This window comes from Ursus arctos, unplaced genomic scaffold, assembly GCF_023065955.2.
Source record: "Ursus arctos isolate Adak ecotype North America unplaced genomic scaffold, UrsArc2.0 scaffold_31, whole genome shotgun sequence".
NCBI lineage: Eukaryota > Metazoa > Chordata > Mammalia > Carnivora > Ursidae > Ursus > Ursus arctos.
The window spans coordinates 3,225,825-3,649,397 of NW_026622997.1; the positions used below are offsets into that span (position 1 = coordinate 3,225,825).

At 45.6% G+C, this 423,573-nt stretch overlaps 2 protein-coding genes across 8 annotated transcripts; both read right to left on the reverse strand.

Annotated features, from left to right (window-relative positions):
* Positions 1-34,474: 34,474 nt before the first annotated feature.
* On the reverse strand, positions 34,475-70,823 carry SCGN (secretagogin, EF-hand calcium binding protein). Its single transcript, XM_026511250.4, has 11 exons — positions 70,652-70,823; positions 69,951-70,021; positions 65,715-65,807; positions 62,781-62,870; positions 58,514-58,570; positions 58,014-58,091; positions 49,119-49,174; positions 44,108-44,153; positions 43,808-43,867; positions 42,013-42,081; positions 34,475-35,017 (listed from the first exon to the last, which is right to left on the reverse strand). Exons 1-11 carry the CDS (start codon positions 70,731-70,733, stop codon positions 34,889-34,891), a joined length of 831 nt encoding a protein of 276 aa, XP_026367035.2. The 5' UTR covers positions 70,734-70,823; the 3' UTR covers positions 34,475-34,888.
* Positions 70,824-85,176: 14,353 nt separating this feature from the next.
* On the reverse strand, positions 85,177-389,529 carry CARMIL1 (capping protein regulator and myosin 1 linker 1). 7 transcript variants are annotated; one of them, XM_057305072.1, is made up of 38 exons: positions 389,094-389,529; positions 383,877-383,974; positions 278,907-278,957; positions 274,426-274,485; positions 265,853-265,974; positions 255,487-255,584; positions 255,081-255,151; positions 254,756-254,829; positions 240,850-240,925; positions 235,980-236,068; positions 234,676-234,770; positions 222,505-222,591; positions 215,288-215,391; positions 212,811-212,888; positions 212,602-212,678; positions 209,150-209,254; positions 204,335-204,404; positions 195,480-195,561; positions 194,648-194,747; positions 194,491-194,545; positions 190,067-190,239; positions 188,245-188,313; positions 185,480-185,573; positions 178,305-178,403; positions 169,236-169,364; positions 168,406-168,537; positions 154,703-154,878; positions 151,579-151,666; positions 148,927-149,076; positions 125,603-125,669; positions 125,185-125,381; positions 112,415-112,527; positions 105,741-106,170; positions 99,920-100,001; positions 98,636-98,848; positions 95,823-95,963; positions 93,330-93,476; positions 85,177-86,231 (listed from the first exon to the last, which is right to left on the reverse strand). In XM_057305072.1, the coding sequence occupies exons 1-38, from the start codon at positions 389,512-389,514 to the stop codon at positions 86,095-86,097; spliced, it is 4,650 nt and encodes a 1,549-aa protein (XP_057161055.1). In that variant the 5' UTR covers positions 389,515-389,529; the 3' UTR covers positions 85,177-86,094. The 7 variants fall into 7 exon arrangements, with proteins under 7 accessions (XP_057161055.1, XP_057161054.1, XP_026367040.1 ...); XM_057305071.1 differs by having other exon boundaries at positions 93,330-93,479; XM_026511255.4 differs by lacking the exon at positions 389,094-389,529 and adding an exon at positions 388,509-389,067 and having other exon boundaries at positions 93,330-93,479.
* Between the last annotated feature and the right edge of the window lie 34,044 nt (positions 389,530-423,573).

Here is a 423,573-nt window from a genome sequence, read left to right on the forward strand (position 1 = left end):
CCGCATCGGGCTCCCTGCTTAGCGGGAAGCCTGCTTCTCCCTCTCACACTCCCCCTGCTTGTGTTCCCTCTATCGATGTCTCTCTCTGTCAGATAAATAAATAAAATCTTAAAAAAAAAAAAAATAGAAAGGACTAGAATCGTTTCTTAAAATAGAGAACAACTATCTCAAAACCAAGCTTGGTGTATCATGTGTGATGGAGAGATACTAGTGTCAGTTTCATAAGAGGAATGTGACAAGAATGTCTATTGTAATTATTAGAAATTTTTAAATTTTGGCCAAGCTTTTCAAAAATTTTAGCTACAAAAAACACAAAACAGTTTCAGTTGATTTGTTCGTACTGTGAACACCAAGAAAAATTGGAAAACGAACATTTAGTTAGTTAGACTTTTAAATGCAAAATTACAAAATATTCAGTAGTCCACCTTATCTAAAAGAAAAAAAGAATCTCTTTGGTTTAAAAAAAAAAAAAGCCATTCCAGACATTTGAGGTCTACACATAGGAAATGTGCAGAAGCAGATATGAAGAAAAGTATAAAGTTCTGTAAGAGTTAAAAGATGAGAATAAAGTACATAATATGTCGATTAGGGAAAATTGGGTTATGAAAGAGTTAACCATCTCTTGAATTAATGTACATAAATATTAATGAAGGCATGCAATTTGGGGAGGCACAAAAGGAAGGAAAAATTTTGAAGACTGAAAAATTGCACAGATATACTGAACAAAATTAAATAATGCTTAAAATGTAGCAATTAAATTTTTTGATATGAAATTTTAAAATCAAGGAAGAATAATGGTATAAATGAGGGCTATATGAAAAATGTAAACAGAAAAATTCTAAATAATTTATATAGATATACCTCCATCAAGCAGGTAGTTTAAGTCCCCAGCCTTGCCAAGGCAGGGGAGAAAGGAAGTGACTTCGTAGTAGAGAAATCTAGCAAACACTTTCTCAGCCAGGTGATCAGTGTTCACAGCATCGGTGATAAGCCCTGTCGATAGCACGTGACTTTAATATGATATGTTGAGAAAGGCATTCCACTTCTTTGGTCTTCCTCCCAACAATCCCATAATTCCAATTGAACTGTGAGGAAAATATCAGACAAATCCAAGTTGAGGAACATTTTAGAAAATACTTGACTATAAATCCTCAAAATTGTGAAAGTCATCAGAAACAAGGAAATTCTGACAAACTGTCAGCCCAGAGGTGGCTAAGCAGACAGGACCACTAAATGTCATATATTTTGGGTTGGATCCTAGAACAGGAAAAAAACAAAACATTAGGTAAAACCTATTGAAATCCAAACAAAGTTTAGAGTTCAATTCACTGCGATGTGCCAATGTTAGCTCCTTTTTTGTGAGAAATGCACAAATATTGACAATAGGAGAAACTGGGTGAGGAGTATGCGGGAACTCTTATCTTAACAACTTTAACAACTTTGCTGTAAATCTAAAATTATTCCGAGTTAGAAAACTTACTGAAAAGAGCAGAACAATAAACTCAAAGTTACTAAAACAAAAACAAAACGAGAGAAGAGTTCTAAATCTAAAAACAAACAGGTGAAATATAACTCTTAACACGACAATATAACTGGCTCTGAAAAGAGTCCCCAGTTTTGGAGGCTCATGTCCTCCTAAAAAACTCATTTGAGGGGCACCTGGGTGGCTCAGTTGGTTTAGTGCCTGACTCTTGATTTTGGCTCAGGTCATCATCTCAAGGTGGTGAGATCGAGCCCCTTGTCGGGCTCTGTGCTGGGCGTGGAGCCCGCTTAAGATTCTCTCTCTCCCTCTGCCTCTGCCTCTACCCCCACCTACCCTCCCCCTGCCCCAACTGAGCTTTCTCTCTCTAAAAAAAACCTCATTTGTAGCTGGTGTACTTGGTGACAGGAAATAGTGTTCTTGGCATCAGCACGCAGTAGCCGTCTGGAATTCCCTGTACACGACAGTCAAGAGCCCATTGTAATGCGCCAGGCGAGTAGACTTACTGGTGAGGTGCTCTAAAGTCACTAACAAGTTCTTCAGTCATAGGGTTTCTGTAGAGATGCCAGTTTTGGGGTGAACCTTCTTTAAGACCTACTTTATGATACATGTAATAGGGCTGTCTGTAACATCTCTGGCATTTCCTGCCATTCTTCTGGTATCAATGATGGTTTCCTGGAGCCTTTCTTGGACCTGATAGGCAACTTAGAGAAAGACTTGGAAATAAGAGACACAGCCTCCCACTGCTTGAGGAAAAGAGAGTATCAGGTCGTGAAGCCACGGGCTTATTAATACACCATGTATTCAGATGAGGTATTGGGTAAACTCAATTTCTGATGGGAAAAAGAATCAAGATGCAAATGAATGTAAATGAGATACGTCAGGTCTGCTCTGATTGGATTGTACTCTTAGTTGCATCAACCACTCAGAAAGCAGAAGATTGTCACCTGGGGCCAGGGTCAAGAGCAGTTTGAAGAGGGGCCCCACACGGCTGTTTAATTTTGCAGATTTCAGCCTCAGCCTCTTGGAGAGAGACCAACTTCCTTTTCCAAGGTCCAGATTCCCAGAGGAATGGAGCTGGCCCAGGTTGAGTCCTATGTCCACTCATTGTCCATCAAGATTAGACAGAGGGAGGGCAGTGATCTTGGCAAACAGTGCGTCTGGTGGACACATCGGTGTGTTAGGAGGACTGCCTACTTTCCAGTTTTTCCTGAAGTGGTACAGTAACTGCTTATCTTTGCCTGTGTGAAATAACCCTGTCCTGGGTCAGAAGTGGTTCCAGTCTAGCACCGGAGTGAGTGAAGGTGATACTTTGCTGTCAGCATTCTTAGCCTGAGCGAATTTCTGTTTTTTAAATAGTGAGATGAGGTATCGTTTCGTGTTTGGTGGCTTTTTTTCTACGACCCTCCAGAGTTGGGAACAAAATCCTAAGCGTTCTCTCTCCTGTTGTCTCTGCCACAGGGACTGGCCCGTACCTTCTGGAGTCACAGAGACAGCTAATGCAAATGGTAACCCTGCTTGGGAGATGTCCAGAGCTCTACCCAGCTTCACTGGTAGCTTTGCCTTCTCAAGGGCAGCTTGCTGCTCTCACCCCCACTCCTATCTGTGCCCCCCCACCTTTTTTTTAACCAAGTGGTATAAGGGACACAGGCAATGTGCCAAGTGGCGAATAAAAGTCCTCCCAAACCCCCAAATCCCTATAAAGGCTTGCGCCCCTTTTACGTTCTCAGGCGTTGGATAGGTTTGTATCTTATCAGTCCCAGCTCCTGGGACAATGTGCATCTTACCTTACTGTTTGACTCCCAGATATTCACGGTGGTGCCTGCGACTTGAGTTTTCTGCCCACCCTCTACCTTGCAGATGCTCCGGTAAAGCCTGCAGGGTGTCCCGCAGTAGAGAAAGTCTTCACATTTGTCACCAGTGCAATGGGCCCATCGTACTGATGTGGGGAGGGAGAATAGGGACAGGTCTCTGGCTGCTATCCCATTGATGTGGAGAGCAGAGGCAAAAAGGAAATGTAGGTCAAATTCAATGTCCTTACCTCCCGCAGCCCACTGACAAATACTTGAGGCAGGCAGAGTGTGACCTTCCTCCAGGAAACTCCTTTGCTAGAGGGGAAAACAACCTTAGCTTGACAACAGCTAGGCCTCCAGGATCTTGTGAGTCTTCTTTAGCAGATGAAAGTCCTTTTGGAAACTTCCCTTTGTCTTTACCTCCTTCCACTCCCAAGTATATCATCAATCGCTCCTCACAACCCCAGGGCTACTCTTTCTGCCCAGGGGTCGTGTCCCAGTGCTGTAATGAAAAAACACCTTTTTCCATCGAAAACATCTCAAGAATTCTTTCTTGGCCGCCAGCTCTGAACCCCAACATTTCCACATCACCGTGACATGTGCTGTGACTGTTCAGGTAGCCTTGGGGAAGCACCTGAAAGGCCCATGTTGCCCCTCCCACACAAAGGGGACTTTGGCTAACGACTCATGCCCAGGGACGTACTGAAAAAGGTATTTGCTAAGTTCAGCACAGCATAGTACACGACTAGGACCGTGGCCAAGGTACCTGAGATGGTGGCCATGTTGGGCACAGCCGCGTGGATGGGGGGGCGCCACCTTGTTCAGTTCTCGGTAGTTCCCGTTTGGTTTTTTTCATTAGCTATCTGGGGCTGTTGACGGTGCCGTGGGCAGGGAGTACAATCGAGCTACTTAGCACCGTTCTCAGGTAGTGTCTCCTGGTCCCTCAGGCCCCCCACCCCAAGCAATTTTATTGTTGAACAATTAATACTCTTCACGAGGGAGCCAGGCTTATGGGTTCCTAGTCAGTATTTTCCTTCCGTACTGGTTCCTAACCCAGAAGGAGAATTCAAAGATAGAGATTTTCTGTTTGACCTTGCAGGTTGTGAATCCCCTCTATGCTCTCTGGTGTCAGATGGATAAAAACCTGGTATTCTCCTGTGGGGTGGGGCAATTTTCTGTGTCCAAAGGACCTTCCAGAGCATAACTGTCTGCCCTCCCTAACCATCAGTGGCACTGAGAGGCCAGGAAACTTCTGAGGGTTTCAGAGGATTGTAGTACTTTCAGCTCCAGTATCCACCAGAGCCGTCCCCGTTTATTTATTTCTGGGGATCAGTGAATAATGAGCTCAACATGGGAACTCTGATCACCTCCAGCACCACAACCCCCCCTAAGATGATTTTGACCTGCATCCTAAAGCCAGGGCATGGGAATCACTCACCTGGAATAGAACTGTATCCCTAAGGCCTCTGTTGGACCAGGCAGCGCACTAGGGGTGATGAGGGCTCACGCGGCAGGTCTGAACTATTGTTCAGGTTTTAAGGCTTCCGGAAGGCTGACGAGCACAGCATTGCGTTGCCAGATTGTCTTTTCAGGTGAGGTCTGGCAGTAATGAAGTCAAACATTTACTTCCTGATTATTATTTTTTTAACCAGATCCTTTAGAGCTAATTGGAATAGCCTTTGGCTTCTCAAGTTCCCCCTTTGTCTCTGGTCTTTCCCACAGCCCATACTAACGTGGGAAACAAAGGCAGAAGAAGAATTACTAAATTTCCTCACTACCTACAGCCCACTGACAAGTCCTGGAGACAGGCAGAGTGACATTCCTCTAGGGACTCAACTGCCTCAATGTGGACACTTTGCTAAGGGCAAAAGGCAATCCTAGCCCAACCCCCTGACCCCCAACCCCCACCCCAGGATCCTGTAAGTCTACTTTAACATATAAAAGTTCCTTTAGAAATTTCCTTTATCTCTTTCCCCCAAGATACATGTTGGCAATCATCCTCCAAGCATATGACCCACCGGTATACATCTGAAGGGTCTCGTGACTAAGGTTTTATTAGATGGTAATAAATGACCTTCTCCCAACAACAGCCCACTCAAGGGCCTGGAAACCTTTCTTCCAAAATTCTGTAGAGACTTAAACTCTCCCCAGCCCCCTCCCAACTTGAAAGCATATAATGGGCCGCTTCTCATGGCCCCAGTGGAGCTCTTTGTGCCCACGGGTCCTGTCCTTGTGCTTTAATAAAATGACCTTTTTGCACCAAAGACGCCTCAAGAATTCTTTCTTGGCTGTCAGCTTCAAATCCTAATGTCTTTCCTCCATCACATACCTGTTACCAGGTTAAGAGTGGATTGTCCAACATCATAAATGTCCTGTCCCACAGATATCAGTGTCCTGTACCAGGTGCTGGGGGCAGAATGGAGAATCTTGGCTTTCATTCTTTGCAGTGAATGTGGCCAGACCCTTCGAAGACTGGGGCCTAGATGGCCTGTCTCATTCCCAGCTCCCTGAGAATTTGCTGCACTTTCTCTCTAGAGTTTCAAGGTCCCGCATGCCCCTCACTGAGCCAAACCTCCCTGTAGGCTGGAATAATTCAGTCTAGTTGGGAGTGAGTGCTGTGACCCCACCACAGGGCAGGGTTGTGTGGTGCTGTTGCTCAGGCCTCCGCCTCCAGCCTCGTCAGAGAAATGCTCTGGCCCCCAGATCCTGCAGCCACACCAGCCATGCTGGGACCCTTGCCCTGGCCTTCTGCTGGAACTTGGCAGCTACGTTAAAAAGCTTAGGGGGGGGGGAGGGGAAGGGGGGACACCTGGCTGGCTCAGTCGGTAGAGCACGCGACTCTTGATCTCAGTTGTGGGTTCAAGCCCCATGTTGGGTGTGGAGCCTACTTTAAAAAAAAAAGCTCGGTGCCAGTATATTCTCTCATCATGACTGATGTGGAAATATTGGGGTTCAGAGCCAACGGCCAAGAAAGAATTCTTGTGATTTTCGGTGCAAAAAGGTGTTTTTTTAGTTGTAGCACAGAGACAGGATCCCTGGGCAGAAAGAGCAGCACTGGGGGCCTGACTGGTGACTGATGATATACTTGGAGTTGGGGTAGGTAAAGACAAAGGGAAGTTTTCAAAAGGACTTTCATCTGCTGAAGAAGACTCCCGGGATCCTGGAGGCCTTGCAATTGTCAAGCTAAGGTTGTTTTTCCCTCTAGCAAAGGAGTTTCCTGGAGGAAGGTCATTCTCTGCCTGCCTCAAGTATTTGTCGATGGGCTGCAGGTTACGAGGACATTGAATTTTATCTACATTTCCTTCTTGCCTTTGTTCTCCACGTCAGTGACCGTTTCCTGAACTAGAGGCTGTCCTGGGGCTGAGGTTGCTGTTGCCGTGCTTCCGTTTCCCTTTGTGTTAGGGCCCAAGGGCACAGGGCGTCCTGTCCCGCATTCACCATACACCACCACACCTCCCCTCTTCGCTCTGCTCACCTTCCAGGGACCCCACCTCTTAGCATCCCAGCCAGGCTTTGTCACTAGCGCTCTGACCTTAAGCTGCAGCAGCTTGTGTCCTCTTCGTTTTGCACAAGGTGGTGCTAAGGCCTCCAACACTATTCTGCTCTCCCACCATGCCTTTCAGCCCCGAAGCCGGCAGAGTAGAGACAACCGCATGTCCTTCTCTAACCTCAGCTCTTCCAACTTTCTAAGTCGAGCTACAGCGTATAGGTGGGTATCAGTGGCCATCAGACTGCCCAGAGAGGAGGTCAGCCCACTGTGGCAGCCACTGGTTTCCCTTCTTTGCCCCCACAGGCAGTGCACACTTCCTCTAACAAATGCATTGGACCAGCTGGCGTTTTCAGGGCCTCCCTGTACTCATGCAGCCCAAGCATCTGTCCTTTGAGCCACTCCTCCCTGCAGGGCCAACCTGGGATTTCCCCCTCTGATGCCTCTTTCCCAACACTCATTTCTTTTGTCTCCTGGTTGGCTCACCAGTTGTTGGCTCACAACTTTGGGAGTTCCCTGAGAATCAAAACTAGCCCCTGTACTCTGAGGGCAAGGAGAGACCAAAGGCAGAGGCAGGGCCACTCCAGGCTGGTAGGTGACAGCTTCAGTAAGCAAAGGGACTTGGATTACAAGGCTTGTCTTGGGCGGCCGCAAGACCAGTAGATCTCCACACCCACCCACTGGAACCTTACGCGTTTCTGTAGAAGCCATGCCTGGGTTCAGTCTCGTGTATCGTTCTGACAGTCTTGACACGGTGCTCTGTCAAGGCTATCGATGCCCTCAAAGGGACTCCTAGTACAGGAACAGTGGGTGGGACATCTATCCAAGGACAGGGGTGTGGGTAAGGAGCTGGCAATTGCCCCGGCTCCAGCTGGACGGTCAACCTACAACATCCTCTCAAACCTCCTCCAATAGTGTCTGTCAACGGCTCCCCCTGGCTTTCAGGGCAAAGCTCAGACTGTGCAGCCCAGCTGAGAGACGTAGCCCCCCTTTCTTACAACTGTCCCATGCCGTGGCTTTACCCATATACTTCAGTTCCTTGGACCCCTTTTGCTTTAATTCACTTTTGTCTTTCTGGTTACATTTCCTCCCTGGATTGTCCTTCCTTCCTCTCTTCATTTAATTAGCTTTTATAAATCTTTCAAGATTATTCTCAGGCATTACATCATTTGTGAAGCTTTCCTTGACCATCCTTCATCGTAAGGCCATTTAAGTGTTCCTCTTTGGGAACCTTGTTGAACCCTGAATGAGTCTCAATTATAGCATTTAATATGTTCCAGTAGAAGTTGCTAATTTTTTACTGTCTCTTTTACTTAACTGTAGATTTTTTTTATGATGTCTTAATTGTTTACCATGTCACGGTGCCTGAAACATGAGAGACACCAATTAATGGCTGGTTGAATGCATTTATAAATAGATTTTTGTTCTGGGTTCCAGCTGCTTACTGTTTAGTATTTTTTTTTAAGTTTTTTATTTTTTAAAGATGTATCCATCCATTTTAGAGAGAGTGAGCGAGTGAGTGGGGGGAGCGGCAGAGGGAGAGGGAGAGAATCCTCAAGCAGACTCCCTGCTAGCTCAGAGCCCGACTTGGGGCCGGATCCCAGGACCCTGAGATCATGACCTGAGCCAAAATCAAGAGTCAGATGCTCAACCGAATGAGCCACCCAGGCGCCCACTACTTAGTATTTTAATGACAAAAATAATAGCAACATAGAAAATTGAGGGGGAAGAGGGAGCCATGACTTCAGCCTTTTGAGAAATTTATTTTTATCTTTGTATGTTTTCTACTAGCCTTTATGAATACAGAATATTTTCTATTTCAATATTATAATTTTTTAAAAAACATCATATTACTTGATTTTTTCCCTAATTCTTATTTTCACTAAGTACATAATAGCCCATCAAAAGACATTTATTGAGGGGTGCCTGGGTGGCTCGGTCGTTTAAGCGTCTGCCTTTGGCTCAGGTCATGATCCTGGGTTCCTGGGGTGAAGCCCCACCTGGGGTTCCGCCTGCTTCTCCCTCTCCCTCTGCCTCTCCCCTGGCTGTGCGCATTCTCTCTCACTCTCAGATAAATAAATAAAATCTTTAAAAAAAAGACATTGACTGAGCACTTACTACCCACCACACACTCAGCGCTTTATGTTTGATATTGTTTAAGTTTCAAAATAATCCCGTAGGTGGGAACTATTATTATACCCATTGCACAGATGAAGAGATTCAATGTGTTTAAGATCACAGAGCTCACATGGGAGCCAACATTTCAACCAGACGTTCTGAGTCTAAAGCCCACCTTAACCACTGCTGTGCTGGAATGGATCATTTACCACACTTTGCTTAAATATACCGTCTTCCACTGTTGGCTGCTTAGGCCACTCTCCACGTTTTCTTATGACAATCAGCACTATAATGAACAACCACATGCTTTTTCTTCCTTCTGGAGTATTTGCTCATACCGTTCCTAGGTATAGGATGAGTGGGTGAAAAAGTATGCAAGGTTTTGATGGCTTTTTCTGCGCATTGTTCAATTATTCTATCAGATGGCTACGTGAGAAAGCCACCAGCAAAGCACGACAGTCTATCTGCTTTGTTTTGCGCTCGCAGAATTTGCTGTTGTTTAAAGAAAGATTTGCTTCGTTGGTAAGGTAAAGCCCTTCCACATTATTATTTTGATTTGCATTTCTTTTTAGCAGAGTGAGACTGGACATTTTCATTCACGCCTGTATACAGATGGATGCAGACGGAAGCATTGACAGGTATATGTTTGTCTTGTCAGTTTGTCCCATCTTGTGAAATGTCACTTTGGGTCCTTTCAAAAATTAAGAAATTTAGGTTTGTTGTTTTCTAACCTTACAAAACTTGATGATGTGGTTTTGGAATATCGGTGAGGTTCAGTGAAGGGTGGAGTCCGGAGCCGACGACCAAGAAAGAATTCTTGAGACGTCTTTGGTGCAAAATGGTGGCTTATTAAAGCACGGGGACAGGACCCATGGGCAGAAAGAGCTGCTGCCCCGGGTTGTGAGAGGTGGCTGTTATATACCATGGGGCTGGGGGAGGTGAGGAAACAGGGAGGTTGAGAAAGTACTTTCATATGTTAAAGAAGACTCACAGGACACCGGAGGCCTTGCCATTGTCAAGTTAAGGTTGTTTACCCCTCTAGTAAGACATTAGCATGAAGATGGTTGGGGGCTTCTGGGAAGAATGTCACCCACGTCCCACCCAAGAGTGAGAGTGGGGTGGGGTAAGGTTGCAGGATGTCAGCTTATGCTGTGTCTTCAGCCAGCCTTCTGTTCCCTCATCATTAACTTACGGTAGACCCTTCCCAGTGTATTTGCAAAATTTGAATAAAACAATTTTACAGTGTCGTCAGTAAAAGCCAGTTGGATTTCGGAAACGGCCCCTTGAGGAAGAACGTATTCCTCATTAGTGTGAAATGTGGTCACACATGAGCTCCTTTAAAGTCAAATGTAATCTTAGCTGACACCAGAGGGAGCCCAGCAGGCATTCCAGGGGAAAATAGATCCAATTTTTAATACATCTCTGAAATGGCACTTTTGAAAACGTACAGTGAAATTTGAATATTGTAGTTAATAGTCCTGGGGAGAAAAATAGAAGTCAGTGCTGAAAATATTCATCCAGACTCCAACCTTTCCGTGAACTAGGGAAGATATAAAATAAGGATGGTGATTACAGGAACAATTGCAGAACTCCCACAGACGGCTGTAGGTCTTTTTTCAACGGCTATTTCTGGCTCCGGGGAGCTGGGAAACAGACCGATCGCCTCTACTGTATCTAGCTTGAACCAGGTCCCTGACCTCTCTGTTCCTCCGTCTCCTCCCTCGCACACTGATACCTACCCCCCAGGGCCCAAATCCTAGTTCACTTCAACAAAGTGTCTGATCATTTAGTAATTTTCTTTATCTGGTGCGGTGGTTCTCAACCAGGGGTGACTCTGCCCCCCACGGAACAGTTAGTACTGTCTGGGGATGTTCGTGGCCCATGGAAATGAGAAAAAGCCCTCGAGTCAGGCCTGGGTTTGAGTCCTGGCTCTGCCTCTTTCTGCCTGGGCGATGGGGAAGGTCCCGACATCTCAGCCCTGTGTTTGCTCACCTAGAGCGTGGAAGGAAGAACCCCTCATGAGTGTGCGTGGCTTTTACAAGGTGTCGATTGTAATTCCCTCTCCTTCGCTGGTCAGGCTATGTCTGTGTCCTGCGGCCAAGCTCAGACTTTACCGCAGAGTTACTCTCATTTGGCTTCAAGGGACCGGCTGGAGGCAGGTGGATTCACGCTACAGGTCACCCAGTGTGTGAGGGTTCTGTGGTCAACACTTCGTGTCCACTGTTTAAGGTGCAGATGTGGAGAAGCATCTGAAAGGAGCTTTCGTGCCCAGGAGCCCACGTCCTGCCTCCTCTCCTGCCCGTGCTCTGTCTTCAGCCCACTAAGGAGCTTGGCTCTCAACACACTTCTCTTCGCAGCTTCACGATAGGCCACTTTGGGCCCACATTTATCTAAACAGAGAACAGACGCCCCCACCGTGTATCTGAAATGTATGCATAAAACGTGTAGTTATGCGTCTCCCATCAGATCAGAAAGTTACTGGGAACTTTGAGTGACACAGTGAGGAAGCCCAGAGTGGCTAACTTTATGGCCGTCCTTCTGGGCAGTTTCTGAAAGAAATCGTGCCCAGTGAAAATCCTGTGTCACAGTGGGGGCCACGGCAAGGAGGCCGGTGGGTGGCCGTCAGGAAGGGGCAGCAGCAGCACGCCGGGGCTCCTGTGTGCAGGTGGGGAGGACAGACGGAGTCCGTGCCCTCCCACACCTTCGAGGGACATGCGCCCTTGGATCTGGCCTGTTACTCCTACAGCAGGTCAGTCAGCGAAGGTTGATTCTCAGGAAATACAGAAGCTTCTCGGGTAAACGTGTCTTTTAATGAGATTGGTGTAAAATCAGCGTGGGCCTCTTGCTCGTTCTCCTAACTGACCTGCCGCAGGTAAGACCCATGTCCGGCAGCTGCCGAAGGACAGAGGGAAAAGCCGCTCTGGCTTGCAGACGTTCGCTCCTGCGGTGTGTGGGGCCGGCCTCAGCTGAGTGAGACGACAAAACAGGACAAAGCCCACTTCGCATTTGGCCCAGAAGCATCTGGAGGTGGAGGCCCACAGAGGCCCCGGTACCTGTGTGTTCTCTGGGGTGGGCTTCTCTGCACCAGCGTGGCAACCCCCGCATCAGAGAGAGGCAGAGTCCTCCTAGCCTCATGCCTACCTGCGAACGTGCGTCGCTTCAAACCCCGAGAGTTTCCGGGTGTAGACGCTGCTACCAAAGGCCCTTGTTCAAGCGGGAAACCCAGCCTCTCCCACCACCAGGGGGATATCTGTCCTCGTTCTGACCAGGAAAGACAGTACTGTTTCTGCCTAGCTCACCGAGCACTGCCTGTGGGGTTCACGGGACGGGGGCGTGCTCACCGTGGTGTCAGTGGTCTGGCGATGGCCCCGCTGCTGTCCTGGCCATCCACTCCGCACAGTTCTGGGGTTCGCAGGGGTGAGGTGGTGGCAGAAAGGGGGAGGCAGACTTGGGGGATTCTGGTTTAGTGAGGACCCCTTTTAAGTGGATCAGAATCCCCAGGGAGATGGGGAAGGTTTGAAGGACAGACATCGCCCCCTCCCCTACTCCTGGCCGCCAAGCCCACAGCTGGTTAACTGATGTCTAGTTGTGCCCTAAACCGGCGCTCCCCAGCCTGGCAGGGGCTGGGTGCTGTGTAGAGGTGGAGCGAATTAAAGGAGGGTGCTCAAACTCACTTTTGGGGCCTGCTGCAGGGAACAAGTGGGTGCGGGGGGCCCAGAGCTTGCCGAGAGATTCGGGGACGGAAATCACACACGAGGCCTTGGTATCTGGTCATCCGGCTGCATGCCTGAGTCTCCTGTCTGCTAAAAGCACATTCATCCAACAAACCTTCCCACGAAAGGAAAAGCCTTAATTGGCAGCCGAGGTAAAATTTCAATAAAATGGAAGCTGTGAGGGCACCTGGGTGGCTCAGTCGGTGAAGCGTCCGCCTTCGGCTCATGATCCCAGGGTCCTAGGATCGAGTCCCGCATCGGGCTCCCTGCTCAGCGGGGAGCTTGCTTCTCCCTCTCCTTCTGTGCTTTCTCTCGCAAATAAATAAAATCTTTAAAAAAAAATGGAAGCTGTGAGGGAAAGGAAGTTGTATTCATTTACCATTTCTTCCCTAATAAATTACCATACACCGAGTGGTTTAGACAACATGGATTTACCATCTCACAGCTGTGTAGATTCAGAAGTCTGACCTGGGTCTCACAGGGCTACAAGCAACGTCTGGGGGAGGTTTGCCCTGTTATAAATCATCTGATAGTAAACATCTTTTCTCATAGACATCTGTTGTGTTTTCTCCCTTTAGAAAAGATCCCTAGAAGTGAGACCCCCCCCCCAAGAAGTTAGTTTTCTTTCTTTTCATAAAATACCTCTTCTTATGGAACTAAGGTTGGGACAGTTTGATCCTTGTCAAGGGGCTGACTTGCTACAATTGATGTAGGCCAATAATCTAAAACGGAATGGAGGCAGGAGACCAACCACGTGTCCATGACAGTGGATGAGATCACCAGGAAAGCCGGTGGGCAAAGAATGGACCCTACAAACACCAAGATTTAAGGGGCAAGCGAAGAATATTGAGATATAGGAGCTCCTGGGTGTCTCAGTTGGTTAAGTGGCTGCCTTTGGCTCAGGTTATAATCTCAGGGTTCTGGGATCGAGCCCCACGTTGGGCTCCCTGCTCAGCGGGGAGTCTGCTCCTCCCTCTCCCTCTGACCTTCCCTGCTGCTTGTGCTCTCTCTTTCTCAAATGAATAAATAAAAAAATTAAAAAAAAAAGAATATTGAGACATAAGAGGAGAACCAAGAGAGCTTGGTATTTTGAAAGTAAAAAAAATAGAGTTTCAGGAACAGGTAGTGATGAGCAGAGTTGTAGACAACAGAGGGCCCAGTGCGGCCAAGGCTAAAATGTACCTGTTGGTTCTATCAGATACGTAGTTATTGTTGACCTTAGGCTGTCTCTTCACAGGAGTAGTGGGCATAGAAGACTGCTTACAATGGGTTGAGGGATCCATGGGAGGTGAGCAGTTCCAGAATATTCTTCTAAGAGGTAAGAATGGGATGGGGGGAAGAGATGAAGCACAGTGACAAAGAGAAAGCCCAGGTTGGGAACCACCAGTAGGAACATCTGGGGGTTCATTTTTCTCTTAATGGTAGTTATCCTGATTTTGGATCTGGAAACTGTTTTCCTTGGCTAGAAGGATAAAGGTATGCTCGGAGATGGGAAGTTTCCACCCCCTGTCCATTGCTGGCAACTTCATCTGCTCATTGCCCCTTAGCTCCCTCTTCTTTGATCTGAACTCCACCTCTTCCCTTCATAAGAACTCAGAAAAACACCTAGAATGGGATTTTCCAGCCTCATCTGATTGTGGGCTTTAGTTTGTTTTTACACATTTTTGTGTCTTCATAATACTGATTTCCTACTGACTTGTATAAGATCCTTTTTAGGCTTCAATTTGTCAGAGCTCCCTGTGCCTCCACATTTATTATTATTATTATTATTATTATTATTATTATAGAAACCACTCTTCCCTTTCTTCTTCAGGATCATTTGTTCTTTTTATGTAACTACATACTTTTGTGCCAAACTCTCCAAGAGCTCTTGTAAGGTCTTTGGAGGCATTAAGCACTGAAAAGGTTATGAGAGAGCTTTCATTCCCTAAACCATATGTAATTCAGAACAAAAATAAGTGTTTTAGTAATAAAATTATGTATGTGTGCTGAGATTAAAATAGCTTCTTTCAGTTTTTTTTTAATTGCAAAATTCTGGGCAAGAATTTACCAAAGCTGATCTCTCCTCATCTGGGGGGATGTCTGCTCTTCTTACTTGCCAAACAAGGGCTTTATCCTTCTGCTGGGTCCTTGGGCACTGGGCTTCTCTGCTAGACCGTAAATTCTTTGCCTACAGCTTGTGTCCTTGCCTCGAGAGGTGCCCAATTGAAGGAAGCCATCTTGGCATCCCCATTTCCCCAGGGAGGAGCCATCGGTTATGTTTGTGTCTTGTCTGCCCTCCTCTTTCCCCTCCTCTCTGCTTCCACTCAAATACAGTTGTAAGAAGCATAATAAGACAGCAGAAAATAGAAATGATAACAGAGGAAATCCAACATATGCATCCACAGTGCTGGGTAGTCAAATGTACTGATCCTTCCAGAAACTCTGTGAGCAGTTATTTCTGTCCTATCTCTGTTTTACAGGTGAGGGTACTGAGAAGGATTTGGCCAAGGCCCCTGTTATGGGTTGAATTGTGTCTTGCCAAAATTTCTATGTTGAAGTCCTAATCCCCAGTATCTCAGAATGTGACCTTATTTGGGAACAGGGTCATTGTAGGTGGAATTAGTTAAGGTGAGGTCACACTGGAGTAGGATGGGCCCCTAATCCAACATGGCGAGTGTGCTTATAAAAAGGAAAAATTTGGACACGAAGACAGACGTGCACACCAGGAAAACTCCATGTGGTGATGAAGGCAGGAATTGGGGTGATGCTTCTCCTAGCCAAGAGACACCAGATATTGCTAGCAAACGCCCAGAAGCTTGGGGAGAGCCCTGGAACAGATTCTCCTCACAGCCCTCAGAAGGAACCAACCCTGCTGACGTCTCAGTTTCACACGTCTAGCCTCCAGGACTGTCAGACAACACATTTCTGCTATTTACACACCCCTAGTTTATGGTACTTTGTTACAGCAATTCTGGAAAACTGAGTGAGTTCCTAGCAAAGCTGGAATTTGGGTCCAGCCTTTCAGTCTAATGCTCTTTTTCTGATAAGGCAGTTGTCTCACTTCCTGAGGGGAAACGACCACTGCCACGGGGATAGTGGGGACCGCCCCCTGGAAGAGGTGGGTTCTGTGCTGTGCTTGAAGATTGAGAGAGTTCTGATGCGGGGGGGGGGGGGGGGGGGGGGCGATGAGGGCAGTAGAGACAAGAGCCAGGAATGCTTCAGGCCAGTGTGGCCCAGAGCAGAGGACCTGTGTTAGGAAGCACCTGGTTATAGCTTTTACATATTCTGAGTATTACAAATATGATCTTGTAAGGGGTTGTAAAAATCCTGGAGATAAAAGTCATGGCCAATAGGGAGCCACTTAACATTTCCGTGACCTTGAGCATGCCATTAATCAAAAGTCAGGCTTCCACAGAAGCAAGCTCTTTGGCTTGCTGGCAGGCAGGGTGGGGAATCAGGAGGGAGAGGGTCTTTGGAATATAACACCCTGTCATGTAAGCAGACACTTGGCTCCCGGATCTTCAGAGATTAGGAGCGATCTTCTGTGTCTGGAAGACCACTCCGTGTGCCCTGTTAAGGCAAAACATTTGGTGGAGATGCCATTTCTTTGTCAGGAGCAGTTGAGGGATATAATCTCATTTTGGTGGTGGCGGTGATGGGGAGGTGTTGGGACTTTTGTTTTCTTCTCTCCCCAAAAACAGTGAAAAGGGAACTATCAAGACAACGGTCAAGGGGCTGGCAAAAGGGAGTGGTTTGGGTTGAGTTGACCCCAGGGATCCCCAAGCACAAGATCACAGATGGGATTGGCTGGGCTGGTCCTTGAGAGCTCTTCGCAGTGACCTTTGTAAGCCCAGGAGAGGTTGATCCAAGCAGCGACGGAAAGATGAAGGGACCAGCTGCAGAACTTCGTGCGTTTATCTGCTCTGCACTCAAGGGTTGTTACAATGAGAATCTACATCTGTTAAAGGTCATCACCAACCCCAGAGCATGTGAGCGGGGGCCGCCAGCCCCCTGGTGACAGCACGTCGGATCTAATTGCAGGCTGCCCTCTCTGACAGCCCTTCCTGACCGAACACGTGCCGCCTGCCCCCCCCCCCCCCCCCCGGCTTCATGCGGGTTACACAAGGCTGTGATCCTGGTGCAGCCGCTGAGGACGGGTCTCAGATGATCACTCCGCAAAGCGGTGTCGTTAGCAGTATTAACGCTCGCCTGCAGAGTGCTGTAATTGTGCCTGTGGTAATCAGCGCCGACTCAGAGTGGCCCACATTTACAAAGAAGACACAAAGGGTGTGTGCCCAGGCAGGATTTCCACGCAGACCATCCTCCTCCTCCCTCAGCACATGCACAACGTTCTCACTCGGTTCTTCTACCGTCTGCGCTCGGACGCCTGGGCAGTAAAATTTTGTCTCCATGTCTGGGAGAAAATAGTTGCTAAGTTTTGGTAGATGAAGGAGGGCTGTCTTGTCATGTAAGCGGAAAGGGTGGGTCTCAAGACAGCACAACAGAGTAGGACCATGCAAGGATTTGAGGGTCTCAAGTCTCCCAGACAAGATTGGCCATGTCGTGAGGGGGAGGAGACCACTCTCCACTTCGGAGGGCTTGGGCAGGCCAGAATTCTCCAAAATGATTCTTTCAACTGATTCTAGAAGTCTGAAATACCTCTTACCAGAGACAAACCCTCTTGTATCAGTGATAAGAAACGCAACGAGGTGATCTGTAGATCCTTGATCCCACTGGAACTTCCCAAGCACCTGTGAACTCGTTTTCAGTGTTTCCACGCTGCAGGAAGTTGAGAAGAGTTAAAGCACACAGCTAATGAGGCGGTCGTAACCAGGAGAAAGGCCGTACCTTCTGACAGCATCTGATTGTTCTGCACCCCCTTTTACACTAGCATCCTCAGTGAGGGGCACCAGAGCCTTCCAAGAGATCTGGGAACAAGGAGTGGAGAATGTGAGGGAACAATGGGCTTCCGAAGCCCATGGCACCTCAAAGGGACTTAAATAGAAAAGGAAAGAGAAGGTAGATTGGGGTCCTGAAGACAAGCTGACTCACTTCCCACCTGTGCTGAAGACTGACCCTGGACCATGTTTCTGTCCTCCACTTTGAGAACCATGGGAGCCATAGAGACTCCAGTCCGGGAACAAAAATCATGGAGGGGTCATGTGTCAGCCAGCATTTGAGGGCGAGGACTCTAACTCTGCTGTGGACAAATAGGCCCAGCTAGAATCTCAGAGCCCCCAGGCTCAGGAAACGGGAAGCCTAGGGATTTCTGTTTTGTGGTTATTCCCTTTACATTTTTCCCCTTCCAGTTTTCCTCAGATACCTGTCTTTAGTCTTTAATTGAAAATAGTTGCCAATAAGGAAGTGAGGGTATTTTGTGAACTATTTATCAGGATTCCATATTTGTGAAAAAAATTGCTTTCTTGCTTTTCATTTTTTGCGGATAATTTTTAGCTCCCATTTATAATGCCTGCCGGGTCCTCCCTAGCAACATTTATGTGGTAAAAGAGTAAGTGTATGTGAGACGGGTGTGAGGAAAAAACGACCTGAATCAAGTGTTACGTTCTAGAAATTTCACCATGTGTGACTTTACCCATCACAAAACTCATTTGCAGGGGACACCTGCTGTCTCTCACCACCAGGTATTCCTCTTTGTTTTTCTGATAATCAAACTCTGTCATGAAACGTTCGGGGTCATTTAGGAAGGCCAAACTTTGCAACAAGGGTGGTCGGACCATCTAGACCAGGGCTTGGCAAACTTGTTCTGTAAAGAACTAGATAGAACACATTCTTGGCTTTGTAAGACATGCCTCATCTGTCATGCCTACTCAGTGCTACTGTGGTAGCATGGAAGCAGCCACAAGTCATAGAAATAAATGAACGTGACTGGAAGGGACCCACATTGGGCTGGATTGGGCCCAGGGTTGTTGTTTGCCCCTAATCTGGACCTTGCCAGTTGAAATGCCCTGTGCTTCGTTCAGAGACAAGTACGTAATCCAATTCTGGGCCCATCAGAATATTCCTTGGAACTTTCCTGTTGGAGCACCAGGAAAAGTTGGCCTTGCAGTTGATAAGTTGTGAGGATGTGAATCTGGGACGGCCAAGAGCCGTCGTCTTTGCGTGGTAGAATGTTTCTGACGGAGAAATGGAAGAGAGACAGAGAGGCTGGCGTTTCTCGAGCCCCTCCCCCCAGCCCAGCACCCAGATCTGCCTTTATGACTTACAGTCCTCCGTGCCAGGTAGATTTTGTGGAAGCTAGTTGTCTGGTTTTGGTCTTACAACCAAAGTACTCTGGCTGATATACTTTCAGAGGTCGAGCTTATCCCTGTTTCACAGATCAGTTTGTCTTCTGCTCGGTCACCCACCAGCTGGGAGACCTTGGACACTTTAATTACTTCTCTGAGCCCCAATTTTCAAAATAGAAATAATAACTGTACCTTCATCACGGCCACCTCCATTGTTTGGAAATCAGTTTCTACTTTGGCACGGTGGTTAGCTGTTTTCTGCCACTTCCAGCCAAGGGTAAGGCCAAGCCACCCGTAGACTCCTTGGACTAAATGCACGCAGGCCTCGTGGGGAAGCTGGCAAGATGTACTACCCTTTCAGGTCTAGAAATAGGAACAGGGCTTGAAAGAGAAGTGAGTTAAATGCAGGCAGAGTGAGTCTTAGGTGTCCTGCAAGGGTGCAAAGCCAAGACTCATGGTCAACATGCATGTGGGACACACGGATCCAGAGGGGCTGCTGGATACCACGCGGGAGCACATCCAAGGGGTTTGGGGAACAGGGATGGGACAAGAGAACGGCAGACTGTTTCAAGCTGTCTTACTTAAGAGGGTGATGAACCAGTACCACCCTGCTCCGCCCACACGGCCGTCTTGCCTACCTGACGTTTCTGCGAGTGCTAGGGTTCACAGCACGTCTTCAGGTGTGTCCGCTCTGCCCATCACACTCTCTTCACCCACCATGTGAAGTGTTGTTATTGCTACTGTTTTAATTTCCATTCGATCAGTGAGGACACGGGCTCAAACAGGATGTGCGTGAGTCCACAGAGCCCATGAGGGGTGGGCTCAGGGTTTAAACATGTTTCCTGATTCCAAGTTCAGATACATTTCATTTGTATAAGTTTTTTGTTTGTTTTTTGTTTTTCCCATTACATGTTCTTTCTGCCCTGGAATGCCCCAGCACATTTTAAACACTGGAGGCCTTTGTCGGGTCCAGATGTCCTGTGTGTGCCTTCCCGCCTTAGATGACACACGACAGGCCCCACAAAGCACTGTAGTTCATAAAACCAACTTCCAGCTTTGAACCTTCTTTGGGGCAACAGTTGCTAGCAAGGAATCGTGAACAATAATATCTGTAATTAAAGTACAAAGTGAAAATATTTGCTTATTCTTCCATCACAAGAGACATTTCTACGATGTTGATGCTGGCAAGTCTTCTAACTTGCAAACTTGTTTTTATTACTAATGGTATCTTATCATTCTACAAGCAAACATGAGAGAAAGAGAGAGATCTAAACAATCTGTTTTCATATTCTCAAGTACATTTTTTCTCCCTTAAAAAAAATTTTTTTTGGCAAGTGAAGGAAACTAGAAAATTGTTTTCTAATTCTGTCTTAGCAGGAGTTAAAACTAGTAAGGATTTCTCCAGACATAGTCTAATTTCTCCGTGTACTTCAGGACTAAATGACTAGATTAAATGAGAATATTTACCAAGCTCTTTTTCTTTAGAATATTGGAACATGAGAAGCATGTCACAAAATTGTCTCCCTTAAAAATATACCCACCTGCTTAGTTCTGAGCGGTAGTTCAGCTCACATATCCTCTTGCCCAGGTATGAGCTGGGTCAAGCCATGTAATACAGTAAAAGGGAAGCTAGACCAGAGGGGAATGGGGAAGGAGGAGAGAGCAGGGCCCTGGGGTCTGGTCTAGATTCTCTACACATCCACCAGCCCTGTTCCCAACCAATAACTTGCTGTGGGCTCCTGACCAAGACACCATCTCTGTTGACTTTAGGACTGTGTTAGTACAATAAGTAGAAAACAACCTAACCTACATATTCACAAGTATATTGGAAGGAAAATGAGAAACCAATCCCTCCTTTTCATTCATAGGGGAAGCTTAATATGTGTTCTTAATAAAGGCAAATGGGGGAATTAATAGTGTTAATTATATTAGATTTTTCAGTGTACTTGACTTTTTTTCTTTACGGTTCAAAATAGATTAAATTTTTTCGTTCTGTTTATCTCAAGCTATGGTAAAAATTCATCAGAACCCTTAGTGTCTGCTGTGGTTGGCAGTGGGCCAGGCTACAGGGGGGTGACAGGAACACCCTGCAGATTAATGGGGCCCTGTCATGTGAAAAGGGAGCCCCTGGGCCACATCCCAGGGAAAGAGTTTGAACCAGATCTTACCCCTGGGGGTTATGGTAGGTAGATCGAAAAAAAGCTGTCAGTTCTCCCCGTCTGTCCATGCCCTTGCTGTGTAGGTTTGCAGTGGCCTCCTCCTCTTGGTCCTACTCTTGGACTCCGAGATTTGCTTTGGAAAATGGGATGTTAGCAAACAGGACCCACTCATATTTCTGCAGATGCCGAGAACATGCCCAGACTGGCCTCTTCGGGAGGGGTCCCAGAGCAGAGCCGAGTTGTCCCTGTTGCTGGTGCTCAGGCCGGCCACTCTCCGCCAGCAGCAGGCTCATCTCCAGACACCTGAGCTGGCCCAGCCAAGATCAGCAGTGACCTAGCTGACCCCGGGCTGATCTCAGACTTGTGAGTGTAAGTGATAGAGTTGGCAGTTAGTTAGTTAGACCTGAGCTGGAGGCAAAGGTGGTGGTGAGTAGGTGCCGTATTAGAAGCCTGAGGGCACAACATCCTGACTTTGTGGCTTTTAACATCCTGGCCTTAGGCTTCCCGCTTGCTGGGCTGACTCCCCTAGAGCCACAGGTGCAGATCAGAGGCTCTTCCTTCAACCTCAGCCCCAGGGTAACGATAGCTTCATTATATTTACCTGTGGTTTCACCCCACCCTACCCCTGCCCCTGGGGGAAAGTGGCCATGACAGTTCCGGCAAGAACCTCCTGGGGCCCAGAACTCCTCCTCCCAACTGGTGGGAAGAGTCCCTGAGATGACTGGGAACAACCTCAGTTGGAAACTGCGCTAGCCCTGACCCATAACCTCTGCAAACACCCCGGCCCCGTGGGTTTGCCAGCTCCGGGCCTGCGCGCTCTCCCACCGTAGGAGTGTCCCGTCCTTAATAAACTGCTGTTTGCCTGCTACCTTCCTTCTGGCTGGCTTTATTTGAGCGTGGGTCCTCACGTAGATCTTGTGTGGGGAGTCCAAAGACCGAGACCCCCTTCCAGACCACACAGACTCTCCCACTGCTAACACACACTTACTGTTATGATTTTGTGACAGTTTGTTACACAGGAAATGCTCATGGACACAAGCCTCTACCCCCATCTCCCTCCCCCCCCCCCCCAGTTTTTCTCCCTGTTCCCAAACTTAGTGGCCCTGGTGGTTGGGGCAACTAATTTGGAGCTTATCCAGAATACTCCTTTGTGGTCCTGGGATTTATAATTTAGCCAGGATGGTTTACAATGGGACTCTTTCCCGTGTGACCGATTAAGACTATTTTCAATTTCCGTGAGGTGACTGAGAGAGATTCTTTCTTTCATAGTTCCCGTCTCACCCCCAGGACCCGTGGTGTTTTTCTAATGAGCTGAAGCAAAGACACACAGGCAGGAGGCCAGAGGAGGCCGGCATTGATGTTGCTGGATGGGGGGACAGCAAGAGCACCTGTGTCCTCCAAATCAGTTCCACAGGCTTGTGTTTCACAAAGCCTGTCACCTCCTTTAAGGGAAAGTGCTCTTCTCAAAAACAGAACCAGAACAGGAAAGGACGGCAGAGCTAGCGTGCTCACCAGATTGTCATCGAGTCTGTGGTTAGGAATGGAACCCCGGGGAAGGCAGGTGAGTTTGTCTACTGGAAAATAGCCTAAACTGGAATGCACGTGCAGGATTTCCGACCCAGGCTCAACGCCTCTTCCGCCATCCCGCTGGGTTTTTCAGGCGGCAACTTCTAGCCCCTCAGAAAAGAACCCATAACGTCCAGATGGCCTCACTCGGTTCTGCCACATAACACAGAGCAGCCGTGCGGCCCACTCACGCTCAGGGAGCTAGTTAAGGAAACCTCCATCTGACAAAAACAAAACAAAAAAACCCCACAAAACTTGAAAACTTGAATCATTATTGAACTATTTCAATAAGCAGCAAAGGAGGATTCCATTAATAAAACCCAGTGAACGTTCTCAAAATCCCATTTCCCTGTCTTTCCCCCCTTATGCCTCTCATATATGGCTGCCCCATTCTCTCCTCTCTCTTTTCAGACTCTCCCCTCCTCCCTGTCCATGTCCTTACTTCATTCCTTCTCCCTTCTCCTTCCTCCTTTGGATATGTTTCTCTCCCAAGGACTGCAGTCCTTTCCAAGATAAACCAAAGGATATTGGTGGCTTCTGCAGTTCTGTCTCTACCTAATACCCTCCTAGTGCGTGACGGAGTCTCGGGAATCTAGTGCGAGAAGTGAGTGGGTCGGGGGAGAGAGGAGCTGCAGAGGTGGGCAGGACGTTGTGTCTTTGATGCTGCTCGCCTGCTAGGCACCCAGAGAGGGCTGGTGTGTGGGATTTGTCCAACAGAGAAGTGTCACACATGTAATGAAGCCTCCAGGAGGTACAAAAGAACAAAGGCTATCAATCTGTACTTCTAGTCCCATGGACACCATCTTGTTGTTCCTCACACAGCAAAGGGGCTGATGTCAAGGAGGGAATCTCATCATCTAGCAAAATATGTCGTGTCAAAGAGCAGACATCAATCCTGGTGATTCCGAGTAATGAGGTAACGTTAGGAGTGAAGGAGCATATTTTCACCACCATGAGGTTTCCTGGACACAGATGAGCACAAGATGGCAGGCAAGCCGTTGGTTATAGTGCCTCTTTTTATGGTGGGTGTGAGAAGAACGAGATGTTCCCTTGACTGTAATCTAGGGTGTGAAAACGGAGCTGGGTATTCCATGCTCTAACAAATTAATGAATGCAGTTATTAAAGGAACCATGCCAGGTACAGGCTAGACATTTCTGGAAATGACGTCCCGTGAAAATGATTACCTCCGTTCTGTTGACAACATCACCTTCACTGTCATGTACAGGAAAAAAGTTGAGAAAGTGTTTAAAAATAATTAGATTCCAGGAAAACCTGTTAGGCGAGCTCTAATTCTATTGTAAGAGGAAGATAATGGACAGATTTTTATGACCAAAGTGGAGGATGGGGAAAATCACATGAGAGGAAATGCTATAAATGTATTCGCCCTTTTTTTTTTTTTAAGATTTATTTATTTATTTATTTGAGAGAGAGCGCGCACACAGGAGCTGGTGGGGAGGGGCAGAGGGAGAGGAAGAGAAGAATCTTGTGGGGACTCCCTGCTGAGTGTAGAGCCTGCCACAGGGCTCCCTCTCAGGACCCTGAGATCATGACCTGAGCCAAAATCAAGAGTCGGACGAACCACCCACATCCCCCACCCATGCATTAGCTTTCTTGAAGGCCAGCCCCCACGCCCTGCTGCCCCCGACCCTCTCATGTTTCCACGGAGAGGTGGGGGTTTTCTTTGTAAAGTCAACATAATGGAATAGAGTCACAACAGATTCATCTCTTTTGTTAAAAATGTCTCTAAATTACTGAAATGCTGTCTCTCAAAGGTTGAGTAATCTGATCTCTGCTTTGGGTACTTCTCCTGATTTATTTCAGTCTTCTTCCAGCAATTCCCTGTTTATGCTCTCACTGATCTTAAAAGTCTTGCACATTTTTTAAAGTTGCATAATACTAATTTTCGTTTTCTGCAGAAAAACCTCGTTCTCTCTCTTCTTTCTTCTACTGACAGGAAAATATAGAGAATAAACATTGAACAAACTTTTCACCATAAAGGCATTTTTGGAGATGGTCATGTGATGCATGAAGACTGAGCCATGTCTTTGAAGGGTCCAGGTTTTTAATAAAAATGAAGTGCTACAAAGCTTAGAACAGATGTTAGAGGTTTAGAAAACATATTATTAATGATCAAATCTTATGTTTCCAATCAATCAATTAAAGTAGTAGGTTGATAGCATTAGAACTAGAATGGACTTAGAAATCATCAAATAAAGCATCTCATCTTTTCTTAGAACATTTTCGTCACTGTGTAATAGGAAAATATGCCACATTGCAGATGCAAATTAACCACATCCTTATCATTGGCATTTCTAGATCTTATCTCTTATAATTAATACTGCAGTGAATATCCTTTAATATTAATTTTTGACCAGATCTCTCAGCATTTCTACGGTTTAGATTTTTAGAAATCAGTTTCCATATTATTATTATTTGTGCATTCCACAGCTTTCTTTGGGATTTACTTTTCTTCGGCTCAGATACATCCTCTTTTGGTTCCTTCAGTAAGAAGCTATGGGGGACAGTGGTAAAGCCCTCTTCATATTTGCATATCAGAAATGTTATTTCACCCCAGTTTTGAGTGATAGCTTAGCTAGGTAATATATTTTAACGTATTTTGGTGATAGCCCTTCATGCCTTGGAAATGCTCCGTTGTCTTTTGGCGTATAGCACTGCTGATAAAAATCCACTGACAATCTAATTATCATCATTTCGTGGATATTTCTCTCAATTTGCTTGGATGGCTTTTGAGATTTTTTTCCTTTTAACCTTTATTTTTGACAGTTTCAACGTAAGTTGTCTGGTATGAGGTTATTTTTATTATGTTTAGCATTCAGTGTGTGTTCACATTCTGAGGACTCCCATCTTTATTTCTGGAAGCTCTCGACCATTATCTCTTCCAAGTTTTGTTTATCCACCATTCCTTCTATTCCTTTTTTTTTTTGAGGGGAGGTGGGGATTGCTATAGACATATGCTATGGACTTTTATTACAGCACCATCTTTCCAAACTTCTTTTTTTTTTTTTTAAGATTTTATTTATTTATTTGACAGAGAGAACACAAGCAGACTCCCCACTGAGCAGGGAGCCCGATGTGGGACTTGATCCCAGGACCCTGGGATCATGACCTGAGCCGAAGGCAGACGTTTAACCTTAACCGACTGAGCCCCCCAGGCGTCCCTCTGAACTTCTTTCTCACATTTGTTATTTCTCAGTATGTCTCCATGCGGCTGTGTGAGTTCTCTGCCTTGTTTCTAGTCACTAATTACCTTCAGCTGTGACCAGCGAAAAGTGATTTCTCGCCCTGATATTGTTCCAATGATCACACGTTTTATTTTCAGGTTTCTAATGGGTTATTTACATCTACCAGTTTCTGTTTCATTTCTGTTTTTTAAATAACGGGTAGTTCGTTTTAAAAGACATTCTTATGTCTTTACCATATAAATTTGTTTGACTAGATAATACATTTATATGGCTCAAAATTCAAAAGATACAAAGTGCATTCAGTAAAGTCTCCTTCCCACCCCATCCGTAGCTGCCTAGTTTCTTTTCCTGGAGACAAATGAATTACAAATTTCCTTCCAGAAATAAGCTACACATGTTTAAGCAAAAACAAACATACTTATTTTAGGACTATTCTCAGATGGCCCTATTATTTTTATTTTATATGTCTTAGTCCATTTGGGCTGCTATAACAAAAATACCATAGACCACGTGGCTTACGAAAACAGAAATTCATTTCTCACAGTTCTGGCGTTTGGAAGTTCAAGATCAGGGTTCCAGAATGATCACATTCTGGTGAAGGCCCTCTTCCAGGTTGCAAACTGCCAGCTTGTCTGTGTAGTGGAGGGAGAGCGAGAGCCAGGGAGAGTTGGAGGGAGGAGAGACAGGATGAGGAGGGGAAGGAGGAGGAGAGTAAGTAGAAGAGGAGGAGGAGGAAGAAGGGGCAGGGGAGAAGGAGGCAGCAAATTCTCTCAAGACTTTTATTTGGGCACTAATCCTATTTTAATCCTAAATACCTCACTTAATCCTAATGCCCTCCCAGAGATCACACTGGGGGGCAGCAGGGTTTTCATGTATGAATTTACGGGGGACACAAACATTCAGTCCATAATAATCTTATAACAGCTTTTCTGGCATTCGTTTTCCTCGTGAATTTTGGAATTAGAGTTTCCAGGCTTATGTGAATAGGATCACCCCCACCCCACCCCCACCTCTGTGTCTGTCTGTCTCAATTCAGATTTCCCCCTCTCCATTGGTTTGTGTTCGCATCAGACCGGCCATAGCTCAGAACCGATACCTTCCTTACATGGGTGGCCTGTGACTCCTGTCCTCTGGAAATGTTGGGATTAGAAGCTGTAGGAGGGGACGGTGGGTGACCCGGCACAGGTCCAGGCTATAAAGTTGGGTCTCCCCCCTCCATCTCCCTAGACAAGAGCCACTCATAAGCCCTGGGTCCTGATGCACCTTGCAGCCTTTTGGCCTCTTTCCATGGGCTGTGAAGTCCATCCCCAGGCCCCTGGCATGAGCAGCGAGACCACCTCCAGCCCCCCCAACCCCTTTTAGTGCCTGCTGCCAACCCTGTTGCCTCACGGCTGGGAGCCTGGCCAGACCTCCAGCCCCCACAGAAGGATCGTCTTGCTTGTGAGCATAATTTTTAGAATTCTTTTTTCTCACTTGATGTGACCCCCCTGTGCACTTGGAGTGGTGGCCTGGGGGGAGGTGCGCTCAGAGCCTGAACATGCAGCAGCATTTTCACGGGAAGTCCACGTTCTCCTATCAGATGAGGAAGCGGGTGTGTGGAGAGACCAGTGCTCTTTCCCTGCGGAGTCACAGTTCGAACTGAATCCCTGTGGCTGGCCCCACAGCCGGGCTCCCTGCCTCACAGGCGACATCGCTGCAGACACCGAGCTGGGAGGCAGGCCAGCTACTGGACAAAGCCTAAAACAGGGTCTCCTGGTCTTCCGGAAGCTTGCCTCCTAGCTGGAGGTGACAAAACCAGATGTATGAAACAGCTACAGAAGAATTAGCATCTAATTACAGAGTTATTAATTCAGTAGTGACAGGGCCTCAGGGAAGGTACAGAGGGAGACGGTGTTAGGCTTGATGGAAAAGTTGGAGCTTAAGCAGACCCCTGAAGAAAAAGTAGATTGTAATCAGTCGGGGGTCGGGGGGAAGAGAGTTGAGAGGGAGGTGGGAGGAAGAGACTAGGGCCTAGACAGGTAAGGACGGGGGAACAGCAGCGTGACCGTGGGACCGCCTTGCGGGGACAGGAAGGTGGTGGTGGCAGAGGAGAGCCGTCCTCAGGGACGCTCACCCCCAAAAGCACTGGGCTGCCCTGGGGCCTCGGGAAGAAGGGAGAGTCAGAGAACCAGAAAAGAGGGAAGGTTCACAGCTGCCATAATTAGTTCTTGGAGGGAAGGAAGAGAGACGATCCCTGAGGAACAGAAACAGGTTTGTATATGCCAGATTGCCGTGGCTTGTTTGGTAGTCGGAAACTCGTGCTGTCCTAAAAGCTCACAGGAGTAACCGTGGCTCTAGGTACCGTCACCTAAATAAAGCCAGCATACGCTGACTATTGCTTTTTGGAAAACTTACACCCTTTCAGAACTTAGAGACAAATAAGCAAACAAGAAACAGAACAAAGATGACGGGTATGGTTAGGAGGGCCTCGGAAGCCATACTTAACGCCAAGCCTTGACTTGTTACCCGTGTGATTCTTTCTTCCATTCAAACTGCTGGGCTTTACAGGATTGATCAGATATTGCAATATCAGGAGATAAGTAAAGCTGTCGTACTGAAATTTTGCAAAAATGAATGAACTCTATCGCTCAACTATTTTAAGCTATATTAGGCAGCAAAATGTGATTGCTTTCTTTTCTCTAGAATCATATAGACACAGTAAAAGAATATAACAAACTATGGCTCCAGGAAACTGGGCAGAGGAGTGTGAAAGGTCAGATGAGGAAATGGGCAGAGGACCCCCAGACCACCACCCCACTGCCGTCAACAGCTACATACATTCTCGACCACTGCTACGATGCTAGATACACAGACTATAGGGCAAGCCCTTGGTATCATCTTATAATCCATTTGGGGAAAAAAAAAGTCGCCATAAATAAAACGGTGCAGGGAGGCAGACGTGCCGGGTGAGGGGCAGAGTGAACAATGGATCATAATTTGGGGGTGGGAGTGAGGTCTGAGGGCCTGACCAATTGAAGAAGGTTTTGTTCATTCTTCACGAGCACTTTTTCCCTAGCTTTATTAGGATGTAATTGAGCTATAACATTCTTTAAGTTCAAGGTGTATAACCTGTTGATTTGATACACGTGTATATTGCAAAAGGATCACACCGTAGTGTCAGCTAACACCGCCACCCCAGGACACAGTTACCATCGCACTCTTGTGGGGAGAACATTTAAGATCCGCTCTCGGCCGGCTTTCAAGTATATAATACAATATAGCTAAGCATCTGTCACCATGCTGTGCGTGAGGTCCCTGGAACTTAGTTCATCTGCTAACTGGAAGCGTGTGGTCTTCGACTGTCATCTCCCATTTCCCTCACCCCCAGCCCCGTCAACCACAATGTCAACCACCGTTCTGCTCTCTGGTTCTAGGAGTTCAGATTTTTTAGATTTCCTTGTACAAGTGAGATCATACAATATTTGTCTTTCTAACTTATTTCACTTATAGTAATGTACTCAAGGTCCATCCATGTTGTCTCAAATGGCAAGATTTACTTCCTTCTCATGGCTGAATAATTTTCCATCATATATGTGTGTGTGTGTGTGTGTGTGTGTGTGTGTGTGTGTGTGTGTATCTTCTTCAGCCATTCATCCACCGATGGGCACTCAGGTTGTTTCTGTATCGTGGCTAATGTGAATAAGGCCGTAGTGAACATGGAGGCATATATATGTATAGATACATATCTTTGATACCCTGATTTCATTTCCTTCTGATATATACCCAGAAGTGGGATTGCTGGATCAGATGGTGGTTCTGTTTTTACTTCCTTGAGGAACCTCCATACTGGTTTCCGTAGTAGCTGACCTACTCCCATTCGCCACAGTGCACGAGGGCTCCCTTTCTTCCACATCCTCACCAACACTTATCACCTCTTGCCTTTCTGGTAGTGACCAGTCTAACAGGTGTGAGGTGATACCTGGTTGTACTTTTGATTTGCGTTTCCCTGATGATTAGTGATGTTAAACATCTTTTCATGTATCTCTTGGCCATCTGTATGTCTTCTTTAGAAAAAAAAATCTCTATTCAGGTCTTCTGCCCATTTTTTAACCAGACTGTTTGTTTGTTGCTATTGAGTTAGTGGTAGGAGTTCCTTATATATTCTGGATATTAACCCCTTATCAGATAGATGGTCTGCAAATATTTTTTCTCATCCCGTGTGTTGTTCGTTTTGCTGATTGTTTCTTCTGCTATACAAAAGCTTTTTGGTTTGATGTAGCCTCACTTACTGATTTTTGCTTTTATTGCTTGGCTTTTGATGTCATATCCCAAAAAAACCCAAAACAAAACAAAACAAAAAACAGTTGCCAAGAGCAATGGCAAGGAGCTTTTTCCATTTTTCCCCCTAGTTTAATGGTTTCTGGTCTTACATTTAAGTCTATAATTCATTTCAAATTAATTTTTGTGAGTGTTGTAAGATAAGGATCCTATTCTGTTCTAGTGCAGGTTGCTATCCAGTTTCCCCAGCACCATTATTGAAGAGACTATGTTACCTTCATTGAGTGTTTTTGGCTCCTTTGTCAAATATTAGTTGACTGTATATGACTGTGTATGTATATTATTGCTGGGCTCTCTATTCTGTTCCATTGATCTTTGTGTCTGTTTTTATGTCAGTACCCATACCGTTTTGATTATGGTAGCTTTGTAAGATAGCCTGAAATCAGAGTGTGATGCTTCCAGCTTTGTTCTTTCTCAGCTAATTTCATTAGCTACTCAGGGTCATTTGTGGTTCCATATGATTTTTGGTATTGTTTTTGCTGTTTCTCTGAAAAATGCCATTGGAATTTTAATAAGGATTGCAGTGAATCTATATATTACCTTGGGCAGCACAGACGTTTTAACAATATGAATTCCTCCAATCCATGAACATTGGATATCTTTCCATTTATTCGTGTCTTTTTCAATTTCTTTTATTAGTCTTATAGTTTTCAGTGTAGAGATCTTCCACCTCTTGGTTAAATTTATTCCTAAGCATTTCATTGTTTTTGATGCTATGGTAAGTGAGGTTATTTTATTTATTTCTTTTTCAGATAGTTCATTGTTAATGTATAGAAATGCAGCTGACTTCTGCATATTGATGTTGTATCCTGCAGCTTTACTGAATTTGATTATTAGTTCTAACAGTTTTTTAAAGGGATCTCTATCTCTAAGAGCATGTCATCTTCAGGGACAATTTTACTTCTTCCTTTTTGATTTGGAATGAATGAACAGACATCTTCGGCCGGGGTGGGGACAACTCTCAGGGGTACCATCCACCATACCTTTCCCCCACCCATCAAATCTATACAACGTGGGCTCTGATAAGAGACTTCTGCCCTTTGGCAGCCCTTCTTCAGCTTCCTGTTCCCCTTTGCTTTCCAAACAGAGGCCTAAGGCCATTTATTTTCCTTGGCCATTGCTGTAGACTGAGTGTTTGTGTTCTTCCAAAATTCCTATGTTGAAAGTTAATCCCCAGAGTGTTGGTATTTGGAAGTAGGGCCTTTTGGAAAAGATTAAACATAGGACAGAGCCCTCAAGAATGGGATTAGTGCCCTTAGGAAAGAGACCCCAGAGAACTCCTTCACCCTTTCCACCATGTGAGAATGCAGTGAACAGACAGCCATCTATGGACCAGGAAGTGGGCCAGACATCAAGTCTGCTGGGGCCTTCATCCTGGACTTCCCAGCCTCTAGTGTGGCCAGAAATCAATGCTTGTTATTTAACCCACCCGGCTTATGGTATCTTTCTTAAGTAGCCCAAACAGATTAAGACAGCCATTCATCAATGAACCCATCAGTACCTACATTATGGTATATGAAGCTATAACTTATTAAGAAGGTTTTTGAATGAACTCTCTCATTGAGTGAACACCTTCTTCCTACTCAGAGGTCTCCACCAGTCTTTCCTTTGGATACTTCAAAAGGTCTTTACCAACTTCAAGTTATGATTGGGCAGGAAGCCTGGGAGGTTTTTTTTTTTTTTTTTTTTAAGATTTATTTATTTATTTGAGAGAGAGCACACACATGCAGGGGAGGGGCAGAGGGAGAGAGAGAGAGAGAGAGCAAGAGAGAATCTCAAGCAGACCCCTGGCTGAACATGGAGCCAGATGTGGGGCTCGGTCTCACGACTCATGAGATCACGATCTGAGCCAGATGAAGAGTCGGACACTTAACCAAGTGAGCCACCCAGGTGCCCCAGCCTGGGAGATTCCAATAGAGTCTTAGCCATATGCTGTAACTAAAATCTTGCTCGTGTTTAGGGCAAGTAGCTGCCCTCTGTGGATCTGAAAAAATTACTCTTGAAAGAATAAACATCTCTTCCCCACCCATCTACACCTCAGTCATCTTCAGATAGACACCAAGGAGGATGAGGACGCTTGGCTAAGAATTTATATGGCCCTCCTGGAACAGTAAGCTCAAACTTCCTCTTCATGTAGCTAAAGGAGGAATCATGAATTAAATGGATATAGGACAAGTTTGGATCCAGTTTCTACTTTTGTCAGTTCCAGAAAGGGCTCTATTTAAATAGAAGCAGATTAAAATTGGAGCCCTTGTGCATGGCTGGTGGAAATGTAAAATGGCACTGCCATGCGGAAACCAGGTTGGCAGCTCCTCAAACAGATAAACATAGACTTACCACGTGACCCAGGAGCTCCAATCCTGTTTATGGACACGAAAGAATTGAAAATGGGGACTGAGATACTTGTGTGGCGGTGTTTACTGCGGTATTATTCACAGTAAGCAAAAGGTGGAAACGAAACAAGTATCCACTAACAGATGAACGGATAAACCACGCGTGGAGCATCCAGATGAAGGACTATTATTCATCCATAGGGAGAGATGAAGTCCTGATATGCGCTACGACACAGATGAGTCTTGGAAACATGCTAGGTGAGACAAACCAGAGGAGGCTAGGGGGAAGGGGATGGGGAGGCATGTTCTTAATGGGTTCAGTGGTTTTGTTTGCAGCGATGAGAAGGTTTTGTACATACGTAGTGTTGACGGTTCTTAATGGGTTCAGTGGTTTTGTTTGCAGCGATGAGGTTTTGTACATATGTAGTGTTGACGGTTGCATAAGATTGTGGATGTAATTAATACCAGGGAATGATACACTTAAAATGGTTACAATGGCAAATTTTATCTCATATATATGCAACCAAAATTTATATGTATATTTTGTATCTATACATAACCAAAAAATATATATGTAAAATTTTTTTTAAAAGAGCTTTAAGAAAGGACAGCAGAAGAAAATTGCATGTATGACCCAAAAAGCTGGATTTTTCAAACCAATCCGATGCTGCATTGAAATGAGTAAATGTAAAGTAGATCCCACCTGCACTAAAATAAAGGACTTCTGTTATCGTTAACGTTTAAAAACTCGGGGGATTTAGAAGAAGAGGCGAGGTTCTGCAGAATAATGTGAAATCCTGGAGATACACATTCTTCCGCCGTTCCTGTGGGTTTGGGTCGTCTCAGCCCTGAAACAAAAGCTTGTTCTTCGAAGGGTGAGAGTGTACGCGGTCCACTCGACATCTGACGGTGAGAAGGGGTTTGCGTGCTTGTCTGGCCCCGTGCTGCCACCTGGGCTCTTTTCGGGCTCCCGTCAAGTGTTGCCCCAGACCTGGAGAAATGTCCTGCTGGGGACGGCGATGGGTCCCACAGTGAGACCCAACCTGTGGGGAGGGGCCACGGTTTCCCGAAAGGTGCCTGAAATGGGCCACGATTAAGTCCGAGACTCCCCACTTCCGAGATGTCCAAGCAGCGACAGGTTGTGCTCTGCCTCAGTGGCCTCATCTCTTAGATCAGTGTCAGGAGACTACCTCCCTCATGGGGTTTCGGTGAGGACTGCGTGGCTTGAAGTGTGGAAAGCACCTGCAAGTACTTGGCATGTAGAAAGCACTTGATGGTAGTTACATAATTATCTGTATATTTGAGGTAAGGGACACCTGAGGGGGATGGGAACCAGCTTAGGGCCGGGTCTGCCATTGAGGGGAATTTCCTGGGTTATGAATGGCTCTGAATATACCGTTCCACACCACAATTTTTCTGAATTACCTATAGCACTGCATCAAGGCTGAAATTCCTGCACAGTCTGGTATGAGGTAGGGATGTTTTAGGGAACAAAGTGTCAGGACAGTAAGAGAGTGTGAGGCCTGTCTTGCATCAATTTCTGCACACCTGCCCCAGGAGAAGCAGCCCCCCCACCCCATGTGGGGACTGTGTCAGAGCCCCAGGAGTGAAGGAAGCAGGGGTCTGAGGGGGTGCCTGCAACCTGCAGACGGGCCCAGACACTCAGGGCATCCAATGAGACTTGGAGGTCAAAGATTTGCTAGAGGACATTGGTGGACGAGGAAGGAAGAGAGTGGGGAACGAACACGTGGATAACCTGGGAAGCATTTTCTCCAAATTCCTTCTGTATTCCTACCTTCCTGGACATGTGAGATTACAAAGCACTTAAGAGCAAAACCCAGCCCAGGTCGAGTGTTCTGGTCTCCTTGCAATGAATACAAAGGGATTATTGTCCACTCCTACTTTCATGCAAAGTCACCAACCAGGGCATCTGTGAACTATGGAAGGAAGCAGGTGTGAATTCTATTAGGATCTTGCCGGTCTCTGTCCTCCTCACCACCCCATCCGAGAACCATCCGGTGGAACATTGCAAAGATCACAACACAAAAACAAGGACCAATGCGTCTTTGTTTCCAGCTACAGGTTTATTTCCATGACAAAATTGATTTGTAGAGGTCACAGGACTGCCACAGATGCCAGGCTCAGCGGAAAGCCCACGAGGGAACACAGACAGATGGACTCAGCTTCCCGCCTCCCTGGTACCTGAGGGAGGACGGCAGAGCACATTCAGTGGGCTAGCAGACTCTGGGTGGGATGGGAAAGCCCAGGGTGGGGGGCAGGGGACACAGGTACTGCATGGGAGGGGAGCCTTCAGTAAAGTGGGAGAACACCGTGCACTTAGCAAGAAGGCCCTCAGTCCCCCATCCCCCCCAGGAATGCCACACTGTTCGTTAGAAAGTGTCCCCATGTGTCCCCAACAGCAAAGCACAGATAGTTTTAGCAGCAGGAGCACAGAAACATCATAAGAGCAAAAGGCAAAACGTTCTGGGGATTAGGGGTTGATTTTCAGCCCAAGACACAAAGCCAGCTCGGACTTCTGAATTTTTCCATCCTTGTTCACATCGCAGTGGCGTAAAAGAATCTCCCGGAACTTATCAAGGTCCACTCCACTGATGCTGGGCTGAGGGCAGTGAAGATGACATGTCAGTGGGCCAGCCGGTGGTGGCCCCAGCCTTTCATGCCGCCCCCGCCCCACACTCACTACCCTTAGGGGACCCCCTGCCTGCTGAGGGGGGCTCCGTGGAGACAGGCCATGCCCAGTGATTCCGTCTCCTCATCGTGATAAAGATATTTTGCCTTGGAGCAGGGGGTCGTCGCCACGGATCCTGCCTTGCATGACACGGGCGAGAGAAGACCCATTTTACTCGCTCCCCGTGGGAGGTTCTTGGCCTCTAATTTTATTTTAATTTTTAAAAAAATATTTATTTATTTGAGAGAGAGAGAGCACAAGCTGGGGGGAGAGGCAGAGGGAGAGGGAGAAGCAGACTCCCGCAGAGCAGGGAGCCTGATGCAGGACTCAGTCCCAGGGCCCTGGGATCATGACCTGAGCCGAAGGCAGACGCTTCACCGACGGAGCCACCCAGGCGCCCCATGTGCCTCTAATTTTAAAAAGGGTTATAATGATTTAAAATTGAACTAGAACATTATGTCCCTGAGCTGCGGACGTATGATTTATTTGAAGGGATATTTTAGGGGTCAAGAAGGAACTGTGATACGCCTCAGTTGGGAAAATAATTTCAAACTCAAAAGGCCCACAAAAGTGAGCACTGCGTGAGCTGAGTGATTCTCCACAGGCTATTTCATTTAATGTACATGATAACCTTGGGGTAACCCAAGCTCACAGGGGAAGCCACGACGCTCAGAGCTGCACCGTCCTGCCAGGCTAGGAAATTGCAAAAGTGTTTCTGGTCCTGAGTCTCCTGCCTCCAGTGAAATAAGTGCTCACCCCAGTTCACACCGTGCGGCGGCCTGACCGGCGGTGTGAACACTCGGGGTCTAGATAAAAAAACCCGTGTCCGTGGAGGGAGGAAACCCAGCTCACCAGACCCCAAACCCCTTGATTACTAGTCTCACCAGTGAGCCAAGGAGGCAGCCGTGTGCAGGGTTTGGTTTTGGGAGCACGGGGAAGTTCTCCCCGTCACCCAGCCCACCCCACGGTTGCTTTGCTGCCAAAGAAATCTCCAAAAAACTTGAGTAGGAAACAAAAACTTTCATGCTTCAACTAGACAGCCGAATCAAGACAAGCTAATTTGCACTGTCTGCAGGGTAGATGAGTGACACCAAGTCTGTCCCTGATAGCAGGTTTTCACAGAGGGAAGGAAGGAGGGCAGAGAGCAGCAGGAACTGGGAGCCAGACGGCAGAGCAACCGTAATCTCCAGCGAGGGGCAGGATTCCAGGGGACATCAGGACATGAACCTGGGGCAACGGCACTCCCGATGGAGGGTCCGTCAGTGATTGGACTAAGAGGCTGAGAAGCAGCACACCTTCCGCACAGTCTCCTTGTCGGGGCTTACCTAGGATACTTCCTTGGGTGTCAGTGACAGGCAGGTGTAGGTGTGGTCCCTGAAATGGCTTAGAAGTCCTGAAAGCAGCAAGCTACACTCCATGGCTCCACCCTGGGAGTCCCTCTCTTGCACAGTTGCAAAGCGGGGACCTTTGGTTGTCAGCAGCCTCAACCACTCCTGCCACATCCTTTGTCCAGTTAGTGGCATTCTGCCCCAGGATCCTCTTAGCAAATTCCCATGCTTAGAAAAGACTTGGGTGGTAGTCATTTACACATTAGTACGAATTAATTTGCCAGTGAATTTACCTCATTTAAGCTATTCTAAGTTTTTTTTTTTTTTCTAATTTACTTCCTGCAAAAGGAATTATTTCCTTATTTTGTGTGTGTGTGGGGGGGGAGGGTATGAATATGGGTGTATGTAAAGGAAGTTTCTTTGGACCTTTTGAGTTATGCTTTTAATGTCTGGCAACTCACTAGGAGTCAGGAGACCTAAGTGCTGCTGTTCAGCGATATTTGGGTCATGGGAGAAAAATCACCTGAGATCACTGGGGAGGCCTCAGTTTTAGCAGCAAGTCACCAGTGTAAGTACACATGGGTTCCAGATCCAAGGCTTCTACACAAATTAATTCCAATCTTCAAGAACAACCTGATGAGATTGTATCTACAATCAACTTTTAATTGACAGATGAGAAAACTAAAGCACAGAGAGGTTAATTAACCTTCCCACTGTCACACAGCTGGCACAGGTCAGGCAGGCCCCAGAGCACATCTAGTTAACAGTACACTATACTGGGGTGCCTGGGTGGCTCAGTTGGTGAAGCGTCTGCCTTCAGCTCAGGTCATGATCCCAGGGTCCTGGGATGGAGCGCCACATCGGGCTCCCTGCTGGGCGGGGGGCCTGCTTCTCTCTCTCCTCCTACTGCTCCCCGTGCTTGTACTCCCTCGCTCTCTCTGTCAAATAAATAAATAAAATCTTAAAACAACAACAAAAAACAGTATACTATGTCATAGCCGCCCATGCAAAAATGCATTTTCTATTTCTTATCCTTCTCATGGGCAAGTATGAGAGTGGATCTGGGGTAGCTGGCTGAAAAATGCTTATCTAGCCCCCGCCCCCTCGAATCCTGGAACTAGGGGAACGTCTGGGTCTGGATCTGTGTCCTCGTGCTTGCCCGTGATAAGTGCTGTTACATCTGTGGAATTAATGAATGTCTCCAAGGGCAGTCTTCATGTTTTCGTCATGCGCCCTCCCTTTCCTGTACGTTTAGGAGAGATGTCTCCTAAAACAGCGAAAGCGAATCCAGACCCTCTCCCCAAATAAATCATTGCCAGCACTCCCGAAATCTCCTTGCTAGAGTCCACGTCAGCACCCCAAGACCCTGCCTGGGCCACCTTCTGACCCCTAGAGGGACTGAATGACAGCTTCAATGGTGCAAGTGCTCTTTTCTGTAAACCACTTAGGATAACTCTTCGATCAGAGTATTTAATTAGCCAGAACCTCACTCTCTAGCCATGCAAAATCATAATGTGTTCTCGTCTCCACTCTGCTATTTATAGGCCGTTCAGGTGTCTGAAAACACCCAGGTAACGTGTAGAGGCCAAAGCATTATCGCCTAAGACTTTGGCCAGGTCCTTCTTAGCAAGCTTGGAAGACGTTTCTTCTAATGAGCATCTCCCACTGCATGTTGTACAATGAAAAGGAGCACTGTGGTGGTGTTCTTTCAGGGTCATCTTGCTAGGCTGATGGAAGGACCTGATCAGACCGTGGGAAATCCAGCAGACAGTGGTGTATACGGGACCGCGTGGTAACGTGAGCCCGGGAAGCACATCATCGGGTCCCACCGTTGCAACACTCCGTGTTTGGGGTTACACTGCCCTTCCCTTACCACCTGTTGTCTTTTCTTAAAAGCTATCTGTCCCCCAAGGGACAGCAGCACATGAAGTTGCTAAAAAAACATAGTGAGAAAAAATAGAGATGCCTGCCTGCGTTCTTCCGTGATAGGCAAGCCTGGGTCAAAATGACGTCACTGGCTTTCTGGGTGGCGTGGGGAGGGCAGGCGGGACTGGGAGAAAGGGCTTCGAAGATGGAAAGGAAGAAACACATGCTGCTCTTTCTAACGTGCGACAGTGGGTGCCAGGAATGTGGAAGCGCACGCATTCCTCGATTCCACTCCTGGGATCAGGCCTAAAACCCGGACACACTTACAAAAACACGCACGAAGTTTTAGTTGGAGTCACAAACCCGGTCAACAATCTGAATTACTCGCCAAACAGGAGCCCCACACTGGGTGCAGAGATTACTGAAAAAAATTAAAATCTTTCCTCCCAAATTAAAAATTTTTTAAAAATTGCAGGCAAGGGGGCGCCTGGGTAGCGCAGTTGTTAGGCGTCTGCCTTCGGCTCAGGGCGTGATCCCAGCATTGTGGGATCGAGCCCCACGTCAGGCTCCTCTGCTATGAGCCTGCTTCTTCCTCTCCTACTCCCCCTGCTGTGTTCCCTCTCTCGCTGGCTATCTCTCTGTCACAGAAATAAATAAAATCTCTAAAAAAAAAAAAAAAAAATTGCAGGCAAAAGAGAAATGTGTAGGTAAGGGATATCTAACCAGTGGTAAAACCTTACACATACATTAACACAACGACCGTAACGGGGAAACGCTTATCAGTAGAGCTCGCCTGTGCAGAATATTCGCAGAAACGAATCCGTTAACAGAAGGTCTACTCGAGGGTAGAGATTACTCTTCTGTCTTTTCTCTACTTTCAAATTGCTCTGCGATGTATCATTTTTATAATTGAAAAATTGAAGAGAAACAGCACCATGCCTGCCGAGGGCTAGCAGCATACATTAGATGCCATCCTTTAGGTTAAGTGTTGTCCCCTCTTGCTCATCATCTCCTTGTCGACAACAGAGAAAAGCAGAAGGGGTGTCTAGCAGGAGAAAGAATGAATTTGGGGGAGCCTGAGGGCAGGAACCCTCCTCCCCTCGAGGCAGACGCCCTGGGCATCTCTGGAACCCCATGTGTTTGGCTCCCCACGTCACCATCCACACTTCAATTCCTTGGTGTGCGGTGCTGGGCACCTCAGCTGTCTTGCCTTCTCCTTTCTGGCTGAAGCTGTAGATTCTCCTGTTGATATTGGTGCTGTCCCAAGGGGCCTGCAGACTCTTTACGAATCTTGCACAGAAATTATTTTGTCTGATCTCATCATACTGACAGAGGACAGCCTTGGGTGCCATTTTCCAGAGATCAGGGAAAGGGAGGTTCTGATAACCAGATTCAATATATGTGTCATACATAGTTGTGCAGGAATGAAAGGCTATAAAACAAGTGTATTTCAGGGTCATTATTGCAAACGTCAGGGATCCTGACCAAGACTCTCCACTGAGAAACTGAGCCTGCTCCCTGCTGACCTCATGGCATGCTCTGATAATTGCTTTTAAAACAAATTCCAGATACTGGTTTGTTGACTTGTCCTATTGTCCTGTCTAATAAAATGAAAAATAAAAAGTTGCAGAAGGAACTCTAGTTTATGAACCTGAGAAATGCCCAATTTACTCAAAGATCTTCCCTTGACAACATCCTTCAAATTATATGGTGAATGGTTTTTTAAGCAACCCCAAAGACTGGGAAAGATCCAGTACCTCAGTAATCTGGCTCCAGAGGAGAACATTAATAATTAACTACTTTGTAATACTTTTTAGCTGGACGTATCAGCCCTGGTCAGCTGCTTTTCTGCTACTGACCAGCCTCATTCAGTCCTTGGGAACCGGCTCTCTTCACCTGGCTGGCACTGCTATTGAGGGGTACATTTTTGCTGTAGCAGAGCCCCCCCAAAATAGAGGGACAAGTACAAGCCAAGGGGATTCCCATGGAGGTGATTCGAACCTATCAAAGGGTGAGGCAAACTCCTGTTTTTTGGATGGCCTAGAATTTTCCCCTTCTCTTTAATTTCCTCTGGGAAAATGCCTTCTCTATTCTGTGGCTGGTTTAGGTTTTCTGTCCATATCTCCCAGTAACTCATGGAAGCCATTGCCAGGCTCAGTGACAAGTGAAAAGGTCTGGAGGGGTGTGCACACATCCCCCCCCCCCGGGCTGTGGACTTTGGCAGTCAGATGCCCGAGCTCCACGGAGCAGAGGAGGCCACACGCTGCTCTGAGAAGCAGGCCCCCCCATCCCATGCTTTCTATCAAAGGCAAATTAAAACTGCAATTTGGCCAAGCCTACCACTGTGGGATTTTAATGTCCCATAGATAATTGCTCAGTTTCTATTACAGAAGTCATTCTGGCATTCAATGGAGAGTAAGTACTGGACTTTCCTTTAGCAATCAATGCGAAAGGCACTACCATACTGTTCCACTAGCAGATGGCGGTGGAGTGTCCAACGGAGCTCCCGTGAAGGGACTGAAGGAGAGGCGTGGGCCAGCTGGGATGGGAACAACACAAGTGAGGAGGCAGAGAACACACCAACGTCATCCTGATCAGAGGTCAGAAAAAAAATCTCATCTATGCCTGCTCAATCACAGAATGTGAACTTCCTGGAGACTGATGCAAAAATTGGTAAATTGGGAGGAAGTTTTCTGATGCAAAACTCCATAGTTTTCTTGTTGTTAGAGAAAGAGAGAGAGAGAGAGAGCGAGTGAGCAGGGATGGGGGAGAAGGGGCAGAGGGAGAGAGAGAGAATCACAAGCAGGCTCCATGCTCAGTGCAGAGCCCAACATGGGGCTTGAACTCACAATCCCAAGATCATGACCTGAGCCGAAATCAGGAGTCGACGCTTAACCGACTGAGCCGCCCAGGTGCCCCCCAAATTCCATAGTTCTACTCAGGTTTTCAAACGGGTCTGGGATTCCAAAACCAGTTAACAATTGCTACTCTAATTTGTTGCCATCTGAGCCAATCAGGACATTATCATCGTTTTAACTTCAAAAAAATCTCGAAGGATATGAATGTGCTAAATTCAGTGGCTAGACAGTCCCCGAGCAAAGAAAGAGTTGCAAAGTGTCCGCTTAACGAGATCAGGCAGCCAGTTACTACAATACACAGGCTCTCCAAGGAGATTGCTCGTTTCAAACAGTCTACATGACCCGAAACAGCTTTGTGATGGTGATGATACTCTAAAACCTGTCACTTCGAATCGCAGCTCCGTCTTGCTAGCTAAGTAACCAGCATTTCAGGCTAGTTGTTCAAGCAGCCCCTCGGGAGGGTGGGGGGGTTTATTTCATGAAATTAATATGGGATCATCAAATATGGGATTTATTTCATGAAATTAAATTAAAAGTTTTAGGTATTCTAATAACCAAGTCCAGGGATAGGAAGGCCTTTCCGTAATCAAGAAATAAGCAGACCTGTGCTCCTCTGATAAAAGAGAGGGGTTTTATATGATGGAAACAAGAAGCTGCGATGGGGGCTTCACGGAACAGAAACTACAAAGGGTCTTAGGAGAGAAAGGGAGACATGTCAGTTCTCACAGAAGCTCAAAGGTTGTTAATCAACTGTGTCCCTAGGTTTGGTCTATTAATCGTCAGCCCCACGGATTCTCAGAAATCCACAGTGGAGTCAGTCACAATGGCGGCCCCGACCCCCAGTGAGTGTCATGTCTGCGCCCCCGTGAATCACCTGGACAAGCTCCATCATGTCCTTGACAAAGCCGTCCACTTCCGGGCCTTCCAGAGCTCCCGTTCTGCTCTGAAAGAGACAAGAGCCAATCAACCAAATGACATTTGCTAAAGTCAGAAAGCTAAAGAATAAATTAGGTGAATTGTCCAGATCAATATTCTTTTGTGGTTGCAAACAGGTTTGGAAATGGTACGCTCCAGTTAGGTTCTCTGTGCAGGATGTGAATGTCCCACAGACGTGAGAAGAATTAATTGTACGTAACGACACCCATGTCAACAAATGAGAGTTCCTTGGCTCTTGCAAATCACATTAACGTGACACATACCAACTTCATTCGCTTCCCAAATATCAGGCTTCAGTTCAGACAACTGTTATTTACACATCGTATCGGTCCTTTGAAAGATACAGGCTGACATTCTTTTTTATTTTGCTTTATGATTTAGCGAGAACTTGATGATTATTAAAATATGCATTTTAAATCAAGAGTGACTAGATTGAATGAATATATTAGAATTATTATTTGGTCTGTACATAAAACCCTTATTTCTTTCTGCTCATTTTGTAAGAATGTCTATAACATGTGATACATGTTAAAATACTTCAGTTTCGTCTCTAAAGTTCCAGTCATGACCACTCATCCATCCATCTTTTCGTTTTCTTCACCCTGAACCTTTAGCATGTCATTTAAAAGAATCTATTCCCTTAGTGTATTTACCGAACACCAACATAGCGCTCGCTACCTGCCAGGCACCCTTCTAAGAGCTTTTCTTTTTTTTTTTTTTTAAATTGTATTTATTTATGCGAAAGAGATAGAGACAGCCAGCGAGAGAGGGAACACAAGCAGGGGGAGTGGGAGAGGAAGAAACAGGCTCATAGCAGAGGAGCCTGATGTGGGGCTCGATCCCATAATGCTGGGATCACGCCCTGAGCCGAAGGCAGACGCTTAACCGCTGTGCCACCCAGGCGCCCCTCTAAGAGCTTTTCAAACATGAAATCACTGAATTCTCACACCAGTCCCATGGGGTAGGTATTATTATTGTTATCCTCGTCACCCTAACTTTAGAGGTAAGGGAAACGAGGCACAGGGAGGTTAAGGAACCTGCCCGAGGTCACGTGGCCAACGAGGCCTGATTCAAACGCAGGTGATGGGTCACAGAGACTTTACACGTGAACGCGTTGCTGAGCCACCCCTCCCAGGTGGTGCTCCTTTCTGCTCAGAATGTGACACAAACACACGTCCGGTGTGGTGAGTCTCAGTGCGGCATCTCCCTTGACTTTTCCTAACTTTCTCATTTTTCTTCCTTCTTGCATTAATCTACCTTGTCCTCAAGAAATGCAATCTCCTTGCCCCACTTTGTGCTTGAGAATTATGATTTTCTCCTCTCGGAAGCAGGGCCACACAACCAATCCCACAAGAGAAGTAGTTTTATGTCGGCAGGGCTCGCTCTGCCTCTATTTCTTTGGGATGGTTGCTGTCTTCAACTTGATTATTTGCTTTGGTTTTCGAGCGTACTTTTCTAGATGGAGATCAGGAGGGAGAAACTTTCTCCCAGTTTAGAGCCAGAGGGGGAAAAACATGATTTTATTCTCTTCTCAACCGTGAACACTCCTTTGCCCATTTTCATGTAGTTTCAGAAGTTCACAAGGAGAAGCTGAGGGTGGGACATGGCAGCGCCCATGTGGGCTTGCTATCCATCGTGTCAGTGAAGGGTCTGTGGGTAGGATGACCCCACAAAGGGGCTAAACAAGCTTGCTCCCTACAAGTGGCCAGCACAACCCAAAAAGACACACTTACAACATCATAGTGGGCAAAGATTTTCTCAAAGTCCCTCTTTCTTTCTTCGGTGGAACAAGCCTGTGTGTGGAGAAAACAGTATGTCAGCCCAGCACCGGGACGCTTCAGTTGCACAGTCCTCCCAGGGTCACAGACAACTTTCGTAAACGTTGAGCCAGTGACCCTTAATCCCAACAGTGAGCCTCGTCCGTCTCTAGATCAATTACGACACCAACAGATGCCTTCCTCTCTTCCCTCCCTCTCGAATTTATAGAGAGACGTGAATGACATGAGCCCACTTAGCGAAATGTCACTACTTACATCCATTTTAAATTGGAGAAGGAAGTTTTCCTGAAGAGCCAGAATCCTAAATGGAGAAGAAGAAAAGACAAGTAATTTACATGATCTGTCAGCTCTCAGAGGCAAGTCAAATCCATAACTGTCATGAGGAGAGGGCGAGCAATTTCCAGACTATTCTGCAGAAGAGGGTAAGTACTTGAAAAATAGGAATTTATATAGTTTAAGAACACATTTAAAAATTAATTGGGAGAGACTTTCATAGGGATTAGTAGTCACCATAGAGAGACTTAAAAAGTCGTCTTGGTGGAAAGTGGCAGAGTAAAGGCTTATGAAAACTCTCTCCTCCGTAACAGCAACGAGAAAACTGGCACACACTCACAAAATAGTCAAAACGACTTTTTCAGAATTCTAGAAATTCAAGTCTTGTGGAAATCTGGGGAGTGTTTGTTTTGGAAAAATGACTTAATTTTGGTAAGAACAGTGGATTTTGTGGCTTTTTAACTTGCTTCATCCCTCTACCCAGCTCCTCCCGTCTTTGAAAAGGAAGAGCCCATAGTCCCAGGGAAAATGAGCGTTCTAGCAGCTGCTATAGTGAGAACAGAGTTGGAGCCCTTTCAAAACCTGATTCGCAGAGAACTGCCATTCTCTGGTGTTCTCTGAATGACCCCACTTGCAAGGTGCACTTGTTTGACCTGATTTTGAACTCAGCTAGTGGGAAAGCTTTTTACCTGGGAGATTTGTCAAAAACAATGAAAAGCAATTATTTAAGATCACAGCCGACCACAGTGACGGATAAGAGTTTGGGTAAACAGAGGCACCTGTGTGGCTCCGTCAGTTAAGTGTCTGACTTCGGCTCAGGTCATGATCTCAGGGTCCTGGGATCGAGCCCAGCATGGAGCCAGGCTCTGCGCCCAGCAGGGAATCTGCAGGGAGTCTGCTTCTCCTTCTCCCTCCCCCTCTGCCCCTCACCTCTGCTCATGCTCTCTCTGTGTCTCTCTCAAATAAAATCTTTAAAGAAAAGAATAGAGTTTGGGTACACAACAGGCTAACTAAAACGCTTAAAAGGAAACTCTGGGGGAATGAGATGTCCATTGGGGCTTTTATAAGCTCCAAAATATTTCTGGGAATCTAGAAATCTGTAGACATGCGTAGGATTATATCCATGCCCAGGACTGTGTGTATGCACAGAAAAGACCTCAGGGCCCTACGGTCTCACCAGCGGCTTATCCTCGTGCTCCGTGCGCGCAGGAAGTTAAGGCTGAGACAGAACTGTAAACTTCCTGGCAGCATATAGCAGAAGGGCCCCAACCCACATACACAGCCCCTCAGCAAACCTTGGGAGACATACAAGCCATGAACTGCCCAGCCATTAACTAACCAGCAACCAAGCAGACTTCAGTGTCCGCATATGACAAAGCCACAGATTTTACAGGATGAGTTGGAAAAAGTCATTAAGCAAAAAGACAAGTATCAACAACAATAAATGTGACCCACAAGAAATACTAAAGGGATTCTTCGAGCTGAAATGAAAAGAACAGGAGACAGTTGCTTCAGTCCCCACGAAGAAATAAAGGACCTCAACCAGACATGAAAGGCCACGTATTCTATGATTCCATTTGTATGAAATACCCGGGATACCCAGATCCACGGAAACAGAAAGTAGATTAGTGGTTCTCAGGGGTTGGGAGGGGAGGGGAGGAGAGAGTGATTCCTGATGGGCAATGGGGTGATTTTCTGGCCCAATGAAAAAGTTCTGGAATTGGGCAGTGGTGATGGCTGAAGAGCTTTATGAATAGACTAAAGTATACCGAATTCTACACTTTAGAAGAGTAAATGTTATAATACCTAAATGATACTCAATAAAAAAAATTATGGGTTTTGTTTTGGAAAACAAATGTATTTCCTTACATTCTGCTTAATTACAATTGTATTTAATAGAATACAGTTTCAAAAGCCTAAAGCGTTGGATTTATGTTGCATTCATAATCATGCATTCACGGCATAGAGAAAGGCAGAAGAAATATCACACAACAATTTGGAAAATTTTGCTCTTCTCAATGCCCAGGGTAAAGAGAATGAATCTGAGCCAAGTAAAGGGTAGAATATCCTGGAACTCTATAAGGAATCCTGTCCTTATCTCTGGGTTGGCACCAAGCGGCCTGAACTATGAGAGGCCATGTACTTGAGAGGAGCTCATGTGTGGATTAAGAGGGCTCCCTCCATTCTAGAGCTGGGGGTAGAGAGAGAAGAGTCCTGTGTATAAATGTTTTACGACCTTCAAGTCATTCAGTTATTTCCCTACTGCTGCTGTGACAAATGAGCAGATGTGGTGGCTTCAACAGCACCAATGATTATCTTACAATCCTGGAAATCAGAGTCTGAGGCAGATTCCACCAGGCTAAAATCGAGGCGTCCACAGGGCTGCTTCCTTCTGGAGGCTCCAAGGGAAAATCCGTTTCCTTGCCTTTTCCAGCTTCTAGAAGCTGCCTGCATTCTTTGGCTCACAGCTCCTTTCTCCACCTCAAAGCCTTCAAAGCCTGACCTTCTGCTTCCTTCTTCCCCATTTAAAGGACCCTTGTTGTTACCCTCGAGCTGACCTGGGTCATCCAGACAAATCTCTGTAAGGTCTGTCAATGAGCAACTTCAAAGCTATCTGCAGCGTTCATGCATTCTTGTCACATGACATAAAACGTTCGGTGGTTCTGGGAATTCGGACATGGACGTCTTTATTCGGCCTACCCCCGTTGTCACTGTCAAATTCCATATCATATTGGTTTTGTAAGAATGTAGTAACTGTTTTGTTGCTTTGTATCTCTGTTCAGTATGATGTCAGTTAAGTACCTCCTACCTTCTGGGTAGGACCCAGTGGGGGAGGTTTGGCTAGCTGCAGGGGGGCTTTTTGGTAATCACAGTGACAGAGGGGACATGACTGACGGAAGGGACATGACCTCCATAGATGGGGATCAAGGAGGCTAGATGTCCTGCATTGCATGGGAAGTTCTGCAGAATGGGGAAATCATCCCATATCTGACCTGACTCTGGAATGTCCAGGGGAGCATTCATGTGTGCACAAATTCTGCCTATAATTATATTTGACCCGAGAATTGAGTTCCTATCTACATAAAAATCCAGGGTATTTTTCTCAAGGTATACGTAATTTGCTAATTGTGTCAATTATCTGTATAGTATAGCAAGTCACGTAACTTGAGGGATGACTGTGCTTTGTTTCTTTTGGAACACTATCGAGACTTATTATTTAAAAATTAGAGCAACAGCAAGTGAGTTCCTGACACATGAGTCACCAAAAGGCCACACTTGTATCAGGCAACCTCTGAACGGACATATTCGTGGTAATTCTACACCAAGATGTAAGCACCACCCCTCGGTTAGGCCTTCCCTGTGGTTCTGTCTACCCACCTACACACTGAAACACCTTATTATATTATTAACTGTCCTTTATTTCCCTTTTGTGTGTTATAGTTTGCATTATACGAACTGCTTTAGCATTTTGAGCACAGGTAGATTTTATTATCTGTGGATTTTATTTCAAGAGTAAAAGCATCATTGACTATAAGGGTCAAGAGCAGCTGATGGTAGTGGCACACTCCAGCCTCCAGAGGGCGCTTGAGGCTCCTCGACTCGCTACCTCTGAGAAGTGCCTGGAGTCAGGTGGGTGGGTGCTTCTGGTGAGGGGAGCAAGGAAATTAAATGCTCTTGTTTTCATCCAGATCGCCAAGTTTTGAGTGAATCTTTTTGGTGCTTTGCGTATTCCCATTAGGACTGGCTTTCTCACAGCTCTCAGAGTAGCTAGACCTCTACTTGAGAGGAACCTTTGCCTCAATTGGCCGAAAGAACTGTGAGAAGTGAGTGGGACCCAGGGGAGAGATCTCCAAGGGCACAGGGCGGAGATCCCTCAGTCCTCAGCGTTCAGGAGGAACACTCTTGTTCCTCTCTGGTCTGGCTGGTCTTTCTGTGCCTCTTGTCCAGCAAAGTGGCCGAATTTGGGATGAAGGTCATGGGGAAAGTAGCCAAGGAGGATGAGGCTCAGAGTAGCAGATCCTTTAGAGTATTGGGTTCAACGTCCTGGTCATCACTAAGGAGAGGTCTTTCCTGATGTGTCCCCATTCGCAGATCCCCTACAAGAACTCACAGATGTTGCTGCCAAGAGAGGAGGCAGCTGGTACAGGGCTTTGTGATTCTGAACTCAAGTTAGTACCTGCTTATGACATTGCCAGGTTAACTCTCCGTCACTGACAATCACCCTCAGTCTATGGACTCCCTGTCTCCCAGCCATACCTGCTGGGCCCTGCAGCCTGTAACTGCCATCCTCTGTCACTGTCCTCTCTATGACTCCTTCCACCCCAACCTCAGGCACCTGGGGTCATACCAGCTCCCCCATCTGGGTTACACCCATGTATTATGGATCCAATGACTTGTTTTTCCTTTCTGGGGACCACTACAGGTCGTTTGGGGGTCAGCTAGCCTTGAGACGACGTGCTGACATGCCCATCGTGTCACAACACTGGCCTTACAGGCAGTACTCCTCAGGTACTGGGCCATTTCTGCTGTCACCCCTCCCCTTCCCCACTCCGGCCCTCGGGTGCTGGGTGTCCATGGAGGCTACACCAACACCGAAAAACCAGATAGCATGGCTGGAGTCTGGTTCAGTCGTCCTCTGTCCTGAACTAACTGCTCAGCTTTCCTGGAGCCACTGAACAGGGTTCCAGACGCTTTCATGGGGTCCTTATGTGAGACCAGGAATGTCTGCCCTTTGAAGGCAGGGCTGGCCCACGACCCACCTAGAAAATTTTATGAAAACTTTGTGCATTGTGCATTTGGGGGGGTTATTATCTTTACAAAGGGATCTGTCACCCCGAAGATTCAAAACAATGGCTCTTTATTGGGCAAGATGAGTCTGTTCTTCAGGGTTTCAGGCACGACTTGACCTCTGTCTTTCAAAGAGAAGCGTGTGCTGTCATGAACCCCAGAGGATGGTTGTCTGAGTATGTGACACCGTTCCCAGGCTACTTACCTTGCCAAGTCATTCAGATCCAACCGGCCATCCTTATTTTTGTCAAAGATCTTCATCTGGAATGCAGAAGGGGACACGATTGGAAGAAGCCCTTGTAACAGGAATTCACTTTGAAAGTTACCGAAGCTCTTTGCTGTTCTGTTCTTGTGATTCCACAGTTGTCTACACTGCCTGCGGCTGTCTCATGTCACAGAGTACTCCCTTCAGAGCACAGGAGAAATAGCATTTTTCCACTGAAGGTCAAAGTCGTTGAGGAGAATGTGATATAGGGGAAAGCCTGCCCCTCTAGGCTTCAAGGATTGTAGGAAAGAAGAGAGGGTCGAGCAGAGACGGGAACATCCAGTGGACAGGTGTGGGACCTAACTCTGCTGGGAGGGGATTCTGGAGGCAGGAGGGCACTAGCTGAGGCTAGCTGTGGCTCAGCCTCCCCGAGACACTCTGAGCACCCGAGGGTTTGGACGCTGGGTTGAGAGCCAGTGGACTTTCCATGGGGCTGGCTGTGACGGGAAGAGGTGATGCTGGAACAGAGGGCAGGAGTGGACCCTGAGCCACAGGCTGGAAAGAGAATGTGTCATAGGGAGACACTTAGCATGTCTGACTCCATGTTGCCCCTGTTTCCCTTGCTGCTGCGACCTATGGCTGACAGACGTCTGTGTAACCCAGCACATAGGCTGCTACAGCTGGGACGTGCAAAACCACTCTTTCCCCAAAACCCACTTCACCGAAGGAGAGAAGGAAGTACGTACAGAGATAACAACACCATGTTTAAGATTTACAGGGATGCCACGACTGGATTCCTATATGCAAAGATCAAGTAACCAAGGACAGAAAGGTTTGATAACCTTCCCTGGGCCCTTGGACCCTCCTGAGCATCTACAGACATCAGCCGCCTCTGAACTCCAACCTCCCCCTAACATAAACGAGCCTCACGTTTCGTGCTGAGGGAAGACACTCTTGAGGACAACAGTTGGCCACCTCCTCGATCTGCTGGCTTTCTGAATAAAGTTGCTTTCCTTTCCCCCGGCATCTTGCCTCTCGATTTATTAGTCTGTCGTGTGGCAAAAACATGTGGACTCTGCTACAGACGTGGCGAAGAATTCGTGGCCTGCATCCAGCAAGAGGTAAAGAATGGCTGCTGGATTAGCCTATAGCTCCCCGTGGGTGAGCCAAAGCTAGGAATATGGGTTACGAGCTCATCACAGACTTCGGCTGTGAATACCAGCAAGACAGCAACTGAGTGGCCAAGAGACACCAGCCTGGAGACCAGAGGAGTCAGAGCTTTGTGCCCAGGGACTTCGGCTTCCCACCTCCACCATTAGGACCCAGAGCTACTTTTCTCTCCTTGATGCCATTTTTTTAAAAAATATCTTATTTACGTATTTGAGAGAGAGAGAGTGCATGAGTGGTGGGGGGAGGGGTAGACGGACAGAGGGAAAGGAAGAAGCAAACCCCCGCTGAACAGGGAGCCCTACTCGGGGCTCGATCCCAGGACCCTGGGATCATGGCCTTAGCTGAAGGCAAATGCTTAACCAACTGAGCCACCCAGGCGCCCCTCCTTGACGCCATTTTTGCAGAAGAGTCTGGGTTCGACAAAGATGACTGAGAAATCTAAGAGGCCAAGCTCCTCTTTTTGTGGAAAGACTTAGCATTATCCAAAGAGACTATTTAAATTATTAGACCAGACAAGGCTTTAAACAGGATAGGATTCAAAGTTAAAATCAGGAAGACCAGATTAGTTAGGCAAGATGGAGGAGAGACATTTCATGGCATATTTGAGTCATAGTGTGAGTGAATTTTGTGACTTCTCATTTCAGTGCACCAGAATCTCTCTAAACATATCTGTAGGAAGAGGCTGTACAGGGGGAAAGAGGGAATGAGAAAATCTGAGAGTATATCTAACAGGTTTTTGCATTAAAAAACGTTATCCATCCATCCTTCCTCACTCCCTAAATCCAGTTTCTTTTTAATAATTGAAATGACTTTGAAAATCCATTTCCCCAAAACTCAAAAATGCGTATTACAGAATCTATTAAAATGCAGGTTATTTTTTTATGCATTTGGATATATTACACATCCAGTCATGCCCCTTGACCATAAATTCTAGATCCAGTAAAAATCCGAGAGCAGCACACTTGGCTGGAGACTGAGCGTGAGTTATTTCCCACGACACCATCATCAGAAAAGGTTCTATTTTAACAGAGAGCGAGATGATCTTGAGCTTTCAGCAAGTAGTAACTCATCTCGAAAGATGTGGGCCCATCTCCATTGCTGTGCAAATTACTCAAAGGAGAAAATGTCCTTTGCTCAAAATTGGCTTGAGGAAGAACGGAACACCAATGTGTTAATCACGCTTCCACCCATTGGAAAATGGGCTACATGGTTCCCTTAAGAAGTTCAGTGAAGCGGTCAGAGTCACAGCTGTGAATTGAGCATCACTGTTAGCTGCTATTTCAAGTCATGAGGCCAGATGAGGTCACCAGCACAGAAGGGAAGAGCTGTAGAGACGGAGCCCAGGCGTGTTCCCATCAGCCCGGATCAGGGAGGTGAGTGCCTCCATCTGGGAAGCCAGTGACTTCAATCCAGGCCTGAAGGACAAGGGCTGGGACCAGGCTAGAGGACGGGACAAGCTTAACCTCACGTGTCTCTCTGTCTGCCATGGTCTCAGATTTTAATTTGCACATTTACAAGAATTTAAGTTCCACGCTCTGATTACATACGTGAACTTAACATTTCCCACGTGCATTAGCTTACGTTTTTAGAAGTTCAATGTTACCTGATAATATCCTATTCAGACAGCTAATCTTTCCCCTGCCAGGTACCGGCAGCACCTCTCAATTACATGTCATAATTGGATTTTGTTAATAGGCTGTTTCCTTCCTTGTCCAGAACATTAATTAGGAGTTAGAAGGAGGTTAGGTCTGCAGACCTCGACTTTTCGCTTATGATTGGGTGCTCTGATGTGACTCCTTCATTGTTCAGGCTGCAGACAGCTTACAAACGTGCCAATCCTTTTTTGGGTCTATTTGAGTTCATTTAGCAGGTTACGTTTCTTAAGTGAAGCATTTGATGCTAAACTTCGGAACCGAATCTGTAACGCGGTGCTGTGCTCACTGTAGCCATTGCTCCAAAAAAGCCATTAAAGCAGCAGTAAGGTGATTTCACACTGGCTGTATCACTTAGACCAAGGTTCTAAAATCTCTTTTGAGAGTATTGAGTTTCTTAAAATTCGTTCATCCACAGGTCGCTAGGGAAATGTAAAAAGTCTTAAAAAAAAAAAAACCAAAAAACCAAAACTATAGTCCAGGTCCCAAATATGTTCATTGGGAAAGTATATATTAGCCGCCTCTGAATTGAAGGAAGCCAACTGAAACAGATGGGCCATCGTCTCATTAAAGTCCTCTAGTCTTCTGGTTAGACTAGGTCTCAGCGTGGAGACTCTGACCGGATTCCTCAACACTTGCCTGTCACCTCAAGGCGTAAAGAACCCGTGAGGGGCCACTTGGATTTGATTGATCACGAACCTATCGTCACAGGACAGTTTGGAACAAAATGAGTGCTTACGGGGAGCACAGAAGCAGAAGAGCCACGGGTTTGACAACGAAACAGACACTGAGTCACAGGGAGTCTTGGTCCATGGACGGTTCTCAACCCAGATGCTCAAAGGTTGGGCAAGACCACTCGCATCCCCCTCAGCCACTTCACAGGATTCTAGGCTTCCGGATCGGAGCCTAGAGCCATCAAAAATTGCACGTTGCCAGATCTTCTTCAGCCCAGGGCAGTCAAGGCAGGAGCTGCCAGCCCGGGGTTTTTAAAGATGGAAACCTAAAGGCAGCGAAGAGAAGCGCTCTGGGCAGCCAGGGCTGCTGAGCCGATGTGTGACGTGCAGAATCTTTCCAGCCCCGGGTCGGCTTCGTGAGCAGCCCGCATGTCTCCTTCATGCCCCCTCCTGCCCCTCAGGATGGGCTGTTTGAATGGGATGACCCTTGGGGGCTCTCTGCAGGCACAGTTATCTCTTCTCCCCCCCCCAGCTCAACAGCGCTTCCTCTTCCCCGGAGTGGTTTTGTAGAACCCTTTCTCCTTCCCCGTTGTCTTCCATTCATTTCCTATTTTGTGTTGAGTAAGATGTCAGTGCTTAGGATGATTCACCAGGAGAAAAATCCATTTTCCTAGTAACGAATTCTGGTGTGGCTTGAGAGTTTGAGCTCCTGGATTATTTTACCTTTAAAAACACGAAGAGAATCCTAATCCCCCAACTCGGCCTTATCCTCGCCTTGCTCTTCACCTTCGTCAAAGGAATTGTCATCTCTTCTTGATCTCTCAACAGAGTTTACTCTTCCTCTTTTGAAAGTGTCCTTTTTAATGACTTAGTATTTAAACTGTCGGACATGGGTATGGTGCTGGAAAATGCAGGCTTTGGAGATAGATTTGGGTATGCATTTCCACTCCATCCTTCCTGTATTTGACCTGTTAAAAGTCTGTAATTCTCCATTTTTCTCATGTATAGAAAGAATGAGGGCTAAAAAGTAAATTATTTTTATGAGGTTGTTGAGCAAATCAAATGAAATGTTTGAAAAGCGCTTTGCACAATTATGACCAGTCGCATACTCAGGACTGGAATGATGGCCGGTCATGTTGCAGTGAAAACACGGCACATATGGGGGGAGGGGGGTGTCGTAAAACAACACAACTTGAACCCTGTCCATCTGCCTAGCTTCTCTTGTCCTGCCTTTGCTAGAGCTGTAGAACGGTGGCTTCCTTATAATCTGCTTTATTTTTGAAAAGTCAGGAAAATGGGATCTCAAGATGAGATTGCTGTGTTTAGGGACAGAAGGCAAAATTGAACTTGACTTGTCGGGGGTTGGTCTGTGGCAATGGCCGGTCCAGCGGGGATGAACGGGAGTGACCAGAATGAATTTTCGCTTTTTCCCTCCTTTGCCAAATTTTCCTTAGTTGAAAGACTCTGTGTGGTCAGGGACCATATCTGCCTTGGTAAGTTCTCCCTAAATATTTGTTGAATGAATGAACTCACATCTTTGAGTGAACTAGTTTGAACTAGTTTACTAGCTTGTATTCTAAGCCGGAAGACAAAAGCATGAAGAGAGGGTTTTGGGGAGGGAAGATATGCTGGGCCACTTTGAGAATCTACTCCTCAGCCCGGAAAAAGCATGTCTGACTCCACTTAAGGAACATAGTAGGTGGCTTGTGAATACACGGAGACCTGTCGCAGGCCTGTCCTGCTGGGATCGTCTGTTATGTTCCCTCTGCTCTGCCCTGTCTGCACCCTTCCCCCTCCGGCTCTCCCCCCAACTCTGCTGCCTGGTTTCCTGCCCTTCCTCCCTGTGGTCATCAGCGTGGGGCTCCAGCTACCCTGTCTGGGTCATACCCTACCTGGTGGGGACCCAGTCTGGATGACTGTCTCTGGGAGGAAAGACCCCAGTGAGAAGCGTAAAGGGTCAAGCTCGCGCTTCCAAGCACCCCTGGATCTGCCCTGGAGGGTTTGGTTTAAAAAGAGGGGGAAAAAAGGAGAATTTCAGAACACACACAGCTTGAGGAAGGTTGAATCTGTGCTATCTGTGATCTATGAGGCACCCCAAGGGGAAGCGAGAGCCATAATGGGGGTGGAGGGGCTCAAGGAGCACTGGCAAGGGAGGCGGGAGGGTCCCAAGGGCAAACTTTGCTTTCGTCGTCATGGTTTCTTATTTTAGCTGGCTATTAGCTAAATTCAATTCTGACAATCTGTATTAAGTAGCCTACTGTGTGTCTGGCCCCGTGGGAGGGCTGCAATCGCAGAGACATGCGGCCGCCCTAGGTTGGGAAGAGTCACCAGCTGGGAAAGAGCAAGATCCAGGAACAAGTTATGTCAGCGCCGTGCTTGACCCCAGCTGACTCGTCAGGAATCCTCCTGAACCCTAAGAAGCCCTACGTGGTCTGGCCTCTGTTGAGTCTCACCCTCGCTTACTCTGCCCCGGTCGAAGGTCCCAGGCACACCACTGCCCCAGGAGCTCTGTGCCTGCTGCACCCGCGGTCCTTCCTGAGCCTTGCCTCCCAGGCCCTCAGCCTCGCTGCCTTGCCGGCATGGCCAGCCTTCGCCCTGTTCCACGTTTTCATTTTTTTCTGTAATGCTCGTTACCCTCTGTCATGCAATCTCATTTATTATTTATTATGTTTCTGGTTATTGTCAGTCTCCCCTTTGTTTTGCTCACTGCTGGATCCCCCGCGACGAGAGGGGTGCCTGGGGCAGAGCAGACAGTTAGTGGGTAGTTGTGGGATGGGTTGAACGGACGACCGTGTTGGGAAGTCAGCGATATGCACAAGGTAATCTGGGCGCACAGAGAAGCGGCACCTGCGTCCACTAAAGAAGAAGGTTCTGGAAGGTTTTCTAGGGCAAGATGATGTCTAATCAAATCTTGAAGGATAAGCAAGAACCAGGAGAAGAAAAGGAGGGAAAAAATAGCTGAACCATGTAAAGAAGTGAGGAAGAGGGGCGCCTGGGTGGCTCAGTCAGTGAAGCATCTGCCTTCAGTTCAGGTCATGATCCCGGGGTCCTGGGATCCAGCCCCGCATCGGGCTCCCTGCTCAGCGGGAAGACTGCCTCTCCCTCTCCCTCTGCTGCTTCCCCTGCTTGTGTTCCCTCTCTCTCTCTTTGTCAAGTAAATAAATAAATAAATAAATAACTCTTTAACTCTCTGTCAAATGAACAAATAAGTAAATCTTAAAAAAAAAAAAGGTGAGAAAGAGGCGGGTTAGGATTATAGTTGGAGCCTGAGGGAAGCCCCTCAGAATCAAAGGTAATCAAAGAAACACCAGAAGGGTGCTGGAGATTCTAAGTGAGAGTATTTCATTGTGCAGTGCAGGTTTTTTAAGTGAATAAAATCGAGGTAAGAACAGCCGGTGCTGAACGGTGTGAACCCAAAGTTGGAAAAGCGCTCAGCTGGAAACGTGATCATCTTGTCTTTCTCTGTCCCAGGCAGTTACAGTGACATCGCCCCTTTCAGAGTCCTTATGCTGCTGGTGCGTGTCACTGGAAATCGGGTGGGAAGAAACCCAGCAATGTCCCCGTACTGGGAAGCTGCTTCCTGCTTCAGGGGGACTTCCCACCCTCCAGTGCCGAGTACATGTTTACTCCCGATCTCAAGCACCGTGCTGCCTGTTCTCAAAACACATCAACAGAGCAAGAAGCCAAATTATTTTCCTCATGGAGATCCTGGCCTGGGGTTTGATTCTGTCCTTGGAACGGGCTTCGCTTCTGTCTGGGACATTTACAAGTCCTCATGGTCAAGAGCACCCGCCTCCTTCCCAGGGCAGGTGCCCGTGACTGGCGGCAGCATTTTCGCAATCAGAGTGCAGAGTGAGCGGCCGGAAGGGCCCAGGGCTGAAAACCAAGGGGCCTCCGCTTCCAGTTTAACTGGGGCCTTTGGCCCAGTAACTTAACTTCTTCCAGTTACTTGATCTTTGGAGTGCATTTAAGAATTCAGCTTGGCAGGGTGCCTGGGTGGCTCAGGTCGTGATCCTGGGGTCAAGACCCATATCGAGCCCCATGGCGGGCTCCCTGCTCAGCGGGGAGTCTGCTTCTCCCCCTCCCTTTGTCCCTCCCCCCCACTTGTATGCTCTCTTCTCTCTCTCTCTCTCTCTCAAATAAATAAATAAAATGGTAGGGAAAAAAAGAATTCAACGTGGTGGTGACTGTGTCACCTACCCTTTCTAAGCCTCCAGCCTCAGGTAATATAGCATGAAACAGCACAAACAATGCCAGCCCTGCGGAGAAGTCACCAGAAGTAACGCCATATTTGGAAACACCACGCGAAGGCCTCAGTAGATCAAGCGAGTGGCACACATTTTCTGGGCACTCACCACTTCTTCCCGGTGGTGCGTGCTCCTGACTGTGCACCAGGAAGTTCAGTAACGTCACTCTAGGCCAGAACTCCTCATGTAATAGAGGTAACAATCCTACGAGTAATTAAGCCTTCGCCAGCGATTTCCTTGCTTATTAACTGAGAAACCACCGACAGAGTTCGATCGGAATGGAGCACACATCTGGGGATGGGAAGGGGCTCGGAGGAGGTGAAAGGCAGGGGAGCCAGGCTGTCGATGGGTACCAGGGGGGACGCATCGTGTTATGGGCTGAAGCAGGTGTGGGTGGGGCTGCCAGAGACAGCCCGTCCCATGCCACCATTTCCCAGGGAGCTTTGACACCGAAATAATCTCAGGGTCATTCAGGACGTGGATGCCGTGAGGGGCAAGCAAAATAATGACCACAGGGACCGTAACAAGCGCCACAATAAAAGTCACACGTCTCCTGTCCCAGACACCTGCCCAGAGCTTCCTCTGCATCGGCTCCCTTTGCCTTTGTGGTAATTAGGTCCCATTAAACCCCCATTTTACTGATGAGTAAAATTGAGAGGCTTGACGATCTCCCCAGGTCATAGCTAAGACGTGGGGCAGGGGGGACACACACATCTCCCGTCTGACTCTGAGCCGCTCTAAGTCAACACGATAAATGATAGAATCGTCCAGTGTGGCAAAGAAGCGGCTCCCGCGGGTTTGGTCCTGGTTGCCCGGGTTTCTGACTGTCCGTGTTTACCCGTTGCTATGTGACCTCCGGTAGGATTGCGCTCATTGGCCTGGTGCCTAGTAACCTGATGGTGACTGGACTCCTCTTGTCTCCCCAAAGACGGGTAAACCGCTTTCTGTCTCAAATGCGTGCAGTCCCATCCTCAGAGCAGGGCGAACGCGGCTCCATTTCAGCCGATGTTTGGAGGGTTGAGGTTTTCTCTTGCCCTCGCTTGCTCTGCTCTGCAGAGGCTCGCTGGGGCCCTGACGCTGCGCCTCCGTTTCTGGGCCCCGAGGGCGCAGGGGTAGCCGCCCCCATGGAGACCCCATCGCTCAGTTACTTACCATGGTGCCAGTATATTCTTCCAGCTTAGCCTCAGAAATGGCCTTTTTGTGGTGGAGGAAGAGGTCTCGGAGGAAGTCCTGTGACATCAAGAGAAGAGCCAGTCTTATATGGAGAGCAGATAAGCCGTGAAGATCTCAGGGGGCCTTACTTCAAGGATTGTGGTTTATCTTTTTTTAAGAAGGAAATAAAATGCTTTTAGCAAGCAATAAATACAAGAATGGGGAGAGCTGTCTGTTTAAAGGGAGCTCAGAGAACCCAGAGAATAGCTCCAGGCGTGGAAAAAGTGTCAAAAATTCTCAATTATGTGTCTTTCCTAGAGAGAGAGCAAGATTACCTGTACTTTCTAAACCTTTTAAACACAAATACTTTTTTTTTTAAGTAACACATTCAAATCCAAGTTTCGTGGGCCCACAGAAATGAAATTCGTGATCCAGGTACCTCAAATTCCCAGGGGTGACCCGGCCCCCTCCCCGCAGCGGGAGTCCCCAGCAACACTCACACGCAGCTCGGCAGCTGATATAAAGCCGCTGCTGTCAGCATCGTATTTGCGCCAGATCTGAAACACATGGAAGCCAGGCATCGTCTGTCAATCCGTCGGCCGCGGGACAAGCACACGCCCAGGGAGCTCGTGGAGGACGGACCCTGGAGGCCATCCCGGTATGTCTGCCGACGCGGGGATTGTAGCCTGCAGATTGATCAGGAAATTGCGCACGGGGTGGACAGAGGGCAAATCCTGGGGCCTGTGCACACGTGGGGGGCGTCAAACTGAGGCACCTGCATCAAACTGAAACCCTCAGTGAAAGGGTGAACCCCTCCAAAATAAACGGGGCTTCCGGAAGGGCCTAAGGAATCCTCCCTGTGTGGCCTTGGCTGTGGGGGAGAAAGGGGAGAAAACATCTTGGGGAGTTCCCAGTGACAAGACAAGCCTTTCCTGGGTTTAAGGAAAGTTCTAGTTAAGGGCAGCATTTATCCGGCGGAAGACACGACTGCAAAACTGGAAGAGAGAACCACTGACACTTAACAGAGACACTGAACTGCTTTCTCGAGTAAGTGCTGTGCGTTGGGCCGCCTCGGATTATTCCCTGTATAAGCCTCACGGGTTGGCTGCTCCTCAAACTCCTGTACAAAATCAAAAAGTTGGGGTGTCTGGGTGGCTCAGTCGGTGAAGCATCCGACTCTTGGTCTCAGCTCAGGTTTTGATCTCGGGATTGTGAGTTCAAACCCTGCTTGGGGTTTCATGCTGGGTGTAGAGCCTACTTTAAAAGAAAAGAAAAGAAAAGAAAAGAAAAAAGAAAAAGTAGCACTAAGTTGTTTTTTTTTTTTTAATTAATTAATTTATTTGACGAGAGAGCAAGAGCCCAAGCCAGGGAAGCGTCAGGCAGAGGGAGAGGGAGAAGCAGGCTCCACGCTTCTCCCAAGCAGGGAGCCCAGTGCGGGAACTTGATCATAAGACCCTGGGATCATGACCTGAACCAAAGGCAGACACTTAACAGACTGAGCCATCCAGGCGCCCCTAAGTTGTTGTTGTTGTTTTTAACTGGCAGATTTTCTGTAGACATAGAACGGGTTAGCTGAGTCACCCACTGCAGGACCTTAATTCTAGACCCTGGTCAGCCAGCCCTGCCTGAGCACCTTGCAGGGATTGTGGGGGTACTGATGGGCAGTGAGAAGACTGAGAAACCTCACGCCTTGTAGTCCCTGAATTCAGCCAGACTTACAAAGTCAACTAGTTAAATATAAATTATATTTGAACTTTTACGGTGTGAATATACCAAAACTAAGAATGAGAATTTCAGATAATAAATAAAACCATTTTCCATGCTTTTTTTCCTCATGCTATTCTCCAAAAATTTTCCATCTACCTTATCTTATAATTTTACTACAACTGAGCCAGTCATTGGAGGCCCAAAGTTTTTATGTGAATAATGTGCACACCTATCTTTAAGGATTAAAGCAAAATAAGGAGCTTTCCAGGCAACAAAGTTTTTACCGACAGAATTTAGACCTAACCTGGACAATCATGGCATGTGAGTTGGGAGCTGGACGTCAGGATTAAAGTGTTTTAAGGTCCTGTGGCTTAGAGGGAGTATAAAGGCATTAACAGAATTTTTTAAAATATATAGAGGATAGTAATAGGTTATAACAAATTTAACTTAAGAAATCAAGAGTCTGAGCCATACATATATTTTTTAATTGGGTAGGGAAAGGGAAAGCTCCTTGTTATAGAAGCAATTGGCCAACTCAAAGGGAGGGGGTAAGTGGAATAAGTGAAAAGAAACACAAAAAGGTAGGAAAGCTCCATAGTGCTGTTTTCCCAGTCCTCAAGATTATTCAGTGCTATGCAAGGCCTAACATTTTATTTTATTTATTTATTTATTAATTTTTATTTCTCTTTATGTTTATTTATTTATTTTCTCTTGTATCTTCTTTTTTTTTTTTTAATGATTTTTATTATATTATGTTAGTCACCATACAGTACATCCCCGGTTTCCGATGTAAGGCTCGATGATTCATTAGTTGCGTATAACACCCAGTGCACCATGCAATACGTGCCCTCCTTACTACCCATCACCGGTCTATCCCATTCCCCCACCCCCCTCCCCTCTGAGGTCCTCAGTTTGTTTCTCAGAGTCCATAGTCTCTCATGCTTCATTCCCCCTTCTGATTACCCCCCCTTTCTTTATTCCTTTCTTCCCCTACCGATCTTCCTAGTTCTTATGTTCCATAGATGAGAGAAATCATATGATAGTTGTCTTTCTCTGCTTGACTTATTTCACTTAGCATTATCTCCTCCAGTGCCGTCCATGTTGTAGCAAATGTTGAGAACTCGTTCTGATAGCTGAGTAATATTCCATTGTATATATGGACCACAACTTCTTAATCCAGTCATCTGTTGAAGGGCATCTCGGTTCCTTCCACGATTTAGCTATTGTGGACATTGCTGCTATGAACATTGGGGTGCATATGGCCCTTCTCTTCACTACGTCTGTATCTTTGGGGTAAACACCCAGTAGTGCAATGGCTGGATCATAGGGTAGCTCAATTTTTAACTTTTTAAGGGACCTCCACACTGTTTTCCAGAGTGGCTGTACCAACTTGCATTCCCACCAACAATGTAGGAGGGATCCCCTTTCTCCACATCCTCTCCAACAATTGTTGTTTCTTAAGGCCTAACATTTTAATACTATTTTTCTGATTATAAGAGTAAATCATACTCACTGTACAAAATTAATGAACTACAAAAAGGAGAAAACTACACTCTGCAGATACACCTACCCCAGGGATGTCTCTGTGTTTCCTTTCCTTTGTATTTCTATTACACACATGACAAGACTAACTTGGAGGTCATATTGTCTATACACTTGGGCAATCTCTTTATTACTTTCATTTAAAATTTTCTCAGAGCATTTTTAAGCACCATTAAAATTATTTTGAAAATGGCACTTAAAATAATTTGTAAATAATTATGATTCTGTGTGCAATTGGAAAATATAGAAGTACAAAGAATATGAAAATCATCTGAAATCTTACCACTTAAAAGCAATCAGTGTTTATCTTATGTGTATTTACCTGTGGTCTAATTTATGTAGGTGTTCAGGTGAACCATTTTTTAGATAATGTTAAGATCCTAATGCACGCATAATTTTGCTTCTTAACATCATAACGCGTTTCCTCTGAATACAAACATTTCTGATTATACCCTGAAGAGAGATGCCTGGAGCAGTAGACTTATTAAGTCAGAGGGTAAATGTATTTTTAACTTGGGATAATGACATTTTAAAGGATCCTGATTACATTTTTGTGAAATTGTTCTCCATAAAACTGTTGCAGTGCGCATGCCTACCAACAGACCACGAGCGTCCATCGCGGTGCTTCCTTGCTGGCACCACATATTTTGCTGATCCTCTTAAAATCTTCACCGCTTTGATTGGCAAAAATTGGTTGTTTTAAATTCGCATTTCGTGGCTACCAGCATACATTTATTGTCTATTCAGATCTCTTCCGTGAACAGTCTATGCACATGCTTGCTCAGTTTTATGGCTTTCACTTGGCCGGAAGTAAATACAGTTGTGCAAAAGGGCACTAAGCTATTATCTCCTAAATGGGGACTTGGTAACAGTTTCAGGAGCGAACCCGCGGATGCAGTAGCTGTCTCGAATCTGCTCTAACTTTCCGGTCTTCTTTCTCCAACAGACAGTAACACCTAGAGGCTGTAAGAGGAGCCACTGACTGCCTTCCGCTTTCCCTCAAGCACAGCGATTGCAACAGAAGGCCTGCTGGCTGGATGGGCATGTGAGTGAGTTAACATTTTCATGGCATTTCACCTTCAAAGCTAGAATTAGTTGCCAATGTGTAAAAACAAGCAGTTCGCATAGAGTTTAGATGTCCAGACAGCATGGTTAGAAGACAGGAGTGTGCGGGAGCTCCCCTGCGTTCTCTGCTTCGGATGGGGTGCCTGCTCTGTGGCTTCCAGAGTCCCCAGCTGACCCCCGGCATATTCCTGCATGTGGGCCTGTCTGCCTATTGTCTGGGCCTACTCTAGTCCGGACTGAAGGACTTTGTCAACTCGGGAGCAGCCTAGGGCCGCACACAGAACACACCGGGACTTAGGGCCCAAGTTCTGGCTCATCACCAAGGGCTTCTTTGCTTGGTCTTACCCTCTGTGGGCTTGGGGACTGGACTGGAGTGGTGGCCGCCACAGTCTGTGGCCAGGATCCTGGCCTCTTCTCAGTCCTCATGCTCCGTAGAGACAACCAAACACTTACCTGCATAAACTCCACGCTGCTGTCCAAGGGGCTTTCCTGACGAAAGAGCAGAAGGAAGTTTTCATCTTCAGACAAGAACATGTCGGCAAGCTAAAGAAACAGAGAGAAATAGCAGTCAGTCACGCTGGCCAGGGCTCCCCAGGTAAAAGCCATGGTGGGACATAGTATAGGACAGGAGGGCTTGGATTCCTCAGAACCAAGAGCTCAGATGACAGTTCTGGGCCCTTGGCCGCCATTTTTGATTCCTTGACGCTCTCAAACAGCACTGCACCGCCACTAGGCATGAAACACGGCGGGTCTCTGCCTTGCACGAGTTTGCAATCCAAAATCATAATCCTCATTTTAATAATAAATTTGTCAGTGCTTAATATGTTCCAGGCACTATTTGAAGACTCTCCCGTATTAAAATAATTTAACTCTATCATATAATAGAAAATTCAAATAGGGAATAATTCTTACACGTGCCACGAACTGTTCTACATTCTTCCGGATGCTTACTCGCTTCATCCTAACCACAACCCAGAGACTACGCCACACACCACCGTTATTTCTTACTCCTTAAGGAAACTGGACCTTGCCTTAGTTATGTGGCCAGTAAGTGGGGGCACCCGGACCAGGGCCATGCTTTCCAGCTGCACGCCGTGCTGGTGAGATGTGCGCACGGTCTCTTCACGCCACGGGCACAGACAGGAGTGACTGCCGTCGGTGTCCTGAGTGTCGGCTCTTTTCCCTCTCTTACGTTATCAGTGTCTCTGGGATGCTGCCACAGCTGGTCCAGGCGTCAACCTTTCAGTCGTCCCTCCTTCTCTTTGAGCTCCATTCTACCGATTCATGTCCTTTCTCCCATGAGTGACGGCGACGTTTTCTTCCCCCGTGTGATTGTGACTCTCAGTGCAGCGCATGGGTGTTTGGCTGGGCTCATCCCATCTGCGGTTCTGCGGTGGGACCGGCTTGCGTTGTCCCCCGTAAACAATGGCCGTTCCCTCTGTCTCCGCGGTGAGTGCAGACAGGGGCTGTTGGTGGCACGTAGGCGTCAGGAGCCGCACGCCTGTTCACTTCTCTAGCTGGCTGTGGGTCCGCTCACGGACCTAGTGTGTGAACCAGCGCAGTCGTATTTTGAAGACCATATATCGAGTAGCTACGATGAGGGAGGCACTGGCCACTGCTTTTCATTTATGCTCTCATTAAATTCTCATGCCAGTCCTACTGGTAAGTATAAAAACCCCGTTCTACTCATGGGAGCAGGACAGCGCGGTGTGTGTCCGAGACGGGCTTTACAGTGGGTCCAGGTCCCTTCTCCGTTGCTCACCTGTTATGTGATCTGGCACGGTCTAATAGATCTCTCTGTGCCTCAATTTCCTCACTTGTAAAATGGGGATAATAGTATTTATAACCTGGTGCTTATGTGAAGGCTCAAAGTAAAATGTGGCAGCACTTATAAGCTGTTGAGCAAAACCCCCAGTACAAATTAAAGCTTCAATGAGTGCCAACACCATGCTGGTGAAGACCACGAACCAGAGACTCCGAGAGAAGCAACGTGGCCGAGGTCTCACATTCCCCGCGTGGACTTGGCACTTCCCCTGCCCCCGTCCCACCCATCTGGGCTCCACGGTCATCTGCTCTTCAGAACTAAGTGCGTTTTCACACGGGGCAGCACAAGCCAAGAAGCCCAGTTAAAACGTGATTCACTGGTCCTCAGCCGTTAGAACCCAGTCTGTCTTCAGCTTTGACTGCAGTGGCACAGAGGATCCCCGGACAAATCAAGTGCACAGATAACCCCCCGGCCTGGCTTGGGCTCTCAGTTGCAACATCTGCCCCTCTTAATTGTGCTAGAATATCTGAAAATTGTCCAGGTGGGCTGACCTTCATGTCTCAACGACCTGTGATTGGAGTGAGCTAGTCAGTGGTAGAGCGGGGGCGGGTGGGGGAGACCCCGCTTCTCCTTACGCTCACAGACTCCAGAGGTTTTAAGGGACCTGGGACTGATGTAACCCAATCCCATCGGCTTGTTACAAACAACACCTCCATTACGCACATTTGCGGGACTCGACTCCGTGAGAGGACGGTTGGCATGGCTGTCCAAGCGATTGCCGGGTTTCCAAGTGCTTCAAGAAGGTCTGCCTGTTGTTAGTGAGATAACAGCGTTTTCAGGCATTTCCCGTATTTCATTTATTCTTTCTTAAGCCCACGTATATTTCCTGGGCGCCGCCGAATGTTCCGCTCTGCTCTATGGGCTGGAGAACGCAGCGGCGAACACGTGGCGGGAGTCCTTCGGTATCTCTAGCTTGAGGCTTGTGCTTAGTTTTCCTTGAACAGATACGCGGATCACTTTGCATCAATTATACCACAGTTGTTGGTGACTTACGTAATGTTTGCCTGGAGTGAAAATTTTGGAAACGCTCATACATCTGGGTTCTGAGAAGACTGCTTTCTGGCAAACACATCTACTTTTTATAAGGAGGCATTATCTTGCCCTGTTATCATAACTTTCGGAAGAAAAAGGTATTGTGTGGGCTGAGCTGAAGTGAGACGGCTGCTGTCCGTCTTGTTCTGAATGATCTCCGGAGGTAGGTCTCCCCAACCTCCGCTGGGAGCTGATGCGGGAGTTTTAACTAATTTCTTGTCAGTTTTTCTTTATACCCGGGTTGGATTTGAACACCACACAGCAAAGAGACACCTATTAGAGTAACTGCAAGGCCTCTAGCATATCAATTCCCCAGTTATAAAATAACTATAAATATTGCTTGACCTAAAGAAAATGATACAGGTTGCTAAGCAGACGGAATAGGAGCGGTGATTGCTTCAAAATGCTGGGTAGGCAGCGGCCTGGCAGACGGTTCTCACATCCCAATCCTATGTGAGATTTGCACTATCTTCTGGGGGAAATGACAGACCCAAGAGACTCGGTCAAGGAAGGGACAGTGAGGAAAGTACCTCTTTCATTTGCACACGCCCATCTCTAGAGACATCCTGGGGAGCCATGAGTTGCTCTTTCATTCTCAGCACGTTTTCTTCCACGCCCGCCTCCTACAATAGGCCAGACAGAACCACATTAAAACCACCGGATTCCAAAACTGTCGTCGGGTTATCAAATATTCAGAGCAGAGAGCCTGGTCACTACGTTAGTCTAAGCCAGAAAGCAGGTTACTTAGCCATTTAAAGTGAGCCTACCATGTTGAACAAGGGAGAACCGCGGTAGAGATTTCTTGAGCAAAGAAAGAATCACTGATCAGAATCCCGACCAGGTGAGACCTACTGGCTAGTGAGCTCCTAAAACATGAATGAAAGAAGAGAAGCTGAGAGACTAGGTTTTCAGGGGCCTCGGACTAATGTAACCCAATCCCGTCAGCTTGTCTACAGACAACACCTGCGTTAAGCTCATTTGCAGGACTCCCAAGTTCTCTTCCTAAGAACTCAGAGATTTTGTTCTAAGTGAAACGCCCTGCTCGTCTAGACTGTCAATTTGCCATCGCTCGTTCCCTTAATCTTTTCCTTGGGCCCGCTGAGGAAAAAATAATTAGAAGGGGAAAAAAGTAATAAAGTAGTTGCAGAATTACCAAAGACGCCGCGTCTCGCTTACAGGTACAACCTTTTCTACATACTAGCTTGTTCGTCGTCAGTGGACCGCAGGACGGGTACAAAGAACTAGGACATATGTAATCAACAGGGGAGGAGGAGTTCGGATGAAGCGGAGAGGCAAGAAGCCTCCCCAGCTCCCGGCACTGCGGACCCCATCAGCCGTGCTGCTTTCAGTCTCCCTCATACTAGCCCTGCTCCGATCCCACACTGTCCCTGCCAACCAGGCTTCCTCCTGAGACCCTCCACTACATATAGAGAGATCAGCGTCTCTAGTCTTGGCACCTTGGGCCGTGTGTGGTTGCGGTTGGGTGTTTGGCTTGCGTACGTGCACTGTACAGAAAAAAATGTGATGGAGATCACTCCACAGGTGGGTCCTCACTGCGCCTTTCAGGTCGGCTTCCGGATTAAGACATCTGCAGGATAGCAGTCATTTCTGTATCTCAGAAGCGCAGTGTCTGTGGAGTGAATACATGGTTCTCTGTGGTGGGCTGGGCCTTCCCCAAGGACGTTAGCGAACACAGGCCACGTGGGGGGAAATAGAGTTTCAAAATGAATAAATGTTAAGCAGAGAAGCTGAGGCCAGAGTCTGTGCTCCTCGTCCAGTCTGAAGCCACAGAACCTTGACTTTTGTCCTCTATTCCCAAAGCCCATGACTGTCCCTTGGACCTAAAGCACCAGAGCTGGGGGCTGCGTCTGCTGTATTTCCCATGCGCACCACCCCGCCCCCTTCTGTGAGAGTCTCGGCCCCGTCGTCTGTTCCGAAGCACTGAAGGAGGCCCAGGCTACGCTAGAGTCTGACAGGAAGGACGGGGGCCCAGCCCCAGAAAGTGACGCTCTGCTCTGCACTTGCTCTCTCCAGACCAGTTCAGAGGCCAGTTCTCAGCATTTGAAAAGAAAAGGCGGAGGGGCTGAGGGAAGGGGTGAGTAACAGAAACAGCAGCAAAACCAGCCGATGGTTCCATTAAGTCTGTCCCTGCAGAGGCCCCGAGAAGCAGGGAATCACACACAGATTGGTTGCTCTCCAAGGCTGACCAGCAGGCACCTCGCTGTTGGCAACCTTAAATTTCCTTCCTCCGAGGCCTCTGTGACCTGCTAATCAGGGAGAAAGCAGAGCTAGTCAGGCCTCGAAGAACTGCTGGCCACTTCTAAACCCCAGGCCCAATCATGGAGGCCTCCCTGCGGCTGCTTCTCTGCTCGCTGGGGCATCATCCCTGATAGAAGCAGGTGTCACACATGGGGACCGTCACTCAGCTTGATGGACGTCCACTTGCAAAGTCCCGCACTCTGATTAAGGGTATGCTTAGGGCTTACTACTTCCTCAGCAGGGAAAAAACCCAGAACCAGGAATAGTTTCCTTAATCATGGTTGTCCAGGGAGCATGGAGGGCCCAGCCAGGCTCCTATGACTACGTTCCCCAGGGTAAGGTCTCAGCATTTTGAAAGAGAATAATGGCAGATGGGGACATTTTTGGACAACGGCTTATACAACTGATCTGGCCTCGAAAGCTCTCTCCCCAGCCACGCTGAGAAGAGGTGGGTGGGGCTGCGGCCAGAGCCCAGCGAGACCAGCGTGATTCTATCAGGAGTCCCCCCACCCCCACCTCTGACGGGCAGTCACTGTTCCTGGGGGGACAGACGGTGAGAGAGATACCAGCTGGCAGGGTGATTTAAAAATGCAAGATCCTAGGCAGATCCCAAACGCACTGAAATTCCTCGGGGATGAGACACATGGGGCACAGGACACTGGTGAGTCACTTGTCTCCTCTCCTGCAAGGACCACGCCTGCCCCTGTGTGAGAGGGCAAGTCCCCAGGCTGGCTCTGAGGGAGGTAAGAGATGGACTGCCCAGCAGCAAGACGGGCACCCCTCTGCTCCGTCACTAACGGCAACAATGCCTCTAACGTTAGCCGAAGCCCCAGAACACGACGGCTCCTGGTGTCCTTGGCTCAGAGCAGATCCTTGCATTTTAGTAGCCCCACCCCCACCTCACGACTGAAAATAAGACACTCCCAGCTTCAACATCGACCGCAACCTTTCTCCTTCTTTCCTATAAATCACCAAAGCAAGGAGCTTCTGGAAAGGTATGAAGTTCTAAGTCTCTGGGAGTTTGGGTTTTTGGATCCTCCAGTTTATTCCAAGACTTTGAATGGTTCTGCCTTCACCTATTTGTTTTCTTCAGATACTCCTGTCCTGCTTGACAAAGCGGTGTCTGACTCATGGGTTCTGGAATGCTGTGAGCCCTAGCATTTACAGCAGTAAGTAAGACAGAGAGAGACCGGGAGACAGAGATGGAGCGAGTAAGAGAAGGGAAGGAAAGAGAAGAGGAGAGAAACTGATACAAAAGATGAGACAAGTAAGAAAGAGAAAGGAAAAGAAAAGGAGAGGAGGGACAAGAGAGCTTTGAGAGACGGACTGTAGGTAGAAGGAGAAACAAGGAAACAGAAGAGACAGTGAGACTTGGAGAGACCTTTAAGACAGAGAGATGAGAGACAAAAAGGTCAGAGGGAATGTCAAGAGATGATGGAAGATAGGGGCCAGGAATCAGAATGAGAGACAGAAATGGGCAGAAAAATGAGACAGACAGACATCAAAAGAATAGGAGAGGCAGAGAGAGAGATCTATGTACACAGAGACAGAGACAGGGAGAGATGAGGTCTGCGTGACTGTTGGAGGCAGATGGCAGTCTCTTCTGTTGTGAGCTGGCTGCCCCACCCCCACCCTGGAAACACCCTCTCTAAGCGCTCCTTGGTGGCACAGAGAGCCTCGTTCCCTTTATGGGCTCCTACAGGAAAGTGCAAGGCGCTTTATTCTGTGTAAACAGTTCTCTATCTGAGGACAAGTGATCGCCACAATTCGTTTTAAATGCTGCTGTCTCCAGAGCTACTCCTCTTACCGTGCATCCCCTGACAGAGTCTTGACTGGGCTCTCCCTTCCCTAGGCTGGGGTGTCTTTGTATGGGTTTTTCCTCTGCTTTGGTACAGGGATCTTCAATTAGTCTCCATCTCTCAAGGCCAGATTTACCATCAGGGAGGGATATGGACACAATGCGTGGGTTTACATTTATTATACCTGGGCTCTGGGTATATTGCTTATTTTCTGGTTTGTCATTCCCAAAGAAATCTATAACCTCTTGTAATAAAATGAATCATGGAAAATGATTTTAAGCGATCTGTTTGTGGTCTGCTATCAAAGGGTATCAAATGCACTAAACATTTAGAACCTCAGAGCTCTTAACATCTCTTCCACCTTTTTGAACAAAGTGAGCTGCCTTATCTCCATATCTAAATCCATTAGCAGAATCAAAACCAGGGAGACGTTCAAAACAGAATTGTTTGAATCTATATTAGGGTCTCTCGAGGGGATGACAGATGTTACACTGGAAGTCAGTGGCCAGCGTGGCTAATGCTACAGTTGTACTTTTTATAAAACCTGCCTCGATTCCTCCGTGTTGCTAGGAGATGGAGAAAAAGTACACACAGGCGAGGAAGAAAAGAGGCCAGATGGGATTAATAGGTACACATCAACATGAGACTTGGATGCTTCTTGTATTTTGCTAAAGGCACATAAATTAATGCTTAGTGACAAGTACTTACATCAGTACCCAGTGTTGTCAACACGTGGTGAAAGAAAGCATCGAGCTCCTTCTCTTCTATGTAACCTTTTTCTAAACGCAACAAGAGATGCATAAGTGACAGTCACTTACATAAAAGAACATGTGACATTTACTATTTACCTAAATTGTTTTGAATCTCACAGTCTGTAAAATCCCCATGGATACTGTTCTCTACTATTTTAATAACTAAGTGCCAGCGTCTAACCTCTTGGAGACATGGATTTGAATAGCAAACACACGTTCAAGAGTAAATGCCCCGTGCCGGGTTTATATGAATATTTGGGAAAGGAAAGCGATTAAATACATACATTTTAATCTGCAGACAAACATGAATTTTAGAAGAAAATACAACCGAAGGATTTGGAGGCTTGGAAAAACTTAACAGGTGTAATTCTTGAATCGTACTTTGCAGAGTCAAAACACAGTTTAGCTATTTTCTTTATGGTTGTTGCATTATTACTAAAGATAAAGCACATGTTAAGTGGCTCCCTTTTCACGTCATTTTTTGGGGGGTGGGTGGGGGTGGCATCTTTTTTGAAAGTTGTGTTAACAACGCTGGAAGACAACTTTCCCTTTGAGAAAGGACGAGGAAAGACGGGAAGGGGAAACTCTCTGTCCTTTCAGAGGGGTTGGGCTGGGGCCACGTCTACACCTGAATGTGCCCGTGGCGTGTTCACTTACCATCTGGGTCAAAGCGCTGCCAGACCTGCCAGAAGCCCACGGCGTCCAAGAGCCCCTGAGTTGGTTCGCGGGCGCTGTCCATGGTGCTGATCACGAGGCTTAGGCACCTGCCGACGAGCAACACCTGGGAGCTTCGATAGCGTCTCCTTCCTGACTCCCTCCCCTGCTTCTTTGCTCTGCGGTTTGCTTTGAGCACCTGTCTGCAGGGGCGGGGGTGAGGGCGGCTGGTTGAGGCGGCGGGTGGCAGCGCCTTGGCGTCGCTACAGTCCCTAAGCCACGACCGCAGAGCCCGCCCCCCTGCAGGCACTCTGGTCCCGCCCCGCTCCGCCCCGCGCACCCCACGGGGGCCCTCGTCTGCCTCTGTGCTGTGGGGGACTGGGAACAAAAGTGCTGTCCTGGGGCCTCCATGGCTAACTGCCTTTGCCCTTTAACTTGTTTGCCAAACTCAGAGAAAATAATCCCCCTTGCCTTTGACTGAACACCCAAACTTGTGCCCCTCTAGAGAGAGCTCCTGCAATTAAGGTGTTGGAAGAGGTATCTGTTAGGACCCATAGGACCTGATGACTTAGAAATAGTGTGTTGGGAGGGTGGGGGTGAGGTGGAGAGGAGTGATAGTGGTAGTGGTAGGAGATTACCGGTAAGCAGGGAGACCGTCAACAGCTATTATTGATCCCCAAGTATTAGGGCATGCTTATTGTCATGCTATAATGCACCATAAGGACCTTCAACTAAATAGGGATTCTGCAAGGAACTATGGTTTAACGCAGGGTAGGAGAATGTTGAGGGAAGTCTAACCCATGCCATGCTTTGCCGGGAGAAGAGAGTCGAGGGGAGACATGGTGGCCAACTGCGGAGTTTTTAGGTAGAAGACTTAGATGATTGTGTTTGGTTTGTAAGAACCTCACCAAGACCAATGGACAAAAGTCATTTGGAGGAACAAAGAATTCTGTCTAATGATCAGAACTGTTCAAAACTTAACTTGTTGCTTTGTGAAGTAGGGAGCTGATGAGCACTGATGGCTTCTGACCATGGGCTTAGAACCTTTCATTGAGGAATCTATAGAAGGAGCTTGGGTATTAAGGGAGTTGGACAAGATATAGATCTTCTTTCTGACACTGACTCTCATATTAACATTCAGATTTATTTTTTAAAAGCACATATAGGGGCTCCTGGGTGGCTCAATCAGGTAAGGGTCTGACTCTTGATTTTGGCTCAGGTCACGATCTCAGGGTGAGGAGATCAAGCCCCACCTCTGAAACCATGCTGGGTGGAACCTGCTTGGGATTCCCGCCCTCCCCCCAACACACTCTCTCCGTCTCTCTCTTAAAAAAAAAAAAAAAAAGCACATATATTAACTACAGTAGTAATACGAACATGACACTCCTGGTCAGACAGTCCTGAGTTAGGATCCCAGCTCCATCACTTGCTAGCTTTGTGACCTGGACCGTTAGTTTTCATCTGTCCGAGACTCTGTTTTTTCATCCATAAAATGAGGATTATAACATGTGCTGTGAGGATCAGAGTCCCTCAAAGGAGTGCACAAAATATTATAACTGTTGTGGTCTTATAGAGGATAATAGGGGACTGTGTGATTTTTTTAAATGATATGGAGAAAAAAGGAAAATAAGAAACTGTAACAGCCAAGAGGAGTCTAAGAAGACTTTATAATTAACTGCAATATTGTACCTTGGGTAGGATCCTGGAACAGAAATAAGACATTAGGCAAAAACTAAGAATATCTGAACAAATATGGACTTTGGTTAATAATAATGAAAACAATGATTTAGAAGCAAACAGCTCTGGGCTTAAGGTCCAGCTTTGTCTCTTACTAGCTGTGATATTGGGCAAGTTACTCAGAAGAAACCTCATTTTCTTCACCTGTAAAATGGGGATGGTTGTAAGCATTCGCTCCTGCATTGCTGTCATAAAGGTAAAATGAAAAAATACACAGGAACTTCTCAGCACAGTAAGCATTCAATGTAGGTTAGCATTAAAACAATAGATCTCCATACATAGACATTTAGACAATGGTGAAATAAGCTTCAGGGATTTTGAGTAATCATCACTTCTGGGGAAGGTGTTGGGTTCAGATATCAGAGAACATAGCAGGACAAGAGGGTGAGGGGCTCAGCGTCCGTAGTTCTCTGTGGCCCTGGGTAATTATGGATACAGTGTCAAACGTCAGTTAGGAAGAGTAATCTGCATGCACTCACCAAGGTAGTGACTGATCTTGTTTTCTGACAAATAATGGAAAAAGGAAAAATAAGGCAAATGTCAGAAGTAATAATCAAGGTCTAATGTGGGGGGGGGTGTTTAAATAATTGATGGTAAGTCTCTATGATGGGCGTTGCTGCATACACAGAAATCTTGATTTTGAAGCCTGATTTCTCTCTCTCTCTGTATCACACACACACACACACACACACACACACACACACACACCATCTCAGAATATAAGAGCAAGTAACCAAAAAAGCAAGTTATAAAAGTGTGCATATAGTATGACTCATTTCTGTAAAATAAAACACATGTCTGTGTACAAAGAAAGAAATGGAAGGAGGTACACTGATGACATACGTGACATCTGTCTCCGGAATGGGGAAGAAGGGGACTCATGGGTGGTTTTAGTTTTGTTATTTGTAATTTTGCTTTAGAACTTTATACAGTAAGCATATAATACAAACAATTATAACTTTTACATGATTTTTTTTGAAAGCCTTAAAGACCTTTTTAAATATAAGGGAAGGAGGAAAGAAGCACAGCTGCAGAGCTGCTTCTTGGAACTGGGGAACATGTGGAATTCACTGGAAACAACTTCCAGGAGCCTGGCACGTGGAGCTCAATGGGGACTTGTAACTTCCAGATGATAACTTTTCATTTTCTTCTATGGTGACACTAGCTAGACAATGTTCAGGTGCTTCACATTCTCTCAAAGGAGATTTCCGTGGGGGGAACCGTCCCAACCCTTGACAAAGAACAGAGCCATTGAGAAAGTATTTTAAGATACTGGATCAGCAGGCATCACCTATAAGGCTGTCTCACTGCCAAGGTTCTCCCACCTGGAAGTGGAGGGAGGGGAGTGGGGGTGAAGAGCCAGAGGTGATTTACCTGAGACCCTCCCTGTCCAACCAGAAAACTCCGAGGAAAGCAAATACAAAGGGGCTAGAACCAACCTGAAACAAATTATGCAATTTATGGATTAATGTAGCCCCTTCCACCAAGATTTTAATTTAAATTGTCTGGAACAAAGACTCTGCACTGATATATATATATTTTTTGAAGATTTTATTTATTTTGTTTGAGAGAGAGAGAGCACACAAGCAGGGGGAGGGGCAAAAGGAGAGGGAGAAGCAGACTCCCCGCTGAGCAGGGAGCCTGATGCGGGGCTCCATCCCAGGACCCTGAGATCATGACCTGAGCCAAAGGCAGGCGCTCAACTGACTGAGCCACCCACGCGCCCTACACTGATTTTTTTTTAAGCTCCCCTAGGAATTATATTAGAACCACTGACTAGTCCTTTGTCTATTGTATATTTTGCTCATTTTGAGTTTCAGACATAACTTCTCTAAAGGACAATGTGGAAAAGGAAAAAACTTCTTAGAATTTGTACTTCGAAATCACTCTGGTACGTTTTGACTGGTGGCTGAGACTAGGTCTGCAATGCGTTGCTTTTCTTTGTCATCCCTGCTGATTTCATTTTTTCCTGCAGTCATTTCCTGCTTTTCTCATTAGCATAGCTAATTGATGGTTAGTTGTACAAGAAACATCAGTGGTCTATAATTTGAAGCATTGCTAATTAACCCTGATGCACGCATTCAGCTCTTGAGTTAGAATATCTGCATCTTTTCACGAACTCAGAATGAAATTTCTAGCTGGAATTATAAACAATGCTGTCTTTGGCATAATCTCCCAATATTTATTGAACATTTGAACGTGGGGATGCGTCATAGACCACATAGCGGACCTGAGAACTTAAAGAGATTGTTTGGTTTAATGGCACACCAGCTCCAAAGGGCAAAGGAAATAACAGTCACGAGGGCAGCTTCACAGGATACAAGTGTGAAAAAGCTGGCATGCTTTACAACCACAGAAGTTTAATAAATGTTACCAAACTGTGCCATCGAGGAAGGCGCATGTTATCTGGATGAGACATCAGTACAGCTGTTTAAAAGTGGACAAAGTTAAAAAAAAAATTGGCAACCTTAATCCTACTCCTTCTAGTTAGTCCTGACTATCTCCCTACCCCAAAGACACAAATCCGGTACAACAGGGTGTGGCGTTAACCTTTTCTTAAAAGTGGTCGGGTTTAGGGAGCTCTTAAACATGACTGACTGCCTCCTGGCTTGTCCGTAAGGAAAATACTGCCTATTGAAAGCCTGTAGAGCTTTGGGAACCAACTTTCATCCAAGAAGTCAGTTTGGCTCAATTCTCTACGTATTTGTTGTGTGCCCACCAAATGCCAGGCACTGGGCAGGACTTGGAAGGGCAGCATGGGATCAGGGCTGGCAGGGGGTGGGGGGCAGGACCCAACTGAAACGGATGACTTGAAGTTTGGGGCCCAGGAACTAGGGTCTCATGGAGGAGTACCCCAGAAAAGTACCATGGAGTACATGCACTACTTGTTGATGCATTTTCTGCCAAAACATGAATTCTTTCCATTGAATAGCATATATAGTCAATGTTTGTTTTTTTTTTTTTGCCTATAAATGGCATTAATGCAAGTGAACTTTCAAATGATAAAGCATAAGATCCAAGTGAATTATTTAAAACGATGAACCTTTCTGCTATGAAACAGTGATCATTGAAACTTTCTTTGTCCTCCTGGGATCACTGAGAACTCATTTTCAGCTCTGGCTGCTTGTTTCCAGCTATTTCTGTTCTCAGCATTGCATATGTCATGCTCGCTGTTCTATCTACTGCTCCCTTTGAGGGTGACACCGTTTTCACGGCCTTACAGTGAAGGTCTGCCTGGTACCTGCCTCGAGCTCACCCAAACGAAACTTGGCAGTGGACGTATATCCCATCTTTTCAGCTGGGCTGTGGCTTCTCCATGAAGGTCTACCGCTAGGTAACCAACCACTCCCCAGAGTAGAGAACAGCACTCATTTTCTTGCTTACATTCTGCAGGTTGGCCTTGGGCTTGGCAAAGGAGGCTTGTCGCTGCTCCTGGTGGCATCACCTTGAATGGTCCAAAGAATGGCCTCGCGTGCGTGGCTGGCAGCCGGTAGTGTCTGTTGGCCAGGCACTCTGTGGGGGCGGTGGGCAGGGATGCCTCGAGCTCTCCTCCACATGGGTCCCTTGGGCTTCTCACGGAAGCTGGGTGCCAAGGGGGAGCGTCCGAAGAGAGCAGTACGCAGCTGCAGATCTCTTAAGGCCCAGCCTCGGAAGTGAAGCTGCGTCACTATGGCAGCATTTCTCTTGGGGGCGATGAAAATACAATTCAGTGCGGTGTTGGGCGCACAGCTCTGTAAATGGACTAAACCCCACGGAATTGTACCTGTTCCATGAGTTTCCCTGAGGCAGCTGTGGCGTGGGTCTGACTTGCCTCTGGCTTGAGGCCACCCGGGGTCGCGCCCTCAGAGACTCTGTGGCCATCGTGGGGATGGAGTCATCCTCATCCAAGTGGTACTTAGTCCGCGTGAGCATTTCGTTTGAGCCCGTCACTGTGCTCACTTCTTTGTATAAATTCTTCTTGAATTTTCACAGTAACATTAAGAGGTAGGTAAATAATCATTATCCCCAATTTCCAGCTGAGGAAACGCATCTGTGGGTTTCAGCAAGTCAGGTGAGGTCGGACAGCGTTGGGGGGACAGCCGGGGCACCCGATGTCAGCTTCCTCCTCATCCCTGTTTCCCACTTGCAGGACAGGAGCAGTTCACGTGCCCAGACGCTCTCCGCGGGACCCTGATCCCTGCCACCCCTCTTCCCTCACACCATCCATGTTCAGGGCTGTACCCCCACCTCATCCCATCGCCGCCTGGCTCGCAAGAAGAGCCAGCGCCCCAGTTCCTCCTGGGGCCCCAGAGACCGCACGGAGAGCAGGCGGAGAATGCCTGGCTCTGCTCTGCAGACCTTCCAGATGGGGCCGAAAAGCCAAGCCACTCCTTCCCGGCCCCACAAGCCAGCCAACAGCAGTCCCTGTGCCAGCTAAAGGGCCGGAGCCGGTGCGGCCACGCTCCAGGGGCGTGGTGCTCACTGCGGAGCCTGGGGCTGAACAGTCAGGAGAAACTACCTACTCTGTGCTTTATTCTTATTTTTTAAAGAGACAGTATACGCTTGCCACTCGTTCTCTGGGTCTCCATAAAACGCACTTTATTAAACAATCTAGGCTTAGGCAATCCAACCACCCTACCCCTCCACCCCCACCCCAGCTCTCTGGATTTAAGCACCAAGGGGGACACCGAGGCTGAGCTGCGGGGGTGGGGAAGCGTGCTGGCTCCCCTGATGGCCGCAGGCATGCAGTTAATGGACCAGCACGTGCCGGACTTTTCCTTGGGAGGGAGTTGTTAGCTAATCAATGCCCCTTTTCTGCATGGGATTAAGATTAAAGCTACAATCAGTGCTAAGGCCAGTTTGGCGACTCCAAGCCCCTGGGGCTCCTGATTGAAGGAAATGGCCCAGTTTAGGGAATGGGGCCCTCCTCCCTCCCCCTCTCCCAGTATGACCTCTCTGCAGAGGGAAAGCTGGAGGAGCCCAGCTTCTACTTGCTTAAAAGTGCAGTTAATGCCAAGCAGGAAAGTGTTTTTCCCCCTGGCAGGGGACAGGGTACCCTTTTCCTATCAGTGGAGTGGGGCAAACTCGGGGACTTACATATGTACGCACTTTCCCATTACTCTCAGTGCTTCCTCCCCTGCTGCCCAGGGCTCTGGACCAGGAATTGGGAGATGGGCTCTTCCCCTTGTCGGATGGTGTTTGTGGCGATGGACTGCCTGGGTCACAAACTGTGTGATCTTGAGTAAGTTACTCAACTTCTCTGAGCCTTAAATTCCCTTTTATTTTTTTTTAAGATTTTATTTATGGGGCGCCCGGGTGGCTCAGTCGGTTAAGCAGCTGCCTTCGGCTCAGGTCATGATCTCAGGGTCCTGGGACTGAGCCCCGCATCGGGCTCTCTGCTCTCTCCCTCTGTGCTCCCTCGGCGAGTCTCCTTCCCCTCTCCCTCTCCCTCTGTGCTCTCCCCCTCTCTCTATTTATTTGGGGGGGGGCTAGCAGAAGGAGAGGGACAAGCAGACTCCACACTGAGCTCGGAGCCCAACACGGGGCTCCATCTCAGGACCCTGAGATCACAACCTGAGCCAAACTCAGAGTCAGACGCTCAATGGCCTGAGCCCCCCAGGTGCCCCAAATTCCTTCTTTTTAAACGAGGATGGTAATGCTACTTCCTTTCCCGGGATGCTCTGAGGACTGTGCACGGGGAAGGCACGTGGAGTGCCCGACATGTAGCCAAAGCCCAGCTCGTGTTCGCTCTTCTTACTGTCCTCTTCTCCTCTTTCTGGAGGAATTATCAGAAGGCCCCTAACTATTATTCTCTTTCTCCATTTCTTCACCTGCACATTGTGAATAATAGTGCATTTGGAAGCATTTATTTCACAAATGCCAGAAACTTCTGAGTACTAAGCCCACCGTGTTGGCACAAGCCTTTGAGGGGAACAAGCAAGGTGAGGGACAGGGAAGCCAGGGGAGCGCTCACTGGCAGTAGGCAGCAGCTGTGGGTGAGAGAGGGAAGCACGTGACAGAATGGGAAGAAACAAAACAGGCAAACCCGAGCTAAACGGGTTAAGGCCCCTCAAACCAATACCAGTGGCTTTGAAAGGTTCCTGGGAGACCTCAGCTCTCTGGAGCGGCTCCCAGGTGGGGCAGCTCTTGGTAATGTGGGCCTGGGTGTGGTTTCCAAGGAGACGGGTCGTTCACAGCCTGGTGCAGGACAGATGGCAGATGTGTAAATATTTGCGGATGAAAAGGTCACAGCCCATTTCTTCCGGAGCGGTAAGGAGAGGTGGCAGCAGCACTGGGGAGAAGCTAGAGGGGGTCTCCTGGATGTTTCCAGAATCCAATTTATGCAGCTTCCGCTAATGAAAAACTAGTTTGCTCTCCTAAAAAGCCTGTAAGGGCAGACCTTCTCCCCAGAGGGCGTCTTCCCTCAGGCCAGGAAATGCCAAGAGGCCGATGGGAGAACAGGGGGATGCTGTGTTTGCAGGGGAGGGACCTGGGTGTGCCGTCCCAGGGGGCCTTAGAGTCTCCGAGACATTATTGATATGAACTATATACATACATAGGGTCTTAAGTTCAACATAACTACTTTAAATTGAACTATTTTAAATTCATTTTGTTCAAAGTTGATGCAGATTAGTTCACCAGAAAGCCAGCTCTGAGCTAGAAATCATTGTGTAAGAGGGTTATTGGGACAAGCTCTTAGGATCAACGCCAATAGAAAGGAAGGAAGGAATCGGACTGGGCAGAGGGCAAAGTTGAGCTATGATGCTCTGGAGAGTTCTGGACATGGGGTGACCTTCTACAGCTGTCCTGGTTTGGGGTCAAGAACTGGGACCTTTTACTCCTGCACTGACCAGCCCCCAGGGGCGGGGGTTAGACTTTAAGCAAGGTGGCTTGTGGCAGCAGAAGTGGTAAATCTGTTATTCCTAAACCGAGATCAGATGGTGCCTCCCAGCACCCACCACAACGGGGGGGGGGGCATAAATTAATCGGAAACAATATTATCGGGGAGAAAGATCCCTGTCATATGCAAATAGCAGCCCCCATCATCGCTGCCTAGTCCCTTGCCATGCAGAGAACTCTCATTCTGTGAAATTATGTCATTCGTTCATTAGTTTGTTTTCTCTTTTTTTAGACTATTGGTTCCCTGAGTTCAAAGCTTCATGAGTCAGAGGATGGGAACTTAGTCTTAGCAGAAAGACCCGCACCCGGACCGTTTCCTGGTGCGTAATAGTTGCTCAACGAACACTGACCACGTGAACCGAACGAGACACCAGAATGGGGGTGAGAAGCCTGGCTTGTGTTGCACATGTTGTCAGGAGTCAGGGAATGTGCTGTGCGGCCAGATTCCGTGGCCGACGACTTGGGGACCCAGTGAAGTCGGCTGGACTTGGACATGCTGTCTGATGCTGTCCCTGGGGGCTGGCAGCCCCTCCAGTCTCTGGGAGCCTGGCATGATTCTTCCTCCAGGCAGGGGCCCCACTGGGGAAGGGAAGGAGGCAAGAGGCACAGCGATCCTTCTTCTTCTACAAGGCATCTCGCCGTGGTCACGCCGGCCCAGCCTTGCCGACCACCAAAGCGGCCACTGACGTGGCCCTCCTCTGTGTGGCCTGAACACGGGGAATTTCAGAAGCAGCATGCTGGCATCAAATTTGCAAGAACCCCACGTGGCACAGGGGCTTCTTGCTGCTTGTCTTCGTTGCTGTCATTGCGGGTCCCTTTGCATCCGTGCCTCAGGAGGGGGGCTGCCAGCAGTCTGAGCTGTATGCCATCCTTCCTTTGCCTCAGGGTCTCGCCTTGTGTGCCTCTCACCAGTGGTTGGAGAGCGAACTTCTGGCCATTATCGAATTAAATAAAATCGGATTTAGTGAGGTGGAAGTTTCTTCCTCTTGCCCTTTCCAGGAAGAATCAATCTAATTAACGTGTGTGTTCATGCTCCCGGGACTTTGATGTAATCTCCTCCTCCCTCTTTCAGCTGAATTCACTAGTGACACAGACTTTCCTTTTTAAAGCTATTCAGTGGCCAGAGTGTTTTACGGAACGTCCTCGGGACCAGCTGTGAGCGCAGCCGTCCTCCCAGAACCGGCCACAAGCCTGGAGCGATCGCTTTTCCTGCTCGGACAGGCTCAGCCCAGCCAAGCCCAGAGTCCCCTTGGGGCCAGCCCCTTCTGGACCAGAAGTCAGCCCTCAGACCCAAGGACACTCGGGGTGCTGGTTTCCACCCCTCTGCTCCTCTCCTCAGCCTCTAAGGCCCCCCGGGACCCACAAACCCAGGCAAGCTGAGCCCCTTTCTCACCCACTAGCCCAACAGGAGGATGAGGGGCATGGGGGAGGCTGGGAAGAGGCCAGGGTGCTGGGAAGATGCCCAAAGGCATGAGGATGTTCCATGAGAACATTTGGCTGTGTCGGCCTGGTGTCCATCGTAGCTCAGCGGGGCCGACGGAAGATCAGTTGGTTCTGCTAAGAGGTTGCCGGCCCGCCTTCTCCCCAGAGCGTACCACGCCTCCAGCCAGCAAGCCTCTGGGGCCGTTATTTTCTGGAATTCTCGGCTTTGACGTCGGGTTCCTTGCTGAGGCTGGAGGGCCCGCCGGCTCGCAGAGACCGCACACCTCGTGCAGCGGGGAGTGTGCTTCCCACGTCCGACGGGCCTCGCGCGGCCCCCTCCACGGGGGGTTCCCACTCGGGCCCTCGTCGTGCCCGGGCCGGTACCCCTCAACTCAGGACAGTCCCGGTACTGCGGGACCCGCGGAAGGGATTCCAGCTGGCCAGTCCTCAGCCTCGGTTCTCGTGGCGATCCCAGGCCCGCTCTTGGCCTGCTGTCCCCGGGCTGCTTCTGTCCCCGACTGAGCCGGGGCTTCCTGTGCGGCCTCGCGTGACGCGGTGTGTCCCCGCCGTGAGTAAGCAGCTACCGTGGCGACAGCGGGCGTCTGTGGATCCGTAGACCTCCTCATGCCCGAGTCACCGTCGAACCTTCTACTCGGCCGGGGAGGAGAGGGACACGTTGCCACGACATGAGTGGACTTGGAGGGCGTTATGCTGAGTGACATGGCAGCCGAGGACAAATCCTGCGTGACCTCACCTGCGTGCGGAATCCAACAAAACCCAACCAAGCCAGCCGAAAACCCAGGCTCTTAGACACGGGGAGCAGATTGGTGGCTGTCGGGGGCAGGGGGTGGAGGGTGAGCCAAACGGGCGAGGCGGGTCAAAAGGTACAAACTTCCAGCTTTAAAATAAGTGGGTCCCGGGGGCGCCGTGGACAGCGTGGTGACGGTTGTTAATGATACCGTACTGCAAGTTTCGGTTTTGAGAGGGTCAGGCTTGGAAGGCCCCGTTTGCGACTGTGTGGGGACAGCTGCGAACTAGACTGTGTGTACGTCATCTTGCGGTGCGCCAGGATGTCATGCCCCACGCCTGAGGCTAACCTTACACGGCAGTTATGGCTCCAGTAAAACAACCCCCCCACCTCGGTCTCCCAGGCTCTCGGAAGACCAAGCCGTCGTGCCGCTCACCTTGGTGGAGAAAAGCCATCCGTCCTCGCTTCGGAGCAGAGCTGGGTCTCCACCAGCCTCAAAGATGGTGTTTACACTGAAGTTTGAGCTCCTGTTCCAACTCTTACAACTATGTGCTCCTCACAGATATATATGATTTTTAAATGTTAGGCGCTTCCTGGACCCGATGAGAAAGATCTTTCAGGGGCGCCCATGGCTCAGGAAGACAGAGAACAGCTTCGAAGACAGCAGGAGGGAATCTGCCCAGGAAAGAGCCGTTTCCCTCTCCTGTGCAGAACTGTCTGCCCTGCGTGGCCTGGAGCCAGCCTCTCCTTGCTTGAACCGTGGTTCTGCTCTGGCAGCCTCCTGAGGTCTAGCGACCCGTTCTCAGAATAAAGATTTTATATAAATACAGTTTGATATAATTTTATATAAATAGGATACGGAGTATTATAAAGAAAAGTACACTGAGATTCAAGCAGTAAACATTTTTAAAATTTTTGATTTAGAAGTAGGCACTGAGGCCCCCTTCAAGGTACTCAGGGCGGGGTACACTGCTTTGGCCCTGCAGGTGCCTCCCTGCCCTCATAAACCAGGGGTCCATTCCCCTCCTGAATTGTCAGTGGCCAGTATTTAGTTGCACTTTGACTCCTCTCCAACCCCTGCCCCGCGCCTGACAATTGCTGGCCCGTGCCACGTGCGAAGGAGAACCCAAGTGACCGATGAGAAACTCAGGAAAAGTAACATTGGAAGGTCGGCCTGCATGATGCAGCCACCTGTGACTCCTGCATTATTGCCCCCCCCCCCCCCCCCCCCCGGCATCCCTGGGATGGGCTGTGAATCAGCCTCATTCTTCATTCCGGGCTTGTACACCGCACAAGCAGGAAAATCATCTTTGTAATTTAGCTTAACGGGAAGAGTCCCAGACCCCTCCCAGCAACCGTTCTGCTTCTCTCTGTCTTGGGATTTTTCTGGGAGGCTCGGGCCCCCTCCATGCTCAGGCCCTGCCATCTGGCCAGGCCAGTGGGCTCTCTGGGACGTGCAGCTCCTGGTCTGCTCCCTTGCGGTCCCAGCACTTGGCCTCACTGGGCCCTGGAGGCAGCACGGCTCCCCTCACTTCCGCTGCACTTGATTGACAGGGGTCCTGGAATCAAGGTGTGGGTGGATCGCCAAAGGCCTGGAGGACCTGAGAAGTCAGTCTACTCTGCCTTGAAGGTATCTTTCTCTCAGAGTCACGTAGTAATCGCTACAGACTGAATGCTCGTATCCTCCCCACAGTCTTAGGCTGAAGACCTGTCCCCCGTGTGACGGCATTTGGAGGTGGGGCGTTGGGGTGGTGATTAGGTCAGAAGGGAGGTGCCCTCATGAATGGGATTTCTGCCATTGAAAAAGAGACACCAGACACCTCCCTTGTCCCTTCCACCCTGTGAGGACACGGTGAAAAGGTAGCCACGTATGAACCAGGAAGCAGGACCTCAGCTGACACCGAGTGCCCGCACCTCGAGCTTGGACTTCCAGCCTCCAGAACCATGAGAAAGAAATGTTTGCTGCTTAAGCCACTGAGTCTACGGTACTTGTTAGGGCAGCTTTAAGGGACTGAGGCGTAAATTCTCTCTCATATATTCACAAAACACACAGAAGCCCACAGACTTTGAGGAAAGTGCACGGGCCTTCAGCTCAGCAGACACACACCCTGCGTCCTTGAACTTGGTTGAGGGACACGGTACGGGGGAGAGTGTGGGGGTTCAGGTACTTCAGGAAGCAGAGGCCAATGTGGGATGAGCCTGCAGAGATTTATTTACTGGGGGAAATGTCCGTGGAGGATAAACGTGGAGGGAGCGGCAGGCGAGGCGCACCCTCGCACGTGATGCCGGCTGCTCGCCGTGGAAGGCAAGGGGGGAGGAGACTTGGGTAGAAAGAGCTTGGGCACCACTCTGAGTCGGTCCTGGTCAGGCCGGTGGAAGCTGCTAGAGTGAAAGTTGCCCACTAGAAGCCAGGGAGTGAGGGTGCTGTGGCTTTGGCCCGAGCTCTGTGGTGGGTCTGCAGGTGTAGCAGGTGGAGAGGGTCACTGCCCGCACCCCCGACCCCCACCAGCAGCACTTTCTCTTCCACGGGCGTCTCGACAGCTGTCCCCTGATTGTCTTCTCCGGGGGAAGTGAAGGGTTCTCGCAGCTGCTTGCCTGCCTGGTCCACAGGCTCTATCTGCATATACTCCAGATCTTCTAGAATTGCTTAAAAATATGCAATGGTGCCTGTTTGCATACAGTCGAGTTGCAACTCTTCAATAAAGCACCAAGGCCAATCGGGGCCTGGCCTTCTCCCTGTTCTCTCGACAACAGAATCCAGAGGTGTGGTCCACATTTCAGGTGTGGTCTTTACCACATACTGTTCCAGGTGAACGTGACCGTGTTTGTTCTGCGATGAGCACATCCTGCTCTTTATCTCCCCACGACCGCGTCTGGGCTCCCGTGGGTCCTGTCACGCACTGGGGGGTGTGTGCTCCTACGATTAGGAAGGTATTACTTCAAGGCCCGGCACACGTCCTCTCCTCTGAGGCCTCCGAGCACCGAGGACAGCACGAGCTCCCCCCCTCCACTGAGATCCGCTCCCAGTGCAGGCTGGATCACGCCGCCTACGGCTGTTAGCTCACCAAGGCCCACCTTTGTCCCCATGTTTCTCCTACTTTGACAGCCATTAGAGAGGTGTCTGTTCCCATGGGCACTGATGACAGAGCTGCATTTGGAAGAAACAATCTCATCTGTCTTCATAGAATCTACACAGTGGCAGGAAACCATTTGGTCCACATTTCCTGGCACTCGGTCTATGCCAGGTGTCGGGGGGGCAGTCATGTCACAGGCCCCAACTTGTATGATTCTTCTTGCCAACATTCATCGCTCACGCTTGCACCCCTGACACGACCCTTGATTTGAAGTTACAGGAAGTGGATCAAACTCATAAACTTTTGATTAATTTCATCTTTTTCCCAAAGGTGAGAGCAGGCAATGGATTAGCAAGCTACATTTATTTTGAATATAACAGGTTTCATTATCTGGGGTCTGTGATCATTTTAGAATTTGGAAACAACAAAGTTCATTACCACAAGCCAGTCCTAACTTTAAGAAGTAACCAGAGGGGACACCAGGGTGGTGCAGTGAGTTAAGTGTCCGACTCTTGGTTTCGGTTCAGGTCCTGATCTCAGGGTCGTGAGATCGAGCCCTACATCAGGCTCCACACGCCGTGGGGAATCTGTTTGAGATTCCCTCTTCCTCTCCCTCTGCCCCTCCTGCTCTCTAAAGTCTTTAAAAAAAAACCAAAAAACAGAGAAGGTCCAAATTCCACTTGTAAAATCATTTTATTGGTATAAATATACATATGAATAAAATACCTTAGCCTGTAATGTAAGTGAATATTTGTGAAATGTCTTAAAAAGAGTAGTGTTTTGATTTTTTACAGGTGTCAAAGTATTCTTCCTTCAAATCATACATTAAAAGCTAATATGCAGACAGAAATTAAAGGCCTTCAAAAATCACGAATATTCATAAAACCTCATTCCAATCAACTATGTACATTAGCCTGGGCACATGGTAGCGTCAGCGGAGGGCCTCTCTCAACTCTGTTCTTCACTGTGCTTACTGGTGGTCCTGCAAAGGTCACCGACCGAATTTAAATGTATAATTCCACATCAGGAAGGAAGAAGTTCCCCATGGGAGAACGTAAAAACCATAGCCGAGATCTAATATATATAATTTATACAAATTATTTATTAGTGTGCTCTGCTAATGTGCTTACAAGGTGCAGTTGCAGACCTCAAGAATAAACCGCTCTATCGAGTGCAGATCTGACACGGGTACACTCAGCGGTGCCCCACGGTCAGCCAGTGGTGTTACTTGTGTGACTTATGTGTCCAGTCCTTTGTTTACCTCCCAAAACTCATCTTGCAGGGCAAACTGTAGCTGCCTCAGAGAAAATTCAAGTAGGACCCACGGATAATCGCTGGCATTCCCTGAAGACATATGAAGGAATGCTTCCAACTCAAATGCCAGGGGTGGGGAGAAGACCAAACAACTGTGTTTGGATTCCACCCCCAAAACGGGTCTGTTTCTGTTTTTAAAAAATAAGTAAAGAAAAAAGGAGAAAGAAAAGAAAAAAGCACCAGGAGAAGAGTGTCGGAAGTAGGAAGAGGTGTCGCCCTTGATTCCTCTCTAATGGCTAACAGAGCACCCTGTGCCGTCTGCCCGGGGACCTTTACACAAAAATAAACTCTTTCTCTGCTTCTTCCCCAGAGTCGCTGGACTTGCTGCCTTGGTGGCCATCTTTACCGGAGGACCATTGCTTTTGCTCTTGATACTCCTGGGCCTGCTGGCCCCAGCTTCTCCTTGAAACTGAAACAGAAAGGGAAGGATGTCATTATAGTTGATGAACAAGGTACAGTCAACGGCCTGACCAATAACGGGGCGAGATGCAGGGGCCCCGAGAGGCGGGAGGGCTCGGGAGGAACGTACGTAGAAACAACTCACCAACTACGTGTAGAGACTCAAGACAAAAATTAAGAACAAACCAACAGAAACAGAAACAAATTAAAACAAGAAAACACAAAAACCCCAGTCCATGAGAGGGCAAACCTCTCATAGCTGTGGTTGAGAATCAGGGGGTGAGGATGGGGGAAGGGAGAGGGCCCCTCCGACCCCTCACGCCCCTTGTGTGGCCAAGAGAACAGGACAGACGGAGCCTGGTGGAGGCACGGCCAGACAGATGTCCCACTTGATGCCTTCTGCCACCATCTAGAGTTGGCTGCCTCTGCTTTGGGGCCAGGACACGAGGAAGGGCCCAGCAACCGTGGTCAGACCTTTCTGAGTCTCAGCAAACCATGGTCTTACTCTCTAGGAAACGAACAGTTTAAATATTACCACCCATGGTAGAGTCAATCCTTTTGGAACTAGCCTCTGGGGAAAAGAAGTGCCAGGATGGCTGCCTGCTGTGATCACATATAAACATGAAGGACCCCTGCGACTTGACAAAGTGGAGTAATTGCCCGAACTGAACGTCTGGTACGTGTCAAGTTCCTTCACACTCGGCTCTATGATTGCTACTCCTCACAGCTGCCCTGGAAGGCAAGTTTTGTAAACTTGGAATCCGGATTTAAACCGGTTCTCACTCTTGGGGCGCCTGGGTGGCTCAGTCAGTTGAGCATCTGACTCTTGGTTTTGGCTCAGGTCATGATCTCAGGGTCGTGAGATCGAACCCCACATCAGGCTCTGTGCTCAGCACGGAGTCTGCTGGAGATTCTCTCTCCCTCTGCCCCTCCCGCTGTTCGCGTGCGCTCTCTCTAAAATAAATAAAATCTTAAAAAAATAAAATGAACACAATCTCTCTCTTCTTCAAAGACTCTGTTCTTTACAACTAGACCAGAGCTTCACTGGTACCATATACGTCAAGGCCATTAAGGATTATTACATATTACTCATCAATCCTATAGTGTAAACACCACTTAAGCTAAAAATACCAACCCCCCACTTTGCACGGCTTTGAAGAAGAGAAAAGCTACCTCACTACTCAGAAGTTCAAATGATCCAACCAGGGACACAGGCCTGGAGAGATAGAGATTCATCTGGGGCTTCTCATCGGCCTGATCATGTTAAAACTCATCTTGCCAGGAACTAGCTGTTTCAATGCTGAACCCACTAAAGGGTGTTTCAGGAAGTAAACGCTCCTGAAACCTAATAGTCAAAAGACAAACATGAGAAAGTACTTCCCTTCCGATCTGGTTGTCAGAGCCAGACTCTGAGCTCTAGACAATAAAAATTTTAATTTTGTTAATTACATTAAATTGAAATTATCTAGTTTTCTGAAAAGGATAAGCATTTCAATCTCATCATAAAAACAAGTAATTTTTTTTTAAATATTTTATTTTGAGAGAGAGAGAGCACACAACCAGGGGGAGGGGCAGAGGAAGAGGGAGCAGCAGAGTCCCCGCTGAGCAGGGAGCCCGATGTGGGACTCAACCCCACCACCCATGAGATCATGACCTGAGCTGAAGGCAGATGCTTAAATGACTGAGCCACCCAGGCGTCCCCAAAGTAAGTAATTAAAAAAAAATTTGACCTCTTTTTACCCAAAACTTTTGAGCAAATTCTCAGATGGAAAAGTGATGAATAAATATCACAACTGATTTTATTTTTTAGCTTAAATCATGTAAAAAAAATAAATGTCCTTTGAAAGTTGTCAACACATCAGGTTTGGGGGAAAAAGGCAAAATAGGTTTCTATATATAGCTTGTCCTTTATCACGCAACCAATCCGACAGTAATACACAGTCAGCCCTCCGAGTTCTCAGCTTCTGCCTGAGCTATGTGAACGGGAGGGAGCAGAGCGGATTTCTAATGTCCTCGTCTCAAAGACACTCGGCAATAATCTGACCTCAAAATAGAGCATTACTAGGAAATCTTGCTAGAAAATTCTGTTCATTCCCTTTAAAAACCAAAATGAGTTGTTTCTGTGTATCAAGTGACTCAAAGATAAATTTCCAACAGTACAGGTTCAAAAGAAGAAATAAACATGGTGATATATTGCCTATTTGTCTTCAAAGCAAACATATTTGCTCTAATTCTTAGATTCAAACCTTTTCATCCCTCCCAGTATTTTAGCTTCCGCAAAACCCCAGGCCTAATTCATGTTCTGTGACATCAGAGTACTGTCTGAAAATGGAGACATTCATGCCATCAATAATCTTTATGTCACAGGTACAAACAGCAACATGGGGGCGCCTGGGTGGCGCAGTCGTTAAGCGTCTGCCTTCGGCTCAGGGCGTGATCCCAGCATTCTGGGATCGAGCCCCACATCAGGCTCCTCCACTGGGAGCCTGCTTCTTCCTCTCCCGCTCCCCCTACTTGTGTTCCCTCTCTCACTGGCTGTCGCTCTCTGTCAAATAAATAAATAAAAAATCTTAAAAAAAAAAAACCAGCAACATGGACCAAGGTCACTGGGGTGCAGCTAACTGAAATTCAGAGAGATCCCACATAGGAATCTTCCTGCAGAAAGCAGACTGTCCTTCAATGTCCTTCAGTCCACATCCAAGGGACACTGGTTCTGAGTCCTCCGGGCTGGGGTGCGGGGGTGGGGGTGTGTGGGGGTGTGGGGAACAGAAGGGGATGTGGCGAGGATACAGCAGATGTCAGTGAGTTAACAGGCTGGGTTTCAGGTTGCCAGACATGCAGGCGCCGATTTTAATTCGTCCAGCATAGTCCCTGCGAGGAATACCATGGTCTTTCCGGAGGCCCGACAAAACAGTTCACTAAGGCAGTGACACTATTTAAAAATTCATTCTAGGGCCGCCTGGGTGGCTCAGTCCGTGAAGCGTCTGCCTTCGGCTCAGGTCTGACCTCGGGGTCCTGGGATGGAGCCCCACGTCGGGCTCCCTGCTCTGCTCTCCCTCTGCCCCTCCCTCCACTCGTGCTCTCTCTCGAATAAATAAAAAATCTTTAAAAAATTCATTCTAAAAATAGTCCCTTTCTTTGCCTAAACTCTAACACTTGTGAAAGTGATCATGAGACCAGCCGGCATTTCCTTGGTGTTGTAGGGAGGCCGCTGAGCGGACAGGAGACCGAAGCAGGTGAGACCAGGGAACTGGAAGCAGACAAGCAGCCAGTGCGCTCGCTCTCCCAGCCTCCGCCTTCTCATCAGCCCAGATCACTGGTGCAAACAACTTCGTAGGGGGAATGTTCTTTGTCAAGTTTTCCAGTCCTTAGGCACCACCTATTTGATTACATATAATTAGGACACTACTTACAATTACACTGAAGTAGGGTTGGTCAAGCTCCCGCTGACGGAGGGTCCAAATAAGACTATGTCGGCTCGAAACTTAAAACTCTAGAAGTTATCTTAAAATATTTATAAAATCCAGCCTTGTTTACTAATTCAGATGGACCTTCTCATAGGCAGCCTGATTTAATGCTTGACTTTATGCAGGATTAAAAAAAAAATAAGACCGCTTTACTCCACTTGTTCAACGCAAGTATCCGTCCAGTTAACGTGCGGGGCATCTCTATACGTGTGTCCGCACACGTGTTTACTGCCATTCCACGTACCGTCAAAATTATAAAAAATACTTGTGTAAGTGAACAGGTAATTTATCCAACACAAACACTCCGCGTGCACCCACCGCCCGTCTCCAGCGCTAGTGACTGGGGCAGAGAGGCTCGAACATGAAAGCTATCAATCTTGGAGAGGATTTGACTCTGCATATACACACACACACATACACACACACGCAAATATATATACACACACACACGTGCTAACTTTAAAGCTTCCAAAATGTGCAGATAAATTCAGAATTAGAGATGCATTTGAAAATTGGAGCTTTTCTCCATTTTAAGCTCCACGGACATTCATATTTCCCAGGAAGAAAACATGATGATGTTAAAAATAATATCCAGTAGCCGGCCCTGATTTTTTTTTATTCCTTTCTGGTAAGAGCCAAAACTGCCGACCAACTGTTAAATTTCTTTTGGAGAACTCATAGGGGTAGTAGAACCCAGATCTGGTGGGGGAAAAAAAAAAGGTAAAACAGAGCACCGGCTTACAGACCATAAACCCTAGCCAGGTATTGGTTGGCTCCAGGCTGGACTATGGCAGAAGCAGGAGACACAGACAAGGAATCTCAGAATAGGACGGCCTGGACCCACAGGACACGTCACAGTACATACAAAGCCAAAACCAACTATTTTCTTCAGGAAAACAGGACACACTCTAATGAAAACATCACAGCTTATCATTAAACGCAAGACAGGAAAGGACGTGAAATTCAAAAGTGACAGAGATTTCCAGTAAAAGAAAGTGAGCATTGTACCTGTCAAGTCAATACTAAAATAGCCACATAATTACAACAGTAGTCATGGTACAACGATGCAGCCTGCTTTGAGAACAATAGCCTCTGTTTGTTACACGGTTACTTGATTTAGGAAAGCGAGAAACTGTTGAAGCATAAAGGAAGCTGCTCATGACAGATTTGAAGGAAGGCACACAGCACGGTGGCGGTGTAACAGCACTGCTCCGCCAGACGTCACCTGTTAACCAGGAGCTGACTATTCAGAAAGCAGACTGCTTTGCGGGTCTCAAGGGTGAAGTCAGGCAAGTGCAGGAGTTGGCACTAACAAAACAACATTAAAATCTTTGACAAAAAATGACTTTAATTGAAGCTCCCATAAAAACTACTTTTTTTTTTGGTTCCCATCTATATTTCAAGAAATTGAGGCAGAACAGCAAATACAAGATGGTCCTGTTGACTCCATCAAACTTGGGTGCAGCCCACCACGGCGAGGATCGTAAGCCAATAGCGGCCATGGGAAAATCTGCGAGAGGCACAGAATTCCTTGCCTTTCTATGATTTGGCTTATTCCTGTCGTCAGCCTCCTTTTACTCTCTCTCAAAGCCTTCCTGCAGGGTCAGGGTGGTCCTGGGGGTGGTCTCTGTGTGTTGTGCCCAGTGTTTTCAGGGGCTTCTCAGAAGCAGGGACACTGCCTGGCATCAAGGTGCTTTGTTAATACTCAAGTGAGAGAAGTCAACTGATACAATAGTTCAAATGCAAATTTTCAAAATCTAGAAACATCTATGTAACCTTATCAAACGAGGCAATATAGAGACAGAGCTCCTGATTTACTCTGCCTCTTTTCAGAAAACGAATGTCTTAGGTGTTCATTTATATAATTTTTCTATTGTTTGAAGATAATAGATTTTCTTGAAAATATCCAAGAAAATCTCTTACAGAGAGAAGAGTTATTGTAAGCATGTGTCTACAAGCAAGTCTACCACACAGGAAATCCATGGGGATTTGCGCGAGTATGTGTGTGTTCCAATAAAACTTTATGTACAAAAACAATGGGCCATAGTGTTTTTGTTTTTTTTTTTTTTTTTAATTATAGGGTCAAACATAGGATTCCGCAGTAGTGTCCGTGTAGTCACTGGTATTTTTTAAAATTTTTAATTGGAGTATAGTTGACATATTAGTTTCAGGAAATCCTCTAAAAGCTTCGTTAGGGGCAGGTGCTACCTGGCCCAAACAGAATGTTTGCATGTGCCCTATGCTGTGGGGTGCGTCCTTAACTCCATCCGGTCCGCTCCATCATCTAGCTAGCGCGTGCCGGTCACCAGGCAAGTCAGAGCACAGGGCTCATCCAATGGCGTTGGCCAAGAAACCTGGCTCCAAAGGTTGTTGCTCGTGGGGGGACCAGTAGATGCTTTTTTTGTTGTTGTGTGGTTTTTAAGCCTCTGTCAAGGGAAGTCCCCACTGGAGGCATCGTACGTAAGTCAGTGGGTTGTCAGGCTGTAAGGTGGGTCATGGGACGTATACTATCAGTAACGAAGTGCTGCAGTTTGAGAATGGTTTCTCCTTTTGCAATAAAGAAGAGTTATGCCTATAATGAGATCACCCCATTGACTTGGTATCCGGGGTGCTTTCTTAGAAGGCCATGAAGGGCTGGGGCTAGAGTTAGAATGCTGGGCCATGCACTTCATGACTAGGGGTCTAAACACACTCACACGTTAACCCCCGCTAGAGTCTTACAGAAAGACAGGTGCCCTGTTTCAAGGGAAAAGGTACTTCAAAGGAATCTCACCTATCAGGATATTTTATATTCTTTTCTTTTAGGCTACGAAGACTCCCTTTCAAAGATTTTTCACGGCAAATTTTTAAAAAGTGATCAGCTAGCGAGAGCATCCATATTGAGTCACAGAAAAGACATTTCCTCTCTGAATCAGCTACACTTGTTCTAACATTTCCCACTGGAGATTAAAGCCGATTTGAAATCTGTCTCCTTTTTTGTCTCCTGGGACTATCTTCAGCTGAGCAGAACCCTCCAGAGCTTACGACAGGAGCCCAAGAGCGACTGCTGTAAAGTTGAATAAACTGTTCTCACAGGTTGAAAAGTTAATTGGTACTTTGTCTCACTAAAGGGTCATCAAACGTCCAATGAAGCTCATGGGTGTGGTGTGCGGGCTGCAGGTAATGCTGGCTTTTTATCGATCCCTTCCTGAAAGGGCGTAAGGTAAGGGGTTAGGCCAGTACTCTGGAAAGGTAGAAAGTGTGTTACTCCCAGAATTTCTGACCCGATCCCAATTAAAATCTAACAGAAGAATAGAGAGATCAAGAGAAAAGGAGGCACGACCCCAGATACAAAAATAAACCTACATGATCACGAAAATTTGAAAGGACAAGTTACCCTACTCCAAAGTAACTTGATCCTCCTCCTAAGAGTTTTCCTAAGAGTTTCTAATTTTAGATTTTTAAGTCCATCCTTTTTGCCCCAGAGAGAAGGACCATCCTGTTGCCATTTAGGAAAAAATAAAAAAGTAAAAAATAAAAGCAGTTGTATGAATAATCCCTGAGCCGGTCCCGGGATAGAAGTTACTCAGTTCAAGTTTGTTTTTGTTAGTGCCAGTTCGTAAGCTTTGGGGCAGTGAGGGGTGATAACCGAAGGCTCTAACCATTTGTTGGCTGTGACTTCCTGTGCCCAATTGCATTCACTTCCTCTTCCGCAATGGTGGGGTACAGTTTTGAAGATCTTTTCCCTCCACTGGAAGGCTTGTCACTGTCATGATCTGAATGTCTTTTGTAATAATCTCCTCTTTGCACTACTGAGGAAAAGGGACTCATTTTACCCTTTGTATTAGCAAATGCATCACCGTGTTGACATTAATATTAAAGAATGTTAATATGAAAATTAAATATCAGAGAACCCACCCCACTTAGGATTTCAGGAACCTGCAGTGCTGGGCCTGCACACATACACCACCACCTACAGAGTTCAACAGCCAACATCATGGGAATGTGCTGCACAATGAGGTGAGCGCCGAGGCTGCCCCCAAAGGGCGCTAACAAAGGGCCCCTGTGTTACCACTTCTGATTCCAGGATGGATTAATGAAAATCACATTCACTATGGAATAATCCAGAAGAATCATAGCAATTTACCTGTTTCAGAAATTAGTTGGGCACGCTAGTCCAAAGGGAGGCACGGAACAAGGAAATGAAGTAACCAGCATGAATAATGCACAAGAAAATAGGAACGAGCACATCAGGAACATTTTTAAAGAAAAAGACCGGGCTCACGAGTGGCTCACATTCCTGGGCCAGCAGAGCCGGTGAGCCGATAAAGAAACTGAAGTCGGACTCTTTCCACCGTGGGCGTCTGCGTGCTCTTCTCGGATTGCACGTATGTTTTCAGTCCAATTTCAACACCCAGCGACACCATGAGAATGATCTCTGTGGTTAACTTACTATGGATCCCAGGGGAAAACTCTCCAGTCCCCACCTAGAGAGATGGGGGCATCATCATCCGTGTTTGCTCTCAAGGCGGAGCGAGGAAAGGCGTCAGATACCCCCCCCCCCCCCAGAGCTCTGAAACGTCTGAGGAGCAGGGAAGTTCCTCCGGAAAGAGCGCGTGACTTTGCCAAAGCCGCTAAGGGCACGTCAGCATTCACCCGCTCGAACTCGAGGCGCCATGGTTCCCGTGCTTAGCTCGGGAGGCTGGCGGGTTACTTGAGGCCTTGTTTTAATCGTACGGGCATCTAGAACACATCGCTTTTCATACACGTGAGGCAATTTTCAAAACTTCCTTACAAGTAAGGATGTAAAGTTGGCAGTTGCAGAAAGAAGGGGAAACGAGGGTAGAGTGGGGGAGGAGCTGCCAGGGACGCTCGCTGGCCCGTCAGTCTGACTGGGCTCGTGTTCCTTCTACACCGAGCCTTCCAAGGGCTGTGGCTGTAACACCAAAGCCTGTATTTCTTCCTTCCAAGTAAAGTGACTATGGGCACCAGCTACCTTTCATGGCTTTAGCTGCTCTCTTTGACATGAGTGTTTTATCAGCTTTGGTCAAAACCCTACCTTCTCTTATCTAGAGCCAATAGGTGAGTGAAGCTTGTACCCACCAAATGCATCTGCAGAACGGAGAGGAGAAAGCAGGAAGTGTTATTTTTGTTGTTGTTATCTTCTTTATTATTATTCTCCCAAGTCACAAAGACAGTACTCAGAAATTTCTATGAACTTCGACACAAGACTACCATTAATAAAAGGAAACAGGCCAGTGGAGGAAGATGTCAGAGCCTGCAAGGTCAAGGAATTCTAAAGCATCAGACATCTAAAATAAAACAGAGCAGCCCCAAACGATAATGAGAGCCATCTGGGCATGGGTAATGACTCGTGTGGCTCTGGAATTTCTTTATAGGTGGGGCTTAGAGATGGCAATTATATTACTCTTTATGAAGGACAGAACCCAAAAGTCAATCGCGTATTTAACAGAATGAGGGAGGTGGGGGGCAGAGGAACGGTGGGTTGCTGAAGCCACCCCAAACACACCTCACCTCCACTGACACTCTTCCTCTGATTCTGGGAGATGGCAGCCAAGTCCAGGATTATCTTGCTCTGCTCCTAACCCAGCAAATCAGAAGCAGCCAACTGGGCACAATGCTTCCCTGAAAGTCCGTGCAGGTGCCACGCTGGTGAGGATAAGGAATGCTTGACCTCATGATCGAGCACGCGGAAGGAGCTCGCAGGTCTCTCGGGCCTGCGGGGACTGCTCGTGACGCTTTACAGCAGCGGTCCTTTACAACCGCGCCAAGCTCTTCTGGGAACTAACGGGACCTAGGGGCCTCTGAGTAGCACCAGATGACTCACGAAGTATTTAAGGCACCCCTTACCTGCCGGGAGCCGGCGCAGGAGCACCTAGTGATTACAAAGAAGTTAAACCTTGGGTTGGGGTGTCCGGTATGTTTTCACTCTTTGGGTATGGTCCTTTGTTAAGATCCAGTGTCACCACTAATGCCGAATCAAGTTTCTGAATGAGGAAACTGCTCTGGTTCCAAAAGTTTAGTCCAAGCGATGCTGACTTAAACTCTAAGGTACTGGCTGAGTCCAAGATTAATTCCTTTCTCTTGAAACAACTCTCCTTGGAGAAAGTGAATGTAGAGGAAACATTTCTTACCTTCCTGGGAAAATGTCCTGGGACTGGGCTGGGGGCTACTCTGGCCATCTCTCTCCTTGTCCGATGGAACTTTCTTCAGCACGGGCGGAAGAAGAGCGATTTTAGAGGAGCCAGGGCTGGATGGAGAGTCTGGGATGTCCTCTAGGGAGACACAAACTTGTGAATCCAACTGTTCCACAAACTGGATTCCGAAAACATAAGCCAGACTAATCTTTCAATATGAATGGCCAATAATTTTTTAAAGCGTCACAGAATTTTTCTGGCCAAAACATAAGTTTTGTATTCCTGCAAGTAACATCTACAAACAATAGGGGGGAAAATAATTAGAACTTATGAAAGGTTAAAATCTCTAACATTCACAGATAGATGTGAATTTACCTTGCAGACACAGAATTTCAATGAGCTGCTATTTGAAAATTACACTTTAAGTGACCTCAACGTTCCTCCTGCTCAGACACAGAGGCTGTTGGATGGTCCCCCAATACGTGGTATTTATAACCCCCTGCCTCTGCCTGCTGCCGAATCCAGGAAAGTGGTCACAGAATACATACAAACATATACACGCACGGACGTGGGTGTGCATACACACACTGAGACCACGAAGAATAACTTGGAATCACGGACTTTTAGAACTAGAAGGACTTTGGTGATTACTGTACAAGTGAAGAGATTCATAGCTGACCTGCTGAAGGAAAATGACAAAATTGCTAGGATGTGAACTGCAGTCTCTTAATTCTAAAGGCTGTGCTATTTCATTCTAACTGAAAGGATTTCCTGAATGGTGCTCCTTCCTCTGCTCTGTGGTCCGCAAGGTTGTCTGAACTTGGCGCGCGCGTGTGTGTGTTTGCGTACGAAGAAGACAATTTTTGGTCAGGTTCTCCTTAGCCGTCTACTTCCGATTCAACTCTCCTACATGCTTCGCTAAATGAGCAGGGTATAAAAGACTTTCCCTGCTTGCAATCTCTCAGAGCTGCGGAGAGGAGATGAGAGGACGGATCTGAAAGCGCCTGGCTGAATTCTCAAGTGCTATAAAAACAAATGTAGTCTTGATACACTAAGTGCTAAGAAACGAATGAGCACATGTAACAAATAAATTGAAAACAGAAGCTCCTTGAGACGGAACACTGGGAATCCAGCTAATGTGACATTCAGAATTCCCAACTGAGGAGCCAACGTACTCGACAAGCTAGGTCCATTTTGTAAGAGCCCTTCCCTCACTGCAGACTGGAGATACACCTTGTTGATGAAAACACCAGCCTACTTTTGAGTAGTCATTTAAAAAAATTCTTGTAATTATTATTGTTTGCCTTCATTCTCCCCACTCTTTCTATTATGAAGATATTTTGTGTGCACCAAGGAATGTTCTGCGTTTCCCATCATAACAAACTTCGGTCTGTAAAAAGGTTTGAGCAGAATTAGGAAGTTCTAGGTGACCTGCTTCAAGGGTTGGCTGCCTGAGGTGACGCAAGGGTCCCTCTGTGGCTCTACTTTGAAGACTGGGCATTGGGTTTCTTGAGGGACCAATGGGCTACGAAGATCAGCGAGCATTAACCAGATGGCCACTTGGTGAACAAAAGACACGTCTGAGGGAAATTGGGAAAGACCCACAGTGGAATGAGTTTGGGCACGTGCGACACTGCCTTTTTTCTCATTCTACCCAATCCTCTGAGTGTGGATGAATGCCTACGATGAGCTGCATGTCTTGCTTTCTAGGTCACATGCCCACAGGGAGGAGGCTGGTGGGAGTAGTCACCCTACAGCTGGGCATGTCCTAGGGTCTGGCTCCTGCTCACCAGCTGTGGGACCTGTCAAACTGTGTCTCTGGGCCTCACTTCCCGCACCTGTGGTGGGGACATTCGGAGTGTATCCACATAAAGTACTTAGAACAGGGTCTGGCACAGGTGAAGCATTCGGATTTGAAGCAATGATGGTGACGAGCATAATCTGACTATATACACCTCTATGCCTATTTGCCTAATTATTATGGCGGAGTAAAGTGAAGAGGTGATATGGGGTTCACTACATTACCCATGCTACTTTTGTATTGTTCGGAAATTCTTATGACAGACCATTGGGAAAGAAAAACGAAAAAAAAGCCTGATAGGGAAGAGCAGTTACAGGAGAGAAAAAGGCAGAGTCTAATCCATTTCTAATATTTTTAAGTTTCTTCTATCAGTAGATTTTCTAAACAAGAGTCAGCAATGTCTTCTGGAAAGAGCCAAACAGTAAATACCTTGGGCTTTGCAGGCCAAATGGCCTCTGTCACAACAACTCCGCTCTGCCACGTTAGCGCAAAAGCCGCCGGAGACAGTGTGGATTCAGACGGCCTGGCTACATGCCGCTAACGTTTCATTTACAGAAACAGGCCCATACTTTGCCAAGCCCTGTTCTAAACCCTACTATCTCACGGACTATGGGGCAAAAAGAGAGGAACTTACACTCTCCCTCTTTGTGGCCCCCATCCTTAACGTACGGCCTTCTGAAGGGTTTGTAGACCCCCGAGACTGTTCTCGGAAAGCTCAGTGATGCCCTGCGCGTGGGCCAACACGACACAAGGCTGTCTTCTCGTCTGGCCCTCTCACCTGTGGCCTGAATGCAGGGACAGTCTCTGAGGCCCTAGGCCCCGGTGTTGAATAAAGAAACTCCTCAGCCTTTGTCCCTGTCGAAACTGCTGGCAGGTTTCTCTGAGCCCTCCTACAGACCCTCTGTGCCCATGTTCACCAGCACCCGCTGGAACCGTGGGTGGAGTCCCGACCCAGCCAGCCCCGGAAGCCACCTGACCGGGGGTCACCCCTGCCCAGCAGAACCCTTACCAGGCCGCGAGGCGGTTCTCGGTTTCTGCGGGATGGTGGGCCGCGCTGCCAGGCTGGGTTTGGGGGACTGCAGGAGGGGCTTCGGGCTGGTCGGGGTGCTGGAGGTGCTCCGCGACCTGGAGCCCGTGTCTGCCTTGGGCTCCGCTTTGGCATTCTTCTCAGGTGTTCCCACACCGAAGCGGCTCTCCACGACACCCGGGTGCAGCTTAGGCACTGCCGTGAAAATGGGGACAAAGAGCACACTTTACTTTAAAACACAAAGGTGAATGAAACAATCATTTGAAGCCGGTGGAGGTCTGGTATAAACTGTTACAACCATTTCTTGTCCTCTCTCATCACAGATATTGCAGAACTGAAGCACGTTGCTCTTGGATGCTTCTGGAATCACAACACGCTGGCAGAAGACTACACTTCTTTGTGGAAAAGCAACGAACTTGGTGCTCTTCCGACCACTCGCGACTACTCCACCCGTCAAGTTCAAGCGTGTCTGTGTCCACGCTCACGGACGGAGGGCACGCGGTGCTGAATGCACTGGAAGCACCCAGATCTTTCTCAGATCTGGCATGAGGTGCAGCTACAGGGACAGCCAACCGTAGGCGCCTCGGGTCTGGACAGTCGTCAGCAGGTGGGGGTCTGGCCACTGGTCCCCAGTGAGCAGAGCTACGCTGACATCCATAACCTCCCATTTAGAACCGTGAACGGCTTCAGCGATGTCATCCCGTGTCCCAGCCCTGCTGGTTAAACACGAGCTACATTCCAACTCTTACTGCATGAAGATATTCAAGCTCAACACAGGACTTTCACACAGCACAGCGAGGTTTCTGACACCCAGTTTGTAAGTTACTCTTCAGTTCCCATCAAACGTGTCTTACTCTTACTACACCCGAAAAGTCCAAGGGACAGAGGAGAGTGGATATTCATGCTGAAAGGAAAGAACATTCTTTCATATCAAAAAATGGGCCCCCTTCCACCTACCGTGTGTGGCTTATTTTGAACATCAGCCATGAGCCTGCCTCCCCCTACTCCTCAGATGCCCACAGTTGGGGAATTCTCCTCAAAGACAGTTCTTCCCTTTGGGAAACTGGAAAAGGTGCCCTGTCCAGGCACACAGCTAGCGGGGTGAGAGGCACGGCCCAGGTGGAGGGGCGTGGCCGTCCGATGAAAGCTGACAGCACACGGTACAGGGCCCCATTCTCCCCTCCCATTCTAATCTTTCTTCTTTCAATCATGTGTGACTCCTGGAACCAGACGGGAAGTGTTTTCCTTAGGGGGTGATGGTCTTACCTGCCCCACCTCCATCCAGCCGTTCTGTGCTGCCCAAGGCCGGGCTGGAGGAATCCTGAGAGATGGCATCATTCCCAAGCTTCTGAAAAATTCAAGCACACAACCCCGGGAAGGTGCATATTTATTCAAGATGTAAGAAAAAGACTGAAGTGGAACATAAATGACAACAAATCATGGCCCCTTTGCTGCTCTCACACCGACGGTGTCCCACCTCTCTGTCTCCCTGAGCCTCCCCCTGAACAAAGCTGTGACGAGCAGCTTCTGTTCTGCGTTCACGGTCTGGGGTCCAGGGTGTGGCCAGTTCCTTAGAACGCTCCCCTGGGTGACAGGTGCGTGGGCTCAGAGGAAGCCAGTGGGCTTGGGGACAGCTCCTGTTTCCTGTGGGGGGGTCTTTCGGTTTTTGTTGCTGTTTTGTGGAAGCCTACACAGGTTCGGCAGCCCCTGATGCTCCAAACCGCAGGGCACAGACGCTCCGTACGTAGATGGGACGCTCTCTCCGAGCTGAGTTCCCAAAATCAAATTTTAAAAACAGTGGAAACCTTCTCAACGTCAATGTACAAGATAGGGGAAAGGGGGCCTATAACAGGCAGGGCCTTCCCTGTCACCGAGGCAGAACCACAGGACACAAATCTGTTGTTTACGAGGCAATGGATAAACAGAATTAATTTTAAAGAATTAATTTTAAAAAACCCAATGCAGGCTTAGCCTGGGTGTAGCCGCTGGCAGCCCCCAGCTTCCCACTGTTTTTGATGCTGTAGGAGGGCTTACGTGAAACTCAGGTGAGAGCCGCCTCATCTGCCGCATGTACCAATCAGCTGGCCCGACACTCGCCCGGGGCGCCGATTCCCCGCAGGGCACCCACCCCGCTACCAGAGCCCCAGCCCGGCTCCCTCAGCACGACTGCGGAGGCTCCGCTGGGGGAGGCGGCTGCGCAGGTCTCTGCGAAGGAATGCGCACCGGGTTCCACAGCTGGAATGGGCACATTGTTTGGCGTCACTGAGGAAAAGGGATCCCGAAGAAAGGGAGCCCCGCGCCAGCGCTGCAGGAGCGCCCTCCGAGTCCACGGGGAAGACCGGCCGCAAAGTCCCCGCCCGGACCAGCAGGGGGCGCCTGAGCCCTGGACCAGACCGGCCAAAGGCGGGGCCTAACCAGCGCCCCGCCCAGCATCTCGTGGCCTCGGGAAGGCAGGGCCACGTGCACCTGTGCTCAGACACAGAGGAGAAGGTGGGCTATATTTAAACACGGCCAGGACGAGGCCGCGGCATGCAAGGCGCCAGCGCACAAATGTAAGGGGACACTGGCTCTCAGGTGTGTGAGCGCCGGGCTGGCTCCTAAGAGCCAGTGCCCCCTCACACCTGGCACCCTCGGCGCCTCGCTTGCCAGCATTTAAAATATAAGACGAGGGGGTGTGTTTTCTTTTTCCTTCCCGGCTTTCTGAGGTACTTAATGGGTATCAAAAACGTCCTTGTTACTCGCCTTTGTTAACAAACGGGAAGTGCCATGTGTCCCCTTTCACGGTTTTTTCCCTTTAAATACATGTATGAAATGTGACTAGTGTAAAGAAAATTATTCAAGAGAACAGTGAAGACCATAAATTTTATCAATAGTATATTGACCAGTGGTGCTTATGCTGCTTTTATAAAAAATGTGGTCATTTTAGGGAAAATATTTACACTAATTTTGTCTTTAAGAGAGGAGCTCATGAGGGAGGGGAGGGACGGCAGGGGCAGGCAGAGAATCGCAAGCAGGCTCCGCACACAGCACAGAGCCAGACCGAGGGGGGGGGGGATCAATCCCATGACCCTGAGATCGTGACCCGAGCCAAAATGAAGAGTCAGAGGCTTAACCGACTGAGCCACCCAAGTGTCCCTCCTTATGCTAATTTTTGAAAACCTTTCCTATTATTTTATTATTCTGAGACTACCCTGAGCGGTTTGAATTTTCAATACAGGCATCTCATTTTATTGCACTTTGCAGACAGTTTTTGTTTTTACAAGTTGAAGGTTTGTGGCATCACTGCGCTGAGCACGTCTGTCAGCACCATTGTCCCACAGCATCTGCTCACTTCATGTCCCTGTGTCACATTTTGGTAATTCTTACAATATTTCAAACTTTCTTCATCATTGCTCTATTTGTTACGGTGATCTGTGGTCAGTGACGTTACTACTGTAACTGTTTGGGGTGCCAGGAACTGCGCCCATAGAAGGCATGAACTTCATCGATAAATGTGGTTCACGTTCTGACTGCTCCACCAACTGGCTGCTCCCCCATCTCTCTCCCTCTTCTCACGTGTCCTTATTCCCTGAGACACAACAATATTGAAATGGGGCCAAGTAATAACCCACAACGGCCTCTAAGGGTTCAAGTGAAGGAAGAGTTACACATCTCCCTTTAACTCAAAAGCTAGAAATGAGTAAGCTTCATGAGGAAGGCATGTCAAAAGCCAGGTCTTTTGTGCCAAACCGTCACTCAAGTGGTGAATGCAGTGAAAAGTTCTGGAAGGAAATTGAAAGTGTTATTCCAGTGAACACAGGAATGATAAGAAAGTTTAACAGCCTTATTGCTGATATGGAGGAAGATTGAGTGGTCTGGACAGAAGATCAACTCAGCCACAACGACCCTTAAGCCAAAGCCTCATCCAGAGCAAGGCCCTAACTCTTCAATTCCATGAAGGCTGAGGGAGGTGAGGAAGCTGCAGAAGGAAAGTCTGACAGTAGTGGAGGGTAGGTCATGAGGTTGGAGCAGCTCCAGCGCAGGAAAATGCAAGGTGAAGCGGCAGGTGCTGATGGAGAAGCTGCAGCAAGCTCTCCAGAAGATCGAGCCGAGAGCATTAATGAAGGTGGCTACACCAGAAAACAGATGATCGGTGTAGACGAACAGCCTTCTGTTGGAAAAAGATGCCACGTAGGACTTTCCCAGCTAGAAAGGAGAAGTCAATGCCTGCCTTCAAAGCTTCAAAGGACAGGCTGACTCTTGTTAGGGGCTAATGCAGCTGGTTTGTAGTTGAAGCCAATGCTCAGTCCTCATTCCAAAAATCCCAGGGCCCTTAAGAACGGCGCTAGATCTACTCTGCCTGTGCTCTGTAAATGGATGACCAAGAGCGCCTGAATGACAGCACGTCCATTTATAACACGGTTTACTGAATATTTTAGGTCCACTCTTGAGATCTACTGCTCAGAATAAAGATTCCTTTCAAAAACAAAACATTACTGCTCATTGACAGTGCACCTGGTCACCCAAGAGCACGCTGTGGTTTGTTGTTTTCACGCCTGCTGACACAACATGCATTCTGCAGCCCATGGATCAAGGAGCCATTTCAACTCTTGAGTCTTATTATGTAAGAAATTCATTTTGTAAGGCTAACGCTCCCATAGACAGCGCTTCCTTGGATGGATCTGGGAAAGTCAACTGAAAACCTTCTGGAAAGGATTCAACATTCTAGATGCCATTCAGAACATTCGTGATTCATGGGAAGACATCAAAACATAAACATGAACGGACTTTGGAAGAAGTTGACTCCAACCCTCACGGATGACTTGGAGGGGTTCAAGACTCCGTGGAGGAAGTCACTGCAGACATGGTGGGAATAACAGAACAGGAATGAGAAGTGGAGCTTGAAGATAGGACTGCCTGGCTGCCATCTCATGACCAAGCCTGATGAATGAGGAGGTGCTGCTTACGGAGGAGTGAAGCCAGTGGCTTCTTGAGATGGAATCTACTCCTGGGGAAGATGGGGTGAAGATTACCGGAATGACAGTGATTTAGATAACATAAACTTAGTTGATAAAGCAGCAGCAGGATTTGAGAAGATTCCCTCCAATTTGAAAGAAGCTCTGTTGTGGGTAAAATGCTATCAAACAGCACTGCACGCTACAGAGCAATCACTTGTGAAAGGGAGAGTCAGTCAATGTTTGCAAACTTCATTGTTGTCTTATTTTAAGCAATTGCCACAGCCCGCCCCACTTTCAAGCCACCACCACCCTCACAGGTCAGCAGCCATCGACACGGGGGCAAGACCCTCCACCAGCAAACGCAGATGATCGTTAGTTTTATCAATAAAATATTTTAAAATTATAAGGTATGTACATTTGTACATTGTTTTTTTAGACAATGCCAGTTGCACACTTAAGAGACTACAGTATGGTGTAAACAATTTTCTATGTACTGGGAAACCTCCAAATTCATTTGATTCGCTTTATTGCGATATTTGCTTTATTGTGTTGGTCTGGAATCGAACCCCCAGTATCTCGGGGGTCCACTAAGGATTTGTTATGATTTTTATGATTGATGTTGTTTTAAGTAGACACAAGATGGCGCTAGGAACTCATTACTATTGGCCTTGAACAACCAAGACCTAACCATAGGAATTTTGTCTCTCCAAACCAATTTAAGTATCCAATCCAAAGCACATGGAAAACACCCTCTAGTACTTCCCATCTTTCTACCAAAAGCAGCTGTTCATCAGTGAAAACAGTGATAAAATAAACAGCTCGTTAGTGAAAACAGCACATTCATTGTTGTAAGAAATTCTATAAAATGCACTGAAATTTAAACATTTCCTTGGGCGTCTGGCTCACCAATGATGTGGTCACGGTGTTTATTCAGAATTCTGACCAGGGAAGTAGCAGAATACAGTTACATGGTCCCCCCTCTGTACCCTCCTCAATGAGTAAATTAGGAGAGATCTGTCCTGAGGAAATTGCTGGATGACTACGGTGCTGGTGGGTGAACTATGGTGAACAGTTGTAAAGTCATGTGGGATGCAGGATTTAATGAAAAAATAATCAGTTGGTAAGTCATATAAAACAGCCCTCTACACCCTGGTCTATAAAAAACTTTACTAGTAACTTTCTAAAAATCAAGGGTTCATTGGGGTGACTTGTTTTATTCTGATACTTCCAATAAAACAGATGTGCAATTTTCCTTTCTTTGGGAAAATGAAAGAGAGCTCAGATTCATGTGCAAAACCCAAACCTGGGTTAACATGGGTATGCTGATCTTAGAAATCACAATAAAGCTATAATCTTTCAAGGAGCTGCAGGAAAAAGGAGAGGTAATGGAAGAAAAAGACCACAATGTCTACTTTAAAAGATGTTTGAAGGATAAATGATAATATTAAGTCAGATTTTGGGGGGACTTGGCAATTTTGAAACGATCAAGTTTTTCTTCATAGCAATCCACAACCTATCTCAATGATTAAGTATTCAATTAATTCTAACAGAACACCTTGACTATTTTTCCTTTTGACTTTCAAATCTGGATTACAGGAAGGAATGTTTAGGTTTGGAAAAATGGAATTATGAAAAAACTGAAAAGCAAATCTACTTTTATATCATTAGAATCTGGTGTCAATATTTTTAAGTAATCTCTACACCTGACATGGGGCTCGAACTCACAACCCTGAAATCAAGAGTCGCTCACTCTACTGACTGAGCCAGCCAGGCACCCCACAGTTTCAGTACTTTTATTTGCCTCAGTCAGTTCTGTTTCTGGTCCCGCTCAGGTCTCATTCTGGATTCAACAGACTGGTCCTCTCCCCGGCTTTGAGCATTTCCCGGCGACCATGGTCCCAGGCTCCTGACTCGCACAGGAAGCACCTCGGCGGGTGGGGACTCTCAGCCAACGACTTACCTTCAAACACTGGGACCGAAGAGTGGGCCCTCACGCCGGGGGGCAAACATGGCCATGCCTTTGTTGTCTGTGCTCTGGGTTCTTTCGGAAAAAGGCTTTTGGTTTTGGATTTTTATTTAACCGAACAGGCCACCTCTGTACCTCTCTCACAGCCACACAGACCACCGAGTCAGAGCGGACCCACCCTCACCTTCTGCGCGCAGGCCGCTCTCCTCTCCTGCTTGGCCTTCATCTCCGCCAGCAGACCGCTGCCCATCACCTGCACCCCGTACCTTCGCCCGCCCTGCGGGCTGCTCTTGCTGTCGCTCCGCTCCACCTTGCCCACGTCTTCCCCTTGACCTTCCTCAAGGGAGTCGGGAGTTTTTATGTCCTCTGTCCGCTCCGAACTGCCGTTGTGCTCCGCGGGCTTTGCGTCCTTCCTGGGGGGGTCCGTGGCCGGACTTCTGACGGCCCCTTTTGGCGAGGACGGTTCATCTGTCATCAAGACGGTGGGTGGCCGCTCCGATCTGGACCGGGATTTGATTAAATTGAGAAAGCCGCTTTTCCGAGAGTCTCGCTTTTTCTTTTCATCTCCTCCTTCGCTAAGCTCGTGGGACTCGGAGCCTCTTGCTGATGATCTCCTGGGATTCAAAAGAACAAATACTGTGGGTTTTGCTGTAATTAAAGTTCTAGCCAGAATCAGTCAAAATACAAATATGGAGATTGATGCTTATCCAGCAGCCGTTCTGAAGCAGTTAAAATTTTTGAGTCATTGCCCTTGGTAAACAGAAGTGTGGAATGTTATCATAGCCACAGGTCAGGAGATGGAGGCACCCCACCAGTTAAGAATGCGAACCTGAAGGGGCAGGTGTTTTTTACTAAACGCTCTGGTCACTTGCCTTTCCACCTGTAAGAACTTCCAGCAAAGCTGGCTCCTCTAAGACACAGGTGGGCGATGGCCTCATTTAGTTTGACTGGCAATGGAAAGGGCCACATTTCCCCACAGCCACCTAAAATCCTTGCATGATCACTAGATCACATCTGAAACCTCACCGTTAGTGCTCAACTCAGACAAAGCTGTGGGTCCTTGCTTAAATGTAATACCACTGAAAGAGCCAACAGACACAAGTGAGCTTTGGTAGAGAGTTGCATGAAAGAGAAAGTTCCAGAACGAAAGAGTATGTTCAGGAATGGGGGAAAGGGTAGGTTTGGAAAGAGCAAGTCGAAGGGGCCGATGGGAGGTCTCACTGGTGCCTTTCACTCAGAGTGGCAGCTCAGCCCCGTTAGCTCCTCGGAGTTCCCCGTGAAATCATGGCCAAAGGTGGAAAGAGAAAAATAAAGGCAAAAGACCCAGAGCAGAAGAAAGGCAAAAACAACAAAGTCTGGAAGCCAAGAGAAATGTGAGTGAAAACGGGCTTGACAGAAGTGGAAAGCCGCCGCCTGAAGCGCCAGTGGGGGAGACGAGAGGCGGCGGGTTTGCACGGGGCTCCAGGTGCCTCTGGAAACAGAAGGAAAGGGGGCTCTAGAGAGGGAGAGAGCTAGAAGCCCATTCACCAAACCATCGGATCCTCTTCCCACACCAGAGCCCAAAACTGCCCCTTTGCGCCCACGTTTACCGGCCAGGGAGGGCGAGGGCCAGCAGGACAGCTGAGGCATGTGTTCTACCATGAAAACAGAGAGGTTTGGGTGGAGGGCAGCAGACTGTGGCACCCCAAAATATACCTCTTTGGCATAAGGATTATTTTAGGCTGATTAAGAAATAGCAGATGTCGGAGAAGATCTGCAAACTGAGAAGTTGCCCTTTTGGAAGAGCCCTTTCTAAGAGAAATCTTCATTTGTGAGGGTGTATTCCTCTCAGTAGCAGGAAAGGATAACAATCTCTAGAAACTTAGCAATGGAGAAGGTATGGACTTAAATCTGCATAACACCCTTACCCCATTTATAGTCCTTTTCCTGGTAACCTCCCCACACTTGTCCCCTGCCCCCCAACCCAACATCTTTTTTTGCCATTAGCAAAAATGGTATTTAAGGTGGTGGCTCGAGCTATTTTGGGGAGCTACTCAGTTTTTCTGGGTCTCTCGCATGTATACAGGAGGTATCCATGTTCTTGAACTTCTGTTTTTCTCCAGTTAATCTCTCTTTTATTATAGGAGTATCTCAGCCAGGAGCCTAGAAGGGTAGAGAGAAAATTATTTTTCCTCCCCTACAATCACAGGAAAGCCTGCTGGGACACAGATACTCCCAGGATTTTTCTCTCATTCTGGATCCTACAATGGGGCAACCAGGTTCATGCCCTCCAGGCAGGAGATCAAATTTCTCACAAGCTCGAGAAAAGTCCCAAAGACTTGGATAGTCAGGGAAACCCTCACCCAACAAAATGGTCCAAGAAGGGTACCCTACAATGAGGTCCACCAGTCAACATGCTCTACTTGTTGCCGGGTGAACTGGGGAGACCCTGGGCCCTTGACCCAGCCCGTCCCAAAGACGTCCCGGAATGCTCTTGGTCTCATGATGAGGAAGAATTCAAGGACAGACACACAACACAGTGGAAAGCAACATACGCAGGACAGTTTATTAAACCGAAAGTACATTCTCAAGGGGCGCCTGGCTGGCTCAGTGGCTGCAGAAAGCAACTCTTGATCTCAGGGTTGTGAGTTCGAGCCCCACACTGGGTGGAGAGATTACTTAAAAATAAAATCTTTAAAAAAACAAAACAAAACAAAAAACAAAGCACACTCTTGAGATGTGAGTAGATAAGCTTAAGAGACAACAAGCTGTGTGTGTGGGGGGGGGTTTGGGTTTCTACTTTTTATGTGCAGTTGTTAACAAGAGAGTATAATATTCATTATTTGGGGTAGGGAAGCAGGGTTTCCTGGGCATCCCGTTAGAGCCTCACTGCCTCTAAGACACCAATTTCCAAGCTCACTAGTGTCCTATTTCATTTTAAATGAGAGAGCAAAAAACTGCTATGCCATCAAACAAGCGTAATAGGAAAATGTGACAGCAGGAGTATGAAACTCAAGGTTGGAAGATACAGCTGAGGAAATCTCCCAGACGGTGAGGAATAGGGGCGGGTAACAGAGAGAACATGAGAGAGAAAAGACAAAAACAAAACAGAACAAAACTCGTGGATTAACAGAGGAAACACATAATTTGAATAATGGATGTTTTAAGAAAGAAAATATAAAAGAGAAAAAGGAAGGGAAGATATTATGAAAAAAATAATTCAAGAAAGATTTCAGAGCCAAAGCACATGAATTTTCAGATTGAAATGGCTCATTGGGGCCTAGCAAATGGGTGCAGACAAAAAACAAAACAAAACAAACCTACCCAGAGCCAATCATCATAACTTTCTGAGAACAAAGAGAAAAATCCCAAATGCTTCCAGAAAAGAGTAAAAACAAAAACAAGTAACAAAGGATCAGGGCTCATGATGTCATTGAACTTGTAGGGGCTAAGGCCAGGCTGCCTCAAGATGGGCTGCTTTGAAAGCGTGATTATTTTGAGCGAAAAAGTCATCAAAACCCAGCCGATTCAGGAAAAGCTCCTTACATCCCCCTCGACTGCCTGAAAGAATTTACACAGAGGAGCTGCTCCAGGAAGAGAGCTGTCGGCATCGAGAACTACGTTACGCTCTGAACCAGGAGTGGGAGGAACCTAGCAAGGCCTGTGGGATCAAGGTCCTCTATGCCCCCTTGTCTGAGTGGCCCAGCAGACATTTGTGTACCAAACATTTACTCTTCCTGAGAACTGCATTCCTTCCCGTTGGAAGTCCCAGGGCCCTGTCCCCTTCTCCTTAGTTCAAAATGACATATGTGCCTCGTTTTGCCTGACTGCCTTTGGAAATTCCCCCTCTGTGTGGCTTCCCTGTACGTACTATTATATTTGACTTTCTCCTGTTAATCTTTCTCATGTCAATTTGATTCTTAGTCCGGCTAGAACGACCTTGAAGGGGTCAGGAATTCTTGCTTCCTGACAGACAGACTCTTACAGCAACCCTAGAAGCTAGAAGGCAATGGGACCAGGTTTTGAAAATTCTAAGGTAAGATGGATTCAATCGAGAATTCCATACAGTCACACTGTTAATCAAAAGGAAAGACAGATCTACGAGTCTCTGAGACTCCTCCTAAGCTGCGCTTCTCAGGGGGCAATGGGAGGAGGCCGTCCACCACCACAAGGCAGTCAAAGGAGGAAGGAGAAGACACAGGCCCAAGGAAACAGGAAAAGGACACAGGCATGCGGTGAAGGGAAGTCCCCAGCAGACAGAGACGGGAGGTGGCAGGGGTGACAGCAGGGAAATGGGCCAGATGCCACACGAAGTCAGTCAGGCAGCAGTGAAGGATGTGTCTGTCTGTCCCAGGAGGTGACACAGAGAATACCTGGCCAAATGCAGAGGACATTTATACCTATCTTGGAGAGGTATGAGATATGGCAGGGACAGGAATACGGAAATGTCGCAAACACAAAGGGGATGATTATTAAGTGCAGGGAGAGCAGACCCAAAGATGGTGTAAGTCAGCCGTGAATATTCACATGGAAAAGAGTGTGTGGGGGGCAGTAGGGTCACAGTGTATCAGAACTCAATTATCATCCTCGACAGGGAGAAGCTAACAGTCATGCTTGCTATCTAAATCTGAAAAACAGGAAAGAGCAAAACATGTTATTAAAGAATATGGAAGCACGAATAAAAAACAAACAGCTAAAGGCATAGGAATTAATTGCCTCTGGGGAACAGGGAGTGGGGGAAAGAAACAATGGAGGGGTTTTTTGGTTTCGATTTTTTGTAAGAGCCTCGTAGAACATCTGGCGTTTCAAGCTAGGAGCATTGATAACTTTGATTTGCAAACGTTCTTCACACTACTTACAATTTTGCCCAGGGCTAGCCCTCTACGTATCAAACGACAGTCTGTTTATATATAACAAAAAGAAATTTTTAAAAAATCAAAACTTCTAGTAGATTCCATCATTATTTGATGAAAACTGATCTCTACTTCCATTTGTGCACTGGAACATACTCCCAGAGCAGTATCTTTGTAGAAAGTGGATTTTATGGGGCGCCTGGGTGGCACAGCGGTTAAGCGTCTGCCTTCGGCTCAGGGCGTGATCCCGGCGTTATGGGATCGAGCCCCACATCAGGCTCCTCTGCTATGGGCCTGCTTCTTCCTCTCCCACTCCCCCTGCTTGTGTTCCCTCTCTCGCTGGCTGTCTCTATCTCTATCGAATAAATAAATAAAAATCTTTAAAAAAAAAAAAAAAAGAAAGAAAGTGGATTTTATACCTTCTAAAATTTGCCTGACTTTCTTCCAGAGCCCATTACAGAAGAAGGCATCCTAAGGATGCGGGAGATCCCACGGGGGCAGGTGTACCTGGTTCGGCTCAGGTGTGCACACACCTCTCCATTACAACATGCCAACTTCCCAAGTGCAGGAGGAGGCGAGCCCGCAACGGCGTCTGTTGTTCGCAGGGATACAGGGTGAGACTGTCTAAATTCATTCACCAACTGTGACTGGAGGCAGACTCTGTATTACAGGCTGTGTCAGACACTCAAGTTATAATGACCAGGAAGACCTGGGGACAAGCATTCTCTGGGGACAACTGACTTGAGAGCAAATCATCAAGGACTTTCCCATTTCGTTCTGTTTATGTTGGCACGTTGGGACTGCCTGAATCTTTTACACGGAGAATACGTCCGTCCTTTCTTCATACCGTAAAAAAAGGTAAAACAGAAGAAACGCTCAGAGGATCGTGTGTGCTCTGACAGATGGGTGCAGAGGATGAAAAAAAAAAAAAGGCTTTGAGTCAGCAGCAGAGAAAGAGCAAATAATGGGGGGGCGGGGTACAGAGCAGTCCTGAGACAGCTTCAAAGAATAAATGACATTGAGGTTGGTTCTTGAAGAATGGGAGCAGGGAATCTTTCCTAGGATGCCAAGCTTCGAGGCCAGTGTCAAAGAAGACAAATAATTGGGTCCTGAAGCTTCTAACATGCGGTAAGTTATACTGGTATGGATATAAAAACTTCACTCATTTCCACCTCACCAACCTGCTGGGGCAAGATAAGGCGCATCAACCCACAGAATGGACCGGCTTCTTCCCTACCTGTGCTGGCTTGCCCACCTTCCCAGCCCCGGCTTATCACCATGGTTTCAACTCATTCCTGAACTGGGTATCTCCAGGTGAAGGACACTCCACAGACACAAACCCACGTTAAGAGTGTATTTGGGGATAGGTCTGATTTGGGCTGGGGATTAAACAACTCGGTACAAATCCTGCTTAATGCTAGAAGTGTTCCAGGTTCAACAACTGTTAGAAGTTCATAATAGGACTGTCTTTTAAGGAAACACCACTTAAGAATAAGAAACTAGGATAACTGCGTGTTGACAGTCTGTCGAAGCTGTGCCATTTAGCAGCGATACAGCCCCTCCCCCCCAACGCCAAATTCCGAGCGAGTAGAATTTAGAAATAAGCAATGTCAGCTGTCAAAGTTCACCGCCCTGGAACAGTCTTCCAGGCGTCGGTGGTAAAGCCCTAAAAAATACCTGGGTGTGTTCTGTGGTCTATTTTAGAACAGGACAATGGTTCTCAAACTGGAGCATGCCTCAGCTTACCCCAGAGGGCTTAGTAAAGTACAGGCTGCTGGGCCCACATCCAGAGTTTCCGATTCAGTGCACCTGGGGTAGCGGCTTGAGAATCTGCATTTCTAATAAGTTCCCAGTTGACAAGTAAGATTGCTGGCCTGGAGATCACGTTTTGCAAACCATCAGAATAGTCAATCCCATGTAATATATATAAATAAGATAAAAAAGCCTTGGCACAGTAAGTTTAATGGCAACTTAGTAACTCAATGTGCATTAAGCAGTTTTAGTAGTGGAATGACTTTGAACTCACTTGGAATCCATTTTGGTCACCTTCTTGGTGAAAAATTCATCCACACCTTCGTCCACTCTCCCCATAAGGCCGTTCTGCTCACCGTCTTGGGGGACGATGCTGGCTGCGCAGACCTGCAAGTCAAACATGGGAATGGTGACTCACAGGGAGCGTCATTTGGCAAACGTTGCCGTCATGTTCCAAGCACGGTGATAAGGGCCACGAGAAGGACAAGACCGGCTAACTAAGGGCCCTTACGGCCTATAGGAATGGAAGTCCTGTGTACGACTGTGACAGGGGCAGGGAGCGAGGCGTGCAGAGGCTTCATGCTGCTGGGTGTCCCAAGCCGCTCGCCCTACCAGGCTGCGAGGCGCCAAGTGCCCCTAGAGGTGGAGAAGGAATTGCAGGTGATGGTAAGGGAAGCAAGAACACACAGGAAAATGAAACACGTGCTAGGTTCTGAGACTGGAGAGCAATCCAGTGGCCAGGGGCTGGTGGTGGGTGGGTGCGATGAACCGCTAGGTACAAACCCCGGCAGATACTAACAGGGGCCACTGCAACCAAACCCCCTCCCCCGCTTCCTTTCTTTCTGGCAGGAAGAACCCTGATTTCAAGGTGTGAATACTTACTTGTATAAGCCAAATACCAAAATACCGTAATTCTACTTGCTTGCCCATGACTGGTAAGTATGACGTATGATATTCTGGTCAGTGAGATAGAAGGGAAATCTGCTAGGGGCTCATGTGCAGGTTTTACTGCAGAGGAAGGAACGTGTTTTCCTGTATGGTTACATGTGGGAGGGAGGACGTGATATGGGAGCCACAGCAGCCACGATGGGGTTCGAGAGAGGGCAAGCCTGAGGGCAAATGCCAACACGTGCTGGATGACACAGCACAAGCGCAGAAAACACCCGGGTGGTTGTGCTTTGCTGCTGAAGAAACCAGTCCTTGATCCTGAGACTTCAGGATTTCTTGGTAAGTGAGAAAAATCAGTATTTCTCACTATTTAAGTCATTTTTAGTTGTGTATCTCTCATTATCTCTACTGAACGAATACTTCCCAATTAATAATACAAGGGCCTATGATGAACAGCCTCGAATCTTACGCTGAAGAGCGTGGAATTTACTTTGTAGGTGACAGGGAGCCCACAAAAGAGGCACATGGCCCAACCTGAATTTTGTTCTGATAATTCTAGGGCAGCATGAAGGACATATTGGAGAAGCCACGGAATATATGTAGGGGAATCCATTCAGGGACACAAAAGAAAGATTCCTGGAATAGTCTAATCTAATCTGGAGGAGACGAGGAGCAGATCGAGGGCTAGAGAAAAGAGAATACAAAGAAAGGAGGTGCCTCAGATGAGGTCGAAGTTTCTAGTCTAGGTGAGTGGGAGTATGGTTCTAGGGAACATAGTTCAAAGACCAGATTTGGGGAAAGAAATGATGAGTCTAATTTCTGTTGAACATTTGAGGCGCTGTGGGAAACCCACAGTCAAGCATCCAGCAGACACTTGAGAGCTTGGGTCTCAGTAGAGAAGCTATAAGGAAATCATCTACCAAGTTAGCATCTCTCTTTGAGTGGACAACTCACAGTGAGCTCAGCCGGCCACATGTCTGACTGGCGTCTGCAACGGTGTACTAATAGTTCACGCTAACAGGTTGTGGGCCCTTGAGAAGGAGTGCGTATTGTGCCCATTCCTTTGGGCACAAGGACAAATTCTCCCATGGTTGAGATATCTGGTCTGAATGTCTTGCCACAGAGCGGTGGAGAAGTGGCTTTCTGTAATCTTGATTTGTGTCAAGTTGCCTCTAGGGGAATTTGGCTCATGTCCATGTCTGCATATGCACTGTTTAACGAAAAAGCCAATCACATGCTTTAAGCAATCATCCACTTCACTCACTGGGAAATCTCCATTATGAAAATGAGCTGTGTGCTGAAGAGTTCATGTTTGTGAAATGCTGAAAGGTGAGCAGATAACAGATCATAGACAAAAGAACTCCTGTGAAATGTGAATAATAACAATTATACTTCTCATCTGAATGGCGCTTTATATTTGAGAAAGGCTTTCCTATGTATTATGATAGAGCACAGAAACAGCAAAGTTCTACAATTCAATTAGGGAGAGAAAGTGCTCTCTGAGTCACTTTCGTCGCAAAAGATAAAGTAGCACAGAACTTGCTCGGGTTAGCACTTCTCCTTCTGTAAAAGAATGGAGACTGGGATCTCTGTGGTAATAATGGCTCCCTGCGTTTGTTGAATGCTTGATCGTTTATACAAGTGTCTTGCATGTTATGATTTCATCTTCACATCTACTCTTTGCACTGAAAAGGAAAGGTAGTTTTATCCTGGTTTTTGGTTAGTCGCAGATCAAACAGTGGCTCAGAGAGTGAGGGGTACCAACCTAGCTCCCCTGACTACGGATGAGAAGGACTGTGAGCCCAGGACAGATGGTCCTAACACGGGGCTTCCTTCCAGTGGACCCATGCTCCCCCTCAGAGGCTCCCTCTCAAATTCTCTTTCCCATTTTGAGAAAAAAAAATTACTTTTTACTAGCATAAATTTCTCCTTTAAGCCCTTTCCTTTCTTCTTGCTTTGAAATGGAATGCAGAGCGAGCACAAAAAGTTCTTGGGGGTCAGGGAGAACATCGGGGGGTTTCAGAGACGGAAGCAGACAGGGCTCCACAAAGCAGTCTGCTTTCCTGCAGGGCGGGCCAGCTTTCAGGGCTGGATGGACCTCGAGGTGGATCCCCCAGTCCAACCCTGTCATTGTAGAGATGAAGATGCTGAGAGCAGAGAGGTTACGGGAAGTCCAGCGTCCCCGGGAGATCCTCAATGAGAGGTGGTTTAAAAAGCATCTGTTAGAATAAAAGCGGAGGTGTCGGCAGCTTGTACGAAGAGCAGCAGAAATACCGAACACAAAAGTGAAACGCAGTTTGTCAGAACAGTTCAAGGCTAAACGCACACACTGTTTCAGCTCAATTTCTAGCGACAGGAAAGCAAGGGACATAGACACATAAGAAGTTCTCTGAATTCCGTTTGACTTTGGTCTTTCTGTCAAGGAGCTTGAATTTTAGACTAAAAAAGTGTAGTGTCGCTATTGGAAGGGGAGAGCAGAAATGCTGTCCCCGAGCCGGCTGGAACGGACTCCGTCTGCACGCCGAGAAAGGCTTTCTCAAAGAAAACAGGGCATCGGATGGCTGTGGTCAGTATTTGACAAATCGAGAAGGCAGATTTTGTACCCCTGGTGTATGAAGACATGCTAAAAGGATAATTTGTGACTGCTTAGAAGACGAGCCAGCGATTATGAGGACTAACGACAACTCAGACCACCCGCCATCAGGATTATGAAGACGAACACACCAAGGAAACACTGTGGGTGGTGCACCTGGATCCTGACGAGGCAGCTGCCAAATCTCTCCTAACGTCTCCACAGGCCGGATGGAGCGAGATGGGCAGGCAGGAAGGACAATTAGTGTATTATTAGTAACCGAACACATACACCCAAAGAGTGCTAATTAGTGAGCTGAATAATCATGGAATCTTACATGCATACATTAGACAGTAAGTATCATGGAGAAGTGAGAGCCAAGCAATCAAGAAGGAAATAAGGAACCCAACGGATGTAAAACGAAGGAAATACAATAAAAGGACAAACATTGATGCATTTGAGAGGACAAATAAAAATAAAAGCTGATTCTTCCCCCCCCCCCAAAAAAAAGACTAATAAAAGAGACAACCTTGCAAAATTAGGAGAAAGGCAAAATAGATCAGACAGGGGAAAAAAATGGGACACAGCTATGGTTCAGGAGGATAAAAAGTTGTAAGAATTCTATAAACAACTAAACGACAATTAGACTAAGTGGATGACATCCTAGAAAAATATCAATGGCCAAAATGGTCTCAAGAGGAATTAGGTAATCTGATTAGATCCATAACAAAAGAAGTCAACTCCCTAGATTTGGAATCTGCATCCAAGCATCACCTGCACACACACACACACACACACACACACCAGGCCCAGATGCTTCCCAGGAGAGGGGCGGAAAAGCTCCATTATATACTAGCCGTTCCAGAGAAGAGGAAGGAGAGCTTCCAAACTAATTTATGAAGATAGTATAATTCTGAAACCCAAAGTAGATGGATGGTCTAGATAAGAATAAGAAAAACTATAGGTCTCTCTTATTTATGCACATAGATGAAAACAATCCCAATAAAATATGGTAAACAAAGCCCAGCAGTATATTAAAACAAAGCAAGAATATACACCTGAAACTAATATAACACTGTATGTTACTTACACTAGAATTAAAAACAAAAGCAAGAGTATCGTGATTATTATCAAGACTGGTCTACCATTAGAAAGGTCTGTTATTGTGATTCACCACAACAGCAAAACAGAAGAGAAAAATAAATGATCAATTTCCAGAAATACTGAAGAAAAAAAAACCAAATTAAACCATCACTCACTGAAAAAAAATTAGCAAACTAGGAGGAAACTTTCTCAACCGAATAAGTAACAGCAGAAACTGCTACATGCCTACCCAGTCTCCGTATCAAATCCTGATTTCCTTAGCATATCCATCTGACCAAGTGAAACACATTATCTTCTCAGCTGCTCTTGTACATGGGGCTGGAAATATGGCTCATTTCTGGACAGTGAGATGTAACAACAAGTATACTAGGACTTCTGGGTAAGTTCACATTTCCTGATGCATGTGCCCCATTTTTCTCTCTCTGAAATATGCTTTTAAATACAGACGATTATAGGCCTTGCCTGAGAGTGACCACTACCAGTTACCCAGATGATACAGCTATTAAAATATGAACACATCCACTCTCACCACTTTTACTCAACAGAGTACTGGAAGACCCAGCCACAGCAATCACACAAGAAAAAGAAATAAAAGGCATCCAAATTGGTAAAGAAGAAGTAAAACTTTCACTAAACATGATACTACATATAGAAAAAACCCTAAAAGACCACCAAAAAATTAGTAGTGCTGATAAGTGAATTCAGTAAGGTCACAGGATACAAAATTAATATACAGAAAAATATTACATTTCTATACACTAATAATAAAGTAGCAAAAAGAGAAATTAAGGTAACAGTCCCATTTATAATTGCAACAAAAAGAATAAAATGCCTAGGAATAGACTTAACCAATGAGGTAAAAGATGTATACTCTGAAAACTATAAAACAATGATGAAAGAAACTGAAGATAACACCAAAAAAATGGAAAAATATTCTGTGCTTATGGATTGAAAAAATATTGTTAAAATGTCCATACTACCCAAAGTAATCTTCAGACTTAATGCAATGCCTATCAAAACACCAAAAGCATTTTTCACAGAATGAGAATAAATAATCCTAAAATTTGAATGGAACCAGAAAAGAACCCAAATAGCCAAAACAATCTTCAAAAAGAACAACAAAACTGGAGATATCACGTTCCTAGATTTCAAGATATACTACAAAGCTGTAGTGATCAAAACAGTACGGTACTGGCACAAAAACACACACATAGATCATTGAAACAGAATAAAGAGCCCAGAAATAAACCCATGATTATATGGTCAATTAATCTTCAACAAAGGAGGCAAAAATATGCAATGGGAAAAAGACAGTCTCTTCAACAAATGGTGTTGGGAAAACCGGACAGCTACATGCAGAAGAATGAAACTGGGCCACTTCCTTACACCACACATACAAGTAAACTCAAAATGCATTAAGGACCTAAATGTGAAACTTGAAACCATAAAAATCCCAGAAGAGAGAACAGACAATAATTTCTATGACACTGGCCATAGCAACATTTTTCTAGATATGTCTTCTGAGGCAAGAGAAACAAAACCATCAAAATAAAAAGCTTCTGCACAGCAAGGGAATCAACAAAAGTAAAAGACAACCTACGGAATGGGAGAAGATATTTGCAAATGACAAGTGTGATAAAGGGTTAATATCCAAAATATATAAAAAACTTCTACAACTCAACACAGCAAAAACAAATAAGTACTCCAGAAGACATGAACAGACATGTCTCTAAAGAAGACACCCAGATGGCCAGCAGACACGTGAGAAGATGCTCAGCATCACTCATCACAGGGAAAAGAAAGTCAAAACCATGATGGGTTATTACCTTCTACCTGTCAGAATGGCTAAAATAAAAAACCACAAGAAGCAACAAGGTTGACAAGGATGTGGGGGGAGAAAAGGAACCCTCGTGCACTGTTGGTGGGAATGCAAACTGGTGCAGCCACTGTGGAGAATGGAGGTTCCTCAAAAAATTGGGGGGAAAAAAGAATTACCACATAACCCAGTAATTCCACTACTGGGTACTTGCCCAAAGAAAATGAAAACACTAATTTGAAAAGCTACATGCACCCCTATGTTTATAGCAGCATTATCTACAATAGCCAAACTATAGAAACAACCATAGTGTCCACTGATGGACAGATGGATGGATGGGAAGGTGTAGTGCATACAATGGAATATTATTCGGCCATTAAGTAGAATGAAATCTTGCCATTTGCGATGACATGGATGGAGCTAGACAGTATTATGCTAAGGGAAATACATCAGTCCAAGAAGACAAAGACCATATGATTTCACTCATTTAAGAAACAAAACAAACGAACAAAGAAAAAAGGAGACAAACCAAAAAAAAGACTCTTAACTATGGAGAACTGATGGTTCCCAGGGGGAGGGGACAGGAGGATGGGGGAACAGGTGAAGGGGATTAAGAACACATTTGTCATGATGAGCACTGAGTGATGTATAGAATTGATAGAACACTGTATGTTAACTATACTGGAATTGGTTGTTTGTTTTGAAGTGAATACTATCTGTGGATGAATAAATAGAAGTATAGCAGTTAGAAGGAAGGAGGTGGTATGGCCTTGCCACTTATTCAGAAAAGAGTAACAAAAAACCATAAATGGACTGCAGACAGTGTCATATCAGGAACACTGAAAAAGCTGAGGACATTTAGACTGGTGAAGGAAAGACCTAGTAATAAACCACAAATATCTGTAAGTCTGTTAGGTCTCCTTCAATGACATGTGCCACATCTGATAACAGGAACAAGACGGCCTGGTTAAAATTATAAAGACAGATTTCAGCAACACATAAAAAATAAAATGCTAACAACTGGAGCTTCTAGGAAATGGCTGCTTCTGAGAGGTTGCGAGAGGCAGACCAGGCAACTACTCTGGCTACATAGAGATTTTTAAGTTCTTGATGAGGGACTGGACGAGAGGACATCGAAATCCCTTCTAGCCTGGTGATAACCATGACTGTGATCCGAAGCACGTGGGAGACAACTGATTCCCCAGGACTTAGTGTTTGCATTAGTTGGTTTGTTCCGTCACTGGAACTGTGGCAAATGAACGCTGAGGGACCGTGCAGAGCAAAGCCATTGCAGGATGTGGAATGGTCACTCAGAGGATGACCAGAGGCAAGTCAGTTTCTTGCCCTGGGCTTCACATTCCCTAGAACAAGGGATAGTCTGCAAAGCTCCTTCCAGGGGAGCGGAGTCTAGTTAGTGGCCGTCACACCCGGACCCTGGCAGGTTCCCTGAATCCCAGGCCAATATTCTTTCATTCTTCTTTGCAGAGGGATCTTCCTTTAGGGAATACCTTCCCCCCACGGTTACGCGAGGTGAGGCAGCAGAAGCGGTAGCTCACCGGCAGCGGGTGCGCATGAAGCCCAGGCGGGCGCCCCCGCTGCACCTGCCTGTTGGCCGTCACGGTTAGAACGCATTTCTCAGGTTCGCACGCTGCCAGGCAGCCACTCGGCCAAGCTCTGGCTACTGCGTCACTTAGCCAGGTTTGCTCACACCTGCCGGGTGTGAGTCTGAGTGCTTCACGGCATCCAGCTGACCGGACAGGACTCGAGGACCAAAGAGAAGCCACAGAGGAAAGCAGCCTGGGTCCCTGAATGATCACCGTGGGGTCCCCTGACCAGGCACACCCACACTGGACGATGACGTGAGCGAGAAACGCATTCGGAAACATCGGGGATGTGGCATAACAGCTGCCCCCCCCCCTCACCTGTTGTACCCCTTACACTGGCTCATTCTGTGCCTTCGAAAATGGCACAGCCACTCTCTACCCACGTGAACTCTCATCCCAAAAGCAGACTTTCTAAAAGTCACTTCTACTAAGAAAATAATTTTTGAATATGAATTCTTATAAAATAGTGGGCTTGTTCCTTAATAAACATGAGTAAAAATCCCCCAGATTAGAGGAGCTAACAGTGATATGTATCAATTTCTAGGGATGTTTTTCTCTTCCTCCCCCATTTCAGTGTCAGGGAAGGGGAACAGCAGACAGGAAAAAGCAAATATCAATATAGTAAATAGAGTTAATACTAACAAAACGGAAATACTAGCTTTGAAGAACAATATTTACATTTAATAAAGGACTATATACATTTATTCCATTTATTTGTCATGATGACTCCATGATGAAGGCAGTGCTAGGGTTTTAGAAGCAAGCCGGCTCGGGCTCAGGAAGATCCCCTGTCCAGACACACACTGCCAGGGAAAGGGAGAGCCTGCCAGCCACACCTCACATCCTTATACTCCTGTGCTCCAAGATTAAATTCTACAGATTAATGAGCCATAATGTAATGTTTATGAGTTCTTATATATACATGAATGAAATGAAAAAAGAAGAAACTGGTATATAGTATCCCTTGTTATTAAAAATAAATTGGGGTTTTTTTTTTGAGAGGTTCAGTAAAGACTTGAAATGTATAAATAAAATGTGTAGAACATTTATTCATACGATGTCTGGTAGTTTAGGGGCACGCGGGCAGCTCAGTCAGTTAAGCAACTGTCCTCAGCTTGGGTCATGATCCCAGGGTCCTGGGATCGAGTCCCATATCAGGCTCCTTGCTCAACAGGGAGCCTGCTTCTCCCTCTGCCTGCCACTCCCCCTGCTCATGCTCTCTGATAAAGAAATTTTAAAAATCTTAAAAAAAAAAAAAGACGTCTGGTAGTTTTAGAAGGATTGTAGTTTGACCAGAAGATTAAATTTTTACTTAGTTTTTAAAAAATAATTATCTAGTCTTCATATTTACATAGATATTTATGTGTATATTTTTAGCACAGGAATTAAAGTTACAACACTAGTAGTTTTTGGCCCGGCAGAAACTGACATGTTGGCATTTAGCTTAGCCTTATGTGCTACAAGAAGTGTATATTTGGCCTTTGTCCTGGTGCCTGACACAGTTTCTCTTTGAAAGCTCCTGAGTGATAGAGCTAACAGGAACATCTTTTGCTATTTTAACAAGCCCCTTTCAATCATTCCTGAGTTTATGATAAAAAAAAAATAGGTGAGTCTTGGTGGGTCCCCAAGCAGCTTCAGGATAATAGCTAGTGGTCAGAGAAACCAACCATGTAACAGGAGGGTTGGAACGTTCACCCCCACCTCTGGCCCTGGGGAGGAACGAGGGCCTGGTGATGGAGTTAGTCACCAGTGACCAATGATTTACTCAATCGTGCCTCGTTAACGGAACCTCCATAAAACCGCCTGAGTGATGAGGTTTGGAGAGCCTCCGGGTCAGGAAACACACTGAGGGGCAGGGACAGCGGCTCGTCCAGAGAGGGGCATGGAGGCTCCCAGCCCTTCCGCCATTAACTCACCCTACACATCTCATCCGTCTGGCTGTTCCTGAGGTACATCCTTCATGATAAACCAGTAATAGTAAGAAAAGTGTCTTCTTGAGTTCTGTGAGCCATTCCAGCAAATTATCATACCTAAGGAGGGGGTCGTGGGAACCTCCCTTGAATTTATAGCCAGTTGGTCAGATGTACAGGCGACGCGCTGGGACTGGTGTCTGACGTGGGGGAGCCACTGAGCCCTTAACCTGTGGGGTCTATGTTAACTCCAGGCAGTGTCAGAACTGAATTGAATGGGGGGGACACTCAGTTGGTGTCCAGAGTTGAAGCATTAGTTGATGTGTGTGGGGTGGAGGGCGGGGGGGGGCACCCACACATTTGGTGTCAGAAATGATAAAAGTAAAAAGATTAAAAAAAAAAAAAAAGCCACACCTTGGCTTTGAGCATTCTGATGCTTAGAAAAAGCCCAGTACGGGTATTAGAGGTCAAGGGCAAGCTCTAGGAAAGTTAAAATAGACTTAGGATAGACTGAGTCCACTCAAGTCTAGCAAAACAAAAACAAGACAACACTATTAAATGATTATTGCTGCTAAATCCTAGTGAGAAAGGTCAGCTGCAATCCCCTCGTTCTCACCTGAAAATGTGGCCACTTCACAGAGTGGAGAAAGTACTCGGAAAATCATAAAGTAGTACATTTCACTAGGAGCCCGAAGGAAAGCAAGCTATGCCATGTTTCACAGTCTACCATGCCTCGTGGAAGAAGCCAGATCTACTTGGACCCATGACCATCGCCCACGGTTTTAGGACACGCGCCCCTCGGAAGGAACAGCCCCGTGTGAGCGGAACCTGTGAGCGGGCTTTGCTGTGGGCAAAGTTCAGATCTCTCCAGCATATACCCAGTAGTTCCTCCACCAGCACTCTGTCTCAGCCTTCTTCCCTTCCCTTCTCTTCTTGGCTTTTAAATTATGTTCACAACATTCTCCTTTCGTGGGTGGCTGGCTTAATCAAGGGGAAACAAACCACTGTTTCATGTACAGTTACACTGCTAATGACTCTCCACATGGAAAGAGCCAAAGAGCAGCCATTCATTCAGTAACCACCTAGAATCTAGTGGGGAGGTCGTCTTTTTCCCTATCTAAGAAGGTCTTTCCTTATTTAAAAAGCAAAAAAAGTTTCTTCCTTTTAGAGTATGTAATAGAGGGGCGCTTGGGTGGCTCAGCTGGTTAAGCATCTGCCTTCGGCTCAGGTCATGATCCCAGAATCCTGGGATCGAGCCCCGCATCGAGTCCCACATCAGGCTCCCTGCTCAGTGTGAAGTCTGATTCTCCCTCTCCTTCTGCCTGCTGCTCCCCCTGCTTATGTACTCACTCTCTTCTTCGGTTTCAAATAAATAAATAAAATCTTAAAGAAAAAGAAAAAAAAGAAAGAATATGTAATAGTGTACTAAATGTTAAAATCAAGTAAATCAGAAAACAATGCATTAAGTTGTTTTGTTTTTCTGAAACCACGACAACCTATTCAGATTCGAATGAGAAATAAACTAAACAGAACTAGCCTGAGCTAGTGTGAATAAATGACTGACCAGGCAGATGATTATTGTGACCTTCATCCATTTGTCTCCAGTCACCCACCTATCATCCAGTAAGTAGTGCTGAGCACCTACTATATTCCACAACCGACCGAGCACTGCACCAAATCCAAGGACGATAAAGCACACGCCTTCCTACATGGAGCTTACAGACAGTGCTTAGAGAACACCACGGCAAGGCTATGAAGCAGCTATAACAGCTGTGAGTAGCAAGCATTGGAGGAACCATGGCCTCCATGGAGGGTTGTTCAGGTTGTGCACAACCAGTCGGTGAGCATGACCGCCCCTGGGGTCATGCTATGGGATGCAAGCACAGAGGTGGAGACAGGGAGGGCTTCCTGGAACACCGAGGCCAATGGAAATCTGCAAGATAAGCGGTTGTCAGCCCAGAAGATGTGTGGGGTGTGGAGGGGAAGTGACAAGAAAAAGGCTGCAGCTCTGGAGGACTGAGACTCAGACTGGGAAGCAGCAACGTCAGGGATGGCAAGGAGGAAGGCAGACACCAGGTCAGGGTTGGCAGTGTGGACATGGTGTTCAGGATCACCAGGTTTCTGACATGTCTACTGTGATCTCCGTGGGGGACAGGGGCTATGAGAGGAAGGCAGCTTTACAGAGAGGGAGGCTCCCAGTTTTACACGTAGGGAGCCCGAGGTGCTCTGGGACACTGAAGTTCAGGAGGCAGGGGAACACTTGAACCCAGAGCAGAGCAGACAGGGCACAAGTCAACAAATGGAAACCACGGGTTCTGACCCTGGGGCCCATGCAGCAAATAACACACTCCAAGGCCTCACCGGTGGGGTGGGAGGAAAAGAAGCGTGTGGCCACTCAGAGGCCACAGGAAGTTGCTTTCGGGAAGGACTGGGGTTTTGTGTGTCAAGTAAGCGCTGAGACATCAAGTGGGAGGGCAGCAGACAGGCGTCCACGGGCTGCGGTCAGGAGCGACCTGGGGCGGCTGCAGAGGCGGCCGGGTGCACAGTAGACGGCAGAGCAAGGAAGGTGAGCAAGACAGACAGCAGGTGCAGTGGACACGAGCCCGAGACAGGCCGCTCAGCACAAGCAATTCCATCTCCTCCGGCAGGAGCGGGAGCCACAGAGTCACAGCACCAGAGCGGCTCTCCCCGACCACCCTGCACCCCCGTGGGCTTGCACATGACCCAGAGCAAAGGCCTCAGGACAGCCCAGGACCCGCAGGTGGATGGGGAGGTAGAGCGTGCACCCCTAAGGCACGCACAAGCGACTTTTAACCACAAGCAAAGGCTTTGGTACTTATTTTCCATCGTTTCACACTCAGACACAAAAAGTGCTACAGACTAGCCTCTTTGTCTCACCCACGTGGCTGCTATTTTTCTAAGGGCTTCTTCCAACTCTGCTCTGAAGCGCTGGAAACCACACAGCATTGTCTTTTCAAAACCTGCTGAGCACCAAGTGGAGAGGCTTTGCTGGAGCACCGAGCACCCCGTGTGGCGGTTCTGCTGTCCTTCCTACGAGTACTCCCAAGGGGCCAGGCGCCTGGGCCAACCTCCAGCCTCCCCCTGAAAAGGAAAGGGCCTGGGGGAGAAGGGGCCCCACCAGCCACCTACCGCCGCCTGGGTGGGCTGCTGCTTCTTATTTCGTTTGGGCCTCAACTTGGTAAAGTGCTCCAGCTTCTTCCCCTCCTCGGAAGGCAGCTCGGAGAGAAATCCCGAGCTCCGCTTCTCCTGTCGGACGGATGGGAAAGGCGGGTCCTCGATGTGAATGGGCACCTCCTCCAGCGCTTTATCGAGATCAAACTCCATCTCTGAAATAAAGCAGAGACCCAGACTGACGCTTACTGTGTAGATGGATTACAGAATTCCTGACAGTAACTTCGAGTTTATCACGGAACAGCAAACACCTGTCCACACGCTTCCCTCTCCTCGTCTATATTCACTCAGACACAACATCCCTGAAGGGCTCCGAGGTCCCTGCTGGGGTGTTTCATGGTTTTAGGGAAATGACGGGTGTTCAGAAATAACTCACCGAAAGCTCTGGAAACAGGTCGCAGCATCCGGCTATGGATACTCTTCCTTTTGGATTTAGGAGTCATCTAGCAATGAAATAAAGAAAGCACTTAGGTATTCACAGAAAACTTGCCTTTCAAACTTCAGGAACCTTTCTGGGGGTGGGTGGTGGGTGGAGAAACATCTGGGCTCCAATGTTTACACCCAGTATTTGTTTCGCTTCTTTAGAGGATGGTCACATCCGACAGTCTGACTGGAAAGACTGAACCCACACACTTCTAAATGTTTACAATGTTCTCAACTGATACAGCCCCCTGCTTGCTTCTCGCCTCCAGCCCTAATCAGTTACATTCTATTTATACTGCGGAAAGGAATAATGAAAGATACAGAATGTAATTCCAAACTGTGTGTGAGGATATTAACATGGATATAAAAACAGATTAAAAGATTGTAAACATCAGTCGCTAAAAATTAAAACTGCAACTATTCATTGCTTATTACCACCAGAACATCAATGCAAGGCAACACCCAACTCTTTGTCCCTTTAAGGATTTAAGTGCTGTAACTGTTTGTTTCCTACTTCTGATCTTTATACTATGGGCAAAGGCTACCTAGGAAAAAGTTGCCATGATTTAGAAGTCCATATCTGCTGTCACTTCTTGGTTAAGAGTGTTTCATCCTGTTAGTCTTTCAAAAAATGAGACCAAAACCCAAACCAGCAAAACTTCTTAAGCATTGGTGCCCACTGTTGATGTTGTAAAGCCAAATCTAAGGAGGGTATTAGCTTCACCCACAATAGGACCACATATGTGAAAGTGGGAGGGGGCCTCGGTCATCACCTAGAGAAACGAATCTGAAGGAAGAAACTGAGCCAGAGAGATGACAATGGCTCCCACTTGAGCTGGCATTAGGAGCAGCACTAGGATTGACCCATCGTGAGGCTGGCCCAGCATCCCTCTGAACTGCACCCTTCATAGTAGATATACAGATGAATGGATCTGAGGGATGTTTTAACTGGTCTGATACTGGAAACTAGTATTTGTCTAAACTAAGAGATAATAGAACTTAGTTGGTAGTCTTTCATTTAATAGGGTGTCATGTAAGGCTTTCTTAAAAAACATCCACACGGGTGACAAACTCTCTTTGGTTCAAAGAATGAATTGGTTCATACTTTAGAGCAAACTACTTTACAGTTCTAACAATTTTATGCCAGTTTTAATAATAGTATCCTTTTGATGTTATTTATTATTGAGAGAAAAGGGAGAGAAAAGATGAGCAATTATATTTAAATCCAGACTGGTCTTCCTGAAATACACAGTGAAAACCTGATTTGGTTATTTCAAGGTTTTATTAAAGGCAGACGGTCTGAGGAATATCTATTTGTAAAGCAAAAGGCTTTGTGGGTTCAGTAAAAATGCAGCCAGTCCGATGCAACTGGAAAGGGATCCAGCTTCCAGGTTGTTCTCCCCCAAAATTGGCCTTGCAGTTGACTCAACAAGTTAGTAGACTGACTGGTCTATTCATAGGTGAAACCTCTAAAAAGAATTAATTTTCAGGAGGCGCAAACTCCTGGAATACACCCTACGTTTAATGAAAATATCTTTAGTATTCCACCCACTTTGTGCACAACCATGATGGGTAAAAGGATCAGGAAGAAGCTGGGGATATAATTCCAGCGTATTCATTTGGATGGCCACAAATAAAGAAGAAAGAGACTTAAAAATGCATGGAATGAAGATGTCTTCCAACAGTTTTTCCTGTGACTCTTGATTAGATTTCATAGAAAGAGGGTTCACGGGGAAAAATAATCTGTCTCAAGTTTCCCTACATAACCTTTATAACAGAGACCAAATGTGTGTGAAGCATATGACAATTATGACATTTCAAATATACGACAATTTTAAATATATGAACTGGAATGTATATATATATAATTATATATAAAAGAATACATAGACTATATAACATTTATAAATAATATGAAAAAATATATAGAAAGAGACATTTACAAACTGAAGCCAATCTGTAACTACGTCATTCAGTTCAACCTAATTTTATAGACATACTGAGGACTGCTGCAAATCAACAGGATATTTGATGGCAGACATCAACCAAAGGGGAACTAGCTCGCACTTCTTGGTTTGACTTTCTAACGCCTCAAAGCGATCCTTCATTTCATATGCTCCGTACAAGTGCAAATACCTCCTAATTGCATTTCACATGAAACTCTTCCACTGTACATGACATATCTGTTAGTTCCGAGGTTTGGACATTGGGACAGGGACAATGGACTTTTGCTAAAATAGGCAGGGCTCAAAATCAGACTAGTTTCTACAACTGGTATTAAGAATGCAACTCAATTTTAGACATTACTTTTGACGCACAGTTTCATGATCTCTTTCTTATGGTTTAAGTGCAACAACGGAGGGGGGAAAAGTGACTTTTATTTCTCTCCTATTTTTCTTTCTTTTCTTTCAAACTTTTTCTTCCTTAACCATTTTATAGGAAAAAACTGAACTTGCTCACTCTTTACTGGCTTACTCCTACAATCCCATTACATATAAATCTAAAGCAAGAGGAGATATAACAATGAGCTACGATTATCTACCCAAGTATATATTTAGGAACAAATATTCTATGTTTCTCCAGAAATCTGGTTTATATGCACTCCTGCCAACCCCTTCTCACACCTGTCGATTAGATGAGTTGCAACCTGGGGAAAAAAAACCACCTAGCTTTACCAGCCTCTTTAGAACTGTTAATGCTCTTGTATCAAAATGAAAGGGTTAATTTTTCTCAGACTGTTTCCTAGTCTTCACTTCCTGCCCTGGCCATTTGCCAATGAGTATTTCCTGAAAGGAGAAATCACGAAGTGCCCCTCAGATGAAGAGGGCCAGGGCCCAAAGCAGGAAAGGTACACTCACCAAAGGGCTCTTCACAAATCAATTCCTGGTCAACCCTGCCCACTGTTATTTTAGGCCTAGACACAATTTCCTTAAAAGTGCATTTTTGTAATGAATTATTGTCAATATTCACGTACTCAAGAAATAGGAGGAACAGTGCGTTGAACCCATTAAAAAGTAACTTTAGAAGGAAAACCGTACATGCAGGACTTCTTTCTCACCCTGATATCACCAACCATGATTACAACGTCACCGTGGCCGACTGCGGGTGAAAGGCAGGGCCCTGTTCTCCAGGAATCTAAAAGCAACGCAATGTCTATGTTGCTCAGAAATCTTACTCATTTGACCAGACTTTTATAGTGGAATTAAAACGATTCTCACGTCACTCAAGTGATAGGTCTGCTTTACCAGAGCTGAGGACTTATTTTGGAGTCTGACAAACAACACATTTTTTTCCTGTTAAACTCACTTTTAACATGTAATTCCTAGATGTACTCTTTTTTTTTTTTTAACAAGAGTTAAATTGTTTCTATCACCCCAAAAATAGGATGGAGAACCTGCCTTGTTCATTTTATCAAGTTCGTGCAAAGAATAATAAATAACACTCTCACTTTGAGCTCAAGAATCCCTAATTTTCTTTTCCCTGAGGTTAAAACAAACAAAAAACAAAACGAAAACACGGTTAGTTAAAAAAAAAAAAACAGTTGGGAAATAAATTAGGAAAATTCTTCTAATACAAGAAGCAAATCATGATGCCAATTTTCTACAACCCTGGGAAGATAGAATCAGGAAAAAGAACAAAAAACCCCAAAAGTTGGACTTTAAGTAATCACGCTTTTTTTTTTTTTTTACACGAAGGGAAAAAACCACTTCTCCCCTCTTGAAGGTTGGTACCCTCTTCATCAACACTCTGCTTGCTTTTAGGCACAGCTAGGATATTTTAAATTCATCGCCTGTTTTGCTAGCTGAACCATCTTGTAAAATCCAATCTTGTCTCTAAACTGCTGCCTGTTTCACGTGGGATCCACAGACGGATGACGACACTAAGTCTCCGGGGAGAGCAGCCGGGCAGCGCAGAAGCAGATGGGAGCACAAGAATGCAAACTATACAGCCAGAAACTGCAGAGCCGCCAAAAAATACTTACACTTGTACAGCAGAGAGTCTCCATGCAGCAAAAAGGAAGGAAAAAAATATGAATGGAAGAGAGATAAAGCAACAGCATTACAAGAAAAGGGGAGGGAGAGACACGGTTCACAAACAGAAAAGCTCCATAAAAAGCCTTCATAGCAAAGGAATAAGCCAAGAAGGAGGCCAAAATATTACTGGCTTAACGCATCCAATCTAGAACTTTATAAGCAGAAGCACAGTTACAGCTGGAAAACAGCAGAAACTCTTAGAGCTATTACCTCTTCTGTTATGTGCGTGCAGAATGCCGCCTACAAACCCCATAAGGTAGCGACCCCATCTGGGGAATGGAGACGTCATCAGCTCCAAAGGCACATGGTGGACAGAACACTGAGTGGACACTGGAAAACTCCATGCAGGTTTTGGTTCTTGGGCCAAACTGCTAGACCCAGAAACAACATGGGGACGGGGTATCTCTAGGCACATAGAAGCATCCCTTCTGGGGATCGTTCTCTATCATCCTATGCTCCCCACTGCACTTGAGGACGAAGTAGCTTTGAATTCTCCCCCCCCCCCCCGCGCCCCCCGCCACAGTCACCAAAGCTCTTCAGGAATGGAGCTGATGCCCGGTTCCAAAAGAGTTACCGTTCCACAGTGTTATCAATGGTGATGATACTTTATGCCTTATATTTTACATGAAATCTCTAATTAAATAATTTTTTAAACCTCACTGATCACCAACAGTCATTCGGTCATCTTCTTAATGTTCTGAAAATTTATAAAAGGGTTTCTAAAAACATAACCAAAAAAACAAGTCCAGTTATAGAATGTCAGGCTTTGTGAAAGCAAAGTACGGGGGTGGCGGCGGGGAGGTCTTTTCCCAATTTCCTGAAAACACACCCGGAGGAAGCCTACCCACTCCACCTACCTGGGGCTGACTCCTTTTTTCAAGTTCCTTATTTTTTCTGTGCCAATTTTTCTCAATGCACAACACGATAAAATAATGGGGGCCCCACAATCCGGGAGTGTGAGAGGTTTGGGTCAGTCTGGCTCTCTTTAGGGAAAAGGTGGCATAGGAGCACCTGGGTGGCTCAGTCAGTTGAGCATCTGACTCTGGATTTTGGCTCAGGTCATGGTCTCAGGGGCGTGGGATGGAGCCCTGTAGCAGGTTCTGTGCTCAGCATGGAGTTGGCTTGGGATTCTCCCTCTTCCTCTCCTTCTGACCCTCCCTCTGCTCACACATGTATGCTATAAATAAATCAATAAAATCCCTAAAAAACCCCAAAAAGGTGGCATAGCAGTAAGAGGCATTCCCCATAACCATCACCAACATCACCAACATCACCATGGTCATCAGCATATTATCTGCTTATCAGAAAGGCTTCCATCAGCAACATGCCAAAAAAGTCTCAGTCTCCAGACTCATTTCATATTTTATTAGGTAATTTTCTTCAAGTAGATCTCATTTAAGATTCATTAAATTAGATTGAAACAGCCTTGCTAGATGAAAGGAGGAAAAGTAAAACTACATTTTCACATATTCTTGAATTGCCTGAAATAAAGATTCCTGCTCCCCCTTTTAAACACATATCCCCTTGAAAGTTTCCTTAAAGATATAACTATGGATACATACATGAGTTACAGCTGATGGTTAAGTCTCATGGATAAATTTAGACTTCCCTTCTTTTTGTAAAAGGTTAATTCAACAAGACAAGTGCTCTGTCCCAATTATCCACCTAAAGATCATTATAAGTGAAGGTGAGGGACCTTTCAATTGGTTCAACTCTTAAAATGACAGGCAAGCAAAAAAAAAAAAAAAATCCCTATGAAGAGGGAAACCATGGCAACAAACGACTCAACTTTTCAATGGAGCAAAGATCATTAGCTATGCCCGTACTCCTTCGGCACACGTTCTGGAACTCAGTTAACTATATCAATGCCACCATCTTCCATTAGGACAAGAGAAGGACCAGTGAGTGAAGGGAGGTCATCCTCTCTCTTAAGAGGAGGTCTCATGCTCAAGGCTTTGGCATCCAAGTACTGAGCTCTAATCCTGAATCTGCCACTTATAGGGTCGTGGAGCTTTGGCCAATGTTTCTGTACCATCAGGTTAGCTTTCTGTTTATAAAATAACTTGTTGTGTGGGGCGCCTGGGTGGCACAGCGGTTAAGGGTCTGCCTTCAGCTCAGGGCGTGATCCCAGCGTTATGGGATCGAGCCCCACATCAGGCTCCTCTGCTATGAGCCTGCTTCTTCCTCTCCCACTCCCCCTGCTTGTGTTCCCTCTCTCGCTGGCTGTCTCTATCTCTGTCGAATAAATAAATAAATAAAATCTTTAAAAAAATAACTTGTTGTGAGTATTAAATAAGATAAAGTGAATATAAAGTGTTCATAGTGCCACTGAACGGCCTCCCAGAGCTTCAGTAACCGGTAGTGATTATGAACGTCAGTACTATTATCATCTTTCCATCTCCTATTCCCAAGTCGAAGACAAGGGGGTGAGGACGCACGCCTAAGAACTAGACTTACAAAAGCCAAAAGCTGGGAATAATCTAAGAGCCTATCGAACAGGGAAATGGTAACTCAGATGAAACATAGTGAAATGATAGAACAGCAGTTAAAAGGGGGAAAAAATTTCCACATGTAACAACATGAACAAATCTCCAAAGATAATATTGAATGAAAAATGCAAGTTTCGGAAAAACACACGTGGCACAATGCCATCGATGTAAATTCTAACCCACAGCAAACGACACTATATACTGTTCATGAGCCCATGTACGTCTGAACACACCAAATGAACAGGAAGCGTCCAAACTCTTGACCGTGGTGCTCTGAAGGAAGGGGGAGGACAGAATGTCGGCAGCGGTCCAGGGAGGCTACCACTTTATGGGGAACATTTTATACTATTTAAGAGTCAATAAATATTTCCTGAGCACCTACTGCGTACCAGGCATCCTGCGAAGGGGGCCGGTAGAGCCGAATCACAGTACGTGGCTCCCGTGTCAGGTTGCTCGGCTGCTGGTAACACTAAGTTAGGGGGGGACCTCCCAACCGCTCCATGTTAAGGGTACCTTACTAATTACTAGTAAGTCTTTGAGGTGATACTTCTGTTTCATGGCGATGACCCCATTTTCAAACAACCATCGACCATCCTTACTGAGTGAACGAATACAACGGGGGCTGCAGAATTGTACCTTCCACTTCTACCATCATCCCCACATTCATTAGGTGTCGTTCCCCTGCAAAGATCAGCTATTCCTTTAAAAAGTCCTCTGTATCCTCCTCTCTTTTGTTTTCTTAGTATTGCTATGGACTCATGGATTTTTTAAAATTAATTCTATCATAAACTATTACTGTCATTATTCTTTTTGGTGCTCAGAATGTCCCAGTGGAAGCCATTTCAAACTGGAGTTTGCAGCCTTTGAAATGATCCCATTGGATTTGGTGCCAATCCTTGCTTTTTGATTCAAGATATCCTAGGTTCACCTTTTGCTTTTCTGTGCACTTTTAAAGCAGATATGGGTAATCCCTGTTTAATGAACTAGGTTACAGAAATTAAATATTTCCTACCAGATTGTCAGCTGAGTCAATGCTCGAGGGGAACCAAAATTCAGTCATTCTTAATTGATTTATACCTTCAAATATGTAGCCAAATAGTTTCACATGTGTGGTTTAAAAGGCAATTTCTAAATAAATAAATAGACAAATAAATAGGGCATAAAAAATAAAAAGTGATTTCCATGCATTTCCATTTTTAAAAGGTTGAGGTGGTGTAGATCTCAATGAGAAAAAAGAGATGCCTAACCCTTTCTGTGCCGATGGTTGGACAGTAACGGGTTTTAAACTCTAGGGAGAGGAGGGGTACGTGAGCCATAACTCTGAGAGAGCTGCAGTAAATCTGTGGACAAAAGGGGAAACAATGTGTAGAGATCTAGCGAGGTGCTATTTCCTACTGAACACGTCATTAAATCCAGCTATTCACATCACCCTTATTCACTTTCATATTCAGTCTCATTTCATATAAAAGTTAAAATGGCATCACGGTGTTAAAACAAAAGCATTCAGGGAGTAGCACGGACGAGAGCCCATTGTGAAAACCACAGGAGGGAACGACTTGTACGTGAACGTGGCTCACTTCTTACTTTCCAGATCTGCACAATTTTTTTTTTTAAAGATTTATTTATTCGACAGAGATAGAGACAGCCAGCGAGAGAGGGAACACAAGCAGGGGGAGTGGGAGAGGAAGAAGCAGGCTCATAAAGGAAGAGCCTGATGTGGGGCTCGACCCCATAACGCCGGGATCACGCCCTGAGCCGAAGGCAGACGCCCAACCGCTGTGCCCCCCAGGCGCCAATTTTTTTTTTTTTTGATGTAAGAAAATTAAAAATTTTTATCTTCTCAACTCTGTCATGTTTTCTCCAGAAACAGTTAACAGCTCACTTTTTATTCATTCTCACTCATCCTGCAACTGATGCCAAAAGTAAAGTTTCACACTCGCGTGTTTTCTTTAAAAAGTAGCTATAATTTAATGCATTTTTCTTAAGAGCCATGCAAAGAGTGAAAGTACTTGGTACCAATTGCTAGCAAATATCTTACCTTGAGAGCCCGTGTTAGTGCTTCTGGGCCCAGAAGCGTGACGCTTATGAACATGCCCCTCGTAGCATTATTATAAAAAAGACAAGTACCTTATTGCACTATTAAGCACAATGTTATTTTCATAGTCATGAAAAGTTGAGTAAGATTTTAACTTTTTTAATTGCAAAAGAATGAATAAATAATGAGGGAAAACTCCACGTATTACACTTGAGAGAGGTGTTTAAGTCTCTACTAGATCTCTGGAAAATCCACGTAAAAATGGAAGGCAGGAATGAGGTGGTCGGGAGATTTGAAAACTCGCCTTCAGAATGGACGTCATGGATCGGTGACATCAAGAAGAATAATCAAAATTAGCCCAAAACGCTTAATGTAACACATTTACTCTGTCCCTAGGGTTATCAGCTCTATAAAGATGACAAAAATTAACCATTAATACCACCACCACCACCAAAAACCAGATTAAACCCTCTAACGAAATGGGGCACCTGGATGGCTTGGCCGGTTAAGCATCCGGCTCAATCTCAGGGTCATGAGTTGTTCAAGCCCCGCACTGGGCGCCACACTGGGCGTAAAGCCTACTTTAAAAAAAAAAAGCTTTAAATCCTACAACAATTTACTCTACTGGTTTAAAAATCTTGAGACCAGGGGCGCCTGGGTGGCACAGCGGTTAAGCGCCTGCTTTCGGCTCAGGGTGTGATCCCGGAGTTCTGGGATCGAGCCCCACATCAGGCTCCTCTGCTATGAGCCTGCTTCTTCCTCTCCCACTCCCCCTGCTTGTGTTCCCTCTCTCGCTGGCTGTCTCTATCTCTGTTGAATAAATAAATAAAATCTTAAAAAAAAAAAAATCTTGACACCAGTAAACCCCAGTGGCACTAAGGGAAAGGAACAGATGGTGCTTGAAGGGCCGGACGCCCTGGGATTCTGCTGGGAGGGCCGCAACGGGCAAGCAGCAATCAGCAGATCTGCTTCTCACTGGATCTCCTGGATCGCCAAGCTCCCCTATGACTGAGTCTTACAACTCCTTGTCTTAAATCTCCAGCCTCCAACAGAAATTTGGGTAAAGACAGCTTACCACCCAAACTCTGTAAAAACCTCATCTGCTCGGAAACCAAGGTCTTTGTCATGTTCAGTTCAACTCCGTTGGATAAACATCCCTTCTGAATGGATTCTTCAGTGAGATTCTCAAAAGAGAATGGATTCTCAAGACATCTCTCTCCAAATTACAGATCCATTAGTTTGATAGTTATTTGCTCGTACCCTTCAATCATCATTATGAACATAGTCTGCTTCATCTATGAGGAAATCTGCCAAAAGCAAGGCAATATTATTTGCCACCTGTGATTTTTCATTGGCTTTGGTTGCATTTTATTTTATTTTTATTTATTTATTTTTAAACATGTTTTTTTTTTTTTTAAGATTTTATTTATTTATTTGACAGAGATAGAGACAGCCAGCTAGAGAGGGAACACAAGCAGGGGGAGTGGGAGAGGAAGAAGCAGGCTCATAGCACAGGAGCCTGATGTGGGGCTCGATCCCATAACGCCGGGATCGTGCCCTGAGCCGAAGGCAGACGCTAACCGCTGTGCCACCCAGGCGCCCCTTTGGTTGCATTTTAAAGTGAGTTAACTATCTGTAACCCAAGCTACAGGGAACAGTGAGATAAACTGTCTATCAAAGACACTTCCTACATGCCACTGTGGTGATGTATTATAACCAAAGAAGCTGGCATGGGTACAGTCACCTGTGGTCCTGACCTAATATTAACTATATAGCAAACCCTACCTGGATACCCTTTGTTGACATTCTCCAACATTTAAGATTTCAGTATCAAATAACTGCATACAGGTGGTCAATTGATTCAGTTACCTGGGGGGAGGGGGTCGAGGCCACGCAGGGCTCAACCAGAAGCATTTCTGTGGTTTTGCTATGCCCACGATAGAGGATGCTCCAAACTCTTTTTTAGGAAAAGACCATTTGGGCCATGCTGACTTGGGTATGGCTTTTGGGGATTTCAACTGAGTACTTGCTCAAGGGTGGAAGTCGATTTGAAACCGCTTCCAGAGGAAAATCCTGGCTTGGTTGCAGGCACCAGCCTATAGCTCAGCGCTGGTTAGGCGGTCCTCTGTCTGCGCAAGAGCAATGGTCACATGGCTCAATTTCGACAATCAGATATTAGGTGTGAAGCTTGCCGCACTAAGGCTCCACCCTTTCCCGGCAAGCAGAACAGAGCTCCGTGCAGGCAGAGCTGGGGACTGATCCTGAACTTGGCTATACCTTCCTTGTTTGTGTATTTTTACCCCTCTTAACTCTGTTCATTCACCTTACCTTTTAATTTCTATTTTATTAATTACTAAATGTGCGACCTAAAGTAGCTTCTCAAGAAAAGCAAAACATGTATAACTCCAAGAAGCAACTATATAAATAATGTCACACAATCTAAACCAAAATATATAAAAGAACTGCAGTTATATCTGGAGCATGGAAGTAATTTGTTTTTGGTCTAGTTTCCAAGTGTGGTTTTCAGTCTGAAAGTCAGTAGGATTTTCAGCAGAACACACATCAAGGGCCAAAGCTAAAAACCATTTACTTTATATTTTGATTTTGTTAAGGAATAGGCTAGGGGCACCTGGGTGGCTCAGTCAGTTAAGCATCTGCCTTGGGCTCAGGTCATGATCCCAGAGTCCTGGGATCAAGCCCTGTGTCGGGCTCCCTGCTCAGCAGAGAATCTGCTTCTCCCTCTCAGTGCTCGTGCTCCCTCTCCCTCTATCTCAAGTAAATAAATAAAATCTTAAAAAAAAAAAAAAAAAGGAATAGGCTTGTGATAGATGTTTGACCACAGCCCTGGTGGATAGGAAATCAAACACCAAATCCCAGCAGTGATGGCGGTTTCCTTGAGGGCTTGTTTGGGGAAACCAAGAATCTGGAGAGGCCAACTTTGCTCTGAATTTCCACATGAGAGCTGAAGAATGAAGACGACCTCATCCTAACCTTGAGGAGTATCCCTTAACTACAACTGGTACCATGACAGATTGATGTCGAATCATCAAGGCCATCGAGTGCGGCCTGCTTCTACTCAGATGGTCCCCAGCACCCAGTGCAGCTCTGCACCTGGGCTCGCTCCCCACCCACCTACAGCTTAGCCCCTGCTTTCTGCCCTTCCCAAATTCCAGCCTGCGTTACTCCAGCCTGCTCGTTCCCTCCACAGCAAGTCTTTACTTTCAGGAGCTATTTGATTAAGCCTCAAACTCTACTGGGAGGTATTTGGTTAAACCCCCAACTCCATCAGGCAAGAAGGAAAGCCAGGAAACCGAACGTGGGGCGGATAGCATGGCCTGATTTGCCAGGAGTGAATTTGCACGGACCACGTATGTTCTCGGAATGGGCAGCTCGCAGGGGCAGAGGGCCCTCCATCCCAGGTCTCTCTGCTGCTCATTCCCACCCGTTCAAACACAAGTAGAAACTTGTCCAGTCCACTGAGAGGAAGAGTCAAACCCCGTAAGGACAGAGCGGCCTGCGGTCATGCCGACCCGGATCACGGAGTTCCCAGTGCAATATCATCGTGCATGGGCTCTCACCCCAACTTCCCCAGCCTTTCCTGCCAGTGACCCAGGCCAGCCTGGAGACCAGGGATCCAGCAGAGAGGGCACAGGCTTGGGAGTCGGCTCACTGGCAGTGGAGCGCCCAGCCCTGGCTGTCCCTTAACTAGCAGTGTGATCCGGGGAAGGTGTTTTAACATCTCTGAACTCTGGGAGTCTCATCTGACAAATGGGCTAAAAGAGCTCCCACGTGTGGCTGCTGTGACGGTCACATGGGGGGGGGCTTTCCTCCTTTTTCCCTATACAGCTTGTTGAGAGTTTAGATCACTGACGACATAATCCATACTCTTATTCTTCGAACCTCATAGTTTTAAAGATAACCTCTTCATGCAAGGAATTATTTTCTAGAGCCCGAGAGAAATCTGTTCCTGACATTTGATGGCATTCGCTGCACAAGAATAAATCCTGTACTCTTAAGCAGCAGAGAATCTTGTAGGGCAGTGGAGCCAAGCAATAACCATAACGCAAAGCCAAGCCATTAAACAAGATTTACTGAGCAATTATTACGTGCCGGGCACTGGGCACGTAACAGAACCCAGGTCCCTGCCCTCCAGCAGCTTATACTCCAATGCGGGGAGATGGGCAAAACATCCCTCCAGGAGTAAATAAGATCATTTCCCATGATGATCAATGCTGGGAAGACAAAAGATGATAATATGGTGGAAGGACTGGAGGGCTTCCTTGCCCACGAGGGTCAAGGAAAACGTCTAAGAAAGAGGCAGTGGGGTTGAGACCTGGAGGGTGGGGAGAAGGGAGCTATGGGAAGATCCAGGGGAAGGGTGTTCCAATGGAACAACACCTGAGACGGGAGCCATGGCAAGCTCTAGGGAGAAGCAGTCAGGCCATGGAGGCTGGAGGGAAGCGAACAAAGGAGAGAGCAGAACAAGGTGGAGGAGGAGATGCAGGGGCCTTGTAGACCATGAAGAAAGCATATTTATTCTGCGTGCAATGGGAAGCTGTCAGAGGGTCTGGCACCTGGGACACGGGAAGGCTCCCAGGCTGCAGGGTAGGGACTGACAGGTTACAGAGAGGCAGGAGTGTGGGTTGCCAGTGCATGTCAGGAGCACAGGCAAGAACCAGGGGTGACAAGGCTGAGGGACAGAGCGGGGCTGCGCAGTCCGGGAAAGGGAGAGGTTGAGCCTGCCGGGTAGAGTTGGTGTCACATATGGGGATCGGGCGTGCTCGGGAGCTGGGGGTGGGGGGAGTCCATGGCTCTGTCGTGGACACACCAAGTGGGAGACATCGTTGGACATCTAGTTGAGATGCCAGGGAAGAGGCTGAATATACATGTCCGTAGCTCAAGGTAAACCGAGATACAGGTCACGAATGTGGAAAGGAGAGTCATGGCCACTGGGGAGGTAGTCTGGTGAGCGTCTGCACTGCGGCTGCGTGTGCTGACTACCGCGCACACCTGGCTGCTGAGCCCAGCCACACCCACCAGCCCAACTGGACATGTCAGCCAGGGCCTTGAGGGCACCTCCACCCAACACGTCCACTACTGCCCATTTCTGGCAAGACCTGCCATTCTCCCACATTCCTCAGCCTCACGGACTCCTTGCTGCCTTAAAGTAAACAGTATATAAACAAGCTAGTCTTTGGTGAGATCTACAAGACTGTGGTATGGCCTGCAGCCTCTTCGCCACCCCCCACCCTTCATCCCTGCCACACCGTAATACTACAACCGCTCCTCCGTCTGGGACGTCCTCTCCTCTGAGCCTCTGTGTGCGCTGCTCTCGGCCACGCTTACTTACTCATTCTCCTCCCAGCCAAGTTCTCTTTCAAATGCCATCTCTCGGTGTCCCAGCGGTTACCGAGCGCCCACTATGTGCCAGGCATGATGCTCAGAACCTTCCTCCAGGACGCCTTCCCTGACAACGCCCCTCCCCCAGGCTGGGCTGGGCGACCTGCACTCCAGCAGCGCTCGCCCACCACGTCTAACAGCTCCCTGCATCGACGCACAACCACTTCAAGCCCAAGAGGAGCTGAGACCCATTCAGAACAGCATGATTTGGGGCGGGGGCGGGGGGGAAGAATACATCAGGACCAAGAAGAAAAAAAAAACGAAGCCCGAATTAAGGCAGCATACAACGAACCATACTTCTTCCAGCCCTGAACCCTTTTTCAGGTCAAGTGCACAGTGAGCTCTGAGTCCCTCACCAAAAGTTGGGCACAAATCATGGAGCAAGGTGTTCCTGAGATAAGGAGCAAACCAGCAGCTCGGGATTCTCACCACTCTTGCTAAAGACCTGCGATTTCTTCTGCACGTGTCTGTGACAGAGGCACTGTGGGACAGACTGAACGGGGACCATGTGCGTGGTAACAAGTTTTATAGGGCTACTTGTCAAGGCGGCCCTTCCTGAGGCCCCAGGACATACCGCAGACGCACACCCCAGGAAAAGCAATTGTAGAGAGGCCCAAAACAGCAGCAAGAAAGGGGCGAGTCTGTTTAGCCCAGACCTTCAGGGCACCATGTCCTCTCGCACCCCAGGATCTCTGCTCAGGCCCTGCCTGGGCCCCGCTGTGCCGGGAGAAAAGGTCAGGGCGAGGAGCTGTGCGTGCCTCGTCTGGGGCCGAGCTGAACCACAGCGGGGAAAGTGAGCTTCTGGTGACGAATGTTTCCCAAACATCCTTGACTGTGACCCATCTTTTTTATTTAATTTTTTAGGTTTTATTTATTTACTTTTAGGACTCTCTACACCCAGCATGAGGCATGAACATCCAACCCGGAGATCAAGAGTCACATGCTCTTCTGACCGAGCCGGCCAGGCGCCCCCAGGCTGTGACCGACTGTACATACGGAATGAATTTTACGTCATGACCTGACGTACCGTACATGTACGTATAATGGAAACAAACATTTGGTGTAATCTGGTCCTTTATACTCATAATGCTTTGTGTTTCACTTCTGAGGAGTTTTTTTAAACTCCTGGCCAAAACCATGACACTGATTTCACGAGTCACTTGTGGGTTGTGACAGAGGGTTCAAAGACGCGTTCTGGACTAATTCCAGCCTTTCTTGATGAACTCATTTTGGTGACAGACTCACATCTTTCCACACCCAAGCAAATACAGGTGTGGGCTTTACACAGATGCCAGTTCTGTGATGCCCAGCTCAAGCTTCGCCACTCCTGCGTTTCAGCGTAGCCAACTGGTGGGTGCTGTACTGGTTCCTTCCTTCCGTTTCTAGCACGAAGCCGAGACTATTGTTCACCGTGGATGGGCAATAAGCATTTATCGAATGAACAAATGGCCACTAGTCTGCATTTTTCGTTCAGGGAGTCTTTCGAGAGCTCAAAACTACCTAAGACTTCATCAGTGAGAAATACTCCTGCCTCCTCCCTGGGCTCTCAGGCCAGCAGCCACCTTGTTCCAGCCTTTTCCTCTCCCCCCGGCTCCTGGGTAAGCAAGCCGCCTTGAAGGACTGACTGTTCACCTTCTTTGTTAGACAGACAGACACACACACACACACAGTATGTAAATGCACTGTTTTCTACGATTTGAATATCTGAACAAAAATATTGTTCAATTCAGAAATTAAAGAGAACATCTTTCATCCTGCAGGGATTTGCTCTTTGGTTTCCACTGGCGAGGAATGATAATCCGGAGCTTTCTGACAAAACACAGAGGTTGTGAAACAAACGTGCGGACTCTGCAAACAGGAGGTTTCTAAGGGTTGCCACGTGGGACTGATTTTAGAGAAATCATCTAATATTGGTTCTACTGTACTATCCCCAGGAGTTACTAAATCTGTGATTGCTTGTAAGGGACTTAACTAGTTAGGACTTTATTAAAAAAATGTCCTGTTCAAGGGAAGTATAAATATACTCCTGTGTCACCTACAAACACACACACAGGTAAACAATGGAATGTTTTTTGTTTGTTTCATCAATCCACAGGCTATTAGGGTCATCCGCTTAATTTAACTCATGAGGGAAACCAAAACTATCTTTTTAAATTATCATTACATGTCCAGAATTAAGCTCAGAAGAATTATTACATCTTCTGCAAGTCAGATGCCTGCCTTGGAAGGTGGTTTTGGAATGCCCTGACTAGACACAGCTAGCTAATGTTTTAAGTCATTTTATGGGGGGATTTAGTAAGTCCTCCCCGTCTTCTTCCTCAGGATTTTGGTTCATCTGGGAGCGGTGGGGCTGCTCTGTCACCTGCTGGGAATAGGTACAGGGATGACTGTAGAAATGGGAGGGTGTCACAGGGATTTCCCATGGGGCCTCCTTTGTCTCTTGGGGGCTCCTGACGGTGGTCAATGCTGTGTGTTCAGCTTTCTGAAAAAGGTGTTGGGGGCACATCTCTAGGGAGCTCCCTGGAATAGGGCCTCTGCATACAGTACTGATGCCAGTTAAAAATTAAAAGATTAAGAAAACTGTCGGTCCTCAGGGAACGGTGAACTCTCTGGGGATTTGCGGGGTGCCCCTGGCATTTCCACAAAGGACTGCCACAGAAATTACTAGAAACTTTGAGGAACATACAACACCCATTCCAGCTACACTATACAGACGTACTATAGTTCTGAAAATTAATATTTGGAAATCAAGAGGTTTTCATAGGTTGCTTTGCAGTGATTAAAAAGTTAAACCTCCATTTTCCAAAGTGATATTAATAAGAAAATGACATTACAGAATAAATAAAATTATAAGAGGAAGCTCACAACTAGGGCTTGAACAACTTCCTGCACCTACTTAACATGTGTGAGGCTAGTTTAAATGAAATATCGACTCAGTAGTTTATACTTGGCAATATTAATAGACTAGTTCAACTGATAACTGCTGGTACTTAAAATTGAGGTGATTTTTTTTCGAGGTGATTTGTTTTTTAAAAAGTATTTTGACCAAGACAAATGGATCTTCACTAAATTTTAATCTGCATTAAAAAGCTTAAAAATTAGGGGTGCCTGGGTGGCTCAGTCATTCAAGCATCTGCCTTTGGCTCAGGTCACGGTCCCGGGGTTCTGGGATCAGCCCAATGTCGGGCTCCCTGCTCAGAGGGAAGTCTGCTTCTCCCTCTGCCCCAGCCCCTCCCCATCTTTCTCCGTACTCTCTTTCTCAACTAAATAAATAAAATCTTTTAAAAAAAGCTTAAAAATTAGATATGAAAATTTGAGGGTGAATTTGTTAAGGGGAAATAATTGTTATTTTGTCATGGAAAAAAGGATTCACAAGATGGACTCTATAATAACTCAAGCCTTTTAAAATTCTTCTCCTAGGAAATAGCAGGAAATAGATGAACTGCTTCTCTGCATGAATATCTTTTGGTTTAAAATGGGTATGACACTCATTAAAATAATTGAAAGAATTACATACAATTAGTGAGCTAGTTATGCTAAGGAGCAGACACTGGCTCTTCACCCACTTGGCACAAGATCCTAAACCCTGAGCTTCTGTGATTTTTTAAAGGTGGTAAACTATATATAGCGATAAATTACTGAGCAATAACTAATCAGTAGAATGTGAACTGCATCCTTCAATACCCCAAAGGCCAATGACAAAGTGAAGTCGAAAGAGACAGCTGGGAATACTGATTTCCTAAGAGCACCTGACTGCAGGAGAGAACAGGTGGTCTACGGACAATCAGGAGGCTAAGTAAATACACGTTTCGGCGTGACATAGAAGGCATGGGTGCTGAGATTGTAAGTACCTAGGAAAGCTAATTAATCATTATCGCCAACAAAATGGAAAAGACAAGGACTATTCCAGGTAAGCCCGAAGTGGGCAGATTCATTTCTAACAGTGCAGCGTGTCAGATTTTGGACACAGCGGTTTCCAGTCATGTTTAAATCCTACAGGCTTACATTAGGGTTATAGGGAGCACAGCTTTCACTTGTGTTCCTGTTCACATATCAATTTAGTCTGGAATTAGTAAGCAGATATGTTACACAAAGCAAGGCAAGTCTAATGCAATCTAAACGAAACTTTAATTCTGGATATAAGAAATACACCGTATATGAGGTCCATATACTGTGATACCAAACTGCCTGCCTTTAGGTGACCTCAGATCACTTGAACAAGTTACTTAACTCTTCTATGCCTCAGTTTCCCCACTTGTTAGACACAAGATATTAATGATATCTACCATTCATAGGTGGTTGAAAGGACTGAACTGATTACTCTTCATAAAGAGCTAAGAACGGTGCCTAGCACATCATAGGGACGACATCTGAGTGTTAAATGAAGAAGACGACTTCTTAAGCCGTCTGATTTTCTGTCTGGCGTAAACTGACATCAGAATCTCGGGCTATGAGAGTGGACACAGGCTGGAAACTGTCCGCAGGTTACTCTAATAGTTCTTGTTCTATCCAGGCCTTCCCCGGCCCCCATGACACCCCCACTTGAACTAGACAACTTCTTCGTTTCTTTCTAGCTAAAAGAAAAAGAGATAACTATTTAAGTGAATACAGTTTAACTCTGCCCTTCTATTTAAAGAAAACTGCCTTTCCCTTCAACAATGATGAAATTAAGGTTGACGAGAAGGTGTCCGGCACCCCCTCCCTGCAGATACCAGGGCCTTTCAAACCACTCACCCTAATCTCAGCCCTCACTTAGACAAAGAGTAGAAATCAGTCATATAGAACATCGTTTCCATCTCCAAAAAGGCAACCCTTGAACTCAACTAACATAAATTTCTATCTCTAATTTATGGCACTAAACCTTCCTCAGTGTGATTATAACTACTGGTTCTTTACAGAGACATAAGGACTGAAATGATACTGACTTTTGGGCCAGGGAGAAATGGAAGAAACATGGTGATAAGATATCTGGGGGTAGGGAAAAGAGAGATGCCCAGATTGCCTACTAAGTTTGTTAAAGAAATGCTCAAAAATAGATTTAGCAGATGTCATGAACATCACAGGCAAAAAAATGCCAGGATCCTGAGTCTATAAGTAGAATCTCTGAGGAGAAGGTCGGTGATGAGTCCAAGTTACTTTGGAATGCCCTAGGGAAAGTGTCACGGGGCTCTGGGCTATCAACCAACATTTCGGGTAATAGCAAAGTTATGGCTTCACACTTGCCAGCGCTCGAGCTGTGTGCGTGGCACAAATTCCACCTGCCCGGGGCTCACAGTTCCACGTGGGAAAGGCTGTCGGCAGGCACGGGTGCACTTCTCCTTCTGGGAATCTTCCACACGACAGTTAGCCTTGTGTCCTATCTTCCTGGATCACTTAAGCCAGAGATGCGGCCAAGGACGATGCCCAGGCTCATTTAGAAAACCAACACAAGTGGCGTGTCTCTGCCTTGGAAATCTGTTCTTCAGACCCTTCTAGAACGGCACCACACGAGGACCGCAGCCTGAATATTTGGTAACGGGTGTCGAGGAGAAACACAAGTGGTTTGCCACTTTGATTATGAAAGACGGCAGGGCGGGTAATTTTAGAAGGTGAAACGAATCCTCTATTCCTTTCCAATTAGCTCTGAATTTCTGCCACTGGCTTAGGGTAAAAAGTCCAAAGCTCAGAAAATTGAGTTTCTTTAGGAGAGCGGTCCCTGCACTTGGAGGAGCTGCTGTCGGTGGGTGGCGTACGATCGATGGTCGGGCTGAGGGTACCGAGAAAATCATTACAGCACAAATCCACTGACGCGCGCTTTCTACACACAAACCTTCTTTCTCATTAAACTAACAGCAAACTCAGCTCTGGTTTCCTGCTACTTAACAAGTCATTAGCCTAGTTAAAACAATGATTAAAGCGTTAGTTGGAACAGAAAAAAGTGTGATTTTCATGCCTTAAAAATTCTGCCCGTGTCTTTAGGCTTTTATAGAGAGCTCCGTCCCGTGTGCCTCTCTTACCCCACTCGACGCCTAAGGCCCTGCTCCGTCCCCCGATGCTACAGGTGCTCGTGTCCTGAACGGCCCTAAGTGCTTGCCTCCGTGGCGGTCGGAACCGGAAAAGGACTCTTCTAACTTGGGCCATCCTAAGAGCATGGTTCTGAGAGACCTCTGTCTCTTCCTGCTCCCTCTGTGTCAAAGCAACGGGAACGTATTTATAAAACAGAAGCCACTCCAGGCTGGGCACGCCTGCCGCGTGGTTTTGCCCTCTGGTCCTGACGGTGGTCCTGCAACTCCATTTTAAAATATAATCCGCATCTGCATTTTAAACAAAGGTACAGACTTCTAGCCATCAGATAAACAAGTCCTAGGAACGTAATGTACGCCACTGGTAAGTATAGTTAGTACCCTACTGCATATCTGAAAGTTGCTAAGAGGAGATCATAAAAGTTATCACAAGGAACATGTGCTGTGATGGATGCTAACTAAACTTACTGTGGTCCTCATTATACAATATCTACATACATCAAATCATTATGTCATACACCCAAAAGTAAAACAATGTTGGGATGCCTGGCAGGCTCCGTCAGTAAAGCCTGAGACTCCTATCTCAGGGGTCATGAGTTCGAGCCCCACACTGGGTGTAGAGTTTACTTTAAAAATAAATAAGTAGGGGCGCCTGGGTGGCTCAGTCGTTAAGCGCCTGCCTTCGGCTCAGGGAGTGATCCGAGCGTCCTGGGATCAAGACCCACATCAGGCTCCCTGCTCCACTGGGAAGCCTGCTTCTTCCTCTCCCACTTCCCCTGCTTGTGTTCCCTCTCTCGCTGGCTGTCTCTCTCTCTGTCAAATAAATAAATAAAATCTTTAAGAAAAAAAAAGTAAAGGGGCGCCTGGGTGGCTCAGTTGGTTAAGCATCTGACTCTTGATTTTGGCTCAGGGTCCTGGGATCGAGCCCCATGTGGGCTTAAGAGTCTCTCTTTCACCCTGCCCCACCCCCACTCATGTGCATGCGCTCTCTCTTCCAAATACATAACCCCTAAAAAAAATAAAAAATAAGTAAATAAAACTAAAAGAGTATTATATGTCAATCATATCTTAATAGAAAATAAATTTAAATAAATTTAAAGAAATGATTCTTCTCCTCTACTCTCACCCCACCCACTTTATTTAAGAACAACCACCTTTTTCTTCACATGACAAAACCAAATCAGTCAATTAAACAAAAACAAAGTTTATACAATGAAACACCATCTCTGAAGCACCTGGGTGGCTCAGTTGGTTAAGTGTCTGCCTTCGGCTCCGGTCACGATCTCAGGGTCCTGGGATCAAGCCCCACATTGGGCTTTCTGCTCAGCCAGGAGCCTGCTTCTCCCTCTCACTCTACCCCACCCCTGCTTGTGCTCTCTCTCTCTCAAGTAAATAAATAAAATCTTAAAAAAAGAAAAAGCAACACTATCCTTACAGTAGCTAAGCCTATCCTTCTTACCCAACACTCTCTCATCCTAAACCACATAACTTACAAATGCATCTTACTAGCTTGTGTTTTCTCTATGCCTTCTCAACTCACACATGCTGAATTATTCCGGCAGAAAACGTGACATGTACAGTTAATTTTGAATTTTCATATTTATTTCCTGTAACATATTTTCTTTTAGGGTTAGCCTAAGAGCTTTCTGGAATGATCACCCTATGTTAACCCTATGTTAACTTCCATTGCTTCAAGATGCAAACAATGTAAGAAAATACTAAACATACATTTTACAATATACTAGGCAAGTTATTTAAAAACTTGACAATTCCTCCCACATAGACCAAATACACTTGTAAGTTTACACTGTTATATAGCAAATGATTTGTCACTTTTAGCTATACTAGAATATTATTTGAAATCTAGGATTATATTTTCGGCTTTGTTAACCTCCTTATATATGATAGGGTTTTATTTGGAGAGTTCTCAATTATTTTATTCACAGACTTGAACAGACAACAATGGCTTATAAATAAGGAACTACTTAAAGCATTACCTTTTCTTCTGGGCTAGAAAAATAATAGTGGGCACATCAAATCCTTGGTTTTGAAAGTTAAAAACAAGTATCATTCCTGACAATGACTGAACCTAAAAATTACTAGAATTATTAGCTGATGTAGAAACATCTGGGCAAAGAAGTAGCCCAGATGTTGTCTCAGTGGCACTCTCTCAGATTATGAGGAATTCCTAAAAGATGAATTATTTTAGTGAAACATAAAAATATTGAATAGAGAGGCACATACAACTATTTTTATGGTAAAGTAAGAAGTAACTATACTAATAATACACATTATAAAATAATGAAACAGGAACTTAAGTAAAATTGTCCTCAGAGGGGGGGAAAAAAGTATCAGCATGCTGTACACTCTAGTTACGTGGCCAGATGGATACACCATGTGAAATTCAGAAAGTGAGGAAGGAATGAAGACCTACTGCTAGGTATACAGTAGGTGTATATTCCATCTTTTAAAGCACGGCATGTCAAGGGAATTAAATAGAATATAAACGAAAGGGGAAATGCAAATTTAAGAGGATACCCCAAAATTGTGTAAATGAAAAACAGGAAAAAGCACCAGAGGAAATAAAAAATGATAGGACCAAGACAGAAACAGTCATCCTACATATTTGTGTGGGAAAAAGTCCTCCCCACATTTTTAAGGGCTTACTTAAAAATATTTTTTGTCACAAATGACCTTCAAAAGTTAAATAATCAATTTCTCCTAATGAATTTGGGAATTCTTTCCACTGCTGCTACGGGGACAGATCTAGGTTTTATGCTCACTGAAACTTCCGGAACTTTTCCTTGGGAGGGGGTATGGGAGTACTCTTTAAGAAAAGTTTTAAGAAACAAACCAAGAAACAGAGTCTTAACTCTAGAGGACAATCTGATGGTCACCAGAGGGGAGGGGGGTGGGGGAGGGGGAAACACGTGATGGGGATTCAGGAGGGCACCTGTTGTGATGAGCGCTGGGTGATGTATGGAAGTGCTGAACCACTATATTGCACACTTGAAACTAATATTACACTGCTTGTTAATTACACTGGAATACAGAATGAACAAAATGAAATAGAGTGAAATTTTACAAAATAACAAATCCAAAGTGAGGTACGGGGCCTTAGTGGGGACCCGACACCTCAGCTTTATTAGCTTCATTAACATACTCTGTGAGCAACAAGTTTCTGAAAGAATGATCTCTGGAAGGGAGTTCTATTTGGGTGTGGTTTGTAATGGTGAGATCGCAAAAAGAAAAAAAAAAAATCAGTAGCAAAGCCCAGTGGTGATGGGGTAATGGTATCACCAAAGGATGTGTCTTACCATACAAGTATCCAGATCTTCCAAACGCTCCATCTCTGTGAGCTCCTCCATCGTGATGGCAGAGCGCTTGGCTGGCTTCTCCTCAGCCAGCTCAATCTCCATGGTCTCTGGCTGAGCAAGGGTCTTGCCCCGTCTGCTGAAATGGTCAGCCTAAGAGAGCCAAGATGGGTACAAGGAGAAAAAGCGCCAGAGGTAAGGGAAGAGCACGTTAGCTGAATTCTGGAAGATACCTTCCACAAGGTGGCGCGGTGAAGGGTTCTATCTGCGTGCGGTTAATGACAATTCTTAATACCTTCACCCTACAAGAACTTACCTCTTATTATCTTTGAAGGGTGGATTGTCTTAAGCAAGAAATTATAAAACCTCCTTTAGTAAATGACAATACATAGTGTAGAAGAAAATACGGAGTGTTCTTTTTATTAATCTTATTTCATAGTTCCTCTGAAATAATTTCTTTCTATATCTAGTGCTTTAAAAGTATCTAATTAGGGGAAATAAAATGATTCCAACCCTTCCTGTTTTTAAAGGGCTGAAAGGAAGGAAATTGATAACAAAACTGTAATTGCTGCCAACTTTCATTGTTTTCAGGTAATGAATACCGTATTTGATAGGATTTATTAATTTCCAGTGTTATGTTTTAAGTAAACCTAAAAACATTAAGGATAAGAGGTAGAATGAACTGGGCTGATATTAATAAACTCTAGTCCTGGGCTGATTCATCACCAGGAACTCTGATTTAATTCTTTTTTTTTATTTTTTAAGATTTACTTATTTATTTATTAGACAGAGAGAGACAGCCAGTGAGAGAGGGAACACAAGCAGGAGGAGTGGGAGAGGAAGAAGCAGGCTCCTAGTGGAGAAGCCTGATGTGGGGCTCGATCCTGGAACGCCAGGATCACGCCCTGAGCCAAAGGCAGATGCTTAATGACTGAGCCACCCAGGCGCCCCTGATTTAATTCTTTTGAAATGATGAGAACCAGTTGACAATACCGTGGAACCTCCGGCAGCATTTCTAAACTTAAATTGGAGAATATATTAATGTAATTGGAATGTCTTTGAAAACGAAGTTTCCATTTTTTGGGTACTATTCCTTTCACACAGCAGTTAAGCTCTCTTCTACAATCCAAATCAGCAGAATATTAAAATAAAGTTCAATACAAAAATGTGCCCACTCATTTCTTTTTTAAATTGTAAAAAAAAAAAAAAGTTAATATTTTCTGAGTAAATTCTTCAATCAAATGCAAAGAAAGTGAACAATTCAGCCCTTCAGCGTGGAGCTCAAGTGCAGTCATGTTGACACAATATCAAGGAGGCATTTTGAGGCCATTCTTGCAGCTGTGGGTTATCGAGAAACTGTTTCTATAAAGGATGCTCCATTGATTTTGTTTCTGCTTATTTAAAAAAGGAAAAGTCTGACTTGGGAGCTCTAAACACTAACAAAGCTCTTTCCTGTGCCATAAACTAGAAGCCAGTGCTTCTTAAAGTCTCTGGGGTAATGAACCAGTTTTTTATATTTCCAGTTTGCCACAAACTGATATATTGGTAAAATACAATAAAAACGAAACTTGGGAGAAATAACATGTGTTTGTGTTATTATTGTGGCCATCTCCAATTGCACTAGAAATTTCTCCATGTTTCCTCTTGGTGGTTGACCTAACCTTGTCAGGGACGGGCGTCCGGTGGTTAGTGGGCCAGCTCCAGCCTACGGGCAGTATTTTCAGTGACGCCGCTGGAAACGCCTGTCCTACCTTTTTAATTTTAGAGGCCAGCCTACGTATTTTTCTGAAATCAGTTTTTCAAAATATTCACGTTGTCCGCCTCCTGGGGAGGCAGCAGTTACTGTTCTTGTCACTGTGGTGTCCTCTGGCGTCACCAACAATTCAGTGCCACAAAGCTGGCTATCTCCAGCCTGCGCAGTTAACCAGAAATGTTGCTTGGGGAGAACATCATCACTTGCTTGAGAGGGTCGTGTCACATCACATTGCTCAAATGTCTGAGACACGAGATGTAAGGAGTAACAAAACCTTCATCTGTGCCTCAGAGGACTTCCTGAAGTTGAAAACACGTAAAGTTCCTGATATATTCTTTCTATGCAGCGGTACTGGAAGTAAAGTCTTCTACCTTGATGAAACCAGTCTCTAGACGAAGCCAATTTATTTCTTTACCTCAGCTACATCCAAGAGGCCTAGCTGGGCAGCTACCAATCCCTAGAACGTGTCCATTTTACTCTGGCCTTCCTTTGGACTCCAAATATTTCCTTTCCCTCACCCCATGTTTTCCGGAGTAGTTCATTCTCAAACGATCATAACGGAGAGCAACAAAATAAGCACACAAAAGTTAAATAAAGTATCTTAATTTTAGATCTCGGTCTCAGCATTATCTTAACCAAACTTTTGACCTGCGTTATAGATGGACAACAAAATCTCTCCATATCACCACTTCTCCTTTCCCCTTCCCCTTTCCCTCTGGAGAGATTCTAACATATTCTAGAACTGTCTAGAAGCAATGCAGGAGAGGAAAAGTAGGATCTTGGTCCATAAAGCTGCAAAGGAGTAAGATGCAGGAAAGAAGCCGCATTCCCAACCTGGAGCCTGCCCGGCGTCACAGCAGACCACAACCGGAAGTCCCCCTCAGGATGTCCACCGCACTCACCAGTTTATGATGGCAGTGTGACAGTGCATCCAGGATCTCGTCCACAATACGATCAGACAGGAAGGAGGCCACTGTCAGCTTCACTTCACTATGTGAAAAGCAGAAGGACACAGTAGCATTTTAATTTGTGCATGGGAAAAACATCACCCACCCCTGATGCTGTGTTGATAAGGTCAACTGGTTCCACTTTTGTCTTTGAAAATGGAATATAAGAACGTGTGAACAGGGCTAAGGATTTCCAACAGTAAGCCTTAAACACTGACATAAACACACAGGTAACAGACTTGCTTGACCAATTTCAACCTGCCTCTGCAATCTCAAAAACTCAAGATTTCGTGGTAGAAATGAACAACATCTGGATAAAGACAAACTTAATGGGAACCAGATGTACCATGTGGTGAGGAACAATTCTTCCATTGACATAAAGGAAAACAAACCTGGGCTGCAGCAAATTAAGGAAGTCTAGTCTGATTGTTAAACTTTGGTTATTACTTTAATATGCATGTCCCCCGCCTTCAAAAAAATACAAAACTTTTGACCAATCCAATGGTACCACACTGAACTGCTTCTGCTGTATTCCCCGTTTTACTTCAAACTGCTACAAATTCCCTGTCTCCTGCCTTTTATGAACAGAGATTCCCAAAACATGCATTTTCGGGGTTTCTCGCCTGACCTTAAGAAGGCATCCAGGCAACCGAAAGTAACCCACTAGTTTTGGAGTTTTTACTAATAAACAAGTCAGCCACGAGGGTCTCCATCAGCCAGCTCGTGTTTCAGTCTGCATTTTAGCTATTTGGTATTCGCCAGAATTCAAATTCCACCTGTGTGCCTTCCGTCGGAATAATCCTACCGAAACGCACGTGCGCACAAACGGACACAAACGCCCAGTACAGCTGAAGGTGAATGTGCTGGAGAGACGGACCCACGCGCCAACTCGCCTTGTGAGTTCGGTCTGCTTTTGAAGTCAAGAATTTCAAAGTTTTTAGAGCAGGGAAAGGAGTTATCAAAATTACTTAATCCTAAAGCTAAGGTTGAAAGTGTATTTGTGGAACAGGGAAAAACCTTTCTAACCTAAAGGCGGTCATTTGCATTGAGATTTTTCTGCCAAGGCAGATTTCAGATGGCCGTGAAAAGGGGAGGCACTAAGGCTTTGATGTCTACATTAGAAATTTTCCTAGGCTAAAGATAAAAGGATGTTTCTTTAATTCCTGTCTCTGAAACAAGGTCTCGGGCGCTATTGGGCTTATCTAATACTTTATGATTCCCCAGAGGTGTCTGCTGATAAGATTCACCTGGGTCTCATCAAAAATACAGATTACTGGGTCCCACCCCAAACCTGGGGCAGGAGGCGGGGGTGGAGGGGAGGGGGGACTGGGAATCTAATTTTGACAAGTACTTCCTCTCATTTTTTCAGGCGTGTTTGGGAATTTTACTTCCTCATGAAACTATAGAATCAGTCGTTTTATTTCTTTCTCTCCCATGCCCCCGAGTTGGGGAGGGGTGATTTATCTGTTTCAAATTGTAGCACCAAAAAAGATCCTTTAAAATGCACTAAAAAAAAAAAAAAAAAAAGTTTCAGGATTGTTCTATCATTTTGTTACTTGGATAATACGCCTCCTTACTGAACTTCCAAACCGCAAACTTTCTAGAGGAAACGGTTCCACGTAAGCTGCGCAGGCAGCAGCCCTACCTGGATGTATACACAGGTGTGGACTTTGCATTTCCATTCCATCAGTGCTCCGAGCAACGCGGTATAAAAAGCCAAGCAAGGAGTTAACGAACATGGAAGTGATTCACTGATAGAAGGAGCTCTAGCCTGCTGTTCCCTTTTCAGAATTAGCCCATCTTCAAAAGAAGTGACCATAACTGACAGAATTTGGTACTCTGGTAAAGGCACAGAGTATGATCCTTTGGTAATTCAATCCATTAGGACAGAAGAATGGTGGTCAATGCATTTTTTCCTCCTTAATACTTAAGGGGCTTCCATAAAAATCCTAAAACTACGGGTTGCAAAAATATGTAAGCATACCTAGTCAGGGCTTGAGTCAATAAAATCACTGATCTATGGGGTCCTGTAAATCTTCTAAATGGCCTTTCATTGCTCAAGTCTTATCATTGCACTGGGTTGGCATTAGTGTCTTTAATTTTTAGAAACCCCAACACTCACACACACCCCCCCCACACAGGACAGCTGCACCCTAGACCCAAGACTGTCCCATCATTGCAGAATTCCTCAGTCATCAAAGTTCCATGATCTACCTTCCATATCTAGGTTATAACATCATTTCTGGCTTATTTTAACTCTCATTTTTCTCACAGGTTCTCATTCGGCTACACATCATTCATTCTGTGTTAACACAACTCCCAGGTCTTCAGATAAGAGCTGGGGTTTTGTTTTTGTTTTTTGCTACATCTAAGTATTCTTATCGAGATTCAGAAACAGTTAAAGGGGAAACTTAAAAGTATTTCTGAATTTAGTTTCTAGTTTGCTGACTCCTCAACAGAGAAACACTGAAGATTCGTGGAGTATCATTTAGACTGCTAACCACCCAGAGTTTCTAGGTGGAAATGGAGGAAAGTTTGTTTGGTGATCACACTTTCTCAATATTCGTATCTTGGCATATTTTTCAAACTTTACCAAGCACGTGGTATGTACGTCAACACTCCAGCATTAGCACATACACAGTGTCCAGACCCACCAAAGAGCGCAGGAGGAAAATACGGCCAGGTCAGAGCGGGCCTCTTTGCCTATCTCTAGGCTGTGCATTTGCTCAGAACAGCACGGTGGCAGAGAGCCAACTTCAAGTTAGTAAGTTCTAAAGGTGGAAGTTAAGCTTCAGGAGGCGAAAAAGGGATTACAAACATGTACTCCCTATTAAAAATCAAACACCGAAAAAGAGCAGATAGCTGTATGCTCTTCGTAACGCAGGCATGTCTGCGGCCGTCTAACTTTGGAAACGTATAAACCCAGGCATCTGTGCGCAGCTCTGTTTTACACAATGACTGCCCACCAGACACGCCTAACACACCACGTATGGCCAGAGCCAACAATAACACTCTTCACAGCCGCCTCGACTGCGTTCCCAGAAACTGCAGAGCCTCGGCTTCTTAACCATCAACCCACCTAATTTTGTTAAGGATATCAATTCCAGACTGCTCCAACAGGACATTTTTCACAAAGGTACGTGGGATGGAAATCTTTTCAGTGCTGGCGTGAATCAGGTCTTGTCGAATGTGGGCTTTCTTCATCACGTTGGGACAAAGGTCCTCAGCGGCATCGACCATGGACTCAAGCAACACCTGTAACGCAGCACAGCAGAGGGGACAGGTGACGTCAGAGCACGGGGCGGGGTGAGGGGGGCAGAAAGTCAAGAGCTGGTCATACATGACGCTGAGCCCCCCGAGAACAGGGACACAAGAGTCTCGGAGAACGAACAAGGATTCTGAGCTGCTCCGGGGGGGGCCTGTGCCTGCTGAATGATTGCGGATGTCGGGTTATTGCTTTAAATCACCCGGCAGACCCACCCGAGCTTTGGGCTGGCATCTGAAGGGTCAGAGTGCGCCGGCTGCACGAAGCACCAAGGCTCTCGGGAGAAGATGAAAGAAGACACGTATCAAGCCTTTATACACCAACTTACCACACCAGACTGTTCTCCCTGCTGCTAGAAAATAAAGTGACAGATACCCCTAGAAAATGTATCGCACTTGAACTGTTGCGTGATTTTTGCAAATCACAGAATCCCCAAATTGAACCCTTCAATAGCTCTGTCAAAACATTGGTAGTGAAAAAACCCATGGATGTATGCTTTGAAAAGAAAAGCTTTAGTGTTAAGTAAAGTTACCATTGTTACAACAAGAAACAGCATGAATGACAGACAAAACCATTTACCGGGCACTTGCCAAAGAACAATCAAAACTCTAGAGTGAGCAAAATGTTCCTGCACATTTTATCCTTCTGACACCTGTGAAGATGGGGGAGGGGGCTGCATTTCTTGTGATCCCCATTTTGAAGTTGAAGAATGTGAGCAAGGGGAAGTTAAATCACTTGCCAGAGACAGATGACAAGGCTGGGAAGTGGGAAAAAGGGCGTAACACGCATCAGCGTGAGACAGAAGTCTGAATCCTAGTTGAGGGACACTGGGCTGTTACTGATTTCCCGATTTTACTTTCCTCCTGCATAAAATGGCAAATAAAAAAGTTCTTGCCTCCTGAGATTATTGAAGATAAAATGACATTACGCATGTGAAGTGTTCAGTATAATGCCAGCACACGACAAAAATTCAGCCTGTCACAAATAATATCATGTTTCCAAAGATGCTACTTTCAACAGTAAGATCTCAGTTTGGGGAAGGCAGCTTGATCCCATTACTAGTCCAGTGAGAACAAGGACGAATGAGGTACCATTATGGGCAGACTGGTCCAGTGCTCTGTCTGCTCCCATATTCACATACAAGCCCCATCCCACTAGTACCACCCCTCATTCTGCTGTGGGATGAGCAGTAGAGAAGCAGGACATTTATAAAGATCTTGTGGAAAACCGGGGAGGAGGGGGAGGAGGCGGAGGAGGCGGCCACCTGATAAGTGTCCAAAAGCAACTCATTACTTCGACAGCAGCTTTGCTCTGTCCCTATTATAATGCTAATTACTGATTTCACACATAATTCCAGGATAGCTTCAAGCAATGCAAATAAGTCAGTTTAAGACAAATTATCTTCCTCTTTAGCACTGGAATAAACACACTCTGGTCCAGACTAGTAGCGTCTAGCACTCCTGATCAGAAAAACCTCCTGTATCAATGTGCTATTTGGATTCTGTTAAGTTCAGCAATATGTTTGTGACTTTCAGGAAGGTTCCGCTGCATGACAGTGCAAATTGGGCTAGAATGAATCTCACACCTAGAGAGGAGGCCTGGCTTCCAGTGTAGACCCTGACATGAAATTTCTGTGGAATGTTATCACAGGATAACTTTGCAGATCTCTGCATTCTCGCTACAAAATCATTTCTCAGACCTCTTTCTGCTCTACAAATTGATAACTGCATGACCTCGACCCTATACAAAGGAATTTCAGCCTGCCCTAGGCATTCGATTCAACAGTGGCTTTAGAGTGAGCCCCCTACGACCCTCTCTAGCCCACTACTGACCAACATGACAATACAGCACTTTATATTTCACCAAAGAATATCATCCATGGTAGCCTTTGATCCATACGACAACCTTCTAAGCAAAGGTTGGTTTTCACAAATCCATTTTATAGCAAGGAAATCAGGTCTTGGAGAGGGTAAGTGATTTGCTTGAGCTCATTTAACTGGTTAATGGGACAGGTGAGATAGGGACTCAGATCTTCTGTTCCCTACTCCGGCCACCCTCTTCCAATGCCCCCACCTGTTACCCAGAGAAGCATCCTTTTTCTCTCTTTCTAACCTACAATTTTCATCCCCTGTCCCCTTGGGTCAGTGGTATCCAAGGCTACCATGGCAGACATTCTAGTGATGGGGTTGGTAGAAAGGGGAGAAAAAATGTCAGGGTAAGTTTGCAATGAAGCCTCTGACCACTTCTTGATGTCCAGCCCCCAGCTCAGATCCTAAAACAGCATCTCCTTCCAAGTATCATGGCCTTCTGCACACCAAACCATATTCTTCAACATCCATCCTTCCCATGGCTTCAAATTACTACCTACATTCCAACGATTCTCAATCAAATGTTTTATCTACAACCACCTACATAATCCAGATCATGCATGTATAATTCCATCTGTTAAGCATTTTCACCTGCGTTTTCTACCATGGAAAGATCAATTGTAACACACTTCATCCTCCCCTTACCCTTCACTAAGCAGTAACTACAGCAGCAAAATCAACTGTGCTCACAAAGTGTTTATTGTGAAGGTACCAAACTCGATCAGAAATTTAAGTCTCCGTAGACTCGACCCACCTCAGCCCTGTTCACCACATCTCCCTCTAAAACACGTTAAATTTACTCCTACATGCTTCCTCAAAAGCAGAAATATGTCAGAAGATTATTCATTAGCATAGGACAGAAATCCCTGAAATATCTGGTAACTGCTCAACTTGCTAGCTTCATTTCTTGTCATATTTCTATACTCCCCTTGTAACTATTCCCATTCAATTATAGTTGCAGTTCCCCACAGGATGGCCCAAACTCTGTCTCCATGCTTTGCACACACCATTCTCCTGGCCTAGAGTCCTTCTTTTCCCCTCCGTAGCCAGAAAAAATGGTCTGCACTCCTCCACACTCAGCTCAGCTCAAGCATTACCTGTTTGAAGAGACGCTCTTGCTTTTCTCCCCGTATGCCCTTTACACCCCAAGCTTTGATGACGCTCTTTGGTAATCATATAGTATCCGGTGGGGGCCTCAGAAATTAAATGTGTCATAAAATGGTCAAGAATGTAGCACCTTTTAATCATTGGGGGTGTGAAAGAACCCCTTCGAGAATCTGATGAACACTCATCCAGAAAAATTAGTATAAAATTTTGCATGTAATTTTAGAAGTTCAAGGAGAGCTAGAGGCACCAGACTCCAGATACACAACTTGTACCTGATGGCAATTGCGAAATCCTACCCTTTATTGCCAGGGTCTAGCACACTTCTTGGAACAATCTCTAAAAAACATATAAAAAGCATTACAAGCCCAGGGACTCCCTGAATGTGGGTACTAAACAGTCCATCTTTCCTCTACTAATCTCTCTGTCGCATTGGTTTGTCTACCTCTGCATACTGTCCTAATTATGATACGTCTTAATATATGCTAGGGCAAGACTACCACCAACTGGTTTTTCTTCATAAGTGTCTGAGCCACTTTTGAGTACTGCTTTCCCATATGTTTAGAATTAGCTTTGTCAAGTTCTGTTAAAAACCTGTTCAAATTTTTACTGAATTGTATCCAATAATACATGAGTTTGGGAATAACTAAGATCCTGTGATACTGACTCTTCTGTCCATAAACCTGACACATATTTTACTTTGTTTTAGACTTTCTTTAAAGACTTTCAGTCAAGTTTTATAATTTGTCAAGTTTTTATAATTTTTCATCGCTGAGGTTTAAACATCTTTTTAAAATTTATTCTTAGGTACCTTAGAATTTTCAGTTGCTATTTTAAATGGTTAATTATTTCTAATGATATTTTGAATTAATTGTTGCTGATATATGGAAATGCAATCAGTTTTTACATGTTGGTCTATCTCCAGCAACTTTATACTACTAATCCTAATAATGTACCTGCAGATTCTTTTGGGGTTTCTATGTAGACCATCATAAAATCATAAAATGTGCAAATCAGAATAATTTACCTTCCTTCTTAATCCTTACAATTTTCATTTCTTTTGCTTGTCCTATTGCACTGGCTACAATCTTTAATATAATGAATAGAAATGGTAATAACAGACATCTTTGCTTTATTCCTGACTTAAAAGAAAATGGTTGTATCTTCTCCCCCAATTTATTAAAAAAAAAAATCCGGACCTATAGAAAAGTTGAAAAAATGAGATAATATCCATATCCTTTTCCTAAAACTCAGCAATTGATAATAATCAGCAACATTTGCTTTTCTCTTTCTCTGGATCATTTGAAATCAAGTTGTAGGCATCAAGACTCTTCCCTCCCAAGTTTAAATTATTAGCTTTAGCTCATTAGTTTCCAGCCTTTCCTCACTTCTGATATTGGCATTTAAGACCATGTATTTCACTCTAAGTACTAGATTAGCTGAAGTTCAGAGGTCCTGATATTACTATTAAAATTATCATTTAATTCTGAATATCCTCTTATTTAAATCATGCTTTCCCATTTGACCTTTTAGTTATAAGTAATTTCTAGGGAAGCCTGCGTGGCTCAGTTGGTGGGTGTCTGACTCTTGATTTCAGCTCAGGTCATGATCTCAGGGTCGTGGGATGGAGCCCCGTGTCGGGCTCTGTGCTGAGTGTGGAGCCTACTTAGGGCTCTATCCCTTTCCTGCTTGTGCACACGCACATGCTCTCTCTCTCTCAGATTAATAAATAAAAGTAACTTTATTTGTAAACAATTGGATTTTTGCCCAAATTTTCTTTTGCTACTAAGTTTTGTTTGAAATGGGACCGGAGAATATAGTTTTTAAAAACTGTTGTGATGTTCATTATGACCTCCTTGGCATTTTTCATAAATATTCCAGGTATCCTTAAAAGAATTAACATCATTCTAGTCCACTTGATCAGAACTGAGAATTCTGTTGTTTCAATATTCTCCTTCTTTAGTACTTAATCTGAAATGTTCATTTCTCTAATACATCATTATTCTCTTTGTTCTTTTCTACTGAAGTATAATTAATAACATATTAGTTTCAGGTGTACAATACGATTCAACAGTTCTATACATTTCTCAGTGCTCATCAAGGTTAAGTGTACTCTTAATCTCCTTCACCTGTTTCACCCCTCCCCCCACCCACCTCTCCTCTGGTGACCACCAGTTTGTTCTTTGTATTTAAGGGTCTGTCTTTCTGTTCATCATTTTTTTATTTGTTAATTTGTTTCTTAAATTCTAAATATGAGTGAAATCATATGGTATTTGTATTTTTCTGACTTATATCACTTAGCATTATACCCTCTAGGTCCATCCTGTTGTTGCAAATGGCAAGATGTTATTCTTTTTTGTGGCTGAGTAATATTCCATTGTATATACCTCTTCTTTATCCATTCATCTACTGATGGACACTTGGGTTGTTTCCATATCTTGCCCATTGTAAATAATACTGCAAGAAGCAGAGGGGTGGATGTATCTTTTTGAATTAGTGTTTTCGTTTTCTTTGAAAATACCCAGTAGTGGAATTACTGGATCATACGGTAATTCTATTTTTAATTTGAAGAATCTCCATACTCTTTTCTGGAGTGGTTGCACCAATTCATATTCCCACCAACAGTGCACGACGGTTCCTTTTTCCCCACATCCTCACTCATACTTACTTCTTGTCTTTTTTACTTTAGCCATTGTGTCAGGGGTAGGGTTTGATTTGCATTTCCCAACATCTTTTCATGTGTCTGTTGGCCATCTGTCTGTCTTCTTGGAAAAAATGTCTATTTAGGGGCCCTGCCCATTTTAATCAGATTACCTGTTTTTTGGCACTGACTTGTAGAAGTTCTTTACATATTTTGGATATTAATTCCTTATCAGATACGTCATTTGTAAATATCTTTTCCTATTCAGTAAGTTGCCTTTTTGTTTTGTTTTGTTGGTGGTTTCCTTTGCTGTGCAAAAGCTTTTTATTCTGGTGTAATCCCAAAAGTTTAATTTTGCTTTTGTTTCTTTTGCCTGAGGAGACATATCTAGAAAAATGTCTCTATAGCTGATCAGAGAAATTACTGCCTATGCTTTCTTGTAGGAGTTTTATGGTTTCAGGTCTCACATATGGGTCTTTAATCCATTTTGAGCTGATCTTTGTGCGTGGTGTAAGAAAATGGTCCAGTTTCATTCTTCTGCATGGAGCTGTCCAGTTTTCTTGGCACTATTTGTTGAAGAGACTGTCTTTTCCCTATTGTATATTCTTGCCTCCTCTGTTGTAGATTGACCATAAAAGTGTGGATTTATTTCTGGACTCTCTATCCTGTTCTGTGAATCTATGTGTCTATTCTTGTGCCAGTACCATACTGTCTTGATCACTACAGATCTGTAGTACATCTTGAAATCTGGGAACGTGACACCTCCAGCTTTGTTCTTCTTTCTGAAGACAGCTTTGGCTATCTGGGATGTTTTGCGGTTCCATGCAAGTTTTAGGATTATCTGTTCTAGTTCTGTGAAAAATGCTGTTGGAATTCTTGTGGGGATTGTATTAAATCTATAAATTGCTTTGGGTAGTATGGACATTTTAACAATATTGGTTCTTCCAATCCATGAGCACGGGATAGCTTTCCATTTGTTCACGTCATCCAATATTCTCTACCATTACTTCTTAAATTTACTTGACCAATTACTGCTTGTCATTTTCAAAGATTTCTACCATAACGGTGAATTTGTCAATTTCTCTTTGTAATTGTGTCCACTTGTTCTAATATACATGAAGCCATAGGATTAGACTCATACACATTTGAAATTGTGTATTTCTGGTACATTGGATCATTCAATGATCTGTTTTATTTCCAGTGATGCCTCTTCTATTGTGTCACTAGATCTGGGCAGGAGCATTCCTCGGGTTTGGAACTGAACCTTATATTGCAGGATAGTTAGGTTCATTGTCACCTGCCAATGCAAGTGGCTGTGACAAACCAAAATAATCTCAAATACTTCCTGATGCCCCTCCAGGTGTGCAGTGTAACCCCTGGTTTAGTGCCTCTGTTTCAGTGGTTACACGAGAAATTTGAACATGGATACTCTACTTCCTGTCTAAAGCAGCACCGTCCAACAGAACCTCCTGAGATGATCGGGGCTGACGGACGAAGGAGCCTCTAGTTACACACAGCTACTGAGCGCTTCAAACACGGCCAGTGCGACTGAGACACTGAGTTGTAAGCTTTTAAAATTTGATTTTAATTAGTTTAAATTTATTTTATTTTATTTTTTTCCTTACTTTTTCCCCCAAATGTCATTTTTTTTAATTTTAATGTTTTTTTATTATATTATGTTAGTCACCATACAGTACATCCCTGGTTTCTGATGTAAAGTTCGATGATTCATTAGTTGCGTATAACACCCAGTGCACCATGCAATACGTGCCCTCCTTACTGCCCATCACCAGCCTATCCCATTCCCCCACCCCCTCCCCTCTGAAGCCTGCAGTTTGTTTCTCAGAGTCCATAGTCTCTCATGCTTCACTCCCCCTTCTGATTACCCCCCCCTTTCTTTATCCCTTTCTTCCCCTACCGATCTTCCTAGTTCTTATGTTCCATAGATGAGAGAAATCATATGATAATTGTTTTTCTCTGCTAATTAGTTTAAAATTAAATGACCACAAGTGGTTAACAGAGAATACACTGGATAAGCAGGTCTAATGTGGATATCTTAAATCTTTTCCAGAATATGACTAGGACCTTAGACTGTTTTTCCTCACTCCTTATTGACTTAAATACTCACTTCTAGTATTTTATTTCTTCTTAATTTTATAGCACAAACGGGGCATTAACTCTATTGATTATAGTCAGCATTTCTCTTTATCCACATTTGGCTTTTTCCCTGCTTGTTATTCTTTCTTGCAACTCAGACCCTTTCTTTGATAATTTTTCCTTTGTCCCAAAGTATATCTTTTTAAAAAAAGATTTATTTATTTATTTATTTTAGAGAGAGAGGAAAAGGGGCAGAGGGAGAGAATCCTCAGACTCCCTGCTGAATGTGGATCCTGACGTGGGGCTTGATCTCACGACACTCATATCACAACCTGAGCTGAAATCAAAAGTCAGACGCTCAACTGACTGAGCCACCCAGGTGCCCCCAAAGTATATCCTTTAGGTGTTTATTTAGTGTAGTCTAGTTACAGTAAGCTAGCTCAGTTTTTGTTTGCGTGAAAGTATTTTTCATTTCATCCTCATTCTTAAAAATTAGTTCTTATTGGATATATCATTCTTGGTTTACACTCTATGCTCTCTCAGAAGCATGAAGATATTTTCATTGTCTTCAGCTTCCACCCACTGTTGATCTGGGAGCTGTCTTGTCTTAATATTGGTCTTTTTAAAGTAATACGGCTTTTCCCTCCCTCTGGCTCCTTGCAATATTTTCTCTTTGTTCTCAGTGTTTTTCACTTTTCATTATGTGATTCTAGACATGGATTTGCTTTTATCTACCTCACCTGGGTTTCACTGGACTTCCCAAATTGAAAGATTCTGGTCTTTCACCCATGCCTGAAATTCTTGGCCACCATCTCTTCAACGGTTGCCCTTTGCTGTTCTCGCTTTCCTTCTGGAAACGTAAATTACGCTTACGGTAAACTTTCTCACTCTAACCACGTTTCTTAACTTTTCTTCATAGTCTTCATTCTGTTCATCTATGTTATACCACCTTCAGACATCTGACTGAGCAGGTCCTGCCTTTGAAATGCACTCATCAGATGTCACGTTGCACATATCTCCCCAACGTCAGTTATGAGGGTCTCTACTTCCTAACCGTAAAAATAACTAACAATACTCAGAAAACCTATACAATATTTGTAAAGTAAATTGGATGAATATCCTTAACATGGTGGCTTCACTCCCGTATTCTTGCAGTGAGCCAACAACTTGCTGTGATTCACCACCAGCAAATACAACTTCTACATACAGGAAAAGGGGCCAGGCCACTAAAGTGCCCTGAAATCTTTCTTTTTGCTTTAAAAAATAAGTACAGGGAAATAAGAAAACTCAGAGAGCTCTTTTAGCCAAACCGAGTGAATACCTGCTAAAATGCCATCAACACCCTTCAGGCCTCATTTCCTTAGTAAATCTGAAATTTACCAGTGAAGTATTTCACAGGGTACACTGGGAGTGAAATCATAAATTTCCAAGGCCAAAACAAGCACTCTAAAATTTAAGTCCAAAAGGGAAAAATGAAAGTTTCTTTTATGTTAAAACATTCAAATCCCACTTACTCATCTACTTTTAATCCAGCAATAAATGTTAGGATCAAAAAACAGGGAAAACAGAGAGTTGTCTTTTAAAAACACCTAAAACAGGCCAGTTCAGAGAAAATATCACCTTTTTTCAGAGAAAGGATTTCTCCAAACTTAATTGCTTTCTTCTCCTCTAGACAGTCTGCTGACAAGACTGGCTCACCTGGCCATTGCTTTTCTGAAAGGATATTTTTGAAAGATGGCTCAGAGAGTTATTTGAACTTATTATTACCCAGTATTCGAAATGTCTACCTTCATGCAGGACGATGCTTGGACACAGGTTATAGCTGAGTGGCTTAGAAGAAGAAGATTCGTAACGAGCTCAGGACACAACCCCAGGCCTACTTGTCCCATTTTTTAAAAATTCACTGTAATAAAATCTTATTTTTACAAAATAATCCATCCATTTTAGCTTCTGCTATTGCACCATATTAGTTTTAAAGAATTTGGGAAATAGAGAAAGGGCTTTTTTTTTTTTTTTTTAGCTGAAGTGGTACTAGTAGTGAAGTAAATAAGGACCACTGTAGTTTAGTGAGAAAGTCGATACGGATTCTAATAAAAATATTTTTCCTACATAATTTTAAGAAAATCAAGATATTGAAAGGCTAATATAAATATACAAATGGGCAGGATGCCTGGGTGGCTCAGTCGGCTGAATGTCTGACTCTTGATTTCAGCTCAAGTCATGCTCTCAGGGTGGTGAGATCAAGCCCCTCCTGAGGCTCAATGCTCAGCTCAGAGTCTGCTTGTCCCTCTCTCTCTGCTCCTTCCCCTGCTCTCTAGCTCTCTCAAATAAATAAATAAATAAATAGACAAATGGGGACTTTTTTTTTTAATAGTAAAGTGATGTCCACTTGTCAGTAAATTGGAAGGAAACACAGAGGACATGAGCTACCTATAGTCTACTGAAAGAAGTCAATTGTACCCAGTTACAAGGAAATTAATGAGTAACATTTAATTAAGAAGTTGTGATTGAAGATTTGCTACGATTCATGCCAGACATTCCCAAAGGGAAAGGAACTTGGAACTCAAAAGGACTGAGAGTAAAGAAAACAAACGAGTGGGGAATACAAAAACGAGCCACAGAGGAGCCTGGGACCCCTGAGACATGAGAACAGAGAGAAGCAGGCTCTGACGCTTGCAAATAAGGAAGCGGTGATGGAGAACACGGCTGATACTGACAAGGGGTCAGAAAGGCCAGCATCAAAAAATGTGGGGAATGTCTATTTACAGAAAAATATTTTTGGTCCTAAATAGACTGACATTGCAGGCTTTGAAAAATTCAAAAGCCTTTTGCTTCAGAGCTCTGCCTTCTACTCCGTCCCAAGAACGAGTGGCGAGTCAATTCCAGCCCCTCGGTGAACAGAGAAGGAAACGGAGCAAAGGTACAGGGGATCACATGTGGTCGACCAGCTGGAAGCTATCTGACAGGGATGTTCCTGATGCAATGTTCCACCCTGATTTTGTTTTGTTTTGTTCTAACAAAAGTTTATTTCTCATTCCCATAACGTCCACCACAGGACTGTGGGATTTTCCAGAACAGCTGCTCTCCAAGTAGGGGGCTCAGCATTCCAAACTACTCTGAGTTTCTGGCCCCTTTTCCTGTATGGGCCTCCACGACTGAGAGGGAAGAGTCCTAGGGTCTTACACCAACAGATAAAGGCTTCAGCCCAGATGTTTCACACTGATTTCAATGCCAGCCAATTCTCAGTACGTAAGGAAGTTTTCACAAAGACTTTCAAGGAAAAAAATTAGGCAATAGATACAAATAAACAATTTAGAAAAGAAGAAATACAAATGGGTAATAAAATTACTTGACTTATACTGGCTATTAAAACAAAAAACCCAAAGACCAAATGAGATTTTTCCAATCCTCTATCCTGACAAACATGAACAGATGAATACACTAGTATTGGTGAGGGGCGGCAATTGTCTGCACCGAACAGTCCGCAAATGTAGACCCAAGTATGAACGGTACCATTCGACCTAGAAATGGGCCAGTTACAGGCATTTACCTTAACTGGATTAATCAGAAATGAGACCATAAATAATGCTGGCTGTGAGGTAACAGAAAATATGTATTGGTCTCTGGCCCTGGTTCCTGGCACAGAGCTCCTGAGACCCTTGTAATTTCCTAATTGAGAGAAAACACTAGAAGCATCTTTTGTTCTAAAATTTTGTCTGTGACCCTGATTCCTGACCTAGGGCTCCTAAAACCCTCGTAAGATCCTGGGTGCTAGGAGTGTCTTTTGTTCTAAGAAGGTGACGCTGGGTGGGCTTCTGAATGGTTCCTGGTTGGGGGCAGGTCACTGAAAAACCAAACCATGATCAGAAGGTTGGAATTTTCAGCCCCACTCCCCATTGTCTTGAGAAGGAAGAAGGGCTGAAGATGGAGTTAACGATCAGTGACAAGGACAAGATGAAGCCTCCAGACTGGTGAAGGCGTGAAGGTGGGGGGGGGGGAGGCTCTAGGACAGGAAGCTCCACACCCCCCCACAGACCTTGCCCTGTACACGTCCTCCACTGGGGTGTTCATCTGCACCCTTTATCACATCCTCTCACAAAGCAGTGAACGTGTTTCCTTGACATCTGCGAGCCGCTTTAGTCAATCAATCGCACCTGAGCAGGGTGTCGAGGGAACCTCTGATTTAATCGCACAGCCCATCAGTCAGAATCACAGGTGGCAACCCAGACCTGCCGCTGGCATCTGAAGTAGGGGTGGGGGGCATCTTGTGAGAATGAACTCTCAACCTGGGGGGTCTGAACCTTCTCCAGGGCGATAGTGTCAGAACTGAGTTGTCGGACACCCAGCTGGTGTCCCAGAGAATTGCTTGGACGGGAACCTCCCACACATCTGGTGACCAGAAGTGTCAAAAGCTAAGTGTTCTGCATGAAAGCAGAGGAGAGACACAGGTGGGCAGAGGTTTCCAAATACACAGAGCCATATAATGAGCTACTATGTAGCCATTAAAATGGTGGTGATTATTCACTTATCTTGAAGCATATTCAGACACTGGACCGAGTATAAGAAGTATCATAGTATAAACACATACATGTACCATCGTGTGTATAGACACAGAACGTTTGGAAACTCACTAAAATATTAAGAATGATGCTATCTCTGGGATTTCAAGTGATTTTTTACTTTCCTTTCTTTTATACTCATTAGTATTGTTTAATGCTTCACAGACTAAGTTTCATTTTCTAAGTGAGAAATAAATAGCAACAAAGATAGTATCCTTCCTACATACTGTATCCTTCCTGGAGGATAAAACAAGTGCCATTAGGTAACAAATGATCTGGCAGAACTCTGTACCAACCAGCCCATCCTCTTTCTGCCCCTTTGTCTCTACTCAGAATGGATGCAAAATACCCACGTTAAACAAAATAAAGACAACGTGCAAGAGTCTCTCTGCATTACAAGCACAGGAAGACAAGAGGGGCTTAAATTCCTACATAATCCACAACATTTTCTCCCTCATTAATTTAATTTACAAGCAGAGTAATTAGCATGTTGCGAAGTTATTACTGAGTCCCACATCAAATCCCTGTGAGCTGAAGCAATTTCAGTCTCAGAAGAAAACAGACCAAATAATTACAGAAATTTAGACAAGGTTTTTTTAAGGCATCCTTGAACAGGCAGATGAGAAATGAGAACAACCTTCTGAAGGGACAACTTCTCTGTGTAGTTGTGTTTTAAAGTTACCTTAAGAAAAATCTAGTCTTAGGTTACATTTCAAAGACTTTTTTTTTTCCAGCCAGGGAGCCTGTGGACAAGTCTCTGCCACTTTGGGTGCCTTTTTTACTTCCTCTAAATCCCTATCCTTGTCTTTCAACCAGCTTCTTATAAGGACTGTTACCTATCCAGCTAGCGGGAGACTCTCCATAGCAGGAGCTCGTGGGCACTGTAAACGCAGCTCGCGGACTCCTGGCCATTCTCTAAATCTCTAAGTCATGCCAGAAGATATTTTTTCCTAAAGCAGACTTCTGTTCCTGCCTTGTAAGTAGAAATCCACCATTCCCTTATCAATGGCAACTTGTGAAGTGTATTTAGAGATTCACCATCAAATTTTCTAGGTTTTAGTTGGTCTCATTAGGTAAGAAGTTATTCCCACACTTATAAACAAAGCTAGAAGAGACGCAGTATTCACTCTTTCCTACCAGAGCACGTGTGCAGATGTGTGCACACACAGACACGCTGTGGTAGGAAAAGCTCTCACACGTAGTTGTCATAATGATTTCATTTCACAAAATAACAGAAACTCCACAAACCTTCAGTTGTTCATCTACAACTCTTGTCACTTCTCCAGCCATTGATTCCAGGGTCTCTTGAATTGGACCGGACAACAAGCCACCGGCTCCCGGCCAAGACGCACCGCCGACGTGGTACAGGTTTGGTAACAACTGGAATAAAAATAAATACCCTCCCCGTAACTATTTAAATAAGCACTGACGACACTGCAGAGTTGGTGGAAAGGGTAAGACATATTATTAGAGAGACCCTGTCCTCGATCAAAGGCTCCTTATACAGATTAATAAACGGGGGCTCAGGACCAGCGTATGAGCTCCATGCCCCCTGATGTCTTCTTGTCTGGGGTATGAAGGTATCTGTCTGGTGCTCAGGGCCCTCCCACTCGAGACACTCAAGGGCTGTGTGACCAAGAGTAGAGCCAGGCCCCGGCCCAGGTTCTCTGACCCCCGTTAGTCCCTTCTCCATGAAGTCACACTTTGGGGGCCAAATTCTAATTGAAAGAAGCTTCCTTCTAGAGGTGACAGAGGGGAGTTTCAGGCTATCAGCTTAGAAGTAGAATAATTTAAAGTGATCTGCCTCTCATGTAAACTCCAACTCTACCTCTCAGCTCTTCAGGACCCGACGACATCCCATGTCACCACATGGGCCCCTACTTTTTATTCTGTATTTTGATGACCAGTAATTAGCCCGGGGAACAGAAAGGAGGCAAAGAGGAACTCCGTTCACTCTGCCACTGTTAGTCCCCTGGACATTGGGTAGCAGGCTAAAGAAAGTTGGAACTAGTTTCTAGAATTGAAGTTTAAAGATTTTTACTACATAAGAGTCTCACGTAGCCTGAAGTGAAACGCACCGTTTTAGAGTTCTTCGCATCACGCATGAGCCTCTCTGCTGACTTTAAGTCTTCCTGGACAGCGTCTCCCGCACAATTTCGTAAAGAGTTGAGATGGTCCTGTACTTTCACACATATCCTGTCAATCATCTGCTCCGTGCCGGGACGATGACGGCAGGCATCCAAGGCAGCACGGCCAAGTTCAGACAGAAGAAAACACGGAATGAGTGAGGACAAAAACATCTCCTAACTGCAACATTCAAGAAGGTAGCTTGTAGCCAGTTATTAATTTATCTGTTCATATCGGCAGCCTTCGGCAACGCTGACGCCAGTAAAACATCTCAGGGACGTCCATCCCTTTTCCTGCCTTAGGAAATGCAGCACATAGAACAAAAGTGCGTACTCTGGACGGTTCAGAATTTCGTGGCGACTCTGTGACATTTCACTAGATAGTAACTCATTTCATTGAGTACCCTCTGTGTCAGACATAGCGCTAGATACTGAGGAAACAGAGAAATGAACGGTGTAATTTCTCCACAGCTGACATGACCAGATGGAACCCACAGCCAGTTGGTCTCAATATTACAGAATCGCAACATCCCTGGAAATTAATGTTTTTAAAGATTTTATTTATTTATTAGAGAGAGAGAGCACAAGCAGGGGGAGCGGCAGAGGCAAAGGGAGAAGGAGACTCCCTGCTGAGCAGGGACCCTGGGACCATGACCTGAGCTGAAGGCAGACGCTTCACCAACTGGGCCACCCAGGTGCCTGGAAATTAATCTTTTTAAAGCTAATTCAATTATATCAGGTACTTTCCCACATAAATTAAAAGCCTCCCCCCCAAAAAAAGCAAGTTGAGGTTTTATTACTGTAACATAGGCAATGATAAAGTTGATAACATTTAGTTTCTATTCCGTGAAAGCCCCTCTCCCAGGTAAATTATATCTGAATCATTTTCAGTTACTCCATGGACTTAAGCATGAAACCCAGAGGGAAGTGGTAGATCACTACTCTATACAAAAAATATTCCAGACGGGTAAGATTATGTCCTTCTGTATTTGCATTTGTACGGAGAAGCATGAAGAAACCTAAGAATTCTAAAGAAAGAGATAAACAGTGCGGTTTACAAAGTTTCTCCAGTATTTCAAGCAGAACTGCAGGCTATTTCATGTTCTTAAAAAATTATTAATTCTTCCAGAGACCTCACATATCCAGAGTCCCATCCCATCTGATCATTCACTCGGCAGAGGTGGAAATCTAGTAATATTTTTATTTAAATTCACATTCGCTCCATTTTGAATTATCTGATCTAACAACTACAGGAAGCCAAAGTCAGCCATCCTTCCCCCATAAATTCTGCAATGACAGCAACTTGGCCACAGCGCTCAGGAGACTTACCGTCTGAATACAGAGTGGCAGCATCCCCATCCCTCCTGCCCTTCTCCTCTAGAAAATCAGGCTCACAACATCTACCCCATTTCCCTTTCTAGTGCATTATGAAGACAAGCCAGTAAAGTGACACCACTCACAGCAGCTATTCCTTGGACGCAGGCTCACTAAGGTCAACGTTAATGTACAGTAAGAACAGCTCCTGTTACGATCAAATGTCCTGAGGTTATAGAAGGGAAGGACGCAGAGCTCCCCACGGGAAACAGTTCTATGAACAATTCTTCTAACTAAAATCTAAGCTTGTCTGGAGCGAGCATCTTAACTTGATGTGTTTTTACAATGTCTTGCAGAGAACTAACTATATGTTTTAAAATATCTTTACTGGTGTAAATTCTAACTCTTCTCTTGTATTGATCTGTGCTTCCTGAAGCAAAGCGCCATCTAGAACTCAGATTTTCCCAAGAAGCAATACTTATTTCACTTAGCAGTATCTCCTCCAGTGCGTCCATGTTGCAGCAAATGTTGAGAACTCGTTCTTTCTGATAGCTGAGTAATATTCCATTGTATATATGGACCACAACTTCTTTTTTTTTTTATTATATTATGCTAAGTGAAATAAGTCAAGCAGAGAAAGACAATTATCATATGATTTCTCTCATCTATGGAACATAAGAACTAGGAAAATCGGTAGGGGAAGAAAGGGATAAAGAAAGGGGAGGTAATCAGAAGGGGGAATGAAGCATGAGAGACTATGGACTCTGAGAAACAAACGGAGGGCTTCAGAGGGGAGGAGGATGGGGGAATGGGATAGGCTGGTGATGGGCAGTAAGGAGGGCACGTATTGCATGGTGCACTGGGTGTTATACGCAACTAATGAATCATCGAACTTTACATCAAAAACCAGGGATGTACTGTATGGTGACTAACATAATATAATAAAAAAAAAATAAAAGAAGCAATACTTAATTTCCAGAGACAAATAAACTGCATACTAAGACAGGAACTGACAGACATCTGAGGCCACACGGGACTCACTTGAGAGGCATGCGGATGAGGCGTGATGAAGTTGGTCCTCCTTAATAACCGGGAGCTCAAAGAGACACCTGAAATGTGTGCCATGAGGCGGTGACCGAGGAGACAAGTTCCAATGAACTCAACACCACGTTCTTTAAGTAGAACTTGTAAAATTACATCCAAGAGAAACATAAAAATTCAGTTCTTCCATTCAAATAAGACATAAACCTCCCACGTCTCAGCGGTTCGTCTGAACACATGCTCGCTGAGGTTCAGAACAGCCCAACAGATCACATCCAGACGCTCTACAACCAAGCAGCTCAAGGCCCAGGGAAGTTAACCACAGACGACGACACAGAATGACCACGCGGAGAGCAAGCTTAAAATTTTGAAAACAAGAAATCAGGATTTTGACTACCAGTTCATACTGAAGTTCCTAAGGCACACAGATGGGAGAAAGAACGGAGATGGGAAGCCGGCAGACTGTCATCCCTTGGGCTGGCCCGTCACACGCCTCAGAGCACCCACACTCTTCATCTGGGCCCATGCACGGGCCCTCGAGCCCCAGCATTGCACTCTTCTCACACAGCCCGCAAAAGCTGAGAACTGCCACCGTCTGAGCAGCTCGCGTCCTTCCGAGGAAACGTCCTGTCTTTCTTGGACACGGTCATCTTTATGTTGAGTCCGAATCTGTCTTCCCATGTCCCAAGGGACAGACCCGTGACTTCCCCCCGAGGACCCTGAACGGTCAATCGCAGGCTGTCTTCCACGGACGGTCTAGCACACGTATGAACACGGCTATCTCCTCTTTCCTAATCCGTTTTTCTTCAGGCTTCACGCTCCTGGTCCTCTTGCCCTTCTACTTCACTCACAGTCCTATGGTCCCCAACCCCTCCCCACCCCTTTTCTGAATTGTCTCTTCCATCTTGGACCCTTATGAAATACACCCTCCTCAATAAAACAGATCGTAACACAGAAGGAGGGGATCAGTAAGTTGAACAAGGCCGGCACCTTCCTTACTGTAGCAAATATACTTCTGCCAATGCAGTACAGGTCAATCTGGCTTCTCTGGCAGCTAAATCATACTATTAACTCATGTCACACTTACTGGTGACCACTTAGGCTTTTTCAAATATACTGGGTTATAAAACCCAAGTTCAGAACTTAGAAGTATTAGTAATAAATGCCATCTTTGGTTGTTCTCCATCTGTTCTAACCATTCCCAGTTCCAGCAAATACCATACATGCAGAAAATTCTATCTTTCTCCATGTCAATTTCTTTATCCAATTAAAGAGAAATAGATGGAACACCTAAAACCTAATGAGATACAGTCTCAAATAAGATACACCTTTTGTCACCAAGCAACTTAAAAGCCTGGAAGTGGAAAGAAATATTCACAGGAACACTAACACAAGCTAGAGAGTGCTCCAACTATAACATCCGCAAGGGCGCCCACGGTTTGTCCTGCCAAAGCTCCACTCCACTTCCTACAACAGTGCCTGCCCCCCAGCAGACCCTTATAAGTGTGTATTCAGTGAACATGGGAATGATACCAAGTTGTACAAGATTCCAGCCAAGGGAGAGATCCCATCTAGCTGAGGCCGAAGGTGGCTTTTCAACTGGGTCCTGAAAGATTCCTACAGGTTGAGAAGGTAGAAGGGAATTTTAAGCAAAAGAATAAACATAAGCAATGGCACATCCAGACACCTGCGAATCCTATTTCCTGATAAGGAACAGGGCACTTCATTGTGGGAGATGGGTCTGGAAAGTCTGGCTAAGGCAAGAGAGTGTGAGACCCAGGCACAGGCTAAGGACGTGGAACAGGGTGTACGAGGCATGGGGCATCTGACCCCAGCTCCTCCCACCACCATGAGGGTCTAAGAATCCTCACCCTATAGGACTCTCGGTGACTCAGCTTCCCTGCCTGATGCAAAGGACATGCACTGTAGACAGCAGGAGACATGCAAGCTGGATACACCGGTTCCCATGGTACTTCTAAAAGACGACGTAGGAGTGAGTTGATAAAAACACCTGAGCAAGAGAGCTGGCAATGGAATTGGGGGGAAAAAAAACAACTGCAAAGACACTTGGAAAGTCAATGGGTGGGCACAGTGACCACTGGCTGGCGATGGCAAAGGAGACATCCAAGATGGCCCCAAGGGTTCTCTCCTTAGTGAATGATGATGCCACTGAGAGAAATAGTAAAATAAGGAGTTCCAGGGGACAAGTTTCGTCTTAGTGACCCCTTATCTCAGAAATGCTGAACTAGTGTTGACAAGATAAAACTTGCTGGAAAAAAACAGGGATAGACCCAGGAGTCCTCCACAGTTGGAGCATTAAAATGGTTAGAGTATATGAAATAGCTAAAGGAAATAAGCACTAAGTACAAAACTTAGAAAAAGAACTGCATTTAGAAGACAAAAGGGTAAAGAGTCATGTGGAAAGGAGACAGATAAGACCCAAGAGCAGCAGAAAGACATCCAAAATGGCACACTGTCAATGAATAAAGCAGTGAGTCTTAGGAAAGATGAGATAGTCAATCGTGATGATAATTGTGACAGTAAGACTAATAACAGCAACAAACATTAACAGCTTATTGGTGACGAGCCAAGTACTTCCCATGCTTTATCTCAGTGAATCCCCTCAGCATCTTCAGAGTCATCTCCCCCACTTCGCAGAGGAAGAAACCAAGGCTGAAAGAGGTTTAAGTGACTAACATCAGTTCACACCCACAGAGAAAGCAGAGCCCCTCCTTCGATCTGGGTCGGCTACATATCCTGCCTCCTCTCATTAACAGATGAAGAGGGAGAAAAAGCCCAGAACTCGGTGACCAGGAGACCATGGAGAGAGCCATTTCAGTACAGATGGGGACACATTGGGAAAGGTTACGAAGTGACAGGGTAGTGAAGAAGTCAAGAAAGCAAGTATTAAAACTACATGAGAGGTGGGAAGAGAATGCGCTGGATAAATAGCTGTAGGCAATAAAACTTCCTTCTCCCTTTTTTTAAATGGTCAGAAAACTTTAAGAGTGAGAAAAGCAGAGTTTGACAAACCACAGGCAATTCTCGGCCTGTTTTTACTTTTTTTCCCAAAGTACATATATTTTATTACTTCAGTGTAAAAAAAAATACACATGGGAAAAAGGACTGGAAAAAAAAAAAAAAAGAAATCAAGACCATGTGGGTGAGGGTGTGTCTGGGCCTGTTTTTATAAATAAAGTTTTATTGGAAGAGCCACCTCATTCACGTCCATAGTGACTATGACAGCTTTCGCTCTCCAACAGCGGAGTTGAGTTATTGGAGACCTTACAGCCTGCAAAGCAGAAAATATTTACTATTTGTGTTTTTACAGAAAAGGTCTGCTGACCCCTGATGAAGAGAGTTTATAAGATGGAAAAGAATAGACTGAAAGCCAAGGGAGAGTCCTACAGAGGTCTTCCCTAAACAAAGAAAGACGTGAGCAGTTATGAGATGTCATCGTTTCATTACAACATTGTAATACCTTCAGTGTCACCTGGGAATGATGACTGGCCATGCAGCTGGCCGGGACATTAGTCACAGAAGGTCTGTTCTTTCTGTATTCAGATTTCTGGGAACTTCGGTAAGAAGTTTCAATAAGAAGGAGATAAATCTCTCTTAAAGTGACTGAATCGATTAAAGTCTGAAAACTGCTAATCATAATGTCCTAAGAAATCCCCAAAGAGAAAAGGTGGCAATATACGTACTACATAATGACTCAAATAATTCCGACTGATGTCAGCCACGCAGAATTAAACACCCGCACTCTGCCTCCCGCGTACCACTTCCTCTAGGTTGAGAAGACGAACCTTACTTGTAAGGATGAGCATTAAAGGCTGCTGCAGTAATGTGTTTGGATGGGCAAACTCCCCTGTGAGTGAGGGGAAAGCTGGAAGGGTGTTGTATTAAGAAAAGCCTGCGTTACGGCAGCTCGTAGGGGAGCCCAAAGCAAAGGTTCAATGTAAGATTTCAGCACTCTCGTTGCTTTTAATGTTCACCACTAAAACCAGGAAATAACAGTAAAACATAAAGTACTAAGCTAATATTAGTCCCTTGCAGGGGAAAAAATAGATTTTTAAGGCCTTGGTAAGGGCAAAATATTGTTTTCTTTCTCAAAACTCCCTGCTACCTCACCAATGTGCATAACTGTTTTTCTTTTTCTCAATATACATCGCTTTCCTTTTTCTTTTACAAAGAATACATATTTACTGCAAACGTTTCAAAGAACACAGTGAAGTATAGGAGAATAAAACTCAGCTAAATCACCCCTCCTGATACAACCCTCCCGCACATTCTGGTGAAGACCTTTTCACAGACCTCTATGCAAACCAATGCCGTCTTCCAGATAATTTTACCTACTTGGAATATTTTACACGATGCTTTTATTATGGACGTTTTTCTTTCACTCTCTTTTAAGAAAAAGCAATGGCAAAAAATTAAAATGACATTTGCACAAGGTAAGAAAACTGTTCAAACCATTAAAAAAAAACTGGTCTCAACTGACCAACTCTGCCTCCCAGTCCCTGCCTCCCTGCTGAGATAAACACTTTTGGAAACCCACTGCTTTTTAAATTCTTCTGGTGGCTTCCATTTGAAATATAAATAGTAGACTTACATTTGTATTTTTCTAAGTTATTATTTTAATTCCAGTATAGTTAACTGTATTTTTGATTTAAGAATGAATAATAGAAAAGAGGTTGATTCCAGAAAATAAAAACTAAAAATTCAGCATACTTAACACTCCCACCCGACCTTCTCCCTCTTCAATTTCTAATTTTAGTTAGTATCAATACTTTTATATTAAGATTTCTAACATTCACATTTTTTAGCGGAACAATAATGAGGTTTTCCCTTCTTGTCTGAGTTGATATTAAAATTGTAAACCCACTAAAATGCAGTTCCAGAATTATGACTACGGGATCCCTCCAGAAAGAAACATAATCCTGTGTCTTTTAACCCTGCAGCTCCCAGCAGACTGGCCGAAGTGGCAATTTTTGAAAGCTTTCCTTCAGCTTTTGCGACTTCCAGGATTTCACTTCTGCTACGGTTTCTTATTCACACCTCATATTGCGTACTCTCTTATTTTTCATTGTTAGGCTGGAGAATTCCCTCAAAGAACTTTTTGTGCATATGGAATTTGGGGGTCAAATTTCTGAGTCCCTGTCTGGACCCATTTTAATTCTGTCCTCATCTCCGTTTGACGAAGTGGCGAGGTGAAGAATCCGTGGTCCCAAATAAATTCCCCTCTGAACTATCATTGATGACATCACCTCACTTGCTTCCAGTAGTTGGGATGGACACTAAGAAATGATTCTAGTTCCCCTGTAAGATAGCCCTTTACTTCCCTCTGGCACTCAAAGATTTTTGTTTTTTCTTTCTCGTAGGTGTTCTGAGCAGGACAACGTCTAGGTGTGGCTTTTCTGCCCATTCATTTGGATCAATTTCGGTGCGTCGCAGCCACCCCACGATTTCTGTGAAACGGTTTTCCGCTGTTTTTTCTCCTTTTAAATTCTGAAGTTCCTATCAGAAGGCTGTTGGTCATTTTTAATCTATTCACCATTTTGACTTACTTTTCTTTCATAGTTTTTCATCCTTTTACTGCATGTTATAAAGATTTCCTTTACTTTTTCTTCCAGAGAAACAGCTTAATTTGTGCCCTATCAGCTTATTTAACTCTATCTTACAGTGACCATGTCAGCAGTTGCTAAGCATGTCTCTTGCTGCTTAATAGCCTGTTCCGATTTTATGGCTATAATATGCCCTAAGTCCCACGGAATTTACTAATTACAAATTTTTCAAAGTCCTTGGCTGTGCTCTGAATTATCCGAGGTCAGGTTTTTGGTTTATCTTGCTCTTTCTTTGATATATATTTCCTCAAATATCTTATGATCCTTGGTTTGGGTTGATACTTTCGGAAGAAAATATTCCACATTTCTTTTATCACCATAATTCCTTTTTTCTCTAACATTGGGTAGAGAGAAGAGAAATTAAGTAAAAAAGAAAAACACTTTAATGTCCCTTTAGCACTTAAGTGTTAATATTCAACAAGTTCTTTTTTTTTTTATTTTAATTTTTTTATTTTAGAGAGAGAACGCAAGCAGGGAGGGGCAAAAGGAGAGGAAGAATCTCAAGCAGTTTCCACGCTCAGTGAGGAGCTGAGGCGGGGCTCGATCTCACACCCCTAAGATCCTGACCTGAGCCGAAATAAAAAATCGTACACTTAACCAACTGAGCCCCCCAAGTACCCCCAATATTCAACAAATTCTTATTATTTTGAGGAATCTGGGGATTTGTTTCAAACTCACAGGAGTGTGAGGGAGGAGAGAGAGAAACACAATATCCCCGAATTAGCAAATCGGCTCACCCGCAGATTCTCTCATCCGAGGGATGACCGGTTCCTACTATTTGCACGGAAATCTCAAATATGCTTTACTGACAATCTTAAAAGGCACAAAATCATCAGCGATTAAAAGCGCATTTTTAGCATTCGAATCAGTCTACATCTCCCTCACCCTGCAACTTCCCCTAAATTCGACTTCCCTTTGTCATCCTCTTCAGAAATCAGTTCTTACTGTCCCATTGGGGATGATTCAGAGGACAGAGATCCTGCGTCCCCTGCTCTGAAAAGTGGCCCTTGCGAGCGAGCCAGAGAGAGTGGTGTGCTCCTACCTGCTGCGTCGTGCTGGTGACGATGCCCTGCTGTAGGCGGTAGGCCTGCTCTTGCAGATATTTTCGGGTCTCGTGATTCCGGAGCAGATAGTTTTCGATCTGAAAAGCAAGCACATGGATGTCTCAAGAACACATTTCGACTCAGCGGAGGGTGAAGTGGTAAGTGAAACAGCCAGGTGCTGAACTTGAAACCAGAGCTCTGATTCACACTCCTGCCTGGGCCTTGACCCCATACGACATAGGAGATGGGAAGCCGGCTGTCACTGTAATGCACTCTTGGTGTGCGAGTTAGAGATGTAACCCGCAGGTCATGGGAGTAATTTTATGTGACTCGGTAGCTGACAAAGATAAACAAGGGTTTAAGTGCCCACGTGGTTGGAGACCCCATGCCAGGACTCCCTGCTTTCTTGCACACAGCCATAATCTCTCCCTCATGAGTCTTTAACCACTCAACGGTTGCAAAGCTAAATAAATGTCCCAAGGTGTACGGATGGCACCCTCTGAAACTCTCAGCCTTGAGACAGCAGTATCTACCGGCACTGAGAAAACTCTATTTTAAGGGACAAAAAAAAAAAAAAAGGATAAAATAGGTACAAAATTTGAAGACAACAGGCTGGTACAACTCAAAGACATACACTAGTTTCATTAATTCATGAGGTTTCCATATTATCTCAAAAACTAGACTGATTTTAGCAAAAGCAGAGAAGATAAGAAAACGGATTTCCACAGAAAATAAGAACACTTGAAGTTGCCTGACAGTTTGTATTTTTATACACTATCTTCTATTAAAAATTCAAACATACAAATGATAACCAGACTGAAATGAACTGTTTAAGAAGAATATGCAATGGGTATACATTGAACAAGAACTGCAGGGTTAAGTGGTAGGACTGATGGATGCGTATGAAGATGTCTGCAAGAACTGATTTGGGATCAGTAATTGCACCATCTGGGTTTTTTTTTTCAGTTGTTGTTTTCGTTTGTTTTTATTAATACCACTTAACTGTTTGGTTTTTAATTTGTCACTGTAGTTCCCTGGTTAAGAACTTCTAATAACTGTGAGGCTCTCGGTATTATTACATTTTCATTTTAATTTTCCATATGCTAAAATGACTATTACTTAATACCAATTAGAGACAATTAAAATACAGACTATAATTACTATCATCCCTGGAAACCATAAAGCAGAACAAAATGTACCTTTCTACTAAACATAAATGAAGGAATTATAAAAATGAAGAGATCCCTGAAATGAAACATCATTAAAGTGACACATTAAGACCATGACATTTTATTACATTAATTTTCTCTTGCTGCTTCCCAAAAAGTCACCTCTTTCCAAGTTGACATTACCATCAATGGAAAACGTTTTTGCCAAAAAAATAAAAGATTCTTCCCTGAAATATAACATGCACACACTGACACCCAGCTTTGGGTACTTCTGCTCTGTTACTTGTCCTTTTACATTTGGTCTCATTAAGCACTTTCTGGGGGTCAGTTGTGAGAGCGGCTTCTACAAGAGACTCGGCTCAGGTACAGGCCATCCCCCCAAGGCTGGCCCATGGATCTGCATACCTTCCCCAGGGGCACCGATGGTGCTGTATAGACTAAGCCTGGAGGGAGATTTTTTTAGGAAAAAAAAATACATTCAAAGCTCATTTCTAAAAGTCAGTGCAAAGAGAAGGAAGAATAACAACGTTTCAGTGCCTTTAATACCAACCACGGACACATCACCACTGAAAGTATTCACATCCTGGATTAGCAGGATAAGCCTTCCTTCCCTGCACCATTCCAGACCAAGGACACAGACCCTACCTCCTACAGGCTGAGGATGGAGGGCCTGACTGAGGCCAACTCGGAGGGAAAGGGCAAAGTGTCATTACCATGTTTGCCAGTCCCCCTGGGCAGCAGTGACCTGGAAGGCCATCTAGAGCCTATCGACACCTTCACTCTCACTGCTGAAAACAGCAGCAGCATAAAAGGCAAAAAGACCTGTATTTCAACGTAGGAATCTTATATTAAAAAAAAAAAATTCTAAAGATTGAGTTACAGAATCACAATGTTGTTCTTTAGTAGAGTAAAACTAAAGAGCGTATTTCTTCCAGGGAATAGAGTTCTGTTAAAATGAAATCTTTAATATGTAAGAGTATAGTAAGTATTATAGAAAAAAATGATAAATATCAGCTTTAAAGTCACCAATTTTTCATTTAAAAAACAGAAATTTTACAATCAACATATTTGCAGATAAGGCATTTCTTCTGTTTCTTTTATTTTCCCCTCTTTTTCTGCTTTCTCTGATTTTAAGTATTGTATACGATTACACTATTCTCTCCTTCCTTAGTATATTAACTACACTTCTTTTAAAATTTTTTTAGTGGTTATCCTAGTGTTTGCAATATACAAGTCCACTTCCACAGAATGCTGCACCGTTTTGCAAGTAGTGTAGGTTCCTCGTAAGACACTACCACCGATTTCTCCTTCTTCCCCCTCGTAACATGCTATCTTTGCATGTTTTGATTTCTCCTTTACTTTTTTTTAAGATTTGTTTATTTATTTGAGAGAGAGAGTGGGGGGAGGCAGAGGGAGGGGGAGAGAGAGAGTCCCAAGCAGACTCCATGCTGAGCACAGAGCCTGACACAGGGCTCAATCTCACGACCCTGAGATCATGACCTGAGCGAAAATCAAGAGTCGGATGCTCAACTGACTGAGCCACCCAGGCTCCCTCTCCTTTACTTTTGAAGAAAGATTTCGCTAGATACAGAATTCTAGGCTGCTGGATTTTTTTCTTTTGACACTTTAAATATTTCACTCTACTTTCTTCTTGCTTGTATGATTTCTGACCCAAAGTCTGTTATAATTCTTATCCTTATTTCTCAGTATGTAACGTGGTCGTCCCCCCCCCAACCCTCTGGCTTCTTTCAAGATTTTCTCTTTATCTTTGGTTTTCTGCAGTTTAAATATGATATGCCTACATGCAGATTTTTTGGGTATTTATCTTACTTGGTGTTCTCTGCGATCCCTTAAACTGTGGTGCAGTGTCTATCACTAAATGTGGAAAATTCTCAGTCATTAATATTTCAACTCTTTCTTCTGTTCCCTTGTCTTTCTTCTCTCTCTGGCATTCCCACTGTATGGATGCTCTATCTTTTGTAACTGTCCCACAGTTTGGGGATATTCTGCTCTGGTTTTGTCCTTCATTCCTTTTTTTTCTCTTCGCTTTTCAATGGGAAGTTTCTACTGACCTATCGTCAGGCTCAATGATTCTTTCCTTAGCTGTGTCCAGTCCACTGATGAGCTCATAAAAGGCATTTTTCATTTCCGTTACAGTGTTTCTGATCTCTAGTATTTCCTTTCGATTTTTTTCTTAGAGTTTCTCTCTGCTTACATTAAGCATCTGTTCTTGCATATTTTTTACTTTTTCCATTAGAGCCTTCAATATACTAATCAGTTATTTTAAATTCTCTGTTAATTCCAAAATCTGGGTCGTATCTGAGTCTGGCTCTGATGTTTGCTTTGTCTATTCATAATGCGTTTTTTTTTTCCTTGCCTTTTAGCATGTCTTAAATTTTTTATTCATTTTGTTGTTGTTGAAAACTGGATATGGATGTATCTGGTAATAGGAACTGAGGTAATCAGGCTTGTAATGTGCAATTTTATGTTAATCTGGCTAGAAGCTGGATTATGCTGAATGCTTCGAAATTAAAAAGACTTTAATTTCTTCCCATGTCCTTGTCCTTATCCCCCTGGTTGCTCTGGGGTTTCCCTAGAAACCCCTTCTTAAATAGAGTGTCTTACAGCTTTGTTCATTTGTAATCTGCTGTTATTACACTTGATGTGGTAGTAAGATGTTAGGGAGGGGAATAATTCTATAACCTAATGATTAAATTTAGGTTTTATTTAGTGGGCCTGAGTCCCTGGGCTGTGACCTGCCAAAGTATTTCTTGGCCTTTTTTTCCCCTTCCCTCTGTGAAACAGGAAGGCTGGGATTGTCTGTCTTCCGCTAGGTCAGATAAGGCTCTGGTAGAGCAGTTTCCCTTGAGTACGAGCCTCTGTTATAGACAACAGAATGCTCCAGGTGTATTTCAGAATGGTGACTTGTTCCCTTCCCCCTACCAGAAACACAAGAGGATTTTTCTCCAATCTTTCCTGTGGTAACTTGATGGGGCTCTTGGAGGTGAAGCCCATGAAGGGGTCAGGACCTTGCTAAGACTGGGCCCCTAGGAGTTTTTAACTCGTAAACTAGTCCACAGTAAGCCTCCAACAATTCCTCAGTTACTGGTTAAACATTCCTCTGAGTTACTGGCCCCATTAGCTACTGGCCCTGGCCCCGACCTTGGCTTAGATTCACTGTGATTCTCTGAATTCCCATCTGTCCAGTTTCCAGGGTGACAGTCTGTTTTGCTTTTGCCTCAGTTCTCTGGTGGGTCTGAGAAGAGTCACCAATTTCTGTCTGCTCAGCTTTTTCTTGTTGTGAAGATGGGAGTGATCAGTACCAAACCCTTGACCTGTCAAATCTAAACCAGAAACCTGGTGTCCCTAGGATCTGTCTTTTGTTACAAGTTGATAATATACTGTGGGAAAATATAAAGATGTCTGACATTTTTAGGTTGCTTTGTGGTTTACAAACTGTTTCTCACATGTACTAACGGGTTTGGTCCCCGGGCACCACAGGCAGATTACCTGGTTGTCCCGTCCTTCAGTTTTGTCATGTGCAGAACGGGGATATAACAAACTTATCTCATGGATTTATTTTACAGATTACCAGTGTTAATTTATGTCAAGCATTTATAATAGTGCCAGGCACCCAGCACGAACTGTGTGTTACATGTCAGCTAAACACAGTTCCTGTCTAGACGTATGTTTTATACAGATGAAGAAACCAAAGTTCAGAAGAACTAAGTAACTTAGGGAAATGACAAACTTGAAAAGAGTTTGATTTAGTCAGATCTTTTCTTTTTTTTGAAGATTTTTTTAATTTATTTGACACAGAGACAGAGAGCACAAGCAGGGAGAGCAGCAGAGGGAAAGGGAGAAGCACGCTCTCTGCTGAGCAGGGAGCCCAATGCAGGGCTCAACCCCAGAACCCCGGGATCATGACCTGAGCCGAAGGCAGACGCTTCACTGACTGAGCCACCCAGACCCCCTAGTCAGATCTCCTGAACACAAACCTCGGGTGATTTCCGTTGCCACATCAACCCCTCACCCCCTACCTTATTCCCTTTTATTCAACCAAGTCTAAGGAGCATCCAAGCAGGCACGCCAGGCAGTGTGCCAGCTGCTGAACATCCAAAAAGATGAAAAATACATAGGCTCTGCCTTCAAGGAGCTCACGCTCACTGAGAGAAAAAAATATATGGACTCAGGTAACTTAAATGATGTCACAAGGCCAGTGACAGAGACAAGCACAGGAACTTCTGAGAAGTTCTCAGAGGGAGGAAAAGGGTTCTGGGAAGTCTTCCACATGACCTGACACTTGCCTCCAGCCTCGACAACACACATGGTAGGTAGTGGGGAAACCACGAGTGTCCTCTAGACCAGAGCAGTGAGTCCCAAATTTGCAGCCACCAGGAGAGTTTGTAAAAACACAGATTGGCTGAGTTCCACCCCCATTTCTGAGACCCAAGAATTCACATCTCTAACAAGTTCCCTGAAGTAGAGCAAAGCAAAGAGGTAGGGTTGGTACGAGATGAATGTGGCAGTGGATGGGGGCGGATCTGGGGTAGAATTTTATGCCAATTCGAGGAAAGGAGGTTCTGCTCTTAAAGCCACTGGGGGGCGGGGATGGAATGGAGAGAGGTGGGCTGAACATGTTATTGTGTTTAAATCTGCTGTGAAAGAAGATGGCTCTTTTTGACTGCAACAAAGAAAACAAACAATCCCGCTGAGCAATGATGAGGCTTAAAGAAAGGCCTCCGTGAGAGGAAGAAGGCGGAACAGAGCTAAAGAAGAGGTTTATGCTGTAGTATCTGTATGCTTGATGATGGCATGGCTCTGGAAGACGTGGGAAAGAAAAGTCAAGCGTGGGAGGCTGGCTGGCCCCACCAGATGGGAGAACGAAGAGGGAGGAAAGATCTCAAAGATGCCCCAGTTACCCCCATAATAAAGATGGAGTAGGCTTCTTCAGATGGGAAATCCTTGAGCCTATCTAAAAATCGAGAAAGGTAACCATAACCATAGAAAGAGAAGGATGGAGATGTGGCAGAGCAAGAGAATGCCTCTCCGGGCAAGTTTCCAGCCCAGGCAGAGATGGTGCAGTCACGGGCACCACGGATGGGGCGACTTTGAAGGGGGAGATCCCCGTCATCCTCTGGGGTTGCCAGAAAGGAGGTGGGAATGGGTGTGGAATTAGACACATCTATAAACAAAGATGGTAAAAGGAGACCTCATCCATATCCTACATTTCTTGATAAGAGAAGAAGGGAAGTGGGGCACCTGGGTGGTTCGGTCGGTTAAGCATTAAACTCAATTTCAGCTCAGGTCATGATCTCAGGGGCCTGGGTCGAGCCCCATGTCGGGCTCCCTGCTCAGTGGGGAGTCTGCTTGAGAGTCTCTCTCTCCCTCTCCCTTTGACCTCCCTCCTGTTCTCTCTCTCTTAAATAAATCTTTAAAAAAAAAAAAGAAAGAAAGAAAAGAAAAGAAGGTTTTAGCTGCTGAGGTTAAAGGTCGTGCTAGCTGACATTCCCTTGCACACATTCTCTGAAGGGTGAACAAGAAGCTCTCTGGGCGGAAGTGCTGGCATGCTGATAGCATAAGAATGTTATTCCACTTAACTTCATGACAAGTTTTCTTCCTCTTCTTTTTTTTTAACATTTTTTATTTATTTGACAGAGAGAGCGAGAGAAAACGATCCGGGGAGAGGCAGAGGGAGAGAAAGAAGCAGATTCCCCACTGAGCAGGGAGGCCCACGCCGGGCTCGATTCCGGGACCCTGAGATCATGACTTGAGCTGAAGGCAGACACTTAACTGACTGAGCCACCCAGATGCCCCCAGTTTTCGTCTTTCTTATGTTATTCCTCCCCAGTCACACATTATGCCGGTTGTGATCACAAGAATACAAGCTCATGTGAGAAAGGCTTTAGAAAATGCAAAGTCCTGTTCATATGTTCAGAATTATTACTAACAAAACGCAGTTCAAACGTGAGCTCATGATGATGAAGCTCCTGGTTCTCCGGTACCTTTTGCAGAGCCTCTTCTGTTTTCTCAGGGTTTGTTTTTAGGGCTTGAGAAGCATCATACATAGGGATCGGCATAAATCTCAATGTATAGTTCCTAGAAAAAGGAGAAAGTAATGTTTATTTAAAAATAACATCCTACTCCCTTACTCAGCACCCTGTTTAAAATCCAGAGACAGCTGCCAGCATGTCTTAGAGAATTCGAAACTCACAGCCTATCTGAGGGCCCCTAGACGACAGGTCTGCTTTCCCCAGTGCACACGCGTGCAGGACCCCAGGCACCCGCGGCAGCCCGTGCTGTCTTCTAATGGCCCCACGACTGGAAGGCATCTGGTTTTGTTGTTTTCAAATCCAGATTTTCAAACTGGGAGCGGAAAGCTGGACCGAGAGAAAGTTTGGAGGGAAGTCCAGCATCCGCCTGCTACTTGAGTTTTAGTCCCCAATGGATCTGGACGTCCCTGGAGCCCCACAGTGACTACGTGTGACAGCCAGGCCCAGACCCAGAGAGGAAAACTAGAAAATGCAACCAAAACATCTGCTCGCAAAGCAAGGGCAGGAGCACCCACAAAAACAGTCCGTTCAGGCTCTGCGCCTCTTTCCACAAGGAGGCCCTGGAGCGGCCACTGTCTTTAGAAAAGCTGCTTTGCCCGGGGTTCCCGCCTGGCTCAGCACCTTGACCTCGGCAGGCCCTCGTGGTCCGTTCTCACACACAGCCCTCGTCCACCAGCTCTCGGCTCCCAGTGAAGCAACTGGTGGAAAACTGTGTCCTGTATTATCTCCCTGCTGCGGAGCAGCTGGTGAGATGCAGGAGGGCAAGGCGAGTCATCTTGTGCGTGGCAAACAGCACGGAACTCTGAATCTACACCCTGGCCTGGGATCCCGCCCCTGGCACCTGCTCCCAGACTGCACACTCGCCTTGGAGATGCCTCCTCTCTCCCACCCCAAGCCCATGTGCCCTTTGCTGCCGCATGACACTCAGGAAGAATGACCTTTTGAGCCACACGGTGACAAGTGGGGTCCCCTAGCGCACTGGGATCCCGCAGTCGGCAGCCTTGTAAACACTAAGCCACATTCACGGTGTGATTCTTGTGGACATGAGAGGACTTCTACTAGAAGAGTAAATTAACAACAAATTCCCCAAGTAAGGTTCTAATCATGAAGAACGAATTAAAAAAAAAAAAAGCAACCATCTTAATAACAGCGGTCATCTGTACGTGCGTTATCTAATGGAAAAAAAAGTCTTTCAGTCCGACTTAAGGGTGGTTTAATGCCAACTAACATGCAAAGAAAAAGGCTGCTATTTCCATGACCTCGGTTTTTACCTTGGCTTTGTTTGAGCAGAATTGCTTTTGTTTGGTCTCAGAAGAGCCAGCCAACTGAAACGAAGAGACAGTGCACCTCTTTTGCAGCCATGCGGATTTCCCTTGGCCTCATCCAACGGTGATCACGCTGCGGACCGGCGTACTTTACTTAAACCAAATGTGATTTTGGGCCACTGGCACCATGGAGCACAGCGTACATAACAGACTGTAAGCCGGGGAGCCCTACCATGGATCTGGAAATGTTGAGTACTGGGTGTGCAGGCTCTTGGCTTCCCACAAAGACCAATGTGGGCTGCTGGCAGTCTACAGCAGAGGCAACCGTGCTGTTCGCACCTATATGTAGCTATTTGTAAACAAATGTTTCCATTCGAAGGTTTCCTGGTGCAATGGGAGTAATTACAGGCGGAAGGCTCCAGGGAGAGGTGGAGCGAGTGGCCTTATCCATATTTAGTGACGGTCTGTGGGGGCAGCCATCATGACCTCCTGGCTGAGTCAGAACCCTGGGATTTAGAACTGGAAGCCACTTAGAGATAATTTACTCTTTCTCACTCTATAAAAGAAGAATTAATCGGAAAGGTGCAGTGCTTTGCTCAAGAGGATAGGCTTGCTGGTGATAGAGCCAGGGACTGAATGGAGGGCTCTTCTTTCCAGGCCTAGGGTTTTATCTGTGATACCTTGCTAGGCATGAGAGCTCCACCTAGGAGGCCTTGTGCATGAGGGGAAATCTGGGAGAAAACACCAATAATGAGCACTCCCCAATCCCTTCCCCGGGGGACCAGCTTCTATGCTACTAGCCCCTTAATCCCCACCCACATTTTGTAACCTCTCATTTCGAATGCTGTAAATCTGCTTTGATTTTTTCTGCCTTCAGAATACAATACGAGGACGGAAGAGCTCCGAAAGAACCCGGTTCTAGCGTTTCTTCCAGCCAACTTTCTGTTACTGCCTCCTCTTGTTTACCAGGAAAATAAATTTGACAATGAACCATAATTGCAGGCTCTATTTACTATGGTAATAAAGAAAGCCTTTGACAGTAATGAGACAAGTTAGACTGCCATCCCTCAATTTCAGTTTTATTTTCTGGAGCTCAGCTTTCTTCTCTCCACTGTATTCAAAGTTGTCATCATGTGCAAAAAAAGGCAAGACCTGATGGAAAGAGAATGTGAAACCACAAGGAAGAGCCCGGTGACCATCGTGTGGCCCCTCCACCGTGACCTCATTTAATCCTCACGAGGATGGTGCATTTCCACCCTCGTGGACAGACAAAGAAACTCACACCAGAACAACGTCCATAGTTTCCCCACGTCCCATGGCTGGGTAGCATTGGCTAACTCAGACCCAAATCTTCTGAATCCAAACCCATTGCTACCTCCATCACACCACAGGTAACACAGACACCATTGGTTCCTTTGTATTTTCTAGAAAGAAGTCCTGATTAAAACTTACTTTTCCATTGCCACAGCTATATCTTGAAAGCCTTGTGCAGTAATGTTGTTCTTGTCCCATATGACGGTCCTGTTGGAAGACCAAGTCACATAAATGATCAGACATTTAGGGATGGAGGAAACGATTCTCCTACTAAAGCCAAATGTCTTATAGACAACGTCATGTAAGTATTTTAGCATGCTAGGCAAGGACTAACATCCACTTAGTTTTAAACACAGCAAGGATGAGCATTTTCTCCCACATTACATTTTTAACCCATTTACTGCTCACCTAGTATGAGAAAACCATGCTTAAAAGCAACAGCACGCTCATTAACTATGCCATGACGTTACCCGATGCTTTGTAGCCAGAAAACTCTAAACCCTGATTTCTCTGATATTCTCTCAACATATTCTCCAAACACTCTTCTAGTACTCACGTCTGAAGCTAGAGCTGTTTATAAAAGATGCTTGTCCAACACAAAGAACTGCAAGTCCTGAGACTTTTTCCATTCTAGATAACTAGAAGGAATCCTGTCATATTGTCTTGTTTTCATCATTGCCCTGACATGGTATGATCAGCCATCCCAAAAAGTTCTCACTCTGCTGGTAAAGCCTTGGTTTCTATAAGTAGGACGCTGTTTACTTTTTAAAGACATAATCTATTTTGGAAGAAAAGTACTATTTCCCTTTCAGAGTGCTAACACTTCAGAGGTATTTTGGTGTCTGTCAATTCACCTGACACTTGCAGCAGCTTTTATTTGTCTGATCCAAGAATCACACCTCTAACTGCTTTCCCTTCCTGATCTCAAGGACTTTCTTTACATACACTCTGACCTTCAGAGAAACTGCTGCAGTTTTTGGCTTCAGTGTGGACAGAAAGTTCAGGAGGGCAAGGGAAGCATCCAGAAACATCAAGAAAGAGCCCCTTGAAGAGCAATGTGAATTCAATATTCGTTTTACCAGACTGCTGGACTCTGGAGCAACTGGATCTCTCTGAAGGACGGATGGTTATGTGGTCCTTAATAAAAGTGCTTACCACATAGCCAGTCCTTAAGAGAAGCCACACTTGGGAAATGCTACAAGTGGTTGAAAACTGCTACACAGAATAGTTAGCACCCCGCATGAACTTGCCTTTAACCGGGGAACCTCCTGCATCCCTTGGGTTTTAAGTCTTCATACCGGCAGCAGTGGGGGAAGGGATGTAAGATGGGCTCATAGCCAAGGACAGGGAAGGCCTGCCTGCAGGACCTTCAGTCTTCCCAGCTCTGCTCACTGCCCTTCCCTCACAGCTGCCAACACTGTGAAACAGGTCACTGCACAGTTCTCAGTTGGGTTTTATGTCCCAGTGGAAATCATTAAGACAACAGCTCACGGGAATCACAATGTGTACCTGTAGAATCCCCCCCGTCCCTGCCATCCCCAGTACTTCGACCAAAGACTTGAAACGGTCGCCTCTTCTTCCCAGCTGGCCTCATGGGAAACTCAGGCCCCACTGGGCACAGCCGGCTCTCCAGGGCTGGGGGGCCAGAATCTCTTCCAGAACTTTCTAGGGTCCTCCTCAAGGGGAGCACCGTCGTCTCCAGCCGGAATCTCTTCCAGAACTTTCTAGGGCCCTCCCTAAGGGGAGCACCGTCATCTCCGGCTGGAATGTCTTCCAGAACTTTCTAGGGCCCTCCCTAAGGGGAGCACCGTCGTCTCCGGCCGGAATCTCTTCCGGAACTTTCTAGGGCCCTCCCTAAGGGGAGCACCGTCATCTCTGGCCGGAATCTCTTCCGGAACTTTCTAGGGCCCTCCCTAAGGGGAGCACCATCGTCTCCGGGCCGAGCGCCCGACCCGCGTACCTGAGCTTCGTGTTGATCTGCAATGCTTTGGCCAGCATCTTCGCTCCCATGTCCCCCATTCCATTCCCACTGATGTCCACCTTGGTCAGGGAGGTGTTGCTTCCCAGAGCGTTGATGATGATGGTGACCTCGGTCTTGAGTTTTGAGTCAGCCAGGGACAAGGACTGCAGGGGCTGAGGAGGGAACAAGAGGCAGCTAGCAGTGACACAGTCTGACGGAAGCAGCCCCTGCTCTCCGTGACCCACTTCATGGACAATCACCGGGGGGGTGCCCACTGCACACCCCCAGAGTGTCTCATTTTGAAACTCTGGCTCTGGATAGACACGGAAAGCTTGTGTTTCAGTGCTGAACACTGGCCACCTCTCTCCTAAGGGAAGCGTGGAAGGACACCTGGAGTGGCCCTGCCAGCTCTTATGAAGTGGAGGACAGGAAGAAATACATAAGAAGAGCACACAGAAATTTCCGAGCTTCTGTATGGCTACGTACCCCTTTACACCCATTCTATTTTTACGCAAGGTGAAATGACATCTTAAGACACTAGCTGAGGACAAATGCAAAATAAAAGCCAGCCAAGATTAGTAATAGCTGACATTTACTGAACACGTACTATCCTTAACCACCGTTCCAGCTTTTTACATGTTTTTATTCATAGAATCCCCCAAAACTTATGTGTTATACACTCAGTCTTATTATCCCCATCTCCCAAATAAAACACAGAAAGGCTAAGTGACTCAACCGAGGTCACACAGAACGTCGCTGAATGGAACGGATTTGCCCTCTGGGCCCCCTGTAGCTTATCCTTGATCCTTTGGACGATCACCATCCGCTTTATCTTAAAAGTACCAATCAGAAGACATAATTTTTTTTTAAAACAGAAAAAGACAAACGTCTGTGACTTTTTTATTGTCATAAGCTGGATGGCGAATCCAAACCAGCTGTCTCTATGTCCATTTAAGCTGGGGACTGAAGACCACGTGGCCCAGAGGCAAGTTCTGTCTGGCCCCGAAAAAAGAAGAGGACCCCTCCCTACCCCAGTTCCCTTTACTTGTTTATGCCTCCTGCCCGGCCCCATAGGTATCTGAATTTGCAATCCCTGAGTCAGCTAGAATGTTATTAATGAAGCGGGGAGAATTCTAGAACCTGAACCAATGTGGCCCCGACCATCAGCGCTCGGTCTTCCCTGGGGGGATCTGGATGTCTCCCGGGTGGCTTCAGGTGGTCTCGAGTGGCCCAGCCAAACTACAGAGTTGTAGATGCTTACTCCATAAGCAGGCTGACATTACAGGGAGGGGGACACTGGAAACAGCGGCTAGGGCCATCTGTGCTCCACCACGGCTCATGGGATCGGGGCTCCTGAGATGTGCCGGAGGTCTGGAGGCCCCGCACACACCGCCTGGCGTCTGTGTGTACCCACTCAACCACCGGATGCTGACTTGTTCAAGGTGCGTCTACTAAAAGGCTGCAGGAGGCGGGAGGGGGCGCTGATGGCTTCCAGATTCAGTTATCCGCAAAGCCGCATTGCGTGCTTGACTAGTTTTACCAAGCGACCGCCTTACTGTCCTTACTGTCCAAATCTGGCCATGTTTTCAAGCTTAATACAGCTATGGTAAAAATCAAAAGGTAATGTATGAAGTTGAATCAAATTTCTAAAATGGAGTGGCATGGCAGGTGCTAAGGCCCTGGAAACCAGAAAGTCTGCGTATCTTTAGACACAGGCAGCTTTTGTGAGGCTGCGTTCATGCTAACATCCCACGCTCAAGGAAAGGGGAAAAAAAATTAACTAAAATGCTTCAGCCTCAGGAACCTTAATGTTGTAAATGAAAACAAATGCAATGTTCCTTTAATAAAAAGCTCTAATCACATCTCTCATCGTTTCAATAATCTCTATTCAACTACTACAAAAATGATCTATACGGCTTCTTCCTCATTCTGGAAAGCTGCCAAGTCGCCAAGCTAGCAGGCACCGATTCCAGTGCAATATTCAAACTCGACTACACCCCAGTTAACACTTAAGAATAATAGGCAGAGTCATTAATGCGAACGGAACAGCCTGAGCTGCATGCATATTGATAAGGTCACCCCTGCCTGACTTACTGCACTTCCATGTAATATTACTATTTGAAATCTTACTATTTCTTTTCGTAGCTGAACACGCTTAACCTGAGACTCTGTCTCCTGGCTACAGGCACTCCCAGGAGAAACACGTTCACTTTCGCTGGTTACAACCCGGGTTTGTGCGTAATACTTCATCGGGTCATCCTGGGCCCTCTGCGTCACTGTCCCAGGGCTCCGGGCACAGCAGCCTGACAAGTATGGTCTATACTTGAAAGAGACACTAGCACCCCAGGCATGTAGGTTTTCCAACCAAATATAATGTGCCACACGAGGTGAACATATTGTTCCACGGGCCGTCAAAGAACAGGCTCTGTGAACACAAGGTCAGGACGTACAAAGCAAGAAATGATTTTATCTACGTGAAAACCTTTAACAACTAAAATGAGAGCCCAATTGTGTCAGTTATTGGTGGAATTTTTGGAGTCGCAAGACTCCACTCCTAATCATTCTGAATTGTTTTGCACATTACTAATTCAGAAGTAGGAAAAAAATAGAAGGTAATTGCTGTTTGAAAAAGCCACCTACTTTTCAATGACATGAACATAAAGAGCTTTCTTTCCACCGTGTATTATTAGCGGCACACTTCTCAAACTCGAAACTTGACAGAGTTCACATTTACATACCAAACATTCCCACCTGCAAATACGTTTTGAGGTGTGTTTTAAATATCAAGATTGTTTTAAGTGAGGGACTTTTGGAATTACAGAAACAGAAGAGCCTCAGGTAATAAGCAAAACATGCAATTTTAAAATCTATTTTTCATAAAATGTAAATTTTCCTAAAATATGCACTAAGAAACAAGTATTTGGGGATGAATATCAAACGTGATTCTGCAATATGAGCTTCCTCAATCTTCTAAAACTGGGCCAAGACTGGGAAATCAGAAACTCAATGCAGGTGGTATAAAGTCAAATTACATATGCAAAACTGCATCAATTCTGATTTATGCCCCTAATTTTAATAACCCATATAAAAGTAACAAAACAAGGAGTGTGTTACCAAATGAGGACAAAGAGAAGTGCCCATATTCATTAAATAATGAGTTTCATTTCTAGCCCACAGGTTGGAAATTATATCCACACAATGAGGAGGCAGGACAACCGAATTCTCTCCGGCCCTCCAGGTTAGACCACACGGAGGGGTGTGGGCAAGGACAGGCAAGGGAAAGTTCCAGTCTCCACCTCTCCTGGCCCCATAGCTTGCTCAGAAAAGTTAGCTTACGGTCCTAATAGAATTTGCTACTACCTTGTATGAATTCAAAAGGAAAAATGACACTTTTAAAAAATGTGTCATATCTCACAATTCATAAAGGAAATCACTCTTACGACCTACAAAGTAGCTATCACAAAACCTTAATAATGTGAGTCTTTGTCATAGGAATACACATTGATTTGGGTGTTAGGAACCATAAAAGTTGGCTGGTGGCCAAATAGGACTAAAACAAGAAGTAGACAAGCTCTTAAAGAGCATCTGTAAAATACAAGGTACAAAATATAAGATATACCGGGTTTAAGTTAAAGGAATTAATAGTAGAGTGCTCGTGCCTTGTCCATAAAATATCATTTTCTTGGGGCACTGGGGTGGTACAGTCAGTTAAGCATCTGACTCTTGGTTTTGGCTCAGCTCATGATCTCAGGGTCATGAGATCCAGCCCCGAATCCAGCTTCTCGCTGTGAGCAGAGTCTGCTTGAAATTCTCTCCCTCTCCCTCTCCCTCTGCCCCTCCTGCTCATGCTTGCACTCTCTCTCTTAAATAAATAAATATTAAAAATATGTCTTTTTTTTTTCTAATGCATTTTAAAGAGCAGCAAAATAGGATACTATTTAAAATTAAATTTCTTTACAGAACCAAGTCTTGGCCAGGAGCAACTACAGGGAAAACACCTAGAAGAAGGACACTAGAGCCCTAGAAGCAATTTGCGACGGGCGACCGGTTCAATTCTGCGTAATCACTAGACAAAAGACAAATTAGCAATCTGCTGTTTCCCAGCATGATACAAGGTCAGAAAGTCAACTAGATTGAAAGAAATTCATCATTGCAGATTAGCGCATCAGGTGAAGTTAGGAAGTAGTAAGTCTTATTATTAAAAGATGGGCTTACGAGTCAATTTATACTTCTTTTAATCTTTTAGTTACAATCTTCCTTTAATTACTAATGAGTTGAAATGAAGAGTAAGCAATTTTAAATTCATTCTCTAATGGTACTAAAGCATAAATATTTATTCCATTAAAAAAACCAACGGAAATGGTGTATGTAGATCAAATTATCTGAAAACGCAGCAACATTAACTCGGTAGAAATAATACTCACCGATTCTTCATCTTGAATCATCTGTACTAAGTTGTCCAACACAGGTGTCAGATTTCTAAAGAGATTTTAAAGATGCAGACAGTGGAATCAAATCAAAAGCTTTCACAAGGTTTTTTATTTTCATCATTGTCATATAAAAAAAATTCAAAACTCTTACTTGGATTTCATATTATTAAAATTTTTGCCTAATGCCAGGTGTTGTATTGATCTGTTTTTACTGAGCCACACTATTAAGGTGGATAGGTCAGATTCTAAACCTGGAAAGAATCAGAGGAAGCAGAGAATCAAAACACACGAGTATAAGTAAATTTTCAGCCGGAACACAACCAAGCAAAGGTGACATGAACTTGGATGACTTTCTCTACCTCCTGAGGGCCCTGGGATTCTAATCGTTCATTTTCAAAGGAAATTTTTTGCTCTCTTTTCATGTCCTATTATTTCACAGGGATAAACTCATTCTCTGCTAAGACTTACCTAAACCTCTTATACAATCAGTGGCTAAGTCAAGTCAGCAAGGAACGGGAAAGGATGAGTCTCCTCTCCGCCCATGATTGTGTAAGAGAAGATTCCCAAATCCCGTTTGCTGGTAGTAACTGCAGTTGCCTATGCGAACTCAACAGGCTCCTACTCACACGCTACTGTAACTGGCAGGAATGAAGCTAATGAAACAAGTTTCTGAGTAAATAAACAAGGATTTTATTATATCATCACCAAGAATGCAAAAGGTCAGATCAAGATCGTTATCAATATTGTATTGACAATTTTTTTTTAATTGACTTGTTCTCTTGCATTTTTGGCCATGGTATCAACTTAGTAAGACTTTGGCATTGATTTCTTCCATAAATAAACTCTGTTAAATTTAACAGCCCTATTAGTCAAGATGTGAGATAACACGTTCGTTAAAGTGTGGTCTAGGGTGGGCTTTCTATCTTCCCCTTACTAACCTCCTACAAATAATATTCCTGGTTTTTTTCCGATTCTGGACTCACCGTTATCCGAGATGTCCAAGCTGGTGACGTTGTGGACTTCGGCGATGCAGCCTTCTAGCACCTGCGCACCTCCTGATCTCAGCTGGAGAAACACAGACCACGCACAAGCTAAAGCCGTCGCGGCAGGAGGGGGAAGCGAACCAACTAAACGCAGGAGAGACAGTCTCCCACTTGGTGCCGAAGAACAACTGAAAGTTTATCAACTCCGCAGCTACCATCAACGGCAAAGAGCCGGTCACTGGTCACTGCTACTGTTTCCCGTACCACAGAAATCTGGGAATCGCTAGAAAGGTGGAGCCCATACTCTGTCAGCATGGGCCACGCAGCCTCTGTCAGCCCTCGTGCACTGGCTTCCTTTCTGACCTTTGGACCCCTAACAGATCCCTTTTATACACGAGAAACTGCACGGATTTTGTTTGATTATTCCAGATTTCAGGTAGAACTCCACTGAGTAGCAGCAAAACCACCAAAGGAGACAAGGAAGATGGAGTCTTGTTGACTGTCAACCACTTCAGGGAGGACCCAGCTTGTCGTCCCACCGAAAGGGTGGGCGGTCTCACGATTACAGAGTAAACAGCGAAAGATGATGACGAAATGATTTGTACAAACTCACTGGGCCACAGAAAAAAAAGATGTTAGATCAATTTAAAATATTATGATGGTTGGCTTATAGCAAAACTAATTCTCATTTCATGACCTAATTTATTTTAAAGAGACAGGCAACCTGCAAAACTCAATACTTTGCATCTTTTCCCATGAAACCAAAAGCATATCTACAGAGGTCAGAATAGCTTTTTGTTTTCCACTCAGCAACTGTTTGAGTTCCTACTATATGTAAAGGATTGTAAAGGATGCAAATTTCCCGAGCTGTGGCCCCTTTGCTTGGCAAACTTACTATTTGATCGGGTAAAGAAGCTATCATTTATGGGGAACCTATTATGTATCAAGCGAACATGGTGGTTTCTCTACTGATGTAAGCAAACTGAAATTCATCTAAACTTCTCTACCAAGTGTAAAACGCAAAATGCTACTTCCTACTGGTGCAAGTTTTGATGTAAGACTTTGAAGAATCCTTATTTCACTATTTTAGATGGAATATTTTTATGGTACCCGGAACCAAAACCTGCCAATTTCCCTGCCTGCTTGGGTGTCAAGCAGAGTCTTTGCACAGATCTTTGGGACTGCTCTTTACACAGGAGTATTCGGTGGAGGTGTTTAAATTCAGCCTTCCCTACTTTCTACGGCGACAGCAGATTACTCTGGGGGCCTGCCGTGAACTGTGAAGGGGAGCGACGTGGAGACAGACCTGCCCAGGAGGCTGGTCTACAACACACTCCAGGGAAACCAAGACCAACTAACTCCACAGCTGAGGGGCTTATAACCCAGAGTGTGGAGCAACTGCCAAGAGTCAGCAGGTGATCTTACTACACGTGGCTGTACTCCCGGGTGCTCTCGAGCTTACCCACCTGCCCCGAGCCCAGCTTTGTCACATCATCTCTAGCTCGCCCCAGCAGCCTGCTGCTCAAAGTGTGGTCCACGGGCAAGTCTTAGGTAAAATAAGTACAGAAATTGACTATAAATATCTTAGAAACCTTAGTAATAATGATTTTAGGTCTGTTGCATCTATTAACAAAAACTGAGGGCTTATATTTTTACGTTTTTTTAAATCTTTCTTTTTTACATATTTATTATATTTTTGCAAAAGCATTGGTTTATGATAAAATGGAAATTTAAAAAAAAACAATAATAACAACCAGGCTCTTCACCACAAATAGTTTTGAGAAGCACGGCTTCAGATCACAGCTGATTAATACTCGAAGAAGTAAATGTATATTCAGACTACGTCAAAGTTAAAGCAAAAAATATTTCAGGCAAACACTTCAAAGAAACATCATTTGATATTCAGAGCATGAAAAAATGGTGCTTTTGAGAAGATAAACATAAGTGCTTAAGTCTCCACAATTTGATTATTTGCTGTTAGTGAGGTCTCTGTCGAGAAGTAAAATTTCTACAAGAAAATCTCTACTTGTTATTATTATCAAGTACAGTAGAAATAATCCATATACAGAGATGGAAAATACAGGTGACATTTAAGTGCCCGATGCTGTTTATTTTACAAATACTCTTAACTGATATTTGTAGCATATACCCATAAAACTAACACTTTCCAATAGTTAAAGAACAATGAACTATATCCACAGACCCCAATTTATTGATTTATAAAGTACTTACACAGTGGCCAAGCTAAGGAAAGCCCAAGGAGGAAAAAATAAAAACACGTTATCAGCAGTAAACAGAACAGAGACGCTGAAGCCTTTATCAATATACCATGTAAAAAAGCAAGAGCCAGAAAACCACTTTCAACTAAAATCCACCCTCAAAACCAACATTGAAAATTTAAGGAAATAACTGATCCTCAGTTACCAAGAACATCCGACTGAATTCACAGGTTATTAGATGCCTAAAACTCTCCCAAAGCTAAAGGTTTCCCCAAGCAGTGAAAGCTTTTCCATTACTGTAAATGGAAACCCTTTTCAAGGAATTTGCATAATTAGAGGCCGTGTCTGCCTGTGTGCGTGGAAAACTGGTTTTTAAATCACCCTAATTTGGATCCCACACGCTAGCATTATTTAAAAGAAAGCAAGATCAAAGAGGAGCCAACGTGACTGAATCACTGAACACTTTTGGAACCTTCAAAATACACTCACGTTTCTTTCCACAAATGTCCTCTCCCTCAAAAAGGGCGGAACATGTCAGATGTCAGTCACAGTTCTAAGTAAACAGCTGCATCTAACTCTCTAACTCTCGAACAGCCGTAACGGGGACAGGAGAAGCAAGGAAAACTAAAATCTAGACAGAACTTGCAATCATTCATTTTCCTGTGGGGCACCTGGGTGGCTCAGTGGGTGGAGCGTACGACTCTGCTCTCCGCTCAGGTCATGATCTCAGGGTCCAGGGATCGAGCCCTGTGTCGGGCTCCTAACTCAGGAGGGAGTCTGCTTCTCTCCCTCTCACCCCGCGCGCGCTCTCTCCCTCTCTCTAAAATAAAGTATTTTTTAAAAATAATTCATTTTCCTTCTTCAAGATCACTTGCCACTTAAAAAGATATGGCAAATATTACAGGTTTAAATATAAAATAACCCCCCCCCCGGGGTGCCTGGGTGGCACAGCGGTTAAGCGTCTGCCTTCGGCTCAGAGCGTGATCCCGGTGTTGTGGGATCGAGCCCCACATCAGGCTCCTCCGCTATGAGCCTGCTTCTTCCTCTCCCACTCCCCCTGCTTGTGTTCCCTCTCTCGCTGGCTGTCTCTATCTCTGTCGAATAAATAAATAAAATCTTTAAAAAAAAAAAAAAAAGAAGATAGATATAAACAGTCATTTCCTAGGTGCAAACAGTTGTGTGTTTTATATTGCTTCCAATATGCTTCCTGCTGTGACAGCAGTTTCCACTCTGCATCCCACGTGGGCCCAATAGGAAACTGATCTGTGGGGGCGGGGGTACAGTTAGACACCCCCACACACACAGCACATCTGCCTTCGCGCCTCAAAGCCAGGTGAGCGGAACTGCCTCAAAAGTTCCTATTCGCTTCCCTACTCATGACAGATTGCAGGATCGGGGGCTCTTCTTCCTACGCTTCGTCAAAGCCTCATTGCCACGAACTGTGGAACGACGTGCAGGGAAGTTTCTCCTTCAAAGAGCTAAGTCTACACCCAGATCTACACCTCAATCTCAGCTGTAATTAGCCTTTGTGTCTCCTCTGAAGCCTTGGAGAATTTTCTCTCTCACTGGGAAGGAGAGTAAGCCAGAAGTGGCAGCACTTACTACGCTCCTGAAGTAGGACCGTGGAAAAGACTTCTCAACACAGGCCAGAATGACAGCCCACTGCCTCCCTTCAGGTGGACGGGTATGTGGGGAGAATACGTACGAATGCCAATTTCACTACTACCACGTAAAACAGCTTTGAGACGTTTCCTTTCGAACTAACATTGGGGGCGATAGAACACATTTCTTTGAACATCCGCACGGATGCCGGATCCTTCCCCTTTGAGAATGAAATAGGATCAGCCACAGGCCATTCGGAGACAAGCCAGGCTATAGAGGGTGATACGGTTTTGTGTCCGAAATCAGGGAGGACTCTAAGTAATGAGACTAATTCTTCTTGAAAGATTTAAAATAACTTTGAAGGATTCCCAAAAATGCTTCAGAAAAGGCAGAATATTTATATGGCTTCTAAATAAAAATTTTCAGAAAGGCCATACTGACCCATGCTGTGAATGCTGACATTCAAAATAAGGCTTCACCGTAGTAATCCTCCTCCTCCCCAAATTATGGCTCACATGTGCCAGGCTCGGCACGGTGCCAAATACCGTCCTGCAAACAGTCTCCATTCCACAGGTGGGGACGAAAGGCTGAAGGAAGGCATGCCGAGTGGCTGAGCCAGGTTTCGAAGGGCGCCTTTCTGATTCCAAAGCACCCACCCTTTGCGATGACCCCCTTTGTCTCCCGTGACTACTTGTAATCCTTTTCCTAGAGAGTTGACTCCTTGTTGGTACTGAAAAGACCAAGGGAAAGAAAATGAACTGGTAACATAACTCACGGGGGACACCTTAAGGAACTCAGATTTTTTTTTTTCCCTCTAAGTAGAGATGTTATCTGTAAATGAAAGCTTAATTTCAATACTTTTAACTTAGCCCTCAAAGATCAAAAGACTGCAGCCTCAAATCTTGGATTTAGGTTTCCAAACAACAATGATGTTTGTATTGGAGGAAAGCAACACCATAACTTGTAAACACTGGCATGGTACTTTTATTTTTAATAGCAGTAAGTATAAATCACTGCTCGCATTCAAACTGATGGACGTGAAATGCCTCTTTCAGGGAAATACAGAAATAGTCTGAGAACCACAGGAACAACTCACCGGGAAAGGTGAGCGTGAACAGTGAAGGAAGCGGCAATGCTAAAATCAAAAATCATTTGCTTAAACAAAGCTATTCAAAGCTTCCTATGTACCCTTAAAAAAAAAAACTACTCAAGTAGTTGACACACAGTGTTATATTCATTTCAGGTGTATAATATAGTGACTCAACCATTCTCTACATTAAATGTTCACAATGATAAGTGTGGTCACCATATGATACCGTCCAATGTTATTACAGTATCATTGACCATATCCCCTTTCCATCTCTGTAAACCATTCCAACTTGAAAGTTACTTTCCTCTCTCCTCCCAATAAACTCAACCACCATCTTAGATGACGGCCACGTATTTTCTGTAACACCCATACAAACCTGATTTTAAAATTAACCAGTGGCAAGTAGCTATTTTATAATAAAAGGAACAAATTTACTTATAAATATACAAAGACTTGATCGTTTTTCCCATTTGTTCTTTGCTTCCATGCATGGGGTAAACTGTTGTATTAGAGGCATCATTAGGGGGCAATGAACTTGTTCAGTGCCCATATCAGACACTGTCCAGTACTATACTTCGGACAGGTGACTCTTTTCAGTCAGCCCCTCACCTCGAGTCAGTCATCCCTGTGGAAATGACTTCCAAGATGACATGGTGTCAGTGAAAAGTTTCACTCCCTACCACCACAGGTGGGGAGATTTATCTGACCATAAGGGAACGTGAAGTGCTGAATTCTTGCATGACTGTGACTGGCATGCTTGCAGTAAATGGGATTGTGTCTACTATAGCTAAAGAGAGAGAGAACAGAAGAAAAACAGACACATGCATAATTTTAAACTTGCAAGTCAGCCAAAGACTTTTCTGACAGCACTACCTAAACTCTGAAGTATCAAGTAATTAAAAGGGTTAGCAGTTAATACTCAAACAGCCAAGCATTTTATGCGGATAATATCGTAATTCCTAACGCCTTTACGGGAGAGATTTACTCTATTGTGGAGAAGAGCAAAATGAAACCTAGTTAGATTTGGACACCCACCTGTAAGAAGAAAAATGTGACAAGACACCTTAATTTAGAAAAATAATTTGGTGTTGGGGCACCTAGGTGGCTCAATTGGTTAAGTGTCTGCCTTTGGCTCGCGTCGGGATCCCAGGGTTCTGGGATCCAGTCCCACATCGGCTCCCTGCTCCACAGGAAGTCTGTTTCTCTCTCTGCCTGCCACTCCCTCTGCTTGTGCTCTAATAAATAAATACATACATACATACATCTTTAAAAAAATTTTGGTGTTTCACCAATTTCCATGAGCAGCAATATAAGGTGACTTTATAAACATGGCCACTGGGACTGTGATTCAAGCATTAAGATGGTGGTGGAACATGGTACCAAGGTAGTCGGAAGGGTTCCCATCTCTCAGCAGCACCACTGTATCATAGAATCCATAAATGAATGGGCAAAATGAAGTTGTAATTATTGTCATCATAATGGCCAACCCTACCATCAGAGAACAATCATTTGATCTGGATTCCTGCCTTACTAAGAAAAAAATGGTAAAGGAAAAAAAGTCTACTAGCCATTTGGTGGAACCATATGAAATTGCCAACAGTCTGCCGTTTCTGACCTACAAAAATGTCGATTTTATCAGTTCGCCAAATAGAACTGCTATTGCAAGTTATTCCCAGTCAGATCACAAAGCAGTTTAAAGAACAAGCTACATAGCGATATAACACAGTGTTCTTTGGGCATATGGTACCTGACAACTTCTTTGAGAAGAAAATGTCTAATCATACTTGATGTTCTAATAATTACCCGTATAATTAACAACAATCAGGAAAGCATACTTTCATCATGACTCTGCCATTAGTGAGCCGGATGATTTCAGGTTCGTGAGACCCCACTCTCTTCATCTGTAAGCATGGGAACACGATGATCACTTAGGTCCCTTCCCATCTTGATCACAGAATTAATGGAAGATGTTGTACTGAGAGCAATCACTCTATTTACTCAGGATAGTAAACATTTGGGCCAATCAGTAGCGTCAGCTACAGCAGTCAAGTGTATACCAATTTGCTTTTTTTGATAGAATAACCCTTCCTATTCCCATTCTTCTTACTCTTCCCCCCATACAAAAGTTTTGATTACCACCACATCCCTTAAGAAAGTATTGGTAAGCAATCAATTCATACTTCCAGACTTGGTTTCTATTATATGGTCTGTTTTTATAAATAAAAGAATACTGGGGACTCCTGGGTGGCTAAGTGTCAAACTCCTGATTTCGGCTCAGGTCATGATCATTGGGCTCTGTGCTCAGCGAGGAATCTGCTTGAGATTCTCTCTCCCTCTCTCTCTGCCCCTCCCATTCATGCTCTCTCCAAAATAAGTAAATAAATCTTAAAAAAAGAAAAAAAAGAAGAAGAAGACTGATTTACACATGAAAATTTGACAGTGCAGATTTTTAGGGGTTTTATGTGTTTTGTTTTTTGTTCTTTTTGGCTTTTCATTTTTTTTCCAAACAAAATGACTAGTAAATAGCACACAGCTGGTGTTAACCCCAGCTCAAAATTAAAACAACAACAACAACAACAAAAAATCCTGCACTAACAATTTATATGGTATGACTTCATACTTGTCAGTTTCTAGGATTTTCAGGGAGGTAATGGATTAATCTTCAATATTTAGTGTTAGGCTTGGTACCTGGCATTTTGTTAGGAGCTAAGGGAAACGAAAAACGAATAAGACACAAACAGTATCCTCTGGAAAGGTACAGCCTAGCAGGGAGAGACAGGCACTAATCGAACAGTTACACAAGACACCATATAGGTCACTGTCCAAATGCCCGTCACTGTGATAAAGAACCGGACAATCAGAAAAGAACAAGATCGCCAAGGGCTGAAGCAGTCAGGGGAGAAATTCTACAGAGAGATAAACAAAAGCAAATAACCCTTATATATCCCAGATGCCCCAGGAAGCACTTTGTGAAGAAGAGCTCCTCTAAACCCCATAACGAGCCGCCAGGAGAAGCGCTAATGCTGTCTCCATTTCACAGACGCAGACATCGAGATTTCGCCTAATTCACGCAGGACCGCACAGCTAGTAAAGGCCGAACTCGGCTCGAACCCCAGGAGTCTGACACAGGCACGGAGGAGACTGGACTTGACCTAGAGCCTTGGAGAGGGGAGCCCTGGGGAAGAAGGACATGGCAAGTGTGTGCCAGGAAGAGAGAACAGTGGGCATAGAGGCCCAGGAGCAGGAATGAAGGGACATCCCCTCCAGCCCTGATGAGAAGAAACCACATATGACGTGCTGGGTAAAGTCAGGCTCTAAAGGGGCCGGGTGGCTTGTACCTGGGGATTTTCTTACTGGTCTCCACACAAACTGAAAGTCTCAAGACTGTCAAAGTTCAGGAGCCCTCTAAAACGGAGAGGCTCTTGGCCTCAGATTATCTTTGACAGGAAGGGTCTGGAATTGCTGTAATTTTGAGAAGCATCTTAATTTTCCTGTTTTAAATCAAGACACTCAAACATAAGACAGATGACAAGACAGCCATTCTCTTGCACACTCTCTGAATCCAAGTCAGGTTACACATGTCTGTCCCCTGCAAGGGATGCAAAATGTTACATTTTTCATAACGGCAAAGCTAGTTTATGGCTTTTGTATCTCAAGGCCTCATCATAAAATATTTAAGCAACTGGCGCTAAGAATGAAGAGAAAAAAACAAAAAAAACCCAAGTCATTAAAACACACTTGAATGCTTTCTGAATGGCGTTCTGTGGCTGTTTGTAGATAAAACTTGCAAAATACAGAACATCAGAAACTTCTGTAAAATGTGTGTTTTTCTGCTTCATTTATACCCTCTGGATTCACAGCATCACACTTTTTCCGGGAAAGAGGCAAAGCAATTTTGAGGCTATTATAATCTCTTCCATCCCGAAGCCTGAACGTGTTCTTACCTCGCAATTGCTGAGGTCGAGAGAAACCCCCTTCAAGTTATGATTGCAAGCCAGGCCCAGCAACAGCGCTCTGAGGGGAGAAAACACACACATTAGACACAAACTCCACAGGCTGCACCAAGATATGTTCGCAGGCGGAATAAAGCCCAGAGAAGGTGAAGCAGCAAGCACCATGTCAGGTTTTAGAATCCCAGACGCGGTGAGGAAACGAGGCTGTCACATTCTTCAGTTTGACTCGGGGCAGACCCCTTCCGAACGCCGGGACTGCTATTCCTACGCAAATGCACCAACAGTGCACGTAACTGCACGCTGAAATTAACCTGTGTTCATCACAGATCAATTCCCACCAGCCTCTGCTTGAGAACACCTCTAATATTGTTTAGGAAATTACTAGGCAATTGTTATTAGAACAGCAAAGTAACACTGGTTTTCCCTAAGGAACGGGTTATGAGGAAGTCAGGCCCCGCAGCATCCAAGGTCGGAAATTACCGTCTACAAAGAGGGGCTTTTCCCAGCATCTACAGCAGGAGGTAGGAAGACAAGAGCACTGGAGATAAGGCCCAAGTCCAGAGTCCGAGTCCAGGATCCTGCCTGTCTGTCCGGCTACAACTAGCTGGTCTCGGAGCAAACCACGTCACCACCGTGCAAAGGAACGTTCTGCTGTGCATGCCGAGGAGACTGGACTGATCATGTTGCTCGTGTCTCTAAGAGAATGAATCGGTCCCACCTGCACAAGTCAGGCCTGTAACATCTAACACCCTTCAGCAGGCCTCATGCAAAAATTCCACATAGGCACACACATCCATCAATCACACTGACGGGATCGAAGAGCTCAATGCGGCCGTGGAAGGAACACACAGGTGAGCACCAGAGGGCTCTGCTCTCAAGCAAGGGCAACACGTGTGTGTGCGTGTGTGTGCACTCGTGAGCGCGCGTGCACGCACCACTGTAAGACAAGCAGACAGGAGGGAGTACTGAGGGGTGGACCCAAGGTATCAGCTCCTTGGGGGTGACTACCTGATTCTTGATGTTCCCATATACTCCACCCCATATACCCCACAAATACCCCGGGGTAAGAGCAAAGTGGGAAGGCACCTCTTTCATGCCAGTCTCTGGAATCCCCCCTTCCGGTGACTCTCTGGCCTCATCCACCCACTGAGCAAGAGAGCTCCCACCGTGTAGGTGGAACCCACGAGCTGGGCTGCTTCCAGGAAAGACGGCTGGAGGTGGGTAGCACCTTTCTTCTCATTCCTTCAGTCCAGTTCACGAGTCCCTTATCCTCAACACCGGCCAATGAGAAAGCCTGGGCAAATCTCATCTGTGCACCTGCTCCTGTTTAATTACTTATTAAGTTGCTTCTCTTTCCCCAGTAAGTGCTTTCCCCCCCTTTCCTTCTTGGGGGCAGTATTGAGCCGCTGAAAGCACCTGGGACCGAGAACCCAAAGGCCAGTCCCTAGGTCCTGGCTCTGTACTGACAGTGGTGTGGCTCCCAGGACATCACACGCCACTTTTCTGTCCTGTCTCAGGTGCTCATCAGCAAAATGGGACAGTCGGCACATTCCCAAAGAGGCCCCTTCGAGTCCTAATATGTGCTGAGTTTCTAGAACCTAGCCATGTTTTTCAACACTCTCTTCTTACAATGCTAACGTGGAAGGGAAATTCTTCCTGCTCGTCTGACATGTAGATTAAGGCCAAGGAAACAACGGTGTGCCTTCAGATATTTAAGGACGGTTCAGAAGACCGGTGATGAAGACGTAACAGCTCCCGAGACTGGTAAATGCAAAGAACCCACAGCAACTGTGCAACAAAATCAAAGGGCACGGCGACGAGGCCTGGCACGCACTGGGGAACTGCTGCAGCAGCACGCGCTGTCACTCTTCACCCAGTGATGCAAAAGCTGCCTAACGACTGTCCTCTTCAATCCTCCGTCATCACTGCAACACTGGGCAACAGAAGAATTTGTATTTCATTTCGCCCGCTTTGGATGTATGATGCTAGTTAGGATTTTTGAGTAGCTCATGCAATAGGTTTCTCAAAAATACTCATCCCAGGGGCGCCTGGGTGGCACAGCGGTTAAGCGTCTTCCTTCAGCTCAGGGCGTGATACCGGCGTTATGGGATCGAGCCCCACGTCAGGCTCCTCCACTATGAGCCTGCTTCTTCCTCTCCCACTCCCCCTGCTTGTGTTCCCTCTCTCGCTGGCTGTCTCTATCTCTGTCAAATAAATAAATAAAATCTTTAAAAAAAAAAAAAATACTCATCCCAGGAGATGTGGAGAAGGGGGGCCATGTGACAGGGAGCAAGGAAGGGCACAGGGAAGTAGGGGCGGGCGGGGGGGGGGGGGGGAGAATGAAAGCAAAAGCGCCAGCATGAGCAGCAAACAGGACCTCAGGCCTCGCTCCAAGTGATGCCGGAGCAGGGAGCATCCTCGGGGCGCACGAGGACCACACTGTTCTGAAGATTTTAGGAAGCACCAAGGAACAATGTCACCGCGCTCTTTACTAAAAGCCCTGAGATACTTTACTGTGGATTGACAGGTCTGCAAGGAAAAACCACAGCTATGAAGTAAGCGCTCATATTCTTTGTGTTGCTTTTGAAGAAGCCCCAAATTGCGGGAGACTCCTGCAGAACACGGTGCCGTCCAAACTTAGAGGGTTTCTCTCAAAAGAAGTTGCACTGCTTTCACATATTCTCTTAAGGCTACTGACCCCCAACCCTTCAATAGGCTAGGGTCTCTGCCTGCCCCTCTTCTGCAGGGGAAGGTGGTGGGGCAGGCACGTCGGGAGCCCGTGGCTGCTGTTGGCACCACGATGCACCTCCCAGAACCCCCTCAGCGGTCAGTCCTTCTCCGGGGCACAACCTTGGCTGAAAAAACGTGCCTCATCCAGGCCACATCCTTCCAGAGGCAGACTACATACAAAGGACTGATGGACACAGGGACAGAAGTCCCAGCCCCCGTCCCCTACATGCTATGCTCCATCTCAAGTCTGCTGCCTGGGAAACCCCTGGGCAAATTCCTGAACTTGGGCCTCCGTTTCTTCAACTCCAAACTAGGAATCACAACACCCGCTCACAACTGCTGTCAACATTGAAGGGGACGGCCCACATACGGGCAGCCGGGCAGCGTCTAAAGCGGGGTCCTGCTTTGCAAGCTCTCTTCCATTCCCGCCCCCTCACAGGTAAACCCCAACACCTCAGTTTTGCTGTATCTTTTCAAGTTCTAGCATCGCATTAAGTGTACGTGTGGAATTTTGCTTACAGAATCTTCAGCCATGGAGCCTTTCCCTCGCGTTAAGATTTTTATTAAGTGATACACAGAGCTGAAGAGATTACTGGCAGGACAGTACTAAATATTCACATAAATAACAGGTCACAGGATTTAATAATTACAAAATAACTTTGAGGTATAATTTTTATCAGCAAGTCTCTATAATAAAGAGTACAGTAAAATCAGTGTTGTGGTGGCATGGAATATTCTATAAAATCAATAATGCTCATCAATGAAGAGCTACTCTGTATTTCACAGGATCAAGAACACTGAAAGAACTGGAATACTGTGCACCTGTCAGTAACTTCTGAATAAGCAGATTTCCCATCAGTACGCTGACAGCAAGGATGAGTCTGGATCTGCTTTCTACCCAGTGCCCTCCTCGTATCCGGCACATTGTAAATGCTCCATCAATATCAGTTGAATGAATGAGTGAGTGAAGTAAATATGACTAAATCATAATGGCTCCCCCTTTAGAATACTGATTCCATTAGTTTGATTAATATCCACACAAATAGCCTCATCGTGAGTCTCTTACTATTTGGAGCTGTTACATTTACAGACCTCTAATATATTAACTCAATGTTTAAAAAAGAAAAGGCCTGCCATGTACCATCGGATTTTTTTCTTAACACTTGACTACATCTACCATCCTTAAAGACATCCATTGTTTTGGTCTTACGGTGGCATGAGATGCTACAATTTCACGCCTCTCAAAAAGGAAAAAAGGCAAGATGCAAATTAGATAAAGACTAATTTTCTAGTAAAATGAATAGCAGACACTGATTTTAACATGTCATACAAATTACAAGGGAAAAATTTAATGCTGATGTACATGCTAGCTGGGGAAAGGAGAAATCTGTGCATACATTTGAACGTATATGACGGGTACACATTCGTAAGTACTTGAAAATATGTTCTATAGACTCAAAGAGAATTTGACCCTATAGCCCTTCTGATTGTTTCTGGCAATGTGAACAGAAATTTCAAGGATGACAAACTGTCCTCACACCTTATTTTAGTTAAAGAGTTTAACTTCACTGCTAGGGATATCAACCCATTCCCTAAGTTAAGTGCCAAGTAAACACACCAAACAGAAGGCCTCTAATGACCTAGGTAATTCAGGAACTAAAGTGCCTAAAAACTGATTCTGTTGCATCCACACTGTGTATAGAGTTTATTATGGTTAGGAGAAACACAGAGAATAAATATTGACTAGAACACACACACGAAAATACCTAAAGTGGGCTGAACAGAACCTAAAGGCAGTGGTACCTGGGAGCACAACTTTTACAGAAGATCAGTCACCACTGCCAAGGTCACAACCCGAGGGAAGATTTTTTTTTTCACAGAAGATGCAATAATATCAACAGTGCACAACGTACTCAAAAAAGAACGTGATTTTCTTTTGTGTCCCAAAGTGAGAAAGGCATTTTCATCTGCTTTGCCTGCCTTAGGATTACGTGTCTTCTTCCCCTCCCTCAAGCACATTCATAATAACAAACTGAACGTTAAAAGCTCTAGAGAAAATAAGGATTAATGACTCACTTTAATGGCTCAGGAGACAGTTTTGTGCCTGAAAGGTTGAGCTGCATCAGAGACAGGGAGCTACTGAAAAACTGTTTGAAGGACGGGGGTACTTCTTTTCCTTTCCTGAAAAACAAAACACGAGCATCATACCAGCAGTTATGCTTGGGGTCAGTACCCCACTTCCGGATTGTCAAAATTACCCGTTGGTTATTCAGACACTGGGAAAAAAAACCCATGAATCCATTATATTTTCCGTAGAAATTTAAAGGTAAAAAGAAACAAAATGTCTGGAAGCTAAATAAATCCAATACCATCAAAGGAAGGATGCAAGAGAAGTTAAGACATTTCACTTAAGTCCTTAAAACTACTGCCATTCTTTGTGGCTAATGATCTCAAAATGTGTTTTGCCCATAGATCTCCTTGTTTGAATTTTTAAGAAATTGGAGGTCAAAGAGGATGTCTATGTCTCACAATTTAATGAGCTCTCCCTCTGGGTGGCACTGAATACTAAGGACCGCTACATGCACTTGGCAAAACTCTTAGACGAGGCCTGTCTCAGATGCAACAAGATGTGACCTAATGTCGAACTCAGGAACAACACAGACAGCCTGACTGGCATGAAGCCTGTGCAGCAAATATCCCGCTCAGCTCTTACATCCACAGGCGCAAATCTCATCATTTCAGGCCAAATATTCAAATAAAGACAAAACTCCAAAGGAGATGGCTATAAACTGCAAATACGTGGCCTTGTTGTTACAGCAGAAATCATACATCTCAAAAAGGTGGCAGAGTCAACACCACACTAGGAGGGTTTGCGGAAAACAAGAGCCCAGAGTCAAAGCTGGAATGTGAACCCTTTGCTTGTTTTGTTCTCTCTGCTAGAAGTGATGGCAGGACTGAGTGAGTCCACATGCAGAAAGCACTGATGGAGAGTAAACACTTAGTGGTAGTTATTCATACTCTGTGGGCGGATTCAGAGAGTCTCAGGGCAGGAGCCAGGCTAGCGGTCTAGCTCAACCATGTAACATTCAACAAGATTTCCTGCACAGAGGTCCAGGAAAACCTGTCTGTATTAGAAAAAGATTTTAAAACAAGATAATTTCAGGCTACCTGAGAAGAACTAGCTAAGCAACCAGAATCTCTAAGAGGTTGAAAAATAAATTTAAGAGGAAAGAGAATTCTGGTAGAATATATATTAGATGTTTCCCGTGAACTCTGGTTCCCAACAGTGGAACAATATAAGCCTGTATATTCCTGTTCGTTTTTGATGAGCAAATGTTGTTAAAATACTCTCTGAGGATACTTCTCCTACTGCTACTTTGTCTGGGTGTCTACCGTACCAATGTTTCCAAATATTCACTGCCCAGTTCTGTGGGAGGACGATGCTTCATCCCCCCACTGCTGGCAGGCTTGGCCACGCAGGTCCCTTTGGCCAAGGGGACATCACATCAAACACAAGCGATATGTGTGACTTCCAGAGAAAAGCTGCCCCAGCCATTATGAGCTGTGACTCTTTTTCCTCTGCTGCGTGGCTACAGATCTGTCTTCCAGAATAGAGGCATGTGGCCAGCCCACAAGGGACATGTCACAAAGCTACCACTGCTGAAAGCCATGGAGATGGGCGTGGGAAGGGAGGACAATTTGTTACTACAGAGCAACCTAACCTATCCTGACTGATACACTTAGGAACAAAAGTATGAAAAGTCTGGCTGACGGTCCACAGCTCAGTGTAAATGCATCAATTTCAAGATAAATCACGAAGGGCTTGCTAGGATTGTATCTAGGTAATGTGCTGGGTATTTAATCACAACCTTTTACTTGGACAAGGTGATTGTTAGCATGGTCCTGCTCCATAAGTTTAACAGCTCTACTGAAGACCCGTCATCACAGAGGGGGTGCCTGGGTGGCTCGGTCAGTTAAGCGGCCGATTCTTGATTTCAGCTCAGGTCACGATCTCAGGATCCTGGGATGGAGCCCCACATCTGGCCCGGGCTCAGTGGGGAGTCTGTTTATCTCCCACTGCCCCTCCCCCCACTCCCATGCATGCTTTCTCTCTCTCTCAAATAGTCTTTAAAAAAAGACCATTCATCACAGAATTCACAGTATGTGAACCCAAAAAAGCTGATTATGTGAAAATTTTTATATTCTATGACATCGTCTTCCCAACTCAGCTGCTCAGTCAATCACAGCCCCCTCAAAGCATGGCTTCATGACAGGCTTTCAAATGCATGAGGTGACTGCGCAGTCTCAATTAATGCCCTGAAGGCCCTCGAAATAGTGTCTTAGAAAACCCTCAACTCCTCCCACCATTATAAAGGCTTCACACTCTCTGATCTTATTCCGTTGAGGCATTTGTGGCCCAGTTTTGCTACTATAAAGATTTACTTTACTGTTGAAGTAATGGACCAACCGTGCTTTAAAATACGGAATAATTCATTTGCGAGGCACAGCTGTAGAATAAAGCAGGCTTAACAACCAAATTCTCCAAAGAAGTGAGGGTTATTCCTTTGCATACATAAAGCTTTCGAAATGGTAACTTATTAAAATGGAGATAGTTCTAGTAGTCAGCAATTCTCCCTATTATTAAAAAGCACACGATGATGAAAATATTCTTTATGATCTATGGTCATCATTTCGAATGCTAAAGGTTGTACTGTATTAATACATTGGATGGTCCCAGAATTCCATAGGCAATAACCCATGTACTTTTGATGACTTTCCTTTCTTTTCCATCCATTCTAAGTTGCTGCCGTTTGTGAATACTTGCTGTTTCTAATCTAATGCCTTACACTGCAAACAATTCTAAGTCAGGAAGGTAGAAGTGAGGTGCTCAGGTCGGGCCTCCAGTTGTACAAATTAAAATTCGTGAATCTGAGGGCCCCTGGGTGGCTCAGTCAGTTAAGCATCTGATTCCTGATTTTGGTGCAGGTCATGATCTCACAGTTGTGGGATCGAGCCCCGCATCAGGCTCCACGCTCAGCACAGAGTCTGCTTGAGATTCTCTCTCTCCCCTCTCTTTGCCCCTCCCTCCTGGGGCCCCTGCCTCTCTCTCTCTCTCTCTAAAATAAATAAATAAATCTTTTTTAAAAAATCATTTAAAAAAATGCATGAGTTTGGGGCCAGCCATACGCTTTGCTCCCCAGAGGGAGTTTATACTTGCTTCCAAGTTTATTGTTGAGAAGTCCCTTCTAAAAGAGTTTTTACTGTTTTGAGAGAGAGTGCCCATCCTCATGGGACAAGCAGTTATTAGATAGTTCACATAGCAGGCTGGAGTGATCGCTAAGAACGTCATACAGCAGTGAAAAAATACAACAAAAACTTGCGCTTTCAAGGCCTCGTATTCACCAATTACAGATTAAGGCCACCTCCCTTCAGACACGCAGCCTTTATCACTCTGTTTCAGATCACTACAACCTTCTCTGGGAGGAAGACACTCCCAGATGACAATGGTGGCAGGCATAAACACATACCGGTGAGAAAAGACAGCTCTGGAGAGATTGAGCACAGCTAAATATTGGAGGCATCCCCGGAGAAGAGCCGTGCAGACCTACAAAAGAGAGAAGGCACTCTTAGTTTCAAGTATTTCGAGGCCTAAGAGAATATTTTATTAGCGAGAAAGCCCTCTATCCCCCAAATGGCTGCTTCTGACACCCCCAGCGCAGTATCAGAAAACCGTTACCATGTCCAGGGAACATTCTGTATTGGATAAATCCAGATGAGCGATGGCATTCGGCTGGGCCAGAAAACTGTACATGCACTTGAAATAAAAAACAAAAAACAAACACATTAGGATCTGGAAATACACACATGTGCGCGTTAATATTTTAAAAAAGAAGTTGCCCAAATCTTCCCATAACCATTCTCTACTCTTCCCAAGAAGATGAGCAGAATTTCATGTCATTCCATGGCCTTCCCTGAGAGCAAAAGTTCCAAAGAATATTTAAAATAAAATTATGTTTGAGTTAAAAAAAAAAAGACCAAATGAACTCTTGGCTGCCGACCCCCCTTTTGTTACACATGACTTGGTTTTCCTGATTAGCTCCATTTTTATAAGTTTGGAGCAGTGCTAATTAATTTTAACTGCTGAGATTAAAATACCACCTGAATAGCACTCACCCTATCAAAATGCTAATCACTTTCGAAAAGTGTTCAAAGATCCACTAATTTGAATTTGAACCATCAGATGGTCTCAGGCTATACTCTCTTTCGTCCAACACAATGATTTTTCTATCCTTAGTTACTTCCAAAATCTAACAAGAAAGGGTCTGATGGCACTATTAGCTTAGGTCATGTCAGGTTTCGAAGGGTCACATTGTCTAAACTCTCCCCTTATTCCTGGGCAAGGCCATCAAAACGATAAATCTGAGAACCCTCTGTCCTTCTCTAATTGCTCTGTGAGAGTAGCAACTGCTAGAGTCCACCAATAACAAACTGACTCCAAGCTCCCGCCACCAGGAAATTAGCTAAATTCTCCTTCGCTTCTCTGGATGCCACCAGATCCTTGCAAAAACCAACCAGCTTATGTCGAGATGCCCTGGTCCCTAGCAAAGGCTCGCACTGCAGTGGATTAGCTCTATCATGCTTGAGCAAAACCCTCTCTACCAAGGAATTCAGAAAAGCACAAGATTAGCCTGTAAATACTTCAGAATAACTAGGCACACACAACAGACTGGATTATGAGACGTTCTGATCCAGAAAAATAATTTGCTCTCACTTCTGTAAAGATCTCTGCTTCTCTCTGGCTTTGCGGGGCATGTGGTTTTCCTCCAGGCCACCAGCTGGGGGAGCTCTAATCACCCTCGATTGGTGATAAGACCCTACTTGGCCAACACCTCTCCAAAGAGGCAGGTCCAGCTAGGCGGCTTGCCCCGAAGGCAGGGGCCGGGTAAGCCCCTCCCTGCACCTGCGGCAGGGCTCCCAGAACCTCCCAGAACCTGTCCAGGGCTGGGAGCCCACTCACACAGGCCTCATGGTTCCACTTTCCCTTCCGCTGAGGCCAGCTGGAACAAGACCCACCCTCAGCCAGTGAAAAAATCCTGGGCTACTTTGTCATCTACCTTGATAGAGTAAATGCCCCTATGTTAGCAGAGTCTTATTATTAAATCTTTGGGCTCCACTTTTAACCCTCTCTCTATTTCTCTAGTTTGCCACTGTAATATCTTAGTGGTTTCCCACTGGACTCCCTGTTTATCTGGGGAGGGAGCAGATTCATGAATCATCACTGAAGGTGATAACTAACATGGGGCCATGCATTGAAAAAGTCACAGCACACCCAGAAACAGTATTGCTTACAATGGGTTCAAGTATCAGGGAGAGGGAAGAAATCCTACAAAAAGGACTGTGGCAATATTCCCTGCCTTACCAAGAAAGTAAAACGTAAGAGAAATGAGAATAAATTTCACAAAGGTTTTCACCCCCATAAAGAGGTGGGACACACACGAAGGTCCTTCGAAGATGCCCACTAGTAGGCTCTACGTGGTAAGGGAGCATTTCTTCTCAATTCCATCATGGTGACCAGAGGGGACAACTCACCAAATCTGACAGCAAGACCACACCTAATTCACTGCACCAATAAGATCTGCCAAACATTGACATTACCGATTCAGCTGCACGAAAAATCTTATCATTGAGGAGAAACTTTTTGTCTTCAAACTCGAACTTATTTAAGGAGTGGCCCCTGTGTATTCCCAACCCTTCCCTCTCCCTACCGTATTCATGGAATATAGGACTGGACTTTATCCCAATATCCTCTTTCAACTGCAAACTATTAAAAAAAAAAAAAACTCATGTGTCTTCTTTACAATATTATTTAATGATGAAATCATTCCGTTTACATTTCTAATCTTTGTTATCAGGCAATTTTAAGAAGTGCAATAATGGTTAAAATGAAGAGGGGAAAAAAGTCCTTCAGAAAAAGTATTTCCAAGAATTCACACTTCAGCAACATTAAGTTAACAGGGGAAAACATCTATGTGCTAGATTACATTTAATTAAAGACGGCTCCAGACTTTTTCTCTACAACACGTTGTAAGCTCATAACTAAATGATCTTTAAGTATCATGATAAGGGGAGCTGGGGAAAACCATGTTTGCAAATTACTCCAGGCTCATGGAATACAGCGTCTTTGCACATGACCGTGAGGAAAGGAAAACTTACTGAGAGGTCGTCTCCGCGAAGGACGTTCCCTGAGAGGTCAAGATGGGTAAGGGTGGTGGCGGTCAACGGGTTGGCACTGAGTGACTGAGAAAGGTGATTCACCCCTGCAACATGGAGAAGATCCAGCTCAATTTCCACTCCAGGAAACAAAAGAAGCGTTGGGAGTGTCTATAAATGGCCCCATCAAACTGCAGGACTGAGGTTAGCACAAGTACTGTCCCCAAAGGTAGAACTGTCTTCTTTGCCCTCCCCTTGGGGAGAACAGGAGAGTCACAGACACAGCTATCTCACTGCACAGAAGAAAGAGACAGAACTGGGTTCATTGTGTTCCACTTGTGATGTGGATGGAAAGGATTTGACGTGGAAGTCCTAGAATGATGCATGCAAGCCTAACTGGTCATTTCCATCTTTCTCTTAATCCAGCTTGGTGTTTCTGACTTGGTGTACGGGATTTAAGCGATGTAGGTACGCCTCCAGGCCCTTCTCGCTACTTAAAGTACTCAGAAGTTAATGTAGGAGTCAGATGACTGTTCTATCTCATATATCGTACTCAAGGCGAAATTCAGAGGGAAATGGATTTTTACAAAGAGTGAGAACACGATCTGTATACAATATAAGAAGCAATCAAAAGGAAAAACGGATAGTTAACACTCTATACACTATTTATACATGTAACAGAAATGGCTCAAGTCGAAGTCAACTGAACTGAACAGGTTATTGCCACCTCAAGAAACAAAGAATAAACATGAGGAGGGCAAGAGTGTTCCGTGAGGTGAGAGCCATGTTCTTTTCTACGCGGGTAACAGTCATGGAGGCACGTCTGTTGGTGGGTTCTCCTCGGGCCACTTCTCTCCACGGGGGGAAGCAGGGGCTCTAGAAGTGGTCACCATAAAATGGGAGCCCAGAAGAGTCTGGCCGCTCACTGGGACTCGAAGAGGTCAATATACACAACAGCACTGATGCTCATTCCTAGGGTAACAGGGATAGGGGACATAACAAGGCTCTTCATGTCTCTACGGTTCACAGTTTTAATTTGCATATTTCTGAAATACAGCAATCTCCAAACTGGATATACATTCATAAATTTTTTTTTTTCAGTAAAATTCTTCTCGAAAGTCTCAGCCTGTCTTGAGCACCCTATAGGGAGACAGGGAAGGGGGCTTTGGCCCACACTTGCACAGACCTTCCTCGGGATAAGGGACGGGGGTAGGGCCTGCCCGTGGGAGCCAGAGTTGGTCACAGCAGCAGGATGCAGCAAGGCCAAGAAAAAAGCAGAGGGTCCCAAGTAGAGCCCCCCACTGGAGCAGGTCTCTGCTCTGAATTTAGCATATTTGGTGCGTGGTACTAATGAAAGGGTTGTTATCTTATCCTCTAGCTTTGGGGGGTTACAAGAACCGACTGCAGTGTGTGTCTGATGAAGACGACTGAGCCATTTCTCAGGGGTGACTGCCTCTGGGTACCGTAGACGGAGAAGAGACAGAAGTGGAGAGTGAAAAATGTTTTAGTTGAGTACCAGGACGAGGTTCTTGGCTATCGATTCAACATTTGTTAAGAGCCCATGTTTATAAAATGCTGGGGATTGGGAAATAAATGGAAATGAGACCCATTCGTTGCCCTCGAAAAGTTCAAAGACCATCAAGAAGGAAACTACATAAATCCCAGCATGAAAAATCAGCACGACACAAGGAGTATTTATTCACTGCAACCAAAGTTTATCTAAGACCGACTGTCCACCAGGCATGGGCTTCTGAGACCCAGGGGATCCTACGTTACCCTTGAAAAGCCAGTGCAACGAGAGACACAGTCCAACAATCATAATCCAGTGAGGCCGGTTCTATCAAAGAGGTAAGAAACAGGAGCTTGGCAGTGAAGAGCTGGAGATTCGATTAATTATGCTAGATAAAAGGAACTTGCAATGGCCGGTAGGAGGTTAATTTCTGGAAGTAACATCTAAGATTGTTTAAACGACTAACTTCCCTCAGTGTGTACTGTCATTAGTAGTACTAGCGTATTTTGTATCGGAATAATTGAGTCCCGAGCATGGAGAAGACCAGACGGTCTCTCATCAAGAAAATCTTTTGTAAAATCACTTCCTTAGTGAGGTATAACAAAACTCAGTAAATAAATTCCAAAATTAGAAGGTCAAATTAGTCTTGACAGGAAAATGCTCCTTGACAAGTGTGGGCGCTTGGCAGTTGGCCAACATCTGAACAGAATCAGGAGAGAATTACACTCTCAGCTTCATGCTACTAAAACAGAATGAAGGACTTCCTCCCCCACCTCTCGAGCCCACGTCCACGTGACGCCTGTGTTAATAGGCACACTAATAGCAGGAAATTACAAAAACATAGGATGGAAAAAAACCAGGGCTCTTACAACCCAAACTAAACCCAGATCTACGTGCCTTTCTCGATTCTGGCTGTCTAGAGATTTTGACCATTCTTCATATTTATTATTGGAGTATTTACAGCTGGAAAAAGGTAGTACCAGATGGCCCTGCATTGACATAATCTGGCAACCAGCAGGATATTTACTAGAAATCCAGAAAACTATCATTTGGCTAACATCTGAGGAAGAGAAAGGGTATTTGGAGACAGTGGGGATGTCATGGGGAGATTTAAAAAGCATGGAGCCATGAATATACATGTTTTCACAGAACTAAAATACAAATGTTAGTCAAATTCAGCAAAAGATTAAAACTGCAGTGTAATCTGAGTTACTGTGAATCTTCAAACCTTTCAGATACTACGAGAAAATCTGCAAGAATAATGAAATCCTTTAAGAAATCCTCTTTTTTTGAGAAAAAAAACAAACCAACATTTCAACACACACATCTCTTAGGAAGGGCAGCTTAAAATTCTTTGGGTTAGAATATCATTAAACAATATTAATTCTCAAAACACACATTTTAACGAACACAAGCTTTATGGCAGAGAAAGATAAACGTGGCATGAGGACCTTTATCTGGGAAGGGCATGGGGAACACGGGTTTGTCCTCACTCGTGAGGAAGCTGAGGACCTCTGCTCTGCCTGGGGAACCTCCCACCCTCACTGACACCTGGAGGGACAGGGACATAGTGACTGGTGGCCTCCCCACACTTGTCCTTGGGAGGATAAATGATCACCACATCCTTTTATCTGTTTCTCAGCCATGAACAAATAAACTAAAATAAATAAATACAAGTTTGTTTGTTTTTTTTAAACACCTCTATCTTAAAAAAAGAGTGGGGCCCCACAGCGTGGTGATTATAGTTAAGGCCGTATTGTGTATTTGAAAGCTGCTAAGAGTAGGTCTTGGAAGTTCTCATCAGAGGGTAAAAGAAATTGGAACTGGGTGTTGACAGACGTTAACTAGACTTACTGTGGCGATCATTTCAGAATATATAGCTATCAAATCATTACGTTGTATGCCTGAAACTAATATAATGTTATATGTCAATTTTATCTCAACAAAAAACAAATTTTTAAAAGTTACACCCATGGAGCACATGGCAAATGATTAGTACTGTTCATGTGTGGGGAATATATATAAATTAAGACAGAAGATTAACATGGCAAATAGGCAATAAAGGATGGAAACTAGCAACTTCCTCCGAAAGAAAGACAAATGACTAAGAAATGGGAGGGTATGAGAGGCGGGGGTGGGGAGAGAATTCACCTAAGCAATAAGTCAGAAAACTAAAATTAAAATATCAGACCATTTTGAGGAGCCTGGGTGGCTTCGCCAGTTAATTGTCTGACTCTTGGTTTCAGCTCAGGTCATGATCTCACGGGTCGTGAGATCGAGCCTCACATTGGGCTCCCTGCTCAGCAGGGAATGTGCTTGAAGATTCTCTCCCTCTACCCCTCTCCCCTCTCATGCACACTCTATCCCTAAAATAAATAAATCTTTTTTAAAAATCAGAACGCTTTTGCTTATATGCTTGATAAACAATGAGAAAGGAGAATAACATGTAAGGGTGGTGGGAATGTGGAGATCTGTACAAACAACTTGGAGGACAACGTGACAGTAAATATGAAAAGAAAGCTTTAGAAAAATGCATGACCTTTTTGATTCAGCAATTCTACTCAGAGAAATTTATCCTAAATAAGAAAGTAACAAAAGAATTAGAAACCACACAAATGTACAAAAACAGGCCATTTAAATCAATGATGGGGAGTCCTGCACACGCTGGAACAGCATGGAGCCACTGAGAGTAACCACGCGCTTGCGGTCCTACGGGATCACAACATACTAGGTGGGGAGAAAGTTAATGAAATGGCAAGCATTTTGTGATACCATCTGCACGTGTGTCTGTACGTCGGCATATAGATAAACTGTGTACAGACAGAAACCGTGCGGAAGGATGGGCACCAGGCTGTCAGCAGGGGCGGTCTCATAATCGTTTGGTACTGGCATTACGAGTAACTGTGGCTTTCTTATGTATACTTTTCAGTATCTTCTAAATCTTTACCATAAATATACGATGCATTGATAATCATCAGAAAAAGTTTTCTATAAAACGGATTTGCTGGAGTAGAGAAGTGTAACACCACTGGACGACACTTAGCTTTAAGATCTGAGGACGGCTTCTGGCACATGGACAAAAGACACCGACTCCAGGCAAATTTGCCCCTTTGAAAAGTCACTATAATGCTTAAGCCTAAATGTCTGCACATAAAATCATGGGACTTACAGAAATAACCCCAATTTCAAATCACTCTTAGGCTAACTGTATGGTGGGAATAAAGCAGGACTGGATGGCTGACATCACCCAGGGACCACTTTGCTTGTACCCCTGCTCACCCATGACACACGCAGTAAGAACCCACAACGTGCCAGGTGCCAGGGACACAGTGACAACTGAGGCAAAGCCCTCGCCGTCCAGAAGCTTCCAGGCTAGAACACAATCAACCCATAATGGGAACACACTAAAACAGAGGAGTTTGCAAAGTGCGATGGAACAGAGAGAAAGAAGCATCTACTTGGGCAGGGTGGGGTGAGAGAAGGCTTCAAGGAGAAAGAGAGACAGACGCTCAGTCTCCCGGCAGGGGCAGGAATTCACCAGGTCTGGGGGAGGGGACACTGGGGTTGTCCCAGGCCGAAGTGAAAGCATGTGAACATATATGACAGAGCAAGATGATGACGGTGATGGTGGTAGTGGGGCCCTTTGTGCCCCAAAGCACACTGTATGTACATTAACTCACTTTGTCTCACCACCTCTGAGGAGATACTCTTTTTTTCTTTTAAAGATTTTATTTGAGAGAGAGAGAGAGAGCATGAGCAGGGGAGGAGCAGAGGGAGAGCGGTAAGGAGACACCATGCTAAGTGTGGAGCCTCACATGAGGCTCGATCCCATAACCCATGAGATCATGACCTCAGCCAAAATCAAGAGTCGGACGCTTAACCAACAGAGCCACCCGGGCACCCCGAGGTAGATACTCTTAATTCCATCTTACATATGATGCAAGTGAGGAACCAAGACCTATTTAAAGGCATGTTCATATCAGTGAAAAAAATCAGGACTCAACCCTCTCCAGTTTGCTTGAGAACTGACACGCAGGCCCTCCACATACAGCCCTCAACACGACAGTGGTCCAGGCACCGTGCCAGTGCTGGAGAGATGGAGATAAGAGAAGCAAGGGCAGCCCCCTTCAGGACGGAAACACAGTACTTACACAGCAGCGCTAGACCTATAAATCATAATGTGATCAATAACGTAACAGAGGAAAGAGCGGCTGATTCTACTGAGGTCTTGGGAACAGGCGAGATGTCTCCGAAGAGACGATCACAAATGAGTGTTTTATAAAATAAACCGAAGTTCTCCAGGATCTATGTAAGGGGAGATGTGACATAATAGAAAATATATATATTGGTGTCTGCCCCCCATTCCTGACAGAGTTCCCTAAGCCCTGGTAATTTCCAAAGTAATAAGAGGACTGGGGGCATCTTCTGTTCCAATGAGGTGACTCTGGGTGGGCTCCTGGATGGGCTGGTTACCAGAGAGACCAAGCCACGATTAGAAGCTTGAAATCTTCAGCTCCCTCCCACCCCCACCCTCCAGGAAGAAGAGAAGGGCTGGAAACTGAGTTAATAATTGATCACGCCTATGTGGGAAGCCTCCATAAAATCCCAAAAGCACAGGTTTTGGGGAGTCTCCAGGCTGGCAAACACAGCCACACCAGGACGGTGACGCACCCCAGCTCCACAGGGAAGACGCTCCTACACTCAGGACCCTCCCTCACCTTGTCTTTCGTATCTCTCCACCTGGCTGTTCATCTGTGTCCTTTATCATATCCTTTAATCAACGAGCAAGTGTGTTTCCCTTAGTTCTGTGAGCTGCCCTAGCAAATTAACCAAACCCAAGGTGAGGTCTTCGGAACCTCCAAGAACCTAGGCTTGCGACTGGAGTCTCAAGGAGGGCTGGGAGCAGTCTTGCGGGGCTGAGCCTTAACCTCTGGATCTGACTCTGTCTCGGGAAGAGAGTGTCAGAATTGAGTGAAGTTGTGGGACACCCGGCTGGTGTCGCAGAGCACAGCTGGGTGTGAGGAGAAGCCTCCACACATCTGGTGACCAGAAGGGAAGTGTTGGTGTGAGTAGTCAGGGAGACACACAGGAAAGAGAAACACCAAGGAGGGGAAGAAGGCAGGTTTCACTCTACAGGATGAAATAAAGACTCTCCAAGCAGAATACAAAGCACGTACAAAGGCACAACGCACGCAGGGATATTTCAAGTATTACGGGGTGCTGACGTGCATACATAATGATAGAATGGACAGGATTTACTGAACAATCAGATACAGGAGAAGAGGGTACGTGGAGTCAGAAAAGACCCTGGGGAAGGAAAGGCAATTTCCAAAGCAGGACAGAGCAGGCAGAGCTATATGGTGTGACTGGGCAGTTAAGTCCACCAGTTTTCCATGCAGGAGACCATGCACATGACAGTGTGTGTAGGGGGTGGCGGGGAGCAGGGCTGGAGGACTGGGGGCAGGGGAAGCGCAGGTAAGCACTCCCCGACTCAAAGTCAAAAAAGTTAAATACTATATTTCAAAATTATGCTCTACTCTGAAAGCATTTCACTTTAGACAACCAGAATTCCAATATATCACTTCTTTATCTTATAACAGAGTACTGTAATATGTATGCAAATACATAACTGAGTAATAATTCTAACTATTTAAGGGAGCATGGTGTAGGAGAAATATTACAGACATAAAGTAAATAACACATACTGTACCTTTAGGTGACAATGAGGTTTTAGATAAATTTAAATGCTTTAATCCCTTTGGGAGTTTGGCAAATTGAATACTTAAAGAGGACACACCTGAGAAAGGAAAAAAAAAAAGATTAGAATGTTCAACTTCTCAGAATTGCATTTGATTTATAATGCTTGAAAATTAAATTTGATTCCAACTTAGGTGATCATTTTTTTCTAATGTCAGACTTTATTTTCTAATTATCCACCATCACACCTCCTTTTTTCCATCCTACCTAAAGGATAGGAGACAAGAAAGATTGTTTAATTAAGCATAACAATATAAAAACTTTACCATTAGAGAGGTTTTCCTTTGAACTAAAACTTTAACCTCGCCTCTATAGTCCTATTTCAAATGCAAATACTCTTAGGAAGAGTGATATAATTGCTTCTTTTTAACCTGTGTCTTAATGAGTTGATCACTCTTCTGGGTGAGCAGATGCATGCTACTTAATTATTGTCAAGAAAACGGTATAATGTTAACTCTTCAGATAACAGCTTCACTTTTAGCACATGGATTCTAATACTTAATTAGCTTATGGCTAACAACCTCAGACAAAGCATTAGGGTGTGTTTAATTTCTTAAAGGTAGATTTTGTAACTTGAAAAATTGCAGTATTAAAAACCAGAGAGTCTCTAAATTTAATGATCAGACTGGGAAACTGTGAACACCAGCTTACTCACTCAAGGATTGCAATGAGTGTAGACTGTTCACTGGGAGGAATAAGTAATACATGAATGTATGCTCTTCCTCTAGGTCGTTCAACCAACTTCCTGCTACATGTGAGTTATCACCTTCCCACGGGCATGCTCCTGGAAAGGTTCCTGAAACAATATTAACCATATGGTCTCCTAGACTGATTCTCAAACTCCATTCACTGATATGGAACTACCATGCTGGTTGCTGCCCCATTATGTAACCCTACATTCTCTACGCATTTTATTAAAGTTTATCAAGAAATACCTACTGTAGTAGTTAGAGTAGTAGAGCACTAAGCCTCTAGATGGGTGTCTCCCCAAGGATGGTGGGTGTTCGGAGAGCCCCTATTTACTTCCTCATATCATTTCCCAAATAAGTGTGAAAATCGCTGGATTAAATTATGTCAAACAGGTTTGTTTAGGTGAGTATTTCTAGAGATTTGGATATGCTAATCTATATTATTAATTACAAAGAGGGGGCAGGGCTAATATTTAGTTGATATATTCTTGTAAGAGAATGTGTAACTAACAAGTTAACGGGAAAACGGAGCCATTTTAGAAACATAATTGATCCAAAAGGCAGAAAAGGAGAAAAAAAAGAACAAAGAAAAAATGAGGAATAAAGAAAACAGACATATAGTACAATAAATGTAAATGTACTAAATACGCAGGTCAAAAATGGATTACCTAAACAAAAATATCAGATGCTTCCAAGAAACACTTAGAAATACATGTATTCAGAAGTGACCTAAAAGCACGTAAAAAGATACATGCTGCAAACACTAACCAAAAGAAAATTAGAACATCTGCAATAATATAAGACAAGTTAGATTTTAAGAGGCAAAGAGATAAGTGAGACATTTCATTAATGAAGAAGATTAATAATTTTACATCTGTATGGTCTGAGTAAAAGTCTCAAAATGTATAAAGTAAATCTAATGGTAACAAAAGGAAAATACATATATTACTATATACACACATATATGGGTGCACTACCTCACAACAGGTTTTTAAACACATCTCTGTCAGATGATAAAACAGATAAAAAAGGGTATAAAGAAACAGATGATATCAAGAACACAATAAAAAAATTATATTTTTAGGGGCTCCTGGGTAGCGCAGTCGTTAAGCGTCTGCCTTCGGCTCAGGGCGTGATCCCGGCGTTCTGGGATCGAGTCCCACATCGGGCTCCTCTGCTATGAGCCTGCTTCTTCCTCTCCCACTCCCCCTGCTTGTGTTCCCTCTCTCGCTGGCTGTCTGTCACATAAATAAATAAAATCTTTAAAAAAAAAAATGATATATTTAAAACACTGTACCTAATAACTGCAGAACATATTTCTTCAAAGTACACACGGAGCCTTTATTTAACAAGTGACAATATCCTGAGCCAAAAAGCAAGTCTCAGCAAATAATATAGAGGATGTTCCTTAACTGCTGTGAAATCACACAAAGCATATTCTCCAATTGCTACCACTATAGGCAATTAAGATAGGAATTGTAGCAAAAAGAGAATTAGAAAATCCCCAAATCATTAGAACAGAAGCAATGTATTTCCAAATAACAAATGAACCCTCCCCGAAAAAAAAAAAATCACAATGGAAATGTTAAAAATATTTTTATTTTTTTAAGATTTTGTTTATTTATTTGTCATAAAGACAGAGAGAGGGAGAGAGAGCACAAGCAAGGGGAGCAATGGAGGGAGAAGCAGGCTTCCTGCTGAGCAAGGAGCCAGATGCGGGACTCAATCCCGGGACCCTGGGATCATGACCTGAGCCGAAGGCAGATGCTTAACCGATTGAGCCACCGAAGCATCCAAAAAAATTTATATTTATATTTTTAAAAACTATGATATCAACATTTTAGGGATACAATTAGAGCCATGCTTAGAATGAAATATATAGTCCTCAATACTTACGTTAATCAAAAAAAGCTGGAAACTAATTATCTAAGTATCCATCTCAAGATATTTGGAACAAAAGCAGCAAATCAATCCCCACTCCATCCCCATAAACAGGAGGGGAAAAAAAAAAGATAACAAAGGGAAGAAATCTATTAAATAGAAAGCATCCATAAAATAAGTAAATTTAACAAATCCTGTTCTTTAAAAAAATTAGTAACATTAATAAGCCCCAGCAAGACTGTCTAAAAAAGAAGGAGAGAAAAAGAAGGATCATATTATCAACATCAGAAATGGGAAAAAAAATACTAGTAGAGATCCTACAGACATTTCAAATATAACTAAGGGACATCAAATTTTTTTTCTGTAGGTCAAAAATGTATCATTTCAGAAGGAAATAGACAGATTTCCTTATGAAAAATACAATTTACCAAAACATAAGAAGAAACACATAATCTCAATAGTCTTCTATCTATTCAAGAAAATAAACCCACTATTAAAAACCTCTCCACAAGGAAAAGCAAAAGTTGCCAAATATAAAAGAGTATATACTATGTAATGCTATTATTTATGAAGTTCAAAAATAAATAAAGCTAACCCATCATAACAGAAGTCTGAATAGTAGTTACGTCTTCTGGGTGGTAGAGGGCAAGGGTGAAAATCACTACAGCAAAACACTAGGGAAGATTGTAAAGTGCTGGTAACGTTCTTTGTCTTTGTAAAAATTTAGTAAGGTGTAAACTTGGAATTTGTGAATTTTTCTGATTGTATGTTATACTCCGATGAAAAATTTTACTTAAAAAACTTAGGGATGGGAGATAAGAGAGGAGAAAATGGAGATGGCTATGGGTATGGTGATGCCTTTTTAGATATAATACCAAAGGCATGACCCATGAAAGACATAACTGATAAGCTGGACTTAATTAAAATGAAAAAGTTCTGTTCTGCAAAAGGCAACGTCAAGAGAATGCGAAGACAAGCCACAGACTGGGAGGAATGTTTGCAAAGCCTGATATTCAAAATATACAAAGAACTCTCAAAATTCAACAATAATAAACAAGCCAATTGAAAAGGAGCCAAAGACCTTAACAGAACTCTCAGCAAAGAAATTACACAGATGGCAAATAAGCGTATGAAAATATGCTCCACACCCTATGTCCTCAATCAAATGCAAATCATGTAACAATAAGATACCACTACCCACCTATGAGAATAGCCAAAATCTAGAACAGGGGCAACATCAAATGCTGGCAAGGAACTCTCACAACAGGAACTCTCATTCATGGCTGGTGGGAATGCAAAATGGCAGGACCACTTGGAAGACAGTCACACTCCTTTGTAGTTACCCAAAGGAGTTGAAAACTATATGAAATTCTTGAAAAGTCAACTATGGAGACAACAGAAAGACCAGTGAATGCCAGGGTTGGACGATGAGGGGGTTGGGTGGGGAGGAGGGATGAACAGGCAGAGAACAGGATTTTTAGGACAGTGAAAATCCCCTCTGATACTATAATGGGGGTTACATGTCATTGCGCGTTTGTCCAGACCCGTAGAATGTACACCAAGAGTGAATCCTGATGAAAACTACGGACTTGGGGTGATGATGAGGTGTCAGTAGGCTCATCAACGGTCGTAAATGTACCATCTGGTGGGGGTCGCTGATAGTGAGGGAGGCGGTGCCTAGGTGGGGGCAGGAAGGATGCGGAGAATCTCTGTATCTTCCTCTCAATTTTGCTGGGAACCTAAGACTGCTCTAAAATCAATCAATCAATCAATCAATCAATCAATCTTTTTCAAAACTTAGGTATGGAATCAGGAAGGATACCAGATTCTCACTTTTAAATTCTGTTAAGAGTCATCACTGCCTACTCGTGATCAATTCTTTTATGCAGTTTTTTACCTAGCAAAGTGTTATGTTATGACAATGTTTAAAAAAAAAAAAAACCCACACCCATATCCCATGTTTTCAAATTATGCTGAAAATCTGTTAGATCAAAGTTAAAACCTACCACTCAACTTCAAATTTGTTGTGCTCAGATTGATTTCAGCTGTTTAGCTTCGTTGAGAAAATGACAATTTTTACATTTTTACTAACTTCTTTTGTGTCAGACATACCCATTACGGCACATAAAACCATAAATGCCTATTACCAGATGTAAGTCTGGAATGGAGCAATTATTTAATGCCACTGGTGACACCACGCATGCGTTCACTCCTTAATCATCAACTATCTTTAAAAAAAAGAAGGAAGACAAAAAGGAGTAAATAACCCAGCACTATTTTTCTCTGGAAATTGGATGATCACTCTGTAAATAACATAAGTAACAAAAAGTGAAGGTCCTGAATTAGAATAAAAGTGAATAAGGTCATGCTTGATATTTATGTAAGAGGAAAAAAGTGGGAAAAAGGTAAACAGGATCAAACGTAAAGTGGACTAAAGACACAGATACAAGATAGTCTGTTCCAAGTACTTTTTATCAAATTTCCAACGAAACTATTAGTTCTTTCCTTGACAAAATATTTTGACTTCCTAGGCACCCACAAGTCATAAATGTATTACATTTCTTCTTTAAAGAAACATCCTTGCTAAGTGCTAACACAATAAAAGGCATAAATGGGGTCAGCTTTTTTTTTTAAATAAAAGCACTAAATTGCTTTATTTTAAACAGTATAATTGACATAGAGTTTCCTATTGGTTTCAGGTGTACATCATAGTGATTCAATACTTTTACTGATCTTTGAGAAAAGGTAACAGATTAATACACAAAGGGTCCCCTTCCTTTCTGGCAGACTTCAGAAATGCGGTCTTGGCAACATGAATAAATTGAGGGTGGCGGGCAGCCAAAGTCTCAAGAAAAACAAAAAAATTAACCTGCCTGGTACTTTCTGGAGCCACTTACTCAACAGTACCAGGGAACAAACCAATCATCGAGAAAACACTTCCCCACAAACAAACGATAAGAAGAGACTTTTCAACTTTTGGCCAAAAATCTTTAATTCGGCCCCCAAAATGAAGCAAAACATAGCCTTCAGAGCTCTGAATTAAAACAGAATTTATCACTAGACACTTTCATTTGGAGACCTTACTAAATGGATTACCCTTCTTGTAATTTTAAGTATGTGTCAAATCTAGAAGGAAAAATGGTTTAATTTTTATTTCTCCTTTCAAAACAAAACTATTACGGCTTCTTCAGCTTCAAAATATTTATGCCTAATAAAAAAAGTAATCACAAATTGTTTAGTAGTATAATTTGCCATCTGATGTTATTAACTTACAAAAGATACAAAATGAAATCTGACATTGCACATTTAAGCTATTAATCATGCACGAATTTAAAAGCCTATGATAATGTCACATAAAATTCTAACACTTGGCTATTCTAGAATCAGTATGATACACAAACTAGGCAGAGAGGTTTAAGGAGGTCCTTGTTAATTGAAAGCATCAATATTAATAGTTTGCAAAATTCTGCATATGGTTCTAGCAACAGGATGTGTGTAAACAAAAGACGTCTTTCTTTTCTGTTACAAAGCATGTAGCTTTCAACATGGTGGATGTGGGAACACACGTAACAGTTAAAATCTTCGGATATCTACTAATTCCTATGGCTTCCCTGGAAAGTTCAGAAATACTAAGAAACAGAAATAAACAAAATCCAGTGGGGCGTTTCCACTTCAAAAATAAGGCTGAGGAGAAAAGATTCAAGAACTAGGAATATAGGACTAAGAAGACCAGTGGAAAAACATGGAGTCAGCACACCAAACTTTCGAATGCCCTAAAACCCAAAGGTGGGCAGTTTTTAAAATATTGTTTTACCTGGTGTCACCTTAAAAATATCAATTAAATATAGCTGAAATCATGACTCTGAAGAAGAGAACCTTCTGTTTCAGAGCTGTCACACCCAAACCTGGTATCTTGAAACATTAAAGTGATTAAGAAAATTGACTGACATGCTATGGAATAAGCCAAAGCTTTCAAAAGGCGCACATAAAATTCTTTCCTTCTACTTCCCCAGGATACCTACAGAGCCCAAGCAGAAAATCACAACCACAGTAGGAGAGAGTGACCGACGGATTGGTTGGCTGATGTTCAGGAAATCCTAGACAGGAGACTCACAACGGATCTCAGGTAGGACTCCGTAAGCTGTGTCCAAATCATGTGAACACACAGCTTCCTCGCTCAGAAAAAGGGAATAATAACATTTGCATGATTTTACTCCACAAGGCTACTCTATGAATCAAGGAGGTAGTGAAAGCCAACACTGATTGAGTGCACAGCATGCGACAGGCTATTCTTGTCCTTTCTGTGTATTATCTCATTTAATCCTGAGACCACTTTTATGTGGTCGGTACTATTATTATTTTAAAGACGAACGAACTAGAGTTCCTGTAGTTTGCTGAGCACTCAGTAGTGTATAGGATTGTTGAATCACTATACTGCATACCTGAAACTAGCATAACACGGTACATTAACTATTCTAGAATTAAAATTTAAAAAATAAAGGTGACGAAACACACACAGAAGTTAGGTAACTTGTCTCAGGAAACTCAGCTACAAAGTGGCAAAGTCCAGAACCAAACTCGTGTATTTTGAGTCAGAACCCACTGGTACACATTGGCAGATAGGAAAGAAAGAAAGCATCCAAAAAAAGCTAAGTGGCAATTTTAGAATCGGATTCTCTTGCCTTACGCAGATCAAACTAGAGCCACCACCAGATGGTCAGGAAAAAAAAAATCTGGGTACTTCAGGTCAACATTTCCAAAAGAAAAACATTCTGAGACAGCATTCTAAATCATCTTTAAACAAAATAATCCAATTTAGAACAAAGTGATGGGAGGAAATAGGCAGACATTCCTGACAAGGCTGAGTGAGACCATAAAAACGAGGGGAACGGGGAGGGACGACTGGGAAGAAGAGGACATGGCGTTGGTAACGAGTAAGGAAGTCAATCGTGTGGAAGGAGCAGAGAGAGGAGAGCTGTTGTCTCCAAAAATACTCAACTATTATCCAAAAAGTCATGCCCGGTCCAAGCGTTAGTCACAAGGACGTGACCAAGAAGGCCGTGGTTCCGACACTGGGGGCCCGAGGAGCTAACACAAAAGGCGGAACCAGTGAGGCTGGACCAGAGTCTCAAGCCTTTTCTACCGAGACCCACACAAAGAAACAGACTTGACATCATAGTGAAGGAACCGCGTACAGAAGTAAATACATACACACGTTATTAGGAAAGTAAAACCAAAGTTTTCCCAAACAAATGCACTCTGATATTTTCTATTCTTTCTTTTTTTAATATTTTATCTTATTTATTTGAGAGCGAGAGTGAGAGAGCAAGCAAGCAAGCACGAGCGGGGGAGGGGCAGAGGGAGAGCAGACTCCCCACTGAGCAGGGAGCCTGACACAGGATTCCGTCCCAGGACCCTGAGATCATGACCTGAGCTGAAGGCAGACACTTAACTGACTGAGCCATCCAGGCGTCCCTGATATTTTCTATTCTGTTCTATTCCTTCTTCTCTCTCTCTTTTTTTAAGTAGGCTCCATGCCCAGCGTGGAGTCTAACGCGGAGCTTAAACTCACCGCTGTGAGATCAAGACCTGAGCTGAGATGGAGAGCTGGATGCTGACTGGCGGAACCACCATTCTCCTTTGTTCAAATGCTTGTCATGAGCTATGAACTGACTTCATGACCTGCTGGTGGGTCTTGACCTACAATCTGAAGACACATCAGGACAGAGCGCCAAGAGCAAGCCTGGGAGCAGCCCTGGGCCCACAACCAGCAGCAGAAGAGCTCGTGCGTGTGCGTGGGTCGCTCGCTGCCTCGTGTGTCTCTTCCACACGAGAGACGCAGCAGGGCACGCAGCCCCGGCAGCACCGCTCATACACACTACACCCCTGCTCACCAATTCACACCGTAACCTCCTTCACCACAAGCCCCTCAACCACAGAAGGCTGTCTGTCCTTTGTACGGAAGTGTGACAAGGAGACTGAGCAGAAAATAACAGGAGTTTGCTGCATCTACATTCATATCACAAAGCAAGGAGCCAAACCTGCTCTCTGAGACTTTCCAAATAAGTCCCCGAGTGGAGGGTTCAGGTACAAAATCAAATTCCATTTGGTGTTGAAATTCCTCAGAATTCTGGGCTGCTAAACAGTCCTGTGTTTCCTTGAGGTTCCTTGGTCTCTTTTATATACACTACGATTATGAATTCTTTCCCCACGCTTTTTACCGTTTTCAGACATAAAAAGTACTGTCACTGAACAGCTCAGAAATTAAGATCTTGAAATATTTTGCCTGGATTGAAATTCTTGTAAAGATTTTACACTTAGTTGGATTTCTTTTGGAATTTCCATCCACGAGCAGAAAAACTACCAATCATCTTCAGATATTTAGCCTGAATTTTTAAAAAAGGAAAAAAAAGAAAAAAACCTACGCAGAATTTGTGTTCAGGAAGCTCAGCCCCAAGGGTGAAGGTAGGAAATATGGGTATTGGTGGTTGTCCAAGGACACTGGCAAATATATCAGTGAATGAATCTAGAAGGGGCTGAAACAAGGAAAGTCTCAGCTTGCGAAACGTTTTTAGGAGTGTCAAAAATGGAGTATATGTGAGCAGACACCACATGGGAGAGTCGGTATGCACACACGACGTTGAGGAAAACATCCTTGGAATGATCTGGGATTTTAGCTCCTGTGAATGGACGGCAAGTAGATGAAAAGACATCAGACCAGGTCTCAGAGGTAGGAACGTGGAGAACAAAAGCCTGGAAACACCATCTTTGAGCCCATGTTCTGATATAAAAGAAATCTCTGTAAACTTTGCCACGATGTTCAATGCAAGTCAAAAGCTCCAGAAGAGAATTAAGATGAAGTCAAACTCAATCTAAGGAAATATTTATTGATTATGTCCAAGGTCTGAGGAGGTTGGGGAGGATGAGGGACAAGGAACAGGGACAAAAAGGAAGCAGATGGGGGAGAAATGTCCGCATCTAATTAGAATGCACCAGAAGGAAGCAAGATCCAGCACAGATGTTTAAACCAAAGGCGAGGGTCTGAAGGAGAAGACTGCCCGAGGGGCTACGTTGTCCAGTAAGCTGCCCCTCAGAGCACATGAGGCGCAGGGCAGACGAGGAGACAAAGGGCCTCACATGCATGCTTCCTTCCAAGCCCCCGAACGCAAACTGTATGTGGTCTTTCGGGTCTGGCTTCGTTCGCCTGCCACGTTTCTGAGGTGCCGCCATGCCACAGCACAGATCAGCCCGTCGGCTGCCTCCATGGCTCAGCTGTGCGCCTCGGTCTACACACCGTGCGCCTCGGTCTACACACTGCACTGTGTTCGCCCTCTCGCCAGCGGTGCACGCGGGGCGGTTTCCATGGTTTGGCTGTTACGGAGAACACTGCTATAAACATTCATTCACAAGTCCGTGTGTGAACACAGGCTCAACGTCTCTCAGTGATGTCCATGAGTGGAACTGCTACGTTGTGTGGCAAATCTGGGTTGAGCTTTATTTTTTTCTTAAGATTTATTTATTTGAGAGAGAGAGAGAGAGCATGCGTGTGCATGCGGGAGTGGGGGGGATAGGGCAGGGCAGAGGGAGAGGGAGAGAGAGAGTCTGAAGCAGACTCTGCACAGAGCGCAGAGCCCAACGTGGGGCTCGACCCCACAACCCCGAGATCACGGGATGGGCCAAAACCAAGAGTCGGACACTTCACCAGGTGCCCCAATTTGTGCTTAACTTTTTAAGAAACTGTCTAACCCATTTGCAAAGCGGCTGCTCCATTTTACACTCGCACCAGTAAAGCATGTGTCTCCATTTCCCACGTCCTCTCTAACACTTGTGATTACAGCCACACTACTGGTTGTGCAGTGGTACGTCACTGTGGCGTGCATTTGCGTTTCCCCAAGGACTACGGAGTATCCCCTCCTGGCCTATGTGCTCTGGGTTTGCAACCTTATGGACCTGCCTCCATTGCCTACCTCCCCACCCCCCCAACACTGACTCTGTCCGGTCTGTAGATGAGTATGTTTGGGTCCCTTCCATCTTAAAAACCAAAGCAAAAATGGCCATCCTATCTATAAAAGGCGATCTCCATGTCCATTTCCATTTGTCATATTCATCACTTTCTAGCAGTTGACTAACAGAGGCATCTGTTTTTCCCGAAGAAATTCCTACACCCCCAAGAAACTCCTATTTCAGGGATATGCATCCATGATTTTCAGCTGTGGTTGATTCCACGAGGATGATTTTCATGTGATCTAGTTTTCTAATTCAGTCTCAAACTTCCTTTAGATTCACTACTTTCAGTGCTAGGAAACTGCTGTTTATTTTTGGCGTGAATACCGCATGGGTGGGTATCCTTTTCCATGAAGAACAGTGTCTCCATCAGGAACACAAAGCAGAACTGTCTGTATCAGTAGCTTCAGCTCAGTTTAATAATTAATCCTCATCAAATATATAACATTACAAGATGAAAGGCTTTTATTCAACAGTGCTGGAAAACATTTGCAACAGATAATGAAAACAAAATATTCCCTCTAGAGATAAAGCTATTTCTTCTTAAACCCCACCCATTAATGTTCTCCTACTGAGAATTCAAACACTTAAGTTTCACATTCTAAGCCTACTGACTCTCCCCTCTGCCCACACAAACGCTTTAAACGAAACCTCCCTCTGCCTCATCATGAACTCCAGTCCTTCATTTTCTCCCAATCCTCATATTCAAATCTTGTTAAATATTAAAAAATACATGTGGTAGACAGAATAGTAAGATGGTCCCCAAGATTCCTGCCCCCCGGTACACATCCCTGTATAATTTTCTTGAGTGTGTGGGGCGGACTGACAAGTATATGACACATCACTAACATGACTGGGCTACTATTCAGTTGACTTTGAGTTAATTGAAAGGGGAGACTGTCCTGGGTGGGCCTGACCTAATCAGGTGCTCTATTTAAAAGAGAAATGTGCTCCTAACTGCCTCAAGCACAAAACAAACTGGCTCGCAGTGAGAAGAGGGACCATGTAGTAAGGACCCGAGCACAGCCTCTGGTGCTGTGAGTGGTCCCCGATGAGAGCCAGCAAGAATATGGTGACCTCTGTCCTGCAGAACTAAGGACATTCATTCTGCCAACAACCGGCAAGTTTGAACACATAGGTCACACATGATCACAGCCACAGCTGGCAATGTGATTTCAGCCCTGAGAGACTCTTGAGTAGACAGCCCAGCGAACATGCACCCAGACTACCGAGCCAAGGAAACGGTCAGGTAATACATCCCTGCCATGTTGGCGGTAATTTGCTACGCAGCCATAAGAAACTAACACGGTAGTTAAAAAATAATATCCTCCTTTCTGTTTGTATCGCTTCAAAAGAAGTTAATTAGGTAATGAATTTAGCACCAGTATTTTCATCAAAGGGTAGAAAAACCCAGAAGCGAACAAAGCATCAGTAGCATTTATTAAGTAATTACAACGGAGCCTGACACCATTCTCTGGGTGTGGCCGCACGAAAACTGCCCAACGCTCTCACAATCGTGGCATCAGTGATCACACGAATCGCTACAGTACCTCGATCCTCCAGTGGGTTGCCAGCAAGGTTAATTGTGTGCAGTCCTGAGTTGGGATTATGCGCGAGAGCACTGGCCAGTTTTTGGGCAAACTCTCTGCAAGTAAACAAAAGAGCAAGATTAACTATCACGAAATGTAAAACTGCTCAAATAAAACACTGACAGCTAGAAGAGCTAGAGTGAAATCTAAAAAAAGAAAACCTTTCTTTACAATATTAGTCTACTTACGATATATCCGATAACACCCAATCTAGTCTACACAAGTATGTATCCTCACTAGAGAATCTGTAAAGCCGCAGCCAAAATGTGGTTCATTTTGCTTAGCCAAAACGTCACTCAAAAGCAAGAAGAAAATATACAATTGCCCCTTTAAAGACACATTACAGGATGCTATTAATAGTATGACTTAGTCCCTCCATAACTTAAAAAAAAATCCTGAATTGAATCTGCTTTTCATGAAAATGGCAATCGGCTGTTCACTGTATCTTAATTCTTATTTCATGCAATACTCAAAAATGCAAAATTGCCCTAATTATTGAGTTTAAAGTCTATGATTGTTACCGCTATGTTTTAAGAAAAATTCAAAATCACTATTTTAGGTATGTGGCACTTAAAATAACACACTAAGTGCTATAATCATGAACCTGTCCACCCCCTCACTTAGGAGCAGTGAAGTCTTTGTTCTACCAGATTCGAACTCCACCGGAGGCTTGGGCACTGCCTACCAAGCCACCACCGAGCACTGAACAAGTAGTATGGATTTGGAAAGAGAGAGAAACAGATAAAAGAAATCCAGGCAAAGCAATGAAACCATGGGAAATACGTTACTACCACGACTACCGTGAATGGTGTTCCTAAGAGCTGACACAGAGCACCTACGACATGAAAGATCCTTGTCTAAGCACTTTGCATATAGTAATTTACTTCTCCCAGCCATCACTCTGTAAGGTAGGTGCTCTTGTGTTCTCCATCTTAAAGATAAAGAGACTGAGGCACAGAAATGAAGCAATTTGCCCAAGGCCATGAGGCATCTGGCTCAGGGCCCTCTCTCCTAGCCACCACGCGTGCTCCCTCAAACACATCCAGTCACTGGACCACAGAGGATGTTATAAAACCCTTGACTGTTGCAATGATGGGGAGCACAGGGATCCTTTATTTTTTTTTAAAGAGAAAACCCTATACTTTATATGTGAGTGATTCAACCTTTCAACCCTTTTAAAAAAAAAAAAAAACTATATACTAATTTTAGAGGAAACGGCAGAAAGCTTTGAAGCCACATATTTGTATATTCAGGACAATACTCACGTTCTAAGCCCAGCGTTTTCCAACACCAGTTCCTCCAGCCGGTTGGACCTACTCACCACTCTCAGGATCTGCTCACAGACATCAGTGGACTGTAAGGGAAGACACTGTTTGATCACGCCCATGTCTACAGGAGACCTCCCCTTATTGTCACACAGCCACGCAGATGCAAAGTGTTAATTAAACAAACCACTTATTCATGCGTCGTTCACTCAAGAAAACCTGACCCAGCATCCACGACTATGCACCATCACAGTGAAGGTCCTGGGGACACAATGACACCTGGGACAGTTAGTCCCGCCTTCAAGAGTAAGCCATCCAACAGGGAACTCAGACAAGAAAGCAGACCATTACAATGGAATCACTAAAAGGCCACTTTGTAGTGCTGTGGGCACTCAGAGGCATACCCCAATCTTGGGAAAACCAAAAGGAATTCCCAAAGAAAGTGATCTCCAGCGTGAGAACAAAAGACTTAGTGACGGTAATGATGTTAGGTTCGTGAGGACCATCCCTTGACTGAGCTCTTGTCTCGTGCAAGGCCCTGAGCTAAGCCCTTTTGTGTATTTCATTACAAAACCGTTAAGTATTATTATTCTCTTATAATAGATAAGAAAGTTAAGGGTCAAAGATGGTGTGTATTTTAAAAGGGTGACTGACTGAGCATTTGATAAACGTTAACTGTCAGGACATTCCCGCTGATGTTCTCTAAAATAAAGGGGGAAACAACCCAATAAGAATTCAGTAAGTGCTCTCTCATGTTGCTAAACATTATGTTTTTTTAAATTAGGTAGTTGTAAAGTTGTATCTGTCAAAATATTTTAAGTGCTTAGGATATAAAATTATATGAAAATGCAAAATTAAAATGAAATGTTTACTAAAGATCACAACCACTGAAATGGCTGATGTATGTAACACATGACTTGAGGGTGCTAGGAAAATGAAGAGTTGTGTCTTGGTGGCGGAATTTTACAAATTTTTAAATTTTACATATTAATGTTTTTTAATTTGTTTATGTTTCTACCTTATTCCAAAACTAATTTAAGGTGGCTCCTGATTTTAAAATTTCTTCTACATTAAAAAGTGATTTTAAAATCTCATCACAACTTAGAGTCTATTTAAATCCTTTATGATGGAAGGAAGGAGGGCTGTAAGGAAGGAAGGAAGGGGAGAGAGAGAAAGAGAGAAAGAGGGAGGGTGGGAGGGAGGGAAAGAAAGGCAGGAAGGAGGAAAGAGAGAGGAAGGGAGGGAGGGAAGAAGAAAGTTCTGTGTACCATGGCGTACCATAATCAAAGCAGTTTCTTTTCCGAAATGCCACAAAGAAATTATAATTCTTTGATTTATCAGATCATATATATCCAACTGTATTAGCCATCACTGAAACAGTCTGAAATGTAACAAAAATTCGCTAGTGAATATCCTTTAGAAAACCTCACTTGGAAACACACAAGTCCTAGGCATCTAAGGCACTTGTGATTCTCATGTGCTATCCAATTCCATTCAGTGTACAATGTAGCTTTTACACAGTCCCAGAGTTTCTGATGTGTCCCACAGATTGATGAGGGGAGAGGAAAATTAATTCCAATTGACCCGATGCCTGCGATTTACATTATGCTGATGGTGATTTTCAAAACGGTGACCCCCTTATCGGTGTAATTCTTTGTCTTACGATATACAACCAGGGGAATTGATCGTACTCTGCGTTGGCATGATAAAAAGTGACTGCTTAGACAATGTTTTTGCAGGGATTATCCTCATTTCCAAAAACAATCCATGGCATATCATTATCTTTCCAGGGCCACCTTACAGAGCATCCAGAAAAACAATTTCCCAAAGGAGGGCTTTCACTTACCTACTGGGTATAATTACTGTAATAAAAATTTATTACAGAAAATGTACAAAATGTATGTCCATCTTTTCTTTAAAATGCTGGTAGGGGAGAAGTATAACAAGTCATTCATGTCCATGTTAATTTTGCTACTTTTTATTAAGTGCCCAAGTACAAGAATTGTTTTCTACCCTGAAGAATATTATGGTGATGAAAATTTTAAAGAGATACACACACATCCAAACCTAGATGGCAAGTAACATATGACCATTAGAGTAGTGCTCCCCAAATGTCAGCTGCCTGTTCTGCACTACATTCCCTGATTTAGGGGGAAAAAATTCTTAGCAAATTAATACAATGGCTCTCCAAGAGCTTGCATTTAGTTAAAAACTCAAAAGTATACTATAAAAATGAGAGAAATCGCGATCAGCAACAAACTAGTGCAAAATAAAAACACATACAGAATTTTATAAGTAAAAGGAACCACATGCAACTGGCCCAACCATGCCATTTTAAGAAGATGTAAAAAGACCCCATGATGCTCACTGACTTGCTAAGTTACCAAATCAAGACTTGAGCAAGACCCCCATCTACTGTGCTTTTAATGAGTCGAGAATGTAAGACAGAAACTTACTCCTAATCACAAATTTGGCATATTTAAAAAAAAAATCCCTCTACCTTTCTGTTTAAATTGAGGATAATGACTATTAACTAGCATCCTAAGATCAGCATAAAGCACATAGGACACATTTTTCCTGCGGCACCTAGCACAGGAGCAATCTTAACAACCCCGAGAATTCGTATAACTTGAGAGGAAGTCACTCCTTTGTGCCCTGTGAAGCCACGTTTGTAAAAAGTCCAAAGAAGGTGTAATCCTGTCCTTTGCTCCAATAAACTGAATATCAGCAAAGGTTCTGAGATGGCATCTTGCCACCCCCTCAAAGGGGCGAGTATCAGTTCTTTTCAATGTTGGGTGAAAAACATGAAAAACTGCTATTCTTTTTGAGACTGAAGAGTGATTTCCCAAAGACCATTCTTCACTTTAAAATACCAAATATTAAAAATATACACACAGGTGTTGTTGTGCTTAAATCTGAGTTACTAGAAAAGCAGGAAGGGCAGCCCTGAAATCCTGTCACGACTCTTCCTTTCATCCCAAGACATCCAAAGAGGCATCTGAGCACTTACAAGCTTTGTGTTCCAGAACTAAAATGATGAGGTGCATAATTTCTTGCTGAAACATCTCCGGCAACTGCAGAGATCATGCCCGTGAGAAGCAATGATAGAACGGCAGTCCCGATGGCCAGGACACATTCCCGTAATCATTCGTGAGTTGGCACGATTTCTGAAAGTGAGATGTGCACCCCTTCCACAGAGCGGTCCTGTGCCCCATTTTGAAAGTCACGAACTTACAGGAATGTTCCAATGAGCCAGGCAAACTGACTTGGTAGAGAAGCACTGTTCTCCCTGATCGCACAATCCCTGAGCTAATCTACTTCTCACTCCTCCAATGGCTCCCCCTGTCCCACCTGTCATCTCTGTGGGCTCAGTCCTGCAAACGGTCCCCAGCCCAGCAAGCAGCAATTGAGCGGCTTCTGCTGCTGGGTCTCCCTCCCATCACGGTGTCCAGTCTGTTCCCTGGGAGTTCACCTGCCCCTCCCCCCCATGCCTAGCTCCAAACTCACTGATCGCAGATCCTTTTCCTGTGTAGCTGATACCATTTGCGCAACTCACATCCCCATGCTTGCTCATTTCTCAGCCTCTTTGCTAGTCTGTGAGGCTAGAAGAACAACAGTTAACCGGAAATGCCTACAATATGTGAGGTACTGGGTTGGAATTTCTATACACATGATTTACTCATCTCAGTAACCTGCAAATTAGCTACATTGCTATGTCCATTCATTCATTCAACAAACTAATATTCATTAAACCAATCTTTATGGAAGAGCTATGAGGAGCCATATACTCTGATAAGCACTGGGCAGAGACGAATAAGACATGAGCTCCAATTAACACTCAACAATAGGAAGGGGAGGCCCTGGGATGTCAAGTGACTTACCTAAAGTCCCACAGCCTTGTCATAGGGCCCAGAATCTGAGACCCAGGTTTCCAAGCCCACACTCTCTCCTATACCACGTTGGCTCTTAGTTGGCCCCAAGTGAGCTCAGCTCATGTCCATACTAATAATACCTTAAGCCGCTCACACCCCAGGCAAATTCAGAGAACCAGCAGCCTATCCACCAGCAAATCTCAACCCTCCACTTTCTACAGATCCAAGTCTCCATCAAAATCTTACCTCTTCACTAAGAAAATCGTTAAGCCTCCAGTTCCCAGGACCTCTGAAAGTTGGAGGCTTGAATACAGAGTCGCCAATAAAACAACCTCTAGGTTATTTCCTATCCTAAAATGAAGTAGCAGAAAGCTAACTTATGTATAAGCATCTGCCCATATGGCTGCTTTGAACTTGCAAAAGCTCCCCAACACAGCGTCTCACTTCCACTAGTAAAACAGACCAAAAATTTGGCTCCCCCATACCGTATGAAAACTAGCAGCTCACTTTTGATATCATTTTGCTTACATATAAATCCGCCCAAAACTCCTCTAGAAAATTAAAGTTAGCTATCATCACTCCAGCAGACCAACTCTACCTGGTAATGTTTCCCCAAATTCTTAGGAAGGGAAGATTTGTGGAGATGGAATGCAGGACAGAAACATCCAATCTGCTATTTGCAGCTGTGCAAACGTAACTTTAATAGTTTTTGCCAACAGAATGAGTCTGTACTGAAGGCTCCGCTAAGTGTGTCTCTCTGTTCATTATCTAAGATCGTCTAAAGCAGCTGAAAACATGAGGAAGTCCTTCTCGGGAGCATCTCACGTGACACACTTGGTAAAACGGCATGCAGATCACTTACAGGAAAATACCTCCTCAAGAAAAAAGCATGTATGCAGCTCGCCAGATTAGTAGCAAAACAAATGTTTTTTGATAATTATTGGGCTTTTGAAACCCAGCAGAAGTAATCAAAATTTGCAACATCTTCACTTACTTACCAGTTTCAGATCCTTAGAAGATAGCTTTGTGAACCACTGGTTGTACTCCAGAGCAGCGATGATGGGTATTAGGTCCCTAGAAGCAGAAATGACAGCGTCCATTGAAAGCCCTCTTACCCAAGCCACGTTGGCACTTTATTTTAATCTGTGACATCCAAGCTCACTTGTTAGCTCCTATTATTCACAAACACAACATCCTGCTAAAACTACTTCAACCACGAGACAACAGTTCTCTGGGACAGATCTTCAGGATGATGTAAGCAGAATTCCTAAAAGCTGAATTTAAACTACCTCTAGGGCCCCTGATGTCTAAATCCAAAGGAAAAGAGCCTGGTGACAGCGCTTGCTCAGAGCACCTCCTTGCTCTAGGAGAAACTGTACTTCTCCTTCTACATTAATGAGTCTGATTTTTTTAACCATCAAGAATGTCATGTACAGGTTACCCTTGAACAGTATGGGTTTGAACTACACGGATTTCTTTTTAATAAAAAAGTACAGTAATTTAAATGTATTTTCCCTTCCTTGTGATTTCCTTAATAACATTTTCTTTCCTCTAGCTTACTTTATTATGAGAATACAGTATATAATACATATAACATACAAAGTGTGTGTCACGTGCTTATGCTATCGGTAAGGCTTCCGGTCAACACGAGGCTATGAGTACTTACGTTTTGGGGGAGTCAAAGGCTATACTTGGATTTTCAACTGTGAGGGGAGGTCACTAGCCCTGCCCCCACCCTCCCACCATTGTTAAGAGTCAAATGTATTCTCTAGTTGAGGAGTTTATGCTGCAAGCAAGGACACTGTCTAGTCTTGCAGATAATAAGTGACCCTGAATGGATTCCCAATACTTAGCAAGCATCCTACAACCCTCTGGTACCTTCCTGCAGTCCCTCGTACCAACCACATATATGAGCTAGCCCAGGTGTACTTCTGTCTTATGCCTCACACATACCCTTCAGCCATCGAGGGCAGCTACTTGCATCCGAGACCTGTCCGCACTCTACTTTTCCAGCCTGACCTGCTACAACATGCCCCTAACTCATGTTCAAGACAAAAGCAGACAATTTACTACTCATCAAACATACCAAACAATGTCACAGTCAGAAGCATCTTTTACTGTCGCGTTCTATGAGAATCCAAGCACCCTGCCATGCGTACACCACACAGCCCCTCCTCTGTGAGTCTCCTGGGTCATCTCAGCCAGCGCCCTGTCTGCATCTCTGTTTAGCATTAATTTTACTCTGCCTTGGATTATAGTTTGTATTCAACATCTGTCTCCCACCATCCGGGTCATAAGTTCTTTGAAAACCCATTCTATTTCGGTTTTCTGGCTTCAGTGAGGTCATGATCAGTCTCTCCCGCATGGCAATGACACACAGCAAATACTCAAATTGTTACTGAAATAGAAAAGAAAGGCAGAAGGTGGAAAGAGGGGTGAAATCCACATTATTTCATAGCTTCTGGGTACCAGGCCCCATGGCAGGCATGCTATCTTGTTCAATCACATGTACCATTTCATCAGACATGCTTTAAAAAGGAGAAAGAATGGGTGCCTAGTGGCTAAGTCAGTTAAGCATCTGCCTTCAGCTCAGGTCATGATCCCAGGATCCTAGGATCCAGCCCTGCATCGGGCTCCCTGCTCAGCAGGGAGTCTGCTTCTCCCTCTCCCTCTGCTGCTCCCCCTGCTTGTGCTCTCTGTCTTCCCTTCCCTCCCTCTCTCTCTCAAATAAATAAATAATGACAATTTTAAATTAAAAAATGGGAGAAAGGAGCCTCACAGGTAAGGGAGAAAACAATGCAAAGAAATTACTAGTCTCAGTCACATGGTTTCATAGGCCGCCTGTCCTACCGAACTGCCTCTTTATTAACTTTAAGTTTTAGATTTCAGATTTAGAACCACAAACAGCAACTCTTTCCATGGTGGTTTTACGGTCTTCACTCCCTTCACCACTCCCTCGCCTGACCAAAGGCAAGAGTGAATGCAGGTCACTCTCCCTGGGATCTGGTGACAGCTTGTAGCTTCTCTGGGGGCAAATGCCAACTTCTTACACACTTAGTTCAAGAGTGTCCCCTGTACCTCTACATTCAGGAACTAGGGCAAAGCATTCTCAGCGTCTCTTTCTGTCGATTTAATGTCAGGTAGTGACTATGCTTCAGAATCTCTGGATTTGAAGTACACCTGCTTTTGTCATAATGAAGTCGCGTGCAGGAAGTGAAGAACACATCATTAACAGAACCAGGCTTTACACTGAGACGGGGGGAGGGGCAGCATCGTCTCTACACACGAACTGCAAAAACCCTGAAAAGGCAGCGCCAACTCCACAGCTAGAGAATCTAGGAGAAGAAATGGTCACCAGAGCAAGGAATGGCCAACAGAGTCAAAGAGTTTTTAGATCTGACACCAAAAGCATGATTCTAAAAGGAAAAAAATGCATAAATCAGACTTTACCAAAATCAAATGTCTTTGCTCTCCCAAAGATCTGTTAAGAGAAGGGAAAGACAAGCCCCATGCTGGGAGTAAATGCTGGTAAATCACATTCCTCACAGAGGACTTGATATCAGAATGCATAAAGAACTCTTGGAGGTCAGTAATAAGAAACAACGCAACTTTTAAAAATAAGCAAAAGATATAAACAAGATACTTTATCAAAGAAAATGTATCAATGACAAAGAAATATATATAAAGATGTTTGAGGGGCACCTGGGGACTCAGTCGGTTAAGCGTCTGCCTTCGGCTCAGGTCATGATCCCAGGGTCCTGGGATTGGGCTCCCTGCTGGGGGGGGGGGGGGGTCTGCTTCTCCCTCTGCCTCTGTATGCTCTCTCTCTCTCTCTCTCCTCTATCAAATAAATATATATATTTATTTATTTTACCTTTGTATATTGTTTTTATTTTTTTTAATTTTTTTATTATGTTGTGTTAGTCACCATACAGTACATCCTTAGTTTTTGATGTAATGTTCCATGATTCATTATTTGCGTATAACACCCACTGCTCCATGCAATACGTGCCCTCCTTAAAACCCATCGCCCGCCTATCCCATTCCCCACTCCCTCCCCTCTGAAGTCCTCAGTTTGTTTCCCAGAGTCCATAGTCTCTCATGGTTCATTCCCCCTTCTGTTGACCCCCCGCTTCATTCATCCCTTCCTTCTCCTACCTATCTCCCTGCTATTTCTTATGGTCCATAAATGAGTGAAACCATATGATAATTGTCTTTTATTTAAAAATAAATCTTTAAAAACAGGATGTTTGAAATTATATGCCATTAAAGAAATGCAATTTAAAGCCAAAATGAGATGCCACTACAAACTTATTGAGTTGCTAAAATTAAAATGAAACAAACAAAAAAACCAAAACCTGACAAGGGCTGGCAAGGATGCCCAGCAACTGAAACCCTCACACATTGCTGATGGGGACACAAATAGCACAGTCGAGGTGGCCAACAGTCCGACAGTGCCCACGACTAACATACACTTACATAAGATCGGGCGATCTCAACCCTATGCACTCCACCAAGAGAAATAAAACCTTGTCCTTACACAAAAACTTATATATGATCACTTGTAGGGCTGTATCCCTAGTGGTCAGACCCTGGAGACGACATGGACGTGTCCTCTGACGCTACGGGACTTCCAGGGCGAGGACTGAAAAGGCAGGAACGTGGCTTCTGCTCAGCTCCCTCTCTCGACATGCTCACCCATGGAAGCCTGCTGCCTTGCTCTGAGAAAGTCCAGGCCACGTGGGAAGGCCACGTGGAGGCGTCCCCGCAGACAGCTCATCAGCCACCAGACGTGTGAATGTAGAAGTCTTCGAGACGGCTGCGGAGCCTGCCCCCGTCTGACTGTAAGGGCTTGAAGGAGGCCAAGCAGAAACCGGCTAGCAGAGCCGCATGGAGCCCAGAAGCTGGACAGGTAGCTTCAAGCGACTGCTCACGCTGTAGGTCGTTCGGTCTGCACTGGTCTGCACACAGCAGTGGATAAGCTGGACACCTGGCGCCCAGAAACCGGGCTTGAACTCTGCACTACTTGGAACATGACGGCAGACAGGGTGACCATAAAAAACTCTGAAGCACAGAAGTGTTTCGGAAGGTTAACAATTGCAGCAATGTAGGGTAGGACGTATCAGAGGAAGGCAGCAGCGGCCATCACGGCCATCACGCAGGCGAGGGGTAGCCAAGATAACGGGAGAAGCCTGAGGCAGAAGTAGGCTTCTGGCCAGAGGCTGGAACAGGAGCCAAGGCAAAATAAATCACTCCTCCTAAACTCATTAAAGAGTTACTACAACCCCGATTGAAATATGCATACTTTTATGATGGAACCATAAAGAAACAAAGGTCTGTTAGAATAATTATTACAACCAGGTGGGGGAGGGGCGCAGGGGGAACCGCAAAGGAAAACGGATTCACACAGGTCTTCTTAGGAGAGGCAACACCCATCTCTGGACCTAAGTGGTCGGTAGAGTGGTTGACTTTACCACTGTCTGTATTCCGGTACACAACGGCATGCTTTTCTCTCCACAAACAACTCTAAGAATGGCCTTCGCAGCATTGCTCAAAATAGTGGTGAAGCGAACCCAAATATCCAATCAGCTGCAGAATGGATAAATTGTGGAATGTTCACACATTAGAATACAAAACAGAAACCAAAGTAAATAAACTACAGTTGCACATAACAGCAGGTCAAACCTCGGTTCTCGGGTCCGAAACCTCTCTCACCCCGGCTGGACTGTGCGGAGAATGGGGAGCTTTGAGTCTGAGAAGCAAGCATCCAGAAAGCACTTCAGCAAACACTTAGAGAAAAGCCAAGGTCTGAACCGAGGGACATTCAGGATTCCTGGAATCTGTTACTCTCAGACCGTCCAAGCCATCAGGACAGCCACGACACAGAGGCCAACGTTCCAGGAGACTCTCTCTAAATGTAACAAACCATAGCCAGTTATGATGAAAACCAGTGCATCTCACCCCAACAGAAAAAACACAAGACCGTACACCAATAATTTGATTCCTGAGAATTCATTTTCCCAGATGGCTTTCTTAGAACACAGTAATAAGTGAGCAAACAAGCAAAGCTAGGATAAATACCCAATTCGGCATTCACGCGGGCCCCCCAACTGCTATGCCAATATCACCTCGCTGCAAAGAGCTCCCTGCATTTCCCTGCTGGGGTCTGTGCTGATCAGAACCAACGCTTTCTCGTGTTTTCACTAAGCACTGCTGGCATTACATTACATCATGCAGAAAGGTCTCCAAACACCAATGCTTGTCATCTTGACTGATTTTTGCAGAGTAACGGCTTTTTACCATCAGTCCATGGCATTGACTGTGTCTCCCACTGTGTGTTGCTTTGATCTCCTAAGAGAGTCTTAATTACCACCTGACTTTTGATCTGAAGAGTAAAGTCACCCTTGAAGAACTGCAGTTGAGAGAACCCTCTCCTGAGCCCTGGCAACATGGCAACACAGCATTCTCTTGCCGTTTGCATAGAACACTTCTACCATTTTCTTAAAATGGGAGCAAAAAAGGAGAAATTTCCTTAAAATTCTCTTCCCATTTCCACAGGATATTTCTATTTCCTTAAAATGGGAGCAAAAACTTTTTAAGACTCCAAACCCTGAGGAGATCCAGTGTCAATACCCTTTAGAGCCACGGGGCAGAATCTTTTTTCTTTTCTTTTCTTTTAAGATTTTATTTATTTATTTGACAGAGAGAGAGACAGCCAGCGAGAGAGGGAACACAAGCAGGGGGAGTGGGAGAGGAAGAAGCAGGCTCCCAGCAGAGGAGGGAGCCCAATGTGGGGCTCGATCCCAGGACCCCGGGATCACACCCTGAGCTGAAGGCAGATGCTGAACCACAGAGCCACCCAGATGCCCTAGAATCTTTTCTTACACTGTGTGGAAAGAGATGACAACATTAATATTCCCTAACCTTCCTAATCGACTTGTTCCTTGTGGTTGTGGTGTTAATCCAGCCATGGGTTGGGGTTTGTAATACAAGCTGAGATCCCTATTTCTCATCTCGGTTGGCAACTGAGTGATCCAAACCTTCCCTTAAAACTCAAAAGAACTAAGTTTTTCACTTGTACCTTTCCAGAAGAAAATGTCAAGACTGACAAGATAAGAGCAGCGTCACAGAAAAGATCACGAACTAGCCTCTGGAAATGCAAAATTTTCTGTCATGCAGGGATTTTGTATCTCGAACTCTTTCTTTTAATTAAGAAAACTGTCCACTTGATATAGTTGTTCATTTTAAAAGGAGGCACATCTGTTAGGATATAAAAGTCTCAAGCAGGGGGATCTGGGTGGCTCAGTCAGTTAAGCATCTGACTCCTGATTTCAGTGCAAGCCATGATCTCCAGGGTCCTGGGATCGAGCCCTGTGCTGGGCTCCATGCTCCGTGGAGAGCCTGCTTGAGATTCTCTCTCCCTCTCCCTTTGCCCTTCCTCCTGCCCACTTGCTTGGTCTCTCTCTCTCAAATAAATAAATAAAATCTTTAAAAAAGAAAAAAAAAACAGTACCAAGCATTTACTTAAACATTTTTATGTACCGGCACAACATGTTTTAGACACATTCATCCATAGAGTCTCCACAATAACTCCAAGAGGGAGGCGCTACGATTCACATTGTTTTACAGATGGAAACCCCCTCCCCCCGCCCCGGACACAGGGAAGTTTGAGAGCTGCCTGATCACACAATGCTCACCTGGGCAGAGCCAGGTCTCAAACCCAGACAGTGGGACTCACCGACCCGCTGTCCCAACCACCGTGCTACCAGCTCACTGACTCGCCTGCCTTCCGTGTCCCCAAGAATCTTCGACCTCCTCTCCAGGGAATCCAGGGCGGTGCAGCCATAGGATTTTAGATCAAAGACTCCAAACCTTCTCCATCACATTCAACCACTCACTTCGTTCGTATTTGGAAAGTTAACACTAAGATGTATCCTGGAGTGACTTCTCAAATACTGACAGTGCTCTTGTTGTCTGCGACATTAGACATAAGCTGCTAATACCTGGGGGCTATTTTAAAAAGTTAGCTTGCAAAAACGAAGAGGTCGGCAAGTGACTGAGGGTCTGGGTCACTTGGCAAATTCTTTGCTTCTCTAGATTCTAGATCATCTGTTCGGTTAGCAGTTGCCAAGCCTCATCCTTTTGATCTGTAGGACTTCCTAAGAATTTAATTTTCCCAGTTATTATTTTGGGGCCAAATTTCCCTCCTTACTCCCTTGTCCCTGCCTGCCTTCTCCTCTCTGAAACTGCAAAAACACTGGGATTTTTAAAGAGACATGTGAAATACTCCAAAAGGGTGGTAAAGAAAAAAAATAGTTGCCAGATTTGAAGGCCGTCTGGCAAGCCCCATAATCCACAATGTGGGTAAAGTACAACCACCCAGGGAATGGCATGGTAATTATTTGCAGCCTATCCGCACACCACCGAGTAAAGATTTCCCCCTAATAAATCTCACAAACATCCAGAGGCTCAAAGGAGGTGTTTCATGAAAGAATGCGGTCTTGCCACTCTGAGCGCTTCCGGTGTGTGCACGATGGCATTCCTCTCGTGGAAAAGGTGGTAAGATTTCGAACCACAGCAGTATCTTCCAGACATATTCATTTGAGAGCCTTTCTGGGGAAAACTTAGACTTTTGTCCTTCATAGTTAGTTTGAAAATGGAAGTTGGAAGGCTTTGAAAAGTTTCAAATGTCATGGATTAGCTAGTCTTCCCTGCTATTCTAATTTATATAGAGGTATGTCCCGGCTATTATTAAGTGATTAGCTAGACCACTCACCAAGTCCGTAAGGTACGTGACAATCTGAATACTCCACAGATGAGGACATGACCAGAATCCTCAACAGATCATCTCTAAATTTTTTGATCATTCATTCTTAGCTGAAAAATATTTTGAGCACAGACCTCCCCCAACTCTGTGTTTATCTGTAAATTATATACATGAGCCACTATCCCAATATGTTACGTCCAGTATAAAACATACGCACACACACACACAAATAAAATGGTTATAAAGTAAACAAGTTCTACTAGGGGTGCCTGGTGGCCCAGTCAGTTAAGTGTCTGCCTTCGGCTCAGGTCATGATCTCAGGTCCTGGGATCGAGCCCCACATCGGGGTCCTTGCTCAGGGGGGAGTTTCCTTCTGCCCCTTCCCCTGCTTGTGCTCACTCTCTCTCTCTCTCTCTCTCTCAAATAAATGAATAAAATCTTAAAAAAGGAAAAAACAACTTCTACTTTTTTTTGTCAAATTCCCCAAAATAACATCAACTTGTACGTCAGAGTCCATTCGACCCCCGCTGGAAACCACTGTTGACACAACTGTTCACAGACATTTGGGGATGAAAAACAGACGCCCGTGCTATTACATCTGACTCCACACTCCAAACAGCATTTCTTCCTTTCAAAATGAGAGTGGAAATAAGGGGACAGAGCCTAATGAGGAAAGAATTACACCAATGCCCTCGGGACAACCTTGACAAACAACCCACAATCAGAACTCTTCTCCTCAAAGTGTCAGGCTCAAAACGTCACCTCGATGAGCAAGAAGTATGAAAACACGAAAACATGAGTCTGAAGGGAACGAGCTGCAGGCTGGGCTCTCAGGCCACGTGTAAACTCAGTGATGCATGTCGCTGAGTCTCTAGAGGACTGATGAGATTAGCTCCTCTTAAAAATCTCCTGGACACAAGAAAATCGATGTTTTTCAAGCTAGACAGTCTCCTCGCCTCGGCCCCACCACCTCTACACCCACATCATTCCCCGCCACTCCGATTACAACCTAATTACACTTTGGACACGTCAGCTCACAGGCCTCGGAGGGCTCCCCGGAGAGAGGTACGACACGGCCTTCTTGAAGCTCTGCCTCTTTCTGACCCACCGGCGATATCTAAACCAGAATAAAGTTTGAGAATATACTTAAATAAAATTGGGGAGCTATAAATAACAAGGGAGCGGGCGTTCCCCAAGTACTTCCTAATTGCTATTGTTCTCCAGGGAGTAACTGGACGATCCCGCGTGCACACTGTCACTCTCTCCCTGACCGCTTACTCAGCAACAGGGTGTCCGGTCCTACACGCGCTTGTGACACAGCCTTTGAGTTAGTCATCCATCACAGCATTCGAGTTGCTTATAAAGTTCCCCTGAAGCTCCTAGGTGGGCCCCTAAAGACTTTAGTGAGATGGGTGAAGACATAGGAACAGGACTGAGCCCCATGTCAGGCTCCCTACTCAGCGGGGAGTCTGCTTCTCCCTCTCCCTCTGCCCCACCCCATCACTCAGGCTCACTCCCACTGCACACTCTCTCTCAAATAAATAAATAAAATCTTTTTTTCTAAGATTTTATTTATTTATTTGCAAAAGAGCACAAGCGGGGGGGAGCAGCAGAGAGAAAGGGAGAAGCAGACTCTCCCGCAGAGCAGGGAGCCTGAGGCAGGACTCAATCCCAGGACCCTGGGATCATGACCTGAGCCTAATGTAGACACTTAACCAACTGAGCCACCCAGGTGTCCCAAATAAAATCTTTTAAAAAATAAAATTAAATAAATAAATAAATAAAATAAAATAAAATAAAATCTAAAAAAAAAAAAATCCCATCAACCTCCCAGAATAATGATCTGCTCCCCTGCAGTAGCTCAGCATCCCCTGAAAATCCTTTATTCTGAGCCACTGGTTTGACCCAAGAGCATCACGTCAGACAGCAGGAACAAGATGATACAGCCCAGCCTTCATGGAACTTCCATTCCAGGATCACTAACAGTTTTAGGGACTCTTAAGAAGGGATGTTTCTAACTATGATGACTAGATACAAGAAAGACCGGAATGAAAAGATAAAGCTTTGAATGATGGCCAATCAGAAATGACGTTCACATAGAGATACTGCTGCCACTGTGGAAAATCCACCAGTGCATATGAGAATTATGGCCCCTATTTGCCAACAGACTCCAGGTCCACATGTGGTCTGTCTAATCTCTCCTCTTGCACCTCCAATTTGTCTAATTCCTGTATTCTCTTCTCCGCAATTCACAACCAAATGAGAACGTCACCGACGTTCCTGTAAAACCTCTCAAATTCAGAGAATGACCCATATCACTCAGGTTACACCACTATGAATCCTTCCAAACTACTGCCATTGAAATACAGACCGTTCCTTCACGCGTAAGCATGCTCATGCTTCTAACAGACAGAAATGTCCATCCAATACACTTTGTGTAACTTGATTGGCAAAAAAATATTAATACAGGCCATCTAAAGCCTCTTTATAGAGAAGCCAGTGCTAATTTTAATAGTAAGAGTCATGGAGACAAATTACATCCTCAAGAAAGAGGGGGTAAACTTTGAAGATTAGGGAGAAAGAGTTCTGAAAAAGTCAAAGTATTTAGGCACTACTAGGAAAGAGGATATCTCGAGCAGTGATCCCCACCGTTACTAAGCCCACTGCAAAAGAAAAAAAAAGAAAGAAAAGAAAAATATGTTGAGAACTCCCTAATTTCTTCATAATTATTAATACACTAAATACTACAATAGTAATAGTATTATATATTATAAAACAAAGATAGAAATTTTAAAATGAGTCAACAATGAACATAAAGAGAAGCTCACCATTTTTCTATTTTTTTGTAGCTCATCTTGCATTTTTCTTTGGGTATATACTTCCCACATGCAAGGCCATGGATTTAGAGCAGGCGTCAGTGAACCACAGCCCACGGTGTGTATTTTTGTAAATAAAGTTTTATTGGAACACAGTCCCACTTATTCAGTCACATACCGTCTGGAGCTGCTTTCGATCTACCGCAGTGGCCGTGCATAACTGCAACAGCGACTGTCTGCCCCATAAAGCCTCAAACATTTACAACTGGCCCTTCACAGAAAAAGTGTTCCACCTTCTCGTGTAAAGTCTCAGTAATGAAAAACATCCTTCTAGCCCTTAACCAGGTAAGAAAAGTGGATGCTTACGAACACAGCATTCACTGACAAACTGACATTTCTCCAGCTAAGGAACTAGGAAAGATCTGCAGGAAAATTCTAAGTTTTGACAAGGTTTCTCAATTATGGGATATTTTGGGTAACTGTATTTATCAGGAGCTTCCCTAGATACAGTTTCCTTCTGGTGACAGATTAATCACCAAATTAAGGACAGTGGGTAAGCTAGAAAATTCAGCACTGCCACTATGCGTAACCTATGAATGGTGTAAGAATCATTAAGGGGGTAACACAGAAAGCTGGAGAAACACCTCAAGCTGCCCTACACAGTGTCTTCATGCCAACTATGGTCCATGGACTCCAGGGAAACCCTAAGACGCTCTTAGGGGCTTCACAAGCTCAAAAGTATTTTCATAGTAACACGAAAACAAACTGTCGTTTACGCCATGGAGACGTCTGCATGGCGGGTATAGAAGCGACGGTGGGAAGACGGCTCACGCCTCAGCAGGAACCAACTCAGCAGGGCCAAGCTGGGATGCTGGTCACTGCATCCTCCACCACCACACACCCAGCTTCGTTAAACCAATGCCAATTTCATTTAAAAAAGCCCTTGATGAAGGAGTAAAAAGTACTCAGTTTATCAAATCTCAGCCCTGAGTACATGCTTGTCTGACAGAACAGACGTACACAAAAAATGCTTCCCCTATGTACCAACAGGGATAACTATCTCGTGTGACAGAGTCAGAAGCAGAACTAGCTCCCCTTTTTCATGGAACACCAAGAAAAAAGTGACAAAACACAGTTATCAAGACTCAGGATTTAGCAGATATTTTCTCTAAGGCGTAAAAAGTTAGCCAGTCACTTCAAGGAAATCACCTGACAGCACTTTTTTCCAAGAGTAAAATTATATCTTTAAAGAAAAAATTTGAATTTGGGGAAACTTTTATGTGCCACGATGAGTCTGACAGCTTTGCCACACTTCAAGACTTTTTGGATAAGATCGGCGGTGCTAACAGATGTCTTCTTTCCTCCCTATTGTACAACAAGAGCATATCTGGATGCCATGCATAACTCCACGAACCAGTATTTTCTAAATGATCGAGGCACGATGCTACGAAATCATCTAAGGGTAAGACCCATCAAAGTACAAGATGGACCAACTGCATTTCAACGTAACAAAATCAAAAATGTTCACCGATACGGTTTCAGATTCCACCCTGCAACTGACCTATAGGAACCCATCTCTTCCTGAGTTGTGGTGAGCGATCAAAGAAGAATATCCACGGCTAAGTGAAAAGGCAATTAAAAATACCCCCTTTTCTAACTACGTGTCTGCTTAAGTCTGCATTTTCCTAGTGTATTTCAACCAGCGCCACGAATGACAACAGAGCGCAGCGGCCTTCTTTGAGGTCCGAAGTTAGAGATCAGCAGACAGGTAACTGAATGCGCCCTCTGGCTGACGTGTTTTTTATCTTGGAAAATAGTTATTTTCATAAAAATGGTACCGACGTTAATGTAATAGGCTTATGAACATTTTTCAAGAATTAATAAATGTTTTTAATTTTAGTTTTATTTTCTAAGATGATAAGTATCAAAAGATATACCCACAGAGACCAAAGCTCAACCGTTTTCAAGAACGGTAAAGGGAGCCCGGGGCCAAAAACACTGAGCTCGGATACAGCAAGCCTACCCACTCCTCTTATTCTACGTGCCTTTTTCTATTTTTATTGTAAAAACCTTGCAGAGCAAATATTTTCCCTTTTCGTTTCTCAGTTCACTTTTTCACGAGCTACACAGGAAACACAGGCAAGCCTGAATGGGTGTACGAAGTTCCCTCATATGTAGGAAGAGGGAGACCGGCTCCAAGCGGGAAAGAAACTGCCCGCTCCACAAAAGGGAAGCAGGTCCAAGCTGGAGAACCAGGGGCTGTAGGCACTTGACTTTGGCCACAACCACAGACCCAGTGGACCCTGCCTCACTGTCCTCCGTACGACCGGCTGTGCAGAGATGACCTACGTCCAGCTAGCACGCATGTTGTCTGCTCAATTCGGCTGGCTTGAACCCCTGGGGGGGTTCACCCTGTACAGTGCTGGATTTCCCTGCCAGACAGGTGGAGAAATAACTTGAAATGGGATTTTTCGGGGCAAGATGCTGGTGGTTAGAAGGAGCAACAGTGTTGTCTGCAATCCCAACTGTCCGCATGGCGTAAAAGGGACAGCTGGAATCCCAGGATTCGAAACAGGATGGAAGATTTCCCAGGCTGAGCTTCACTGGGGTAGGACTAATACCTGCCACTTAAAATAAGTAACAGGACATCCAGGGTGGAGGAGATGGGGAAACCCGGGATAAACCACCAGCAACGACACTGGGACACTGCTCAGCTCTGTCAGGGAGCAAAAGAGCTCAGAATGAAGCTTCTTCTCTGGGGCCTGATCACACGAACCACAGCCCTAAATATACAGAAGTCAAGATCTTAAAACCTACGAGTCTCTCAAATAACATGTAACAGGATTTACAGTTATACTATCATTATCACAAGGCAGACACTGGTGAGCAATTTTCCACCAACATGTGCACATATATACCCAAGCAATCCCCAACTCCTAAAGAAATTATAAACTAAAACTCATTTCTTAGGATCGCAGCATAAAATTTCTTCCTAGAAAAAAGTTCTAATGGCAATTAGGCAAAATAATACACAGGGCAGATGATTACACAGACTTTCGTGGGGTGGTACAAAAACTTCAGAATTATATTCCTTCCACAGTTTGACTGCAAACTCTGGATTTGAGGTACACACATGCACTTCATTCCCAAATGGATGCATCTGAAACTATTTCTTGAGAGGCAAGAATCAGAGATGCTTAGCGTCTCCTGATTTCCCCTGTAACAGGATTTTCCGGAGGTCACGTATGTCCGTAAGTGCCGGCAGAGAAATATGGTTCCAGAGGCACAATTCGTTGTAAAAGGAGGAAAGAAGCAGCTTACCTGTGGTCAAGATGACTGAAGTCTTGTAAATTCAATTCCCTGGTGTCTTGTGTCAGATAAATTGTATCCACATCCTATTTGAAATAAAATTCAATCATGTAAATAGTCCACGAAGATGGTCAGGGAAGAGGGTTGCAAAGAGAATTAGACGATGATACAGACAGATTTTCATGGGATCTGAGGAAGGAAGACTTGAAGCAAAAAATGAATGGGGGTGGGGGGGACAAAAAAAGAAACAAGCCTGTCAGATACCGGCATATTCTCCAAGCGTGTGTGTGTGTGTGTGTGTGTACGCACATGCACGTCTGCACGCAGACACACTTACCCATTGTACTTCTTCTCTGTAGGAAAATCCGAGCCAGTCGCAAACACAGGCATACATCTGAGAAAATCCACCTGAAACCCACAACAGAAATGTGATGGGTTTTCGGCTAAATGATTTATCTTACGTTAAAATTCAGAAGTTTAAATATGGCCGATGTTGACAGTGATGATTGTTCTTTCTGTTTAGGAAAACAGCGAAGACGCTCCCCCCCGTTCTATAGTAAGTACTCAGCAGCACGCAACACAGCTTAAATATAGGACTTTGTCCACCAATCTGAAGTCTGTGCGGTGCTAATTACACCTTAAAACTAACTGCACCTTCGCAGAACACTAGGAATAGACGTAACTTCCTGGCAGGGGGACATCCACGCAGCCATTTATAATTTGGTTTTAAAATGCATGCTCACCACAGGGGCCCTGCTCGGCCACGGTCTGGCTGTCCCACAGAGCCTGGAGACCGGCCAGACGCTCAGATGGTTCCATGGAGACTTTTTTCATGATTCGCCTGTAAGAGCAACAGTAACAATAAATTTCAAAAATCAAGGTTTGTTTCGCCCTGCACACAGAAACCTACTTGGTGACACGCCCTGTTTAAAAACCAAAAATGGGTGCCACTGCAATTTTGGTAAATATAATTCCATTTTTTGGAGATCTACAGAAACTTAATAATAAACTTCTTTAGTTAGCTGCCTTTTGTAAGCTCAGGGTGTTACCCAGTGATGTAAATAGTCTCTATGTCATCTAGTTGTTTCATAACACTCGATTGTACTAGGATAGCTAGAAAACATTCTATTTAAACATTCTCTTTAATGAAGTATTAGATCAGGTGTGTGCTAAATATAAATGACTACCTTCCAAAAAATTAAAATACAAATCTCCTCTGTCTTTCCACAGTACCCCATACGAATGGCCGCTGAGAAAGAGCAATGTTCCTTTTACCATGTCTTCCCCTCCGACGACAGCTCCTGTGGGCCGGAGAGCAGCCCCAGGCCCCGTGCTCCTCCGAGCTAACGAGGTCCTGCCCACATGCGCAGAAGCAGGACAGGGTGGTGGTTAAAGGCACAGCCAACCACCCCCGAAGTCTTATTATATTCATAGAACTAGCAAAGTGGGAGGACCTACCCTAACTGCAAGAAAGAAAGAAATTAATACCTGTGAAGTTATTAAAACAATCCCTGGTGCCCGGTAAAGTCTCCATAAATGTTAGCCGATGCTCTCCTAGTTACCACCCAGTAATCATGTAACAAGGAACTCACGAATCCCTTAATTCACCCCCAAATTTTTATTAAATGTCTACAGTGTGGCAAGACCAGCTACAGGTACTCAGTATACAACCGTGAGCAAAACAGACATCGTCCCTGCATCCCCAATGAGCAGTCTCTCATGAGGACCAGACAAATAAATAGGCAATACAAAAGAAGAAGCCTTAACACAGGAGAAGCATGGGGTGGGGTGGGGGCGGCAGAAAGGACACTCATTCTCCGGTGGAGAGAGCGAGCAGTGGAGGGGTGGGGAGTTTGGAAATGCTCTTCTGTACCTAGTCCTTCTATGCTAAAACCTGGAGAGGAATCAAGACTTCATCTGGAGGCGGGTGGGACCGGGAGCCGGGGAAAGTGTTCCAGATAAAGGGCCAGCAAGCTCAAGGAGCTGAGGAGGCTTGTATTCCCCACCAGAAACTGCACATAGCTCAAAGCAGCCAGCAAATGCCATGTGACAAGGAGGGGGTGACCAAGGAGTCCAGGGAACTACACCGAAACCAGGTCACAGAGAGCCTTCGAGGTCCAATTACGGAGTTCAGATTTTATTCTCAGGGCAATGAGGGTCATGAAAAGCCTCGAGAGGGTTCGTGAGATGGTTGGGTGCTACAGACAAATATCCGGAGGGCGGGGGCGGGGGTAGGCTTTGGAAATAGAAAAACAACTTGAGACATTAAATAGAAGCCCACAGGACTGGGAAGAGCCCAGCAAGAGCACAGGTCTTGAGCTGCTGGTGGCCACGTGGCCAGCTGCGGGACTCTCTCTGCAGCCCAGACGTTCGGAGAAAGGGGGCAGCTGGCGCGCGGTGGGGCTGCAGGCTTTCCAGGCAGGCGGGCCAGAACAGTGGGACAGACGGACGCGAGGGTCCTGCCAGGGCCCAGCTGGAGCGCCGGACACTGCGGGCTGGGGGCTCGGGAAAGGGAGGGGGCAAGCCACGGGATGCCTGGCCGGGAGGCGCTGGTCCTTCCAAGGAGAGAAAGTGGAAGGGCTGTGCTCAGAGCGGGATGAGGGGATACGATTTCCCCCCAGCAGATGGTGTTCCAGGAGATGAGGAGGCTTGGGCATGGCGCTCAAGAGTGAAGTGGGGAGGAGGGGAGGAGGTCGTGGGCTGTGAGGAAGAGGTGCCCGGGGTCACAGGAGGACCTGGGTGCAAAGTGGTGAAGTAAAGATGCGAAGTTATACTGAACACACTTTCATCTTTCTTCAGTGACTTAAAAGCACTTCCGCTACCTACAACGTTCTCAGTCACCATTATGAATCTCAATCACCTTGTAGAGGATTAGCGGGAAGTGTTTCCAGGTAGCTCCACTTTCTCCCGGGATGGATTCCAGATAAAACGTGCTAGATCCTGACAAGGGGCCTTGTTCTACTCCTAGACAAAACCTCAAGTACATAACAAAGCATGTAGATACCAGCGTTCCGCTGGCACTGAAAATATTTCTACTTCTTCACAATTTTTATGATTGAAGCATAATTGCGCATATCCAATGGATGTCAAGTGTCATGAATTCCTTCAAATTCTTGTATAAATGCATGAGGTCTGCAAGTGCAGCATGATTTTTCTCTATTTCACCTGAAAACACCTATGATTAAGCCCCATTATCCTAAAAGTCCTGAATTTGGGAGTAACTGTGGGTTTAAGAAAGACATTCACACTGAAAGTGATATTACGGAATCTGGGCATTTGAAATGGCTCATCTTGGTTCAACACTATCATTCGGGTATTTAGTGGCATTATTTTCTGGCAAGAAGACAGCAAAACCAGGTATTACACAGAGAAGGAGCAGAGCCGTCGGAAGCCGCCCCAAGCTTCGACACAGCGGGATGAAGTGAACCTTGGACACACGAAAGCAGACTTCAGACTGACTGCATCTGAGATCGCATTTGTGTTCTAAAATTCTTGCTTGTTTCAGAAGGACCGCAGGGCATGCTGTTTCAATGACACACAGGATGAAGTTAAGCTAGTCAAAAGCAGGAGGAAAATAAGGCAAAATCTTTGGCAGGAAGCTGGTAGGATCAAGAATAGGAAAGTGGCAGTCTAGGATTATAGGGAGAAAAGGATGACTCCTCACGGCTGATTCACAAACTAAAGCCTCAATTTTGCTCCAAAAACACCACCGGACATTCCTGCTCAGGGGTAAGGGCAAGTCAACCGGAGAGCTAGAGAAGCAGCAGCCAGAGGACACGTCTGTGTGCAGAGGCCGCACCCTGACCTTCAAAACCCCCCTTCGGAGCTCTCAGTCTGAGCTTTTCCAAGCAGCCCTGCTCTGTGACAGTTCTCCTCTTTCTTCCACAAGGAACTAAAGGACACGTCGATCTCAGGAACTGAAGCTGTCTCGCGAAGACGTTCATTTATTTACCTAAGAGATAAAGTTATAAGAACCAACCTTCTAGAAGGTGGCAAGTGTTCACGTGCTCTAACACACGCACAGAAGCAATGAAGGGGGAGGACCCCACCGCTGACCCACGCTGGCTTCTGCGGGTAGCGAAACAGCGGCGAAGAGCCCACGTGCGAGCTCCACAGGGCACAGCTCACACATACACACGTAGGGAGGGAGAGTGTGTCGTGCAGACAGACAGACACAAAGGATCTGCTGTCAGAGAACGTGCCGCAGTAGTAAACCAAAGTCCTAGCAGACAGACAGACAGACGATGAGGCCGGCCGCGAGCTTGCAGCCCCGTATAGCTGGATCGAGCACACCTGCACGAGAAGAGTCTGATTCACACACGGCTCAGAAGGACCGAGAACCAGATGACACGCGCGCCAGCTCCCTGGGCAAACGTCTCGCGTAAACGGTTGACACGAAAAAAATCTGTAAATTCTTTTAATCCACTTAATTGATGTATTTAGAATTGGATTCCTCTGACGCAGTAAGGCCGTTGTCTGCAGAACCGAACACTTTTGACGCAAACCACACCCCAACTAAATGCTGCCTCGGCTTCAGAAAAGCGGACGGACTAGACAGAACCTTTCTTTTGTTTTTACATAAACTCCTATTTTGCCACTTTCCTTCACAGGAACCTCCCCTTCTCACACTTCAGGCGGCTTTACCTTCCCGAAGGGACCTGCACTACCATTTTTACTACGGGAGGAAGGAAACCTTGCGCGGATACGCTGGCTTTCCTCGTGTCACAGGTGCGCCGGGACGTGTCTGAAGGCTACTGCTCTGTCACCTGAAAAGGATGTTATTAGGTACCTTTAACAACAACAAAACAATCAAATTAGAGAAGTGCTATCAGCTTCCATGTAAACATACAATAATAAAAAAATCAGATGCCTGGGTGCCTCAGTCGATTAAGCCCTCAGCTCAGGTCATGATCTCTGGGTCCTGCGATTGAGGCCCGAGTAAGGGCTCCCTGCTCAGCGGGGAGCCTGCTTCTCCCTCTCGCTCTGCTGCTCCCCTGCTTGTGCTCTTTCTCTCTGTGTCAAATAAATAAATAAAATCTTTAAAAAAAATCGAACTTCAAAGAAACTCCCGACACATGTCACCACGGCCCTTTCCGACGGCGCAGGCTCTCTTCTGAGGCTGCTGGGTGACGGACCACAACAGCCTACAGACAAGACTTCCTCAGCGCTGCGGAAGCAGTCTACAGGCGCTAAGTTAATCCCTCCCTGCCTCAACAGCATTATTCCCACTTTACAGATGAGGACACGGAGGCATTGAGAAGGGAGTTAACTTGCCTAGAGTCTCATCCCCACTAAAGCATCCCGACAACCTGACACTTTCCAGTTACGCCTCAAGGCTCTCTCCACACACGTTCATAAGGCAGCACCAAGGACTGTTTCTCCCTGAAGAGTGACTACCATTTTATTCTAACGTTCAAAAGCCTTCGTTGCTCCCCAGTGCCCGTCCTCGAGGCTTCTGCTCACAGTGACCTCTGAGGGCTCCCAATTCAGGCTGCGTCTGGCAGACAGCTGTCTCTCAAAGGCACCTGCTTCCGCCATTTCCCCACAGAACTTTCCCGGCCCACCTTCCACCAAAGCCCCCCTCTCAAAAAAGGAGAAAAGCAAAGACAAATCATACCTTATTTTCCTGGCGTCTCAAGTTAAATGTGACTTTCCTCTCTCTGAAATCTGACAATTTCCTCTCCCTTCACTATATTATTTGTGGAACTTTCTTACACTGCCTTCAGACTATAAACTCTCAGAGAGCAGGAAACATTTTACTCACGTATATATGCCCGAGGAAGTCCTTTAGCAAACATTTTCTAAATGAATTCTACCATGTCCTGATGACTTAATTTGACGTTAAAAAAAAAAAATCTAGCTTGGTTCTGGAGAACAGCCAAGGTTCTCAATATGAGAAAACCTGAAAGCCACAACACAAAACAGCTTCCTGAAGAGAAATGCCATTATGGACACCTCTGGGAAAAGAGATTAAACAACACTTACCTACAAATATTTCCCTAGCTCCTTCAACGTCACTGTCTCGAGGCCAGGGTCCAAAGACACCCAGCTTTGCACAGCAAAGATGCGAATGGTCACAACACAATGCTAACAGCAATTTGAGTTTTAAATTTAACTTACATTTTCTTCTTGCACCTTTAAGTTCTCCCCATATTTGAAACAAATTTTCCTTATTTAATGAGGGGAGGGTAATGTCATTTTGTAAAGGAAGGCGAGAGGAAGCAATAAACATCCTAACATATTCGTACAGGGTGGGGGGAGGGGTGAAGAGTGGATCCTGGTGTGAGTATTAATTTTAATTAAAACTCCTCATTTTTTTTCCTACCTGCATTCTCTTGACTGTAGTCAAGAGGATTTGATTATACTTTGTAGATTATTTACATCCTGTTTTTATATATTTGATTTTGATCATGGATGTCATTTTCAAAATTATATTTGGGTAGCGCCAGAAATTCAGATCTTTGCAGATAAAAGTTTCATTTCTATGTAGTCAAACAGGGACTATCCAAGAACTGATTATCTGAACGGAGGGCTGCCCTGGCCGTGTTTGTCCCCTGGATTCTCCTGGTTCCTGATATCCAATCATGAGATACTCCCCTCTCCACCCGCCCCTACCAGCCCTGAGCAAGGGAGGAGTGAGGGCAGGCGGGCCCAAGGTCCCCACCAGAGGCTCAGGTAATACACCTGATGAGACAAATGGCTCAAACCAGGTCTGGGATTCCAAATACAGTTTCTTTTTTACGTTTTTATTTTAATTCCAGTTAGTTAACATACAGTGTTCTATCAAATATAGTTGCCTATTCTTCACCTTATTATGAGTGGGATGTGTGATGACCGGGGACATGTTTTATTCTGCATGTTCTCTGTTATTTATGTCAATATTTATTTACGTCAAATATTTCCCTCACTGACCGCTTTAACCTGAGGCAACACAAGGGATGGAGAAGAAAGGATAGGATTACCCACCTCTCCACCCTCCCCGGTCGATAACCAGCACCAATGTAATTACCCATTTCCCTTGCTAAAATCACATAATACAATCTTAGGAACTCCAAGAGGAAAGGCAGAACATGCACGTCACAAAATATTACAGGTTTATTTTGACAAGCTAAGTGTGCATGGTGGGTAGGAAAGCGAAATAAAAGTCAAGTATATTTACATTATTTCAATTCTCTGCCAAGTCAAGTTCTAAATTATAATCTGTGCCTTTTTGCACATCGGTGACTGCCTCTACCTTCCCTGCCCTCCCCTCTGAACCGTCTCCCTGCTTCGCAGGCGGGGCTCCGCACAGCCGGCCCGCACCCGTCCACCTCCTCCTCACGCCCAGTCACCCACTCACCGACTTCGTGCCCCCTCGGCCCACGCGCCCATGGTCGGGAGGCCACGGTCTTCCCACTTCCATAGGCTCCCACATCACATCGCCCAGCGATGCATTAGACACACACGAAGCATGAAAAAGCTCAGCGAGTATCTACTATGTGCCAGGGACTGGGGATTTACGATGAATAAAAACACAGCCTTTGCTCAAATAGCTCCTGGCCTAGAAGGAAGCTCGGGTACGTTGCGTGCTCTGTGTCCCTCTTACCTTCTCAAGGGTACTGTGGATTTATTACCGAGATCTCCAGCAACAATCTCTCTCTGCTAGAGCATTCCCCTCATTACAGCCATGTGCTCAATACCCCAGATCTCCTGTAATTCCTTGTACCCCTTGAGTTACTTCCCATTTATCACTTTCCCTTCACAGCTAAACGTCTCTACAAAGGTTCCCGTGGGTACCACGTCCACACCCTCCCTTCAGAGCTCATCCCACCAGCATGACGGCCCACCTCCCCCACCAGAACCCTGAGACTGTTCTAGCCAAGGCCGCCAGTGTCCTTCACCGTCCCCAGTTCACCAGACAGCCCTCTGCCCTCGGCTTGGTCAGCACCTAGGTCATTCCATAGTCATCCACTCCCTGCTTCAGAGGATCCGCCCAGGCCCTGGTATCCCACTGGAATCCTGTCTCGACTCCCTTTGTGACTCTGCCTCTTATACTTGTCCTCATTCTCAAGACATTTTCTCTTCCAGGTGCACATCTCTCTCTGGATGATCTCAAAACACTCAGGCAAGCAAGACTTTCTACACTAATGACGCCCACGTTTGCAACATCTCCAGACCTGGACCTTCCCCCGAGCTCCATCCAACCCCACGTACGTAACTGCCGATCTGATAGCCCCACCCATGTGTCCTAGATCTCAAGCTTAGCATGCCTAAAACAGAATGGTTGGGGGGCTTCTCCCCCCAAATAAAACTTGCTCCCACACCTACCCTTGGCCCTCTCCACCTCATTGCCAAGTAGCACGAGTCACTAAGTTATTAAAGCAGCAACCTAGGAGTCATCCTTGGTCCTCCCTTTCCTCACCGTTGTCATCCACGTACCGAATCCATGAGCCAGTGCTGTACCCACAATAAATCTTGCATCTGCCACCTCCCACCCTTATCTCCAGGGTCAATGCTGCAGCCATCCCTCCCCAAGATCACTGCCCTGTTCTAACCCGTTCTCCCCTTCTGCCCATCCCTTCCCACTCCACTCTCTCCAGCAGCAAAACCAGTCATCATAAACCACACAAGGAGTCATGTCATGTCCGTACCTGCATGGCGGCTTCCTAGTGAGCTAGAGCTGAACTGCAAACTCTTCCCCACAAGGACCTATGTACGCTGACCAGCACCTACGCTTCCAGCCTCACCTCACGCCAGTTACCCCTCCCACCTGCAGTCTCCTCATTCCCATATCCAGCCACCCTGGTTCTCTCTCAGCTCCTCCAAGACGTCAACCTAGTCCAGGCAGCCGAGACAGCTTGAGCAGAGGCCCGACAAGGAAACGTTCTCTGCCCTCTTCAGGCTCCTTCTCTCCCGTGAGGGTCTGTTCAAGGTATCACGGCCACAGGGAGGCCCTGGCAGACAGAATTTTCTTCTTTATATTAGTCCTGCACAAAAAATCAGTTGCAAGCATTTACTCAAATTTACACTTACTTCACTGATTTATTTCCCTTTCTGGAGGGGGGGCTGTTTCCCAATGTAAGTAACGCAACTTCCCACTGTAACTTCCACGTGGGCAGTGGACCCCAACACTTAGCACACTGCCATCTGTCGTAGAGACTCTAAATACTGACTGCTTAACTGTATCAAGAAATGACTGTAACACAATGAATAGTGCTTCACAAAGTTCTACGGAAACATGAATAAAGAACTCTTTAGACACCTGGGCTGGGTGTTTTGGAGTGGGAGTGTGTCTGGACTGGCAGCCTGCATGGAAGTACTGAGGACAGGAGAGGCTGATGGGCTCAAAAACAGGTTGGAGGACAGGGCCAGACGGCAGTGGTCTGCTACGCCAGGCTACGTGGCATGGACGCGACCAGATAATTCTGGTGACCGCGCAGAAGACACGCTGCGAAGAGGACTGGAGACAGAGACACTGGTGAGGACGATGCTGCCGTGGGAAAGTGAGGCCCTCTGAACTAAGGCGGTGGAAATGAGCACAGACGAGGAGCAGAGCAGGAGACAGGCATGAGAAGGGTTTGACATGTGCGAGGGAAGAACGAGAGCCTAGCACACGATGAGTTGCTAACTGAGATACGGTGTCAAACACGGGCAGGTTTTGGGGGGAAACCTGCTAAGGGATGCACTGCATGTGAGGTGCCTGGGGACATCCTTGTGCAGCTGGGACACAGAGCAGAGACGAGTTTCAGGTGGAGGTCTCGGATTCAGAAACTAACATACACGTAGTGATGGCCTCCTGGAAGTGGAGCTCATTACTTAATGCTTGGTTCATATTTGCTGCCCAAACCTTTTAACAAGAAGTTAAATGGAAGAGAAGAGTGAAAATACTCTTCTTAGACCGTTTTCTCTGGGAAGGAAAAATGGAAGAATTCAAACCAAAAATACAACTGGTCACTCCCTCCAAATTCCTAGAATGTTAGACAAATAAAACTGCATTTTAAAGAAAGCAGAGAGTCTACATATTGCTCTGAGGGTCGTCTAAGCCCACGCTAAACAAGGCTGTGCTTAACAATATTCTGATCTCCTCAGCGTTAATTCGGGATGAGAGAAGGGCGTTACAAGAAAGCTCTCGTACAAAGTCACATTACTGTCGTTTAGGGAGAATGGGCTGTAGTGATTGCTAACTCATGATCACCCCAAATAGTTCTCTGGTGGCTTTAAGATGTTCTCCTTCTGGGTATTTCCCCCTCACTAATCCTCATCACTCCTCACTTCATCCCGCACCCCGCACCCGCGCCTCTCCCACAGACACACAAAGCTAGGTTTTCCTGCTTTGCCTCATAATTTACAGGCAAAGCATCGTAGGAACATGTTCCATGAAGGGCAAGTCCCTAAAATTTCCCTCTTGCTCCCATCAAGCAAGACGCACAGCTCCCCATCTTCGACATGTCCCTGTGAGGCTTCACGGCCTCCATGCACAGGCGGGCAACAGGACAGGGATCTTTACGGTCTCTATAGTGTCGGGAATTTTCACTAGGGGCTGTTAATTTAGGGAGCTTTCTGACATAGGATCTTTCTGCCTTTTTACCTCCGCCGATCTAACCCCCCTTCCAACAACGCACGCACTCCCAAAGGACAAACTCGGTTACCCAAGCACGTAATCCTAATGAAAAGTGCTTAACAAAGAAATATGAGGGCATGCACAGACACAATTTACTAATATTCCTAACGTGTGTTTCAGAAAACTAGTCTGTTTCTAGGAAAACGAAGCCTCTCGCTCTTCATGAATATGATCCTCGATGCCTTTCTGCAAAGCCATGAGCCCCCGGTTCCACCAAGAGCCATGAGAGAAGTCCCACCAGGATACATCTCAGTTACATCAAAAAGGTTTCTGCTTCAGTCTTGGGAGTAGAGGTGAAGGGATGGCCAAACCCTTCACGGCTCAAGCTCTTGGAAGTCGAGAATGAGGCAGAACCCTGTGGAGAACCTCAGACGTCGAACCCAAGGGCCCGAGGGAGGGTTTGCTGTCGAACGTTTAAGCGAAGAAGGACGCATGAGGGGAAGGCGCGTTCTCCTTCCCCACTCTGAGGAGGACATTCTCTGCTCTTCGCCCTTCCCCCGAGCACTCACACCGGGGAGAGGCCAGGAAATATCCTCCGCAGGCAGGTGCCTATGTGGGCCAGCACCTCGCTCACGTCCTCAGGTGACGCCATCTTCATGGAGATGCTGTACTTCTCAGTTTCCACCACCATCTGCAAGAACCGGGGAGGACACTGCTTAGTCATCGGGACAGTGCCTTGGATTTTTGGGTGAAGTCACATAAACAATATACTCACACTGACCTCTCCCAGTACAATACCAGCTTTTAAAGAAACACTTCCTTAAAATAACACCCTTAGTTACGACTCGAGGAACTATTTGGGTAGAGGATGGAACGGTTGTCAGAAACATCCAGAAGCTGAAACAAGTGTTTCTAAAAGCAAAATTCAAACAGGACTTCCCACTGCCTGTACCACCATGTGATGGAGACACAATATTCACACCCACACATGTCTTCTTTCACCAAGCTTTTGTCTTGAGATGTGGTCTTACCAAGTCTGTTACATCCCTATGATCCGGAATAAGTACGTAGACCTCCTTCAGTGAGTAGCTGAGGGCAACTTCATCATTACCCCTGTTTTTTTTTTTGGATATGTTTTAAAAAACAAGACCCCTTATGAGACGTTTCAATGAAATGTTAAAACCTTTTGCCTGGCAACAAAAGAAAAATCAAATGCTTATAAACATTTCAACATTTATAAAAAGAATTCTTGGAAAGGATTTTATGATGGGAACAAGGTCATAATGTTCGGGGCCAGGCAAAGAATCATTCCAATTAACTGCTGGGAAATGTCCACAGCTCACCGCCAAAAATGCTGACACTGAGTCATAGAGCTCGTACTGCAAATACGAATAAGTCAACCTGAAAGAGGGGGCAGGTCACAAAGGGCAGCAGGTTGTTTATGGACACATTTCAAATAAAAAGAATCAACTTCCCTTTAAAAAAAAAAAAAAACCGTTATCTTGGATCTCAAAAATATTCATGTTAAATGCAATCCCTTTGGATTTTCATGGCATTAAATAGCCTCACATATTTACTTCCTGCTGGTATGTAACTTGTACAATAATATGATGGGAGAACACTACACTTAATGTGCAAGTGGCCAATTAAGTTAACAAAGCAGTTATTAGAATTGTTTTAGGCTGTCGTAAAATTAGCTAAATTAAAAATAATCATCTCTCTTTCAAAGCATTAACATTAAAAGGAAAAGTAATACGGGGCGCCTGGGTGGCTCAGTCGGTTAAGCATCTTTCTTCTGCTCAGGTCATGATCTCAGGGTCCTGGGATCGAGCACCACGTAGGCTCCCTGCTCAGCAGGGAGTCTGCTTCTCCCTCTCCCTCTGCCTGCTGCACCCGTGCTTGTGTTCTCTCTCTCTCTAATAAGTAAATAAAATCTTAAAAAAAAAAAAAAAGGAAAGTAATGCCAAAATGATATTTTAAAAAAAAGACTTAAATGATCTGAGACCTTAAAATGCTACTTTTCCACAAGCACCCCAGCACCCCAGAGGAATCTCTCAATACGTATCACCTCTATGTCATTTAGTTGGTTCTCTACGCTAAAAAAAAAAAAATTTTTTTTAATCGTAATTTTCATGCACTGGTCTTCTAGAAGGTGGCCAAAAGAATATTTCTTCCCAAAAAGGCAGCAAGCATGGCTGTACCTGAAGGCTAGTTGCCGTTCAAGCCCAGGACACCTGAACGAAGTCCCTTCAGCAAATTAAGGCTGCTCAGTGCAGTCAGGCTCCAGTGTCCCAGACGCACACATCTGCACGCACATACGTTTTAAAGAGCCCCGACGCTCTGGGGTGCAGCCATTGTGTCTGTGCTCCACACCCCGCCCCCAACATTCCCACCGTGGGTAATTACATTTTTCATTACAGGGCCCTCGCATGTCTTCACATCTAGTGCAGCTATCTATTCAGCTCACAGTTTGGGTGTGCGTAATTAGTAATTAGCTTATTCTAATTCTGCTTCGTCTTAACACCTAATCATCCTTAATTGCCCAGGATTGAAGAGAATGACAGGGAAGAAAAAAGGTGACAGGTGAGGGGAAGAAACGAGGCCTTCAGAGTCAAGCTGACACGAAGGGAGCGCACAGCCCTGCAGAATATGTCACCACCTTGGGCTGATGGAACGACTGCCACAGAGAGATAGAGGGGACACTAACACAGCAAACCTTTCACCAGGACAAAGAACTCCCTTTCAAATACCTCTGTCCCTCCTATTTCAGCTGCAGAAAAATCGAATGCTTCCAACAATCCCAACTTAGCCACCGAGCAGGACATAATCAGACCTCCAATACACATTTAAAATACTAACCAGCAATAGAAGTGCTAGGATCTTATTTAAGATTTGAGTTTCCAACACCACCCGCCTCCTTTTTTAAGGTAGAACAACCTGGCTAAACACTTAAGCACTTTTAACTCCATGCCAGTCAACAGATTGGTAAAGTGGTTTTCGTTCTTCCAGCAGAAACAGCCGCGGGTGGTTTGCCAAAATCATCCTATGACATAGCAAACAATCAATCTTATAATTAAAAAAAATATAGATGTTTCAGTTGTACAAGAAATAGCCCAAAAATTCTGTAACTTTATTGTAAAACCATACAATGGTTGGTCTCAATGTATTGACCATGCACAGGCAACAGAATTTCCAAAGAACCTGGATGCCAGAAAGGGCTACGACAATGAGATTTGGAAAATAAGATAAAGGTCTCCCACATTCCCACGAGGAGGAGGAAAAGAGCAGTATAAATGTCACATTTCACTAACTCAGTAACACACGCACCCCTCTCACGCACGAGGAAATGTGAGTGTCCCAGGCATGTGACCTGAATTGACAAAGCTATAATTAAATAGTGATAAAAAGTGAATCAATCCCAGAGTACACTAGAAAAGAATGGGGGGAAAAAAGGAAAAAAGAAAAAAAAGGAAAAGCATGTCCTAATCAAGGGTGGACTGTGAGTGCCCCAGGCAGACACTATCATCCTTATGATTTCACATTAGAGAACACTACAGAAACCAGACGTCAAAGTTCCTGAGGTTAACCAGGTTACTATTTCTCAGCCTCTAGAATACCACAGAATCGAATGCCTACCCCAGACACACTTGAGTCCTAACTGCCATGTGTGCGTGTGCGCATGCGTAGAGGGGTGTGACGGGGGAGGGGTTCTGGTGAGGTATCAGTGTTTCTAAACAGCACCACAGAAATCTCTGGAACGTCAGATTTTGAGTACTGCGAAGCACCCAGCATCACAGGCCCCTCTGTGGAACAAGCACCACTGTCTTACTGTACGTTCATCTCCAAGGTCCACACTAAGTTGAAGCGGTGCTGTGGAGCTCCTCCTCTGGTTCTCACTGGAACAACAGCTCCACGGGCCCAAGGTGGACCGCCTGAGAGCACCTGAGTTCCTCTGAATGCCAGACAGATGGAAGGGACGGGACTACAGAGTCCCTAGACTAGACCAGTGCCAACAGCTAACACGGGGAAGTTAGTCTTGCTGTATCAACATCCTTTCTCATAATTAAATCCCACCATCAAATCATACTTTGAGTATAACCTTGGCATTAACATTTCAGTAGTGCCCTTCTCGATCACAACCCCGACATCATAAACATAAACATCCCTGAATTAAGACCGTCAAGAAGGCCCTGGTTATGTCATCATTCGTGAGTAATCATTCACTCCTGCATATGTCTGCCATTTGGGCAAACATATGGTGCTGTAATTTTTCTTCCAAACTCCAGTTTCTAAAGAATGCTAAGCACATAGGATAAAACATTGCTCTCAGATGAACTATGGAAAAGTTCCAAGGATTTGTATGAAATCTCGATCAACATAAAGTGACAATTCTGACAATTTTCAAGAACGTTGTCAACAAACCACACACACGTGCGTGTGCATACACAAACACACATTGTCTTCATAGTTTTAAAAACGAAAAGTAGAATGAAGGAAATGATAAAGATCAGAGTAAGAATCAAGGAAATAGGAAACAAAACCAATGAAATCAACAGAAAAAATCAACAAAACCAAAAGCAAGTTCTTTGAGAAGATCAAAAGAATTGATAAACCTCTAATCAGATTAATTTGCAGGAGGGCAGGGAGAAGCAGGGAGAGAAGAACTGAATGACCAAGAACAGAAATGATATTCCACAGATATTTAAAGCATAACAAGGGGATACTATCGACAACTTTATATCAGTAAATTTGACAACTGAGACAAAACGGTAAAATTTCTTAAAAGACACAAACTACCACAGCTCGTTCAAGAAGAAACATATAAATGCATCCATACCTAGTCAAGAAATAAAATTTGTAGTTAAAAACCTTCCCGAAGAAGAAACTCCAGGCCCTGATGACATCACTGGTCAATTCAACCAAACATTAAAGAGTTGGTTATCTTAAATTTTTCTGAAAAACCAAAGAGGAAGGACTAATTCTATGAGTCCATAATCACTCTAATACAGAAAGCAACAACAACTTTTTTAAAAAGAGAAAAGTACAGTCAGTAACTGTCATTAACATAGATGCAAAATTCTTCACAAACTTTTAACAACTAGAATCCAACAATATACAAAATGGATAATATGTCATGACCAAGTAGGGTTAATCCCAGGAATGAAAGGTTGATTACCTGAAAGTCAATCAATATAATTCACCTTATTAACAAACTAAAAAGGAAAACAAACAAACAAACAAAAAAAAAAAACCACACACAATAATAGCGAAAAAACATTTGACAAAACACAACACTAATTCCTGATAAAAGCTCTCGGCCAACTTGGAATCGAATTCTCAACATTCGCTACAACATGGACGGCACTGGAGGAGATAATGCTAAGTGACATAAGTCAAGCAGAGAAAGACAATATCATATGATTTCTCTCATCCATGGAACCTAAGAACTAGGATGATTGGTAGGGGAAGAAAGGGATAAAGAAAGGGGGGTAATCAGAAGGGGGAGTGAAGCATGAGAGACTATGGACTCTGAGAAACAAACTGAGGGCCTCAGAGGGGAGGGGGGTGGGGGAATGGGATAGACCGGTGATGGGTAGTAAGGAGGGCACGTATTGCATGGTGCACTGGGTGTTATACGCAACTAATGAATCACCGAACTTTACATCAGAAACCGGGGATGTACTGTATGGTGACTAACATAATATAATAAAAAATCATTAAAAAAAATTTTTTTTTAAAAAAAAAGAGAGAAATTCCTCAACCAGATAAAGGGTGTTAATGAAAAACCTACAGCTAACGGCACACTCAGTGGAAAAAGAATGGCACTTTCCCACCAAGATCAGGGGGAGAACAAGGATGTCTGTTTTCAGTGCTTCTATTCAGCACTGATATGGAGGTGTTAGCCAGGATGGTTGTCAGGTGCTGAGATTTGATTTTACCCCACCTAGAGGTGAAAAGTTAGCCTGTTGTTGTTTCGTGAATGTTCGCAGGACACAGGAAACTGCTGGGTCAGACAGAAAGGACTGGATTATTCATGGCACAGCAAAGGGCATGAGCGCCATGTGTGCAGACTTCCCCCGTACCCCAAAGCCCCACAGGGTGACACAGAGGCCTCAGAGATATCTGCACATACAGTGGGTTGCTTACAGGAATGGAATCGTTGAACTTGGGGAATTTTTCACAGTAAACGGTGAGCAAGATCACTCTTTGTTGATAAGGGAACATGCCATCATCTCACACGGATGCTCACGGCAAATATGACCCTGGGAAGCAGGCTGCATAAAGAGCAGTCACAGCAGTCAATTCCTGGCATACCCAGCACGACCTCCAGCAATGTGAGACCCAACAGCAATAAGGCAAGAAAAAGAAATAAAAGCTATCAACACCTGAAAATGAAGAAGTGAAACTGTCTTATTCACAAATAACACTATCATCTGTGGAAAATGATGAAATTCATTTTGAAAAGCTACTAGAAGAGGTGAGCACGACAAGTTGCCAGGATACAAGATCAATACGCAAAAGTCCACTGTATGTCTATATGCCAGCAAGAAATAATTAAGAACTGGAATTTAAAACCACACCATTAATGACAGCATCAAAAAGTACAGAATACTTGGGAATAAATCTGACAAAAGATGCGTAAGACCTGCATGCTGAAAGCTACGACAAAACACTGCTGAGAGAAATTAACAACCTCAATACGTGTAGAAATACACAGTGTTCTTGGGTCAGGGACACCACATTGTTAAGATGTCAATTCTCCCTAAATCGATTTATAGATTCAATATAATACTGATCAAAATTTCAGCAGCCTTTTCTGTAGAAACTGAGCTGAGTCTAGAATTCTTACGGAATCGCAAAGGATGCATAATCACTAAACAACTTTGATAAAGAAGAACAAAGCTGGAAGACTGACACTATCTGATTCCCACTCTTACTATAAAGCTACAGTAATCGAGACAGTGTGGTAGTGGCATAAAGACAGACAAACAACCACAGGGACAGGATTCAGTCCAGAAACGGGCCAACACTTAGATGAACTGATCTCCAACAAAAGTGAAAGCCAGTTCAGTGTGGAAACAACAGTCTTTCAAACAGGGGGATATGCTACACATACGCAAAAACAAACAAACAAAAAAAACACACATACACCCAAAAAAGCCAAAAAACCCCCCACTGATCCATACACTGCTCTATATGCAGCAACTACTTCAAAGTGGATCCTAGAGCTAAATGTATAACGTAAAGCTGTAACACTTCCAAAAGATATAGAACATTCTGTGACCTCAGACTGAGCAAAGATTTATTCAATATGACACCAGCATGATCCATTAAAAAAAAATGGACAAATTAGACATCATCAAAATTTAAAACTTGTGCCCTTTCAAAAGCACTGCAAAGAAAATGAAATGACAGGCTGCAGACTGAGAAAAAATATGTGTAAATCGTGTGTCTGATAAGGATTTGTATTCAGAATATAAAAAGAACTCTTAAAACAATAACAAAGCAACTCAATTTAAAAACTGACACTTGAACAAGGGAGATAGATGATGGCAGACAAGCAGATAAAAAGATACTATCTTCAGTCATTGGAAAAATATAAATTAAAACTACAAAGAGAAAGCATCACATAGTTTCCAGAACGGCTAAAATTAAACACACTGACCACGCTGGTGTCGGGAGGATGTGGAGGAACCGGGGCCCTCACACACTGTTTGTTCATGGCAAAGTCAAATGGTACAACCACTTTGGAAAACAGTTTAGCAACTTCTTAAAAAAGTTAAATATGTACCTACCATACAATTTAGCCATTCCATTCTGAGATATCTATCCATGGGAAATGAAAGCCTCTATCCAATCAAAGATTTGTACGTAAATGTTCACAGCAGCTTTCCTGGCCTTGGCCAACAACATAAACAACCCAACTGTCCTTCACCAGGTGAATGGATAAACCAGCTGCGATACAGCCACACAATGGAACACAACAGAACACCAGGGAACACAACAGGCAAAGCAGGACACAGCAGGACACAATGGAACACAAGGGAACACAACAAAACACAATGGAACACAACAGACACAGCAGGACAAAACGGAACACAACAGAACACAATGGAACACGATGGAACACTACTCAACAATAAAAAAGAACTACTGAGACATGCAACAAATCAATCCCAAAACAATTATACTGATGGAAGGAAGGTAGGCAATAAAGAGTATACACACTGTATGATTCCATTCATACAAAGTTTTAGAAAATGCACACTCCGCTCTAGCTGCAGGGAGCAGACGCCCGCAGACGCCCGCAGATGAGGAGAAGCAAGACGGAGTGTTTACTGGGGCATAAGAGGAGACCAAGGGGTGAGGAATAAACCTGGTATCTCGAGTGCGGTGATGGTTTCATGGGTACACATATGTCAAAACTTAACCACATTGTACACTTCAGTTTGCTGCATATTGCTTATTAAAGCTATTTTTAAAAATCTACATCTTAGGGACACCTGAGTGGCTCAGTTGGTTAAGCGTCCAACTCTTGATTTCAGCTCAGGTCATGATCTCAAGGTCGTGAGATCGAGCCCTGTGTGGAGCCCCACCTCAAGCCCCACATCAGGCTCTGTACTCAATGGGGAATCTGCCTGACATTCTCTCTCTCCTTCTCCCTCTGCCTCTGCCTCTCCCCACCACCTTCTCTTTCTCTAAAATAATAAATAAATCTTTAAAAAAATAAAAAATAAAAATCTACATTTTATTAACACCAAAAAAAGATTCATGTATCACTATATTCCCAGAAAGACCATAGATAGTGCTGTTATAACAGCTACAAGATTTTAACCCTAAACTTGTTGTACAAAATCTCACGTTTACATCACTAGCTCACATAAGAGCTCATTAGTTCTTCCCAGACAGAGTTCCAGAGAATGTGTTTTCCTTATGAGAACACGTTCCCAGCCCTTCCCTACCCAGGCCCCTGCTCAATCTCTCATTCAGAAACTTCCATTTTCCCTAAACTTGTTTTTCCACATTATCTCAACAGAACTTCAACAGTGAAACCAAAACAGGAGCTTCCCGGTTTCAGAAACTCAAGAAAAGGTTAGGGCCCCGCAGTTACGACACACAGGCAGCTGCTGTTGGCACGCACCTGAGCTGACTTGTTGCAGGTGACACCATGAATCTCCAAGTAGCTGAAGGTTAACTCGAGCTGCAATTGAAATAAAGACCTGTAATGAGTGAGGGTGGCAAAACCTATAATTCAAGGTGAAAACGCTACAATTAGAAACAGTCTGAGAGCAAAACAAGGCACTGGGCATCTTCGGAAGGCAGCTGGCTTCACGTCTCCATCCGCGCATTAAGATATGACCTTGATTTATCGCCTTTCAGAAAAAGTATTCTTCACTTCACTAAAGGATTGAAAGGAAGCTATAAGTCTGACTTTTTAAATTTCATCCAGGGACAAACTCAATGGAAAGTTCTTGTATGTCTACTCTAGTATTTATTCATTAAGAAATGAATGTATAAAGTGAGACATCTAAATATACTTTTTTCTCCTATTTCAAAATTTTACTCCAGAAAGTCCCATCAAGATGAAGACGGTGTTGGTTTTCCCTTCTTTTTAAACTCTTACCTCTTGGGGTTACACCCTGGCCACTTACTGGAATCATCATCATCCCTTCTCCAACTTTCATAAAAATGTATATTTTGAATGGATTTAGAAAAATACAACATGTAGGAATTTTAAACTGTGGTTAATTGAAACATAAATCGTTAAGTAAAAATCTTATCTCTGTGTGCAGAGAAATGATTTATTTCCTTCCCATTTTATTAATAAATGATCCTTTCTCTCTTCTCCCATAATCGGCATTTTTTTTCTTCAAAATGTCTCCAGTCCCACACTTCTCCTATTTTTCCTGGACAATAGCCACTAATCTTTCCCCCAATTTTGCAGTCTTTCATCCGACTACACCAAAGAATCCCAGAGCACTGCGGTTAGAGGAGACGGAGTTAAATCAGTTTATTTGACCTCTTTGCCTTCAACCTAGAAAGGTAAGGGGGAAAGTACCCACCCAGAACCAAACCTACAAGACCCTTAGTTGTGCCCTTGCGTGCTTTGCTCTACCCTACACATTTGGTAGGATGAACCTTAGAGAACCCCTGAGTGTCCAGTTAAATATGTTGATGTATAGGGCTGAGGGCCAGAGTTAGAAAAGTTATTCTTTCATTATTCTCTTAGTCAACCCACAGGTGTATACGGAAGGCCTACTATGTGCCATGATTGGAACTGGAAAGAAGAAGGACACATCTCCCTTGTCCTCCAAGAGTCAAATGCGGCACTCAAAGCCCATTACAAACATTTTATTCAAGTAGAAGTCTTCTCACCTATCAGTATTATCAAGACCAAGGCTTAGCTAGGTTTTGAAAAGTCATCTCAAGCAGGAAATTATTTTCTAAAAAGTATACATATCTACCTTCAGTCAGGTCAAATTAAAACTTATAAACATCATTTCATTTGCTAGCCTTTGATAGAGTGACCATGTTCCTTCTTTGAGTAAAGCCTACTGGCTGGCCCTGTGACGGCATTTCCGCTGGGGGCCACACCCGTAAATGGAGGGCACCTGACGTCCAATTCGAGTCTCTCTAAAATGGAGTGAGGAGGTGGCTCAGTCAGTGGAGAGTCTGATTCTCAATTTCAGCTCGGGTCATGATGTCAGGGTCACGGGATCGAGCCCTGTGTTGGGCTCCATGCTCAGCAGAGAGTCTGCTTATGATTCTCTCCCTCCGCCTTGCTCTTCCATGCTCTCCCCACTCTCACTCGCTCTCTCTCAAGTAAATAAATACATCTTTAAAAATAAATAATAAATAAAATGGAGAACTTGAAGACACTTGCAAAGCAACCTGACAGCATAATTTTGCTGAATTATTATGCTCCCCACCACTCCAGCCTTTAACAACTGTCTGGTCCTTAACAAGACAGTAATTTCTTTTTACATAATTCACCTTTACCAATATTCAGTATTTCACAGACACTCTCTCCTTTTGCAGCCTATTTCACTGCTATGCAAGATACCTTTAATTAAATAAATGTACTGTTGTCATTACAACTGCTATGAATAGGTTTGGAAACCGCTGGCCCTCGGTGGGCACTCATTCCACTGGTGGGAGCAGGTGTGAACAAGTCCGTGCTCTCCCCACCCAGCAGCTAGGAAACGCAGGTGCTATCAGTCCGCACCATCAGGCATGGCATGGGCAGCTGTGATCAATGTGGCCAAGTGAGGTTAGTTGGAGGTCAATTAAGACGCTTCTATGGCACATCGCGGCTGTCATTGGGAGAAGCAATGTGTCAGGGAGCAGGAAAGCATGGAGACATTTGGGGAGGCTCCAAGGAATGACTTTTCAAGTTTGTCAAGCAAAGAAGGAGCAAAAAGGGAAGTCCAGGCATAAGAAAAAGAATCAGCAAAGGCACAGAAGAATCCAGAGAACTGACACAAGGCAGAGGACAATCCAGAGAACGAGGACTAGGACAGAAGCTGAGCCTGTAGTATCGGCAATCCCTGAGCACGGTCAGGCTGCGTCTGTGATTCCCTGGGCGTCCCAGCAACCCCTAAGAGTGAGGGGAGCGTCCCTGAGCCAGACCGAGGGATGCAGCGAGGCTCAAGTCACTCTCTCCAGCCTGGCCCACGGCCATTTCCTTTTCAACAGTCCCTCAGCTGACTCTCCCCAAAGCAGCCCCCCGCCCAAGACAGTTTAGAGAATGGCACTGGGCAGGAGGAGGCAGGAACACGTGCGGATGCTTTGAAGACAGCACCACAGATCTTCGTGATTGGTTAGATGTGAGGAAGGAATGAACCCAGACTATCACAGCTCGCCACCACTCTCCTGCTCACCCCGCCTCTACCCACCCCAGCAAGTCCCCTTCCCTCAGGCCATAAGCAAATGGACACATGACTGTCCTGCAGGAACACCCTCTACTCCACAGGCAGCAGCCCGAGCCACTGCCACCCACCTTTCTGACATGTTTCCCTCCCCCCACGCCCCTGCTCCCCAAAGCACCGTGTTCTTTCCCACCGCTAAACCTTGGACCAGTGGAAGGCCCTCTCATCTGCCTGGTTGATGGGGGGCAATCCTTCAACCCAGCTTCTCTGTGGTTCTGTCCCCCATCCCTGCCCGCAAAGCAGAGCTGGGGCCTCCTGGGGTGACAGCAAAGGTCTAGTTCTCGACCGGGGCGTGACTGCAGAGGTATTTGCTTTCTGTTCATCACGGAGACGTACGTTTCTATTTTGTACATTTGACTGTATACGTGATACATTTAACAACAGAAAGACAAAAGAAAAAATGTTTAATCAGCGCCCAGAGAGAAGACATATGCCATAATCAGTACCTATTGTACAGTAATGTTCTGAATATAGTTATTTCCCCCAGAAAATTAATGTCATCGACACGGGCTTTGCTTCTCAGCCAAGGTGTACCGTGGCGGATGAAAACCCGCCTTGTCTAAGGGGGAAACGTGAACACAGATCACTTTGGAAGAAAACTGCTTTTCTCCATTTGTGATGCGGACAGTATCAGAAATCAGAACCAATGTCCCAACTGCCTGAGCCAGGGCAGAACGTGGAATGTGGAGCACGGTACACATCGCGGGACGAAGCCGGACCTTCACTTGGGGAGAGCAAGGGAGCGGGCAGCCTGCGATCAGCCAGCCGGAGAGACACGGGCAACGGCCCAAGACGTAATACGCCTCTCTGCGTCAGAACATTCTGAATTAGGGGAAACATCTTATTCGGGGGCCTTCTACTCAATGTGCTACATGACTATTTCCCAAGCTCATCAAATTTCCTTCTGCAACTGTCACCAGTGGGATAATGGTTCACTCGCTTCCTGATAGCCTGCCTCTGGGTGTTGCAATATACAGGCAACTAGCCCAACACCATTCACATGATGATTTTCATTCACAGCACGTTAGAAACAGACTCACTTTACGTCACCAAAAGGGGCAGGGACCAACAGCCGCGTTCCTCCAGGAAGCTTCATAAAACTTCTGTATAATAAAACATCTGTATAATCAGAAAGGAAAAAGGCAGCAGGCACCCTGAGCCCTGGACTAGCAACCCGTGGGTTGGTATCTTGGCTAAATTAAGCAGATCCTTTAAAGAACAAAGTGGTGCCGTGGTCTTTTTCATGCGCAACCCCGGGAGGACGCACAGAACGCCTGAGACGCACCCTGCACACTGATGAAGGTTACTGCCCACATGTCAAAGCCTGTGAAAAATCTGCCATTCCTGGACCGAAGGAAATTGGAGCTAGACTTGAATAAAGCATAAACCGTGCCCTGGGTGAGAGAGAAAAATGACTGGCATCCACGAGCCTTGGGGATATGGAGCACAAAATGCTTGACCTCTTTTCACGGGATGCTTTTACACCAGAAGAGGGAAGCAGTGGAGTAAAAACTGTGCGTCATCACAACGCTGAGGTGCTTTCTGGGGAGAAGGAAGGGAAATATGGGTGTGCTAAGAGCACTCTGGACACGGCCTAAATCGTGAACTCTCCATCACTGGGGAGTGTGTGTGTGCGTGTGTGTGCACGTGTGAGCGCACGTGTGCGCGTATGTGGAAACGCATCAGTGCTTACCTTGGTAGGGATCCGTGCTGTCACAAGGAAGGCTCGGCATGACGTAAGCACCTGCAGGAGAGAAGACAGCATCAGTGTAAGTACCAGCAGGGGCGCCGGGAGGCTCTGGTGCCACCCCCAGGACTGAGGGGCACTGCAGCATCGAGAGGCCACGGGGCGGGGCTCCCGGCACGGGAGGAGACTGAGTGAACCGGGACGGCCTGTGGCCATGAAGAACCGGTTTTACTCAAGAGTCGCCGTATGAAGGTCCACACTGAACAAATCACTTGTGACATCCCAAGACGAGCAGTCAGTCAACAGCCCAAAGAACCAAGAGATTACTTCAGCTGAGTAAACAAGACAGGTCTCCGTGATCCTAAAATACAGAGATCTTACAGAGACACATGAGCCCCCCACACCAAGAGCCAGCCAGAGGAAGAAGCCAAGTACTCATTCACACTTTGCAGTTACAACCACCAGCCACACTGGCCCTCCTGCTTCCCCTTCTCTGTACAGCAACGGAGGACATTCGCCCAAGGCCCAGGCAGCATACGGACAATGCTTCAAGCTGTCCCCACTACGCTTCTCAGCGGGGCTTCTCCCAGCCCTCGGGAGAAGTTATGGAAGTTTCAATTCCAAAACCCAGCTAAGAACATCCGTGGAGCCCAGAGGGCCCCACATGCCCAGCAGAGGCTGGAAATGGTTTGAAGTCAGGCCTGGAACAGGGATCCCATGTCCACAACTGCAAAGGTCTAGAGGCGCTTGGAGGTCCAGGCAGGCCCCAGGGCCTTTGCAAGGAACAGAAGGAGTCTCCGACACTAAAGTTCTGATGGGAGAACTGGCTTTTTCATTTCCCGAAAAACCTCCTCGTCACTACATTTATTATTTACAATGCAGCGCACATACTTCTCTCTTCCAGGGGCACTAATACAAGCAACCCCCAGTCTTCCCGGGAATCTTACACCCACAGAACCTCCGCACAGAGGTAAAATCATAACCGGGTCATAAAACTCACATGCCAAAAAGGACTCAGTATCACCTGTGACCTAAACCCTCCTTGTTTACCGTCTCAGCTTCTAACCTGAGAGCAGGTCCAGAGAAACTCACCACATTTGCCAGTTCGTGCCAGCACTGGATTTGGATGCTGCGACCCCTGGCCCCCAGCAGATTATATCTCTACACCTTCCTCTCCCATGAGCAGTACGTTCAAAAGCCCCAGACAGGAACACGCAGCCTTTCCGGTATTTGGAAAAATACAGTTATCTCTGTGAACATTCCTGCAAAGGAAAAGTGGTCCTACAACATCCAGGATCATGTTACAAGCACAGTAGCGAGAACAGCAGCCGGTACTGTGGGGTACACTGTTCTAACAGGCTTGTCCCTAATCCTCACAGCGTCCTAACAGCTAGACACAGTTATTATCCCCATGTGAACAAGAAGAAACTACGGCCCCGCAGAGATTATGTAACTCGCCCAGGTGACCCAACAGGCAGGAGGCAGAGCTGGGGTTTGAATCCGGTGCGGTCTGGGTCCAGAGACTGTGCTTCTAATTCCTTATACGGACTCTCAAATTTCCAGAACCCACTTCCTTAATAGTCTACACGCATGCAAACACAGATGAGTCACAGAACTTTAAAGCCAGGAAGAAGCAAACAGGTAAAAGCGTCATGGGCAGGATGACAGCTGTTTGAGGATCAAAAGGAAAAGAACCCGTCCCTACTGGTCTGTCTGTCTCCGTCTTCTATCTGCCTACCTGATTCTATCTGTGTATCTCTCAGTCTGTGTGTGTTCCTCCCCACCTGCTTCCCCCCTTCCATGCCCTGCCCTGCCGTGCCTGCCACTGCCCCCCACACTCCCCAGCTTTTCAATGTCCCGCCCCTCCTCCGGTACCCTCCCCTGACTCCACTCTGCCCTCATCTCACAGATTCTCCCCTATACTAAGCCCTTGAGGCTTGTATCTTACGCCTATTGCCAAACAGTAGACACCAATCACAGAGGCAACACCGAATTCTGGAAGGCTACCTCATTTGTAAGACAGTCACAGAGACACTTGAAAAAAACGCGAAATAAAAATGACAAGGCACCTTTTGACACGGTTAAACAATGAGCACCTCGGTAATTAGTGATTACAAGGCCCCCTGTGTGAATCTAATTAATAGTCTTAGAAAGTCATCTCAAACAAGCATCCCAACAACTGACAGGCAGTGGCAACCGCCAGCACGGGTGCGGTCGGCCTCCTGCCCCTCTGTCCCTGCCGCACTCCGGGGAAGGAGGTCTCCAAAAAGCAGCCAAGGCCATCGGATGACCTGTCTGCCTTCTCTCCACCAGCCCTCTCCTGATCAGTCACCACAGGGGGCTTCGAGGTGCCATGGATAGGGTATTAACGGGGTCAGTCCATTTTTTAAAAGGGAGGATAAAAAAAACCCAGAACATTCCTATGGATTCACCTTTTGCATAAAGAGCAATCACCTCCTAACCATATGTAGACACACGACCTTCTACTGACCACTTCCGTCACTCAGGCAACGACAGAGTTTGCAGTCTGTGGTCCTGTGTGCCAACGCCCTTTCTTTAAAAATATTTTTTAAGTACACAGTGTCCTCTGGAAGTCGTACACAGTGTCCCCTGGAATTTGGACACGGGCCTAAAGAATTTGCTTGAAAAGAGCCACTTCCATGTGGGAGCCCAGGCTTTAAAGGAAGCAGCTTTCTGCCAGCTGGTCCCCATTTCTGGTGGTCATCTACGGTCCCCAGAGGCGCAAGGACTGGTCTTAGAGAGTTTGGGTGAAATCCTCCAAAGCCGACCCAGCCTTTCCCAAGACTATGCACACCTGTGAGCACAAGAGTGTAGCAATATTTTGCAGCAAGAGTGAAAAACTACAAACGCCACCATTCCAAGAATCATGCCTCTTGCTCCATCAATGCAAACTGGGCCAATAAATGGGGCTACATTCATGCTGGGAATCCCAAAGAACTTGTTCTCCTCGCTTTCCTTTTCAGCTCCAAGACTGCCCCAGGATGTGCGGTCTTGGGAGGCCTTACAGCGCATACACATGGCGATCACACAGGAAAACTCCTCTGCGGATGATCCTGGTAATAAGCACCACCTTGGTGCTGGGAGCAACAAGCATCTTGCTTGCAGGTGACCAAATCCTCCCATTTGCCCAGGATGTCTCTAGTCTGAGCACGGAGAATCCTGTGTCCCAGAAACCCAGGACCCTTGCTCAGCCTCCTTGCATGGCTTCTGGAATCAGGAAGGCAGATTTAAATTCTGGCCCTGCTACTCTCTAGCGGTTTTAACCCTGACAGAATTAGTGAACTTCCCGATGCCTCAAAGTGCTCAAATGCAGAACAAGAAGAATATTCCTCTGTAGGACTAATGCCGTTGTGTTAAGTAAGGTACCAGTGTAGACAAAAGCCCTAGCTCAGCGCCCAGACAGTCTTTCCAAATACCAGCTCTTCTACCATTAGAACTGATGCGATAGCATCTTAAATTTCGATTCCCAAATTACGATTAAGTAGTTACACTTACTGGATTTTTAAATAATAGTTTTTGGCAACAGAACAAAACAAACAACAGAACCCAGCAAGACTCCGAGATGTCCTCTGGGCTGAAATTTTCAGTTCAATGTATTTTCTTGCAAAGTTAAAAAAAAAAAAAAAAAGTGCGGTGTGGGGGACATCAGGAGAAATATCTGCACTTAATCGAGGAAACTTAGTCACCAAGGGAAGGCTATAACTTCCCTCCATCTCCTCCAGGGAGGCCCATTCCTCCACAAAGGTCTTAGCATGCAAACCACATCTTCAACCCCTATAATGAATTTCCTCTCCCTTTCATTGAAATGCAAGCAGCAGCCTTGCTCCCTCTGAGGCTTCTCCGCTCAACTTCTAACTTCAAAATTTCACTTGGAAACATTTATAAAAATCCTCCCTACTGCTAAGACTCACAGCTTAGCAGAGAAGCCTAAATTTTCTTATGGAAATGATATATAATGAGGTCGGCTATGGAGCCCTCTTACTGCACACTTATTAAAAACAGAAATAAATACGCGTTCACCCTCTTTAATAACTCCATTGCCTCAAGCCTACCGCTGCACAGGTAATCCACAAATTCAAGCTGCCTAAATCCACATTCTCTCATGCAGATTACCAAGAATGCCTCTCCTTTAAAATTGGGCTCTACACCGGAAACATTCAAAAAAGGGTCTTATACCCCCAAAGTACTCTCTAATTTGCAAGCAAACTAAATGATGAATGCCATTTAATACGTTTACCCTCTTCCAGACTCCCAGCTCCAAGGGCATCATGGACAAGACCTTTTAAATCCAAGACACACACTTCCAGGGAGAGAGAGGGGCAGGTGGCGAGGACCATTATCACCACCGTGGAGTTATGAGTGACAGACGCCCACGGCTTTGTGCAAGATTGCCCAGAAAGTTGAAAGAGAATAAAAAGTCTCTCCTGGCCCTGAGCCTCTTAACATCCCACTGTACAGAGTCATGAACAACCATCACCCTCTCCAGCTAAAGCAGGAGGACGCTTCACCCAAAAGGAATACAAACAATACATCATTTTTGTGCAATTTCTGGCCCCCAATCCCTTATAAAACTGGATCACCACACTATTGAGTATCTGTCTCTCTCTGTCATTAATACATGTGCCCTAACAAGGCAGGATGGTCTAGTACAGGATCTAAAAATCACAGCCTATGGGCCAAATCCTGCACCCCACCTATTCTTATAAATAAAGTTTTATTGGGACACAGCCACGCCATTTGTTTGACGTATTGTCTCTGGCGGCTTTCACGTTACGAAGGCAGAGCTGAAGCAACAGAGGTGTTAAGGGCACACAAAGCCTAAATACTTACTAGCTGGTCCCACACACACAGTTTGCCAACCCGGGCCTAGCGGTTTGAAGGAAAAACTCTGCAGCCAGGTGCTTTTCTGCATTTCGGTTTGATCACGCTCTGTGTGACTTAGGCGAACGACTCAATCTTCTCTGTGGCCCCGTTTCCTCTTCTGTAAAATGGGAGCAGTAATCGTACTGCACCCATGGAGCTGTGAGGGCTAAAGGGTCGTCATACATGTAAAGCTCTCAGGAGCGTGCTCACAGATGAAAGCTGGCAACCGTGTGTATTTGTATAGCTCGAAATTACAATAAAACCATAAATGCCCATGACCGTGTTAAACGAAGACGAGAGTTACCCATATGTAGCCTGGGGTTAGCCCCAACCTAGCTGAGGGGCCTAACGGACCAAATCACTATCTCTGTGGACCTAAATGTCCCCGAAACTAGACGAAGAACGTTGGAAGAGATCCCCATGTCCCCTTTCTACACTTGGGGTCTGTGACTTAGGCCCACTGTGGGGCCCCCAGCTCCAGGACCCTGCTCCGCTCTGCTGTGTATGGACAGCTGGGAATGCAAGTCCCCAGGAAATATCTGCCGAGAGGAGTAATTCCTTCTTGGGCCCCACTCCCTGGAACGACAGATGCTCCCTCAACAGGGGAGCAAAGAAGCCACTGGAGTCGGCTTTGGTTCTCTCACACCTGTGCAAATCCCGTTCTTTTTCACCTGGTTATTCCCACCATTGTGCAGAAACAGTTTACACACAGCTCATCAGACACAATCGCTTCCTTCCCTCTGCGGTCCCACTACCGCAAGTTGTAGGGCATTACCGAAGCACGAAAGAAAACACATGTAACGTCTCTCCACAGATGAACATGTGGCTGCTTCAAAGCATCAATCCTCCTTGATGTCACGTCCTATCAGATCTTCTTCTCGAAGCCCCAGCTGACACAAAACTCTGGAATATATCACACTGATTCTATTATAAGGACACATTTTTCAAGGCAGAATTCTCCCTAGAAAGGGACCACCTTCTAGGCTATGAACAAGATGAGTCCAATACCCATGCCAGCCCCTCGGGGTGCAGGTGGGCTCACGTCAGACCCTCAGGGGTGGAGAATTCCTGCCCAGAGCTCTCACCCTGGGTGGGCGCTTGGGAAGGGATTAATCATCACTGTCCTGTTTACGTTCTAAATGAATTCGACAGAAGAGCCACAGCCATGCATGGAATACAGAAAACATACAACATGAACGTAACGGTCACGATAACCCAGTTAATTAACAAACCGTCTCCTGTGTCCTGTGTTGGGGAGCCAGTCTCTTCCTGAACATCTCGAGAGTTACTAGAACCCAATTCTTGCTAAAAATCAAAGAACTGGGAGGGATCTGGGGAAGGGTGCATCCAATTCCTTTATTTTACAGATGAGGAAGCAGACCAGAAAGGGTTAAAGGATTGGTCAGCATCCATTAGAGTTCCTCTTTGTTTCAAGCAACAGAATTTTAAACACAAATTTAAAAAAAAGGGGGGGGGTAGTTCTCATAATCCAAACAAAACAAAACAAAACAAGAAATGACCAGAGCTCCAGAAGGACAGAAACCAAATCAACTCTACAGATTGGAGAAGCAAAAACTGAGAGTCCCTTCTGACTGCCCCTATCAGGTGGAGGGACTCCGATCACTTTTCATCCATGTATAACCCCAGAGGTGAGGTGAGGACCTCCCATCCCAGGCATGGCATCCAACAGGGACCACAGAGAATCACTTGAAAGAAAAGACAAGTCACCATTAGGGTGTAGTGACAAAGAACACTGCTCCAGAGACAGAGAGCCCAAGGAAGAATTCCCGCTAGACCATTTACTAACAGCTGTGTGACCTTGGGCAGGTTACTTAGCCTCTCTGTGCCCTGGTCTCCTCCTCTGTAAGAGCATGGAGACAATATCACCTACCCAGACACCATATGTGAGGTACTCAGAACGAGACCAGGCACATAAGGGAGTCCAATAAAGGCATGTCCTTGGACAAGTTTACAAGGATAATTACAGCTAACAATGGCTATGTGGCAGAGCTGGGACAAGAAGTTCGTTTCACCGTCTTTTACCGGAATGCTGCTGCTGTGGTCTCTCCCCAGCCTGCACCATTTCACCTTCTCAGCCCATGTTTCCCAGCCTCACAGCCTCATCTTTCCAGCCAAGGAGACACAGAAGTCACTTCCTTATTCTTCCTCTTTCATTACATTAGCACTGTCATCAAATTTAAAAAGTACAATTTTCTTTCCTCCTCTTGGAGCAAATTTATGAAATATTTTTCCACTTTGCAAAAGTGTGGTGGCATATGGTGGGGGGACTGATTTAGATTTAATGCTGCTACGTACATAATGAGAGAGATTCGTCATGAAATTCAGAAATAAGAAATTGGGAGAGAAAGAAAAGAAGACTGAGAGTGTATCAAGAAACCCATAATTTGTATTTTTATTTTAGAGAGCACTTGCACAAGTGGGGGAATGCGGAAGAAGGAGAGGGACAGAGAATCTTAAGCAGGCTTCACACCCAGCATGGAGCCCGACGCGGGCCTCGATCTCACGACCCTGAGATCATGACCTGAGCTGAAATCAAAAGTCGGATGCTTAACCTACTGAGTCACCCAGTGGTCCCCGCACCGAATTGTCAAACTGAGGGCTGCAGCCCATTGGCGGGCGGTTCAATCATCAGTAGAGCTTAACGAGTGTCTTCATAAAATGGACTAAACTAAACTGGAAGTGAAAAGAAAATCAAGTGCCTTACAAGTGAATACCATCGGCACTGTTTCATGATACTTCTGTTCCAGAGGTATCGGCGTGCACATGTAGGCATGCTTGCACACGTGTGTGTGCACGTGTGTGTGCGCACGCACGAGCACGCAGCATGCGTAGGAGAGGTGCCTCTCAAAACCAATACCTAACAGAGCCCTTCTCGGAGTCCAGGTTTCGAGAGGCTGATAATTCTGACTTACGACACCCGTAAGCACGATCTCCCACGAGGCTACGGGAGAGGTGGAGGCAGCGCGGTCGGGGGCAAGAACAGGGGCTTTGCAGTTAGACCTCGGGACAAAGCCCCGCTTTGCCATCCCATGAGCTGGGAGGCAGCAGGAGGTTACTTGAAGTCTCTAGGCTGCAGGATCTTGACCTCTAAGTTCTAAGGAACGACATTCACCCTTGTGTAAGAATTAAGGATAACCTCTCGAATGCTCAGCCTATAGCAAACATTAACGTAAACGGAGCCATTATAACCGTCCCGATGCTTACAGAACATAGCTCTGGAAGTGATCGCTAGGGATAAAAACTTGAGACCTAAGAGACGTGTGCAAACTTGCTAGTTAGGGACAGAGCCGAGCCTAGACACCCCGTCCCCTGGGCGCAGCTCTGTTCACAACACCTCAAACCGCGGAGGCGGCAGTGAGTCAGTGCAAGGGAGATTATTCCCATGGTAACTGCAGCCTCCCAGAGAATTAGAAGAGAATTTGCATTTCTGTGGCTGATGGAGTGAAACCTGCTACGCAGGAGGAATGGACTTTGGACTCTGACCAAAGTGGAGTCACTTGAAAACTCCCCCACTGCTCAGTTACATAATCCCTCTGAACCTTACTTCTCTTACCTGTAAAATGGGTAGAGCACAGCCTCTCCAGGAGAGTTGTGAGGATTACAGGGGCTAATTTGCAAGGCCCTAGCATTCTCCAGATGATGCTAACGCCCAGCTCAAAAATCTCTGGGCCTACCCCCACCACTTATGTCATCGGGGGTCAGTGACGCGCCCCTCCCCGGGCTCCAGGGAGCTACCAACCAGCCTGAGTCCTGACTCCGCTGCTCACAAGTGTGATTTGGGGACAGGCCTCTCTGGGCCTCACTTCTCACCTTAAGAGAAGGGATTTTAATACCTACCTCACTGCGGTTTGGGGGACCATTAAACAAGAGATGCCCGGAGCAGCGTTGCCGATAATAGGCACTGGAGTCCCCATCATGCACCCTGAGCGCCTCAGACGACTGCTCAGCCAACCCCAGGCCATGTTACCTATCGCTCAAGGTTGCACCACCTCGAGGATTTCTAATTCGGGCATCCCACTCCAAGGACAACCTTCTAATTTCTCCTCAAAGCGTGACCCGCGGGCCAGAGGGGCTGGCACCCCTTCCAAGCTTGTTAAAATGCAGAATCTGAGGCCCCGTCCCAGACCATGAGAATCTGCATTGTAATAAGATCCCCAGGGGATGTCTGTGCACAGGACAGTTAGCCAAGCACCTTGTTCCCTTACTCAGCTAGCCCACCACCCCGTTCTTAACCCCTGCAGGGCCTGGCCACTGACCCATCCTGCATCCGCCCTCCCCATCAGCCCCAACCCCTTCATACCACTGAAACCTCTCTGAACCCATTCCTCCACTGTTAATGCCTGCCCTGTCCTTACATTACGCCCACAGAGAAAAACCTCAACTCTGGCTGAACCCACCCGCCTGCCTATCCCATGCCTGCCGAGGTAGCTGCCAAGCACATCTGGAGAAGGGACCGAACCCAGCAAACAGACTCCACGTCCTCCAACTGGGAAGATGGCTTTGCCTCCTACTTCATTGAGAAAACAGAAATGATGAGAGCAGAATCACGGACCAGCCCAGTCCAAACCGCCGCGTGCCTGTACCTGCAGCTGCCTCGGCCCGCCCCCCTCCTCTCACTCTGAAGTGCAGGAGGGAAATGCCCACCCCTCCCCTGGGTTCTGGATTACATCCCACCCCCACCTGTCCTGGACCTTAAGCACGCCTTCCCTCCCATATCTAAATGTCCAAACACAGAGGGACCAAGATCTGGAGCTAGACCCTGGGTCCTACACACCTCTTCTGAGCCCAACTTCTCAAAAAAGGGTCTGCATTTGAAGTCTTTATCTTCCCACCCCAAATCCTCTCCCCAACCGTTCAAAGTGGGCTTCTGCCCCCACAGCTCCACTCCTGCTGGGGTCCGGATCACCTCCCGCTTGCTAAACCCAGCGTATGGTTTTCAGCATTTGCTCACTAAACTGCTCCTCGGCATGGCTCAGAGCTGAACGAGACCTCCCCTCCACCCGGGCACAGGCCTGATGATTGCAGTTCCCTTTGCCACAGGCTTTCCACCCGCCTCTCCGGTCACTCCCTGCTACCTTCCATCCTCTCCCACGACCCCACTCCATCCCGGATCCAGCCCTGCCCAGGCCACTCTGGGACCATCAGACCTATCTGTCCCACTCCACTGGGATGCTGCGATGTCTCTTTGACCCTCAAGCTCAGCTCGTCCTCGACTAAACTTGTGGTCTTTCTTCCAGAATCCGCTCCTCCTCCAACACTCTGAGCTCAGTGATGCGCATGGCTGGCCACACCGTTTCTGCAGCCAGAAACCCAGGCATCTCCACCTCCGCTCCCTACCTCATCCTTCACCCAGTTCAGTACCATCCACACATCCCCTAAATCCACTCACTTGTCTCCATCTCCACTGTGAAGACTCTGTTCAGACAATCCTCATCTTGTTCCTATAGCCACGGCAACTCCTCCTACCACTCTCGCCTCAGGAAGCACCTTGGTCGGATCCTGATGGGCTCTGAAACCCACACGTTACCATATCCCTTCTCTGTAAGCTCTTCAATGGCTCTGAGCCTCACTTCACTCCCTCTCCTCCCCATCTAGCCACATTGGCCTTCTGCTGGTGCTCCCAAGGGGAGGATCCTGCCCCCACCTGCTTCAAAGGCCCCCCCCCCACCTCCTCCCTTCTTTACCTTCCCCTTGTTCACACCTACTCATCCTTTGGTTCCCAACCTAAAGGACTTGCCTAAGACAGTTCAGGCTACAGCAGGCCTCCCTATCAAATGCTCTCACAGCATGTGCACATTTCCTTAGTAACACCTAGCACAATTTTAATTATTGGTGAAATTATGCATTTAATATCTCCCAGCCCCACCAGACTGCAAGGTGCCTGGGAGCAGGAACCGTAGTATCTGTCCTCTTCAAAGCTACATTCTGGTGCCTGGCACAAAGTAGGGGTTCAAGTACCTGGACAGCTCTTCCCCACCCTCTTTCCAGATGTGAAAATCCAGGATTTTAGAAAGTAAAAGGTTGCTACAGTCTGTGAAACTGATTAGAAAAATTCAGGCTTGCCTGTTTATTCCTGCTGCCTACCATGTAAGTGACACATCCTTCCTACTTACCAGGCGTGTACTAGAAGGGAAGTACCTGAAAATCCGTTGTTTGCAGCTCACCTCGACCCACTTCAAACACATCTACTAGCTAATTCCCAACTTACCTGTCAAAACGAAGAGCAACAGAACAAGAAAGGATTACCTAGCAGAGGAAAGGTCTAGAAGTGCCAAGTGCTGACATCCTGCCTTTCACCTACTGTGTTCAAAGAACATCTTCACTCACTAATTCGCCAGAAAGGCAGGTTCCAGCGCTAGCATTCAGCAGCTCCCACAAGCTGGGAAGGTCATCTCTAGCAACGGACGCAGGAGATGCAGGGTCCGCTTTAATAAATAATATCAGCTATCCTATGGCTTCCTGTATCTTGATTTTGCCCTCGCATGTGCCAACAGAGCAACAGAGCTAAATCTGCAAAACTAAACCACTTAGAAAGGGTGGGTCAGGGAACTACTGATGAGACAGATTTTATACAAAATACAAAAATAACCCTATGTTATTTTAGTGACAACTAACAGAAAATCTAAACATAAGGGAACCTACCGTTTAAAAGCAGGGCGTACTCAGAGGACACGCCAAAGAGAGGAAACCGTTTTAAAAAGAGAGAGAGAGAGCTTGTTTTTCTTTCTTGAAATTTCAGATAAAATGAGATTTGCTACGGGGAGAAGTGTTTTGCTCAGGCAACATAGAAACATCCTTCACCTAACTAAAGAATGCATCGGAGCACTTGGCTCAAAGTTTCGAGATAAAGTGAAACCTTGGGGCACAGCTTTTTAAGCCCGAATCAGCTTTGGTACAATGGCAGGAAGTGAGAAGTCCATATCCTCAGGCCAAACACCTGCTGCTACCGGGCTACACCCTTCCACCAGCAACTCAAGGCCCCCTGCCCTGGGGGGGACCAGCCAACTGTAAGTGCCCCCCATCTCTGTGCTCCCAGCCACTCCCACGCTCTCCCCTCTCCCCACTATGCCCCAAACCGCAGGGCGCCCCAGCCTGGCATCAGCCACTCCCCAGCGTGGGGTAAGGGACCCACCCTCTTATGTCTAAAAGTCACCTTCCCCCCGCCCCTCTCAGAGCAGCACACAATGGTTGGGTCCTTCGCACTGGGCCCCTACTACCAAATTCATCTCAGCGCAGTTCCCAGAAGGACCAAGACCAGAGCCCCAGGTCTCTTTCCCAAGTGGTCCACAAATGTCCCCTGTGTGGCCCGACAAGAGCAGGAGCAGGGGAATCACGGTGAGTGATTGCAGAGTGAGCCAGAAAGCAGAGCCTGGAACAGAGAAATCCTAGAGGAAGGGGCCGAGGGCAGGGTTACCCAGCAAGAGGCATCTTTGTGTTTCCCTTGTTACATGAAGCTCAGTTAGACAAGTGGCATCTGGTTCTAAAACACAGAACTCCCGGGGCGCCCGGGTGGCACAGCGGTTAAGCGTCTGCCTTCGGCTCCGGGCGTGCTCCCGGCGATCTGGGATCGAGCCCCACATCAGGCTCCTCCGCTGGGAGCCTGCTTCTTCCTCTCCCACTCCCCTGCTGTGTTCCCTCTCTCACTGGCTGTCTCTCTCTGTCAAATAAATAAATAAAATAAAATAAATAAATAAAAATTAAAAAATAAAACACAGAACTCCCTTTAAATACACCCACCTGATCCTGTTCTTTGTGCGCCTGCAGCACCTACCATCACTACCATTAAATATCTGAGTCAGTCATTCATTCATTAAATAATTACTGAGGGCCTACCCTGTGCTAGACACTCAGATTAGAAAGACATAAAGCTCTGCCTTCAAGCAGCGTATGTCCCACCGAGAGGGGACAGACTCTCTACGAATAAAAGAGCAGAACACACGGATGGTACGCCAGATGATGAGAAGTACTGTGGGAAAAAACTCCCTAGGAAAGGAAACAGGGATTGCTGCGTGGACACGGGAGAGGGGTGGCGAGTAGCATTCTTTAATAGTATGGTGAGCCCTCATTATGAAGTGATGTTGACAACGTGTAAAAAGGAAGTGCAGGAATGAGCCACCCAGCTATCTCGGGCAAGCGTGGTCGGCAGAGGAATCAGCAAGTGCAAAGGCCCTGAGGCAAGATATGCCTGTGGTAGCAGAAGGATTCAAAGAAGAGCCCACTGCAGCTGGCAGAGAGTCAGCATGGCTGAGGCCAGAGGGTAACCAGGAGTGCAGGGGGGCTGTGAGATCCGAGAGGGCTTATGGGCCACTGCCCACACCTTAGCTTTTACTTGGAATAAAAGGGAAAACCACCAGAGGACTGTGAGCACAGGACTGAGGCGAGCTCTCTGACTGCCATGTTGAGAAGAGGCTGCGAAGTGGGTAAGAGGGTGAGAGTGAAAGCAGGAAGCCCAGTCAGAAGACAGCTGTAATAACTGGGGAGAGGTGATCGTGGCTGGGACCACAGCAGTCAGTGGGAGCAGTGAGAAGTGGCCGGATTCTGGATACCCTTTGATAGAGGAGCCCAAATGGATTTGTGGAGAGAGTGAACCTGGAATGTAAGAGATTATTTTGCTAAAAGGTAAGGATTTGATTTATATCCATGAAATAATGATGTAACAATTCAAGATAGAACACAATTAAGTGACGACTGGACTGGTCTAGGTAATATGTTATCTAATGAAGAAAATATTTACGCAGAGCAAAGAACTGGTTCCAGGATGTTCCGAGCGTGATTTTGAAGGGCAGGTTTGTTCCAGTAGAGAAACAAATGATGTTGTGGAGTGAGCCGTGCTTTCCTGCCCAACTACCTTGTGTTCTCTTTAATAACTTCGAAAGTACAGTTAAGATGGAATAACATAGAGCCAGAGATTCTACTTGAATTCTAAAAAGCAACGTTGGGAAGAAGGAGGATAGGGGTGTTCTTCTGCCTTTCCTCCCAGCTTCTCTTCAGCAGCGCCATCTCATAGCACCTTCTAGAAATGTTCTAATATCTGGTCTCTCCCACACAGTAGCCACTAGCCACATGTGGCCTCTAAGCACTTAAAATGTGACTAACGTGAATGAGTCACTGAAATTTTATTGAATTCTATTTAATTTTAAATAATATAGCTCCTTGTGGCTGGTGACTACCAAATTAAACACTACAGCTCTACGGAAAAAAATCACTTCACCTTCATGGACGAAACATTACACTTTTTCTCTCATAACTAAATTAAAAGGATATGTACAACACAGATCTGTAAGACCTTTTTAAAAGATTTTTATTTATTTATTTGAGAGACAGGGAGAGAGCACAAGCAGGGGGAGTGACAGGCAGAGGGAGAGGGAGAAGCAGGGTCCCCGCTGAGCAGAGAGCCTGACACGGGGCTCGATCCCAACACCCTGGGACCATGACCTGAACCAAAGGCAGACGCTTAACCGACTGAGCCATCCAGGCACCCCCAGATTTGTAAGATCTTGTTTTCATGATGCCCCATAGTTACCAACCGCTTCTCCTAATTCTGCACATATTCTTTGAAAACAAACAGTGGATGCTTGGTCTTCACAGTTTTTAAGCACATTTTCTGAGTTTCTGTTTGCAACTCTAATACCTTCTAGGCCATCACTCTATCAATGACATTCAAAATGAGATCTCCCTCCCTGAAGCATATTCAACGCTAACATCTTAAATATCACATTAAAATAAAGACAGACAGGACACTCCTATAACTGGACTACCCTCCTGCTCTAAGTTCGAAGCACCGTCCGGTACTGGTTATGTCATTCTCACCCCAGATCACCCTGAGTGAAAGGGCTGGTATTAGTACCACCATCTTTCAGCTGAGGAAATCCAGGCAGAGAAAGATTAAAGGCGGACCTAAGTTCTACAGTGGAAATCTGTAGGTTGGTCAGGACAGAGGAGCAGGAATTAGGAAGACATAAAGAGGGAAATCTGTTGAAAATAAAAAAAAAAAAAATTGGTTCCCAAATCCCAATGAGCTGGCATGAACAGAGTTGGGTCTCAAAATGCCATCTGGATGAACAGAGTTGGTGGCAGGGCCGGCCCTTTGGGCCCCGTGTCTCAGACCTTCCAGGTGCCCCGGCAATGCCCCTGAGGTCCGGCAAGAGGCCGGCCCCACCACCGGACAGTGAAGAGTGGCTCGCCTGGGGCTGGATTTGGTGAGGTAGCCCCAGTGTCCCTTAGTCACCAGACGACCAGGCAACATTCTCAACGATTCTCCTCACCCAACAGCTACAGAATGAGCTTTCATTAACCTTGTTTTGGAAACACTCAAGCTAACCCTAGTTATGTCACTAAATTGCAGGGCCCGAGAGGTTAATAGGGAATTCAATCAGTGGAGAGCTGACCTTTGAAGTTGTCAGTGAAATGCCTTCATTTTGAGGATAAGGAAACTAAGTCCCAGGAACTCTGTGATATTTGCAAAAGAACACAAGTGCATTCATTTTCCACGCCAGCAAGCGTGAGTTCCTGTGTTGCGTACAACTGAGGTATGGGGCTGTGTCTCCTTACATTTAACTACAGTGTGCTTCTACAAACTACAGGAGTAGAGGATCATCGATTTCATGTATGTGTGCGTGTGTGTGTGTGTGTGCACATATATATGTGAAATATTCTATAACATATCATGACATTACATATGTAACACAATCATACTCATAAATTACATACATATAATTTAATATAATGTAATTTCCCCCCCATGAAGGATATTAAAATTGGTGATTGCATCCCTGAATGTTATTAAATCAGAGCTGAGTCACAACAACATAAAAGCAATGAAAAAATACATATATAAACCATTAAAATTATTTAAAATTGTTTGAGTATGTATCAGTTCCTGTGAAATTAGCATAAATATACCAAATATATTATGTTTGGAACCAAAAGTACTATTCACTATTTGGGAACTGTATAAAATTAGAACTGTATCATAAATCTTGCTTCTTGGAGATTTAGAAGGGCTTCTTAAGGATGGCACGGTTAGCCTAGTCTTTTAAAACACAGTCTGGGCAAGTCTGAACTGTTGCCCCCTCTTAACCAGCAGAGACATTCAAACCTTCCCCCGCCCAAGCGATAACTCAATACGCTATGCATAGGCAGGGCCTTTCTCCGTGCTGCCTGATGACAGCAAAGGTGGGGTTTCACATCCTCAGGTGGAGGAAGGCATCCTGCTCTGCTCCCGCTCACCTGCCCCAAGAAGGCCTCCAGCCGGGCGGGACCGCCTGGCTTGTCATTTTGACAGCCACTGCTACAGAAAAACACATTTCCTTCACAAGTGGTGTTTTTCAAAATCCCCAAATGGTAAGTTTTGGAAGGACTCTCAAGATAGAAGTGCAGAAATTCCTAGTCTTAAAAAAATTTCGCCGATATCATTAAGCACAGCCACGCGCAGGGACGTACTTGGCGCAAAGCATTTTAGAATAAAGGGGGAGTATGGGGAGCCTGGGTGGCTCAGTCATTAAGCGTCTGCCTTCGGCTCAGGGCGTGATCCCGGCGTTCTGGGATCGATCCCCACATCAGGCTCCTCTGCTGGAAACCTGCTTCTTCCTCTCCCACTCCCCTTGCTTGTGTTCCCTCTCTCACTCCCTGTCTCTCTGTCAAATAAATAAATAAAATATTTAAATAAATAAATAAATAAATAAATAAATAAATAAATAAATAAATAAATAAAGGGGGAGTAGCCAAAACTCCATCATTCTACTTAAAATGTCTTTTTGATTTCCTGAGAACCCTTCCCGGCAGGAAAACAGATTCTAATTCTTCCAAACACAAGCAGAAAGGAGAAGCATCCAGGAAGATGAGTGTTGGTCTAACACCGAGACCCTAAAGCACCGAGCACACACTCAGGGGGCCAGGGACTGGGGTGGACTTCACCTTTTCAGGCTTCCTTTCCCTTCCCTGAACAGGTTAGGAGGGATCATCACAGATTGTGCTAAATTTGCACGATGTGCACGGAGATTTTAAGGTAAAGGCAGAGAGGAAGAGCTTAAGAGCAGGAGTGGAGACCGCAGAGACGGCCCCGTGAATGCTGCATGCCCAACGATTCTTGCAGACATAATTGCAGGCCTGCGATGCAGTGCTTCTCAAGACGGGCATGCCTGCCCCAGCTTCGCCGCGTACTGGCTGTGTCTTGGGCAAATTATCTAGTTGTGAACAGACACGGAGCAGTATCGACTTCTCATGCATGCTGAGATTAAACGAGAGGATGTGTGTGAAAGTTTTTCGGCAGAGAGCCTAGCCAACAACAACAATTCAACACACATTAGCTGGCTGAGGACTAGAACAGTAATAGTCATAGTTCAGTCATAGTGGCTCTCTGAGAGGCAGAACTAAATAAATTTCTAACTCCCTTGACCTACTAATCAATCAACAGGGAAAGCAGAAATAAAGCATCCTCCGGACCCGATTTGGCTTTCGACTTCTCTAACGATTGAATGAAGGGCCCACGCAGAACAGGTTCCACCAAACCATCCCTTCATCTCATTACTGTTATTCTCAAACGTATTAAGTCAATGGCGTGTTCATTTTCTACTCATTAGAAGCCAGCATGTTACAGCTCCTGAATGTTCAGGGCCAGTTCGATCTCTGGTTTCGGTAGCTCTGACATGATTACAAAACTTGCCAATTCACAATGATTTCCAGAAACCTGATTCACGCCTAGTCAACATACACGCATGGCCCCAGAAGGCCTTTCGGGTCTCCTACCAGCCTCCCTGGTCAGAGGGACCATGGCCGTTGAGGGAGGGTCTTCTCTGGTGCAAGAGCAGACCGACAGCTGCGTTCCAGCAGAGCCCAAATTGGGGAGCCAGAGCCCTTGTGAGCAGATGTGCTTGGAACAAGTGCTTAGCCAGGGGCCAGGGCCTGTCTCAAGCCACAGCGCAGGCCTGACATTCTGGACCGCTCGGAGGAATATCAAAAGGTACGCCTTCCATCACTGCTTCCCCTCTGAGGAGCTGCCTGGGAGGGGAAGGAAGGCAGGGAGACATTTGTGAAGTCTGGAATGGAACTGCCCGTAACGTGGTGAGGAAGGCACCTGAAGCCTCGGGTTATAGGTCAGGAAACCAAGATGCAGAGAGGTTCAACTCCACTTGCCCCAACGACACAGATAGGAGCCAGAATCTGGACCCACATCCCTCAGCTGCCAGACCCATGTTCCCTACAAGCACCCAACAAGGTGAGCCTCTCACTGCCAACACTTCTCGTCACCACCCACACCGAGTCGTGGGGCTCACTCCATCCGTAACCTCATTTACCCTCAAAGTCATCTCATGTCGGGCGATGATTTCCATGCGCCTCCAAGGGCTTGTCCTTGTCACACTTCAGTTAGCGCAGCGTCTGGCAGCCCAGGGCCAAGGGCCTGACGCAAGTCCTCCCTCTCAACCCCGGGCCACGGCAAGCTGTGTCCTCTGCACGCAACGATCACATACATGGGCCTCGCTAGCGCCGAGCTTCCAAAAACAAGCCTCTTTCCACTAAGTCACGGGCCAGCCAGTAATTAGAAGAGGCACTGGCCTCTCATTCGAAGCACTTCACATTAGGAAAAGGAGTAACTCAAATTAAGGACCCTACTGACACCTCCCTGTCTTTGGGGGAGGAGAGAAACTACTTTAACATGAGGCCGATTTCACGATTCGTGAGTGAAGATGTTCCTTTGCCCCGGGTCATCAGAGAAACATGTGTGATGTGAATTCTGAGCACAACCAAGGAATTATCCCTAGTTGAGAGCTCTTGGAGGAATGGGTCCTAGTCACGAATTTCACGGGTCTCCCCACCAGAGGCACAGAGTTCCATCCATATTAGAAAAACATCAGAATTGTTTCGTTCATTCATTTGTAAACAGTTCCTCCTCCAACATTCCCCTTTTGTAGTAATCTGATATTTGAAGACATGTCCTCTGTTCCGACTGCTTAGAAAATACTATATTCTTTTACCCCCAATATTCTTAAATCATCGAAACTTCCACTAAACGACAGCTGCCACATACACAGCTATTTAGAGAAAAGGAAATAAACCTGAATTCATCTCAAATCTGTGTGTTTAAAGCCAGGGCCTAATTTTAAGGGCCTAAACTTAAGATTTCGGGTCCCGTGGATCCTCCAGGAAAACCACGGCTGAGTGAGCTTAGACCTAAGAATGCTTTCGGAGAGAGAATGCCCAGGGAAGAAAAGGACTAGAGGAGAACCAGGCAAGGAGCCCCCCTTCAGCCAGACACACAGCCCTGCTCTGAGCTGACCAGACCGTCCCGCCATGCTGTTGCCTGATGGAAAACCACAGCCCGCCAAGGTCAACGCACACGGGGCCCTGTGATGATGGCCAGTGCCTCTCCGACGACCAGTGGCCACAGTGCATGTGAGACCACCTGTCCCCGGTTGGCAGTGACAGCGACACCTTTCAGCACGCCCCCTGCGCCTCTAAACTCATCGGCCCCAGCAAGACGTCCCCCTTCCTGCTGACCGCATATCTCCCAAGCTCCACCTGCTGCCGTTCACCCAAACCACCCAGGCTCCTACTCTGACCCCCTGCTCGCCGGAGCCCTCCTGGCAAGAGACCTGGGTGACAATCGGCCGCCCCGCCGGCCTGCCCCTTTTAGACACCACACAACTTCACCTCCCGTGATGGTTTAACCAGGAGGCACTTGCTTTCTTGGACATGTGAAAATCACATTTAAAAAAAAAAAAAAAAAGAAGCTAGAATCACAGAGCTAGAAAGAACTTTAAAACCGTACCACATGCCTGCAAACCCTTTTCTGGGCTGTTAGCTTTTCAGGGGCAGGACCGTGCCTCCACCACCCTTACCCTGGTGTACCGCTTCTCCAAACAGTTTGCGGAAGGACAGCACCCTCGGTGACCCCCTCTCAGCAGCTGGCTATCTACACAACAATTGTGAACCGCTAGGGACAAGATGTGGCTCCATGCAGTGCAGCAAACACCAGACTCACAGTTGGAAGGTGTGAGTCCCAATTTCAGCGCTGCCACTGACTGACTGTTCAATGCTGGGCAAACCACTTAGCCTCTCTGGGCTCATTTGCTCCTCTCTACAGAGCATAAACAAGACCACTTCTAAAGGACCCCATGGCTCTATCAGGTTATGCTTTCAGGTTTAAGAGTAAGTTCCTTTAGGGGCGCCTGGGTGGCACAGCGGTTAAGCGTCTGCCTTTGGCTCAGGGCGTGATCCCGGAGTTATGGGATCGAGCCCCACATCAGGCTCTTCCGTTATGAGCCTGCTTCTTCCTCTCCCACTCCCCCTGCTTGTGTTTCCTCTCTCGCTGGCTGTCTCTATCTCTGTCGAATAAATAAATAAAATCTTTAAAAAAAAAAAAAAAAGAGTAAGTTCCTTTAGGGGCGCCTGGGTGGCTCAGTTGGTGAAGCGTCTGCCTTTGGCTCAGGTCGTGATCTCAGGGTCCTGGGATCGAGCCCCACATCGGGCTCCCTGCTCAGCGGGGAGCCTGCTTCTCCCTCTGCCTCACTCTCTCTTTTCAAATAAATAAATAAAATCTTAAAAAAAAAAAAAAGAGGAAGAAGAAGAAGAAGAAGTTCCTTTAACTTTCCGTTGAAACAAAAAACTGATTAAGTTACTGTGAATTAGTGAAATCACCTAGAGATCAAAATATTTCCTTATTTTCCAGGGATGGTTTTGCTCTCAGTGCTTTAGAAAGCAAGGATATATGACAGGTCATCCCAGACCTCTTCCTTTCAGTTCCATAATTCCATGACCAAGTGAGGACTTCCGAAAAATGTTCTAATCCTACTACTATTAAGATGTTTATAATGTTGTGGCTTTTATAAAATAGTCTAAAAAAAAAGTAGAAAGATATTCATTTTCCCTGGAAAGAAATGGGGTAAGCCCTCCAGGCAGTGCTGTCAAAATAAAACTGCTCAACCTTTTCACACCGCGTCTGCACACACTGAAGGGGGTGAATCTCAAATAAAGAAAAGCTTCAGTGTTACCCTTAGTGAAGACACCGCCACAGCGCAGGAAAGACTCTGGGAGGAGGGTGGGGCTCAGAATATCTAGAATCTGTGGCATGTGGGAGTCACGAGGATCCCCACGGTCAGGGCAGCCATCCAGGGGACCACGTCAACACACAAAAGCATGAGCAGCAGGCTTCATCACCCAGCGGGGAACTCTCTCTCTACTTGCACGTGCCTTACCCCAACAGGACCACAAATGCCATTTGCTTGTTTCCTCCCTCCTCCATACAAAATTACCATCAAGAACAGCAACATCAGAGTCATGCGGATAAGGGTGACTTGGAATGGTCTGGCAGATCACGGATTCCAAAAGTAAATAAAACAACATATGAATGATCATTAAAGAGGTTCCCAAAATACATGACTCAGGTATCAATAAAAAGCCATTTTTTAAATGATGTATTTTGCAATTTCTTTAACAGGAAAAATAGGAAAACTATGAAAACAAAACTGCAAACTCCCTCACGTTATCTCATTTTCTACTAGAAGAGGCATTCTTTAACAATCTTCTTCACAGAGACATTGATCAAGGAATGACCACAAGGAGGTTCAACTAAAGATGGTTTGTTTTAACTTGGATTTTTTTTTAATAATTATTTAAAAAGCCTTTTCCTGCTTAAAGAAGTCAATGAGCCTGGAGTGAGAAGTTTCTAAATCCTCAGTGGCACTAAACACGTATCAGAAGATGCCTTTGTTCTTGATGTATAAACATTTTTTTACTGTCATGCAACCCATTGACTGACGGTGTCATGGCGGCCCCGTCTCTGTGTCCTGGATTCCCTCCCTGGTGAGTTCCCCACCCCACCCTACCCAACAGTGCATATTCTTAAGGCAAGGGACTTGGGGGCAGCAATACACAGCAACGTGTCCACACGTTCCCACTGACGTGAGCGTCCTGCTGAGCTCGTGGCCCCTTGTTGAGGTTTTAATTCGCACTTTTTGTGATCTGGTAAATCTAGAGAAACATGCTGAGAAAGGTAAAAAGAAAAAAGTATTGAAGGAACAATATATTATTTTTTTAATGATAAGATGCCTTGGGAAATGTAATTAGACACACTTTGCCATAAATCGTCTAAGAACTACCATTAGTCGGAATATATTCTATGGTTAAAATGAACAATCCTTGATACCTTTCCCCCAAACTACTCTCCTCTGCTAAGGCGAAAGAAATAAATCTGCAAACGATAACACACTTCCCAACAGGTATGTCCTCATTTGCTGCAATCACTCATCTTGTCACAAACACCCCCAAAGAAGCAACTATTTATGTGCAAAGTTTTCTATGAAGTAAACTTAGATATGCAATATAACCTGTCTTCACTGAAACCCTTCGTTTCTAACTATCCCCGTGACAACATCACTCCTTCCGAGCACCTGCCACAAAGGCAGCTTAAGCCAAACCCAGAGGTTGCCTCAATTCTCTTTTCTATCAGTTCTGCAACTTAGAAACAAGGGAAAACCTGGCCTGACCAGAGTGATTACCAGCGTTCTGACTCTGCGCCTCACTAGCTGTGTGATACTGAGCAGAACACTCCACTTGCAGGCCTCGGTGTCCTCTTTTATAACATGGAGATTAATGATAGCACTTGTCTCCTAGCATCGATCGTCACGAACACGGAAGGAGTTGGTAGTGTGCAGAATGGTGGGTCATCACCATAACCATCATGTGTCTTTCTCTGCGAATACAAGTTCATTAACGCTGGATGATGGCAGAATGATGGACAGGAGCTTGACCCAGTACAACGCACGTGACAGAAACCAGGAGGTGGTATGTGGGTGCTCACTGAAACGTTCCTTCAACTCTTCTGTACGTTTGAAAAATTTCATAATAAGACAGTGAAAGAAATGCACAGGGGGAAGAAATACGTGAAAAAGAAAGGGACATTAGCGTAGAAGGTCGGTCACCTCTACTTTCCCCCAAACATTATTCATCTATAATGACAATGCACAACAATATTAGTATGATCTTTACAGAAATCTCGCCTTTGTGTTCAAACATTTGAAGTCTTACAACAATCCTATCAGAAAGCTACTCCAGAAATCATTCCCATTTCAGAAATTCAAAGCCAAGAGCAGACTCAAAAACCTACTGAGGCTCGTACAGTTGACAGGTGTCATCACGGAGAATTAAACATGGTTCTACTCCATCTTTCCCACTGTGAGAAGAACTCCACCACTTGTTTAGTGCCTGTCTTCATGGAAGAAATCACTCTCTTGTTCCTCACTGTGTCCCCAGAGCCCTAACACAGCAAGCACACAAAGATTGGTGGGAAGGTGGGTGGGTGGGTGGGTGGAAGGAAGGAAGGAAGGAAGGAAGGAAAGATGGAAGGAAAGAAGGAAAGATGGAAGGAAGGGCGGGTGCGTGGGTGGGATGGGGACTGGGAACATGGTTTTTTGTTCCACTCATGACATACAAATTCTACCCAATATAGTGACTGCAAAGAGAAGCTTTACTTTTATTAAAATTATACAATATTTTTATTATAAAAATAATATATATTTATTACAGACAACTACATTACTTCTTATACCAAAGAAACTAAGTTAATATATTTCCTACATGTGGATGAATGCAGACACTTTTTTTTTTCCCTTAAGAAGGACTTGAGGTTTCCCAAACGTATCTAGCCAGGACCTCCATCCAGATGGACAGTGGAAATTCCAAGCACAGCTCTGAGCTGTGCCAGGGAGTCAGTCCAGCAGAAGCAAACAGAGCAGCAAGAGGTCTGCAAATCACGTGCCATAAGGAACAGCTAAAGGACCAACGTGTACAAATTAAAGGAAAGAACATTTTAGCTTGATACGAAGAAAACCCCAGATCAATGAGAAGCTGTGGGAAGGAGTGAACTCATTTATGGAGACGCTCTCTCAAAATCAACAGCCTCGTCAAGAATACTGCACACGTGTGCAGAACTGAACTAAGATACCTTGAAAAGTCCCACCCAACTCCGATACCGTGTGATTCCAGAATCCCCACATAAACCTCTGCGACGGGCATCACATACACCAGGGTTCCCAACACATGGCGTGTCTGGCAAATGAGCACCGTGCCACGTGCGATGTCTCACACATTCACACAAAATTGCCGAAGACAAATCACAAATATTTGTAAGACTAGAATTATGCAGTAAGAAAGAATTTCTAATTATTGAGTCTCTCCCAAAGACTTTGAAAGAAGGATGTAGATACTCCAGGGACAAATGTTTTATTTCAAGCTGTGATGTCCAAAATTGAAGGACTACATGGTATAGGAAGAAACAACTGGGAAACGAGTCCAAACACCTGATTCTGCACTGCCCAGCTGTGTGGCCTGGGGCATGCCATTGTCTCCGTATAGAGGTCAGGGTGCAAAAGAGCCTGCAGTGTTATTCAATATGGTAGCCACTAGCCACATGTGTCTTCTTGGGCCTTTGCAATGTGGCAAGTGGACCAGAGGAATTTTTAATTTAAATATAATGTTTAATTATATCTCATAATTAATGTATTGAATTTAAACAGCCGTGTATGGCTAGGGGCTATTGTATCGAACAGTAAAGCTCTAATGATTCCTGAAAAGCTTGTGAAAGAGTCAAATTCCAGACCAACTTCAACCCATCCGCTTGTGGAAGACCTCAATAACACATAGACAGTTGTGTGAGAAGGAAGAGGGATGGAATCCAAGGCCCAACAAGAGAAGACCCTCTGGGCTCCCAGCTCTTGCCTCTCCAGGCCATCATCGCTCCGACATGCTGGGATGGACAGCGCGGTGGCCCTTTGTCCATAAATGTCCAGAGCTGGGCTCTGCATTCAAGTAGGGCAGGGTAATTATCAAAGTTCTCTGGAAAGATGCCCTGTGAAGGGCAGTGTCCTGTGGGAAATACCACCAGCCACCTACCCCAGTATGAAGACATGAGTGAATTATTAGTGGATACTAGTGAATTATTAGTGAGCATTACTGAAGAGTACAAACAGCTACCTCTAAATGAGTTAAAATCTCTTATGAAGCATGTCATCAGATTTATTTTAGGTTTATGTATTTACTTCAAATCCAGTTACACCACCAAACCGAAAATCTCTTTCACAATTTTGAAAACACACAAAGAGTGAAAGCCAGAAAACATGACTTTTGAAGGAGTTATCTAGGTCATTTCTTTAATAAATATAAAGTGTCTGGGAAAACTCCCTTTAAAAAATTGCCAGACAATGTGTATAACAGGCAGAGTCCGGAGATTTCCTTGGAGACAAATCTGCTAACATATATCGGTGGACATCATTCATTACCGCGCTGGAGAAGACCTCGAAAGAACGAAAGTGCTAGGGCAGGGAGCCTAATCATAATGACTAGTTTGGGGAAAAGTTCACAGGAGAGCTAGGAAATTATTATTTTTGCAGTCCTCCACTTCTGCAATATTTTTAAGGCCATTTTTTTAAAAAACTAGGCAATGGCCACAGAAAAATCTCGTAAGCCAGTCATCTGTTTAACCACCGCGTGGAAAGCTTCCCAGCACACGGGGCAGCACCACTGGCTAGTCTCACAGAGCAAACTTCCCTGGGCAGAGAACTGCGAGGTCTGCTTGCTGATGCTTAACTCCAGAGCTGCATTCTGCTGATACTGCATAGCTCTCGTAATTACCATGAGTCCCGCACCCCCGAGAACAAGGCAGACGAAAACTTTACTGCTGCTGCCCACACCAGCGTTCACTTGCCTTCCCCCTACTTAATTGGCTCTGATCACCAGGCAGACACTGAACTCACTGCCTCTTTCTCTTCGCATGCTGACTCAAGTATTCCCAACACCATTATTCATGCTTCAAAGCGTCTAGAAGAAAACACACAGAGACTCAACTCCAGGAATGACTCCATTCTAGACTTCAAAGAAAAGCGATCAAGGACTTTCCGGCTGACTTCAATCTTCGGCCGCTAACCCTTTTTAAAGACTTAAAGATGATTTGAAGTTACGAGAAACATGGAGAGTGCCATAACTTTAAAGCGTTTAAGGGAGACTGCAGGGCAGATTCTTTTAAAGTTGGGCTACAGATCGGATCTGAGCTCGGGCTGCAGTAACACATACCACAGAGTGCGGGGCTTCCACGACAAATGTGTATTTCTCAGAGGTCCAGAGGCTGGACGTCCGAGATCGAGTGCCGGCCGATTCCGTTCCTCGTAAGGGCCCTCCTCCTGGCTTGCGGATGGATGCCCTCTCGCTCCTTCTCATGCAGCAAAGACCTCAAGCCAGCTCTCTTCTCTTCTCAAGCAGAAGATTAGGGTGCTGACCCCATCACGAGGGCCTCGCCCTCATTACCTGATTCTGGTCTCCAAGGCCCCACCTCCAAATAACATCACATTGGGATTAGGGCTTCAACATGGGAACCCGGGGGAGTCAGGAAGGGGGGCACAAACAGTGAGCCCATAGGAGGCTCCATATGATTTTAAATCACTGCATTTTCAGTAGGGCAGGTCTCCGAGGGTGACGGAAGCACGGTGCAGGGCACAGTTCTGGGCACTGGAAATGCTTGATGATCACTGAATTTACCAACACGGCCTGTGGGTTTCCCAGGCCGCGGAAGGAGCCAATTCCCAGCAGCACGCAGCAGGAGCTGGATTCCCCTCTGGCTGGGTGTCCCCACCGTAGCAGCCGTGCCTGCACGAGTGAGCAGACTACTCCACGTCTAAGGGCGATAAAAGAACAATGCCACCGTCTGGGCTAAGACTCTGCAAGCTGACAGTGTTAACAGAACATGAAGCCTTCCGCCCTATCACAGCCCTTCCGCTGTGTCGCCTAGGACAGAGGTCACCGTAAGAAACACGGGCCTTCCGCCCTCTGCAGCCTTAACTCTCCTGGAGTTGTAGAGATCAGTGCCAAATACCCAAACGTAACGCTTACCAACTCGCGGTCGTGAGCAGCGCTTTGGGACGCTGCAGACACACCGTAGGGGTGGCGCTACCGTCCCAGCACTCGACCGGCTCCGAAGGCCCTGTGCACTGGAGACACGTTCCCCTTGCCTATCCGTTCCACGTCCTTTCTTCTTTTTTCCCTTATGAACTGCTTCACTCATAGTTCTGCTATTCCCTTCCCATTCTTGCAAACGATATCCGACATGACGAGTCCATTCGCCAACTCGTAGCCAGAGGCAAGGAAGAGATCGGCTGCCAGGAGAGGCGGTCCGCAGCCACATCTGGTGATGAGTGTCCATTTCATTCGATGCATATGTTGACGGCTTCCCCCCAGGCCTCGTTCTCGTACTGAAAATATTTTCATTGTAATTATAAAGTCATCGCCACGCACACGTAGAGCTGTCTCGCTTCTGACGAGAAGGCACGGCAGCCAAGAAACCGGCTTCTATCCCTCGCCCACACCAAGCTCGGGATCTTCCTCGCTTCCGTCTCGTGAACGGCTCGCTGAATTAAACAAAATGCCCCGAAGTAGGAATTCTGAATTCTGCATTTTCAAATCCAAAAGTGGTGATAAAAATCATGGTTCGAAAAGCGACTGAATTGCAGAATATATATTGCTATTTGAGAGTTCATATATCCCCTACTGAAGGAAGTTTAGACCTCTCAGAAAATCCAGGACAATTTACACTAATGTTTCACTCGTCTCGAAACAGGGATGGTGAGCACAGGGCTCGGCAGACTGAGCTCTCTCCTTCGTCACAGCTCTTACGTGTCTGCACACGCTCTTCACAATGATCACTTTGGGGACTGAGGGCAAAAAGTCACAGCTCAAATGCTATATCTGCCTATTTCCAAGTTCATAATAAGTATTTTTCAAACTTGAGGCTACAACTAGCAACACGTAACTTTCCTAGAATCTAAGCATTTAAAAACTACTGGTCTGCCCACTCAATCTGTTGCTAGTAAAGTCAAAAGGTGCTATGATGTTGTGTCATCTACTCTATCATGTTTTATTGTCTTGCATTATCCAAATACGATATTATCTAGTACTATCACGATTCTCACCTATTGTGAGGTTCATGCAAATCCTAATTGATTTTCAAAATTAGATCACTAATAAGGGAAGTATTTATATAACACTTAATCTGTGCAGTGACCCCAGGCTTTGCTTTTCTTAAGTCATAAGATCCTCACAATAACCCTATGAGGTGGGTACTTAATACCTCTCCAGTCCTCCGGGGAGTTTTCATTACCATTTCAAGTTCCTACTCTTGAACTATACCAGCGAAGATCAAGTAAAAATAAATATCAAATAAATAACAAAATAAATTCTATGTCTTCATACCAGGCCAAGGTAACTTCTCTGGTACTGCAAATAATTACTGTGATTGGTAAACTAAGTGTTTCATTACTGGGCTATTAGCCTACACCAGGTTTCCAAGGTTAATGTCACCCACCAGATACATCCAGACCCTGAGTCACCCACGCTTGGGAAAAAGTAAGAACTACAGACTAGAACAAGCCCACAGACAAGGTGCAATCAAACTCAAGCCCCGCTTTCTCCTGGCATTCTTGGACTGAGGGAACAGCCTCCTGTCTCCACTGTATCCCATCACACTTAAAGGTCTGCCTGGCTCCCAAGGCCTTCCTCTGTCAGAGTCACCCCGCAGAGCTCAGCAGGCCCCCCCCCCACCTGCATTCCACACCCATTCAGACTTGAGAGCTTCCTCCTCCATGAATGGCCTCCCCCCTCGCTACCCAACATTTCCACCCAAAGTGCAAGGGCCAGAATGGCTCTGGTCCAGAGAACACTCTAGAAGCACTGTAGACACAGGACAATCTTTTATACTCTGCATTCCAACACTACTAGAAAGGCAGCCTGTGCAGTCTGACAGAGCTGGTCCAGAATTTGGTAGGGAGAACTTACAAAACTTCAAAAAGTGAATTAGGGTGACTAAATAAACACTTTGTAGTGCCTTTGTAGGGCAGGAAAACACATAACTTTTGGAATCATCAAGACAGAGAATTCTGGCGACTAAGTTACCAAATGTTTTCACCACTTGTAAATTCCTCAAGCAGGCTTTCTCCAACAATACACAACTAAAGAGAAACAAAAATACCCAAGCCCCTAATTCATATGAAGTAGAGAGGAAAGAAGTGTACCCCCCAAAAAAGTCCCTTTTGGAACACAGGTTCCTTGGTACCTTGTGCCATCAATTTGCTGTGGTCCAAGACACAAGCCACATTTGGCAACAATGAATGTACAGTCTAGACTGTGGATCCCAAAAGGAAAAGGTGCATGCCTAAGTTATTTGTGAATTTCCAAAGACTTGCACGGTGCCTGGCACAAAGAAAACACTCGGTAAAAGGATGCCTAATAAAGAGAGACTTGTTTTGAACCTCAGATCCTAGATTTAAAAAAACAAATCCTATAAAGGTATTTAGGACTTATTGACAAATTCCTTATTAAATAGGAAATTTAAGTCAAACAATAGAAGCAAAACTTTTCTAAGCTTTTGGTGGAGCTCATTATCTGGAAGTGTCATAATTTATCTAATTTTAATTTCCTACTTACCTTCCCAATCTAACACCATCTCTTTCTTTAGGGTAGGAGTTAGCAGACCACTTCAGAGAGCCAAATTCTGGCCCACTACCTATTCTCGTAAATAAAGTTTTGTTGCAAAACAGTCACATCCACCTATGTCTATGGCTGTTTTCTCACCACAAGGACAGAGTTGAGTATTTAAAGGCCAGAGAGCAAAAAATATTTGACAGAAAAAGTTTGCTGACCCCTGTTTTAGAGCATCGTGGAATACTGCATAACCAATAAAATGTGTTTTATAAAATAACCAGATGATTTACTGCCCTAAAGTTGCTTACAAGCTAACTGAATACTCTTTTTAGTTTTGGTCACTATGGTTTTATTTACATCCTCAAAACCGAAATCTACACCAAAGACATGCCTCAAAAACTAAGAAAAGTCAGATTGTAAGGAAAACTGTTTCTTGCCACCTAGTGTATGTCATGATACACTTAAAGCATTTAGAGTCCTTAAAGAGCAGAATAAATTCCATAGAGTTAAGAAAAAAATGTGCATAATTAAGAAGAAATTGAGGCTATACTGATTGAACCAGTATAAGACCACACAAAATCTTGACTCTCTGTGTACTGAGTACATGCAGTATTTAACAAAATGGGGTCTGTGCAATATTAATGAAAAAGGAAAAAAAATTGGCAGACAGAGCAAGTAACCTTTTGGTTCACTTCTCCAGACTAGAAGGCTATGAGAGAGAAGCGCCCTTTTGGAAATACAGCAATCCCAGCCCTAAACAAAGGAGACTCGATGAAGACAATACGGAGGGAACAGAGGCATTTCACCCAGACCTGCACCCCTCACACCAGAAGGTTCACTCCAGCCCGCTTGCAGTGACTGGGAAGAAGCCCAGCCCGGGAGCCACCCCAGCCTTACATCCGGCCCCCTCATCCTCAGTGCCAACATCTCTCCACCAGCTGGGAGGTCCGCCCTTCCTCTGAAAGAAGAAGGTTTATTCCTACCAGGTCCACCCTCATCCCTCTTCCATCCACCCAAATTCCACCTGTCCTTCAAGGTCCCATTCAAAATCCCAACCAGACTGCACCTTGAAGATTTCCATTCACAAAAACGATCACGTGGACCACGCCTCTGGAGTGGGTGTTGGGGCCGCCATGTTGCATCATCTCTCCGTAAAGTGTCTCTCATCCACATCACAGCACATCTCATCCACATCTCTCCTTTCTAAATCTGTGCGTGTGTCCCACAGCCCCCAAGGACTGTAAGCTTCTAGAAGGCAGAACACACACTACACATTTTTCCAACATCTAAGTCAATAATGACACTAACCACAAACAGCATTTAGTGAGTCAGGCCCTGTCCTCAATGCTTTGTATGCATGATCTTATTTAATTCTCAAAATAATCCTCTGGGTCGGCCTTACCACCACTTCCCAGTGCTACAGAGGAGGAAGCCGGGACAAAAATGCTACATCCGCTAGAAATGGCTGAGCCGGGATTCCAGCTGGAGCGCGTCCTTAAATTATATCCTAACTCTCACCCAGAAGGTACGGCACAGAACTTCTTTACTGAATGAAAACAGACCCCAAACTCTGGTTGCACTCTGAGCCAGCCTTTCCATCTTTCCACTTCCTCCCTTAGCACGGCCCCTGGGGTGGGAGAGCAAGGGGACTGACAAATCTGGTGTTCCTCACCCCACACCAACACAGCGGCTGGAGAACTCCATCAGTATGCTGCAAAACGCACACGAATGCACTTGTTACTCCTATGAGCAACTGTATCATGTGGTTCACAACTGTGTCCCAGGCTTCTTTTTAACAGCCAGGCCAGACAACTGAACTCGTCGTCAGGCTGCACCTTCTCAGCAGTAAACACAACTGTGGGGAAGTGGGGGCAGTTCCACTGTAACACACGTGAGAAAGAACCTCCAGGCTCTGGCCAAGCACACACCCTTCTCTCCTTTCCCTTCTCCCTCCTACCCCCAAAGGGACGAAGGATGAGGTAAACCAGAAGCGCCCAGATTCCCATTTGGAGATGGAAACGCCATGGGTAGAAACGCATTAAGAAGGTCCCCTATTGTGCTGGCTTCAAATGTTTAATTACATGAGTAATGGAATTATATGCATACATACTTTATCACTGTTTTCTAATGAGGTTGGCAATGAGATAGAAGCTTGGCATTTTATTCTTAGTTTAACGTGTTTGTTTTTATGCTTACTGTAACAGCTGGAGCACTGCAGAGAGAGTCTGATGGGCTTTACAGGAGGTGGCAAGGAAGAACTGCTCCCTGCGGATAGTCCCCATGTGGAAACAGCCAGGACCAGACAGAACTCCATTAGGACACAGGGTTATCCAAGGTAAGCACCCTTCACACAAGGAGCGCTTGACTGCAACTTCTTACCTTCAGATAAGATTCTGAGCTTTAAAAACAAGGTGAGTGGGAGGGGGAACCACAGCTGCTTCATCCGAAAGCACCTTGCAAGAGTTCCCCCAGGCACGGGGGAGAACCCACACCTGGGAACCAAACTGAGCCCTTCAGAGTCCCGGCAGGAAAAATTCTCCCAGTAAAAGTAGCTACTGTGACTCGGAGGCCCCACCCCCGTGAGGACCGGAAGTCAGCAGCTTACTTGGGAATCTGGCACCTCCAAGCAGAGCGTAAGGAAGCAGGGAGAGGCGGCAGATGGAAAGGGGTGGCGGCAGGGCAGAAGCTACCCCCAGACAGCTGTGGCGCTCTAAAAACGTAGCGGCCAACGGTGTAGGGACAGGAGTCTCAAGCATCTGATTACCCAGCTGTGGTAATTTCTGAAATAACTTGGAGGAAATAAAGTCAAAATACAGCATTATATTCGACTGTGAGGCAGGCTGCAAGAACAATCAACGGGCTGGGAATGACACCAAAGCCGGAGACACTCGGCCGGGCCCTCACGGTGTCTGTGCCCAGGGCCGTGTCAGAGGTACAACTGGATTGTAATGAGTGCCTATCTGGGACTTCCCAGCAACAGTCCCTACAACAGGGTCCAAGACAGATCCACCCAATAGTTAAACACAGCCTTTAACGAAGACCTGGATAGACACCAGACTTAGTAATTTGAGTCTAAGAAGAGACTCCTAAAAATGCAGATAAACTTGTTTACTTGACTCCTCCATGACAGCAGAAGTAGAAGGAAGGCACAGCCTAATCACAGACGGGTTTTCTAATTCAGCCAAAATAACTGGCAAATGGGACCACAGGAAATTTTCCTTGCTAAAACGACATCAAGGAAACCCTCCTGCGGGATTGCTTCATTATAATTCCGTACAGTAAACCAATAATTGTACCACTCTACAGAACGTATCGGTCAATACGATGTATTTTAACTGATTCAAAATTCTGGTCAAAAAACATGAGTTTTTTGGGGACAAGGGACGATGATATACATAAGCAAGGTTGCGGACATACAGAAATCTTAGTAATTCCACATCTGGACACTTCAACCATTTGTGAACGGTAGGCAGGAGACTCAAGAGCACAGACCGCGGGATTTAAACATTTCAGTGGTCAGATCCACAGATCTAAGCTACCGAGCAGATAGCTATCACGTTGTTGCGAATGCCATACCATTTTGCATCTGGTGTTCTGTGAGCTTCTCAAGTCATGTCTGTTTTGTCTCCCTAAATTGACGACCCACCTTGGGTTTCATTTGAAAACATTGATCTGTATGCAGCCGGTGCTTATATTAGAAGGTGTTAGCTGTCTGCTCAATGAGTTCTAAGAGTGATGTACTGAGCTAATTTAACCCAAATGGCTTTATAATTCTGTCTCGGCCTCCTCTCCGCAGCCGCCTACTTTTTCTAGGGCAGGGTAATGGAAATTATTTCAAGAAATGGAAAAAGTGTGAAATCAGTGACTCCGCTGAGCTTGTTTCCCTTGGGAAAAGGACAGCCAGCTAACCATGTTCAGAAAATAAAGATGTGCTGTGTGGCCTCTATCAGTTATTCAAATTCAGCAATATCTTTATGAACGGAGAAGGTGTTCCGGTCCACTCCGGCGAAAATCGGGACTGTCTACTTGCCGCGGACCAAACGACCCGACTGGGTCTCAGCTGCCCTCATACTTGTGCTCAGGATTCTCTTTCCCATTCAGCAGACACAGAAAAGTCTGAATCCAGTAGAGAAAGGGGTTTTAGGTGTCTGTGGACAATGAAGGAAAGTGTGAGATCTCTGGAAGCCAAGTGTTTACAAGGGGGGTCCTGTCTCAAAATATGAGTTCCTTTCTTGGTGCATGAACGTCCTTCCCTTAACTCTTTCCTTTCCATGCTTGATCTTCCCAGCTTTCTTAATTCATCTGGGACCAAGGAACAGGAGGTGTCCACACAGCCACCTTACTAATAGTGGGGAGTCCTCGGGCACTGGGGGGAGAACAGGTGTTGGCCCTGCCCTGGGAGGCCTTTTCCAACCACACCACCCCCCTTCCTGCCTCCCAGCTGCAGCCACCCTCCACACCACTCCCAAACCACCAGTCCCAAGGAGACCAGACCTTCACCTGGCTTGGCAGCCAGCTCCCATCCCAACCCTGTAATGTGTACAGGCAACACGGCATTTCTTCAACCAGAGTATACATTACCAAAAGGATCCTTAGGGCAATATCTATTTCTTTTGCCATTCCCAGCCCTCACAAAAATAGCTCAAAAAAGAAAAATTGAAACCAAAAATTTACATCTGTCACAGATTCTCTTCCACCAAGAAAACCAACAGTAGGCAGCACTAGACCACACCTCCCAAATCAAAACAGTGGCATAAGCTTCCCGAATGTATGAAGAAAACCAATTTTCACAGTAGCAGCCAACATGTGAAAATACTTTTATTGCAAAATTGAAGAGTGCAGCTCAGCACATACGCGCTGGAATGCCGATGTGAGTAATTACACAGGTGGTTATGCAAACACTGAACTCATGCTTCAATTTGGCAGAAGGATAAACATTTCTAGGATAGTTTGCAAGGTTCAATTACCCAGATCTGCTGGTTAATTTCCTTTACATCTGAAAGAACTCCCCCAAAGTCAATCACTGTCCAACGGAAAAGTCACTTCTAGAAACACATTCTACACAGGCAAGAATAAAGTACTTTTGTACTCCACTGCTCAACATTTTTAAATCAGGAGCTGACCTGTCTAGACATGATTATTCTATTGTGTCCTACAACTTGATTCAAACAAATCTTTACTCTTAGAAGCGCTTATTTGAATAATATCCCTTATCTAATATGTGTCAGGCCCTACCCTACGATGCTAAGGATATAGCAATTAACTACACGGGTAAAACTCCCTGCTCTCCAGAGGCTTACATTCTACCAAAGGGAATACAATACATGGTCACATATATAAGACACAAGGCGTGGTAGACGCTGATCAAAGTGTGATGGAGAAAAATGCGAACAAGTAAAGAGAATGGGACAGGGGTTACAATTTTAAATATCAGGGAAGACTACAGGGAGAAGGGAACATGGTGCAGACACCTGAAAAGGTGAGGGATGAGCCATGCCAGGTGGAAATCTTGGCAAAGGGGAACAGCCAGCTCAAAGATCCTGAAACAGAGGCATGTAGGGGGAGGGGGTGTCAGTGATCAACAGAAATCTACATTTGGTTGTTTCATAAACTTGTTAAAAACTGTATCCCACAGAGAACTATCAAAAGACTACATTGTTTCCGGTATTCAGCTTTCTCTTACACATGTAACATGTGACACTACTATGATTCAGAGACACGCATGTTTTTTGCTTTCCCACCAACCCTACGTGTGCTTCTTGTTTGCAGTGAGTTAAGTCCCAGGGGCTCTGCGAGTATGTTTAGCACCACAGCAACCAAAGCTAGAGGCCAAGTACAGCACTTAGATATACTGCAAGTCACAGATGCCTATATACGGATTCAAGAAACGGTGGGAACAGCTCTACCTTTGTCCCCTACACCATAACCGTCCTCATCACCTGTGCTCAGGTCAGCCCCGAAAACTGTGAAAATGGTCATGAGCTCAAAACAGAGCTGGAAGGACAAAACAACCAATCTCTGCACTTCTAAAATAATAATAATGTGATCCAACCTTCTCTCTTCAAACTTACAATTTTTTCAAAAAAAGAAAATAAATAAATAAAAATCCTTATTTGGAACACAGGGGAAGAGAAAAAGGAGAACTGTGTATGTCAAAGAACAGAACGTGAATCCCTAGAACCCAGAGGAAGGTCAAGGCCAGAGTGAAAGGCGCCAAGGCTGAGAATCAAGTGCACCTGCTCTCCTCCCTGCACCCCCTGCCCCCCACTGGCTGTGCAGCCTGGGTGGGCCACTTCTGCTTTCAGAAACTTGACTTCCTCATCGACAAGAGAGGTCATAATCCCTACAGTGTAAGATTGCTGTGAAGACGGGAAACAGTGGATTCGAAGTGGCCGGCATGTAAAAAGGTCAATCTCAAAAGGTTATTCCCATGTGACTCCACTTATAGAACACGCTTGAAATGACAAAATTAGAAGGAGAACAGATTAGTGCTTGTCAGGGGCTGGGGGCAGGGGCTCAGGAGAGTGCTGGCTATGATTATGACAGGGTGCCATGAAGGATCCTTGTCGTGGAACTGTTCTGAGCCTTGACTGGGGTGGCAGTCACACGAATTTTCACACGTGATAAAATCGCATAGCACACGCACGCGCGCACACACACACACACGAGTGCACGTGAAACCTATGCAACTTAAATAGGGTTGATGATTGTATCAATGTTAATTCCTTAATCGTGACAGCGTACTACTGTTATGCAACGTTACCTATCCTTGGAGGAAACAGGGTTAAGGGGTCTACAATTATCTCAAATAAGTGTTTTTTAAAGCTCATCATTTAAAAAAAAAAAAAAGAAGGCGGCCTGGCATGTTATAAACACTCCATACGCGGCCTACTGGGCAGGTTATGCCCTCACCTGTCAACCAGAACTGTGAATTCCTGAGAGAGGAGATGCTGTGCCCGCGCGAGCACACTACGCGACGCTTTGCTGCAATGCTAGGCATCACCGCCATCATCTTTGGACTCCAGCCCCTCAAAACCGCACCAATATCCAAGCAGAATACACAGATTCTTTATATAACCAATGGAGAAATTTACAGGAATCCATTTACCACAATATGTAAGGAATATCTATCCTGTTTCTGAGTAACAAATATACATACACTATACATGTAGGAGTCCCATGGAAAGAGAGAGGAAAAAAGGCTTGTGTGGTCTAGGGCAGCGTTTTCCAAAGTGTTACCCAAGAAACACTAGTTCCCTGAGATGCTCCACAAAATAAAAATAAAAATCAATCCATTGATCAGTGATCCCTGGTCAAATAAATCTGGGAAATGCTGCTACGCTGTCTCCCTCTGGGAGCTCCAGTTTAAAAGAAAACCCCCATCCAACTTCACTTAATCTTCCCCCAAATTTACTTGTTCACAAAATCATTTTTATTATACCTACTGGCATCCTGAGAAATACTCCCAAGGTCTAGAATTCTAAAAGTCATTCTCTATGGGTCAGCTACTCACCACTCAATTTCTCCAGCCATTATGTACTTAGAAATGGATGGCTTTTCTCCAGCTCGTGCAGTGGTCTTACTGCATGCAGCTGGCCCTCAGGAAATGTTTGCAGAATTCGATTCAGTGCAAGTACAGTTCCAGGATGACAAGTGCAGGCACAGGAGAAACCGCGCTTCCTGGTTTCTTGGAAGCACCTCACTTAGTTGAGAAAACGAAGGTGCTCTTTTTCTGGAAGTTTCTGAAAGTTTCTCCAACTTTCAGATGCAAAAGTTTTCCATTATGCCAATGTCTCCTCCTGACTGGCAGCCACTCACTACCAAAACAGCAAGTTTCCACTGTGATATGATCATGAGGAATAAGCTCATGGGAATAAGTTCACGACCAAAAAGATCCCTACTCCAAACGATAGGCCTGGAAAGTCCTTCAGCGGGATATAGAGTGTTTCAGACCAAACATAAGGAAAAGCTCTAACTACAATTTTTCCTGGGAGAGGTAATGAGTTAAATTATAAGTCGTATCATGCAGATGTCTTAAGCTTAAAGTTATATAAAAATGAATTTCAAATGTCAGTTTTCTGAGCTCAGGCTTGGATGGGGGAAGGGGAGGAAGGTGAAGACCCTGCCTCCTAGGAAGAAGCAGAGGAAGAAAGAGAAGCAAGGGGAGGCAGGAGTTCTCAAAATCAAGCTTCATTTAATCCACGAGTCCATCAACCAAAGACACTGCTTTACACTAACACATTTCCATTTATAGGAATAACCCATAATCCAACTTGAAGAACCATGAACTAACTTGAAAACTAAAAGAAAGAAATCAGAAAAATTTTAAAAGAATGAAATGAATCAGAATAATCAACAAGAGGGAAAAAAAACATCAGGGATTAAAAAAACAGTATTTGAAGAATAGACACTTTAAAATTAGCTCAATTACATCTGCCTTCTATGTAAAGATTTAGAAAAGAACATACTGACAAAAATGTCTCAGGCAAAAATCTAAAAAAAAACAAAACAAAACAAAAAAAACAACCAGTCTCAATCATTAAAAGATAATAAAGCAAACTCGCTGAGCATTCCGCTCCAAAGGCGCAATCATGCATTTTGGGAACAGTTCCAACCTGTCTGAAAACGAAAGGGTTTCAGATAAAACTTCTGTGTAACCCAAGCATTCCAGCCTTTCAAGGTTACTATATAAAACTAAGCCATGGCTTGTATATTCCATTATAGTCAATCATTCTAACATCCCAGGAATATGGCTGGCAGGCTGATCCGTTCCTCAGTAAGACTGAGTCTAATCACAACACTTCAAATGAACGATGACGTCCACTGACAGATGTCAGTCTGTCCCTCTCAGAGGCCCCTTCCTCAGTGTGACTCCTCACTGTCACAAGACCAAATCTTTCCTCGTGGCCTCAGTCACTGGAACACCTTTTGCCTTGGCTGTCCCCGCCTTCTCTCATTGGCCCAGAAAATAACACAGAAGGAAAAAATAAGTATTTTGGGAAAAAATATATTTTCTGGTTATTGAGCTGAATTCAAAATAACAACAACAACAAAAAAGTCTATGGTTTTACAGAGATCCCCGTCAGTTTCCAGAACTCAGGGCCCCCACAGACTAAACAAGCTGGAGAAAAGAAAAGTCAAGAGAAAAATTCTAAGTGTGAGCTACAGAACTGAAACCCCCTCATGGTCAATGAAAGTTCTCTTACAAGAAACTCAGTATCTTTTATATTCTCACTGCTTGCAGCCAGATGTTTGGTTCCTTGTTGCAAAGGGAGAAAGCCAGTCTGTCTCTTTCCTTCCTTCTCTCCCTCCCCGGCTCCTGCACACTACAAACAGGGACTTTCCCAAATTCCTCTTAATGTGGATGGAAGGAGGGAAAGCGTAGGTACTCTTACTCCTAACCCAATGTTCTATTAATAGAATTTTAAATGCTGTGCCATTTTTAAACTAACTGAAGTGGGAAGACAGTGAATAATGACTGCTTTGTGGCCCTCCAGCACCACCCCCACCCCCAGCCCTTAGCGAGGCCGCACGTCTTCTCTGGAGGCCCCCATCTGGACACGGATGCGCCTGCAAAGTGACAGACCCTCCGTAAGGGCGGCGAAAATGCTCCCTTTTACTCCTTCCACATGCCTGAATTCATTTAGGTCAATAATGCCATGCTCAAAAACAAGTTAAACTTTTTCACTTAAAAAAAAAAAAAAGTGTTTTTGTTTTTGTAAGAAACTCAACTATTCGGGCAGGCTTGACCAAACCTTTAATTTACCCAGTGGGAAACACTGCAGCAATTGGCCCAAACATTCCTAAGGGGAAAGCCAGACTCATGGCTTCAGAAATGAGAAAAAACCCTCCAGGTTGGCTTCCTGGTCCCCCCACTGAGCCCATTAGAGCACGCACAGGAAATGATTCCCATCTCTGTTTCTCTGCTACAGCCGTCAAGGGAAGGCAATCCCAGGATCAGAGGGAAAAATTTTTAAAAAATCAGTATGCCACTGGAGCTCGAAGCCTGCTGCATCATCAGAGTGCCTCCTCTCAAATTCCAAACACAAACCCACACGCCTGAAGTGTGAGGCTGAGCCAAGAGGCTGAGCGCCTGCCTCGAGTCCTACTCCGCTGAATATCACCATGTTGATCTCTGACCGCTGGGCCAGAGTCACGGCTGATGCTTCTGCCCACCCCGGTCCAGGGGCGCATCTGCCAGGAGGTCCAAGCCACCCGGCAAAAAGAGCCTCAGTGAGCAAAGGGAAGCCAGCAAGCAGAGAGGTGTGTGTCTGGAAAGCAGCCTGCCCTTCTTCTGGAACCCCAGCTCCCTGACAGCACGTCAAAGGCTCTGAGCCCCAGCACGGAATGGTGCCAGCACCAATCACAGAGCCCACATCCTTCCGGCTTCCCTTGCTGGCCAGCATGGGGGGTCCCAGCCACAGTGGCACTCAGAGACTCTGCCCAGCGGAGGCAAGCCAAGAGGGAGCCCTCTCTCTATCACAGCCAGTAAGTCTGCGACCAAGGTGCCCAAAGGTCGTCCCGGCAGCGAAGGACAAACCATGATCCCAATAATAAATGCACACCTGCACAGAACTAACCACACGTAGCATGATTATACATTCCCTTCAGTTTTCAAACTGGGTGAAACCATCAGTATTCCTGGTGACAGCCACATAATAAATTTGCCACCTTCAGAGATTGCCACGGCACTGCGCCCATCTGTATGAACTGCGTGCGACTAACACAAGACTGCTGTTTCCATCTTGGGCCTCTCCTTGGGTCATTATATTTCTTGAACTGCTTATATACTATGTTCCTTTGTTTTGCAATGCGTTTCCTGGCATTATTTCTCAGAAATGCATGGTACACACTGCCACTGTTTGCCAGGGGACCAGCTTTGAACAAGATATGGATTTCCGTATAAGCAGCCTGGGACTACGTATACTCACTTCAGAGATAAGCACATCCTTGTAATGGTAAGACAGCTCTTGCATCATCTAGGATATGCTTCGTAAATATTTTAATGTTTCAGTATCATAGGTAGGACGTTATTTGATTCATTTTCTAATTGTTACTCTTATTTATCTGTAGTTTGTGCTCCAACCCCTAGCAAATAGAAAACCCTATGTATGTTTACACATTCATGATAAAGTCACATGCCTCCTACCTTCGTGTTCTCCCTTTGTTTCTATCAAATATGACCAGAAATAAAAGTATAAGACAGTTGCAATACTTCACCCAAAAATGACATCCACCTTTTACTCCACAGAAGAAAAATTACCTAAGTTGTGTTCACCATTTAGTTCAGAAATAGTTAAATCGCCTAATGGATTAGCTAAGGGTTTTTTTTTTTAATTGGTATTAATTTTTATTACCAAAAAAAATTTTTTTAATGCATGTTAGACACATCTCTGATATTCCTGATATGGACAAAATCAGGGACTAGGACAAGTTAGTCCAAGTTGGGGGGCTGACAAGCTTACAATCAAATTCAGTTTAACTGAAAAAATTCATCCTGCACTGGTGTAAATCACTAAGTGTACGATTTCAAACTCTGAGATGATCCCACTTAGAAATCCAGAGCATTCGTAACCTCCCACCAAGAACAATGTGCCCATCATACAACGTTAGCCCATCTTTAGTAAGCAAAGTGGAAATATTTGTGATTTCGCTCTATTTACCACCTGCTCTTCAGAAAGGTAAGTCAAACTTAAGGAAGTATTTGGAGCTTCTAACTTCATTAACCACATAATTTCATGTTGTTTACCTTGAACTGGGGAGCTCACCCCTGCTCAGGACGGACAACAAGCCAAAGCTCCTACAGGTGTATTAAACATTAAATAATTAGAATCATAACACCATGAATATCCACGTGCTTTTAGACTGTTCTGAGTTTTGTGCTACGTGTTTGTGAACCTGAAATTTCAAAGTGCTTTCTCAACTGTAAAAAGGAAACAGAACCTGACAATGTCACCTCAACCAGGAAATCCCAATTATCCAATTTAATTTCCTTTCTCCTAGAGGTTAGCCCTCCTGGGGAAAAGTCATCCAATAACGGGCTTTCCTCAACTCTTCCAGGCTGCTACAGCGCTTACTGTCTCAAAGCACAGCCTGCACCCCAGACCAACAGAAAATCCCACTCGACTAACACATTCTACAGTAAGAGTTGGAAGGAAAGAAAAGGCTGCAAAGGGTCCCTGAAGAGAATTCAGCCCTTCCCACCATCGTTTCCTAAAGCCTGCACAAGGAGCACCCTTCTAAAGAAAGGTCAGCTGGACAGACTGCAGACTGCCATGGTGCCTGCCTGGTAAACACAACCTGATGACTAATTCATGAATGCAAGAAACCTCAAGGGTCTGGTAGCAGAAAGCCCAATTAACTCAAAATTAAACAGCACCCAACACCTGTGTTTCAGCCCCAGCAAGACAAGGAGGGGCTGCCAGGAGGTGCTGAGAACTAAGGGAGCCACCATATGGGATCTTTGGGAGGGAGAAGTGCCAGGAAAAACAACCTTGTACATCTTTCCATGCAGGACCTGGTACTAAACGGAGAATCTTTTCAGCAGAGTTCTTTGGTCAGGTTTATAACCTATGAGCCGAGAAGACTTGCTGGCCCCTGACACACCCTCTCGCTAAACCAAATCTCTGGTTTTTCAAACCCCACGTCTGCTCAGACTCCCAGCCAGGGAGCTTGTCAAGAGGAGGACAACTTGAGTGCACTCACTGAGCGGCTGGCCCAGCAGTGTTACAGGAGGATGTCTGACCAGAAGAGCCTCTTCCCTCTACTAGAAGCCTCAGGAGAAGTGTTTTGTAGGAGGGAACAGGCAGCAGGGCAAACAGGAAATGAACAGGTATACAATAAAGATACCTCTCACCCTACACCACCAGGCAAGATAGGAAACCCAAAAAAGAGTTCTAGAAACTTCTAGAGACATAGATTTACCATTGAACTGTATAAAGTGGTTAATATAGTAAATTATGTGTTTTTACCATAATTAAAAAAAATTTTTTTTTTAAGGGAGCCTGGGTGGCTCAGTTGGTTGGGCATCTAGATGCCTTCGGTTCAGGTCATGATCCCGGAGTCCCGGGATCAAGTCCCACATCAGACTCCCTGCGAGCCTGCTTCTCCCTGTCCTGCTCCCCCCTGCTTGTGTTCCCTCTCTCGCTCTAATAAATAAATGAAAATCTTTTTAAAATTAAAAAAAAAGAAAAAAAGACATTCAGCCTAAGCAGCATTCCACATTGCACAGAAAGCCAAGGAGGAAAAGACAAGTCAAGATGGGAGCAGGCGTTTACTCTGGAAGGTTCTGAGGCACTTACTTATTCGTTGATTGGACAGAAAACAAAGGTAATGAAGAGGAAGGCAGTATTCCTGGCATCTTGTCCATAAGACGGACAAGAGAACGGGGGCGCTCAAGCCGCTGAAAGCTCCTTCCTTCAGCTCAAGCCGCTGAAAGGTTCATCTATGTAAGGCCATAACAAGAGCAGGATCTAGGATATCTGCACTCGTTCTTAAATCTATGTAGGAACCCAAAGGGCTCAGGGCCCTAGAGGTGACTTCCTTTTATGAACAGCTTCGCCTCTGGAACTCTGGCTCTGAAGACTGGTCCAAGAAGAGGGTATTACGTTCTAGATCTACAGCCCTCCAGAATATTTATAAGAGGGCGTCAGCCGACAGACTTTCCAACTTGATCAAGATGGCTTCCCGTAGACATCTACAAAAATGTGGGAGAGTCTGCTGAGGTCAATTCCAGCCACGCCTAAAACTAGGTCCATGAGTAGAAACCTCAGGGGTTAGATTTCAAAGTAAGGGAGAACTTCAAAATGACTAGAAGTCTGCAACAGGATTAGAATCTCCTCCCTACGCAGTGAATCACATCCCTGGAAACGTCGAGGAATGTGGAGTAGACGTACTTGAGTAGCTGAGACACTGGGTTTAGGTCCTTCCTCAACCAAGTGTCTGTGGTACATTAGTTAGGAATGCGTTTGGCTACAAATAAGAGAAAACCCAATCACTTTCCATCTTTTCATTCCACCATCCTTAGTGCGTTGACTATTATCTTCACCTTTGTTAACCTCTGGTCTCAAGACGGATACCCTAATCTCCAGGTGCAAGCCCATGTTGAAGGCAAAAACCTGAAAACAGGAAGGGACAGCTCCCGAATCAGAAAGATAGAACTTTCACAGCAAGCTTTCGTGTACTTTTCACTTTTATTTCATTGACCGAATGTACCATATGAATATCTCTGGGCCACGGAGTCTCAGCCTCAGCCCTACTGACATGCAGCCAGTTAACTCTTTGTTGGGCAGGCTGCCCTGTGCATCACAGAAGTTTATCATTAGCCCTGCTCTCTACCCACAGACACCAGCAGTGACAATCGGAAATGTCCCTAGACATCCCAAATGTACCCTTGAGAACAGAATCACCCATGCTTAAGAACCACTCTTAGACTAATCACCACTCCATAGGATAAGGCAAAGAGGGTAGTTAAGGGCCTAGTCAGCCAACCAAATGTTTCTGCCCTGAATGCTCTATCCCTATTTCTTCCATGTTTTCTAACGAGCTCCCCTGCTACTATACCAAGTATTTTGGAAAATTCGAGAGAAGCATACAAAATGCCCCCACATTAGAAGGACTGACAAAATCTGAAACACTGAGATCGACGCACAAGGAACAATCAGGAAAAAATACACTGTAAAGGGCTAAACCGTAGAGACAGGCGAGCCGTCTTTCAGTCGGCTCAGATCAGGAGAGAGACAAGCACACGAGAGAGTAGCCTGGAGTCCTTAATGAAAGTGTCACTTCAGAGGTAGAGCCCACACTTGAAGATGAGAAATACTCTGACACGTGGCAGGTGAGCAGGAAAACAACATAAGCGGCGCTCACTGGTGAAGTTAAAAGCTTGGGAGCTACTCTTTGCGCTAGGTTCTTAAAGACTCATGCCTGAGAGCGGGCAAGTCATTTAGCTTCTCTGTACCTCGGTTGTGTCATCTGTGTAATGGGGACAATGCCGATCCTCTAGGGTTGAGAGAATCAAAGAGAGCACATTAACCACAGAAGTATCTAGCACATACTAAGCAATCAGTTGTTAGCTTCTATTATTATTGTTATTATTATATAGTCATAATATGATATATCACTTAACACAAGAAGAACTCAGGAAGAGAGGCCACTTCTCAGAAATCAGAGGGTTCCTCTTACAGTGGTTGTGGTATCCTGAGCAGAACCACCAGAATGTGTGGTGGGGGCAAAGTCAGGCTCCTGATGGCCACGAGACGCTGGCTGAGATCCAGCTGGGGCAGCGTGAGAACCACTACAAAAGCACCACCCGCACCCACCAGGATGGGATGGCAGGAGGCCTGGCAGGGATCCATGGGCGATTTCAAGTGAACTTCATGGTCAGTGGCCGTGGCCAGGTTAGTAATAAGAGTTTCCATGTTACAAAGGAGTTTTAGTTTGCAAAGCATTTCTCCGTGTCCTCTCTGAGTAATCTGCATGTAACAAGCCTGTCCAGAGCTATCAGAGAACTACTCTAGCAACAAGGAGGTCTAGTGGTCATTTGAAAAGTCACTGCCGAGCAAAGTCAGACTGCGTAACGAGATGGGAGACACACAACTTGCCTTCTAGCCGGAGCACAGGAGGCAGAGATGCCAGCCAGAGAACAATTAATGTAGCATCTTCAGTAGATTTAAGGGGGAAACAGATAAGCTCTAAGGAAAAAACAAAACAAAACACATCTGCAATCTATACATTCTCATCTGCGGGTCTTGTGAGTCTCAAACTCCTAGCTTCTGGGTTGTGATTCCTTTATGACCAAAGAAAAAGGAATAAAAACCCACTAAACTACCAATTCTTCCTGGTGCCCTGTCTTCACTCAGAGTTTCTCTAGCAGTTAACTCCGTACAGATGTTCCCTAGGATTATACACACTCATCACCTACTAAGTTGAATACATTTCCTAAGGCACATGTCATGGTTTGAAGACATGGAATACGTCGCCTTACCTTAAAAAAAAAAAAAAAATCAGAAAGTACACCTGTGTGCCTGAAAACCACAAGGGGAAGGGCAAGATGAAGAGCAGGTCAGCGCCCCCACTGCATGGTTCTGGGTCCCGTGCTCATCCTCCCCCAGCCAGCCCCCACTCCCTGGGCTCATCTCTGCAGTAACACACAGACTACGTCATACTGTCAACAGTCAAGGGGTCCAATATTTTCCAAAACAGCGTATCTGTCATTTAATCCACTGCTGGGTTTCAATAATAACTGAGCCCCAACAACAGAAAAGACTGATGTGCCGCAAATAACAATCTGTGTATTCACAAGCAGTGAACAGAAAAAAATTCCATTTATACGTATTTTCTAGTAGAAGAAACCTCACGTCACAAAGCAAAGAGGTGCCTTTTTCTGATATTTTTGGGCAGTCTTACTCTTAACATGCAGAAGCGAGACATGAGATTTTTCTCCTAGTACCAGGAATGATCATTAAAAGTAAACATAATTTTCTGTACTGACAGTGTTCTCAACATAACACTGGACACTTCCCATGTTACTCTGCCCAGTCTTCACTCAATACTGCAGACCAGTATTTCACGGGGCAGGGATCTGAGGCTCAGGGAGGAAAATTACGTGACCCCAAAGTCAAGGAGAGGGGCTTGGATTACAGTGCCACGCCAGTAATGCACAACATTATACAATAACAAAGCACACACTTGGGTTGTAAAAACAATTCACCATTCATAGTCTGTGCACATTTGTTGTTTGTACTTTCCTTTATCGAGGCCTGGAAAGCAGGCTGCACGCCCTTTCTCACCATCAAACCCAGCAGAGTCTAGAGCTGATCTGTCCAATGGAAACATAGGAACTGTGTTAAGTGTGGATTTTCTCGTGGCCACATTTTTAAAGAGTTGAAAAAAGAAAGATGGAAGCAACTTTAATAAGTTATTTTACTTAACCAAATATATCCAAAACATTATCAATTAAGCATGTAACCAACATGAAAATTATATTTATTTATTTGAGAGGGAGAGAGAGCACGTGTGCGTGAACACAAATGGTGGCAGGTTGTGGGGCGGGGGAAGGAGAGGGAGAAGCAGACTCCCCACTGAGCAGGGAGCCCAACACAGGGCTCCATCCCAGGACCCTGGGATCATGACCTGAGCCAAAGGCAGACACTTAACCAACTGAGCCACCCAGGCGCCCCCAACATGAAAATTATTATTGAGACATTTTATGTTCTTTCTTGCACAGTAAGCCTCGGAAATCCAGTGTATACTTTACACTTACAGCACGTCTCATTCCAGACCAGCACATTTCAAGGGCTGAGCAGCTGTGAACGACCAGCCCCGCCCATGCTGGCCACACACATCTAGAACCTTAGAGTCCCACACATACAGCACCCCTTTAATAATCTGTCCCCTGTTCCTATAATGACCTGAAAAGGGAGTGCTCTCCTCTCGTCCCTATACTTACACACTCCCTGGGATGAGATCACAGAGATACCAGTCAGGGACTGCCTGAAATTCACCCCTGAAGCTTCCAGGTAATTCTTTAAATACAGTGCTTTGAGCTGTGGAGGAACACACTTGGCGACATCTGTCCTTAAACCCGAGGTTACGCAGACGGGAACGGACAGCATGTCCAGGAGTTGGGTGGGACACAGAGGACAGGACAAGACGGTGGGCCCTCAGCACCCCCATCCTCTGATTCTGTCACAAGCCCGTCTCCCAAAGTCCCTTTTCCTCAGTAACTTGGAGGAGTTATTTCAGTAACTGCTCCCCAAGAATAACTATCATTGAGAAACACAAGAAGGAAACACTGGGGCTCCCCTGATTTCCAACCTAACAACCTAAGGCAGCACTGCAAACTCGCATGCCCTCCAGGACCGGCCCCATGACTGGGCTTCAGGGCCAGAGGGACAGTGCCCACCCAAGGGGACGGCCTTGCCCCAGCCCAGGACACCATGCCAGTGGGAACACAGCCCAGTATTGCCAGATGATCTGATGTCTCAAGAGAAGTCGTAAAGCTGGATCTTAAGTGTTAGCAACTCATATGCTATTTTAGATAAGCACGTGCGGCTGAACAGGAAGAAACAGCAAACCAGGCACCATTTTGGGGAACTGTGCAGCAGACTCTGGCACTTGTGGGACACGGTAAAGATACACGAAGACAAGGAGGGAGACGGAGTTGAAGGGATTCTCCTGCACCCTCCATCTGCCATCATCTATGCAGAGCTAAGGCAGGCTTGCTGCAGCCTGCCCCAGCACCGGTGTCTAGAAGGTGAGGGGCACGACCTGATGTGAACCGGAGAACACTTGCCCAAAGAGAAGGGACAGACCTCTTGGGGCCACCTGAGCCTCCCAGTCGTTGAACAGACCTGGGGCAGCAGGGCCTGCTGATTTCTTAAAAAGAAGACAAAAATACAGATTTTTTTTTCTGGAAAATAGAATTGTTACTTTTTGACAGCTAATTCAAATCCTATTTCCAACACCGTGTAAGCCAAACTCAGCCTATAGGGCCACCCTGCTGTAGCCCCCAGGTCAGAACATCTCCAAAGTCCCACCAGCCCCAACATCCCAGAAGCTTTAAACCCATACATTGTCACAATGACACGACAGCATTAACTTAACCCCCTTTCTCCATCCACGAAAGACACACTGCTGATTGCAAGAGACAAGAAGACAAACAACCAAATGAAACATGGTGTCCTGGACTGGATCCTGGAATTCAAAAAAGGACAGTCATGGAAAAATGAGTAAAAAGCCAAATAAAGTCTGGTCTCGTTAACATTAAGGCACTAATGTTAATTTCTTGGTTTTGGTAAATTTACCCCAGTGAAATAAGCTGCTGACATTAGGGAAAGCCGGGGAAAGGGCCCATGGGAATGCTCTGAGCTTCCACGAACCCAAAATAATTGCCAAATAAAATGTTTTTCTTAAAAAAAAAAAAAAAATTCACTGAACTATACCCACCCCACCCCCAGAAAATGTTCATTTTTTGGTATGATTATTTCCAAAATGAAATTTTTTTAAGATTTTTATTTTTGGGCCATCTCTACACCGAACCCACTACCCCAAGATCAAGAGTCGCACATTCCACAAACTGAGCCATCCAGGTACCCCGTGAAATGTTTTTTAAAACTTGCCCTGAGGGGCGCCTGGGTGGCACAGCGGTTAAGCGTCTGCCTTCGGCTCAGGGCGTGATCCCGGCGTTATGGGATCGAGCCCCACGTCAGGCTCTTCCGCTATGAGCCTGCTTCTTCCTCTCCCGCTCCCCCTGCTTGTGTTCCCTCTCTCGCTGGCTGTCTCTCTCTGTCAAATAAAGAAATAAAATCTTTAAAAAAAATTTTTTTTTAATTTTTAAAAAATTAAAAAAAAAAAACTTGCCCTGAATGTGGGGCGCCTGGGTGGCTCAGTCGTTAAGCATCTGCCTTTGGCTCAGGGCATGATCCTGGAGTTCTGGGATCGAGCCCCACATCGGGCTCTTCTGCTGGGAGCCTGCTTCTTCCTCTCCCACTCTCCCTGCTTGTGTTCCCTCTCTCGCTGGCTGTCTCTCTTTCTCTCTGTCAAATAAATAAATAAAATCTTTAAAAAAAAAAAAATTAAAAAAAAAAACTTGCCCTGAATCTACACACTGGGGGACCGAGTGACTAAGAGAAACCAGAATAGACCAGAACAGGCTCTTAGAAAGGAGAATATTCACGTAAATAATGTACATTCTATTCAGATCACCCAGCATTTGAAACAGCACCTTAGACTGCAGCATCCTCACCTCATCACATGTCCAATCAGTCCCTTTAAAATCTTTTTTGTTTTTGTTTTGGTAATCAGGCAGGAAACATATAAACAAGTAAACCGACACGTTTTCGAACGTATGTAGAGACAGCTGTACCGTGAATGGGACTCCCTCAAACGAAGCAGCATGAGAACCTGTAGGAGCTCTCTTCTATTTGCATTGTCTGCCTTTCCTCTTATTATGGTCTTAAATCAATTTGACATATATAGTAAATATACTTCAGAGGAAACATGAAATAAAATTATTAGCTTTATTAGAGCTTTGTGGCAAATAGATTTACAGTAACTTCAAGCTAGAAGAATGCAGCAAGGGGGCGCCTGGGTGGCTCAGTCGGTTAAGCACCCGACTCTTGGTTTGGGCTCAGGTCATGATCTCAGGGTCCTGAGACTGAGCCCTGTGTCAGGTCCCGCATTCAGCTCCAGGTCAGCTTGTCTCCCTCTCCCTCTGCTCCTCTCCCCATGCTTGGTCCTGTTCTCAAATAAATAAAATCTCTTTTTTAAAAAATGCAGTAAGAATAGGCATTCTCGGGGCGCCTGGGTGGCTCAGTCGGTGAAGCATCTGCCTTCGGCTCAGGTCATGATCTCAGGGTCCTGGGATGGAGCCCCGAGTGGGTTCCCTGGTAGCAGGGAGTCTGTTTATCCCTCTCCCTCTGCCGCTCCCCCTGCTTGTGCCCTCTCAAACAAATAAATAAAATCTCAGGAAGGAAGGAAGGGAGGGAGGGAGGGAGGGAGGGAGGGAGGGAGGGAGGGAGGGAGGGAGAAAAGGAAAGGAAAGGAAAGGAAAGAGAAAAGAAAAGAAAAGAAAAGAAAAGAAAAGAAAAGAAAAGAAAAAAGAAAAGAAAAGAAAGAGTCGTTCTTCTGTTTAACAAATATTTATGAGGCTCTACCATGAAACAACCTATGTTCAGGGCCTGGGAATAAGCAGTGAGCAGAACAAAGACCTCTGGCCTCTTGGAACTTATCCTCTAGCAGGAGAGAGAAGAGACAACAAGTAAAATAAGCAAAAGAGACACTCCGTTAGATGACGCTAAATGCTAAGGAATAATCAAGTAGAAAGAGGAGGCAGAACGTGTTGGAGGAAGTGAACCTGGGGGAGTCAGTGAAGTCCCTCCGAAAAGGGGGCATTTGAGGAAAGGCACAAAGGACGTGAGGGAGCTGGTCACACGGACTGACGGCTGGAAACGAAAGGGCATTCCAGGCAGAGAGAACAGCAAACGCTCTGGATGGAAGCCACCGAGACCGTATCGAGAAAGAGCAAGGATGCAGTCAGAAGGCGATGGAAGGCTACATAACCCCTCGTAAGTCAGCAGAGTGATGACTTCCCTTTGAGTCTGACTGAGATGGGAAGGGGAGAAGGCTGGACGCAGACAGGCCACGTAAAAGGACACATCATTAATCCAGGTAAAAAAAAATTATGGCAGCTTGGACCAGGGCAGGACAGGTGATAAGTTGATTCTGAACACAGGTGGAAAGTAGTGCCTATAGGATTGGCTAATGGTTGTGACAGAAAGATAATTTAAGACCGACTCCTGATTTTTTGTCCTAAGTACATGGAAGAAGGGAATGCTATTCAACAAGATGGAAAGACTGTGGGAACAAGCAGGTTGGAGATAAGAGGACAATAAGGATTTCCCTTTTGGACACGTTACGGGGTTTTCTGGTTGGTTGGTTGGTTTTGTCGTTGTTTTGAATTCAAGCAGTTGGTTCTCATTCCAGCATTCCCGAATTTATAATCAAAGAACTGACAGGATACAGTCTCAAGATCTACTCAGAAAAGGCACCATCAGCTCTTGGTTTGGCCATGATCTGCCTTTTCCAAAGCCCAGCTCACTCCCACACCCTTCCCTGCCTCTCCCCACACAACCATGAGCGTTCCTCGGCCATTTTAAGTACTGATTAAGATCAGGCAATTACCCAGGCAATTTTGGACCCAGACTGCCTTCTTTCCCCTCCCTCTGCCTCTAGAAGCTCCTTTACACCCACAACTCCTTGTGCAAGCCCCTGGAAGCAGTCTCCTAGGAGTGGTCCCCTAGAAACGAGAGCCCAGGGAAACAGACACGTCGGTAGCCTCGAGGGGTCCCACGGACAGGTGATGTTTGAAATGCCTATGAGACACATGCAAATAGAAATGTGTAGCAAGCAGTCAAATGCCCGAGTCTGGAGTCTGCGGGAGAGATCTAGGTGACAGATGTAAATGCAGACATCTTCATATAGAGGACATTTCAAATGTGGGCATAGAGAAGAGCGACAAGTGCCCTCATGCGCCCCACGAGAGCGTGGGGAAACGAGGCACCGGCAAAGGGGACTGAGAAGGACCAGCTGGAGAGGGAAAAGGAAAACCCAGAGCGGGGCGCCCAGGCAGTAAAGTGGAGACTGTATTTCGAGAAGGAGAGTAATTGACCTGTTAAATGTGGCCGCGAGGTGAAGCCGAGAGAAGACGAGGACCTGACTGTGGACGGCGGTGGCACCAGGGAAACGCCACTGTTGAGCTGCTGAGAGCAGAGCCGAGGAGGCTGAGAAAGGGGCAGACCCCCCACTGTGACGGTCCAGCACAGACTGGGAGGGGAGATTCTAGACACAACCAGTACGGACACCTCATTCAAACCCTTCTGCTGTGTGGGGAAGAAAAGAAATTGGCTACTGGCTGGAGGGGAAATCACACTCAAGAGACGATGTTCCTATTTAATGGGAAAAATAATAACTTGCATGCCGGTGGGAATTCAGTAAAGAAAACTGATGATACCGGAAGACGGGGGAATGCTGCGGAACAATGTCCTTGAGACAGAGGTAGGCTGTCGTGCACGAGGAGTGGGAGCGCGGGCACAGATACGGGCAGGGGGCAGGCGTGCCGGCCGGAGCCTATGGAGGTTCTCTTCCGATTATTTTGCTGTGTTAGTGAAAAAGGGAGTGACTAGAGTAAGGAGGGCAAGGGCATGTGAAGAGCAAGGACAGAGCTGCCCCAGTCGTGGAAGAGTGTAGGATCGAGTGGCCGGCAGAAGGAGTGTGACCGCCGGGCAGCACCCAGGGCCCACCGGGATTTATCTCGAGCTCAGGGAGATGATGGACATGGTGGTGTGGCTTTGTGCAGAGCGGACGGAGAGACACGGCCTTCACCGGAACTGCGCTCCAGTCGAGGGAGAACGACCAAGTATGAATGAGAGGGACAAGGGAGGACACACGCCTCGGTAGTGATTCTAGAGGCTGGTCCTGGAATGACGCTGGGAAAGGATGGGAGTCGGGAGACGGCATGAGGCTGGGACTATGAAGAGGAGGTACGTTCAGCGAATGGAAGAGCCTGACGGCACGAGCGCGGTCGAGGCTGGAGGGGCCGCCAAGCCAGGAGGAGGCGATCAGATCAGTGAGCCATGGAGGCGCGGAGGTCCCGGCGGGCGCAGCATCAAACGCCTGACCAGGGACGCGCTGGCTGAGGACGGTGGGAGACGAGTTCACGGGAGGGGTGGCTGAGAAGATGTGGGGAGCGTGATCAGCGGGGACAGTGGCGTCCGGAGACCTGGCAGGGGTGGTGCTCAAACAGGGGCAGCGAACCGGAAACAAGGGTCTAAAACAAGCCAGGGGCACATGAGGGTGACAGGAGGTGAGGGGCCGGGACAGACTCCGGATTCAGAGCACGGGCTCTCGGGAGGAGGGGGACTGGGACAGATACCACGTGGAGAGCACTACCCCGCCTCCAGGCGTGATACGGGGTCAAGGGGGAACACCGCAGCCACCCGGCTGGGCTGCCGGAGGAGCAGTAAGTTCGGGGAGATCTGGTTTCCAACAAGGCAAGAACGAGGCAGGGGACGTTCACAGCCCAGATCGGGAAGCAGCGCATGTCACTGATGACTGTGTGGGCTCCATGCAGTCCAAGGGCAGGGACAGCGCTAGAAAGGAGTCCCCGAGGACTGGTACATGGGCGTGACAGGTGCCCTGGGAGTCCAGGCTGCCGGTGGTGACTGGCACAGGCAGGAGAAAGAGGTGTGGTGACATGGGTCCTCACGGGCAAGGCAGAGAGTGATGGAGAGGCTGGCAGCATGGGGCTGTCCCATGTGACCCCTGCTGAGGAGGGGCCAACTTCCCCCCACTCCTGGACCAGCAAGTGAGGTTTTGCAAAAGTAGCCTCTTCAAAAAAAATGCAGAAACACTGACTTGATCTAACCTGCACTTACCCAGCATAGATGCTTTATGTCCAAAATCAATGTAAATCCTCTAGAAACCATAATTCTGTTTTTAAATTACAATTCAAAATACCCCAAACTTCCCCAAATGCTAGAGAATGAGCACGAAAGCAGGCAAGGCTTCACAGCGACACACTGGCCACTGGGAGCTGGGAACATTCTAAGTTCCGGAAACACCTGGTGCAGGGCATTCCTCTGCAAGTACAATCTTAGAAAACATCAGAACGAGGAGGAGCAGTGCTCAGCCCCCGGCTGCTCGAGAAGAATTCTTAGAAGGAAGCTGTCTGCTTGTTTTACGTCTGGAAAATAAGATTAGACACACAGTTACATCATATTTCCTGACAGGATTATTAGAGGATGGTTACCACGGTAACCAGGGAACCGCGGGCACGGCTGGGGGACAAGGAGAGTTAGAAGGCATCTTTCTCAAAAAGAATAAATTGCGTGATTTCAGAGCTGGAAAGGGATGCCCTGTGGTAGGGTCCTTCACCCACGTGCCCGAGAAGATGCAAAGTTCTCACAGAGAGAAACCGCAACAAATACCCTGGTAAAATGCCACATCGTCCACAGAGAAAAGTGAGGCAAAAATGCCACTTCTCGGTGTTGAGTCGAGCAATGCTGGGGAACTTACCAGGAACAATCAGTAAAATGAAGGAAGATGGCAGGCCTGCCTACACAGCGGACAGGACATGCCCTCAGCACTTCCGACGTGCCCAGCACTTACGTTTCACCCGGTCCTCACAACACTTCGCTTCAGGGGAGCAATCAACGCAGTCATCAAAGGTCACGAGGCAGAGCCGGGACGCGAACCCAGGTGGGCCTCACCCCTGCGCAGTCCACGTTGCCTCCTGGAGACTCTCTCTCTCTCTGTGGCCCAGTGCACACGTGGGCTGCGTGTGCTCCAGCTTGCTTCTGGCCCCCAACACCGCCAACTGGACTTGGGACACCCACTCTCTCATCCTCCCTAAACTTGAGTTTCCTCTTCTGGAAGGGAGATTAAATGACCTCCTCAGAGATGGAAAACCAATGAGCCAAAGAAGCCTCTGGTCTAGTTTCACACACACCAGGTCATGTTCTTAGAAAGAGGTGGGAGGAAATCTTAAGGTTGTCTAATCCCCCCAGCTGATCAGTCCCCACACCCAAGTCCCACCCATCCTATACCCGAGCTCCTTCAAATATGGGTTATTCACTAACCAGTGAGAAAACTTACTTTAACATCAGCCAATTACACTCTGTCTCCATTTAACATCCTTTCTCGGGCTCCAGCTTGATTGCACGGGCTCATTCAGAGCAAGTGTGGAAACGCTGTGAGATCCATTTAAAGACCGATTTACAGATACGATCTCCTTCTAAGCAGAGCTTCCCCACTTCTCCACACCAAGCCGCACGTCTGCCCTCCCCCACCTGCCCGGCATCCTTTCTCTTCTCGGTGCTTCCTCAAAGATCACGAACATGACGGAACGACCTCTGCCCAAAGTGTCTTCAGGGCCCTGGGAAGCTGACATTCATTTACAAACACTAGCTCTTTCTGAATACCCTGGGTTCCTCAATGTGTGTGTAAAACACAGGCTATAGGAAGGGAAGGGTTATGCTCCATCGCTGCCCTTCATCAGGCCATTCAGAGGCCATGATGCTCCTCTCTCCGGGCTCTGAACGCCTCTGTTAACAACCTTTCTATTGTGCATGGCATCTTCTGCACATCTCAGATCCCTCCAGAATCAGACTGCCTCGCTCCACATCCCAGTTCGGCTACTGAACGAGCTAGTGACTCCCAGCAATACCTCAAAGTTCATGCCTCAGTTTGCTCATCTGTGAAATGGTAATAATAGCACTTGCCTCATAAAGTTATAGTGAGGTCAAACAAGAGTGCTTAGGACAGAGCCCGTGAATGGGAGAGGCTACGATTACCGCCCGGTCCGCCCGGTCCCTTGACCGACCGACCCTCTGCCTTTGCCACACTTCCTCTTAAGATCTAAGTTCGCTAGAAAATGGCCACACTCCTTCCTTTTGGTACTTTCCCCCTATCTTGCACGGTGGAATCATTCACAAATACAAGGTCAGAACTACAATGAGAATTTCCCAACGTCCCTGACTTCCGGACTCTGATCTATCCCTTAACAATTATTCAGCATTTTCATAGCTTCCTGGACTGTCTTCTCCAGCACTCACTGCAGCCTGATTCTAATGACCCACCAATCTGCACACAGAAGGCACTTGGCTCTCTCCTCTAGCAAGTGGCCCGCGGTCTTCTGCTAACCCACCCAGACTGTGACCATTGTGATCCATGCCCCTTGTGGCCAACGGCACGCATTTTCGAAGACAGATGGCTGGGGTCTGAGGTTCAACCTGATGTTGTGGAACAAAGCTACACTAATTGGCCCATCTGGGAATTAAACCTCTGGTCTTTGGCCTCTTTGAGCCAATATTCTTGGCCCCCAGCCAAAAACAATACATTCTAATAAATTGTTCTTAGTTATTTGCAAAATCCTACAAGTGGAGGATTTGTCGGATAATGAGTATTCTACACTCAAAATGTTGTGACATACACACCAGTTCAAAAATAGCAATCGTTTCAAAACACATTAAGCCACACACTAAACACTGAAGCTTTTAAAGGAAATTGACTTTGGAAGTCAAGAGAAACTCTGCTTCTTTACGGTGCATCTTGAAAAATAAATGACACTCGTAAGGAAGGTCGGCCCACCGGGGTTAAGTGGGGGGCGTCAGATTCAGACGCTCCATCAAATTTCCATTTTAGTTCTACTTAGAACTTGGTCTGTGACTATGATAAGGCTGAAGAAAACATCGTAAAAATAATATAAGTAATGAATTTATAAGGAGTGGAGAGTCATAATGAACCAAGCAGAAAATGAAGTTGACAGTTCCTGCTACGTTGCACAACAACACAGGCCAAATGGGCATGATGCTACAAGGTTGGAAGGCGGGAAGGGGGTGTCCACGGTCCACTCTTTCTTAGTCACATCACCACCACCGCCGCCTCCACTGTTTGCTGATGGCATGCCAGTAAATGCCTGTGCCGAGAGTGCTTTCCACCCTACTCCATTAGCCTTTATGAAACCCCTGTGGCATAAGTTATCAAGGTATAACAAGGGCACGTAACCTGCGCAAGGTCCAAAGCCGCTCCATGCCCTCGATCCCCGCCCTCTGCCTGTACCAGCACCCTGCAGCCGGCCACCGACTTCCCAGCCCAACACAGACCTGACTCTGGTGACAATAAAAACCGCCATTTGGAGGTTTTACCAGCACTGGACACCACAGTCCAAAAGGCCACAAATATGCCACTAGGAGTCACCGTTCTACTCAAGGAAGAACACCTGACCGATCCCCTACTGGACACCCACCACACAACTGGACAGACTCCAGGGCAAAAATCAAACCACGCCCAGAAAAGGATCAGGCAGGATTCATAAAAGGAAAAGGGCTTCCCTCCCCTGGGCCACATGAAAAGAACCTCACGGCAGGGAAGACTCCCGTTAGCCACTCCATAAATTCCACTGAAGGGAAGGAGAGGGAGGTGGACGTGGGGAAAACCTAACCCCAGCTTTGGATGCAAGCTAGAAGCAGCTGATCCTCCAAAATGGCCAGAACCCACAGGCTCTAAAGCCTTCCCAAGAGGGTTCAAACAGAGGAGGATGGGAAAGCATTTTCCCCTCCCAAACTGGGCTTAGGGATGGTGGGGGCGGCCGCAGGACTCCGTCCTAGACCCCAAGTAGCAACTTCTTGATTGTGACCTCCATTAGTTTGTCGTGGTAGTTTTAGTTATTTTACATTTCTTTTATTTGGGGTTTTTTTTGCATTCATGGAATATACAAATTCCATCAAAACTAATAGACCCTTTTCGGGGCTCTCCGTGGGAGGACTGATGCTGGTGGGGACTCCAGTTCTGAAATCATGGGCTCGCTCTTGAATTTTCAGCCTAGAACACTTAGGTGCTGATTCTTTTCATTTTAAATAACTTTCACAAGACAAAAATAGCACAACCCAAGAAGCAAACTTTAAGTGTGAAATCCTTTTATAACAGAACAACTCATTCATCAAAATAGTTGTTAAAACCCAGTCAATGGCCCACTTATGGGAAAAAGTGCTAAATACAAAGATTTCATTCGAATGAAATTCTCTGAACTGGTCTGATAAACAATTTATACTTGCTCACAGGCAATGACATCATGGCAGAACCATCGCCAAAAGTATAGGCTCTCCTAAGAAAACCAGACAAGAAATAGAGAAGGACCACCTTTTTTTCTTTTCAGTAAATTAATATATAAAGACAGACCTACTAGGAAAATCCGTGGACTATACCTACAAGCTATTTCCATCATGTGCACGGAAAATGAGAGTGTGGTGGGGCAGGTAACTGGGCAAAACAGATCCTACCATGGGAAAAATTCTGGGGACAGAACTTCGCCTCCCACAGCCACAGCAAACAGTCATCTCTCGCCACGTTAGCACTACTGAGTGTTGCTACGGTACCCTTCCTTACACTCCCAGGCCTTTTGAGTACAGAAGTGTCTTTTTAATGTCATCACTGAGTCAAAATATTAGTCACTAAATGAAAGTTTTCAAAAACTCTTGACTCCATCATGTGCACTCTGACCAAACAATACTCTTTGTGACAAGAACATTTTCTAGCAGTTCATTTCACCGTGTAACAAAAGGATCATTCACCGCCTTGTCCTCATTCCCGGGTGGCCTCATTCAGGTCACTCGGAGGGCCTCAGAGCCACCACCACCACCCCTCGCATGGGGCCTTCTCTAGGGCACCTCTCCGAGAACAAGTCCACACAGTTCGGATGTCAATGATCCATTGTGGACACGGGCGCTTCAGAAGATGCTGGCCGCTTACACCATTGTGTGACAAGACAATTCACTTGCCGTTCCGTTTTTCAGAGCTGGTCTGGATCTCAGTTTCCTTCCAACCTCCTTCTAATAGAGCTGAGATCATCAAGGTCGGAAGAAATGTGCCCAATTATTATTACACAAAGAAACAGAAACGTACAAATAAAGAAATTAAGTCTCCTAGTTTGTCAGTGTTCCTTGGGCTGTAAATAGTTCTGGAGAAATGATACTGAGTGCAAACATTTTGAAGGAAAATGGAAAACCGAACCACCAACACGTGAATTTTGTGCAGATACAAAGTTGCACTGAGACATTTATTACCCCAGAAGCGGTGATGTAGAACGAGGAAGTCGAGAAATGTATTTGGATTCTCTCGATCCATTTTTGGAAAGCACAAATAGATGATACGCATTTGACTCCTTAAGGCTGACGACATAATCCAACATGATGACTGTTTACACGAAGCGGCACTTCACGTATTAGAACAAACATATCATTTATTTAAACATGGATTTTTACATCCGGTCTACACACTGTCTTTGGAAGCACAACTATGCCCAACCCTACAATGGCTGGTGAAGGAGCAGAATTTTCAAATGAAATTCTAAATGGGTCCTGAGTCTGAAATAGGAGGTAAGTATTAGTTCTTACCTATACCCGGTTCCTAAAAGGGCACATCTAACGTGGTGATGGTGGAGTAAATCATTTTCTGTAACACAGCAGGGCACCACTTGACAAACACTAAGTAAGTGCTCTGTGTTTACTGATCGTTTCAATTCGCTCATTGATATAAGCAGCATTTACTGAGTGCCCACGATGTACCATGCACTTTGAAAGGAGCATGAGAGTATAAAAATGCAGTTTAAGACTAGGGGTTTTTTTTACCCTTAATAAAAACTAATAAGATCTAAAATATAATAAAACATAAATAATAATAGGACTTACATACTGGTACTTTCATGACTGATTTTCATGTGTTAACTCATTTAATCCTAACAACAATCCTAGAAGATAAATACTATTATTAACTCCATTTTACAGAGCTGAAGCACAGAGAGGTGAAGTGACTTTCCCAACATCACACAGCACCGAACTAGTACAGCAGGGGTTTGAACCCAGGCCATCTGGGACCACAGTCCACACTCTTCACCATCATGTTACGTTAAGTTACTCACAGGCTGGTGGGAGGGCGGTAAGGATAGGCTGTGTCTGGAAGGGCTTCCTAAGGAAACACATGGGAGTTGAATCCAGAAGGATGAACTGGATGAACTGGGGAGAGGGAGATATCCAGTCACAGGAGGGCACAACCTGGGACTGTGGAGGCTTGAAGCCTCATCGTCCATGGAGCAAGTAGTTCCTAAGGCTAGAGCCCAGGACGGCGGAACAAGGAGCAGGAAACACGGCTGGAAAGGGAGGCAGGGCCCATAAAACAATGGTGAGAGCTGGCGGGGAGTGGTGGAGGTTCCACGAAGGGTTTTTTCTCCAGGGAAGGTAAAGAACGGCAGAGGGGTAAACCAGGAAGCAAGGAGGCAAGTTCGGAAGTGATTATTACAATTCAGAAGAGAAGCGATGAGCATCTAAACTAAGGTGGTGGAACCGTCATGACAGGCAATTATGGCAACAGCAGAACAAGGGTCCTCCAGCAGCAAACTTTGAGACATGCGCACTCTTCATACAGAAGAGGTGCATCTTCCATAGAAAAGGACTTCAACTGCTTGCAGGTGATGTGGAAACCCAGGGAGGATACATTAAAATATAGATGCCAGCACAGGTGAGGGAGAGCACCGAGCATGAGCCCACCAAGCATGGCTCCACAGCGGGTGACCTGGGACAGCCCACATGGTCACTCACAGGCTCAGTTCTTCATCAGGCTACAAATGAACTCTAAGTCTCCTTGTCAGTTACTGTCTGAATACCGTCTCTCAGCTGAGGACATTCAGAAGCAGTAAGATGCTCATCCTATTTCTCTCCTTTCTTAGTTTATTTCAAACAATTGTTCACAATCAAGCACAACTATAGAAAAAAATTACAAAGATCACAAATAACAGCACAACCACCCCCCTTAGAAAATACATCTTTTTTAATGGCCACTGCGTCGACATGGAAATTCTTAAGGACACTTTCCAGAATATCGAATTTTCACTGCACTCGTATCATTTTCATAATTAAACACATCCTTCTAATTTAAAGCCCAAAACCCTCAGTTATTACACATTTCTTACCTTACAAGGAAATCCCATCAATAGAATGGGCTATTTTCCAGTATTTTCATGGGTTAACTACCTGCCTGTAGAGAATGCCTGAGTAATACAGGAATCAGAAATGGAAGTGCAGTTTACAACACACACACAGACCAGCGCACGTGGTTACGGAGCCACAAGCCTCCCACGCTTCAAAGACAGAAAGTAGCATCAACCCACACAGGTCAGTGAAACGAATGGAAAAAACTGGCACCTGAGTTCATCTTCCGGACCAGCCCTCCTACATGCAACATCAGGAAGTAGCCTCCCCTGTGTGGAACTTCGTCACCTCATTTGCAAAGATGGGATGTTGACAGGTGTTCCATTTCCTTCTCTAAATCCACACACCAAGAAACTTGGGAAATCCTGGACACGGACCCCCCTCTTGAAGAGGCACAAAGCACATTCACTCTTACAGGTTCTGACGAGCTCTGCTGCTGTCGAGAACGGTGTCCTCGCTTTACACATGAGTGACCAAACAAAGCTTTTTCCTTTAAGCCCTCGGAACCTTGGCAACAGCGTGGCCAACAGCCCGGAAGGTACCTGTCCACACTTCTCGAATCTCTGCTGTTCTGGGTGAGGGCCCGTTCTCTACTGTTGGGAGGGGCTTCCTCTATATCGCAGGCCGGGTGGCACAGACGGCTCGGGGCCACCATCCAGGTCCCGCTGAAAGAGAGGGCCTCCCTTGCAAGGCATTATCTCCAAAGGCCCCAGTGAAGGACTCCTGCTTGGGTGGTATGCCCACCCCTTCCCCGGGACGAGTCACTGTGGTCAAGTGACCGGGGCAGAGGGCGCAGCAGGCTCAGAGGCATCAGGCCTTCTCCTGTGGCCAGGAAGGCCAAAGCCACATGAGAATCACAAGGCTGTAGTGGGCAAGAGAGATCCCCTGATAGGAGTCCTTCCGTGTGAGCACCCGTGTGGGGGGGACGGAGGGAGAGCAGGAGCGGCAGAATCTCTTCCTGAGCGCCAGGCCACCTACAGGACATCTCCGCCTGGATGTGTGCGGTGGACACTTCCTCGAACAAGTCCAGCACAGTTCCGCTCGCCACCCCTTCCCCCATGTGCTCCTCCCTCAGCCTCCCCAAAACTGGCCACTGTGCGGTACCCCACCTGCATCAGAACCTGGGGGTCATCCTTGACTCCACCCACTCTCTGCCACTTCCCTGCCCGACAGCAGGACAAGCTTGGTCCACCCACTTCCAGCCTCGCTTGCCCGTCCTGCCCAGCACTGTGGCCTCAGCACCCCACACATGACAACCACTCAGTAAATACTTGCAAACAAATGGATAAATCAGGAAAGGGCAGCGGCGCTGGGCAGACCCAACCGGCAGACTGCCAGTGCAGCCACCACCTAGAATTCTAGGATTATTAGGCCCAAAAATTCTAGTTTTCTGGGGCTCCTGGCAACAAAGGCAAAAAAAACCAAACAAAGTCTGATTTTAATTGATTTTTTTTTAAAGGGAAGATGTCAGTTTTTTAAATGAGAAAAGTTCGTTTTTCCTGGCACCAAACGCTCAAAGCAACCTAGCGCATGAGCTATTCATTCAACAAATACTCGCCGGTCCTTACGGAGAACGCACGAAGCAAAGGAACCGATGATTCCTTTAACAGAAAACACAGACTCATCCTTCGCACTAGGCTTCTCGTATCCACATGAAAAATTAAAGTGGGGAAGGCGCTTCTTCCAGGCGGGCCCACCAGGTTGGCCGTCTACCCGTCTCACCGCAAGCAGGGGGGCGGGGGGCCGGGCCTGCAGGTCGTGAGACGGAGAGGAAAAAGCACAGCTGCAGGGTCACCCAGGCGAGCGTTCTTGGCTTCGGGCCTCCCTGACGAGCTCTGGGGACCTGCTGAAGGAGTGTAAGTAAGCAGGGAATGATAGGCTGGGATTTGCAGCTGAGCGAACCGCTCCAGCAGCCGTGCAGACAACGGGTCAGAGAGAGGCCGCAGGCCGCGGGGCCGGGTGACAGGCTACTGCAGTTCTCCTGGAGGGCAACGAGGACAGCCTCAACTGCACCCACAAAGTCTCTGTAGCCTCCAAGGGGCGGCCGTATGAGCAAAGGGTCTGCTGCAGGGCAGGTGCCCAGGGCAGGTAATCCTTACCCAGAACATTCTGTGGCCTCACCTGCTAGTGAGGCCCCTGCACACAGCACAGAACATTTGACTCCTGCAGCTCTTACAGGAAAAGCAAGAGAACAGTAGTTCTGACAGCAGGAGGGGGGCGGGGCCCAGTTAACCAGTCCTCCAGCCACGCCCCTTTCCTTAGGGTCCCCGCCGCCAGGAACGGCCGCCGCGTGCATCCTCCCTTCCAGGAAGTTTCCTTCTTCTTGTGGAATAATTTCCCGTAGAAACGAGGTTATAATCAAACAAACTTCTCATACAATTTATCTTGATGAACATGATTCACTTCCGCAAAACTTGGCAAAATTACAGGTTCCCTTCCCTCAAAAAAAAAAAAAGCTTACAAAATATAATCTAAGAGCTCTGCAAAATGATAAAAACTGAACAACCGTCCTCAATCTTTCTACGTCTACACGGGAGCATTGGAGCCAGTCCTCAAAGTGGCGAAAGGCCAGCACCCCTGAGAAGTGCCTCACCCACGGCAGCAGGTAAATCGAGGCCTAGGCCATCCCAGGTCCCAGCCTCCCCTGCCTTCGAAAATCAAAAATGACTTTTCGACCTGGTTACAACGTCCCTGGTGTCACAGCAGGCAGTCCCGCTGCACTGTAATCCAGCTACCACACTGCAGGCAAACGTAAATCCCACATGCCTCCTTCCTCCCAGGCTCCCGAAAGCTTCAGCAGGGCCCTGTTCCCCCAACAGCCTTCACACTTCAAATTCTTCCCCACTGGCCCTTGTCTGCCACCTGCCACTCAGCCTTCAAAGCTCAGTGGGGCATCACCTTCCTGGGGGAGCATCCCTCCAATCCAGGACTAAGGCCGGGGGCCAGGCTGTGACCCACTCTCTGTGGGCAGCTCTGTGGGCACACCCCTCATCACGAGACACGGACACGGTCCATGAGCGTCTGCATGTTCTTTCTGTCTTCCGAATTGTCACACCCCCAGCAGCGACGCAGGTCAGACCCATGTCAGGTGTGCTCCATCAGCGGCTCCCAGCCAACTGCAGAATGAAAACCCTTCAGTTCCCCTCTACTCCTGACCTATCACAGCCTCAATGTGCACAAACGGGTTATTCTAACCATCACCTCTCAAGCTGCATGGCATCCCATGCTCTCCGCAAGCTGGTCATTAACAACTCCTACCAAAGAATGTCTGCTTCGATGAATGATAAATGAATGAACACTGGACTGGAGTTTCAAACTTCCTAAATATCTCTACTGTCCAAATATTATCCAAATATCTACACCAAACAGCCTGAACAACTCTTCTTTGGGGTAAAGACATCCCAATTTCTCATCTCACGGTTTTCCTCAACCCCATCTTCCAACACACACATACAACAGCCGAGACACTTTCAGTATGTTTGAAAAATTCTGTCTGAAACAAGAAGGATCTGCAGTGTAGGCAGGACTGAAGGGCTGATCCGATCTCTCATTCAGCCTCTCCAACAGACCCCTTATGTGCTCCGTTTCAGTAGTGCTCCCCTTTCCTCATACCCTGATTGGAACACCAGCAATGCCTGAGTAAGCAGGGAAGACTTTTCTCATCTCTGCTTTTGCAAAGAAAAGACCAACTTCTAAACGTGTCACGTCCTAGCCATTTAGGATGAGGGCCACCAAGCCCAAGTGTACAGAGGCCGCGGTGATGTTGTAAAAGACCAAAGCAACCTAGGTGAAGACGACAGCCTCGAGGGTACCAACAAACGGCAGCCAGCACCGGGCCGAGGGGCAGGCGCGCCTTGGGGATCGCGGGACACTGGAGAGGGCACGCCTCAGCTGAAAAGCCGTCACTGGCTCTTCTGGCCCCTGACGTCCCAATGTCTCAGTTTCCAAGAGTGGCTAGAATCAAGATTTAGGATTGAAATCTCCAACTCTGGAAATATTGGTAACCAATTTGAACTTTTTCAGCACTGTTTACGGAAAGCACATCAGAACAGACTGCAAGCCACTAGCCGTGACATCTGCTTTCGCTCCACATTGCCCATTGTCATCTCAAATAGCTCAACGGTTCTCGTGAGCGTTTGTCTTCTTCCACATGACTGAAAGATCTTTTGTGACTGAAGTACATATGACCCTCCTAAGACTGGGACCAACTAGAGAGCCCAAGCCTCGAGGCCCGAGCTCACCAACAGCTGGTAAAATGTCCCCGTTCGCCGACGCGAGTTTTGTCTGGCTCATCACTCCTCCAGGTCACTTTATCACCTCAACCGCTGTCTCCACAGGACCCAGGGGAGACGGATCTTTGAGCAAGTGCTCCAAAGGCCTACACGACCTAGGACAAGTGAGGGAGGAAGAGACAGCGGAACCTGAGAGAACAGTAGGCAAGAGGCTGTGGCATGTGACTCAGAGACACGGAACTTCTCCAGAAAAGCAGCAAGGCCTGCAGGGAAGAAATGTAAATAAATTAAACACGCACACAAGAGGGAGAGAAATGACGTCAAAGTAGAAGGACGCTTTTAATGACCTGCCCCAAGGAGCTCCTTGTCCATAGCCACTTCACGTGAGAGGCACCGTGCCATCCAGAAAACTCGCAGGTCGGTCCTGAGGAGCCCGCCCCACACTGGGCGTCTGAAGGGCCCTTTCTACTGTGTCCAGTACTTGTCAGGAAAGCTAAACGTAGGCGTCCAGCGATGGTTCGGTCCCCTTCAGTCTCCCGTAAGTCCTTTGTCCCTTTCAGATGTCTCTGGCTTCTCTGGACACACACCATTCTGTGAGCCCCGTTCTCACCAGTCCAGCCCCACACAACTCTGCCCCATGAGCGTGGCGCAGAAGAAAGTCTCACTTTAGACTTGGTTTAAACAGTTTTCTTTATTGGCTCATTTCCTCACCTACAAACGGGGAAATACCACCTCCCTCCAGCAGGCGGAAGATGAAATAATAAACGTCAAGACCCAAGCTCAGCGCTTCAGACATAAATGGCACCCCCATGGTCACTCTCTCCCCACCACGGCCTCCCACACATGCCCCAACATTTTACAGTCTGTGACCCCAAACGTCAAAAGTAGGAAATTCTGAAATCCTGACCACACTAAACAAGCTTGAAGAGATACAGAAGTTATAAATCTCTTCTTCTCCTCCCCCTGCGCCCCCTTTTTCTTCCCCTTCTTCTTCTCCCCCCCTTCTTCTTCCCCTTTTCCTTCTTCTTCTTCCTCATTGACATGAACTTGCCGAGTGTCAGATTACAAGAAGTTGGACTTGAAACCCCAACATGAGGTACCCAGGAGCCCATATCGATAGCCAGTAATAATTTTTATTGCAGCCTGTTACGCTAGTTGCCAGGAAATTCTTTTCCTAATCTTGGATGTTGTTTTAAATATAGTAATAAAAGAAAATATGACCGGCTGTGAAAGCCCATATGCTACTCCTTTTCGGGACGACAAAATGCTCATTCAGAGTTTGCTTGTACACACCAAGTAGCAGCCGGAGGCGAGCCAGAGAAACCAGAGAAAACCCCACTGGGAAAGCTAGTGCGTGGAAAGCTGGGGCTGTTTCCCCGGCTTCCTCTCATCTGAAATCCCCGACGCAAATCAAGTTGATGCTGGAACCTTTATTTCAATTTCACCGAAGAGCCACACTGAACGGTCGTTAACACTTTCTGGGCTTCATCATACTGGACCAGCAGCCGTAAGCACAGTTGGCCACTCTATCCTTGACATCATCCTGGTTCCCCTCTTTTCCCACTGGCTGCTTCTTCCGGCTCTGTTGGGTCACGCTCCTCTGAACGTTCAGTTCCCTCCAGCGTGGTCATTTGCTGCTTCTCTCTCTCTCTCTCTCTTTCTCCCCCTGGGTGGGATCCCACCTGTTCCAGCAGCTGTAAGTAGTCCTGTACCCTCGGGAAGCCTTGAGTCTTTCTAGAAACTAACCCCTTCCTCTGGGCTACGCACTCACATTGCCATCACAGCTCAGCACCTTCACTGGGCGTTTCAAAGGCATCCCGAACTCAGGGCATCGGAAAGTTATGACCTTGTGCGCCCCCGCCCCCCGGTTTCCCTCACCACACTAAAGAAGGTCTCCACCCACCCCTTCCTGGAGCTCACCCGATTCCTCCTTGTTCCTCAAGTGCACGCGTATGCCTGTCGTTTCTCTAAGTGAGACATGCCCCAAATCCCCAGCCCTGCCATCTCCTCCACAGTCCACACATCACCAAGTCTTCCTGTGCGTCAGGTCGTCGGGGGGCTAACTCCAGCCCCGCAGTCGCTGGAACAGCAGGTCTGTGATAAGGCTGAGCACGTGTGTTGCTGGCCTGGTGCCGCGGACCCTGAGCCCTCACCCTGAGAACCCCTGCCCTCCACCAAGCCATTCTCGCTCACACGCACAGCACGGCAGCCCCGAACTCCTGGTCTTCCCAAAGCCTCAGCGCCCTCTAACCTACTCGCTGCCGAACCGGCCTCAGCAATCATTTTAAACATATCACAGATTCTGTTATTTCTCTATGTAAAAACAGAACCCAAACTCCTTAGCTGCTACAGTGTATGTGGTCCGGCACGGCATCTCTGACCCACGGCGCTCTGGCCTCACTGTCCTCTTATTCCCCCAAAACCATACGCTTCCTCAGGGCCTTTGCACATTCTGTTGAATCTGCTTAGAAGCGCTTTCCCGGCACTCTTCACACGACTGTGCTCACTTTTCCTTTAGGCCTCATCTTAAATGTCCTCATCACAAAAGTGTCTCATCTGACAACCCTACATTGACCCCCCCGCACCCCACTCCAAATTCCCTACCATTATACCCTTTTCGATAATTTCTAGGTTTGGCACAATTAGTGTGTGTGTAGGTATACATTTGCTCTGTCTCCCTCATGGCCTAGATGGCTAGACAAGCCGAGTCTGTCATATTTGCCACATTCCAGCACAGTGTCTGTGGCACAGCACATACTGAATAAATTTCTATTGTGTGAATGGGTGGACAAACCAATGAGTAAACACGAACCTTGCAACAGGAGAATGCAAGGACTTCAAATTTCTACCGCACATAATCAAGCTTCCCAGATTAGTTGAATCAGTCTCTTTAAGATAAGTAAATTATCTTCCAAACAAGTCAAAACAATACCATATGAGAGGAGTGGGGGGGGGGGATGCTACTGAACACAAATCGTTTCCACAAAAACAAACCCACAGCAGAACCCTAAAATCTGGAAGCAGGTTGTCTTTTTCAGTCCTTTTTTTTTCCCCAAGATAATTAAATATCAGCCTTCACACCAGATGACACCTCCACGAATACTTCCAGATTAAACAGCTCGTGGTGTATGACAGTATGTCATCACCCTCTCACAGAACATCTATTCCCGCCTCCCAGAATGGCAAATATTCAAGTTTCAGTGAATTCTCCACCGCACGGATGCTGGAGGCCTCATCCCGGGGCCCTGCTCGAGGGATTGGTCTCCACGGAGACTCAGTAATAAACCGAGCAAATTAACTCGACACTCAAAGGACCCTGTACCTCCAGCCTCCAAAACGGTGTCCGCTCTACTCTGACCCCCTCTCCGTGCTTGTTCGCGAAGCAGATGCTTACTGAGCAAGGAGTAAGTAAAACAGCGCGTGGATGGTGTCTCCCGCAATAGTCTATAATCACCCTGCCGCTAGCATATTCCTCCTAAAAAGCAGCTCTGTTATCACTTTTCCTGCTGAAAACTCCCCAACAGCACCCAGAGGCCTTCCAGAAAGACTCCATGTTCGCTGGTCTGGCACAGGGGACCCCATTATCCACTCTTCCTGGCTGTTGCTCAGGCTCCCCGCTCCCGTTCTCACCACTCCCCACATTCTCACCAGGTCCGCGTGCCCTCCGATGAAGCCTCCTTCCCCTGCAAACCCTGCACTGACCACCTCACCTACACCAACTCCTTCCAGAACTTCCTCAGAACTTCGTGTGGCATAGCGGGCGTGGACACTGTCCGGACCCTCGCACCCCGGAGCTCCTCTCGGACTCTCTGGACAAACAGCTGACTTCCTGGCTCCTCCTGGACTGCACGGGGACCCCACCGGGACGGTCTGCGCCGTGGGCACGTCCTGCCCCCTGGCCCCACACGGGGCCTGACACAAGCAGCTTCTCCAGAGAGGGACAGCGGCCACACGTGGCAGCCACCGCAGGGCCCGCGATGGAGGCGCACACGTGGTCTATGCGGGCAGGGGAACATTATCCAGCTTCAAAAAGGAAATCCGGCACGTGCTAAGGCATCAGCAAGCCTTATTATGCTAAATGAAGGAAGCTGGTCCCCAAGAGGCAGATACCTAGTGATTCCACTGATGTCCCCTGAAGTGGTATCCAGGGTATCCAGAGCAGTCAGACGCCTGGAACGCAGAATGGGGGCTGCCAGGCACGCAGGGGACGGGCAACGGGGACAGAGCTTCAGCTTTCCAGGAGCACAGAGTTCCGGAGACGGCTGCACAGAACCATGCATGTGCTTAACAATTCTGTTCTATACACTTACAGATGGTAAAGATGGTAAACTTTACGTGATGTGGGGTTTTTTTTAACAATTAAAAAAAAATGAGCAAGAAGAGCTGTAGCTGAGGAAAGAGACTTGTATCCGCCCGTCCCACCAACAACTGAGGTCTAAGCAAGAATCCTTCGGTTTCCAAAAAAGTAAATTCCATACAGAAATGTCTGTTTTCCCACTCATATTTATCAGTTAGAAGCCGTGTTGCCACAAAAGGCCTAAGACTCCAACCCAAATGCGGAGGAGACCACTGGGCAAACTGGGGGCTTACAGGGCTGTGTGTGGCCTAGCTGCTGGCTCCCCCTCCCCTCTCCCCCTGCGGCCTTCTTGGGGTTCCTGTGAGCCTCCTTGATCAGGCCGAGCACACGTCCACTTCAGGGCCTACAGTCCCACTGTGCCCCCCCCCCCCGAGAATACTTCACCCTCACTTCAGAGGTGTGTCCCAGCCGTCCTCAAACCCCCTGAGCACGCAGGGTCCTGGCATCCGTCACCCCACTGTCTCCGTACCCTCCTAGCTACATGAGTACTTCCCCATGTGTGTCAACGGTCGGTCGCTGTCCACTGCCCCCACGGGAGTCCAGGGTTTAGGGACCTGTTTTGTTTGCTGCTACGTTCCCTATACCCAGAATGTCCTTGCACTAAAGTATCTGTCAAGTAAATGAAGAACCATACTCAGTCCTATGTCAGAGACACCACGAGAAGCCAGGACACCTAACACTCAGGATAGCTGTGTCGTACTGAAACACCCTGCAGAAATGTTCCTCCCCTTCCTGACACAAGGAATTCACCTTCTTCCGACCAGGCTGGTTACGATCGGAGAGGGCTCTCTTCCAATAGTCCCTCTGTCAATGGACATACACGTTCAAGCCAAAAAAAATGTTTTGAATCTTGAGGTATTAGGTTCTTCAACATAATTAGTACCTTGTGCTGGGAATGCGAGGACCTTGGTCAGGATGTCCCTTGCTCTGGAAGTGATAATGGCAGGGTCTCCCTCCATGGTGACCAAATTCCCCTGCACACTGACTGCCAGGCATGGGGCTGGCTTCCCTCTGTGGCAGCTGCAGACCGGAGAAAGCCACCCTACAGCCCGCTCCTTTGCAGGGCATTAGAAGGGGTTAACGTCCCGGATTTGCGATTCCCTGGAGCATTACCTGAGCCGCGGGCGCCCACCCCGCTCCCCTGAAGACTTACAACGCCAGCTGGATAGGCAGGTCTTCTGTCTCCTGTTCTTCTTTCTCATTCGGCCAAGACAACTGCTACAGCTGGTCTCTGCTCTTCCACCTTTCTATTCTGAGCTAGAAAACCAACGTGGCCTAAATGCCGAACCATCTTCCAACCTCTCATAATCTGACTGTTAACATGTGAGAACTACAGCCGAGAGGGAAAAATAACGAAGCAAAGGAACAAAGCATGCTCTGCAGAACAGGGAATGTTAAGATTCATGCAACAGGCCCGATCCCCAAGGTTTCATCAGTGACGGTCCATACGATGAGCTGTCACGAAAACCAGAAAAAGGAACCAGGAACGACTTCTAGGATTTTCAAAAATCTTTGCACCAATTGACAATTCCTTAAGTAAGGACAGCTTCAACGAAGACAACTGAACAATCTTAGCTTACATTTCCCTACCCATTCCTTTCCCTTTGCACAGAGAACATTTTTTTCTACCAACGCTTTTCCAAATGTCAGTCCTGCTCAGATGCCCAAGGTGACAGCCACTGCTTATCCCACCAACCTAGCAGACATTTCTGTCTATGCTTCCGTCTGCTGGAATGCAAGAGCTACCTAGCCAGCAGGCTACAGGGAGAAAGACCTTCCAGATGAAGTTGGAATTACTTGGAATGTTTGCAAATCGCCAAAGGGAGAGGGAAAGAGGGTGCCCCAGAGGGATTAATCCAACTATCCCAATTTCAGCCCTCCCTGGTGTCTCCTCCCTGGGTACCTATGGATCATCAATCACCATGTCGTCTTCAAAACAAAATGGCGCGACCCAGCCAGAGAGAACGGCCTTGGAGGGTATGGAATGCTGCTGACCTGTTGAAAGATGAGATCCTGGTTTTACACTCAGCAGACAGTCCTTGAGAACCGTCTCCACGTGGATAAGGAGGGCAGAGACGTAAAGATGGGGCCTACGTGATACCAAGAAGTAATCCGAGCTTAACAGCAACTCTGCTCTTTAGAGACCTTCAGCCGAAGTCTTTCGACCAGGTAAGTCCTTTCCAAAGGTAGCTGGATCAAAGCAGGTGCCCCTACAGTGTGTAGGTGGCATCTTTTCAAGTGGTTATAATGCGGAGACTGTGTTAGCAAGGGAGAGGTTATAAGAACATGGAAAATCGAAGATTCTGTCTGCCAAGGACACCAAAAGCAGCACCCAAGTGGGCTGAGAAAAGAGTTAAAGGAGACTGAATGCAGTTTCATCATACTTCTGGCATTCCCCTGCATTGCTTTTAGTGAAAATCAGACAATTTTCTCTTTCCACTCCTGATAACTTAAAAGGAAGTGCCCACTGCTAGGAGAAGCAAAGGGGAGCTCGGTCCTCAAATGTTTACCGAAGTACACTGGTCCATACAGTGCGCCAAGTCCTGGGGCCACCAGAGCTCCCACCTTTGGGGTGTCTGCAGTCCAGGGGCTCAACCCAGCTCACCGGGAATTCCCTTCCCCCATGAGATCACCAACACCAACGCCTTTCGTTGACACAGTTGTTTTCCCAGAGAAGAAATATTCATCCGCACAGCACTGGTCCGAAGCTGGCCTTACAAGTAAAATAAACAGCAGCCCAAGGACACCAGCAGCTTCTCCGTGCCCACGGAAGCCACCAGACTCGTGCAGCATCTGCTTAACTCCAACAACCTCACCGGCCAAACCTGAAAAATACTCTCCATCTACTTCATGCTTCTTCTCCCTAGATGTCAAACTGCTCTGGAATACCTCCTGCCACTTACAAAAATCACCTTTCAATGGTGAGCACTTCAACTCGTAACGACATAAGACCCCCCACAGCGGGACAGAATGATGAAAAATTACGTGTAGCGTTCACTGACGTGCACGCACACTTATGTTGCCTGAACCGTGTGTGTATATATGTGTGTGCGTGCACACGTGTTTTTCATAAAGAGCGGATGAAACACTCTATCTGGGCACCTGGGTGGCTCAGTCAGTTAAACATCTAACTCTTGATTTCAGCTCAGGTCATGATCTCAAGGTCATGAAATCAAGCCCTGCGTGGGGCTCCACACTCAGCCTAGAGTCTGCTTAAGATTCTCTCTCCCTGGGGCGCCTGGGTGGCACACCGGTTAAGCGTCTGCCTTCGGCTCAGGGCGTGATACCGGCGTTATGGGATCGAGCCCCACATCAGGCTCCTCCGCTAGGAGCCTGCTTCTTCCTCTCCCACTCCCCCTGCTTGTGTTCCCTCTCTCACTGGCTGTCTCTATCTCTGTCAAATAAATAAATAAAATCTTTAAAAAAAAAAAAAAAAAAAGATTCTCTCTCCCTTTCCCTCTGCCCCTCCCCCCACTCGCACTCTCTTAAAAAAAAATCACCTTATTTACCGCTTTATATAAACGCATCAGATTTCTCCAAAATTAACTACAAGAAATGAAAGGCCCAAAACAGCATCAAATACTTCAATTTCTTCTCCAACGTTATAACATAATACAGCATTCTGTTGGGGACTCTGATATCTCAATGTTTAGAAGGTATTCTGGTTTTTATATGGAAAATCACTTCCACCTTTCCTAACTGCGTAAAGCATTATAGGCTGTCAACATTCCTGAGGCTCACGATAACAGCACGCACTCACCATTAATTTACTCATTCATTCAAACGCCACCTTCTGCCCCTCCCCCACCCTGCCCTGATTTTTATATCCCGGCTGACTCAGGCCCTCCTGAAGGTGCTCAGAGCATCCTGCCTGCCCTGAGCAGCACCCTTACACCACCGCCAGCACACCTACATCTCCTGTCTTCCCTACCAGCCTGGGAACAAATCAAGGGCCAAGACCTTTTATCTTGTTTTGCCACAAATGTCCTCAGTTCCTGCCAACCAGTGGGTAGGTGCTCAGTAAAGGCTGAAAACAGATTCAATGACCACATTGTCACCGACTACTACCTCATATGTCACGACCGGCTGTAAATCCTCCCCTCAAAGAGTTTCAATTCCAGGGGCATCTTGGTAGCTCCACTGGTTAAGCTTCCAACTCTTGGTTTCATTCAGCCCAGGGCACAATCTCGGGGTCATGGGTTCAAGCCCGAGTTGGGCTCCAAGCTCAGCGCAGAGTCTGCTTGAGATTTTCTCTCTCCCTCTCCCTCCCCCTCTGCTCTCCCTCTATTTACGTGCACTCACACTCACTCGCACTCTCTTAAATAAAAACTTTTTCAAAAAAGTTTCAATTCCACTTTTTTAAAAGATTTTATTCGTCAGAGAATGAGCGAGTGAATAAACAGGGGGAGCTGCAGGCAGAGAGAGAAGCAGATTCCCTGGCTGAGCAGGGAGCCCAATGCGGGACTCGATCCCAAGACCCTGGAATCATGACCTGAGCCAAACGCAGACCCTCAACTGACCGAGCCACCCAGAAGTCCCAAAAAGTCTCAATTCTAGACATCGCAGCAAAGACAAGCACTACCAGGCCACCAGAATGTGCAGAATGCGTGTGCTGGGGGCAGGCAGAGGCAGGCCAGCAGGGTGTGCAGAAAGGTCTATCTACAGGGTGTCTCAGGCTCCTCCCATTCCTGAGAGTCTGTGACAAGGCAGAGCCCGTCCCTTCCAGGAGGACTCTGGAGAGGCTGGGAGGCAGCCTTCAGCTCAATCTCCACCACTTCACCGGAGAACACGACGTCATGGGTAGGAATGTTATCTCAAACATCCGACCAGCCTGCAGGAAGAGATTACTGACTACACGGCTTTGTTTCCTTTTCATTTCTGAACAAGACCTATTCAAACCAAGCCATTTCTTGGGGGGATAAAGTTAGTTATTATATATAAAAAGCTTAGACAAACGGCAAGCCCTCGGTATCCACTAGCTACTAACGGTACGTGTTTTCTATGTGGTCGGAACAAAGGCAAACCATGATATTTCAGGGACAGTGATTCTCCTTGTCCTGTGAAGTGTTGGCTGGGTCATTACTCAGCAACACGTACTAATAAAGCGATCTGAGAAATCACAGCCCCAAAACAAACAGAGAACACCCTCCTCTGTAAGTTCAGGGCAACGCCTTTGCTTACATCGACACAGCAAAGTAACACCGCTAGAAATTACCTAGTGGTGCCCACCCTGCCTCCAAAATCTACTTGTATCCACGGAGAGAGGTGGGCAGGAGGGAGAGGAAGAGAAAGAACACGTGTTCCCATTTAACCGAATCCAAGTGCTTTTCCTCTTTAGAAACGATGTTATACGTGTAGCAGAAATAACGCCATATCCCGGGTACATTTGGGGTCTGGGAAGTGGGACTGCCCTTGCTCACTCACTAAGCCTCATTGATTAATCTTCTTAGGCCAGTGTCTGAGCAGAACACGTGCGGGTGGGTTTGCTGCTGGACAAGTAAACAGGAATCCACTGGCCTGCTCCCGGGGAGCCTGAACAGTAGAGATTCAGTATTTCTCAAATCTGCAACCCTGCTATCCCCAGTCAAGAAAACGTTCTGCAGAGATTCCCAGTGCTTAGGGGGTTATCTCCTCCTCTGAAAATCTAACAAAAGGTACAGGCCCCAGGAAAACGAATACAGATGTAGTTTGCATGGACTGCCCAGGAGGTTCATGGCCTCTCGAGGACGAAACTTAGCAGCAAAGACGAGCTGCAGTCTCTGCACACCCCCTACTGAGAGGACTGCCACCCTCCCTTAAATCAGCTCTCACATTAGAGACTCCATTTTAAAGAAATCTAGCTCTTTGAAATTAGAGTAACTTTTAGGGGTGCCTGGGTGGCTCAGTGGGTTAGGCATCTGCCTTCAGCTCAGGTCACGATCTCAGGGTCCTGGGATGAGCCCCACACCAGGCTCCCTGCTCACCGGGGAGCCTGCTTCTCCCTCTCCCCTTGTTCCTCCTCCCTGCTGATGCTCTCTGTCAAATAAATAAGAAAAGTCTTTTTTTAAAAAAATAGAAATTCACGTAACTTTTAGCATCAAAGGGCACAGAAGTATGTATGCTACCACACACGACAAAACCTTACCTCAATTATTACACTCGGGTTTTTTTTTAATCAAAATTATAAAAGTTATTTTATGGCTCACAAGCATTCACAGGAGTCACAGCAAGAAGCCAGGCTGGAGAAGCCCAGGACGGGCTGCAAAGCCGAGGACCCGTCTGAGGAATAAAGCAGAGCGAGGCACAATCAATCCCATTAGTGCACTTGCCACGTGAACTAAGGCTTCTCCGGGCCAGAGCAGGACGCTGTCTGGGGTCTTAGCAGCTTCAAACTCAGCAACTCCCTCCCGCGTGACCTTCCTGCAGCAGCACTACGCAGCCTAACTCGTGAATACAGGGCTCGCGGGGTCCACGAGTCCAACCTGGGGTGAGCACAGTGTTCAAATTCTGGTACTCACGGAGGAAGGCTTTACCAAGTACGGGGGGGGGGGGTCCAGATCCCCCTTCAGGTCAACCTTCCTGGATGGCACCGGGGTCCCCGTGGGACACCTCACCAACCCAAGTAAACAACGGCCTTCGGGAGCCAGGACGGTTTTCTGGGCCACAGGGCTGGGCTGCCATCAGGCACTCCAGGTTGGCCATCTGCTATTACCTCCCCGCCTAATGAGCTCCCGGAAGCTTCTCCGCAGAGCGGGAACGCTGCCCCCACACAGCACACCCCGGGGGGCTGTCTCCGATACACTGCCTCACACTTCCTGTGGGTCACATTAGTCCTATTAGAAAAGGGGGCTTGCAAAGCATGAGACAGGTCCACCCACCCCACCCCCTGGGGTGCAGGACCTGAGGTCTGGGCAGACTCAAGGAACAGAGAAGGCTAGGTCCCTCTTTGGCCACTTTTCAGGTCCACAGGATTTATGACAAACTGCTCAGAAAAGATGAAAAAAAAAACAACAAAAACAAAAACCCTCAGCTGGTGCAAGGCTTAGTTTATCAGGTTCCCCTAAGAACACCAAAATCTGAGGAGGATCTTCTCAAGGCAAAGTCAAAGCCTGATAACCAAACAAACGCTTTCCTTTTCCTTACTCTCTGCACCGACGAGTGGCCCCGATCAGCCTCTGTCCCCAGAAGGTCTCGCAATCCCCCATCCCTCCTTCCCAATTTCACTGCAGAGACTCTAGCCCCGGACCACCCACGCAGCCACCCAACTGACAGCCTCCAGCCCCACTCCCCTGCCAACCCACTGTGCGCCTGGTTGCCTGCCAGAGCGCCCCCCTCCCAGGCAGGCCTCCCTTCCCTCCCCAAAGCCCATGGCTCTTCATTCACACAGGACAAAATCAGCGACTGGGTCTGACGCATACCCGGCCCAGAGTCCTGCAGATGGAAGACAGTCGAACAAAACCGATACGCTTCCAGGTTCTCGTTTGCGTGTCTCGTTACCCTGAGTTACTGTTTATTCCCTCACTAGTCCCAGAAGGAATCCGAGATGACGTAAGATAAAATGCAGATTCTAAGAAACAAACTTAATTATTAAGACAAGAATTAAAAGACAAGGAGGAAATGATGGGAGGAGAATCCGAAGCCCTAGTAAGTACAGGAGAGATTCTAGCACAGTAGACAAGCTCGGGGCTCCTGAAGACCAGAAAATGAGGAAAATAACACTGAGTTACGGCTCTCGTTATCTAATGAAAGGAAGCACATGGGGAAAAAGTTCCTAATAAACTCTGAGAGGCACCTGTCCCAAGGCCAATGCATTAGAGATCAGTGTCCTCAGTGACAGGTTTTAGTGTGTACTTTTTTTTTTTAATAAAAACAAAATCTGTTTTGTTACCATGTGAACCTGGAGTTTTACTATCAAGTGTAGCACGGGGACTGGCAGCATCTGCACCCCCGGGAACTGGACGGGAAGGCAAATTCTTGGACGCCGTTTTCTGTTTTTAAATTGTAGAAACAGTCCCGAAGCCTTTCTCCTCCACGCAACTTTGTGATGACAAACCAAGGGCCTCCGGATGAACCTGACCGCGAGGAAAACCACGGTGGGGCAGGGGGAGCGCGCCCAGCCCTGAGCCGCCTACCACCGCTCGGGGTAGCACCGTGATGAGGGGTCATCAAGCAGCCCCGTGGAATATGAACCATGTCACCCAGAATCATTAAGACAATTCAGAACTGAGCCCCTGCGGGTCCCTGGGGGGGTGTGCACCAGGCCGGGGGACCCCGAGGCCAGCGCTCCCGGACCAGCACAGTCTGAGCACGCCTCACGCCGCACCACACCGCGCTGGGCAGCCCGAGCTCCCCACGGAGTTGAGAGTAATCACTTACTAATTAATTAAGGCTACTTTCATTTCTATCCTCCTGGCTTCAGAAGCAAGAAACCGGTCTCCACTTGATGTCACCCACAAACCTCATCAGTACCAGCATCATCACTAACAATGACACTGGAGGCTTTCAGCTGGGACCAAGTCTTACCATTCAGCCGTAGAATAAAGGGAACGAAAACAGAGCAGATTCGTGGTATCTCCCCAGCGTGACTTGCACACAAGCACCCGTGCATCTGGTTAAGAACGTGGGCTCCGTGGGCTCCGGTTCTCCAAGTCAGGGAGGGGCTTCGAGTCTACAGTCCTAACACGCTCCCAGCTGAGGCCAATGATGCCAGTGCGTGGACCACAATGTGAGCAGCAAGGGGCCAGACGGTGTCTGCTCCTTTTCATTCTGTTGTATCCAATTGTGGGTGAGCACAGTGAAAGGAAAACTGAAATATTATAATATTAAATAATAATAAGACTCAGAATATCGATTCAGGTCCTAGCAAATACCCCATTTATGGGAAGAGGTACCTTCCTCTGTATGTCAAAGGTGTGAAACATTAAGAGTGCGTTTGGCCACAGAAGAAGCGATGACCCGAGATGGAATTAAATAATCTGCTTAAGGGAAACACAAAAGGGAGGACGAGGGAGAGGAGAAAGAGAGCAGGGGGTCTGGAGGGACCTGTGCTGAGCTACACCCTGCTCAGGCCTCAGTCTGGCTCTGGCCACCGCAGGGTGGGTATTTGGGGAGCCCTTGGGACGGGCAGCAGAGATGGCAACAGTTGCTAACTGCTGTGTCTGCAAGGGAGAGGTTTAGAACTCAAGCGTGCCAATCGTTCTCAGTGAGCGATGAATGACAAGAGGGAGGTGTCTACCTCCCAGCACGAAGGATCAGAGCTGAGGCTGGAACTGGTGTGCCGGAGAAAACCTCACGACATCACAGGGTTCCCAGGATTAGAGCAGACTAGGAAACTCTCCACGCACAGAAAGTGAGCACTTCCCGAGCGTCTGCAACACATGGCCTCGTCCACATCCCACCTCTGCTGTGAACCTAGGAGGCCGTCTGAAGTCCAGCCTTGGTTTCTCCATCTGTAAAATGGACATAAAATGGGCCCACCTCAGTTACCAAGAGGACTAATAGTGCACAGAGCATGGGCATATAGGGAGCCTTTAATGGGAGCTAATTATCCTTTTCCTTTCTTCTCCGTTCAACGCAGCAGCGGCCCACGCTACCTGCGAGGCACCCTTCCCTCCCTGACACTCCGATTCAGCGATACCTTGCAGTCCCCTCCAAGACTTGGCTATTTTTCGGTCTCTAAAGCAAACCAGTTCATATAGCAAAACCTTAAATATGTAGGCAAAAATCTAACCATCATAAAAATAAAAGCTATTTGTGGATATTTATATAAAGTACTTCCGTCTGTATCATAGGCGGGCCCCGCAAGAAAGCCAAGTACATGCTTGACTGTTGGTAAATATCCCAAAGAAGGATGGAGCAGTTTCCATTAAGGAAGAGGCTGGATACGCCAGGAAGCTGCACAGAGTATCAGAGAACCTGACGGAGAGGCAGCAAAAACTAGGCTGACTACCGTCGTGAATACACACACAGAGACACATTAAAAAAAAACACAAGCTGGCTTTAAAATCAGGCAGAAAAAGACCTCACAGTTTAGTTTAGCCTTCCTCTAAGACCCTTTACGTCCTTTTACCTGGAACAGTCTTCCCTCTGTTCAAATGTCCGAACCACTGTTATTAGAAAAACATCGGTGGAAAGAAAACATAGCATAATGGAACACATAATTTTTGAATCTCACTGGACTCCGCAGTCTTCAGTATCTCTCCCCCTCCAACTTTCCCTGGGGCTTATTTTAGCAAAATTCATTCCATGTTTTTACATCCTTCGGCTCCTCACGCCCACTCTGAGGAGTGAAAGGAATCGTTGAAAGGCAAGAAGTGAGAGAAGAAACTGGCCAACGTCCAAATAAGTGAGCCCAAAAACACATTTATTTCAAAGTTCAAAGCCTCTATTTAAAAATATATATATATATGTAAAAAAATAGATACACACATACACACACACACAACTCTGGTTTCTCCCAAATAACCTTTAAAAGACAAAACTGCTTTTCCTGGGAGAAGATCTGAAGATCTTAGAAATGCCCGCCCTATTGACGCACACAGCAGGTCTTTGTCCTCAAGCCTTCGTGGGACTGCTAACGAGCTGGCGGTGGGACCTGGGCAAAGAGCCCGCCCCTGGTCGTCGTTGGCAGGCTGGCCACTCGCCCTACCAGCCTCTTCCATGGGGGTAGGGCGGGGGCTCAGGCCAAGTGCCCTCACCCCCACATCTTTCTTTCCCCTGCACCTGCAGCCTGCAGACCCCACTGCACCCTGGCACTAAAAATATAAAATGATCAGAGAAGCCTCTTGACCAGGGAAAGAAAAGCCCCAGGCAAAGACACCAGTCCAGGGGAGGCAGGCCTGTGGGCCAGCTGGGCAGGGGAGAGGCAGCCATTCCCGTCCCCGAGAAAGACATCCTGGCCCTGGGCGCGCTGGCACAGGAAGGGTGGGGGAGGAAAGGGCCCTTCTCTCCCTCTGGGCAAACCCTCAGGTCGCTCATTTTGCAAATCTGAGTAACAGCTTGTTTTTCTCTGAAATTAATCATCCATCCCCACACTGAGCAGGAGAATGACGATCACTAAGTGAAAAAGAAAAAAATTTCCCCGCAAACTGTGGGAGGCCAGGGTGGCGCGCACGCAGAGTCCCCGCAGGCCACCTCGGGAGGAGGGCTTCTTCGCGTTCATCACAGGCTGCGGTCCAGTGGAGGAAACAGGCGCAATTAAATGAAAACCTGATAAAAGTCCTTTGCGACTCAGAAAAGGAAAAAGGGTTTCTTCTCCTCTCTGCTCACTCCCCTCCCCTGGACTTTTTTTACTGAGTCATGCAAGGGAAATCTCAGAGGTGGGACCCTGGAGATGTGCCAGCTGTTCCCTCAAATCATGCAAATCTCCTTACAACCTGGCAACGTTTCCAGCCACTGTCCTCAGTCATTTCTTAGAGGAGACCAAAGTAATTTGAAAAAGGAGGCGTGGGAATTCCAAAAGCGACCCCAATGGTAAGAGTGTCCCCCACCCGCCCAAAAAAAGATACAAACTTTAAGCAGGAAGTTTCCATATCAGAATATTAACCTCCCAAGCAAGAAAGCATCTTTACTTAAAGAGGCTTATCACATATTTGGGGGGGGGGGGGGAGACACATGTGTTAGGAATTAAGATGTAAATTCCAGATTTATTATGGGAGTGGCCCTCAGTTTACATTCTTACATTCATGAAGTTTTGTCTTTTCAAAAGCCTATGTTTTGCAATCATCTTGGCTATTTTCCAAGGAGGAAAAAAAAATTGACAGAAGAAGCAAAAGGATGCCTAAAATATGGAAGTCGTCCTTGGCATCTTAACCACTGAAAAGCTAGCTCTCAGGTCTCTTGTCTTGGGGGTTACATATCCTCGTACTAAAGCAGTCCAACAACATTTCAATAAGTTTATGACAAACAGGAAGCCCGGCCTTTGGTGAGGCTGCTCTAAGGGGCCCTATAAATCTTTGCGGCTTTAAAATATATTTGAGCACACCCAAAATGAAACGGGGTGGGAAGACATGTGGACAGGATGGGGCAGAGAGAAGGGGTTTTATCCTTCCCCTTGACAAGATTTATCTTTAAAGTATGTAATTTAGAATTTATATAATCCCTCATAAGCCGATTTTCAGGTCTATGGGCACGGGACAATTTTTGTTATCACCTCCTGCAAGAGCTAGCACGTGGCTAGACACACAGTATACATAACAGATGTTCAGACTACTCTTCTCGACCAAGAGGACAATTAGGCACCAGTAGTTGGATGGGCAGTGAATGCCTCCTGGAACAGAATCAGGGACTGGGAACCAAGGAGGAGGGATGGAGGGTTGTGTCTTCACAGAATCACCCTGGAGGAAAATTTTTTTTTTTTTTAAGATTTTATTTATTTATTAGAGAGAGAGCGAGAAAGCACAAGCAGGGGGAATAGCAGGGAGAGGGAGAAACAGGCTCCCCACTGAGCAGGGAGCCCGACGTGGGACTTGATTCCAGGACCCTGGGATCATGACCTGAGCAGAAGACAGACGCTTAACCGACTGAGCCATCCAGGCATCCTGGAGGAAACTTTTCAAACAACGCATTCCCTGCCCCTCTGAGATGACGACATTCCCACAGGGGTCTGGCCATTTTCCCTTTGCACCCCCCCAACCCCAGCTGAGACCCATTGCCTAGTTGTGTCATTGTGTCTGTTGGGTGTGAGTCTTACATCAGTGTGTGCGTTTGGGGAGGAGAAGAGGGGCAGTCACCTGGATGTGACAGGTGGGGGTGTGGCTGGGGTTTAACCATTTTCACAGACCTCCATCGTATGTCCTTCTTTCTCAGGTCCGTACCCACAGCGCTGGCCACTGGTCTTAGGCCTTTCTGGGGCTCACTTCTCACCAGTATTGCTCTTGGAGACCCCGGGGTCCCCTGCCTCTGCTCTGTCAAGTTTGTGATCCCTCCTTCCAAAAACCTGAGGATGCTCTTCTCTGCTGGGGTCCCCCTCCTACTCTCCTCTATCTTGTATTCCCTTGTTTTCTCATTTTAGAGGTGTTCTGGGAGGACTAGGATTTGCACCGGATTTTACCAGCAGTCATTCTGATTGCTTCTCTACTTGTATGTCTCCCCCTTCAGATTCTAAAGTCCAAAAGGACAGGGATCATTCAAATCTTGTGTCCCCACAAAACCGAGCACGGTCTAGGCACATGATAAATATATTAATATTTGTTGAATCCACGAATAATTTTAAAAGCATAAAGATCACAGAACATTAAGCTTTTTAAAGAACCTTCACACTTCCGGGTTGCCGTCTTTTCTAGCTCTGTGTCCCTCCATGTTCCAGGGATCCCGTAGTTAAACCGCCAGATTCCTCATCTCATCCCCATTTCAAAGATCCCCAGAGTGGTGGCTTTCACAGTTTTCTGACTGCAACCTATAGTACAGGATATATGTTACACTAAAGTCACTTTATGTTCACGTGGGGCAAAAAAAATAAATTTCACACAATACATAATGTGTAGAAGTTATCCCAGATCTCCTCGCTATTTTAGGTCGGGTCTTAAAAACACCAGCCATGATGCAAGAGGCTAATTTCACAGCCAACTTGTGGTTCACAGCCTCCAGTCTGAAGACGTTTTTATTCATCCTTTCAAGTCTCGGCTCAAACATCGTGTCCTCGGGGGAAGGCTCCCCACCTCCCTAAGTCTGGGCTGCATGTTCCTCCCAAACCCGTAATATCCAGGCCTTCCCCCATTAGCCCACGGTGCGACGGCCTGGGTCTGTGGGACAGGCAGGCAATACGGCAGATCTGAGAGCTGAACACGTATGTCCGTGTAAAAGTACACGCGTGTTCTCAGTGCCGTGACTCACAGCAGCCAGAAGCAGAAACAAGCCCAATGTCCACCGATGGATATGGATGAACGGATAGACAAAGTGTGGCCAGTCTGTATGATGAAATACTATTCAGCCACGAAAAGGAACAGCGAGCCGATGCAGGGACGACACAGACAGACTCGCAAAACATTACGTGAAATCAAAGGTCGCGTATCATTCCCTGTATGTGAAATACCCAGAACAGGTCAATCCACAGAGACAGAAAGTAGACTGCCGGTACCAAGAGTGGAGGAGGACAGGAGGGCTGCGGGTTCTTTGGAGGGGAATAAAAAATAAGAAGTAGACTGTGGTGAGGGACGCACAGCTCTGCTAATAACCACCGAGTTGTACGCGTGAAATGAGTGCACTGACATGAATTCTACCTTTAACGAAGTGGTTTAAAAAGGAGGACTCTAGGGACGTCTGGCTGGCTCAGTCGGAGCACGCGACTCTGGATCTCAGGGTTGTGAGTTCGAGCCCCACGCTGGGTGTAAGGGATGACTTCAAAATTAAATCTCAGATAAATAAATAACAAAAAGGAGGAGTCCAGAGGCAGACCTGGGAACTGGCCCAAGCGGCGGACGGTGGGGGCGCAATGTGCCTCACTTTCCCTTTGCCCCCGGCTTCCAGCAAAAGGCCAAGTGTGTGGCAGAGGCTCCAGAAGTATTTGTTGAATTAACAACTGACTCCACGAGGAGGACCGGATGGGCTTTCTCAGTCAGGTAGCACCTCCGCCCTCGCCCCCCGCAGCCTGAGTTCCGCCGCTCAGAGAAGGAAATGGGCTTCATTTTTATTAACTGACCTTCCACCTTCACCTCCAAGACACTCCAAAGTCCGATATCCTTTATGATTATAAACTAAAGGGGGTTTTTTAGACCGAGAAACACATTTTTTCCTGTTGCAATGGCTCAAAAAGAAAAAGGTGTACAACGTCCGACCCACAGAAGGGCCCAGGAAATCCCGCTCATAAAAGCGCACCGGGGCCCAGGGAGGAAGGGGTGCGTGGGACGCCGCACCGCGCAGGGGGAGGGCACCCCGCAGGGCGCTGCAACCTCAAAGTGCCCACTTTTAGCTTAATTCCTGCAAGGACAGTTCAGGCTCCGCTATGGACAACAGTGATCCTCCAGAAGAGGTTAGAAATAAAGGCTCAGGGAAACTAAAATCACAAAAGCAGTGCACTGATCTTTCGGGAATAAAAGTCAAATTTTTACGTGAGTGTTGAATATGTAGCTTAATCCACACACAGCCATTTTTTTCAGGCTGAGCACCACTGGACAGCTCCGTCATTCCAGCTCTTAGCGGTGCCTGTTTAAATGCCAACGTCCACAGCCACACCTGTCAGAACCACCGGCTCGCTGCAAGTAAGCGGTTAACATCAGCCTGGCCCAAGAGATGAAAATTCTGGTTGTCTATTAAAATAAAAACAACAGGGGCACCTGGGTGGCTCAGTCAGTTGAGCACCTGCCTTTGGCTCAGGTCATGATCCCAGGGTCCTGAATCCAGCCCTGCTTCGGGCTCCCTGCTCAGCATGGAGCCTGCTTCTCCCTCTGAGCCTCCCCCCTCTCATGCTCTCTCTCTCTCAAATAAATAAATAAAATCTTTATTAAAAATAAAAGTATTTTAAATAAAAATAAAACCAACAGCCACAAAAACCCATCTTTCACCCACTCCCATCACTCAAAAAAAAAAAGGCTTTAAATTTCAAATTTAGATGCCTATAGAGTGGTCAAAGGAAAAGCTATGTCTAAACAAAATAAGAACATGATAAGAAGACCACCCCAGCAGTATTCTCTTCTCTTCCCACACTCTTTTGGCTCCCAGTGGAAGCTGTTCCCCAGTATCTAAATACTTTTCTATTTTACCACCTTCTTCCTTAACATGTATTTTTAACAGCAGAAATACTTCCCATTCTGCAGCCAAGTAAAATTAACAAATAATATCAGATCTTGATTTTGGCACAACAAGACCTGGAAATCATTCCAATGTGTTTCTCATAAACTGATCTCGTAAATGGGCATTTTAGACTATATTGCCCATCTAACCAATGTACCAGCAATCAATTATTGCTGTATAAAGTACAAAAAAGGTGGCCATAGATGGAGAAATGCAGATCAGGTCAGGGAATGTCTAATTAAGTGAGGAACACAGGGACCCAATCAAGTGATATGCAAGGAAGACAAATAATAAATTCTATGACAGAACAGAAGTACATAGTAAAAGTGCTGACAAACACGTTTGGATCACTTTTCTAATTTAGAGCTCCAAATGGTTGATAAATACGTGAGAACACCTCTTACAGGCACAGGTATCAATGCCCAGTGTTGTAATGGCCAGGACATTATAGAAGCAGTGAGAAGTTAAACACAGAATTACCAGCAATTTCACTGCCTGGTAGACACCCGCAAAGAACTGAAAACAGAGACCAGTACGTCGATGTTCACAGCACAACAGCGAAAACGTGGAAACTACCCAAGTGTCCGTCGAGGGATGGATGCATACGCACGATGTGGTCCACCCATGCAGAACGGTACTCAGCCATAAGAAGGAATAGAGTCCAGTATAGTACACAGTATGGATGAACCTTGAAAACATTACGAAGCCAGCACTAAAGGAAAAAGACTGTACGGTTCTATTTCTAGGAGGAACCTCCAACAGGCGAGTTTGTGGAGACAGAGAGTAGAATGGTGGTTTCCAGGGACAGAGGGAAGAGAGGAATGGGGAGTTATTGCTTAACGTGTACAGAATTTCTTTTGGGGGTGATGAAAAAGCTTAGAAATGGACAGTGGTGGACTGTGAATATACTTCACACTGAATCGTACACTTAAAATGGTTAAAACGGTGTCTTAGGTTATGTATATTTGAGCATAATTTTTTTTAAGTTCAAAAAATAATTCAATGGCCGGGGCAAAGAGCAGCTCAATGAACACGATGAAATCAGGGATAGAGACAGGCACGGGCCCCACTCTCCTGACAGTCTTGCAACAGACAGTCCTGGGTCCGTAACCTACACAATGGCTGCGTATTCACAAAGGATGACAATGACCTCCATGTTCCCATAAGAGAAACATTGTATTGCATTATTCTGGGCACTATCAGCTGAGCAACAGGGACCACCTACAAAAAGCAACTTTGGAATAAAAAGATATCACAGCTTCCATTGGATGCAACTCACTACATAAAATTTAAAAGTCCAAAGCTGAGCATAAGAGCAACAGTTCTTACAGGGGCAGCCACGTCAGAGAAGCAAGAGTCCAGGGCTCAACAGCTTGCCACTTGTTTTAACGACTCAACAAAACTGAAGTCACTGAAGACAAATGAGACTACTTCACCTCAGGCTGGGAGGGAGGACCTAGTGAATTATCTTACCTTTTGAAATGCAAAGAAATGAGGGTCTTGCAAGGAAGAAACCTGTATTACTAATTGGACTAGCTGGGCCCTTGGCTTCTAAAACACTAACAGCCCTGCTTCCCACCGGCTCTCACAGCACTCCGGAAGGAGCCTCTGCCATCCCCACACCTCAGCGAAAAAAGCAGAGCTGGGCGGTGAGCACTAACCCTCAGGGGTCTCCTGATCCCCAATCTTCCAAAACAAAAATGGCTCTTTGAAGACCCCTGCATCTTTCCCCAAACAGACAGACAGACGATGCCCATTGTTTTTTCGCCACGAGCACAGCTGGCAGAGAATTCTGCTCAGGGTAAGATTCAAAAGTGTCAAAACAAGTCAAAATCTAACCCTGCGAAACATGTTTAAAAAAGCTTCTCACGTCTCTACTGGAACTCAAAGCAGCAAACCCAGCAGAAGCCAAAGGGCCAGACCTCCCGGTTTGCTTTCAACCTCACCAAAGCGATAAAGTACCTTCAATGCAAAACCACAGAGCCAGTCCACCCTGTCCGCGTGGGACTCAATGGTTCTCAGCAATCGCTCTGTCCTGGCTAAGTCTGTAACAGTACCACTGACATTTAATACGCTCCACCATACAGTCCTTGACACATAAGCAGTGAACACTCTGAATCCTGGGATCTTAGATCAAAGGAGGCAGTTTCATACTTGGATGTCCTCTAGGGCATTCCAGTCAAGGGGTTGAGCAATCTGTCCCTGAACTTGTCCAGCTCCGAGGAACTCACACCCCTCCTCCACCCCATACACAGATAAGCACGTTCAAGTACTGAGCGGCTCAGGCCACTGGGGAGATGTTTCTGAGTCTCAAGACCATCCTCGGTCCCCAGTAGTTTTTATCCACTGCCCCCAGTTCAGCACCACAAATACTAAATCACATCGTCTCTTCTGTGGCAGCCCCTCCCACCCATGAGGGCTGCTCAGCACTGGGGGGGAGGCAGTCTCGTAACAGAAAGTGCACACAATCAGGGAGACTCTGTATTGAAGGAACCTTCCCTCGCCCCATTTCTCAATACTCTTCTTAAAGCAGTGTTCTGACATTACCCTGAACATTCCTGAGCAGCAGACCCAACGTCTTCTCCAACCAAAGCCAACAGAGGAGATCCCTGGGAAAAGGGCTTCTTCCTTGACTTTACCCCAGTCAGTTCCCAGGTAACCGCCTTCTTCCCCAAAGCGCGGCTCCTGACGCAGATGTACACAGTAACCGGTAAAAAAAATCTGAATCATCTCCCTAAAAGTAGGACGGATCAATGTGTCATTTCTCGACCCACTTTTCCTCCAATTGGCTAATCTGCAAAGTGTCAGAAGCAGATACAACAACAGGTAAAAGGGACGTGTAAATTCTAATATACGGTTCCTTGCATCAAAGAAAACAAAACTGAAATGAGCTGGCAGCTTTTCTCTGAGTTACTCAGAACACTGGTGTCCGAGGAGATGGGACTTGGTGCTTTATGAAATGTGCAATGTGTATTAAGTCAGAATGCTAAAGGTTCCAAGAACAGAGACTTGGAGAAACCTGTTCGAGTTGGGAAATGTGGAGTCCAAGTTCTCGGGCACGAGCCACTTTGCTCCCAGCACATCTATTCCTACCTCAGGAGCAAGACCTGGTCCCCGACTTGGGAACAGAGACATAGAGCTACACAAGGTTTCTTCCGGTTTATGCGCTAAAAGGGGTTGCTGGCAGAACCAATAGGAAATGAGATGCTTTCCTGGTATTCCCAACAACTGTAAGTGAAATTGTAGGTGACAGCTTTATTTGTTTAAAAGTAAGAAAACAGGGGCACCTGGGTGGCTCAGTCGGTTAAGCGTCGGCCTTCAGCTCTAGTCATGATCCCAGGGTCCTGGGATGGAGTCTCAGCCGGGAGCCCGCTTCTCCCTCTACCCCGCCCCCCTGTTCGTGAGCTCTGTCAAATCAATAAATAAAATCTTAAAAAATAAATAAAAATCAGAAAATAAAATCACACATTATAATTTTATCACACAAAAGAAATGAAGTATCATCTCTGAAAGCCTAAGAAATCTTTTCATTGAACCGGCAGGAACAACTCTCACGATGGGAAGAGAGACGATCTTTCCGGGGAAGAGAAGAGCCAGCAGCCAGTTGAAAGCTGAAAGGACATGCGGTCTCCCTCCCGTGTAAACGATGAATCCACGCCTCCACAAACAGCAAAGAACTCACTCTCTGAACTGATGTGCAGAAGGGGAAATAAGAAAAGCCCGCCATGTGCACAAGGACTCATTCCTGAGGCTCCACCTGATGCTCTTGAAAGCATCCCGTGAGCCCCGGGTCAGGAACCAGTGCGACGGGCAGCCGGGCTCAAACCAACCACCGGGGAGCACCCACTGGCTTTCTCGCCTGCACTCATCACTGACCGCAGCACAGAGCCCAGCGCAAGTGTTCACAGCCGCGCTCCCCTGCCTTGTCACTCCACTGTGATTGGTCCCCGCATCCTGCAGGACGCTAAATTAAAGATGGGTGATGCCACATAAGGCTGCTGAGAAAGGGACTCTGAGAAAACCGGCTTGGGCTTGAGACCTGTACTCCAGGCCTGGCTCGTTTATTAGGCAAATATGCCTGAACACCACAAAAAGCTCACTACGGGGTGGGCGTGCTTGACACAAAGATACAATAAGGAAATAGTCCTGGGCTCTCAGACAGCGTACAATCTCCTCGAGGATATGAGTTTAGCAAGAGAACCCTGATTAGGCTTCGTTGGGCCCCAAATCCTTTATTTCTTTTATTTACTTGACAGACAGCACAAGCAGGGGGTACAGCAGAGGGAGAAGCAGGCTCCCCGCTGAGCAGGGAGCCCGATGCAGGACTGGATCCCAGGACCCTGAGATCATGACCTGAGCCGAAGGCAGCCGCTTCACCAACTGAGCCACCCAGGCGCCCCAGGCTCCAACTCTTCTAAACTGGGCTTGAAAACAAGCACTGGCCTACATTTCCCATAATCCGTGACCCCAGTGGAGTCAGCGAACCATCTGAGCAACCAGTAAAACATTCCGCATCTCCGCTCATTCCTCCCCTGGAGAGATTTGTGTGAAAGGATCAGTGACTATGCTGCATGAAGGTACTTGTGTTCTGTTCCAGGTTTTACTGGAAAAGAGAGGGAGGGGGAGATACGGGAAGAATAAGAGAGGGTCCAACCAACCCAACAAGGCCTGTGCCACTAATTCAAACTAAAAAGAAATTTCTTTAGCTTCACCGAATTTTTAGAAAATGATTCACAAGCTGATTTCAACACTTGACTGCTTGTACTTCCAGTGATTTCTTTCTTTCTTTTTTTTTTTTTTTTTTTTTTAAGGCTCTGACTCTCCCTCAAAAGAGATAGCAACAGGAAATGTTAACAGAAAATATTACTCAAGTCAAAGCAATTGATCCCTGGAACAAATTAACGATGAGTTGTCCTCTTTGGTCGGATTTAAGGAAGTGAAGCGGGGTCTAAGGTTTTCTGAAACACGCCCTGTGCGGCTTTCTTAGGGGAAAGTCAGCATGACACGCGGTATTCTTTCCTGCAGTGTTGACTTCAGCTCCATATGAAGATCTCGTGCTGAGAGGGTGTTTAAGCAACCAGCCGGGGGCTACCCAGAGCATCTCTGCTCTGCGGAAGCCGAAGGCCGTGAACCTGCCTGCAGAGCCTACCTGTCTCCTAATACACGTTATCTATTCGTCAGTTCTTACAGGTGACAAAGAATAGACACAGAGGATGTCTCGGTTCGTGATGGGCTCAGATGAGGCTATTTGGAGAAGACAGGAATCTCATCAGCAGCTGCCCCGCTGGGCCTCGTAGAAAACTAAAAACCACTGTTCCTGGATATGCTCATTTCAAGCGTTCACACAACTGCAGGCTCACTCGTTCCCAAGCAGCCACCCAGGCAGGGCCCTGTCACCCTCGTCCCGCTGTGCTCTTCCTGCCGCACACAACTGGCTCATTAACAGCATCTCTATGCTCCGTGGCTCCTGCCTCTACAGGGCCTTTTACCGCCTTGTGCCTTCGGCTTTCGTCTCCCTTCTCCGTCTTTGTCTCTCCCCCTCCCACCCCTCCTCTCTCCCCCAACAAGAAGACTCTGTCCAATACAGATCAGCCCTCTTGGGCTGCTGGATGACTCACAGACGCTTGCCTTGGGGGTCAGGCACAATCACCCCTCGTTGGCTTGGGGCTGGGGCTTCCTATTCCCGGCACAGGGATGCCGAGCGAAGGAGAACCCCAAAAGGAAGCTGTAGACAGGGCAGGCTCTCAGGGGCAGCAGACACCTAGCACAACCTGCCTAGTAAACGTCATTTTCCTAAGCAGATTTTCAAGTCCTGCAGATGACAGGTTACAATGATTTCTCAATTAGACTTATTCCACAGGTCTCTAATTGGGGCTTAAGATCTAATCCAGAGTTTCTCGAGTTTCATATGCATCACAGTCATCTGAAGGGCTTGTGAAAACAGACGGCTGGGCCCCACTCCCGGAGTCTGGGGTTCAGCAGCTCTGGGCAGGACCGTAAGGAGTTTGCTTTTTTTTTTTTTAACTTGAGACAGAGCACAGAGAGAGAGGAAGAGAAAGAAGCAGACTCCCTGCTGAGCAGGGAACCCAACACAGGACTCGATTCCCAAGACCCTGAGATCATGACCTGAGTCGGATGCTTAACCAACTGAGCCACCCAGGTGCCCCAGGTGACGCTACTGTGCAGGTCTCAGAACCACACACTGAAAACCACCAGTGGAACCTATTAGGTGCCTTAAGACAAACCTCTATTTGGTACAATCTGTTCTTTTGTTTTATACAGATTTAACTACCTAAATACTTCAAAAGTAAGTATTTTAAAATGCACATGGGTTTTTAGGTCAATTAACCATAACTGTACGACAGAACTGTTCATTTCCAGACTTAGATAGAACTCTATAAACAAATATGACAAGGTACTGCTCTCTGACATTTTGGGACCCACTGAGCTAAACCAGGGGTTCTCAACCCCGGGGGCAACTCTGTCATCCAGAGAACATGTGATGATGTCTGAAGACGTTTCTAATTGTCGTAACCAGAAGGAAGGGGTGGTGCTGCCAGCGTCTAGTGAGTAGAGGCCAGGAATGCTCCCGAACGTCCTATTACACACAGGCAGCCCTCACGGCAAAGAACTGTTTGGTCTGAAATGTCAAGAGCACTAAGGCTGATTAACCCTGATCTACACGTGTTGAGAAGGTAGGAATCCGCACGGCCTGGAGGTTAAGAATCCCGCATGCCCAGGGGTGCTCCAATGTGGGAAAGCAGAGCCACACAAGCCTGTGAACTCAAATGACACCCCAGGACAAAGAGCAATCGTGACTGAAATGCAGGAAGAAGCAACTGGAGTTTGGCACCAAGAAACAGGCAGCAGGGGGGCGCCTGGGTGGCACAGCGGTTAAGCGCCTGCCTTCGGCTCAGGGCGTGATCCCGGCGTTATGGGATCGAGCCCCACATCAAGCTCTTCAGCTATGAGCCTGCTTCTTCCTCTCCCACTCCCCCTGCTTGTGTTCCCTCTCTCGCTGGCTGTCTCTATCTCTGTCAAATAAATAAATAAAATCTTTAAAAAAAAAAAAAGAAAAGAAAAAAGAAACAGGCAGCAGGGACCCAAAGGGGCCAACAAACCCCTATGGGGATGAACGAGAGCCAACTACTGATTTTCCTGGGGTTTGGGTTTTCGGTTTTTTTGTTTTTTTTTTTTTGAAATCTGAGTAACTTGGAAGTGAAAGAGGGGCTTGAGCGTACTTCTGAACACACCTGAATTTGCAGCAAAAAGGAGGTGAGAAGAGATGCCCACTGAAACTGCACCATACCGCCTTCAGAGACACAGTCCTCAACTCTGTACTCATTAAGCCCTTTCTTAAAGAAAGATTTCCCAAAAACAATGCACCTTCCTTGAGAGCAGCAGAGTGAAAAAATCCTAAACCCACTTCTATCGACAAACTAATACCAGCTTAACGGAGCTCGGAGCAGAGAAAACATCCACACAAGCATCTTGCCCAGGACCAGGAGAAGAGCAAAGGAGACATGCTTCTCTTAGAATATTTATAGAACGTACACCAGAGCCATCTCTGACTGCGGACGCACAATCAGATTCTCACAATCGGAGCGTTCAGCCCCATCGCTGCACCGCCCCTCCCAGCAGCAACAGCCCCAAGCCCACTGATGACTTCCCGGAGGCCCGACGCCGTTTAAAATACTTTGCATGTAATCTCTCACTTACTCTCCAAACCAAATCCATGAAGCAGGTTCTGTCATTACGCTCATTTTGTAGACGATAAAAGTGAGGCAGAAGAGAGGGATCATTGGCCTAAAGTCAGAACATAACACAAAGCCATTTCAGAATTCAAACCCAGGCAGACTAATCGAGTAACACACACAAAGCTGCTACCAGAATGAAAAGCGTAAAAAGTCTGTGAAAACATTAAAAAAAAAAAAAAAAAAGCCATCCCTGGATTTAAGGCTAACGACGCCACAAGCATCACTCTCCAGGACATTACAAGGTGGAGCCCACGGCGCGTCTGGGGGCTCAGTTGCTTAAGCATCTGCCTTCGGCTCAGGTCCTGGGATCGCATCCCACAAAGGCCTCCCTGCTCAGCGGGGAGTCTGCTTCTCCCTCTCCATCTGCCCCTCCCCTTGCTTGTGCTCGCGCCCTCTCTCTAATAAATAAAAAAGTAAAAATCAAATAAAAGTGGTGCCCTGCTCTGATGGATAGAGAAACTGGCTCTTCCTGGGGGAACGTGGAGCCAGAGGAACCGAGTGTGAAGGCTTCCTGCACGCACACGCCACGGACAACCCGCAGATGTCAGATATGAAGACTGATGTCACTTTCGTCTAATGGCCTCTCCTCTGCTCCAGCTGCTTTGTTCACAAGCCACGCTGGACAGGAAAGGCTGGCCCAACCTCTCATGTCCAGGCCTTGTGGAAAAACGAGGGGGACCGAAGACCACCCACCCAAGTCGCGTCCCAGGAGAGAGGGCCGTGGGCTACTGAGACTTGGAAAGTTTCTTCTGGGGAGGCCAAGAGCTGAAAAGGAGACAGCTCTCAGAGCTCACAGTTCATTCAGATGCTGAGTTTTGAGGGCACAGAAGCTCTGAGAAGGAGCAAGACGCCCAAGAGACCTAAGTGGACAAGTCTACACCAGCAAGCCACATCTTTGCAGTCCTTCGGTGCAGGCAAGTTTCAAAGGTCATCTGTCGGGAGGCAGTGAGCAGAGCTGCACAGAAAGTCTCCCCAAACCGCAACCTTTTCACTATCCCGAGGACTCAGGCAAAGAAGAGAAACCGGCCCCCTGTGATTTAAAAGAAAAGTTGCAGGCGGCCCCAGGTGCTCCAGTGAACCGTCCGGGATTGCTCAGGCAAACCAGCACAGGCAGGGCCTTCTCTCCAGGTCGGGGTTCCTTTCTCTTCCTATGAGGGAAGAGGACATCTTTCTTGGGTTGCTAGTGACAATCAACGTAGGACAGATGGGGTCAGGAAACCAAAAATGCCCACTGGGAACTTACCAACCGGCCCGGATGCCCACTGGCCCCACTTCCAGCTCACATTCCGTGAGGCTACTGCTCGGCCGTCGAGGGTCAGGGAAGTCAGGCCTCACTCGGCGCGGAGACGGCCTTTGGAGCTTGTGACATCTCTGTAACTGCCCCCCATCTAGGCCTCGTCTTCCCTGGTCTATTCCACAAAGGGACTAAGAATGTAGCCCAGAGGAAGGAAGGAGTCTCATGGGCTTGCTCTCTGAGGAATAATAAGGGGGTCCTCAGGGACCTCAATCACCCCGCAAGCCAAATGGGCCACACCGACAGCTCTGGAAGGAGAGAGACGCAGGCTGAACCGCTGGCGGCTCAGTGAAGAGGAAGGGGCTCTCCGAGAAGCTGCTCATGGAGGGGTGCTCCCAGGTCCTTGCCTGGACATGCTCCCCAACCCCCGGGGCGGGAGGGTAGGCTGGGGGGGTGGGGACAGGTGGGAACAGAAGGACCAGGTACCGGCCACAGGACTGAAGAGATTGAGCGTTAGCTACATGCACATGAAGTCAACTGACTTCACAACCGTCTGGAAGGAAAAGTAGTGTCTCCTTTCGTGATGACACTAAACTCTCCTCTAAGAGGCAGGACTAGCTGTCCATGCTCACGAGCTCGGGAGTCTCCTCAGCTACGCTTGGTCTGTAAAAATGGCCTGGGCCTCATCACTGGCAAATCTGCTCAATGATCATTTATAAAAGAGCATTCAAGGACCCAAGGGAAGAAAGTCCCAAGACAGGGGCAAAGATCAAAGATCGAAATCCTACGATACAGTCTCACACTGGTTAGGGTGCAGCTCAGGGGAAGAGGATGCTGATTCACTCATTCCGGGACAGGGACAGTCCAGAGCCGTGACTCTTGCTGACAAGCACGCTCACCACAGCGAGCAGAGCACACAGAATTGTCAAATCACGCTATGTGGTACACCGCGCTAACATAACAGTGCGCGTCATCTACGCTGCAATAAAAATTTTTTAAAAAGCTAAGTTGTGGTCCATATATACAATGGAATATTACTCAGCTATCAAAAAGAACGATTTCTCAACATTTGCTGCAACATGGACGGCACTGGAGGAGATAATGCTAAGCGAAATAAGTCAAGCAGAGAAAGACAATTATCATATGGTTTCTCTCATCTATGGAACATAAGAACTAGGAAGATCAGCAGGAGAAGAAAGGGATAAAGAAAGGGGGGGTAATCAGAAGGGGGAATGAAGCATGAGAGACTGTGGACTCTGAGAAACAAACTGAGGGCTTCAGAGGGGAGGGGGTGGGGGAATGGGATAGACCGGTGATGGGTAGTAAGGAGGGCATGTGTTGCATGGTGCACTGGGTGTTATACGCAACTAACGAATCATCGAACTTTACATCAAAAACCAGGGATGTACTGTATGGTGACTAATATAATAAAAAGATATTTTTTTAAAAAGCTAAAAAAAATTTAAAAATTAAAAAAAGGGGGTCTATGACCGGAAACCCATTTGCAGTCGCCAGAAGACACAAGAACCACAGGACTCTAAGCCTGCCAATCCACCACAGGAGAAAAGACCACATGTCCACAGCCACACCGGAAAGGGCCTTAGTTGCCACAAAAAAAAAAAGAAAAGTTTGCCTTGGAGCGAGGGTCCAAGGAGTGCCGGCCTAAGAAATACAAGAACTTGAACAAAGAGAATGAGCCAGTCTGCGAAATAGATTTTTTTTTTAAGACAATAAAACTGATGCAGTAGGGGAATTATTCTCCATTGAGACTTCCTGAATAACAATCAGGTGAAAAATGTATCCTTTAGAAAGCCTGTCAGGCAGCAATTCCACTTCCAGGAATTCATCCAGGAGAAATAAATATGAGCATGTACTCATTTATAAGGCAAAATACTGGAAGCAACCTAAATATCTCACAATAAGTGCTAAAGGACAGCAATTAATGAAGCGCCATGCAGGAATCCAAAACAGATACATATTATTCAATATATTCGCTATACACATACAATATTAATACATATACAATATATACACATTAGTGACATGGAAAGCGCTGACCTTAAATACTATACTTTTAAGGTAGAGTACGAAATAGTATTCATAATTCCATTTTACAAACGCCATACATGTATATGTACATATGTGTAGAAAAATACTGATATTTTTTCCAATGGTCCCTTCTGGATTGATCGCCTAGGTGCTATTTCAGTTTTGCTTTCCTATGTAACTTTTTAGTAATGCGAATAGTACAGATACATTGAAAATTTTAAAAAAACAAGAAGAAAATGTTTTCAGCGCCCAAGCAATGTGTAGCTGGTAGTCTTCACTGGACAGACCACAATACATTGATGTTTCCTACAGGGTCTAGAGGGACAATTCTGTGATAACACATATCACATCCCCCTTTGAGAGATGCAATCCATAGGAGCCGTTCAAGGTTCTGAGAAATTCTGTTTAATTCAGTTTCACCGTGTTTAGCAAATACTTTTGATCCCAAAACATCTAAAATTTAAAAGGCTCATTGACAAAGTAGGATGATTCGGAAGCAAGGTGATCAGAACAGTGAAAACTCTGAAAGCAACATCCTCCTCCAGTAAGACTTCAAGGAGTGAGCGTATTCAGCCTGAGGACGGAGAGACCAAAGGAAAAGGGTGCACCTACCATAGCTAAGAGACCGAGACACCTGCAGGCCAAGGTTCACCAAGGCACAATGTCTTCAAAACAGAAAAACTATCTCTCAAAACACATATAAGGAAAAGGAGTGGGTGAAAGTGAACAGACTGTTTTATTTACACACACACATACCCCAACCCAAGCATCCTTCTTTTCCCACCTGTACCTCTCTTTTCTCAAAGAGCTGGGGGAAGTGATCTATTTAGAGAGAGAGAAAAATAGGGCACAGTAACAAAGATTTAGACAATATACCCTATATACCCCAAACCAAATTCTTATACTCTATTAAAAGAGAACAAGCATTTTAGAAAGGGGAGAATGATGGAGGTGGGGAGGCAGAATCTCCTACGCTTCATCAGATTTTATAAAGTTGCATTTTTCAATCTACTTTAACAATAGATATTAACAGTGTTTCCAATGAAACAAAACGGTGTTACAGCAACCCTTCACTAAAGTCTTTGTTTTCTCCATAACTCTGAAAAAAGAGTTCTCCCTATTCGTTCCATGTTTTGTGTAGATCTCCTGGCTCGTGCATTTCCACCATGCCCCTTTCACACCGCTCACACACACCCCTGCCTCCCCCGCCTCCCCAGGGTGGACCTAAATTCCCTGCTCCCCGAGTAGCTAAATCCCAGAGGATGGAAAAGAGTATCTTTTTAAGAACAATGAAAAGTTACACCAAGGCTGATATATGATGGAGGGCTCGAGCCCAAGGTCATTGGACTCTCCTATCCTAACTACAGCAGAAACAGGGGCAGTTGCAGATGACAGAGTAGGACGGAAATGCAGCTCGGGTAACAGGTGCATGTCGGCCAGAGCTCCCTTCTGGAAACATATGCCCACAGCCAGAGCCCGCCTCCAGCACCCTACCCAGAGATGAGCGGGAGCCGGCTGCAGCCTTGAGTCGGGGTAAAGTCTGAAGCACTTCAATATGGATTTATGTCTAATTTCCCAGGACTTTTGCCAGGCCCCTTGGCAATAAGGTGTGCTCTCTGATACCCCCCTCCTGAAGATCGTGTCAGTGCTGTTGCTGTTTTCTAAAGCTCAATTTTCTCGAGTCAGGTAACTTCACCCAGGTGCTCTGAAAATTACCTAAGCACTGAATTGTAAGTGATCCTTAAAAGGTGAGACTCCTAAAGGTACCACAAAGGGGACTGTTGGAATTACCCAAGAATTGGCACACAAGAGCCTCCTGCACAGGCAGGTGAGCCCGAGGCCTGGGACAATGATCTTCCAAACGTTCTGCAGAGGCCACCACGGTCTCCAGACATCTGATGTGAACTTCATCCCCCCATCTACCGTAACTACTGGAAGAAAACACACACGCGTGATCCGACGTGTTGCACCAAGTTTAACGTATCAGAGGTAAGCTGTGCCGTCAGCATTAACCACGTTCATACCGAACTCAGAATAAAGCTGCTCCTGCCGTCTCGACTTGGAAAGCATCCTGAGACTGCAGTACCAGCTATTTTAAAAGCTGTGATATTTGCACCACTTAACTGGTGAATAGGGAGTCTCTCTATACTGTGCAGCCAAAACAAAATCCAATCTCCCCCTTCTATTTCTAATTTATGTTCATCAAAACAGCCTCGCTGAGATCGCTGATTGGGTTTATACTATTTTGGATGCAACTATAAATGTGCAAAACAGACTCCTAAAATAGCTTACTGTATGGGCTCCCTGGAAAATTAACGTGTTTTTAAAAGGTAATATTGGTTAAAAAAAAAAAAAAAAGTCTGGACACTATTGGCCAAGGCAGACGTCTCCTGAAAGTAGCTGCAAAACACCAGTTCCAGAGCGGATATTTGTCTGCGAATGGACCGTTCCACGGGCCATACCGCCGGACCAGGTTAGGCCTGAGGGAAAGCAGGAAAATGTTAAACAGACCGGCCACGGGAAATGAACGTGGCCTTGTCTCAAAGCACAATGCTTTCCATATCCGAGAATATCTGAGATTTAAAACCATTCACAACTAAGTGGGCCAGATACCTGCAAAACGTTTAGGAGAGAGAGAGTCTCCCTTTGAATGTATTTGTAAAATAAACAGGTGGTAGTAGACTTTATATTTTGAGTTAATGGAAGACAGCACTGCCACCAAAATAGTTTAGGGATACACGTCCCCTGAAATAACATCCTTACACCTTTTAACATTTTCAATATTAACTGACAGTTATTCCAACCAAACTTAATTAAGATGTTCAAAAGTTATAAATACATGTCAAATTGAAAAAAAAATACACTAAAGAGATTCTGGGGTAACTTTTCAAAAGGAAATAAATGAACAATGGATGATCTGTTTCCAAGAGAAAGGTGAGGCCATTTCTCCTGCCTCCTCAGTGTAGCAAGAGAGGCAGTCCTGCTTTCCTTTCCTGCTTCTGGCCCATTTGATGAAGGGTGTGGAAGAACGAGGGGTTGGCAAAGATGATATAACTCGAATTCCAAAATGGGACAGAAAAAAAAAAACGAAGCTGAGACCAGAGATGAACCTTCCACGTGCTTCAGAGCTACCACCTGGGAGACAGGAGACCACATTCCCTTCCCAGAGGCCAGCAACACCAGAAGCAGGGGTGGGAGCAGGTCGCCAGGGACCCAGTTTCCTCCTGACAATGTTTTTCTTTCAACCATTATCAGGAAGGAAGGAAGGAAGGAAGGAAGGAAGGAAGGAAGGAAGGAAGGAAGGAAGGAAGGAAGGAAGGAAGGAAGGGAGGGAAAGAAAGCAAAGAAAGAAAGAGAAAGGAGAAATGTCCAGGCAACACCAAACACCGTCAAAGACTTGGAGAGACTGCACTCCTCACACGCTGCTGGTAGGACTGACTACCCAGTGATACAGCCACTCTGGAAAACAGTTGACAGCTTCTTCTAAAATTAAACAGGCGATTCCAATACAAACCTGCAATTGCACTCCTTGGCATTTCTCAGGGTGAAGTGAAGACTCCTGTTCACACACAAGTCTGTAACTTTGTATCCATCTCAAGTTTTATTCCTAATACCCCCAAATAACCCCAAAACAGGAAACCACCCACAGGTCCATCAACAGGTGAGTGGACATCCAGACCACGAAACAGTCCCCGGCGGGGGTGGGGGGAACACAACGGCTACACACAACAACAGGGAAGAATGTCTAGGGAATTATCTCAGGTAGAAAAAAAAAAATCCCCAATAGGCATATATATTGTGTGATTACATTTATATAACATTCTTTTTTAAGATTTTATTTATTTATTTGACAGAGAGAGAGACAGCCAGCGAGAGAGGGAACACAAGCAGGGGGAGTGGGAGAGGAAGAAGCAGGCTCCCAGCGGAGCAGGGAGCCCGACGCGGGGCTCGATCCCAGGACCCTGGGATCATGATCTGAGCCAAAGGCAGACGCTTAACGACTGAGGCACCCAGGTGCCCCTACATAACATTTTTGAAGTAACAAAATTTTAAAAATGAAGAACACATTAGCAACTCCCAGGGGTCAGAGAAGTGGGTACATGGGTGTGGCCCAGAGAGGCAGGAGACGGAATCCTTGTGGTGGTGGAAATGTTCAGCATTGTAGAGCATCAACAGCAATATCCTGAACATGATATTACACTCTGATTTTGCAAGACAGCAGAAACTGGGTAAAGGGTACCAAGGATCTTTCTGTATAACTTCTCACAGCTGCATATAAATCTATAATGATCCAAAACTGATAGGTTGAATTTAAAAAATACAAAAATTAAAATATTTTTGAAAGTGCAGGTACTGGGGCACCTGGGTGGCTCAGCTGGTTAAGCATCTGCCTTCAGTTCAGGGCATGATCTCAGGGTCCTGAGATCGAGTCCCGCATCTGGCTCCCTGCTCAGCGGGGAGTCTGCATCTCCATCTCCATCTGCCCCTCCCCCAGCTTGTGCTATCTCATTCTCTCTCTCAAATAAATAAATAAAATCTTTAAATAAATAAATAAAAATAAAAAGCCAGGTACCAGAAAAATTGGGTAAAGATTCAACTAGCAAATGAGAAAATGGAATGAGAGTCTAAGACAGACAGAATCACTTCCTGATGATACACCCCACAGACAAGAGAGAAGGTATTATAGCAACAGATGACATGTCCCAGTGTGTGGCCTTCAGCAGACCTGCCTGCAGCTTAGATAAAAAGTACAGGGCCCGTGGACCACCCCTAGGAGAGCCACCCTAAGAACCGACAGCCTGTTCCAGCCTCTTCTGTCTCCCCTTTAACTGTCCCCAGAGGCCCCAGCTCAGCTCCGCTCCACCCTGGTTTCCTAACCTAGAGTCATTAGGGTCTCTGGCCAAATAAAATCGAGAACAACAGCATACTCCAGCTCATTCTTAGGAATCAACAACGCCCATCGATGTATTACTGGCTCTGAAAAGCCACAAAGTAAAGACACTCATTTATCTTTAACACCCTGATTGCCAAATGTATGTGACCACAGATCCCCCTCATCCCACACATTCTAGCACTTCTGATTCCATGTGACCAGTGCCCTACCTGCAGAATTTCAGATCTGGTCAGTTGCCCTCTCTCCTGCTGGAAAGGAGACATAAGCTATAAATACTCTTCTTGGCCTTATGGGGAACTGAACCCCTCAATAAAGGCAGGAGATACCCGGGCATCAGGAGGGGCATTTTCAGTGCCACTGAGAAAACAAGGCAGGCTCTCTCAGTTCCTCTTGCTTTATCCTTTGTTGGCTGTTCATCACGTGCTGGGCCTTCACCAAGCAGTATTAAAACCTATCCTAGTTAATCTTCAAAGCAGCCATGTACAAACAGATACTGTTGCACACCTGTTTCACTAGAGAAAGGAACTGAGACTTAACAATGTTATAAAGCGGCTGGGCTGCACTGTGACTCAGGTGTGACTCCAGGGCCCAAGTCCTTAACCACTGAGCCCTATGGCCTCCCTGGAGAGGGGAGGATAAAGTTCACATAAAGGTTATTAGAAACAGGTGGTGAGAAGAGACCTCTTTAACCAGCCCCAGTTTCACCTGATATCCCGATGGCAAGGAAAGGCATCACCTCTATGCCTGGCCACTCTCCACTATGCACCTGCTGCAGCCCTACTGCTGCGGATGCTTCTCTCACATGTAAACCCCGTCTGGCTTCCAGGTTTACTCTGTTTCCTTTGTCTATGACCCTTGGTAACTCCTACTCAGCCCCCAGTGGCAGCTCAGGGCTTCCTTCCTTCTAGAGCTCTTCCCTGATGCACCAGCCTGAGTCCATGGTCCCTCATATGTGCTGTAATGACAGCCCCTGTCATCGTGCTCATAGCACAACTCGAAGCACAGCCCCCTGACATGTTTACCTCCCCAGCCAGACTGCGAGCTCTGAATACATGACGTCTTGTACATGTAATAGGCATGGCACACAGGACGTGCTCTATCAGTCTGGAAATTATGCATAAATCCATCAGTCAACCAAATAAACACAAGGATTCCTGATCCTTCTAAGGTCCAAATCTCCTGACCACTGGGTGAAAGTGAACAATAAGCCAAAGGACGTTTTCTTTTTATTTTGAAAACAATGGTGAAGCAGGGGCGCCTGGGTGGCTCAGTTGGCTCAGCATCTGCCTTCAGCTCAGATCATGATCCCAGGGTCCTGGGATCGAGCCCCATGTTGGGCTCCCTGCTCAGCGGGGAGTCTGCTTCTTTCTCTCCCTCTGCCTCTCCCCCCACTCGTGCTTGCGCACTCTTTCTCTCTCTCTCAAATAAGTGAATAAAATCTTAAAAAAAAAAATAATGGTGAAACAGATAGGCTCTGAGTGAGGCAGATCTGGGTTCAAATCCCAGCTCTGTCGCTAACTAGCTAAATGACCTGAAGCAACTTACTTGGCCTCTCCGAATCTAACTGGAGATATAAACAGTGCAACCTCAAGGATCTGCTGCGGGATTGAATAAGGTAATGTATGACTCAGTGTTGCACAAAGAGCCTAGCACTTGGGCAATGTTCAATAAATATTAGCTATTACGACCATGAGAAGAAGCAAGATGAAGATACACCCTCAACGGAAGATAAGCTACAAATTAAAGTCTCCAACTGTAAAAAAAAAAAAAAAAAAAAGGGAACTAAGTGACCTATAACACACATACTCCCAACCTCATAAGGAAGGAAGGACGCTAAGAGCAGGCACTGTGGGAAAAGAAACAAAACTCAAACAAGATATATGGAAGGTATTAAGCCAACTCATTTATTACCAATGTTAGTGGACTGACAGCCAAAGAAACTCAGAAATGAACATCATAAAGAGATTCCCCCAGTGCTTTCATTTAAGTAATTGAATTTCTCTCAATCCAGAAACACCAAAATCAACAACGTGAAGGTCAGTTTGTCATTGACTATCTTGCTCCGACCTGAATATTTCTATTAAGATTGTCAGACTCTGAGTATTTCCATTAATAATTCCTGTCCATGCACGTAAGGAACAGCCAAAACAAGTTTATGCCAAATTATCAGAAACTACTTAGGTTCCAGATCTGGGGAAATAAATACTTATATTCAAAGACAGGTATAGTTCGGTTACAACCTTAACTCCAGCTTATGTTGAGATGTGGGGGTTGAGGGCGGTGGGGTGTATGTGGGGGGGGTCCTTAACTTTAAGTACTAATCATAACTATTTGTGAATGGTGCTAATTCCGTTCTACTGGATACTTATGTTTGTCTTTGTACTTTTCACTTTGTAAATCTTACTCATGGCACAGGCTCCTTCCTCGTACAATGAGCAGTATCCACACCAAATAATACCCCACATGAGGCCAAGCTGGTAGAAAAACCACTTGACTAGGACAGCTCACTTAGATAAAGGTGGATCCATTTACATCTTCACTTTAAATGTATAAGGCAACAAACAGCAGAAACAAAATGTCTTCTCTCTCCACTACCACCTCCCCAAAATATCACTACCCTATACCATTAAGTAACATACACTCTAAGGAAATTTACTCTTGATTAAAACAAAATAAATCAGAATGACGGCACCCATCGTTTCTACTCTTGGTAACCCTAACAATGCAGGTGACACAAACACACTTTGTCGCAGGGCCAGAGCCCCCTCCATCAAGTTTTCCCACTTCAATTTCTCTGCCATCCTGACTTGCACACATGGACCAGAGAGAAAGAGAAGTCGTCCATCAACAGCATAATCCTTACATCTACGGGGGAAGGCAGCCAGATATTCTGAAAGATTCTCCAGACAGATGTTATCAGAAAAACACTTGAGGGGCGCCTGGGTGGCACAGCTGTTAAGCGTCTGCCTTCGGCTCAGGGCGTGATCCCGGCGTTAGGGGATCGAGCCCCACATCAGGCTCTTCTGCTGTGAGCCTGCTTCTTCCTCTCCCACTCCCCCTGCTTGTGTTCCCTCTCGCTGGCTGTCTCTATCTCTGTCAAATAAATAAAATCTTAAAAAAAAAAAAAAAAAAGAAAGAAAAACACTTGAGATTGTGGCAAATTCAACTGAAGAAACAGAATATGAAAAATATTCTCTTTCAATGACAGGTGCTTGGAATTTGTTTCAAAATACTCCAAGAGGGGGGAAAAGAAAGCTGTGGGGAGACCAACAATATTGGTGAAACACGAAAAACTGTTGAAGCTGGATGAACATACACAGGGTTCAATATGCTAATCTCTACTTTGGCATATGTTTGAAAATTGCCAATGATAAAAGATAAATAGAATATTCTCTCCAACAAAAACATAAACAACACATATTCCCCTAAGGCTAAATCTAGGTTTGCCACAGTCTCAACCTAGGAGCCAATATAATACCACAAAGGGCTCCTCACCTCTCTAGAGCTATAGTCCAGGTTCCGACAATGCCCTCCTGCACTCTGTACCCAGCACGGTGCAACCCCTGGGCCCCCAGGAGCTCCACCACACGCTGGGGGGGCCCAAGTCCAATCTCAGCACTAGCAGATACTGCCTGCACCAGGCATTTCCCTTCAACACACCAAACATCCCCGTGAAATGACAGGTGTCTTCTGCCCCTGGAGATGAACTCCGATACAACATCTGAGAACATTTAGTTACATAGTTAGATCAACATGAGATGAGTTTTTAAACTCCTCCCTAAGTCCTCACAAATGAAGTCATACAATCAGCCACAACAAAGATAAACTATATATAAGCTCCATTTCACATTAAATTGAATAATTTGAAAACAGGCTGTAGGAGATGACCTCAGTGTGGGTGACTGGGACAATTTTAAGAAATAACCTCAATCTCGGGGCGCCTGGGTGGCACAGCGGTTAAGCGTCTGCCTTCGGCTCAGGGCGTGATCCCGGTGTTCTGGGATCGAGCCCCACATCAGGCTTCTCCACTGAGAGCCTGCTTCTTCCTCTCCCACCCCTCCCCCCGCCACTGGCTGTCTCTATCTCTGTCAGATAAATAAATAAAATCTTTAAAAAAAAAAAAAAGAAAGAAAGAACCTCAATCTCGAAAATGTAAATATCCTACCGTTACCTTTCAACGGGCAGACATTCCAATTAATCCAGGACAAAATGGCCCTCAGAAATTTCCAGCAAAATATGAAACATAGCACTTGAGTTGCATGGAAATTAAGCAATCAAAACAATGAAGAGGAAAAACACTTTCTCTTCCAAACGTTTTAAGAAAACGAGAATACTTACCAGCACTTTGTTTTCAACTTTGTCTCCCTTAAGTTCCAACTTTACTTTCTTCTTCACTGCAATTTTTATCTTTCTGCCAATAACATCCTTTATGCTTTCTGAAAGAAGGGAAGAGTTTCATTATATTCTTTTATTAATAAGAAAAAAGCACTGGAGAGGGGAGAACATTTGAAGGAGTATTTTTGGTTGTTTTTATTATTGTGGTTTTTCTTTTTTTTTTTTTTAGCTTGTTTTAACAAGCCTGATAGTAATCAGTCACATAGCTAATGAACACCTACTATGTGCGTTGTACTGTGCGCTCAGATGCGGAGGCCAATATTAGAGCATGTGACATAATACCAGTTCACGCAAAGCACGACATAATCTCGCTGGGCAAACAGACACACACACAGGAAAAACACGAGCAATGTCAGGAAGGATCGTGGAGGCCTGTGTTGCATGCAGACCGTAAGCACAATAGGAATTCATAAACTCCTTTGGCTAGTTACCTCTGGTCCCCAGCAGCCTCTGTGTTCATCACAGTGGCATAGAAATACTACCATTTTCTGGGAGTGCCTGACATCAGAGTTGGGAAATATGGCAAAGAACCAGAACCAGACTGGACAATTCAGCCAGGGAAGGGTGATCCTGGCCATCTGTCCTTCCGAAGGCATCACAGCACGACACCCCAAAGAGTGGGCAAAGGCAACAAGAAAGGAAGAATCAAGAGAGAAGGAGAGACTTCAAAATCTAGATGGTGGCAGGAACGACTCCAGGGAAAGCTCCAAATGGAATAGGTCTCAAATCAAACTCATTCCCCTCCCCACTCCTCTGGCCACTAACAAAGCTACAAATTTGAAAGCCAGTCACCTACTCTCCTAGAACTACGTCCTAAACAGCTCCCGACTCCCCTGGGCTTGACCCTGCGTCCAAGGCCTCAGAATCTCTCCTCAAGACAAGTCCATGATGTCCCACCTATCAGCTCTCTGTCCCCTCCCGGACCAAAGGGACCCTCTGAAAACAACAGGTCTGATCACATCACTCTTGCTCTACGAGCTGCTCTCATTTTTGGATAAACCCCAACCCTGCAGCAGGCCACTCAAGGTCTTCCACATTTTTTTCAGTTTAACTTCTCAGCACACACACTTAACAATCCAGGCATCCCTATCATCTCCGTCTGGCACACCCCCAGCATTCTGTGTGTACTATTCTCTTTCCTGGGACGCCCCTTCCCTAGTCACCTCCTGGTTACGTCCTACCTCAAAATACAGCAACCTTGGCTGCCTGGGTGGCTCAGTCAGTTAAATGTCTGCCTTCAGCTCGGGTTGTGATCTTGGGGTCCTGGGATGGAGCGCCACGTCAGGCTCCCTGCTCAGCAGACAGCCTGCTTTCCCTCTCCCTCTGCCTGCCACTCCCCCTGCTTGTGCTCTCTCTCTCTCTCTCTCTCCCACTCCTGCTCTGTCAAATAAATAAATAAAATCTTAAAAAATATATATATATATGCCATATATATATGCCGTGTATATATATATATATATATATATATATATATATATATATATATATATATGTGGCAACCTCCTCTACACTCCCAAAGATCTGTATTCTATATTATAATCATCTTGGCTTATTCATATATTCAACAAATATATGGACACAGGAGGAGCTCTCGTATGCCAAGTGTTCGACTAGCTGCTGGGACACCGACAGCCCCTGCCTTTTGCAGGTGCTTACAATCTAGAGAAGGCAGATAAATGCCTCCAGACAAATCCACACTCACTACACCATGAGATCACGGACAAGGAGATTCCTGAAGGTTTCGGGAAGGAGGGGACCCAGAGCAGAATCTTAAAGGAGCAGGACACAGACCACTGGTCCAAAGTACAGTGTATAATACAACCCAATGAGGTGCAGAAAAAAAATAGAATTTTTGCTTCTATTTGCGATGTACTCCAGTTTGTTTTAAATTATACTTACTAAATGAAGTACGTACGTAGTTTAATTAGTAAATATGTTATGAAGAGGTAATCAAATATTCTTACTAGAAACCCACCACAAAAGTTTAGAGCTGCTGAAGTTAGAGAAGAGTGAAGAAGGAGAAGGAAGAGCGTTGCCCACATGGAGAAGAGAATGGAAACAAGAGAAAGGGCAGCTTGTGGGGGGGACCAGCCACCAGGTGGGATGTTTGGGGAAGTAAGGGGGCAAGTGGGGGACCTCACTGCGCTGGGAGATCTCTATGCAGCTCCTATCTTATCAGGGCTCAAAACAGATAAAGGCTACTCCTCCCTCCCAGAAAAAAGGCATGTGGGAAAGCAACATATGAAACAGACTTAAGAGGGGTGCCCGGGGGGCGCAGTCAGCTGACCAACCCGACTCGGTTTTGGCTCGGGTGGGGTCGTGATCTCAGGTGGCAGGATCAGCCCCATGTCAGGCTCCACGCTGGGTGTGGAGTCTGCTTGGGATTTTCTCTCCCTCTCCCCCTCGTGCTCTTTCTCTCTCTCTAGAATAAACAAATAAATCTTTGGGAAAAAAAGAAAAAAGAGAAATAGACTTAAGACCATACACACGTGGAAAGGGACTGGAAAGTTATACACCAAAAGGTTAAAAGTAGCTATCTCAGAGAGGTAATACAGCTGACAGTCTTCTCATTCTTAGCGTTTAAATTTTGTTATGAAAAGCCTGTATTTCTTTCATTATCAGAGAGATACACACTGCATTTTTTTTTTACTCTTCTGAGGGATTAGTTTAAGGGAAGACACTGAGGTTTTCACATGGTTGCCATTTTGAATTGATCTGAGTGTAACTTTGTGAACACTTGAAATTAGAGAAAAGCAGGTGCAGGAATTTCCCCTGTCCCAGACTAATTAGACCAGTCAAAGGCCCAGAAAAATCATACCGGGCATGTCACAAAAGCATGTGTCACTTGGTTGAAGGATATGTGAGCTGGGCAAGAGTCGATAAACACACAAATTTCATGTCTAGATAAGGATTAAATCAACTTTTCAAACATACCAAAGGATTTATTTTGAGAACCATTCACATAAACCAGGTATCTTCATCCTTCCCTTCTCTCTTGAGTCTGATAACTACCTAAACTTTAATTACCAGGCTCACGGACAACTAACTTGAAAATCTGCCCCCTCTTTAGCTATCCTTATCCCCTGGTCAGGAAGGCCAGCCCTCCCCCTAAACTTTCTCAGGACCTCCCCGGGCATCCGCAGGGACTCTGGGCATTCCTTTCCTCTTCCGGGTAGGCTGGGTAGGCTGCTGGGAAGATCTCAGCCTCCCAGAACCGGAGGGGCCACTGGCTCCCGCAAAGGCAGCTGATGCTTTATCTCAGGAGCCAGCTCCACAGGGTTGGGGAGAGAGAAGAGGCCAGAGTGGGGGAAGGGGGCGCTAACTTCCTATCCTAAATTTGGGTAAAAGTTAGGATTGGGTTTTTTGGGTGTTCTTTTTTTTTTTTAATTTAACAAAACCTGAAGGTTTCATACAAACCTAGCAACAGCTTCTTCACATCAAGTGTCCCCTGCTGAGTGAGGTCACTAATGATGGAAGACACACAGACTCCTCCAAAGTATTGTGGCTAAGAGGAGAAACCGAGGGGCAAATTTCTCCTGTGCAGACGAACGGGCAGGGAGAATCTCCTCTTGCTGTCAGCCCCGACTAAACAGCATCTTTCTGTGCAGTGTGCCAAGGATGGTACAGTAAGGAATACCGGTCCCTAGGGCTCAAAACGCGCGCACACACACCTTGTTAAAATCAACGTGCTATACATACACACGCTTAAACGCTGGGTTTTCAGAACACTCATCCCCACCTCATTTTAGTTCTGCCATGTTAACCCTCCACATAATTAAGTTAAATCCCAGCATATAAAATCCAGCCCAACCCCCCGACACACACCAAAAAAAAAAAAAAAAAAACCCAAAAAGCAAAAAAACCTCAAGGGACTCAAACAACGGGTCACCCTGCATAGGGTGCTGCGCACTGGTTCTCGGACATTCGGGATGCGGAGAATCGGTAGGTTAACTATTATTAAAATAAGCCTGTAGCATTAACCCTCAGTTTCCCTGCCCGAGCGTGCGTCACTCCTGTAACCCTTTCGCTCCCGGCTGGCTGGGCAAAGCCACGCCTCGCCTGGCTCCGTCCGCGCCCAGACTAGCGCCCCCTCCCCGGAGTCTGCGTATGGGAGGAGCACCTCGCGGGGGTAGGAGGAGGGAGGCGGGCAGGTGCCTGAGACTACCCACTGTGCGCTCGCCAATCCCCCTCCCCCCCGGCCTTGCACTGGCCTTTCCCGGACTTCCCCGAGTTTGGGGCAGTGGACTGGTCGCTGTAAAGGGTGCTCCTCGCTTCCAGAACTCCCAAGCCCGAGGCAGCCCGCCCCCCTCTTCCGCCCACCACGACCCCCCCGGTCGCGGCTGGGGAAGCGCCCCGGGCTCCCGAGCCCCCGCTGCCCCCCACGGCCGCCCTCCCCGGACTGGGCTTTCCAGGCGGCGAGACGCGAGCAAAGTTCCCGGCGCCCCGCCCAGCACGGCTGCGACCTGAGGGGCGCCGCGACTTCGCGGGACCTGCGGGAAGGCGGAGGAGGGCAGGGGGGCGGCGGGGAGGGGTGAGCAGGGGCAGACGGCGAGCCAGCGGCAGCGCCACTCTTACCTGTCAGCTCCCGGGGAACCTCGGAGCTCTCCTCGGTCATGGTGGCCCTCCAGGCGCGGGGGCAGTGCCGGTCCAACTCTGATTTACGACCCCCCGCCCTCCCCCGAGCCCCTCAATTTTGAGAGGCAGATGCAGCTTGCGCACGGGAGTAGGCGAGAAAGCGAGGGCGGAGATACAATTTCGCCGCACCCCCCGCCCCTCCAAAAAAAAAAGAGTCCCAAATACGAGGTGGGTCTGCGGCGGCCGCTGCTACATGTCGCCTCCCCGCAGTTCCCGGCGGCGGAACGCAGACCCGGGGATTCCGAGCGGGCGCGCGCGGCGGCTCCCGGCTCCCGGCGGCGCTGCTCCGGCCGCGGCCAGCTCCCGCCCAGCCCCGCGCCGCGCCGCACCTACGGCCCTAGGTGAAGGCGGAAGGCGTGCGGAGAGGGCGGGGAGAGCGGCGCGGGCGGCGGGGCTAGGGTTTCCTCGAGCTCCTGCCGGGCTGAGGTGGGGCGGGGGCAGCTCCGGCCCTCCTCCTCCTTCCCCTCCTCCTGCTCCTGCTCCTCCGGCGTCTCCTCCTCCGCCTCCGCCCGCTCCCCTCCTCACCTCGCGAGAGCCGGCCTCCGCTCGGGTCCCAGGCCGGCCTCCCGCGCCCGGCGCTCGCTCCCCCGCTCGGGGCGCCCCGGGGGAGGGCCGCTGCGCGGGGCTGCGGCGGCGGCGGGCAGGCGGGCGCCCCTCTTTGCAGCCTCCCTCCGCAAGCGCCCGGGCCCTGCGTCTGGAGAGGGGGCGAGGGAGCGCGGGAGCGCGAGCCCGGGAGCCATCTGCTGGCTGCGAGGGAGGCGAGCCGGGCGTGCACGGGCTGCCCGAGTCCCTGTCCCCACCTCCCGGCGGGCCGAGCGAGCACGAGGACGGGAGACTGCAGCGCCCGCAGATTCCGCAGACCCGTCTGCGCGGAAGCCCGTTCTGTCTGGGACCCTTTTCCGCACTTTCCTTTCTCAGCCCTCCCTGTGGCATGCTGTCTTCTCATCAGCGTGATTAATTTTCTATTTCTGGTGAGCAGGAGCTAGACGAAACCCGGAAACACTAACCATATGGGGAGAAGACACTTTTTTATGTGCTCAGCCGGCGCCCCGCAGCCGCCGTTGGCAATCCCAAGACCTTGGAATTGAGAGAGCGCTTTGGAGAAAGCGTTTCACTCGCGGCGGCATCTCCTCTAACCCCAGGGCTTAGTCGGAGAGCTGAGCAGCGCTCGCAAAAGCCAGAGTAGGGCGGTATGTAGATCCTACCTGGCCAGAGTAGATCCTACCTGGCCCAACTCCCTCCACTTCCCCAGACGCTGCCCCCCAGAGAGACAACTTCGGGGCCAGGAATACTTCTGAGCGCCTCAATTGTTGCTTTCTTTCCTGGCTGCTGGGAAGGTCTCTGTCGAATAAGGTTCTGTTTTTAAAGGACAAAAGAGGGGAAGAAGGAAAGGAAAGGGAATCTCCTAGTTCTAAACACTGCTGTCGACCTTGGATCCGCAGGAGTGATCGGCAGCCTCTCTGCCTGGCATTACCATTAAGACATGTCCCAAGGTGACCCTCGCTACCCTTGTAAACTCTCCCATTCCGCGCTCCTACAGCCTGACTCTCCAAGACTATTTGCTTTCCCCATTCCATTAAGGGCTATTTGATTCCTACCTGTGTTTTCAATCCAGCCCGATATGTACCTTCTCTGTGAAGATTCTCAGGGGTTTTCAGGGCACTGTGATCCCGGTATTCAAAACCAGCAGAGCACAATGCCTGAAACACTTTGTAAGCCCAAGCCATTCAGTGCCATCTTTCACTGCTTGTGTATTTGTCTAGTTTTACTGCTTAACTCTTGCATTATTCCCTGAGTTTGGGTTTGTCTGCCCAACTAACTAGCCTGTTGGCAATTTGAAGGCAGAACTTTATCTCAGGCTTTTAAACACCCTCAACAGACTTGTGCAAAATAGGTGTTCAATAAACGTTTGTTTACTGGTTTTAAAGCTTGTGGCCTCAGGCTCCTTGATGTTTGTCTCAAAAATTGGAACTTGCTTTAAGTTAGACATTTCCTTTGTGCATTAAATATCTTTTTTATGCAATAAATGGAAATTAACATCTCAAAACTATCTTCCACTCAACTATGTGTGTTCAAGAGGCTTTTTCTGGCACACACCAATGGAGTTTCAGAAATAGCCCTGAAGGTTCCAAACCATGTGGTAACTTGTGAAAATAAGGACAAAAGATTTTTTTTTCCTGTGGCCCGGGGTGATGGAAAGAATAAAAGAAAGGCTGTATGGCGGTCCTGTAATTCAGTGCTCCTTGGCATCTTGTAAAGGAAGCTGGGATTTCAATAAAAGAATCCATTTTTTTCACTGCAAGAAGGGTCTTGATTGGCTCCTGCATCTTTGAAGGCATGGATTCAAATGAACCTCCTATCTCGATACCAAAAAAGGACTGGCTGATTTTGGAGATCATTGACTTCTTGGGTGCAAAACTCAAATATGTTTCAGAATAGCAAGCGGAGAGCTCCAGGGAGCATTGTTCGTAATGCTGCATAGTGCAGCCAGCAGTAAACGTCCCCCTGCACAATACAATCATGGTGCCAGCTTAGAGAATGCATTTCGAATTCTGAAATGCGTGCTTATTGACTGAAATCTATCCACCCCTCCAATGCTGCAAACTTTTCCTCAGCGAAACTGCCCTTTAAGTTCCAGAATTGTAAGGTCGTCCCTGCCTACATACCGTCTTGATTAAGAGAGCAGTTAAACCAGCACATGAAAGTGACTGTTACTATAAATGAGATGAACTACAGCTTCATCTGAGTAAATATTTATGTATAGCTGTGTTTGGGCATTACAGCTAGCACTGATCAACTGGAATCTATTAGAAAGAAAGAGAAAGCTCATTTCAGAGAATCCCTACTGCACCTGAATACAGTTGCAAAATGTAATATAGGCAGAGTAACAAAATTATTTTAGAAAATCATACATAGACTTTTATTTTTAGTTCATAGGCGCACGTTCATATCCATCTAGTATATTTTGTAGTGCATTCTGGTGAGAAAGTACAGTTTGAATTTTAAAATCTGCCAAAAATACTAATGTCTCTAATGATCTAACACACTATCCTTGGAACCATATCATTTAATGATTAAACCCATGGAGACAAAACAAAAAAAGAAATCAGCAAGCTATCAAAAAACAAACCAACCCATAAACTTACCAAAGTCGGTTTCTTTTTTTCTTTTTCTTTTTTTTTTTTAAAGATTTTATTTATTTACTTGAGAGAGAAAATGAGCAGGGGGGAGGGACAGAGGGAGAGAGAAAGAGAGAGAAGCAGACTCCCCGCAGAGCCCAATAGGGGGCTCGATCCTGGGGGCTGGATCCCAGGACCTGGAGATCATGACCTGAGACGAAGGCAGATGCTTAACTAACTGAGCCACCCAGGTGCCCCTCAAGTCAGTTTCTGATCTTGCATACTACATTGAGAACCAGTTTTAAAACTGGAAGGTGGGTGCCTGGGTGGCTCAGTTGGTTAAGTGTCTGCCTTTGGCTCAGGTCTAGAGTCCTTGGATCAAGTCCTGCACTGGGCTCCCTGCTCAGTGAGGAGTCTGCTTCTTCCTCTCCCTCTGCCCCTCCTCCTGCTTATTGTCTCTCTCTCTCTCTCTCAAATAAATAAATAAGATCTTTTAAAAAAAAAAATAGGAGCACCTGGGTGGCTCAGTCTTTAAGCATCTGCCTTCGGCTCAGGGCGTGATCCCAGGGTCCTGGGATCGAGCCCCACATCGGGCTCCCTGCTCTGCTGGGAGCCTGCTTCTTCCTCTCCCACTCCCCCTGCTTGTGTTCCCTCCCTCACTGGTTGTCTCTCTCTCTGTTAAATAAGTAAATAAAATCTTTTTTAAAAATCTTTTTAAAAAATAAATAAAACCGGAAGATATTCAGATGTATAGGAACCAACAAAATTTCTGTTTCCCACGTTTAGCAACTGCTACTGACTAGGGGGCCTTCTTAAGGAGATGTGTGTTTCTCAACTGGGTTAATATAAACCTTTCTGGAAAAACATACAATGCATACTAAGCTTGCAAACAACTCCAGGAAATATTATTGTATGTCTGATTAGACAGTGCGAGGTAAATGGCTATTAAATAATATTCCTTCAAAGTATTCACAAATGATATTACATGGGAGGCTGCATAGGAATAAAGATGAAACAAGAGTGCTCTTATATTGATTTTTGTTGCACCTGGATAATGGGTACAAGGGAGCTCATTGCTCTCACTTTAACGTGTGTTTGAAATTGTCAATAATAATCAGAGCAAATCCTTCACAGACAAGACTGAGCAAGAAGGAAAAAGTCAACTCAGCTATTAATTCAGAAACTCTCTATTTGTGCCATCATCAGAGCTCACAGTTACATAATGGTTTTCCATATTCAGAACACCTGAACACTTCCATAGACATCATGTTGCCTGGATTCAAAGAGGCACTTTTGCTCATTTTCATGTTAATGAAATCAGAACGCATTTTGTAATTGGCCTAGACAATTAACACCATGCTTCTCACACCCCACACCCGACACAAGTACAGTGTCTGCTCTAGAATGGATGGTGCAGCTAACAGCTGATAACCTCTGTCAGGTTAGAAACTGTAATTCCTACATCTTCATCACAATGAGGAATTAAGTTTAGATTTGTGGAGTGACTTGCTCAAAGTCACAGAGCTTGTAAGAGTCAAAGTTTGAGCCTAGAATTTGAGATTTGCAGGCCAAGCAGTTTACTACGCTATTTTACCAGGCTCTTGGGCTGTGTTCTGCGGGAAGTTTGCAGGTGGCCAGAGCTTGCTCCCACCTGCCCACAAGGTGCTCCCTCTCTAGGAGGAAGATTAAGGTGACCTTTGATTGTCCTGTAATTAGTCAGTCCAGTGCCAGCCACATGGCAGGTGAGAATTCGTTGAATCTAACCAAATGGAACACTTCTAGAAAATCATAAAAGTAAATGCAAAACATTTTTGTTAGGTGCCAAATGATGAGGTCCATAAGTGCCATAGAAATTCATAGAAGTAGAGGGGAGAGAGTGTTACAAAGAGCGGAGGAGAGGTGCCTTTATAAACTCACTCAACAAACGTGAGTTGAGCACTTACTATCTGCCAGAGGATATAATGGTGAATTACGCGGATGTCTCATGGAACCTTGATGAAGCAGTCGAGAGAGAGAGAGAGAGAGAGAGAGAGAGAGAAACAGGTAATTGCTCCAAATGCTGAGGTGGGGAATGGAGGGTGGAGAGGTGGGTATGAAAATGTGTACAGGCCAGAAAACAAGATAAAACATGGAAAAATTGAAATAAATGAAGTGAGTTTTAATCAGTGGAGATGGAGGGGGTCTAGAAGGTCCTGCAAGACCTTAGGAACTACCGAATGAGTTTGGATTTATCCAAAGAGCAAAGGGGGAGTTTTTAAGAGATTTTAAGTAAGGTAGTGCCACAATCCGATTTTCTGGTTTAGAAGAATTACCTGCTTGGAATAACAGAAAAGACAGGAAGGTGGGCAAGTCTGTTAGAAGCAGAGAGAGAAGTTAGGAGGCCGTTGCAATAAATGAGGGGGGAAAAAAACAAACAAAAACAGTAGTAGCCTGAGCCTAGGTAATGGGGGGGGAGGGGGGAGGGGGGAGGCCCCCAGTTCGAGGTTGGTGAGTGGGCAGGCAGGGGCTGTCGCTGACTACAAAGCAAGCACTGAGGAGAGCATACGTGGTGAATCAAGATGAGGGGTCAGATTTGATCTGACTAGTGTGACGTGCCCATGGGGCACCCAAGGCAAGACGTCCATTAGGTGGCTGGATATGGAAGTCTGAAGTTCCAGAGGAGGTCTGGCACGTGGACTCAAGATTCATCAACATATGGTATTTGAAGTCATAAAATTTTGTAGGAAAATCTAGCTTATCTTATTAGATGACAGTGGTTATCAAAGAGCGACTCCGTCTCAGGGAGTGAGTGAGATCTAACAAGGAACGTATGGACTGTGAGGAGGAGAGAACTTGAACAAAACTCTGAAGAATTACAGGCCACCAGAAAAAGCAGAGCTCGAGGGAGACAGTTATCTATTGCTGTGTAACAAGCCACCCAAGACCTAGAAGCTCAAATATTTACTACATCAAAGAGTCCGTGGGTCAGGAATTTGGGAGCAGCTCAGCTGGGCGGTTCTGGCTCAGAGGCTCTCATGAGTTTGGGGTCCGGCTGCCAGCGGCGGCCATGGCCCGTTGGAGGCTTCGCTGGGCTTCACGGGGTGCCGGCAGATCTCAGATCCTCACTGGTTTTGGCTGAGGGCTTAGTTCCTTAGGACACTCAGAGCTGCTTAAGCGTTCTCACGGGCCGCCTGGCTCTCCCCACAGTGAGGGATGGGGGCGGGTGGCTTGCGGGAGGGGGGGACAAGCCGAGACAGAAAACACGGTGCCTTTGATAACTTATTCTTGGAACGACACGCCTCACTCCTGCTGTATTCTACTGGTCACGTGGATCAGAGGATCAGCCCAGGTCAGTGACGGAGGTGACTGCGCAGTGTGACCATCACGGGCAGGGGTCAGCAGGAGCGTCTTAGCCGATGTCTACTACAGAGCCAGCGAAGTACCAACCAGCACAGAGAAACAGCCAGAAACCAGAAAGAGAGGATGTCAAGTTGGGAAGACATGAGAAAATCATACTTCAAGAAAGGGGAAAGGGTTCACAGTATCCAGTGCCTCTGAAAAGTCGAGTGCGATAAGGAATGATACGAAGTGCCTGAAGGCTATCCAGGGGACTTTCTGTTGAGCACAGAGGATTTAATACTTGCATTTACATCATGCTGTTCTTCCCAATAGAGGGGAAGAGGAAGGGGAAAAAAGCATCGAATCCCTAATGTAAACTGTGGACTTCAGTTAATCGTATTGTATTAATATTGTCTCAATTGTAGCAAAGGTGCCAAACTCATGTGAGATGTTAACAAGAGGGGAAATTATGGTGGGTGGAGGGTGAGGGGGTGTGAGATAATAGAAAATATGTACGTTGGTCTCTGCCCCCAGTTCTTGTAATTTCCTAAGTGATAAGAACACGGGGATTATCTATTGTTCTAATACTTGGTCTTTGACCCTGTCCCTCACACAGAGCTCCTAAAACCCTTACAAATGCCTAAGTGTTAACAGCACTAGAAGCATCTTTTGTTCTAATGGAGAGACTCTGGGTGGGTTGCTGGTGGCTCCTGGCTGGGGCTGGTCACCTGAAAGAGTAGGCATGCTTAGAAGCTTGGAATTTTCAGCCCCACCCCCATCCCCATCCTCCAGAGGGGGAAGAGGGACTGGAAATGGAGTTAGTAATTGATCGTGCCTACACGAGGAAGCCTCCATAAAATCCCAATAGTACGGGGTTTGGAAAGCTTCCATAGTGATGAACACCTCCACCCCAGGAGAGTGACCCGCCCCAGGCACACAGGCACAGAAGCTCCGGCCCTTAGGACCCTCGCAGACCTCACCCCAGGTGTCTCTTCACCTGGATGTTCCTCTGTGTCCTTTATCACATCCTTAAAAAAACTAGTAGATGTGTTTCTGTGACAGTTCTGTGAGATGCTCCAGCAAATTATGGAAACTGAGAAGGGGATCATGGGAACCTCTGATTTGTAGCCAAATCGGACAGAAGTTGTGGGTGACCTAGAGACTTCCTAGTGATTGGCACGTGAAGTGGGATGGGAACAGTCCTATGGGACTGAGGCCTTAACCCGTGGCATATCCGGACTATCTCCAGGTAGATAGGTCAGAATGAAATTACACTGTGGGACACCCAGCCGATGTTCACGGAGAATTGCTTGTTGTGGGAGAGAACTTCCATGCATTCATGACCGGAAGTGTCGGAAGTGAAACGTTCTCTATAAAAGTAAAAAAGACACACAGGAAAGAAAGACGCAGTAGAGAACTGAGTTTTCCCATACAGAAAGAGGAATGGGGTGCCTGGGTGGTACAGTCAGTTAAGCTTAAGCGTCTCTCTCTCTCTCTCTCTCTCTTTTTTTTTTAAGATTTTTTGTTTATTTATTTGACAGAGAGAGAGACAGCCAGAGAGAGAGGGAACACAAGCAGGGGGAGTGGGAGAGGAAGAAGCAGGCTCCCAGCAGAGCAGGGAGCCCTATGCGGGGCTCGATCCCAGGACCCCGGGATCACGCCCTGAGCCGAAGGCAGATGCTTAACGACTGAGCCACGCAGGTGCCCCTAAGCATCTAACTCTTGCTTTCAGCTCAGGTTCTGATCTCAGGGTCATGAGATCGAGCCCACCATGCAGCTCCACACTCAGCACTGAGTCTGCCTGAGATTCTCTCTCCCTCTTCCACTGCCCCTCCCACTCTTGCACTCTCTCTCTCTCTCTCTCAAATAAATATATATACAGAGAGAGAATGCGTGAGCAGGAGGAGGGACAGAGAGAGAGGGAGAAGCAGACTCCCCATATTGCAGGGACCCTGACTCAGGGCTCTATCCCAGGATCTTGGGATCATGACCTGAGCTGAAGGCAGACACCTAACCGACAGAGCCACCCAGGAGCCCCTAAATAAATAAATCTTAAAAAAAAAAAAAAAAAAAAAAGAGGAAAGCCATTTTTTCCTTTGCAAGGGATATATGGAAACTCTGTACTTTCTGCTCTGTTTTTCTATAAATCTAAAACTGCTTTTAAAAATAGTCTATGAATTTACATAAAATTTCATTAAACCACAAGGACCAAAAAAAAGGAGGTGGTAGCAACATTTTGGAATCTGGGGAAGCCAGTGGAGGAATGGTAACTGACTTAAGAGACCAAAGAAAGACAAATTCTAAACGAGCAAAGAGAAAGCAAATAAAAAGCAAGCTAATTTCTATAGCAGAACCCAAGAAAAATCTCAGGAACCGGAGACAAATTATCTCAGAATGCAGAAGTGCAGACCGAGAGAGCAAGAAAAACCAGAAGGGATGATAAACACTTTAAAATGAAGAGTTTGACGCTCAGGTTCCCTCCTCCACCTCACACAGCTGGTCACCTACCACCCCCAACAGCCCCCCAGCTGCCCAAGATGAAGGTTTACTCTTTGAAGAGATTGAATCAAAAGGGCCAAGACTTGGAGCAGCAGAGGGTAAAAGTGAAAAGGCATACCATACTGAAAGGAGGGAAACTGAGAGAAAATCTACTTCCTGAGTATAACCTCCCACCCCACAACTTCTTTCTCAGCTTGTTTCTCAAAAGTCTAACATTAGCAAGGCTTATAATCTCAGATGGAAGACTAGAGAATCTGTCTCCTAGGTTATTGGGTATCTTTTAAAGAAAACCCTGTGGGGCGCCTGGTGGAGCCGTCAGTTAAGCGTCTGACTCTTGGTTTCAGCTCAGCTTATGAGCTCTGGGTCATGAGATCAAGCCCCCACATCAGGCTCCATGCTCAGCACGGAGCTGGCTTGAGATTCTCTCTCCCTCTTCCTTTGGCCCTCCTGCTCTTTCTCTTTGTCTAAAATAAATAAATAAATCTTGAAAAAAAAAAAAGGAAAGAAAACCTGGATTACTGATATATGGGGATTTTCCAGTGAAAAAGTCAGATCCCCATCTATCACCGTAAATTGAACCCCATCAGTAGATCAGGCCTGCCCATTCACGTGGAGCTTCAGATCAGCTTTGTTATGCCTTGTTGTTAAATATGGACATCTGAGGAACACTGATATTTGAGGAAAGCCTCTAGCATAAAAGCAAGAGACCCTAACGAGGAATGCAGAAGAGCACATAATAATCTACAGTGAGGGAACTTCTGCTTCTGGTCAGGATGGAACAAGGATTAAACACTCCTTCCCATTAAAAACTAGAAAATTATACAAAATACAAGAAACTACTATTTTTCAGATACTGGACATCAGATAGGACAGGAGTGGGATCCTGGAAAGAAAGGATACAAAGATACTGCTATGATTGCCCATTTTCTGCCTGGGAATAGCTGGATTATGGGTGCAAAGAGGGGGATCCTGCACGAAGTCCGGCAAAGGTAAGGATTAGAGAAGCAGAGACACCTGGATATTGCAAGGTAGAATTCTAAAGACAGGGAAGCTGGGCTGGGGAAGGTTCTAGAAATCAGCAGAGGGGATCCCTCAAGTCTTGGCTGAGTACTAGGTCAGACACACATAGGGTGAAACTCTTCAAGGGCGGGCAACAGATGATTGTGGTATTGTAAACCCACCTATTCCTAGAGCTCCTGAAGGGCAAAGAGATATTTGAGCTTTCAGACCAGCTCAAGTGGGGAGTTGATTGTCCTCATCCTGGGCATTTAGTGAAGACTTTAAGAAGCCATAAAAGAAAGTGGTGCCTGGCTGGCTCAGTCAGTAGAGCATGCAACTCTTGATCTTGGGTCATGACTTAGAGCCCAACATTGGACTTGGAGCCTAACTTAAAAAAAAAAAAAGATATAGAAAAGAAAGTCCAAAGTAAGTAGAAGGAAGAAAATAATACAGATCAGAGCAGAAATCTATGAAATTGAAAATGGACAAATCATTTTGAAAAGATTTATTTATTTACCTTAGAGAGAGAAAGACTGGGGGTGGAGGGAGAGAGAGTCTCAAGCAGGCTCTGCACCGAGCACAGAGCGCGAAGCGAGGCTCGATCTCACGATGCTATCAGGACCTGAGCGGAAACCAAGAGTCAGGGCCCAACCCACTGCACCACCTAGGAACCTCTGGACAGATCATTTTTAAAAGTCAGTAAAACCTGATCATCACAGAAATGGTAACTAAAACCACGTCAAGTACCACCACATCCACTAGAAGGGCTAAAATTAAAAAGGTTGACAATAGTAAGTGTTGATGAAGATATAAAGTAACTAAATGCTCATATATCATTGGTAAGAATGTAAAATTATACAATTACTTTGGATAATACTTTGACAGTTCCTTACAAAGCTAACCATATGCTAGATATACAGCCCTGCACCTCACTCCTGCATGTTTACCTCAGGGAAATAAAAATATATGTTCCCACACAGACTTACGCAAGAATGTTTATAGTGTCTTTATTCATAACAGCCCGAAACTGAAATAAAACAAAATGTATACAATAGAAGAATAAACAAACATTCTTACCGTGGAATAGTACTCAGCAATACAAAGCGGTGAACTAACGTGACACGCAACAAATGGGTGAATCTCAAAAACTTCATTAAAACATAAACACGCAGGACTGCACACCGACTGATCGCATTTGTGTAAAACTCTGGGAAAGACAAACGTGATCCATAGTGACAAAAAACAGACTAGCTGTTACCTGGGACCTGGAACTGGGGGGTGTTTGGGAAGCCACACACAGAACAATTTGTGGTGATGAAAACGTTTGAGATCTTGACTGCGGCTGGAGGAACGGAGCACATGCACTCGTCATTCATTGAGCTGCTCACCTAACACGGATGCATAGCATTTACTGTCCGTAGGTTATGCCGCAATAAGATTGATGAAAAAAATCTATAATTGCATCATCAGATTAAAAAAAATCATCGCATCCATGTAAACTAAAGAATTCCTGGGGATTCTATTTTCGAAATTAGAGAAGATAAAAGAGCTCTCAGAATTTTAAGATATATTACCAGGAATTTTCATTTCTGGAGGCTCTTGGGAAGAAGCTGCTTCCAAGCCCAGAGGATGCTGACAGAATTTAGCTCTTTATAGGACCAAGGTCTCCGTTTCTGAAGGAATAGCCAGGCCCCATCCTCAGCTCCTAGAAGCTGTTCTCACTCTTTGGCATGTGTTCCCCTCCATTTCAGTGCCAGCAAGAGTCTCTCTTCCATCAAATCCCTTTGCCTGTAAGGGTTCACCCAATTAGGTCAGGCCCACCACGTATGGTCTCCCTTTCTTGAAGTTAACTATGCTGCATAACATGACCTGATCGTGGTAGTGACGCCCCATCTGATTCGCAGGTCCTTCCACATACCACCGGAGGGAGTACACGAGGCAGGGGTCAGTGGGGCTGATTTTAGAATTCTGCTACCACAATAAAGTTGGCATAAAACTTAGAAAAAAACAAGAGGAAATTTCAGCAAATTATTGTGTCATGATTGCTGACGGATGGGGCTATACTTGTTTTTGTTTTGTTTTGTTTTGCTTTGCTCCATTGAAATTAAGTGTGTGTGTGTGTGTGTGTCTGTGTTTAACGTATTGACAAGATCAAGTAAGGATACCAAATATTTTATTAGTGAATGTAAGTATTTTTCACACTCTTTTTCTTCTTGGTTAATATCTATGTACTCAAAATTAACTTTTATTTTGCCTATCATATCCGGAACCTGATATTGGAAACAGTTTCAAGAAGGGGTCTTTGACGTGGGAGTAAGGAATAAATCAAGCTAAAAGAGAAGATAGCAGTTCATGACATTTTTTTCAAACTCTCTAATTAAAAACTCTACCAACCAAGATGTCCTTAAGACATGATTGGAGAAGTAAACTGTGGTCCATCCAGACAATGGATTATTATTCAGCGCTAAAAAGAAATGAGCTATCAAACCATGAAGAGACATGGAGGAACCTTAAATGCGTAATACTAAGTGAGAGAAGCCAATCTGAAAGGCTACATGCTGTATGATTCCAACTGTACGACATTCTGGAAAGAGCACAACTACGGAGACAGTACAAGGATCAGTGGTTTCAAGGACTGAGGGGAGGGAGGGGCCAACAGGTGGAGCACGGAGGATTTTTAGGTCAAGCTACTCTGTGGGACACTATAATGGTGGATCCATGTCCTTATACATTCGTGCAAACGCTTGGAATGAACAACGCCGAGTGTGAACTCTGCGGTAAACCACAGACGCTGGGTCACGATGACGCGTCCAGTCCAGGTAGGTTCATCAATTGTAACAGATGCACCGCCCTGGAGGTGGAAGCTAGTAACAGGAGAGGCTGTGCGGATGTGGGGCAGGGAGTGTATAGGAAATCTCTGTACCTTCCACTCGATTTTGCAGTGAACCAAAAACTGCTCTGAAAAATCAAGTCTGCTTTGAAAACATCTAGTCGGATGAGAAGTCATAACAACGGTAACAGCCACCATTTACGGATGCTGAGCCCTTGACGTTTATCAGCAGCACTGCTCATCTCATAGGCTGTTGCTCGCTTGTTCAATCTCATCATAGGGTTTCATAAAAATGAGAATAGTGTTGCTCAGTCTCTCGGCAGTCCAGGCTGTGGGGCTTTCCCAAAGGATATGGTTTCTTGTGAGATATCACTATTTGCTACCAGAGAAAAGTGTGGGTGTTTCGGACTGCAAATGGAAATACAGTTGGCTTCTTTACCCGAACTCTTGAGATTGTACTGGAATCATCTATGTCCTGAAGCATCTAATTATTCCCATATGGAAGAATTTATACAATAAATACCTCTATTTGCATATCTAGATTATCTCGAGAAATAGCTGTCTGTTTCTGGGAATCTGGACTGTTTGAGCCGTTCTTAAAGTCCTGTAAAAGAGTCTTAGATCTCCTACTCGCCCCTCAGCCCTAACTCTGTTCCCCAGTTTTGCTTCCCCATATCTTTTCTAGAAGCGAGGTAAGCTGACACTGAGACTTTTAAACCTGAATTCTAGCTCATTTGAACAGAGGCATTCCAGAGGTTTTGGAACAATTGTCTCCTTTGTCCCAGAAACAATAAGCTTATAAGAACTGTTCACTTTCTTTTAGCCATCTGCTTCCCTTGGCTGTCTAGCGAGGAGCTCCATGAGCCGGTCAACTCCTCCACTGATAGATAGGAAATCGCCCAATAATTCACACTGACTTTGAGTTGGCACAACTAGGTAGTCATCAGACAACCAAGATGTTCTAAAAAGGAAAACAGTGATTTAAAACTCTGCCCAATTTCCTGCTTTCTTTCAAACGATCACCTAAGGTTGTATTCCATCCTTTGTTACATTTTATTTACGTACATCCTCTTCTTCTCTGTTAATATCATTGTTGCTCCAAGAAGAGATACTACTTTTACTCTTCTGATTTTATTCCTCCTTTGGCAAGGTGACGTGTTGTCAGAAGGCGTGAGAGCAGTATCAACCATACTGAACGCCAACACGCCCAAGACCTTCCTTCATGCCGGACACTTTAAATGCCTTTTCTCATTTAATCCTCAAGACAACTTATGAAGTAGGTGCTTCCGTTATCTCCGTTATTGGGGCACTCCAGAGGGGTGAAATAACTGTCCCAAGGTATCAGCACCAGAGTATTTCTGATGGCAGGTTGAGTTAAAGAAATGGTCTTTGGATTTATTCCTAAAGCCATTACGCTGCTTAAGAAATGGTTACTACCGCCACCTGCTGGTGCCTGGCAGAGTCAGCGTGCTCTTGCTCAGGTTGCCCCAGGATTGGGACTCGTGTTGGGGCCCTGTGTCATGCTAGTGTTTAGAACAGTGCCTGACACATAGTGGGCGCTCAGAATTTGTGAAATGAATGAATGGGCGATCCCAGGAGAATGTTCGTTGGTAAAAGTTCTTAAGCGGTTCTTTAACTCCACAGAGAACCAAATCCAGAAATAAGATGGGGGCTTCCTCCACACAAGGCGATGGTACTGTTTCTGAACGTTGACTCCATTAACCAGGCCACCTTTGCTAAGCATATGACTGTTGCATTTCACACCATGATTTAATAAATGAACATTCTTGTTTGAACAACTGCCCCTGTTGGATTGGCCGGTGAGAATCTGTCCTGAGAGGCACATCTTGCTGATTTTCCAGGTGTCTACCACATTGGCCTTTTTTCATTTTCTAGAAAGTTATACTATTTCCTGTCCCACATTTTCCATACGTGTTGTATTTTTTTCTACTCTTCCCACTTTACTCCCTCTGCCCTGACTTCAAATGCACAGAATTAGGTTAATGATAACCTTTGGTTGGTGACACTCATCATTGGTCCATTCATGGTGCCCTTTACTCATTTTAACCATACAATGAACATCATCCAACCCAAGGGCCAGAGCAGAACCAGTAACTTATGTTTACCTTCATGTTCCTTGCTTACTGCATCCTGCTGCATCTCCCACAAAGGATATCTTGATCCTCAATGTTCGATTCATCATTTGCTCACTATTTTTGTTTTGTTTTTTGTTTGCCTAAGCACATACACACATTTCTTTTGATTGCTCCTTTTTCTGGTTTTGTTTTGGGGTTACATTTTCTGGCTTCTTTGCCTCAAAATCTTTGATTAGATACCAGACATTGTGAAAGCCATATTATTTAGTGTCTGGATTTTGTTGTTTTCTTTTAAAGATAACAATATTTGAGTTTTGTTCCAGCAGGCTTATTGATCAACTTTCAATACTTTTTTTGGCTTTTTTAGGGTTGGTCTGAAATAATCTTTCCTTTAGGCTGTTTTAGCCTTACTCATAACCCATGGTTGTTTGGGAGTCTCCAGTGAATACCTGGTATGTTCAGTAAGATCCTTCTATTCTGCTTGGTCAGGAAATGAACATCACTCAGCACTCCGGGAGTTACTCGGTTTCAGTTTCCTGGTAATTATTCTTACTGAGATTCATTCATGTGATTACAGACAGTTTGTATTAATTCACTGTGCTATGTCCTTCACGTGATTTTTCTTGAGACAATAGTATTATCACTGATTGTGTAGAAGGACAAACTGAGGAGCAAAGAGGTAGAGGAAATAATTCAAGATCAGGATCTCAGTCTGCTTCTGCACCTGTCGTTATAGCATGCAGGCTCTGGGTAGCGCGAGCCAACTTTTCACATACCCTGCTCTCTATGATATGTACGTAGTGCCAAGAAGAAGACACACGCTCAATAAAGGCTGGTCACTGTAGGCAAACGTGGGCAAAGACTTAAAAAAAAAAAAAAAGGAAAGGAAATTATTTGAAAGCAGAGGAAACTTGATTGGGAATTAGGAAGGTGCTATTGAATTGAGAGTCAGTAAGTGGGTTCTAGGCCTTACCCTGTTGGTAATTAGTAATGCTGCTTGTAGATAATGCCTTTCTGTACTTGTCCTCATGCTCCTGGAAAACCCTGCTGAGCTTGCCTTGGCAGAACTTTACAGAAAGTTCAGAACACTTCCCCAAGGTCACAGGGCAAAAACGGTAAAGCCAATACTTAAAACCCAGTATGTTGGGTGTGGATTTTTTTCTGATCCCGACTGTAGATAAGTATATGAACCTCTTCGAGTCTCCATTTCCCCATCTTGTTGAAACCTAAAATAAGTGTGGATTAATGATGACATTTCACATTTTAAATTTGGAATCACTATGATAATCTATTAAATACTCTAAATAATATATTCAAAATTTGTTAAACATTGTATTACTTCCAGGAACCACATTAGTCATGCAAATATAAACCCAAAATATTTGGACTGGTTTTATGCCTTAAAAAAAAAAAACAAGAACACTTCTCTACTTAATCTAAGTGTTCCCAATATCACACTGGAGATTTTGGTAGAGAGCTCCAGCACGTAGGGCAGGTGGCAGACCCCAAGCCCATTTCCTCCACATGGGGTTCACTCCCAGCCCAAGTCCACCAAGACCAAGGGATCTATTCTGTAACTGTTAAGGCTGGTGTCATTTGGCAAGTTCATCTAGATTTTTAAATTTTTTGGCTAGATTAAAATAATCTATTTAGGGTTTCATTTTATTCTGAAAATTTTCCACATTTCCTACATGAGATCTGGATGGGTTCCACTTTTCCCTCTCATCTTGTCTAGCTCTGACGCAGTTGTAAGGTCATTTAATGACACCTCCGAGCTGACAGAAACTTTGCCAGGAACCTCACTGCTCATTGACAGATGCTCCAGTCCGTGGACATCCCGCATTTATCCCACTGTCTGTGGGAAAAGCATAATGATTTAAGGCAACAAAATAGGAACAGCCAGAAAGAGAGCCAATGAAAAGTCAAGACAGGTCTAAGAAGGACGTTACTTAAATGTGCGAGTCACGCACAACGAGACCAGTGTCTATCTCGGGGCTTTCGAACCCCTTTCCCGACATGCACAGGTAGAAAATGATTCTGTTTGTTCAGCACACTGGTGTAAACAGATAAGGCAGCTCTCAAATGAACTGGGTCTTTCTAGGGGCTCCAGTACGTCCCCAGACCCTCCCGCGCCGCCCTAAGGGCTGAGAGGAATCACAATGTCAACACACCCGATATGTATTCACTGTGTGGTAGTGAGATGCTCCTGGCTAAGGATCCCTGTAATTTCATAAATGCGATAAGGAATCTACAACTTCTCTGATCCCTTGGACTCATAGTCAGCACTTGCTGAGATGTTTACGATCGGGGGCTGGCACCGAGTGAGGCCAAACAAGCAGATTTCTGGACAAGCAGTTTGCGTAACCATCAGTTTATTATTAATGTCTTGGATACACACACACTGATACATGCGTACAACCACACGTACACTTCACAACATTAGAGCACTTCAGACATTTCATCAGGGAGCACTTCCGGGGGAGTAAAACGCCAAAACCCATGATCACATTTTAAATAACGCACCCTCATTAGGATTCTTATTCACTTTTACTCATAAGGACCAGGAAATGAGGGTCTCTTGTTTTCTTTTGTGTGACGGGTACACATCCAGTAAGCGAAAGAGCGAGTACCCGAACCCAGGTTCTTAACTATACAATATTAGTGCCACATGTTACTCTGGGGCATATGCTTAACTATTTGGTAGGTGAGTTTTTTGAACTAAAGAGACATCCACGCACAGCAGAGCAACCCACCGCCATCAGAATGGGTCCCCAAAGAATAAGACCTTGGATATTTTATTTTTGCTCAAATATAGCTCGTTTCCACAACTCAAAAGGAAAGCCAGAATATGGTGAAGTTTCAGTGGCCAACCATAAGATTTGAGTTTCTTTCAGGGCACCCGGGTGGCTCAGTCGGTTAAGCGCCTGCGTTCGGCTCAGGTCATGATCCCAGGATCCTGGGATCGAGTCCTACGTTGGGCTCCTTGCTCAGCGGGGTGTCTGCTTCTCCCTCTGCCTGCTGCTACCCTTGCTTATTTGTGCGTTCTCGCTCTCTCTGATAAATAAATAAAGTCTTTAAAAAAAAAAAAGATCTGAGTTTCTTTCAATCACCCAAGGCAAAGCTGAATAACACCACTTGACTCAGCTTGGAACACAGAAGGGCCCTCGGAGACAAGAAAGGCCATGGCCCTGGTTTAATCCTATGTGGGAATGTTTTTGTACTTTCATTTTTAAAATGATAAGCCCGAGAAGGAGGCCAGCTAACAAGCACAGTTTGAAAATTAGAGTACACATCCATCAGATGGCCGCATAGCCAGCCGATGGTCCAACAAGCCTTACTGGGTCAAGTATGTCGTATTTCGAGTTTAAACCTCCTGTTCCAAACACACCTGCATGCAACCCCAAGGGGCGAAGGACAGAAAAACTCAAATAGGGGTTATAGGGCCCTTGGCCAAAAGATCAGATACAGAGGATGGAAATGATAATTTGCACAGGAAAACAAAAGAAAATATACTTAAGCCACAACATGAGAAATGCAGGTTAATAATGAAGAAAATGCAGAAAATAAGGAAGACTTCACTCACCCTTAAGTTTAGGATTCACTGGGGAAGAAACAGGAAAAGATTCTTGCTTTCTTTCTCTGAAGGTCTTATTTCACATTTTTTACTTATTAAATACCATCACAATATAGAATATTTGGGAAATAGAAAATGTATTTTAAACTACCTATCCTCTCACAGTGCTCGATTTCTAACAAAGGCGCTGCCGTCATTGTGGGTGTCCCTTTGGTCACTCTTTTTTTTTTCCTAGATTTTATTTATTTGATAGAGAGAGAGAGTGTGTGCATGAGCACAAGCAGGGGTGCGGGGAGAGGGAGAAGCAGACTCCCTGCTGAGCAAGGAGCCCCATGAGGGACTCGATCCCAGGACCCTGAGATCATGACCTGAGCTGAAGGCAGACGCTTCACCGACTGAGCCACCCAGACGCCTTCCTTGGTTTTACCGTTTTTGAATTACGTGCATTAGTAACACAATAGCAACTTTACACTCTACAATTTTTCTTAGGTTGACACTCTCCACGCATTTTCTACATGCTACGGATTTCATAGTCTAGTCGTTCTTGACATGAGCAGTCCCTAGAGGAACAACACTGTACTTCCGTGAGCATTGCAGCGTCCACGCTTCTCTCTTCCACCGGTAGGGACCGTGCTGCCAATGACTTGTTTTCATGCGCATAGCTTTTGTTCATATCTGCACAAGTCTCTCAGGATAAAATCCTAGAATTTGGATCAGAGGCTAGGAACTTTTTCGTGGCTTCCCACACTGCTTTCCAGAAAGGCATCATTTTTGTGGCTGTGAGCAGTGCCTGAGAGAGCCAGATTTACTGAAGCCCTATTGGCATCAAATATCATAGCTTTTTACATTTTTGCTAAGTCAATAGGCAGTGACAGGTCTCTCACTCTTGGCTTTTGTTTTCAGCCACAAGACAACACAACAATTAGCAATGTATCTGATTTGCCGTTTGGCTGGTTTGTGGAATGGGATGTTTGGCTAAGTACCTAAAGCGATCTTTGTAACAGGTGATGACTCCCCTTTGTAATGTTATTTAATCATCCCATTATTTTGGTGCATAAATGGAGAAGACTGTGTTTTCCGAATGCCAGTCTGTAGTTTACATTTTGCAGTTTGGTTTAAACCGTGTGTATATATTAAACGCTTGAAACCGAAGAAGACCGAATTTGGGTGAGAAATATTCATAGGCGAGACTATTTCGGATTAATCTGATTTTAAATATGCACAACTCTATCCAAACCTCCACACGTAATTAACATGCTTTTATAACTGGTGGAATTACCCCAGCCTTGAAAGAAATCAGCTTGTGCTGGGGAGTGACTCTCAGCTACCAGAAGACCATGAGAATGACTTTTTAAATCAAAATATGAACATGAAACTATTTCTTTTTTCTGCCCTCCAATAGACCAGCACTGATCAGTTCAATTCAACTCGCAGTTACTTAGCGCTTACTGAATTCACACTGTATACTCTGATCTACAAGGGCCGCTGAGCTGAACGAAGCATGATCTTTCTCTCAAGTCACGCAGGGCTTTATATTATAGATCAGTGACCATTTTTCATTTGACAGATATTTCAGAAATTACCTCCAAGACTGCAAAATAACATGTTGCATCTGGAAGACGACGAGACTCAGGGGGCTGCTTGCTCTAAAGGCATATTTGTCTTGGATCCCTTCCAAGAGGGCATCAAACATTTTTCTATGGTGTAGCCTCATCTGGGAATGGGCCCCACAGCCGGTCCTATAGGGGAGCCTGGGCCTCATGTGTTTACAAATCGAAAATCAATAGCCTTTCTTAAATGACTCTTTGTCTTAGAGTGGACGCTTTCAAATGTTGCTGCACGGTGTGTATTGATTTGAATGGTTTAAAGCTCTCTGTTTTTATGGGATATTGGAAAATACTTTGCTAGAGCTAAAAAGTGTAACAGCCACTGCCAAGTTTTCTGACCAGAGTGTATCAATCCCTGACTGATATTGATAAGCACTGGCCTGGCCATATACCTCAATGACTCCCGGTTGAAAGGTTGGCTAGCCAAGCACATTGGTCATTGCCCATCACTGACGCTCAGGCTTACGTGATCTTTATCAAGATCGGGCATCGTCTTCACCTGCAGTGAGCATGGAGCCTCCTGGAGGACAGTGTCCTATCTGGAGAGAACCACCATCATGACACCAGGTGGCAGACAGGAGTGTATAATGGGAATGGTAATCAGATGTGGGTGTGAGCTAATATTAGTTAAGCGCCTCCCCTCTATGGAGCACTGGGTCGGTCACTGGATACGCATTCACGCTCAAAGTTTTCCTAAGAAGCACATGGGATGAGTTTTATCCCAACTTCAAAAATATAGAAACTAAGGCTCAGAATAATGAAATAACAGTATCGAGCTCACATGACCAAGAAAACAGTAGCGTCACCATTTGAACCCAGACTCCAGAGCTAATGTTTCCTCTTTCATACCATCCTGTTGAAGGAAAGATGCTAGGAAGTTACGTGTCAAATGGGGTCAGAGGGAAAGAAGGCCAGCTGATGGGGGAACCAGCTCCAGCATTCAGGACTGTTTGAGTGGTAAACCAGCCCTGTCTTTGAGGTGATTTGGGCTTCCCGTATACTCTTCTTAAGTTACTTGGGATTACAACCATTAAATAAAGCAAACCAACAAATATGGTAAATTGCAATTGTACTTGGTTTTGTCTAGGGGGAAATATAGGAGGTGATGAAGAACAAGGTCAGGAAGAAATTAGAATGGTCTTATTTTAAACTTAAATTTTTTCCTTTAATCTAAGATACATATTACTGAAACACAGATGTATAGGACTGGCCTCAAACCTACGGGGAAAGAGGGTGGGGTTCCAAGTGCTCACTTATTTTAAAAAACTTGATTGACATACTATTTTAAATGATGACTCTGCAGGGGTGCTGGGGTGGTGCCGTTGGTTAAGCGTCCAACTCTTGGCTTTGGCTCAGGTCGTGATCTCATGGTTCGTGAGATCGAGCCCAGCGTCAGGCTCCACGCTGAGGTCTCTGTCTGAGACCGTCTCTTCCTCTTCCTCTGCCCCTCCCCCGCCGTACACGCATGCACTCTCTCTCTCAAATAAATAAAGAAATCTTTTTAAAAATGATGAATTTACTTATTAGAGCCGACATATCTAAATGACATCTCTCTCTTGCCTGATTCTCTCTGGCTCCTGTAACGTTTACCACTTAGATAACTCTTTTTCTTTTTGTTATTTACCATCTACTGCTGACACCTGTCAACTCACGGGAGCTGACAGCAAAATTATTGTGCATTTAGCGCACAGTGACAACACTCTGGTCCAGCCACGTTTACAAAGGAGTCTGGCTGGGCTTTTAATGCCTCGTTGGGTCTTTATTAGGGAGTGGCAGCAAGCGTTCTCCAGTAGAAAGTCAAGACAATTCCTCCAACAAAGCCGTTTGTGCAGCTTCGCACAGTGAAGAACCTCAGGTCATCCAAGGACAAGCAACAGGAGGTGCGTCTTAGGCAGAACTGGCTTCTAAAAAGCTTTGAGTAGAGCATGCAACTCTTAATCTCAGGGTTGTGAGTTCAAGCCCCACGTTGGGTGTGGAACCTACTTGGGAAAAAAAAAAAAAAAAACACATTCAAAAAGCTTTGAAAAGTTACCAGTTCTTCACAAGAGTAAAAAAAGAAAAACAAGAAAGATTAAGAGCTGTTAGATACACAAAGGAAAATTACTCTGTGCCCAACTACCGTTTTTCCTCAGCACGGAAGGTGAGCTTAGGAGTGCGGGAGTGGCTTTGGCTCACAGAGTATCAGCAAGTCACCTCACCTCTCTGGGGGTCCATCTCCCCATCTGCAAAAGAAAGATGACCTATCCACCCTGCAGGGTAGGCCCTGGGATTGAATGGGATAAAAACAAAGCTGAAACCCATGGCAGAGACTCAGACTGTTAGCTTTCTCCAGCTCGCTCGTGCTGCTCAGCCGTCGGAAGGACACCGTGTATGTTCCCATCCCCATTCCCAGCTATGCTACCCCCAGTCCTTGCCGAGCTGATGCGAGGCCAAGCTTCATTTAGAACCCCTCCTTCTTTCCTTCCTTTTTGTTTTTCCCTCCTGCCTCCCTCCGTCTTCCCTTCATCCTTCCTTCTATCCCTCTTTCCTTCTGATTTTTACAGCCTTTCAGAAGTTATATACATTCGCTTACATGTTTGTTGTATAAAATACACATGTTTATAGCAGACAACACAGATAAGCAAAAAGAAGATAACATTTCCCATAATACACATCACAGGTGCACCCATACACAGATCTACTGTAGGCGTGTGCGTGCACGACCGTGAGAGAGAGAGAGCACGCCTCTGTGTGTGTGTGTATTTCTACACCAGTAGCTCTCAGTCTTGACTGTACATCGGAATCACCTGAGCAGCTTTTACTTTTTTTGAAGTAGGCTCCTCGCCCAGTGTGGAGCGCAATGCAGGACCCAAACTTACAACCCCTGGATCAAAACCTGAGATTGCAAGTGGGGTGCTTAACTGACTGAGCCACCCAGGCGCCCCCTGGGGGGCTTTTGAAGGATATGCCTGGGATCCCAACCCGGAGATTCTGATTTAGTGGAACCGAGGTGGGGTCTGGTCACTGGATTTTTAAAAGCTCCCCAGGTCATCGTACTGTGTAACTAGCATCTGTTCCAGACTCCTTTTTTATGCTTACATACTGTATTTCACAAAAATAAGCTCATAGCCTAATAGTTCCTCTTCATAAACTGTGAAGATCTTCCTGAGAGTAGATAAATGTACTTCCACAAAGTTATTTTTTTAAAAAAACAGAAGTTAGATGGGGTGCCTGGGTGGCTCAGTCGTTAAGCGTCTGCCTTCGGCTCAGGTCATGATCCCAGGGTCCTGAGATCGAGTCTGACATCGGGCTTCCTGCTCAGCGGGGAGTCTGCTTCTCCCTCTCCCGCTCCCCCTGCTTGTGTTTGCTCTCTCGCTGCCTCCCTCTGTCAAATAAATAAATAAAATCTTTAAAAAAAAAACCCAGAAGTTAGAAATAGTGAACTTATTCAAATAAAAGAAATTTAAATTGCACAGAACTAAAGATATTAGAAATCCCCAAACGTAAAAAAGTGAGTATAAATTAGCTAATTCCAGAAACATATCAAGTTAAACATATCTAAATACACACATTCATGACATGCTGATTCCAGCAAATGTCAGAAATACCAAAAATGAGCTTTATAAAGTATGTGAAACTAGTTTTGACAATAACTTTCTATATGAATACAAAATATTGATTTCATAGATATATTTCATCATGTCGAAAGCATGATGGTTTTTATTTTTTAATGGTTATTGATATCATAGCATATTAGTAATTATGATATTTTCCTTACCTAGCATCTCAGTGTGAACAAAATATTAATATTGATTTTTAATTAAAAACATTTAAAATACTTTTCAACATAAGAAAATAGCTACATTTAAATGTTTTCTTGTAAAATAAAACCACAAATTAATGGTGATTGCTTTTGTCATTTCTGGTAATAAATGTTGTTCATTTTTCTTCATAGAAGTATCAATCATATTCCTGTGCCATATGAAGATTTGCTTTATTTACTTATTTATTTATTCTTTAAAGCTTCATTTTTTAAAGTAATCTCTACACCCAACGCAGGGCTCAAACTCACTACCCTAGATCAAGAGTTGCATGCTCTACCGACTTCTTGAAAATGTTTCTTTCACATATTTTTCAACTTTACTGTGAAATAGATTACCTTTCATTGGTGGTTTCAATTATACGGTTTTTAAAAAAAAGTTTTGATTCCCTCCATGATTCATAGTTCTCAGAATACGTGTCTTTCTGAAAACCATGTATTTTAAGATATTGTGGATAATCAAACATTCCCTTAATAGGCACAGCCTCTCAATGCAACTGCAATTCATCAGTGTTTACATACTTAGCCATATGACTGGTAGTTCTGGAAAGAAAGTAAGGTGGCCTTTTCCCATTCCCACAGTCCTTTCACTTGTTTTGAAATCTCAACATTCCCATCACATTCAGTTTCTGTATTCTGATAGGTTTGACCTTTTTGATATGTTTGCTTGAAGTCGGTTGAAATCAATTATTACATATTCTTCAAAGTGAATTTCGAGCAATGACTTTACAAGAAGCAACAATTAATACAGAAGCCAAGTCAGATGCATTCTTTTTCTTTCTATAAACTATTGGTGAACATCAGCAGACAACTCAACACAACTCCAAGAAGATTAGACGTGCACTGACACTTCCCTTCCCCCCAGAAGTTAAAGCCACATTTAATGGCAAATTTCTCTTGAACAGAACTTGTGTCATTTCATAGTTCCAAGAAACTTCATAAAAAACCCTCTGTATTTTTATTATGGGCATTTATCTGTCTTAAACTAGAACCACTGGACTTAAGCAAATATGTTCGACTATCATTGAATAGTTTTCCAGCCAGGGGCATAATTTTAAATCACGTAGTTTTCTTTATTTGCCAGGTCATAGCTACAATTTCTAGAGGCTTTTTCCCCTCTAACAAAGATTTAGAAAAGGATGAGAAACTTTCTGTGATTCCTGTGCTAAGCTTGGTCACTTAAAATGTCCTGCTCCCAGGACCTGCATCCACAATCTTGTTATTCACTCATAACTGCCTGGTCAGACAGGTAACTCTCCTTTCAAGTGACACCTCTTGGGCCTTTACTAATCACTTTATTTTATCTTCTTAAAAAGATTTTATTTATTTTTTTGAGAGAGAGAAAAAGAGCATGTGCAAGCGAGAGAGCACAAGCAGGGGGAGCACCAGAGGGAGGGGGAGAAACAGGCTCCCTGCTGAGCAGGGAGCCAGATCCAGGGCTCCATCCTAGGACCCTGAGATCATGACCTGAGCCAAAGGCAGTCACTTAACTGACAGAGCTACCCAGATGCCCCTTCCCTAATCATTTTAAATGATGGAATATTATTTAAACCCAGATTTATTTAACCCAATAATCTGATATTAAGGATATAAATTACTTTCAATTCTGATTTATATAAACTATAACCTACCAACTCTAAATGTATTCCTATATTCTGAAAAATAATTCTTTAAAATGAATGCCTAGAAGTGAATTGCTAAGATATATATATTACAATCATTAAATATATATAATCATATATATTATATATAACAAAATCAGTTGATAAGCACGAAGACATCTTATTTTTATCTATCATTTTTTAATTGGTAGTAAGTTTGAATGTTTGTTTCCATATGTTTATTGGCCATCGATATTTCTTCCTTCATAAATTGCCTATTCATGACTTTTGCCCATTTTCTGTTTGGCTTATCATTTTCTTATTGGTTTTTAGGAGTATTTCTTCAGGGCAATTGGGTATGGTACAGCTAAGATAGAATAACAGAAAGTTTCCAAAATAGAATGGCTTAAAGAAAACAAGTCCTTTTTCCTTCATGTGAAATTTTTGAGGTGAACACTCCAAGTTAGTGGGATGGGCAGGTTGCACATGATCATTCAAGAACTTGGACTTCTTATATCCTGTTGCTCGGCCATCTCCTAGGTTGCTGTTCTTGTCTGCATGGCTAAGTTGAGTGTAGGAATGCCTATGCTCTGGCTCATAGAGAGACGGGAGAAGCACGGGGCATATTATGTGCAAGGTTTTAAGGCCAAGAGGCACACATGACAATTGTTACTTATTTTGACCTCAGTGAGAACTTCGACACAGTCATATCACACGTAGGTGCAAAGGAGGCTGTGATTGTATTCTCCAGGTGTGTCCAACTATGAGTCTTTTCTGTGGAGCGGATGGAGAATGGATTCAGGTGGATAACTGGTAGTCTCTACAATAATGGTTTAATTTTCACTTGTAACTCACTCACTTTCTCTGAAAAATCGTCCATAACTTACCTACCCTATTAATTATTCCTTCCTCTATGCCATTCTGTCTTATACTTATGTCATAATTGTACAATATATTTCTCTTATTGAATTATATATTCTTCTTCCCCACTAGAATTGTGAGCTCCTTGTGAGATCATGCCTCCAAGTCTTATTCATTAATTTTTTTCCCACCCAGCTTCTAGCAAAGTGTCTGGATTATATTAAGTATTCAATGAATGTCTTTGAATGAATAAATAAATGAATAAAAAAGAAACTGCCTTTTATTTAAAACACTTTATACCTTGAAAGTTCTCCATATAAGAACTCAAAGAAGTAGCCATTCTTCTCCCTAAGAGATGTTAAGCGAATTTTCCATGGTCAAACAGCTAGTAAGGTAGAATTCTGAGACCACTTCTTGAGCCACCACATTAAATGCTAGTTGGATTAAGAGGTTACCCACAAGTGGCTTTCCACTTTTGAGTAGAATAAAATAGGTCACAGCCACACAGTGCTCCTGTGCAGCAATCAGAAAAACTGGATAAATTACAGCTGCACATTTTTTAGACACCAGAGAGCTGTGCGAGCAATGCAGACCAGGTGCCCAGAATTCCAGAGGAGGAGGAGCCCTTCTGGAGTCCGCTGATAATCACTTCGTGTTTTCTTCCTTAAGGCATTTGCTGAATCTAGGCACAGATCAGGCTTAGCCTATACGGTGGGAGTCTCCTGGAGGAAAGAGAAACAAGTGAAGTTTTGTGCATGGCTGGCATGAAAGATTGGAAACTTGAGGAACTGCAAATGTGGCTGGTTTTAGCATGAGATATTTGTTGAGATCTGGGTTATGTAAAGGAAGCTGAGAGGCAGTAGTCTGCAATGTTAAGGAGGCAAACTCCTGCTAGAAGGAGGGAGTCTATCTCAAACATGTAGTTGGTCTCCCCTCAAGGCATCCGCCATATTTGAGTGTATAGAGTGGGAGGCTAGAGGGAGGCTAACCACTCAGAATCCTAAAGAACAGAGCAAAATGCATCCTGTTGACCAAAGGAAATGAATACTGCCAGGTTCTCAATTAAAAGCCTTGGAGAACCATGTCCAAGAAATAAGGATGAACCAGAGAGGATCTAGTATAGTGAGCTTACAATGAGCTCTAGCCCAGCTCAATCCCTGGCTGGATCGAGATAATCAATCTCTCACTCAATCTACCGAAGAAAAGGGAAACTCTCTGGAGGAAGATGTCATCTGGAGCCTCTATGATTCTTTTATACACATCACCCAGAATACAACAAATATTACTAGATATGTGAAAAGGCAGGAGAATGTGACTTAAAATCAAGAGAAAAAAACCAATAGAAGTAGACCCATACATAAGTCTCATGTTGGAGTTAGCGACTTTACCACCCACCTGGGTATTCCTCACCCCAATTAAGTTGTCACATGAAATTAATCATTACAGCTGAGTTGACTTCTTCTCTCTCCATACCTCCCCTTCGTCTCTTCTTTAACTAGTAGGCATTGATCTAGAGAAGAACATTCTAGAGAAGAACTGAACAAGGCCAGAACCATGTGGCTTCCTCCATGCTTCCCAGGGCTGTAACCACTTCTGAGATTCTGCATCAGTTATGATACTTTCAGTTGCAAGTAACAGAAGGTTTAAATAAAACCACATTACACAACAAAGGGAACTTATTTTTCCAGGTGTGGATCAATCAGGGTTAGATTTCTCTTTAATTTTCTGTGTTTCCTTCTTTCTGTGTTGGATTCCTTCTAAGGTTAGCATTCTACGTGGGGGCAAAGTAACAATAATAATTCTAACTTTACATTCCATACCATGCAGAAAAAAAGAAATGTGTTCCAGAAATACCAGCAAAAGTCCTGAAATTCATGGTTGGCTTGGACCATAGGCCTAACTCTGACCTAAGCACTGTGGTCGGTACAATAGAATGTCTTCTCTGCCTTAATACATGCCATATGTTCCATCCCTGAAGTGGGATAGTTGGGGGTAGGGTAGCAGTGGATCTCCAAATGGAAGTGGGGACTATTGGAAAAGGTTAAGTGGGGGCATAGATATTGAGGGTCAACCAACGGGTGACCATTTTACTGCTCAACATAGATACACACACACACACACACACACACACCCCAACCAGCAGCAACAGAAGCTGAATCAGGCCAGTGAACATAAATCATTTACACAGTATGTTAGAGCAATAGACTCATATAGTCGACAAGAATTTTGTTAAATTATAAAACTATAGTTCAGCGAATTAGAGAGGGTAAATAGTATATAACATTGTCACGGTTTTTCCCCCATATCTCTATAGAAAGTATTGTGTAAAAAAGAGCACTGTATTTCCTTTGCACATTAAGGCTTAAGCATTTGAGAATTTTCTTCTACTGTCAAGTATAATCATATTACATCAGATTTTAAACCAAGACTTTAAACTTTTTGTTAATGCTCTAAGAATGTTCTATGCCAGTGACTGTATAAGCATTACTGAACTTGGCATTGCACTCCTTTGTCTCCTTCATTGCTAAAGTAACGTTCATGTAAAAACACTGCCATAATTACAACAATGGAGGGTTGGCAGACACCCTCTGTGACTATAAAAGGAAAATTAAAGCACAAAGAAAATGTGTGGTAAAGAGAAAAGGGCTTGGTTAAGCAGTGTGTGATAAGTTCTCCCAGTTAAAGCTCATTGAATATAAAAGTTGGAATCGCTGAGCTGATACAAACTCAGGAGGTCATCTGACCCAGTCTCTGCTTTCCAGGCAACAGCACACAAAAAAGGATTGAAGACGAAGATTTAATTGTATTCTGTGTAGCACTTTTTTTTTTCTCTTAAAAAATTGATCAGATGGTAGGGAAGAGAAATCTCAATTAATACTTAATTCAAAACTTATTGTATTTTGTGGTTCTGAAATATTTTTGAAAAGATTTTAAAATTCCAAATCCTATCCAGATAGAAAGCACATATGGCAAAATAAATATTTTACTGTTTGCTCTGCCAGTGTGATATGAGGCAGTAATTTCTTTATTACCACAAAAGCCAAGGGAAGTCCTTGGAACTAGAATCAAACTAGAAATCCTACTTTCATGAAACTATTGGGAGACAGTTTGTTCCTTGATTTTCCCAGGTATTATTAAGCACACAGTCGAACCAAAATGCTAAGTAGTGTATCAATTATATTTATAAACAACTGTCACCTACTTCAGGAAAGTCTATTACTTCTTTTTGCATATCCTACTGATTTACATATAGTTAAGATCATGATAGTAACACAATTTTGTACACTATTTGCTCCAGTGACTCAAATTCCACTCGTAAAAATTTATGCTGAAGAAATAATCATAGATGTGAGCAAAGACTTATTTACAAATGTTTATTACAACATAATTTCTAACAACCCAGATTGAAAACCACGAAAATACCCCAAAAGAGAAAAGTGATAAATTATGGTACATCTATACACCGTAATTGTCTGCTGAGAGGGCCTAGGAGCAGCAGCAACACCCCAACAGCCACGAGCACCCCCAGTGCCCACATCTTGGTATTTAAATACCACTCTTCACGAAGACGAACCAGGGCTTTATACAGAAGTGGCTGAATCCGTGGCTAGCGCAGGGAACGTACAAGATGATCCTGGGACATCTTGTGCCAGGAAGTAAGGATATTCTCACAGAATGATGGAGCTGTATCAGAAAGGACACTAGAGTTAGTTTAAGTGGGGCTTTTACTGGTGAAATCTGGGATAATTTGATCTTCAAAATAAATTATAGTAACGAATTGTAACCCACTAAATAAACTAGCAATCCACGAGTCTACACTGCTATAAATAAAGAAGAATAAAAGTTTTTTATTATGGCAGAATTCCAAATAATAAATAGAAGGAATGTTGGATTTTGAAAAGCACTGTTTGGCATCCATGGAAGAAATAATGAATTGAGCCAAGAAACATCAATGAATGCTAAAACTAGTAGGTAAAAAATTTGATATTTACATAGTCTCAAGGTATTTCCCTGTAAAATATTTGGGCTTCTGCCCATTATGTGTCAGGGTATTCCTTGTATGCAAGTCAGCAGGGAGAAGTCAGGCATCACCAAGGAGACCAGTCTCATCCTTGGCTGAAAACCCCCAGTCTCAGCCTATATATTGTACCACGGAGAGTGAATTGCTGGGGCCCACCTTGACTAACAGTAAGAGTGTATTTGAATGTCACCAATGATCGCTACTCAGTCACCAGCATCACAGGGTTTCTGGTCATAGCAGGAGCACTGGTAATCCTCATTGTTTTAGTCTATTTGGGTCACTATAACAAAAATACCATAATCTGAGTGACTTATAGAAAGTAGAAATTTATTTCTCATAGTTCCAGAGGCTGTGAAGTCCGGGATCAAGGCCCTGGCAGATTGGGTGTCTGGTGAGAGCCTACTTCCTTATAGACAACTGTCTGTTTGCTGTCTTGTCCCATGCTGGGAGAGGCTAGGGAGTTCTGTGGGCTCTGTTTTACAAGAGTACTAATCCCTTTGGTGAGGGCTCTACCCCCATGACCTAACCACCTCCCAAGGCCTAACCCCCTAATACCATCACACTGGGCATTAGGTTTCAACATATGAATTTTGGCGGGACACGAATATTTCACCTATTGCGCTCATTACAAGACCATGTACTAGCCAATTAAAGGTATATTCCATGAGTGCCTGGGTGGCTCAGTCAGTTAAGCATCTGACTTTAGCTCAGGTCATGATTCTGGAGTCCTGGGGTTGAGCCTTGCGTCCAGATCCTGGCTCAGTGGGGAGTCTGATTCTCCCTCTTCCTCTGCCCCGCTTTTCCTTGTGCTCTCTCTCTCTCAAATGGATAAATAAGATCTTTAAAAGTAAAAATGAAAAGTGAATGTGTCCTTGAAGTCCTTGGGGAGAGTTGGGCCATTTCTTGTGCACCCTGCTGGCTTATAGCAGACTTCCTGAGTGGTCTTTCCTAAGCTCCTTCCAGCCGGGATCTTCTCCCTAAGGGCTTCAAGGACACGTTCACTGGCAGTTCTCTTAGCTGAAGGGAACCCACCAGAAACGCTCTCTAATACTGAGAGAAAGTGGTAATAGCCCATCCTGCCAGGTCAGTGTAACTGCCCTGCCAGGTGCATTTTGGCAAGGCCATGAGATTAACTAAAATAATTAGGGTAAAGCAGCAGCAGAAAAATAAAACAATTCCACTACAGAAAAAATAAGAGACAGATGAAAGCGCCATGCAGGAGAGAAAGAGCTTCTTAGCTTTGAAAACACAGCTGGGTCAGGTTCTAGGGGATCACGTAGACCCAGCAAAAGATTTTGTTGCTCAGGAAACTCTGGGGCAGAAATTTCCAATCTGGGACCCACATGCCCTTAGAGGGGTCCAGAGAAGGACTTTGGGGAGCCCCTGGAGCCCCTGAGATTATAAGCAAATTGTTACATTTACACGCATGTTGGGAGAGACAGAGATTCATGGGAGCGCATTCACCCCAGAAGGCTGAGAAGCATGTTTTGTGGGGTGCAGGGTCACTAGATAGACAGAGTGAGAACTGTCACTTACTCAAAGCCAGGGGGGAACTTGGGGCTTCTGAATTCTACCTGTCCCTTTACAGCAGAGAAAACGGAGACTCGGAGATGCTGAGTTACGTGGCCGAGCAAGGATTTGCACCAGCTACCTAATGACTGAAATATAGAAATACAGAATTTAGGGACCCTAGGTGATCTGTAAGGCTCTGGAAAAAAAGGAGGAACCTTGGGCCACAGAAAAGCCCACTTGAAAGGTTGTTGAAATCTCCTCCAATTACCCCCAGTGGGTGTGATTCCTCCTTCTTTGCTCTCCTGCTGCACCTGACTCGATCACGCATACAGCATTATGCTATGGACCTTACGTACATTACACTGTTTCCTCAACCTTGAGCAAACTTCAGAGTTGCTCTTGAATCCTTGGGGTTGTGGACATTTGGGGTTGGATGCTTCTTGTTGGATTTTCCTTGTTGTTGGGCTGTCTGGTGCATTGTACGATGTTTAGCAGTGTCCCTGGCCTCTACCCACTAGACGCCTGTGCTGTCACCCCCACCCCCACTCCCCGCCCCCACCCGCCCTTGTGACAACCGGAATTGCCTCCAGACACTGCAAAATCACCCCTGCTGAGAACCACTGCGTCCTAGTGAAGGTATGCTAACCCCTGTCCCAGTTCGCCACTGAAGGTTGCTCAGGCAGAGGCTATGCCTTGCAGGGCACGAGGCAAGCTCCGAGTGCTGAATATTCCAGATCAATAAAAGGTCCGTTTTTGCATTCCTGGATTCTGCATGCCACATCCAGTGATTTGGAATAAACAACAGGTTAACAGTTTTCAAAGAGAAAAAAATGAAAAGGAAACGTTTCATTCCACTCATTCTCAGGCACTCCTGAGTTCTGTACTAGGAACAAGTTAAGCCTTTTATTATTTTATTCTTTCTTTTTTGAGTGGTAAAATATAGGTTGTCAACTTCTCCAGCATGATAAGGAAGAATACAATTAGAATCTTACCCAAATGAAGTTTTCCTTTGGCCTCACACAGTGCACTCCATTCAGAGTTCTGCACAAAGAGAACACTCCCCCTGCTTCCTTCATATTCTTTTAACTGGGAGTTTGGAAAGGGCCCAACACTCCTCGTAAAAATAAAAAAAAATTAAAAATCTACCCTCTTAATAGTTACCTCTTAAAATAAGTGCGATGGAACACAATTTTAACACTCTAAAATAAACTGTGCCCTTTTGAAGGATTCCAAGTAAAGCTGATGAGCCCCCCAGTTTTGGTTCTTTCCCACCCCCACCGCAGCGCCTTGTGTGATTCTCAGAGCAGCTACATATGCAAAGAATATAAATAGAGAGGAAATACATTTCAAGCCAAATCTTAGAGGTGGGCAAATTCATTCCCACACTTTCAATCTTGTGGCCTTAACTAGATGGCAATAGGGACCGGGCTGGGGGTGGCCATGGCTCCGATGGGTCAGTGCAAAGGATTAAGTAGAGGTTACAGATAAAAAATTTCACCCCACCAGGAAGGGAAAGCCAGTGTTAAGACACCATCCTCAGGGATGCTGAAAGGAGAAAATCTCCAAGTCACGGAAGCTGAAATTCTGCCAGAAAGGCCGTAGCCTAAAGGAAGGTAGGGTCTGCGATCTACCTACCTGTGCTCCCCACAACAACACCCCCGACCCCTGCAGGTTCCAGCAGGTGGCTTTCTTGTGTTTATTTACTCTTACTAAGCTTTATTTTAAAATAATGTCGGTTTGAAATTGCAAGAAGAGGAGAGTTTGCATATAAGCTCCCACCCATTTCCCCTCATTGTTAACATCTTACATTACCAGGGAGGATTTGTCAAAACTAAGAAACTGACATTGATATATTATTTAGTTTTAACTAAGAGGTTTGTTTCCTTTAACATAAGAACATTCAACACACATTTGCTTGAGGGCTCAGCTGTTAGGGGTGCAGGCTCATGGCTCCCTCAGGGACACAGGGAAAGCCAACCTTCATTTCCATGTAATAATTAGATGCTCCTGTTATACCCATGCTAAAGAACAGTCCCCAGGGACGCCTGGGTGGCTCAGTTGGTGAAACGTCTGCCTTCGGCTCAGGTCATGATCTCAGGGTCCTGGGATCGAGTCCCGCATTGGGCTCCCTGCTCAGCGGGGAGTCTGCTTCTCCCTCTGCCTCTGCCTGCTGTGCCCCCTACTTGTGCTCACTCTCTCTCTGTCAAATAAATAAATAAAATCTTCCAAAAAAAAAAAAAAAGGAACAATCCCCAGAACAAGTCTTATTCTCCAGCATTTGAAGCATTCCTTCCATCCCTACATTTTCAGTTATAAACCTGCAGGAATGTTTGGGGTCCCAGAGGGAATTCCCATCCTGCAAGTTGGTGGGCAGTCAGAGCCATTTCCCCTGTACTCTGCCCATGGGGTTCCTTGGGGGATGGGGTTAAAAATCTGAAAAATGGAGTTCTTGGGACCTCGATCTGGTCATCCCACAGGTGCTGGTGGAAGCCCTTTCTTCTACCTGTTTGAGAAAACCCTGGGTCTGGCTCAAGAGCGTAGGCATCATCTGGTCCTCAAAGCCCACTTCTGGGGCTCTTGGATCCTCCAGGGGCAGGATCCAGGACAGAGGCTCCTGCCCCAGCCCTTTTCGAAAGGTCAGAAGTCTCAGATCTTCTCAGTGGGGATGTCCTCAGTTACTTGTTTTGAAATATAAGTTCTACCCATGGTTGTTTGTCTCACAACCGCCTGAGGAAGTGGCTGATAGGCAGATCCTTAAACCCAGATTCAGCCGATGTGGGATAGGTCTTCCAGATTTGTGTTTCTAGCAAGCGCGCCAGATGATTCTGATTCACTAGCTGGTACTTAAGTTGGGCTATGCTGTTTAACTGGCCTGCCCATTCTAAGCACCACAGCTGGATTGCTGATAGCTGAAGGTATCATTCTTATGATTCCCCAGGACTTCAGCATTCTGGACTTCGTGAATTTTATTTTACTGTCATTCATTGACAGTAACAACATACGACTAGGTACAATTTGCTAAACGTGCAACTCAAGCTTGAATGCATACATCACAAACTATACGCACCACTGTTTCAGAGATAAATACCCGTTCACTAGATGTGGTAAGGGGAATTGCTCTGCTCTGGGTCCTGGCTCCTGGATTTCTGTTGATCGTCCAGGATCTGTG

Excerpts from the sequence above, each read along its gene's own strand:
- SCGN (XM_026511250.4), bottom strand. The coding sequence starts at position 70,733 with ATGGACAGCGCCCGCGAACCAACTCAGGGGCTCTTGGACGCCGTGGGC. Across the intron at positions 65,808-69,950 it reads TGACAACACTGGGTACTGAT|GAGGCGGGCGTGGAAGAAAA; the intron begins GTAAGTACTTGT and ends GGCCTATTGTAG. Across the intron at positions 43,868-44,107 it reads TTCTCCAATTTAAAATGGAT|GCTTGTTCCACCGAAGAAAG; the intron begins GTAAGTAGTGAC and ends CTCCACACACAG.
- CARMIL1 (XM_057305071.1), bottom strand. The coding sequence starts at position 389,514 with ATGAGAAGACAGCATGCCACAGGGAGGGCTGAGAAAGGAAAGTGCGGA. Across the intron at positions 383,975-389,093 it reads CGGAGGCCGGCTCTCGCGAG|AAAGCATAAAGGATGTTATT; the intron begins GTGAGGAGGGGA and ends CCCTTCTTTCAG. Across the intron at positions 234,771-235,979 it reads GAAAACGCTGGGCTTAGAAC|AGAGTTTGCCCAAAAACTGG; the intron begins GTGAGTATTGTC and ends GTTTACTTGCAG.